This window comes from Rhipicephalus microplus, chromosome 1 (assembly GCF_043290135.1).
Source record: "Rhipicephalus microplus isolate Deutch F79 chromosome 1, USDA_Rmic, whole genome shotgun sequence".
Taxonomy (NCBI): Eukaryota; Metazoa; Arthropoda; class Arachnida; order Ixodida; family Ixodidae; genus Rhipicephalus; species Rhipicephalus microplus.
The window spans coordinates 246,516,783-246,996,753 of NC_134700.1; the positions used below are offsets into that span (position 1 = coordinate 246,516,783).

At 46.1% G+C, this 479,971-nt stretch overlaps 10 protein-coding genes across 20 annotated transcripts; 4 read left to right on the plus strand and 6 right to left on the minus strand.

Moving 5' to 3' along the window:
* Nucleotides 1–7,821: 7,821 nt before the first annotated feature.
* On the minus strand, nucleotides 7,822–10,911 carry LOC119185362 (profilin). The gene is made up of 4 exons (XM_037434413.2): nucleotides 10,647–10,911; nucleotides 9,701–9,875; nucleotides 8,799–8,896; nucleotides 7,822–8,456 (listed from the first exon to the last, which is right to left on the minus strand). Exons 1-3 carry the CDS (start codon nucleotides 10,767–10,769, stop codon nucleotides 8,799–8,801), a joined length of 396 nt encoding a protein of 131 aa, XP_037290310.2. The 5' UTR covers nucleotides 10,770–10,911; the 3' UTR covers nucleotides 7,822–8,456.
* Nucleotides 10,912–12,142: 1,231 nt separating this feature from the next.
* LOC119185350 (ATP-dependent DNA helicase Q1-like) lies at nucleotides 12,143–14,308 on the plus strand. Its single transcript, XM_037434404.2, has one exon. It carries the CDS (start codon nucleotides 12,371–12,373, stop codon nucleotides 14,291–14,293), a length of 1,923 nt encoding a protein of 640 aa, XP_037290301.2. The 5' UTR covers nucleotides 12,143–12,370; the 3' UTR covers nucleotides 14,294–14,308.
* Nucleotides 14,309–17,095: 2,787 nt separating this feature from the next.
* On the minus strand, nucleotides 17,096–36,351 carry TfIIFbeta (transcription factor TFIIFbeta). Its single transcript, XM_037434398.2, has 8 exons — nucleotides 36,185–36,351; nucleotides 36,042–36,115; nucleotides 29,111–29,265; nucleotides 26,524–26,553; nucleotides 23,964–24,045; nucleotides 22,347–22,443; nucleotides 19,850–19,993; nucleotides 17,096–17,295 (listed from the first exon to the last, which is right to left on the minus strand). The coding sequence occupies exons 1-8, from the start codon at nucleotides 36,245–36,247 to the stop codon at nucleotides 17,176–17,178; spliced, it is 765 nt and encodes a 254-aa protein (XP_037290295.1). The 5' UTR covers nucleotides 36,248–36,351; the 3' UTR covers nucleotides 17,096–17,175.
* Nucleotides 36,352–36,748: 397 nt separating this feature from the next.
* On the plus strand, nucleotides 36,749–48,046 carry LOC119185318 (replication factor C subunit 4). Of its 2 annotated transcripts, none has more exons than XM_037434389.2 (12): nucleotides 36,749–36,884; nucleotides 37,397–37,524; nucleotides 37,616–37,694; nucleotides 38,916–38,995; nucleotides 39,196–39,312; nucleotides 39,394–39,463; nucleotides 41,897–41,970; nucleotides 42,048–42,168; nucleotides 43,723–43,848; nucleotides 44,877–44,957; nucleotides 46,556–46,672; nucleotides 47,851–48,046. In XM_037434389.2, the coding sequence occupies exons 2-12, from the start codon at nucleotides 37,412–37,414 to the stop codon at nucleotides 47,947–47,949; spliced, it is 1,077 nt and encodes a 358-aa protein (XP_037290286.2). In that variant the 5' UTR covers nucleotides 36,749–36,884; nucleotides 37,397–37,411; the 3' UTR covers nucleotides 47,950–48,046. The 2 variants fall into 2 exon arrangements, with proteins under 2 accessions (XP_037290286.2, XP_075748386.1); XM_075892271.1 differs by lacking the exon at nucleotides 36,749–36,884 and adding an exon at nucleotides 36,993–37,109.
* Mcm7 (minichromosome maintenance 7) lies at nucleotides 48,039–82,247 on the minus strand. The gene is made up of 15 exons (XM_075892260.1): nucleotides 82,094–82,247; nucleotides 81,908–81,987; nucleotides 81,658–81,822; nucleotides 78,169–78,293; nucleotides 76,943–77,123; nucleotides 75,190–75,327; nucleotides 72,113–72,295; nucleotides 68,398–68,479; nucleotides 66,617–66,748; nucleotides 66,405–66,488; nucleotides 57,331–57,542; nucleotides 54,727–54,908; nucleotides 54,194–54,449; nucleotides 50,011–50,120; nucleotides 48,039–48,771 (listed from the first exon to the last, which is right to left on the minus strand). The coding sequence occupies exons 1-15, from the start codon at nucleotides 82,122–82,124 to the stop codon at nucleotides 48,564–48,566; spliced, it is 2,169 nt and encodes a 722-aa protein (XP_075748375.1). The 5' UTR covers nucleotides 82,125–82,247; the 3' UTR covers nucleotides 48,039–48,563.
* A 124-nt stretch (nucleotides 82,248–82,371) lies between these two features.
* SCCRO (defective in cullin neddylation 1 domain containing SCCRO) lies at nucleotides 82,372–90,322 on the plus strand. The gene is made up of 7 exons (XM_037434393.2): nucleotides 82,372–82,511; nucleotides 82,616–82,829; nucleotides 83,166–83,334; nucleotides 83,410–83,540; nucleotides 85,171–85,253; nucleotides 86,585–86,681; nucleotides 89,779–90,322. Exons 1-7 carry the CDS (start codon nucleotides 82,509–82,511, stop codon nucleotides 89,865–89,867), a joined length of 786 nt encoding a protein of 261 aa, XP_037290290.1. The 5' UTR covers nucleotides 82,372–82,508; the 3' UTR covers nucleotides 89,868–90,322.
* Nucleotides 90,323–115,568: 25,246 nt separating this feature from the next.
* LOC119164176 (uncharacterized) lies at nucleotides 115,569–187,200 on the minus strand. 8 transcript variants are annotated; one of them, XM_075892329.1, is made up of 20 exons: nucleotides 187,014–187,200; nucleotides 186,164–186,363; nucleotides 184,181–184,221; nucleotides 179,334–179,536; nucleotides 178,544–178,662; nucleotides 178,370–178,446; nucleotides 157,311–157,433; nucleotides 146,760–146,844; nucleotides 146,579–146,673; nucleotides 145,261–145,298; nucleotides 145,030–145,176; nucleotides 143,817–143,888; nucleotides 141,077–141,094; nucleotides 138,686–138,805; nucleotides 137,770–137,892; nucleotides 136,695–136,824; nucleotides 136,390–136,526; nucleotides 122,486–122,639; nucleotides 121,855–122,069; nucleotides 115,569–117,366 (listed from the first exon to the last, which is right to left on the minus strand). In XM_075892329.1, the coding sequence occupies exons 4-20, from the start codon at nucleotides 179,492–179,494 to the stop codon at nucleotides 115,893–115,895; spliced, it is 3,288 nt and encodes a 1,095-aa protein (XP_075748444.1). In that variant the 5' UTR covers nucleotides 179,495–179,536; nucleotides 184,181–184,221; nucleotides 186,164–186,363; nucleotides 187,014–187,200; the 3' UTR covers nucleotides 115,569–115,892. The 8 variants fall into 8 exon arrangements, with proteins under 8 accessions (XP_075748444.1, XP_075748448.1, XP_075748437.1 ...); XM_075892333.1 differs by having other exon boundaries at nucleotides 179,334–179,539; XM_075892322.1 differs by lacking the exon at nucleotides 186,164–186,363.
* Nucleotides 187,201–196,572: 9,372 nt separating this feature from the next.
* On the minus strand, nucleotides 196,573–259,874 carry Nmt (N-myristoyl transferase). Its single transcript, XM_037434366.2, has 13 exons — nucleotides 259,576–259,874; nucleotides 253,173–253,233; nucleotides 248,812–248,959; nucleotides 233,644–233,777; nucleotides 229,142–229,233; nucleotides 226,077–226,193; nucleotides 217,879–218,049; nucleotides 212,212–212,320; nucleotides 211,971–212,042; nucleotides 210,308–210,406; nucleotides 204,674–204,841; nucleotides 200,755–200,892; nucleotides 196,573–197,424 (listed from the first exon to the last, which is right to left on the minus strand). Exons 1-13 carry the CDS (start codon nucleotides 259,725–259,727, stop codon nucleotides 197,404–197,406), a joined length of 1,482 nt encoding a protein of 493 aa, XP_037290263.2. The 5' UTR covers nucleotides 259,728–259,874; the 3' UTR covers nucleotides 196,573–197,403.
* A 3,848-nt stretch (nucleotides 259,875–263,722) lies between these two features.
* Nucleotides 263,723–445,609, plus strand: LOC119185259 (putative polypeptide N-acetylgalactosaminyltransferase 9). 3 transcript variants are annotated; one of them, XM_037434349.2, is made up of 13 exons: nucleotides 263,723–263,994; nucleotides 339,271–339,378; nucleotides 428,451–428,709; nucleotides 429,395–429,741; nucleotides 430,598–430,764; nucleotides 431,859–432,023; nucleotides 432,971–433,184; nucleotides 434,464–434,581; nucleotides 435,263–435,448; nucleotides 438,466–438,594; nucleotides 439,773–439,883; nucleotides 442,232–442,360; nucleotides 445,360–445,609. In XM_037434349.2, the coding sequence occupies exons 3-13, from the start codon at nucleotides 428,503–428,505 to the stop codon at nucleotides 445,519–445,521; spliced, it is 1,935 nt and encodes a 644-aa protein (XP_037290246.2). In that variant the 5' UTR covers nucleotides 263,723–263,994; nucleotides 339,271–339,378; nucleotides 428,451–428,502; the 3' UTR covers nucleotides 445,522–445,609. The 3 variants fall into 3 exon arrangements, with proteins under 3 accessions (XP_037290246.2, XP_037290250.2, XP_075748478.1); XM_037434353.2 differs by lacking the exons at nucleotides 263,723–263,994; nucleotides 339,271–339,378 and adding an exon at nucleotides 353,737–353,863; XM_075892363.1 differs by lacking the exons at nucleotides 263,723–263,994; nucleotides 339,271–339,378 and adding an exon at nucleotides 425,112–425,219.
* LOC142814201 (uncharacterized) lies at nucleotides 315,924–318,166 on the minus strand. The gene has a single exon (XM_075892369.1). It carries the CDS (start codon nucleotides 317,934–317,936, stop codon nucleotides 316,188–316,190), a length of 1,749 nt encoding a protein of 582 aa, XP_075748484.1. The 5' UTR covers nucleotides 317,937–318,166; the 3' UTR covers nucleotides 315,924–316,187.
* Nucleotides 445,610–479,971: the final 34,362 nt, after the last annotated feature.

Sequence of the window (479,971 nt, forward strand, 5' to 3'; positions counted from 1 at the left end):
CTGTTCGAAATCCTGCTTGTTCCTTTGGTTGATTGAATTCTAATGTTTTCTTTACTCTGTTAGCAATTAACTTTGTAAATAGCTTGTATACTACAGAGAGCAAGCTGATCGGCCTCCCACATGCATACGTCAAATAACTCACGGTCCTCAGTCCCCAGCAGCTGCGACGCAACTGACCACGGCGGCGGTCAGATCTGCAACGCAGCAGAGGGTGCTAAGAATCTCTGGATCCGGACAGGCCGCCATTGGAACCTGAACTTGGCAACGTTTAACGCTAGAACCTTATCTAGTGAGGGAAGTCTAGCTGTACTATTCGAGGAGCTAGAGGGTGTTAAATGGGATATAATAGGGCTCAATGAGGTTAGGAGGACAGATGAGGACTATACGGTGCTACAGAATGGGCACGTCCTTTGCTATCGGGGCTTGGCAGACAGAAGGGAACTGGGAGTGGGGTTCCTAATTCACAGAAACATAGCTGGCAGCATAGAGGAATACTATAGCATTAATGAAAGGGTGGTAGGTATCGTAATTAAACTGAATAAAAGATACAAGATGAAAGTAGTACAGTCTTATGCGTCTACATCCAGCTATGATGACGCTTCAGTTGAAAGCTTCTATGAAGACGTGGAATCGGCAATGAGTAAGGTAAGGACACAGTATACACAATACTGATGGGAGACTTTAATGCAAAGGTAGGGAAGAAGCAGGCTGGAGACCAGGCAGTAGGAGATTATGGCATCGGTACTATAAACGCTGGAGGAGATCTACTAGTAGAATTCGCAGAACGCAATATTTTACGGATTTTGATTACCTTCTACCGAAAACAAGAAGACCGCAAGTGGACATGGAGGAGCCCTAATGGCGAAAATAAGAACGAAATAGACTTTATAATGAGTGCACACCCAAGAATCGTGCAGGATGTGGAAGTGGTTGGCAAGGTACGATGCAGTGACCATAGAATGGTACGGTCTCGAATTCGCCTAGACTTGAAGAAGGAACGACAGAAACTGATATGCAAGAAGCCAATCATTGAGCTAGCACTGAGAGGGAAAGTACAGGAATTCAGAGTGTCGCTGCAGAACAGGTACTCGGCTCTTAGTGAGGAAATCAACCTTAGCGTAGATACAATGAATGATAATGTGACGAGTATTATTACGGAGTGTGCAGTGGAAGTTGGAGGCAGGGTAGTTAGACAGGACACTGGCAAGCTTTCCCAGGAAACGAAGAACCTAATTAGGAAGCGTCAAATCATGAGTCTCAAGTACAACAGACAAAATAGAACTGGCAGAGCTTTCGAAGTTGATTAATAGACGGTAAGGTATGTGATGTAAGAATGTATAACATGGAGAGAATTGAACACGCTCTGAAAAATGGAGGAAGCGTCAAAGCAGTGAAGAGGAAACTTGGGATAGGCAAAAGTCGGATGTATGCACTAAGGAACAAAGAAGGCAAAATAACTACCAATATGGATAGGATAGTTAAAATAGCGGAGGAGTTTTACAGAGATCTGTACAGTAGCCGAGACAACCACGACCTTAATACTATAAGAACCAGCAGTAACCCAGATGACACCCCACCAGTAATGATAGAAGCCAGAAAAGCTTTGGAGATTATGCAAAGAGGCAAAGCTGCTGGTGAGGATCAGGTAATATCAGATCTGCTGAAAGATGGAGGACAGATTGTGTTAGAAAAACTAGCCACCCTGTCTACGAGGTGTCTCCTGACGGGAAGAGTACCAGAGTCTTGGAAGAACGCTAACGTCATCTTAATACTAAAATATTACGAGCCAAAAATACGTGTGCTGTGCCAGTACTGTGGTGAAGTGGCCAACAGTTACCATATGGTCTGGGCCTGCCAAGTGAACCCAAAGTTAACCCCCGTCCCCAACCCCACGCAAGAGTACTGGGAGACGACCCTACTCAATAGCTCCTCACTAGAGGAACAGCGAACTCTGGCCCAGAGGGCTCGGGTGGCGGCTTCGACTAATGATGTCCCGTACTACAGGGATGTCGACCAGCCCGGTGGGTATATGGGCTATCCAGCACTGCCAGCTTAAGCAAAGCTTTTTTTTAGATGCGGAAGCATCTTATACTCGCTCCTTGTAGTGCGCCGTCCGCGCCGCTTCTCGAACATTCGACAGCTGACGCGCGCGCATGCGCCGTCGCCCACCATCTGTGCCGCGCGCGCTTCTCCTTCGAGAACATTCGACAGCTGACAGCGCATGCGCCGTCGCCATCTGTGCCGCGCGCGCGCTTCTCCTTCGAGAACATTCGACAGCTGACAGCGCATGCGCCGTCGCGCTGTATATATACTCAAGGTCGGCGCTCGCTCGCTCAGTTGCCACTCGTCCGTTGGTTTGTACGGCGCGTCGACGTCCGAAGTAGCCGTGAAATGAATGCCAACGAATCCACAAACAGAATGATCGACGTCCCTTCGACCAGCGCCAGCCAAACTGTTGGCGGAACCGCAAGCAAGTCGTCGTCGTCCGAAGACAAGGCAGCGCAGAGAAGAGCTCGCGACGCCGAACGTAAACGTCGGCGTCGAGCGGAAGATTCTCAACTTAGAAAACGTGAAGCCGCTGAGAGACGTCAGTGTCGAGCAGCAGTCCGAAGTCGCCGTGAAATGAATGCCAACGAATTTACAAACAGAATGATCGACGTCCCTTCGACCAGCGCCGCCCTTTCGCATACGTGTGTACGTGTTCACTCATTTAACACCCCCTCCTACAACCACGTTAACCAATTTAGCCATCGACCCAAGTAAGTCGCAATTTAACACCCCATTTCACAACCACGTTAACCAATTTAGCCATCGACCCAAGTAAGTCGCACTTTAACACCCCGTTAACCAATTATATGCTCCGCATCCTCCTCAGTGTTCCCCCGAGGGAAGCTGCGGGCAATTTTTTTTCCTCCTTCTAATTGTAGATCTCAACATCTTAGCAAGAATTGAAGACAAGCTGAGGCGCGAAATATTAGGCACGATCGATGACATTGGAGCATCGATGACATTTGAGAATCATGCATCAAGGCACCATCCATACAACAGCAAAAAAAAAAGATTCACGCGCAGAAATAAACAATCTGGTAAGCAACGAATTCGCTAACTACTATAAATAAAAAAACTTTCAGTAGACGTTCAGTTGCTATAATCCAAGGTGTGTCGTATGCATTTTTGTCCTCGCCCATGTAGTTGGCTAGAACTGTCCTCACGATGTTCAACCAATGAGCTGAGGCAAGCACGGTTTCCTGCTAATTGTGACGCACGCATATTACACGGAAGCATAAGTGTCAATAGGGAGACGCAACAGGAACACTTACCCCCCTCCCCTTCAGCAAACCAAGCTACACTAGCGCTCCTCACTACCCCAGCTGCGATTCAACACGCGTCTGCACCCCCCCCCCCACTCCTCGCAAGATCGAATCTAGCCAACACTCAAGTACATAAGTATGGCACCCCGGTCTCTCTCTACGAACCGCGTAAGGTAGGCTTGAAGCGTTTCTTAAAAGCATTGCATTCAAAAGTGCTTCGTTACCGCACGCTCGTCTTGAGGCAGCTCCCGATGGATGGATGAAAAACTTTTATTGGGGTCCTGAAGGATTCCACCCCCGTTTTATAGGGGTAGGATCGCGGGCCGCTCCCACGTTGGGACGGGGAGGCCCAGCCTCACCGCCGCATCGTGGGCCTTCTGGACAGCCTTGAGTTGTTGTATGAGAACCGGACTCGTGAGCATAAAATGAAGGCAGCTTACGAAATATATAAAATTTTGCTCCGTCCCCCAGGCCCCAGAAATGCGGACGAAGGGAGATGTTTTGCACCGAGAATATATTAGCAAATTACGTGTTTTTCAGGGCCTTCAAGAGATGTCCTCGTACCCCCGGAAAAATTCCTCGCTAGACTAGCGAGAAAACTTGAAGAAAGGAAATGAAGGTGGCGACGCCACTTAGAAGTTCCCGCAGCAATCGCCATGACGTCGTATATTCCAACAACGTCTACTGGGACCAACGGCGCTCCTACTGGGACCAACGGCGCTCCTAAAGATTAAATGCACTGTTCTCTGAGAGGGCAAGAGACTTGACAAGTTTCAGGAAATTCCTTTAAGCCGATTTGTATATTCAAGGCATCTTGAAAAAGGCGGGTCTGCCGTCGGAACGTCGGCAGAATGAACAGTTGTTATGTGACAGCGCATTTATTTTCATACAACCTTGCGGAAAAGCGGCCGCTGTATTTTCGATGCAGCCCTCCACTACAGCGTCACTCATAATAATAGGCTGGTTTGGGGGCGTTAATGCCCACATATCAAGTGGATGCGGTTTTGTACTTAAAATTTCATTAAAATCGGGAATGGTGGTCAGGCTCAAATAAAAATGATGCTCAGCGGATTACATTATCACAACCTTGGCATCAAGTAGCCGCCTACTGGGGCATCCTACGAAGCCACACTGGTTACGCCATGTCGAACAAGTTGACTATTAAACAGATTTAGGGACGACACACAGTTAGCAAGCGAAGAACTTTCTCTTGGTAACAGTGAAATTTGCATGTCTGACGTGACGTCATGAGAACGACGTAGCCAAATTTAGTTGGTTTTCCTCTTGAATAGAGCTTGTCCTATCCCTCTGTTAGGTTTTCTTCATTGCTTTTAAACATGCCTTTTTTATTTCATGGCTAATTTGAGCGTCATGGCTCTTTCACAGAGTAAATAAAGGCCATAAGACCATTTGTTTTTTTTTTACATGCGGAGAATGTTATACTAGGGGATAGTCATGCGCCGTCGCCGTCCGCAGCCTCCTCTCCTCCTCCGCCAGCCATCTGTGCATCCCTTCCTCCTCTCAACACAGCGCGCGCTGTGGCTGCACTCGCTTCTCCCCTCCGCGCGCTCAACAACGCGCCAAAGGCGAGCTAGCGTCTGCGGAGTCGACGTCATGACGACGTACCTCACGCCCAACCTATCGCGTGCCGCCGTGGAAGTACGTCGACGAAGCCGTGGAAGAATACCTGAAACAATGACCGCAACGACGACCCTTCGTGATAGTTGACGACTTCAACGTCGACGTCATCAAGGACGATTGGGTGGTCGACTACATGGAGTCGCGGCACTCGCTGAAACGAGCAACGCACGACGGCAAACATCATCCGACCACGGTTTGCAAATTTCGACCGCTGCAACCAGACCTACTCACCCTTTACGGACCATAAAGCCATCTTGCTCAAAATACCCAAAGCGCCTCATCAATAAACATCATCTTTCGCAGCATACGTGTGTGCGTGTTCAGTCATAACACACACGCATGTCGCAAATTACGAACCACATTTATCGTAGTTCAAAATATATGCTCCGCATGCTAACCAGTGTTCCCACTCGGGAAACTGCGGTCATTTTTTTTTTCTAATTTCGAGCCGGAATCACTACACGTGAATGTCAGCGTGACGTCGCAGATGTCGACGTCCTTTTCTTGGTTTGTTTCTTGGCCACATAGGCCCTACAAAATTTCCTGAAACTTGGTTCGTTAATTTTGTGACCCCTTCACCGGGCAGCGCATCCCATTTTTAGCGATCAGCAGCTCCGCAGGTCCCGGTAGACTCGGTCAAAATCTGTGACAGCACAACAAATTGGAGCGCTGAATTGACGTTGGCATCGCCACCTGCGTTTACTTTCTTCTCGTGACAGCATTGGTGCTTAGCTTACTTGCATAAAATAAATACCCTTTTGTTCTTTTGTGTCCCTTCAAGAAAGGGCCAGAGGATAACATGGAGAGCACACTTTTTTGGAGTCTGTAGACTACCTTCCGTGCACGCATGTCTACCACGACTTTAAGCTCAGACGTTTCCTCAATACTGCAGCGGCACATGTCACCCGTACTATTCCTTAAAGCAATCTTTTGTTTATACCATCTACGTTCACCTACACAGGCCAACCTACGCTCAGCTCCTTAAAAGCGCGAATTTGCCGGCCCCTATTAAATGAGACTGGTGGCATGCATGAATGCATGACCTTCATAAATCAACATAGTTTGCGAAGCATACATTCTCAGCCACTTCACGTAATAGCATACTATAAAATTATGATCTGGGACTGTGCAGTGCCCTCCATGCTATGTCACGTGTCTTCCAGGCGCGCTTAGCCAGCACTTGATGTAAACCTTCCTCACAAAAATTGCATGGTAGGGTCGGAATTTCAAAAAAGTGCCACACACTCCTCCAGTAAGTGCCTTACGCTTCAAGGGTGGAAACTAGTATGTCAGGTCATAATAAATTAACAGCGCAACGAGGAATAGTGCAGAGCGCACATACAACACAGCCTTTCAACTATTTTGCAGGCATGTGTGAAAGTGGCAAGACTTGAGAAATCTCTTTGTAACGTGTTTGTTATATGCAAGGCACAGGCAATGTTTAGCTTTTATGACCAGGCTCTTATACAATAATGCAACTAATGTGGAAAATGAAACTTTCTGATGCGAGAAGTCTACATTTTTCTCGGATTATCTGCAAGCAGTCTAGCAAAAATATCGCTAGTGCACACTGCAGATGTTCGCCCCAAATATATCATGCCCTATCCATACAAGTCGAGTACAGCCATATGCACTATGCACAGATCACACGCGTGTGGCTGTCAGACTTTTGCACGACAGCACTGCCTGCCAAGTAGGTCGCTTTGAACCATTCCTAACGCCCAGCTGTTCATGGGTGCCAAATTGTCCTTTTTTGGAGCACCACTCTTTTTCACTATAGGTCAGGGTCACCAATACCCAGCCTCGACAGCATGTGCACTGTGTGGATGCAAACTTCGCCGTGCCTGCAACTCGAAGGACATTCCACAGGTCCAGAGTGAATTGTCCAATGGTATGAATTGAGAAACAGTGTGGGGAGGACGCCAATAACCACCACGAGCAGCCGTTCAATGTCACTATCATTCCTTTATTCCCGCATATAAAACAAAATTGTTAAGTCGTCAAAGAACTTCCGAAGCCCTCGTGCCATCGTCACAGCCGCGCTAACTCTCCTTGGGCTTCAGAAGACTTTCCCTGGCCACTGAGAATGTGCCAGAACTTTTTTTTTTCTCCAAAAAATAAAGTGGGATAAAAAAAATTTGTTCGGCACAGTTACTCCCGATGCACGATTCGGGCCAGACAAGAGAAAAAAAAAGTCTTGCACCACCAGCAGTCACTGCAAGACATTGAGTGTGGCCCTCAGCTTGAGCAGCGACAGACATTACATTAGCTTCTCTTTTATCCAGCACCATGGATTCCATCCAAACTGCAGCTCACAAAGGGAGCTTTGACTTTACAAACATGCCACACCAACAAGGCAAAAGAGCACATATTGCTCACAGCCATGAACGAGGAGAACAAATTGCCTACGAATGCCACTGGATGCCAGCAACAACAATCTGGAAAAAAGCTGGCCTCTGAATTGAGTAGAAAAAAAAAAAAAACACCCAGCGGCATTTGCCAGAAGCTGGTGCCCCGCGTATGAACTGACCGGCAATCACTCCACACCATGCATGAAACTGTTCTCATCCATACATCCCCAATAAAAATGTATGAAACCCCGCCACACAGCTTCCTTGACTAGGCTCTCAGTATACACGGCACTGAATGTTTAAGGGTTGAAAACTATAGTGTTCATGCGACAGGGAAGCGTTTTGAAATGGCACTAGGTTTCAAAGCATGTCTGGCGCATCAGTCGGCACAATACGGAAGGAAAATGCCTCATTTTTTTGGCCCGATTTCCATCCATCTCAGCACCAATCCCTAGCGCTTAGGAGAACATGTTAGCAAAAAGTATGAAAAAAAGAAAAACCAAACAAGGACAAAGAGAAACAGCACAAAATAATTTAATAGCACCTGTCCACCTCTCAACATGTGTGCATAAAAAAAAAAGTTGGGTATAAGTTCACCAACACTGGAATTTATTCCAACCGGTGCATTTGGCGCAACACTGGTGTTCAGCGGCTTGAACAGCTTTCACCATTTAACGCACAATTGTTTCCCCGACCCACCTAAAAACATTGAAGAGGAGGAGGTGAAAAAAATTGTAACGCATGAAAAAAAAAGAGAGATTACAATTCACAATTAAAAATGTGCCAACGAATGCAGGCAAGAAGTGATGGAGTCCTCTCTTTCGCTGTTGCACACCGCCTCCCTCTTCATGGAAACGATAATAGCGGGACTGCACAAAACTCGCGGACGTGTTGTGTTAACAGTGCTCGCGAGAGAAGGAAGTGAATCTTAAGGTTTGGGTGGTGCGAACTGAAGTTTCAGGTGGCCAGACAAGTGGAGCTTTTGCGTTCTTCAGTAGACAGCTTCACGCTGGCATCTTGGTGGTTCGACCATTGAGGAAGGAGGCAGGAAGGAAAGTGGCACCGGAGATGGCGGCGACAGCAGGATCGACAAGGGGGAGAAGGCGGCACGAGCGACTTCGTGGCAGACAGCGCTTTCCTTTGCTTTGTAAAACTGCAGGAAAAAAAAAAAAGCGCCAGGTTAGTCACCGCTTACAAAAATACACTTACTGCCACCATAAGAACAGTACGAAAGGCAGCTGCATTGGGGCTGTGGCGAATGCAATGAATCTGAAGGCAACAACTCATCTAATGACAGCCCCATGCTGTGAAGAATTAAAGAGGAAGCTTGCGGTTTTTGCAAAAATTATTGCTCCACATTTTCAAATACAAAAAAATTGGGACCAAAGAAGAAAAACTGCGGACCCTCTGGAATTTGGGAAGGCTAACAACACACAGCTGTCACAAAAAAGGCAGACTAAAGGAGACACATTAAGAGAAGCATTAAGAGACATACCTAATAGTTATTTTGCTTCAGATAGTCTCCTAGTTTCTCGACCACAGTGTTGAGCACACCAGGGGGGAAGCCGTCAATGGTGGCAGCTACCAGCAGACCTGCAATACAGAAAGCAGCACGTCATTTCAGAGAATGTAGCTGCGTTAAGCTTAGAAAAATAGGACTAGAAATGTAAATTATAATTGAAGTACATTGTACGATTTGTGCACATGATCGCAATGAAGAATTGCGGATTTCTGCTGTCACGGGGGTCTTTTCCCCAGCAAATATACACAAAGCGATTTTGCCCTGTTCCAAACATGCCCACCGTGGCCGCGAGTGTAAATCCCTAACCTGGCAAACTTGTCGGAGCTGCACCTCAACCGCCGAGCCCCAGTGACCGAAACGGGAAAAATCGCGACACGTTCCTGAGCCCGTCGACAGCGAGAGTTTTAACAACATTCCATTTTCCAAAGCAGGGCTGGCCGGCGGAAGAACGGCTTTTCGGGAGCCATGAACCACGGTTGCTCGCAATTCTAGCGAAAAAAAAAAAAAGTCAATAGCCAAGGCAGTCATACAAGCATCGTGGGCTTCCGAAAGGACAAACAGCAAAGTTAGCTATTTTCTGCCGGCCTCCACTGAAATGAAATATGGTTGGCACTCGCAATATTGCCGATCCGGACACTCGCTCTAATTGGCTTCCGTAGCGACTGTACGTCGCCCAAGTGTAATGAAAACGAAGCGATTCGAAGAGGCGGTCTGTCCGGAGGTCATAGCTGCCACGCAAACAATAGATTCGTCGCCTACAAACTAAGGCCGAACTACAACTCTCCCATGTATTTCAGTCGGCCAGCTCGAAATGGTTGAATGTCACAAATATGTCCAAGATTGAGCGACACCAAAGTAGTCATGCAAGAACTCACAGGTGTTGGTGGCGACGGCGATGAACGCCGAGCTGCCTTTTCGGCCCCGGACCAAGTTGTTTTCGGCGCATAGGCAGACGTACTTCTGGCCACCAAGGTGGATACCGGTCTCGTTGAAAGCACTAGGGTTGGTCCGCATCGTGTCGGCGATGGTTTTCAGCTCCTGCTGCGTGATCTGCGCCGATACCAGCAAGTAGATGAAGCCTCCCCCCTCAAAACAGGTTCTACCGGCGGCCAAAAACCAAACTTCGCCCCGCCCAAACTTAGCTCGATGACATCCCCCCCTCCCCTCTGATCAGGCTGGATGCATTAAAAAGCAGACACCGCGACGACTTGGGCTCAGTCGCACCTAGGCCTACCACACTAATTGGTACTTCAAACGACGACGCGACACAATCGTCAAATGCAGTCGCAGCCTGCTCAGCGAAGTGAAAACTTTCACTATTGAGAATACGAAGGAAGCTAGCGCCAGGCGAACGTCACATATCCATTCAATGTAGCGGCCACAAGTTAAAATACCCAGCACATGCACCGGCCACCAATGTCAAGGCAAAATGTGAAAAAAAAAAGCAAACACAGAAAGACAATTTCCAGTAGGGTGGAAATTTTATGTTCACAGCAGAACGAAAGAAAAAAAATCGACGCGACCTGCAAAGAAATCGCAGCACCAAATTTAGTGACGTTCACGGAAAATTTGACAAACAAGGTAACGCCTTTGGGCGTGTACGGGTGCTCAAAGCCCATCTCGAGCGCGATAACGACGGCCAACGCCCGGTATAATGCAAGCCCAAGATCGGACACGAACGCGCAGTAGAAATGCGGCAAATAACAGCGCAGTCACCGGCGTAGATATACTGCCCCATTTTCAAACCCGGCCACAAAGGTGATTGAACATGTCGGCGTGTTAGGCCTAGTCGAGGCACCGGCATTGGAGCCGCTTGCTCACCGAACAGTTGGAGTCCTTTTCAAATTTCGCCCAAATGGCTCCATCGTTGAGGCCAGCGATTGCGGCCACTGTGCAGTTGACCTGTGCACAAATCTGGTTGTCGACGTACGTCTGCCAAGACATTTCCGAAGCGTTGTTTTCGTTGCACTACAGGGGTATCCGACACGAAGCCGCAGCGCTGGCACCAGATGCGCTCGAAATCCAACAAAGCCGGCACTGCGAGAGCGGCCGATCCGCACACGATGTATCACTCCGCCCGCCTCCGATGCACGTGACGTCGGAATCCGCCGGCGGCTCGCTTTTTATACCGGCACCCAGCTGTCACTGCTTCCTCCGCCCGCAGTTGGCGAGGATGAGAGGGAAATTATCAGCTGGATTTTTCATCATCGCCATTCTAAGCGGCTGGCAAACAGTGACTCTTGCTGCAAGTTACAGTGGTATCGAAAGTGCGCGTAACGAGCGGTTTAGTACGAACGGCGCCAGCCCACTGTCTTGACAAGAACAGCGTTGAGATACGAGTTGCACTTCCTCGAACATTCGAACTTTAAGAGAAGCTTGAAGGCAAAATGTAAACTGGCCTTGGTTGATTTTTCTGTAAAATGCAAAATGTAAACTGGCCTTGGTGACTAGTCACTTGTAGTGGGCATTGGTGGGCTTACGCACGGTCCATTGAAAAATGCGCGCAAAATTTTAAAGGTTGAGATGTGTTCAAACAACAATTTATTGGTCAAAAGTACTGCTGTAAGTATGCTTCTACTACATAAAATGGTGTGTTGCTTAGATTTATATTAGTCAAGTTCGTTCGACACGATGACTATTTTCTCATGCGCAAGGTCATTACGTCACTTTTTCACGATGATCGTAGCCATGACCTACTACACTCCTGACCTGTTCAGATAGCGGGGTTCCTATGGGAGCGCGTGTCCCCGCTCTCGTTCAACCGCTCACCATTGGTGGCGCTACCTATAACCTGTTCGTCTGTTTCTTTACGGTTGTTTTGTAGGCGCTGGTATAAGAATGCCTGCATTCTGTAGTGAACTGGCGGCATATATGTGACTATTTCTTCCCATACATTGCTGGTTAAGCAAGGTGTTCAGAGCGCTTGAGTATTTATAGCACACTGGTTGACAAACGTGGGAACCCGTAGATTTACACGATGTAGGGCAGCCTATGCGTGGTAGCGTGCATTTTATTGCAAAAAAATTCTGAATGTCTTTTAGTATTATTATTTCTGAATAATTCTAAATTTTGGATCATAAATACGCACTACGAGTGCTTTGTTGGTCAAAATTTGACCACAAAGAGTGAAGATGACGTCAGCGAGCAGGTGCTGACTAGCGCCACGCCGCTCGTAGGTGACGGCCCTAGCGGCAGAAGGTATGAACTAGAACGTGGGCGCTGGAAGAGGTGCTCTCTGGGCAGGTCAGGAGTGTAGTAGGTCATGATCGTAGCCATAGGAGGCTATGTCGTAGCACGCTGATTCATCCGTGACGCAAGGCGGAAACGGAAATCGGTGGCGGCCCCTGTCAGGTTACTGCTGAAGCTATGGCTGAAGTTAAATTCCGATGGCGCCAGTGTCAACATCTTGTAGTTCAAATAAGTAAAAGGAAGTTGAAACAGCATGCTCCTTCGAGCACGGCAGTATTGTAGGACCTTCTACGGAGCAGTGACCTTCATTGACGAATAGTGCGCAAGTTTTTGGTTTTACCCGCTCGCTGGTTTAAATGGCTGTTTCATCGTGGGAGCAAGAACTCGAAAAAGTTGAAAAAGAGCTAATATCAACCGAGAATGAGATAGTTCGTCTTCAAACTGTACGGGAAGGCCTCATAAAGAAAAGGGATGAACTGTCTGTCAAGCTGAAACAGAAATCTCTGGACGAGATTGCACGCACTGACTGGAGCAAGTCCGATTTCCCGTGGTCAAATCGAGTGAATGAAACGCTAGAAAATGTGTTTCACATGACGAGTTTCCGGTCCATGCAACTTCCAGCCATAAACGTTACCCTTTCTAACAAAGACTGCATTCTCATAATGCCGACCGGAGGGGGAAAGAGCCTTTGCTACCAACTGCCGGCCCTCATTTCGAAAGGCGTCACCATCGTCGTGTCGCCACTAGTTTCACTTATGGAGGACCAGGTGATGGCACTGCAAGCCATGTCGTACCCAGTTGCTATGTTGGCGGCGAACGTTTCTGTGAAGGAGACTAATCAGATCTTGAAGGCTATGGCTGATGGGGAGGACAGCTTGAAACTCCTGTACGTCACACCAGAAAAGATGGCCAAAAGTAAGCGCTTCATGTCCATGCTGGAAAAAGCATACCAGAGGAAGCATTTTGCCAGGCTTGCTATAGATGAAGTGCACTGTTGCTCCCAGTGGGGCCATGACTTCAGGCCAGACTACAAGTACTTGGCCATAATGAAACGCCAATTTCCTGAAGTGCCAATTCTAGGAGTCACAGCCACTGCGTCCGCAGCCATCGTTGCCGATGTTCAGAATATGCTGGACATAGAGAGTGCTGTGGTGCTCCGTGCACCACTTGACAGGCCTAATCTTGTCTATGAGGTACTGGCAAAGCCTTCGGGGAACGATGAAGCTGTAAAGATGATTGCCAGGCTTATTCTCGGCCGCTTCGAAAATCAATGTGGCATCGTCTACTGTTTCTCCATAAAAGAGACTGATGAATTGGCTCATGAGCTGAAAGGCTATGGTATTGCTGTGGACTCTTACCACGCCAGTATGGAGCCGCATAGACGCAGCAGTGTTCATACTCGCTGGATGCATGGCAAAATCTTGGTCATCGTTGCAACCATTGCTTTTGGCATGGGAATCGATAAGTCAAATGTGCGCTTTGTCATTCACCACACAATGTCAAAATCTATTGAGAACTACTACCAAGAAAGTGGCCGTGCGGGGAGGGATGATCAACCAGCTACATGTTTGATACTTTTCCGGTTTGCCGACATATTTCGGCAGACAACATCTGTCTTCACTGAGAAGTGTGGCCGAGAAAACGTCTACACGATGGTGCGGTACTGCGTGGATGTGCGTGAGTGTCGACGTGCCATGTTCTTGAGGCACTTCGGAGAGAAGCAGCAAGACATACAGTGCCGTGATGCCATCTGTGACAACTGTCAACTGAAACGGTCAGTTAAAGATATTGATGTCACTGTGCACATTAAGAACATCTACAGAATTCTCGACTCGGCAAGTGATGCGAACGAACAGTTGACAGCAGCAAAGTTGATTGACGCCTGGACGGGCAAGGATGCCAAGAAATGGAAAGAACGAGGTGTTACAAAGACTGACCTTCCACGGGAGCGGTGTGAGACAATAGTTGCATGGGCACTGCTGGAAGGCTATCTGGCTGAAAAGTTCCACATCACCCCCTATGCTTACATAAGTTACATTCGCACTGGAGAGAAGAAAAAGGAAATTGACAAAGGAGGAAGAATTAGCTGCCCTTTCTTGTCAGCAAGGTCGACTCCTTCAGAAGTCGCGCTGCCAGCTTCAATAAAGCGTCCCAAGCCGGGCAAAAATGGTGATGCTCAAAGTAAACGACCGAAAAGCGAGACAGAAGGGCCTTCAAAGAACCAAGAGTTGCTCAGTGATCATTTACCAACATCCGAAGATGTGGTTGTGATTGAGTAAAACATTTTGACTTTATCATTGCTCATTTGATGTATCTGTGTTCAACAAGCCATATTTCTGTACTCTGAAGGTTATTTAATAAGAAAGCAGAAAGCTTTTCATAGAGCTGAAAGCCATTAAATGAGCATTCACCAACACCTGAAGGTGTGGTCATGGCTAACATTTACATTTTGATTTATTATTGATGCCCCGTCATATCTCTGTTCTATATATGTGATGAAGCACGGTAAGTGTTTTGCAGGGAAGGCACTCTTTTATTTTTTTAGCATACCATAAAATATTCAGGTGGTCAGTATAGTTTGGTAATATCTCCCAGAAGGCTTCAGTCAAGGTTGGGCAAATTTGTAAAGCATCTTACGAAACAATAGGGGGCTTAAATCAATGCGACAAAGAATAGAACACACAACATGCACTGCCAAGAGCTCCCCAAGCTAAATATTTTATATCCACCAGCCGCAGAGCAAGTCAAATTGGTTTGGCAGTTGGTCCTGCTCTAAATCAATTGGTTTATTGCTTATAATGAAACACTAAGAAAGAACTTCATCAAGGCATGGTTGATATGTTGGGACCTCAATTTTTCGCGTATGCATCCATCTTTCGGTGCTTGTCAATCTAAAGCATCTGAAGATTTACTTAATTGGTTTATTTATTTATTAAATGTACATTGAAGGCCCGAAGGCACTACAGGAAGGAGTGGTGTAAACAATCGGAAGTGCAGTTTAAATAAGTATATAAAAAAGAAATAAAAAAATAGGCAAAAAAAATTTTACAGGGCATCATGTACGACGAGCTTGAAGTACTTTGGGTCCATTATACAGGCGATGGAGGCAGGAAGGTGGTTCCAGGCGGTGCTTGTTTTTGGCACAAATGAATCGTCATAGAGTCTCATGCAACAGGAGGGTAAACCCACCTTAGAGTGATGGTCGGTCCTTGGTGATATGAATCGAGGTGGATGACACAGGGCATCCATCAAATGGCTGTTATAATGACAGATATTGTTAAAAAGGCTAAGGCAAAACAATCTGCGGCATAATGAAAGATCAGGCAAGTTTAGGGTGCTCTTCATGGATGTGACACTGGAATTATGTGAATAACTCGATAAGATGAAACGTGCTGTGCGATTTTGAGTGGCTTCGGCAGATTGAATGATAATGGCATGAGTTGGGTCTGATTTGGATGTGACCAATTTTTTATACAATGTTAACTTGAGTGACGATAGAGCAGAAGAAAAGTTACGGTGCAGACAACCAAGCATGCGGTTAGCGTTGTTAATCACATATTCCGTGTGTTTATTCCAGGAAAAATTAGAAGATATGTGAACACCAAGATATTTACAAATGTCCTCAGATGGTAATGAAATGTTATTGAGGGAATAAGCACGCAGACAGTGGGTGGTAGTGCGACTTGAAACTTGCGTGTTTTTACGTTTGGATATATTAAATGTCATGAACCATGTGTGACACCATAAAAATATGCTATCTAGGTCACGTTGAAGGTTAAGATGATCCACATGACTGGCTATTTTCTGGTAGAGGACACAGTCGTCTGCAAAGGGTCGGACAGTAGAGGAAGAAACAGAAGAAGGAAGATCTTTAATGCAAATTAAAAAAAGCAACGAGCCTAAAACGGACCCTTGCGGTACACCAGATGTTACTGCAAAATTAGGTGAACAAACACGATCAGCTGTAATGTACTGGCTGCAGTTAGAGAGGACTTAATCCATTAAATACATTGGGTTGATGTTCAGCTGAGCAAGTTCGAAAATGAGTAGTTCATGTGAAACAGAGTCAAATGCTTTTGCGAAATTTAAGAATATGCGGTCAGTATCAAACTCAAGATCTGTGTTAATGAACAAGTCGTTAGTAAAACACAGCAACTGAGTTTCGCATGAAACTGTTTTTCGGAAGCCATGCGGAAAAATGCTAAAGAAGGAGTTTGATTCAAGAAATTCAATGAGGAGTGAGTATGTGACATGCATTAAGATTTTTACTGGAATGGATGTCAACGATATGGGCGGGTAGTTATTGGGGGAGCGTACATCACCAGATTTATGCACAGGGACCACCTTCCTAGCCTTCCAGTCAGATGGCAGCATGGAAGTTTGTAATGATTGTTCAAAAATTTTTGACAATAATAAAAAAGAATAGAATTGGGTACACTTCAACATTTTTGACAAAATGCAGTCTGGACCAATCGATGACAACAATTTCAAGTTTGCAACAAGTCTTTCAACACCAACTGCACTAATGATAATGGGGTTCATTGGTTTACCATTAACAGTTGGTTGCTTTACATAAGATTTACTGTTCAAAGCAGCTTAAGCAATAATAAATGCTGTAGCAGCGGGCTTGGAATAAGTTTGACCACCTGAGGTTCTGAAACGTGCACCAACATCAATATAGTAATAATTATTGGGGTGCAACGTCCCAGAACCATGTGTACTCTCCAACAGCATAAAGGTTAAGACACTTGATATGTATGAAGGTTTTTTCATTGTTAAAAATGTCAGTTGATCTGCCTTTTCTTGCTTTGGTGTGGTCACATAGGTGTGAAGATTGACGTATTCCTTTTTCGTTAATGTTTTTCCATTGAAAAATTCAGTTGCAAGTCAGCGCTGTGGTTTGTACCTTCTTCTATTGTGGCCATGTAGTTGTGCACTATGTTAAAATAGGTTCAATTACTTTTCATGTATGACAAACTTCTACAGTCATGCTGACAAGACACATAGGCTTTTTCTGCTGAGCTTGATGAACATGAGTGGTACGGGGGCACTGCTTAATGGGATTAACCATGTGATGGAGCTTTCCCGAGATCAAAATATGTTTATTTATTTTTTATCGCATAATTCCACGTGGAAAGATTCACAACAATTTTCCAAGCAATCACTCCTTGGACTCCTGGTCCTTGTAATGACGGTACTCTGGCTTGAGCTCCCACATATTTTTGTGAGGATTCTTGGCATTGTAATTGCATATTTCCTTGAGGATCTCCTTCAGATAGGGCTGAAAATGAGAATGAATGGTTTTAGTGGAACTTGCATAATAGAAAACGCGTACTAATGCATAAACCTTATCCACTTTAGAAATATCCCCATGTTGAAGAGCCATTCAGAAAAACAAAACACACCATTTACTTACACTTACTCCAGCACTTTTATTCAGGCAAGGCCTTGCATTGCAGAACAAGCCAGTACGTGATTTTTATGAGTTTCAAAACTTCATCGACGCATCCAGCTCAACTGACTCTTGCTTATCGAAAAAAAATAAGGCATATTCACACTAACGGTGCGAAGGCTGAAGACAATGCAGAGTTGACTCGCTTTCTTTGTTTCTTGCTCTCATCTTTCTTTTTTATCTCTCTTTGTCTTTCTATGTACATTTTTGTCTCAGTTTCCATTTCTTTGCATACGTATCTATTTACTTCTTTTTCTCGTTCTTTTCTCTTTCTTTCCTTTTGTTTTCTCTCTCATTTATAGCTTCCCCTCTTTCTTCCTGTCGGTATCTTTCTCCCTCTTCATTTCTTTCTCTTGGTGTCTACACTGTGCTTTACTCTCTACCCTCCTCCTTTTTCTTCTCTTCACCCTCACTCCCCTTTCCCACCACTTTGCTACACTGTACAGCACAGAGCTATGTATTGCTCTGCCCGCATGCCTGCATAGCCGAGTGATTATGATGCTTGCCTTCGGATTGTGGGTACACGGTTCGAATTCTGCCTCGCCAAAAAAGTTTTGTCTTTCTGTATTTTTTTCTTTCGCTGCCTCTGCTCTTATTCTTTCGCTAACTCGAATTATTGCATCCTACACCGGACAAATCTATACATAAAGAGGGCACGTGCCGAGTGCACATGTTCGAGCGGCAAACCAGGAAATGAAGAAGGAGACGAAGAGAGTGCATGCCGGCCACATTATTGCGTTCTATGCGCTATAAAGGTAGCAAATGTTTATAATAATGATAGTTCATGCCAATGCTCAACGGCATAGTAAAGAGAATAACAGTGCTGTAGTAAAAAAAAAACTGTACGTCTGTGTAGGAGCATCCGATTAACTACTTTTGCTTGTAGAATCAGGCATTCCACCTGGTTTGGTCTTTAATTAACTTAAACAACCTAAAAAGACCATTTTTGTTTATATTTACCAACAATTGTGTTGCCCGCTTGAATTAAGTCAACAGAGAGTAAGCAAATTTTTTAAAGGTTGACTGAAAGCCGTGAATAAATACTCCTGGCATGCCAGATGAGCCTTAATGTTTTCAAGTGCGCACAGATACATAGCTGATAATGTTACAACTCAGAAAGTTGGTGCATTCAAAAACTGTTTTGGTGTGATTGTAGAGAGATCATTTAGCTCAAATACCCACACAGCATACATATACAATTAGCTACCCTAAAATAACCACGGCAGTGCCGAAACAGTCTTGCTGGAACAAATGACCTTTGTAGTGCTAACCCATACCGTGTATTTTACGCCTATGTTTCAGACACTATACTAAACACTAGTACAAAGCTTGTTGTTTACACATTGTTAGTGGGCGGGCCCCTTTTACGGCCCATTCCCAACAGTCCCTCCCATAATCACTGGCACAGAGTATATGCAAGACTTTACTGGCCAAAAGAACTCCCCGAGGCAGTGCACAACTATCTAGGATGGATAACCAAAGTGAGACTTCTACTCAAATAGGCTGATGCCATACAATACCCATGTTAAAAAAGGAAAATGCTAATTGGTTTCACTGACAACATAATGCCCCCCCCCCATTAACTTATTTGGTATATATAAAGTATATCTGTATTCAAGATATCTTCTAGAGTACACCTGTTAAATAAGCTCCTATTTCAAGTCACTTTCCGGCACTCAAACTGCAGCCCGAGTTGCACTGATCACGTATCTTGTGCAATATCACGGACTGCTAGAGCTAAGGCACCCATATTCACATGCCCTTTTATTTTGCTTTTAAACAAGCTATATCCACCTAAAATCTCATATTGAAAAAATATGAGCAAATAAATCCATGTTGCACAATCACAGTTCCACTTTTTAACCAAAATACAACATTGCTGGAAGGAGGTTTGGCATTTTAAGACTCTTTTATCTTTAAGATCGATATTCAACCGGCGTTTGCTAACACTTATCATGACCATGATCAAGCTAATGACTCTTATCATGATCATGATCAAGCTATTTCATGTACACTGCAGGACAAAGACCTTTTTCAGTTATTTCCAAACACTCCATTCTACAGCTGCAAAAATTTTTAAATTCATTAATGCACTTTATCCTTTGTATTTTTTTTCTATCCCATGGTAGACATACTGTCACTCTCAGTGGCCATCGGTTATCTGTCCTTCACATTACATGGCTTGCCATGTTGTCTTACCCTGCGCATGAGTAGCCTTTATCTTAACATTTATAATTGCTTATCTATTCTTTGACACGCCAAAAGCTGTTTTAGGGGCCCTATATCTTCCAAAAAATGATTCTGTATGCCCTTATAGATTACAGAACACTTTTACCAGCATTCAAGTGGACACTATGCACTGCTTTACAGATACTATCCTTACCACTGGCTGTCGCGTGATTTTCTCCAAATCCTTGATGTTGTAATACTGGTGTTTCTCGAATGCTGAGAAAAGCATGTCGAGCACTTTATCCTTGTCTTCACGAGCCTTCTTGCCCTCTGCCTTTCTCTTCTGCTCAAAGTCCACCTGTAAAGAGACAGAAATTGATGTACCTTCTTTCACTAAGCCATGACGAAGGTATCGCAATACCTCTGCAAGAAAATGTGGTCCTGAGACAAATGTTGAAATTTTTTACTGCTTTCTTGAGGAAGCAATCTCTAAGCAAGGTGAGCAATAGCACAACTTAAACAAGTAGAAGATGAACAATATGAGTGGAATGCCTGATATTAAGAGCAAAAAGGCACATTTTCTCACAATTTCTTTTCTGTATTGTGACAACCCTAAATGAGTAAAAACATTTAATTGTTGGAGTTTAACGTCCTAAAACCACAATATGATTATGAGAGATGCTGCACTGGAGGGCTCCGGAAACTCCGAACACCTGGGGTTCTTTAATGTGCACCTAAATCTTAGCACACAGACCTCAAGCCCTTTCACTTTCATAGAAAATGCGGCCACCACGGCAAGGCATTTATCCTGTAACCTGCCCGTCAGCATTTCTGCGCTGAGCGTATGAGTTCCCTCATGGATAACACAACTGCTCTCAGGCTCTCCCAAAATAAAATGCTTCTGAGAGACGAAATACATAAAAATTATATTTTTTGCCTCTTTGATAAGCTGAAAATATAGCTTCAATTCTGATTTCAGCTTTGCTTGTGTCTCAGCACCGCTTTCTTTTTTTCTTGTGTCCGGGGCAGTGGTCATGGCATTGCAAAGGTACATAACTAAACTTATGCTTTTTTGCAGTCAGTATCAACTCTCTTCCGCAAGTCACTTTAAAAGTGTCTAACGTCAAAGGAAGGTGGTTCAATAGAGTGGAGGTAGAGCTTTTTTCATAGTCATTTCATTTCTATTCTCATCAATACAAATAACAAACCTTTATCATAGTATGAATGAGAACTAACAGACAATAATGACAAGAAAAGTAAAGGAATGTTATTTGTAGTATAATTATGACGTAAATGGGGAGAAAACAAAGTAGAAGAAAAGATAATGTGCTGCTGGCAGGGGCGGAATATCCAACTTTCGAACACATTCGAAGGTTGCAGGTTCATTCCGCACTGACAGCAAGTTCTCTCTTTCGTCCACTTTATTTTCTTCACATTTACATCAAAATTATACTACCAATAACATCCTGTATACTTTACTTGGGCATTAATGTCTGCTATGTTCCCATTATTATTGTGTCTCATAAGGAATAACGAGCCCTTGAAGTTTCTCTTTTTTCCTTCTTTAGTAGTATTTTATGTATACCAAATAGATCGGCACCATACTGTCTCGCACGATAGCCTTTGTTACTGCATTTTCAAAATGAAAGAGCTGATCTCCATTTCAAACTTGTGAAACGTACATTAAAAATTTTATTTTTTACACCCCAAAACCACAATATGGTTATGTGGGATGTCGTAGTTTAGGGCTCCAGAAGTTCTGACCACCAGGGTTTTTTTTTATCAAGCACCTAACTGTGATACGCACAATGAAGTGCTTACATACAAAAACGCGACTTAAAGCTTTTGGTATAAAGATTGGTATGTGCAACCACTGAAGGTAACTGCACTAAGCTGCTATGAATTTGGCCACTATTCCTAATGGTAATCTTGGCATGATGTGAGCGTTTTAGTTGAAACTATGCCGATATAACGCAAGCTGGAGATTGTGAAAATGCAGGGATATTCATTATTAATGAAATTGTTGCAGTTCTATCTGTGAGCACTGTACAATTTCACTTATCAGTAGTTGAAAAAAAAATAGATGGACTTCCAAGACCCAAGCGTGCTGCTTCCAAATAAATGTGCATTATTAAACACGGTGGCCTCACAGCACATTTTCAGGTGGCACGTTGAGGCTGCCTAGCATCATATTTTACCATAGTCCAGCAGATGTATACATGCAGGGCAGGTAACACATGCATTGATAAAAGGCTGAATTTCTGAAGAGGAGGCACTCTAAAATTATAATATAATTAAATACCTTCAGCAGCAATTTTGGCAAGATTAAGGAGACACCGTGCTTTACACAGATTATGCACATTTATCTGCGGACTTCAAATAAGCAATTATTTTTATTGCACTATGCAGTTGGTAAAATATGGATCGTTTAATGTACCTTATTAGGAGCAAGATTTGTTTCTAAACTCTGACAGTTGTACAGTAAATTAATGCATCACAATTATCTGGAATGAAAACTGTGCACAGTAAAACAAGCATGGCTACTCTAAGCTGACAATGCACCTCAATGTGCACAACTACTGTGTCAAAACCACTACATTGGCCATCTATTGTTTACATTACAGGTCATTATTGGAGTGGAACACACTATATTAAAGACTTACAATTGTCCCAAGACCAGTTTCACCAGCCAAGCTTAAAATGAAACTCACATTGAACGCATGGTTCGCCACAGGCTTGTAGTTCTGCACAATTCGGTCTAACTGCTTCACTTGACGCACCGGTTGGCTTGCCTTCAGAATAGTTTGCCTGAAAACATGTGAAAGACCTCTTGTACAGAATTTGCATAATATATGGCCATGCATATGAAATATATTAGGGGAGAGAAAGAGAGATGAATGAAAAAGAAAGAAAAAACCCCCAAGTCAAGGTAAAAAAAAAGATAATTTTGTCTACTACCCGAAACTGGGTAACAGTTAAGAGTAATGATTAAAGGGATGGGTTATACAGAGGCCAGAAGGAGAAAAAGCCACATGCACATCATCACACATTATCAACACTAAATTCTGGGGTTACACTTGTCAGAACCACAGCATGTTTACAAGGCATGCTTTTTCATTGGGACTCTGGAATGATTTCGACCAGCTGTGCTCTTTCAAATGTGCACCTAAATCTAAGTACACTACTACAATTCACCCAGAGTCAACTTAGCAGCAATACTCCTCACAGTACACATCAACTGACAAGAACAATGTGCAGCGTAATGATTGAACACCATCTACTGAATCAAGTATAAAGACACTCATGCCGCTTTTTCTGTTCTTAATTATAGCAATGTTTTCAATGTCGTCTGCTACAAAGTACCATGAGGCTGGCTTTGCAAAGCAGTTTGTCATAGAATAATTAGCAATTAATGTCTGATGTAAGCATCGAGATGTAGGCATAGCCGGAAAAATGTTGAGGGAGTGGATGGGATGACCAACCTGCCCATAAATGTTTTTGCAATTCGTATGCACATACACACATGCATATACAAACATGTACATATAGAGGTGTTGCGCCCATCCTCAAAAATAGTATCCTGGCTTTGCCCAAGATAGCAGCTGGTCGTCCAATGTAATGCGGGAAGTCACACAAGCCACAATTGAGGATTTGCTAATGACCGCAGCCATCATATGTGACGTTGTTGGTAGTTTTGTCAGTGTAAAAATTTGTACAACTGAAACATCTACGTAGGTCAGTATTGTCTCTGTGATGCCGTAACTGCAAACAGAGCCCTCCATAGAAAATTTAAGAGGGGGACTGAGGGGATGGGGGCATAACACTTCATGCCACATAGAGGTAATGAAAATTAGGCACTTCAGAAATTTCTGGCAATGAAACTCTTCGACATCCAATTTCTCCAACCTTCTGCACGGTAGGTTACGACTGTAAGTACAAACATTATCTGATGCCACAACTGCTGCTAGGTTAATTATCTTCCAACTTTGAGCCAGCACTCTCATGTACCCATTTGTTTGCTGTTGTACTATGTCTTAAATGTAGTTTCGCTGAAGCATGCCAAGACTTGCAAGGCGCTACTATCACAGGACAAAATTATGCACATGAGGTTCTGTTGAGTTATGTCAGCGAAACATTAACATGCACCTTTTTTTTTTCATGCACTAATGGTTAAAAACACAGTCACAGTGGATCCCCAATGCTAGCTTAACTTTTTTTCTGCATTAACAAAGAAAAGCATGGTGTTGGATGCATTTATTCTGCAAGTATCTCAATAAAATATATGTTGGCATTTGCACTGAAGTTCTGGTGAAGAGCCTGTGATGTACCTTTTCAGTTGCATGTAGTGGTCATCTCCCAGGGGTCTGCATTCACCTTTCTGTACAACATGGCCTTCCAGGTAAACCTTACCTGTTACATTTACACAAACACACATAGCACTGTCACTAGGCAGCAAACACCAACAGCTGGGAAAGAGACAGTATGGGCACACATGCTAAGGTCTATTTAGTTTATTTGCCGAGGCCCCCCTCCCCCCCCCCCCTTTTTTTTGAGCAGGAACTACCGCGTTTATTCTCAAATATCATCATCATCATCATCAGCCTGTCTACGTCCACTGCAGGACAAAGGCCTCTCCCATGTTCCGCCAGTTAACCCGGTCCTGTGCTTGCTGTTGCCAATTTATACCCGCAAACTTCTTAATCTCATCTGCCCACCTAACCTTCTGTCTCCCCCTACCCCGCTTCCCTTCTCTGGGAATCCAGTTGGTGACCTTTAATGACCAGCGGTTATCCTGTCTACGTGCTACATGCCCGGCCCATGTCCATTTCCTCTTCTTTATTGCAGCTATGATATCCTTAACTCCCGTTTGTCCCCTAATCCACTCTGCTCTCTTCTTGTCTCTTAAGGTTACACCTACCATTTTTCTTTCCATTGCTCGCTGCGTCGTCCTCAATTTAAGTTGAACCCTCTTTGTGAGTCTCCAGGTTTCTGCTCCGTAGCTAAGTACCGGCAAGATACAGCTGTTATATACCTTCCTCTTGAGGGACAGTGGCAATCTACTTGTCATAATTTGAGAGTGCCTGCCGAATGTGCTCCACCCCATTCTTATTCTTCTGGTTACTTCAAGGCTGATTACAAACATAAGTTGACCCCTACGTATTACCCCACCGAGAAAAAGAGGAAAAAAAGATTTTACATCAAATAGCTTAATCTTTTGAAGCCTGACCACACCACACAATATAGTGTGAATTGCCAAACGCAACTGACAAATAATGCAGCTGCTCGACCACCTCGCATATCTTCAAATAACCGGCTGTCAATCTGTTTTCCTGCTTTCACAGAAGCGGCCACAGGCCTACCTCATAAAAATGACATGACAGCTACACACATCGCGCACATTTACTTACCTTGCACTCGACTACTATGGCTCATAGTTGTAGTCTACTATATCTCACGTTCTCAATGTCATTGAGAGCATTCTATATGCAGCATTGAAGAGAAAATCCAGTCCTGATTATTTTCACTGGCAAGTCCTCACATGCTTAACGCATGTCACAGCTTAACTTAGAGGAGCTTTCCTGCGTTGTGGTATCAGTTTCACAGTAGTGTCGTCCATTGCAAGCCATATTTTGTAAGACCTAGCGATGGAGCACTTACATAGCTTGATGACAGTAACATCCAACATTTGTAGCAGGGTGTTGTATTGTCAGGCATGGTGATCGAAACAGTTCCTTCCTCCTAGGTGGCTTGCTTCCCTATTGCATAAAGCTTCTTAATGAGTCCACAATGGGCTTGTTCAGAAGCTTAAGGTCTGCTCTTGATCACTTCATCCACATAATCTCCAGCTACTCCTTTTCATGATTAGCCTTGCTTATGATCACTTTGTCATTTGAATAGATACTGCTTATCAAGAAACTCTATTTTCCTTGGTAGGCACAAGCAAAACAGGCAAGAAACACAAACATGACACTGCCAGTCATGCACTCGTTGTGCAGCTGTTGATAACAGGCACGCACCTCTTGACCCATTTCACTGCATTTATTTTGCAACTGGGCATCTCATACTAAAGTGCAGTTTGGTCCCCAGTGCTCTCAGTGATAACATAGTGCTGGAACACCGACAGCTGTTTCGTATATTTTGTTGGTGATGATTGCGAGACGACGAAGGAAGAGTTCATTGCTATGCCTTCCAGACATAGGTATAAAACCCAGTGTCACAGTAAACAGCTATGAATAAACACCGGCATTACAAAAAAGTGGGGGGGGGGGAGGTAGAAAATATTACAGCAGCATGTGACAAGCTGTTTCTCTTTTCCCCTGCCACAACAAGCATGCTGGAAGTTATACGGAGGAGGGAGGGAGAGGGGAGCCACAGAGGAAAGTTATTTTAGAGCACATAATGACCCTGAACATGTGGGATGGAACACTGTCACTATCTTTTCTTGTGATTCCTGTATGCGAGTGTGGCTCACTCTGTAGTGTTAGCAGAATGTTGAGCGCAGCGCCGGCACGTGGAAGTGCCTTGTGGCAAGAAGTGCAGCTAATTCAAACGCTGCTCCTGATTCATGTTGGCTATTGAACAACAGCATGCTAGGTGCTGTTCTCCATCAAACAGTGGGCACTGGCACCTCTGAAGCAAGTGAAACTGGGCTTCTGTATGAACAGAGGGCGCCTGACAACACAGCAACTTTGTGCTCCACTTGTTCGCGACCACCGTCACCGGAACTGAATATGTGCCATTTCGGTCAGCAGCTAAGCACCCTAACCACTATGCCATAGCCACTGTAATAAAATAATGAATTGAAGTGCATTAAAATTAACATTTCTAAGTAAACAACAGAACCGATCTGGCATTTTAAATGTGAAGGTTATAATAATGGACACTTACCAGAAGAATGCTCTGTACCATCTTCCACCACTGTAACAAAAACAAGTAACACACAGCTTTTTCACAGAAAGATTGTAAGCATCTGATATCAAGGAAGAAAGGAGTGTGTATGCTGTGGACCTGCACGAACACTTCTCTCAACTTGGCAATAACAAAAGCCATGTGTTAACCAAAATCAGCAACCACAATCACAGCTCATCCAATTCGAGGATACTTAGTAGTATTTGTGAAATGCATGTGGTGGAAGGCTTATCAATGGTGCATTGGGTACTCAAACACTCACTCAAGCAAAAAATATGCACTGAAAGCATATCTAAAAAAATGACTGATCGAACAAAAGGTGCAATTTCGTCTTTTCTTTTTTTTTTCCTCTTATAGATGAATTTTCCATAGACCAGAGCTAGGTCAAGAGTTTCAGACTCACTTCATCTAGATGGCCACAATCACGAAATTTAGTCCTGTAAAAGCCAGAACACCGGAACAGTGATGAAGGTTGAAGCAGAAAAAAGTTCACTAAATGTCCCCTAACACCACATATGAAAGAACGCCTTCCCCATATCTCAACAATAAAATCTGGAGTTTTACATCCCAAAACCACAATAGGATCATAAGAAATGCCATAGCTGAGGGCTCCAGAAAATTTGACCATCTATTGTTCTTTAACATTCACTGACATCGGACAGCGCATGGGTTTCTAGCATGTTGTCTCCATCAAAATGCAACCAGTGGCTGGTACTGAACCGGTGACTTTTGTCTGCGCAGTTGAGCACCGTTACCACTACACTACCTAGGCAAACTAATTCCAATATCTCAAATATTGGTTACTTATGAAGGAGATTTGGCATCACCATTCTAGAAAGATATCAATACCGATCTCCAGAATGGCCAAAACCTGGTCACCAATAGTGAAACATAGAAATTTTGTTACACTTTTACGTTTTAACACATTGTGACTGCTGCATGGGGTGCCAAATGAAAATATAAAGAAAATGCTCGAGACCAAACCTGTATCTGGAGAGTAGCCAGACAAAGCACTATTTATCACAACTGGTGAGAAAACAATGCAACTACAAATTGGCAAAGTTCTAGAAGTTTATTTTTTGTGAAGCCGTGGGCCGCTAGCAAAAGGTATGCGGGCTGCCTGTTTGAGACCCCCGAGATAAGTCATAGACGCAATATCAAAGGCGACCCAATCAAGTTTTTTTCTTCCTTCTCCTAGCAAGATAACTTTGTACAGCTGGTCTTCAAGCCAACAAGTTTGTTTCTTAAGTCACTGCCTCGCTAAGCCCCTATGCTGGCTGACACTTTCTTGCGACTTTCTCATTGCACTTGTTGGACCCATCTTTACTTGTAAATAAACATAGGTTTATGCTCTGCTTAACCAAGCTCCCAACAGTTATCTGCGAGGAATAGAACCAAACTGTGCTTCTCTGCCCTAGCTAGCGTTCATAGGTGAGACACCTTCCTTGCATTTTTTCATATGCAGGAGCCAGAAAAAAATGTCACATCCTGCAACAATCTATCCCCTTCTCTCCTTACCTATTTTGCTTTGTGCCACATCGTTAGTGGTGACATGCAGCACTCTTGTCAAGGACCACAGTCATGACACTGCCTGTGTTCCCATACAGCTTTCACTCTCTTGAAACGTAGTACCAAGATGGACTAGCAGGCTGAAACTTCAATTGTTTTCTCTGCCGCCATTTTACATATCAGATAATTGACTGTCCCAATGTAATATACACACACTATGCTCAAATGTTTGGAATAACGTAGCCTGGTAAGACGATGTTTAAAATTACCTGAGTGAGCTACAGTTCAAGATCAATTTAATGAAAGCTGATTTCAGTCCCCAGTCTAATGAAGAAATCTCGCAAACAAGGCTCAGTGTTATCGCTAACCAAATCAACGACACTAACTTAGTCACCAAACCCAATTTAACAAAGTTTTTTAAGAAATAACTGACTAAAAAAGTTGATATTTCCTCCAAATTTTGCAGAGACTGCTTCTTCTACAAGAGTGCACTTAAACACTATTATATTAAAATGTCTAAGCACCCTACTGATGGCCCTACAGCTTTAGCTTGACAAGGCCCCTGCATGGAGCAATAGACTCAACAGTTGGTAGCGCCCTTACATACCAGATGGTGTTACTAGGGGTAGTGGTTAGCCTTATGATCTCATGGCACTAATCGCCTCCTTTAAACTTTCTGGCATAGTCTGCTCACACAATCACTTCACTCGTTCTCTGCACATCATAAAACTGTCATTGCTTCACATAACCCTCATTCTGGCCTGCATCACCTCAACCATGCACTTAGGACTGGGTGACATCGGACGCTCCACATTGAGGCTGCCCTCACAGACTTTTCACATGCACAAGAGTAGATTGGTGGCAAGAACAATGACCTGGTAGCTTTTGACTGTCACTACGTTACAATTTTAAATTTCAAAGACCCTTTCTTGATTTTCTCGATTTAACAAAATAATTCGAGCACCCTCATCACTTCGTTAGATCAACTTCTGACTGTTAATTGCTTACGTGAAAATTACATGTTTGCTGAAAGCAGTTTTTGATGTTTTAGACAAACCTTTGTTCTGTGAGAAAACGGCTAAGTTCTGGTTGGCTATGTTGGAGATGACGAAACGATGTTCTTTTGGTATAGATGACTTGTCTGCTGGGTCTTTCATATTGACACATTCATCGCTTAGGGTGAAGCGAATGTCTGATTTGCCGTTTGCTCCCCTAAAAATAGAACAAGGAGTTTGTTATTAAAATTTGAGCATATTATTATCATTAGAGTAGCAGTATGTCAAGAAAGTTCTGAAGTACTACTACGTGGATCCTATGAACTATAGGAATATGCCAAGGCAAACATTTTAAAAATATTGCAAAGAATGTGTTCTTGTTTTGAGAATAATCACAAGTATAGAGCACGAACACTTTGCATATTTTTACCAGGAAATGTCTAGCTCAATATGAACTTGAGGCACTCGAGCTTGAGAATCCCACACAAGACTACAAATGAATAATAAGAATGAAATAACAATGACGTAATGAGAATAATATAACAAACACAATCACATGATGACGTTGGTGGGCTCGTCGGTTATCATCCATGATAGAGTAAATAAGCACAGCCTGATAAGAATGCAGAAAAAACAAATTAAGGCAACTTGCGAACGGTGCAAAGCCAGAAGCATAATATGCTTGTAGAAAGAGCGGAGCTGGGCAGCCTTTTTTCTTTCTCTTTAACTTTCCCTTTTTTTTCTCCTCTCTCTTTTTTTTCTTTTTCACTTGTTTCTTTTTCTTTTTTTTCTATTTAATTCTGTCATCACCATTACACTTGAAGAAGAAGAGAAAGAAGGCTTTTCTTTGATGCGAGCATGCCCTCGAATGGCAATGCTATACCATAAAATCCTAAGAGCGCCCCCCATCGCTTGTTTATGAGAACTAAAATGTGCACCCATAGCTTATCTCCCACCATTTTCACTGTTTCATTCAGTGTTTGTATTCACCCGACGAGGGCAAATGAAAACAGTGAATGCATGCCTATTTAAACAAGCATTGCAATAGAAACACAAGGGTGCATTCTTTATTTTTACTGGATTTTCTGCCACCATCTTGAATTTTGATCCATGACAAAGAAAGACTCCCCCTTCCCTCCCTTCGTATACTGTCACATTATTCTTCGCTAGAAAGGAGGGGTGGAGAGGCTTGCTCAGGATTGTACGATATGTGGTTTCGCTTGCGTTACACCAAGCTACAACAGCACACGACAGTATGTGCCCCTTGAGTGCTCCGCGCTTAAAAAACTGTCATGGAAACAGTACTTTGCCCCCAATTTTTGAGTCCTTTCTACATCAATGACAAGTAGCGCCAACTCACTCTATCAGGCACGCATGATGACAATGCCCTGAATAACTAGAATGACAGGACTTAGGCAGTCAGGATTGTTTTGATGCCACAGCTCGTTTTCCACGTGTCACTGCATTGTGACATGTGGAATGTACTTGCATGTACTTTACCAGCAAGAAACTGGAATCTCTGACTCTGTTCTGCGGTCTTGTCCTACAATGTAGATGCGAGCCATTCAACTTCGGACAATAAAGGCTCCACAGCTCTGACATTCGTGCCACACCTATTATGTGATATTGAGTTGCCCGCCCCCCTGGCAGAGTTTAACAATGTTCATAGCTTTGAAGATGTGCATCACTCTCACCTGTTGCAATGGTGGCGTGATGCATTAGTGGCAAAGTGTGCTCAGCTACAGAGCAGTCGTAGTGACAATGAGGAAAAGGCTTGAATACTGGCAGCAGCCACTTTTATTTTTTTCTAGTTAGATGACGTAATCATCAAGCCATCTTTCTCATGGTGGCGGCATCAGAAAATGAGCCTAGTAATGCTCTTGAATGAAAAGTTACTCTGCAATTTGTAAAACATACAGGTTGACATAGGGCAAACAAGCTGTCTTTTTTTTTAGAGGTGAAGCTCCTTGGGGTCGAGCGACATCCACCGTCGTCCCTCGACGACGATGATGATGAAGAACAAGTGTGTTTCTGACCACACATTCTCTTTGTGGCACAGTGCATTCAAGGTACCCAATATATGTCATGACAATGACGATGAAGCACCCACTATGCTATTCATCATTCCGCTGATAAGTGAGGCGTCTGCTACAGATCTGTAGAGCATTATGAGTACTTTGTCCACTTGAACACACAAATGAGTGAGACTGCGGTGGATCTCAAGCTACCAATGACCAGTCATAGTCACAATGGCGAACATGCTGCAATAAAACTATCAAATGGAACCATTTTAATGACAATGTACTTGGCCCCGAATCTCTCCTGAGGCAACCTAGCAATCGATATAGCAATGCGAGACTTGTGAGGGTGTTAACACCCCCTGTAAAGTTGTTTGCACCTCATGGCACACATGTCGCGCGCATAAGCCGCATTCAAGAGTGACAACTATTGAGCGGTAGGTGGCGTTGTGCTCCCAAGCCTTTATTACTAGCAATATCTTCATAGTTAGAACGGTGGCGCCGGCAGTGATGCCTGGCGGCAAACCTTAGTGGCGGTACAGGAGAGATGAGTGGGTCTCTTTGGCGGATGGCAGTTGGCGCGAACGGTTTTCTGTAGGGGTGAATCCCCGGTGCGCGGCACCGCGGGATGCGTGCCGGGGGCCCTCATGGTAAGTCAAGCGTTGGCGAAGCCGCCTTGAGTGTGTTCTTGCGTTTGTTATGTTTTTGAGTGTTGTTTAATACTGTGTAATGTTGTTTTAGCGTGTTGATTACAATTGATGTATAAATAGTTGGCTGACAATATCGTCGATCTAAAAGTACTTAAATATAAACGTGTGTGTAGCTTTGGTTCGTACCGACCGTGTTTACTGTGTTCGTTCACTCCAAGAGCCTAGCGTTTTCCACAGCAAGATCCCACAGACTATGATACAAAATACAAGAACGACCCCTTCATACTGACTGGTGACATTAATTTAGATATCATGAATGACGACTGGTTTGTGCAGCATATGACATGGCGATATGCTCTGAGATGCATTTCATATGACTGTAAACAGTCACCAGGGGGACGTGTATAGGCCTCGCCCTTGCGAACTTCAGATTACATCCCACCTACGAAGCCTCGGCCCTTTATTTCACTGTTCAAAACGTAGTCTTAATGAAGGGAAAACAAAGTCCTCCCCTCAATACCATGTATGACCAATAAAACGACATTGTATATACTATACAGACAACATTGCATACAACATTGAATATACTATATTGTCACTCATTTGTATGTTAGAGTGGGCATTGTATGGGGGATTCGCGGTTGCCCGAATTATTTCTAGGAGCTTTGCCCACTCATTATCATTCACTTTGTGGGTATGCTGTGGTTTTTACTTTGGTAAATCATATGTCTACTGAATTCGATTAGAGATCAAAGCGCTCTCTGATAGAATCATGCATATTGTTGCTCACCAGCAATAGGTTCTAGTGTATTTTAAACACGTACGTCTCACGATTGAATGCAGCCTGATTGTGTACTATGAATGAAGATGAGGCTAGTGAAAAAAAACATATGGAGACTCCCTAGGCATGATGAAGTCAAGGGTCCGAGATAGTAGTCAATGCTTAGACAACATTTTGTCAGACTTGCCTCCTGCCTGAGAAATCTCTTGGAGACCCACTCCAATAATCTCAAAAAAAAAAAAAAAAAGCACAGCTTGCACTAAGCCACACAAGCTGTGAAGCAGCGAAAGTGGGTAATTCAGAAGACTATTCTGGTTGCTTTTAGGTCATTGCTCGGTTTTAACTACCTAAGTGATTCTCGGTTATTTCTACACTCATTCTCAGCCCAAAGAGGTCTGAGCACACAGGTACAAACACAGGCACGTTGTCATTCGCTTCTATTGCTCCGGGGTCTTCTCACAGCTGGTGTTGCCAGTCCCGTTCCCTAGTATCCTCGTGCAAGTACTCAGGCTCTTTGGCTCATCACTACCGATTTGCAGCCATTTATTCGGCTGGCTGTTGCCTTCTTTTATTTCAGTGGAAGCCGCACGTAGTGGGATTTATCCAATTTCTGTGGCACATACCCGCTTATGATAGTAGCTTCTTTAAATGCAAAGCATTTCTTTGCACACTGCAAGCACTTTTGGCATCTATCTATGTATCTATCTTATCTATAGATCTATTTATCTAGCATGGGAGGGTAAGATAGTGTGAGGATTACAACACGCTGGTCATCACATGAAAAATTGGGGACCCTTAAGCTTCGTCTTTAGAAGTTGAACGCAAATGCGATATTCTGCTCCTAGTGCGTACTTCTGTTCGAACATGGCCTAAAGGTTGTAGTAACGTGTGTGCCTTTGTAGTGGGTGACTGGCTTTCAACTATGAAGTCGTTATGATAATCTCATGTTCTGATGCCTGATGGTAATTCACGTTTGTAACACGCATTATCACAGCAGCATTTCATGTTGTATTGTGAAGCATGTATATAGGATGTGTGTGTTTGCAAAGCGTGAAAGTTACATTAACTAAATTTATAAGCAAAGGAAGTTATTTTCACTGCATTCACAAGGAGAGGCGTGGCTGTGAGACAGAACACCCGCATGCCATGCAAACAACCTGGATTCGATCCCCACTCCGACCCAGAGCTTTTTATTATTTATTTTATTTGCATCTTTTTCGATTTTTTGGTCATGCAAGGATGCTCAATTTTTCAGTCATGCAAAGATAATAATTTTATGCTCAAAACCAATGACGCCAATGCTGGCATTTCTGGGAAACAAGGTCTCTAAATATTCGGCAAATCCCACGTACCTTGGGAATTGATGCTATGTGAAGCATGCAGATGCAAGATGACTGTGTTTTATTTTTATTCTTTATTGAGTGAGACATTATGAAGTGGTGTTCAATGTATGTACAAATGCACACACACACACGTTAAACAGCCACATATGTTTTATATTAGCAGCTGCTTGCAGTTGCATAATAATGCCAACAGCGATGTGGATATTAGCAACACCAGAAGTGGTAAGCTGATTTGAAATGCTGGTGTTTGCGCTGCGGTTCCCGAGGATGGTAGCCTTCGACACTGCTGCACAAGTCAACCTCAATTGATGGTGCCTAACTACAAATGACGTTAACCCGATATATGACATATATAACCCAATATATGACGATATATGACAGATAGTTGACATTTCATGAACATTACAGTCTATTGGCAAAGTATTTTCAAGACCTGGTGTAGCTCTTTGGTAGAATACTTGATTGTCACGCAGAATGCTAGGGTTCGATTCCTGCTGGGATACTGACATTTATTCTTTGCATTCGTCCTGTCAACGCTATCTATATCAGCTTTTTCTTAAAGCTCAAGCGTTAAAGTTACCCATGTGTGATTCCACCATTACTGGGTAGATATAAAATGTCTATCACCAGTGGCACATACCCACATACTGGTAGCACATTCCCCCCCCCCCCCCCCCCCCGGGGGTATGTACCACTGTTTTCTGGAAAGTGTTTGATGGCATATGCGACCAGATTCGCGTCATATTTGTCGCACCATCTTACTTTCCTGTACAAATTTGGCGTACCACAAGTTAAGGGGGTGATCACCAGAGCCCCGGCATTCTGCTATCGAATGGCACATACGAACTCCTATCATACAGCCGTCACGTCAAGTTAACGACAACTGTAGTGAAGCGCCATTCACTGAAGTTCATTCATCTAGCTGTATCTAGGGCCGCTATCTTCACTGGCACAAGCGCTACATACCAGCTCACCGCTTCTGGTATTGCCAATACCCATTTTGTTGTTGTTGGCATCGTTGCGCAACAGTAAACAAGCGACTGCTTAGCATACGTCTGTGCGTAAAAAAATTGGTACATATCTTCAGCGTCATTTCATAGCATTTCGCTCAACATAAAAATTGCGACAGTCATTTTTTCTCCGCATGCTTAGCATCGATTCCCAAGGTACGTGGGATCTGCCAAATTTTTTTTTTTGTACGAAATACAAGGAACAATTTGCGAAAAATCATCGCTGTTAAGAAGTCCCGCATCGTACTGTAAGGCCGCGTTCACACTGAGCATTCCGGCCGCCGAAAGTGCTCCGAATCCGGTTCGGCGGCGGCGAGATCCGCCGAAAGGGCCCTCTCCACGCAGATCGCTCTCGGACCGATTTTTGCGGCGTCTGCCGCCGAATCGGTCACCGCGGACCAATAGGAGCGCTTGTCAAGGAATTTTGAAAAAATGGCGGCCAAGCTCTACTCACTTGTTATGCCGCAGTGCACGTAACTGAATGTTGAAACCAACGGGAGTTTAACCTACTCTGTGCCTACTTCGCCTCCGTGTTTCGTGAAAGAGGTGACCGAGCTTGTTGCGGTCTTGCAGAGCCAAACGAATCCACCAACGCCGCTGGCGTCGGTGGTTTTTCTGCTCTTCGTGCATTGCAAGACAGCCACTTGCCAGCAAAGTGAGCAGTACTGTCTTTTCTTGCTCCTTGCGTACGATAATCGTCGAAGTATACACCACCGAATAGCGTAATAACGTTTGCGAGCTGCGACAACAACCGGGTGACAGCGCATCCATCCCGCGTTCGCCCCGTAGTAGATGGCATATTCGGCGGCGCGGGGCGCGTCCAGTGCGAACGACGCTGCGTTTCGGCGGCAGGGGAATTTAGGTCGCTGTAGAAAGCTGATCTTTCAGCGTGAACTGTGCCTAAATCCCACTTGCTACAGTAACCTATGTTGACGTAGAAACACGGAAGCTTGGACGCGTTCGTAAGTCATCAGAAACCGCTCGTCCGTCTGCTCTTTTCGTATGGCCTCGTTATTCGGCACTGAGCAGTTATGTTTATGATGTATTTACTTGCTGAAGCTCACCTCAGCATGACAGCAAGCTTAATCCCATAGCCACTGCTTGAGAGCATTTACTTTAGAAGCAGCATTATTCCTCGCCCGGCGAAATTACGCAACTTTGACAAGGCGTACGCTTTGCATTTACACTCACTTCGTGATTTTCAGCCGCCCAGCCTCAGACAAGGGGGGTGCTTTGCTCCATCTAGAAGCGATGTATTTCGGCACCTGAAGTGTAAGAGCAGGAATAGGTGTTTTAGTCAACATTTGATCGGGTCAACAAACCAACTAACATACCTTTACGAGCCACACGCCTCGGGCCGCGTTGGAGCAGTCAACGTCTCTGTCTTGATCCCCCATTTTTATACACTCTCAATTACCAATCAAAACTCAAATTTAACCGTAGAAATAACTGACTTCGCGTAGCAACTTCTTACGGCATGAAGGCAACGGATGGATGGATGGATATGGCTGTACCCTTTAGATTGGGCGGTGGCTAGCGCCACCAAGCCGTAATACCTAATGAACCAAAAACTATATTTATTTTTTTCCCTTAAAAAGTGAGTTTGAGGATCCGTACTTTGCAGTGAAGAGTTTAATTTTCACTCGTGCCTTGACTTTAGCCACCAATCAGATAACCTCCTTCTAGTTAAGTCTACCCGCTTAAAGTTTATTTTGCCCTCCCGGTCCCTAAACCATCTTTGAATTCTGCGCCACCTGACAATCACAGCTGAGACTAAAAACGACTTAAAGCGCTTAAAGTACTAAATGCAGTCAAAACAGTCGACGTCTTCTTAAACTTTCACATGTACCTTACTGAGCTGTGTTTTAAGTATTTTTTTTTTTGTAAATTGTGCTCTGCTTGATGCTATGTATGTCATCTGAACATATTCTACATTTTCGCATTCGGCGCTGATTGCCGCTTTCTCCCTTCATCGCAACCTGCGCGCGAAAAATTGCGCGGGGTTGGTTGGACTCATCGCGCTGATTACATACGGTGAGTTGACGTTTTGCATGGTCCTTTCACCCGCTGCCTTCGGGCTTCATTCATTCATTCATCAATGCGGGGTCACTGTGCGTTAAACAAGTGCGAGGAAGACGGGACTGGCTTCGCTGTGGCGAATTAACTTCCGTGACGCAGCCCCGTAGTGTTGTGTGCGGTGTAGAGGTGTGCAACGAATTCGCTCATGTGCAACACCAGACGTTAATTGAGCTTCAAAAGGTAATTGAGCGTTGCCCCGCCGAGGTGGTCTAGTGGCTAAGATACCCGACTGCTGACCCGCACGTCTCGGGATCGAATCCCGGCTGTGGCGGCTACATTTTCTATCGAGGCGGAAATGCTGTATGCCCGTGTGCTCAGATTTGGGTGCACGTTAAATAACCTCAGGTGGTCGAAATTCCCGGAGCCCTCCTCTACGGCGTCTCTCATGATCATATGGTGTTTTTGGGACGTTAAACCCCACATATCAATCAATCAATTAATTGAGCGTTGTACTTCGTTTTACGCAGGCGTCCAAACCAATCATGCACGCTTTTTTGAAAACGGCCAACCCAAACTTAACTCTTCCCAAGGAGAAAACTAAGGAACCCAAGCAGGTTCAGAAGAAACCAGTGCATATTCCTTGGGTGGAAAAATAGTAAGCATTTTTTGGGTGTTCATTGTACCTTTTAGTGTTTATTGTGTGTAACAGTGTGTGACATTCACTTACTTTTCCTTTTTTCACACAGCCGGCCGAAAACTGTAGACGATGTGGCTCACCAAGATGAGGTGGTTTCTGTCCTTAAAAAGTCGCTTCAGGGAGCCGATGTAAGTGTAACAGGAAAATAATATTTATACAAATGTCATGTGACACCAATCATCACGTACAAGTTGACCCCCATTACTTGAGCCAGGGCTAAAAAGTTAAAAGTACAACAAAACGAATTGAACTGAATGCACTAGCCTAAGCTACTCAAGCCGTATCTCTTTTCAATTAACAGACTTTTTAATCATTTACTGAAGACCCACAGTATAATACGCAGAGTTGTAAAGCACTTTCAGAAAACGGTGACTGAATTGTATTTGTTACATCCCGCATGCTCCATTAGTGTGATAGCTTTACTACTCCCACTACAAACCTCAAAAAATGATCTTGCATGTGCTTTTGACCTTGAAGATTAATTGCTAAGGTGTCTGGCCTTGGATGCCTTATCTCCTCAGCTATGTTCAGCCAGCAGCATGCATTTGTGGCATCATCTAAAGGTGGAGCACCTGATGTCGGACAACATTAGATCACTCTGCTGCTATAGCAGTAGCGCTGCTTGTGACCTTGTTCAACGATCACACACTTTAGAGCAGCAGGATAGCGGAGCACCAGCACTCAACCATGTGACATATCATATTTCGTTGGCTTTGTTTGCAATGCGGACAAAAAGGACTACATGTGACGTATCAAACAGGAAAAAAAATCAACCGATGGTTTCTGCAGGTGCCCCACAACTCCGTGTTCAACATTGGATTTTAAGCCAACAATTAAAAAGAATTGGGTAATCGAATACAATGAGAATAAAAAATAAAAGACAGCCTGAGTAATTATAGGCTAGTGCAACTAGTGTGCAACGTGGCTTTCATTTTTACAGTCCCGGTTCAAGTCGCAAATTATACATTAATATACATAAAAATTGGGATATTCATATTATCAGGAAATAGTACAATCATTAGAAACCAAATATGCTTCAACACAGTGGAAGTAAGAACAAAAGAAGCAAGAAATGAATTACACGACAAAAGAAAAAAACTTCAGAAACTTGGTATGTATTTACTACTAAGGGTCGGGGCAACTTTTTCTTGTATTTGTATCACGGAGGTGTGAACTGCTTTGCTTTGTTTAATAAGAATTGTAACGATTGAAAATTGAAGTATCTTTTGTTTGTGTTGTTTTGATGTGGAAGCATGTGAAGTGCAAACAAATTTAATTCATACAAAATAGAAATGTTGCATTATTAGGGATGTCACAATTAATTATTTCCCTGAATTTAATGCTTGCAGCTTCCCAATCTCCTGTTTTATGGACCACCAGGAACAGGAAAGACGTCCACTATACTTGCTCTTGCCAGAGAACTCTTTGGGTATGCAAATCCAACTTAAAGACTGTGCTGTACATTTTATTTCTCGTACGGTCTATATGCACTTCTGTCAGATGGTATAGACTGAAACAAATAAGTAGTCATAACATGTTACGAATACTATCTCTATGTAAGTTTTCTACTTATTGTTATGTGATTTGTGCTTTATAAATAGACAATGACAACAGCATTATTTTTTTCAGAGACATGTATAAGAGTCGCATTTTGGAGCTAAATGCATCTGATGAACGAGGCATCCAAGTTGTCCGAGATAAAATCAAGACCTTTTCACAACTCACAGCAAGTGGTACAGGACATGAGTAAGAGCCATTTTTTTTTTTGTAGAATTTTGTAATATTGCAGTGTTTCCACTTTGTGAATACAATATTCTCTACTTGCAGTGGCAAACAGTGTCCACCATTCAAGATTGTGATTCTAGATGAAGCAGATTCCATGACCTCAAGCGCTCAGGTACTGGGCTCCGAATGTGCTATTCAAACTCTCAGTGCAAGCCCCGCCGCGGTGGTCTAGTGGCTAAGGTACTCGGCTGCTGACCTGCAGGGCGCGGGTTCGAATCCCGGCTGCGGCAGCTGCATTTCCGATGGAGGCGGAAATGTCGTAGGCCCGTGTGCTGAGCGTTAAAGAACCCCAGGTGGTCTAAATTTCCGGAGCCCTCCGCTACGGCGTCTCTCATAATCATATAGTGGTTTTGGGACGTTAAACCCCACATATCAATCAACTCTCAGTGCATGTAGTGTTTGGACAGATTGTTGCAATAATATTTTCTCCTGTAAAAAAAAAACGTGTTTCTCGGGCAAATAATCAAAACATGCTACTTATATAAAGAACACTTTCTGTTTTTTTGGTCCCTTTAGCTTCTTTTCGCTGGTCCTGATTAGCTCGCACAATAAAGGACCAGTTAACAGGCTCCGACTTTTTTTTTTTACACCCCCAAACAAGCTTGCGCATCTTTTTTGCGCTTGACCAACTTCCTTCCATGCGCAGTGACGTCAACTCTGCGATCGACGACGTGACGCAGCGCACAGCTCGTCAATTGGTCTAAACCAGGTCTCGACAAGCAGTAATAAAGCAAACGTCGCCGATAGCCGAGTTGGCGTCACTGCTCATGGGAGGAGGTTGTTCATGCATAGGAAAGATGCACAAGCTTGTTTGGGGGGTGTAAAAAAATTAAAGCCTGTTAACTAGCCCTTTAACGACAGAATCACATTTGTCTAGAGTGCCCAGCCCATCGCTTCAAGTGATTTTTTCTGTTGAAATATGCAAAGACCTTCATCATAGTGATACCCGAAATATTCATACTGCATGCTAGGTGTCTTCTGTTATAAATCAAGCGTGAACGGAAGCTTGTAGCTGATGTGGGGTAGTAGCTGCGGACAACAGCGCCGATAGCCACACACTCCACCGCTCTAGACAAGTATTATTGCGCGTGTACTTGCTATCGCAGCTAAGCAGGTCAAGTGTTGAACTGATTAGCTCAACGACATGGGTTCCATTCTTGGCCCCGCATTTCAGTTTGGGCAGAATTCACCCATGCACCATACCTAAGCGCACGTTAAAAGACCCCAGGTGGTCAGAATTATTCAAGAGTCCTCCACTGCGGTCTGGCTCACTGGTATGCAAGACCTTACAATTGCCATTGCCTCTACATGGAAAGACACACGTACGGCCTGCCACGTTTGGCGGCTTTTTATGGGAGTTGCCGTGGCAGCCTTACTTGCAGTGGCAATCACTGCGGCACTAAGTGTGGACACGAAAACAGGTGCTGGCAGCGGTGTTGTGACAGCTAATGCAGGAAATTAGTGGTTGTCACACAACTGTGTCCAAAATGTGACGGCTAGTCTTTGCTAAGGATGGTCTCTCTTACTTGCTTTAATAATTTTTTCTTCCCCACTCTAATCGCAGTCATGACGTATTGTGCATTAACTGGAGTTTGTTTGCATAATCTGGTTCATTATCAACTACAGTTTTTGACTGTGTCATGCAGGATCAACTTCTTGCTTAGTTAGAGAAAAAATAAACCACTGTGCACATAGCCACATTATATCACGCTAAATGTGAGCTAAAGTCGCCATTATTTTCATGAGCTTTTTGAATGAATTTATTCGCAACAGTGTGCGTTGGGAAGAAGAGCTGGTTAAACAGCTTGACATTGTCCTGGCCACTCCACACACACCTGTTAGTATAACAGTGCTTACAAAATAATAATAGTTTACATGTATAGTGCATTGTACATCGCTTACATAAGGAGAAGAATGAAACATGCTAGCACATGCCATGTCTTGGACTATCTTACAACAAACATGTTTAAAAAACAAAACAATGTAAACATTTCTCAGCAAACTGACGATGCCAAAAGTTAGATTTTATAGTCTTCTGTTGTGTCAAGAAACAGTCTCTGCAGTTCTTTAAATGTAATTTATGTGACGTTAAAAAGCTGTTATCATTGCATTTAGTAATGTTGGTAGCATGAACTGCAGCATGTGTTCACCATGATTAGTGCAAGATTTTTACCGCATAAACGGCTTGCGAGCACAAACCAAGCCAGGCATATTAAATTGGTTCATTTATAACCCTCCATAACTGTGAGCTTCGAAATTTCTTAAACTCTTTGAGAGCCTTGGAATTTTTATAAAAATTCTGATGAATGCTTTATATAATGGGTCATGTTTTTAAAATTTTGCAGAGCAATACCTTTGCGATCTATGATTTTTAAAGTGAATATTAATTTGTTGTAACCGTCGAGCTACATTGGAGTGGCCAACAATTTTCTCTTTTATCATAGACTTGCGCTGAGCAAAATTTATTACTTGAATGTCCTGGTATAATTGCTTTTTATTTTAGTTTTTCTTACAACAGTACAGCTGCTGTTTGCTTTTACTTTAGGCAGCATTGCGCCGTACCATGGAGAAAGAGACGAAGACGACTCGTTTTTGTCTTATTTGCAACTATATAAGCAGGTAAAAAGCACCTATTTTGTTCCGTGTTCGTGAGCATAACCCTTTAGAGCTGTTCTTAACTGACTTCCTTTTTTCAGAATTATAGACCCACTGACATCGCGTTGCTCAAAGTTCCGTTTCAAGCCTTTGCCTAAGGAAGTTCTAATAGGACGCCTCCGCAACATATGTACGGCTGAAGGAGTTCAATGTGATGATCAGGTCCGAAACACTATTGCTTCACTTATACACATTTTGGTCGCAGTAACCACAGTGCGTGAAATCCCTGCTTTAATAGTGACAGATAGCTAGGTTACAAGGTTTGTTAGTTAACTTCGGCCTTCATCTTTGTGAATAATTTTGCAGCACATCAAGCAATAAAGGCTGTGCAATATTTGAAACATTTTTTTAGACATTAGAGATTTTTTAGTGAAAATTTTAGAACCACCAGGCTCCTGTCGTTTTTGTGCCAATATTTGGAATATTTTTTTAGACATTAGAGATTTTTTAGTGAAAATTTTAGAACCACCAGGCTCCCGTCGTTTTTGCGCACAAATTCTACGTTGCAGTGGAAATACATTTCCACAGCTAACGACAGCGCTGTAACTGATTAATGAAAATTCACTATTAACTTTTTAATCATTCACTTGAGAGCATTTGGTCATGTTGGAAAGTTGTAGTGCATGCATATTTTTGTCATACTCATTTTTTTGCGAATCACAAGACTTGCACATAATTCGACACATTCATCATTGAATTCTAGGAAAGATATCGAAAGTGATTGTACCGGACACATAGGAAATTCGGTGACTCTGTTACGTTAGGCCAAGCTACCCATCATAAGGAAGTGACCAAATCTGAATCGAAGTGCACTAAAGCAGAATCTGGTCAGAAAAATTGGCAAGTATGCTGATATACAGGTATATATGGCTTACCTTTTTGCGATGTGCTGTGCATACCTGTTTTTTTTTAACTATTGATGGGCATGAAAACTATTTCGCTTGTCTGCAACAAGTGCTGCAATGGCTTCCCTGAACTTTATGCTTGACAAAAGTAGAGGAAGCTTATCTTGCACACAGCTCAAGAGAAACAGATAAGCACCAAACATATCATGCTAAAGTGAGGCGACCTGCTCGCAAAAGTGGCGGGACCCGCTGCTTTTCTGAAACAGATGCAGCTGCAATGCACCTTAATTCAAATTGTGTCACTTCCTTGTCATGGCTAGTTCCGATTTGATATAACAGTGTTCATTCCTGCACTCAGGGTGTGATCAGTTTTTGTAGTGTTCTTAAAATTCTATGATGAATATATCCATTTATATGCAATATTCGTGATTTTAAAGTAGGTATGCCATAAATTGTCATGCAATACAACGTTCTATTATAAACATTGGACTGCAAGTCAACAATAAATTAATTAGCTTTTGGTATTTAGCTACATTAGTGGCATTTTAGTTCGAGCAAAGTATTCCCACCTCTACATAATGCCCGTGTGGAAAAACAAGAAAGGCTCTAATATAATAAAAATTAATTTAAAATCCGCATTGTCTAAAAATGCTCTATAATATTTGTTTGAGAGTAGGCAAGTAGGGCAATTGTTCCATGTTATTTTGCCATTATGTAAAATTCAAAGGCAATGCTTTTATAAAAACTGCATGGTGCACGTATGTGGCACCTGAACATGATGCTCAACCAGTACATCACTGGCTTTAAATGTCTTAGAAATTAATGATGTGATATTCACATTCAATTTGACGCTTCTGTAATGACTGTACAGGTGCTGGACTTCCTTATGGACGCATGTGAAGGCGACATGCGAAGAGCAATCACCCTTTTCCAAAGTGTTTCTCGGCTTAAATATAACGAACCTGTAACTGCCCAAGATGTGGCCGAAGTTGCTGGGGTGAGTTGTCATTTCTGCGTTGCATATTTTGTGTTGAGCAGTTTGTCATTGCAGAGCTAGTTTCTGCTTGTAAAACCAAACTGAGTGCTAGGGTTTCTGAATTTCAGACAGTGGGAGGTGTCACGGTATAAGAGTGGCTATAGTGATTGGTTGAGGACATTTTAGGTTTATATGCGTATAACTTAAAATGTTGCAATGGAAGGCGAATTGCAACTTCCTTGTACATCTAGTGCAGTCATCGAGCAAAATTGTGTTCAGAACTCAAGTGGGTACATCTCAAGAGTTTGCAGAAGTAGACATTTCATATTAAAAATTAAAAAATACTGAAACAGTTTTACAAAAGCGATACATGACTAATAATGCTGAAAAACCAGTGTGGCGGATGCTGAATTCGGAACTGCACCGTCAAAAGCTGAACCACATTACCGACATTCTTTTGACAGTAACAATTGTTACATTGTAAACATTTCATAGAAAAAGATTCCTTAAGAAAACTTTGACTAAATATATTATGAGTAGTGGATTTGATGTGTGTAGCCATGTGTGTAGCGGGTGATAAGGAGGCGTTACCAGAGTGCCTAGTCGTCTTCGCTTGTGTAGCATTTTAATACTTTGAAACAAAACATTCATAAACCTGCGTGTTCCCACAAGTAATAAAGATCTCTTGAATGTCCAAAGAAACAGCGAACTTTCTTATTAAAGAAAATAGTAAAACCACTAGCTATGTTATTTTCATTAGCTTGTAAGAAGCAGTGCAACAAATTTTTGAATGATCAGATTTCTAAGTGATACCTCTGTACACACACTGGAAACAGTTTAGTGAAAAGCCACGAAGTGTATAGCAAAACTTCGTAATAGTCAATTGCCATGTCTGGCATACATGGCGATGAATGACCCGACACTCTAGATACAAGCTTTCAAAGTCTACCTCACATCTTTAGAGCACGATTTAATTCATGTGTGTGTTTCACAAACGTCAGAATGATTCGTTGTGGCCGTTTATGTAGCAGTGACATGCTTCTATGCAGATCATTCCAAAGCAGTGGGTCGATGACGTGCTTACAAGCTGTGCATCGAATTCATACGAGAAGCTGAGTGCAACAGTCGAGGTAAGGAACTCAATAGCTGTCATTTCATAAGACAAGAAAGACGTATTTGTACCATAGGCCTAAAGGGGCCCAGCCTTGCCGCACTTCTTGAACTAGGTCAGAAAATGCTGCCATTTGATAGTCGAGGCTCCTGCAAACAAAGGAGCCAAGCATTATAGTGCAGATGGGGCATAATATATACAACTATGTTTCAAAGTCAGCTAGAAATGGAATCCTCTCTTTTTGGCACATCATGCTGTATTCCCAAAGTCAGCGGCTTTATGCATCCAGAGGCACATGAGCACAGCCATTAACTGCCTTGAGCATCGTAAGCTGCATAGTTACCAGTGGCGCAGCCAGGGGGCACTGAGCATACTATAGCCTTCCCCCTCCTCGAAATTTTTTCTTATCAAGTACCTCTGACCAAAACAGCCACTTGTGTATGAAATCATCTGTATTTTTTGTGAATTCCTTCCCTCAGTTGAAAAGACACTTCGATGTGAACATTGCCGATGCGGGCTGGCTGTCCTGGCTGCACCATGGTATCCCTGTAACAGGCTGTGCAGCACATGTCTTTCAAGAATACCGTGGAAACGGAGGCTTAGTGTCTTAGATTGCCATTTTACGATGCAGTTACGGATTAATGGGCTGCGCTCAGCTATGCGAAATCGTGCTACCGCGAATGAGTAACTATTATTGACTAGCTGGATACTTGGAATTATGTTATAGAAACAGCTTTGTGAATACACCGTTGTGGCCAGGACTTGAACATAAGAGTGTTGCATCTTGCTGGCAGAGAGTCCAAAAAGGGGGTAGTCAGATTGACAGCTAGCTAGGAGTACTTCATTCTCTCTGCCCTTGTACAAACAGTGGGCAGTCGTTTTCGGCAGACTTCTTTGTCTTTTTACCAAATACCTGTCACACATGGGCGAAAAGTGCAGTATATTTCACAATATGCCCATTTTGTTGCCCTGAAAAACACTTTGCAGAAAAGTTGTGCCAAAAATTCATGGCACTGCACTAATTCTTCAGGTAGTTCATGGCCTCCGCAATCAGGTGCTGTTTCTCAGACGAGTGCCACAAAAAGAGTGGAGAAGAAAAAAAAAGGCTGCGCTCATCAAATCAAAAGGATCAAAAGCCTTTTTCCACATTCACATTGTTATAGGTGGGGTTTCTGTTGAATCTGTGTTGACTGTGATGTATCACACTACAGCATTGCTTGTAGTTATGACGGCGAGCGGGAGAATGCACTGTTTTTGCCTGCTCCTGGTGTCGCGTTGCATGCAATTTTTTTTAAATTAAGGGGAAAAAGTCGAAATCTAAGAGCTTGTTTTACTTTTATTAGATACAACCTTAAAGGAGTACCAGCTTGAATTAGAGGAATTTTCGTATTATTGCTCCATGTGAAAGCACTGGTGTCAAGAACGCTATTGTGTTGTGGTTGCTCTGAACAAATTTAATATGTTTTCAATGCTGCTTCATTAAGAGACTCTGTGAAGTTTTCTTTTTTTTTCTATGATGAAAATTAATCAGTCGTACTCTGTACAGCTCGTTAGTGTGGTATTGTCATAAAGGTGCATAGGTGCATTTATTTATTTGGCGCTTACTTTTCTATGTAGAACCTTGTGCTCGAAGGCTTTGCAGCATCGCAACTTTTTAGCCAGCTGCACGATGCCATTGTGTTGAGCAACAAGTACGATGACAAACAGAAGTCGGCAATAGCAGAGAAGCTTGCTGTAAGTAACTATTGTCATTTCCTCTCGCAAATGTAAACCTTCTGAATGTACAAAAGCCCATGTTCATATTGGCCTGCATTACTTCATCAGCAACTTCATCAGCCACAATGTTCACGACTTTGTTAAACAGTACTTGCATTATTCGCTCACCTATTGTGATCAAAAATGCTGTGTTTGGGTAAGCTACGGAGGTTAGACTGGTATCAAGCATTTTTTCATAAGGTGCCCCATGGGGCGGTCTCTTGTGTTGAAACATAGCCGTAAAAGAGAATCTCTATACTTCACAATCGGCGTTCAGGTTTGAGTCATTCTGAAGATCAGTATCAATATTTTTATAGAATCCTGACACTAAATCCTTTGGAAATGATCCATATGCGATATGAGAAATGCATTTTTTTTAATAAAAGCATTAGGTGGCATTTTGTTCACTCTCTCTTCTCATCTGTCATGGCTCATGGGGAACTTATTTTTGAGTTATTAAAAGAAATTTACTTTGTTAGTGTGCAGGTAACGTTTCAGAAAGAAGACAGATAGGACAGAGCACCCTGTTCTATTCGTTTTCTTTCTGAAGCGTTCCCTGCACACCAAGAAAGTAAATTTCTTTCAAAAATGCAATACCAACCAGCCTATGTAACCACTCTTCTGCTTAATTTTGAGACTGTGGTTCTCCAGCTGAAACGAGTTTCAGACCTCTGGTTTGGATGTAAAGGGCATATCAGGGTGTGCTAGTAAAGTAGCAAGACTGAGTCGGCTAAAAATAATTCATTGATCCAATCTGTATAGCTTCCTTGTACAGATTCTGATGCTACAAAGGCTTCTTGAAACTCAGCTGCTGCGACATCATTGGATGCCAGGAACATTGTCGATACTGTGACCTTTCTGACTTCTCTTGAGGTTTTGGAAACAGGAAGGAGTCTGCAATGCTCACATTGAGAGCTGTATCATTACTGAATCTGTCATATGTAGGCCTGGCAGACTTCCTGTTCTCAAGGCCCCACAGAAGCCAGACAGGTAAGCATTTCTATGGCCTTCATGACTTTTGTTGTGATCTATCAAGACCGAAGGAAACTATTTAAGCGTTTTAACAATATGTACCAATCATGCAGTGCTCCATGTTGAATGCACAAGTGTCAAGAGTTCAACAAAATAATGAAACCTGTATCATTCTTCACAAACAGATATGCGACCACAGACTGCTTGAAGGTGCCGACGAGTACCTCCAAATTATGGACCTATGTGTCACAATCATGAACCAGCTTTGCAGTGTCCAGCAATGAGTGTTTGTGTAACTGTCACACTAAAAAGAAGTGTGGTTGTGAAAAGTTTGCTGTGCTTCCAAATCGTTTCAAATAAAACGTACAATTAATTGAAGTACACCTAAGATTCAAATTTTATTTACACGAAAGAAAACATAAAACATTAGGTTTAGATAAAAAAAAAAAAGACATCTCGCAAAAGTGGCAGTGGAGTGTGCTGGTTGTGCAGTGCATTGCCACAGGCACGAAAACAAAAGGAATGGGAGGCTTAGCCCTAACCATTCCAAAAGATGCATTCAATCATTGCTGTATGAAGAATGCATCGGTGCACACATATAAAATTGAAAAATGGGAACATACAAGGTATTTCTTGCAGGCTTGTAAAGGAGGCTTTAAGCAGACAAGTGACTTGATATTTAGTAGATTGCAAACAGAATCCTTTGAAATACATGATGCACTATGATAAATGTTGCCCCACAACACACTAAGGTTACTAGTTGGTTGTGAATAGAAAAGTTGAACTGAGGAACAAGATCAGTTTCATACATTATTTACAGTCCTTGAGCACTTAAACTGCACCACAAATTAGTAGCGAACTTTGCCGAGACAAAAGTAGCTAACGAAAGACTTGTGCCTCAGACAAAGGTGATCTTGGTTCTAGCCTGGTTGACCTGCCAGACATTGAGTTCCTCATATTCTTCGATGGCTTCTTCAATCTGGTTGGGACGGAATCCACGTGAAGAGCAGCGCTCAACGGCATCAGTCATCTTCACAGTCTTGCCTCCAGATTCTGTGACCATGTCTCGGATGAGCGCGAAGATCTTGTCAGTTACTGTCTGGACCCTGGAAGACCAATTATTAGAAAATCTCATTTTCACAGCAGGTGTGTTTTCCTTGATATAACGATGAAAGGGAAACTGCCAAAATTTTTTTTTACAGTGCCTCACTTTCAAATGTGCAGTTTAGTTGCTTCACTGTTGCAATAGGCAGAATGTTGAGTGCAAATGTTGAAAAGCCAGGGCAGCTGTCGAAGCAAAACTGGCAACAGTCTTATTTTAAACGATATTTCCTCAATGTTTCAAAATGAAATATTTGTGATGCAACTGAGACGAAGAAAAGCGCACAGAGCTTTTAAGGTACAGCACAAGCAAGCTATCTCATAGGGAAAAAAAAAAAAAAAAAAGCTCTGGCACAGCACTATATAGGCATAGGCATTCACTCTTGTACAGAGAGATCGAAGGGACTCTGATGCATCCATCCCCATTCTGTATGTAAGCTGTGGAAAGTCGTACACAGGCCAAACCGGTCAATGCGTTAATGATCACCTTAGGGTGCATATATAGGTATTAAGAATGGTGTAGGTTCACACCTGCTGTTCTACTGTGCTTTGCACAGCTGCACACCATTGTGCTGAGAAACTCGTCTGACAGGAAGAAGTGGGAAAATATTTACATATGAAGTACTTGAGGTGCACGCTCAAACCTCATTAACAAAGTTGCACCTTGCACGAAATTAAGTTAGTTATTTCTTCAAATTCGTTATAAAGGGTTATTTCTAACACTCTATATATTCCAAGAATACTTTTTATTTACTGCATTCCGGGTTCTTTATGTCGAGGTTTGAGTATAGGACATACAGTAAAAAGGGGATGGATATGTCGGTGTCTCTAAAAGGTTTTTATAGAAGTGAATTCCTATTTTTTGACAGTGCTGTGCGATAGTTGTGTTTATTGCACTATACGATAGCTTCATTGTACTGCACCCTGAAGGCTCTTGGTGCCTATAGTATTTGGAAATTCTATATTTCGGTAATGTGCAGAAAGTAAACTAGTTGAAGGTTGGAGGCTCTGTCCTGCCCTTCCTCATTTCTTCTCTCCTGTCTCAGTAGCCCTGCAAACATTTCGTAATGCTATGCACCAACTTGCCCCATGTTACACTCTCCTTTTTAATTATAATGAGTGAATTAACACAAGTTCAGTTCTGGCCATGCATTGAGGACACATGAATTAAACATAGTGCTTAATTTGTGTCACTATTTGTTCAAACGTAGGCGCCACAGTTATAACAGTGTGATCACGCTTACCTGCCGCCAGACTCGGTGTGCTGCGCAAGGGAGTCTCTTGACATTTCCATGAGACGCATGGCCTCATTAACGTCATCTTTTTCGACAACTTCAACCAGTCGAAGCCTAGCCTGCAGCATAAGAGAGATCAAATCTACCTTGCACCAATTTTTCCGCAAGGAGAGAAAGTGGGGCGGGGCATTCCACTGAGTCATGCATGTCGCAAGTGAGTGGAAGCTAAGGATAAGCAAATTTCAGGGTGATCTGAGCAGTTAGGAATCCTTAGATACGAGGCTTTAGTTTTGATGGTTGTCATTATGTACCTACTACATCAGACTGATTCGATAGCTCGCTTTGAATCGTTTTTTGCTTATTGTTTAGGGTGTATCAAACTTGCCAATTAAGGTGTGGCTATATTTTCTGTTTCTTAGAGACCAGAAGTTTCATTGACACCATATTTACTCACATAATGAACCCATTGCACACTTTGGTCCTTGGATATATATATATATAGTATATATAGTTAAAAAAAAATCAAGCACGTAGGAAAAATTGTTTTGTAAAGGACTGACGTTTCGGCCGCGGGACCGGCCTTCGTTGGAGGCCGGTCCCGCGGCCGAAACGTCAGTCCTTTACAAAACAATTTTTCCTACGTGCTTGATTTTTTTTAACTTTTACTTCCGGGTCCTATGTTAGCACTTAATTGTTTATATATATATCACAAATTAATGACACAATAGGTGTCAAAACATAATTTAACAACCATGCTAAACAGGTGAAAGCAGTGCGACCGTAAATAACGTCGATCAAGGTTCAAAAGTTGCGCCTTTTGGGGCAGAGTACCACCTGTCGAATGCAAAAAAAAAAAAAAAAAACTCTTTACTTACAGTGCCTTGCAAGCACAGCAGCGCAAAAACAAGGCGCAATGGAGCCCACCGCCATCCGACGCTGCATTTTTTTTTTTATCGCACTTGCTGTAGTGAAATTAAGACACCTGCTGCGCGGGGCCTGATCAGCTGGTATGCTAGCTACCCGGTCAGTTTTAAACTTGGTCGAGCATCTGCTGGGTGCATGGAAACCAAGCGGCTGGATGACATTTCTCCATATATCCGCGTGCGTTAGTTACTGGAAAAAACAAGAAGAGCTGTGGGCTGCAAAAGAGGTTGGTCGCACATTTCGCAGGCCAAAGCAAGGACAATTTCCTCTTGCAGAGAGAGTGAAGTTCTCTAATAGGTTTAGATTTTCCCTAATAGGTTTAGATTTAGAGCTCTAATCCTGCCATTGAATTGAAGGCCAGCAGCGACTGAACGGTGAGTTGCTTAATAGTCATGTGAAATTTTTGCTGTTGTCATTCTCGTGACTTTTTTTCTCCTGCATAGAGAACCCTTTCCCAAATCGGCCTCAACTTTTCTTTAAAAACAAAAAAATGTGGGTTGATTACGCATGTACATACGGTATATGTTAAGGTAAGTTTGAGCTCACTGAGGTTGTAACTAGCCATATTAAAATACTGGACCACTGCACTCAGAATTTCTTTGCATTTCTTTGCAATCAACTCAGAATAAAGAAACCTTCAAAGTTGCAACCAACACAAATTTCTGATTCCAGTGCACACTCTTTTTTAGGGGCGAAGCTCCTTAAGGCATGGGCTGTGCGTCCCCTGTATGTAGCCACCTCATTTAGTTCTTGCAGTGTTGACTAGATCGCGGTACCGTCCCCTGTATGTACAATAGGCATAAAAATTACAATAGGTATGATGATGTGAGAGAAATATGGAAAGGGATCATGGTTCCTGGTCTGACGTTCGGCAATGCGGTCTTGTGCATGAGATCAGAAGTTCAAGCAAGATTAGAAATTAAGCAACGCGGAATAGGTAGGCTTGCCTTAGGAGCTCACGGGAATACACCAAATCAGGGAGTACAAGGTGATATGGGGTGAACATCATTTGAGAGCAGGGAAGCTAGCAGCAAGATAAAATTGGAGAAGCGATTGAGAGAAATGAAGGAGGAGCATTGGGCTAGGAAGGTATTCAGCTACTTGTACATAAAGAATGTCGATACAAAATGAAAGAAGCGAACCAGAAAATTGACTGGTAAATACTTGGAAAACAGCAGAGGGCCAAACCAAAAAGAATTATCAGTTAATTAATAAGAAGGTGAAGGAAGCTGATACCGATATGTGGAGAAGTGGCATGATTAACAAGTCCGCAATAGAGATCTATCGAACTTTTAAGCAGGAAATTTCCAAGGAAAGGATCTATGATAATACTTGGGGTAGTTCTCTACTGTTTGAGGCCAGGATGGGAGTACTGCGAGCCAAGACATATCGGGCCAAATACGAAGGGGTAGACACGGTATGCAGTGCGTGTGGAGAGACAGATGAAACTGCCGAACACTTGATAATGTTCTGTAAAGGGCTTCACCCTATAGTTCAGGATGATGGGGCAGAGTTTTTCGAAGCACTGGGGTTTTAGAGACAAGGAGGGCAAAATAGACATTAAGCGGGTAGAATTAACAAGAAGGAAGTTATCTGATCGGTGGCTAAAGTCAAGGCACGAGAAAAAATTAAACCCTTCACTGCAAAGTACCAGTCCTCAACTTCACCATTTAAAGGGAAAAAAAAAGATAAATCTAGTGGTTAGTTCACTAAGTATTACGGCTAGGTGGCGTTAGCCGCCGCCCGATCTAAAGGGTACAGCCACATCCATGCATCCATCCATCCATCCATGAAAAGATGCAAGATGTTATAACTAGACGACGGCACTTGTAGTTGATGATGAAAGATGCAAGATATTTTAAAATAGGAATGATGACACATATTGCACATGTCACTGGTGGAAGGCACTAGTTCGATTACGTGCGGCGATGTACGCTACAGGGAGCAAGTAAAATCGAGTGGGCGAAATGTACGGAGGATTCATGGCTTGCCAGGTTTACTTCCAGAGCTTCGCCCACTCACCCTGAAACGGTTTTGATGATTTTGTACAAAAACATTGGGCCGGTAGACCAAGTCCCAAGGGTCGTTTACAAACCAACTTGAGCTTTCTGCGTAAACTGTGTATCTTATTAAGCTTTAAAGCTGCGAATCGCAGTAGATGGCTGCGACTCGGCCAACGCATTTTCAACCGCCATTCACACAGCGACATGCTCTGTCCATTTGACATCACCATGGCAGCTCGTCTGACTGGCCGTGAAATGCGTCACGCAGGCCTCGTGAAGGTGGAGCTCTGCCCCAAGCGCTCGAAGGAAGGGTTGAGGTGAGGTCGAAGGTCAAAGGCGGAGTAGAGCAAGAGGGTACCTATATATTACTCGTAGCTCAATTAATAAGGGCTGTTTCGATTGAATTATGGTGTCACGTATTTGCTCCAGTAGAGGTCTAATCAAAAACAGAAAGTGAAAAAAGTTTCAGGGACCCTTTATGCTAATACTAAAAGGTGCACGACCACCAAGATGCTGTTCAGTCACAAACTGAGTGCTTGTGAATTACACTTGCATTTCTAGATGGCTTTAGCTTTTGTCTGAAAATTTTGTTTAGTTGATAAGAAGAGCAAAAATCGCAGACACCACAAAAATCCACCACAGCCACAGTCTTCAGAGGACAATACCTTAACATTTCTCTATTTCAACTGTTTATAAAGTTCTATTTTGCACGATTCCTCATTCACTACTGAGAACTTAGCAGATTTGGCTCTGATGCAAATAAACTTTACAGGAAACACTAAAGCAGAGCCCCACTGATATCCTAGAAGAGACCTGAAAGTAAATATAGACAAAAAGCACAAAATAAGAGACGGAGGGGGGCACCTGAATAGTATTGAACTGCACCTAATTTTACATGATAAAAAAAACATGCAATGTTGCGTGATACGTTGATTGAGACCAGCATAAAACAATGCAACAGCCAGGAAGATGCAGCATTGAGGAACTTAGCAGACGAATTCTGCTGTACACAGCTAAAAACTTATTGTAGAATACTCAAGGTATTCACAAATCAATACACTCATACCTCGATATAACGAATGCGGTTATAGCAAAGTGAATGAAGAATAGTCTTGCAATAGCTGCAGTGTTAAGATTATATCTTTATAACAAATTTTTGAATATAACAAAGTTATTTTAGAGTGAGATGCAACTTTGTTATAATGAGGTTTGAATGTATGTACAAATAAGATGTATAAAAAAGAAATTTTGTGAGAAAGGCATACCAGAGCTGTGGAAAGGCGCAGAATCGCTAGCAGTGTCCTGGGTGACATAAAGGTGGCATCTTTGCTGTTACGTGCTTCTTTGCGCATTTCAACGTATGCGCTCACAATGTAATCGGTCAATTCCTCAGGAACCACAGGTTGTTTACTCTTACACAGTGCAATGTAACGCCGCATGAGACGCATGTCCAGTGGCTTATGCGTGCCCTGAGGTGGCTCCGAGCAGTTCTTGTGCACAAAGGTGATGTGGTTTGCCAGTCTGAGGAGAACGAACAAAGGGCAATGCACTGAGTCTTGATGATTCAGGCACAAAAAGCAATACAGTTGAACTCCTTTATAGGAGGCATGCTACCAAGTGAATCAGCAGTGTGCCTTATGGGTCAAACTATTGAAAGCCAACTGAACAATGTATCCACACACATTCTAGTCTCCCAGTCACAATAATACACGATAATTGTTATTTCTGCCATATTTGGCACAACAGCACATACCACATACAAATGTTCAAATAACTGTTACACAAGCTAGACACACACCTCAGGTCATTATCTCGGTCAGGTTTGTCTTGTATGAGCCACAACAGGTCAAAACGTGACAGAAGTGCAGCAGGCAGTTGGACATTCTGCTCAATGGAGCGTTTTGGGTTGTAGCGACCGTATGCAGGATTGGCTGCAGCCAAAATAGATGTGCGTGCATTCAGAGTAGTCATAATGCCAGCCTGCAACAAGCAAGAAATAAAAAGCATAAGATACCACTGTATACAGTAGTGGTGCAGGCTCTTCTCACAATCTGTTAGAGTAGGCCTTCAATTGTAATTTACACTTAATGTGACCCCAGGATATTGTTCCATTCTTATAAGTTTCCATAACTACGACTTTGAGCAACATACCAACTTGTGTCGTAATGTTTACTGTTTCTCAAAGTCATAGCAGCATCATTGCTTTGCATCCATAACAATTAAGTTGTGTTATAAATCACAGCGGCAAACAATGAGCATCACGTGACAAATAGCTAAAATTTGTGATGACACGTCACGTTCCATCATTGCTTGGTTAAAGGTGGACCAGTCTCTGAGGCAGCGCAATCAAAATGAAAAGCAGTAAGCTCACAATGCCTCCTGGAGGCATTACAAAATCACTTTCTGTGCAAAACGCTTTCAGAGAGGGGTGCGAGGGGTTCAGTACATCGACATAGAAAATGAAAGACGATGGCTTTTGGCTGGAGTCGACTGAGGCAGATGCATAAGAGACCCTGAGTGTCATAAAAACACCAGTGTTCAGCTATATGTGGCAAAAATAGCAGATATTTTTTAGCATGGTCAAGCAAAAAGTACGAATTTTCGAATTTATGCAATAGAGCAGTTTTAATTATGCAGGCTTGTGTGAATATCCGAATTTTCTTTTATACCAATTTAAATTATTCAAAATTTCAAAGAATTTGGAATGGACGAATAGCTGTATATTAGTCTTCATGTAACTCCTTGTAAGGGTGGTCTCATTGCAATGTAGGGGTGGTAAGCTGTGAAAGCAGCTACACAGGAGAAATCCTATCTGCCGCGAAGCCCCACTTAATATTCAAAGGGGCCCAACAGTTTTTGAGCATAGTCAGAAAATGCTGCCGATTGATAGTCGAGGCGATCGTGAACGTGCAAGCCAAATATTAGAGCGCAGCACATGACCTGTAATTTAAAATAAATTCTCGAAGTCAGATAAAAATTTTTTTGACAAACGACGGCACTAGCTAAAAATCACTTGTCACTGCCATTGTATCAGCCACTGGCTGATTTGAGCATGGTCCGCTCGGTTGTCACTAGGGCTGGTGCGGAGGCCGCGACTAGTCTACACGTATGTGCGCGATCGCACTGAAAAGCCGCCCATTTGAAGAAAAAAAAAAGTCACAGTTTCGCCGCACAGGCAAAGCAATAAATGCGATAGCAAGAACGTGGAATGTAACACTGATAACGGCAAGCAGACCAAAATGTGCAGTATGCTGCTGATGCACAAATGAGACACGAAAACAATTCACACAGGACAAGAGAGAACTAACAATGTTTACAGCTCGACACTGAACAAGCTGTTAAAAAAAAAAACGACGCACGAAATGTAATCACAGGTACTGATGAGTGCAAACTAACAAGTGTCCCAGTTGTTACTTTGCAGTGTATGAAAAGTGCGCTTTTTTTTGAAAGGAGGGCCTGTGCAGTGAGCGAAGTGACCTTTGTGGGCCCGGCAATTACAATTACCCAATTAGTATTATGCAACAATGCTGCCTTCATACGGTAGTCCTAAATGCCCAGAAAATTGGCAGAGCTACTGAACATCCTCCCCATAATACCAAGTTTTATCTAGCACACAAAATTTTTTTTATGTAAAACTGTTATAAGAATTTTAAATATCTTTCCAGTGATAAAAGCAACTTTTACTCTTTGGAGCAGCCACAAATGGTTTTGTAGCAGGCAAAATGATAGTTTAAAGCACCTATTGGTGTTTTAGGAGCAAATTGCAAAATATGCCATACAACTCCCCGAAATCAAAAAACACAAAAGTGTCACATATAAATAATAATACTTTTTATGAAAAATATTTCACAGCTTATAATGAACATAAATTACAAGAAACTAATGATTAAGTTGCCTGCTGAATGCAGATTGTATGAGCTATATAATTAAAATACTGTCCCTGCCAATTTTACATATCAGCCGGCACGTGAAATTGAAAATAGCTTAATTAACTGAAAACTTATTATGCCAGTTCTTGTTGCAAAAATAACATAGAGCCAACAAAGTTGCATACTGGCATGCTAAAATGATAGTATACAAATTGTTTTTACTTTCTTTAGGGCTTGAAGGTGGGCCACAGTTAAAGTTGCTTATTTTCACTTTTCTGAGTGCCATTTTAGAGCAAATTCAGAGCAGTTACTAACAAAAACCACAATTCGAGGCAGCACACACATCACTGTCTTGCCCAGTATTAAGTATCTTAGTTTAATGAAATATTTGTTGCACAACTGACACTAGCAAGGAACACTCTGCTAAAGTATCATAGGTTGCCGACAGAATGCTTCTAAGCTAACACAGCAATTATAAGCATAGAACTGCTTCGCAGTCAATGACGGCAAATATGACACAGAGATAACTGCACCTTTGCAATGGAAATGGTCTGTTGCTCCATGACCTCATGTATTGCAGTTCGATCACTGTCCATCATTTTGTCAAACTCATCAATACAACATACGCCACGATCTGCTAGCACAAGTGCACCTCCTTCGAGTGTCATTTCACCAGTCAGGGGGTCCTTCATGACCGATGCTGTGAGACCAACACCAGATGAGCCACGACCTGTTGTATACTGGCCTGGAAACAAAAACGGAGAAGCATGTTGTAAGCTCTCTTTGTGGCAACCAAGAGAGCAACTTGAAAATCCACTGTGTAGAAACATGCTGTTAAAGTTGTGATCAATAGATATCGCTTAGCTACACTGAGCAGTGTAGTGCCACTCGCACAAACCAAACAATTCTGATATTCAATTCTGACAGCGCGAACACAAGATGTTGGATGCAACTATGTGAACAACAACAGAGCACATCTTGTCACAGTCCTCTCACACAACTGCTAAAACAGGTCCCCCAAGCACTAAAGTAACTACCGCATGTGCAGCCGGTGGAAAATGCACCCACTGAAAATGTTAGATACTATGTGGCATACAGTGGGACCTTGATTATATGACTTGGAGGAGACCACACAAAACAGCTATATTATCCGAGCATACTACAATCGAAAAACTAGGAATATGGGCAGCAACAGTCAGTCTTGCCCAAAAAAATGGGTGCAGGCTGCCTGAATAAGCCCACGAACAACCCCAAACTTTTCCAGAAATAGTAGATAACGTCATAAAGTTTTTTCTTTTTTTAGTTAAGGCAGCTTGTATTAGTTGTATTAAGCCTGAAGGAAGTACAGAGCTAGGTAGCCTTTTTTTTCTCTTCATTTTTTTGTATTTTCTCAGCACTATTTTTTTGTTATTTCTCATTTTTTCCCCAGTGTTTTGCCCGTGTGTATATACGGTTTAACTTGCTTGTGACAAACCTCCTTATAACGAATTTCTCGATATTGTCAGATATTGTCCTGAGAGTTCAGAAGTGCAAGGGGCTTTTAATTAGCCAAGATGTAGCCAGCTCTTGAAAAGTGCGTCCGTCGCGGCTGGAACTCGAGCGAAGAAGATGCACTCGAACTTCTTTTCTTTTTTTTTAGGGTGAGAACCGCTCTTGCTCCCAACCCATTACTTGAAGGTTGCATTATCCCCCTTTCGAAAAAAAAACAAAAGAAAAGATGAAAGAGATGAAAAGAAACGACATAGCATTGCCCCGATGCTATAACACAGGGGCGTGAAAAAAAAAAGAAAATAGAAATTCCAGATAAACGGAAAGTAAAAAATAAAGATCGTGACAACAAGAAAAATGTCAATGAACGAGCAAGAAAGTTTACGAAAATGAATAAAGAACACAAAGACCGGTGAATGATAAAAAAAAAAGAAAATTACGAACGCACAATGAATGGTTTCATGCGCACAACATGAACAACGTCTGGGCTCGGTCGTGTGCTGGTCCGTGCCTGCAGTGTTGTCGAGTCTGGGACCGCTTCGTAGTTAACGTCACTGATGCGGCGTAGCACATTGTATGGACCGAAATACCGGCTAAGCAGCTTTTCACAGAGGCTTCGGCAGCGAACAGGTGTCCACACCCAAACTTGGTCTCCGGGGTTGTAGACTACGTCCCTGTGGCGCGTATTATAGCATGGTGCACCTGCTTGCTGCTGCTGGCCGATGTGCAGTCGTGCAAGCTGTTTAGCTTCCTCGGCACACTTTGCGAACTCCTCGGCGTCAGTTGCCAACTCATCATTGTCTTGACATTGTAGCATGAAGGCAAGCATAGTCTGCACTTCGCGGCCGCAGAGAAGCCAACATGGCATGAATCCCATGGTCTTTTGCTGGGCAAAGTTATACGCAAAGGTCACGGAAAGCAAGATCCAGTCTGATGTCTTGTGCTGTACATCGATGTACATAGCGATCATGTCTGCGAGTGTCTTATTCAGCCGCTCAACAAGCCTGTTCGTTTGCTGATGGTACGCGGTTGTCTTTCGATGCCTGGTGTTTCTTGGTTCAAAAACTTCTTCGATAAGCTGTGCCATGAATGCTGTGCCTCTCTGTCACAACGCTAAAAGGTGCACCGTGATAAACATCATGTGGTGCATGAAAAATTGCGCTACCTTAGAGGACGTAGCTCGTGGGATCGCCTGTGTCTCAGCGTAGCGTGTTAAATAATCGGTCGCTACGATCAACCATTTGTTGCCGTCAGAAGACAGGGAAAATGGGCTGAGAATGTCCATGCCTACTCGTTCGAACGGCGTACAGGGTGCTTCAATTGGCTGAAATAAGCCAGCCGTCTTAACAGATGATTGCTTTCGGTACTGTTTCCCGACAGCCTTTGACGTACTGTTTGACGCATGTCGAAAGTCCAGACCAATAGTACTTCTCGCTCTATCTGGCAAGTGTACGTGAGTAGCCTAGGTGGCCAGACGTGGGTTCGTCATGCCAAGCGAAGAGGATGTCGCCTCGCATGTACCGAGGAACCACCAGGAGCTAGGCATGGTTGTTCGAACGTGCGCTCTTCTTGTATAGCACGCCGTCTCGCAGGCAAAACGTCAACGAGCGTGAGAGATAACATGGTATGGTTGTGTCATGGGCCTTCAAGTGATGAATGATTGGTCGAATTTCATCATCTGCTCGGGTCCAACGAGCGAATGGCTCCCAGGAAGCCTTTGTCATCCTCTGCTCCCTGACTGACGAGACGAAACGGTGCACGCGACAATGAGTCAGCGTTTTCATGCTAACAGCCGGACTTGTAAAGGATGGTGACATCAAATTCCTGCAGCCTCAAGCTTCACCGTGCTAGTCGTCCTGAAGGGTCTCGCATGTTTGCCGACCAACAGGGGGCGTGGTGGTCTGTCACTATCTTGAAGGGACGACCGTAAAGGTACGGGCGAAACTTGGTGATTGCTAACACTACTGCGAGGCACTCTTTCTCCATAGTGGAATAATTCACCTCGGCACGGGATAGGGAGCGACTGACGTAAGCTATGAATCTTTCGATGCCATTTTGACGCTGAACTAGCACTGCACCGAGACCAACGTAGCTGGTGACAGTATGCATCCCGTGTCAGCATAATCGTCGAAAGGAGCGAGAACTGGCGCTGATTGCATGTGCGGTCGCAGTTCATCAAATGCTGCTTGTTGCTCGTTTTCCCACACAAACGTGTCAGGGGTTCCGCTATCCGTGAAACGCCGTCAATGAACCTGCGATAGTAGGCACACAAACCAAGAAAGCGCCGGAGGGCCTTCTTATTGACAGGAGCTGGAAATACGGCAACAGCGGCAAGTTTGTTTGGATCGGGACGGACTCCTTCGGCACTCACTGCATGCCCAAGAAAAGCGAGTTCCTCATAACAGAAGTGGCACTTCTGTGGCTTTAGTGTGAGGTTCGCCGATCGGATAGCCTCCATCACACTACGCAAGCGGTGAAGATGCTGCTCGAACGTGGCAGAAAAGACCACCACATTGTCAAGGTAGACAAGATAAGTCTGCCACTTCAACCCTGTGAGGACAGTGTCTATCATTCGCTGGAAGGCTGCCGACGCTGAACTCAAGCCAAAAGGAAGCACCAAAAATTGATAGAGGCCGTCTGGAGCCACGAAGGCTGTTTTCTCGCGGTCTCGCTCATCTACCTCAATTGGCCAATACCCACTTTTCCAATCCAGAGAAGACAAATATTGGGCATGGCGAAGTCTATCCAACGAGTCCTCGATATGCGGCAGCGGGTACACGTCCTTTTTGGCCACGTTGTTAAGCTTCCGGTAGTCGACACAAAAGCATAGTGTCTCGTCTTTCTTTTTGACCAGGACAACCGGAGACGACCATGGGCTGCTGGATGGTTCGATGACACCATCTGCAAGCATCTCTCGGACTTGTGTACGTAACGCTTCGCGTTCTTTTATCGACACACGGTAAGGATGCTGGTTGATCGGGCGTGTGTCGTTGTACGTGATTATTCTGTGCTGTGGGATGGATGTCTGGCGCACCTTAGAAGAACTTGCGAAGCAGGATCGAAATTAGAAGAGCGTGTGCAGTGCAGTCTGGTTACTGATCGATAGCGCAGGATTAATGTCGATATTACCGAATGCAGTGTCTGTGGCGTCGGTGTCCTTCGATGCGAAACAGTTGCCAATTTCTTCTATTGCGCTGGCAAAAGCGATAGAAGTGCCGCGAAAGAGGTGTCGGTGCTAGTTGCTAAAGCTGGTAACAAGCAACTGTGATCGGCCACCACGAAACTGTATGACACTTCTGGCTACACAAATGTCTTGTTTCAAAAGGTGCTCTAAGTTCGTTTCGGCCACTGCTATGCCGGCTGTTAGGCCGGCAATTGGAAGTACGCCAAATATCTAACTTCCGAGGGGACGTGCACCTATCATCGACGTAATGAACTGGCTGCTCCGAATAACGGCCGATTGGGGCGGCACGGACAAATGATGGCGACGCATACCTATCGTCGTAGTACTCTGTTGGCTGCGCCAACTGGAGCAACACGGTGGGAGGAGCGCGAACTAACAATGGCTTAGGCATAGGTGGTCGTCTCACAGCAGTAGTCAGTGTGGGCTGGCGCGGAGGTTACACGAGGCGAGGGGCCCCGTAGTGCCTGGTGCAGCTCTTCTCTGATAACCGCTGCAATTGAGCCAGACTTGGGATGAGGTGTCATGCCGGCCTTCTGCAGCTCTTCGCGCACCACAGAACGAATAAGTTTACCGTAGGCAGTCATTGGTTCCAGTTGTGGCGAGAATGTCCGCAGCGCACATGCCATTTATTTGTCTGTCATACATGCTGGAACATTGCTGCAGCAACTTTTCCATTGTCACAGCCTCTGCCAAGAACTCCGCGACGATCTTAGGAGGGCTCTGCACGAGGCCAGCAAAGAGCTCCTCTTTAACACCACGCATCACATGACGCAACTTTTTATCCTCCGGCATTCGTGGGTCAGCTCATCGGAAGAGGCATGTGATGTCTTCCACGTAAATGGTAATCGTTTCATTTCACAACTGGACACGGACCTGAATCACTCATTCCGCTAGTTCTTGACGATCGGCACTTGTATAGGTAGGTCTCCAGAAGCCTACGATGCAACTCGTGCCACAACGTCAGGTGTTCCTCGCGATTCCGGTAACACGTACGCACCCGGTCCTCTGGGTTGAAGTAGACACATTCCAGTTTGGCCGCGTTGTCCCATTGATTTAAGGCGGCTACGCGCTCGAAATCGGCCAGCCAGTGTTTGAGGTCTTCGTGCTCCGTGCCCCGGAACGTAGTCGGGACCCGGGGATTCTCCAACGTATACGTGTTCGGAATCGCGGTTCTTGTGTCGGTTGAAGCTGTTTGAACCGAAGCACCAATCATACCTATTGAAGTGGTGTGATCCGTGTCGTTGACTTCCGGAGGCAATCCCCTCATTCAGCGGCTGGTTCGATGCACTGGGGTGCTAACTGAGACTGGACCTATAGGGCGACTCCCTGGAGGGGTCTGCAACATCCGCAAGGGTTACCCAGCAACTCCACCAGTTTGTCACAAAACTTCAGAAGTGCAAGGGGCTTTTAAATAGCCAAGATGTAGCCAGCTCTTGAAAAGCGCGTCCATCGCGGCTGGATCGCGAGCGAAGAAGACGTACGCGATCTTTTCTTTTTCAGGGTGAGAGCAACTTTTGCTCCCAACCCATTACATGCAGGTAGCAATATAAAGAAGTCTTTTTATTTCCCGTCATTGTGCCATGGAAGCACATGTATTCGCGACCTCTATGTAACAAAGTAGCAGCAGTAGACGACCTAGGTATAACGAATTTTGCTCACGGACAATCAGAAATTTTTTCCCAGATTTTGTCCTTTTGGCATGAGCATGCATCTTCTGCGGGCACCCCGCCGGTGCTACCGTCGCGCTAGTGGGCCTGGCAACAACAAGGCGAGAGCAAACGCTCATGCAGGCGGGCCCGAGCACCACGAGCCGGCGTTGCCGCCGTTTTTGCCGCTGCAGGCGCATGCGCGGGTGTGCCCCCCCCCACCCCATAGACATATCAGCCGAGAGGGGGGGGGGGCAGAGCCCCACCACTGAGAAAAGTTAGGGGGGGGGGGGGCAGAGCCGCCCTCCCACTTTTGACAGTGGTCACTGTTGGCTGCACGCTAAGGAAACCAACAACTAAAGCAAAGTCTTCCTTCACCAGAGTAAGCACTCAGTTATTGTAATGGGGAATAAAAAGGTTACGAAGGAATGTAACAAGCATGTGAAAATTTTCCAACACTTCTGCTGTGACCATTTTCCTTGTAGGCTCTTAGCCGTGTGAGCCGCCTATGCGATACTTTCGCACCTTGTGCTGTAGCATTGCAGAGCATGCTAGCACTGAACAGGGGTCCTATAACATTACACCACTTGTTTATGCCTTTATTCTGCTGTGACTGGCCGATGCAGTTACGGATGGAAACGAGCAATCTTGTTATGGACCGGTCAAAGCATTTGCTGCTTCAGGAAAGTTTTTTTTTTTCATCGAAAAAGAATAGCAGCACTACAACTCTGTCAAAGATGCTGTGAGCCAATGAGTGTGACGATTCTTCTATAATGCTTTAGTTTTGCCATACTGGAAGCACCAAAACAAGGTTTCCGTAAACCTAATCAGCCTTGCTTATGGTAACCTGGAGCGATTGTGACCGCTTGCAAAGCGGCGACGAATAAAGCAGAGAAACTCGAGCACAGTGGGAAAGCTCAGCTTTTAAGCTTGCTCCGCAACTTTATTCTCCAGACCAGGGAGAAGGTGGAAGACTGCGGTTTCAAACACTATGGAAGCTTAAGAGTCGGGTTAGTTTACATGCATTGTCAAAGGCAACAGATTCGGAGCTGCAAATGGAGAGCCGGTGCAGCGATTGAGCAGTGATGCCACCGATCAACTTTCAGGGTGGCTTCAGCAGTGTAGTGTTCTCGGAAAAGTATTTTCGCAACAGTACACTGTAGAAATGATGCAAGCTCTGCATGAAAAATTATGTTTACGGTGTCGAGGAAACTGTATGGCAGCAACTCACATTCCAAGATTGCAGCCAAATGCCAGTATTTCCTTCTCAGCATTTCAGTTTTTTTTTTTTTCAGTATTTCCTTCTTGCTAGCAAGTTTAGAACTGTGTGTGTAGGCCCCGCCACCGTGGTCTAGTGTCTAAGGTACTCGGCTGCTGACCCGCATGTTGCAGGATCGAATATTGGATGCAGCAGCTGCACTTTCGATTGAGGACAAAATGTTGTAGGCCCTTGTGCTCAGATTTCGGCGCACGTTAATGAACCCCACGTGGTCGAAATTTCCAGAGAATTCACTACGGCGTCTTCATAATCATATGGTGGATTTGGGACATTAACCCCACATATCAATCAATCAACTACCGTATTTACTCGATTCTACCGCGCACTCGGTTTTCACAACGAAAAAAAAAAGTTAGACATCGATTGCAACGCGCACCCATTTTTCTCGTTGGCCCGCACGATCACACTATTCGGCAAAACGACTCCTTTTGGGAGTGTCTTCCGTTTAAATATCAGGTACGGGGGAAGCTTGTGCCTATCTGACATGCAACGGAGCATTGCCGTCACTCTTGTTTTACCGTGGTCCAATGTCAGCATGCGAACTTGCTTCGCCCCCTTCTTCTTGACGGTTGTGGTGCCAGGCATGTCGAAGTAAAGAGGCGTTTGATCGGCATTCCTGATTTGCCCAAACAGGTAGCCGTTGTTGTGCCGCAAGTTTAGGACGAACCTCTGGAAACTGTGAAGCTTTTCTTCGTACTCCTCCGGCAAGTTTTGGCGCATGCCCGTTCGCTTTCGGAGGGAAAAGCCTTTCCTCTTCATAAAGTTAGTTAGCCAGCACCTGCACGCTTTCAACTTTTTCTAAAGTTAGCCCTTTTTCTAAAGCTAACTGCATAGCCCACACTTAGAGCAGTTCTGTCGTCACGGGCCGCTGTGCCGCTCGCTGCTCAAGCACATACTCGGCGAGCAGCTCTTCAATTTGCGGAAACCAACCCTGCTGTGGTCCACTGAAGCCTTTGCATGAATCTTAGACAATCTTCTGCTTTTGTTTTCGCCAGTCCCACACGCACAATTTGGGAACTCCGAACGACCGCGATGCGGCCTGATTTCCGTCTGTTTCGGCACATGCGATGGCTTTTCTTTTAAAAGCGGCATCGTGGTGCACTCGAGTTTCTGGAGTCGGCTCTTTCATGCCGTCGATGCTAATATGCTACAAAATGACGAACTCCTCAGCACACATACGAGGTGCCGCACATGGGAAACACATAGGCAGAAATGGCCGACGCACTATGCCGAAGCACGTAGGGGGCGGCCATTTTGGAAATGCCGATGGCAATAGAATGACCGTATTCATTTTTTTTTTCGCACTCGTTTTAAGCGCGCATGCGATTTATGAACTCGCTTAACCGGAAAAAAGGTGCGCGTTAGATTCGAGTAATTACGGTATGTATATCGAAACCAAATGTGCCATTCTCAGTGTGAAGCTGTCACGTGATTGCAAAGCAAAGATTTTCTTCTGTTACAGATCTAGCGGTGCCGCCACTCTTTCTCATATGGCCTCAACGGTAATGATGTTCAGGTGGAACCCCTTTTTAATATAGCACATTAAAAGCAACAATAGCTTCCTTTCCCCTTTTTTTTCTTTTCGGAAAGCGGGGGGGGGGAGGGGTGGCCCTTTCGTGCATTCGACCGCAGTAGCCATTGTCGGCCTACTATGCATTTTGAAACAAGGCCACCAGGACGGCGCAATGTGTTAAAGAAACACTGGCGCTGGAAGCCTATGGCCTTTATTGAGAAACTTTGCAGCGGTTGCCTGGGTTCACAAGCATTAAAGTGCTAATCCTTCCATTAAAAATGGTTTACCATAGTGGGGTACCGCAGTAGTAAAGCATTAGAATAAAGAGAGAGAGGCGCGAGGAGTGGTATTTGTACATCTTTACCCGTCTTTGTCACTCTTAGTGGGTGGTGTACATGTACGTCTTTGACCGCAAAGCGTTAAAGCTCAATGTGGCTAAATGGCCAATGAATGTAATGGATAACACAGCTCTTATAGAGAAACAGTGTTTGGCTTACTTCTTGGAGCCAGTCGATCAATGTAAGACAGCAACTGTGATTTGGCCACTCCAGGGTCCCCCATTAGACAAATGTTGATGTTGCCTAGATGCAATGAGAAAAGAAAAAGGCATCTGAAATCGCAATAAACACTGATATTCCTTTTAATATTTTTGCCTCACAGAGGCATGTACACAAACAGACCTAAAGTGTGAGATAAAATCGGAACTCACCTCGAATTTTCATGCCATTTGGGTGGCGATCAATGCCTCCCACAAGCAGAAGGAGAAGTGCTTTTTTGACATCTTCATGCCCATATATCTCAGGTGCTATGCTGCCAGCAAGCTTGGCATAGAAGTCCGGCTCTGATCAAATTTACAAAAAAAAGGGGGGGGGGGGAAGGAAAAAGAGAAAACTAACTTTCAAATCTCACTATACCAACAACTATATTAACTTCAGGAGAATGAAAATATCTTGGCAACAGACATCTAGCAAGTAATTAATTTCACGAGGTAAGTTAACCAGTCTTTAAATCTTGTTCACACGAAACAATCTCTGGGGATACACTCACACCTCAATATAACGAACCTGGATATAGCAAAATATCAGTTATAACGAAGTAATCGAAGAATACTCTTGTAATAGATATAGTTAGAAATACTCTACATTTACAACAAATTTTTTGATATATAACAAAGTTATTTTCGTGCAAGATACGACTGTTATAATGAGGTATGAGTGTACAAATATTTTTTCAGTTTGGCGTAATGTCAAGGCAAGTTATAATTAGTTTTCTGTAAGATTGAACCAATGTAAAGAGATATAAAGTAAAAGCAACAAACATTCTGATACCTATCATTTAAAGTAGAGCTTTTGACTAGCTATATTGCAATATACAGTAGACTCTCATTAAACGGAACCTAAACGGACCAGAAAAATATGTATCATTTGACAGCAGTTCTGTTCACTGACAGATGAATAAGGGTACAGTATGCAGGGTCCGAACCAATCATATCAGAGTCAATTTTTCTAGTTAAGCAGCAGTTCCGTTTAGTAGGTTGAAGTTTGCCGAGAGTCTACAGTATGCAGTTGAACCTCTTTATGAAAGACACAAATGTAAGAGACACCAGAGTGCCTACACTAAAATATGGGTTTATAAGAAAATGCATACTTGGCACCCAGCTTGCAAGAGACATCTTGAATAAAAGACAAGAATTGTCATATGGAGCATTCCTCTTATAAAGGGGTTTAACTGCACTACTACTAAGTAAATTGACTGTTTATTGTTTACTTGGAGAAGGATTCATTATGTTTCTTACAGCCTCATATGAAATAATGTGTTGTGGTAAGAACAGTCTTTTCCAATGGAGTGGTTCTTTTAGGTGTCCCAAAAAAGGAACCCGATTTCAGACACCAATTTTTTTTTATATCTATGTTGATGACATCATCCATATGCAAATAAAAGCAACTATTTATATGCCGATGACACCAGCTTGTTCTTTGCTGGTTTACAAGTCATTATAAAAGTAAGATTAGTCAAGCTACAACAGCCTTAAAGTTGACTGGCAACTTCAAAACCACCTCGCTCTAGCTCTAGGAGAAAACAGGTGCCTCAAGTAAAAGACTGTTGCCTCATCTTTTGACATTGGGGCTGTTTCTAACTGCACAGCACTTGGAACTATATTAAATTCATAAATGAATTTAAAAAATCATGTAGACAAGCTTATGTGTGAGTGGAACATACGTACTATAAGACGGTTGTCCTGGCCTCAGCGAAAAGTTGCAGTAATGTTATTAAGGAAATACTATTTACATTCCTCATAAACAAGTGCTCGCACATTTGTGACACTGATATGACTACAAACACGCAGAAACATTTTCTTTATCAGAAACATGCATACCAAATTAAGGTGAATGTTACGTATTTTCACAAAACAGCAACGCAACTAATGCTGACTCAAACATTACTATACGTTTCTTACAAATGACATAATTTGTGGGTGCCATTTCATACCCGAGAGTGCCTCCAGCTCCTCAGGTGTCATCATGCTGTCATCCAGCTCATCATCCTCCATCTTATTCATCTTGATAATTCTCTGAATTATAAAAAAAAATTAAAGAGTGAGAATGCAGGTATCATGCAACATTTCGTATTCACCAAAATTAGATCCAAGGTGAGCAATGTTTCTTCAAACATGTGGAAGAAACCACCATGAAAATATGCAGATAAGGAAGGTGATGATAATAGCAGATCATATAACGGAAGGAAGACAGAGAAATAATGATTGAGAGCCACGTCACAGTTTTTAGCAAAGGCGAGGTCACTTAACGCAACATGAAGCTGAACAGTCGGGACAAAAGCCTACACACTTCCAGCCTTTCATCTTTGCAACAAGGTAAACGCCTAGTCGACATGATTTGTCTTTATTTTGCAAGTTTGCCATTATGCCAATACAATACCCGTTTTACTGAGCAAGGAGAAAATCAACACAGGCAACAATGAACAGCCTTAAAAAGTGACTTTTTCACATCTCAGATGTTAACACCTGACGCTTACACAGAGACCAGTTTGGCCTAATGGCACATCTTTCATCATACTGTAAGAATCCACGTATAGTCTGGACCCGCACATAGCTTGAGGTGCATTTTGGAGATAGCAAGTGGGAGAACAACGTTTTGATCTTAATAAAGCCCGAGCAAAAGAGAAACTAAAAACATTTATTCACACACTAAGTTATCACTGATCGACGCATTTTATTCCAAAACTCCCTCATCAGAGATGTCCTCCCGCAGCACCTTATCTTCAGGGCAATCAAAGTTGTTCAGAATCGAACTCCTCAAAGGCTAGATAAATGAGCACTTCTGGAATGCAGACACGAGCTTCGGCGATCTGTGTGCACAGTGTCACTGGCGAGGTCCGTTTCAGCCGTCCAGCAGGGGTCATTCTTGTCCTCATCCACTCCATACACATGCGCTTAACGGTTTACTTGGTACGCACACATCAAGCGGCTGCAGCCGTGATGTCATTCTGGGGGGATGACGAGTTCGGCGTGCAGGAGCTGTGCAGTAAGTTGCTTCACAGCGTTGACACCGAAAGGTGTCGAGCACAAGTATTAATGGGAGCCCTAGCAATGATCTTCTGATCCCAAACAAAGTCAATTCTCATCTAGCATCGAAAAACGTTAAATTGCTTGGCCCATAGAAACTTCTCAGGTCGTGTGCATAAAGGGGGCTTCCTTCTGTTTTCTGCAGCGTTGAATGCTTCACTCGTCTACGCCAAACAAACACCCCGCAGTGCAGTTGTCGATGGTTTTGGAAGTCGAGATTAGATCACCTTGCTTCTAAAGAAAGCCGAATACACCCAGGCCTGATGATGATGACAGTATCGTTCAATGCAGAAACTGAATTATTTGCTGAAAATTCTTGGAATCCACATTTAGTCCGAGGCCGAAATTTAGAACCATAATAATTAGAGAGCGAGAGAAAAAAAACTGTTTATAAGTGGGCTTTCACAGTAGAGTGATACACCTTGGTAGCACTGCAATCGATGTAGGTACAATATTTACTGTATTTATTACAGTGCACTCTGGATGCAACGAATCTCAAGGGACTGATGAAGATCATTCATTATTTTGAAAAGTCATTGCAGTGAAAGTATAATATGTGCAAAGTCTGTGAACACAACCACATGAGTTGCCTACTGTTGCTGTGTATGCATTCATGACCGCGGTATGCTATAATAAGCGTGAAATAACAAACAAACATGAAATAGTATGGAACCAGTGCACATTCAGTTGAGGAAGAGTGCAATGTATCTTGATGTGGGCAGCTCGACTTCTGAAAGACGAAACTCTTAAGTGTGCGCATCCTTCCTACACACTGCGAAGCATTGGCATTATACTATACCGATTCTTCACGTTGGTTCGCGCATGCTGTTCCAAGGTTGTCTTTTCCCTAGTCGTCGTTTCCTTATCACGACAAGTGGTATGAGTTTTTTGGTCGTCGGCTAAGCTCACGTACATGCTTCTTCGTCACACCGTGCGTAGTGTTCAATTAGCGACTTCATCCCATATGTCGCTCGCGTCGCATTTTTTACTGTCATTCCTTTCGTGTGGCTTCCAGGCTCATTTTGAACGTCAAATATCAACGAAAAAGCTAGAAAACAGCCGTGTAATAAGCACGGATGTAAAGCTGCCCTACGAAAACAAAGGCAACGAAAGACAAGTACCAGGTGACGATGGATTTTCAAATGGGCGATAATTGGCTATCGCCCATTTGAAAAGGGTGAGCACAGAGAAATATGCGGGCATTCTAATGATGATGATGATAGCGGCAGGTACAGAGCTGGCCATTATTTCTAGAGCCACAAGTAACATTTAAAAATGGTTAATTGTTATTTTGAAATGTTGTGGAGATATAAGAGGGATAAAATTCGATACGCTATTCTGAAACATTCGGTATTTTGAAATTTGTAGTAGTGAAATATTTTTACATTAAACTAATTGACATTTGGTGGGGGAATTTCAAAAGAGTCGTTAATCTGAAGAAATCGTTATTCTGGTGTTCACAATAACGAGATTTTACCGTATGACATTATCAATACTATAAAACGAGATCGTTGCTGTACCCAAAAGAAAAATCTAAGTTTGCCCACCACTTTATGGATGTTTTCACAACTGCTCTCTGCCAGCTATCGCGGAAGCACTTGGTTCTTCTATTGGGAAGATCAATTGCATTTACTTTGCTTTAGTGTGATGGTCAAGATATCAGGTTTGAAGACATTCAGTGCAGAGTTTCATGATGTCCGTGAATATAAAGCCCACTCCCTTCCGCAGTACTTGTCTGCTATGACTTAGCACTCATACCTGTCTGCCAATGTCCCGTCATTTTTGCTTCACCCTATAATTGTTTCAAGTAATGGATTATCAAATAGCTCGAACTGTCACCCTCATATTTGGTACAAATGAATTTAAAAGATTATATCTCCCAGGCGTTTTTTTTTTAAACCCTTTGCAGAGTATTGCAGGTCATTTTGTACTCAAATATTGCAATGTGACAAATTCTCATTAGAATCTCGTTCAAATAAAAACGCCAGGCCTGCGCAAAAGGTGCAGCACAGTCACAGGGAAAGCTAGAAGGCCTTTCAGAGACTTTTCTAAACACTCATTGGGTAGCTGCTGCAAGCACGCTTGCTTGATGCCCACTATGGTATTAATAAAAACTTTAGAGTAGTTGGCCAGCATTTGCTATGCTATTTTTCGTCATTCTTCTGAGAAGCGTGGTATCCGCCAAATTATTGGAAGGAATTTTGTGCCAAATTCAGTGGCTGACGACGATAAAAAATTATGCCTGAAGTGGGTGTGCGCTACAGTTAATAGCTGAACAAAAACAAGCTACTTGTTACGCTATTCGCATTGTGCGACGACTGCTTGTTCTTTTGATGTTCTAGAACACTTTATAAGTGGCATTATCACGATTGCTTTCCGACCCGCGTTCAAGCCCCGCTGTGTCATTGGTACTAAGTTTTTTTTTTTATATAATTTCGTGCGATGATTACGGACGCCGGCGGCGGACAACTAAGACGCTGCGCAAGACCCGAGTTGTGATCTCATAACAGCTTTCGCTGTGAAACATGCAAAATGTGAGCCATAACATCACTTTCAGTTGCAGGGTGCTGCTGCAATTAAAGTTAAGTGTGTGCAATGATTACACACAGTTGACCAACTCACATGGGCCTCCAGATAAGTGTCCGAGAGGAGTCCTCCCTGCATTTGACGGAATCCTGTGCGCAACAGCGGTAAGAAAATTCCTGTCACAGAGACGTGGTCGCCTGGCAAGGCAGAACGAGTCAACTCTCCACGCACGTACACAGTCATGCTTCGTGGGATGTTCCCCACGGGCACTTGGTCACTCTGCGAAAAAAAAAAAAAAGAAAGAGCGGGAAGAGAAATGAATTAAATGAAGACTAAAACATCAGTGAAAAACAGTCAACATCCCATTTTTCAGACACCCCTAGGGGCCAGCAAAATAGTCTGAAAAAATAAGGCAGCCCTAAACACCCTTTAAAAGAAGCATATTCAAATCATGTTGTGGAACACACAGGCTGGGGTGGGAAAGCTCATCAGACTGCCTCTAAAACATGTGCGCACGTGAACGACGTGCTACCCCCCCCCCCCCATAAGAGCAGCAAGTCACCTACCAGGCTTTCACCGTCTCTGCCAATATGTTTGCTGCACTGCAATCCCATATTTTCAATGACTGTTCGTCATGCACAATCCATTCTTAACTGCACTTGAACAGGACGATAGCAAGTTGCTTCTGTTCCTAAAAAGCAATGCGTCTGAGCAGCGCACTTAGCCGTCTCACACAAAGAGGCAGCAGTGAACAGCAGTGTAATCCATTTACATTGTCACCCACTATAAGCGCGCGGTACACTTACAGCTGCACTAGGACACATGCACTACCAAGCTGAGCGCGGCTCATGATAGGGTTTTCAGCTATTAAATTGTACTAGCACAGTTGCCACCTGCCACCACGATTCCAAGCATTTCCAGCACAGACCATGACAGTGACCCCTTTAGATTATTGTCATTTTTCACCCTCTAACAACAAGACCCTGCAGCAAAGCCGACTTTTGGAATCCCATACAGCCACATACATATAGACTTGCAAAATGCACTCGTTCGAGGCTACAAAGTGATCTAAAACTTGAGCAGAAAGTAAAAATAATCAGACGTCATAAAGTTTTCGCATCCAAAAATTCACATACTTTTATACACCAACTCTTTAGTACTTGTGGTACCTTAGTGGAATACTCCGGAAATTGCGACCACCTGGAATTTTTTTAATATGCACCGATATCTAAGCTCCATTCAAAATAGGGCCGAGATACGATCCTGCAACCTTTGGGTCAGCACTCAAGCAACATAATCACTAGGCCACCGTGGTAGATCTAAGGGCCCAGTGTAACGTCATAACACACATCAAAGCACAGATGTAAGTTTTATCTAAATAAACTACACGCTGCCGTACAATGATGTGCATATCACAAGAAGCTGTTTTCGCCTTATTCCTTTGGTTTAGCAATGTTTGACCATAGCCTGGCAAGTCATAAGAGCTGACCTATAACGTTTATTATATTGCTGTGAATTCAGATATCGAACATTGCAACCACACATTGCCACAATATGACACCATCATAGTCTTTTTCATAAGCAGTTTTCATGCGCTAGCACAGCTCTGTGGTTGAATACTTGTTTGCCATGCAGGATGCCTGGGTTTGGTTCCGGCTACATTCATGATTTTCAATCTGCCTGGCTCTCTGATTCTTCCTCTATCAACAATGATGCCGACACCTGCTCCCCATTTTTCGCAACACAAGCTCCATTAAGTAATCGCAAAGATTTTCTAAAGCCCATTATCACTGTCCCTGGGTTGATCCAGACCATGAATAACCTGTGGTTCATACATGCATACCATGGCCCACAGTATACAGGTATGTGCCACCCACGATTGAAGGAAAGGGTTTGATGATGTATGTGACAAGTATTTCTGTCTATTACGTAATGTAATGACCTGTTCATGATGTTTATCATACACTAATGCCCTCCCATGCAAATTTTGGCGTTAAGTTGTAGGCAACCTCGAAAACGCCCAGATGTAGGCAGCTAGATACATAAGTTGAAATGGTTTAAGTGCCTTTGGTTTACTAAGAAAGCCTTCACATTTAATAAAAATACACGAGGTATCTGAAGGACTTCGTGCTGTGTAGTCGCATAGTCGGAGAAGGACGTAATTGATAAAAATGCAGCTCATTAGCTAGAGCACCAAACAAAGTGCTCCTATTGGCAAGCAACAAGGCTAATAGCTGACGAAAGGAACATGCGTTTTCCACAAACCTTCGTCGCTTGACAGGGCCCACTATACTAAACAAAACACCAAAAAGATTCTTTGCAGGGTTTATGCAATGTAAATTAATATGACTGCTAGGAACGGGCAACAACAACTGCATCTCTGCTGTCAACCACAAATGACCATAGCAAGGTCGAACATGCAACAGACTGGCAACGGCTATGTTGTTTGTTTTGCTAGTGACATATTCACAGAGAAAATCGCTAGGTTCAAAGTGGATCTTGCTAAGCTCGGTATTTGAGCTGTTTCTGATTCGAAACTCACTTTGAAGTGGTAACTCAACAATCTTGATGAGACATGTTTTTAAGATTAAAGAAAGCTAGATGTGCTTGCTACACGTACGTGATGTTCAGCTTAGTTTTAGTTTTTGAATCTAATTTGTTAGATAAAAGATATTTTCCCATTTCCTTCACATTGCATCTAACAATGCGCTCATTTGTCTCCTCTCTTGTGTCCCATTAGTTTCCACTCCAAATACTTCATTATGCATTCAACAAGAGTTTACAGTAATGTAAGGGCTTCCAAATCTTCATACCTAAGTTCTATCTTGGCACTCCACCTATTCGAACAACATATCAGTACACCATAAAATCTATTACTTATGCAATTCAGGAATATGATTCAATCAAATTAGGTTTACTTAGTGCCAGCCTTTTGTCAACAGCACGTAATAAGTACGATTTATATGAACTTCAACTTGATGTTTCCTTTTAATACTACCCAATCACCATGATAGAAGGCTTAAGAAGCGAGAAAAAGAAATGCGGAATCTAAAAGAGATTGGCGGCTACCAGAGTGGTAGCAAGGATTTGTACTCCCCCCCAATCAACAACCGTGAGAGGAGAACTTCAGAAGAAAGTGATGGCATCATCTGCACAGGAGTGAACATTCTTACATGTTCTTGTATCTTGAGCTCTTGAAACTTGATAAATTTGGAACCTCTCGTTTGAAGGTAGAGCCGACCTCCTGCTCGGTTGACACGGCAGTCATCACTTGGGCAAGTCACCAGAGGCATAAAACTGGGGCTGTTGATCTGTGAATAGAATAGCATACACACTTACAAAAAGCCTTCCTCACATGCTATACATAAAAAAAAAACACTCTGCTCCACAAGTGCAGAGCAGAGACAACGACTCAGCATTTACCATTAGTCGATTTTCAAGCAAGAGAACTGAAAAAAAAACAGAAGCAATCTAAAGTTGTGCTTTTAACCTAGTGGAACCCTACTGTTATTCCTCACTGCTGCATGTCCTCACGTCATTTTTTGCTGTTTCCAGCATAGCTGACATAGCATCCAATGTATTGGAAACTCCACTGTTGTGTCGCCAACAAAAGTTTATTTCTTACAGTCCCCACAAAAACGCATCAGCAGGATTCTGCTGTACTTATGCTGGCAAATGCATTAGGCGTCTTTCTTACTAATTCTAATCTTTGAAAGTATGGAATAATCTGGTGCTTACGTGAAAACTAGGAACTTTTGAAGTGAATGCCTTAGGTGCCTAATCAAATGTGAATATTGACCGGCCTACCATGTAAGCGTTGACACGAGTTATGAAACATCGTCATCACGTAATGACGTCATGAAGTCAGTAAAATTTGTGATGTCATAGCAAATGATGTCAAATGATGACATGATCACTTGATGAAATGTGGACACATCTTGAAGGCAAAGCAAAACCATATTGGGTACAGAAAGCTTTCAGAGTGTGGTGGTACAGCAACAATAGTACTGAAAAATAAAAGGATATGGCTGCCACCTTTTAGTCGTCTTGGGTGCGTGCATAAAAGACCCCATAAAATTTTTGTGCAGTTGTGAAACCTGCGTCTTTTTGCTGCTGTAACTGCTTTTGTAGCCAATGGCACAGCACTTCAACATAACAAGGCGTGCAAAACCACAGCGCATAAAAACTGGAGTACAGTCGACTTCACACCATGCACCGACATACTAAACAGCGAAGTGGACAAACAAGATAGCGATTGCAACTCATTCTGAAAAACTGGTGCAGTACGCCTGCAAACCTTCAATTTATTAGCATCACCCCGTGATCGCAATGGTGCTTCCAACAAGAATTAGCTCTTTTGTGTTAATTACTATTTGTGTGCTGCACGTTTTTACACTTAGTCCCTCTTTCATATGAATTATATTGTCTTATCTAATGTGTCTGTTTAAATTTTTTATCTCGTGGACCTTTCCCACTATGCTGGTTCAAGTCACAGCTCCTTCATGCATGTTAGCAGAATTCTATGTTGCACAAACCACCTCATACCTCAACTAACTACGTTTACAATTTACAAATCTCACAAGAGCAGAGGTGCCTGCCCACAAATACAAATGGCATTGCTTTTATTATTGTTGAGGGTTTTAATGCCAGAAAAGCAACTAGTGCCATTAATTATTTCAACAAAACTATTCTTCACAGCCGGGCATTTCGAATTTTCCACCGGAAAAAACGGGGATCAGGGGTGGGAAAGCGTTCGTACAACATTACACGTAATGTTTCATTTCACATTGAAATAAATGAGACTTTGACAGTTATTACGAACCTGAGAACTGCTTAATAAAGGAGAGCAAAACAATATTCTTGTATCACTACTACATTGCAATTGTACTTGAAATTTCAGTGCAAGAATGCATGAGCTGTACTTACAGGCTGATAGGTTTCAGCACCACACTGGTCACAAGTGTACGTCGCAACACACATAATGGGTTTCACTTCAGTACACCGTGTGACAATGCCTTTCACAGTAACGAGCTTCCCAATGCAGCCTGCCTTAACGTCCCGTACAGACAAAGGCTTCGTAGCAGACGGCATCTTGAAGTAGATTTCACTGCACCACAGAACAGAAAAGGAAGCAGGGGGTACCTCAATATGAAAAGCATTTTGAATACGATTCTATCATTAACAAGCCTATAAAGCATTCTGAAATGTGTGTTTTACAAACTTAAGAAAGGAATTCCTCACACAGATGTTATAGCTAACAAACTGTTCCAATTACAACGATGCATATTTCATCACTGACTTTATATAATTCATTAGTAAAAACATATAGAGTGTTAAAAGAGATTAGAGTGTTTAAAGAGAATGCGTCTAATTTGGTCGGCTTTCTGTATGACTGCTGCACTCATGTAATTCTTTGTCCAGTTGAAATCAATGCCTTTTCATGGTCTCTTCAAGTTCAAATATTTTATTTAACAAAAAGCCAGAATCACGAGCATTCTATTTTTAAAACTGAGCTATATTACAGTGCTGGCATCAAAGCAAATAATTTTCAAGTACAATATGAGCACACTGCAGCTTCACGCTCACTTTGGCAGTTTTACCTGGTCTGTTCAACATGGTGCTATATTGCAGGGAAACAAGTTACATTCTTTCATTTAAAGCCACTAGTCGGCAGTCCTTGTTGAACATAATATGAAGTCTTATTGAAGGACTGTTTCGAAAGAGAAAAATATAAAGTTTACACTTTTTCAAACTACTAATAGCATTCTCAAAGCATTTTTAATATGATTCTATCACTAACAAGCCTACAAAGCATTCTAAAGTGTGTGTTTTACGAACTTAAGAAAAGAATTCTTCACACAGATGTTTTTATCAAACTAGTAATTGCATTCTTATAGAATAAAACTTCACGTGTAGATATAGTTATATTGCAATTAAATATCTGCAAACATACACTCAAATCTCATTATAACAAAGTTGCATTTAAAACAAAATTAAGTTTGTTACAACCAAAAAATTGTTATAAATGTATACTCCTAACACATATGTATTGTAAGGCTATGGCTAATTTACTTCGTTATAACTAATATTTCATTACATCAATGTGTGGGTGTATATATCCACATTAAATATCATTTTCAGGCGTTACTCACTATCGCCTCATCAGCTCTGGTGGATACTTGTTGCGTGGATCTCGGACATCTCCGGGCTGTCGGTTCTTGTTTTCCATAAGTATACGGTGCTCAATATACACATCTAAGGCATCCTTTGCAAGAATCTGCCATAAAAAAAAGATGAACAGTTAGAAATACTAAATCACACCAATGAATTCAAGTTTGTTGATCTTGTTTTCTCCAAATTTAGACAACACTGAAAACCACACTTTTTAGTCTTTCTTATGCGGCATATTCTGGAAGCTATGTATTGCAGCATGCTACCCATTACTTAGAGGCCCGGCGGCACTTTTCCAAGTGATCATTCAATGGCCGCAGTCGAAGGGCTGTAGCTGTGAGCGTAATGCCTCATGGATTGACTGCCGCAAAAAGCTTTATAATCTGTCTCGCATGAGCGGAGTTACAGGGGTTTGTTGCACATGTCAAGTGCCTTCTCTCTCCTTCCATACTAGCAAGCGTGCTGAGCAACACAGGGAGGGGGATGGCAAGGGAGCAATATGTGTACCTCTGTCATAACCTTGAGCGCTTCTTTAAATTCAAATGCGCAAATCACACACTTGGTCACACCTCCACGGCTTACTTATGGTATCATCGTGAGCACACGTAAGGGCTTGTGGCGGCAGTCTGTGGTGGCCGCAGTAACTATGAAGCTCATGGTGCTCACATCGGCCAATTACGGCAGTAGAGTTTGGGTTTATGGCATCATTTGTCGAGAGCAGAGAAAACGATATCTAGCTGACTTTAAAAATTAATCACTAATTCGAGGCAACATGCTTTACTACAGAATTCAGCTCAAGCGTTTGAGTTTTGAGTACAAACTGGCAGCGTTTGCAGACCATTTGTATATAATGTTGCAGGGCCTCTTTAAGGGGCTGCTATCAGGCATAGCCATTACAAAGCACCTGAATTAGTGCAAGTACTGATAGCGGTGTATGGTTAGCAAAGGAACACCGCACAGAGTTATCTGGGAGGGGAAGAGAAAGAATGCAGAAAGGAGGGGTTGCCTTTTTGAGATGAGTGTCCACACCATCGTGTGCCAAATAGGTGTATTCCTACATCTTTAAAGAAACACTGGGTATTCATTGACAATACATGATTTGCATGTGACGTCACAATTGCTTCAGCCCCAAAACGCCTGCCATATTGGTGAACAGCTGCACATACCAGTCGCATGACTACAATGTTCAGTACGACGCAGCTGCATTGCAATGGTCATTATCTTTTTCATGAGCTGTTGCTCGTGTGTCATGCCACCAGTAGTCACAAGGCAGCTGTTAAATGCAGCATATTAATAAAAACATGTAAGGCAGGCTTGTCTTCACTATTAGGAAAAGGTGTGATTGTGCGACGGAGTGTATCCCTACACAATTCAACTGAGTACGGACGTGACCTCGAACATATTTGCCTTTCCAGAAGCGTTGCAAGGCGACATGGTGAACTACTTGGTTTGCAGCACTAACCTTGTTACTCTGAGCAAAATAAAGGCAAGTAAGTCAATGGAATTGCACAACTGCTTCTCTTTATCAGCGGCTGAGTAGAGAGCCTGTCTGCGAAGGAGCATCACTATTGTAAATTTGATCACACTTACAGAGGTAAGGTGAATGGTTCATCCAATCAACTCGTTCACCAGCTCTAAGTAATCATATAGCTATGCAAGAACGCTGCTAAATGAACAAATGCTGATGTTTGTGCTTAGTTATGCGAGTGCTTAGAGGTGTTTGCATGGCAGCACGTTTTTGAATTGCGTGTTCCTTAGCGGTAAATTTTGCCATGTGATGCATGTACGTGTATGAAAGCAGTATTGAGGGTTTAGTCTACATATGCAGACCGTCATTAAGAGGAAGTCACGTTTGGCTCAAACACGCATCCACCTCTGCTTGCTGCTTTTCGAGACACAGTTTTCCACACACTGCACGCTTGAAGCTGTAGCAGAGTTGTTGAGACGGCACGCAGTCTGAATTCATCCCCCCAAACAATGCGAACAGTTTGCCTACAAACACAACAACATCTGTGTTAACCCTTTACTGGCTAGTGACCGAAAAACTTTGAGCAAGCAAGTCAAGAAATGCATGCCACCTTTACTACCAGCTGTGAAGTACTCACGGAGAATGCAGCTTTCAGCATGAAACATCTACCGCTATCTCATGCAATGCAATTTATGCTAGAAAGAAATGTTTTGTAGCTGATGGTGGAGAGTGCTAAGTGCATGCAAAAGCACTCCCTTCTTTGTTCTTTCTCATCTGGCTCACACAAATTCTATCTTCAATAATTTTGTTTGGTGTGTACATGCTTAAAACATGTCACACGATATGTTGCGTAGCTCAGAAGTATATTTTTCGCTGCAAGGTCCTCGCTTCTGTGGCATGTGGAGAATTTGTGACATCCATAAAAGTATGCATTAAGGTGTGTTTTAGATTATTTAACTCTGGAAACATTTAAAGGTTGCTATTAAGGGTTGCAAAACGAAAACAATTCTTCCTTTTATGCAGTTTCATAAATTGGGCATTAAAGGGTTAATTAATCGCCATACCTCCATTCCTTATTACTTGCCTACTACGAAGTGTGCTTGCTCGACACACACAAATGTTGAGCGTTTGTTGAAATCTGCACACCTTATATGCGTCAGCCAATTCCTCCAATGGTTAGCGCTAATCATTTTCACCCACTTGCACTGACCTTCAACTAATTAAGGTATTAAAAAACCTGAAATGAGGTCCTGCTGCTTTCTTACACAGCTGTCCCTATGATTATCGTAGCCCACGACAGCACACATAAACATAGTAAAGGAAAAAACTCGCCAGTGCCGCAAGGCAGCACTGATCAAGGTCTAACTGCTGTTCGCCAACATGATAGCCACACTCCGAGCAGTGACGTCAAGTGATGAAAGTGCAAGGCATGTATAGAACACATCTTGGTGTCTTGCTCAAAAGAGGCGGACACTCTTGCACAACGCTGCAGTTGTAGTTTGAGGGTAGGAGGTTGTTTCTGCCATCCATAGAAAGCACAGCATGTCTTTAGGGTGGACGAGAGAAATGGACTGAAAGTTAGAAGAGAAAGGCCACCTTCTAAGATGCTTTAGAACTTCCAGCGTGTAATGAAATTTTTTTATGCAACCTGTATTGAAACCCTAAGCCAGTAGGAGTAGACAATTTATGGATATGTACAGACGGAATCACATTTGTCTAGAGCGGTGGACGCTGTTGATCGCAGCTGCTACCTCATTTTAGCTACCAGCTTCCATTCGTGCACAAGGACCTAGCATGCAGTGTGACTAAGCTAGGTATCATTACGGCGTCGGTTTTTGCATATTTCAGCAGAAAACAGCAGCTCAAGTGGCCGGATTGGCGCTCAAGACAAGTACGAGTCTGTCTGCACGTATCACGGTTTGAACAAGTCTTACACTCCAGCATCTAATTCCGAAAATAGCAACTTTATCGCGTACAGGAAATCGAGAATGTCTGTGCACACCTCTCTCTGCTTATAGTCCGGTAACATCTCATACACGACATCCGCAAACAGGTTGCTGTACCGACGTGCATTTTGCGTGATGGCTTCCGCGAGGCCGCTGTCGTAGTCCTCGATATCATCCAAGTCGATGGTGAGCGCTACCTGCTCTCGGTGCGCCAAGTTCACCTGCAAGCACGTCCATGAGCCGGTCATCCAAGAGACATCGGCAGGTGTGCCTTACATTTAAACAAACGAAAAACGGTAGCCTTACCAGTTGCTTCGCATAAACGAATTCCTTTTTCCCCCGGTCACCGGTTGCGTAGAAGTCGGTGAGAAACGACTTGATCTTTTCTGCAAAAGACCGTTACCCCATTGTTAAAGGTCCGCGCCTTGGCCACAAACGTAAGCTCGTCTACGAATGAGAGCAAATATAACTGGAAAAACTGCCTCAACGTACCTTTATCAGCGACGTAATCTTTTCCGGACATGATCTTGGACAAGAAATTTCTAAAGTTGCAAAAATTTTCTGCGCTTTCACACGAGCGCAAGATGCTTGGCAAGAAAGCAACGCCGGAAGAGTTGAGAAAACGCGGGAAAATGCAATCACGTGACGTTTTCAGAATTGACGTCACGTACCACGCTTTCTCTCTTCCGGAAAAGGGAGGGAAAGCGCGAATTGCCGTTCAGCGAGCGACGACTCTCCTCAAGCAGCGCTAGTGGCATAATAACTTTCCGCACAACATATGACTTTAGATGGCAGAGCTTGAAGATTAATTTTTCGCTCGAAACAGTAGTCGGGTTGAGCCGAAAGTCATCAGCTGTGCCCGAGTGACGCATGCGCATCGCAGGCGGCTGGGTCTGAATGGCCGAAAATGGTAGGAGAGCTCATGGTTTTTTTTTCTTTTTCGGGAGTCTAGCTGGCAGTAGCCGAAGCATGAAATAATGTCGCGTTAACCGTCGATGCATTTCTTCTTTCCAGCATAAATTAAAATCATCACAAAAGGAAAAAGTTAAACAGTTCATCGCCTTCACACAGACCGGAGAGAAGACTGCCATCCACTGCCTTACACAGCACGATTGGAAACTCGATGTGGCGTCGGACAATTTTTTCCAAAATCCAGACATGTATTACAGAGAGCCTAAAGGATCAGTTGACAGGAAGAAGCTCGAGCATCTCTTCAACAGATATAAAGGTAATAACAACAGGGCATCAATGTGCGGCGTTCACGCCTATTGCTCGTAGGCGAACCTCACTTGTAATCAGCCGGTTAGGCTTAATGTTTCAGTTTCAGCTCATAAGAATCTCAAGTTTCTCTAGTAATTGTGTCCAAGAAACGTATTCTTCCGTGCTCTTACCGTCAATATCAGGTTCCTTACCTGTAACTGCTACTCATGTCGAAATTTCGGAGCGTGTAAGCCGCGTCTTTCGCAGTGTTCGCAGCGCTGTCTGAAACAGTTTCATTCTGATTGCGTGATTCTGCACGAACCGCTTATGCTGAGCATCATATAGTGTCACTTTTTTTCGGCAGATCCCCACGAGCCAGACAAGATGACGGTCGACGGTATCATACGCTTCCTCGAGGACCTCGGCCTGAGTCCCGAGAGCAAACTGGTGCTCATAATAGCGTGGAAGTTCAAGGCCGTCGCCCAGTGCGAATTCACACGGGAGGAATTCATGAACGGCATGTCAGAGTTAGGGTAAGAGCTTATGACATTTTCATCGTATCAGCGCGCGTTGCTCATCGTTAACACGCATACTCGTCTTTTTTGCAGCTGTGACAGCATCGAGAAGTTAAAAGCGAAACTTTCAACTCTTGAGCCTGAGCTCAAGGAACCACTGAAGTTCAAAGATTTTTACAACTTCACCTTCAATTACGCGAAGAACCCAGGACAAAAAGGCCTTGGTAACTACCTCTTTCAAATGCTGTTGGTGCTGTAAGATTGACATGTGCTTATACACTTGTGAACCCTCACGATTGTTTCCAAACTTACTCTGAATTTATTTTCTAATTCGGTATTAAAATTTAGCCTGCAGGTGTGTGTTATTGTTTAGCGGCTGCCTTTGTGGTTTTGTAGAAGCTTGTGAAACTTGTAAATTTTCCTGTGCAGCAAGAAACCATATTGCCTTGTCAGTAATTTTGTTGTGTATACATGGTGGAAATATTGTCAAATGTCAGTTATAATTGTTTACTGAGAGATAACTTTATTGCTAGGTTTATATCATACTTATAGTCGGATGCAACTTATGTAGGTGGGAATGGCCTTGTCAAGACAGCCTTGATGTGTCATGACCTTAATGCCATGCTTTCTCATAAGTCCAGGGCTCTGTGCATCTGCCTCGCGGTGCAGATATCGCTGCCTTTTGAGTTACGTAGTGTAGCTAAACTTGTCGACTGACTGCACATTAAATTTTATCCTGTTTGTTATAGAAGCAGGCCTGTGTACATGACTTGCAAGTGATGTCAGTTCCTGTCTTCCATCCACCATTACTAAGCACATGAAGGGCATACGTCTTTGTGACCACACAGTGTTTACGTATGTGTGGCATATCGTTTGGTGTAATGTGCATGTTTTGATCATTCGCCTTGTGCATATGACAAAGGCAGTGAAACTGTGTTGGATGGGTTACTTCGGTCCTCTGTGTCTCCAGCGTCCGAGCCTGTGGTTTCGCACATAATGGGTCAAACAACTTCGCATAAGATATGGAAACATACTTGGCTGTTATGAAGTGACGCCCGCACACACTACGTTGTTCGGTCTTGAAGTCCTTGCTTTTTATGCACATGAGCCATGCGCTATGCTTCTCAGACAGTGTTTTTGTGCGGTCACATGGGTTTGTGATCACTTTTGGCAAACAGTATGTCCCCACTTTTAGTCCTTTTTTATTTCATTTACACTTACTTCATCATAGAATACTTTACAGCGCAACGGGTTAGGTACGGACAGAGAAGGCCCACAGTGCACATCCGTACCTGACCAGCTGCGCTGTAAAATATTCTACGATGAACATTCACCAACTTGCCCGACTCGCAATTCTACACTTAGTTCACGTGTGGCAGTGAAATATCACGCAAATCGCTAAAGCGACGTGCAGCGTTGGCAGCAAATGCGTGAGCCGCACAGCTTGGTTCTCTGCCATCTGCTGCCAGCCTGCCGTGTGTTTGGTGATGGTGGCTCATATGCCGAGATCATATTCTGGAGTAACACAGTGTGACATGCTTGCAAGTTATATATTGCTGTGTTTGAATTCTACAAAGCTTAAAATAGGCAAGCTAGGGAAAAAAAAGGGGGGGTATATATTTTTTTAATGACTGGATCTAGCTGTTCCATCTTGCTATAGTGTGCACAAATACTAGAAGTTTTAATATGTCCAAGTCTTTATGACCATGTAATACCAGTTGTCTGTGTACTAGGAAGGTTTTACTGCTTTAACTGTGGATACCGATGCATGATTTGTGTTTAAATGTAGCATATTGTCAGATAGGATTACCTTTGACTACTGCTGTAACCCAGGGATGTCGCCAAATTTTTCAGATCTGGACATGGCAATAACCTACTGGAACATAGTGTTTCCTGGGAGGTTCAAGTTTCTCAATCTTTGGTGCCAGTTCTTGCAAGTAAGAACCATTTCTCTTTAGACCAGTTTATTCTGTTGCACTCCATGAGGTCGCATTGCCGAGGCAAAGACCATGTTGAAAATCGCACAGACATAATACTCTACAATTAAACATCATTGCCTATATGTGTTCGTATGCTCCGTGAACTACGCAGTGCATTTCATCAACTGATGTGAAATCCCAAGCAAGTGCCCCCCCCCCCCCCCCTTTCTATGGTGAAAGATAAACGAAGGGGTTTTAGGGGGGGTCTTTGCTCAGATGCGAACCAATATTGAAGATCATAGCCGAAAATCCTCTAAGAAGCTTCTAATGAAATGCTCATTAAATACACCTGCATTTACCCTTTTTACTGAACAAGGGCAAATCCTTGTGTATACATTGTGTTTTGACAAGGGAAGGGGGGGAGATTTTCCTCAAATTTTCAGGACATTTGTGACTACACAGAATGCAAACCCAGGGCTACTACATTGTTAAAGTGCTAAGAAGTCAAGTACACTTGAACCTCATTATAACAAAGTTGCATCTTGCATGAAAACAAGTTCGTTATATCCGAAAATTTGTTATAAAGGTTTTTTTTTTTTTTCACTATATCTGCTCTAAGACTATTTTTCATATACTTCATTATAACCAATATTTCGTTATATCTAGTTTCGTTACATCGAGGCTCGAGTTTGTATAAATTCTCAGGAACCGCTGCTGCAGGATTCTGTGGCAAAGAATGGGTTGAAATAAAGGGAGTAGAGGAGTGAGCTTCTTTGGCCATTGTTGCATATTTCAAATCTCCCAAAAAGGGAAATGGGGTGCTTGCTCAGGTAGGGGTGCAGGATTTTATGGTTCATTCGTAATGAAGAGTGCAAGTCTTGTGTGCTCTTGACCAGAAGCTTCTTTTACCTGCGATGAACATTGAAGGCACCACTTTTATGCATCCGCTACCTTTTGTTGGGAAAAGTCATCCGATGTCCTAGTAGACTGGCATCAACATGCAGTTTCGAATTAACCCTAATGATGGGAAACCCACTTGAGGCCTCTGTTCTCAGGTCGACATATTTTCGGGGTGAATTGTGATGAGCAAAATGTTGCAATCTATTTTATTTGCAGCTGACAGACTAAGTCACAATTAAGTCTATGGAAACTTATTTTATTGTCAAAGCAAAAGATGCTTGCATAGACATAGGTACACACTTGGAACTCCTTAGTGCCGAAAATTTATACAAGCCTCGATGTAAAGTATACCTCATCACTTCATTGTAGTTCATGGTTTTAAATTTACTTAACTCTCACGGTTTTTGTAAGCTATGTGATATATCAGGGTCATTGCATATTTGTTTTAGGAGCACCACAGGAGGTCTATACCCAAGGACACTTGGAATTTGCTGTTAGACTTCAGTGGCATGATTGCTGATGACATGAGCAACTATGATGAAGAAGGCAAGTTTGAGTTGTGTTTGGGGTTTCATGGTTGCTGTTGTATAGAATTACAGACTGAGTACAGTGGCATATTGAAACAGGTAGGCGCACGCAGACGAGAACAATGAAAACGACATGCAGAGCCCTACTTCTAACTGAAATTATGAAGCACAAACACGTCATTTATGTATTTTCTTCGCTTATTACCTTTTGCACCCTGTTGATTTTATCTTTGATAGCGCATGCATGAACTCTGTTATAAACTTTTCCTACATGGTATTTTCTTTTTTTTTCTGCATCTATAGCCCTGTTTCTGTGCATACCGTGATTCCTCTAATTGTTAGCATTAAAAAATGGGACAGCCTTGTTCTGAAGCATGCTTTGTTACCACATGATGAGCAAAGAAACTACTACATGGTGCATTTGTGCCGTGCTTGGAAGATGGAGTAGCCTTCTGCCTGTCGCTTTAATTTCCTATCGTCGTGCACTTCCAGATTTCAATTTGGTTTTTCAACATTCCGTGCTAACTAGTTGTCATCACATCACACAATAAGACCATGGTTATTTGGGCTTGTACGACAAAACCGCGTGACAGGATCTTCGAATATGTGAAGTTGGATGTTAAGAGTTTCTGAATTGGGTTTCAAACCACACTGAGACAAATGAGTATGACATTGGGCAAGTTGGTATTGCGTATTTAAAAATGAACTGCAGCACGAAAAACAAGGACGTAGAAAGAATTAAAGACAACACAAGTTTTGTCACCAGCGTCAGCGCTCGTGTTGTGTCTAGTTCTTTTCTGCCGCCTTGTTTTTCGTGCTGCAGTTCATTTTAAAATGTGCACACTGCCACCTTTGTGTACGATAGATCAGTGGTTCTCAGCCATGGATGTGTCGGGGACACCTTGGGGGGGGGGGGGGGGGTAAGTAAGTAAATAATACAACCGGAGCGTAAAACAGGGGCCTTTTATTACTACCGAAAACATCAATAAACATGCCACACCGCTTCATTTTGGACAGTTCATCAATACGTGGCACAGTCACGCTTAAAGAAAAGCGAAGGTTTCGCGGATTATATAAATAGCTTCGCGGACCCTTTGGGGTCAGCACACCCCCATTTGAGAACCACTGCGATAGACAATGGGATTACAGAGCCATATTTTTGTCTCATGTCTCAACCTAATTTATGCTTACTTATTTTAATGATGCCTGTAGGAAGCATGTGTATTCTGAGAAGTCCGATCACTTGTTGTCGCAAAAGTAAGCTCTTTTAGTTTATACAACATATTTCATGTAACATGAAGGGGAAGATCTTAAACTAAAATGATCAACCATAACTGAATGAAACTGCCAAAATATGGTTTGATGTCAAGTTTTGCTCATTAGGGTATCTTACATTGTGCTAATGAGCTAATTAAAGTAACAAACATGCACGCTATCATCAGCCTATCACTCATCAGTGACCACGAGCTTCCTTGCCCTGTGCTGCCACCAAGAATGCTCGCGTGATTTCAAGCTGGGGTCCAAGGCCACAGCCACAAATTTGGCCAAAGTCCACGTACGCACTAGTTTAGTTCGAAACATTACTTAGAGGAGTGCATAAACAGTAGCACAGTCAGGTGTCTTCACTTCGCATTTCATGGGCTTTCTTTAAATGCCGGAAAAAATCCTCATGCAGCATGACTGTCACTACAAAAAAAAAAAAAATTACTCGGTCATTCTGGAGTGCCGTTTACAACGTGACTGAACACTCTTGCCTTACAGTGAATATAAAATACTGTATCGTACTGACTCATACCATATCAGTACTTTGCGTAATTGGCCTTAGCTACCTATTTAATTAAGTACAATAAAAAATATAAGTGCCACAACAGCAATCTAAACGTTGTTGGTTTTAGTCGGTTGCAGTTATTCATTTTATTGAAATCTTGGTTCTTGTAACGTGAAATGCTCTGCACAAGAAATTGATTCCTCATGTATGGATTTGAAGCAAATATTCAGTTTCATGTGAACTTCTTTACTCTGCAAAAGGTGTATGAAATATGCTTTGTATTCAACACTTACTACATAAACATGTATTTTCATATTCCCAATTTATTATGAATGCTGACAGTTGTAAGGACAGCTCACGGTGTGTTGCATGGGGGAACCCTTGGAACGTGGTGCCAGCAGTTTCGGTTACACCAAGTCATTTCTCTTGCGCAGTTTTTCCCCTTTTGTTCAACTGGTACTTATATGTATTTCTTTTTGTGTTTTGACCACGAATCGCTGACATTTCGGTAGAGTTGCAGAAGTGGGCCTTAAAAACGTTTTCCTGTTTCACCAAAAAAGGAGCAAATTCAGAGTGGTTCAACAAAAATTTTGCTATTGCCAGAACACTAGTCTACAATACCGCGAAAGTAGAAGCATTCATATGATATTGCCGAAAAGTGAGAGCCTTTCCGCTTGTGTGAAGTTGGAAGCTAGCGAATATGGCTGCGTGTCTGGGTGTTAACGCTCATCCAGTTTTCACTGTTCTTCCTCCAAGCGAAAGACACGCATCTGTCCTATAGCGAGTCTGATGGGGAACTGCTAGTAGCAGCACTGGCACAATCTCTGCATCACTAGACGAAAGGGCACAACGATTGGCGGGGCGTGACACTTGTGAAATATGAATTGCATATTGGTTGGGCATGTGCAGATATGTTTTTGTGCATTTTTTTTTTTTCGCTGTTGTGTGCCTTTGCAGTTGGTAGTTGGTGTCTGTGGTGTCTTGACATCTTAATGTGTCCGTGCTTGCACGCCCCGTCTATTAGAATGTTTCATTGTCACCAGTTTATAGGCTCTAGGATATTAACAAGCTGGGCAGTGACACTAAAGGTTGAGGACTGAGGGCAGTTTGCCTCTCTCGGCTTTTTTTTTTTTTTTGGTTGCACATAGTGTTAATATGAACCAACTAAACTACATGGCAACAGATTATTCCAGCTGTAGAATGTTAAGCACTGATAAATCAGCATAAACAATATACGTACAAGTGATCATTTTTCTTGCTGCTCTTTGCCTTTATCAGTATACATTTCGTTATATCCCTATGGATGCAGATCAAGTTTTCACGGCATCTTTTGGTCTGTCATATGCAGGTGCCTGGCCAGTGCTGATAGATGACTTTGTAGAGTGGGCAAGACCCATCGTCCAAGGGTCGAACAACAATAACAAGCTGCTCCAGTGAAAGTGTTCCACCTGTTTCGTTCATTCGTGTACACACTTGTAAATAGACCATTAAACATCTGTCAGGTGCGCACATTTGCGGCCGTCGCGGCAAGGAATGCAGACAACCCTTCTGATAACTCCAGGTTGTACAAAGACTAATTTAATGGAGTGTGCATGAGAAGCCCCTTGCCTAGGTGATCACTATTTGAATTTCTTCAGCTTCCGCGCAGAGACGAGAGGATGCGCGGAGTTACACATTGCGGCGTCACAGGTGGAACCAACCTATCTTCTCTTCGCAAGAAATGCAACTAGGTTTTGTTCTAAGTGGTCTTGCACACAGAAACAGATTGTGTGGTGAGCATCTTTTTCTGTTTGCCAGTCAAAAGTGATAGACATTGTTGCAGTTTTGTTTTCTCTTTGTGTAGGACTTGAATTTTACAAATGGTTTTAGTGAAAATAAATCAGTCAAACACATCCTGTGAGATGCCTGGCTTTTGAGTTGAGATGTCTCTGTTGTCATAGTTGTCATCGCTGAGAGAAGCGTCATACCATGAGGGTGAGTTTGCTCTGAGGGTATCACGCCCCGTGATGGGGTGAACTCTTAGCATATCTGGCACAAAAGCTGGATTGTGAGGTAATGCGGAGAGATGTTTAGGTGTGGGAGTCTATCATTTTGGGGTGATGTCGACAGACGGGGGAATTAGTCTCTAGTCTAGTAAAGAATTATAATTTTTTTTGTCTCTGCTTTGAAGATGCGCCTCACTCTTTGAAGGCCAATAATTTATTTTGCCAGATGCCACTTCCTAAAGGTCACATTTTTTTTTTTGTGTGTACTGAAAATATTGTGAATGACCTAAGTATCAAAAAAAATGTGCAGGTACACATCTGTTGCTTATTAGAAAAGTTAGAATTGAATATTTGTATAAAAAGCATCTAAAAGCAGTCCTAATACTTCACAGGTAGTGGTGCTTGCCCGTTGGCATGCATATGCTCAACGAGACATTGGTGTCGCGCATTCTTGGCGCCAGCGAGTCCACAACCAATATTTCAATGCAACTGGGGATACCCGCTAAAGCAAGGGTGTGTAGCCGTACACAACAGGGTTGAGGACAGAGAGCCTACCCGTGTGTACCCTAGGTGAACTTAGTTTTGTGCGCTGCCAGAACAATGTAGACATGTTTCTGATGTAACTGCTATTCATTTAATTCTAATTTTAAACAGTGAAAATAACTTCGTCTGCTTGAAAATGCAGTGAAAGTAGCTTTCATGCTTCAAAAACACGTGTCCTGTACACATGCTTCACAATGCAACATGAAATATTACTGTATTAATGCGTGGTACAAGCGTCCATTGCCCACAGGCATCAGAATATATGTTTATCATAATGGCTTAGTGGTTAAAAGGCGGCACCCCACTACAAAAGGCCAACAAGCTACTGAGCCTATTCTCATAACACGTAGTGTGTGCATAGCATATTCGAAAAGGTTTCATGCACAAAGTGTTTGAAGTAAGCACTAGGAACAGGATGTCGCTATTGCGTTCCAACTCCTTAAGGCAAAGCTTTAGGGTCCCTTAATTTTTTTCTAATGGTTGCAATTTTTATTCATGACATACCTGTACCCTTAACACAAAATGTATTCAATCCTTAAATATGTGCAGGGTGTACTAGCAACGATTAAAAAAAATAGCGTACTATGAAAGTTTGCGTTACATATTAGTAGTAGTTGTGCGTCCGTACAGCCTGTCTTTGTTATGACAGTACTAATTAACCTGAATTAACCAACCTTATTTTTGCCTGAATATGTAAAATATTGACTCTTATGGTGCTAGGAAGTCTCAAATAAACCCAAAATCAAGCATTTATTTTTTGCTAAAACCTGCCTGGTTGTTTTCGTGAAAGAACAAAAGCGTGCTAAACATATGAAATTACATTTTCATGCGCCGCTACTCAAGCACTTCCGAGCATTCGTTAGTTGCTACACGGCTGTGCTCTCGGGTCCCGTGGTATTTAGAAGTGACGAAAAACTGTTCTGAATTAACGGCGCTAGCATTAATTATGCGATTCTTCAGCGATTCAATATCGTGATTATCACACGCAAGGCTCAAAAGTACCATAAAAATGTTGCGAACAAAGTTCTGTTAAGGATCCTTCGAGTTTTTTTGTCAAGGAACGATAGTGCAGGATGTGCCCGTTCTTATCAGTGTACAAGCCTCATCTGCCTTCCTAACTCGACATTTCATTAAAACAACGCTCTGTTTCAAAAGTTCCCTTCAGCACAGTGGAGGCTACAGGCTCTTCAGCCAATAGGAAGGACACTTAGCCCTTCCACATGTATTCATTCGCGCCGTGTCGTCTGCTCACCGTATTCACGGCGTCTGCTCAACGAATTGTAGTTATTATGACTAGTTTATTAACTTAAAAATGCGGTGAAGCTATTAAACAAGCAACTAGGCCGGTAACCTGAAGAAGCGCGAATTTTTCGCTCTGCTGAAAAACTGTAGAATATCGTGCCGGCGGATAACTTCACTTTGTGGCTGTTTCTCTCCGATGCTGTTCGTGGCTCTCGTATGTCTCTTTCTCCGTCGACGTGTTCCCCCGCGTCTGCCGCAGCAACGCGTCTTTTCTTTTTTTGTTTTTGTTTTCACCGAATTTGGACCTGACCAACACCACCTAGACTATGGTGTTGATCTGACGCGCACGGAATTCTGTGCGAAGATGCATGTCCAATATAGGCAGATGCCGCGTTCTTGGACGACGCAGTCCGAACACTGCCTCGGCGCATTGATCTTAGCAGGTGCGACTAAGCAAACAACATATACGTACCTGATGATTCGGTCCCAGAGTAAGATGAAACAAACTGATTGGTGATTTCACCATTTCTTTAGTGCTGTCAGCGCAGTGGGTGTGTAGCAAGAGCAAGTCCAGATCGAAGCGTTGGGTCACTTCTGCATAGGTGCTGCCATGTTGATATGTAAACATTTATCGGCGGTAACCGAAATAATTGAATGCGTACAAAAATGCAAGACGAATAAACACATTATGTATTGATGTAGCGTGTCACTTCTGCATAGGTGCTGCCATGTTGATATGTAAACATTTATCGGCGGTAACCGAAATAATTGAATGCGTACAAAAATGCAAGACGAATAAACACATTATGTATTGATGTAGCGTAAAACACGCCAAAAAACACCAGTTCTAGCCAAACCTGTCAATATTAAGGCATTTGTATGCGGGACTACGTTTCGCTGCGCAAGCGTGTGGCCTTCTTACACCTTGTAGCTTTGGTAGTGCTGAACCAACGGCTGAACTAAAGTGCTGTAACAGAGTATAGACTAGCTTCACTATAAAATGTGATAGTGTTAAACGCTCTCACATTCCAATGGCGGCCTGTAGAAACACTTTGGCATCCTCTGCACCGTCGCAAGTCTCACGCTGCCTTGTTCGGTTGCTGTGGTCGCCAGCGAGGCCGCACTCCAGGCCTCTATGATATGTGGGATTTAGCGCCACAAAACATCCATGTGATTATGAGAGACGCCGTAGTGAAGGGCTCCGAAAATTTCGACCACCCAAGGTCCTTTAACGTGCACCCAAAGCTGAGCACATGGGCCTTGGGCATTTTCACCTCCTTCGAAAATGCAGCCACCGCAGCCGGGATTCAATCCTACGACCTACGCACGGGTCGGCAGCAAAATACCTTAGCCACTACACCACCGCGGCGGTGCCACTCCAGCGGCGCCTGAATATGCAGCGGCCAGCGTTTCACGGGTGGTCTAGAAGATAGCAAAAGGTGTCACTAGGCGCTCATGTTACTAAAAGTTTCACTGGCTTGAAAAGTGCACACATGCAGAAGGATAACTTCTGCATATCTATCTTATTGCCGGCACAATTTTTGAAACAATTTTTTGCACAGTGAATCAACCTCTCTGCCTGTGAAGAGCGTTAAGTGGTGAGGAGTGGCTAAGGTGCTAGTTTGAAGTTCGGTAGAGGACAGTGGCCTGCGCTCTCATAAGGTTGCTGCGCGGTATGGGCCTGTTCTAGAATGTGACTGCATATCCTGTGCGGCAACCAGGTTTAAAGCAATGCATGACCCTACTGGCTAATCTTCAGGCCACTTCATGCGCTCCCTTGTTACCGAGGTTACAGTGCCTAGAATATTTGAAGCACGGAGAAGTGTGATTACCATGACCTACTACACTCCTGACCTGCCCAGAGAGCACCTCTTCCAGCGCCCACGTTCTAGTTCATACCTTCTGCCGCTAGGGCCGTCACCTACGAGCGGCGTGGCGCTAGTCAGCACCTGCTCGCTGACGTCATCTTCACTCTTTGTGGTCAAATTTTGACCAACAAAGCACTCGTAGTGCGTATTTATGATCCAAAATTTAGAATTATTCAGAAATAATAATACTAAAAGACATTCAGAATTTTTTTGCAATAAAATGCACGCTACCACGCATAGGCTGCCCTACATCGTGTAAATCTACGGGTTCCCACGTTTGTCAACCAGTGTGCTATAAATACTCAAGCGCTCTGAACACCTTGCTTAACCAGCAATGTATGGGAAGAAATAGTCACATATATGCCGCCAGTTCACTACAGAATGCAGGCATTCTTATACCAGCGCCTACAAAACAACCGTAAAGAAACAGACGAACAGGTTATAGGTAGCGCCACCAATGGTGAGCGGTTGAACGAGAGCGGGGACACGCGCTCCCATAGGAACCCCGCTATCTGAACAGGTCAGGAGTGTAGTAGGTCATGTACAAAACAACCGTAAAGAAACAGACGAACAGGTTATAGGTAGCGCCACCAATGGTGAGCGGTTGAACGAGAGCGGGGACACGCGCTCCCATAGGAACCCCGCTATCTGAACAGGTCAGGAGTGTAGTAGGTCATGGTGATTACCGCCAAGCGGCGCGTATGGGAACCCTTGAGGCAGCTTGGCGATGTATCCGCTAGGTGGCGCGCTCTCCCGCTTACACGTCAGGCCGCCACGAGAAGCACATGTGTGCATGCTGGACTGCGTGCGTTGTGCGTGCCTTTCGTGTTGTTTTCTTCATTTAAATGATGCCTTGAGAAGCAGTGATGAGCCGACGACAGAGTCACTGTTTTGTACCCGGGTGCAAGAGCGGGTACAAGTCGTGCAAAAAAAAAAAAAGTCTCGTTGTTCGGCGTGCCCAAAGAAGCGGACGTATTTCAACAGTGGCAGCGCAACATTCCAAGAGCAGATAAGCCGCTTGAGTCCAACGCAGCTGTCTGCGAGCTTCATTTCGACAAACAGTTTGTATCACGACACTTTGAACATATTATTGACGGGAAAACTGTACTCCTTGAGAGAACGCGACCGGTCCTTCTGCCTGGCGCCGTACCCACGATCTTTCCCAATGTGCCTGCCTACTTATCAAAGCCCGTTCCCAGGAAAAGAAATCCCAAGGAGAGGTTGTGCCCACCGCTTGATCTGCCAGAAAAGCGGCAACGGCTCAGCGAGGTGCTACAGCCACTGCTAGGTGAGGAGCCAGATGAGTCTGCGACAGTGCCTTCTGAGCCTCAAGTTCCTTTCAACCACAAGGACGTTGCCCTGCCGTCAGACAGCTGGGGAAAGCACGTGTTCGGTGGTGTGCCATTGAAGGTCGCGTACAGTGTGTGTTCACCGGGGCCAGACATGGGTCTCCTGTGCGCTGAGAAGCTTGTGTTGTTTACTGTGACCGACGATAGTGTAGCGCATGAAGTGTTTGTGCGCGGAGTGAAACTTGATTTGGACGAGCCTGGCGGCCCAGCTTCCGTTCTCAAGGCTGTCGATGGTATGCATGTATGTTCAAGGGCAGGATTTCTTGAGTTCCCGTTCGCAAGCTCTAACTCCAACTTGACAGTATGGAATGGGAGCCTGTACAACAAAAAGTGCGCAGGTACCTCACTTGAGCGGTGTGTAGCCTGCAAATATCTTCGGAGAACCCTCACCAACCAAAGGTGTCGGAGTAAAAAAGCCAAGTCAAAAACAAATGTTTCTCGAAAGATGAAAACGAAAATGCAAGCTGTGCGGCGCCTGAAGGATAAAGTGAAAGCGTTAGACGAAATCATTTCGCAAATGAAAGCAGAAAATGAGAAGATTGAGGAAGAGGTACTTTTGAAAAAGATTGACAGCCTTCCCCCTAAACAAAAAACTGCCATTCTTCAATGTTTTGCCGCTGCAAGCCGAAAATCACCTAAAGGCATGCGCTGCAGTTCTGAGTGGATTCTGGAATGTGTCATAATGCGTATTAAGAGCCCAAGACTGTACGAGCACGTACGCCGAGAAAAGATTCTCATGCTTCCCAGCCGCACTTGTCTCAAGAATTTCATGAAGAAGTATGAGAGCAGCTTCGGTTTCAACTCCTCAGTTCTCTCTGGAATTGCAAAAAAAACTGAAAAAATGGATGAGTTTCAGCGTCACGGCGGTCTGATAATAGACGAGATGAAACTTGCCGAAAACTTTGGAGTGGCACCAGGTACTGGAAAAATTGATGGCTTTGTGGACCTTGGTGCATTTACTTCTGAACTTGACAAGAGTGTGCCGTGTGACCATGGAATGATTGTAATGTTTCAACCCTTGTCCGGGTCCTGGCATCAAATTTTAGGTGTTTTTGCATCGAGGGGAAATGTAAAAGCCCATTTATTCTCCAAGATTATTTTGGAAGCTGTCGTCTTGGCCGAAAAAGCAGGGCTTAGAGTTGATTATGTCACTTGCGACGGGGCATCCTGGAACCGTGCAATGTGGCATCAGTTTGGCATATCCGGTACGGCTGCAGCTGTCACGCCATCAGTACAGCACCCTGCTGACGATAGTAGACGTCTGTTCTTCCTTTCAGACTTTCCCCATCTAGTTAAATGTGTGAGAAATGGCTTCATAAAAGGGGGCTACAAAACTCCAGCAGGTCACGTTGATGTGCGACCAATCAGAGCTGCCTACCAATTGGACAAGTGTGCAACAACACTTAAGGCGATGCCCAAGATCACACATGTTCACCTGAATCCGAATAATTTCGAAAAGATGAAGGTCAACTATGCTTTTCACCTCTTCAGTGCCGAAGTGCTGCGTGGTCTGTTTTTGTACCGAGAGCAAATTTCTAAGTCATGTTCTTATGTAAGGGAAACAGAAAAGTTCATCACCTTTATGCAGAAATTGATTTCTGTAATGACCTCAAGGGTGCCTACAGCAGCACTGAGAAAAAACTCCGAAGGAGTAAAAGTGCTGCAAAATGCGCTGGATTACATTAATAGGTGGGAAGCCAATACAGGGCCCACAAAGGCAGGCTTTCTGTCACGCAGCACTGCTGAAGGCCTTCGGGTCACGATAAAAGGGACCCTACAGCTTTTTGAATATCTCACTGAACGTGTCGGATACAAGTATTTGCTAACCTCACGTCTGAGCCAAGACCCCATCGAAAAGCTGTTTGGCATTATTCGGCAGTTCTCCAGCTGTAATGACCACCCCACCTCATCCCAGTTCTTAACAGCAGTTAACTGCTTAAGTTTTTATAACTTATGCAAAGCGCTGGACACAGGAAACTGTGCAGGAGGTGCCCTCACGTCCCTTGTCGGAGTGGACGCAGCCGCCAACCATGTGGACACCCTACTTGATGAGGGAAAACTTGATGAGGCTTCGAGTGTCTTTGAGCAATCTGAACTTTCCGATCATGTCTACCCAAAGCAGACAAGTGATGCCTGGTTAACATATTACCTGGCCGGATATGTGGCCCGGAAAAAGGTGATGGCAACGAAGTGTCGGGAATGTTTTGACCTGCTCTTAACATCCGCTAAAGACGCAGTTGAAGGTCTTTCTTCGTTTACGGATTTCTGCGACCCAGGAGGTCTTCTGTACCCTTCCGTCGAGTTCTTTGCATTTATTGAAGCTTTGGAAGATGTTTTTACGATGTGGTTCAGCTGGAACAATCTTCAGCGAGACAGCATGACTGAAGTTTTGCAGATCATGAAGAATGTTCCCCGCGTTGGGTGTCACACACATCAAGACGAGCTGACAAACAACGTGATCAAGTTTTTTCTTCTGACCAGGCTTCATTTTTTTACTAAGTCCCTCAACAGAGAACGAGCTTCAGCGAGCGAAAGAAGGAAGCACTTGAAACTTAGAAGAACGACTTGAATGTCAGAGACTCTTGTTGGACCTTTAGTGTGCTTGCTCTTGTCCTTTTTTTTTACAGTGTGTAATATGTTTGTTCCAAGGGGCGTAGCCAGAAATGTTATCGGGGGGGGGGGGGGGGGGGGCACCCTTTTTATCTGAAGTGTGGGCCGGGCTGGCCAATGTGTTCGAGTGTCATTTTGTGCTCTGTATGCTATGGCGAAAAATTCACTGATTGATATGTGGGGTTTAACGTCCGAAAACCACCATATGATTATGAGAGACGCCGTAGTGAAGGGCTCCGGAAATTTCGACCACCTGGGGTTCTTTAACGTGCACCCAAATCTGAAAAATTCACTGATGATCGATACTGCCTAATGCGAATTTTGAGCGCAGCTTCGTGTTTTGAAAGGCCACTTCTGTTTGAAGTTTTGGCTTTCCGCAATCTATCAACTAAGCCATAAATCATAATTTTTGTGAAGAAAGATGATGATGATGATGATGATCCTTGACACTCTTTCTGTGAAGAAAGACGGCACTCACCACGCCATTATTCTTCTTTCAGCGGATGAGCAAGGTATCCGCTACACATCTGTGAAGTGTTCTGTACCCTTTGTTGAAGGTGCATGTGGCCGAGGACGATGAAGAATTATGGCTGAGCACATTGAGTTGGGTGGGAAGCATTATACCACACACTCGTTGCGCAATTAGCATTGTGTGATCACTGGTTGTTATCTAATGCGACTCCTTGCTCTACACCATGCCTGTATAGAGTCTTTTTCGTGAACGCGTTTCAGGCTTTCGTCTTTTCCTTTTTCTCTGTTTAGCTCTCAAGACTGATTTTTTTTCATCCGATTGTTTTATTGTGAATATATTTTTCTTTTGTGTTTGTTATAAGTCAAAACGGCCAATAAAGAAAACAAAACCCAGCGTGGCTCTGTAGTAGTATACTGGACTGCCACGCAGAGGGCCTGGGTTCAAATCTCATTCCAGCCTCGGTATTAGTTTCTCCTTTTCATCAATTTTTTTTTTTCATGTCCATCGGTTACATCGCCAACGGCGACGCCGCTCAACGCAGGAACGGGCTCCAAAAAATTTCGGATGGTGAGGGGGTTCACGGGCCCGGAGTGCCACACGCTGGCTACGCCCCTGGTTTGTTCTAAATTGAAAAAAAAAAACAGTTCAGACTGCAATTTCGCAATTCATTCGATGTTTCATTGCCTCTCATTTGTGGAGTAAAATATTTTTGCAGCAGAGGCTTGCGTTTAGCGCACAAAAGAAGAACAACCGAATAAACACTTCAAGCAAAAAAAAAAGCATGCAAACGAAGGTGCAGCTATAACAAGAGCACATTTTAATCACTCATTCTCGAACGCCGCGTGCTCGGCAAGCACCGTCACCTTCGATTTCGGCTCTACAATCCATGGATCTTTGGATGTACCAGAAGCTTGATAGCGTCTGCGATTAAAATTTGGACTGAAATTGTTGCCGTGTCCACAAGTTATAGAAACCGCGATTAAAAAATAAAAGCGCGAGATCCAAAAGCGATCTGTTTCAACAAGTCACGGCAAAAAAAAAAAAAAAACATTGCTTCCCGACATTCTTAATTCACACTGGCCCAACAATCATAGCTGGCAAATGGAGATGCAATTACATGTGCACGTAGCAGAATGAAGACAGTGGAATTTAAACGCACGGTGCTAAATAACGGCCGATTAGCTGCGCGACAAGCAGACGACTACACGGCGAGTGGACGTGTAAGCGGGTGTCAGCGCCCCCTAGAGTTCTCTTTTCGTTTCTGCCGCCAGGCGGAGGCGCCGCCTGGCGGCAGAAACGCGTACAGCTGAGCGTGTGGCGACTGTTGGTTGCTGTGTGCGCGTGCTTGTGGTGACCGTGTAAACATCAGCGGCAAAGCGAAGCGACCCACCTTCAAGAATGCAATCGGCGGACCAATGAAAACCCCGGGCCTGTCAAGACGCACTTGGTACGTGATGACATGCATTACTGCATATTACCCAGCGCAATACAAACCTGAACACCTAGGCCTAACGCGCTGAGACCCGCACGACAGGCAAACGGACAGCATGCGCCACCTATGTCCCGGCAAACATAACTAAAATCGGAACTCTCCCAGGCGGCAATTTCAAATAGAAACTGGTGCCCAGCCTTAAGAATAGCCTATCGGTAACATATAGCAAATAGAGGCAGAACAACAACACAAATCGAACATCACACCTACACAAAATAACACTACCATTTTATGAGAAATTATAGCAACATGACCCGGACTCGCCGAGGTGCCCCAACAAAAGGAACCAGTGCCCGTGTAGAGGAGGACTCGTCGGACGGAACAGTAATGGTAGAATGTGAGACCTGCCAAGAATGGGCAAACATTGATGACACCCCGTTCTCCAGCACACAAGAAGCCCAGGCAGGCAGATACACGTGCAAACCTCTGCACGAGACTCGCAGCAATGCAGGCTTCAATCGCACTTCAAGAAATAAAACTGCGTGCCGAACACTCACAACAAATTAGCCAAATAAAGGCCGAGTGGGAAGCTGCTCAAGCGGAAGCTAAAATAGATAGGCAAAACCTACACACTTTGCTGAGCACAGAGCGCAACTTGCGTGAAAAACTCGAGGAAGAGATTGGTACCCTCCAAACCCAAATAAAAAAACTCGAACAGACAAACTGTACTCAGGACGCCCAAGAAAACGGAGACCAGGCTACCTCAACTCCTCGACACGACTCCGGGACACCAGAGCCAAAACACCCCTCAGACAAGCAATTTCGCAGCCAGTGGAAGGAAGACACTCCATCTCAGGGCACAAGCAGGATAAGTGAAGACATTGAGCACACAGTTGAGCTAGCAGAGGAAGGCAATCCTGGGACACAAGTGGGCAAAAAAGGCCGACCCTTGAAAACAGAGAACACCAGCCAGAAACAGCAGCAGCTCAGCGCTGACCATAAACAGAAACATCCCTATCCTCAAATGCAGTCAAATGACCATCCACCACAAAGCAAACGCACTGTAGTCCTAGGCGACTCCAATGCCCATCGATTGAAAAAGCACCTCCGTAAAGCTATACATGATCAAAGACTACGCATCACTACAAAATCTGGTGCCAATCTTGAAGAAACACTTCACCGAGCTGAAGGAGAAATTCAGAAGGCAAATGCCACCAACACAGAGCTGCAACTAATAATACATGTAGGTACTACTGATCTTTTAAATAAAGCAGACATTAAAAAGACCACTGACCACCTGAAGCAACAACTGACTTACTGGAGCCAAAAGACACCCAAACACCACTACATAGTCAGTGCCATCCCTGAACCGAAAGCAAGGGGTCAACAATTTGCTACAGCATGCCAAACATGGAACACGGCAGTTCAAACGGCGTGTACAGCATTGGGCCCCAGTGTGCGGTTTATGTCAGCAGCTGCCCAGCTAACCGCAGATCACCTGGATGATATCCACTACTCGGAACAGGCAGCGGACCAGGTTGGCAGTCAACTAGGTGAGGCCATTAAATCTTTTTTATGGGACAAACAACCAACGCGCCCACAACACTGGAGACGATCAACAAGACCAGATCAAAGGACAGTGCAAACGCTACTGAAAGCAATGACAACAGCCCTAGGCAAACTAGGACAGAGAAACCGGCACTGGTAAGCAACCAAGCAGGCAAAGCCATACGCACAACCCCCCCCCAATTTCAGTCCTCCAGAGATCATTGTCAATCACTTTCCAGAAAAAGAAGAAACAGAAGAACAAAGCAGAGTGAAGTGAAAAAAGAACTCACCATATGCCTACTAAACATGCAAGGAACAAACAAACTCAAGTGGGCTGAACTCCAAGACCAAGTGAACAGACAAAAAATAGATATCTACGCTCTAACGGAAACTCACCTGCGGGACGACGAACAACCTCTGCTCCCGGGGCTAGTATGGCAAGGAAAGAACAGAAGTAAAGGACAAAAACGGGGTGGAGGCATTGGTTTTATTACACCGAAGAGAATCACTGTAAATGGGGACTGTCAGGACAAGGAACACATGTGGATAAAAATAAAGATTGACACACGTGACCTGTACATTTGTGTCATATACATGGCAACAGGCCTCGAGGAACAAAAGTGGAATGACAGCATTTACGCATGCCTCAAGAAAGACATTGAAGAAACCTACAAAGGCCAACCGGTACTACTGATGGGAGATTTCAACTGCCACATAGTAGAATTGGATGGTCACGAAAAAGATGCTGCTGGCTTCCGAAAATTAATTAAACAATGCAACCTACAAATAGCAAACCTCCATCCAGCTTGTGAAGGCACCTACACATGGTCACGCAGAGCTAACAAATCTGCTATAGACTACATACTTTACAATCAAGAGGTAGTAAGGCAAGATATAAACATCACAGCTCTGTACATAGACGAAGACAAAACAAACAGCTGTGGAAGTGACCACAACCGAATGAAACTGTGCCTCAGACGCCATCAACCCCATCGAGTAAACCGGCCTGAAACTACAAAAGCTCACTGGCGAGTGAAAGAGCAAGAGCGCCTGGATGAATTTTCCAATAAACTCGAGTCAACATTAACAGAACCTCTAGCATACGAGGAATTCGCAGAAAAATGCCTGTCAGTAGCACAAGAAACCATTGGGAAAACTAGTGAAAAAAAAAGGACCAGAAACACACCTTGGTTTGATGGAGAACTGAAGACAGAAATTCGCATTCGCAAAGAATTATCCAGAAGGCACCGTCATACGCCCAATGAGTCGACAGAAAAAGAGGTAATTTGGAAGGAATACCTGGCCCAAAAAAGAAAAGTAAAGGAAATGGCCGCAAAAAAGATAGACCAGAAATTCCAAAAAGAAGAAGAAAACCTGCAAAAGGATCGTAACCATTACAGTCAGAAGTTTTGGGCATACATAAGGACACTGGAACCAAAGGACACCCTTCAGGAAGATCCACTCATACTACTTACTGAAAATAGCATTCCTCTACATACCAAAGAAGAAATTGAACAGCACATAACTAAACATTTTGAAAATATGCAAACCAATCCAGTAGATCCATCACCCCAGATCAGCAGTAGAAAAAAGGACAAGACCAGCACACCTGAAGAAGAAAAGCTGACTGGCCCAATTGCTAAACTAGAACTAAAGAGACGCATAAATGATCTAAAAAACCAGAAAGCAACAGGACTCGATGATATACCCAACGAATTCCTGAAAGCATTCAAAACAGAGGCAAAGGAAATGCTACGCGGCTGCCTCAACGACATTCTGGCAAGCAGAAAAATACCAAGAACTTGGAAAGAAAGCCGGGTAAAGCTGATTCACAAGGGAAAGGGAAAGGAAACAAGTGACATTGGGGCGTATCGCCCCATAACAATACTGAGTAACATTCTGAAACTCTTCAATACAATCCTGAATCGCAGGCTACAAAACCACTGTGAAAAAACCTCAATCTTGTCAGAATCGCAAAATGGATTTCGCCCAAACAGACGGACAAGTGACCATATCTTTACCCTAACCCAGGCAATAGAAATGAAAAACAGAGACAAATCTCAACTATACCTGGCATACCTGGATCTACAACAAGCATATGACTCAGTGCCGCACTCACGACTGTGGGAGAAGCTAGAAAAAATTAATATTGAGGAAGACTTCATCAAATTACTAAAAGCACTATATGCAGAGTGTACGGCAGTGTATGAACTGGGCAAATATAAATCTAGACAGGTGAAACAAAATATTGGACTCAAACAAGGGTGCCCACTATCGCCAACATTATTCAATATTTACATTAACAGCCTACTAGAACAAGTAAATAGAGAAGGACCAGGGCTACGTCTTTCCACCGTAACAACTGAGCGCCAAGAAATCTACACTAAAATTTCATGCTTGGCATTTGCCGATGACATCGTATTATTGGCTGAATCCCCAGCGGACCTGCAACATCTCCTCGACATATGTTCTCGCGTAGCCCACGAAGATTGCCTCACATTCAACACTGACAAAACACAATGGATGGGCATAAACATTGATGACAAAGACATAACATTCACCATCCAAGGCAACACCATCAAGAAAACAGCAACATACAGATATTTAGGCATAACAATATCAGACCAAAAGAATTACCTTGACAAACACCAAGAATTACTCCTAAAACAATCCAACCGCCTAAAAGGTAGGGTGTGGCACCTGTCACGGCATTCCTACAACCCCTACAGGGTAGGCCGCACACTTTGGAAGACTCTTGCCGTGCCTGCAATAACCTACGCAGGTGACACATTGGCGTACTCTACCCAAACAGTGCGATGTTTGGACCGCCACCAAAATGAACTGGGGCGCTGGCTACTGGGAGGCAGCTTTGCAACAGCAAACGCAGCAGTAACAGGGGAGTTGGCCTGGTCAACTTTCGAAGCACGCGAAGCAAGGTCAAAAATACAATATGCGGGCCGGCTAAAGTTTCTACCAGAAACAAATTACAGCCAGCGCATATACCTACACCTTCGATACAGGGGCATAAAAACACAGTGGATGAAACGACTGGCTTCTCTGGAAAATAAATTCGGCCATAACACAAAACTGGAAGAAGCAAAATCGGAACGAGAATGGCGTATAATAACAAAAAACACTATAACCGAAGCCAGCACAGAGATGTGGCGCACGTCGGCGGCAAAGAAAAGGAGCCTACAGTTATACCTCGAATACAAGCAGGCTCCAGACCGTGAGCCATTTTACAGGGGCGACCGGGAAAGCGCCCTCCTGTTCCAAGCCAGGACGGGGTCACTGCCCACGCGGAAGCGGCATTGGGAACTGTTCGACACGGACCCGTCGTGCCGCCTATGCGGGGCCACGGAAGAAACCATCCAACATATCCTGATGGATTGCCCGCGACTCGGAGCGAGCGACCTACCCAAGCTAAACCTGGCGGAATATCTGGGTCTCCCAGATGATCCCGTCGACATCCGAGTCGAACACACCGAGAGTGCCAAGCGACGTCTAAAACTCTGGGACAGACTGTGCTGGCAGGTGGACAAACACCCCGACAGTGTCCAGCGCAACGACGGGCCGACAGAAAATAGCTAAACGACGCCGACGCCACTGGATAGACTTGGCCGAGGGCACGTTTCCCCGGGCGGCGAAACTGGCAATTTACTACCAGACCTTTCTTTCTTCGAACAGTAAAGCTGAAAACGTGTGAGTGCGTGTTCGCGTGAAGTGCGTGTAAAACACAAAATGTTTTTTTTTTTTTTTTTTTTTGGACGGTGGCGCGGCAAGCGCCTGACTGGTGATGTGTGTGTGCGTGTGTATGGATGTGCGTTGAAGCGCACAACTTTGTCCTGTGGCGCCGCTGGCGCCTGCCCTGTGCCAAAAGGGATTAGGAGCACCTACTTACTTACTATGCATCGCGGAGCGGCCTCAGAGGCGGCGGCGCGGTCTGCACACTTCCCCTAGACACTGTACCGAAATTTCCCCGAGTGGGCTGTCGGAGGTGCCTAGGGAAACGCTGACGTGTGTACGTTTGGCTCCGGCTACTTACCGTGTTATGACCACCTCTTCAGGTCCTTGGACACTGGATCACACATCACACCAACTGTAAGTGGACCTGGCACCCATTCGACACCTTGTTGGGATGTGATAATGCTCCTTGAGAACAGTGCTGACTGTTTATTGTTCAGCTCGACCGCTTCCGCGCTAGGCCTAACCGCCGGCCTAGTATGAGTGGAGGCGCCCAGCGCGACGCGGCCAGCGTCGCAGCGGGCGTCGCTGCTGGAGGCGGCGCCGCTCGCTCATGGCGTGCTCTACATGCTGACCTTCGTCCCACTGGTTCATCGGCTGACACCTGCGCAGCGGATCTGAAGAAACCATCTTCATGGGAGCCTAAACCTCCACCACTGCCCGATGCGGACTACAAGGTGATTCTTCGGATACGCGGGGGTCTCGACTGTACCAAGTTGCACCCCTGTGTCTTACGACAACTCGTTCTCAAAGCAGTTGGACTTCCCATCAGCAGCCCTGATCAAATCAGGGTCAATCCCACCAGTCACACAGTGCTCGTGAGTACGTCAAGCATGGACCGAGCAGATTTATACCACAACATCCGGACCTTAAAGTTCAACGGAGTCCCCTACGAAGTCGTCACCCACGTTGCCGACCCTGTAGATTCTTGTCGTGGAAGGTTTCATCTCCCTCTGGATTACGCTGAAGAGGAAATCCTTCCAACCCTCCAAAGATGTAATCCAGCCATGACCATTGGGGCCGCTCGCCGACTGAGCACCACCGAAACCATCTTGGTTGTTTTCCGTGGCACGCACGTCCCTTTTTACATCAACTACGAAGGCTGCACGCTTCGCTGCCGCCCATTCCGACTGAAGGTGGAAGCCTGCACCCGTTGCCGAAAAATTGGACATCGCCAGGATGTCTGCCCCTCTACTCCCGATGCAATCTGTCACAAGTGCGGACTGAAGGATTCCTCAATGGACCATGAATGTGAACCCGTCTGTGTCGTGTGTGGTGGAGCTCACATCACCGGTTCCCCATTGTGCAAACAGCGTTACAAGACCAAGACACCTAAATACCAGACACCTAAGCCCTCAGAAGTTCCATCATCCCGGACACCGAGCCTTAATCGCTCGCAAGAGCGTGGCCCACAGCGGGGTCGCAGCAAGAGCAAGAGGCGGGGCCCAAACTCGACTCCCAAAGAACTTGACTTCCCGACCCAGTCAACGAACCCCCATTCCACAAGTCATCTGCCAAACCCATTAAAGGTAAGCTGGGCACAGGCAGCTTCCTCTAACTGCTCCTTATCTCAAAACATTAGCCTAGAAACAGTTCTAGCTGAAAACGCTAGCCTCAAGGCAGAAATTCAAAAGTTAAAGCTCGAGCTACAATCCCGAATGCCCCTTAGCAATCTTTCGCAGCATTCCGAACCACGATCTCTCATTCCTGCTCACTCGCCCCCTGCTGTTGAACCCACGATACCTCTTCCTCCTACTGACATGGACACTACAATGCCTCGAGACACCTCCCAGCTGCCACCCTCAAATAAGCGCAAAACCCCTGCCACACCACGCGAAGAAGAATCTCTCAGCGACTCAGTTCTAACTCTTAACGATAGGATAAACGCCCTCGAAAATAAAACACAGAAGAAATTCGCCGTCATTGAAAGTAAGATTTCTCACATAGAGAGCAGATTCACAGCTCAGGAGACGGGCCAAGCTGCCATAAATGACAAACTTGACAAGTTTCTAGATTTTGTACAAACTCACATGCAGCAGACCACTGCATGGATTGCGGCCGTCACGGCCAACAATCCCAATATAGCCGTAACCGCCCTCTCTCCTACACCCCCTCCCGACAATGGCTGCAAACCCTAATCGCTCGAACTTTGTAGTATGGCAATGGAACTGCAGGGGGTTCCGCAAAAAGAAAGCGACTCTTCAACAATATTTGGCCTCCTGCCCCAAACCCCCTGCAGTCATTGCCCTACAAGAGACCCACGGAAACATAACTTTTCCCGGTTACAGTGTACACCAAACTAAATCTCTAAATTCTCCCGATACTGCAATATTAACGCAAAAACATTTGACGGTAACTCACTCTAATTTCGACGGCATCGATGTGGAGCACAACTTTTTGGAGGTCCTTCCTTGTAAAACTCAAGAGTCGCCTTTATACGTATTAAACGTCTATAGTAGGCCACAGGCGAAACACCATCGCTTCAATATTCTCTTTGCCCGAGCCATTGCGGCCGCGAAACATCACCCTCTCCTAATACTTGGTGATTTTAATGCACCAAATCAAGTATGGGGCCACTCTGTTTCTACACCCAAGGGTAGGGCTTTATGGGTTCACATACAGGATCACCGCCTCACCCTCCACAACAATATAGACATGCCCACTAGATTAGGTAATAGTGTAGCTAAAGATACATCTCCCGATCTTACACTCAGCCATCGCGTTCACTTTGTCACATGGACCAACCTGAACATTAACTTCGGTAGTGACCACTACATTATTCAAACTACCATACACTTCCGACACAAACCTTTAGCTCCCAAGCGCCTGAGCCTTATTAACTGGAACAAGTTTCGCGAGGCCCGTCATTGCTCGGCGCCTACTGAGATAGATGATATCTCGGAATGGGTACAGCAATTGCACACTGACACAAAAACGCATACCACCATGTTACCACCTGATACGCCTTTTACAATAGTTGACACCCGACTTCTTCACATGTGGGAAGCTAAGCAATCTCTCCTCAAACGCTGGAAGAAGAGGCGACACAATCGCCGACTGAGACTGAGAATTGCGAGACTCGATTTGCAAATCCAGGACTATGCCATACAGCTTGCTTGTCAACAATGGACCCAGAAATGCGAAAGCATGCATGGCCACCTAGACAGCAAGATGACATGGCAGCTCCTGCGGCATTTATTAGACCCTACCATATCACGTACCGCAAATAATCATCACATTAACAAACTACTTCACTCGCACAAAGGTAACTTAAACACTCTTTTTAATGATCTTCGCGACAAACACCTACCCAGCGCGTATCGATACGATGCACCTGAATATATCGGACAACCAAATGATGATCTCAGTAGCCCCATAACGGAGGCTGAGGTTAGACACGCGCTTGCGAACCTTCGCACCTCATCTGCACCAGGCCCTGACCTCGTCAATAATAAACTTCTCCGCAACTTAGATGAAAACTCAATTATAGCCCTCACTAAATTTTTTAACCACTGCTTCGACACTTCTACCTTGCCGGCTGCGTGGAAGGACGCCAGAGTTATTTTCATACCAAAACCTGGTAAGCCCATAAACACAGCCAACCTACGTCCGATTTCCCTCACTTCATGCATCGGAAAAACACTTGAACATGTAATCCTCAACCGCCTTAGCAACTTTATAGAAGAACACAACTTATACCCTCACGAAATGATAGGCTTCCGTAAATCCCTTTCCAGCCAAGATGTCATGCTTCGACTGAAGCATGACATCATTATCCCTAACTCTAGCCTCGATACTCAAGCAATTCTCAGTCTCGATCTCCATGGGGCTTTTAACAACGTCAGCCACACTGCCATATTGAGTGAACTGAGCGCTATAGGCGTTGGTAAAAAGATTCATGATTACATATCTGCGTTCCTTTCGAACCGTACGGCAACTATTTACATTGGGTCTGAACACTCTTGTTCTTACTCCTTGGGGAGTTTCGGCACACCTCAAGGATCAGTGTTATCACCTTTCCTTTTTAACATCGCGATGATGCCGCTGGCTCGAACGCTGAGATCCATATCAGATCTCAAATTTTCACTTTATGCAGATGATATTACCCTCTGGATGACAGGCAGCTCCGATGGTCACATTCAGGAAACTCTGCAGACTGCTGCTGACAGGGTGGTGGTTTGTGCGGGTAACATGAATCTGACCTGTTCACCCACTAAATCTGAACTGCTCCTCCTTCCTGCCCATCGGGGCTCTGAAAAGCACATCTCTGATATACAAATAACACTGAACAATACACCCGTGCCTAAAGTTGACAGACTCAGGGTGCTTGGACTACACATACAACGAAATCGACTAAACACACACACCATTAAAGCACTTCAAACAACTGTGGACCACACTCTACGCCTTATAGGCAGGATATCTAATAAGCATGGCGGGCTACGAGAGGCAGAGCTCCTCCGCCTCATCCAAGCCTTCGTCCTCAATAAAGTGACTTATTCTCTCCCTTATCTGTTCCTTCTGAGAAGAGAACAAAATAACGTGGACACTTTGTTACGCAAAATCTACAAATTCGCTCTCGGAGTCCCCATTCGAACGTCCACCGCACGGCTCATGGAGACAGGCACATTGAACACCTTAACTGAACTTATTGAAGCACACTTAACTTCACAATATGCTCGTCTTTCCAACACACAGACCGGAAGATACATACTCGATACCCTCAGTATCAGGCCAACTCCAACCACTAACGCCAAACACACTATTCCGCGTGAAATACACAAGAATCTACACATTCCGCCGCTCCCTAAAAACATGCACCCTGTGCACCACGAGCAACGTCGACGACAGCGTGCAAAAACTCTCGAAAAACGATTTTCTACTTCTAAAGAAGTGCTCTACGTTGACGCTGCCGAATACAGTACCCGTCCTTTTTTCGCCCTCTCAGTTGTGAATTCGCTAGGTCAGATATCTGCTGCTGCTTCTATTTCTGCTTCCTCTTCTGAGGAGGCGGAAGAAGCAGCCATAGCTCTGGCCCTTACAGTTCCAAATTATTCACTTATTATTAGTGATTCAAAAACTGCCATCTACAATTTTGGAGCGGGTAGGGTGTCCAAAACAGCCCTCTCCCTCCTTTTGGCCCATCCCCCGCAACAAGACACGGCTTTAATATGGACTCCCGCGCACGCGGGCCTTGCCGGTAACGAGGCGGCTCACGCCAGCGCCCGAGGATTTACGTTCCGGGCGCAGGCACTGGAAGAGCCAGGCCCCGTTTCGACAACGGCACCGTTTGCTGCGCGGGATCGCCTTTTAACATTTCACGACATCTGTAGTCACTACCGCCTTGGTCGTTTATCCTTACCGCCGCTAATGTCGAAATCCATACGAAGGCGCGAAGTACTGTGGCGACAGCTGCAGACTCACACCTTTCCTTCTCCTTACATTCTTCACCTCATGTACCCTTCTCTTTACCCGTCCTCCTCCTGTAAATATTGCTCCGCACAGAAAGCAAATCTTAATCATATCATGTGGGGGTGCCCTAAGCACCCCCCTCCACCGTCCCTTCGAAAACTAATTAGTAATGAGGAGCAGTGGGAGGCTGCCATGCGCAGCTTGAAACCCGACGTCCAGGAGGCCATCCTGGGTTGGGCAGAGAGGGTTGCGGAGGACTATCGAGCGTAGTAATCTCTCCTCATCTCTCTTCCATTGCACCTTTCCTTTACAAAGGAAAAATAAAGTTTATACCTACCTACCTACCCCGAGTGAATGGGAACTCGAACCAGATTGATTTTCGTTCTGTCAGTCGAATTGAAATTTCTCAGGTCCTCGGCTGTATTTTGTCCCAGACTTCCTTTCGTAAAAATTAGAATATTGAACTTTATTGACTTTTGTTCCCAGTGACTCCTAAAAGTCACTAGGAAACAAAAGCCAATAAAGTTCACTATTTCTCTCACACCCTACATGCTAATTTTGCATGTAGTCTCTATCTGTAATTCTTAATAATTATTACTGATGTTACACCTTTTGTGTACATGTTTTGTTTCCACTGAAGTGTCCGTTGCCGGGTAATGGGAGGTGGGGCCAGTCATGCTACATGTACGTAGCTTTTTTCCCACCTCCACAATCTTAAGTGCAACTGTTTTGTACTTTGTGTAGCAAAATGAACCAAGCTCCAAATTTGAGTGTCATACATCTACATCATTAACCCCCAAAGGGTCTTAAAAAGATGTAAATCAGAATCTGTCATTCTTGCTTGGAGTTCGCGCATCCATGCCTTGTATGGGCCTAACAGTAGACTCCCCATTTCGCAACAAACAATAGCATCAATTCAAGTGGCATACCAGCAATAATTGGCCGATACATAATGCAGAATGCAAATAAAGTGTGCCTTTACAGTCCCAGGTATACCAGTCCGTAGGTGGCAACCATTCAGAACACAGTACTAAAATGTCCCAGGTCATATCCACAATGATGAAAAGTGTTCAAGTTCTTTCTAAATACAAAAAAGGTCACCCATACTCACTCAGCATGGACATATCTAAACTTATTCAGAGCATGGCAACTGAACAGCAATGAAGACTGGATGAAGATGACACAGCACAGTGTCTTGTGCAAACAGGACAGCAGCAACTGCATTGTGTCCTGTATGTCCTTCATCCCGTTATCTATGCTGTTCTGCCACAATGTTCACGAACCAAATATCCCTTGTTCATTCAGAGCAGCATTTAACTTTCAATGAACTCTAGAAATATGTAAAACAAAACCTACAATATACTATCACTCCTCCAAAGTTCCCATCACAGCACAGATGCAGCAGAGGGCATGGAATACAATTTGAGTAGGACCTCTTATCTTATACCTCTGAAATTCCCTAAATCCACCCTAAAAGGGAAAGTGAAACATTGAAGGAAAAAGGGTAATTGAATTTTAGAGCATCTATGGTTGGGGCCCTATGTCGAGGGCTCCACTGGCCTTAGTCGCCCGCCAGACTTGATCCAGGATTGCGAGCTGCACTTCTTTGTCCGAGCTGTCTAGTTGTGCCTCCCACTGCTCCATACCAGGTGTTAGAGGTTCGCCAAGAAAATTGGTTCACGATCGCACCTCCATGATATGTGGTAGAGCCAGCCTACCGCCGCATCACGGACATGCGGCCGGGTAAGGCGTTGGGTGTATCGCGTGTAAGTTCAGTAGATGCAGAAATGCATCCGTCTGTAGGTCGGTGGCCTTTTCTTCAATAAGGGATCTATGAAGTGATCCACATTTTAGCTGCGTAAAGCGCTGGTGAGCGATAAACTTTCTAGATAAAGTTGTTGAGCTCCGCCAAAAACAGGCATTCTCCGCTCGGTTAAAAAAAGCGCAAGCAAGAGTGTTAGCACTTTCGTTGCTTACAAGCCCTACATGTCCCGGGCACTAAATCAAGCAATGGTGGCGAGCGATTCTGCGCACTAGCAGCCTCAGCACCATTACCGGACAGCGGCCAGTTAAAAAGAGCCGACAGGCCTTCTGGGAGTCGTAATAACAGACGGCTTTCCTCTATGCTCCTTAAACCTTACGGCTAAGGCTATGGCCATAGTCTCCAGCGTTGTAGCCGAGGCTGTGCGCACGTAGGCATTTGCCAGCAGTGTCATGTTGTTGTGGACGGTAATTATGTCACTCTGTTAATCGATGGCGGGGCAGTCAAAAAAAAGTATTGGAGTGTAAATACTTATGAATTTACTTAATGTAATCATTACATTGAACAGACACATAGACCAAATTATCTCAAAGGCTAGCAATATATTCTTTTTTCTTTGCCGAAACTTTCATTGTGCCACAAAAAAGGTAAAGCAGACCCTTTACTTCCAACATGGAAGATCAATACTTGACTATGCTAGTGTTATCTGAGACCCGGTGCAAACGTATCTGCAGGAACAATAAAAAAGGTTCAAAACCTGGCAGCACGATTCATCAGCAATAACTATGACACATTCGCAAGTATTTCAGAAATGATGGCCACATTAGGCTGGGAACTCAACAGTTTAGAAGAGGGGAAACTTCGAATAAAGCTTTTGCATAGCATATATTATAACCAAACAGGAATCAATAAATCGAAATGCCTATTAGCACCAACATATTGCTCTAAGAGACGCCAACATGCCCATAAAATAGAAGAACACTCATTCAGAACTACTAACAATTAGAAAGTGGAATGAATTTCCAGAATGTGTAGTAAACTTGAGAGACAACGGTGGTTTTTTTTATCGTTGTGATGCTATGACATGTGTATTTCATCTTTTGTACCTGTTTGCTATGTGCCATATCGTACTAAAATTTTGTTTTACGTACTGCAATTATTAAATGTTGTCATAATTATATTTTTATTGTGTAATTGTATGTTATCACAGAAATGTCATTAACTGTACCGACTTTGTGAATACATCCCCTGCAGTAATGTCACTGCAGCGTCGCAGGAACTATGTAAATAAATAAATAAAAATTGGCTTCACTGACATACGCAACGTTAGAAGCTGACCCGAACTGCTTTCGGAGCCATTTTACTCTCGTTCTTCGTCGCTCCAAATGAAAGTCGCGACGCGTATTTCTCGGCACCGGGTGCATCCTAGAAGGTGCGGCCAAATGATTATTCAAAATGACCACCAGGGCAGCACATCACACTAATAGCCTGCAGAACAAACATGTGTGGCAAAATTATCGTATGCTGCTATCCAGTTGTGCAATTACCGTAAAATCTCGTTGATTCGAGCTGTTATTTTGATATCCAGCTTAATTTGAAATATTTCTGCAGACGCATATTTTGCAATGCAAGTCTGAGGCAATAATTTGAATCGGTGGTTAGCACCAGTCTAGTTAATTCGAAAACTTGGGGTGCCAATATGTGCTAATTCCTGATGGCGATTTCACGCAAATCCTCAGAAACAATGCCCGTTAAAAGCCACACGGCAATGCAACGTGGCGATACTAATGAGTGGCAGCTGATGGACTGTAGCCCCGCTACTTACAGAAAAAACGATCTCCGGGCTCACTAGAACATACACCTGCGAAAAGCAAGACGTGCTTCACCGCAAAACAGCAATGATGTGCGGGCAGCATATTGCACGTTTCTCACCACATCAGCGTGTCATGATTTCTCCATTCTTTTTGGGATTGTAAAGAAATTTAATGAAGAATAGTTTGGCAAAATTCTCAATGTATGCGGACGTCCGATTGCCGCTGGCTTCAGTGATTTGCGCACTTGCACTGCTGACCGCGTTCTTGCCTGCAACGGCTACTTCCAAAACTAAGTTCGAACGCACAATAATCATATTTTTCAGCTGAAATATATTGTGAATTTATTCACACTGGTCATTATTAAGTTGTTTATTTTACTAGGAAGAATGGGCGAATGGTCACATTATACGTGCTGACGCAGCCAAAAGCAGGAGACATGCTGCATGCGTGGCACTACTGCACTGCAGTGAAGCAAGTCTTGTTTTCTGCCCGCACGTTTCTTAGTTGATCAAGACAGTGTTTTTTATTTCTTTTCTTTTTCGGTGGCAGCAGTGAGGCCTGCCGTTTCTCTGCATTTGCAGCAAAATTAAGACCAAGTATTGCGGAAGAACGTAACCCTTGGAGCTGCATACTAGCCAGCAAATCAATCAATCAGCCTCAATTACTTAGAATAATTACATTTCTACACCCCACATTTTGTATTAATTCGAAAACCCACTTATTTAAGCGATTTCTCACAGCCCCAGTGACTTTGAATTAACGAGCTTTTACTGTATAGTACCACTAACGTACCCTATGCTCGAGCAATGTTATGCTATTATAAATGCACTTTGTTAACTAAAAATGTCACACTGAACATAGTAAATAAGGTATGAGATTGCAAACCACAAAACATCACTCTCCATGTGAGCTACTAAACAATTTGCAGGGACTACTTAGGTTGGATGGACAAGTTATCGGTGTTTAGCGATGGTAACAGTCACATTAAGGTAGATGTGCAATGGGCAACGACACTCGGAAGTTACTTTCACATAGTTTTGCCTATATATAATTAGATACAACTTTAAAAGTCTGCAGCCCTTCCTCCTCAAAGGTGGATAAAGACAGCACCTATGGGAACTTGCTTCAGACTGATGTCATAAGCTGGACCGCTGGTGACCCTTCATTTGAGGTCATCACCTGTCGTGCTTCAGCCATTTGGGCAGAACCTCTGCATACCTGTCAGCTTGTATCCATCTAGAGATGCTTTTATGTGAACTGTCATTGCCAGACATATCCGGCAAGGGCTCCTGGAAGCATGAGAAACTATAAAGATTTTGCTTTTTTCGGGAAATGCTCCACGGAGTGCACAAACATCTGCACGTAAACATTTTATTGTTCTATGTACAAGGACAAAGATGGCCAAAGTCTTGAATTACAGACTGCATGCAGGAATCGGAGAAAAAGGTAAAAATGAGCTTGCTCTCTGCAGTATCTCTTAAGAGAAGCCACGACACTCGCTCTTGCTGGACATACAGCACAATATGATAGTCTTATTCCCTTCCTTTCAGACCTAGTTAAATTCTTGTTCCAATGAGAATGCCTGATCATATTTACTTTTTTGCATGCCACGATTTTCTGCACAGCAAGAGTTCCGTGCCTTTGATGACCAGGAAAATGAAAGGTGAATAACGCCAGTTGCTCAGTCATCTTCTGGTAGTGGTGGGGCATCAGTTGGAAGCGGTGGTGGTAGTGGTGGTGCATCTTCTTTCTTGCGTGGGCTGCGCTCCCGTGGCGGGGAACGCGAGTCGCCATCATCCAGCCAGTTGCGGATGATGGTTGCCTTATTAATGCGTTGCGTGCTGGTGCTAGCACCACCCTCGGCTGCTGCAAGTTCCTGCTTCTCCTGGGCTCGCTGTGCCGCTGCCTCCCGCAGCTTCTTCAGCTCTTCAGCATCGGGTGCACGGCTCACAATCGGGTTGCGTCGCTTCCACGGAGGGCAGAAGGATCGGTCTTGTGGAGTCTCGGAGTCGGAGCGCCGGTCACGACTGTAGCTACTTCGCTGGTAGCTGCCACTACCCCCACCACTGTTGTAGTAGGAGCGTGGCGACGTCCGGTTGTTGTAGTAGGGTCTGAACGGGCGGCGTACTCCACGCCCACCCCTGAAGTAACGGTTGTTCTGGTAGCCACCACGGTAGTTGTTGTAGCGGCGGTTGTTGAAGTTGCCCTTGTAGTAGCCACCCCGATTGTTGTAGTAGTAGGGCCGGTAACCTCCCCGTCGCATAGGCGAATGGCGCCGGTGCGAACCGTCAGTGTCCGAGCTGTAGCTGCGGCTGCGGCGGCGACCCTCGCGCGAGTCCTCTGATGAGTATCGTCGACGCCGTGAATCGTCACGCGAGCTATCTGAGCTCCGGCCACCTCGGCTGCTACGGCGGCGGCGGCCCCGAGACGCTACGCTTGAACGATCTGATGAATATTCATCAGAGTGATCGGCGCTGCGGCGGCTGCTGCGGCGCCTCCGCACGGGCGACTTGGAGCGGCCTGATGATGAATAGCTTTCGGAGTCTGCACGCGAGCGGCGGCGCAGCTTGCGTTTACTTTTGCCCACATTTTCCTCGTTCTTAGGGCTGCTTTCGCGGCTGCTTGACCGGTCCTTTTTGCGCTTAGCCGGTTCAGAGTCCGAGTGGATAGAGCCTTCCTCGTGGCTGGACGCAGTAGTCTTGTCATCGGCACCTCGTGATGGTTGTGGAACATCGTCACGCTGCTCATCTGAGCTCACTGAACCTTCTTCATGGCTGTCACCTGCATGTGCAAGCGGCTTTTTGACGGCCTTCCACTTGAACTCTATACCCTTGCGCTCGAGTGCTGGCTCTGTACGCTTCACCACTGACTCAATGCGCGGTGCCGACTGCGCTGGCTCGGCTGATGGGGCTCTCGCTGACTCAGATGAACGGTCCTTACGCTCATAGTATGCCGTGCTTGCTGCCGCTGACTTGGGGTCAACATTGAACAAACGTGGTGGTTGCATTTCCTGGTTGGACTTCATCAGGAAGGTGACCTTAGGTGACAGTTCGCCAAGTTCATCATCACGACTGGCCTTCATTATCTCTGCCTCGTCCTCATCCTCATAAAGATGCGCTAGTTTCTTTGACATCGGTGACAAAGAGCTGCGTTGCCTGCAAGTGCAAGATGAATTTGTTAGTCTTTTATATAGAAAGATAGGATTGCGTAATCAAGTTGTCTACTTAACTAAAAAAAAGTTGCAGCTTTGCCACAAAGGCGAAGCAATTAATGAGATAGGAACAAATTGGAATGCGGAATGTCATGCAAAGAACGGCAAGCAGATCTAAACGAGATAATTTCGAATCCAATTCAAATGTTACATTATTGAATACTGTAAAGAAACATGAGCATATTGTCACGACTCTACTAACCAGCACAATATTTTTTCAAACTGAAATAAGGCATGTGTAAAAACTTGTTTTTTCATTCAAAGGGAAGCAAACATCCTGTACTTTGAATAGTAGCAGGATATGACTTTCAATAGAATGCAACCGAAAACCTTTAAGTACCGTAATTACTCAAATCTGACGCGCACCTTTTTTCCAGTTAAGCGAGTTCATAAATCGCATGCGCGTTGGAATCGAGTACGAACAAAAAAATTACGGTCAATCTATTGCCATCGGCAAATCCAAAATGGCCGCCCCCTACGTGCGTCAGCATGGCGCGTCGGCCATTTCTGCCTATGTGTTTCCCATGTGCGGCCCTTCGTACGTGTGCTGAGAAGTTCGTCATCTAGTAGTGCATTAGCATCGACGGCATGGAAGGGCCGACTCCAAAAACTTGAGTGCACCACGATGCCGCTTTTAAAAGAAAAGTCATCGCGTGTGCAGAAACTGAGGGAAATCGGGCCGCATCGCGGTCGTTCAGAGTTCCCGAAACGTGCGTGCGGGACCGGCGGAAGCAAAAGCAGAAGATTGTCGACAGCAAAGCTTCACGCAAATGCTTCAGTGAACCACAGCAGGCTCGGTTTCCGCAAATTAAAGAGCTGCTCAGCGAGTATGTGCTTGAGCAGCGAGCGGCACAGCGGCCCGTGACGGCAGAACTGCTCCAAGTGCGGGTTATGCAATTTGTCTTAAAAAAGGTCTAATGCGGAGCCAGTTTAAAGCGAGCAGGTGCTGGCTAACTAACTTTATGAAGAGGAAAAGCTTTTCCCTCCGAAGGGGAACATGCATATGCGAAAAGTTTTGCGGAGGAGTACGATGAAAAGCTTCACAGTTTTCAGAGGTTCGTCCTAAACTTGCGGCGCAACAACGACTACCTGCTTGGGCAAAGCGGGAATGCCGATCAGACGCCTCTTTACTTCGACATGCCTGGCACCACAAGAAGAAGGGGGACGCCTGGCACCGTCGAGAAGAAGGGGGACGAAGCAAGTTCGCGTGCTGACATCGGTCCACGGTAAAACTACAGTGACGGCAATGCTCTGTTACACGTCAGATGGGCACAAGCTTCGCCCGTACCTCATATTTAAATGGAAGACGCTCCTGAAAGGAGTCGTTTTTTCGAGTGGTGTGATCGTGCGGGCCAGCGAGAAAAATGGGCGCGCATTGCAATCGATGTCTTAGGCTTTTTTTTTTTTTTCGCGGTGGAAATCGGGTGCACGTTACAATCGAGGGCGCGGTAGAATCGAGTAAATACGGTATATTATGTTCTAAAATTTACTATACTTAGATCATATAAGCCAGTATAACAAGGTTTTAAACTTTGATTTGTGATTGATTTGTGGGGTTTAACGTCCCAAAACCACCATATGATTATGAGAGACGCAATAGTGGAGGGCTCCGGAAATTTCGACCACCTGGGGTTCTTTAATGTGCGCCCAAATCTGAGCACACGGGCCTACAACATATCCGCCTTCATCGAAAATGCCGCCGCCGCAGCCGGGATTCGATCCCGCGACCTGCGGGTCAGCAGCCGAGTACCTTAGCCACTAGACCACCGCGGCGAGGCAAGGTTTTAAACTTTGAAAATGATGACATGGTGCAAAGGCAATATGTTCATTTAACCTAGAAGTGGGGCTTTGCAACAGGGTGCATTTCTCTTGGGTAGGTGTATCCATGGCATAGCACTCCACTGCAGTGAAAGTACATGCAGTTTATCATGGGGTGTTCAGCTGAAAAGGTACAGAACGTAAAAACAATCTGACTTAACATGGGTGCCTAGGCTGCAATGGGTGATTAAAGATGTCATTGGAGTCTTCGCCGTGGATTGGAGCATGTGGGCAAAACGTAAGTTGAGACATACTAACTGATCTTGTCAGCAACTTACAGCAGCGTCAAAAGGCAAGCAAACAAAATACTAGAGTGCTGTGTTGCGTTGCAATATTTTTCTCATCAAAACGCAGACTATACCACTCAACTCATGGTGGTTGCTGGCACTGGAAACTACCTCAAACAAGGAGGCCCTAGAAAGCCATTTTCCAAGACTTGTCTTACTTGAGTGACCAATCTCCCAATGACACCTCAATCTTTTCACAGCAGCTCAAGATTCCTGAACTTTCGCCTGTTTTTTTGTACGCTAGACAGGCTGAACCTTTGAGCCAATACAGAGGCTCTCACTAAACCTATAGCAGTGAAGCCAACAAACGTGCTGTTGTTTCTACAGCAGTGAGTACAGCGTATCTTTATTGCAAACCTAAGCTGCCTAGGCTTTCAAAGTCAGGAACCACAGCAAAGAGCCCTTTTCGCCACCATCTGACACGAGAAGCTGCATTTACACCATGCATGCAGTTTTGGCTTCATCGCGATGCATAGGCGAGCACTATTTCGTTATCCCGAATTATAGCGATCTATGGTTGAGACTCTGCCAGGGCCCCAAGATCAAGTTGCACATGACTTGCACATCATTGGTGCAATCGCAGGTGATACCATCAAATCTGGGACAATTTATCCGGCATACTCTGGCACAGTTGGCACAAAAGTGGAATCACTGCTATCATAAAACCTACGACATTATGAAAAACATCATCCTAAATGAATATGCCCACTGCAGGGTAAAGGCCTCTTCCAAGTTTCGCTAATTAACTGTGACACATAACAGGCGTTCTACTCTATGTTGCACGCACCGCATGTAAGCTCGTATAACGTTTGAAAGGACAACCAAGAGCCTTGATAAATTTACATGTATGCATTTTGGCTCTAACTTGTTTTAGTTACTGTATTTGAGTCTAGGCCAATAGTTTTTTCAGATTACATGAAACTGCAGGGGTCAACTTAGATTCGAGGATTTTGAAAAAAGCGACAATTTTCCTTGAGTAAAGTGATGCAAAACTAGTGCCACCTAGGCGGTATTATAGTCATTAATAACCAAGCCACACGTGAGGTCGCCATTTTGATTTTTGTGGCGAGTGTTGAGGCAAGCTGTTTGTCATTTCGAGTTGCACTTCGAGTGGTCTGTATGTGGCAAAGCTCAATAGCACGCAACAGGTGGCATCATAATAGTGCCACTTATAAAAGGAAAGTTGTCCAAGCTGCGAAGTCGTCGTCCAACATTCAAACTGGGTGGGCACTTTGAAGTGGACGAAAAAAATGTGCGTCGCTGGAGCGGCTACAACGTGGGACGACATCCCAGAAACTTTGATTGTGCGCTCTTTGAAGATGTGTGGCATATTATTGCGCTTGATGGCACAAAGCCCTGGGCAATGTTTCATAACAGCGACAAAGAAGTCAGCGATGATGACTCAAAATGAGCGTGTCTGCAAGCGCAGCATCTCTATAATGCAAACAACTAGAAGCAGCGTGAGAAAAAGAAGCACACACAACAGGAATAGAGGCTGTATGTTTTAGATGCAAAGCAGCTCTTGGACTAGCCTGTGCAACGCTGTCCCTCTGCCCGCACCGCACTACCCTGGCTGCAGTTGGGGCAGTGCAAAGTAGGTCACACCTTTTTTTCGCAGCACGCGCGTGTTGATCTCCCCCTAGCCTGTCACTGCTCGATGTGTGCCATCTCTCTTGTTTCACCCTCCACCGCTCGCAACAATCGAGCGAACAGTATTTATGTGGGACGAAACTTACACAAAACCCAAACCACCTCGTGTGTCTTTGCTTTTTGGCCAAACGTTTACTTTAGTAAAGGCTAGACCCAGTTTCGCTTCAGACCGTTCTTTGAGCACTCGCATCGACACCAGTTTCAATCGTGTGAGCATCGTGAACACTGCTGCTGCTTCGCATCTTATCAGGATTTACTTCGGGGCGATGGTCCACAATTTTTTATCTCGAGTTATTTGCCTTACGAACAAACTGCTTTGTTTCATCTTTATGTTCAATAAATTCGCTCTTTTTGTAAATGCTGTCTTCGATGTTTCGTTCCGTCTACATTCGAGGGATTTTTTTTTTTTTTTCTGGGCTTTGGACTTTCAGGGGTCCGCTTACAATCGGGGTCGGCCTAGATTCACGTATGTACGGTAAGCAGAATGAATAAATCTGCGGAAAAAGAGTGAAGTTTACAAGTTCAGTTGTGATAGGCTCCACTGCTGGGCAGTTAATCAATAGCAGTGGACAGTATGTACACAAGGGTCTACATTTTTACCACATGTAAACAAGTTTTTTTGTGGGGCAGCTGAAGACCGTTTTTCAGAGGAGAGGTCCAAGAAAACGTGAACTCACGGAGCAGCTTTAGTGTTAGCTGCCTCAATAGGGGGTGAAGAAAGCACCATCGCAGGCTCATCCTTCCAGTAGCTTTCTGAAGCTGCACCAACAGGAACTACTGCGCCAACGGCGGCTGGAGCAGCTTCTTCAGGAGGTGGGCTGGTGTTGGCATGTTGGCCATCACGTGACTTGCGCTTTTTCTTGGAGCCACGGTGCCGCTCAGCTTTGCTTTCCTGAAACGACACCGTATCCAAGTCAAGAATATTGACATACGGTAATTGTAACTACTACATATATATACACATCTACTTCAAAATCAAGACCGACATATATTAAGACACTTCAGTGGGTAGGGTGTTTAGACTGCCATAAAATGTCCAGCAAGCATTCCCCCTCTCTTTTTAAGATCTGAAATAAGCGCCATTGACCAGTTTGGGTTTGGGACCGAACAAGTGCCCTCCTCCCTAATCTGATTGGATTATTCTTCACTGTAGAAGAGGGGCTTGCTCGGAATTTCACGGTATGCCATAGATGAAAAGGTGACCTTCACCGGCACAGGCGACCTTCACGACAGAACCTCAATGCAGCGTTGCAAGATTATCACAAGCAAGACTAGTGCACAAGTTGGCGCACAAGGAAGTGCACAAACCTTGCGGTCCTTGTGAGATCTTCTTGAGCGGTGGTGCCTGCGACTGTGGCGTTTGTAACCACTAGATGATGAAGAACGTGATGATGCACCCGACGAGGAAGAGGACGACCACGATGATAATGATGAGCTATGATGACGGCGTCTCTTCTTGTGCCTGCATCAGAAAATCAACCTGGGTCTATCTAGTGCATGGATTTTCAAATCGGGTTTGACGGAACTCTGGGGTTCTGTGAGGGAGCTTTAAGATTCTGCTTGCGACAAGAAATAATGTGACCCACACACATAGACGAAAAATTTGCTTTCAACTTGGCATTTAACAGAGCCATCACACGCCACATCCATACACTACAAATTTCAGCAGCAGCCCTAGAAACTTGTACAGTCAAATCCCATCAGAAACAGTCCTACAACAAATTATTTCTTAATTCCCATTGGCGGCCCATAGAAAACAATGTGAAACATGCCAAGCCACAAGGAATGATTTGTGCCATTTTTTGAATGTGGGAGTTTAGAACCATGAATCCCTAAACACTACCAAAAGCGATGATCCAGCACAGATGTGTGAAAATTCGTTGGCTTTGCGGACAATCTTAGTTTGTTGGAATGAGGCTTTATGAGCATCTCTATCAGCTTTCTCCTAGGACCATTGTTTACTCCATTATATCTGTTATTTTGCCTCGTCATAGCTAGAGACCAGATTATAGGCAAATGCCAATTTTGTTCCTTGCGTTCCTATCGTGCCATTTTGATATTTGAGCATGAATAGGAATTAAGAAGGGCTTTCATGGTGTTTTTAGAGTGCCCATACATGCCTATTTAGAGTGTTCGTATATTAAAGGACTTTCCAGGACCTGTTGTAAGTAAGAAGGGCTTTCATGGTGTTTTTATAGTGCCCATAAATGCCTATTTAGAGTGTTCGTATATTTGATATGTGGGGTTTAACGTCCCAAAACCACCATATGATTATGAGAGACGCCGTAGTGGAGGGCTCCGGAAATTTTGACCACCTGGGGTTCTTTAACGTGCGCGCCCAAATCTGAGCACACGGGCCTACAACATTTCCGCCTCCATCGGAAATGCAGCCACCGCAGCCGGGATTCGATCTCGCGACCTGCGGGTCAGCAGCCGAGTGCCTTAGCCACTAGACCACCGCGGCGAGTGTTCGTATATTAAAGGACTTTCCAGGACCTGTCGTAAGTTTTTCAAGGACTCAAAGCGGCATGCCAAAGTGGAATTCTTCAATCTAAAATTTTCAAAGATGACCAATTTCATTGCACTTACATTACATGGATATCGCATTTATAAAAAAAAAAGCATAATCTAAATAACTCCTAGCACCCTCTCCATAGGGAGAGGGCACGATGTCATGCCTGAAAGTTACGCGCTGATGGGCTTCCACACGCATGCGTAGTCAGGTCTTAAAGAAATCATGCCACAATATTGGTTGCTTGCGTGTCCTTTGCTGCAAGCTTTAATTATAGCTCCAATTAATACGATACACACACCAAGATTCATTTATTCTCGCTATATGATTTGTTGCCTTTTTGATATGGTCAATTTTAAGTTCCTGTTTGTGGGGACCGCGTTGTGCAGGTACATAGCAGTGTAGCTGACTTAGTCACGTGATCAAAAAGTTTTGCACGGGTCATGCTGAGTATTGTCAGCTCTTGCACACATGTGCCACACAAGCACCTGCAAATCAAACTCGCCGCTACTTGCAGCAGCCGCAATGCTTTGCCGGAAAAGTCCGTAAGTCACTCAGCTGACTACAAATCTGGTGTGACGTCGCTAGAACTTTTGTTGCCTTCCTGTAGAGTTACGTCAGTGTTGGACGTGCTCGCGATGGGCCTCGATTAGGAGAATGAGCATTTAGGTACAAGTTGAGAAGCGACTTAAAATACTTTCTTAAACCCAAAAGGTGCTTGCTATAGCCTTGAAATTTGATGGCACCACCCCATCAAGAGTGCCGGGTACCGGCTTGTGCACAGTTGACACTCTCGGCATGTTGCTCAACAACCAAGAAGTAAGAACTGTGACAGTGGTTAATTTACACTCAACCTTTGGATACATGTGTGTTCTTTTCTAGCACCCTTCTTGATTTGTTTACGCAGCACACTTTCAGTGTCGAGCTAAGACAGTCGTTCATCAGCACTCGTCCTGTGCAATTTTTTTTTTTTTTCGTGCGTGCTTCGTGCTTGAGCGGCGCGTTGCATGTATGGCGTTGCTTGGCCTTCTTCGGGTGACATTCTAATTTTTTGCTATCACATTCACTGCTTCACCCTCGTCACAAACTAACGTTTTTCACATGCACTTTTGCAAAATGGGATCATGTGGACCCACGCCGCACTGCTGCTTCAGAAATGAAGAGTTTGACAGGTTCACACACCGATGTACCACATTTAGGAGGTCGCAATGTCAATATGATAGTGCACTGCTCAGGTAATTCAAAGATTTTTAAGGATGGCAAAAAGTTACAGGACTTTCAAGGGCCTTGAAAGCACATTTCTCAAATTCAAGGGTTTTCAAGGATTTCAAGGACCTGTACGAACCCTGCTATATGAGTGCTATTCAAGCCCAAATTTTGTTTTCGAGCATGATGTGAAACCGTTATTTATGTGAAAAAAAGGCAACATTGATATTTCAAAACACTATAAGGTTAAACGAAGACAAAGCTGACATGCTACGAGCGATTGGAGGAGGAGCATGAAGAGTGCAAATGACGCTAGTATTTCTGCAGCCCTAAGTGGAAGCACGTGTCAGCGTCTGCAGGGGAAGAAAAAAAAAAAATTGAAGATGGGGCAAAAAAAAATAAATAAAAGTGGCGTCTATGGCCGTGTACGCGGCGACCGCCTTCTACAGACAGCTGTCCTGTGCCCTGAAGGAACTGAAGAACCGCCCTTATGACCTGGGTGCTGCGGTGGGAAAGGAAGTGCTGGTTTTTCTGGGCAGCCGTGGGTAGCTGGAGAAGGAATGAAAAACCATAGAGGGCCTCTCATGGAGTGCTCTTGTTGAATCAGTGGTGGCAATTGATTCAGTTCCTTCAGGCCATTAGTCAAAAATGACAGCTGTAACAATATGAAAAATGAACTAGGATGAGAATCACTATCATCAGAGACGACGCAGCAAACACAAGCTAAGCGTTGTCAGGGTTGGCGAAGGCACGCTGCAGGAACAACGAGAAGATGAACGCAAGCAAAATAGGGTAGTAGTAGCAGTGGTAGTATGTGTTTTTACGTAAAAAAAAAACACGATATGAATATGAGGGATGCGGTAATGGAGTTCTCTGCAAAATTTGGCCATCCGGTGTTCTTTAACGTGCACTGACATCGTGCAGTACACGGGCATTTAATTTTTCGCCTCCATCTAGGCGCGACCTGCGTGGCCACAATCGAACCCGCGGCATTCGGGTCAGCAGCGGAGCACCTTAAAGTGACTGGTCCACCGAGGCGGACGCGAAACGAGGGACGATTAGTGAATAGAATATTGAGGCTATTCAAAAAAAATAAAAATAACAAGCTAAGGTTGCGTTTGCGTGTTTTATTATTTTTCTCAGCTTTCATTCATTATACTGATTTTGAAAGGGCAGTGCAAAGACAAAGGAAAAAGAGACAAAGACCGCTGTTTTTCTTTTCCCTTTGTCTTTGCGCTTACTTTTCAAAATGATATGAAGCAGCTAACCCAAACCAACGTACCGTATTTACTCGCATAATCCTTGCACTTTTTTTGCCAGAAAACCGATGCAAAGTTGGGGGGTGCGAGAATCCCGTGAGGAAAACTTTCCACGAAAACGCAAAGAGCGAAAAAGAAAACGAAGTGGCCTAGCGAAGTTTCTGGCGTGAGTGGAGGTCTCACGCCAGGAACTTACAGCAAGCTTTAAGAAGTACTAATTAGAGCTTACCTCAACAATAAAAGCAGAGGTTCAACACAAGGCAAGATTTATTTGAGACACAAAAAGTGGAAGCAAATAGTCGAGAATTAGAATACCATACGCCAAGCTTGTGGGCGTTGCGGGCGTAGCAGTAGTGGTCGGCGATCAACAGGAGCCCTCAAAAGATAAGCATAGGACGTCAGTATTGGGTTGATGGCTATTTAACAGAATAGTCTGCAGTTTCCCTCTGAAGAAATAAAGTTTACCATCAATCCCAGTTTTAGGCACACGGCAGGCCCAACCTGTCTTGGTGGCTTTCAGCTGCCGTCACCAGTAGCGAACACAAAATTCGTAGGCTCCGAAGGGCCTACTGGCGGCCCTAATGCCGTTGTTTAGAGCATGATCTATCACTTGCAACTTATACGATACTGCACACTACCATTTATCGCCCCTACACCTACTTTCTACCATTTATCGCCCCGTAACGTGCCAAAATTACCGACAACACACAAACCACGCCGCAACGCGCACTGGCCACTTTGGCTTGAATTGAATTGAATCTCCGTGCAATAGTACGCTTGATGCTTAAGAGATGGCGCCAGATAGCACGCGCTATCATCATCAGTGGCTGGAACGAGCAGACGACATTATTGCATGGTTTTGGGGGTGCGATAATTACTCGAGAAAAAGAAAATTTTATTTTTCTTGGGAAATGTGGGGGGTGCGATAATTATGCGAGTGCGAGGATTGTGCGAGTAAATACGGTACTCCTCATTCATGCTACACAACAGAACACACAAATTGTGAACACACAAATTACGCTCCTCTGCACTGCATTTTTTAACAAGAAATGGCGGCATCTTGTCTGCCTCAAGGGAACACGTGGTCCGAGTTGAACCTGTTGGGGCTCGTTTATTATGAGTGCTTATATTGCTACATGCATGTTGACATTTTGTGGGACGATGCGCGTGTGTGCCGGATGAAGAGGACGAAGAGTGGTTGCCACTCGATGTCTGGTCTACCGGTCACGCTGCCGCTGCTGCTGCTGCTGCTGCTGCTGGTTTGAAATATATTTCATCCACAGCCCCGTCGATGCGGTGTCTCTCTTCCGTAAAATATGAAGAAAGGCGACTCAACATTTTCTTTTAACATCACTGCCTAAGCAAACTGCACTTCAACAGCCTACCGTATAAACTGGAATATAAGTCTAGATATTTTCAATAAAATATTAACCTAAGTCACCCCTCGTCTCATATAGCGGTGTCTAGCAGAAAGTGCGCCGCTGTCTGGCGTAACTTGCATGTGCTTGAGAAGCCGGACGTAGCCATAACCGCATCCAAATCCAATCGCAGGCTGTTTTTTTTTTTTTCTCTCTGTCTGTTTTTTTTTTGTGTTCGTGATTTGCTTCCGATCTGTTCAGTTTTCGCTCCGCTTGCGATTGCGCTGCATTTTTAGTGGTTTTTTTTTTCGTTCATTCAATATGAATAGCGGTACGAGGAGGCAGTACTCAGCTGCGTTTAAATTAAATGTTGGTGAGTTCCCAGAAGCGAACGGGAATAAGGCGCTGCTCAGCCCCGCTTTGGTGTATCGAAAAATAAGCGTGCGCTATCGGAGGGTGCAGAAAGGGACGCTGCAGGTGTGCTATCCTCAAAAAATGTCGTTTCGTGGATAAAGTGCCGTTCATCCGCAGCTGGAGGATAAGCTAGCGCACTTTGTGCGGGAGGTTCGTGCGCGCTCGCTGCCAGTGACTGTGGATACCATTCGCAAGAAAGCCGTGGAACTCGCTCGAGAAGCTGGGTTCACGAGAGAAGAGTTTCGGGCACCTAACTCTTGGGTGCGTCAATTTATGCGACGCAAAGGATTTTCTCTCCGGCGGCGCACATCCATCTGTCAGAAGTTGTCCAAGGAGTTGGAGGACAAGCTTATAAACTTTCAGCGCTTCATGAACCGGCTTCGAGAGCAAAACGACTACATAATGGAGCAGAATGGCAACGCCAATGAGAGGCCCGTGTGGTTTGACATGCCTTCATCGCCCACGATCTCGCAGCGCAGCGCCAAGGATGTGAAGCTGTTGTCCACTGGCAATGAGCACTCGACTTCACCGTCATGCTGGCATGCACGGCAGATGGTGAAAAACTTCCGCCCTTCATCATTTTCAAATGCAAGACAATGCCGAAAAAAGTGTTCCCGCCCGGTGTTGTCGTTCGCGTCAACAAAAAAGGGATACATGGACGAAGCCATGATGCTCGAATGGATAAGAGTAGTGTGGAACGGTTGGCCGGGTGCACTGCTGCATCTACGCAGAATGCTAGTGTTAGATGCGTTTCATGGTCACTTTAACCGACGCTTTGAAAAGTGCACTTGGCGACAGGAAAACGGATCTCGCCGTGATACCAGGTGATATGACGTCCACCCTCCAGCCGCTCTACATTGTGCTGCACAAGCCGTTCAAAGACCGAGTGCGGCTGGAGTACCAAGACCGGCGACAACCCAGACACCGACGTTCCGCCTACAGAGGCCTCCGCTTGTGACAGTTTATGGCTGGGTGCTTTCCGCCTGGCGTTCCTTGCCAGATTTCATGGTGAAAAAGGCTTTCAAAAAATGTTGCTCTAGAAACTCGCTAGATGGCACGGAGGGCGACGCACTGTGGGAGGTGGCCAGCGACAAACTCTCGTCCTCAAAAGACAGTGGCGCTTTGTCGGACGAATAGGATCCAGTTGCGATGGTGGTTGAGGGGAGCTGTGACGATCGGGGTGTGGTGTGCCCGATTCTCGAATAAATGTGGTTCGGCAGCTTTGGACTGTTTTCCTTTTTCTTTTTCGGTAACCTGAACTTGGGGGGTCGACCTATATTCCCACTCGACCTATAGTCCGGTTTATACGGTATTTGCCTAAATGAAAAGCTGCCATTAGTTTTTTAAAATGCATAGCAGGAGAGCCGACTTTACAATTTTAAAAAGGGTCTACAGTTGCCGACTGATATTCCGAACCAGGGGGAGACCGCAAAATAATTTAAAAAGTGGTTAAGCCATAAAAATGAAATTTATTTGGAATAGAAAAGCCTAAAAAAATTCCCTGTAATGCTATGCTTCATGCTGTTCTTGGAGACGAGCAAACTTGGTTCTATTTGGACTATAATAACACAGTTTGCAAGTGCGTTTGGAATCGCTGCCGCCGATCGCTGCGGGTGGCAAAGCTGATGGCTCCGTGAACCAAGAGAGCAAAACTTGATGCCGGTCACAAAAAGATGCATGCAACGTATCTCCTATTTTGTGGGATTCAACAAAAAAGCCTGGGCTTCTTTTACCTGCACCGACACTGCACAGTACGAGAGCCTCCAGCATTTTGCGACTATCAAAACACTACTGCCGTGGCCATGATCGAACCCGCGTGTTTCAGGTCAGTAGCCAAGCACCATGACCACTATGTGCTACAGAGCAATTGCGAACAGCAGTGACCATGTGATGTGCACATCGGCTCAAAAACACTTGGCACACCACTAATAAGACCACATGAGCAATGACTACCAGAAAAACAAACGCCCAGGAAATAAAACCCCACTGGCGCATTAATGATGATGGTACGGCTGACTCAAAAAGAAAATTTTTGCGGCTTCGCTAGCCAATCTTGCAGGCCACACAACTAGCCACTGCAAACCAAACTCGACGAAGCCCCTCCCCCCCAACCCCAAAAACAACATGGCGGCTTTCAATGTAGAGCAGCGTAGCTTAAGGGGAGACGCGGGTCGAAAAGTCGCGTTTTTTTTCCAAATTTCACCTTTTCTGTTTTTTGTTGCTTTATCATCTTTATACATTATATTTTGACATCTGAAAATATCACAGCGAAATAAGCATCAGAAGTCAGTGAAAAACGCGTCTGAGTGAGCGGCAGTGACGCGCGGCATCACGAAATTTACACAAAACGGGCTGCTGTTCGCGTGCTCGCGGGGCCGCGAAGAGAGCTGTCCGCCATATTGCGGCCGCTGGCTCGTGTAGAGTTGTCCTTACTCTCCACGATCCCGGTTCTTGAAGTCTCGTACGTTCACGAAAAATCTAAAAAAAAAAGCAACAAAAACAGTCTTTTCCCGCCGTTTCAAACCGCGCGCCACTAACGCAGGGCCGCCATTGGCTGACAGCACCCGTGTTTTCTTGCCGTAGTTCGCTTCACTGTTTTCCGGAGTTATTTTTCGCTGTTTTCGTGCGATGGCAAGCCCGAAAAAGGCCGTTGCCGACCATCGGAAATACAGAAGTAAGAACAAGTTCAGAGGGAAGCGGCGGAGGACGTACAAGAAAGCCACCGCCAACGAAAATGTCCGCGACGGGCCAGCGGCCGGTAGGCCTAACATCGACCACGGCAACGTCGACCATGGCAACTGCGACGACGAGATCAACGCTGCAGTGAATTTTGTGAGTGCATCGCAGAAAAAGATCGCGGTATTCGAAAACGACGTCAGGCCGAATGCCGATCGTGCCGAAAGCGTAGTGCTGTGCGAGTTGGGTGCATTGACGGCCGTCGTCGCAGGCGCGGCATGCCCCGTTTGTCACGAGAGTAAACTCGCAGTTCGGGCACCGAATAAAAAGCGGAAAGGCCTTTCGGCGTTTCTGGAGCTACACTGCGAGAATGCGGAGTGCTCGGAGAGCATCCTTTCGTCCGCGTACTCGTCGAAGCGGGTCGCGTCAGATGGCGGCCGCGGTGCAAGCAGAAGCTACGACAGCGAGAGTTCGCGTGACGCCTTTGCCGTGAACCTGAAAGTGGTGCTTGCAGCGCGTGCCGTCGGTATCGGGCATGAGCAACTTTCACGATTTTGTGCAGTAGTTGGATTGCCAAACCCTATGCACCATAAGACCTTCCATGCTATCGGCAAAAAGATTCACAGTGCGGCAGTGAAGGCTGTCTGTGAAAACATGCAAAGGGCACGCAGCGTCACCAAAGAGGTGGCTGGTAACAGTGACGTGCCAGTCATGTTTGACGGCACATGGCAAAAAAGAGGCCACAAAAGCCACAATGGTGTGGGAACTGTAGTGTCCTTGGACACTGGTTTGTGCCTGGACTATGAAGTGCTTTCCAACTTCTGCCTGGCGTGCAGTTTGCATAACGACATGGGAGGCGATGAAGAAACATGGCAGGCGTTTCATCATCCCGTTTGTGAGAAGAATTGCGACTGTTCTTCGCATGCCATGGAGGCCGAAGCTGCAGTGCGCATTTGGCAGAGGACTGTGGACTATGAGACACCCCTGCGGTTCACCATCTTCCTAAGCGATGGAGACAGCAAGGCCTACAACGGGGTCTGTGATGCCAACGTGTACCCTGACACTCCAATTGAAAAAGAGGAGTGCACCAACCACGTGGCGAAACGTCTGGGCACCGGCCTGCGGAAGCTGCCAACGCCACTTCCACGAGGGGAGAAGCTGAAGGAGACCACCATCCAGAAGCTTCAAACTTACTTTCAGGTGGCCATTGTGAACAATCGGGGAAATGTCCACAAGATGTACACTGCCATATGGGCCTCATGTTTGCACTCGTGCTCAACAGACGGTGCTGGAAGTCACAAGTTCTGTCCTGCAGGCCCAGACTCGTGGTGCAAGCACCGACGTGCTGAGGCGCAGGGCCAGCCTGCACCGTGCCACACCCCCCTCCTGACCAAGGCCCAGGGTTTGGCAGTCCTCCCAATCTACAAGCGTCTCACAGATGCGAAGCTGCTTGCCCGGTGCCTCCACGGCAAGACACAGAACGCGGCCGAGTCCCTGAACAGCAAAATATGGCTGCTGTGTCCAAAGACCCGGTTTGCTTCCCGGACTGCTGTGGAAACAGCCACAGCCATTGCAGTCCTGTGGTTCAACCGGGGCCACGCGAGCTTTGAAAAGGTGCTGGAAGAGCTTGGGGTGCTTCCTTCGGAGGCCCTGGTTACCCTCAGCGACCGCCGAGACAGCATGCGCATGCACAAGATGAATGTGCGTCAGACCGCTGAGGCGAGGGCACACCGTCGCAGTGCAGCCAAGAGGGCCCGGGTGGAAGAGTCCTGCCGCACCAGCCGGGAAGGGAAAACCTACGGTGCTGGAGAGTTTTAGACAACTGATATTCCCTCTGGACATGTGTGTATGTGTTCAGCACAAGTTTCGTGCTACTGCGTTTTTCATTTTTGTAAATACAGACTTTCAAACTTTCAAACGCGTTTTTCTCATTTCGCAATTTTGGCCAATTTGCATTTTTTGCGGGAAGTGTTTCGGGCACTTAGAATGGTCATACGACGACGAAATTTGGCACACACATTGAGGAGAGTGCGTAGGGTGCCGATATCTACTTGAATCAGCACAACCTATCAGCTGTAAATATCTATTAATAAATTTAATGGTGGTCGAGTGGAAAAAAAAGGGTACTTTGCTACACAGATGTTTTTTTCATAGTTTCAAAGTTGGAGCACAATTTCTAGCTAGATATCGGCACTCTATGGCTAATAGGGAGCAAAAGGAGCCATTGAACAACTCTCTGCATGAACATTTAGTATGCGCGAAAGTTCCCGGAAAACTTATCAAGTTTCACCATTACTTGAAACACAACTCCCAAACTATTGCACTTATGTAAAAACTGATTACAGATTTGGAATCAGGAGGAAAAACTGCATCAGTGGTCCAATTTCTGAAGCTCTAAGTTGAATAACAAAAAAAAAGTGCTTTCGAGGAGCGTCTCCCCTTAAGGGGGGACCCGGCTTTTCAAGCCAAAAATCTGCCCAAAAATCGAATTTTCATTCTCTTAATTTTCGTGTTCCTGACGCGTTTCCGCACCTTTCTACAAAATTTGATTCCCAAATTCTGCATATTTTTCCTGTTATCAAGATCTAAAGATGCGGTTTTACGAGCGTTTCTCTCTAAAATGTGCAAAAATACCCTGCATTTTGATCGCGCGCCGCTTGGCAACGGTACGCTCCATCGGCGCCATTTTGGTGTTGTTCAATAGCTTGCGTTTCAGACTTTTTTTTTTTATCCTTTGGCAACCCTGTGCGTCCCTGAGAAACGAGAAAAACGCACCCGCAAAAAAGAGCTTTCACGCGTTGCCATTGGTCAAATGAGGCACGTGATCAGGATTCTGTCCTCTGATTGGCCTAAGTGCCGCCATCGTGCGCCGCCATTTTGACTAGGACAGCGTGTGCCTACCGCCTTTGTGCTCGATTCGCCGCTCTGTGGATTGCTCGCTTGATCGGCGCACGAAGTTTATCATGCCTGGCGGTGCGAAAAAGTTCCATACGTGCCACCACTTTGGGCGTAAACGACGAAGGGGAAAAGTGCGTGCAAAGGACCCGGCATCGTCGCAGACAGCCGTTCACGGAGCATCGCCTGGCCATGCCACGGACGCCGGCGGTTCATCGGCGCCAGCCTTGCAATGCGATAATGCTTTCGCAACCCACGCTGGTGATGCGAGATTAGATTCTGCGCCCGTGACCGAGGAGGAAGTGCGGGGGGCGCATGCACGGGAGCAAAAAGTGCTTCGACAGCTTGGATCAACACCAGCGACCGCGCGGAAGATCGAAAACTTCAGCCGACGAAGCGGCGCAGAGACTGTGGCGACGGAACCTGCAGCTCCGTACACCATCGTCGAACTTGACGCTGTCAATGATCTTATTCTTCAAACTATGCGTTGTCACATCTGCCGAGGAAAAGTCAAGCTAACCCGTGGAGATCGTGAGTACGGTTTGGCAGTGAAGCTACACGCGGTGTGCGACAACTGTGGCGATATTGGGGATGCTTGGAGCTCGCGTCGAGTGGAACACTCGGTAAGATCAAGACCATTTGCGATAAATATGCTCACGGGACGCGCGATGCTTTCGACTGGTAACGGCCAAACTGCGATGAACGACATATTTTCCGCAATGGGGCTGAGCAGTCGCGCAATGCATAAAAAGACTTTTCAGCGGCATCTGAAAAATAAGCTGGAGCCCGCTGCTACGCGAGCAGCTGAAGATGCTATGCAGCAGTGCGCGCGTGAAGTGTCGTCGCTCTACGAGGACTTGTGCTTTGGTCACCGTGGTAATATTGCAGTGTGTTTTGATGGGAGCTGGATGACCCGGGGTCACTCTTCGCACATTGGCGTCGGAGCAGTTATTGAACTCTTCACTGGTTATGTTCTCGATTACGTCGTACTTTCAAATTTTTGTTTGGGCTGTGATGTGGGACTGAAACCCGGTAGCGAGGGTTATGAGCAATGGAAAGATGCTCATCGCTGCCAGAAGAACACCAGTTGTAAATCTGGGCAAATGGAAGTAGAAGCAGGCCTCATTCTTTTTGAAAGGTCCCTTGAGCGGCGCAATCTCCGCTATACGACAGTCTTGTGTGACGGCGATAGCAGAACGTACAATGCTATAAGGGATGCCAAAGTTTATGGTTTTATTGACGTAGAGAAAGAAGACTGCACAAATCATGTGCAAAAGCGAATGGGGACGGCTCTGAGGAACTTAGTTCAAAAGCAGAAAACCGAAGGCCGCAGTCTGGGAGGAAAGGGGCGACTCACTGCCGACCTCATCACCAGACTGAGCACCTACTATGGTCGTGCGCTCAAGTCACATCAAGGGGATGTGGATGAAATGCAGCGAGCTGTGATGGCCACGTACCATCACATCACATCCACTGACGAAAGCTCGAATCACAGTTTGTGCCCCACAGGCGAGCAGTCTTGGTGCCGGCACAATGCCGCAAAGGCAAAAGGTATGCACGAGCCAAAACACAAGTACAACTTGCCCAAAGAAGTTGCAGAGGCATTATTGCCTGTTTACGAACGTCTGTCTGACAGGAGTCTGCTGCAAAGATGTCTAAGAGGGAAAACTCAAAACTCGAATGAAAGCTTGCATTCAGTTATTTGGAGTCTGATCTCCAAAGAGCAGCACTCTTCCCTTTTTGCTGTGCAAGCAGCAGTTGCTGAAGCTGTGTTGCGTTTCAATGCAGGAAACAAACACTCTGCAGCATCAATTCTGCAAGAACTTGGAATGAATGCAACCAACACTGGCAAGATGCGAACAGCAGAGAAAGACAAACGTCGGAGTGCCATGTCCACGAAGAGGCATGCAGCATCAGAAGGACTGAAAAAAAAATGTCGCAAAAAAGCATAAAGACTCCATGCATCCTGATTATGCACCTGGGTCATTTTGAATGACTTCAGTGACATTTACACTATTTTTCTGCTAATAAACAACTTTTAAAACGTTTTTCCTCGTTTTCTCAAAATGGCTATTTTGGTGGTTTTGCTATTTAGGAGAAGCGATATTTCAGCTTCTGGTCATGATATTACTCTAATTCTTGTGTTGACAGCTTGGTAAACTAATGTAGATTGAAATAAGACTGAATTGAATATTGTAAGTAATAGACATAATTTTAAAAATCACATTTAACGATTTCATGTCAAGCTGGGATTTCACTTCCAAAAATTTGACATGCCATAACTTTTGTTCAAATGGGCTTAGAACATTCATGTTTGTTTTATTGCATACAGCCATCATTCTAGATTATAGTGGTATGTTGATTTGTTTTGTAACTATCACAGTAAAAAAAAAAAGACTTCCTCCTTCCAAGGAACCTGAAAAATGTGATATCTCGAAAACTATATAATGCACCAAAAAAAGAATTGCATATTTGAAATCTGCATATCAAAATACATAAGGTGCATAAGTTTCATAAAAATCGGCTTGAAATTAAGCAACATTTATCTCCGAAGCAGGGTCTCCCCTTAAAACAAACAACTTGGTCCAGAAAATCTAACATTAGAACATAAATTCATCCGAAAAATCGATCATGAAAATGCATTAGTGCAATAGGAACCTTGACGGTGCATTTGTGAAGTCTGAAATATCCAACAAGTCCGAATTTTCAGGGTCAGAAATTTGCTGGTGACTGTATTAGCCATCCCAGTACAGAAACTATTGCCTCTTTGAATTCAGCGACTCAATCAGAAAGCTTGCTTTTGCGATTCCTGCCCATGCCGCCAAAAAGGCGTAATGTGCAGTTGGGATTACCCCTATTCCGTATCAGCGCAGGGATTGAAGAAGTGCTCACTTTTTCTCCACTTCATCCTTAAGCAGAAGCCGCAGCTTCTCCCTGGTGTCTTTGGGTTTGCCCATCTCTCCTTGGAGTTCAGCAAGCACCGAAGTTTGGCTTGATAGAGATCGGTTCTCTTGGGACACCAAAGGCTCCTGCGAAGTCGGACCAATGTAATGGCTACACTACGAAACCCACTCCAGCTTTTACCACAGCACTCATCTCCACAATCATCAGTTGACTGTACCAGTGACCAGCAAGCAACAATAGCTTAAGGCACTCCTGACATTATGGATAATATCATGAGAATGCGAGGTACTTACAGCCTCCTTCTTGCGTTCCTTCATCTCCATGGCAATAAGGGCTTCCCGGGCATCTGCGTTGCTCAGGTTCACTTTCACAGCTTTCTTGTACGTCTTGACCGCCCCTTCCAAGTCACCCCTCTCCTCGTAGCTGCACACACCGTGAAATCCTCTTCAATAAGCAGGCAGCATTGATTCTTCGCACTCACAACAAATAGAGATTCACCAAGTGGTGCAATCAAGCCACACTCAATGCTCATTCTACGCCTGCCAACTGTATGACTTGCATAACTTCCCAAAACTACCAAAGTAGCGACCTTAATACTTTTTCTACTTGACTGCGGGGTCACACGCCTTCTCAAGGTGTGCATAATTCTTTGTATAGTAAATGAAAATACAATGCATGCCTCTCTGATGAAATTTTGGCCTACCTGAAAAAGTATCTTGTGAAGGTGAGAAACAGGAGTTTGCCAATTCCTTTCCCCAAGGCCATGATGATTGTGTAGTTTATTTTTTTTATTCTACATTTACGCATTCCTGTGAAAAGCATTGAACTAGGAAGTTTTTCTCAATAAAAAAAAACCGTGGCTGTCCTCTTTGCTACAGCAAATAGGTACAGCCAAATATGTCTTACTGTACAGACATCACTTCGATCAGTATTTACTGCATTACATAGCTGTATGGCAGTGAAGCTATTTTAAACATACGAAATGCATTGGAATGCAAATCCTTGCTGCGTGAGCCATCCATGTCTCATTTTCCTCTACGGCTTGCACTGCCTTTCAGCTCAAAACTTTAGGGAGGTGGCAGCTTTTGTCAGGGTAGCAACCAACCAGCATGCGGCTACCGATCACCTCTATGACACGAAAATACAGTCTTTCTCACATTTTTGGCTATATTCTGCTACTGTGACATTGATGGTTGTTGGACTCATGACATAAGCCATTGGTAAGGACTCAAGTTTTTTTACCTTTGAAGTGGAAATGACCCTGCCTTCTGAAGTTGCACCCAACTATAGACTAGCCCTGTGTCCTGCGGTATATGGATTATAAAAATCCACAAGTGCTTCTCCATAATGTGGAAGAAAGATACTCACTAGCGTCCAAGGGCTACCAGAGTCTCGGACATGTACTTGCGGGCATTGGGGTGGTTTGGATTCAAGGTCAGTGCCTGCTCGAAGTCTTCCAGGGCACGTCGCAAGTTGCTGTTGTTTGCAAACCTGCACAACCACAAAGAAAAACAGAGCTTTAGTGTAAAGTACAGCACAACAGTCTCTCCATCATCACACGTTTCAGTAACAAATGCTTTTCAGTAACATTTCATTGGCTATTCGTGTTTTTAGAGCACATCGCAGAGTTTCAGACATAATAACCATTTTTCTTTTATACCTAGCTAAGTCACTAGGTGTGTGCCAGTGGGCTACTCTTCTAGCATGCTGTCGATAATATTTGGTTAGGAATCTGTTTTCAGAAGGTGCCATATTGACACCAAAAGCCACAGTCATACAAAACCAAGATCACAAGCAGCAAGCCAAACTGTGAACTGGTACCACAGTTCACCACTGCTGCAGCTGCAGCGCTACACACGTTTTCATGCAAATTAACCAGTAATCACTAGCGCACATTCTGCATGCATTCTGACAATGGTAGCCTGTGAATTTTCCCTGTAACTTCAGAATTTGTTAGTGACGCTGGGCTGCATTGCTCTTTTTCATTTATTTCACCCCAAATGAACAATTGTTGAATATACCACTGAAAATAGTAGAATGATCAAAAATAGGAGCAGTGCTGCAAAGGGTGATATTTGTCTCAAAAAACACATCGCCTTGCAATAACAGTGGTGATGAGTTCGGCAAAGGTTGAAGCCGAGGCTACAAACGAGGCACTTGTTTTGTGCACACTACTAATAAAGGGACAGCATACAAATCAATTTTTGCAAAGGTGGAAACAGCAGTTACAGTTTATACTTAAGCAAAGAAATCAGTATGCTCCCAGCCAAGGAGGTCAACTCACAGAGCACCGCGTGCCACCAACGCCTCCACGTTCTCGGGGTCAATCTGGAGGGCCTTGTTGAGGCAGCCAAATGCCTCACTATGGTTGCCAGCTTTGAAGTGCATCACTCCATCTTTCAGGCTGCAGTTGGCAGAAGGAACAAGCATGCATAACAGTCAACCAAAGAAGACTCTCAAAGCAGAAATCGTGAACCGTATTACCGCCTTTCGAGGATAGCCAATCTGTGTAGACATATGGACAAATACACAGTAAAGCAGCTAAAAAATAGTTTTGAGTAACTACACGCAATTGTGACCAGCATGTTCAGTTTGATACGTTTCTGGTGACCATTTCATTTTTAAAGTCAAGGCTCAACTTATGCGGGACGACATGTATATTGCCTAAAATGTGCATAGCAAGGATTTTCGCCTTGGAGCATGCAAAATTTTCAACTCTCTCGAAATGGATGCACCATACCAATGAAGCTTCTAGAAATCTATGTATCACCATCAACAGCATGTAGACATCTGAATGTATTAGTATGCAATGCTGAATAAATGACCATTTGCAGCATCAGCCTTTTGAAAGTCTTCTTAAAAAAGCCAATTCAAGCGATCAAGCTTGCATGATGTCCAGTGATATCTGCTATTCCCGAAGACAGTAAAACATATGCTGCATGCCACGGCAAATCCACAAAGTAGTTGCATGTGACACACCTAACGGTGGGAAACAAAAAGTGATGATGTGCACTTTAAGTGGACAAGCCACTAGATTCAAGCAGTCAAGCCAGTTCATTCTACTCTATGGCAATAATAAATATATCTGGGGTAGACGTCCCGAAACCACCATATGATTATGAGAGGCGCTGTAGTTGTAGGCTCTGAAACTTTTGACCATCTGGTGTTTTTCAACGTGCACTGACATGGGACAGTACACACGCCTTTACCATTTCGCCTCCAGTGAAATGCGACCGCCACGATTAGGCACCACGACAAGGATATTAACTTTGAGCCAAGTTGTAGCAATGATGTTCACTGAATCCTGCGCCTGCACCTATTAAGGCCTATAGGCAACAAGTTCACCATTGAGAGCATTTGGGAATGCAATTTGTGCAAATGATTGCAAACCCCCTAAATACAATGCAAAGTGCACAACATGCATTTGTGAACCGTGTTTCCCCTATAATTGTGGTTATAACTGCCATACAGAAGAAGAGAGGCATTTGAAACAGTTATTATTGATGCCTAATGATGCCATCGATAATTGCCTAAAAAAAAATTACATATATGATGCAGTGCATATTAAAAAATAAAGCATTAAACTTCAGCATCTATGCTAAAGGAAAAGTGAGCTTTTTAGTTTTATTATGCTTTTTCTTCTCTCATGTATTGTACTGTAAAACTAGAAGACAACATGGATGCAGTAACTAAAAAACCAGTTGAGAGTTGGTGTTTCACAGTTTTGTCGCCTTGACCTGTACTTTTTCAATACTGGAATTACTTTTTGTTTTTTGTATTTACTCAGTTATTGCAATTTTCTCGTTTGACTTCTCAGTGAAATTTTTTTTTCATGCACTCACGTACAAAGTAATTAAGCTGTTAAGCAGCAGAATTTTGTAGCTGCAAGAAAATTGAGTGGCAATTCACTTGTTGCGAACTACTGCCCAGATGCCAAACCGACTGCACTAGATCGACTGCAACTACTGATCAGTTTAAGCTCAAAATTCAACCTAGAAGGAACTCCTCAAAAGTGGGCGCAGCAGGAAAAGTTTCACTAGTACAAAAGTAACAGAAGTCTGACGTGCATGTTTTTCTAACACTGTGAAACAGTAATTTCCTTACTCTCATTTTTATTAGCCATAAATAAGCAATGCAAGTACACTCAAACCTCAATATAACGAAACCGGTTATAATGAAATATCGGTTGTAACGAAGTAAATGAAAAATAGTCTTGCAATAAATATAGTGTTAGAAATAAACTTTTATAACAAATTTTTGGATATAACGAACTTATTTCGTGTAAGATACAACTTCGTTTAATTAGGTTTGAGTGTAGTACATCTACAGAAAACATTTTTTACATAATCCTAAGGTCCTTTTCTTTTTCTTTTTTGCAAAACATTTTAAAAATCGGCAATAAATAAAGCAAACTGTATAGGTTGCATTGGGCAAATAAAGTTTGGGTAAATAAATAAAGAAGGATTAGGAAAGGCTGGACTGATACAGACATGATACTTGAGAGTAGAAAGGGCAAGGAGGAGGAACCCAGAGCCAAGTATTATCAAAAACAGAGGCACATAGATACTGGGTGCAGGGATTAAGCAGTGATTGAAGGACACAGTGCCAAGGCATTACCTGGCCAGAATTTTGCAGGGCATGTGGGCTCTATATATGCAAAATATGCAAAACTTACAAGCTGTTTACGTCACATCTGTGGAAATTAAAAAGAAAATCAAAATTAATGCTTGCAGTACATTGGAATAGCAAAAAAAAGTCCCATCACCACTTAGAACTCTTACAAAACACTGCAGTGAAGCCCACACATAACTATAGTGTGGAAACTGAGAACACAGATGCACGTATGCAAAGTCCCACCAATTCATTTGTATTGAGAAACTACCTTTGATCCCTAGCATAAATCTACATGTGCAGTACAATTGTTAAAATACAGCAACTAGCCTTGCATAACTGTGTAGCAACCTTTCAGATAGAGATTTTTAGAGATGCACGTATGCAAAGTCCCACCAATTCATTTGTATTGAGAAACTACCTTTGATCCCTAGCATAAATCTCCATGTGCAGTACCATTGTTAAAATACAGCAACTAGCCTTGCATAACTGTGTAGCAACCTTTCAGATAGCCCTTGCAAAATGCAATGGCTAGAAATATGGCCCTGCCTTTCAACACTGTTCCTTTTAGAATGACAGTGCTCTTGCAGTATGCAAAACGGCAATATCATCAGCCCTGTACACAAATATACCAGTGTTTGATGCACTTACTGTTAACAAGTGATTTGCCCAGAGAGATCACAATACAACAACCACCAATCAAAGCTTTGTTCCTCCTCCTTGTCCCAAAATCTAAGATAGTTGGTTTAGAAGACCACGTCGAAGAATACAACAACCAATCATTTTTGCACATCCTTTTGACGTGAATTAACGATGCTCAACAAGTGACTCTTTGGTCTCTATGCGAAGAAAAGCAGCACCAACTCGAGGTCCAACAGCTCTTGAAGTTTTGTCGTGCAATAGAGATTGTCAAATATGAGAAATTGTCAAATAGTAAATGCTGATGGAGTCAACAACTTGACAAGACTTGCCCTGATGAAGACATGGCCCCTTTTGCAATGTTTTCATGGGCGCTAACTCTTGACTGTTTTCCATTACCTCAAGACTAATTTTCCTCTGAGATTCTGTCTCATTTAGATTCTAAATGTCAGCCACTCAATGAGACTGATGTTCACACAGAATACATGTGTCTGTCTGTGTGCACAATCCCTTTTTGCTTCTAACAAATATTCTTTGCAGTCTGAATCGCAGGTCGGCAACTCACTTAGACTCACTCAAGAAATATATCTTGCACTTTAGACTCGCTCAGACTCAGACTCGCCAAACTTTTTTCTAAAACGAACTCACTTGAACTCGCACCCACGAAACTTTTCTTCAATCTGACTCGCTCGGACTGAAACTCACCCAGACTCGCCGCTCTATTCCAGTCTCAGTGAGTAGACTCATGAGTTTGCCAACCTATGGTCTGAATACAAAACACTAAAAACTACGATTTCACAGGGTCAACCAACTACGCAGTCCCTTATTATGCAAGTGGCCATTGGGGCAACCCAGGACTATTTTTAAGGTTGTGAGCCAACTGCACAAACACATTGTTGCAGTTGCATTCCCCCCTTCTTTTTTTCACGCTGATTAACAGCAGAAAAAAAAAAACGAGGCAGATATGCAGAAAGAACAAGTCATATGGAGCACAGAAGAATCAGTTGCACAGGGGTAGGCAGGTCACTTGTCCCTTCCCAGCTTGTCTGTAAACCCAGCCGCATACTTTGAACAGTGGCCGCATTTTGTTTACGACACTTAGTATAACACTGGAATGAACCTAGCACAAACAAATTTTAAATTTTGATCAAAAGTATGGCGGTTATTCCTGCGTGCTTAACTACCATACCAGGCTTGCCAGGTTATAATAATAAAAACTACAAAGGAAGCCCAAAAGAAGTAGAAAGTATTTGAACTTGCCCATTCTTGCAAATTTTTTTAATTATAAAACAAAAATGTCACTCAGATAAGAAGAGCAATTGACAAAAATATGTTAATTTTGTACAAAGAAAACTATGCACAACTGTGATTGATAGCAGATATATTTACTTTTAAACATTCTTTCCAGGGTAGTTTCTATTCCGTTGAATGCGCGTTTGCCAGTGCATGAATAATGTTACTATTGATTTCCCCAACTTTTACTTGAGCACTAAACTAACCAAAGCTATCGACAAGTGCATTATTGAGAATCACTATTATCCATTGTGGTTATAACTAAAATAACTATATTTTCTGGTAAAAAGCACCAAAAATGCCACAAACCATACAGCGAAAAAGAACCCTGCTACATACATGTTGGGCTTGACTGACAGCTTCCCGCCCCCCCTAATAAGCACACTCTCAGCAAATGGGAAACCAACACCTATGTAGACTGCACAATTTTTTACCAGCGAGATCACTATGGCTGCAGCATGCACGCTTTGGCACTTACACTTACATCATGACCCTTCTCCTAAAGCAAGCACTTAGCCAACCTACATTACTGAAAGTGACACCCCAAGTGACTGCCTGAAGACGCAATCCGATATATTCTGGTATTTATGTTATAAAAATTGAAATGCTGCACTAAATGCATACAGATACAAGAATTTCTAACACTTAGAAACGATGATGCCAACTGGAGGAGTGCACACCCGGTACCAACTGAAGAAGTAAAAAAATTGACAATATGGCGAGACATGCTAGTCGGGCCAAATTTAAACATTGTATCATGCCACTGTCTCGTAACACGGCTCGAAGAAGTGTGATGTCTATAACTACTGTTACATGTGGGCTCCTGCTGCACTGTGCAGGAAGAAGCTGTTGTCAAGCCACGCAAGGCATACCTCTTGTAGGCCCACTTGGACGACTGGGCCTTTCGCAGAGCTGCTGCATACTCTTCTTTGGCGTATTCTTTCCTGCAATGAAATCAGTAGCATATGCATTAAAGGGCCGGTAAACAGGCTCAGACTTGCTTTCACACCCACCAAACAAGCTCGCCAATTCATACAGTAGACTCTGGCGATCGCATTTGCCGAATATAACAGCACTGCGCACCACGCAGACCCTCCATTTCGAAAAACAATACTGTGCCTGTTTGTCTCGCCTAACCAGACCCCCCTCGAACTATGCACAGAATGACGAAGACTTGCCCATGGGCAAGATTATGCACCACTGAGCTCGTCGATTGGTTCTTCACCCTACGAAACGGTGCCTTGGCCTTGTCGATGCATTTTCAGCCATGCAGTTCACATTTTCATTTTTCTGTGCTGCTTTCTATTGTTTTGTAGAGCCTGAAACTCCGGAAAAAAGCGGTTTTGCCAGAACGAAAGCCTCCGAGAAAAAGAGGTGTGTCCCTACTTTACTGCGAGGGAAAACGTGCTCCTAGCTTCCCACTTCCTGCTCGCGCGGCTATAACATACTCACATGGCGGTAGCTCCGCTCGGTCGTTGGTTGTACGCTGAAGCCTTATCACGGACGTGGTGTCACATTGCAAAGTGGGCGGAGTCATGCCAACGGGCGACTCCTTCCCCACCCTCAGCACTATGACCTTCAAGCATAGCACTTCCATCTATGGCACCCATTAGAAAGTGTATTTTGTTGCGGCAGCAGGCATAACATGGATGTGGCATTCTCTCCAAGTTGATGTAAGAGCGATTTTCGTGACCCAGGAAAGCCTACATAGCAATACGCGATAGTGAAACTACCCTTGAGATGCAACTATGCAAGCAAAAACTACAACTAGGACGCAACCATGTGTTCATCATAAGTAGTTTGAGTACTAGTGATTAATTGTACTTGGGACTTTTGAAGTCATCGGGCTCATTCCAAAATTGGTGTACCATATTGTGTCCTAAATTATGTACGTCGTGTGCTTCATGATGCTTCACCAACCAGCCCAAGTTGTACTATTTTAAATCACTATTAATACTTGACCCAAAACATCCATGCATACAAAAAGCTGAACACCAGAAACACTGCATGTCCCAAACATTACGGCAAGTACTCCCAGAAATCCCCTATGAGCCTCCTGTAGTGAAATAGTGAAGCATCACTCACATATGAAGGGACTTGGTAAGAGATGCCTGCCTCCAAGACGGTATTCCCAAGGATGAACAGAGATGGCTAGCAGTAGTAGGGTTGTTGAAACCAGTGGTTCGCTCGAGAACTTCTTGATAGGAGCGGCCATGAGTGCTCATCAGCCGCCTGCACGCAAAGAAACAAAGTGCATCACAAACAACCCAAAGTGACAATTGTAATATCAGGAAAAGGGCCAACTAGTGGACTCACTTGTGGTGCGACGGGACCTCTTCCTCAGTAACCAAGCCCTGCAATATGTTTAGGGTTAACTTAGAAAATTAACAAAGTAGACTACAATTATTAGTCGAACACACTATCCCCGATATGAATGAGGGCACCAAAAACACCTTTAGAACAAATCTTGTCATTACATGAGATTCACTACAACACGACTTAATTGTATTGAGAAATCTGGAGGTCCTATGGCTTCTTTGTACAACTAAACTTCAATATAACGAATTACTGGTTATAACGAAGTACTAAGTGACCAATAGCTTTGTCATAAATACAGCAGAATCTCAGTAAACGGAAGTCTGTTAGACGAAACTTTTGCTTGAATAGAACAAGTGCTTCTGACAAGACTCGTTTTGTACTTGTACTCTGCAGCCTTGTTCATCTGTCAGTAAATGCAACTCCTGTTAAATAAAAAATTTCTGGCCCCTTCACATTACGTTAAATGAAAGTCTACTGTAGAATGTTACGAATATTTTTTAACAAACTTTCAGATATAACAATGTATTATCGTGGCAGATGTGAGCGACTTCAGTGCTGGTCGCACCATGATGCCATGCGCTCCAAGATTTTCTCCAAGTGTGATACAGATTGTACACCTGTTGTGTGAAGAGAGGCAGTTGTTTGTGCTGCATGCACACATACAGTTTTGTCTTTCCTTTTTTTCCTGTTTTCCATATTTTGTGCAGCTCTTTATTGCGTTTCATCGTTTGGTCCCAGTGTACTGGGTAGGGGTGCCAAAATGTCATTGCACAATACCTATCATCCGTTGTCAAGCAAGAGCACATACATAGGGTTATGCATTTTACACCAGCATTCAGTATTCAGAGAGGGGTCAATACAATGCCACCTAGTTAGGCCTGATGCTACATTACAAGCAGCCTGCTTTATCTCCCCTGTGAGCTCATTCGATCCTTCACTGACCCTAGGACATGATACATATTGCACTGATGATGGAGAATGAAACAAATTCTATCCAACATATCACTAATGACTTTGATGTAAAGCAATCCACAGGAATCAATACCACAAACACGAAACTTGTCCCTATATTAACATGTGGCACAGCCACACACAAAGCTTTATGAACCCAAAGGAGTCTTAACACGCAAGCAGCTGAACAGCTACTCTCAAGAGCTCCAACACAGATACTATTATCCGGATTAATTGAGAAAAATTTTAGCAACTGTCAAAAAGGTGTGTTACAGTATACAGGCCTTCCTCAAATCATTATTAGAGCTCAGAGACAAGGATGAGAAAGTTCACATGCAGAGGCCAGAACATATAGCCTTATTACCAGCTTCATCACGTGCTGCAGGTCTGCAGGAAGTGCATCTGGCTTCATTGACAGAATGACGCGCTCAGATTCCGTAGAACAGCTGATCACGACCGCTGTAGGTAAAGAAACGAGCCAAGATTTGTCAGTGCATGTTCATTCCCAATGCAACGTGAACACAAAGCTAACTAACATGCCTCACCTCTAACAAGGTCCTTGGTTTGAAAAACATCAAACGGGCTTTCGTGGGCCGAGAATGTGGGCACCTGATTCAGTGGGCAGAAGGCCTAGAACAAAAAGACACATTACCAGTTAGATAACTGTGCTCCAATGAAAGCTGGCTTTATGCAACTGCCGGTTAAAGCTCAACCTTGGTAATTCACTTATACAACCTTTCGAAGTTCTAAAACAAGACAGAAGATGCATGAAACACTGCAAACCTTGAATAGACTGAAGAAGTGTTTGCCTGTTCCTTAATTCGAGCTACAGCAAAGCTTACACTAAAATTTAAAATTACAATGGCATCCGCCGCTGGAACGAGGACACACTGAAGCCTAATTACAGGTCTGTAAGTAGTTATCTGGAACAGAATCCAAACAGCTAATGGCTGCACACAAGAGGTACAGCCAAGAACAAAATACGCAGACAGCAGAAAAGAGAGAAAAAAAAAGTGAGACAAGCAGGAGTCTTCACCCTCGGCAAGGATCTTCTCCCTGCCCTCAGGTGCACATTTTCATGGGCAAGAGGGGGGCAGGCACCGTCATGTGTTACATTCGTTCCAAGCCCGTCATAGGGGTGGGCCACATGTCTTGCAGAAGGATGTTGGCCAGAAGAAGAAGCAGATGTGGCATAACATGATAGTCCATTTCTCGCACTCTCTTTAACCAACACAAGACCTTGAAGGGAGAGCATTTTGTTTTTTTCGCTCGCTCACATAGTCAGGCTTGCTGCTGTGCCCTAGAAACAGTGTCAAGAGGATACACACTGCAGACAATGACAACCATCAAGACAGCATGAGCGCTGGGTGGGGTGTAGAAAATACTCACATGTGCTGTCAGCACACGTGCACACACTGCACAGAAACTTCGAGAAAAACACTTTTTGTTTCTCTTTTGCATTGCCCTCTTTCTGTTTTTTGTCTCGTGAAGATTGAATACCAGAACTGGTCCTTTTATGCAAGGCATTCAAATCTCGCAAGTGACATCTACCAATCCCTTGGTGTGGTGATTAGCTACGATGAATGTCTTCCCCTTCCTAGATGAGAAAAGCAGAATCATTAATAAAGAAAAATGAAAAGCAAGGGCACTGAATGAAAATATATCGAGTTGAAGTGACACAAATAAGAGTGGGCAAACAAGGCACAGTGGTGCAGAAGCAGGGGTCTTGCCACTGTCAGCGACAAAGAAAGTTTTTTTTTTTGGAGACTCCAGCCCACAACATCCACTGTTCAAGTGCTCTTAATTAGATCAACAAGACAGGTCTCCAAAGCCCAGAGAACCAGTAATCTCCCAGTCATATAACTAACATAAAAAATAAACACGTGCCGTTAAATAAACGTGAAAAAGAAAAACTTTTAGCTTAGCACAGAGGTCCGATACATTACAGCAACCAATGACTTCACAAATGACCCTGCCGTCTACATTGTCCACTGGTGTTATTCGCTAAAGTTCAAACTGGGAATACAGACAATTTCTTTTTTGCCCAGTAAAGGCATAAATGAGAACTTCCAGTCCCACCTTAGTTCGACCTGCCAGCCTTCTGTCTTTCAGTTTCTTCTTATAAACGAAGGGTTGGCAACCTGCAGCCATCATGAGCAGTATTATGCGGCCCCTAGCACAGCATAAAAAATCTGTCGCTTCCTGCACTTGTCACTTCCTATGCAAAGGAAGACGCCAGTTTTGACCTCAGATGGGGTTAGACAGGAACAAAAAATAAACACAAGTTCTATTCCAGTTTGCACACAATCGTCAATATGCCCAATTTCTTCTCTAAGCTGTAAAGCCCCCCCCCCCCCCCTTCCTTCCTATTTGCTAACTGGCCGCTACCGTGTCAGCTTCATGTAACGAAGCCCTTTGCCCCAAAAGCTGCCGACCCCTTCTCTAAACACGCCTAGCATATTTAAACTGCAGCACTGTTCTACCTTTTGCTCGGGATCAAAAGTTTTTTTTTTTTAATGGCATTTTCATGGTCTATGAAACCTCGATTACATGACTGAGGTACCATGCAGAATCGTCACACAATTTAAAACTAAGAATTTGGGCAGTGATGCTCTTTCTTTTAAGTGTGAATACACTTTATAAGCTACTCCAAACCATCCACCGCCGTCGGCGGCATCCGCAGTCTTCTCGCTATCTTTAAAAGAAAGAGGACTTGGCGGGCTGCAGCGTGATGCTCTACCGAATAAGCCACGGACGCGACGCTGATATCGGTGTCAGTAACGCGCCTTATACCCCCTCCCTCTTCGCTCGCTCCTCCGCTCTCCTCGCTCGCTGCAGCTGCGCGCGCACCCCTCTCTCTCGTGCCCCTCTCACAAATTTGCTTTCTCCTTGAATTTAGTCTTTCACTCTTAATGACCAGCGGTTACCTTACCTACATGCCGGACCCCTGTCCATTTGTTTTTCTTAATTTCAACTATATCCTTAACCACTGCTTGTTGACTAAACTATCTTAAAACAGGAATAGAGCAGAGTGGGTCAGAGAACAAACGGGAGTTAAAGATATCATAGCTGACATGAAGAAGAATAACAGGACATGGGCTTGGCATGTAGGCAGGATAAATGCTGGTCATTAAGAATAACTGATGGATTCCAAGAGAAGACAAACACACGAGAGAAAATGAAGAAATTAGATGGGCAGATGATATTAAGAAGTTTGCCGTTATAATGTTTACAAGACAAGTTCAGATGAGCCTAAAACAGGAAAGTATTTGGACCGCCATAACTGTTTGGGTGACAACTCTAGCAACTCCCATGTATGTATATATATATATATATATATATATATATATTCTAATCAATCAGCTTTTATTTGTCCTTGCCCCGCCGCGGTGGTATAGTGGCTAAGGTACTCGGCTGCTGACCCGCAGGTCGCGGGTTCGATTCCCGGCTGCGGCGGCTGCATTTCCGATGGAGGCAGAAATGTTGTAGGCCCGTGTACTCAGATTTGGGTGCACGTTAAAAAACCCCCGGTGGTCAAAATTTTCGGAGTCCTCCACTACGGCGTCTCTCATAATCAAATGGTGGTTTTGGGACGTTAAACCCCACAAATCATTTATTTGTCCTCGAGAAATACGGGAATAGCAGGGAAAAAAGCCGCAGTACTGCGGCTTGACAAGTATGTCCTAGAAAACAGATCAAGATCACATGTGATTGAGGTGTCTTCATGTACAATGTTAAAGCCTCAAAAGTGGATCACTGTAGAAAATGAACTGCCACGTAAATCAATTTCCCATTCTATCAAGGTACATTATACTAGTTTTATTAAAAAGGTGGTATCATTACATAACAATGAACTTTGATTATGAAACTGCAAAGGGTGGGTGAGCGCTATAATTGAGTAAATTAGTTTCTTTTTTTCCTTGCACTGTAGCAGAAAGGAGTCATGCGAGGTGGCATTGGCATGAAATCGCATAGTAATGATGATTGATTTGTGGGGTTTAACGTCCCAAAACCACTATATGATTATGAGAGACGCCGTAGTGGAGGGCTCCGGAAATTTTGACCACCTGGGGTTCTTTAACGTGCACCCCGATCTGAGCACACGGGCCTACAACATTTCCGCCTCCATCGGAAATGCAGCCGCCGCAGCCGGGATTCGGACCCGCGCCCTGCGGGTCAGCAGCGGAGTACCTTAGCCACTAGACCACCGCGGCGGGGCAAAATCGCATAGTAAAACAAGGCTAAATGATTTTATGGACGCTTCGCAGAACTAGACAGATTCGACATAAAATGCTGATTATAGCATAACCGGATGATGAGCAATTGAGGCTCCACTGTATGTCAAATCTTACACATGGCTTCCTCTAAATTTTATCTGAAACCAATTGTTCTTGCATTTTTACATAGCCTGGAATTTTTCAGTTGGATTTTACACTTATTTGCTGAGCATTTGCATTACTGTACATTTGAAATTTAAAGTTGTGTTGAATGAACTTGCAAGAGTGAAGTCTGTTTTAGAAGCTGGAATAATGCTATACACTTGTAGCCATCTTTTTTTGCTATTGTATCTAGCCATGCATATAATATGAACAGGTATTTCAGAACCAGCTGCATGAATGCAATTATATGAATGAGAAACTGACCAACTTAGAATTTGCACCACGTTAGTTTGCAGCCTTAAGCTTTTATGGATAATTGTATAATTGATCTCTCATCTCGCTCTTGACAAGAAAACTTGCAATACATAGACCAAAAAATGATTATGTTCCTGCTCTACTCTGCACGCTATAAAATGGCATGCCAACCATACAGATGTCGCCTCGTGGTGCACACGCTACAATTTTCATGTGCGGACAAAATGTCAAAGACAACATTTTTTTGCATAAAAATCTTGCATGTTAATTAGGCTACAGACTCGTCTTTGATATACTGATTACAATGTCAAGGCTAAAAGCTTGCACATGGAGCACTGCCCGTTGAATATTGCATAAATTGATGCAGTGCAGTAGCGAACCAGCTTATAAAACAGCTACAGGGGCACTTTTACACCTTTCTTATGAATCATGGGAGCATGTGCCATCTATGTATATTACCAATATCATCACCTGCTGGCAAAAAGATTTGGCCAGCAAACAATGCTAATGCAGAAGCATGCCTAGCTTCCAAAACTTCTCATTTGATTTTACCAACCACCTTCATAAAACTAAGTGAAAAAAAAAACCTCAGCACAGACACCGTGGGTCTCTTTCATAAATTAGGCCCTCAAACACATTTGAAGGACCTATTAACAAAAGGCCTCTCTCGTTTCCCTTCTCTTTATGCCCGTGTTCATTTGCGAGCTGCCTCGCAGTTCACGTGTTGATAAAGCGGTGTCAGTATCCACCTTCAAGTTCAAGGAATCTTTTTTCCCTACACCTTTCATACTAATGCACACACCATTGTAAAATAAAAAGGCTAGACAACTTTCAAAAAACCGCACAGGTGTTGTTTTAGCCAGTGGCCTCCGTGCACATAAAATTGTACATAAAATTGCACATAAAATAAACGAGGTCAGTAATTCTGCGAAGGCTTCTTTTTGCCTGTGTACCCACCAGAGCAGCCTTCGCTTTTTACGCATTATGTGCGTGCAAATGTTACGGTATTCACTATGTTTTCCCCCTAATCACAATCGTGTTATTCTCTCACCCTATTTCGTGGGGTGCAGGCAATGCGTCTTTTGTTACATTGGCAACAGCACGATTGCTACACAGGATAGAAAAGGCAAAAATGGTGGGCAAACTTCCCCTAGATACGTCACTCGCAGCTCATTCCATTGGTACCGCCGTGCAATCAGTGAAGAGTGAAATGTGCTTATGTGATGCCTTCAAGATAGAATAGGGTGTAGGCGTTTCTCTCGTATATTCCAGGCTGAATAATTTCGAACTGCGTGCCCATATTGATGGTGTCCTCAATTATATATTCAGTCCCAGCATTCAATACACACAGCCCACACGTTAAAAAGGGAAGCTTGGATAGTGTTAGAGGGCCCTGCCAAGTGCAGATATAACTTACACTGCCAAGTGCAGATATAACTTACAATAGCTTCATGGCTTCTTTAAATAAACACGCAATAGAAGGTTTATTTGAATACAAGTACATAAAAATAAATAAGAAACATTGTTTTTCAGTTTTGTTCCATTATTGTGCCACTCACAGAACTTAAAATAACCTGTGAAACAGTCAGTCCTTGAGCAACTTTACTTGCGAACCTTTCCCATAGTGTATTAATGTACCTGGAGATAAGCTAAAATGAAAGATTGAACAGTTCAAGCAATTTTCATTTTATTATATTTTATGTGCAATAGTGCTGCCTTGGCTGTGCGCCACACCGACATCTAAATATTTGTATAACTGCATTACACCCTCGTAGACATTGCGATTACAGCAGTGATTGCATTAGTTATAAATGAAGCATTGCTTGATGCTCTCTAATGGAATGTGCAAAATTCAACACATGCTTACTATTTACTCCACTTAAAGAGGCACCGAAAAATCAAATCAGTCTAGACACATTATTCTTGCAGAACTCTATTGTACTAATTTTGTCATCCGATGTTAAGAAGAGATAATGAAAGTCAATCTTTTATGTTTGAATTTCTACCAAACCCTCAGCATGAACGTCACTGCAATGTTACAAATTTCTATATCTTTCTTGCGTATTTTCACGATAATCTTCCAATGACATTTTCTGACACTTGCTACGTCATGAGTTTAAAGAAGTATAGATGCAAAAACTTTGGCCTCGCATTTAACTGCTGCAATCTGCTGCCTCGCGTTTTTATGCTGCGATGTGTTGCTGGGGCCTTGTTAGTAATAACACAACAGAATGTTTGTTACAGCATGCAACAGATAATTAAATACAGGCCCCTCATGATTGACTAGTTTTAGTTTCGGCTTGAGAAAGCTGCAAAAACGAGAAGCCTCCGGGTGCAACTATTGCCACCTAGTGTGTGCAGCTCTCGACCACATCAGTAGACAGATCTGTGACTGTCACATGGTCCGCATCAAGAATTACTTTCTAATAGGAAATGGGACTGCAGTGTCGCCAAACACATAACTTTGATATTTGATTGATATGTAATGTTTAACGTCACAAAACAACCATATAATTATGAGAGACGCCGTAGTGGAGGGCTCCGATAATTTCGACCACCTGGGGTTCTCTAACGTGCGCCCAAATCTGAGCACACGGGGCTACAACATTTCCGCCTCCATCGGAAATGCAGCCGCCACAGCCGGATTTGAACTCGCGACCTGCGGGTCAGCAGCCGAGTACCTTAGCCACTAGACCACCGCGGCGGGGCACAAAACTTTCAAAGCGTGCGCCATGGCCGCCCACTTGCGACCAGTCATTGAGAAGTATAAACTGCGGGAACAAACGCGGCAAAAGAATGGCGGCTATGACGTCATCGTAACTTGTTTTATTGACAGCAGTATGATGACATGAAGGAAGTAAGGGGTCTCCAAAGGGTCCCCTTCAAGGGTGTCAATAGCACGACGTAGTCGAGCACTCGCGCAAATTTCAAAATCGATTTAAAATGCCTTTCAAGCTATATTCGCTGTTGATTTTGCAGATATATGAATGTTCATGGGAATTAGCCCCACAAGCTATCTCGGCCCCGAAATTTTGTGTGAGTACCCTTTTAAGTTCCCTAGAATACCATTAAATGATTACATGAGCACAATCGGATGTCGTGAAAATCTGCAGACATCTTGGCACGCTGCCACAGATGTTTCCAAGGTGGCAAAGCTTTCTTTATTTTACAAAATGTTATCACATTCACAACCTCCTTGTATTTTCTCGCAGAGTCACTTTGAGGCATGAGTGACACTTTCTGTATTGTAAAATTGTTTTTAATTTAAAAATAGCATTTTTTTCTTTGGTGTCCATTTATGGTCGTCCCACACTGTCGTGAATGAAGGGTAAAATACAGTTCAACAGAAACCCAGCAGCTTAACTATGATTCCTCCAAATGTGCTTGCATAGCTTAGCTGTTTCCCTCACTAATTCATAATTTTCCCACCTGGAGTTCGGCTGTTTGAGATGAGGAAGGGAGCCTGGCAGGGGAAAGGTATCTAGCGATGCTCAACCAAAACTACAATTGATAACATTCGGACTAAGTCATTTCCCAACTTCTTCCAATGATTTCGTTCATGCATATTCTTTCGTAAATGTTTCTCAATCTCACTGCTCTTGGTGTCCGTGACATTGCTTATTTATGCAAAGATGCAACGCCTACATGCATGTCAAGTGTGGCATCACAAGCCACTTTAGTTCTGTTGAGTAGTCACTTTTCCTTTCCTCTATACGTACCGCACAATAGCCATTTTAAATTTGTTGGTACAGAACAGAAAAATCTTGTCTATCCTGCCATCTCGTTATCACTGACAAATACAGGTACACACAGATTGACGACCATTTTGGCAAATCTACTATGCTCAAGGGAAGAAACGATTAAAAACATACTTTACCTGGCATAGGCTAAGAGAGGGGACATCATATCACACTATCTCCAGTGGCAAGAAGTTGAACGAGACTGCTCGTAGAAGCAGTAAGCAAGCAGTACCACTTGAGGCAATCAAGATGCCTTTGTTGCATAAATTGCACAAGTGCAAACAAATCATCCAGTATAGCAGCCACTGAATTTAAAAGCAAACAGTAAGATCAAACAAAGGCATGAATGATGCAAATATTTTTATTTATTTTATGCCCATGACATTGTTCGTGCTGCTTGCTTAGTCGAACATAGCGCTCTGGCATTAATATTTGCAAGTACTTTACATAGCAGGTACTTTGCACAGGTTGGTTCTTGAAATCATTGAGTGTGTAAAAATGGTGTAGCGGCTGCAATCAGTTTCAAACAACCCAGGCTCACAGCGCATCAGGCCAACTTTATTTTCACACAGTTGACTACATCGTGAAACTGCTTTCCCACACAAAACAACATATCAGCAATATTTCTTTAATCCTAGCAACACAAATTGCAGGTTAAATCATTCATATTGGAAATTGTATTTAGAAAAAATGAGCAGATTTTAAAACAGCTAAGCAATTGAAAAAGTTTTCAAAGAACGCACAAAGATGTAGCAGTGCTACATTAAGTTGACTTTAGCTCTTGCATCAGATGCATGCATGCACAACTTGGGAAACCCCAAGTTTTTAACAACTCTTAAGATGTCGCCCGAAGAAACGCACAATGAACTGCTATTCATGCACTGTGTTTTTGAGGAGCATGACTCACGATTTAATGTATTGAATACATGCTGAAATATAGCCCAATAAACCCAAGCATGCTAAGAAGGCACTGTGCATGCCTGAACAAGAATCAGCAGCAAGTATGTTCAAATAAGAAAACAAATGCACAAGGCCAAGGTGCACAGTGTCTCCGTTTTGTTGGGACGTCAACTGCTTGACAACCCATGTTAGTGAGGTTAAAAGGATACCAATAACTGGTGGAATGCGTGATTATCGTAAGAATCCACTTGCGTATGGATTCGAAACATTTTTAAGGAAACCTCGTTCAATGTTTCATAGCCATTTTAAATAACTTGAATTACAATATGCAAAACAATTATCAATGCGCATTGCTGCACTGCAGGTTTTCCGTTCGTACTTAGAATCACTAGGTACCCCATGCAGTAAGGGCTGCTGTTTTGCCATTTAAGAAGATTGCATAATTTACTTTAATCTTCCAAAAGCTCCTATGCAAGGCATGCAAACCTCTGATGCAAGTGTAGAGAGGTTAAAGGCCTATGGCTGTGTTCAAAACATGCAGTGTTTACCTAGACGATCAGTTCAGAAGATGCCATTAAAAAGAAAGTGGAAGCCGCTTGATCTCAGACATGAGGGATAATTAAAACGCACTACATACCTTTGCAGTTCTGCAGACTTTTTTTCGTGCACAAGTGTCATAGCACAAAAAGCTTTTGAAAGTGTCGACGAGTGCACAATAAGGAAGTCATTTTCTTTGCTCTTTCTGACAATGTGAATTAGGTGCGTCTTTATAATGATGAGTGCCTTACAAAAAAAAATAAACAAGAAAAGAACCACGAAGGCTGCTTTCTTAATGCTAAAATAATTGTGAACACAATAAAAAACTAAGATATGATGCTGTGATAGAATCAAAATGTATACAGTAAAAGACCGAAAATTTGCATTTCACAGGAAAGCCTGCACAGTTTAAATTTAACCGAGTGCCAGGCTGTAAAAAAAGAGGAAGCCCCTCTAGAAACATCAGGCAACCTGCTTTAGATAAGTGTCTTATTTTCGCACAAGCTTTCATGGCAGTTGCACAGTCCATGTACATTTTTTTTTCTGGTACAATATTTTTTTCTGGTACAGTATGCGTTGAAAAAAAAAAAAAAACAAATTTGATGCTACTTGCTAGAAACTAGATTCTTTTCCAAGATGTGACGATTACAATGCAAATCAGCACATCACAATTGTCTAGGATTAGAACTGTATGAAATTCCACTCCAGATTATTTTGATATATGTTCATTTCCCTTGTAATCCAGTTTTTCTATCGTTTTTCTAAAGAAGTTCCAAATTGAGCAACCAAATGTTGGGCCCCGAACCCTGCTGCCAGTAGATGCAAATGTGTCTGCTGACATGCATGATAAAGTTATTGACAAAGAATATTATTGTTGTTATTTAGAATCACTTAATGGGGTATACTCAAGTTTCCTTTGTTTTCTTAGTAATGTTTGTTACAGCTTTGAGTAAACACGGTTTTACTATATGTATAAACAACAGAAACAAGATGGACTCGCTACAATCGATGGTGAGCAACAAGTGAGCGCATAAAATCTATATGTTCAATGTTCATTTAAAAAAAAAAATGCTGCCATTCTTGAGAAGCCCTGGGTTGAGCATTGTTGAAAATATGAGAGGGAGCCATAAGTGCTGCTCTGTTTCGAGATGTGAGACTAACTAGCAAAGTATTTTGAATGTGTGGTTCGTTTCACTCAAACTGCTTTTAGGAGGGGGAAAAAAGGGGCACTTCCACGTACACAGTATGTTACACCAAGCGAGATGACATTGAAGGAGCGACTCACCTTAATGGCAAGATCGTGAATCTCGCGGCGCAGACCTCCATCCATGCAGACCAGGGTGACAAAGAGGCCATTCTCCTGCTTGCCGCTCACTTGGCCAATCACTGTGTCGCCCTTCTTCAGGCACTGCAAACATATTGTCACCAGGCCAGAGTTTCACCTACTCAGCGCCAATAATGCAGGGACAGCTCGGCTGGAAAACTTACGCCCTTGACTTAAGTGAACGGCTCGGACGTATAAGCATCTTGCATTCTTATAACTTATAGTAGCATAAGGTCCGTTCCATGTTAGCATCCCATGCATACACATATCATGCCAAGGTTTTCGTAACCTTCTCAATTTCACATTCAAGATTTTATGAATTTCAAGTGCACTGAAACAGAAATCCAATAGGTGAACATTACTTTCAATCATACTTAAATACTGAAAATACTTAAAAACAGGCAGTGTTAGTATTACAATATTTTTCATGTGGAGAGCCCTGGCAAGCTTGAAAACTGCCAGTACAGTACAAAGTGTACAGTTATCACATACATTTAAAGTATGTGATGTCTACATCACTCCCACAAACAAAACTGCTCCAGTTAAAGTACTAGACAGTCAAACTTTATTTGCGACCAGGGAAGAGTGTTTTGGAGAACCACAAAGGGCATCGCTTGCAACAGGGCCGGCAACCGGAGATTCCTGATCATTTCACAGGCTCCCGAACTGCCCAGATTTGCTTGCGCAAGGTCTGGACTAAGATGCACCTTTAGCAAGTCTGCCTCATTTACAGGATGCTTTCTTGTGGAAACACGGAAGCGGAGCACCGCCACGTCAAGTGAGGAAAGGCTGCAAGTTGATTACTTGGCAAGATGTTACGTGAAATGTCCGTATAATACATCGCCACAGTGGCTGGTGACAGGAAAGATCCAGTCTGGAGGAGTTGGAGGGCCACCTCCTGCCTCCTAGTTGGCCTTCTGTGCTGATATGGAAAGGATTCTAGGTTGACATTGCTTTCATGTCTGTTGTCTTAAAACAAGTCGGGCACATTTGATGGTGCCACGGTTGCTTGTCAGCGTCCCCAAACACAACTTCACCCACACACTGGGGAGAGAACGTGACATGGCCACATTAGGAGAACGGGGGCACTGCCTATGAGTGCACTCTGCACTGGCGTAACCATATGGTGGCACACCACGCCCATGTTTGAGATGGATGAGAGCCAGCTTGCAAGGAGACGTCTCTAGCACGGCCCACTAGAGACGTCGAAGCAGGCCGTGCCTTCTAGAGAATTACTTGATTAAAGAAACTGACTTCTTACACTGCACAACCGTTCACCGGCCACTACGTGCATGCCGGCACTGGACTTTGACCTGCAATGTAGTACCGGTGAGAGATTTCTCTACTGCATAGTTAAAACCATAAAGGTTTTCAGCGTGCGCTTTACGTAAAAGCTGACTCCTCAGCTTGTAAAAGCATCCTCCGCCCTTCCCCAAGCTTCCATTTCTGGAGCAGAAATGTCCTTCCCCACATGCATAACCAATAGACCACTGTGGCAGGACTCGCTCAATTTCATTACACCCGATCCATTCTGCCCCCCCCCCCCCTATATTCAACAATGCTGTATGCGAAGAGGATGGGATCAGAAAAGCAAAATTGACCTTCCAAACCATGCGAAGATGGTGACACTCAACAGCTGGAAAGACAATCTCTTTATAAATTCTGGTTTTTGTGCGATTTAAAGCGACTGACAACCTAACTTTCACAACCTCCTTTTTCACGGCACCACCAATAGCTTCCCCTTGGCAGCAGTTAAAGCTGCAGCGCTTGATTCTAAAAGCATGAGGATATTTTGTAAACAGACCTTTTTTTCTTGTAAGAGGCTACTAAAAAACAGTTTCAGGAATACCGAGATGTCATGGCAATGCCAACAGTGTTCCTCACAAACTGTACATTATGCTCACCCTTCTGCTGGTTCGCTTGTCTTGTTAGTCCCTTCACTAGTCCTCGCTTGTCTGGCAAGTCCCTTTACTGCCTCGCGAGCGAGCCAGCCATGCACGGTACTTTTCGAACTTAAAGGCAGGTGCAGCTAGTCTCTCAGCTACCAACTATCATGCTGCCACTCATGAAGGTGGTGCACACATGTCGAAAGTGGTGCCACTGTCCTGCTCAGTAAGATCAAAGGCATATCAGCACATGGTAAATTATGAGAGTATAATAAAAAAGGTTACTTTATCTCACCACTAATATAAAGACAATTAACCGTGTACACCAGTAAAAGGTCATGTGATAGGTATCAAACGAATCTTTGCTTTTTTTTTTGCCGTCTTGGGGAACCAGTTCTTTTTCGCAGCTTTAGTGAACAAAATAAGTTTTTTATTAAAAAACAGGGTTCATTCTAGACAATAAAACAATAGTTCCATTAGTGGAGTTTTCAGTTCGTGTTCCGAGGGGTTGTATGTCCCTTAAAGTTGTCTTCAAATTAACAGAGCTTATCAAATTACTTTTTTGCTAAAACTGCAGTTTTAGAGAAGTGGCTCACATATAGAGCAGATAAAAGACTGTGTAGATAAGGCTAACAGCAAAATTGTCAGTTTCTTACTTCCCCTTTCCCTTTCTTTTTATGCCATTTTCGTGTGCTATTTGTGGAGCAATCGATACAAAGCCAAGTGGACAAGTGAAAAGGCAAAAAGACCAACTCCCTGTCCAAAAGTGACGATGCACTACTAAAACACTTATAAGCCCTCTGCTTTATATAAAAAAAAACTTATCATTTCCCACTCAGTTTTTTGTCTTTTGCGTGGCCCTAAGTCAGTCTTGCTTACTGCAAACATTAATGAACGGACACATTTGATGTCATGATCTTGTGTCTGTAAGCATTCTCAGAAGTGTTTTGCGTCAAGGTTTCTTATCATTCAACCATATGAAAATTTCCTGTTTTTATGAACCCCATGGCACACACCAAGCTTGGATGTACGCACCTTATCAACAAGATATGTATGTGCTGTAGTGGGAAAGAGAGAGAGACAGTATCTAGTCTGAGCAGCTAAAAGACTACAACGAAGAGCTAAGCCCATGAGAGTGACTGACGCCCCTGAAACTAGTCAGTTGGTTTAAGCCAATAAATCCCCTTAGAGTACCAATGATATTAACATTCTTCGACTTTTGGTGGTGCAGTTGCATCTTGCCAGCTTGTTAGCTTTCCAACAAATATGACAAAATAAAATGGCTGATAGTCTGTGCTCTTTCCTGTTATATCACCCTTCTTCATTTTCACACGTTGCGGTGGTTTGGCAGCACAGGTCATTCAAAATTTCATGTTTCTTCAACAAAAACCAACATTTACTTGCTGTAGGAGTACATGGGGCGTCCTTTAATTAAAATACCGCATAAATATCTTCCTATAACTTTAATGATAATTAAAACGTTCATGTTGCCATGTTCGATGGCATAATTACCCAAATTTTTTCCCCATAGAGCAAGAAATATTCTGGCGACTAAAGTTAGTTCCAATTGCAAACAGGTGGCTTGAACATTATCATTGCATGAGATTATCAGGAATAGATTCCAGGGCTAGTAAACTAATGACCAAGTCATTATTCACCAAAAGGGCTAAAGATGGTAAGAGAAGTTATGATACTACAAGAGTCGTACGTTCGTTCACATTGAAGATTAAATGGTTTATTCGCGTCACGTATAACGAGTAATATTAGTCGGGCTAGCCAATTTGGAACCCTGCAGATTCACAGCTTCTTCCACTTCGCATCTCATTCCCCGTAGGGGTTGTGTCATTTCCAGGACCTTTTTTTTAATTGTCAATTCCCAAGTCTTTGACGCAGCGGAAATTCCTTTGAAACTTGATCTTTTGCTTGTGCCTTCTTTAAGTAGTCAGCGCAAAAACTTCACCATCAAAACTGTGCCACGGTGAGGTTTCTTGGCAAACAGTAGGCTATAGGAAGTGTAACACCATTTTGGGGTGGAGATGCTTGGTAGGCCGAAAGTTCCACAGCCAGGGTCTCCACAAATGTCTTGACACTAATTTCCACGAAGTGAGATACTCCCAGTGGGCTTCTAAAACGCTCCTCAAACACAGTATCGTCTATTTATAATTAGGCTATTAGTATTAATAAGAAAGGACTACTCCGAGAGCAACAACGATACGATGAAAAATCTACCTTTGACACATGTAGGAGCGCCACCAGGGGGGCCAGAGGGTGCGGACGCGTTTCACGTCGGTTCCGCGGATGTTTTATGTTTGTGGCAGAAATTCAGATCTTCGATCAACGGCATTCTACTCAGCAGTTTCTGGAAGGGCAGCGAATCCTGCCTATATCAAGTTTTTCGGAGGTGAGCCGCTTTTCTGGACACTGTAGCTCATTTATTGCGGTGCCACACTGGCACACGAACTAAGCCTAACGCAGCACCGGTAGACGCCGTCGCTCGCGCTGCAGACGCGGCCGGCGTCTATGCCGAACCCAGCGAGCAGTGCGACGCCCCTTTGCTACTCGCTTAACGGCTTTATCCTCGACTGCAATGGAAGTTGTTCACGTAGACGGTGAAGAAATATCGCCGACAGATGTCCGCAAGGAGAATGGCTGGCTCGAGGTTCGGGCCAAATACAAGGAACGCAAGGCGCGCGTCGCGGGCACTGACCCTGCTGCGCAGACCGCTGACGCGCTCAACGATGATGAAGCGTTTGTCAAAAGAGCAGCCAGAAACGTGCGACGACTCAGCATGGCGACCAAAAAACCGAATCTGCCGGTGGACGACATCAAGGTCATCGTACGCCCTAGAGATGGCTTCAGCACCAGGACACATCGTGCTGCTCGGATCGGCGACAGCATACGTGCCGCTGCCGGACTGAACCAAGAGGAAACCAGAGGCGATATCTTTCGCGTAAATGAAAGACAGAATATTGTAGTAGTGAGCACTCCATCGGAAGAGAGAGCCAGAAGATACTGTAAAATCTCCAAGCTAACCATGGGAGACAAAGATTACGCAGCGCGTGCATATGCAGCCGCGCCGGAAAATACAACCAAGGGCATCATCCGTGGGATTCCCGACGAAGACTCTCCTGAGGATATTGAGAGACACCTCGTCAACGAGCACAACCCTACGTTATTGCACGCGAAGAGGATGGGAAGCACGGCACACGCTATCGTCGTATTCGAAGGAAGTGTAGTGCCGCGCTACATATACTACAACGGAACGGAGCACCGTTGCGTGCTCTACAAGAAACAGTACGAGACGTGCTACGCTTGCGGCCGACTTGGACATCGATCCGACGTTTGCCCCAACCCAGAAAGTAGAAGATGCAGAGGCTGTGGCTGTGATGATCCACCGCAAGACCACTGCTGTGAGCCCAGATGTCGACTTTGCGGCAAGGACCACCCTACCGGAGACAGGAAATGCCAAGCCAAGTACAGAACTCCTTACATAGTGAAGAAACGCCAGTGGGAAAGAAGGCAACGTGAGGAGGACGCAGACAAGAGCTATAGGGTGTACGGCGAAAGTGGACACGCCTGTTCGGCGCTGCGTGGGGAGAGACGAGGCCGATCCGCCTCGCGTTCTCGCTCCCGCTCCCGGTCCCGGTCTCACTCCCGCTCTCGGTCGAGGAACGCCGAGCGCCAACGAGCCAAGGACAGACCTAAGTCCCAGGGCACGTCTCCCGCCAGTACCGACACTACAGCGACGCGAGCTGCCGGACCCGGTGGTAACGACAGTCTACCCAAAGCCTCCAAGGTGAGCTGGGCGGCAGCCGCCTCTGGCGAGCGTGCGCGGTCTGGCACTGCCTTTTCTAACAGTGAAGGTCAACACGACATGATCATGCAAATTCAAAAACGACTCGAGCAATTGGAGAGAGATAACATTAGATACAAAAACGTAATTGAGGAACTCAGGGAAGAAAATGCTAGTCTAAAAAATGAGGTAGCTAAAAAGGGCGGAACGATCCGATTGCAGGAAAATCCAGGGGAGGTACTATCTAAGGATGAAACGGTGCCGACCCCCTCGAAACGCAGGGCAGTTGAAGTGGACCCGGCGCAAGCCGAAATTCAAACACATAAAACAGAGGAAAGGGATAGGAAACGGCACGATGTCGAAGACGACATAAGCATAGTCAGGAAAGAAATAGAGGATGAAAAGAACACGCGTAAAGCAGAAATGGAACGAATGCTTAGCCAGCTTACAGGCGCGATGCAGCAGATAACAACTACAATGCAGCAAATACAGCAACAACTCGCCACCCTGCAGATGAGGGTTGAAAACAACGAGCGAAGGTTACCAGCTAGCAGCTGCGGGCCCCTCAAACAGACTGGGAAACCGTACCACAGACCAGTGGACACAGAGACTAGGGAGAACACTGGAAAATATTAAATTTTACTATCACCATGGCTACTCACAATACTAAAAATTACGTAATCTGGCAATGGAATTGTAGAGGATACGCTAGAAAGCGGGGACATCTTCAACAATACCTGATTAGCAAGGAGAAGCCAGATGTGATACTTCTACAGGAAACTAACGTTAAAGCTAAGTTATCCGGTTACAGGTCATTTCAGGATAGCGCTCCTCGGGACAAACCGGCCGTCGCGACGCTAGTCAAACGTAACCTAACCGTAACGCAGCATGAGATTAAGGTAAACGCGATACCGCACCTGTTGGTGGAGATAGTACCTCCAAAGAATCGAGACAATAGTCTTTTCATTCTTAATGTGTATAGTAGCCCTCGACTTAAGCACCGCTTCCGCGCGCTACTCAAGAAGGCGGCCGGCATCGCGGGGACCCGAGCGCTCCTCGTAGCGGGAGACTTTAACGCTCATCATTCCGCATGGGGCTACAAATACGAAAACCTGAAAGGCAAAAACCTATGGGAGGATGCTCTACTGGAGGGTCTCACTCTCATTACCGACCCCTCCGCGCCTACGCGACAAGGAAATAGTGTTTGTGCTGATACGTCACCAGATCTCGCGTTCGTTAAAAACATAACAAACGTATGCTGGACGAATACACAGGAGGATTTGGGCAGTGATCACACTATTGTAGAAATTCGTGCCAATGCGGGGCCGTGCAAAAAGAAAAGCAAGCTACTAAAACTTGTAGAGTGGGACAAGTTTAGGCAAAACAGGGAAAATAGGATTGACTCCTCGGAAAATATCGAAGATATAGAAAAGTGGACATCAATGCTGAGGCAAGATGTCGCGGCAGCAACGCATGAGGTCCCTCCTGAGGCAAACCTCCAGGTCCTAGATAGTAAGCTTCTGCATATGTGGGAGGCTAAACGTAGCCTACAAGCCCGGTGGAAAGTACAACGACACAATAGGACTTTACGTAGGCGAATAGCTAAACTGAATAGAGACATCGAGGAATACGCTTTACAGCTTTGCAAGTCACAGTGGGAAGAGACGTGTAATAGCATGGATAGTCGGGTAGGGTTCACCAAGGCGTGGAATCTCCTCAGGTTCCTGCTGGATCCAGAGGAGACTAAAACAGCATATAGGCAAAATGTCTATAAGATAATCAACGTCTACAAAGGAACCCACGCAGAACTCTTGCATGAACTCAGGATGAGATACACTAATCCGACTAGACCCGTGCTCCACTCTGAATACAAAGGCACTGCGAACGAGTGCTTGGACAGACCTTTCAGCATTGCTGAAGTACGCGCGGTGCTGCACAGGCTCAACACGAAATCATCGCCCGGACCAGACGGGGTTACGAACAAAACGCTTCGGAATCTAGATGACACATCGATAGAGCACCTCACGGTTTTCCTTAACGAATGCTGGGAAAAGGGACGTATTCCCCGACAGTGGAAAACCGCCCGCATCGTTATGATACCCAAACCAGGAAAGCGCATACAGCTGGAAAATCTAAGGCCGATATCGCTGACGTCCTGCGTTGGTAAGGTCATGGAGCACGTGGTCCTCGCGAGACTAACAAACTTTCTCGAGGACCACGATCTGATTCCTCACACCATGCTGGGCTTCAGGAAGAGCCTCTCCACGCAGGACGCCATGCTACAACTCAAGCACCAGGTAATAGACAGCATGACCACTTCTACCAAAGCAATCTTAGGCCTAGATTTAAAGAAGGCGTTTGATAATGTCAAGCACTCGACTATACTTACCCGAATAATAGAATTAGGACTCGGTAAAAGGACGTACGACTACGTCCGTGATTTTCTAACGGACAGGACAGCGAGGATCACATTGGGAGAATTAGAGTCAGGAGAGATAGAGATGGGCAGCGCCGGCACTCCTCAGGGTTCGGTGATTTCGCCCTTGCTCTTTAACCTCGCACTCATAGGGTTACCAGCTAAATTAGAAAAGATTGACGGGCTCTCCCACAGTCTGTACGCAGACGACATTACTCTGTGGGTAACTCGGGGATGTGACGGCCAAATAGAACAGACGCTACAGCGAGCCATCGATACGGTTCAAAGATTCCTAGAGGGCACGGGCCTCACCTGCTCGGCTGAGAAATCGGAGCTACTGGTTTACAGACCTACGCGCAGAGGTCGAAAGCCCAAATACAGCGAACAAAGCGCAAATCACGCAGAGGAAGCGATACAGCTAACGACCTCGGAAGGCCACGTCATTCCCAAAGTAGACGTTATACGCGTGTTAGGCTTGTATATTGCAGCCAATGGCCACAATGGCGAAACTGTTCGCAGGTTGGAACACGCAGTAAATCAGACAATCCGACTTCTAAAACGAATTACGAACCGACATAGTGGTATGAAAGAAGGGAACACTATTAGACTTGTGCAAGCCTTTGTCCTCAGTAGAATCACGTACGTTGCCTCTTACTTGAATTGGCACGTCGCCGAGAAGATAAAATTAGATTGCTTAATCAGGAAAGTGTATAAGCAAGCTTTATGCTTACCCATGAACACAAGCACAGTGAAATTATTAGAACTAGGCTTGCACAACACGCTTGACGAATTAATAGAAGCGCACAACGTAGCACAGTATGAACGACTTTCTAAGACTAAAACGGGCAGGTACATCCTCGAAAAACTGGGAATCCACTATCACACGCAGCAAGGCGAAAAAGCCGACATAACCGTGATGGTGAGGGAAAAGATAGTGATTCCGCCGTTGCCCAAAAATATGCACCCGGAACATCACACCGGCCGAAGAAACCAGAGAGCGCAGGACTTGCAGAGAAAATTCGGAAATTGCAAGGAAGCGGTATTCGTGGACGCGGCCAGATACGCGCGAAGGTGTGGTTACGTGGCCGCGGTGGTCGACGGTAAAGGGACATGCATGACGAGCGTTACGGTGCAAACGCCACTGACCGAGACGGCCGAGGAGGTGGCCATAGCACTCGCGGTGGCGACCACTGAGGCCGAAGTAGTAATTAGTGACTCGCAAGCAGCGATACGCAACTATGCGAACGGTCGTGTCTCCCGAGAGGCGCTGCGAATCCTAATGACTAACGAAGACAAAATTCGGGAAAAAAATGACACTTTCGTCATATGGACCCCCGCACACACACAAACCCCGCTGGCCGGCAACGAGGCGGCGCACGCGGCGGCTCGAGCACTCACGAACCGAGCCGTTGCGAACGCCGACGCCACCTCGGGCGAAGTTCCACACGGGGGGGAGTGGGAGTGGGGGGACCGCATGACTAGTTACCACGAAATAACGCAGCACTATAAGCTAGAAAGGCGAAAGTACCCTCCGCCACACAACAGGTTAAATAAAAAACAGGCAGTTGCGTGGCGACAACTGCAAACATATACTTATCCGAATCCAGTTCTCTTTAGTCTCTGTTACCCTGATCTGTATTTAACAGAAAAATGCAAGGTTTGCGATGAAAGGGCAACACTTTCACATATACTATGGGAATGCTCGAGTTTAGATGAAAGCAACGATGAAAACCACGAAGAGGCAGTTTCGGACCGCAGGACACGCTGGGAGGGGGCTCTGCTCAGCTCCTCATTCGAACAACAACTGTGGGCCGTCCAGCGAGCCGAGGAAGCCGCCCGAGCCCAAGGGCTCGTGGCCGACGCCTAGGCCCGCCCCAAATCAACTTCGCTGGACTTCATAAATAAAGTTATTCTTCTTCTTCTTTGACACATGTAAAAAACAGCACGTCTTTTTTGCTCATGTTCACTACTCAGACTGCCATGTGGTCGACACCCGAAAAGCTCCTTTTCAGGGGTGAGGGGAACGCTCCCTCCTGTCTGGGTCCGACCATTGCAGCTGCACCGCCACGCGTCTCCTATTTCACAATAGCCATGTGTTTTTCTGTCGAAGTGTCTGGGTGTGATAACTACTTTTGTTTCACCGTCTTGCTTGCAATATTTCATTACCATTTGGGTTTGCTGTACGCGACTTCTCGTGCCTGCCGCCTCAACGTAGTGTGGCAAGTATGCAAACAGAAAGCCTTGAAAACTTAAGCGCAGCTTTCCTGTGACTGAAAACAGGCCTACAGAACACAATCCAGGTCACTCGTCTTTAATAGAACAAAAAAGCGAGATAAGAACCAAGTATGTTTGCAAAGTTTACCTTACCATTAGAAGATTATGCATCGCTGTTAAAACAGAACAAGGGTGTTCGATTGATTGATATGTGGGGTTTAACGTCCCAAAACCACTGATGATTATGAGAGACGCCGTAGTGGAGGGCTCCGGAAATTTCGACCACCTGGGGTTCTTTAACGTGCACCCAAATCTGAGCACACGAGCCTACAACATTTCCGCCTCCATCGGAAATGCAGCCGCCGCAGCCGGGATTCGAACCCGCGACCTGCGGGTCAGCAGCCGAGTACCTTAGCCACTAGACCACCGTGGCGGGGCAGAACAAGGGTGTTCAAATAGGGCTTAAATTTCTCACAACAAATTATTGCAACACATTTTCGTAGCACTACAATCAGCAGTCCCGACTGGGCATTCATCACTTTCATAAAATCAAAGGTGTTCTCTTAAACACGATAGTCTTTCTTGGAGACCTTTGACAGAAAAATTTTGGTCTGTCTGTCTGTACATATGTCTGTTTGTCCACCCTAACGATACCTCAAACGGCACCGAAAGGCCAACCCCATCCGCAGCACCCACCAATATTGCTCAAGGTTTAGCATTTATAGTTGTGCGACTGTCAATTTAAAAAATTGGCCCCGTATCTGCTTGTAATCTACAAATTTCGTCGAAAGACGATAGTCTTGCGTGTGGAGAGAGTGAACAAAACATTTATTTGATGTCCTGCACAAGAAAATCGGTGAATGGTATTCCGGAGGCGCTCTGTTAGAGTGCCTCGAGTGTGCAGGGGAGGCGAACGAGCGCATCAAGTCGCGTCACACGTGAGACATGAGCGCCATCTGGCAGTTTCTTTTAGAAAACAAAGCGCGTGGCCGTGCGCGCGCGTCTCAGAGGTGATGTGTAGAACGCGAGGAGATGGGTAGGTGCCACCATCATATCGTCTTAGCAAAGCGTTAGAAACACTCTCCGTTCCATGCAAGCGTTGCATGGTGAGCGCAGCGTGATAAGCACTACGGCCCTTACAATTACTTATGTTTTCATTTTCTAGTAAGAGATGCATATGCAGAACATATGCGTGTTGTTATGGTGCCCCAGACATGTGCAATAATTGCTTTTCAATTGACAATTGCACAAGCATGAACGCTCAACCTTGATCAACATTGGTGGTCGCTGCAGATGGGGTCGCCGTTTCAAGTACCAGATGCCGGTAAAAGTGGACAAACAGCCAAATGTATAGACAGACAGACAGACCAAAATTTTTGCGTCGAAGGTCTCCAAGAAATACTATCGTCTTTAACAGCAAATATTGCGCATATCTGAGGCGCCATAATATGTCTATGTTTTGTATGTCTGCCTTTATACTAAAAGAGGACACACACAGACCAAAATTTTTGCGTCGAAGGTCCCCAAGAAATACTATCGTCTTTAACAGCAAATATTGCGCATATCTGAGGCGCCATAATATGTCTATGTTTTGTATGTCTGCCTTTATACTAAAAGAGGACACACACAAAACACTCTAAGGAATGTAGCGTATAACGTGCTGCGCTGAAAGTGCAACGCGATGCTCAAGAAGGTGTTTCCAACGCTTTGCTATGATGACACGGTGGTAGCACCTGGCAGTGGCTTTCCATTCTACACCGTATCACCTCCGTGACTGGCACGCATCCTTCTCCGCCGTCGCGCATGTCTTTGTTTCCGACGATAACTGCCAGATGGCGCTCGTGTCTAACGTGCCTAGATGCGCTTGTTCGCCTCTGGTACACGCTCGAGGCACTCTAACGCAGTGCCTTCAGAATTCACCGATTTTCTTGCGCAGAACATCAAATAAACGTTTTGTTCACTCTTTCCGGACTATCGTCTTTCGATGACATTTACAGTGTAACATGTAGATTCGGGTCAATTTTTTTTAATGGCTGAAAAGCGTTGCAATTTTCGTCACCTTTGCAATAATGTCATTTTTTTAAAATTTATTATGACTAAATAAATATGCAATCTTGTTGCATGCTTGTTTCTTTGGATGAGCGAAATACCTTTTGTAGATTTGTGAGAAGTATTTTCGGTTCCAATGCCTCAGCTGAAGTAATTAAGCAAAAAAATAAGATAGATGTCGTTACTTTTTGAGCAGTGAGGTCTCCAAAGTTGCCAAATCTAAAAGTTGCGGAAGTGCCCTTTTCCACCAGCAGTGATACATGATTCGTTGCCAGAAATCTGTGGAAATTTTTGCATAACAAAGGTTAATTTCTTTCTAATGCGACATTCTCCCAGCTCATATACGTAAAAATTTTGAGCAAAACAAGAAATAGTCAGGACCCCCCTTGGTCTGTCCTTATCTGAACACACCCAGCTGGTTTCACTTTTCATTGGAGAAATGCAGCTTTGTGGCTATCTTGAGCTCAGATCTGCCCTCTTTACAAGGATGCCAAGTGGCACTGTGCCAACACGAAGCAACAAGATTTTCATTTCCTGAGGCCCAACTTTCTCATAGCTTTTGATGACAGCATGTTGTTGAAATGTTTTTTTTTTTTTTCAACTTGTACCATTTATTTTGGCCTAATATTTCACCAAGACATGGTCTCAGGATTACAAGGAAAAATTTTAGAAATTGACCATTTAGACCAAATTTACTATTCCCATTGCCACATCCCCCCTTTAGTGGTCGGCAAATGCATTAGGCTCTACAAGACTCAGTCACAGATTTGTTGCAGGTACATTATAAGGGGGGACACGGCACTTATAAGTTGAAAATTGGCCCAAAAATTGCATTTTCTTAAAATTATTTTTGCATTCCTGATGCCTTTCCACACCTATGAGCCTATTTTGGCATTGAAATTCCACTTATTTCTCATGTTATAACCAATAAAGAGAGCAACTTCGCGCAAGCAGACTTTTAAATTGAAGTTGGAGAAAAACTAACTTCTGCTCCATTCGAGCTATCAGCCTAATTCTTTTTTTCCCAGAAAAACAAATGCATGCAGTAAGCAATATGCCTATTTTAAAGGCAATATACACATCAATTTTTTTTTCAATTGCGTCACAAATGTGACATGTGGCGGTGGCTTTCTTTCTGCAAACATTGGTGATAATGTGTGGTGTTTTTTGGTACAAGGGCCACTTGATGGCCAAAGAGCGCCAGGTCACAAAACGAGATGTGAACAATGAATATGTTAGGTGGCTGTATAATGGCCTTAAAATTACTGCGCTAAAGTGGGTAAAACAGAAGTGGGTAAAACGAAAACAGTGACGTGAAACCTATAGTAAAAATGGGTGGCAAAAGGTTCTAATAATAAAAGCATGTGTGAAGATATTTGGCACTAGCACAAGTGCCTCATCAGCGCACTTTGTGTCTAAGGGCCGCGAGGCAAGTGCTTTTCAATGTAGTCACCGCAGCAACAACCTCTCTTGAAAGGTTGTTGCAATGCCTGGGTATATTACATGATAGAAGCTGACATCTCTTAAAAAAGCTAGCACAGATTTATGAGTGAAAAGTGGTTCCCTACTGAGGTACATTGCAGGGTGTAATGGTATATGTTGTCGGTAGGGTAACAGAAAGTGTTTCCTTAGAGTGTCTAATTGTTGATTGATATGTGGGGTTTAACGTTCCAAAACCACCATATGATTATGAGAGATTGATTTCCATGTGATTTCCGGAGCCCTCCGTAGTGGAGGGCTCCGGAAATTTCGACCACCTGGGAGTGTAATTGTTCACACTGGATTAAAATGTCAAGAACTGTTAGTGCTTCTCATCTGTCACACAATGATGGATTGCCACCAGACAAAAGATATGAGTGTGTCATATATGTGCGTCCTATCCTGAGCCTTGTTAGTGTTACCTCTGTATAATACGATTTCGATACTGGCAGTCAATGACCAAGGTGTAGCTTAATAACGTGTAGTTTGTTTTGTGTGTATCTATCCCACTTGCTCTAACTTTTGTTGAGAGACGGTTTAAGGTCAAGGGCCGGGATTGATATGGGTGTAGTGGCAGTGCTTTCGTGGACAGATGCAGCGAGCTGATCCGCTATCGCGTTGCCTTGGATCTCGCGGTGCCCTGGCACCCAGCACACTACGACATGTTGTTAGAGTGTGTAGAGTATGCATAAAATGAGTAAAGTGAGACGAGGACAGAGTTGTTTTGTTTAAGAGTTTGCAGAGCTTTTACCACACTGAGGGAGCTCGTATAAATTACTCTCTTTGTAGTTGTAATTGTTCGATGTGTTTAGCAGCCACTTCCGCAGCGAAGCTACTTGTGTCTGGATGTAGAGGGCCAGCATCCAAAAAGGATGGGCTGACAGCAGCGTAGGACACAGAGGAGCTGGACTTAAGAGGCACCTGTAAAGAACTCAGGACGTGTGTATTTGTGTTGAAGTTCCAGACCAGAAGTATGTTCGGATATGGGCAATGGGTGCGTGTTTTGTAACTTCAAGGAAAGACGCATCGCAGTCTGTAGTCTGCCACTGCCACGGTGGCAGGTATGCTGCAGGAGCCATTGAACTGTGTTCAAGTGACACACCACTTTCCTCAGCTAGACCCTTCAGGCAAACTGAGTAGGGCTGCCTCATCGAAGGCCTGTTTTGAAACAGAATGGAGTTCGACAAATCATTAATAGTGGAGTGTGAGGGATGCTTCTCGTCTGCTTTCACCTTAAGAAAATATATAAAGGACATGCAAGTTCTTTGCAGTTAAAGCGACCACTCCACTTAATGTAGAGGCTTTCTATGGGGCTGGTGCAAAAAGCACCCGTAGAAACGCGTATGCTCAAAAGGTGGACAGGGTCAGGCATTTGCAAGGCACTTGGTGCGGCAGACTGATAAATTACTGCCCCGTAATCAAGGCGTGTGCATATAAGGCTTTTGTGAAGATTCATCGGGCATTTTCTATCACTGCTCCATGATGTCCACAATAAAACCTTGAGTACATTAGTTGCTTTCAGGCACTTTTTTTTTTCGAGATGTTTATAGGGATGAACAAATGTTACGTTCTTGTCTAAAATGAGGCCTAAAAATTTTTGCTCAGATTTCACTCGTAACCTCCAACCTTGCAGGTCGATGTCCGGATCTGGATGGAGACCTCTCTTTCTTGAGAATACGCGGGTGCTCTCTTGTGGGTTATGAATGGCTCCATTCTCGTCTGCCTACTTGGTTACCTTATTCAAGACAAGTGAAATTTGCCGCTCGCACACTCTGAGGTTGGACGATTTGTAACCTATTTGCACATCGTAGACATATGTGCAATAGAACATGTTTCGTGGAATACAGGTATGCAAGGTACTCATTTCTATAATAAAAAGCGTGCAGCTCAGCACACCGCCTTGCGGCACTCCAGTCTTTTGTAAAAAAAAGTTCGAGACAAGACATTCTCTACTCGAACGCGAAAAGTGCGATTGGACAGATAACCCTGAATCATGTTCAGCATATTACCTTGGAGACCTAAGTGTGAGAGGTCTCGCAATATCCCAAAGCGTCATGGGTGTCATAGGCTCTTTCCATATAGAGACAGATAGGAAAAATTGCTTATGAAGGAAAGCATCTCGTACCTGTGCCTCGATACGTACCAGGTGGTCATTGGCGGACCTGCCTTCGCGAAACCCCCACTGGTACAGATAAAGTAGATTGTTAGTTTCAAGGAAGTGTACGAGTCGGCGATTTATCGTCTTTTCAAAAAGTTTGCATAGGCAGCTTGTCAGTGCTATGGGCCTGTAACTCGTAACGGGAGATGAATCCTTGTCTTCTTTCAAAACGGGGATAACAATGGCCTCTTTCCAGCTAGAGGGGATGTCGCTGGCAAACCAGATGGCATTGTGGAGGTAAAGTTTTTTGCATTTCGAGCGGTAGGTTCTTTAACATTTCATAGACCACACGGTCAGACCCCGGAGCGGAAGTGCTGCAGCAGTTTAGAGATACCTGTAGTTCAGATAGGGACAAAGGTTGGTTGTATTTTGTACATTTGGTATTTAGTTTTTAATTCTCCACTCTTCTCTTATACTGTTGAAACTCTTGAGAGTAGTGTGACAAGCTGGAAAATTGCTCAAAGTGTGCTCTTGGGTGATTTGCCTGGTCTTCCAAGCTATCACCTTGTGCACCCACCAGAGGGAGCGCATATGCTTGGTTTCCTTCCACCATTCTCACCCTGTTTCAGACCTTACCCTCATGTGTATATGATGTGATGCCAGATAAAAATTATAAAAATTTTTTCCAGCTTTCCCTTCTTGCCTGTCTGTGTGTCCTCCTACCCTGGAATTTTATGTTCTTAAAATTTGGGAGATTCTCGGCCGCCGGTGATTCTCGAATCAATTTCCACACTTTGTTTTGTTTTTACACGCTTTTCGGCACTCTTTGTTCCACCAAGGGACGCATCGTTTGCCAGGTAGTCCATTTCTTTGAGGAATACATTTGGTGGCAACGCCAATTAGAAAAGCTGTGAAGTACTCCAAAGAAGCCTCTATGCTTAACATGCACAAGTCGGTACAGGTTAAGAGGGTATCTTTTCGAAACTGTTCCCAATCGGCTTTTTCGGCAAGCCACTTGGGAACCTGTGAGCGACATTCATATATTGGTGGACTCAAGACTACTGGGAAATGGTCACTTTCGTAAGGATTATTTATGATTTTCCATGTGAGTACAGGTAGGAGCTATGGAGATGCAATGCTTATGTCTATGGAGGAGTCGGTATTGTTAGCGAGGTTGTAATAAGTAGGCTCTTTTCAATTCAGGAGAGAAGCGCCGAAAGAGAAAAGGAACTGCTCAATTAGGCGACCTCGCACGTCGCTACGAGGGTCACCCCTGTAACGCGGCTGGATGTGCAGCCGTCAGATAACACCTGTAATCACGTGACATGTTTTCTCACGCTTTTCTTTATATAGCACCAACCAAACTGCAATAAAGCTATTGTTCACCCGAATGAAGGCCTCGCTACAACCCCATAGACTACTAGGTGCATTAAAGCCCTCTAGAACAAGATAAGGTTCGGGAAGTTCATCTATCAAGGACTGGAATTCATGTTTGTGCAGTTGAAAATGTGGAGGTATGTATATAGAGCAAATGATGACGAGTTTGCTTAGAAGCACCACTCGACCCGCCACTGCCTCAAGAGACGTTTGAAGTTTTAAGTGCTTACATCCTATTCTTTGATTAACTATAACAGCTACATCTCCGGATTATGCCACAGTATCACCGCGATTCTGTCGGAAAATAATGTAACTGCATAGAAAGTTCGTGTGTTTAGATTTTAAGTGTGTTTCCTGTACACACAGCACTTTTGGTGAGTGTTTGTGTAGAAGTGCTTGGACATCGTCATGGTTTGTAAGAAATCCTCTGACGTTCCATTGTATAATCTGTGTTTCCATATTAGATGGAAAGTAGTGCTGTGTGTACAAAAATGAAGTGGCTGTTCAGGTGGGAAGCTGTAGCTTAAGTAGCAGGGCCATCATCAGGACCTATTATTGGTTTTTTGGTTTTCTTAGCGCACACCAGAGAGCCACGCCGCACTTCCGGCACCTGAGGTACCTTATTTTTGTCCATTGCCTCATGTGAGGCACTGGATGTACGCGTACACGAGCTGCTGTTGCGTATTTGCGACTTCGCCTGGTGATCCGTGGTCAATACAGCCAACGACCTTGGAGTCGCCAGAGTCTCAGGCTTGGTAGGTGGAGCAGGCTTGGCTGCTTCCACTACGGGGGTGGCCGCCACACCCAATGGCTCACTTTGCGTGGGCCTAGGCAGTGGCAGAGGGTGATGCAACGCTGCCCCCTGACGAACCGCATCGGCGTAAGTTGTGCCATGAAGAGCCGAACACTTTCGGCGTGCTTCTTTGAAGGAGATGTTTTCGCGGATCTTCAGTGTAATAATGTCTTTTTCTTTTTTCCACAGTGGACAAGAACGTCAATATGCTGCGTGGTCTCTGTCACAGTTTACACAATGTGGGGTTTCATTACATTTGTCACAGACATGGCCTTGGGCACCGCATTTCGCACAAGCAGGTCGATCTCGACAACTCTGCGAGCCATGGCCAAACCTTTGACACTGGTAACATCGGCGAGGGTTTGGTATGTAGGGTCTGGTTGGTACCTTAGTACAGCCGAATCTCATCAATTCGAACACGCTTGATTCGAACTTCTGGTTAATTCGAACCCACGATCAGGTCCCGTCAAAGCTATGTGTACTCCAATGGGCGAAACTGCCCGGTAATTATAACGCACAAACACTTGTGACAATTCGCACATACTGCACTCCGAAAATGCTTTCAGCACCCCACCCAATCCCGCAGTGCCCCCCCCCCCCCCCGACATTTCAACGTTGCGCACGAAGGAAAAAAAAAAGGAAAGAAAAGGCTGTGGTGGAATCTTTGCTCTCTCTCAAATGCCGATCTGCGACGCGCCTGTGTCATGCTTCTCCCTACCTCCCTCCGCCCTGCCGCGTAAAGACCCTTTTCCTTCCAACGCGAGCGCAAAGAGAGATAAGAAAGAAAAAAAATAAAACTGTCGGAGAGTGTGGCTTGTCCCTGCCTTCTTTTAACCTTCTTTTAACAACGCGTGCGAAGAGAGGAAAAAAAAAAGGCTGCCGAGGAATGTTGGTTTTTTCTCAAACGCTGATTTGCTTCTCTCCGCAAGGAGTGACTCCTTTCTCGTCATGCGGTGACCACACATGGGGAGCCCTGTTTATTTAGCTTTCATTATTTCGAACAAATTTTTGGGCCCCTTCGAGTTCGATTTATCGAGATTCGGCTGTATAACCAGTTCCTATTGTTTGTGGTAGATCACTGGTAGCAAACGCCAGTACCAAGTGTTTCGCAGGGGTTTCCCGATTGTTCCTTTGGATGACGATTCGCTTCACATTGGTCACATTCTGTTCTTTTCAGCCCTCGACGAATTCAGCCTCCTTCGATCAATAATGTCTGTGTCGAAAACAACTCCACGTGCGGAGTTCATAGATCGTTGGGTTGTTACGCTGATCGGAATGTCGCCGAATGTTGCAGGGCTCTTTTAGCTTGTAAAATTCATTTTTGTCACGGACTTCTAAAAGAAGGTCTCCACTAGCCTTTTTGTAACATTATAGTCAGCACATAACGTGGCTGTCAGTGACCACGATACTATGAACGGGGACCCTGTTCTGGCTGTATTGTTGGACTTCTCAGTATATACGACATAATAGGGGGAAAATACTTCTTTGGGTCGGCTGAAAAAAGAAAATTCTTCGGTGCGTACGCGCTTTGAAGCGGTACGATCACTGAGGTGTGGAAAAGTTCTATGCACGATTGTGGAATATAATTCAGTAACGATGGCGGGCACCCACCACGGAGCCCAATGAGGGGACGCTACAAGATTCGTGAAATGAGAAACATGCAGACGCCAGCCGTACACCGCTATGATAACCTAATGCGCGTAGGCCAAGTTTGGCTAGTTGCATAAGGTTAACCCAAGCCGCCTATGAAAATAGGAAAGTACCAGAAGAGATTAGAAGACGGGACAGATGAGAAAGAGGACAGGAAAGAAAGATCCGAGAAGGGGATAGGAAAAGGCGACTGCCGATTTCCTTTGAATAGGTCAGCCCAGGGGTGCCGTCTGCGTGAAGCCAGGACCAAAGGGGTCTGTTGCCTCTGCCCGGAGGTCGTAAAGGTACCATCACCCAGCGTCACCTCAACCCCCAGGATCCCCTTTTCCCCAGACACGGCAAAGCCACGCATAGCTAGGCGTGGGAGGGAATCGACCCCCACCCCTTAGCTCGGGTCCGTGGTGTCGCTACACACGCAGACTCCCCTGCGGAAGCGAACATTGATGTCCTCTAACTTTTTGTTGATATGGGCCCAGCGAATTGATTTATAAATTATTGCATTCCTTAAACATCCTACATTGTTTATACACTCTCGCCACTGTTTTTGGTGCTTCCTGCTTAGATGCTAATGAGGTTCCAAACAAGGGACCCAGGTCGTACAAGGGACCCAGGTCGTACATTGATTGTGGAGTAACTTGGAAACTACTTGACATATTAAAAAAGTAATTACATTATAAGAATCTGCACAAATACACAAACTGAAAATTTTGTTCTGATATATACATAAATAAAAAGGTTGCCCATCAAGTGCAGCCTCCCCCCTTTAACGACAGGGAGTTTAAAGTGGGTTCATATAACCGAGGTTTGGCACTGGCTTGAATGTTAGGCACTGGCTCGTATGTGACATAGCTGCCAGGCAATACAAGCGGTAGTAGAAAGCATTAAGATTCTAAACAGACTTTTTAAAGGTAGTTGCATTTCTCATTAAAAATAGAGTACTTTCTAAGATCAACCACTTCCAATGCCCGTATGCAACCTACATGGCTCGAGATCCTACATGCCTAAAGTAAGCTTGGTCCACCTTATACAATACAATTTAGTACAAGACACTGCCATCAAGCGTGTTTGATAATCCAAGTACAGTAGATAACAGAACAACCACCCTTGACACCTCCAGGTTGCGTAACACTTACAATGTCTCAAGTTTTCAAGAGCAGCACTTATAAGATGGCTATGCTCAGTAAAGAAGATATAAGACACTGCCACCTGGCACAGTAGTAGACTATATGTATGCAAAACATTCTAGTATTGCTCTTGACTGGTACCTCAAAAAAGTGTTTCTTTCGTTCACTGGCAGGGACGCTCATGAAGCTCTCCAAAGGAGGCATGACTGCACAAAGCTCTGGAAATGAAAAAAGAAATGAAGGCAGTCAGTGGCTGCATCCCTCCAGTTGCTATAAAAGAAACTGCAGAACACAAAAAAGAGAGAACTATGAGACCTTCGTTTTCACCATCTGTTGTGGCACACACAGGCACAGAGTCCCAGGTCTTGTACAGCATGTCCGCTTTTTGTGCCAGAAAGCGGATGAACTTGGACCGTTTGGCTGGATCTTGAAGCCTAAGTATATCAAAATAAATCAGCAACAGCTTGCCTTAGCACGAGTAAATACAGTGAAATCTGACCATTTTGAAAGTCAAACTACTTTATGTCAAGCTATCTTCAAACACAATCATGCTCTATTATCAATGCATAAGAAAATCTGTAGCTATGTTGAACAAATACAGCCAGAACACCTCATACATTGAACATCGGATGAGTACGATACTGAAGAACGAAAAGGACATAAGAGCCAAGCCGAACTAAAGGCTTCTGACGCCTGACAAGTAAATCCAGCTGTGCATGAAGATGTGGAGCTACTGTTTTTATCAATGCCGTATTTTTACAAGTATCACACATCATAGCATATAACACAAACCCAACTACAAACCTTGAAAAAATAAAACGCATACACATCTTTCCAATTTCATGCACCATGCCAAACCGCGGGAGCACAGCAGACAGCATCTTTGCCCGAAAGTCTGAAGGTGGGGTGGGGGGCAAGGGATTAACGTGTCTAAAAACAAAGATAGCTATAAATATATAACGAACTACAGCAACACACACACACAAAAAAAAGATGGCCTTCTCCTGTGTAGCAAGAGGCTAATTACTACTGTGCAAAGTGTGCAAGCAATGCCTTTGATCTGCTGGCACGCAAATGGGGGCGACAACTGAAGGTGGGATCTTACAGAGGATCCTTGGTGTCGCGCTGCTTGCTGGCCTGCAGATCAGCCCGGCTGATTGCCTGCAGGACAAAGCCTACACGCTCCATGCCCTGTAAATCCTTGAGAGAAGTCAGCAACTCCTGGCCATAGTTGAGCAGCGGCTGCTTCAGCAGCTGAGGCTCCATCCTGACAGCAGAGTTGTCGTCACCGCCTCGGCTATGGCCCTGCTGCTAGTGAGGGAGACAAACCGTGTTGAATTTTCGGAGAGCTGCATCTAAGGTTTGTCTTTGCCAGCAGTATGAAGAAATGTTGCATGAAAAAAAAATGCTCCTTTTGCCAACAGGCATTTTGTTGAGTTCAGCATACCATACCCTAAATGCCTTTTTTTTCTTAAGGTTGCAACATGCTATCGAGATGACACACAATAAATACTCTATATACAACATAAAAGTACATATGCATATATATGCGTGAGCCCTCTGCATAACAGCGTATTAACAAATTGCTAAATATAGGGGGCAACAGCACTTTATTATTTATTATGCTTGCAGTACAGACCTTTTTGAAGAGCACGTACACTTTCTTCGAAATAATTTACAGAGAACAAGCAGCAACCAACTTGGTGAAAGCATTGCTCATTCTGCCTGGTTTATGAACTTGTCCACATTAACTTGTAGCTCTAGCATTCTCCCCAATTATTTGAAAGCTTTTATCACAAATGCAACTTATAGACTAAGAATGAGACAAACATTGGATTAAGAATGAGTAGGAGAATGAAGCACAACTTTGACAAGCAGTATTTTTGTGTGTAAACAATATTAGTTTTTTTTTTTTAAATAAAGGTAGAACTATCTCACACTTCTCAATTCAGCAGAGCTTGCTTTTTGCAATTTGATGCAGCCAGCACAGCTATCCTCGCTACAGGTAAAGAAAAGTCATACCAAGCATTACAGATGCTATTACACACTGTTACAAACTTCATCAAGAAGCTTAATAGCACTTGCAGGGCTTTATTGAAAGATATGATCTTACTGTAGCAACACTAACGTAGGAACATTGCTTTACAAGAGTACATTTGCAACTCAAGATCAATGTCGAAGAGTTTGTATTCTGGGGAGGAGGAAATGCTGCAGGATCGTGAAACAACCCAGCCTTTGAAGTGTGTGCTAAATAGTAGCATTTCTCAAGCACATTTCATTTCCATTTATATGAATTGATGCTTCTGAAAAGGAAAGACTTTATTTAGTCGCATTGAGTTTTTTTTTTTCCACAATAAAAGTACTATAGAATCAAAAGTGACATCCACACAGCAACAAAGTAAGAAAAAAGTGTGAGAAAACTGATACACACAAAACACCAACAGAATTTTTCTCAATACAGCATTTATGCTAGATGCCACAAAATAAATATATATATATATATATATATATAATAAAAGGAGGTAACGATGCAACAGGTGATTAACATGTCTACATACCACTGGAGGTACCACTGGGGAGTCAAGAAAAAAATTCGCTAGGAACACTATGTAATGAATGTAATGGACCAGTATGTTAAAGAATGCCAATTTAAAAATAAACTGAGTCTGCTGCAGCTACAGTCACACCACCTCTACAAATACAAGCAACATCGACACAATAGACAATACCATCTATCCACGTCAGCATCTGGCTGCGACAGCAGTTTCATGCACACAAAAAAAGTGCATTGAAATAACAAAAAAAGTAGTTTTCCACACAGAAACAGGAGTCAATGTGCCCGAAAATCCCACCTCAGAGACATGTGGAAACTCCAAATCCAGGCTTCCCAACATGATAAGCCGATTCGGTTTGTGCCACGAATGCAGAAGGCAGTTTTACACTAGTCAGGACAACAGTTTCCTGAAACACTCTCGACTAATGGGCAAATATCACTGCTGACCGCTCCAAAAGAAAAAGTCAAGCATCACTTCGACGGTGCTAGAGTCTGCCAAGAAGCGTTGCCAGGGTCTTTTAGATATTGAAGGCCTCGCCATCTGCAACTGCATTGAGAGTTTTTTCTTCATGTGCTCTTTTACTACAAAGGTCGAACAACGCCAGCTGTGCTCAACACACTCTGCACAAAAGCTGCAGACACAATGCCCAAGCCATCAACACCGGCTTCATTATGCCTAACAGACAACTGCATTGACGTGGCTGGCCTATGGCAGTTATGTACTTGCACATAAAAAAATTTGTTTACTTTTCACAGCCAGGTAAGATAAAAAAAAAACATTTGCATGTAGCTATGCCTGCTGCGGAGTCTCAAATGAATTAATTACCTATTGGCCCAAGTTACAAAAAAGGGGGCGCTTCCTACACACACAACTTTCTTCAGGGTACCCAAAATTTGTATCACCCCAGCATCCCCCCCCCCCCCCCCCCAAAAAAAACCAGGTGTAGTGCTTTACGTTTTCAACACAAGCTTTTCTCAGATTAAACATTCTCTTCAGTGAAATTAATGTCCTTCATAAAAAACTAGGTAATCAAGCTCTCCTATCTGGCCTTCACTCCGATCGGAATACAAAAATCCCCTGGCCCTTCCCAATAACATCGCAGTAATTTTTGCATAATGTGTTTGTACAGAAGTTTGCTTGAGGAAAGGTTTCAGCCCTTGCTTTTCATGAGCAGAATGTATATTTAGCTGGCAATATTAATTACACGAGTGACAGCTACACGAAACAGCCCTAAAAAATGATGCGTGATCACAGGCCTCTATGAGCTGTACACAGCGATACAATTACTTTTCGCAATTTTTAAGGATAGTGAAGACAGGATGAAATATGTGATTAGATGCTGATGGAAATGGAAAGATTGTGAATTTAAGTGGCAGAACCAAGCATTGTTTTTCAATTTGAATAAAATTTGCAGTTTTAAACCGTGTTTGACGACACAAAAAGCAATGTCTAGTTATCTGGCGGAAAAGCCTCGGTGCTGTGATAACTTGGGTCTGCTTTATCTAGACTGCTGTTGTTCAGGCACACGATAATTTGTGCTTAAATGAAGTCTGAATATTATTAGGCACACCCATCTTTATTACAAAATAAGAGGAGTTCACACTGACAAGTGATGCTGCCTTCGCATAACTAGCGGAGCAAAAAACCTGTATTGAGCCACCGCACAAGAACACAAAGCTCAAACATAGGCTTCATAAACCCAAGAACTCGCTTGTTTGCTAGCATACATCTACTATTGCCGTCACCTACTATTTGCTGCATGTGCTGCGTGTACGACTTTATCAGTACAACTGAAAAATTTTGGCAACTAATGTCTCAAAGCATGTCCCACATTTTTTTTTTGGTGATAAGAAGTTCTGATTTGTGCATATTCTGTTGCACTAAACATGTACCATAAAAATTAGTTGTCGAATCCGTTGACCATTTTTCAAAAATTACCCGTTGTTACTAGGACCATAGAAGATGGTGCACCTCCTCTTTACAAAGGTTACTCTGCACCACATCTATAATTAAATGCTCTACATGTAGATAGTATATGTAATGTGAATGGTGTTATGTTCGCAGTTATGTACGAAGCATTAAAATTTTAGTATCAACACGCAATCAAAAATTGCTATGATGCCTAGTGAACTACTACGAAAAGCTTAATAAACCCGCCTATGCAACTTAGCACTGCTCCCCCTAATGCAGAATTAAATATTAATTTTACGATAGCTGCAATAACCAAGCAAACTTGCAGCAATGGCATGCCTTATTAGGGAAGCTTTTGCAAAGAGGGATACCCCTTTTGATGCAGCGTGCCTGAACACCTATTTGAATTTGTTTAATTAGCCAAGCCTCGTTTCTCTCTGTGAAGGCCTACCTATCAAAGTAACAGTTGTGCGCAACCGTCAGTATTGTCGAAGCACTTGGTGGCAATGCCTTTCCAGACCACTGCTGCACATACAATTAAGCCTCGTTACAGGAACATTGGTAGAAAATTAGCAGTTATGGCAAACTAAATACAACATACAGATGGTGATGCTTCGTTTCAGAGGTCTATGTCATAATGAAACAAAAAATTCAAGCCTATCGGCCGTGATAAAAAACTATTTGGTTCACGTGAGGCTGAAAACTTAGAAAGGTAGCGTGAAAAACACACTAAATATAGCGAGATTACTCAAAAACGCGTCTTAAAATGTAGCAAGACATGCTGCCCAAGAATAACAGCAGCAGTGACAGTGGAAATGGCAGTGCAAACGGCATGGATATATGTGGCTGAAAAGCTACTTGGTGAAAGTCTCTACTAAAACTGTTGAAGCAGAAAAGGACCTGCAGAGTGAAGACGCTCCAAACATTCTGGCAAGTGCTGTGGAACGCCTCAAGACTAAGATCACACACTTCTTTGAATGAAGGTAAACACAGGCCTTTTTTGCCAAACTGCGCTGTGTTGCAATTTCACCTTCTTATGTTCTGGTCGTCTAGTTTGCAAGGCTATGACTGTCAAGATTAACTTGTTTACTGTGGGTTTTAAGACGAAGTTTTGTATCTAAAATTTTATACATGTTTTTGTCTAAATGTCTTTCACACAATGTAGCCTTCTTTATAATATAGATAATGCAAGCTATGTGTGTTAAGAGAAAAACTCTAATTTAGCTCTAACACACTTTGATTCTAGATGCTACAGCAGCCAGATGATTAGACGCATGTAATACCAGCACTCCTTGCGATTCACTGGTACCTTGCTGCTCACTGTTCATAGATGCAAGATGACAAGGCAGCCGAATAGAATGAAGGTATTTTGTTGATTGTAACTACTGCAGACAGTCAATGATTCTCTATTTTGTTTATGCGTACTGAATTCAGCTTAAGCACCGCAACTGAGAAAGAACAGCAAGTATACACAAAAGGCACACACCTGACAAATTCGTAGTCTGATTCCTTCTTTTTCTCAAGACCCTGTTTTCAAGAAACAAAGAATGACATCACACATGAAAAATATGTTGCCTATCAGCACCAGCTGTCTGTCAAGAGGCAAATATTTATTACAGATATCAAGCTTCCTCGAATGTACGAAGTTTGACAGGGTGATTGCATTCTTTTTTGTCCACACATTTGATTCCTGTGCTGGAAGTGAAAAAGGAAGTACAACTCAAATGGTAGTACGAGGAAAGATGTGCACTAGAACAGCCTAGAGCTGCTTTGAAACTGCTTTTTAACAAAGGTTCAACCATGCATTTCACAATATTAGATTATTGTTGCAAAGAGAGCATTGTGTGATGATTCAATTCAAACATGGCTTCCTAAAACAAGTTTATGAGGCCTTTATTTTTTTTCTGTATACCGTTCTTTTCTTTTTTTTATGTGACAATTATGCCCAAATGGAAATTTAATAGAACTTACTTATAGTCTGAGAGCAATGTAACAATGCAATACGCTATAGCCATCCACATGCTCAGCTATCACTCAGAATGCTACTAGTACAGTGGCACTCAGTGATGAATACAGCATGAAATGGTTTTCTTTATCAAAATCGGAAGCTGATCCTGTGCAGTTCAAGTGCAAGCTACAGATGCCTGCCAGCCAATCTATCTTTGATATTTTTTTTTCTTTATAGGGGTCTCACAACACCACTTCCAACATAGTAAAAAATATTGCCAATAAGACTGCTAGAAACATGTCAGCCAAATACAACACCTCAGGCAGCGAAGGACTTATTATGATCACGGTTCAAAAACAACTAGGAATCACTCGCTCCACTTTTGGCAAACTATGCAGTCAAAGGAAATCACTACATAGACGAAGAGGCGCATTGCCAGTAGCTGATCTTATGCCCACAAAAACATCCTCAGTATCATTATGAGTTCAAATCATTAATTATGAGTTCATTCATTATGAACTCATTATTATGAGTTCAAATTATGAGTTCAATTATGAGTTCAAATCATTATGAGTTCATTAATCATTATGAGTTCAAACAAATCAAATATGCATCTCTCCTTTCAAAACTAGAATAAGAACCTTGCACTTTCAATTCTGGTCTTGACAGAACGTCTGCTTGACGTTTTGTTTTCTCCAACATCACATGAGGCAGCACAAGCCATAATGCACCCGTGGAAATTGAAATATTATGCAATTGAGTCACTCACTTGTCTGGTTCTGACCTCGTCATGACAGTATTCATCAATTAACACCATTTACAAAATGACCACACCACGCCAGCACATGTTTGTTTTCTGAACTGTGCCTCATGGGTCAGATAGCTTGCCGGACATCACATGTTTCCCAAATGAAACCTTCAAAATGCACTAACTTGCATTTTGAAGCAGTTAACTACTTCAGTTATACTCAAAGAAATTCACTGCAGATTTTACATATCTAACCACAGAGTTTATCACTGCAGGGCCTATGCAATTTTCACAAAAATTTACCTAGCATTCTATGCTTCTAGGAACTATGCTAAGCAATTCACAGAGCAGCATGGAAGTTTATCTGACTCTTCATTCCCATAACTTTAAGGCATAACTCGCTTGTCTTGTTTGCTGGTGATACTATACTTAGCATGGCCTAATATACTCTGAACTTTCATTTAGGCCAGCTTCTTTGTCAGCAACAAGGCAGAATATGGGAAGCTTTCAAGTGTTTTCAGTACATATCATTGTAGTTACTGTCATTACAGTGCTAATACCTCACGAACCTTACAGTTACTAACATAAGCACAAGGTTGCACCACTCGAATTACCAGGCAAAGTTAATTAAAATCACTGTGTGATTAGCAAAAATCTTACAACTTGGGCACAATGGCAAGGCACTGCATGGTGCCCTTACTTAATAACATTATCATGAGAAAGCACCAGTGATTTAAACACAATCTATACTAAAAACAGAGGCGTCAACGTACCTGGGATCTATTTGCCGCTTAAAAGACCAATAAAGCACATCATGCACACAGCGCGGTGTGCCTACCACCACTCGTTCAGTCACGTAACATCTAAGCACTCATTAAGAGGCTGCTCCATTTTTCTTTGCCTTTGGCAGTCAAACAAGGGACACCCGCTTGCACAGTATTTGCCTACAATCATATTTGAAATATCGCTGAATCTGAAACAAGCCAAAATAACATTGCACAAAACGAAGCATTTTCCTCAATACCCAAACAGCGCGGCGCTGGTCCAAAGAAAATAACGTAGGTAAGAATACATGCACACAGTCGCGAGAGGTCGACCAATCAGTTTCACTGCCGGCGACCCCTAGCCCTTCGGTCTTCAAGCTCGCACGTCCTTTCGTACTCTATCCCGTTTTCTTCTATACGCCAGCCGCGCAGTGACGTAGCCAGGGGGTGGCACATGTGCCCCTCCCGAATATTCCCATGGCATACAGGGCGAAAAATTCCTCGAAATTAAAGAAGTGTCGCCCCTCACCCCCCACACACACAATTCTGGCTATGACACTGCAGCCGGCCTCAAGAAGAGTACAACATAACGCAGGAGCCTGGTAACGGCGTTCCGGTAAACGCTCGGGAGCTCATAATCCGATCGGAATGCCGACGCTGCGTCACGCCTAATAAAGTTAAGAGCGGTTAAATTTGGGTAATTCGACAACAACAACCACATATTCAAGCCCTACATAATCAACAAAATACCGAGTGTGCAGATTAGCGCCCAATCGCGACATTAGGACACTAAAATACTACTTAGCACGCCTGAGAAAGCTAGGCTTAAAATGAAGTTCCGTCGTACGCAGCACCTTACCTAAGCCGGCGAAGAACTGCAAGGCATGAATCCTCCGACGAAGGGCAAGATACCACGCTGGTTCATTCGGCAAAGACTTGTATTTTTTTGGCGACGTACCAACGCTGAACGACGTAAACAAGAAACGAACTCCTGAGCCCTAAATCCTCACTCGTAGATTCCACATAAACAACGACGATCAGCAGCGCGATGGCTTATGGGAGTCATGACCTACTACACTCCTGACCTGCCCAGAGAGCACCTCTTCCAGCGCCCACGTTCTAGTTCATACCTTCTGCCGCTAGGGCCGTCACCTACGAGCGGCGTGGCGCTAGTCAGCACCTGCTCGCTGACGTCATCTTCACTCTTTGTGGTCAAATTTTGACCAACAAAGCACTCGTAGTGCGTATTTATGATCCAAAATTTAGAATTATTCAGAAATAATAATACTAAAAGACATTCAGAATTTTTTTGCAATAAAATGCACGCTACCACGCATAGGCTGCCCTACATCGTGTAAATCTACGGGTTCCCACGTTTGTCAACCAGTGTGCTATAAATACTCAAGCGCTCTGAACACCTTGCTTAACCAGCAATGTATGGGAAGAAATAGTCACATATATGCCGCCAGTTCACTACAGAATGCAGGCATTCTTATACCAGCGCCTACAAAACAACCGTAAAGAAACAGACGAACAGGTTATAGGTAGCGCCACCTACGGCGAGCGATTGAACGAGAGCGGGGACACGCGCTCCCATAGGAACCCCGCTATCTGAACAGGTCAGGAGTGTAGTAGGTCATGATGGGAGTTGCTAATCATTCTTCCATGGTTGGCTGGTTTTCTAAAGGTTCGGCTGTCGGAAAGCGGCATATACGCGTCCCACAATTTTTTTGATGCGGGCCTTTTTACCAGGTGTCGAATATTGTCGGACTTTTCTGCATTCATCTGCGCGGCGCTTCCGGGAGCTTGATAGTGACAATAAAAACCTCAGTTTATTGTTTTCTTTTCGCTGGAGTATTTTTTCGCTGAAGTATTTCACTGACGTATTTCCGTGACGGAAGTGAAAATGCAGATGTAAAAGCAGATGTAAATGCAGATGTAAATAACAAAACCAGAAAAACTAGTTTCGTTCACAGCACTTTTTCTTCCTCCATGGTTCACGGAGTTTCATGTTATAGTTGAACGATGCAACATGCAAACCAACGCTAGGCGCGTCTACACAAGTGACTTCGAGGCATGTTGACCGAACGAATCTCCCTCGCAAGGCACCATTTACAATAGTGTGAATCAACGCCTCATAGAAAATCAATGCCTGGAACGTTGCTCTCTTTTCAATTGGGAGCCTCCTGCCAGCACGAAATCTCGAAGGGCATGCCTCCTGCCTTTTGTGTTGCGACTAGCCGCCGCGTGAGACCGCTCGCCTTTGTACCACTCAGTCACGTGATATAACGCTTTGTCACGTGACATTACGGCTGCTCGGAGCCGTGGCTCGGAGACAACTGTGAGAGCATTGCTGTGTTCGCATCGCAGGGGTATGGTGGCTAGCCACCATAGCAGGGGACGGCCGTCGGAGACGCTCGCCAAACTGGTAGGTGTTCTGTGCGCTCGCCCACAGAACACCATCAGGGGATAGGGCAGCGCGTTAGCGGCTCACGTTTCAGGCATAATTTTTTGGGAGGCGTTGTGTGAATCCATGTGTGAATCTAAAGTCCTGATTGAAGCAAATATTTTTTGCCAAAGCATGCTTTAAAGAACTGTATCATTAGCAAACTATGAATATGACGAAAAATGTTACAGCTTTCTATCAGAGTAGTAATGAAATAGCTCTATTTAGATTTCTTCGTTACCTTCACGGCTATTGCAGAGCCCGTAAACACTGAATCGGTTCTTTTTTGAACGAAAGAATTTGCAGATGTATAGCTGACATTGCGTCAGACTTGGAAAAGCAACTTACATCACAGTTACAAATGAAGTTTGTAAATTAAGCCTTCACGTGTGAATGATTTTGTCAAAGTAAATATGGAAGAAATTGTATATGTTGTTTGACTTTACTCTAGCTCATATCTGGTTATAGATGGCAGTATGTCAGAAACGTTATTATTATAAATGTTATTGAAAAGAAATCATTCAATATCTTTATTGAAGATCTTAAGGCTATTAACCACTGGCTCATAAATTATTGGGTTCCTCCAGACTGAAGGATTGTTCCTCTGCTTAAAGAACAAGGAGCAAAAAAATGCAGATAGAGATTATAAAAATGGCCCTAATGTCACTAGTAATAAATTAGTAGAGACAATATTATACATAGGAGCTATGAAGCTTCTAATGCAGTACTGTGCCCTTGTCAGATTGGATTTAGACCTGGTTGCTTGATATGGTGCATGCATGTCGATTTAGAGGTTCGTATTAAGCTTGCTCCTCACAGGCGACAATATGCAGCCCTAAATCTAGCCAAGGCATGTTATAGTGTTGATGATATTATTCTTCTCGATGTCCTGAAAGATTAAAGTTTTCTTATGTGTGAATTCTTAAAATAAAGAAAACTTCATTGCTCCCAACAAGGAATGTGTACAAGGGGCATTTCCCAGGGCTCTAGCTGTTCTCTCGCCTGTTTCATTTATCATTTTATTACATTCAGTTTCACTGCATGATAAGGTACATCTATGCATAGATTATATTGCATTTTTTTAGTCTGTATATGACATATATTTACTCCGTTCAACATTACAACCATATTTAGCAACATTAGAATCCTGGTTTGACGATCTTCAAATAACACACACTAAACATTATCAAAACTTTCATAATTGTTCTTCCTTTGAATGTGTCAGTTAATATTTCTCTGCCATATGATCAAGAAATAATTCCCCAAGTTGCTTATAAAATATTCAGGTGTCATCAAACACTGAGCTGGCTCACATTGAACATGGTAAAGTTAAGGCTATACTGCTGTTGAGATGACAAGTAATCTTGGCCACCTCCGCTGAAGACTACGTAGATACTCTGATGATGATTTGCTGCATATATTTTCGTCCAACTCTTGAATTTGGTTTTGCGCTATTCTTTTGTGGGCCAGTGTACAAGAACTCTTTGCTTTCCAAAGCGAGGAGCTCTAACGAGTTGTCTTGGTGTGCCAAAATTTAGAGGTTCCTTCTTCCCAAAATTTCTGTGGTGGTGACAAGACCTACTTCTTCACAGAGTTATATTGAGTTCATTGCCCGAGTTCAAGAGCTCCCTTTTTAGATTTTTGTCGGGGAACAAACACATAGAAATTGCAGGGGATGGAATGGCAGTCAGTTTTACATCTCTCGCTATCAGAAATAGATTAACGTCTTGCTAGTCCTCAATCGTAGAATGCCCTTTATGGTGCTCTTTACAAGAGCCTCTGCTCCCTTCTGCGCATCTGGGTGCCCCCGCATGCTGCGATCCATGGCAAATACCCCAATCGCATCTCTGGATGCCCTGCTACGTTCTCCTGTAGCAGCATAGGCATCTATGTCAATGGTAAGTTGTTACCTTTCATACCCTTTCATTTGAGAACCTCTTTACATACAAGCAAGCACGCTTGAATGAAAAAACCTATGCTCGTTCGTTATTACAACCTCAGAGCGTGTTTTAATAGACAAAAGCATACATTACAATGTTGCCGATTCTGATGGACATTTCGTTTGATGATTCTTAGCTTTTAAAATGCCTTTTGAATGGTGAAAATGCCCTTTTAAAATTAAAATCAGTGTTTATCAAAGAAATCAAAATAGTCAAAAAATTTCACCAGCGAGTGTTTATCGGAAGCTTAGTTATGAGCTGCTTCTGGATTATTTCGGTCACATATCTGGGCATCCCTTGAGTTTTTAAAGGATACTCGTATTGACTTATACCTTTCCCCAGCAGTAGTGCTCCCGTGTCGATAGAGATAAGCTGTCTAGTGATAGCGGCCCTAACAACTGTTCCTCAGCTTTTGCTGACTTGCCAAGTGCCGAATGTCCTTAGGCATGAAACAGAGGACTGCTCATAAAATCTTAGAAACCAGAAGCACCAATCAATTTGTACCACAAACCAATGACATCAATGTGTCAGAGCTGTGCGTAAGCAGGGACACACAGTCCATCAGAAGCTGGCATGTACGTACCTCTAATGCCAGCTTCTGGTGATGTCTAGTCGGCCAAATATCCAGTAGGATAGTTGCGTAAATATGAGAAGGAAAGTACCTCTTGTTCTCAAAGAAGCAACATGCAAAAAAGAGGTATATCCTATGCTAAATGCTAAAAAAATTACGGCAGCTTTGCATACATGGTGCCATGCCTTAAGGGGAGCTGGGTGGCCTTACTTAACTTTCTTTCCCTCTTTTTTTGCATATTTTTATACGGATCCCACCTACCCACCCCACTCCATCCGAGAAGACCGGGAAGCTGCCCTGCTCGGCTGCTCTGACCTTCGAACCCAACACACAGTGGTGGCCCAGGCCGCCGTGGCAGCGACAGGAATACCGAACTAGGGATCCCTAGTGTTTGTGTAGGGCAGGCCCTTCAGACTGACCCCATTCATATCTCCCACTAAAAATGTATTAATAAATGTTTTCCACTACCACAATCACAGTCACAATGTAACCGGCAGCCATTGCATAGGGATGACTGTTGAGAGCATTGGCGGATAAAAAAACTGACAGCCGGCTTAGTCTATGTTCCGATTAAATTGACTTGCTTATATGTAACCAATTCTCTTCGCACAGGAGGGTACATGCTTGCGTCTGTATTGTATGCAATAAACCTTCACATGAAAGGCAGCCCTGTCCGTGAGTGCTTCTTTGTCTTCCATTTCATATTCTGTTTGATACAAATCAGTTTAGTAAGAGAGCATCAGGAGTTTTAATTAGTACTAGTTCACGACTGCTAAAACCACTTCTCGTGACATAGGTAAGTTGTGCTTCACATGGCATAAATTTGTCATCTCAAAATTATATTTATTGTTTGCTTATGTTCGAAATAAAGATACCACACAATGATGATGCATTCAAAAGGCAACTTGCAAGACAAAAAAAAATTGATAGCCATCAGTAAGGGCTGGGCAAAGATACTTTGAAATAGTATTGTGATACTATACAAGATCATAAAAAGTATTGGTGCTACAGATACAAGATACTGCCGCAAAAACTGTGTCTGATATGATACTTGCCAATTGTATCTTAAGATACTGCAATACATTAGAAAATTTGTTGTCATAGACCCCCGCAATCTAGTAGCAAATGTGTGGGCACAGAAACGATGGCTTGAAAGCTTCTGAAATGTGCCCAATTTTATTTTTAGTGAAATGTTTGTTGGTACCTCAAAAGTGTTATTGTTGTTACAAAGTAATTCAGTTTACGTGCGAAAGGCGGATTAGAATTTGATTATGTGTTTAACAGGACAGCTCTGTAGACACTTCGCCGACAGCAGTTCTTGCTTGTCATTTCCGTAATTGATGGGAGTCTCTGCTGAGCTTGGCTACTTCATAGCGGAGTGCCATCACATGAGCTTCAATAAGAAGCCTTTGCATGGTGGTGTAAATACCGGCGTGCAGTTTCATCTTCTTCAAAAAAACATTGTTTTACAATACTCAGTCGCCACTGTACAGCAGCAACAATGCGGGTTGCAACATTTTTGTGGAACATTGTGTATATAGGCAGGCCTACATAGAGCGCATAAAGCTGCTCTCACCTTTCCTATTCTTATCTGCCAGCATAAACCAATCGTTATCTGGATACTCACTAAGGTGCAATCAATTTTCTTGATCAAGAGGACATGTGCACTTCAGAAATGCCTCAGACCACTGTCACATGGTGGCGACTATGAAGAAAGCAGCCATCACTCTGGTAGAAATGAAACTAATTAGCTAACTTGTGCCCATGAAAGTAAGTAATTCAAAGCACAAGCAAAGTGCGCTGTACTCTGACAGCAGCAATCAGTGTCATCAACCTTCGATAAACTTATCATAGGCAGAATGTATTTTCTATTTATACAGCAATTATCACACATTCCAGCGTTATCGCTGGTGCATGCGCAAGGTCGCAAATTAACAAGAGTATGCGTACGGCGCGTAAAATGAATAATAATTCCATTTCTATGTCCCAACACTATGATATGATTATGTGGAACGCCGAAGTTTTTTAACGTGCAATAAAATAAGTGCATGCTCCTCTAGCATTACAACTCCATCGACATGCGGCTGCCATAGCCGGATTTGCGTGCAATCTTACAGGACAACCTGAAACAATCTCGAAGTTTACGAAACATTGCGGGTGGCTTGCGTCAAGTGGCCACAAGTTTTTCGTCTTAGATTGGATCACACCAAATAAACAAAAAAAGAAACACTCTATGGTAGCATAGTTGCACAAATCATCACGAGACAACGCTGCTATTCACGCTATTTGCGCCGATAGCTACGATTCCCTGGTAATTAGTAAGTTAAAAAGTGGCGAAGCCTAATGAAACCAAACATTTATTACTAAAAGGCCGTTCTGTTTCAAGCATTCGTTTTGAATAAGTAGAGATGCACAATACAGGTATCACTTCTAATACCTACAGCAATTAAGCCTTCGCTATTAGGAGTGCTACCTGTACTGTGCATCTGGAGAGTGGCATCGGAATTTATGCGGCCATCACCACACGCATTGTGGTGCGTGGCACTTGCAAGTGGCTAAGGGTAAGTTTCACGGCTCTGACAAAACTAAAAAGGGAAGAAACCTAGAAAACAGAAGAAACTTGGACAAGCATGTGAACGTAGTTTCTGTCCAGACTGTGCAAACTCTATCCTGTTGCTCTGCTTCCCGAAGGGGTCACACACAGCTAATCGCCGGCCCCGATTTGTGGAGTCTGACGTAAATATAGGATCATGCCACTGCTTTTAGTTTTGGTAAGGTGGCTTAGTATCACCAGTACCAGTTCATTGATTAATGTTTCGCTCAGTGTAGCATTGCGACTGCAATATTTTGTAGTCAAGCCCACATATAATGGCCCTACTTAAAATGAACTTTCGCTTAAAACGAACAATACCCGCAAGACTGTAGAAATATACGTTATTTCTAAGGCACAAAATCGCATTTGTGCCATTCTCCAGATGTTTAAAATCTGGAGAACCTTCTAAAGATGGTGTAGAGAATTCTCATATCATTTGCCTTTGAAAACTAGCTGCTACCATAGAAGCTTTTGTAGGGGCAATACTAAAAGCTATTCCGTCTAATGCCGAATTCACTCAAGTAGGCAGGCTTCGAGGCCAGTATGTTCCTTCTTCCTCCTCCTCTGGTGTGCGCTGTATCAACCAAGATGAACCCATACCAACTCGTTTAAGCTGGCATTCTTATACAAACAATGCATCTCGCACAATGTGATACCGTTCTTAAAGCACCCATAAAATAAGTTGACTAATAGATTAAAGCAGCACGTCAACGGCAATTAATTGATGAAAGGCTGAATCTTTAATAATTTGTCACGAGGCGTTCTAGAAGGCCTCTTCTCATTGTCTCATCTTACTCGGCTGCTGACCCGCAGGTCGCGGGATCAAATCCCGGCTGTGGCGGCTGCATTTCCGATAGAGGCGGAAATGTTGTAGGCTCGTGTACTCAGATTTGGGTGCACGTTAAAGAACCCCAGGTGGTCAAAATTTCCAGAGCTCTCCACTACGGCGTCTCTCATAATCAAATGGTGGTTTTGGGAAGTTAAACCTCACAAATAAATCAATCATCAATCAAATGTTTGTCTCATCCACACTGCGCCTTGCTGTCCAGTACAGATTAATCAATTAAAAATTTTAATCGGCCATTATTAGCAAGCTCGCTGGCGCCACAACGCGATTCCTTGACCTCTGCGCATGCAGACCGCGCTCCCTAATTTTCCTACACGCGAGTTGCACATTTCCTAGACCCTGCAAGCAAGCTACTTGACTTGCCTTCTTACGTGTTTTTGTTTTCAAGGTCGTCTTCCGACCATATGCTCCCCTCTCTTTACCCTATCGCAACTCTCGTCTCTCGCAGGTCTGCTTTCCTCTCTTTATCTCAACTCTGCCCGTCCCCACCACTCTGCCACGGTGTCTCAAATTCAGAAGTTTTGTTTTCTGACTAGAAACAGCACCAGAGCTGTTCTATGTGTGCTGGCTTCCTTGTCACATGTGCGTGTCTTGCTCGCTGTTGGTGTGCGTCTGTGGTCAGGATGACGGACGGGAGGCCTACCGCGCTTTTTTGTGCGCTAAACAACACATTGAAGGTGTGACAGTTTGGCTTGGCAGTAATTTGCACGTTTACAACTGTGGAGTTCTTGCTCATAGCTTCTGACTGCCCGGTAGCTAACTTGCCACTTCGGGTGTACCTGTACTCCGCTGTGGAGATGGAGAAGGCTTCGGGGGCGGCAGTGATGGCTACATGTGTGCGCAACTGTTTTTGCGAGGCTGAATTCATTGATGTCGAACCCAACGCCGTACCTGAAACTTTTGAACAGGACCACTTTTTTCAAAGCTTTTTAAAGAACTTTTTAAAAGCTGTGTTCCATTTACTACGAACTTCAGGATACAGCAAACGAATGAAACATCACATTCAGGTTCGTTATAAATGGGCTCGATTGTATCAAGATACACGATACATTATTGAATGTAACAAAAATATAGATACTCATCTTGCGAGACGTATCGCGATACAGACACACGATATGCAAAGAATACCCAAGCAAGAATCTCAGGTACATGTATCTTCGATACTTCCCAGCCCTTCCAAAGATTTACTTACGTGGTTGTGTTGTTCCTAGCACAGTAACAAACAATATTTTGCAGGATGCTGGAGCGGAGCATGGAATTTCTCTGGGACACTAGGCAGAGCAGTGTGCATATTAAGGCTACTCGAAATGTTCACCGAGTGCCTGCACATCCTAGTTTATTCACTTGCTTGCCTGCCCGATCACCAATTTCACAATCATGGATGCAAACAAGAGAATATAGGGCCTACCTTAGTGAAACCTCAATGGACTCGCTGTGCTGTCCAGAATCCTAGGGGCAGCTTCCATTCAACCCTCCAGCATTTTGCAAAATATTGTTAGTGACTGTAAATAGCCACCAAGAACTCCATGAAGTCAACACAATTGCAAGTTCACAGGTGGTTTTATTGATATTTGCTTAGTTGTCGCCTCCAATTAGGTGTTGCATTCAGTACCAAAGACATGTTTAGATTGTTGCAAGCACCTGTACATGGAAGATACGACAAGTGCTCTTCAAGATAAAAAGTTTTCTTCTCTTTCTCAACCCCATACAAGTTCATTATATTAGACAGTGCTTCCATGGACAACCCCATGTTCGCACATTTACGCACTGGGTGCTATCACTCAGGCAAGCAAGGAAACGTGGTGACAGTTACACAGTGCCCTCTAAACTAACAAGCAATAAATCAGCTGCATTAACTTATGCTTACTTTCAACAAATGTACACTTAAAAAAAGAAAAAAAAAACACTCAGAATGCGACATCATAAAGAACTATCTATGTGGACACCTGGGTGTCAAAACATTGCCTCAAACACAGCAAGTTGTCCATGGGCGAACTGCAAGAAGCAATATTTTACAGTGACTAATTTAATGTAGACTAAAAACAAGGGATTTACTTGCTACCATGCAACTCATTCCATTAAAAAGAAATGTTACAAAAACACAGCGCAGCCTGTCATCATGACATGGGCCGTATTACACGACCTACTCATCAAATTGCAACGAAAGCAGTGACCACTATTGCAAAAGAAGTTTCACAGAGCACAAGAGGGCAGCCCTTTCTGAACTCTTGTTCGAGGCTCCATTCTGTAAAAGCCTGGGCCTAGAGCCAATGCCAGCATAGGTAACATTGGCGAATGTCCCACAGTCAACACCTGACATCAGGGAGACATTACAACAGAGCATGCTGCTGGAGCCATCAGTGTCCTTCACCGTTCTCACATGTGGCACCACTACAAAGAGAATCATGGTCGTAGTCATTCACAACGTGGACGATAGCGTCTTCTTTCCAGAGCAGCTGAAACCGAACAAAATGATCTGGTCCAAACCTCGTTCAGTGTATGAGTAAGTGCAGAAGGAAAAAGCACCAACCGATCAAAAAAGCAGAGGGAAATTAATTCACACAAGTCATTTCACTAAGGGTGACTAAACAAAGTGCATAAACAAAGCAAGGAAATGTTCACTCAAGAGCTTGGCATGTGCAGGCAACCGTCTTTCATTCGGGTGTCACTTTCCGATGCAGTCTTACAACTCAATTCAAATGGGGAGGAAGTGAAGGCTGTGATAAGGCAACTGAGTCAGGTGTTGGGCAAATGAGACAGTTGCAACAAGACATGGCGTGGCTATCACAGCAGTCGGTGTATGCGCTTGGGTATTTGCATTTGCCGTGCCCTCGGCGCTAGCCTCCACATGGTCATTGCAGAACAAGTCCAATCTGAAAAAATATGTTACAAGAAAATGACACATAAGTGCCTTGCCATGATGAAGAATGTCCGTTAAGTCTACAAGTGAATGCTTACACATACATTTGCTGAATGTCTGCTGTCAAACAGCATATGCATGCAGTTGCTTTAAAGCGTTCAGGCAGTGTTGCTGTTAGCACAAGATGGCTCAACTGATAAATCCATATAAGTACCTGCCAACTTCAAGGAGTCTGAATCCCGGAGATATTCAAAACAGGAGGGGGGGGGGGAAGTGTCCCAAACACTCATATTGACTGATAAATGATGCAAGTTGGCTTTCCTAACTACAATAGAAGAATATATCTGTGATATGAATCTCAAGCGGGAAAAATAATACCCGATAGCACCCGAAATTTAGCTTCAGCAAGAAACTAGCAAAATCGGTTTTCAAAGTACGATGTACTCACAAAAACTTCATTTTCGTCAAAAGAACTCACTTTTGTCTTCCTTAGACACTCAAAGACGTACCAATAAGTGTCGACGAACTGAAGACTAATCAACTTCACCATAGTCATCGGATCAGATTGACAGAAACTCTGAAATGCTTAGTGCCCTCTTTACGATTTTATTGGCTTTAATCTACCCCTGTGTTAGCCTGTACTTTTGGCATTCGTAGTCGCTGTCAATCATCACATCACAGCAACCGTGGTATCGTGCGCGGTGGTTGCGGAAAACTGTAGTTCCGTTTTCAATTCGCATGCCTTCAAAAATATTCCATTGGTTACATTTTATGATCGCATCTGCTGCAGTTGTCTGCAGCATTTTCGGAAAGCAGTGTCACCTTGACTGACTGACAGATGGACGCGCAAACACTTTCGGAGTTCCTTCAGTTTTGCCATCGCCACACAAGAGCGACCGTGATTTCGTCAATGGCGTTTGTGCTGGTGCACGTGCATACTTCCGAAGCTCGATGGTATCAGTACCAAAATACATATCACCTGCTGCGACAGGAAAAAAAAGTTACGAACATCTCAGCTTTCACCTTTTGGACACATTGGGATTTGGCTATGCAATTTTGCAAATTCACATCAGCTGCTTTCGTATCACCGACATTCTACTGCACGTTTACACCACTGCTGATATTGGTTTACATAGTGCTATAAGCGATAGGTTCACAAACAGCCTGGATCGAATTGGGTTGGATTTTTGCTCATGTGGCTAGGTCACGCACAGATATTTCGATTTCCGGGTGACCTTCTAGCCATATGTACAACCGAAGGAAATGGTCAAAATGTGGGAGTCTCCTAGAAAATCCGGGAGACTTGGCAAGTATGACTATACCAGAACAAACAAAACACTGATATAACACAGGTAATTAGAATTCAAATGACCAAACAGGGAAACGAAAGCTACAGCCTCATGAAACTATCAGATTTAATTGAGAAGCCCAGCTGAGATGTTGGCCATGAAATGCTCTGATGTAGTACTAGACTACTAGTACTACTAGACCCTTGTCTTAATGATAGCTCCAGCTGAAGCATTGAATTGCTGCTCATTAGTACTAGCAGCATGAAAATTTGGGAGACCGACTACAGCGGGGAATGCTTTTTAAATTTTTTTTTTTTTTGCATATCAGAAATTATTGGGACCCAGACTTGGCAACCCACTTTCGTAGCTTCCGTCCATCGCGACTACAAAGCACAGCATTGCAGAGACTCCCCATCCTGTTTTCGGCATCTTCAGCCGTTTCCCCAATAATGACAGTTGTTTTCGTACATCCGCCAACCCGTACCACTTCGCATCCTCGCACTTCAAGAGCATTCTCTGAAACAACAGTCCTGCATCACAACAGTTAACGGCTTTTCACAATAAATCCCGTGAACAGAGACGTTTTGCATAAATTGCGCAGTCTTCGCAGCTATTTCGGAAGAAACTTCTGACGTGCTCCTACGTAGCACGAATGTAGTTCCGATTCATTTGTGAAGCGATGTGCATTTTTGGGGGGCCTTTCCACTGTGCGAAACGCTTACCTCATAAGCGCACGTGGTACAGAACCCATACTTGTCACCTTTCCGCAAAGTCACATAGCACGGAAACTCAGCTGTGTATGAATCCATAAACACTTGCATGTACTTCTTTGCTTTTGACACAGCCATCAACCTTCCAAATGAACTCAGGAAAACATGCAATTCCCACACTACGGCAGGCCGCATAGGCCTAGCATACAAAACACATTAGCCAAGAGACAGACGGAAAAGTTGCGGTACATGTTCCCTTGCCTTCTTTTAGTACAGTAGCGAGAGCGTCTCGCGGCCGCAGGCCTGCGCCCAGATGTGCGATACATACTTAGCGGTACTCTACGGTATGGTTACAATGAGCTAGAAGTGTATAGGTGAGTGTTCTTCCACAGCACGGAAATAGTCAGGAAATGATGACGTATCTCGTAATCTTTAAGAGAAAAAAGAGAGAGAGAGAGAAACATGCCTCGGCCACCCCGGATACTTTTGGGAGATTCGAGATAGCGTTCATACAATCGGGAGATTAGGTTGAACTTCGGGAGAGTTGGCAGGTACGTATTAGGCATTAAATGGCAGTTACCATATTTACACGATTGTAAGACGACCCTTTTTTTCAAATTTGACAATCCAGTGTTGGGGGGTCGTCTTAGAATCGAAATCGAACCATGTACCTTAGAATCGAAATCGAACCATGTATTGTCATCTCGTATAGTTTCCCGCTCAACCCAAAGCGCATAGTTTTCCGCGTGCTTATACAAAAGCTTTTCTTTTTTTAGCATCTACTGCGCGCATTACGAGTGCCTTTATGACGAGCGCACGGCTCTTGAGGGAGCACCGGTAATCGATGGAAGAGCCGCCGTAGGAGGGTATTGGTAGTTGACGGAAGAGCTCCTCTTTGTGATACAATTTTCTAAGTGGGCGCGTCGCCGCGTGCTCCTGTCGCTTGTGTCCACGACCGGCTCTCTCGAGTCACTTCTGTCTGACATGAGTGCCGTGACATGAGGACGAAAGTTCGGAATCGGTGAATGTGTGGTGCGGAAGTGGCAGCTTCAGCGCGAGGAAATTTTCTCGTACACTCCAAGCGCCGTGGCTTTCGCGGGCCGAAGTCTGGTCGCTTTCCGGATCTAGAGGCGAAGCTTGCGGCCTACGTGACTGACCTACGCGATCGATCGTTGTTGGTCGCGTAGGTCGCGTAGGTTCTTTTTTTTTTTTTTTTGAGATGCGATTTTGGGGGGGTCGTCTTACATTCGAGTCGTCTTACAATCGTGTAAATACGGTAGTAAGTGCGCGATGGTAACAATTGGACATGTTATATAGATTTCTGAGCATATGCATGGGCCTTACTTTATTGGGAGCCATCTCCGGGCACCTCCAGTTGTACAGGTAGTACTGCAGGTTCCCGTCTCCAATGCCAAACTTTAGCTTTTCCAGGAACTCCTTGTTGTCCATTAAGTCCAGGGCATTGAAAACATCATAGCCATTCTGTAAGTAGTGAAAATGGTTGATTGGGAGAGTTGATTCATGACTATTTGAAATAAGAGCGCAATACGAAATGTTTCATCTGTCAGTATATATTTCATAGCTTTCCGATTAAACTTTCAGTTGGTCTATCCTGTCCGCGTCTACGTATCGCGCTCTTATCTCAAGTAATCATTCTGGACGGGCAAAAACACTTGCAATAACACATACATCCATAGTGTTCCCATTTTCAGACACTATCGCAATACCAAAGCCAAAGGCATCTATCTGTACATTTTCTGGTTTGTAGCTTTTGGGTGTTTCACTGTGATCACTTTCTTTTCATTTGGCATAAGTGTAGATGTGATTACTGTAGATATGCTTGCCATAAAGACAATATTCATGTGCTAAACACTGGAGTAGATGTCATTCATGGGTTGTTTTCATGCAGTAATCGGTGTGAACATCACCACTTGAAGTTAAACGGTGCTCATATTCAACCATGAGCAAACCGCAGTATCACTAAATTTTAGCATGCAATTAATACAACGACTGATATTCACACAGCTCATTTCATTCACACATTGCATCATTTTTAACTATCCATTTAAACTGGTCACAAAGAGCCAGAAGAGACTACAATACACACAATCATAATATCTTATTGAAGGCAATGTCATGGAGGGCCTCTTGCACCCACTCTCTGTAACGACGTGTGATAGCTATCTCTGACCGCATTCAGCCTGCGGCTTATGATTAGGTCACACAGGCAAAATAAGGAGGAAAAATTCTGTGTGAACAATTCGAAGTTATGTTTGACATTCAGATTCTTCAATGTACTTTAATATTGTTGGAACAGCAAGCTTCTACTAGTTGGACTTTCATGAGGCGGCAGAAGATAACATTGAAAAAAAAAAAAAAATACTTAGTATGTGACACTGAGTTACAGAGTTTATTCAATATGAAGCGACTAAGCTAGGACACCTCGGTTTAAAGCTTTAGTTTCCAACACAAGTTACGACAAAATTTCTCAAGATAAAAATGAGGAAGCGTCATTAAAGGTTAAAAAAGAATGACACTCCTTTTCTTCTCATATGGAAACCAAGCTCAGTGGAATGACATCTGGTTATGTGTGAAGGTGTTTTTCCCCCGTTTCTACTAGCTCCACTACTTTGAAGAATGCAACAATGCCCATATACACTACTTATTCTACCGAACATCCCTCTTCCTGAGTATATTTCAACTCATCTCACTTTACATGCACATTCATTCTACTTCCCAACTAATGATAAAGGATAGCAAGCTAACAATGCTATGAACAGAAGTTCCGTTATAATACTGGCTCTAGTGGCTTCAGATTTTTTTTTACTACTACGCATTCTCCCAGGACATCCACAGCTAATTCACCGATTATGGAAGAGTAAATGATGCAAACCCCTGCTAGTGATTGTTCAAGCATGCTGACAGAGCCGAAAAACTGTGTTGACAATTGCAAAATTCCACTATTAGCGAAGCCAGTAGCACTTTAGCCCATCATACACACTACACAAACATCTGCAAAAAATTCTACACAGTAAAAAAAATCCCAGTTTCATATAGTGTAGATATCTTAAAGAAGTGAGGTGCAAAAATCCTACACATGAAGCAGAAGCATTAGGAATAGCTTAATGCTTTATTGCTGGGTGTCGTGAATAAGCGACATACCGAAAAACGCTGAAAACACATGTTCCAAAACACATGCTGTGCTCAGTGCTAGGTGCAATGTTAGGTGCTGTGTGCCCTGCTAGGTACAATACACCAAGCAGAGCACCATCTATTTTGTTTTCAAACAACTCCGAATTGCTCACTAGCCTCTTGGCAAAGTACATACTGTACAAACTAGACTGGTTCGAATAATGCTTCGAATATTCGAACAAATAGTAGAGTATTTGAATTCAAATTATCGAATATTTCAAAGTATTCGACATGAACGAATAGGTGTATACTAGACCGCATGTAACCCCAAGTAAAGATAGTGTCACTGCAGTATGTCTGTGCTAAGCCGTGAAAACATCGATCCAGGAGAAGTTTGCTCTGCCGCGAAGCCACACTTCAAATTTAAAGGGGCCCTGCAACACTTATTGAGCATAGCCAGCAAACGCTGCCGATGATCGACAGTAGAGGCTACCGAGAACACATGAACTAAACATTATAGCACAGCACATGACCTAGGATTCACAATAAATTCTTAAAGTCTGATAAAATTGCTCTCTTCTCTCAGCAAATGCCGCCACAATGTCAAAAATCACTTCTCACGGCCATTGTACCAGTAATTGGCAGATTTGAGAATGCGGTGCTCGGTCGTTACTGAGGCACCGCAGGTGGCCGCGGCACCCCAGTAATCAAGCGAGATTGCACTGAAAAGCCACGTATTCAAAAAAAAAAAAAAAAAAAAGAAAAGAGAAAGAATGCTCAAGGTCTTGGTGCGCATGTGACTTATTTTGTTTCCCCATGCCATCTCTCCCGGCTTTGCTTCAAGCGCTTTCGTCGGGAGAAGAAGAGAGAATGCAATTGCAGCATGTGGCAAATCGCAAAACTCCACTCATACTGGACAGATTCTAAAAGTTTTGGCAACGATTAATTCGTGAGGCAATAAGCTTCTTTAGTGAATCCATTACATGGCTACTTGAAAAGCTGTTGAAAGACCCTTTAAATAAACATATCCTCAAATCGATTGATCATTTTTAAAAATTTAATAGCTTGTTTTGCTGACTTATACACTCTAACTGTAACGAATAATGTTACGTATTTTACAGGTATCACTTACTGTGACATTTTACAGGTATCACTTATGTTTTACAAGTATCATCCTACTGAAAGTGAAATCCTGCTACTTATCAAAGTTGTTTCAACTTCCTTTGGAAGGAAAAAAAAAGAGAATGCACTTACTTGCATGTAAGCCTTATTTCAATATTAAAAAAATATTGTGTAGGTTAGTTAGGTCATGATAAATATTCCCATTTTTTTGTATGACGATGTAGGTACTCTACTCGAATTCAATTAGGAATCATTAGATTATATTAGATTATAATTATAGATAATTATATTATATTAGATTATAAATTATTATAACTATTCGATACGAACCTTAAATTCACTATTCGCACAACCCTAGTACAAATCCTACCTGAGCAAGCGCACTCCTCCATCCCCTACTGGCATTTTCACTGTTTAATTCGTTATTTTGGAAACAGTGAGTGCATGCGTACTCAATAAAACATTTCATTGGACGTACAGGTCTGTATTTACTATTATTAGTGGTCCTTCCAACACCATCTTGAATTTTGCTCCACGATCAAGCGAACCCCCCCCCCCCCATGACTGCAATAAACAACTTGGTAATGACTTATATTGTTTCTCTTCTCAGAAACACCGAAAATACATCTTGAGACTTCCTGCCTTGATGAATGGCTGTCTGTGTAGCATTCTTCTTTTAAGTTCAAGTGACTCAGCACAGGGTGTAGTGCTGAGTCACTATACCCCATGCAATTTCGAACACTATGTAATTGAATTGGGGACACTGGTTGGAACAGTACCTGCCAATGCACAATGTCATACAAAACAACTGGCACAAAGAAGAAAAAGAGGGGGGAGAGGGGATACTCCACGCTGGTGCAGCTCTTTGCCCTTTTGTCGACCTGTCTTTGATGACTGCATCAATGTGACTGAACTAAACCATTTGTGACATTTATTCAATGTAACCGTAGCGCCCCACCTGCTCTGAATCGAGAGGACCACAAGTGAAAATCAATGAGCGAATACTCACATTCTTGGTGATGATTAGGGCGTCCTGCATGAGGTCCACCAAGGGAACAGAGGTGGCTACACTGTAGAAAGCATAGGCTGCCCGCAGCACCTTATGTACAGCATGGTGCATCACCGTGGATGGTAGAGAGTAGAAACTCACAAAGTCTGTCAGCGTCTGGTTCTCCCCCTGTGAAAGGCCAGGCATGACCATTATACCAACAGAGTACCACCCCAAAAATAATTTACGTTAGCGTGCAGCTTTTTTTTCCTTTTTAAATATAAATAATAACAGTTCCCCAGTGTCTCTGAAGACATCACTGCTAGAGTTGCCAGCCGTGGCTTCTACATGTGTTTTCTGCCAATTCAAAAGGTGATCAACGACTGTGCACTTGTGGTGGTGTGTAGACTGTAAAAGGCCTATAGGTCTAGTGCTACACTCATATATTTCTGTCATTACTATCCAAATGTGCAGCACACCTGTGACGCAATCATACATTTTGTCTCTGTTCCCTGCCTGGTGAATAGCATGACGTGTGCGCAGCAGTCGTCAACGTGTGACAAGACACCGAAAATGTCACAGCCCATATGCACGGCTGTGCTGACCAGCACAGTGATAAAAGTGACATTTTGCTTTTTGGGGCAGATTCTGGAGCAGAAAAAATGGTGCTTTGGAGCACAAAAAAATGGTATAGCTAAGGGTTGTTATTGGCGTTTTCGGAGCAGATGCATGTTCCTAACAACTCCTGAAGTCTAAAACATCACTTTAGCATCTAATAAATATTTATTTTTATTTTTAAACATGCCATATGCTAGTATACAAGCAGTATAGTTGGCTTAAGTCATGGGAGGGGGGGGGGGACCTATTGCTAGTGTCTCACTTTTTAGCACATTGCTAGTGTCCCACTCTTAGCACAGATTTAGCTTTATCACATATTAAAATTGAGTTAACAGTTAAGTATAGCACAATAAACTTTTTAAAAGGCTTTTTAGCTTTTACTGCGTGTCTGTGTTAAATGCCTCTCCACTGTGTGACCTATGGAAATCGAAAAAAGGTGAAAAAAAAAAAAAGTCTGAATACAACAATGCAATTGCTCGAGCTCGGACCCTATGCTCGTTTTTTTTTTAAATTTTATTTGAAAGGATGCTTTAATTCTCATATAAATATAAATACAACCCATATAAATGTATGAATCGGACACCATGGCCTGATATGCGTCACTCCTTGAGGTTTTTCTGGATTTATGCCACTGAGTACCGTACCAGGATGATAGTGTATAAAGCTTGCTTTTGGTTTCGCTTAGGCTCACGGGATGGTCCCATGGTTCAACTTCATGCTTTTTAGTTTGCCAACACCATTTTGGAGCAGGTTTGAAGCAGTTACTAGCAAATATTGCACTTCGGAGCAGCATGAAATAGCATTTCTCTTTTGAAGCAGTTTGGAGCAATTGGAGCAGCACTTCCATCACTGCTAGCAGTACACGTCATTTATCAGACAAATTGTAAATAGAAAAACCATGTCGCTCCAAAATCTCAGCGAACTGGAAACTGTGTGCACGGTTTCATGAGCACGCAGAAAGGTTGCTCAAAATGCGCTGACGAACATGGGATCATTACGTCATACGAAGGCAGCGCTACTTTAATGCGTACTACTAATGCAGGCCTACATGTACATATTTATGAAGTAAGATTTTTTCCATAAAGAAGCAAACAATATTAGATACGAACAGGAAAGTTATTGACTGCATACACTAGTTTATAGTCACATGACAGGGCACATAGGATAATTGAAGTTTCTGACACCAGGTGGCACCACAGGCTATTTTTGCAACTATAAATGAAAAAAATATAACTCCATTTCACGAAAAAAACAGGGTTGGTTTGAGTCACTATGAGCCACTAATCTTTCCATCCGTGCAGTCATCTCATTTCCCGTTCTGGGCAGTTGTCAGTCTCTTTAAATTTGCAGACGAAGTAGCAAACGCGATAGCGACGATGCTTATTTCGACTGGAAACTTCATGCACACTTGACTACGACGTAACCGCACGCTCCATGCGGAGCGTGTTTGCCCGAGTTAGTGGCCAGAGCCACGCCAGTGCCGGTGCAAAGGTTATTTCAACATTTAAGCAACCGCCCTTCTTCCTCACTCGTCGAGCCGCAGGGCTGGCACAGCGCTTCCTCAGTCTTTTTTTCTTTTATTTTTTTAGGGGCGAAGCTCCTTAAGACCTCACGATGTCCGCCGTCTCCCGTCTGTCCATAACACCATGTAGCCTTCAATTTATAAGCAACAGAGGGCGCTGTTGTTAATTGTAGATGTGATGGCGCTGCTGTCAACGCTATATATAAATAACCACGTTCCATACCACACATTCTCTTCTCTTATATGGACGAAGACGAATGCAGGAAAGCGCGACGTGCTGAGTATCAGCGTCGCCGTCGACGGGAAGCTACCGCGGAGACAAAAGAGAAGGAAGCGGATGCAAAGCGGCGACAACAACAACAAAGTTCTACACCACAGACTAGGGCTATGGAAGCAAAGGCTAAGCGGGAAAAACGCCAAGCTGACGCGCAGTTGAGACAACTTGAAGCGGATGCAAGGCGGCAACACCGACAAGAAAATTCTACATCAGAGACGATAGCTAATGAAGCTGTGATTATGAATTCAAAACGTAACCCGGAACTCGGAACCTCATATCAGCTATAAAGAAGAATCACCGCTATATCGCAATTGGTCTCAGCACTATCTCTTTGAAAAAAAAAAGTATGTAAGTATCACAACCACAATCAGTCTCAGTACTATCTCAACTTTAGTCACAATAATCACCTCCGAAAGCTTCGCCCCATAATTATCTTCAAGCAGCATGAAATGCAGCGATTTTTTTTCCTCGCTTCAGTTAACATAAGAGGGCATCACGGTACAGAACTACTGACCACGGCCAAGTTCGAGGTGCCCCTGTTATGCGTGAAAATACAGTCGAGCCCACATATAATGGCCCCACTTAAAACGAACAATACGTGAAACGAACGTGACCGTGAAAATATACATTGGTTCAATGGCACAAAATTACACTTACAACGAACGTCTCCGAGCGCCGCTTTTCGGTTACAGCGAACGGAGTCAGCGGTCTGCCGACTTGCCGGGAAACCAATTTCAACCACCGATCAGGCATCGACGAGGTGTCCATACATTCTGTTGTTAAACAATGCCAACCCTGCCTCCACGACCCTCTAGTTGCCTCTTTCCCCAACCCATAGAGGAAGGAAAGTTGTTTCCTTCCTCCATGCCCCAACTGCTTTTTGTTACGCACCCCTCCGTCCTTTGTCCCCCCCCCCCCCCCCCCCACTCTGAGCACCCCGCATCGGCAGACGAGGCCCGTGTTTTCACACTGCCACCAATCTTTCGAAAACCGGTCCGCCATCTACCCTGTTTTTGATCGCTGATACCGTCGTTGGCGTCGCCAGCCTGGAGTGACCAGACCATTTGCCAACATCGTCGGCCACGGACTGTATCCGATAGTCTGCGTCTAGTGCACGCGCATGCGATACCCCACCGGCTCTGATAATTTGCGATTCGTTTATGTTTAGGACTTGTTCTCGCTCGCTTCGCACTCAACTCAGCATGTCTTCTGCGCGCGGGCGGAAACGTGAAAACGGCTGTTAATTTGCGCGAAACGAATCGCAATATATCGAAGCTCGTGAGGCCACGTAAACCCGCCGGCGCAACAAAACGATTTTTTGACTATGGCTGCTGATTCTTCTAGGACCACCGCGCGCACCGATCCAGGCGGCCTTGCTTTGACTTCTGCGCACGCAGGCACTCTTTCCAAGTTTTTCAACGTGCAAATTTTGCGGACCTTTCAAGCAAGCTACCGAACCTGCCTCCTACCCGTGCGATTTGGTTTTCAAGGTCGCCCTCCTGCAGCATGCTCCCCTCTCTTTATTGCAACTCCTTGCCCTTCTCTCGCAAGTCTGCTCTCCTCTCTTGATCACAAACGCTTCGCCCGCCTCCACCGCTCTGCGACGCCCGCCACGCTGGCTCGAATTAGTTTTGTTTTCTGACTGGAAACGGGCTCAGAGCTGTTCCACGCATTCTGGCATGTGTGTCGCGTGTACGAGTCTTGCTCGCTCTTGGTGAGCGTGTGTGGTCATGATGGCCGACGGGAGGACTAGCACGCTTTTTCCTGCCGCTCAACGAAATGTCAAAAGTGTGACCACTTGGCCTGAGCGTAATCCGCGCGTTAGGAGCCGCGTTGCAGAGCGCTTGCTCATAGCTGTTGACCACCTGGCAGCCAACTTGCCGCTCTGGGCGTCCCGGTGTTCAGCGTTAGGTGCCGCGTTGCGGAGCGCTTGCTCATAGCTGTTGACCACCTGGCAGCCAACTTGCCGCTCTGGGCGTCCCGGTAATCAGCTGTGGAGATCGTGAATATTTCGTGGCCGGCGGTGACGACTACATGCGCGCGAAACTGCTTTCGCGAGGCCGACTTCGTCGACGTCGGGCCCGATGCCGAGCCTGAAGCTTCCGAACTGAGGCGGCGATTTGTGCAGCGCGTCGTCGACTCCGACCTGGGAGAGCGTGTGGGACATCTGTTGCGATGATTTAATTACGGCCGATGATGATGCCGACACTGCGGAACTGTGCACGGATTGGGACATTGTGAATGAAGTACGTGGCGAGAGCGATTTGGAGGAATCGGATGGCGAGAACGACGAAACTTTGGAGCCAGTGCCTCATGCAGCTAACGAGCATCCTGCCGTTTTAAATGAACTCAAGACCGCCCTTATCACTTCTGCTCTTCGAAACACGTGCATCACTGACTTTTTGGAGCAAAAAAGTTTGTGTTTTCACTCGCAACTTTTTTTTAAAGCTGTGTTTCATTTACTACAAACTTCGGGATACAGCGAACAGATGCCCCGTCATGCTCTGGTTCATTATAAGTGGGTTCAACTGTATTGAAAATCTGATTTCTTGCAACGAAAGTGGCAATGTGCTTATTATGCGAGTGTGCCTATTATGCGAGTAAATACGGCATTTGAACAGTCTGGCAATGTTACAGTGCGGCACTATAAACCACATGGCTTTCTAGAGTGTTTAATATTTAACAATAGGGTCCCATGTGTTTCTATGGCCAGTGTTCAATTGTCCTAGGAAGCCACACACCTTGTAGTGCGACAATGCATTTTTACACAAACTGTACCAGTGGGTATCTGCTACATATAACCCAGAGTCGCTTTGATAACTAGCTTTTTTAGAGAGATATGATTTTTCTCATCTGTTTCCCATTCAGTTATGGCAGGCTGCCATTCCTGCTGCCGAGAGATGGCGCCACGTCCTGATGTCCCCCAATTTCTGGGAATGAAGCGCTGGCTGTGTGGTAATACACTAGCTTGCCACTCAAACAGCCCGACTTTGACCCTCACTCGGACCCGAAAATTTCATTATTTTATTTACATCTTTCAAAATTTTGCGATCATGCACAAGATGATGATTTTTCGCTCTTGACCAATGACGATGACACGAACATGTCTGAAAAACGAGCTCTTTCATGCCATCGCGTAAATACAGTCTAGCCAAGTATGTGAAGTCAAATTAAATGGCTTTTGACAGCTTAAGCAGCAAGTTGCACTATGTTATTCACATCTAAAAATGTTTCTCACCTCTACAACATAGCTGTCCACAATATCAGGGCGTGGCAGGAACCAGTGCCTGAATTCATCCTTGCTGAACACAGGGGCAAGGTCAAACTTCTCCAGGTACTGGCAGGGAAAATAATTTACAATAAACAAAAACCAAGGCAAAAAAAAAAGAAAACTCGAACTTTGCTGCCGTACTTCAGAATAAACAATAATTTTAGTGCTGATGAGAGTGCGCTAACATGCCAGAAAATAAGCCAAAGGCAAGACAGTTAGTATGAATGTCACCATAATTGCCCGAACTAGCTTCTTACGACATGACCAACTGAATGAATGTGTTTGACCTTGTAGTTATAGGGTTCCGAAACCACCCCGAGGTAGAATATAGTGACTGTTGTACACCAGTTTACACGAAACATCAAGACGTACAGAGTTAAAGGCACTGGATGATCAACTATGCGGCGGCCACTCATTTATCCAACCTCTAACATGTTTCTTTTCTTTTGTTATTACTTCATATGCCATTTATTAGAAGTAAAAATTCGGTTGAAGTCTACTGGTCATTTTGTGCCCATCATATTTTTTCCGTTTTAGTTCCCCCTATAAGTATTGAACTTTTTCTCACATTCCTTCACTGCCATTCCAAAACTTAGTGCATTATAGCCCTGAGATTACAGTGCAAAATTAATTCGAAAGCAATAAAATGACAGCTTTGAATTGGCGGCCCCAAATTTATGTACAATAAACAAAATTAAAGCTGCATTTACCGTAAAATCCCAAGCAAGCCCCCCTCAGAAAATCAAAATTTCTGGCAAAGTGAAGGGGGGGCTTTTTTTCGGAATGGCTCAAAACAAGATTGTGGCAGCCATTTTCCTGCCAGAAAACGAATAGCGAGCACGTGGACTTGTTGAGAAGACTTCTCGATGTTCCTGGCACAGCAGATTACAGTGGCTCACAAAAATGTCACCATGGTATCAGAATCAGACTGTGGGGAATATGGCATGAAAGCACCTCCGCTGAAGAGTCAATGCATCAGCTCTGAGCAACACAGACCTTGAAGCTTTATTTTTGCTGACCATGTTGCTGTAGGTACCATAGTGAAATACAAATCTCAAAGGCTACGTTTTGCTAACGGGACCCTGAAAATCGTCAAGGGTGTCTTGTACGAAGTTCTGGGTGCAATCATTATGCAGGAAAAAATATCAAATTTCAAATATCAAATAACAGATTTCAGGCGCTTAGACCTCGGGCTGCTAAGCCGGACTGAATGAGATTTAAAGCAGGCCAGTGTTGCACCAAGTGCGACTGGGGGTGCAGAGTGAAAAAGGGGTGGGGGTGGGGGTGGTAATGTTAATGGTGGGTGAGCTTTTGAAAAATGGTGCACTCATTTGAAATTGGCAGTGAAATTAAAGGGGGTGCTTGCTTAAAAACTTACGATAATGGTACTGAGAACTGCAATACACTGGGTGCTCTATGACTGCAACTTTAACCACATCAACATTTCAAAAAAAAAAAAAAACATTCTGGCATTTCCCCTACATATTCATATCGCAGTTTTCATTTTCTCAACCTACAGGTCCTTACAAAGTACATAGCAGTGAGCAGCTTAAAGGGGGCAATCTTATGCATCAACAATAATCACTAGCTAAAATCTTACAGCTGAGATGCACTCCACAAGTTTCCTTACCTTTTCGAGCAGAGCATGTGCTTGTGCCGTGTCTGACTTTCGTAATTGTCTAAATCCAAGTGTCTTTGGCTTCTAAAAGAGTAGGGAAAAAAAATTCAGACAGGACATCAGATTGCAAGCATGAAAACATCCAGCAGGCTTCCGCAGGCATTACTACATGACGCAAAACATGGCCAGTGTTGGGTGCCTGATAACAGTGACCGAAAAAATGCTCTGAATGGTTTAGCATCTAATTTCTTACTTCAGGTAGCCGGTAGAGCTTCAGCGTGCGCTGCATTGTCATGTTGCGGCTCAAGTGAGAGAAACGGACGTCTATTAGCTTGCGCGGGTTGAGCGATCTGTGCCAGTACCTGGGGACAAAGAAGAGCAGCTTTGAATTTCATTGCCAATTTGTGCAAGAAGTACAGCGAAGCTATAAAATGATAATTAAACAGCAACAAGAAGAACTTGATGATGCAATACATCTTATTTATAGAGAGTAGAGGTCATAATAGTCTACCATGGCAAAAATGCCAGAGAAGATGGATAATGTAGAACACAAGAGATTTAAACACATAGTGTGTCTTATTGGACACAATAATGACAACTAATAGACAATGACACCAAAGAAAGTATTGGGTATGTTATTGTAATATAAATGTGAAAAAATAAAAGTGGACGAAAAGATAACTTGCCGTGAGAAGATAACCAAAGCTGCAACTTTCAAATGCGTTTCATGCTCTACCAACTCAGCTACAACAGCGGTCAATTACCCGTACACTTTATGGGGTACCAGTATACTTAGTAAAAAAAACTCTCTCAAACAAAACTGCTGCGAGAATGACACAACATTATAAATAGTTTTTTACTTGAAATCTGCACCCCAGTTTATCTCTTAGTAAACGAAGCTCCTGTTAACCTTTTAATGCCTGAATTATAACACTGCCGAAAAAAATAGCAATTGTCTTCATTTTCCAGCTTTAAATAGCAACCTTTAAATGATTCCCCAGTCATCTAAATGTACCTTTAATTCAGACTTTCATAAATGTTCCGAATTCTCCACATGCCACAAAAGCGAAGACGTTACAATGAAAAATGCACTTCAGAATTACGCAACAAGTTGTGTACCACGTCTTGAGTGCAAACACACCAAATAAAAAAATTTACTTAAAATGGAACTTGCGTCAGCCAGGCAAAAAAGAACGAATAAGTTTGTGCTCTTGCATGCGCATTGCACTCTCCGCCATCAGGTACAAAACAATTGATTCCAGCGTAAAATACATTGCCCAAGATAATTCTAGATCTTTAATGCTGAAAGCTACATTCTCTGTGAGTACTTGACAGCCGGCATTAAAGGCAGCACGCTTTCTGTGACTCACTTATTCTCAGTTTTATGGTATGTCGCAAATTCGCGACGTTAGGCAGTAAAGGGTTAAATGATACATTTTCCTGATCTCTTTTGGTATTATTCAACAGGAGTCTGCCTAATATAATATGTGCACTTAAGCATGTAGTGTTCCTCAGCCCCATTACAGTCAGCAACAATTTTTCTTGACAGCACTTTGGAAGCTACATAACAGAAGCGCATGCCTGCTACCACGCCAAAAAATAGTACTTTATTTTACTGATCATTTTCTGATTTTACTTTGCAGAAGTAAATGCTGCTTCGTTTATTATGAGACTCGAACAGTAGCGTGAAGTCATATGTATAAAATGTTCTCGTTCACTATGGAAGAATGCCTTCCTTTTGTTTCCATTTGCTAGACAGCAGAACATTCTCAGCATGCCTATTTTTCAAGCGAATGGTGGCATCCACGACGTAGGGATCCAGTCCGCGGCTGCAAATGAGCTGTTCAGTACTCCAAGAAAAATATACTTGTAATATGACCTAGAATGTGCACTGAACAATCGAAATGCTTCTCCCATTCACATTATTCATGTGAATTATTTCTAAATGCGTTAACGATGCCAGCAAGCAAAAGTGAAATCAGCCGCAAGCTGCCGTACTACTTGCAGAACAAGACAAATGTGCGAAAGCTCTGCCTCTGTAAACCTTCCTTTCAATGCCAAGATAACTCATCGTCGAGCATAGTAGCCATGACAGTTACTATGAAACGCTCTCTTTTGACCCGTTTGCATCATGTAGCATGTGATCTTATTACAAGCTGGTAGCTGATCAACAATCCCCACATATGTACTGTTTGAAGACATTGAGTCTGTCAGAACGAGACCCCCACTGTGAGTGAATGGCAGAAGTGCGAATTGAAGGGCTCATTTTTCTTTGTCAGACACAATTAGATCTAATGGACAATGACACCAGATAAAGTATAGGGGACGTTCATAGTAGTAATTGTAATGTAAATGTGAAAAAAGAAAAGCATTTGACATGAGAGCAGTTGGTTTATTATCAGACGCATCATTCGAAGGTCGCAGATTCGGTCTCTGCCAGTGGCAAGTTATCCCTGCGGCCGGCTCAAAATAGATAATGCCAGCCCACACATAACATCTCCTCGCCTATCGCATGTGCTACCCGCGAGTAAAACCTCGCGAGCGCTGCCAACAAACGTGACTGAAGTGGTAAGAAAACGAGCTGCCAGTCTCCTCAGAGAGAGAACATTTGATCACCCTGTGCACCAGGCCTCTCATCGATTGCTCATCCCGCTGAGAGGAAATGGCCCATCTGTTTTTTTCTAAGGAGCATGCAGGTACAGGGGTGAAGAGGTGTGCTGCGCTGCTCGAATGGTGTGGTCGTTGGCATAGGCACTATCTGGATAGGCATCAAGATGTGGGTTGTAAACTTGCTGTGCTCGCAATGTTTACTTTGCATATAGAGAACTTAAGCACAAAAACCACTTCGATCCCTGAAGCAATTATATTTAATTAAATCAGTGTTTCACTGAGTTATGTGAGATTTGATCCGGAAAAGTTATCTGCTAACCTCAATTTTGATAACATTACAATTTGTTGATATTGCATTCAATGCTTCACCCTGAAGCGAATTTTTCAAATTTTTTTTCATCGCCAGCTTTGTGTGGAAAGCAAGGGGGTGGACGCTGTAGTGTACACATATCCAAGCAAAGTACAGCCACTAGCGAAGGTCCGGTCTTAGCGAGCCGCAGGGCACACGTTAACGGTCGCTGTGGCGAGAACACGATACTGCTCAAGATCGCAACACTTTATTGTCTGCGGCAACACCAAAAACCCGGTACAGAGCCCGTTGCAAAGGCATGACGAGAAAGCAAATGGGCTTATCCACGCCACGGGCAAGAAGTACTACACAAGGGTGCCGCGAGCACGTCTCCGTGGTAAACCTGATTCACGGAGACACCAGGACAAAGGCCCGGTTGCTCGAGTGAGAGAAAAGGCGCTTGCGTTGGCTTAAGAGAGATATGGGTCAGCGTAGCCTGGCCATGCACAAGGACACCGCACTACTCTTCGGCCTAGCATTCAGAAGGTGGGGGGTGACGAAAGATAAGGGTTCGCCGTGGGCGCAATGCGCTGTTAGAGAAGTCCGAACGAGCCTCAAACAAAAGGAGCCGACGGACGGAAAAGAAATGAGTGCTTACCCCATGGCGTCCCCAGAGAGGTTTTCTCTCGCTCCCGACGCGTGCTCGCGAATTGTCCGGAGAGACTCCGCGCGTGGCGCCTCAGTCGACATTCGCTACCGGGTGAGAAGAAAATAAACGTCACTCCCCACTCTGCCAGCCCAGCAGACCACGGAGGAGAGGAGAGTAAAGTCGAGACATGAGAACGGAGAAAGAGGCGGCGGGCTAGCCTCGATTCCCACAGCGTGCAGTATATCATAGCTGCTTCACAGTAGGCCTTCCGACCAGGGTCATCAGCAATAGGCCTGCTACTGACAGCTGCTCATATTAAAACAACGCAGCTGCTCTGACCAGGAGGCATGCCTTTATTAATAAATGTGACAGCGTTAAAAAGCTTGTGTCGCAGAAATTCCAGTGTCGGCAGTTGTGGGCGAAAAATATTCATCTTGTGCATGACTGAAAAAATTAGAAAGATGCAGATAAAATAATAAAAAATTCCTAGTCCAAGTGTGAATCGAACCCAGGTCGTTTGCGTGGCAAGCAAGTGTTCTGTCACAGAGCCACCTGCCTACTTGGGAAGTGAAAACAACTTCCTCTGCTTGAAAATGCAGTGAAAGTAATTTTAATGTTTTACAAACACACGCGTCCTACATGCTTGGTAATAATAATGCATGGTACAAGTGCCCATTACCAGCGGGCGTGGAAACATGCGATTATCATAATAGCTTCATGGTTTAAAGCCAGTCACCCACTACAAAAGGCACACACGTTAGTGCGCCTATTCTCTTAAAGCCACATGGTGGGTGCATTGCAAGCTCTAATTGCCCAAGGTTTAAAGCATGCAACCCATTCCACAAATTGCCGCCGTATGCGGAAGCTTTATTGACACAATCCACTTTAACTTTATAGCTTACACTATAGTAATCCACAATTTAAACTACTCGAGTAACACCCTACAATAAAAAGTATGCACTAAGTGTTCAAAGTATGCACTAGGAACAAAATATCCCTAGAGCATTCAACTTTTAAAGGCGAAGCTGAAGGGTCCCCCAATTTGTAATGATATATTTAAAAAAACACTAGCAAAATATTTTAATTACAATCCTCAAACTCACAAGCCCAAAATGATAGGGCCTTTAGGGGGCATCTTAGGGCAACTTTTTAGGGGGAATCTTAGGGGGCAGCTTTTTGAGCACGCACCTCAGCCATGCGCTGTGTACTACAAGCACTGTAATCATGCATTAGTACAATCAATCAATTAATCAATATATATTTTTATACAAAGAAAAGGATCAGCCCCATAAAAGCTACAAGAGCAATTACAAACCCGAATGTGCTGGTGAAAGGAATTTGCGAGAACACTTTTCTAGATGATTCATGGATAAACTACATTTGAGGAAAAGTGTAAACGCGTTCCCACCATTAACGTGCTCTCCCAAGGACGTCAGGCAGGAGAAATTCGATACTATTTGATATATCTATTGATAATTTCCAAGATTTTATTCCGATATACCTAGAAATGGAAATGGCAGTCATTCTAATGTCTGCACGTCATTATTACTGAACATTGTTTTAATTACATAATATATGAATCCTGAAACGAACTATTATCAGCGTTTATAAAACAGATGACATCTGCTGATGAATTGCCGAAACACTTTCTCACTACTGAATAGCCTAGGAGTCATGAGCATCTGCAGAGCGTGTATTCTGCTGTCAAGCTGACGTGCACAATGGAAGCTGCGTAGGCACCAATCATGGCATTATAAATCAAGATGCACAAGCGCTGTTAATTCAGCATAACAATTCTAGGCCCATGGTTGTGACCAAGATCAAGCTGCGCATGTTTTGATGTGCCAGCGTTGTGATGAGGATGATACACACAAACCCCTGAATTTGACCCAGTTTGGAGAAATTTGAGTTTATTTTATCAGATGATGCAGTAAATTCGATTTGGCGCACTTTGGCACAGTTGGCGCAAGAGTGGAATCACTGGCTTCGGCATCCTCCGAGACTTTTTTTTCTGTAATTTTACTACAAAGCATTGAAAATATATTCGAGAAATATCTAAAGAACTTTTCACTTTGATTCAGACTACAACTTTCACAATTTGAACTCGCTTCACACCGAAAATATTGCTATTTGCACAGCATTATTGAAAGTTGCCCAGATGGTCCTTTAGAATATACATCTCATATCTCTACAGGGAAGAAAATGATATCAACATGAGTAGACATAAAAATTCGTGATGTCAAAGTAAACTGCTGCAGGAACATTAGGGTGCTACTTCCAGCAATATCTTTTCAGGTTTAGCGATAGTACCAGTCTTCTGGAAAGTTAATTAGCTACTACAGCACAAGCTGTAATGGATCCTGTTGGCTCACCTGCAAGTTCCAATGGGTTTTGGCAGAACAACACCAGCTGTGTAGACTGCCTGGAAGATGCCACGACGGTTGACACGCCTCGTGATCTCCCGGATCAGTACAGGTGCCACCCGCTTGGAACGCAGCTTTTTGTGCACGCACAGGAAGTTGACCTCAGCCATGCGCTGTGTACTACAAGCATCACAATCACACATTAGTACAATCAATCAATGAATCAATTAATCAATATATATTTTTATACAAAGAAAAACATCGGCCCCATAAAAGCTGCAACAGCAAGCAGCCAGAGCTCTAGTTACGCACACTACCCAAATTTTTAGCTATTAGTGCCTCAATAGTGAGCTATTGAGGTAGTTGCTGAGCTTCGTATAAACGCGCCTTAAATCTTTCACAGGATATTTTTCACTTTGTGCTTTCTGTTCGTGAAGCGGGGCGGTGCCGCTGTCTGTGAGTGCTCAAGAAAAGCAGCATGATGCAGTTAAAACATGACGTCCGAGACTGTGTGCTGGCACGAAGTCTTGGAGGCCATGCTTCTCGATAGCAGTAAAAAACCCTAGAGCAAGCGCCGACGAAGCTTTGTTCTTTGCCTTTTACTTTGTGTTAACGTGTGACAGCTCATTGTCAAAGTAGCTTCCATAAGCACCAACGTTGTTTCACCACCGACTACTCCGAGTGCGATAGCACCGGCTAAATTAATAAAACTGCTGCAGTAAGCACTGCAGCAAGGCAATGATGTCGACGGGCAAATGTCGAGCCTTGGCGGAGCGAAACCGAGGCCAGCAGGACGAGGAACGCCGGCGCGTGTTTGCGGTTTAAGCTATGAACCTTTGCGTTACGCATTGCTGAAGCGCAGTACACGTGAGCGCTGGCGTAGGTTTCATGAGTGCACACCATGCTGTTCCTCTCCATGACTCACAATCTTTGAAGAGGCGCTTATTGAGTAGCCGTGTTTAGTGTGTGCTTGTTGATATTATCTTAGTGCGCGATGAACGATGCGTTGTGTTCAAGTATATATGTTAAAAACTGCAGTTACCACAATGGTTAACACGATCATGGGTGGTAGTCGTCACGATGAAGATGTGTCATTAGGCATCCACATGACTATGTTGACGTCAATTGGTGCTACAGCTGCGATATGCCAATAGAAATCGTACAAGCTCTCATATATCGCTGCACAATAAGGATTACTTATATGAAGATATGTTTCACATTTGAGTTATACCCATTCTTATGAGGAAGCGACCAGCCATGTTTTGTTTTTTTTCTCTTCGACATCATGAGTGGTACAGAAGAGAGGGTCACTTCCTCGTACGTGTCTCAAGGGTAGTTTCCACCTCGAAAGAACATGTAAAGGTATTGGTGATAGAAAATACGCTCAAGCTGTACAGAAATCTGCGGACCGTGAGCGGTAAATGGTGCGTATGAATGGCTCACCGTTATATGTTGAGCATAAGCATGGCGAGTGGCTGTGTTGGCTAGTGCAGTGAGCTGCAAAGCGAGCGTTTGCTGTTTGAATCCACGGTATCTTGCTTTGAAATTTTTTCAACTGATTTATGTTTCTTAATGCCTTTCTTTATATATTGTTACGTGAAGGTACACGCGATACTAGGCGTTTCAAGATATATTTACACCACGCCAACGCGCAAGCCAAGATGGAGAACAAGAGCTGAAGATGATCCTTCCTACCCTGGCGCATACCCACAAAGAGGCCCTACACCAAAATCATGTCGTCTTTCTCCGCGCCTATCTAACCGCTTTTGTGGAACATTGTCTCATAACATAACCCCCGGGTGCTGAAGCACCGTCTCGGTGCTTTCTATGATGTTGCCGAGTGGTAAAGCTGAAGGCGAGATACATGAACAATGTCTGTAGATAAGGAAGAAGAGGAGGAGGAAGACCCGAGCGGGGCTATCTCATAGGTCACATCTGTCAACTGGCGCAATACGCGGTAGGGTCTCGCGTAGCGGGAAAGCAGTTTTTCAGAAAGTCCAACGCGCCTGGTCGGAGGCCACAATAGCACAAGAGAACCTGGAGTAAAAGAAACTTGGCGATGATGGGAGTTGTAACGCTGCCGCTGCTGATCTTGCGATGCTAAGAGGCACTGACGGGCAACTTCTCGTGCTTTTTGAGCTCTGGTGATAGCATCGCGGGCGTATTCTGTCGTCAAGTCGACGGCTGTCGGAAAGATGGTGTCAAACGGTAAAGTTGGATTTCGGCCAAACACGAGAGAGAAAGGTGAAAAACCAGCTGCATCGTGGCGTGAGGAAATATAGGCGAACGTAACGAAGGGTAATACAACGTCCCAGTCCTGGTGGTCGGACGATACGTACATGGCAAGCATATCGGTCATAGTCCGGTTGAATCGCTCAGTCAGTCCGTTAGTTTGCGGGTAGTAGGCTGTCGTAAATTTATGTTTTGTCTCGAAGGAGCGAAGCAGGTCGTCGATTACTCGAAAAAGGAAATAGCGTCCACAATCTGTGAGGAGTCGGCGTGGTGCGCCATGATGAAGTATGACGTCGTGCAGAAGGAAATCGGCAACGTCTGTGGCACAGCTGGTTGGTAGAGCTCATGCAATGGCGTACCGCTTTGTGTGACCCGTCGCAATAGCTATCCACTTATTCTCAGAAGTGGATGCAGGGAAAGGGCCTAGGAGGTCAAGATTAAGTCGAAAGAACGGATCAAAGGGACCGTCAAGTGGTTGGAGGAACCCAGCAGGGCTCACCGAAGGTTTTTTTTCGGCGTTGACACTGGTCGCATGAGGCAACGTAGCTGCGGACCGAGCGATAAAGACTGGGCCAGTGAAATCGACGCTGTACACGGTCATACGTCCGAGACAGTACGAGGTGACCGGCAGTGGGAATGCCATGGAGCTGGCCGATCACACTCGCACGTAAGTGGGAAGGTACCACAAGGAGCAGTTCGTGTCCATCGGGGCGGACGTTGTAACGGTACAATGTGCCATCCTTGACCACGAACAATTGAGTAGATGGATCGGGTGCTGCAGAATGAAGCTTCTCGATAATGTTACGTAAGACAGGATCTCGGCGCTGTTCCTCCCAGATGTTGCTCAAAGCGGAGAGAGACAGGACACATGGCGCGAACGCCTAAGGTAGGTCGACTGGATTCCGAGATAAGCAGTCGGCGTCCTGGTGTAAGCGGCCAGATTTGAAGGACACCGAGTAGTTATACTCTTGGAGTCGTAATGCCCATCAACCAAGGCACCCAGTGGGGTCTTTCAAGGATGCGAGCCAGCAAAGTGCGTGGTGATCGGTTATGACGGTGAAATGTCGACCGTGTAAATAGGGCCGAAATTTCGCTACTGCCCAAACGAGAGCAAGGCATTCCCTTTCGGTGATTGAGTAGTTCCTTTCCGCCTGTGAGAGGAGACGGCTGGCATAGGCGATAACCAAAACAGCACCAATTTCGTGGCCACTCGCATCAGTGCGGACTTCTAGGGGCGGCGTTGTCAAAATGGGCCAGAACAGGTGGTTCTGTTAGCAATACAATAAGTGTTGAGAATGCCGTAGCCTGCTGCAGCACCCCATGTGAATGAGACATCTTTTCTCAGTAAGTTTGTGAGAGGACGGGCTACTTCCACATAGTTGTTCACAAAACGTTGAAAGTACGAGCACAGACGCAAGTACGCAAAAGAGAGTCTATCATTCGCACGAAGGTGGCCGGAGCGTTGCATAACCCGAAGGGCATGACTTTAAACTGGTAAAGACCATCGGGCATGACAAAAGCAGTCTTTTCGCGGTCCATGTCGTCGACAGAAATTTGCCAGTACCCTAATCTTAGATCAATGGACGAAAAATACTTAGCGCCATGAAGACAATCTAGGGCGTCGTCTATGCGCGGTAGCGGGTAGACGTCTTTTTTAGTAATCTTGTCATGTTCAGATGTAGGTAGTCAACAGAGAATCGCCAAGTGTTGTCCTTCTTTTTGACAAGAACTACAGGGGAAGCCCATGGACTACATGATGGCTCAATTATGTGTCCGGCGAGCATTTTGCAGACTTCTGCTTGAATTATGTGACGCTCGTTTGGAGATACGCGGTATGGCCGCCAATGGACAGGGGAGGCATCGCTGGTATCAATGCGGTGCTTTACAGCAGTGGTTTGACCAAGCGGACGATCACAAAATTCAAATACGTCCCAGTATGACTCAAGGACGTGAAGGAGTGTGTCAGCTTGATGCGGCAAAATGTCTGGCGTGCTCATTTTTTTAACGTCAGCAGACGGGCTTGCTTGCGAAGATCGAGCATGCGTGTAGCTACAGTGTCCAGCATCGTTCTAAGATAGAGCTGAGTGACGCATTCGTCAAAGGGAGTCAGCATGGCGAGGGCAATTACACGAGGGAGCATTTGTGGACACAGAGCAAAGTTGAGCACCTGAATGAAGGCGCGGTTCGCACGTAACTGAATAACAGTGTGTGGTAAGGTAACACTGTGAGTTAAAAGAATGGATGAAATGGGCGTGAGCACATAGTCGCCATCAGATACAGGTGGTGAGGGCATTACGGTGATGCAAGTCACAGTTTGCGGTGACAAACAGACATGCTCAGCAGAGCACATACGAGCTTGGGGTGGACTGGGCGGATCAATCGGACACGGTAGGTCAAGTTGCACAGTACCAGCTGAACAATCGTTTAGGGCTGAATGAGAGGACAGAAAGTCAAGACCGAGGATCACATCATTGGTGCAGTGAGAGAACAGTGAAGAGAACTGAAGTTTGGCCGCCGGGGTTAGTGACGCGTGCGGTAAAGACGCCAATAACAGAAGCCGTACCACCATCAGCAACACGAACACTGCGTGAAGGGGCTGGAGTAAGGAATTTCTTCAAGCGGTTACGAATGTGCAAGCTCATCACAGAAATATGGGCGCCAGTGTCCACCAAGGCTTTAACAGATAAATCGTCCACTTCAACGACGATCAGTCAACAGAGGAATTGGAGAGCAAGTCGTATCAGCAGCGTCACCTCCAGGAGCTGCAGCCATTAGTTTTCCGAGGAAAACCACTGGGCAAAGGATAGGGACGGGGTAGCGGTGGAGACCTGGAAAATCTACGTTGAGGTGAAGGTGAGCGACTGTACTGGGCAGTGGTCATAGTGGTCGGGTCGTAATTAGCTGAGCCATCATGCCGTGGTAGTTCCTGGCCATAGAGATGGGCTGGTGAGTGGAGGTTGGAGAAGCTTGAGTTTGCCCGATACGGTGAGGTCCATGTGCTCCGGCAATGGCAGGAAATGTGTCCCACGCGTTCACATTGAAAGCAAATCGGCCTGTCGTCAGGCGTCCTCCACGCATTTGGGTCACGGTTACGCGGAGCAGGGTAGCGATAATGCTGTGGGTGGCTGGAGGCAGATGAACTGACAGCGTCGGGACAATGCACAGAACAGACCGTGTGAATACCCGCGTTGGCTAGTTCTTGGCGAACAACAATCTGTATTAGCGATATGGTCGGCTGAGGATCACTTGGTCCTAGAGCTCTCAACAGTGCGGGTGATATGGCCTCGATTTCGCGGCGTACGATTCTCGTGATGTCACCCGAGTGTGAATTGGGCTGGGTCGCTATACGAAGATCCTCGCAAGTTGACGTTGGAGCAGTGTTGGGGAGGCGCGTAAAGTGGTGGGCAAAGTGACGACTTTTAGCCTCTTGAAAGCGTTGGCACTCCAAGATAACGTCTTGCACGGTGGAACAGCCTTTGCACACAAGGAGGTTAAATTCATCGTCTGCGATGCCCTTGAGCACGTGTGGTACCTTGTCTGCTACAGCCATGGTTCGGTAAATTTTACGGCAGATGGTCAGCACATCTTGTATATACGTCAGGTAAGATTCCGTGGACGCCTGAACACGTGTGCCAAGTTCTTTCCTAGCGGCCTGCCTGCAGCCGATAGATTGACCAAACAACTCACGTAACTTGGTCTTGCATACGTCCCAGCTCGTGATCGCGTCCACGTTGTTATTAAACCATGCCTTGGCCGTTCCTTGCAAATAAAAGATGACGTTCGCCAGCATCAAGGTTGAGTCCCACCTGTGATTTTCGCTGACGAGCTCGTAGAGTTTAAGCCACTCATCCACGTCCTCGCCTTCTGTTCCCGAAAAGTTGCCGGGATCGCGGGGTGGAGCAGCTACGAGAAAAAGAGGGGAGGTCGGCGCCGTTTATGCATTGGGCGCGGCAGTTGACGAAGCGTTGCTGCCGGTGGACACGTCGGAAGCAGCAACGAGGCGTCCGCTGCGTAACTCCGTCGTGCGTTGTAACCCAGCACCTCCACCAAAATGTTACGTGAAGGTACACGCGATACTAGGCGTTTCAAGATATATTTACACCACGCCAACGCGCAAGCCAAGATGGAGAACAAGAGCTGAAGATGATTTTTCCTACCCTGGCGCATACCCACAAAGGGGGCCCTACACCAAAATTATGTAGTCTTTCTCCGTGCCTATCTAACCGCTTTTGTAGGACATTGTCTCATAACAATATATATAAGTATTTATACATATCCAGGACACGACGGCGAAAGGGAAAGTCAGTCGAAGGTGTCCATATAATTGCTTTTGAGATAAAGCACATCTTTGCTGCATACATGAGCTTTGAAGTGGGGGAGCAGCCAATTGATCAGGCAAAGTCTGCTTTTAGAGCAGCTACCTCTGTGTTTGAAGCACACATGGGCTTTCCATGACACACAAAGAGGAAAAAAGTGAGCCTTTATTCAGTTTGATGTAGCTCAGTGGTAGAGCGTCGGACGCGTTATTTGAAGGTCGCAGGTCACAGGTTCGGATCCTGCCGAGTTATCTTTTCATTCTCTTTCAAAAGCGCATTAAAATAGAGATCATTGCAGTAAAGCTTCGTTAATACATACATACCGATAACCTGCCAAGATGGCAGCTAAGTACGCACTAAAAATAGTATGCATTAAAAACCAAGCGCAGAAGTGTGCACAGGGTTACCCTTAGGGGGCGAGGGGGGGAAGGTTTGTTGCAGCACCCCCTCTCTATCATGCCACTGTATGGGGCTAACTTTGCACCACCCCCCTTGCGCACGTCTATGGCACAGTACCAATTTGAGTTTATTTACGTGCACCATCACCATAAACATAAACAATTAAATATTGCCTAAAGTGCCCACCGCGAAGCCATTTCTTTCTTTCTGCCAATGGTTACAAATAATTGGCATTCTCGCATGACTGTCCTATGACACTCAGTGGTGACACCGAATAGCTTTTCAAAACTACTGCAGGGCCCTGGATACGCAGCCATCGCAGCAACTGGGGTACCGACGAAAGGCACATAATCGGCTATCTGCGATAAATGTGTACTACGATTTGCTACTTCGCAAAAACTGACACAGCTTTTTTCTTTTTTAACAAGCAGTACAGTTTCAGGAAGCCGATTGTCTACTGCGTGCAGCGCTTCACCTGCTTCGCATGCACACCATGCCGAGCCGCTTGCACCCACTCCCCTTCAGACCGTGCACAGATGCGACGAGAAGCCTGTTGCATTACCGCAACAATGCGAGCTTTTTACAAGCGATGCTCTAGCGGTCCTGGCAGCAGATGGAGGTGCGTTCGGGCTGTCACCTCACGAAAGCGTGTGCTACGCTTGCTGTCTCAGTGCATGCGATTCACAATGCTCAACTCTGCAACAACGAGCTGCTTTCATTTCTGCAAAGCGGTGCAGACTGGCAAAACGATTTGAGGCAGTAGTGATCGGTGCCTCAGTGTTCTCAGATGGTCAGCATCTATTAAAAGTGTGCGGTAGGCTTAAATCGGTGCTACTCCACACACATAGCCTCTTTGTCAGCGATAAGTCATACTGGCACGCTTTTCGGTAGTTGCCATATCACCTTCATTCTTTGCCAATGGTTATCAGAAAAGACCACCACAATTGTGCTTTTGCAGCAGCGTAACTGTATGCAAATGCAGTATCGCACGTGTACAAGATGGAAACCATCACGTGATATCCACTCACAATGAATGCTGTCAACATTACTTTCGGTTCCAAAACTACCTAGTGGCGCAAATTAGACAAAAGAAACTTTTTTGAAACAGTATGACGCAGTTTCTTCCAGTTGGAAAAACCTGCGCCAACCTGGCACCAGTTGGCACAGGAGAGACAATCTCGTTGCCAACCACAGCTTACTCACAAAAGGTAAAATGCGTCAGAAAATAAAGTATAGCAGCTCTACGCAGCTACCACTCACTGGTTGTAGATGCGTATCGTGGCTGGTACAGCGCTGATGAAACCCACAAGCTTGTTGCTCTTGACAACACGCACACCACAATGCCAATCAGCAGTCCAGCCAGGAGGCTGCAAGGCCCTATAATTGCAAGAACCACCATTTAAGCTCGCTCAAGCGACTGGTATCATGGTTACAGGATTTCAATGCAACAAAAAAAGATCTCCAATTTTTCCCTTAAAATAAAAACACGCAGACTGGCTCATACTTTGACATCTGTTACAAATGTGTGCACAGAAACAAAAAACGCCAAGCCTGCGCGAAAAGCGCAGCACAGTCACAGCGAAAGCTAGAGAGCGGCCTTTCAGAGCCTTTTCATAACACACATTGGGTAACTACTGCAAGCACACTTGCTTGATGCCCACTAGGGCTTTAATAATAAACTTTTGGGTAGTAGGCGGGCATTCGCTATGCTATTTCTCATCATTCTTCTGAGAAGCGTGGTATTCGCTAAACACTTGCAAGGAATTTCGTGCTAATTGTTGATGCAGTGGCTGACGACGATGAAGAGTTATGGCTGAAGTGGGTATGCACCACAATTATTAGGGGAACAAGAACAAGCTTTTGTGATGGATTGGAGAATTGAACGACCCACTCGTTACGATATTCGCATTGTGCGACGACTGGTTGTTGTTTGGCTGTTTTAAAATGCTTTATAAGTTGTATTACCGTATTTACTCGCGTAATCCTCGCACCCCCCACATTGCCCCCCAGAAATACGATTTTTTTCCTCGAGTAATTATCGCACCCTCAAAAACTGCCGCAATAAAGTCATCTGCTCGTTCCAGCCACTGATGATGATAGCGTGCGCCATCTGGCGCCATCTCTTAAGCATTAAGAGTACTATTTCACGGAGATTCAATCTAATCCAAGCCAAGCCGAAGTGGCCAGTGCGCGTTTCAGCGTGTTTTGTTTGATGTGTCAGTATTCTTGGCACGTTATGGGGCGATACTGAAGCTACACGGATGATTGAAGTTGCAAGTGATGGATCATGCCCTAAACAACGGCAACAGGGCCGCCAGTAGGCCCTTCGAAGCCTACGAGTTTTATGTTCGCTACTGGTGGCGGCAGCTGAAAGCCACCAAGACGCGTTGGGTCTGCCGTGTGCCTAAAACTGGGATTGATGGTAAACTTTATTTCTTCAGAAGGAAACTGCGGACAATTCTGTTAAATAGCCATCAGCCCAATACTGACGTCCTACGCTTACCTTTTGAGGGCTCCTGTTGAGCAACGAACGCTACCGCTACACCGCAACGCCCACAAGCTTTGCGTGTGGTATTCTAATTCTCGACTATTTGCTTCCACTTTTTGTGTCTCAAATAAATCTTGTCTTGTGTTGAACCTCTGCTTTTATTGTTGAGGTAAGTTCTAATGAGTACTTCTTAAAGCTTGCTGTAAGTTGCTGGTGTGAGAATCCCGATTTGCGGCAACTTCGTTTTCTTTTTCGCTCTCTACGTTTTCGTGGAAAGTTTTCCCCGCGTAATTCTCGCACCCCCCAACTTTGAATCGGTTTTCTGGTAAAAAAAAAGTGCGAGGATTATGCGAGTAAATACGGTAACGCAATTGCTTTCCAGACATCAAGCCTGCCTAAGGCAAGTTTGCCAGCAACTTACAAGCACCAGCGTAGTTCAGTGGTAGAATACTGGGCTGGCACCCAGCAGACCCGGGTTTCGAGCCCCATTGTGTCTTTGGTGCTAGGTTTTTTTTTTATTTTTCGAATTTCGTGCGATGTGGTTACGGACACCGGCGGCGGCGGATAACTGCGCGTGACCCGAGTTGTGATCTCATAACACTGCCATACAGCTTTTGCTGTACAACAGTGTACTGCAGTTCAAAAGTTGGGAATGCTTGAATAGCTGGAAAAATTGCGCAAGGCTTACCGACTACTGGGAAATTGCCAGAAACAGTACAAACAGAAAACGCAGAAGTAGTCCCGGTGCTGTTCATGCGTCTCCATTTACCTTCAATTCCCTCTATGGCATTCTGCTCAGCAAGTGCACTATCACTTTGCACAAAGTGTAACCAGGCTCATACGGCCAAGGTTATACTGCAGCATGTATTAAGAAGCCCACAAACGCTGTGACAGTTTCTCTGGCACACTGTTTACATATTTTGTGCAACAGGACAGAAAATGTAGCATTGACCAGGTCTAGCTTGTAACTGTCTGAATGCAGCAGCTAACACAGCATTCTGAAACCACATGCCTGTCCTGCATTAGCCACAAGCTATGAAAACTGCAAGCTGACTTCTGTGACGCAACGCAACAGATACAAGTAGGTTAAAAATGAGAAAGTGACAAGAAAAGCACTTTTATCGGCTCCATCACTTCAAACGAAATTCAGAACAATCAGTCATGAAACCTTGAGATATGAACAAGTTAGGGCTACCTAAGACATTGTTTTGTTATAGTTTTCAACTGAATGATTTGAACTCGAACATGAAAAATAGGGCCTAAACAAGATTGCGCTATCGAGTTATCGGTTGTGTAAGCCATTCCACTTTCTGGTTCATGGCCCTACCTCAACCAACAAGCCCAAAGCATTGTATATCTCAACATTCTCGAGATTTGTTGATTTATCTGGGCTGCTTAACAACCTGGTGATTAATGCATGCAACTGCTAGCTGCAAACCACTGTAAGATAACCAGAATGCAAGATTCATACAATTCAGGCAGTGTCAATGGAAATTGTGAGCCGTTATACTAAAGTCATTTAATGATAATATGATGGTGGCAACCCATGGCTCAGTGAAACAAAGTGAAAATTACATGGAATCGTGTTAAAATGCCCCCTTACCCCTTTACTTTCTACCACAAGCAGCGAGATATCATCCCGTGCCTACCTAATTATAAATACAAAAGAAGCAACAATGCACCTCCGAACTTTGCCTCCACACAGCCACCACCAACGTTAATTTCACAACTCAATAACCACGATCAACTCAAGACAGTATTTAAGCTTCTTCAATAAAGTGCACTCTCCTAAAGAATGAAATGACTTAGCTGTCAATATCTAGATACAGCAGCTTACCATTTGAGAAATTCAGGGGCATAGTCAAAGCGGAACATGTTGTCATCATCTTCTACATAGTTCTCGTTGAGTAGCTGATACAGCTCTTTGAGCTGAGGAGAGCAAAGAAAATGAAAAATATGGTAATTTCACTTCATTGAAGACGGAAGAGTAAACAAGTAAGCTGCACAGCAAGACAAAAGTATTACTACCATATATTGCTGATTATATAGGTCATTTTTTTTTATAAAATGGCCTTCCAAAGTTCGGGGGTCGATCTATAATCGGAGTCGACCTATACCAAGATCGTTAAGTCGACCTCTCTGAGGGGCACAATGACCGGTCATCGTCCTCGACTTCACTGCCATTCGATGCGTCGATGACATCAGCTGCAGAAACATTGGAGTCGTGGGGACACGCGCACGCCGCTTTCGGTGCCGGATATTTTAAAATCTGATGTGACAATCGCATAACTACGGTATAGCTATGGTGGTTAGAGGAGGAAGCATCAGAAACGATGCGTCGGAGATACAGCATTTTTTCTATGATGCGTCGCCGACAACATAACATCACGGTTTTAATGATAGTGCCAACGCATTGGCATGTGTCGGGCAAGATCGACAACACCGGCACTCGCCGGATGTGGGTGTGACAGTGCATCTGGCTCGCGAAGAAAGAAATGCGACATGCATCTCTCGTTCTCAAAAAACGTGATGTTTATTATTCGCGAAAGACATGACATGCGTTTCTTTCTTTAGTGGACGGCATGCCTGAACAGCGCTAGCTGACTAGCGAATTCAAAAATTCAGATTTCCCACGAAGCACAGTGGCCATTTCATAAAACAGCAGGCAGCACCGTGTGGGCGGGTAACAACTCACGGAGAACTAAATGACATGACCAGTCACATGCGCCCCACGCATGTGCCGACAAGAATGGTAGTATACAGGTGTTCTGTGTCACGAACGTTTTCACGTCTTTTTGCGCTCACGCCATCTCATGCCTGTTCACCATTTTTACACTTCGCCTCGCTTGCGAACAGTGGTGTGCACGATTTGCAAAGCTGCTCAACAAAGCTGTGCTTTTGTCGCTATACAGGCAACGGTAAAGAGCTACTTTAAAGCAGCAAGCGATCCTCTACGCTGAGTCAGGAAGCAATGTGGAAACAGGGCGAAAGTTCGACGTAACAGAAAAGTGCGTGACAGAATGAAGACAACTGTTACAGAACGAGCGCTAAAAATGGGCGCGCCGCCAAATTGTCACGACGAAACGCCGGAGTGACGCCGCGTGGTCAAAAGAAAAAGAAAAACATCTAAAGGCTCCCCGGGCGCGCGCTCTCCCCTCGGAAGCGTGGCTTCGCCGACGAACCTCCTCACCCCATATCGGCGGCCGAGCAAGGCCGCGAAATTTCTAGAACGAAAGGGGCGTGGTCACGCCGGGTTGAGTTATCCATCGCGGAGGGCATTCGTACAGTCTCGCGCCTCTCCCCAGCCTTCGCTGCGTATCACGCCGACGAAATGACGAGAACTTTCTGGAATGTCGTGCGGAAGGTATTTAACCGAGCAGCGGAGACGACAGATCAGGAGAAGACGGAAGTTAGCACCAGAGTGCGAAGGGATCCCGCCGTGTAGTCGGCGAAGGTTTTGTCCGTAGCGACAAAGCAGGAGATGAAGAGGATTTCCACCTGAGTGGTGAAGGCTCGAGCTACAGGCAAGAGCGTGTGTCTACCGCTATCGAGCGAACACGCGTGGCAACCGCTGCGTGTGTGAAGCCGACGTGTTCGGGCAAAGAAGTTTGAAGCTTGGAGAGTGGCCTATTGAAGACGTGAAGTTTCCTGGAAGAGAAACTTCGGGGACTGCGGAACGACAACAACGCTGGACTTTGAGTGAGTGATTCTCGGAAGAGTATCATCCAGACTTTTGTTCCAAGAACTTTGGACTGGACAGGTTTTCTATCTCTTTAGACTTTGAGTGTTTAGGTGGTTCAAAGCATGCGACTGCATTGTAGTGCGTATCGTTGTCTGTGTCCGTTGTTTTGAGTGTGGCTGATTGTACTGTGTAGTACGTTGTTTGATTGGTGACGTATTGTATGTAACTATTGTGGAGTGTGCATTCTTGTGTATTGTTTTCGATCTGCCATTTTTGAGAATATAATATTTGTTTTGTTTATCAACTCTCGGCTCTGACTTGTTCTTTGGGCCACAGCCGGCGTCCGCTGGCGCGCCAAAAAGGACCACTTCTAAATTGTCCACGCTTTCGTGGTGCGGTTCGAGGGGTCAATACTTCGGCCTCTGGAATCAGCCCGGCGATCGCCTCCCTAATTAACGGGACCTGTGTGACAACAACTAAGGACCAAGATATTTGCATTCACTGCGACACGCCGTTTGTTTCGCAAACCAAAATCTGGATGATACCCTGTTGTTGAGTAAATGGTTCGAGATTCAGTTCACGACCAGAGAAACAAAAGCCGTAGTGTTAGCTATGATGATACTGAAGCAAAAGCACATACTATCGCTAAGGATATGTGCATCCCGCTCACAGAGCCGCTAACAGAGTTCAAACAGAGTTCTTTAAGTGAAGTGGCACAATGGGTTAATGATGTCTGGTATAGACTGCCAACGGACATGGTCCACGGAGCGTTTTCTATGTGTGGCATCTCAGTGTCACCAGCACTTCTTTTGACAATGAGCAACAGCAGTGGCCCACACGATGGCAATGATCAAGATTGCTGCATCCTTCTCTCAAGCGATGACGAGTCGTAAGCAATGTCTCACGGTCGAATAAATGTTTCTTTATATCACTCCCTCTTCTGAAAGACATACTGGTGTACTTGGCCACAGCATAAGGCTGTGTTCGGAGTCAACTTTTTTTTTTTTTCCTAGAAGGGGTTGCAAGTTGGGGGGTGGATAATCGGAGCCAACTTATAATTGACAATACACAGTAATTACAAACACTGCTACTGGAATGGCTGCCTGAAAGGTGTTCGCAATGCACACAAGACTTCTGTAACTGAAGCGACAACACAGAAGCTGTCAGTGACCTGTTGAAGTCTTGGCATCCAAGTGACTGTACAACCATTGTAAGCACAATATTCCACACACTCGTCATTTGTTTCTCTTCACTTGTATATAATTATCTCTGTGAGCCTGTTCATTCGAAGGGTTCGTCAGGTGGCTCAGCCTAATAAAAAACGTCGAGACCACAGCAGTGACCACAGCAGTGTTGATTATTCTTGGAAGTCGAGGCGGTTCATTAAGAATACTTCAAATAATTTATAAATTCCTGTCGAAGCGAATTTGAATACTTTAGTTTTCGTTAATATATTCAAAGTGCTCGAATTTTCACTCACCTCTACCTGTGGGTGTTTTAGAGGGGTCCTTCAGCTAAATGTTGCCCACCTAGTTTTGCATAGCAAGACCAGTCTCATAGTACACGCTTCTGATGTTTATCATCCAAATTAGATTTTTTCGTTACTTCATAACGATCACTTCCTGACCAAGACACCTATGACATTTACTTGTTCTTGCAAACAAAAGCACAGCCTCAGATTTTTGTTTGCAATTTAAAGATGGTGCTATGACTTACTTTTAGATTTCAGCATGCACTACCAGCCGAAGCAAGGCATTTGATATCTGTCTTATTTGCCCCAAGCTGTTTTGTTGGCATGAGCAAATAATTGGAACTGCTTTCATGTCATGCTTCCCGCTGTCTAGCAGTTCTTTGTGTCTCGCACTCTTTTGTGTTTCTCACAAAGGCAGAGCCGTATCATTCCTGAGGAAGCCCATGTGCACTCAGATTTTCTTTGGTGGTAAACCTTGTCATCGCCATCTTGAATTTTGGTGGTGCTGTTCCAAAACAAATGTGCCACTCCGCCCATCCTAAACTTCTTTGGTCATTCCGATTTGTTTACAAGGTACGCTTTGCTTGGCAGTTACAGCAGACACCGAGGCAGCTACTTGTGCTGCTGGCACTGCAATGGCTCAATGTTGGCATTCTAGTGCCGTAGATTTGGTATACAATATGTGTATGTGAGCAAAGCGAGATTGCACTGTGGATGTACATGCCAAACAACAAAGCCATGCATACCTTACACTTTACTACAATTTAATATTTGTCCAGCAAAACCTTCTTTTAAATAAGGTTTTATTTTATCTCAAGTGGGATGGATGGCCATCACAAGCGGCACATGAGGGCACTTTTTGGTGACATATGCAAGCATGCTGTGCAGCAGTGTCATAACATCTTGATTTCGAAAGGCAGAAACATGGCTTGCATTGCAAACAAGCTTAGAGCCATCCATGGCTATGGCCGCTATAGTGCTCTAACATAGTGATTCCCAGGAACCAAGCAATGCAAAATGAACACAATGCGCTAACTAGAGAATGAGGCACAAACGGAACGTGCTCTCAACCTCTACAAACTTGAAATAACATTCACAATAAGGTGAAAAATGTTTCATGCTAAGCAATGCTATGAAATGCAGAATCTATAAGGAAGCTGAGCCTAACATGAACATTGAGCCTTACTATGGTTGGATTGTTGATGTCCAGAGTGTCCCAGGTGAAGTCAGATGGCAAAGAGTATGGCTGGTCTCTGATTTCTTCAATTGGTTTTCCCCTCTCTATCGGCTCGTTGACATTGTTGGCACTCAACTTTTCATCTGCAGGAAAACAATAAAATGAAAGTGTCTGCCTTTGCCTAAACTAGCACTACTGCAAAAAGTGGCCCATGATGACCTTGAGCTCAAACAGCTGGCATAATCTTCAAAGCCAATTGAAACATGGACCATGCAAGCAAGCACTGGCACTGTTTGCAGGGCTCGTAACTGCAAACAGTTGGTTCTGACGCACAGGGCAGGTATCTCAATTATGGAAGTAACACTATAGATAAAGCAAGTGATTGATGCAATAATTTTTTCACAATTACTAAATATCAGGTGCATACCAAAGCAAAAAAATTAAAAATAGAAAACATCAAAACTTCATGTTTAAGGGGAGATGCTACTCGAAGACACTTTTTTTTTAATATTCACCCTAGAGCAAATGAAACTTGAGCTGTTTATGGAACTTTTTATGCTGATTTCAAATATATAATTAGTTTTCTTGTTTTCTTGATTTTTAGGTCTGCAACATGACAAAGTAAAAACTTTAACCCTTTTGCCCCCCCCCCCCCCCTTTTCATCCCTAAACTTCCGTAACTTTTTACCATTCATAGTTCATAATGCTTGAAATAAAGTGTAGAATGCAAATAACTAATTAGGAAGCACTTACAAAATGTGTAATAGGTGTGAAAATAATAGACGTAAAAAGTTCATATTTCACCTACCCTAGTGAAGGTTTACAACAATTTTTTTATTATTCAATAAAATATTAAAATATAAACTAGATAATTTCATTCGTCATACTTTGGAAAAAAAAATGGGCAAAATTTTATGCGGATCCAAGCATTAGAAGTGCTCAAAAAAGGAGGGGCACATTAAAAAAAAGGCAACATTTGTGTTTTAAAAAAACGAGTTTTAAAGTTAAAATTGAGTTTTTATTTACAAAAAATATCATTGAATCTGATGAAATTCGCCCACCAATAAGAAATATCCTTCTTGTAGTGGCCACTGCCACTAAAATAAGCCAGGAGCATGAGTTTGTCCCTCTCGTTTTTTTCGAGTGGACTCCTCCCAGACAGGGCCATGAAACGCTTGCCAAACTTCCGCTCCATCTGGCAGAGCCTTGTGCCAACTTCAAGCTAGGAAGAAGTTGGACAGGACTGCGAAATCCAAACTAAGTCCAGTGTCATGCCATTTTGCGGCCATACTTGTGCCACATACCGTCGTACACAATGGCAATGTTGTCCTTGCTAAGTTCCCTCAGTGCGAGCTCTTTCGACCTCGTAAGATTTGCGCTGACGTCATCCATTGTCGCATCATGAACTTTCCGTCTAACGGGTGTGAATGACTTTTGATGCATTGGCTTTTGCAAGTCAACAACTGCCACAAATTGGACCAGCTGCTCGTAGCCTATTCCCACAGAGCGCACCGCACAACGGCTTTCACTTGCCAGCATTGGCATTTTTATTCATAACTGGGATAATTACACGAGAAAAGCATTGTTCAGCTGCGCTGCTCAACAAAACATGAACCCCGCCTATAGGCTTCACAGCACATATAGGCGCGCAGCGCCCAATGGCGGTCCCCGATCCGTACAACGTCATAAGCCAGTCACAGCGCTCGAAAAATGGGCAGGAGCGTGCTTCTTTGTATTATTTCTTGTGCTGCATCGGCGAAAGAAACTGTCGTTATTTGAAGAGTGAGGCTCTTCGATCAACAATGGTGAGCGGCGGCGCTTATCGGCGGCAAGGTGCTCGAAGACTGCGCACTTCGGACCTTTTAACAGGCACCTTGTGCTCTTTAGATGCAATTTTAAAGCATTTCCAGTTAAGTCTCGACCTGTATTTTTTTTTCGTAACAGTAGAGGTACTGCTCTTATCAAAACAGGCGAAAATAAAAAACCAGTAGTTTTGAAAAAAATGCGTTTTTCGACCCGCATCTCCCCTTTTAAGGCCAACTTCGGTGATTTTTTTACCACGCCTAAGTAATGGTGCCTTTCCCCAGACACTCCTGTTATGGGCCTGATAGCAGAAATACTCGGCAAACTTTAGAATAATTTTAAATGTGCAAAAAAGTGCGGCACCGAAACCGAAACCCAACCGCACTACTATCTTTGTGTAACGTAAGCGGCGGTGAAAACCATGCAAACCGGAAACCATGCAAGGCATGCCGGTCTTGCCAGCACGAAGTATAAAAGCTGCCTGCGAAAGCAGTAAAAAACAGCTGCTCAGGGGAAAGGTGACCCCCATCACAACAGCCACATCACGTCTGTTACTGAATGTGCCGATGCATGATAAGCTCCTCGGAGCTGTCGAAAAATACAGCTGAGATTCGGACGCTTGTGGAGGCCAAGTAAAATCGCCGAAGAGGAATGGCGATTGCTGGCTGTACAATCCACTGTCAGATCTCGATCTTGACAGTGACAGTGGATCTTGACAGTGACCTGTCCATGCCACTCAAGTTTGTGGGGCTGTGATCGGTAAAATGCTACCGCTGAAAGGTTTGGGGACTAACTAAGCTTCTTAATATTGCTATAGGAAGAGAGCATATGTCTGGCAAAAGCGGGATTTGAAATTGTGCTGGCAGGGCTGAGAGAATTAATTTAGGCCAAGTACGTATGCGCCACTTTTCGCACGACGCACTAGACTGTCATGGTGCGCCCTGTATACATTATAAAAAGTGTTTCTATGCAGTAATGTCCTCGCTTAGTAAACTACCATGATGTTCACGCTGGACCCCCTTCTGCCGGTATGATATTAACGCAGTTTCCGTGAAGTGAGCCGGCCCTGCTAGCTAAAACAATATATTGCCACAGCTCGACCATCGCAGAAGACGTGTGCCACAATTCGCGTTCGTAAAAGCCGCCAAGCAAGTAGCAAGAAAGCCGCGCCATGGAACGGCGTCCTGCACGCGCCACGATGCTACGCCACGGGACCGGCACGAGACTCGAGGGGCAGATGAAGAGACCGACGAAGTTGGAGTCAGCGAGCAAGAGACATTTTTGGCTGACCATATTTAGTTTTGAGTTTACGGGCACAAGTTCGCCCTAAATAAAGAGTTTATATAGTTCCAGGTGCTATATTTATTTGTAACAATATAATGTCGAGATGAAGGATAATCGTAACCTCCGAGTGTGCTTCCTTAATGTCCAGGTAATTATACGGGGAATCGTGTGCAACCACAGCGCAACACCATCTGCCACCCATCGCCACAACGAAATGAAATTCGCACGCCGACCAACAAAACGTTGGCTAAGCAACACATGCAATCATTGCCTTGTGAACAGCAGACAATGTAATGGCGCCTTGGTTCCGTCACTTCTGTCGTTTTGACGCAAACATTGTCACACATTAACAATGTTGCCAATAATTGCTGGAAGCCAGTTGGGAGAGTCGAGGCAATCTATAAAGTTCATTTTTATGAATTTTATAGATTGGTGGCGCTTCAGGCATGCGGACGTTCGACAACCCGTTGGTCTTCCTTGTGCAAGTGAGGAAGAAATACGGGAAATAGATATGCTCTGACAATCCTTTTTTGCTTGTGCTACCGTGCCCACGTTTTTTTTGTATGCCATGTTGCGTTGGGATGTTTTTGCAACAACTACTGTTTTTAGGGGGAGACATCGAGACTAACCCGGGGCCTACGCAAGATCAAATTGCAAGTGCATTAAAGGAAACCGCCACTGATATTAAATGTATAAAGGAAAAGCGGCTTCTCAATATTGATAAAAGGCTATACGCTTTATCAAGACTCGAAGAGAAGGTTAGTCTCTGCCAGGAAGAGCTTGTCAGCATGAAACGCTCATATGAATTGCTGGAAAGGAAGGTCAATGACCTAGAAAACAGAAGTAGGCGATCGAACTTAATTGTTTATGGTACACCTGAAGCTGACGGAGAGACGAGTGAAATTCTTGAACAAGCAGTGAATGAGATTATTGTTCAGGACACTCTCCGCCTAGAACGCGTTTCTATCGAACAAATACACCGCCTGGGACGAGCGAAATGAAATAAAATTAGACCAGTCATTTTCAAGTTGTTAGACTTTAGGCATAAATCATCCATACTTAAAAACTAATGCAAACTGAAAAACGCCAGCTTCTCGATTGGAGAAGACTTTTCGCCTATATGAAAAATATGGAACAGAGCTAAATAAAATCGAGAAAAGAGGGAGAAGGTATTGCAGGCACTTGACAAATTATTTATTAATAATCACCAAGCCTTTATCTGGGATGACGAAAAGAACAACAAGGTTCCCATTAAAAAAAAAAGACGAGGTGCCATCAAGGCCGCAAACTCGCCAAGCTCATCCACACGCAAAATCCAAGCCCTGACCATATAAAATATTAACGCAAGAAGTGTTCTAAACAAACTAGATGTTCTCGAAAATCTTCTACTAAAATACAGTCCTGATATAGTAGGTGTCACAAAAACATGGCTTTCGTTCGAGATATTTGATAGTAAAGTTGTTCCTCCAAATTATTCCGTTATTTGTAATAGACCTTCTCCTGGCGGGGGCGTCGCTCTACTCGTAAAGAAATGCCATTCATATGTATCGCTTCCAGTTGTAACAGATGCTGAATCAATTTTCTGACGGATTATTTGCGATAGCACTCCCATATGCATTCGATGCGTTTATCGAAGCCTGTCATGCAGACATGAATGCATAACTGCAGTTCATGACTTCATGCAGCATCATGTTCGCAATTCTCGTAGCCTGCTTATGAGAGATTTTAATCTACCAGACAATGACTGGACTACGCTTAACTACACATCATCTGCCTCGGACGCTCTTATAAACTTAATGCTGAACTTTAGCCTTCAGCCAATCGTATTACTTCCAACCCGCTTCCACAACACTGCTGAAAACATATTAGATCAGATCGATTAGTCAGCACTTTCCGGAAAAGCTTGTTTGAACTGACGTAGTTGACGGCATATCTGACCATCATATAGTCATATGCTTGCTGCTGCTTGGCTCCAGTATTGCATGTGAACAGTGTGGCTCAACTGTAATTAATTTCAAAAGAACTGACAATAACAGCGTATTAACCCATCTTACACATGAGTTGATGACTTTTTACAGCTAGCTTCCGACTCATCCAGTGATACTAATCTACTTTGGCTAAGTTTCAAATCTACTGTTATGTACTGTGTCACTAACTTCATACCAAAGAAACACAAGAAAGCTCTGGGGAATAATCCTTGGATAACACGTGAGGTTATGCAGGCAAAGCGAATATTAAAAAGGTTGCGTGTGGCTGCGAAAAACCATCAGTGTAAAGCGTCCATCCAACAGAAGCTGCAGTGCGCAAAATCAGAGTTTAAGCAAAAAACAAAAAGTACCAGGCAATACTAGTTTATTGTTACTCTTTCAAGCTTTATTAAAAGCAATCCAAACAAATTTTGGGGATACCTTCATGCCACCAATAACACAGAGTTGCACACCAGTCCAGGGGAAAGAACGGAAAAGGCTAACGAATACAACAATTTTTTCTGGCCGGTGTTCGCAACTGATAATGGTATTATTCCTCGAATATTATGTCGCGATTCGCTAAGCATCGATCACCTAGAAGTCACAAATGCAGGAATACTGAACTTACTTCTTGACTTAGATCCTAAAAAATCCAGTAGTCCAGACGATATTCCTAAGGAGTTCCTTAAAAGGTACGCGGAACTGTGTAGCAAGTTTCTTGGGCTAATCTTTCGAAAGTCGCTTACCTTATCACAGCTTCCAGATGACTGGAACATTGCAAAAACAATACCTACTCATGACTAAGTCAGGAGAAAATTCATTGGTTTCAAATTATCGGCCCATATCCCTCACTAGCATTTCATGTAGGCTATTACAGCATATCATCTTAAAACACACAACTTTTTCTCTAGAAAATAAAGTTTTGTCTCCTAATCAACGCAGATTTCGTAGTGGCCTGTCCACTGTTACGCAGCTAACCGAGGTAGTTCATGATCTAGCTTTTATTTTAATCGCAGCCAAACAGATATGATTTTACTTGATTTATCTGAAGCTTTTGATTGTGTATGTCACAGCGAATTCCTCATAAAGCTGGAAAGTGCGATACGAGAGGGGTTACTGTTTTTTTGGATAAAACATTTTCTAACAGATCGCTCTCAGTTCGCTGTATGAAGGCCATACGTCCAACATAGCCCCCGTAACTTCTGGTGTCTCTCAAGGTTCCGTCTTGGGACTGCTATTATTTTTAATTTTCATAAATGACATCGGGTCAGACATTGACTGTAATATCAAGCTGTTTGCAGGTAAATGTATTATTTACAAGAAGATAAACAGCTTCACAGACCACATTAACCTCGATGAATGTCTAACCAAGCCAGCAGATTGGTGCGCTAAGTGGCAAATGTCTATTCAAGGAGCACTGACATCACATTTCAAGATCGAGATGTGCCCATCATTCGACCGCTTTGTATGCATAGGCCTTCTTGGCCAAATTTGAACAACATCCGTCGCGTGGAAGTCATTTTAATTCTATGTCAAACAGCGTAGAAAAGCTAAGAAAAAAAACGGAAAATAGACTGCCCTGCGACATCGACACTAGTGGTAAGTGTTCGGTGTGATACATTCCACAAATACCATGCTGAGTGATGATTCCCTAGTAGCGATCGATGACGAGTACGATCCGAGTGTTTTTATCGTGGCACCGACTGGCGCCGAAGCGCAGAAACGCACTCGCTCGTCGCATCTTATCTTCGTCGCACCTGTTTGAATAATTTCGTAAAATTATCAAGATAAAAACCACCTTTAGAAGAACTGCGAAAGAAAAGAACATAAACGTGCGCTTGTCGGTCAGCATGTCGGGGAACCGTTGTGAGTTGCAGGTGAGTTGCATTCGTCTAGTTCGAAACACAAGAAAAGCGTCGTAAGGGTGTCTTTTCATATCACGTATGTGTTGCACATCAACATGACCACGAGCTTTAAAAAGTGGAACAGCGTATTGTCAGATATCATCAATAACAAGTAACGCGCAGGTATCGTTGACTCTTAGTTCATCTGTAGACTTTGCGTCCACGTAAAACTGGTAATACCCTGTCAACCGTGAGAGACTGGATAGGTGGGGCCCTCTGGAGGCGTAAAAAATAACCTGGCAAGCAGGAAACATACTATTTCTCCTCTGATGCTCATTTGCGATAACTATCATGCATTGACACCTCTGCATATACCTGAACGCTTTGCACGCCAAAACACACCGATATAGATAATTGAGACACACGAGCGAACATGGCTGAAGCATGCGTCCTCGGGCACATCTGGTCGATCAAAGCAAAAATAATTCGCAACGTTGCGATTCGCGGGGATTCCAAGCTCTGGACTATCATACTGAACCCGGGTCAACACTTTGTTTGGCGACGACAGCAATGCAGGTGACAAGGCATGACTGAATGTGTCTGCCTAGCAGATGAAATGTTTGCGGAGCAGCTGAGCCTGACGTCACTCTTTCCTGTGGAGAAGTGGTCAGTTGTGGCGTGATCAGGAGGTGACTGCGAGGTAGAGCCGCTGCTGGTGCTCCCAGCGCTAAAAATGGTGGGATTGCCGGCTGTTTTGAATAGTGCTAGATACCAGTGATAATGCCACGACAGGTTGGCCACGTTCAAGTAGCCCGCCGCAATCATCGTGGCAAGAGCACAAGCAAGACCCGGCTAGCATGCGCCACGCGTTTGTGCGCTCCGGCAATGAGGAAGAGGAAGATAGTTAGATCTGTGCCACTCGGCACAGATCCCACGATTCTAAAGACTGTGCCCACGATTCTAAAGACTATGGTCGTCAAGTCCGAGTAGCCGAGTGGCACAGATCTAACTATCTTCCTCTTCCTCGTTGTCGGAGCGCACGAACGCGTGGCGCATGCTAGCCGGGTCTTGCTTGTGCTCTTGCCACGATGATTGCGGCGGGCTACTTGAACGTGGCCAACCTGTCGCGGCAATATAAATCAATAAAAGTGATAGTTATTCATCCCTCAGTTGTGTTTTAGGTCGCGAATCGCTGCTACAGAGTCTATAGCTACTCACTGACCCAAAAATCTTGGCATGAGTAAAGTTGATGTCAGTGCTCCTTTAATGTTAAAAAATCTGCAGCTATGACGGTAACACAAACAGAATCCATCATAATTCATTTACACCATTCATGGTTCAACACTGATTAATGTTGTGCAGCATAAGTACTTAGGCATTACATTAACATCTGACCTGAGATGGGACACACACATAACTAATGTCACTGCGGTCGCACTTCGTAAACTTTTCTACCTAAAAAGACGACTGAGAATTGCACCAGCGCCCGCAAAACTCTTGGCTTACACCATGTTCATAAGACTGGTAGTATTAGAATATGCCAGCGTAGTTTGGCTTCCTTATTTAAAAAGTATTGGCAAATTATAGGCAGTGCAACACAAAGCCATACGGTTTCTATACAACAAGTTCAAACGTACAGATTCTCTCACTAACCTTCTCGCTTCTTCTGGCATTAATAAACTAACTACTAGGGCAAAAGAGGCACGTCTGAGGTTCCTGTACCAGTTGCTTCATGGCCACTACAAGGTAGATGTTAAGTACGTCACACGTTCACAGTCCTGCCCTACTCGTTATAAGCACAAGTATAGTCTGCAAGAATATTCCTCAAATAGCGACATTTTTAGGAACTCGTTTTTTGCACTAACAATACGCAAATAGAATAAATTGAATGAAAGCGTTACTAATGCCGACACTCTATCTGCATTCAGCGCAGCAATGTTAGAAACCATGCGAAACATACTGTAGTGCATCTATGCTTCACATACGTTTGTGATTTTCCTCTTTCCTTTTAGCACAGTACGTTGTAGCAGGCCACACAGTACTTGATCAGGCCTACCTTTTCGCCTTCGTTTGGTAAAACGAGGATAATTTTTTCTTATTTCACTATCTCTCTCTCTCTTTCTTTTTGATAATTCAATGCATTGCTCAAATGTCTGGCATGGTATGTGCAAACCAGCAGTTTTCTGAGTTTGCTGCTAGAAATCTGCACATATTATTAATCCAGTCACTGTCATTTGTCTTGCTCTTCTGATATCATGCATACAGAAAAATTTGGTGCCTTTGAAAGTGATGTCCCTCGTTTCAGTATTTTTTCGTTGTTTTTTCCCTAACAAAAATAAAAAGCGGAATAGTTTGTCTGATGCAATTATCGGTAATGATGGTTTGCCGATATTGCAGATGGCTACATATATACATATTTTCTAACGGAGTGTAACAAATTTTGGTGTGAATGTTTCCTTGTTTTTCACTGTGTGGAAAATTCATTGTTCCTTGTATATTGTTGTTATTTATCAATAGCGTAATTGAATGTTACTCTATGCTCTGTATGAATGAATACTATCTGCAATATGCCGTCTGTACTGACTCAAGCACTGGGGTCGACAGTATTGAAAATAAATAAGTAAATAAACTTTGTAAGAGATCTGTGTATCTATTCAGCCTGTAATTGGGGACGAATGATGAAAACGTGCAAGTGAACGTAACCAGCAAATTTCATTGAAATCTAGTGACCTCAAGAAATCGCCAAAGTTTGCGTTTAATCGGAAATAAAAGCATACTTCATGCTTCATATGTTTCTCTGAATGGCTGGAAAGTTTAATATAATGCAAAATGCCACCCCCGACCTCCCCTCTCTATCAATATTTTGCTGGAAGTCTGCAGTGCCAGTTTATTGGGTGTTCAAATATGCAATAAGCATAACAAGTGCCAATTCGCATTTACTGAAATAAGCCATACAACAGTGTGTCCAATAAATAGCACATTCAGTTACTACAAGTACTATTTAACCTACTAAATAAATAATGGTCTATTGGTCATTGTCAGTAATGGCCAGCTGACTTTTACCTCTTTGCAAAAGGGCATAGAGTGAAGCTGTAATAGATTTTAAGACAGAGTTGACAAAACTAAAACTTTTGCTCTATTTAAGATATTTGTCTTGCATTTAATCTATCACCGTGCAAGTTTCAAATAACACTACAGACTGGAACATTACACTTGAGGCTATGAGCTGTGGCTTTTGCACAAAATTAAGATTTCTTCCACAAATGCTAGTGGCCGACAATGCATGCACAACTCACGAATTGAAATAAGAAAATTTAGGGCTAAGGAGCACACATACCACTTTCATTTCTACAGTCTCCTCACTTCGGGGTATAACAGCATCGTTTCACTTTAAACATGTAGATTATAGTAAACATTACCTTTACGGACCAGATTCGTTCCGGGTTGGCAATGATATCTAGAGAAATTGTGCATACCAGTCACTATACTAAAAAAAACCGATGTCACGTTATGCTTCCGTGAGTATTGCAGTTAGCCTTGAGTGAGCAAATTGGGTGGGGTCACTGCTCTTGCGTCAGTGCTTTGCCTACATTTTGCACAGTTTGAATGGTTATATGTTCTGGCAGACTGAAATAAAAATTTATAATGCGAATAACTATACAGGGCCAACTTACCAACCACACTGTCAGATTGGCTCTGCTGGCTAATCGTATTCCAAGAGCAGCTAATCAAAGAATTTTAGCAGAGCACTGAATTTGACTATTTGGGGATTAACCATGATTTCTTCTTGTGCTTCGTATTACGACACAGGTACGAGACAGGGGCTGCAGGAGTGATGGTGTGCAACACCATCAAACGCCTGTCCAAATTAAAGAGCTGTTCTGAAGCTGATGCTTTCGTTCTGTGCAGTTTAGCTATTGATTGCAAATGAGACCCTACTGTTGCTCTAAATGAAGTTGTGCAGTGCACTAAACTGTCTAACTGTCTAAACTGACTAAACTGTCTCATCCACTGCTAAAGTATCATTCATACGCGGCACTTCGGGACCGAAAATCAGCCAAAAAATCGAGTTTTCGCGGACCTTCTTTTCGCGTTCCCGACATCATTGCGCACCTATTTACAAAATTTCATAGCCGAATACCATCAACTTTTATCGTTATTCAACTTTAAAAAACCGAAAACGGGCGTCCTGCCCTTTAAATTGAGGGCGAATAGCGCAGGTTTCGGCTCTACGATACGCGGGAACTACGCGCTCGATCGGCGCCATGGTCTTGTTTGAAAGAACGCGTTTTCAGCGTTTTTTTTTTTTTTTATTCAGTAAGCAACATTGAGCGTTTCCCCGGCTCGAAAAACGGGGCCTCAAAGACGAAGAGCCGCGCTCACTGCCATTGGCTAAACGGCGCACGTGACTGAAATGGCGCTTTCCGGTTGGCTGGAAGCTCGCGGCTTGCGCCCATGACCTACTACACTCCTGACCTGTTCAGATAGCGGGGTTCCTATGGGAGCGCGTGTCCCCGCTCTCGTTCAATCGCTCGCCGTAGGTGGCGCTACCTATAACCTGTTCGTCTGTTTCTTTACGGTTGTTTTGTAGGCGCTGGTATAAGAATGCCTGCATTCTGCAGTGAACTGGCGGCATATATGTGACTATTTCTTCCCATACATTGCTGGTTAAGCAAGGTGTTCAGAGCGCTTGAGTATTTATAGCACACTGGTTGACAAACGTGGGAACCCGTAGATTTACACGATGTAGGGCAGCCTATGCGTGGTCGCGTGCATTTTATTGCAAAAAAATTCTGAATGTCTTTTAGTATTATTATTTCTGAATAATTCTAAATTTTGGATCATAAATACGCACTACGAGTGCTTTGTTGGTCAAAATTTGACCACAAAGAGTGAAGATGACGTCAGCGAGCAGGTGCTGCCTAGCGCCACGCCGCTCGTAGGTTACGGCCCTAGCGGCAGAAGGTATGAACTAGAACGTGGGCGCTGGAAGAGGTGCTCTCTGGGCAGGTCAGGAGTGTAGTAGGTCATGCTTGCGCCTGCATACGCGACCCGACGCCATTTTGAAAGGGTTACCGCTGTGACGCCTCGAAATCGGCAGAGCACTCTGAAGCTTCTGATCGTATCGCCATGCCTGGAAACGCAAAAAAGTATCGGACCGTGCAGGCATTTGGTCGCAGGAAACGCAAAGGTCGTGGGAGAAAGTCTACGAAGTCATCAGAGCCCTTGGTTGACTCCGACGAACGATGTGTCGACGCTCCGCGGCCGTTCAGCGATGACGATGACGGTGAAGCGAACTCCGGACGACTACGAATCGACGCCAAGGTGGTGACAAACGCCGAAGTTGAAGAAAATCATGCCCGGGAGAAAGCGACGCTCGACCGGCTTTCATCGGCGCCAGCAACTGCACGGAAAATTGACTTTTTCACCGCGAGTTGTAGCGAGGCAACCGCACAGGACTCGGACCACGCTGCTCCTTATCTGCTTATGCATCTAGATATCCTAAACGCGATAATGGGTGCCTTGTGTTGCAAAGCCTGCGACGGACCGGCTACGATCGTCAGAGGGGATCGGGACTACGGACTTGCCGTGAAAGTGCTAGTGCAGTGTGAAAGGTGCGGCGAGATCGCGAATGAATGGACTTCGCCCCGCGCGAACGGCACGAAAACGTGCAATCCGTTTGAAGTGAATCTTCTCGCTTCGAGGGCGATGGTGGCTACCGGCAACGGCCAAACGAAAATGAACGATATTTTCGCAACAATGGGCATCTCACACCGCGGTATGCACCACAAGACGTTTCAGCGGCATTTGAAGAACACGCTGGCACCCGCTGCAACGCGAGCGGCTGAGTCCGCTATGAGCGAATGTGCGGAAAGGTTAGAACAATTTATGATGACTTGTGCTTCGGCCACCGGGGCAATATTGCCGTTAGCTACGACGGCACGTGGAAGACGCGAGGCCATTCTTCCCACATCGGCGTGAGCACAGTTATCGAATTATTTAGTGGCTACGTGTTGGACTACGTCGTTCTTTCCAACTTTTGCCTAGGCTGCGAGGTGGGCCCAAAGCCTAGTAGTGAGGGCTATCAAGAATGGAAGGCTAACCACAAATGCCAAAAAAATACGAACAGCAAAGCGGGGCAAATGGAAGTGGAGGCGGCTCTAATTCTATTTCAGAGGTCGCTTGAACGCCATGGCCTGCGCTACACAACTATGCTGTCTGATGGAGACTCTAGGACATTTTGCGCCATACAAGACGCCAAGGTGTATGGTTACATTGACGTGCAGAAGGAAGACTGTATTAATCATGTACAGAAACGGATGGGCACCGCATTGAGAAACCTGGTGCAGAAACAAAAGTGCGATGGGAAAAGAGGCCTTGGTGGGAAAGGCAGGCTCACAGGTGAGCTGATCACCAGGCTGAGCACATTTATGGCCGGGCTCTGAAATCGCATGAAGGTGACGTGGGCGAGATGCAAAAGGCTGTGATGGCCACATACCGCCACGTCACCTCCACTGATGAATGCTCGGACCACAGTCTGTGCCCAGCTGGTGAAACTTCATGGTGTCGGCACAATGCCGCAAAAGCAAAGGGTGAGCCAAACCCCAGGCATGCCTACAATCTACCGAAAGACGTGGCAGAGGCATTACTACCGGTTTATACCCGGCTTTCGGAAAGAGCCCTGCTTCAGAGGTGCGCACGCGGCAAAACGCAGAACTCCAACGAGAGCCTACATTCGGTAATCTGGAGTTTGGCCCCCAAGGAGCACCATGCGTCCCTCTTCGCTGTTGAAGCAGCTGTTGCAGAAGCAGTGCTGCGCTTCAACACGGGCAATTTGAATTCTGCAACGGCAATCTTAGGTGAAATGGACATGAATGCGACAAGTACTGGTGCCAGGAGAGCGAGAGAAAAAGACCACCGTCGCAGCATTGTCTCCAACAAGAAAAGAACAGCCTCATTGGAACTCCGGAAGCTAGTGAAGAGGAGGCATGAGCACAGAATGCATTCAGACTATGCTTCTGGTGCGTTTTGAGGTTGTCTTGTTGCATCTTCTGCAATAAAAATGTGTGCCCACGTTTTTTCTCGATTTCTCAAAACGACAATTATCATGTGCTTCCCATTATGCCGGAGCAATATCTCTTGTTCTATCTGGGTTATCATTACGATTTCTTTTTTGGATGTGTCGTAAAGTAAGTTTTATTGTAATAATTTTTGGAGAAAATTCTCTAAATGGATCTTTTGTTTCAAGTGTAGATGGGGAAATTTTTCATGTCATATTCAACATCCCACAACTTTGCTTCGAAATAGCCCAGAACAATGATTTATACTTTATTGCACACTGTGAACATACCGAATTGGTTCTATAGGTTGCACATCAATATCCAAGTTACAGTTAATTAGCTAATTAGGCCTTAATTGAAAAAGTCGCAGTTCATTATATCTTTAAAACTAATTGTCACAGCAAAAAAAGAATTAGATTTTTGAAATCAGCAGTAAAATATACATAGGCTCTCCAAATTTGACTGAGGTACTCGCAAAAATAAAAGAGTTTTTGGAAGGTGTAGCATCCCCCCTTAACATAGATAAGAAGGAGACACTACAGAAAATGGAAAGCCTGGCTGCATTAATTAGCCCTGACATAAGCAAGAAAGCAACTCTGACCACGAGATTAGACTTCATGAGCGAGACAGAAAAAAAAGTCGGACACCATCTATCAATGTTTGTCACTGCTAATGCACATAATAATGCATTGCTAAACACGTGCTTCACACAAATGAGGACCAATCACAAATCACTCTAAACCTGTTGCTGAAGTGTTTACTTGCCTGTACCCACACAGCGTTGTAATATTTCCCCAGAATCTTAATGCTTACACAAAGAAAATTAAGCTATGTGGTCAAGGTGATTAAGTGCACATGACATAACTTCTTTCCTCCATGCTTAGCTTCCAGTGTGTTTGTTCGCCGGGACAAGAGGAGAGAAAGCGGTTACAGCGTGTGACAAATCTTTGTAGCTTCACTCTTATTTGACAGATTGTACAAATTTTTGTGGCAGCCGAATAATTAGGCAATAAACACATTTAGTAAAGCCATTGGATGATTCATTGAAGAAGTGTTGCAGGGCCCCCTTAAAAAAGTTAATACTTGTGAGGCTCATTGCAAACTGTAGCAGAGCTCCACTGGCTGCAGGGAATGTGGCAACAAAATGCATAAACGGCATAGCAGGAGAAGCTGGCTGATCGCTACAAAGACCACTCATGACAGGGCCATGGTGCTCACCTATTCTGGGCACAGGCTGGGTACTCCAGAACTGGTAGTGCTTGTGCATGGCTTCCTCGGGGGTCTTCGCGGGTCCATCATGCAGCACATTCAAGTTAAGCATTTCCATTGCCTTCTTGATACCCTCAAGCTTTGACATTTGAAGGCTCTGCAGGGTCAGAAACATCCACCCTGTAGTCAACCTTTGCAGACCAAAAGCATAGTCTACCATGAACTTCACACAGTACCCAGAGGTGAAAACAACCTGAGCCACTATTGTAGTACAAGGGCAGCTCCCATGCACAGCAACAAATAAATAAATGAAATGGCATAAAACTGTGGGGTTTTATGTGTCAGAACCATGGTATGGTTATGAGGCACGCCCAATAATCAACAGGCTGCTATTGCAGGGTGACCACAAAAACAGAGTGGGTTTTTCTAATGCATCCTCCAAACACGAACATGTACTCCACGAGCTCCCAGATATCAATGTACAAGCATTCAAGTACTTCTGCTAACACAATATTATTTTCATGTTATACTGATTTCCAGTAAAGTAAACAAATTGCTAACAGAGTAAAGAAAACATTAGAATTCAATCAACCAAAGGAACAAGCAGGATTTCGAACAGGCTACTCAACAATTAACCACATTCATACTATCAATCGGGTAATAGAGAAATGCTCAGTATAACCAACCACTAATGTTACGCTTCATTTTACGCGAACCCCTTTGGGCCCAAATGCAAGACCACGGACAGCGTGCGAACGCTCCCGGGCCTGTAAACGTATCGGGGGTAGAGGCGCAGAAGTGTATGCCCAGACGCCGAGGAACCTGAGACGCTGCTGCCGCGAAGGTCGTCATGTGCTGTGCGCGAGAACGCGGTGAGCTCATGGCTCATTCGCACCTGGCTCTTGAATGTGGGAACGCCGGTGGTGTGATCCGTGGCGCGATCAGTCGCGTGATCGGTGGCGTGACCAGTGGCGTGGTAGGTGGTGCGAACACAAGGTGATCCATATTTGGTCATGTCTGGAGGCGCCTGACGTCACACAAGCGTCTGGAACCCTTTAAAACGCGCAGGGAGAGACTGGGTGAAGCAGACTGGATTGAGGCTCTGCCGGAACTCTGCTTCTCGGCTTCTTACCTTTGTCCACTTTGGTCTAACTATGTAGTATTAAACTCTTTTGATTTGCTGTTCTGCGCCGTCTCGCCGGTACTTCCCTTCTCGTCGGTCCTGATGCAAGTTACGAGCACAACCTGCTGACGGCGGCGGTCAATAGACACCCTTAACACTATACATAGCCTTCATAGATTACGAGAAGGCGTTTGATTCAGTAGAAATATCAGCCGTCATGCAGACACTGCGGTATCAGGGCGTAGATGAAGTATATATAAACATTCTGGAAGAAATCTACAGGGGATCAACTGCTACCATAGTGCTTCATAAAGAAAGCAACAGAATACCAATCAAGAAGGGTGTAAGGCAGGGGGACACAATCTCCCCAATGCTATTTACCGCGTGCTTACAGGAGGTTTTCAGAAGCCTAGAATGGGAACAGTTAGGGATAAGAGTTAATGGAGAATACCTTAGTAACCTGCGCTTCGCCGATGACATTGCATTGCTGAGTAACTCAGGGGACGAATTGCAACTCATGATTACGGAGTTAGACAAGGAGAGCAGAAAGGTGGGTCTTAAAATTAATCTGCAGAAAACGAAAGTAATGTACAACAACCTCGGAAAGGAGCAGCGCTTCGAGATAGGTAATAGTGCACTTGAAGTTGTAAAAGACTATGTCTACTTAGGGCAGGTAATAACCGCAGAGCCTAACCACGAGATTGAAGTAACTAGAAGAATAAGAATGGGGTGGAGCACATTCGGCAAGCACTCTCAAATTATGACAGGTAGATTGCCACTATCCCTCAAGAGGAAGGTATATAACAGCTGTATCTTGCCGGTACTTAGCTACGGAGCAGAAACCTGGAGACTTACAAAGAGGGTTCAGCTTAAATTGAGGACGATGCAGCGAGCAATGGAAAGAAAAATGGTAGGTGTAACCTTAAGAGACAAGAAGAGAGCAGAGTGGATTAGGGGACAAACGGGGGTTAAGGATATCATAGTTGAAATAAAGAAGAGGAAATCGACATGTGCCGGGCATGTAGCGCGTAGACAGGATAACCGCTAGTCATTAAGAGTAACTAACTGGATTCCCAGAGAAGGGAAGCGGGTTAGGGAAAGACAGAAGGTTAGGTGGGCAGATGAGATTAAGAAGTTTGCGGGTATAAATTGGCAGCAGCAAGCACAGGACCGGGTTAACTGGCGGAACACGGGAGAGGCCTTTGTCCTGCAGTGGACGTAGTCAGGCTGATGATGATGATGATGAAACAAATTCTGCGAAGACCCGCAAAGTGGCAGAAGGGTTGAGAAAGAAAAAATAGACAACCACCTGTTCGTAACACGAAGCCACAAGGAAATCCGTAATCCGTACAGATTCACAGAAGGAAAAGCTTTCTACCAAAAAATTCATCCTGGTGCGAGGATCGAACTCATGACCAACGCCTTTTCGGGGAATTGTTCACGGGTTCCCTTTTTTAACCCCTCTGCTACCTTGCACATCTCCAAAGAACTCATTTGCATTACCTGTGTCCATGTGCTTCGAGTTGTTCATGAATTCGCCCTCCTGCTGCCAATTGCTAGCTTCCTGGTTAGCTCAATTGGTAGAGCGACCGCCCCGACGAGGCGTTGGTTCCGAGTTAGATCCCAGGACCAGGACGAATTTTTTGGCAACTAAGAAGCTTTTCTTTCTGTGAAATCTGTATGGGTTTTCCTAGGGATTCGTGCCAAACACCGGTGGTTGCCTATTTTCCCTTTCTTATACCTATTTCTATGACACAGCAATCAGTCATATGTTTTAAAATTTTTTCAGAAATATTTTCAACAGGTACTTTCGACAAATATGGTACCAAAATAATATTTAAGAATGAGTTAGTACGATGGGAGCATTACGAATGCTATGTTTTTGTTTCCCATCAAACACAGTTACAGCAATCCAACGAAACAGCGCCCCTTCTACAGCCTACCACATTCTTCTACTGAGTGGGCATCACTGAATGTGTCAACACTAGCTTTTTCCTGTAAATGTGCAATGACGATCAAAATTAATTATAAGTCAGGTTCTCTGTTACTGCAGCTTCCCTAATAAACATGGCCAAATGACGTACTTAGTAAGCGCTGAAAAGAGCATTCTTTACTTAGGCATCCTGCTAGGAAACTAAGTACTATAAGAACCTCTTTATAAGAACCTGCTGACTGATGTCGGGGAACAGCCATTGGATGCTGCCCTACTGCTCTGCTTGAAAGGAAAATGCTACAGCTTTGCATTCCAGTGAACTTGATGTGTTGCTCCTTACAACGAAGTTTAGCCGAGATCTTCGCTGCTCAGTCTTCCTCATTGAAGTTCGGGGCCTTTTTAAGATAAGATAAAAGGGAGTTTTAGAGGGCCCTACATGCCATGCAAGCAATGTTGATGTTTGCCTAAAGGGCACCCAGACTACCTCCGATATTCTTTCCAACATTTGAAATACACGCATCATGTATAGAATGTCGTCATGATGAACGATGCCACATGACAGCGCTATGAGCCTTGGTCATGCCACAAATTTTAATCTCTAGAACCTTCCAGCCTCCGTATGTGCTCCGTGTGATACCGCGATGTTGAATATGTGATGTGTAGCGCAAATCGTGCAGCGATTGGCTGGGCAAGGACTTATCACTTCTGGTTAGTCTGCAAGCAGCTGTCTGCACTCCTTGTTGTTATTGTTCATGCTGTTGTAGAGACAGTGGCTCCTCATCTCGCATCTAGGTGCTTTGGCACGACGCATTACCGTTCGTAGCCATAATGTTGGCAATTCTATGGAGGCAAGCGCTCGACACAGGGTCCATACTGGCCTAATTGGTAGAATCACGAGCCGGCATGGCAGCAGCGGTTAGCCAGCAGGCACGAAATCTATGGAGGTGCGACCTCAGGAAGCAAATGATGCTTCAAATTGCGTGCCAGCAATGACGTGTGTCACGCAAGATTGAAAGGGGCACTTGGGTAAGGAGGATAAAGTGGCTTTGGGAGAGGAGACTAGTGAAGGGTAGCAAAGATGAAAGTGAAAGAAGCGATTGCAGCATTTTACACCTATGTGTTCCTTGTATACTCGTGCAATACTTTCTCACAACTACACTACGACCTCTGGGTGGTTTAAGGACCGTATGAGGCTAGTGGAATACAGCTCCTAAAACATAAAAGATAACACTACACAAAAAGAACTATGAGGTATCTATGTCTCTGTATACAAGCTAAATATCTGAGCTGCAGAAGACCTGATAAAGCACTCACTCTTAATTCGTTGTCCCCTTCTGCATCTTGGCCACATATTGTTTTGCTTTCGTCTGAAGCACTGGAAAAAAAAAACAACCAAGAAATGTAAAAAGCCATGTATAACTCCCTCTCACATCACTTAATGAGATGTGAACAAGAATATTTCATGAGTCAACTTCAGGAATTGCAGTTGGCCAGAAGCTTGCATACACTGAAGTGATGTTAGAGCACTGCACATGTTCAGAACTGAAGCTAGGTGCAAGTCGTTCTACATATAGTTCTTTGTGCCAAGCAAAGCAAAGAACATAATGGCATCATTCGTTGGCGGATTCGGAGTGACCCACAGACTATGCGCCGGAGTACTCCACTCTGACGGAGGGCAACAGAAGGAAATCTACCAATGTAACACATGTGCTCCCTCTGGAGCAAATGGCAGGGTCAGAATGGAATATCGATGCACGCGTTTCTCTTCTTGTTTGAGTGCGCACGCTGGGCGACACGCTAGCGAAACGTGAGATCCGATGCGAGGCACAACTGACGCGACCGGCATCCGTTGGCACGCCCAAAGTTGGCACTGTTTCAAGACACAGGGTGCTTGCAACTTCCAGTCGAATCTGCCGATTTTTGCAGATAAAGTTGCTCCGTGGAGTGGATCTCGCAATAGAACTGCCGCAGATCTGCCAATGGAACATACAGAGAGCACTCTCAATCCACCAATAGAATAGATTGGCTCCGCATCGAGCAGAAGAAAGTATTACCGGAAGTGCTCCGAATCTGCCAATGGGTGACACCATAAGATGCGGGAGCTTGTTAAAGCTTATTTCATTTTAAACGCTGGGTATAACTGTATTGCCAAGCCATCTGAAGCATTACGCCGAGCAGAGGTTGATCATCTTGATGAACAAATGTAGATTGTTTGTCTGGTGTTTAACCACACATTTTTCTTTTCGGTAAAAAAAAAACTCGGTTATTTTGTGCTTTGCTGTTCTTTTTGCCCTTCTTTTACGTTTTTTCATGCTGTTTACCTGACAATAGAATAACAACTCACCCAACAGTCTAATTTTCTAAAGAGAAACCAGTATCATCAATGGCTTCCACATGATGGGCAATACAAGATTATGCCTTAGAAGAGCACTTCTAGTCCTGAAAACTCAAGAGGCCAACCTATTCAAGTGGGATATGGTCTGCTCATCTAAAGAAGCTTAGGGACCCCTTAGCTAGGACGAATACTGCTCATCCAAAACAACTGAGGGATTAAGCATATACACAAAACTATCAAAAAATGCAAGGAACCAAGCACACACAACCTTTCTTGCCCACAAAAAATCTGTGCAAGGATGTAAACCTTTTGCTGCACCTGAATTCTAGACAGAACTAGTGCTGCGAGGACAATTAAAATAGACCAACCGCAAATGTTCACATAAAAGCAAGATGTTAAAACTCCAGTTTGGAAGCCTTAATCGCGTCGTAAAATTATTTTCATCGTGAACCAAGCTCCCATGTATGAATCAAAACTTCTTCCTTTTATGTGAAGATTTGCGGTTGGTGTTTCTTTAATTGTCCTCGTGTCTTTTACAAACCACTTTTTGCCTTATTTTCAGCTTCAAGACTAAGCTGCTTATTCAATCTCACAAGTGAACAAAGGTAAGGTAAAAGCTTAATCTCAGAGAGCAAGAAGTGAAACCAGCAAAAAGGTTAAGCACTGCACAAACTGAAAGGTGCATTCAAGAGGGAACACCGCGTTAAAGTCAGATATGGCACAGCAATCTAAAAGTGAATGCAATATCAGAGTCGTTAACAATAACCTTGAGAAATGAGATGCTCAATCATGAGACAAAATGGAGATATAGGAAGCACTATAAGATCAAAGCGGGTTTTATTAAGATTATTGAACACTTTTATAAAACAACATAACAGTCTTTGTATTTCTTAGTGCTTCTTTCCATTCATCTATCCATATCACCTATGTCTGGGTGCTCTCGTGATCGCCTCTTTCACTTTGTAGGGGTGCCACCTCCCCTTGTAAAGTCGTTTCAGCCTCATGGCACACACATGTCTCGTGGATAGGCCGTATTTAGTTTAACAACCACTGAGCGATAGGTGGCGCAGTGCTTGCGCAGTTCACCACGATCATCATTACGGTTAGCGCATAGGTGCCAGCAGTGACACCTAGTGGCAAGGCTAGGTGGCCACGCAGAAAAGATAGGGGATTCTCTCCGGCGTGAGGCGGCTAGTGCAAACAGATTTCAACCACGGTAGGTGCATGGGAGTGGTGCCACGGGTCGTCTCCCGTGGACCCCTCATGCCAAGTCGAACATCGGTGCCTTCGCGTTGCCTGCTTGTCATGTTGATTAAGTCTATAATGTTTTAGCATAACAATAGCTACGTATTTGATTCAGCTGGCGATATCGTTGATGTAAAAGTTGCTGAATAAATGTACACAATGTTTTAATTTGGTTTGATTACGTCTGCTGGGTCCGTTCCAAACTGTGGTGCTCTCATTATGAGACACCACAACTTGGCGACATAAAAATTGCCATAGGAGCGTTTGACGGGTACTATTGTCTGGTCATTACATGAATAATGTGACAATCCTGTTGCGTACATCGTCAAGCCCTCTCCTCAAGGCACGTATAACACATACCCACATATTAAGAACCACAGTACAAGGTTATGCACCACAAGTGATTGACAATTTATATCTACTCAGGAGCGGTGAGAATAGACAATAGTAAATTAAATGCGAGGGCACAAAAAACATCAGCAGCACCAACCCGACGAATGCGAAGAATAAAAATCAGGTTTCGAGTAGAAATTAAACCCAAGTATTTTGCGTGGCAGGCAAATATTAATGCAATAGCGTTAAAGAGCTGGTTTCGCAAAAATTCTGGCTCCGATGTGTTGGTTGTGAACAAAAATTATCATCTTGTGTGACTGAAAAATTGATAGATGCAAATAAAATAAAGAATAAAAATTTTCTGGTCAGAGTGATGATTGAACCCAGGCAGCCTGCATGGCTAACAGGTGTTCGAACAAAGTTGCAAGATTTGCAGCAACTGCTTTGGAAAAATAAAACACTACAACGATGTCATGTAGCTACTTAAAGGTGCACTGCAACACTTTTTGAGCATGTTGAGAAAACGCTGCCGATCGGAAGTAGAGGCTCCCGGCAACACTTGAGCCAAATGTTATAGCACAGCACACGGCCTGGATTTCAAAATAAATTATCAAAGTCGGCTAAAAATTGCTTTCTCTTCTCTCGACAAATCACGTTACATGCCAAAAATAACATGTCAACGACCGATCTATCAACCATTTTCTGATTTGAGCATGGCGCACTCGCTAGTTACAGAGATCGCCCGCGGGAGGCCGCTACTTGTCCGCACGCGCGATCACACTGGAAAAGTCACGCATTCGCAGAAAAAAAAAAGTGCTCAAGGTCGCGTAGCGCGTGTGACAGTTTTCTGTGGCTCTGCCATCCCTCCCTGCTTAGTTTCCAGAGCTTTCGTTGGGACGAGAGAAGAGAGAATGCAATCGCAGCATGCGACAACCCTTGTAGCTCCAGTCGCACTGGACGGATTCTTAAAATTTTTGCGGCAATGAATTCGTGAGACAATAAGCTGTTCCAGTGAATTTATTCCATGGTTATTTGAAAAAATTGTTTCAGGGCCCCTATAATGCATCATATGTTGCGTGGCAGAAGCGTAGAATAGTGCCAGGCTTCAAACGATGCGAACTGAACAACAAGTGGGTGTTTTAAAGGCCTACCCATTACAAAGTACTATGACATATTTAATCATCACCAGAAGCAGAACCACCAACGAAGTGAACAGCTGCTAGATTTGCGTGTTGCCCCATGGACACGTAGTGGTCCCTTTTGCTGATTAGCAAATTGAAATAATTATGCCGTAGTGGATGTGTAAATAGGCACCACAGTGCTAATACCTTGAAATGGCCTATCTTACAGGCAACACTCGTTTGTTTCTTTACGGCATCATTGAGGTATCCAGCAAGAGCCGAAGCAGATTAGCAGTTCAGAAAGCGATGCTTCAGGAGGCCCAATCACACTATCGCGACCTACTTTAGAAGGCGAAGGCCAAGCATTTTCCAATTTTTTCACCGCAGAGTCACGTCAGGTCTTCAAACTGCTTTAAAAGTAGACCATTTGCAGGCTTGATGTCAGTGCAAAGTCAATTGTGGTTTCAGTGCCTATTACATAATTTTATAACATGACATCACAGAACTTTAACAGTTCCAAAAAAATATTGAAGGGAGCCCTAAGACCTTTGTAAAGTTGGTGGCCTCACCCAAGACGAAACTCAGATGCGGTGACTCTCGGCAGAACGAGTAAACACTACACATGTACTCCTACGATATAGGTCTCGTATTGAATTGATCTCAGTTGTTGTAGTGTTGGCTCTACTTATATACATTAATATGTATCCCTATTATTCAGCAAGCTATTTCAAGCATTGCCAAAATGTATAGGGGTACACAATGAAGTTAAGTATATATTATTCACATCAATCACACCATGAACCACACTTTTAATACTGATGTCCGTGCTCTAACGTGAGTGCTGACATTATGCCAGACTATAGAAGTTACCCTTTGAACGCCAGTGTTGCCGACATGTCTGCTAAGCCCATAATGTACACACAACGTTAACACTTACAAAAACACGTCGACCACCTTGTACCACTTGGCTTAAAGAAAAAATGCAGTGTCAACAACTACTCGCTGACTGCTTTACATAAAACCGATTGTGACAAGACGTGGGAGCTGCTAAATTTTTATCAAATTGCTACTGAGGATGCAAAAAGCCCAATCATATCAGGAGGCATGCTATGGAACGTATCATTGAGCTTTGAAAGGCTGTCCGGCAACTCCCCTTTTCCTCTCTTCTTTTGTGGGAAAATGGCTGAAAATGTGCGTGCCGGAGTGCTGGGAACATAGAAGGGCGCATGGCCATGCAAAGACGAATGTTTGCACATATGCACAAGCCAGCTGGTTGCCAGATTACAGGCAGCACCACCCCCTAAACAACGAGGTGGTTCCCGTGAGAAAATTGTCTATATATATAGTGATTAATGAGGACAGCTTAATGCTGTTTACCATGAGCAGGCATACGCTGAGTCATCACGGGGCCCAACTCTTAATATCAATGTGTGTAAAAGATGCAATAAGTTCCACTGATATGATGACTTAACAGCAAGTGACAAAGAACACAGGTGGCAAATAATAATAATAATAATAATAATAATAATAATAAAACAGCTGCCTGGAAGGCCCAACTCTTACACACAAACGAAATTCAGTGTTGGCCGCCCAAAACATTGAGCATGGTCACAATTTTCCAAACGGGTAAACACGTGGTTCGACAGGGAAGCAAAATCTTTTACAAGCAGTGGGGAATTGATAGGCGAAGATTTCGCTTACAGTATCTTACAAAGTAGGTGCTTAGTGGCAGCCTATATACTACTGCTGAAACAGGTGCTCCACAACATGATCTGTGGTTGGACGAGGAGAGACTAAGTATTTTTGAGCGGGGCTCTTTTCGACAGGCGATTCTTCACAAGTAGACAAGCATAAAGCCATTAGAAAACTTGTGGCTTTCTAGCAGCACCAAGAGTTGACCTTCCGCAGTGTTGACCAAGTTCCAGGCACCAAGTTCCGATAGTGGCTTGATAATACCGCTCACAAGATAACGACAGTGCTCCACTGCCGGCTACACCAACTGATGCAAATATTACAGTCAGTCATGTGACACTGACCGAGCTTTCGCTGGTCAACTTGGTAACAAACAGCCCAGCTCTTTCTACAAAACCATCTGGGCACAAGAGATGGAATAATAAGCCCACTAACTGCGTGCTAGAGCAGTGCACCAGAATGGAAGTGTAACAATATTTATCAGACACATCTCAGAACTCAACATAAAACCTCAACATCTCAACATAAAACCAACGCTTTGTGCGGCTTCACATAACAAGGAAGGCAGCCCCGAGCAACGGGGCATCCCACGAAAGATATTTTTACGTAGTAGTCATGCCCGCCCGCCAATCAGCCACAGGCGAAACAATCGGTAGTCCAATTACGCGGTTAAACGCAGGGTGCAACGTAAATACGCGAGACGAAAATGCAATTGCTTGCAAGGCGTTTTGAGCAAAGTGTCACGTGCGGTTCTAGGCAAGTTGCGACCTCTCACGATAGTATTGGGCTTAAAAGTTTTTCGCACATTAGAAGGTATATCATACCATACTGCTCAACGGAGATGTACTACACGGTCTACGAGAGGCTAGGGTGGGCACACGACCACGCTGCCGAGAAATGGTCAATCTGCGAAGACACGGCGCCGCTGAGAACTCGCCGCTGGCGATTTGACGCTCTGTGGAAACCGAGTGCGTGCCCGGCACAGGCCCACCTGTTTAGGAGCTCGTCGCCGACTTCCTCTTTGGCCACTTCCCCGTTGGTACTCGGCGGTTGCTCGCCCTCGCACGACTCTCGGCTGGTGGTGTTCTCCATGGCCTCCCCGTTGCGAGCTCCACCCCGATCTTCGCTCGGATGTGATAACATGCGGCCGTCTGGGGAGTACTAAACTGTGCAGATGATGTCTAGCCAACTGTGCCGAATTTCTCACAACATCCCAGCTCTGTGAACTCACGAAGGCACCCAGCTATGGACCTTGCAGAAGCGGGTGCAGAGAAAATAAAACACACGAGTATCGATAGCGATTAAACATGGAAGGGCGAGAGCAATTAGCCGGCGAATTGTGCATCAACCTCAGTGTCGTATTAAGTTCTTACATCAAAAATAAATATTATTTTTACACAATATACAAATTTTAAGTTGTTTTTTTTTTTGCAGTAAGCGTAGCTCAAAGCAACAAGCAAGCACGAAAACAACTTGTTTTGGTTTGTGTATTTACTAGTAGGTGGCGCTGCAAAAACAAGGGTAGGCATTAGGCATTAGGCCAACATCAAAAAAAGAAAAAAAGTTTTTTTTTTTTTTTTGTCGAGCCTGGTGGCATACTTGTCACCACCCCGTTATAAAGGGGACGCTCATAGCATCCATCCATCCAGGTGTTCTGTGGTACGATAGCGTGGTTCAAGAGGACTTGTGGGGAATACTAGACACACTCGGTATGGAAGGTGGAGTCACTAAACTTTTAAAGGAAATCTATAAAAGTAACAAGGTTGTTATGAATTGGAAAAAACAGGTATCCAAGCCCACAGAGGTGAAACGGGGACTTAGGCAAGGGTGTCCACTGTCACCCTTGTTATTTATGCTGTACCTACAAGGATTAGAGGCCAAATTAGAGGGAAGTGGACTTGGCTTCAACCTCTCTTTAGTCAAACAAGGAAAACTCATTGATCAGGCACTAGCAGCATTATAGTACACAGATGATATAGCGCTAATGGCCGACAACAAGGAAGATTTGCAGAGATTGATGGACATCTGCAGTAATGAGGGAGATAGGTTAGATTTTAGATTCAGTAAGGAAAAATCAGCAGTCATGATTTTCAGTGATAACGAAGGTAGTGAGCTTAGAATACAGGAGGTCACGCTAGAGATAACAGATAAATACAAATATCTGGGCATATGGATAAGCAATGGGACAGAGTACCTGAGGAAACACGAAATATACATGACGACTAAAGGTAACAGGAATGCAGCAATGATGAAAAATAGGGCACTGTGGAATTACAATAGGTATGATGTTGTGAGAGGTATATGGAAAGGGGTCATGGTTCCTGGACTGACGTTCGGCAATGCGGTCTTGTGCGTGAGATCAGAAGTTCAAGCAAGATTAAAAATTAAGCAACGTGGAATAGGTAGGCTTGCTTTAGGAGCTCACGGGAATACACGAAATCAGGGAGTACAAGGTGATGTGGGATGGACATCATTTGAAGGCAGGGAAGCTAGCAGCAAGATGAAATTTGAGAAGCGATTGAGAGAAATGGGGGAGGAGCGTCGGGCTAGGAAGGTTTTCAGCTACTTGTACATGAAGAATGTCGATACAAAATGGAGGAAGCGAACCAGGAAATTGACTGGTAAATACTTAGAAAACAGCAGGTGACCAAACCAAAAAGAACTATCGGTTAAGAAGAAAATGAAGGAAACGTAGACTGACATGTGGAGAATTGGCATGATTAGGAAGTCCGCACTAGCTAGAGATCTATCAAACTTTTAAGCAGGGAATTGCCAAGGAAAGGATCTATGATAATACTCGGGGTAGTTCTCTGCTGTTTGAGGCCAGGACGGGAGTACTGCGAACCAAGACATATCGGGCCAAATACGAAGGGGTAGACACAGTATGCAGTGCGTGTGGAGAGGAAGAAGAAACTGCCGAACACTTGATAATGTTCCGTAAAGGGCTTCACCCTATAGTTCAGGATGATGGCGCAGAGTTTTTCAAAGCACTGGGGTTTAGGGACAGGGAGGGCAAAATAGACTTTAAGCGGGTAGACTTAACTAGAAGGACGTTATCTTATTGGTGGCTAAAGTTAAGGCACGAGTGAAAATTAAACCCTTCACTGCAATGTACGAATCCTCAACCTCACTATTTAAAGGGAATAAATAAATAAATCTAGTTTTTGATTCACTAAGTATTACGGCTAGGTGGCGGTAGCCACCGCCCAAATCTAAAGGGTACAGCCACATCCATCCCAGGGCATAGAATTATTTTATGAAACTCTATTGGCCAGGGTATGCCACGGGTCAACAACTACTGTTTAAAAACTGCGTCAACGGGATGTATTTCGAGCTTTAGCTGGCCCCTTTTGTTTTAGTATGGCGAACTGGAACGGGGCAGTAAGCCGTCTTCACAGCAAGCCAATGGGACAGTGCGGACCACTGGTGGTAGTCGCTTCTGTGAAGACGCCAACATATGATGTACTGGAATGAAGCAGTGTGCCGACTTCATTCATGTGCTTCATTCATGTGCCGACTTCAATAATACAGTGGTGGTCGCTTTTGCGATGACGCCACGAGCAAGACGCTACCATCGAACGGTAGCGGCCAACGCGCGTAATTGAAATTTGCGCTGCCGACGTTTGCAGATTTTGAGTAAAACAGTCACATAACGCGATCGAAATTGAAAATATCTCTAAGATTAAAACAAATGGGGTCGCATTTTTGATAGAGGCGATAATCGTTGAGGCCGTGTGCTTAGATTTAGGTGGACGTTAAATAACCCCATGTGGTTGAAACTTCCGGATATCGAGTTCTCCACTACGGCGTCTCTCATAATCACATTGTGGTTCTATTATTATTAATTACTATAATAGTTTTAAAATCTGGGTCGATTCAAAGGAACGATAGCGAAATAACATAACGAAGCAGCACATACACATGTCGTTTTCGAGTGCCTCAAGTTTTACCTCAGAAGGCGACTTACCTAGGGAATTTACGGGCACTACGGTATCGTAAGTAAGGTAACGAAGGCGCTATCTTTGCTCAATAGCACAAGGTAGCTTGAGACGCACATGCCTATACCACTAACATTGTGGGTGAATTATGTTTTGAAGTACTTTAAGTGTCGCGCGCTCGGATGCAGCTGAAAGATTTGGGCGTATTTAAAAGGAGATACCTCAGTACCGAAGGTGGTGAAAAAAAAAAAATCCGAAGGTACGACCAGGTAGCGAATGATTCATTTTCCGGCGCGTAGCACGTGTGTTTTCTTCATATACTTTTGGGCCGCGTTTTGTTAAAGAAAAAAAAAAAACTGTTGTCGCTACCGCACATAACTGTGTCTCTTTCTGCGTACCGTACGTGTGGAATTGCATGCAGTTACCAGCTTGCTGCATAGAAAAATATTCTTCGATCCGAAATTTCGAGGAGTGGCAATCGCCCTTTATCCTTGCCTCATCTCTCCTCCCCCACTACCCTCAGACGTCCACGGTTGCAAAATCCGAAGGATATGCGACTTCGTCCATACGATATAGGCAGCAGCGTGCCAGCTAAAAGGATGTTGGTCGAGCGAGGCACTGCAGTGCCCCCGCCTTCGTTATTAGCCAGCGAGAAGACAACAGAACTCAGAAGCTGATCGCCGAAAGGCGGTAGAAGGCCTCGTCCCTGACCCCGACTTTCAAGGCAAGCCTCTACCATAGTCGAACGATAAAGTTCATCCATACATGCGGACCCACTTAGTGAATAGTCTATCACAAGTCATTCGCCGGTTTGGAAAGGGGTGCTTTTGATTACGTGGTGCTGGGTCAGCAGGGATCGCAAAGCAATAAAGAAACACGGCACATATTGTCGAGATGTTACAAGTGTCGTCTGCTGGCTCATCGTCTGCTCTTTATTGCGGGTGCTAATATTTACAATAAAAAGTGAATGTAAGATAAGTTAAACAACTGCTAAACATTTTCATAATTTTGATTGCTCAAAATTTATACATATCATGCTATTTTAATCAATCGATGCTGACTTCAAGCTCTGAAACGCGCTAAGCGAAAAAAGAAAATTGATTCTTTTAAGCTTCACAGATGGCGACGCTGTCGTCGGGCTGTGCGTATTCGCCTTTAGATGGCGCCACATGCCTCGTCAAGTTGACTGATCTGTTGGTTAGTTGCTAAGTTTCCGCTTTAGCTTTCGCTCGCGGGTTTTTTGTTGTCTCCACTTGCTCGCCGTCGGGTGCTCTCCAGTTCTCCCGTGGGCTCCTCTGCATTCTGGATAAGACTCGGTGAGGTGCGTGCGGTGGTGTTGCGTTGTGTGTAGCGGTCGTGTCAATCGGATTGGGTGCTGCCGCCGGTGAACGCCCGAGAACGCTACTACTGCTCGGGCACACGGGACTCGCAGACACAAGATATGGCTATCGTTTGGACACTTACATAACCAGGTAAGCGACATCTTCTTCGCTACCCAAGGAACTTCCGAACCCTCTTGCCAGTCTCCGCCCCTCGGCACCGGTGCTCGGGTGTTCGGCGATCGCTCGGCTTATTGCCATCGCGAGTACGTATCACGCATGACAGATGCACCTTCTCGGCAAGTGTGAGCGCTTCCATCCTTCTCCCCTTTTTACATATATTTCTTTTTGGCAAAGAGACGGAACGCGAAGGTGTACAGCCAACCTCCGCCAGAAATCACCACCTCAATGAGTGGCAGCTGATGGTAGCCGGTTGTCTGATGATCGGCGAGCATTGCAACACATGCGGGCGCAGGTTGCGTGCCGCACGGAGCACACACGAATTCGCCCAAAACGGTCGAGCGTTGTTAAGGCTCATTGATCCATTCTGGGACGGATTGATTTCTGATGCGTTCTCTGCTTGAACTGCGTTACCTCGGCGCTGCGGCGGTGTGTCTCCTGCGTCGTGCGGCCCACTTCGAGATGCCGTAGCAGTTCCGCCTGTTCGGTTGCATCTCGAGATAGTGGATCTGCACGGACGGGAAGTCGGCCGGTTCACTCCCCCTCCCGTTTAAACCGAGTATTTTATTTGGGCGTTGCAGCGCCTTAGAAATTTCCTCGAGTTCGACGCTACATGCATAGAAAGGTTGGGTCGACCACCTCAACTCGAGTGGAGCTCGAACCAACTAAACCGAATTCAGCGGATGTCTGTTGAACGCAGGTCTCGCGTTCTACTACGGTGTAGTCAACTGCGGTGTAGTCAACTGTACTTCGAGTGATGGCTCGCAAGCGCGAAGCGTCAATTTGAGCTCGATGAATTCGCGTAGCCAACTTAGTTAAGAGCGTCAAACGGACAGTATTCGCACAAACTTTGTGGTGGTTGCGGCGTTTGTATCTTGCTAGGGAAATTCGTACTAAACTTTGCATAAACTTACTGGCGTTCAATACCTGTGGATTGATCTAACTTGTTTTACGTCGCCCACAAAAGATTCGTGTCCACAACTGTTTGCAGCATCGTTCGTCATTTCTGTAATGTTAAACAGATTTAGTTGGGCGTCCGCAGCAGCTCTGCGGACGCTCAACTACATTTGTCTATTTTGACACTGGACGCTGGCAGAAAAATCAGCCTGCGCATTGTGGATTGCATAACCACAAATAGGAGGTGCTGAACGCGGTATTCTCGTGCACCTCACCTAGTTCTGTAATAAATACAAACGCACTCGGGGGAGTGTGCCACCCCTGGAAATAAACCCTGGCTGCGATCCTGGCGCTGCTGAGTTGCACTGCGTTCAAAGCAGAATCCACGCGAACTGCGTCTTGCACTTCATTTCAGTAATTGCACTATTCCACTCAAACCGGTATTCGGAAGTACTTCGGTTTTCGAAGATGTCCCTGCTTTGGGGGCCCGCGCTGAAATGTCTCGATGAAACGTCCACCAACTACAAGTTTTGTTCCTCAATCCGATTCGCGCCCAAGTCGCGTGACCTTCGACGTGATTACATACGAGGTTCTCCCGCGCAATTATCTGGATTGGACCTTCTCGAGACGTGTCGAAGCCGCTGATGCGAAGGTTAAGACGCCGCTTGCGACGGGGTGCCATTCGTAACCTTTCGCGCGCGCTTTGGGTGCGATTTATGCTACTGCTGGACTTCATCCGCGTCCGAGTGGTGAGCCGATTGTGCGTGCTTCGTTTGCTGGCTTTCCACTGCGTGTTGTGGGCGGTAAAATCGGTACAATAATCCTCCAAGAGGCGGCCCTCTCTGGCGGCCGGCCGCTCGCACTGGGCGCCGCATTGCTGTGCGTCGTGTGTCGGCCAGTGCGTGTACTGTTTCTTCTGGAAGGAACTGCCCGAGCGGCATGTCATTTCGGCTCGATCGTGGTGCATCGCCTGCCCCGTCTGGAATAACGGCTCATTGATCGGCGAGCGCGTTAATCGACCCCCGGCGAGGCGCTGCATATTTATGCACAGCCGTACAGGTCGATACGTTTTCTGCCTTCCTTGCTGTTTCGATACCGAGGGATGGAGTCGCGTTCCGTACTACGGCGATTACATCGTGAGCGCGAACGTATGCTGCTTAACTGGCTGCAGATGTGCACCTTTCTGTCAGCCCCGAATCTTCACGATGTCGCTTTCGCAGGCAGAGGTGTGTGAGCGTGTACCTCGTTTCGCAGGTCAGGCTCCATGGCTGTGTCATTTGCATTGTACGTCCACATTGACTCTGTATAACGCGTTGTCTATTCGTTAGTTTTAATAAATTTATAGTTGTGATCATTCGCGTGAGATCATCAGCCTGACTACTCCCACTTCAGGTCAGAGGCATCTCCCACGATCCGCCAATCAACCCGGTCTTGTGCTTTCCGTTACCACGTTATACCTGCAAACTTTTTTTTTATCTCATCGGCCCATCTAACTTTGTCTCCCCTTCGTTCACGTAAGATCAGCCGCGAATAATTTTATTGCTGAATTGTTACGCTTTTTTTTCCCCCTCTTTAGTCTCTTGATTGACGTCTCCGTAATTGGCGCAAATTAAGACGGAAGTAACACGCCTCAAGTCGGGGGTCGTACCTTGTCAGTTTCACTCTTTTCACCCGACGTCGTCGGCACCGGTTGTCTCATCAATAATAGGGCACCTGTAATCGCCAACTCTACCCGAGGACAATGTTCACGGAATCGAGCCGTGCGTGTTCGCATCGACTCCGAAAAAAGCGATGAATGAAGTTTTTCGTAACGCAGGTGGAACCCCAATTGTTCTGCTGCTACTCGATCTCTCCGCGGCAGCGTTCTTTTGTCCGGGTGTATCGACGTCAGCTCAACGATGTGACACGCTTAGGTACACGCTGACAGTTGCAACTGTTCTTCTCTCTCTCTCTCTCTCTCTCTCTCTGCGCCAAGCGGATGTATAAAGAAGGATGAGCTGATTAAATTTACGTAATCATTAGCTTCTGCTACATTGTCACAGACTGTTCGCTATATTATTAAATTCATTTTTCCAAAAAGGATTGTTCACCGATCGATCATGCATTACAGGAGTCTATGAAGCGAATGACTTTGATATGTTCGAACTAGTTTGCCTATGTTTTTGACACGATGCCATAAAACCGGCTGTGCTATATATACCACGAAGAAATAGTATAAAACAAACTTAATCATACTGAAGCCGGCATTTTGTTGTAGAAAAGTGGGACGCATATTAACTCATGCGATCACATCATCCACTACCATGGAATGAAACGGGCAAAACAAGTAGTACATAGGAACGTTGTGTGCAATAGCCGCATGCAGAAAAGCGCCTGCAAGACTTCCCGTAGAGCTGTCGCTTGTTCCTGTAAAACGATGCTTGACCGCATACACCAAGTATTTCTTGTCGATTTGGTTGTCCCTTCCAATGTCTAAATGGCCGAGTACCGATGTTGTACCCGAGTATATGTGCCCAACTTTTGAAGAGGTGTATGATATAAACGAAAAAAATATTCCCATGTGCCGTTATCCAGCATTATGCTTAGCGAAGAGCGTGCCAATTTCGCAATGCCTGGGGACTGTGCCTCGACGCATTTATCAAAGTTTGTGCACGATTTTTAAAAACGAATGATCACTTGGAGCTGAAATCGCCTCTTTAGAAAACCAGAAAAAAAGAAAATAACCTGATATGTTTAATGATTTTTTTTTAAATTCTGGACGAAAAGAAATTTAAGACGCTTCCTTGAAAAAATAGAACAAATTTCACCGGCAATAGCAGCAGGTTTGAAGCCAGCATTTTTTCATCCTCAGCTCAAAAGCTTGACCTTCCCGTGTTGTGCCTTTAGCAAACAGGCGCTCTTGTTCTGCTAACGTAAATGCCCGGTTAAGTATAGAAGATAGTGGTATCCGGCGAAGGTAATATACCCAGATAAGTGTTGACAATCTGAGTCCTGATAAGAAAACTGTGTCTGCTAACACACACACACGTTGAGCAGTAATGTTCGATCGTCCTATACTAGTGCTTTCTGTGGAAATTTCTGCGTTGTTTTCTTTACGCTGCATGGCTCTCAAACATGCTGACCACATGCGGCCCGAATACTTTTCGCTAGCGGCCCGTGGTTTCGCAAGGAAATAAAGCTTTAGCAACCTTATTTGCTTAATGGCACTCGCAATATATTCTCTTCAAGCTATTATAACGCTTTATTCGGATAATCTATGCGTGACTGGTCTCAAGAGGCTGTTTGCTTATTTATTTATTTATTTAGATAACTATTTATTTGTTTTTGTGAGCCACTCCATGTAGTGCCCATGTGTTGTAGCATAAGCATGACGAACATTTTATAATATGCGACCAGATGTTAGAGATTCTGGAGTTCGGCATTGATCGGTAATGGCCCATATATAAGGCGACGAAAAGGCGTTCTTTCAAATCGCGACGTTAAGCGACATTTTGTTCAAACTTTTGTACAAACGGACGTGCTTGAGTACAACTATGCATATATATACCTCGGGAGTAGCAAGAAACTTCGAGCGCCAACTACAGATATGACGGGGATCCAAAAGTGAGGGCACGACGCCAGCGCTACCGCGATCACCTGAAAGTTTATTAATAAGCTAGATCAAATATACGTACCCATAACACGTCACAAGCTGCACATGCGCACGTGTGCTGCGTGCAATACCAGGCACTATCACAACGTGTCTGTACTTGCTACCACCCTCTTTCCTTTAGGAGCGACACCTCTGGCGGCTCCCGAAAGAGAGCGCGTGTCTTGTCTCCTTTGATTGATTCATATGTGGGGTTTAGCGTCACAAAAACCGCCATATGGTTATGAGAGACGCCGCATTGGAGGGCTCCGGATATTTCGACCACCTGGGTGGGTTCTTTAACGTGCACCCAAATCTGAGCACACGGGCCTACAACATTTCCGCCTCCATCGGAAATGCAGCCGCCACAGCCGGGTTTATAGATACCGCGACCTGCTGGTCAGCAGCCGAGTATACCTTAGCCACTGGACCACCGCGGCGGGGCTCTTGTCACCTCTGCTGCATGTGAAAATGAATGCTTACCTTAAATATTATATGAAAGTATTCATGCCTCGGGGAAGCGCTGGCGACGTGTCGATCGCAACTGCGGAACACTTTGCGCATGCTCCGTCCATTTATTGTGCATGCTGACTCCTCAGCTCTTGGCCAGTCGCGGCCAACCCGGGATTCGCGACCGCGCTCACCTTTATTGGCGAATCGGTGTCTATACGCACAGGGCATAATGTTTGCCGCTAAGCCAATCGGAAGCGCCCTACACTATATAGTGCAGACTCCATCCACTCAATGCGTTAATCCTGACCCGAACCGTGCTGTGCAGAACGAGATGACGTTGAAACCTCGACAAGCCGCGGTCCTGACCGCGAATGCGTTGCTTCTAAACGCACGAAATGCGTGCAAAGTATGGCGTAGAGCTATGAACAAACCCCCGTTGACATTGCATCTATTTTCCATCTGTGCACCCGCTACACGTAAGAATTCACGAAGCGCCGTTGGTATACGACACGGACACAGGAGCAATGATAACGAAGTGTACGTGTGGCCGACCGTGAAGGAGTCGCCAAGCTTAATTTCCAGTTGCGCCTAATGTCTTGCCCGTCTGCAATAAACAGCGTAGTACCTATTTGAGCGCGCAATAAGCCATTGGACAGGTGCCATCGAAGGAGGTCTTGTGCGGGACGCGTAAACATTCGGGTAAACAGCGCTGCAGTGAAGTCCATTGGGCAAGGCCGGACACACGCAGGCGTGGCTTCCGGCAGTGGCCGAACCCTGCGTTGGGCCGTGTTTCCGGGCACGCACAGCGGATCTATACGCAGTGCAGATTTATGGTGGCCATTACGGCGAAATGCGGCGCTATAGCTCGTTGGGCACGTGTGTGCACACACTCCCGCTTTATCGAGCATAAACATCTGACCTCTGTAACGACGGTTCACCCCTTCTTTTAAGGGCTGTGTATACCGCCCTTACCGAACGGCCCTCGAGAGGCTCTAATGGCTAAGCTCTCCATTTCACGCAGAAAAGTGTCAAGTGCAGTGTTCGCCAGAAGAGCTATATTCGACTTGAAACGATTTCCACGTTTCAACTCGGTATTACAGACGAGATCGCGCGTTCAGAGTTGCACTGACGTCATCGAAGCTGCTGTGTTGTAACTGGATTCGTTACGTCATGCGAATGCGTCACACGCGGATTCTTCCGTTGTTCTGGTGCAGTGTCCAACAAACATTCTGGCCTCATTTTCACGACATCGAAGCAGGTTATCGCGGCCGCTGCGAAATTGCTGCCTTGACGTCGTCGGAGCTGCCGTGTTTGTATACGTTTTTAGAAGCTCTTCGTCCGCGGTGGCATCACGCCGTAATTATCGGTAACTATAGCGCGCGCCCGAATGATGACGACTGTTGCCTTCGGTTTTGGGACTACATACATCTGCGACGTTTTCTTGCCGCATAAAATTCTTCGGATGACTGCAGTATATGCTGTGGGAACGAGGTGATCGGGCTATGTCATTTACTGGATCATAGAAGCAGCACACGGCGTACGTTTAACTTCACTGCCAACAAACGTAACTCAATGAGAGAGAGAGAGAGAGAATATACGTTTATTAGTACTGTCAGTAACTAAAGTGGGTAAAGCCCTTCGTCCAGAGCTTCACTGCTGGTTCGCAGAGCCTGGTCCAGGGTTTCTCAAGGCCTGATCCGAGAGTCGCGTCTCACACGACCATGCAGTGTGGTAGCGCGTGTGCTTGTATGAGCATGGCCTCCGTGATGGCGGGCACGGATCCTCCGTCTCGGAGGACTTAATATGAGCGTCGAGTTTGCCGCAACGGGACGCGATGGACAGCTGTATGTAATGTGGTGGGTACCCCTCTGCACCAGGGGCAGTCATCTTCATATTCGGAAAGGTGTAATTTAAAAAGTGTGAGTATATTGGGGTACGTGTTCGTCTGAAGACGCCGCCAGTCTCTCGATTGCGCGTTCTGTTTAATTTCGGGTGAGGTGGCGCCATAATGCGTCGCTTCTGCCGCTGAGCTTCGAGAATAATGTCCGCTCGACCGCTTGGTCGTTCATTGTAGTCGGGGGATGTGGGCCAGTATTCACAGGCGCTCCTCAACTCGGAACTCGACCTCAAGAGATCCAGAGAACTCGATCTCAAGAGAACTGCAGATGGTTCCGTGTTAGATGGCCATCAACCCAAGGTTGGCGGCGACCTGTGTGGCCCACTCCACGACCCTTAACTGGACGACTGGGTCTGAGCTGGTCAACACGGCCTTAAATCGCAACGCGAAATAGTACTCAAGAATTTCTTGAGGTCAAGTTTTGAGTCGAGGAGCGTTTGTGAATATACGGGTCATGATGTCGTCTACAGGCGCTTCCGTCGCTCGGTATGCATACTTGCGCAAGCGTGTCGAAGACGGTCCTTTCGTTGACTCATGGCAGCGGCTACTATATTTGTAGTCGGAGGTGCATTTTCCTTTCCCTCACTGCTTTGATTCGTGCATCGCCATGCATGTAACACACACACACACACACACACACACACACACACACACACACACACACACACACACACACACACACACACACACACACACACACACGCACGCACGCACGCACACGCAAGCACACACACACAAAGAGGGTTTTCAAAGCTCCTATAGGGAGTTTGTAACCACGTGACCTGAAACTCCCTGGGAAGTTTCAGATCACGTGGTTAGAAGAAAATATTAAGGTATTAGAAGAAAATACTAAGGTCACGTGGTTAGAAGAAGGTCAGGTCACGTGGTTAGAAGAAAATGCTAAGCTCGCAAATGCGCGCAGCTATTATCAGAGTTCCGCACTTTGGTCATGTTTAGTTTGCCGCCTTGGCGATGAGAAAAATCTTGCAAGTTCCGCTCTGATTACTATTTAGGAGGCGTGTTCACTCTTCGCATCGCTATCATCTACTGGGCGGGTGAAGTTTACGTAAACGTATTCTCGATATACCGAGGAGAGATGATTGCTTAATTAATGTTCGCATTGATCGTGCCATTCTTCGTCGTAGCTGCTTAACTGCGTTCTTTTCTTGTCGTCGATGATGATGAGGGCTGGCGTAACTCTTCGCGCGAGAGCTTATTTTTTATTTATTTATTTTTTTAATTTTGAGAGCGCGTCGCACAGTCGGGCGCCTGTTTTTTGCGGAAAAGTTCATTTTTTTTCGAACGCCGCTATCTACGTTTTCCCGTCGTGCGGGCGGAACCATTCGACGCCCATGGGAAATGTCGGGGAGCTCTTTCTCGGTAAAGGGGCCTCGCGATTGATTATTCCTCTTTTGCGGTGCGCCGGAGTGGAGTGTGCAAGCAACCGCTCGACATTTCGTTTTGCTGAATTTGTCTTTCCGTGGCAGGCAGCAAGCGTGTCAGTGTTTTCCCAGCTCAAGCTGCTTTCGTGAGCCAATCAGATGAAAGAGCATATACGCTATTATCTGCGTGTTCTTGCACGGGTGTTGCGGTTAAATTCACAAGAGTTTGAAAATGCTTCGGTAGTGCTTTGAAAGAAATTTCGCTCAGCCGATGTGGGATGTATCGAAGCCTCATTAGAGAGCTTTAGTGACAGGGCCCCAAAGTGTCTTGCTCGCGTACGCCTTTGCGTTCTTTCTCTATGGTTGCGGCCTAAAAGAAACTCAAGAGCGCGCGCGCTATACGCAAGCGGCTTGTAGACCCCGGCTATATAGTTCACTGTATATATACCCCAGCACTGAAGCTCTCAACTAGTGCGCTTTACCCTCCGAAAGATGCACTGCCGATGCTAGCTGTGACGTCGGCTTTTGTACTCGCGCAACGTCCCCAGAAAGGAGAAAATCCTCCTCTACTGCTGCGCGTGCTCGGATCACTGGCGGCGATACTTTCGCGAGATTACCGCCGGCAGGAGTCATATGGCACATGTCTCGTGAAGTCTCGCCAATTCGATGTGCCGGAAGCGCAATTCATTTCATGTATAAGATGATGATGAAAACTGGCCGTGGCTTGCTTCCCACCGATGGTCGCGTGTTATCGTCTTGACCCCGAGGTGGACGGTGTCATGTTGTACCGTGCGAAGCCGCCTTCCCGACGCCCTGAACACGAATATGCAGCTGGCCCTCCTCAACCAAGTCCAGGGAGCCGCAAAAACATTTTCAGCCCTGTATAAGGGACCACTGAGCCAGTACCCCTTTCAGGCAATAAGCATTTGCATACACGGAGTGTATTGGAGGGCGATGTTATGTCCAAGCGGGTTGCATTTTCAGCAGGGCGTTCCTGCGTCAACACGTTCCTGCACGATGGGAACAGCGGCTCGTTGGTTTGCGCCATCTTCCGATTGCCCGTGCATCGTTTCACAGCGCCGAACCTGTTTCGTGTGGCGCGCTGAGTTTCTAGTTTTCAAGGCGAAGGTCTCGTCACATCATCAGCCTGACCACGCTCACTGCGGAACAAAGGCCTCTCCTAAGGTCTCATGCACCCCATCAAATGTAAAAAGGGACCGTAGGCGTCGTCGTGGACACGAGTGGCACCTAACGCCATCATCTTGATTGTGCCTCTCAAAGGGCTCGAGCTTGAAAGCCATGCGATGCAGTCATGATCCTCATCAACAACAACACAGAAAATGATTGTTATAATGATTATCATGATAATTGAATAAGTTCAAGAATAAAGTGACGATGACCGCACCGGCTGGCTTTCGCCTTCGAGATACATAAGCGACCCTTGCTAGTTTATGCGTGGCGGACATGTAATCAACCGGTTCTATCGGTGTAAGTGTTAGCTAAAGCGGTTTCGCCTGATTTTTAACCGCAGAAAGTGCAGGCCAAGACTTTTCCAGTCTTCACGAGCTCGTGGTAATCTATGGCCTGCATCGTGTCGAACGTACAGGGCCAAGGCAGATACGCATGAAGATAAGGTCATGTCTTTCGTATCATAGTTTTGTTTGGAATAAAGAATATGCGAATGAAATCTCGCTTTACCTTCTTTGCGGGATATACCGAATCGGAAGAATGGTTGATTGCGTGTGCGTTGTATTTGGGGTGGCAAGGGGACAAGGTAGAAAGCGCGTGTGCCTATTGCTCACCGCAGTGCATGCCGTGGTTGGGTGTATGTGGTGTTCGTAACGCTGCTTAAATAGAGCATCCGTTCGTAAAGGGAGCTGTGTGCCGCTGTGTGTCGTCTATTGTCTTACGATGTCGTCAGAACCTTATCTTTTCATTACCACGCAGCGCACTGTAACGCACACATGAAGTGTCTCCGATAGCGCGTGCTGTAGTTCATCTGACAACCCGACAGGAGAGTCTTTCATCGTGAATTTGGTTTACAGCGCAACACTAAAAACACGGACACAATTGGAAAGGAGCAAAAAAAAAAAGGAGCTGAGTCTCAACTAATTTTTATGGAAAATTGAATGGTGAAACACACACACACACACACACACACACACACACACACACACACACACACACACACACACACGCGCACACACACACATATATATATATATATATATAGCAAGTGGGCGAAAAACCGTGACATGCGCAAGACACAGGACACATTCCGGCAGCGTCGTCATACAGATGTTCAATATCGACAAAAGTAATCAATTTTTTTTTCATGCCGTAAAACGGACTCCTCACTCATACCGCTCTTGTCTTTAATCGATATGTTATGAACTCAAGCAATTTCCCTCGTCAATTGTTTCGCCTGTTTAAAAATGACTGTGGTTTTGTTAAAGATGCGACGACATTCACATGACCTGCAGTGAACCGGCAGACGGAAGTTTCGCAACCCATTGAAGTGAGAGCCCATGCTCTCTCAGTCGAACATTATTCGTTTGCCGTGCACGTACGTATTCCCCACCCCATGATAGTGAAATGACTTACGCAATTAACTTCTTTGACATTCACGATGAATCCCAATCAGCTGGCCCAACTTGCCGTCTTACTTCCGGAGTACCTTTATCTGACTCCGACATGGCACTCGGCTTACGCTTGCAATACTGCATATACAGGTACCGTGTTCGATTCTCAGTGACGACAGCAAAGGGATGCGCGACGTATGGTGCAGCGCTTTGCTGATTGACTTGATTTGCAGCCACTCAAGGCTGCAGCTGCGCACCGTCCTTCACGAAAATTGCCTGACCTCGCCGCTCTTCGCCCGAAGTTGCCCCCACTGACTGCGATTTGTGCTTTCCCGAACAACAGAAAACGACTCGTTGCTGAATCTGTGAAAAAGTAGACATTGACTTGCGTACTGCGCTCGCGTAGCCAGGGTAGGCCGAGTATCGCATGCCGCCGGGTTGCTCGTTGGCGACATAGCTCGCTGCGTGAGAGTCAACCGGGCGAGACGGTATAGGGATCTGTCGAGGGCCAATGAGCTTTTTATAGAGCAGGAAGTGGAACAAACCCGAGAGCTCTGTCCCGACAACGTTTGCCTTCGTCACTGCGGGCTTTCCCGCTGGTGGTCCCCTCGCGGTCAGTGTGCCGCTGTGGGTCGCATTCATGACGGAGCGTGGTGAGCTGTATAGTGCATCGGCCACCCATTCTTGGTGGAAGGGAGCGTCAGACAATAACTTGGTCCGATCGAGGGGAGAAATGACCGAAACTTTCAACCGTTTGCATGAGTGTTGAAGTCATCTTATTGAAACTTTGTGTCGTCACTGTTGACGACACAAAGTTCTTGTTCTTGTGAGCCTGCATTTTTTTTCCCTAAATGTACGCTACTGCAGTCTTTCTTCTTAGAAATTATCAATAACTCAGCATGCATCGGTATTTGATTTCTATAGAAACAAACTAACCTTTGTCAAACTATTAGTCCAGTTATTGGGGCGGTAACGTCGAAGTATATCATCGCCTTCTTTTCCGGTTGGCGATGCGTAACCCTGTTGTAATCGTGCTTCAAAAAATAAATCAACGAAGAAAAGCTCGCGCTGATGACAAGTAACGTCTCGTCGCAGGCTCATTTGGTAAAGTACCGGTCGGAGAATAAAACTTGACTCGGATCATTCGTCATTCGAGACTAAAAGGACACCGAACACACAGGAGAAGCATATACAGCTTTCAAACACAGATTTCATTGGCATATGTACGCAGCTTGGGCACGTTTCGGTCTCTCGGTGGATTGTGTGCCGCGATATTCGGGCAGTATTTCATCCATGCGGAACAGCTGAGAGCCTATCGCATCGCTTGTGTTTTACAGCGGGCATATATGTCAGCCGGAGGTGTCATGAAACAGCGAGCCGAGCGGCAAACAACCGGATGTTGCTTCAGAAAGCGACCAGGGAGCGTCTTTACGACTGAGCTGTATACATGTGTCGCTCTCAAACTGAAACGCTGCGAATAGACGTTGTATAGTTCGATCAGAATTCTCCCCACTTCTGGGGCCACCTGTCGAGATCCACGAACAACAGAGTGCCATATGGGCGCACTTGTCCAGCCCTTAGGAAAAACCGGAGGATTTCCAGTAGGCACTGGGAATCGAACCCGGTACTTGCCGCATTGCGTAGGCGGACGCTTTACCATTTTGCGTCCGTTGCGATTTCGCCACTTAGCGTGTTATTTATGGGTGCAGCATGTCGAAAGGAGGCCCTATCAATAGCGGATGCAGAGGGGAGTACTAAAAGCGATCGCCCCTCCCCCCACCTTTCTCTTCAGTGCTTGTCGTTGACCTCTTATGACCAATTACAACAAATAAGTGACCGCTATGAGCACACATTAACGATATTTATGCTTTGCAGGAGTTTTTGTGCTAATAAAAACAAAAAAGTAAGGCTTTCGCCCCCCTTCTCCGGTGTTACTTCAAGCGACCCCTCCCCCTCCCTCATATGTGTCGCTGGATCTGCCTATGCTGGCTATAAGGTTCTCGAAAGGCTTCTGGGGCTCACCGTATAACCCACCACAGACTTGGGGACGTATTCGAGCCCCGGCCGCTGCTCTGTGAGGCAGAAAATTTGCACTGCCGGATACCTGTCGGTAAAGTAAGTGCAATCATTAGCAAGCTTAACTCCAATGCTCTGCTGCGTGTGCTGAAACGGTTTGATGGACGGCAGCGCCGCTGCTAAGCTTGAATTCTGTTGCCGAGATGTTACCCATGCATGAAGACATATTATCTAAGCGTACCAAGGTATTATCTCTGCAACAGCGTTCAGCGTTTCGCGGCTGGCATCAGTCAAACAAGTCCACGTCACGCTGCAAAGCGTTGGTGTTCAATTTGCTGCCGACTGTACACATACATGCGCACTTTAGGCCATGGTGCACCGGCAGAACGTAGCCTATTGGGAGGGGCACCTATAGATCCTCTATAGAACACTGTCGGCACGCAACCGCTAAGGACCTACGTATATAAGGTCGCCCTCTTTCTTTTTTTTTTCTTCTACGCATGGATTGAAAGTTGCAGTGAAAAACGTAAGAACATTTACCCTGACGTTTCGGCCGGGAATATTTATCAAAGCTCGATACAGTTTTTTTTCCCCGCCGATAAACGTCAGAATAAATATTGTGCTGCTCGCTGTATTTTCACATTCGACCTGCACCAGGATCACGTCAGTAAATTTTGACTAGCACTCGTATTTCTGCAAAGTAGCGTCAATACCTCCCCCCCCTTTTTTTTGTTCATGGTAATAGTCTTTTTTGTGATGAAGGTTGAGTAGGGAGAAAGTCACAAGACGGGGCCCCTCTTTGACGCGATAACTTATGTTGGATGAAGGTTGTACTTGTTGTAGTTCGGGCATTTTACCGCCTGATGTCAAAGCTTTCCAAGAAGTCGCGTACTGAACTTTTCTTCAGGGAAAATGTTTCGGTACCTGCTATTTCTTTTACACCTCTCACGAAACTTCGATCAAAACTTGAAGCGCTGCGAGATGATGACAGCTGCTTGTCAAGAAAATTAGCGAGCGACAATGGGACTGTGTCGACCTTCCAGGGGCAATCGCTTCTCCCGCAAAGCCTTGATGTCCATCAGAGGTCCGCCGTGTTCGCTCCGTTGATGCGCCTCTGACGTCATCATTCGCCGGAGAATATGCAAACCACACGTGCCTCATGCACGCTGTGTGTTCACTACATGTGTTCGCGAAATTTCGATGCAACTACGCTCCTACAACTCACCATTTTACCCTTATCGCCACGAGCTGTTCGTTCTTATCGTCCATATATGAGAGCGCTTCCCCATGCGGCATTGCGCAGGAAGCCAGTACAGGAGTACGACACCGCTGTCTCCGTTAATACGCGTACAGAAAGTGACACTTTGCAAAGTGGTGATCCGATAAGCATTCGACGTGTGGCAGAAGTGTGGCAGCTTGGGCTAGTTGGTATGGCATGACGATAGTTATAGCGCGAGAACAAAACGACGACACATAGACAAGAAGTGTCCTTCGTGTCTCTGTGTCGTCGTTTTGTTCTCGCGCTGTAACTATCGTCGTTGTCTTGTAGTCGAGAGGGCGGTGTGGTACTAGGTCTGAATGCACGCGCGCGCGTATGTGTACGCGGAAGAGATTTCGTCGCGGCATCTATTGTCGTCGGTCTGTCTGTCCACACGCATGTAGTACACGCGCGCGACCGGCAAGACAATTGTCCGAATGGGCCGCGCCATGTCGTCGTGGGCACGGAAAGCGCGCCCCTTGTCGCGAATCCCGATGAACGGCCGCCGCTGCTTGTCGACGCTCCTCCTCCGCCTTCTTGCACGTTCCGCCGGGAAGCGCTGTCCGGGGGCCGTTGCAAGGTCGCGCTACGTGTCCTCGGCGATGCGCCGGAATGTGCTGGCAACCGTGCAAGCGACGTGGAGTTATGGTGGCTGTCTGTCGAGGGTTCGGCGTTCTCGTGGCGGAGGAAAGACATTCGAGTCGATCCCCCATTCTGCACATGTACGTGCGTGTGTTTTTATGTGTGCACGTTTATTAACATAACCTAAGGAAGACTGAGGACACTGCAAATTTTTCGTAATGTGACAGAAGAGTGGTCCAGTACTTCTGAACAGGAGTAGCCGGCCGGAGGGCGCTGCAAGCGGTCTCATCCGCTGAGATCTCGCGCAACGGAAGAAATATAGGGTTCACGGGCGCCCATCTTGTCACCCTGTTTGCGACCTTGTTCGCCAACTTTGTCAGCAAACCGCGTGGGTCAGGCTTACGCAAGTCCTCACGCGATTGCTATCTCATATTGCAACATGAAACGTCGAGCCATCCAAAAGCCTCATATCGGCACAACCCAGTGTTCATATCGGCACGCGCACGTTGATGGAGGCGTTGGTACACACACTGGTTCAAATTGTACTGGTGTGTGTTACGTGAGCGCAGTGTTTTATACGTAACGTCGCTACATCCAGTCTTGCTAAGGTGACGCATGCGTCGCCTTAGCAATGCCTGCTATGCTATGACATCCAGGATGGTATTTCGATGAAATAGGTGTCTTTTCTATAGCAATTTCAGTTGGACATGTCAGCCACGTCATCGTGTAGGAGTGCGGCACGCAATATACTCCTTGGCGGACCGGTGGCGCTTCCACCGCGTCGGCCGGTGTGTGCGAGAGGCCGTCCGTCCTTGAACTCGACGCCAGCGCGAAGAGGAAGTGGGCGCCCGCATCCTCTGCAGGTCGCTTGCGTCACACAGCCAAGGAGAGCGAGGGAAGCCGGAATTATTCTATAAAGTAACGCTGGCCGGAATGGCCGTCGCTGCTGCTGCTGCGAGCGTTTCGATCGGCCTTCGAGCGGCTCCACAGGGTGGCGAAGAAGCGTCCAACATTTTCTCGATTTACACGGGAGAAGATCTATACTATAGCTACGAACAGGCTCCAAGACCTTGTTCGGCAGAGGCCTTCCGGGACGGAAGCCTCATCAGTCCGACGTCGTTGTGATTCCCCGCACGTGCTCCTGGACTCGCACCAGCGGGAGGTTCAGTTTCGGTCGCACATAATGACCCCGTGTCTCCTATAGGTTCAACGACATTGTCGCGCCGCCCTTTTTTTTCGACAGAGGCCATTCGGCGTCGATTTGTCGTCCACCGCCCGGGGCGCCCGCCGAGCAGGTATATAACGACGGCCGGTCGAACTGGTTCGCTCCTCCTGCAGCGGTGACGGACACCTATAGCTCTGTGGCTTTTATCTCGTCCTCAGCGAATAACACCGCTTCGGATAAGGAGTGCACGCGGCGCCATATACGAGATTGTTCGCTTGTGCAGCTCTGTGAAGATTGAGGGCGCACTTGTACGCCACCTCTCTCGTAAGCGTGTATTGTTTGAGTCTGGCGCTATCTAGATTTCTCGCCAAGAACTCGCGTCCGTTGTGCGGTGTGGAAAATGCGGCTGCGTTGGTTACACATAAAACACCTAGGCTATAGCCTGCCCGCCAATTGATAATGGGCTAGTTATAGCGCGAGAACAGACCGATGACACAGAGACAAGAAGGACACGAACGACGCTCGTGTCCTTGTCTCTGTCCTCGTTCTGTTCTCGCGCTACAACTATCGTTACGTCACACCAACTAGCCCAAGCTGCCACACTTCTATCATAATGCGCGTTCGGAACGTCAGTGAAGGCTTGATTTTAGCGCGCTTGAGGCCTTTTTAGTTTTTTGCTGATAATGGTAAAGGCGTTGAGCTGCTGTGGCCGCAAGATAGTATAGTGACGGCTATGTGCTGCTGTGGCCGCAAGTTCCATAAATATTTCGTTTCTGTCTCGTAATTTCCTTCTGGTGAAGTGAACGTGGTCAACAGCACGAATGCTCACAGATCGGAATCATCACGCTGCAGGGAGGGCTCTTTCGTCACCGTCGCAACTCTCGCCCGATGTTTTTTATTTGTTTTGTTTTTTTCTGCGCCTAGGTAGTTGACGCGCCGCTCCTGTATGTGACGACGCGCGATGCTGAGACAAAGGTTTCTCTCGATGACGTCGGAAACCGGAATTGGATAGCGGCTCGTGCATGTCCCCTTCTCACACTGCCCGTTGTTTCACGTCGTCCATTATACGTCGTCCACATCTAATCTGGGCATTCGCCCTCCTAAGGGCGGCACCTGTCCTCCTTCAAATGGAGACCAGGTCCTATATACTTGAACTAGCTGGGGCTCGTCTATCATGTACATTATTGTCAAGAGAGCTGAGTGTATACATTTTCCACGTCATAGCGCAAGTAAACTGCGCTTGAACATTCTATTTGCAATAAGTGACTAGCTGCCTTTAGTAGGGCAAACTGCTCAGCAGGAAAGCTAGCTTTACAATTATGAAAAGGTTCTATAGACTCTATACGACCTAGACGCCGATCATAGTCTCACGGTCGCGGCTGTGCCGTAACTGCTTGTTGGGGCACACAAGGGCCGCCGCGTGTTTTTCCGACCTGGACGGGCGTGTCTTCGGATGCTTCCCGTCTAAATCTCACTTCACAGTATTAGTAATGACTGTCGACGTTTGTACCAAAGCCGTGCACGATACGGTTATGAGAGACGTCCCAGCGGAAGGCTCCGGAGGACACCCGGGTTTCTTTAACGTGCACCCAATTCTAAGTGCACGGACGTCTAGCATTATATCGCCTCCATCGAAACGCCACGACCATGGATTCGCACCCGTGACCATCGTGTCCGCAGTCGACCACGATAACCACTATAGACCACCCTGGGGGCTCATAATAATTTTGGGCTATGCGCTCTATAAATAAAGTCGTAGCTGCTTCAAGTGTACAAAACAGGTGGAGAAAGTAACCGTGTCCTCATAGTTGTACCCCTCCTTAGAGCCATGGATATACCGAGGCGGGAATTCGTGCTATAGCGTGTTGGTGATACCTTTTTTTTTCTTTCTTTTCGCGCTACTTCGTGACTTCTGAAAAGCGCTTCGTTGGCTTTTTTTTTTCCCCTTGTTATCGCCGTACGCAGCAACACAACGGTCTGGAACAAATTGCGATCAATCTTTATGAAAGCCGAGTAATAAGAACCGCGTCCATAGAATAAGTTCATACGTCCCTTCTTTTATCGTGGGCGAATGATTGACGTATTGGTATACGTCTGAGACAATTAAGCTGAAGGAAGGAAAGTAATATATATGTGTATATATCAACTTGAATGGTTAGTCTGCGAATTTGTAACCACGCGAGCAACTTTGTAACCGTGTTAACTTCAGCTAGCCTATCAGATGCTTAATACTACTTTGTTTATTTGTGCGTGTACATTGCTATCTATATCAAGGTGATTCTAATACAAAAGTATGGCTTCCCGAGTCGCGCGCCAACAATGCGGAGCGGCGCGTATGCAGCTGACGTCGTAGCCGAAGAGCCCCACGCACGTGCTGCTGCAGGTATACACATGATAAGTGTTTTCCTTGGCTCGCTCGCGGCATCATCGCCAAGAACTAGGTTTTACATGACATATGTGGGATATTTTGAGCTTTAGCTCACCATTTACAGCTTCTGCCTAGTTGTGCTTTCTACTGTCTTTCTTATGAGGTTATGTATCTATAAAGTTAATTTGTTTTAAAGTTTTACTTTAATATTATGTTTTGTTGCTTTTTCGTATTGTACAACCTGTATCAACCTCTTAGTAACGTGATGTTTAGCCTTTTTATAATGTTATGTGTAGAGTGTTGATGTTATCTTTATTCCTACATAATGTTTGTTGCTTTTCATGTTGTATATACTACCTGTATCTTTTCCTGTTCGTTTCCCACCTACAATAATGCCCAGTTGGGCGCTGTAGGTATCTGAATAAATAAATGAAACGACCAGAATGGAATATACAAGCCTCGTACAACGGGGCTTCGGCGTCCTCGAGACGCCGGACTTACTCGTGCCCCTCTCTGGAGTGAGTCAGCCGGGAGGCGCACGGGGGCGTCGATTTCGTCCTCCCGATCGTTGCGCGACCCTGTCGCTCGACCCGCGCACCGAGTGCCAAGACGGACGCTGGGCAGGATCTGTCCGCGGTTCGGACGATCGCGCAGCCTTGAACGGAGTCGGGCCGCGCCGCCGCCGATGCAGTATACGACCACTGTTCCGGCTATCAGAAGCAGCGCTACATTGCCTGCACACATCACGACAGTGGCGGATCCAGAGAGGCGCGACAGGGGCGATCAGCCCCCACCCCCTCTCAAAGCCTGTCAGCACCTCCTCCCCTTCTCTTTAGTGTTTACCGTCCAGCTGCGGTGTCACCAATCAGGACGAACGAGTGGGACCACACGTTAACAGTACTTATGCTATGGCAAAGTTTTTGTGCTCGTAAAAAAAAAAAGAACGACCGCGCCCGTCTCTACGGTGTTACTTCAAGCGACCCCCCCCCCCCCCCCCCAGAATGAGTGGCTGGATCCGCCCCTGCATGACGAGAGCAGAGCAGCGCAGCGATCGTGGGGGAACGCTGCGAGCGTGGCCGGGCATGTGATTCACAGCATCAGCGCTTGCAACGCTGCTGGCGTGCTACCGCATGCTTGGGCGAGTGGTCTGCGCTATGCACTTGGCTCAACATGAAGAATAAAGATTAATGAAAACTTTGAATGAAAACTTAGGAGCAAACGACGACAGAGGCGACAGCTTCGCTCTTCAATTCTTTTATCGGTTAGAAAATACTTTTTTTAATCCCTTCGCACCGGGCGCTGGCATGTTTTCTTGCTACAAACTATCGCTATCGTAATATTTGCCCGACACACAGTGCCAACACTTCATGCAGCTCTCTTCTGACGTTTTATATCATATGGTTATCGCTGTCTGATAATTCACGTCCCATTAGGATTACCCTTTAAGATTGGCCCTCCAGTCTGGAAGAGATGTTAGCGTGCCAAGCTCACGGCACAGCGCCGAAGTTCCCCGTACCAAGTTGGCAAGTTGGGCCAGTTGGATTACGTTCATAATTAAAAGTTTTGTTAAAGCGCACTAAAAAAGAAAAAAAAAGACGGACAGAAGAGGCTTACAAGGATAGCGCTTGCCCTTACAACTGAATGTTTATTAGTCAGAAAATGTATTTTACGCGGATGCATGGTCTTTCGCGCATTTGCAGCCTAACAGAGAGCTACGGAAACCACTCGTGCCAGGATTATAAAAATTGTACATATTATGCGTCATTTATTATAATATACAAATACTAGGTGTTGAAATACGCGTATTTTTTTATCATGCAGCACAATCGTAGCTTGGCTAACGTAATCATGCCCCCTCTTTCGGATGTGGTAAGATTTCACTATCTCACGTGTGTTAGCTAATCTTTGCGTCGAAATAATATTTCTGTTTCTTTAAACACGGGGTACATCCGCAGTTTTCACAGTTATCTGCGAAGTGACTGTTGCCCCATGCCTTAACAGATGCGTGCTGTTCTCTAAGGCGGTCGTTCACGCATCTTCCTGATTGGCATTAGACTTTTCCACAAAAAACGGTGTCATATATACTACTACTTTTACACATGCTTCACGAACATCTTTCTGTGTTTTACGGAGCGCCCCGCCGCGGTGGTCTAGTGGCTAAGGTACTCGGCTGCTGACCCGCAGGTCGCGGGATCGAATCCCGGCTGCGGCGGCTGCATTTCCGATGGAGGCGGAAATGTTGTAGACCCGTGTGCTCAGATTTGGGTGCACGTTAAAGAACCCCGGGTGGTCTAAAGCCCCCCACTACGGCGTCTCATAATCATATGGTGGTTTTGGGACGTTAAACCCCACATATCAATCATGTGTTTTACGGAGCAAGCTTTCATACCTTTGGGCTTAGTAACGCCTCGACACAAGCTTGATAGTTTGGTTTTTGCCGAAAACTGCACGCCTACTCTGTATTTATTTCCGACGGGCTTTAAGTTGTGTGTCAACCTAAAGGGTAAGCTTTCGGCCGCGCCGAAAAAAAACAACAACAAAAAACTGGGTCGAAAAAAAATCAGTTGTCGGTCTCTTTAAAGCCATACTGATTTGAAATTTAGCCGCGCCAAATGCAACACGAGCGTGCCATTTACAGTACATGTCTATATAGTGCTCTGTGCCTGCAGCTTCTTGCTGGGAAAGGGCATATGTCTCTAAAGCAGCCGCACGGTCTCACGAAAATATATGACTGTGCCTGATTTATCATGTAACAAGTTTAGCACGAGCTTCGCGGAAATCGCGGCCAAAGCTGCCGCTTTAGGCGGAATGTAATTAAAAGCGTTCGCATACTCCCATGGCGGCATTTGCCGATAAAAAGATGTTTAGGGATCTGTATCGTACCCTTGCAGATTCGGGTAACGTCCGAGGAATGGGAGAGACGCGTTTCAACGCGTCTGCGGTCGCCAAATCTCTCTTATAACCGTGCTCCGGGCCGATCTTTCTGTCTTTGGCCCTTATGTTCGCGCACAATGCAACGTCGGCGCCGCCGTGAGTGAAGGCATCGCAATTTGTCTGCTCTGTCCGGGGAGGCTCTTTGCGCGAATGATGAATGATAGATGCACGGTCCGACAGTGCTTCCGGAAAATCCGAATGCAAATCAGCGGAGCCGGAATGTTTGAGGTTCCCTCCGATCGGCGCCGAGACAAATGGGGGGCGGCTGCTTTCTTCGTTGCAAATTAGCCCGTCCCTGCGCTCGTCGTATATTTATCTCGCTCATTTATTTGTCACTACTTTTTTTCCCCCTCTTTCGTCCGGTGTGTGCGATTGGCCCTCTCCTTCCTCCTGGTGCGGCTCCGCATAAATAAATATACCGTCGGGGCCGATCCAAACCAGGCGTACTGCGCTTCCGCTTGGCTGCTCATTCATTCCTTGCATATATACACACGCATGCACTGTTCCTTCGCCTTGTTATTTCTGCTCGAGCCAACCGGGCCCGCTTGTTCCTCGATCTTCTCGCTCCCGCTGACGAGTTTTTTTCTTCATTATTATTAGGACTGCTCGCTGCATCTGCCGGTGCTTTTTGCGTCGAAGCTGCCCAAGAACTGACGGAAGTTCAGCGGTTGGTTAAAACGTGCGCGTAATGTGTTTAGAACCGGCTGCGCCTATCGGATAATGTTCCTGCGCGATATCTATTTGCTGAGGGCTTTCTATATTAGATTTTATTATTTTTTTGCCTGCATTTACATCATCTCAAACCTTCATATCCTCGATGTCAGCCCCGCCGCAGCGGTCTAGTGGCTAAGGTATTCGGCTGCTGACCCGCAGGTCGCGTGTTCAAATCCCGGCTGCGGCGGCTGCATTTCCGATGGAGGCGGAAATGTTGTAGGCCCGTGTGCTCAGATTTGGGTGCACGTTAAAGAACCCCAGGTGGTCTAAATTTCCGGAGCCCTCCACTACGGCGTCTCTCATAATCATATGGTGGTTTCGGGACGTTAAACCCCACATATCAATAAATTATCCTCGATTTCAAAGGCAAAAGCCTTATCTTGGTGCGAACGAGACCTATAGCTTGAACGACAGTTCGGCGCGTGCGAAATGAAGCGAGAAATGAAACCGCTGGCTTCACCTCTGCATGGGGCGTGATGACAAAGTAAAAAAAGAGATAGAAAGCGGCTATGGCGTGGTATTACATTTGGCGGTAATATAGCTATACACCGTATAAGTTCTTGCCTTCGAGTTGGTGAATGCACGAGGGACCCCGCGAGTTCATTGTTTTCATCAGTCTCCCTCGTTCGCGCTCATTTGTGGAACATCTCCCTCGAGGCGCATGCATTGTGGAGGCTCGCGTATGTATAGACAGAGCGCCGCAGCTGCACCGTCTTTGGCGAAAGACGAATAATAATAATGAAAGACCGCGGTTGTATACCCGACGGGGCCATTAATGGAGCGCGTGTGTCTCCGCTTATGCATGCATATATACACACTGTGGCGTCTTGTATATACGCTTTGGCGGTGTGTTGTGTAATTCACGGCCGACTTTATCGTTGGCTCCACTTTTCACTATACAGCGGCGGCTTCGCATTTGAAACTCTTGAATATCTTTGTTTTCCCTTGGGCGCGACTGCATTTTTTTTTCGAGAAGTTCATAAGCCGTTATTTGATGTGAGACCCAGGCGGTGTCCCGTGTGGGATCGAAATATTGACTTACATTTCGTTTAGGCAAGGCGTACCGACCATATACTGAATATACAGCTGTACGTATCGTATTGCCACTCTCCTTTGCCAAGTTTCGTTATCACCCCATTACACGTTTGAGTGCTGCCTTGCGCAAACCGCGCCGATGGACTGGGAACCGCCTATAGATGATCGACCTTCCTATGTGAATACGTGCACGACGCGGTTGTTCTGGAACATACGTGGCTGCTAAAGACAACGCTGGAGCATTTGATATATAGCACGTGTATAAATGCCGTAAATGCCGACGTTAGTGGCATTTATACACGTCGCCTGTCAGTTGATCGACGACCGTCGCTCAGTTCGCCGTGCCGGTACATGTGCATCGCTGTGATCTGACTTTTTGTTGACCGGCCGCAAGTTCGGCCAAATTAACAGTTTTAATCGTCGACCTGTATACAGTCTGCTCCCTTCGTGGACGTCACGACACCGTCACAATATGCCCGCATCAGTAATTTCTAAGTGCATTTACTACAAGAGTATATACACTGAAGAAGAGTGTGCGCAAGTTGTCGAACACGGTCAACGCGAGCAGCGTCATTGCTCATCAAGGTCGCATGTGGTGACAGACAAAAAAACTCCATGAGTGGAACGGTGATTTTCGCGACGGTCGGCCGAGATGTAAGCGTGTCTATTCAGTTCAATCTCTCGGTGGGGCCTTTGTGGTAGGCCAATGCTGCATGTGGAGATGAAGCGCATCATATCGCCGCATATCACGCATCATATCACGAGTCACTTTTTTGAGCCAGTCGCGCAACTGGTTGAAAGATGCGCGTGTAATGTCCGTGTGTGTGTGTGTGCGAGAAAGGGCCCCCACATGGTCGATCGAAAGGTGCGTTAAATAGTTGCAGATATAACAGCGGCGAGCAAGGATGGGCCTTTTGCGACGTTTCCCCGCCTGTTTAATGTGGGACGTGAAACGTTGCTCAGTTCATGCGACACCGGATCAGAGGTGTCAGCCGCTGTCATATCGTATATACGCGTGACACGACGAGATGTCCCTATCTGTGGGCGCATCGTGAAGCTCCTTTCGTGCTTTTGATTGTGCAGATGAATTCGTCGGAGAACGGAAAAGCGTGTATATGAAAGGGAGTGCGTGCTTTTTTTTTTTTTTTAAGAGAGTCGATAAACTCTTCGAGATGGCCATTGCGTCGACTATTGCGAATAAGCTACGGCGCGGACAAAACGCAACCGTAATTTTTCAGGTGTGAAATGAATGGTCTAGTTATACAAGGACGACAAATTATACGGACAAGAAAAAGAAACTCTCAGGTTCCCCCATACATTTGCCTTAGACGACGCGAAGTCAGAGGACATCTTCCTCTTCTTTTTTAATCTCAGTCGATCTGCTGCCGCCCTACTCTGAAAACTTTCTGCGCCTAGGTACTTTCGCACTGCCTCTGTGATCGGCTCATGTTTGATCCAGCGAAGATGCCATGCGATGACGTTATCATATGACGTCACATTGTGTGATTTCGTAGTGGCGTCGTGGTGGCTTGATTAAGAAGTCTCGAATTTCGGTGACCTGTGACGTCAATATGATGTCGTCGTGTGACGTCATCACGTGATAACTTTTTTTTTTCATCGCTCGTGTTTTAGCTGATTCTGCGGGAGGACGGTCAACGACGCAGACATATCAACTTACGGATTTGACGAGGCATATAGTGCCTTCGCCCTAATGGTAATTAGTTAAACTTAACTTTATTTATGAAACAAGCTATTAGGGCGCATACGAAAACGTTGGAGCCCAACTCCGTTCATGTTGTCAACGTACGTGGCCGAGGTCGCAGGCTGGTGGCGCCATCGGTTGCAAGATCGTGCAGGTTTGTCGACAATTTTTGCGCTCCGCATTTGCTGACGTCGCGTTCTGCTCGTTTTCGATGAATTCACGTCGTCGCAGAACAAAAACTGCGAGGTCCGTTATCTCCGCTTCAGCCTGCCGTGATGTTCGGGGGCCCATTTGGCTAATGACTTCCCGCTTGCGTCATTCCCGTTTTGCGCGTGCGCCGGACGAGGCTTAATGACGCGCTTTCTGGTGACACGCTGTGCGCATATTACTAATGCAGCGATGACAGCTGTGATGTATGGGGTTTTAATTCCCGAGGCTTTACCCAGGAATTATTGAGCCAGCTAATGTTGTAGAGGGGCCCTGTTCAACGTGGACCTTGCCGGCACTTCTCTTAAAGCTTCTGGAGTTGCGTCACCACAGTAATGTTCTTATTTTAGGCCTGGTCATGTCGCCGTGCTGCGCTTTCCTGGGTAACGAACACAGGACCTTGAGATCTGCTGGATAATGTTTTCAAGTATGTAAAGATTATGCGTTCGTGTAAGCGATTCCTGCGGAACTTGAAAAAGCGAGTGACAACATATTGAACTATCGAAGGATAACCTTCCACTATGACTTTAGTGAATCGGAATAACGAACGAATGCGAGTATAACTGATTGATGTACTCGTTGTGATGTGATGCTGTATGGCAGATGACCTATTCCATTATGCATTTCTGATTGTGACTCATTACTTTGCTTTTACACAAAGGGGCGAAACACTCAACTGCAGATAACAAGTGGTACCCTAAAAAAAGCCCTATGCCACTTTTCTAACTAATGATCGATTGAGCTCACTATCGGAGTTTATGTGTCCTCGTAAACAGATTGCTGCAAAAATTTTTCGAACGCGTTCTTATTACGGACCTCATTGCTCATGAATTAGACGGCACTGCCCAGCCACGAAGCAGAAGAGCAAGTAACTTCGCTGCTCTGCGGTGTGGTGGTTGAGCATTCCAGGGCTCTATATTTCTGTTGGGAACTTGTTGCTTGGCAGTTCGGTACATATCTTCGAGAAAAATCTTGACACTCTTCTGCTTCTTTCTGTTGGTGGCGCCTAGGCGTCTGAATTTCCTTCTTGAAATTTCTATTTGAGTCGTTACAGGAGGTCCATACCATGTGGACTAGATATATGCTGTTGTAGTGCGTACGTTTATTGTTAAAGGGACACTAAAGTAAACTATTAAGTCGACGTTGATTGTTGAAGTGGCGGTCCGGAAACCTCGTAGTGTTACTTTTGTGCCAAGGAAGGGCCTATTTTGCAATAAAATCATGTTTTAATGCTCCGCATCGCGTTAGCGCACTTCAAGTTACCCGCCTCAAGAAGCGGACCCACCGGACCGTCTCACGTCACTGTTGCCATGCACAACGTTGCCCGGCTTTACTGCGCTAGTAGCAGCAGACCGAAAGCAGCGGGAGCCACAGCAGCAACAACGGCCATTGATCAATTTCTCGCCATTGGCTTCGAGATTGCAGACGCTTTTGTTTCAACTGCTCCCGCTAAATGGCGCTACCTGTCCCGTGTGACTGCGCGAAAATGGAATTTTTGAACCACTCGCGTCATTCCCCACAGTAATGTCCGGCAGTTCTTTTTTTTTTCATAAATCAAACAGAAACGAACAAGCAGCATTTTATTGCGTCTCATAATGCACGGAAGGTTCTTTATTTAGAGCAGTTAGATCAATTAATAGTGAATAATTGTAAGCGGTTCGTCTGATGTCATCGGGATCATTTTGCAAATGTCCCACGCGCTTGTGTCCTTGTGAACTTACCTTAATTTCTCGGTAAGTAGGACACTGTTATCGATAATGTTGTCGTCGTTGTGACACATTGATCTTTCACTCTGACGTAAATTGTTATTTGACTTTAGTGTCCCTTCAAACACTTTCTAACACCTTGAACGGCTCATCAGGAGAGGGAAAAAAAACGAAATGTAAAGGAAATTGCAAGCCGGGGTGTTTAAAGAAACCGAAGAACACACCAAGACGACCCGTTGTTACAGGCAATGAACGCGGCGGCAAGGTGGGCGCAGCCTCGCTAAAGGCGGTATATAAACACACGCGCGGCAAACCGAGCACACACGGGAAAGCTGGACGTATACGCAGCAAAGTTCAACATGGGTAACTATAGCGCACTTGAGAACGTCGTAAACGAGAGAGGCATGCCAACGCAGCGGCTTGAGATTGATGTCAGAGGACCTTACCGTGATCTTCGAGATGGTCCGGCGCGTAGATTCTTGAGGCCACGCCGTTGCTTGCGCTTGGTGGTGCTGGAAAGCATTTGAAAACGGTTACGCTTTGCATACACGCTGAGCGAAACGTATGGGGAAGCGTTAAACTACATAGAGCTGCTGTGGTGCGCTTCTTTTTTTTTATTGAAATAGAAAATAAACGAAGGAGTTTTTGTCACCGTTACTTGGCGACGGCTACCCTTTTCCACTTAATTGGTACAAATAAAAATATGAAAAAAAAACAATAGCATGCATACATATATACAGTCCTACATGAGTGAGAGCAAACGTTCTCCTATGTGGGCAGAACAAACACATAGACGACACGCTCACTTTTAACATTTGTCCGCTCAGTATTCGTCACAAATCTTCGTTTCTTTGAAGAACTGTTGCAGCACCTTCACTGCTTTGCCGTTGCCCCGCCGCGGTGGTCTAGTGGCTAAGGTACTCGGCTGCTGACCCGCAGGTCGCGGGTTCAAATCCCGGCTGCGGCGGCTGCATTTCCGATGGAGGCGGAAATGTCGAGGCCCGTGTGCTCAGATTTGGGTGCACGTTAAAGAACCCCAGGTGGTCAAAATTTCCGGAGCCCTCCACTACGGCGTCTCTCATAATCATATGGTGGTTTTGGGACGTTAAACCCCACAAATCAATCATCACTGCTTTGCCGTTTGTTTTGGATGGCCATGGACGCTTCTGTTGCAGCGCATGCCACGTTTTGCAATGCGAGGAACGTAAGCGCCAAATTGAAGACATTTAGTGATAACTGAAAGACACGCGTTCTCTCCGTGGTTCACGCGGAAAAAAGTCTTTGTGCTGTGCTCAAGTGTGCAGTGCCAGATGTGGTCACGATGTTTGCGAGCTACCGTAAGCTTCTTGAATTATTATTATTATTATTATTATTATTATTATTATTATTATTATTATTATTATTATTATTATTATTATTATTATTATTATTATTATTATTATTATTATTATTTCACGACGTCGTATGTAGCGGGCGACTTGCTTTCCGTGCGTAGTGAGTGGATGCATATACATATATAAGCGACGGAGATGAATGGCGTTATCAGCAGCGGGCGATATGAGCGTGTTTATTTAAGCTCTTCGCTTCCTTCCCGCAAGGCACCGATGCGTGGCTGCATGCAACACGAGGGTGCACGTGACCCGGCTGCGTGCCGGCGCGTGAAAGGAGCGGCCTGCGCGATTGTGCCAACGTTTTTAGATACTGAAAAAAAAAAATGTTTGGTTGTGCGAGTCTCCGTTCTGGCGGAGAGACGGAGATAATAATGGGGGCGTGCTTCTCCTCTCGAGGAGACGCTTCGGCGCGTGGAAAAGTGCAATTCTCGCGTGTTGCGTGAGACAAAAAATTGCGGTGACTGGCTGGCGGCGCACGCGTTGTATGCGCAGCCGCTATACTCTCTGGTTCTTCCTTCTCGGCCAGTTGGCGGACTCCCATCTGCATAAGCACCTACGGGGAGACTTTAAACTCGAGCTTTTGCTGCGTTTTGGGACCGGCAGCGCGACCTCTTGCCGAACATCACAACTTCGAGCTATAGTATAGTCGCCAAGACAGAGAAACGTGGACGTCATGCTGCGGCTTTTGATAAAACACGCATGTAAGCGCGTCACACGTTCAACTGGGCTCTTTATTTCCGCTTTCGCTGTCTGTGTCAGTCTCCTTTTTCGTGTAATCCTTCTTAATTCTGAAGTCTATTACTTTCGAAAAACATGGCGCGCGCGCGTGTGTACGTGTGTGGGAGAGAGAGAGGGGGAGAGAGAGGGGGAGAGGGAGACCGCTGAAGCGGCTCTGTGAATCCTCCTGAAAGGCGTGGGTCCGATCCCGGCAGTGGAGGTCGCGTTCGGACGGAGGCGAAATGCTAGAGTAGAGGCCTAATGTACTTCTTCTTATGTGGTTATTAAGAGAGCAAAGAAGATAAAAGTGAGCCCCGTAACTGTCTGCATCACAGTGCGACACGTCAACAGTAGCTCACAAGGGATGGGGTTAAGGAGGGATTAAAAGGGTAGGATTAAAATGTGTATAGAGATAGAGAGGTGGGGAAGGAGAGAGCGTGGCGCAGGAACAGCGACATCCAGAGGCAAGGAGAAGATATGAAAGATGGACACGGTCGCAGGAGTCCGAGGACGGGGCACCACTCGGCGAGAGCTCTTGTCGGCGTCAGGAGATGGCGTATAGGGCGAGCCAGTCGGCCAGAGCTGCGCTGTCGTCGGATATCGCGGGGGCACAACCGGTCGGCACGAAATCCAGAAAGCGAGTCATCCTGTGTAGTGTGCGATGTTGGTGCGCGCTAAAGAAACGCAGGTACTCCACTAAGGCGCCTTCCAGAGCATCAAGCCTCCTTGTGATGTCCAAACAAATAAACACCATGGTTGTGTTCGTACGCGTCTTCGCCGCGAGAAAAAAAAATCGCTTTAGCTTTGCGGTATCGGTGCTTCGGTTCTGCTCCGAAACGGAGCGTGGTGTAAGTTATGTAAAGCGGCTATTTCTGAAGTATCGCCATCGAGAGCTGAGAATGGGGGTGGCTTGGCGTGCTCGTTGTTTTTTTCTCATTTGGGAAGCTCCTCTTCGGTGGCTACTCAATATATTCTCTTCGTTTCGAATAGAAGGCCTTCGTACGTGGCAATGCCAGGTTCGTTGCGGCTTTTCCAGCAAGCACAGGCTGTCTGGATCCGCAGTCGTCGTTGCCCGCTTTCTTTGTTTGCCGCACGCGCGGATCCGTTCTCAGCCTCTCCATTCTCGGAGAAACGCGAAAGAACCCTTGCGGACTCTTTCGTCAAAATCAAAGCAAAAACCAAGCACTCACCACAGCACAGCACCACGCCGTGAAGTTCATCTCTTAGCATTGCCTTCCACACCATGAATGCCCTTGTACTTTGTTCCACAGCACAGCACCACGTCGTGAAGTTCATCTCACCGCTGCCAACCAGTTGTAAGGTTGAAAGGAAGGTCGCTGATGGCATCCCACCGCTGCCACCAGTTGTTAGGGGTCGGAAGGAAGGTCGCTGGAGGATACGAAAACAAACAGGTTTGTGGCACTATTTACACATATTTACAGCAAAGAAGGGTTAGTGGTTTAACAAACCACGAGCGTGGTGGTTGAACGTTACATAGTCCAGAGCGACGTCCAGCACTCTGCGGCGCCGTTATAAGCCCTGTCGGGCTCCTCCTTCTTCAGTGGAACACCAATCACACACACACACAACAGGTGAGGGGTACGAGCATGCACGGCGCACGTGAACATCCAATTTTGAGTCAAGATCACTGCACTGAAAGGTGGCGCCAGCAGGGCTCTTCCTCGTCGTGTGTGTGCCGCTAGTCGAGAGTTCCCACGATCCTGGCAGCATACTTCAAAGGGTCCGCCGATTTGTTCGCTTAATTAGCGGGGCGATTTGCGGCGGCCGCCACGGTCTCTTCCAAGGAAGATGCTGTCTTTGTTGTCCTCTTTGGAACTGTTTACGATGTCGTGGCGACACGACGTCTCATCCTCCGGCGAGCAGGGACAATGCCTGGCGGGCATAGGCAGTCGGCCGGTCGGCTACTTGATTGGGGGTTAAAAGAGCGCCGCTCCGCCGTCAGCTCTGGCGCCGGTCACGCCAGCTTCCCCGTCGCCCGATGAGTCGCCGAGGGCATCAGTCACCGCTTCTGCTCGAAGAGACGACAAAAGGGTCCGCATTTCAAAGACGGGAACTCGCCTTCGCTTGTCACGTGGTCTGGGTAATTACTCAAATCTTCGACAGCGTCTGGCAGACTGGGTGCCGAAGGGATTGAGAGGCTCTCCAGTGGACCGGCTTACGCACCATGGCGTCTGCCCAGATGAATTTCCAGGCCAAACTTAACAACGTGCGCCCAAATCTGAGCACAAAGGCCTACAACATTTCCGCCTCCATCGAAAATGCAGCCGCCGCAGCCGGGATTTGCTCCCGCGACCTGCGGGTCAGCAGCCGAGTACCTCAGCCACTATAGACCACCGCGGCGGGGCAAATAACTTTTTTTTCCTCGGCACTATATTGCTTGACGTGTCTGCGAAACGACATTTGACGTGCCAGTGGAACCCATAGATAACGAAAGCTCCCTGGAAGAAAGTTCTCCCGGTGACCCAGAAATCTGGTGTCCCCGGCGAACGTCCGTATATAGAGTCAAATACATCTGCTCCTTCTCGACCGCGCAAATCATTCTCGGAATAGCGAACGTTTTTGGTAGTGATCCGCAAAAATTTTTTTTCGACTTGCGACGTGGTTGGAAACTCATAAATTTGAAAATCGCAGCGCTGCTTATTCGACAATTTGGGCTATGTTTCCGCCAAGAAGCATGCGATCATTGCTGTTTACTTTCGGAAGGATGATGAAGATGGCACCAGTTTTTTTTTTCTGTTTTCGCTGAGAGCAGTTTTTGCGCACGCCTCTGTTGATAAGTACGTCGGTATACATGATATTTAAAGCAAAGACACTCACGCAAGTCATGTCACGCCGACAGACACTCCGTATATATATACACTGCTTAACTGCTTGCTTACGTGTGTGTCTGCGTGTGCATGCCGAGATCTTCCTGATTTGCTTATATACGTGCGGTATAGTTTGGAGAGGTTTGCGCCTCATATCAAACTTGCGATTTTATGACGCATCATTGCCGAAACTGCGAAAGCCAGAAAGAAGGCGGACGTTGCAGAGGAGTTCGGCATCCCGTGCAGCTCGGTGTGTGCGATTCTCAAATCGAAAGACGGCATAGTGGCGGAACTTGAGTGTGGCACACATGAGCAGCACTGGATGGTGGTGACAGCGTCTGTCTTCGAAGACGTCGACAGAGCGAGCAACTAAACGCAAGAATGACAAGCTAGCACAAAGTTATATTGGTGCATTCTTAAGAAGCGCCAAAGAAATACAGGGACGAAGAAGAAATGCACACAGAGTAAGCGCTTTCCCAACTAAGGTGGTGGTAGTGGTTAGAAGATGAGAAAAGGCACCTAATTTCTGCAACCCGGTCGGGAGCACGGCGCAGTGCCTGCAACTAAGGCCGAGTGGCTGCGCAGTTATTATCGTGCGTGCTGTTGACGTCATTCGCCTCTCATTCTCCTCTGCGCCCACGATGACGACGAAAAAGCTGCGCGAAGCTTTTTAAGATGCCAGGCTCGAGCGGTCATGCTCGCTCAAAGCAACGCGAAAAAAAGTATAAATCAGTGACTCAAGTTTTGGTGGTAATTGGTGGGTCCGTTTTTTCCGTTTTCGCGACAACGAAATTTTCCCGATAACGAACAGAAATCGCTTGCCCTGCGTTTTCGTTATTGATTGATTGATTGATATGTGGGGTTTAACGTCCCAAAACCACTATATGATTATGAGAGACGCCGTAGTGGAGGGCTCCGGAAATTTAGACCATCTGGGGTTCTTTAACGTGCACCCAAATCTGAGCACACGGGCCTACAACATTTCCGCCTCCATCGGAAATGCAGCCGCCGCAGCCGGGATTCGAACCCGCGCCCTGCGGGTTAGCAGCCGAGTACCATAGCCACTAGACCACCGCGGCGGGGCATTTTCGTTATTGAGGGCTTCGACTTTTATATACTTGCGCAGCAAGCGAGCTGAAAAGCGAACACGACGCGAATGCGGAAACGCGTTCTTATACGTATATACAGCGCCGTTATTTGACATGCACGCGAGATGGGATCCAGCATATAATTAATCAAATTGGACAATCCCACCGCAGCATGTTCGACCTTTGCACCGTGAATCGATAGGGCTTCTGTGCGTTCGTTAAGACGGCGAGCATATCATCAACAGCAGTTGCTCTAATCAATCCCCACTTATCTGACTCGCCTCATGCACCGATATATAAGTGGTGCGGCTTTCTGCTGTGCTTATCGCGGCTTCTTTTGTCTTCAGGAGGGAGTGGGGGGGGGTCGATGCGCCACTCGCGAAAGTGTGTCGGTCGTGCTCGCTTTATAGGTGCGTCCATGTAGGCGTATACACAGCGCACCGCTTACGTAAAACGCAATGCACTGGCGGCCACGCGCTCAGACGTGGATGGCGTCTTTCATTTCTAGGCCACCGTGCACGGTGGCGCATCGTGAGGTTGGCTCCCAATTAGCGCATTATACGACGCTGCTTGCTCCGTGCACTGCATGGGTGCTTGCGCTGCGAGAACGAAGCGGGCTCAACGTTTCGTGTCCGTGCGCATCGCCCAAATACGCACGCTGTTGCGACCGGGGTTTCCAGACACCGGAGGTCCGGGATGAAGTTGTCGAGGCAGGAGGAAGAGAGACTTGAAGAGGGTTTATTTACAATATATACATTGCGAACTCCCTACACGGTGAGCCCTCAAACGTGGCAGGCCTCTACATGACTCCTAACATAGCGCTCCATGGTGCTTGGTTCTACATGGTTCTGCTCGGTTCTGCTCTGTTCTGCCTGGTTCTCTTCTCGAAAAAAAGCACACCGAATGAGCCGTGGGGGCTCATTATAAAGGGTCTGTCCTCCCCAGATCCCTAGATCGGGGACCGCGTACAGAGGGCACCGTCCAACCACGGATCACACATTACCCGCGAGGGTGACGAGCACGCACGGTCCACGTGAACGTTCAAAATTGAAGCGTGGTCACTGCACGGCCATGTGGCACGAACGTGGCTCCTCCTCGTCAAGGGGTGTCGCTGGGCGAGGGGTCTGAAGTTGATGACTGCATCCATCGAAAGGGCCGCCGTAAACAAGCTTCAAATGGTCGCCGAACGACTCGTTCAATTAGCGGGACGATTTCCGGCCGCCGCCGCCGCCGTCATCTTCCAAAGAAGAAGCTGCACTTGTGGTCTCCCGAACTGCTCACGGTGTCGTGGCGGCAAGACGCCGCACCCTCCGGCCAGGGGGGGAACAATACATGGCGGACACAGGCCGCCAACCCGTTTGGCGACTAAAAAGGAACATCAAAAGGAACGCCGATCCACTGTCAGACCTGGCGCCGGTCCTAACAGTAGGCAGCCGGTCGTTCGGTTTGGTTTGAAGATTAAAGGAGCGCCGCTCCCTCTTCAGCTCCGGCGCCGGTCACAACAGCTCGTCCGCCGGCGGGAGAAGCGACCTGAGGGTGACCAGCTGCACAGGTTGCTCGAAGTGTCGCTGTGTAGTGCTGTCTTCCAGGCCACTGCTGATGACGCTCAGCCAAGGACTCTTTCCCTCTCGTTCCTTGTGGCTCCCCTCTGGGAAAAGCATTCATACACACCACCACAGGCACGGGAGAGCACCCTGCCCGCACTGAGACACGTCGAGTCCGACAAATTATCCAAAAGCAACCTTACTTAAGCAGTATTACCAAACACAAAGCAGCAATCGGGACGTTTCTCTGAGGTTTCACCAAAACTCCTAATCCCGATCCGATAATAATCTTCCCATCAAACTGCTTTCAAGAAAACTAATTGTCAAGTGATGCGCTCACCGTGGCATACCCGAGTGCCTGCGTGAGTAATCCGCCGTAACCCACCAGGTATCATACTCATAAAATGAAGCATTTTACTTCACGCTATCTTTTAGTTCCCGAAATTTAGTGCCGCCAAAGCCAGTCGTCAATTCCTCTTGAGAAGACGAAAGCATAACTGCCGTGCTGCACCTGCATTAGGAACCTCTTTATTATACATCCGCAAACGCACATCACAGTGCGCCTGCCTGGAGGAGATACCACCTAACCGTTCCCTTGCTGTTGCCACTTTCACAAAGCATACATATAAACTCACGAGCTAGCTTTTCTTACACACCGGACACATGCGAACAAAACATTAAATGAACAACAAAAAAAGTTTCGCATGAATCCTGAAAAATCTCGCAAGCAATAACTTTGCGTCTCTACGCTCAGTCATAATTAGTTCATAACGTTGCTCCTGCTCATTTACACGTATCTACCATGACGCAGGCTCCTATGCGTGTCGTTTATGCAATCGCACAACGCTTACCTTAGCTAAACGTACAACGCCCAAGAAATGAACAAAACCAAAAAATGTGTTACCTAAACACTATTTGGTAGACGAGATTCTTAAAAAACACATTAAAATCCAAAACAACTTAAACAGTCAAAAGCAAATTTCAAAACAAAATAAATCCACTAATGACCATCGTCAAAAGCTCACGGATGTCTACTCCTTTTTGGGACTAACGCGCGGTGTCGCGTCCTGTGGGTCTTTCTAGGCGAACGGGAAATGGAACAATGGCAAAACCCATTCGCTTCGCCTCCGACCCCCGCAAAGCTCTGCGCTGACAACCTGCGTTCTTACTCTCGCTGAGTACCTCGCACTCCCGCAGTCCATCAAACATGCCGTCGATAGAGCGACGAAAGGGTCTGCCTTTCTACCCAACGTGCTTTTTTTTTTTTCGTTTTGTCCGGCGGCTCGGACGCATACAAACCAACTCCGGTGCCGATGACAAACGCCTAATTCTGTACGCTCTAATGCGTGTCACTATCCTTCCAATAGATCTATACAACGCATATAGGCTACCAAAATGATAGAGCGCTAACGAAAACAAAGTACAAACGAGTTATTTACAAAATCACAAAAACAAACAAAATGTTCCTTTCAACAGTCCCGAGTCGACGTTTTCCGAGAGGCTAACCGCTGTTCGCAACAACTCTGAGTCGAACTCGCGGTGGTCGCGCCCGGAACGATTTTCTCGAGAAGCGGGGTCTACAACACGCGTCAATCGCCCTGCTACCGAACCCCGCGACGTTCCTCGAAGCCGACTTGCTGTCGCTTCCTGCCCCTCGAAAACCACCGACTCTTTTGCCCCGCACCCCGTCCAATGCACCGCGAGAACAACGGAAGGGTCTCTTGCCCCTCGACCACTTACGCACACGATGCGCTTCTCTTTTCTTTGTTCTCTGGCCGCTTGGACGCTTGCGATACGGCAACTTTCTTGAAATTTCGCTCCGCCATTTGAATACATTCCTCAAACGCGTCGCGATTTTTGCCTGCCTGTTTTTACGGCGCTTTCTCCGTTTTGCACGTCTCTTGGTGCCGTCTACGGAGCCTTTCGCCCATCTCTGATGCTCACCAGCACCCACATGCTCATCTGATTTTTCGCGCGGACTGTCTGGATAATTGCCTAGCAATCTATCCTTCAAACACTGCCGCGTACGATGCGCTTTTCTTTTCCGGCGGTTCGGACGCATACGATACAGACCCGTCAGAGATGACAACGGCACTTTTCTCGCGATTTTACCACGCCGTTTGAAACCCTTACTCAAACGCGTTGTGCTCATCTCGAGCTTTGCCTTTTTGTTGCCCTTCGGACGCTTTCTCCCCTGTGCACGCTTCTTTGTGCGGACCTGGGAGCCTTTCGTCCTACTCTGACGTTCTTCGTCACCGATATGCTCCTCCGCCATCTCGCGCGCCCAGTCCTGATGATTGCCTATCAGTTCATCGTTAGACCGCGGCCGCGTAGATTGCGCACTTCTGTTCCTTACTCTCCGGCCGCTCAGACGCATGCGATTTAAGCCAGTCAGAGAAGACAACGGGCCTTTTCTCGCAAATCCGCCACGCCGTTTGAAGGTCCTCGTCAAACGCGCCGCGCTGATCGCGAGCCTTGCCGCGCTTCTGTTTTTCGGACGCTTTCTCCGTTTGGCACATTCCTTGGTGCCAAACCTGGAGCCTTTCGTCCGCCTCTGACGCTCATCAACATGGTCTACAGGGCTGCAAGGTTCGATGGAACACTCTGTTAATCTTAACTTCGTTTCCACCACCACGGAACCCTCACACCCTGCTGTGACCGCGAGCTCTTTTCCCTCAGAATGGGTTAAAACCTGTTCCATTCCCTTACAGGCACTAGCCTTCTCTTTGGCCTCAAACGGCACCGCCGCTATATCTACAGATATCAGACCCGCAGCACTCTCTTCGGCCCTAAACGGCACCGCTGCTGAAACGCACCGTTCGTGCGGTACATCTGCAAATTTCTGACCTGTAGCCCTCTCTTCGGCCTTAATCGGCACCGCCGCTACGTCGCACCGTTCGTGCACTTCATCTACAGATGTCTGACCTGTAGCCTTCGCTTCGGTCTTAAATGGCACCGCCGCTACATCGCACCGTTCGTGCGCTACATCTATGGATTGACCACTCTGCTGCAATGCCACCAATTCACAATTAAGCCTTTCTATCTCTTCATCTAATTCCTGCATCCTTTTTATATGTTCTTCATGCCTGCGCTCAGCTTCCAATTCCTCCTGGCGCCATCTTTCCTTTCTTTGCGCCCTTTGTACTTCCTCCTCCTGGTCCAATAAGTACATATTCCCGAAGTGCTCGATTTCCTCATTGTCACTATTGCTTTCGAGAATCACTTCGCGGAGTTTAGAAGCAGGCATATCATCATTAAAATCTAGCTCCAGATCCCAACACAGGTTCAGCAGGTCCTCTCTCGTCAATCTCGTAAGATCCATGGCGACTACTTTGCTTTGGCTCAGCTGTGACAAAACACAAACCCACCAGCGTTTCAATTCTGGGTCTAGAGAAATTGAAGCCTGGCAAATCTCACAGCGGAGACCACAAGCTTAAGCACCCAAGTAGCACTACGTGGCCAACATCCCTCTCTACTTTTTCTTGTTAATTTTTCACTCCTGCTTTTTACAACATCCTAAAATTTAACCCGCAACGTACCCTTAGAAATTTTGAAACATTACCACTTGTTCCTATTGAATCATCTAAGCTTTCCTGCTTTAGCGTACTTGCTCAGATAATCATCCAGTGCTGCCTTGTGCTGAGATAACAACCACAGTGGCCAGGCAGTTGTTGGTTAAATCTATCTTTTAACGAATCTAGGCTAAAAGACTCGATATATCTCAAGCACAAAGCCAGGCACTCACCCCATTACGTGCGGTGGTGGTACGCTGCTTCGATCCCGCCGAGTTCCAGGGCTTTCGGCTGGCCTCCGGTACATGTCGCTCTCCGTCGCAGACTCGTATCCCACCGCTGCCAACCAGCTGTTGCGACCGGGGTTTCCAGACACCGGAGGTCCGGGATGAAGTTGTCGAGGCAGGAGGAAGAGAGACTTGAAGAGGGTTTATTTACAATATATACATTGCGAACTCCCTACACGGTGAGCCCTCAAACGTGGCAGGCCTCTACATGACTCCTAACATAGCGCTCCATGGTGCTTGGTTCTACATGGTTCTGCTCGGTTCTGCTCTGTTCTGCCTGGTTCTCTTCTCGAAAAAAAGCACACCGAATGAGCCGTGGGGGCTCATTATAAAGGGTCTGTCCTCCCCAGATCCCTAGATCGGGGACCGCGTACAGAGGGCACCGTCCAACCACGGATCACACATTACCCGCGAGGGTGACGAGCACGCACGGTCCACGTGAACGTTCAAAATTGAAGCGTGGTCACTGCACGGCCATGTGGCACGAACGTGGCTCCTCCTCGTCAAGGGGTGTCGCTGGGCGAGGGGTCTGAAGTTGATGACTGCATCCATCGAAAGGGCCGCCGTAAACAAGCTTCAAATGGTCGCCGAACGACTCGTTCAATTAGCGGGACGATTTCCGGCCGCCGCCGCCGCCGTCATCTTCCAAAGAAGAAGCTGCACTTGTGGTCTCCCGAACTGCTCACGGTGTCGTGGCGGCAAGACGCCGCACCCTCCGGCCAGGGGGGGAACAATACATGGCGGACACAGGCCGCCAACCCGTTTGGCGACTAAAAAGGAACATCAAAAGGAACGCCGATCCACTGTCAGACCTGGCGCCGGTCCTAACAGTAGGCAGCCGGTCGTTCGGTTTGGTTTGAAGATTAAAGGAGCGCCGCTCCCTCTTCAGCTCCGGCGCCGGTCACAACAACGCGTGGCACGTATACATACACTGGCCTTGCGGGACACGCAACGCTATAGTGCTTTGCCGTATCTTTGCGCGCACCTAATCGTGTGTAACATGCGTGTGTATCTTGTGTATCTTCGCTCGCATGTTACAAACGATTAGGTGCGCGCGAGACTCGCTGGCGAATGCATTATTGTTAACAAGGTTGCGTTAGCTTTGGAGTGCGAGGCATCCGCGCGATGTAAGAAAGCTGTCCGCCCGAGTGGTTGGAACGCCGAAATTTCGGCCCACGGTCACGTGTTGGTTGAAGAGACCATGATTGCATTGACGAAGAAAAGGGCGGGTGCTATACGAGTACGCGGTATCTGCTGTGTACAAGTGTACGTGCTCGATCCTGTTTCGGTCCAGGCCGAAAACGTGTTTGTACAGATAAACAGTGCGTGTGTGTGACTCCACCAATTAAGGAATGCTAATCAGAGTATAATAAGTAGACACTATAACGAGGCTAATTCTTGTGCCTAATTAACTGTTCCGAGTGTGCCGATGCCTCGCCGATTTTGTGCCATTTGTTGGTATTCTTGCGCTACGGATTACGTTGCATCGCAATGGATTACGTCGTGGGGAGCTTCCCAACGCACTCGGAGGCAGATTTGCAGCTGCGCTGCCAGTTGTTACGGGATCATAGAGGGCAGTGGTGAGCTTTGGACTGCGGGCCGCGACGTCGCTACAAGCGCCTCGGTATGTCGACGTCGCCTATACCGGTGTTTACGTGCGTGGAATATATGCCTGTATACCGGAGTTAGGGATGAATGCGCGCGCCACCCACTCAGCGCTACGCTTCCTCTCGTCGAGGCCGCTCGCGTGTCTATAATTACCGACTACCTTGACCGCGTCTCGTTTCTGATTTTTCCCCGGGCTTCCACGTTTTGTCCTTTTCATTTTCTTCGAAGCGTGATTGTATACGAGAGTCTCCTTGTTCGCTGCCGACTGTAAGCAGATGCTCAACCGAACGAGTCCGTTTTGTTCGCCTCGCTGTTGTGGCGGCTGCCTCCAAACACTCATTAAAATGTCTCGTTATTTTTGTGCCGGAAACGTGACGGGCTTTTTATTTCGAGAATAGGATAAACAGGGTTAATGGCAGCTACGAAAAGCTTCAAAGGGAAGCTAACGAAGAAAAACACCTTTCGCGTAATAACAAATTGCCTTTTTTTTCACTATATGTGCCCAAAACCATGTGCACCGCACTCCTTCCTTTGGAACACGCTTTGTTAAGCGATTAAACGCACGGGTGGCGACGCCACCTTGAAGTTCCCGCGTCAACCGAGTGACGTCATATAAATTTTGATGACCTGTATTATAGTGGCCTACATTGTTGTTTTATCGCTATACTACGTGCATTGTCCTCCCAGCAGGTCAGAGACGGAACGTGTTGCCGCGTTCCTTCAAGTTTCCTCACCACTCAGTTACGCTGTACGCAATTCTAAAGCGCAAACCACGCCTACAGTGTTCGACAAGCTTCAGGACTATGATCATTTTGTTAATATTACGGCCACTTCGTGAACATTTCAGATTATTCTGGAACCAAGGTCACCGCTAGCGATAACGCTATAATGTTCGATGGCAAGTGTACGAATGCCGACACGCTTCGCCGCTTGTCAGTTGATTGCCAGTCACGCTCCGTTCGCCACTATCAGTGCCCATGTGTTGCTCGTAATCTAACCTTCAGTTTTCTGGCCACAAGTTCGGCTGAATAAACAGTTTCATCTGGGGATAAAGTGTGTTCCATTTTTCTACGTCAGGGCTCCGCGACAATATGAATATGCGCCGCCGCGGTTGCAGTGCTCATCCGCTGACCAGATGGTTACGGGTTCGGTGTTGATGATGATAATTACGATAAATGCGCGCCTGCATTTTGTTTTCTATTTGAGGGGCGAAGCTCTTTAAGGCCGAGGCTTGTCCGGCGTTGGCGTTGTGCACAGTATTTGCCGCTGACGATGAGAGTGATGCTGATGACGATCAAGAACAAGCGCGTTCCAGATCACACATTCTCTTTCTTGATTTGATTAATATGTGGCGTTATATAACGTCCCAAAATCCACACATTCTCTGTCTGCCAGTGCGGAACAGCACTTGCAAGGTATCCACTATACACCTTGACGATGACGCTAATGACGATAAACATGATGGCGATGCTGATCACGGACAGCGACTAGCTTGTGTAGTATAGGTGACGTCTCGATAAGCTCTACGATGCATTTCGTGCGAGTGGAAACAACCAATAGCCACCAGGGGAACGTGCCCAGGCCTCGTTTTTGCCAACTTACGGTTATAGATACCGTAAAGCATGCAGTAATAAGAGGCCACAACGAATTTCACAACTCGGCGCAACATGCCAGTTATGACCAAGATGCAATGTATATATAATCACACACCGCTTGGCACGCACTTAAATGCGTGAGTGGTCACTGTCATGGATGATCTGCGGTAACACCGAATGACCCCACTGCTTCGCCCACTCCGATTCACTTCGTGGATATGCCGTGTTCGTTTCTGGCTCACACTGTCAAACTTGTAATAGGTGAGTGTATGCGTGTGCATGTTTTTACGTACGCTTAGCGGGCACCCCACCGACCCCTCGATTCGTGCGTTGCCATACACATTTGTGCGCTTTCACAACGCACGCAGAGTGCACTCCGAAGTGGCGGGAGAAGCAGCACTTGCCGAGACCCTTCGGGAAAGGCGACACGCAAAGTGGACGTGTCTTTCCTGTTTTTTTCTAGCGCTTCCACTCGTCTCGTGCATGCCGTGATGTTGCGACGTCAGCGAGATGACCTGCAAAGGAGCTATATGGGACGAAGTGCTTGCGTCACACCAATCACCGTCGGCGAAATAAGAGGGCACGCAAGTGCTTCGTGGCGCACGCATCTCCCGTCTCGATCGCCGTAATAAAACGCTGCTGCGGAGGCGCTCGGCGCGTTTTTCCGCGCGAAGCCGAGGATTTCTCGCGATATCGGCCGCTGCGGCGCGCAGCTCTCTGCCTATACAGGAGAAGCAGAAAGCGGGCGTACGTTTCGCCATCCTCTCGAGCGGCCCGAGTTCGTGATGATGGACGAGTGGCGGCGGCCAATCAAAGCTTGTTTAGCGGGCTTAATAACAGCGTGACGGAAATCGTTTGCCGCTGGATGTAATCTCTCGTCCCCCTCTATACGTACGAGGCACGCTTCTTTGCGCGCGGCACACGGGGCAGCTCGGCGATTGCGTAAATGCATTGAAGGGAGGCGGGGAAAACACAAACAAACGCAACAAAACAAACCGCTTTCCTTCCGGGTCCGGGTTACAGAAAATTCTAAAAGTTTCCCAAACAGTTCGCCTGTTTTCAAAGCGCTTCTTTCCGGTGCAGTGTTTGTGTGCGTCTATACTTTGTGCCCTGCGTTAGGAGCTGAAGGGGGGTATACAACGTCCGATTCGCCGCGTGTACACAAAGAAACGAAAATAAAGCTGTGCGTGCATTGGAGGAGGGCGCCAGACGCTGCGCCGTTCGTCCCGTTTTGTTTGCACTTTGGCACGGGACGACCCACGTGAAAGTGGCCGACCATCAATCTCGGCACCGAGAGGAGTCTCAGCGTTGGTGAACATTCGTGCTCACTCTGCAAGGCGTTATACAAAGCGAGAATTGGCAGGCTGGCTCCATGTTATTGCCTTTTACGCAGGAACGAAATTGGGCAGTTTGCTTTGTTGGCTGTATAAAACAATTAAAACTGCAATGACTATATCTAACGCGTGTGTGTGTGTGTGTGTGTGTGTGTGTGTGTGTGTGTGTGTGTGTGTGTGTGTGTGTGTGTGTGTGTGTGTGTGTGTGTGTGTGTGTGTGTGTGTGTGTGTGTGTGTGTGTGTATAAAGGCACTGGAACACGCTCAAAACGAAATCTCGAAACTGTCTCCACGAAGAGAGCTTTTGTTAAAAAAAAATGTGACCGAAAAATGAATAGAGGAAACGTTCATTGTTTGTGCGCGAATCCAATCTTTCCCTCGTCAGCCGCAGCACTCGACAGTAATGGATACGCGTCGTTCTTTTCAAGTTTTCATTTATTTATTTTTTGTCGCGTTTTGTGTAAATTCTTACGTGGACGTTTATTAGGCGTCCGTCGCGTCGAGAGGCTTCGGCGAGAATGATTGATGCGTGCAGCGCAGCTTGATCGATGCGTCCTCCCATCAATGCAGCTTTTAAACCCCGGGAATGTCCACGCGTGCGATATATATTAAATCGCTATATATGGACTGGATGTTTGCGTTGCGTATATTGCTGCCGCTTTTCTCGCAGCGTTCACAGCGCGCGTTGTCCGGAAGAGCGATATCGATCGACGCTTCAGTCAACGGCGCAGCCCCGCATTCTTGTCTCGAGACATGAATATTTAACAGCGCGCGACGGCCGCACAATCCTCGACGTAACTCGTGTGACGATCTTGCGTTTTTTTTCTTTTTTTCTCCTCATTTAGCGCGCCTTCGGGTGTAGCTGCCTGTATCGCTCGTAGAAACATGTGTCCACGCCGCACTTTATTCCGCTGTCGCATTATAACAATGCATGTCCTAGTTCTTTGGCGAACCTTTAAAGACGATTGTCTTTCTTGGGATACTTGAGAGCAGAAATGTTGGTCTGTCTGTCTGTCTCTGTCTGTCTGCCTGTCTGTCTGTCTGTCTGTCTGTCTGTCTCTGTCTGTCTGTCTGTCTGTCTGTCTCTGTCTGTCTGTCTGTCTGTCTGTCTGTCTGTCTGTCTGTCTGTCTGTCTGTCTGTCTGTCTGTCTGTCTGTCTGTCTGTCTGTCTGTCTGTCTGTCTGTCTGTCTTGCTCTCACACTTGCTCTCACACGATTACGTCACATGACCAAAGTTTAAGCGCTTTCTGAACGCCCAGACATCTTGTACTGGTGGCTGCATTCATACTTGTGAACATCGTCGTTCAAAAAGCAAATGTTACGCATATCTGAAGTGCAACATCAATACGTAAGTATTAGGTGGTGCATTTATTTACTAGAAAATGCATAGATACATCATTTTAAAGACCCTAGAGTTTCTTAGGCTGCGTTGAAAATGCGACGCTATGCACGAAAGAAGGCCAGAAGATGACTATCGTCTTACGACAACATTCGCAGCTAAACACGTAGATACGCAACCATTTTTTTTTAGAAAGAATTCATTTGTCTAAGAGCGCTTTCTTCAGCTTATTCGTCCTGTGCTGTATTGAGAGGGCCTTCTTTGGTATACTTGGTCGTGAGGCATACCCTGGCAGCGGGAAGAGCGTGATGGTATATCAGCCGAAAAGCTGCTGTGACGCATTTTCAGGATGACGTAATCATTACAGACACACAGTCACAACTATCATTGTTATAATCGTTCTAAAGTTCGCAGCAGGATGAAGTAATCTCATTAAAATGAAAATCCGCACGGCATGGTGTGAAGTTTGCGTATGGAAGACTTGGCGTATATATATTTTGGCTATATGGCACAGGTATCTTGCTAAGATGTAATTTAATATGTAAGTTTTGGCGTTGATTGTTGTACGCTTCTCTTCACATTTTACGCACGGCGTAAAACCAAGCCGTCCTCACTGATGCGTTCATTGGCTGCATGTAACGGCTATAGCAGTCAGAAACCGTATATAAACGCTTTATCGGCAAACGTCAGCCACGTTTTGACAGATGCCTTGTAGACGACGGTATATACCGAAATCTCGCATAACAGAGCTGAGAAAAGCTGCATTGTCTGCAATCTAGAATAGGTACACGTCCTTCCTAGAATATACTTGTGTGTGGCATGATTCGTTACTTTGTAACAAATGGAAGAGCACTTGCAGATCGTCGCGCCTGCCTGCCCGTCTCTGGCGCCTGCCTGCATGCCTTTGTCTTGTGTTTGGGTGAATGCTAATATGCTCGCGATTCGATGTTTGGGCAAACGCTAAATTGGGTAAATGCTAATGTGCTCGTGGTTCGATGAAGAGCAGGCGGGTATATCGCCTCTACGTAACCGACACAATTGACCGCATGCGGTCAAACTGGGCATCAAAATGTACGTGACATGCCTTAATGATATCATTCTTAACAGTGAAAGGATGATCCAAGTTTGTCCAGGGCGTCGGTTTCGAAGCCTCGGCATAATAGCCGAGTGCAAGCATAATAGGCGGATTAGTAACTCAAATTGGCGTGTTTGAATATTCAGCCAATACGTAGTCTTGGTTGAATAAACGCTCATCAAATGGTTTTTGCTACTGCTCTGGCCGGCTTTTCTTCAATCAGGCGGCCGTGTCCGTTCGTGCTTGTCACGCGGCGCCCGTTCAGGTTGGCCAAAGTTGGAACGTTCGGGGTAGGGTTGTACAGCGGGGCCTATATACCAAGGTTGTCGGAGTGACGGTATTAGTGACAAGAGTTGCCTTTGAGTGCTTGAGATCTGCCCAGCACCGTGTCTTGGAAGGCATTTGACCCACCTGAACGGTGCGAGCTGTGCCGATGGTATAGATACAGATTGGCTTGCATTCGTTGTAGTCGAGATGCTGATCGATTTGTGGGGTTTAACGTCCCAAAACCACCATATGATTATGAGAGACGCCGTAGTGGAGGGCTCCGGAAATTTCGACCACATGGAAGGTTCTTTAACGTGCGCCCGAATCTGAGCACACGGGCCTACAACATTTCCGCCTCCATCGGAAATGAAGCCGCCGCTGCCGGAATTCGAACCCGCGACCTGCGGGTCAGCAGCCGAGTACTTTAGCCACTAGACCACCGCGGTGGGGCTTGTAGTCGAGATGCGGACGCATAAAAGACAAAAGAAAAAGAACACGAGATGCAGAGTGACCGTAAACTATATAGTATATGCATGAGCTATAGGCCGAGCGGTTCTCGCTGGAAATGTACGCGTCGCAGTCCTCCCCGCATCCGGTCATAAAACAGACGTCGGTGTGTGCTTGCAGGTATAGTACACACGTATACCGCTCGTCGGTGCAGCCGTGTCGCGTAGTTTGATCGCCGGGCAATTAATCTGTCGCGAGGCCGCCCGCTGCCATGGACAGCAGCACATGCAATCGCGGTGATGTTCTAAGCCGCCTCTCGCATGCGTGGAACAGCAGTAGCACGCATGCTCGCCCACTTGACGCACCTGTGTGCCGCAAGCGGTCCCGCGGTTTTTTGATTGAACGTCGTCGTCGTCTCCAACTGATAAATCAAAGCCCGCACAATGTCAGTTTTGAGAACTCGTACTGGCGCAGCGCCCTTGCTGCTTTCGTTTCGTCGAGCGCTTTTCCTTGTTCTCCGAGCGCCCGTTGTGTGCTTCTGAATGCATTCGTAGGGCGCCTATATGCATATACGGAGGTGTGGGGTGTATGCGAACTGACAGTCTCTTTTCTAGCGTGCCTCTATACGGTGTACCTACACTTTCTATTTCGACTATTTTTTTATTGCTTCCTGCCTTTTTATACATGCGTCGGTATCGAGGCACCTCTCTATCGATCGCTTCGTGATCGTCTTTCTTCGAATAAATAACCAAACTGCAGGAGCGCGTCGCTAGGTGCTGTCTTCGTTTGGACGGCTGATGCGCCTCGGTGGTGCTCGGCTGCTTACCCCTCGTATTCTAGAACGCCCCTCCACTCAACGCTTCACCTTCACTCGAGAAAGCCGATGGGAGAGCCGTCTCTCGGCACGGCAAGTCACTGCATATAAGCGATAATCTGCTGCGATTCTTGATTAGCGCAGCGTCGTTTTTAGCCGAGCGGTGGCGCTGCGCTCAACTTTGTTCTAGTGAAGGGCGAAAGTCGAGTCGAGAAGCGTTTGTGAATGCGGGGGTCACTCTATAAGGTCGATGGAGGTGAAATGCCAGAAGAGCCCGGCTTTGTATACTGTTCGATGTCGATGCACGTCGGAAACCACCGGATGCTCGAAATTTACGGAGCCCTTCACGACGGCGTCCCTCGTAATCGTATCGTAGGTTTTGGTTATAGTTCACTGTAGCTTGGGCCCTTTAAACGCCAGTAGTTATTCTTATTGTTTGGATGGTTGAGCACTTGTATTCGGGACGTGATACGCCGACTCAATGTGTCCGTGTGTTTCTGAACCGGGGCTAAAACAGCGCACACGTTCTGTGGCGCTGTTTCAGCTGCAAGAAGTGATGCAGTGATTTGCCAATTCAAGCTGTGCTGCGGTCGTCGTCATTATGTCACACTCGTTTTCTGGTGAACGATTTTAGTTAGTCACAACGCGTCGTTCTTGTTTAGGTGCCTCGAATAGAATTGAAGGAGCCGTTCGTTTCTTTTTTTTTTCTTAAAGATGCTCGTCGGTTGTTGCGACTGGCAGAGGGTGGATGTTGACCCGCAGACACAGTTTCCTCACGCAGATTATCTCGGTGCATTATTCGCTTATCGCGCAATAAAAAAAAAGGGGGGGGGGAGACGCTGTCACAACTACCGCACCTAATTGCAGTCGCACTGAAATCTTGGCAGCGTGCTGCATTATGTGGCAATATATATTGTGTAAGTACTGGCGTTTTACATTGATTCACTGGTTCTTGATGGTGTAGCTCTACGTGACGTGTTTCCTTTCCTGTTGTATCTTTATATTTGTTTCCTTTTTTGTATCACCCACCTCTGCCTAAGGCCTCATGTGTGAGGCTGGCAGTACTTCTGAAATAAATAAATAAATAAATATACACGGTGTCTCGAGGCCTTGCTCGCGGGAACGGCATACGGGGCCTCGTATTCTGTCGCATATGTTGTCACAGGGGGTGCCTGCACGACACTCGCGAATGGTTCTGCGCGCCCGTATAACGTATGCGAGGACCGCGGAGAATTCCCCGCCGTCTTCGTCGCTTTATCCGTCACGCGCGTCTCTCGCTATTCTGCTGTCTCTCGGAAACAGCTCCGCGAGTCCCTCGACGTCTCCATCGAAGCGGACGTCGCAAAAGAAAAGAAAGGGAATTTTCTGTGCGGAAGACCATGCGGTCGGATGGTGGTGACAGTGACGGGCGCATCGCAGCCGCCGCCGCAGGCACAGAGCGGCCTCGCGACTCCGATGATGAGACAGCCCTGTGACAAGGAAAGGAAAAAAAAAAGTCGAGAAACACAAAAAAGTGGGTTAAGCCTACAATTTGTCTGTCACGGAACAACCTAGGCGATCTCCTCCTCTGCTGGTTCGACTCGACATTGTTCTTGTGCCATTTTTTCTCTGTATGATTTGTCGCGGGAAATCCCCGGGAAACATTCTCTCGCCTTTTTTTCTTTCGCGCGTAGACTTTCTCCCATTCAGCTTTTTTTTCGTACTGGTTATGCTTTTTCGTGCATCCGTTATCAGGAATCTTGTTTTTGTTTTTTTTTCCGCGTCTGCACTTTTTTCCCTTTTGCTCGACGCTTCTTCTTTTTCGAGATTCCTTGGCCTCTTTCACACCCGCAAACTGTAACGACGCCGAAGGCGGTATAAACGTCGCTGTGTTGCAGTACTCGCCCCTAAATAGACAACTGAGTGGAGAGCGGCCATCTTGAGTCTCGTTTCAATCATCACGTAACCGGCAAAATAGGCAGCTTCGCGAAAAACTTGCAGCATCCGCGACAAATACGGCGCAATCTATGCTGAGCGAAATGCTTGAATCTCAAGTCGTCTGCCCACGAGCAGACGCGTTTTTACGCGCTTATACTGTTTTCATACATTGAGAGCACTCCTGTTCGTTTCATTTATATATCACTCTTGTGGAAGAGGTGTGGCTGCTGCTGCTGAAAAACATTTATTTACAGATGTTATTTACAGGGAGGGTGGGAACGGTCCTTAAGGGGCCGCCCCGTACAAACACTAGGTGGGCTCCCTCTTACGGGAGCCCATTGGCGTTGGCCGCGGCCCGGGCACGCTCGACCAGGGCCCGTTGGGCCGTCAGGTCAGAGCAGCCGAGCAGGGCTGCCTCCCAGTCCTCCCGCGAAGGGTTGGGTAGTGGGGTAAGATTTGGGGTTTTTTGGCATGCCCACACCATGTGGAAAATGTCAGAGGAACTTTCCTCACAATGTGGGCACTTCCCCGTGCAAGCGGGGTCAAAGTGTTTTATGATTGCCGGGCACAATAGAGTTTTAGTATAAAGGCGAAGGAGGATTCGCTCCTCCGCCTTCGTGAGGCCCTTACAGGGTTTAGGATAGACGTTATGGCCGGATTGATAAAATTGTGTGATCTCCTTAAAGGTGTAGGCAGGATTGGGTTCGAGTTCCGGATCGGTAGGGGACGAGGATGGTGCCCGGAGAGTGAGCGCGCGGGCAGCGGCATCGGCCGTCTCATTACCATCGAGGCCCGTGTGAGCCGGAGCCCATATGATCGTTCGGTGCGCAGGGGCACCTAGGTAGCTGCTGTTCTGCAGTATTTTATAAGCACGGTACGGAATGTATCCCTGTTCAATATTGCGACAGGCACCCCTTGAGTCGGTGATTATGACCCTCGAGTCCTGATCTGCGGCGGCTAGTGCGATGGCGATCTCCTCCGCGTGCGTAATGTTATGTGCACGGAATGTGAGTCCGTTTACAACGGTGTTTTCGTGGACGACCGCAGCCGTATACCAACCACCGTGGTGCGGGCCGGAGGCGTCCACGTAGAATACCCCGAATTTGTGGCCGTAGTGTCGAGCCAAGGCTTCCACCCGCGCGAGGCGTCGGCCAGTGTAGTCGTCTCGGGTCATGTTAGCCGGAAGAGGGCGCACGTGCAAGGAGTATCGCCAAACTTCTGGAATCCGTACGCGCTCTTCCGTGTGTATTGAGTGATTGATGTGTAGCCGGGCAAGGAGGCGGCGACCCGACGGTGTTTTAGAGAGTCTAGTATATTGGTTTGTCAAGTGCGCCTCTCTCAGCTCCTTGAAGGTGTTCACCATTCCCAAGCCCAAAAGGCGCTGGTTAGAGGTGCTGACAGGAAGGTCGAGGGCGCGCTTGTAGATTTTGCGGAGAATGACTTCGAGTGCATTCTCGTCGGATTTGCGTAGGTGGAGGTATGGAGCCGAGTACAGGACTCGGCTGGTTACGAATGCATGCGCCAGCCGCAAGGCATCTTTGCATCGTAACCCCCCGCGCTTGTTGGAAACCCGGCGGACCATCCGGCCCACCTGGTCCCCCACCTTACGCAATTTGGCCAATGTTGTGTCTGCTCTGCGATTTTTGTGTATAAAAAGCCCCAGTACTCTAATCTCATCGCGTTCGGGTATTGGTCCGCTGTCAAGGGAGAGGTCGATCTTTGCGGTGCACTTTGGTGAGGGGCGTATGTGCACGAATTCCGATTTGGACGGGGAGCACTGAAGGCCGCAGCGACGGGCATAGTCATCCACGATGTCCGCCGCTTGCTGCAGGCTTGCCTCCATGTCTCCTGCCGAGCCGTGTGACGCCCATATGGTGATGTCGTCGGCGTACAGCGCATGCTGTATGCCTTCGACTTTCGCCAGCTGAGCGGGGAGTCTCATCATTGCCACATTGAATAGGAGGGGCGAGAGGACCGCTCCCTGCGGAGTCCCTCTCGTGCCTAATCGGTAAGGGCCGTGTTCAATGTCCTGAATCCGAATGTATGATTGTCGGTCAGTGAGGAATTGTTTAATATAGTTGAAAGTGTTTTGGCCGCAATCCACCTGTGAGAGATGTGTTAGAATAATTTCATGGGTCACGTTATCAAAGGCCCCCTTCAAATCCAAAGCGAGCACAACTTTGTCATTCAGGGGATACTCGACTGGATCGAGGATCTCATGGTCGAGCTGAAGCAAGACATCTTGCGCGGACCGGTGTGGGCGGAACCCGAACATGGTGTCTGCAAATGCATTTTTGCTCTCCAGGAACGCGGACAACCTGTCGCGCACCATCGTCTCCATTAATTTTCCCACACAAGAAGTAAGGGAGATGGGGCGGAGGTTGTCCGTGTTAATGGCTTTGCCCGCTTTGGGTATGAAGGTGACCAGGGCGGTCTTCCACTCAATTGGTAGGCTTGTTTTCCCGATCCAAATGGAATTGATGTAGGCAAGGAGCATGGTGTAGGCTGAGTCAGGAAGATTGGCAAGTAATTTCACGGTAATTTTATCCCTTCCCGGCGCCGTTCCTCGCCTCATTTTTGCTAGGGCTGCCTTCAGGTCGTGTAACTGGAACAGTTGATCCAGCTCCGCGTTCTCGGTACCTGCATACGAGTACGCCGGCCCTTGGGAGTCCTGCTGAGTGCATAGATATTGGTCTCGGAGTTTACATGCCAATTTGGCTGTGTCTCCGTCGAAGCTGTGAAATGCTCGTTGCAGATGCTTTTGTGTCTCTGTTCGAGTTTGGGTCGGATCAATCAAGGCGCGGAAGAGGCGCCAGGTACTCCGGCTGGACATTTGTCGAGCGGCCGTGTTGCAACGGTCCACCCAGTTAGAGTCAGCGAGCTGGGCCGCGTACTCTGCTGCTCGCAGGGTGAGCTCAGCGATGCGAAGTTTGAGCTTTCGGTTGTGTTTTTGCCGGCGCCATCGGCGGACGAGGCTGCGCCGGGCCTCCCAGAGGTGAAGGAGATGGTTATCCACCGCCGGAGTCGCCTCGGAGAGTTTAATTTGTGTTTCTGTGGAGCGTAATGAGGAAACCAGTTGCTGGGACCAAGCATGGTATCCTTGCTCCTCAATGGGTGTCGAATTGGCGTATATTTGCCGAAACTTCGTGTAATCGGGTAATTTTGCCTCTCCGTAGGGTCTTGCCAAAGGGTAGGTGCGAATGGTGGTGTTGAGTATGCAGTGGTCGCTGCCGAGGGTCTCTTCAGTGTTGACCCAATCCGCATACTGAATGTTTTTTGTGAGGGTAAGGTCCGGACATGTGTCCCGGGTCACGGAGTTACCCACGCGAGTTGGGTAGGCAGGGTCGGTGTGAAGAGTTAGGCCCAGCGTGGACATAAGTTCCGCCAATTTACGTCCACGTTTCTCTTCACGTGCATACCCCCAGAGTGTGCTGGGGGCATTGAAATCACCCACAATCACCAGAGGGTCCCTGCCCGCAGCCTTTAAAGCGCGGCTAAAAAGGTCTGAGAATGTAATGTTGCTTAGCTTCGGTGAGCAATAAATGTTTAGCACGTGCAGTGGCGGGTCCTGTTTACGCAGCGGAAGGAGTGTCACCATCACGTACGAAAAAGCTGGCTTAAGGTCGAGATCAACTAGGTTGGCCGTATAATTTTTGTGCACGCAGATGCAAGATAAAGGGTCCTGCTGAAACGTAGTATAGTTTGTGAGTGTGGCAGCACTCCCTGGCTCCTGGAGGGCTACCACAGCAGGAAGGTTTTGAAATGCTGCGAGGAAAAGCCGGAGGTTGGCGCGCTTAGTGTGAGCCTTAAAGCCCCGACAATTCCACTGGGTGATTTGGATGGGAGTGGCCGTATTGGATCGTGGGGACTTCCGAATTCTAAGGGAGCCCGCCATGGTCAGTGGAGTTATCGAGCGATTGCGGTGGCGGTGCTCCCGAGCCAGCACTCGCGGGGAGGGGGGTGTCCTCAATTCCGGAGGCGGAGCAGCTGTCATCATCCTCAAATTCGATCTGTCGTCGAAGCGTTTTAGGGTACCGGCCAGACACGTCCTTAATTGGGCCGGCTCGTTTGGTGAAACGCGCAACTTGTTGGGCTATCAGGGTAGGGATGGTTTCTGTCATTTTAGCAATGGCGGCATTTACAGCCGCTGAGATTTGGGTTTCGAGGACAGTTATACGGCTGTCCATACGGACCTCAAGGGTGTTCACACGAGCCTCGAGTGCGGCAACCGCGTCTGCCGCCCCCGCCCCGGTCTCACTCTCCATTACCTCTACTGCGGGGGGAGGAGGAGGGGAGACTAGTTGGGTCTGTTTGGCCTCGGCTTCCGCTAGTCTTTTCTGTAACGCTTCGATTTGTGCCTGAAGTTTGGCAATAATATTTTGGTCGGCGTTACGCGATGAAGAGGGGATGATAGGGAGGGATGAGGAGGCAGCTCTACCCGTACCACCCACCTGCTTTCCGTTTTTCACGGCGTTGGCCCATGGCCTGGCTTCGCCGCATGGTTGCGCCGTCGGCTGCTTTTCGGTTCCTCCAGTAGGGGAAGCGGGCTTGTCAGTCTTGGCGACTTCCCGGCGTGGTGGCTCACTGGGAGTCTGATCTTTGCGCCGTTTCTTGGACGCCCTTTTGGACTTTCTGCCCTGTTGTGCGGCCACCTTGGAATTACGGTACTTGGCCGTACATGCTCGAGAGTTTGTGGCGTGTGCTCCACCACACACAGAACATACGGGTACACATTCATGAGGGGCCCGCACCCCCTCCTCCACAAGCGGAACCTGCTGTCCACACAGGCCACACGTATCCGGTCGTGGGTTGGGACAAGTGTCCATCCGATGGCCGACGACACCGCACTTGCCGCAGGCCGGGATCGTCCGGTAGTAAGGTTTGACCGGGATCAGCATTGCGTCGTAGTGAACAAAGCGTGGCTTCTCCTTGCCGGCGAAGGTTACACGCGCCTTGTTCGATGTGCCAAATTTACGCACCTCGACGATGGTGCCTGACCTCCAGCGTACGCTCTCTCGGAGCGTCTCCGTCGTATCTGTGTTGCGGACTACAATAACTCCGTGGCAGACATTGCTACCATCTTGTCGCAGGTACCCGTTGAGCAGAACCGGCCTGTGCTCGATGTTTACCACGAAGTCCCCGATCATTTTGTCCGCCGTGTCAGGGTCCGGGGTGTAAATCACGATCAAATTTTGCTCTCTCGATGGAATAACCGTCAGCGTCTCAGCTCGCTTGGGCCCGAGGTATGCCTTAAACGCAGTCCCGTACCAGTTCTCTGAGAAAGCATCATGCAATGAGATGCACTCTCGTGGCTTTACGACTATTACATAGTCGTCCGGACTCGGTTTCGGAAACGGGCGAGGCTTCCATTTGGTGAGAAACTTGCCCTTGCGTCCCACACCGCGCGAAGCGGGAGGCTGCGTCTTGTCAGCTGGCGTGCCGGATGCCGAAACAGCGGCGGACGCCGCCTTCTTGGCGTTGGCTTGCGAGCGGCGTTCCACCGCGTCGTTGAGAGCTTGGCTCCGAAACCTCGGTGAAGAAGCAGAGTTTGGCGTTTCGGAAATCGGAATCGTTTCCCACGTCATGGCATGCGGGTCGTATCCACGCTGCATGAGAGTAGCGTCCATGTTGCCTCGGAAAGCCGGTCCCACGCCGCCGGGCGTTGGCGTCGCCGTTTGGCCTAACGGCGTCGCCAACGTGGTCGGGTGATGATCGGCCGTAAAGTTGTCAAAAACGGGCCCACCTGGATGACACTGGTATCCACGTGTTGCCTGTGAGTAGCCGAAACGATTGATGCTGGTCTTGACGGGGTACTGTGAAGTTGCCCGTGGTTCCAGCCGAAAATCAGCGGAGCCGAAGCGCAGCACGTCCTACATCATCGCGCGCTTGCAGCGCCCCCCGAGGTGTGGCGGCACGTCACACAGACGTCATCTACACGCGTTCTATTACTCGGACGACTGGGGCTCGATGTTTTCGGCTAAGTTTATAGCGTATATAAGTATAAGGAAAGGGGGGCAACATTATTTTTCTTTAAAATTTTGCTTTTTTGCATGTTGCATATGTGTATGCATGTACGCGCACTCATATATGGCGGCTCTAAAAGGAAAGGGAAAAATGAGCTAAGTTTTGTCTGCTTCATGGGCGACACGGCTAAGTTCCTTGTAAGGGATGAGGTAAGGGAATAAAAAAAGGATAGTAGGAGGAGAAAGATATAGTAGACGAAGCAGCTCGCAGCTCACGAGTGAAAAAAGAAGAGAGAATTTAAGAGATAGGAAAGACGGGGAATACGCGGTCGAAAAAGTCCGAGGACGGGACACGGCGAGAGCTACATGGCGTCAGGAGATCGCGGACGGCGGGTCGATCGGCAAGAGCTGGAAATCGCGGGCGACACAACCGTTCAGGACCATAGAGTTTCCTAATATACTCTAGAGGAAACTCTGGCGCTGGTGTCTATGAGAGTTGCAACGCACAACGCTTCAGCGAGCATGGGAATGATGGGTGGTACACAGATTTGTCTAATTTTCGTACTTCTGGCCTCCTTCTGGCTCCACGTGTGTTCGTGTGGCCTTGAGTTGTTTTCTCACAAAACAAAAATAAGGAAATGTTCAGCGGTTGTGCTTGACCACATTATTTTTTAAAGCTTGCCTTCTCAAATTGGGTCATGAAGTTCAAAGGAGTTCGTTCTTTCCTTAGAAGCAAAGTCGAAATACAGCAATAAACGAAGTCACAAGTACGATTCGCCGCCCGCAAGTACACAGACTATAGACAAATCTGTGTACCACCCATCATTCCCATGGTCCGCCGAACGATCGCAGCGCCAGAGTCCCCTCTAGTTAATTTTAGGAAACTCTATGTTCAGGATAGAATCCAGCGAGCGAGTCCCCTCGCACTCATAAACACACACACAAACATAGGATAAAAAAGAATTACCCCCCCCTCCCCCCGACGATGCGTGCGAGAACTGGAACGCACTCGGCGGCGTCTGTAGTGCGCGCTGAAGATGATTGCTGGTATAGTATACCGTATATTGTAAGCTATAGTCTAACGCGTGCTATATCAATCTCATCTAGTTAATCGGGTTGCCGATCATTTTATTCCCACCTCGGTTTGCATTCGTTGCCAACTACTCAGAAAGCTGCGTCATTACGAATTGCAGAAGCCGAGGAAAACATCCGCGCCTATGTACTGTTTGCGTGTTTTAATTTCTCTCTTATGTTTAGGGGGGGGGGAAGTGGTCTGCGAGAGCTTGGGTTGCTTTGCCAGCATGCAGTATATATGCTTGGTGCGCCTGTTTTTTTCGCGGCGCGTCGTTAATCTTGCGCACGTGAATGCGGCCATTCGTTACGCGCAGCAGACTCACGTCTGAAGGCGCGCCGTCAAGCAGCCTGCTCACATGACAGTGCATTCATTCTTTCCCCGAACAACGCACAACAGTTTGCACTGCGTGCAGGAAGAATTCCGCCGACGAAGCGATCGAGATACGGGTTCGGCCGCTGAGTGCAAACTATCAGCCCTTATTTCCTCCTCGAGCAACGACTATTGAAAGCTCCTGGTTTTTGTACCTCGCCAAGTTGCCCCTGCAGCTTCATTTAAAGCATGCATTCAGACACCACACTCGTATTTACGCTGCGCTCGCGACATCCGTGAGGCATTCATTTAGGTGTTGATTGACAGACGTAACCATACAGTGACTTCTTTTCATTTTTCGTTAATCAACATTTGGCACTTGTCTCCCGACGTATCTCGAAGCTCTTGGCAGAGTGACAGGCCTCTAAAGTGCATAGTATACACGAGGCATAATCACTTTTACTTGTACGCAATTTCTTGATCGAATGTTGAAAAAAAATTTAGAAAGCGTCAGAAACGAGGGGCGTGAAGCGACTACTGGAGGCGCAGGATAACTGGTGCCATGCTTCGTACATCTCGCATTTCTGACGATACGCCTGCAGGTGTATTTGTGCGTCTCTCAATTCTTGCATTTTAGGTTCGCTTAACTACCACAAAATGGAACCTTCCTATATATATTTAACAAACGACAAGGAAGAACTAGAAGAAGACAGGACAGAGCGCTGTTGTCGCTTCCTTGTCGTTGTCGCCCCGTGTCCTTTACTATATGTGCACCAACTCTCCAAAGCGGGCGGAGGGCCACGGTCTTACGGTCCCTACGTGGGAGCGGCCCGCGACTGCTACGGATTCCCCCTAAACGGGGCCGTTACAACGCAGTTCCTCAGGACTTGAATAAAGTTCTTTGTCTGTCTGTCTGTCTCCAAAGCCTTAACCCTAGGAACCTCCTATATTCCCTTGAGGCCGCGAAAGGGCTTTCTTGCCGTTGATATGGTCAAGGACAAGAACCCGAATGACGACTGCTCGGCTTCGGGTAACGTTGCTGCATGGCCAGTTACTGCAATTTACGAACAGCAAAAGGAGTCTGGGCGAGTGTGGCACCGAAGCTGCCTTGCGAGCCGTCTGAACAATGTCTCAATCGACGAGCGCGCATACCTGGGCGGTGAGAGATCGCACGGAGGCCCGGCGAAACGAATTCCTGCCGCGAACGGCGAGCCCTACCTCTAATGGACCTGGTTTTGCCGTCGTCTAAAGAAGATAGACGCCTCGGGGCTTCTACTTAGCTGGGGAAAGCGCCGCGTCTTGGTCCTCTTTGGATGGCTCGCATATCTTCAGATGGCGCCTCTGGTGGTGCAACCGGATCCACCAACGCGCCGCGTCCCTGCTAATCGCATCGGCACTCCGCCGTCGGCACCAAGACGGCTGCTTGCCGTGGTCAGGACGGAGGAAGCAAGTGACACAGGAAAGCCGGGCCGCGATGGCGGTGATAACTGCTGTCGCGGTCCCAGCGGCGAAAGTGGCAGCTATTAGCGTGTCCTGCACGCATGCAGTTGAAGACGCAGTGCGAATGTTCTCCCTTGGTCTTTAGTGGGGGAGGCATCGTTATCGGCGCGAGGCGTCCTCTATAAGTCGTCGCATTTTTGTAGAGGAAACTAAATGCATGTCATTGGGAAGAGCTCCGTGTAGTGAAAAGTCTTACCGGGACAGGCACGTCCGTTGCAAGTATACGTCTGGCAGTGGATCGTATTTATGCTGTAAAGTGACATCTGCGAAAGTCCGTAGGGCTAAAATAGCGAAGTTATGTGGTACTAGTGCACGCGACAGCGCACAAGGGTGTCATATTTGCATCGGACCAGCGACGGATATTGTGCTGCGTTACTGGCCGGTTTGCCGCTTTAATTTCTGGAGCGTCCGTATAATCGCGGAGGGCGCCGAAAATGATCGTCGGGTCGTCGATCGCGCGCCGCGGGGGCCGACCTTCCAAGCGGCGGCGGAGGACGCGTTTCTTTCGCGCGTGGCTCGCATCGGAACAGGTTCGTCCACTCTGCTTTGCATAAGGAGGGGCCCACAGGTCACGGCGGCGGTTTTTCCGCGCATTCGGTCAGAACGACGACGTCCTTGCCGCCGTGGATCGCCGTGCGATGCTGTCCTCGTCCCGGTGACCCGCACTGCTGCCCGCGTGCGCACTTTCGCCGGAGGTCGCCGTGCTGCACACCGCCGGGCTTCCCGGAACTGCGCTGTCCCGCTGCGGAGTCGTTGTGTGGACATCGGGGTCGTCGCGCACCAGCCGGCTTCCGCCGGTGTCGTCGTGTGCGCGACGGTGGCACGCTTTCGCGCTCCCTATGAGCGAATACGCGTCGTTTGCGCTCAGGCACGTGCAGTGTCTTTCGGCTAGCAGTGTGTGTTCGCGAGGGTAGGGGGTGGAGGGAGTTTTTGGCTATCCGTCGGGAGTGGAACGAGGGCGTCAGCTGCGACGGTCATCCGCCGAATGGCAGGGGGCGTTCTTTTTCTTCATTCGGTATTGCTTTCCACGAGAAGCGCTGCTTGAAGCTCACGAACGTCCGCCCAAGTAAAGCACTGCTGCACTTTGCTTGAGCTCGTATTGCCGCCGGCCACGCCATCGAAGTACTTGCTCGCATAGAACGTTTTCTTAAGGCCTTCTGTCTCTCGAGTCGGGTAATCTGGCGTAGTCGGCCTCAACACAAACGATATGCCAAAAAGAACAAGATGTCATGCGGCGTCGTCAGTAACGTTATGTGGTGGGTGCATGTCTGATGTCGGCACCACATGCATGACATCGTCGTCTGGCCGAAAGTGGGTCGATGACGCAGACGGTGGAACACCGACTTAGCGGTATAGTAAAACTCGAGGGGGAGGAAGAGTATTTGATGAGTGTATTGTGCGATGCTTTCGTCTATGCTCTCCTTTTTTGGACTCAATTATCCCTTGATATTTGAGGGAGGGAAATAAAGAAAATGCGTGGGGACTTTGTGTAATCGGCTACGCTAAATACGGTTGTATGGAGGAAAGGGTTTTTTACCCTTGCTTCTTGGTAAGAATGGTAAGTTGGGCTGTTTGGTAATGATCCATAATGTATGTAACTGCGTAAAAACGGACCTTGGGGAGTTCTTAGCGTAATTTGATATGTGCCCCTTTCAACTTCTCCGAGTGGCGATGGCTTGAGCGCAGTGTATGCGCTATGGGATAGGAACGCTAACCCTACATAATGACTCCATTACATCCTGCCATTCGCTGCTACGAATTGTTTTCTTATACTTCGAACTTTGCACATACGTCACCCTTCTTTTTTTTTGGGGGGGGGGGATGGTGATGAACTCAGCGTCTTGTTATGCTTGCTTGTCTATTTGTGATTGTTTTGCGCAAAAAAAAAAATGGCAGCGGTGATTGCCCTTGCAAGCCACGTGGAGCACTGACCAAGTGGCGCGAAGCACGAACAACGACTCGATCGCACAAGCGACTCGAGACAGCCCCTGCACGGGCATCCACAAAGAGGCCGTCGTTTGTGTTGACGTATTCGACGAGTGCCGCTTGTCGATACAAAGGAACGCTTTCGTATATGCGGGAGACCGCACCGACTCTGTCGTCTCCTGTCACCCGCGACAACGGATATCTCACCGCCGCCATGTCATTCCAAAGGGGAACACACACTCTGGTTCCCATCCGACGTCACTTACACGAAGGGCCGAGTGCGCGCATTGAACCGCCTTTTCGTATGCAGCTGGCTGGCCGATCAGCGCTTAACGCGCCGCTGCTAATCCCGTCTTTTCGGTAGGGCACGTTTCGGCGCGCCGTTTTCTCAAAGGGCGGCTCGCGAAAGGCGCCGACAGCAGCTGCGAGGCGGCTTACAAGGGGAGCGCGCATCACCATTGGCCGGCCTTTCCTTCGCGGTGGCCGGCATTCACGGCGATCGCCCAAATGGCCGAGAGTCAAAAGGGACTCGAGGACAAGGCCGGGTTTTGAGCCGCGCGAGGAGAGGAGACGCGCGCGGAGGTGAGCGGTCGCATGTGACTTTGGCTCCTGCAAATTTTCCTCTTGTGGCTAACTGATCACTCCAAACGCCCCGAATACTTGACTGGACCTATATGTGAGTGTTACCGACGCTTCCTGTGATACTTTTTCCATACTAAGACGTTTTTTTACGCAAGCCGCAGCCCTTTTAGGGCTGTCGGCTAGCAGTATCGCTGCTAGGCCTACCTCTCCCTAGCATGAGCGCTGGAACAGGGCGCGACGCAGCCGGCGTCGATGGTGCGCGTTCCTGGCGCGCGATCCACGAGAGCCTCTCAAGACAACGCCAGCATCCTTCGTCACCACCAAGCCATGCAGTGGCTCAGGAGCGCCAATCAAGAGCAGCACCGAAGCCCCCACCACTGCCGCGCAGTGATTACAAAATCATATTAAGAGTCCGTGGAGGTTTAAACTGTGCTGTGATACATCCATGCGTCCTCAGACAAATAATCCTCAAGGCGGCGGGTCTCCCAATCTCTGACCGCACCAGTTCTGACCAAATACGCGTCAACTCCATCAACCATACCGTTCTGATTAGCACACCAGACCTGGATCGTGCCGACCTCTACCATGGCATACGGCTCCTGAACTTCAACGGCACCCCTCATGAAGTCGCCACCCATGTCGCTGATCCCGTCGATACCTGCAGAGGAACCGTTCTCCTGCCTTCCGAATACTCGGAAGACGAAATCATCTCGACCCTCCGCCGATGCAACCCAAAGCTGACTATCGGAGGTGCACGACGCCTGGGCAGCACTGAAACCATTCTAATCATATTCCAAGGCAAAATCGTTCCTTACTACGTCCACTACGAAGGCTGTGCACTTCGATGCCGTCCCTTCAGGCAAAAGGTTGAAGCCTGCACACGGTGCCGTCAGATTGGTCATCGCCAAGACGTCTGCACCAACACCAGTGACACACTTTGTCCCAAATGTGGACTAAAAGATGCACCTATGGACCACGAGTGTGACCATGTTTGTGTTGTGTGCAATGGAAACCATGAAACAGGTTCATCGCTGTGTAGACAACGATTTAAGCCGCGCCCTACACGGTCCATGGAAAAGCAAGACCCACCCATCCACCGATCTCCTAGTCGCGAACAAACTCACGGTTCAAGCCAGCGGAAAAGTCGAAGCAAAAGCAAGGAACGCGGGCGGAAAAGTCGAAGCAAAAGCAAGGAACGCGGGCGACGCTCCAGTGCCAGCAAAAGTAAAGATCGCGGTCGTCGCTCCGATTCAACGACGCAAGACGACGCCTGGCCAGCCCTATCACCAAGCCCTGCTCTCACCAACTCTTCGGTCAACTCACACCAGGTAGGCTGGGCTAAGTCAGCCTCTTCTAGCTGCTCCTCAAATCACACCAGTAACAACGACTCCACCCTCTTTAAAGAAAATGCAACCCTAAAAGCTGAAATTCAAAGGCTTAAATTACAACTTGAGTCTTTTCACTTATCCGCTACTACCACTCAAATTGATTCTCGTCCTCCTTCCGCATCAACCACCCAAGCCCCTCCCTCTCATTCCGCCTCTTCCATGTGCCATTCATCACCCCCACCTGAACCCTCTGCACAGTTGCCCATGGACACTAGCCCCTGTGCTCAACGCGAACCACTTCTCCCTCCCCCCAGCAAACGTAAAACTCCGAGCACTCCACGATCAGAAGAGTCCCTGGAGGAGACAGTTTTAAATTATAATGACAGAATAACCGCATTAGAAACTAAATTTCATAATATACTCACCGCAGTTGAAAAACTCAGTGCAGATTACGCAGCCAAACATGAAGCACTCGACAAATTTATGGACCTTGTGCAAGCTCATATCCAACAAACTACAAGTTGGATAGCTGAAGTTAGTGCCCATAATCCTAGCATAGCACCACTTTCCACCTCAGCACCAGCTTCGCTTAACAATGGCCAATAACCCGACTCGCTCCGAGCTTCAGGTTTGGCAATGGAACTGTAGGGGGTTCCGAAAAAAGAAAGCACATCTGCAACAGTTCCTTGCCTCCCGTTCTAATCTACCCGAAGTCATTGCCCTCCAAGAAACTCACGGGCCAGTCAGCTTCCCAGGATATAATGTCCACCAAACTAAAAAGCTGTCCCGGCCTGATACGGCAATTCTTACTCAAAAACACCTCACTGCAAATCACTCCCACTTCGACGGCGTCGATATAGAGCATGATTTTTTGGAGATTATCCCTCATAAGAATAACACATCTGCTCTTTACCTTCTGAATGTCTACAGCCGCCCTCGAGACAAACATCACCGCTTTGACTCCCTTTTTACTCAAGCCATTTCCGCTGCCAAAGACCATCCCCTTTTAATTCTTGGGGATTTCAATGCACCCAACCTGTTGTGGGGTCACACTGTTTCTACTCCTAAGGGCAGAGCCCTGTGGATACACATACAAGACCACAGACTCACGCTACATAATGACGTCGATGCACCAACCAGGCTAGGAAACAGCGTATCGAGAGATACCTCTCCCGATCTTACCCTTACACACAGAATTCAGCACGTTACATGGAGCAACTTGCAAGTTAATCTCGGTAGTGATCACTACATCATTACTACTACAGTACATTTCAAGCACAAACCCTTCGCACCTAAGCCAATCAGTCACACCAATTGGGACAAATTTCGAGAGGCCCGCCAGATATCAGCTCCCAGAAACATCCAAGACATCTCAGAATGGGTGAAGCAACTTCACTCAGATGCTGGGGTGCATACTACAACTTTGCCCCCCGAAACCCCCCTCACCACGGTTGATGCCAAGCTTTTACATATGTGGGAAGCCAAACAGTCTCTCTTGAAGAGATGGAAAAAAGGACGGCACAACCGAAAGCTAAAACTCCGAATAGCCAAGCTTGACCAGGAGTACGCCACACAACTGGCCTGCCAGCAATGGGGCCAGGTGTGTGACAGCATGCAAGGAAACCTTGACAGCAAACGCACATGGCAACTACTGCGCCACCTCTTAGACCCTACCACATCACGCACACATCAAAACCAGAGCATAAAGAAACTTGTATATGCTCACAAAAACGATCTAAACGGACTCTTCGACGACCTCCGCGATAAACATCTGCCTCCTGCTCAGAAGTATAACACTCCAAAGTACACTGGAAAGCCCAACGAGTTATTGAGCGCCGCTATCACGGAAGCAGAGGTTCGGCATGCTATGGCCACTCTGCGCACAACGTCAGCACCAGGCCCAGACCACATTACCAACAAAGTACTTCGCAATCTGGACGACAACTCCGTCACGGCAATCACAGATTATTTCAATCACTGCTTTGACACTGGCACCCTTCCAAGTTCCTGGAAGGATGCCAGGGTAATTTTCATTCCAAAGCAAAACAAACCAGTGAACACTTCCTATCTCAGGCCTATTTCACTAACCTCTTGTCTTGGTAAAACGCTTGAACACGTTATACTCAACCGTCTGAATAAATACATGGAAGACAACAATGTTTATCCACCAGAAATGGTGGGTTTTCGAAAATCTCTGTCATGTCAAGATGTCATGCTTCGACTGAAGCATGATATCATTACACCCAACAGCAGCCTAGATACGCAAGCAATCTTGAGTCTGGACATCCATGGAGCTTTCAACAACGTTGCTCATTCCGCCATCCTCCGCGAGCTTAATCTCATAGGGGTTGGCGCAAAGACATATAACTATATAGCTACTTTTTTAGCCAACCGTACCGCAACCATACACATAGGCGCAGATCAATCTCAGTCTTACGCTTTGGGAAGTTACGGCACGCCCCAAGGGTCTGTGCTGTCACCGTTTCTTTTTAATGTCTCTATGATGCCGTTGGCGCAAGCATTGAGATCTATCCCTGACCTCAAGTTTTCACTCTACGCCGACGACATCACTCTTTGGATGACTGGCGGCTCCGATGGAGAGATTCAAGACACCCTGCAAGCTGCGGCAAATACGGTTGTGGCACTTACAGGGTCTATGAATCTTTCATGTTCCCCACAGAAATCTCAGCTACTTCTCCTACCATCTCACAGAGGGGGCGTAAAACACATATCCAATATACAGGTAATTCTAGATGACGTACCAGTTACTCGAGTGGATAGGATCCGCGTGCTCGGTTTACACATTCAAAGCAATCGGCTCAACACATACACACTAAAGACACTTCACACCACCGTTGATCATACCTTGCGACTTTTGGGTCGGGTCAGTAATAAACATGGCGGACTAAAGGAGGCCGAACTCCTCCGCTTGGTCCAAGCCTTCGTTATCAGTAAAATAACTTTTACAACGCCTTACCTACACTTTCTTAAATCAGAATCCGACCAGATAGACATCCTTTTACGCAAAGCGTATAAGTTCGCTTTAGGGGTGCCTATACGGACCTCCACTGAAAGGCTTATGCGTACTGGCACCTTCAACACCCTTGCTGAACTAGGAGAAGCCCATATTGCATCTCAGTATAACAGACTTTCTAACACCGTGACAGGCCGACACATTCTACAAACCCTTTCTGTCACTCCGGCATCCATCACTAAGGTCAAGTACACCATTCCACACCACATACACGAGAACCTATACATTCCACCACTTCCAAAAAACATGCACCCTGAGCACCAGAAACAGCGCAGGATGCAGCGCGCGAGGGCCCTCAAAAAACAATTCTCCTCCTCCAATGATGTGCTCTATGTTGACGCCGCCGATTACGGTAACAGGCATCATTATGCAATATCGGTAATCAACTCTCACGGCCAGGTCGCTGCGGCCGCCTCCGTTCTTGCTTCTTCTTCGGAGGAAGCGGAAGAGGCGGCCATAGCCCTGGCCCTGACAATACCTAGTTCATCCGTTATAATCAGTGACTCCAAAACAGCTATATATAATTTCGGAGCGGGCAGGGTTTCTAGGCCAGCCCTTTCCCTACTTTTGCATCATCCCCTTGATCGACTTGTAGCACTAATCTGGACTCCCGCGCATGCGGGCCTTGCCGGAAACGGGGCGGCTCATGCGAGTGCCCGAGGATTCACAGTCCGGGCACACGCATCCGATGTGTCGCAATTCGCTACGGATGAGGCGCCATTTACAGCGCGGGATCGCCTTATTTCATTCCACGATATTTGCACACACTACCGTTTAGAGCGATTAACCTTCCCGCCACTCACGCGCAAATCTTCACGCAGGTGCGAAATTCTGTGGCGACAGCTGCAGACTCGCACCTTTCTTTCGCCTTACCTCCTACACCGCATTCATCCATCCTGTTACCCTTCCCCCTCATGTAAATTTTGTGCCTCTTCCACAGCAGACTTGAACCACATCATGTGGCGCTGCCCTAAGCACCCTCTTCCCCCATTCCTGAAACGCCTAATTTCTAGTGAGGAGCAGTGGGAGGCTGCCTTGCGCAGCTCGAGGCCCGCTATCCAGGAGGCCATCCTGGAGTGGGCTGAGAGGGTAGAGGAGGACTACTTCAAGTAGTTCATCCCCACCACACCCTTTCCTGTTGCCCCCTTCCCTTTAACAAGGGATAAATAAAGTTGTTCATTCATTCATTCATTGAGCCGCGCGGCGTGCCTCTCTCCTTTTCGCCCGCGCCTTTGACGGGCAGCGCGCGAATGAAGCAAGGCCGTTTTGGGCGCGTTAACGGCACTTCAGAGGTCGTGACGAGGGCTCGCTTTTTTTTAATTGACTCTGCGGCAGATGTTGCGCGCTCTTCTGACGATGCGTGCCCCCCTCCCCCCCTCCAAAGAAAACGCTTGGAACGAGGGAAAAAGTACCGGGGACAAAACGGCCATTATTCGTCGCTCATAACTCGTTTTTAAAAGGAAAGCGTTTCGCTATAATGTGAATGAGTCAAGAGAGATCCCGGGGCTTGCACAGAAAGCTGTTCGCGTCCCTCGCCGAGATACTGCGTGGGATCGCGCATCATCTAATGAGAGCGCGGCCAAGACCCGCCGCCCACCGCTATAGTACAGGTGGGAAAGGGATAAGCACGTATAGGCTATTTTACGAGTGTTTCGGTGTCGCCGTGCTGGGTTGTTAACCCTTGTATTTTGCGTCTTTAAAACTACTAAATGAACTGCGTTACCGTAGACGCGTACACATGAAAACGATTAGGAACGTTGGTGCATACAATGCTTCAAGGCCTTATTTATCCACATCGCAATATAGAAAACAAGAAAACATTGGCTTAGCAGCCCAACATGGCGGCTCCCATATGTCTTGGGTGAAATCGCCTGATGTCTGCGGCGCTGGGCAAGTGGTTTACGTTTGTTATGCTAAAGCGTTGCGAGCAATGAAACAAGGGATGTGCGCTGCCAACTGATTCATCTTTTTTTTTTGTTAGTAGCCATGCACCCAATGTAAGGTAAGGCGGGTGGGTATGGTAGAGCAACGATCAATAATCGAATACGTACAAGTGAGACACGCAGTGGGAGCCTTGTTTACGAATTTCTCATCGCCAGCTTCTGTCTTCACCTTCTCGCCTTTCTTTCGGATATACTCAATGCAAAATACGACTTAGCCCGGACTAAAAACAAATTGAGAAGCTGTGTGTTCGCACAAATAAACGCACAATTGGTAGTCAGCGCTGGGTCCTGCCTTTTCTGTGTCTTTCTCGCGCTGTTTCCCAGTCATGAAGCCATACCAACAAGCCCAGCTCCATATCCTTAAAAAAGTAAAACAATAAAACGAAAGAGGAGAAACGAAGCGGAGGCGGTGCTCTGCCATCTCCTCGCGCTCACGTGAAGAGAGGGCCTTCGGTAGATCCCCGGCGACCGTCCGCTTCCCCTCTGCGCATGCGCCAACTCTCCCCCTTCCTCGCACTCACGCGAGGAGAGTTGGCGCATGCGCTGTAAAGGTGGTCATGCCGCACACCGGATTGAACTCCGCCATGAGCTGCTTCGCATCTAAAAGGGGCTTAAGACGGCGGAGCTGGACGATTCCGATATCTGCTTCCCGGTCGTTACTGGGCTTTAGCTAGGTGATGCCCTAGGTTGTTCACATACTGATTCTCGGAGCACGGAGGTTCGAGTTAATCCATCACATTGCATCACAGACGCGACACGGCTGTCCCAACTTCAGAGACAGAAGCTCGCGCTGAAACCAAGTGTTCACAACTTTCGTACATCTACGGGCAATTGATCGTTGGCGTATGCCTTCTATCGCTTCGGGGTCTTCTCGCAGCCGCCAAAGCCTTTCCCGTTCCCTATACTTATTTCTCGTTGTGTACGCGTACTACAGTTCTTATATATGGGCTCACTGCCGTCGCCTCGCAGCCTTATTGAGATACCCGTTTCCTTTTCCAATCATAGTGGATCAGTTGTGAGTAGTGGTATTCACCCAATTTACGTGGCACTTACACACGTTCAGGATGATGGCGTAGTTTTATCGTGGTCATCCCTTTTACCTTGTGCAGTATAGCGCGGGGTTAGAGTATACCCGAAATACAGTCAACTAATACGTGTGTTCATTCTGCGATGACATATCTAACTATTAACACTTGCTTCGACGGTGCTTCGCGTTACGCTGTGGTGAAGTCTTCACGCCGTCCAAATTTGAGGGTGTTATTTACCATCTCAGGACTCGAACAACGGTTATGGGCCGTCCGATGGGCCCGCGACGCAGCAGAAATATTTGGTCTTTCAGTTCCGACGTGCGAGCGGCCCGCAATGTGAGAGAGCACGTTCCGAAGGACCTAATCAAGTTCATCTGTCTATCTATTCATCCATCCCTTAAACTCGAACTTTAGCGGCATCGCTGTTAAAGAAAACGTACAGTTGCGCTGCAATGGGTGCGAGAACGAGAGAAAAAAAGTTGTGCCGGAGTTGCATGTAGGGAAGGGTGTTTCAGCTCTACTATAACGTGAAAACTTGGCAGGGGCGAAGTACGCAATGCGCGCCGGTGTTTCCCAAAGCAGAATCTTTGCTCTTTAACGTGAACGGTATGCAGTACACGACACCTGAAACGGACTTCGTGAAAATATTAGCTTGCTTCTTCGCGCACTTCACCGTGACCTTCCTGTTCAATAATGAACATATCTGCAACAGCTTGCAAGGTGCAAAAAACATGACGCACACCGAATCTATACTGGCCGCCTTTTTTTTTCTAACATTGTGGGAGACTCTGTGCCGATAGATAGTAATGTGAATTGGCATGCGGCCCCCTTTTTCTCACCTTGGGGGTGCCATTCTTGTCAGACAGTAGACACTAGCTGTAGTGGAACTGTTGGGAAACTAACTGTAGGGACACTCAGACGATCAACCTGCGCCTTGAAGCTCTGCTGTATGGGGAGGACATGACTTATCGAAGTCTGCTGAACAGGCTGACAACACAATCCCCCTCTTAATCATCTTTGAGTGCTCATTCAAAGTTGATTAACAGGTGGATTGTGTTGTCACACTCCCTTTGAAAGTGCTCACTCAAACTTTGGGCACGTGCAAAATGCGTTTGAAACGAATTGCCTATGGAGTACCGCAAGAACACAGCATTTTAGGACTCATTGTTTTTCTTTCCTCTAATACGTAAATTATCTTATAGAATTAAACGCCACTTGTCAGTTTATCATTTACGCCGATGATTGTATACGGTGTTTTTGAAAGGCAAAGATGTTGTGTAGCATCCAAGCTGAAGCAGTCGCGTTTTTGCTGGAAGCTGAGTGAATGATGCTATGCGAACGACTGCCTTGTATTGAATGAAGCTTAAGCTGTGTTGTATACCGACCGGTAGCTAACACACGAGAACCTTGTGCTATAGATCCGTGCGGTGTTCGCATTAAAAATATGCCTTAAAATACTTCAAATACGTAAAACAATATACGTTAAAATAGGGTATGGTGACTGCTCCACACTCACCGTAATGGCAACAGGCGGCGCTGACTGAAGCTCCCCCGTTTCAAATGTACATACGAGTACACTGTTAAAGGGAACACTTGAGCGCATGCATGTTCGGATTTCGCTCTCTTGCAAAAACATAGTGGCTTAGGTTTGCGTTTGATGACCGCTGATTTGACTTCTTTCTGACTTGCTTTAACAGACTATACTGCCGTGTATGAGCATTGCTTACATATGCACTTGCTGTTAGAGGGCCGGTAGTATCAACGGTGCTCATTGTAGCCATTTAACAGTGCACGGTACTATACATGCGTGTGTGATGACCGCCTCCGTAGCTCAGTGTAGAGAATCGAACGCATTATTTGAAGGTCGCAGGTTCGGTCTCTGCCGGTGGCAAGGGATCTTTTCTTCTGCTTTTCTTTTCTTCCGCTTTTCTTTCTTCACATTTACAATTCTAATAACATTCCCTACACTTTCCTTGGCATCATTGTCAACCTCGCACTTGTTGGTCTTGTTGAATGCTTACCTACTGCCATCAAGATTTCAACATACGCAGACGACATGTCACGCGTCCTCAGATACGTGCACGATTTCAGAAAGCAGCAACTTTGGCAGCGAGCTACTTGGGTAGACAAGGTCTCGTATATCACCAGAGAAACGTGCACTAGTGGCATTCACTCGCAAACCAATGACACCTTATGTCACCTCAATCAACGGGCGGCCCATCAGTTATGCCAGAACTCACAGGTTTCTTGGCGTATTTATAGACAGGGACCTCTGTTGGAGCCAGCACGTGGCCTACATGAAGAAACTCCTGATAGCAGTTTGTCAGCTGTTGAGTTTTTTTTGGCAGGAAAGAGGTGGGGAATGTCAGTAGAGGCAATGCTGTAATTCTACAGCGTGCTATTTCTCGGTTTTCCGAGATACTGCTTTCTAGTGCTCAGCCGCTGGAAGCCACTTGCAAAGAAAATGTTAAACTTCTGCAGGCAGTACAAGCGCAAGCGCTAAGGATGTACCTTCGTTTGCCCAGATGTACGTCAACAGATGCAACTAATGCGATTGCTCATGACCATCCAACCCAAACGTAGATTACGGTGGAAGTCCTAAGAACGCATGTCAAACATTTTGCACGTGCTTCTTGTCATCATCTCGCCACACTGCTTTCAGGCAGGGCTCAAGCATCGTTCTCTAAAGCTGTTGTGAAGTACACCGACAAACTTCCATCGGGCTTCACCACTGCCTCTAAACAATCGGTGTCCCCCTTGGTGCCTCATTCGGCCCGCGGTACGTCTCAGTGTGACAGGAATCCGAAAAAAGAAAAATCTGAGATGTCCTCGCCTGTGCTGAAGCAACTGCCTGCTTCTCTTGCACTAGAGGTATGAGGACATCGTATACATATATATATATATATACCTATGGTTCAGCAAACCTTCAGTGTTCGTCCGGTGCAATATTTGTCTCAGCAAGAGCTATTACCATACGCTTTAGGACTGACCATCCCACGACGTCAACAGCTGCGGAACTAGCCGCTTTGCGCGCTGTACTTTGTTTCGCACTCGGGAACCACCTCAATAATCGTCGACCTTCAGTGACTCCAAGGCAGCCCTATCTCACGGGCCATGTGGGCAGCTTGTGTTTGAAATTCGATGTCTTCTCCATATGAAGCTGTTGAAGGAACACAGCAAGATACCATACTACTTTTCAACGTCTGACGCTGCCAGCAGTCTTGGAAGGCTTGCACAGGAGATCACGCCATCACTATGGTACCCACCAAGCAGCCTGAACAACCGGAGCAGTGTGGCATCGCTACGCCGGAGCGATGCCACCCTGCTTTATCGTATGTGGTTAGATGTGCCATTCACCAAATCTTACTCCTTTCACATTGGGATGGCCGACAACGCTCTCTGCAATGCATGTCGTTGCGAGGAGATGCTAAGCCACATCCCGCGTGAGTGCCCAGTATATGATGTGCAGAGGCAGTCACTGGCGTCTCTTCTAGAGCTCCGTGACAACAAACGAATGTCGGTTAAATATATTCTTCAGAGGACATCGCAGGTGAAGACGACCAAAGAACTCCTGAAGTTTCTTAGAAAAAACTAATTTGAACAAGCGGCTGTGGCAGCGGTGTCTCGTGCCACGCGAGCGTGGTAAAGATGTAACTGACTGCATGTTTGGGTGTGTGCTGTATCTTTATCTTTCTTTCCACTCTTTTCTCCACCTCTTTCAATCTCCCCCTTCCCGTTCCCCTGGGCAGGGTGTACACCAACCGGCTTTCCTGGTCTCGTTAACCTCCCTGCCTTTCCTTCTCCACCATCTCTTCTATATAGTGTCTTTTATTTCTCGTTAATCTTGTCTGTCGGTATGTGACATATCGGCACGATTAAGTTCGATCCACAGGCTGCCTGATGCTTTTCCTAAGGCGCCTCGTTCCCGGAGCTGTGGCTCTCAAAATGTCTCAATGAATGGCAGCCGGGACACGCATTCAGCGCGCGCGTCGTGTCCTCTTGGAACAAGGAACCGGATGGTCGAGCTATCGACTCCCGGCAATATCCGTTGCCCCAGTGGCCTAGCTAGCTCACGGAGCGGCGAAAGAGCGCAGGTGCTGCGACACCGGCCCGGTCGAAGTCGCACGACGGCGACCGCTTCGAGCGTGATGGTTGGCGCGCACGGATCGCGTGTCTCACTTCGACGAACAACGCGCGTCCTGCCGACGTGGGTCACAAAGGCCCACCTCCGGGCCGGCCTGTGCTCGCTCTGAATAGCGGGTCACAACGCGGGTCGCGCCTATGCTGCTGCGGGATCCCATGTATTGATCCCTTCCCCCTCTTGCATTTCTTTCTGTTTTGTTGGAACACGCTAATCAGCTTTGCGCTATACAATGCCGCCGGCCTGCTCAGATGCTCGGTGAGCAATGACGACCGAACTGTCACGCACGCATATACATCACACAAGCGGAAGCGATCGGGCCGTGTCCTTTCACAATGTGGGCACCAGCACACTAGGTCTCTCTTCACATCATGGAGGAAAGAAAAAGAAAAAAAGAAACACAGCATATCCACGGAGTGAATGATGATGAGTGGGGCGAAGCGTTCGTCAGTCCGTCCGTGCTTCCGTCCGTCCGCGCGACCATCCGTGCGTCCGTCTATCTGTCCGTGCGTCCGTCCGTGGGTCCGTCCATCCGTCGGTCCGTCCGTTCGTGCGTCCATCCGTCCGTAGGTCCTGGCGCCCGTTCATCTGTCCGTCCGTCTTCTAGTCGCTCTGTCCGTTCGTCCGTGCGTCCATCTAGTGAACACTCCAAGTACCGCCATCTCGTATCTCGTATCCCCTGTGGCACATACCCGCTCCGCGCGTCCGCCCATTCATCCATCTGTCCGTTCGTCTGCTAGTCTGTCTGTCTGTCCGTCCGTCCGTGCGCCCGTCTAGTGAACACTCCAAGTACCGCCATCTCCCATCTCGCATTGCGGTGGATACGTACGACAACGACGGAGGATGGACAGACCGACACTTTAAGGAGCTTCTCCCCTTAAAAAAAAGGAGCATGACGTCACGGAGCCGGCATTGGGAAGCCAAGCCGTTAAGCCACCAGTGTCGGCCCAATGCATGACTTATTGCGCAAGATCACGCCAGACTTGCCGATACTTCGCAGTACACTGTATATAGTGAACTAGAATGTATTCTAGTTCACTATAATACTGTACTTAGGAGCATGGCGCCCGGTGGCTTTTAATCGAAACGCGCTTGTTCGGCGCAGACCGGAAAAAACTGGACACCACCGAGATTTCGAGTACTACTCAGACGTTTTGATCACGTATTGGGCCGTCATGGTGGGCTTCATCTTTGGCTTCACTCGTGTGACGTAGTGATGCCTCCTTTCTTTTTTTCCTTCCTCTATGCTTCACATAAGGGCGTTTAGAGCCTGAAATTCCTAAATGAGAGCGACGAAAGAACAGCTACGGTATGCGACGGCCAGCGTGTGAGTGAATTCTGGCTTGCGTGTATACGTATACCCTCAAGATAGCGGGAAAGTCATCACGTGCGGACAGTGCGTGGCGTTAGCATTTTTTAAGATTCGAATTTCGCTCGCGTACGCGTCCGGATGTGCCACCATCTTGTATTGACGTGCTACCAGCATGACAGCTTCGATATCAGCGTTATTATTTTTTTTCACATTTCCTCCGAAACTCGTAGCCGAATCCGAAACGCATTCGTGTTGTTTTTTTGTTTTTTTGTCATTGTCAGACCGCTTTCACATAGGTGTCGGCTAAAGTTAACGCTAAAAGTAAGTTTATCCTGTAAAAGCTTTCGTGTTCGTTACAAAGAAAAAAAAGATAGAGAAAAAAAATCACGAAGTGTTCTATGCTTTTGATATGTCAGGTGTATATTTTTAATATTGGCTCGAACCAACTCTGATTGATTGTTCAAAATCAGATAATTTATATAAAAATATTTCTAGAGTGCGCAAGGGGATAATTTGTCGTTCTGTTTCTTATCAGAATTTTTTTATCAGAATTATCAGATTTCTATCAAAATTATTTTTGAAAATCATAGATGGTGGTCGAAACGTCGTGTTGGCGCCGATGGTCACTTTTCGGGTTTGATGAGGCATCGACATGACTTTTGTCTCAATACGTGCAAACGGGCAATCGCCGATGATGCCCCGGCAACTTTTAAAGTTTTTACATATGAAGACTGCTTCCCTCGAACAATGCCAGGTTCAACTGTGTTTATTGTTGAAACTCGACCTGGCCTCGCATACTCGGGCTAAAGAAAAGCGAGGGGGTGGGATGTCGTGTTTTTTCTCTTTCTCGTGTCGTTGATATGCTGTGGAAGTCATGTACGTACATACATGTGTCGCAGCAAAACGTGCTAAAATGTTGCGGAAATGACATTGACGTGCCGCCGTTGTCGTCGTTGGGAATTTCCGGGAGTTTCGGGACTAAGACATTCACACACTGAGCAGACCAGGCAAGGGCTTCCTTCCCGTTATCTTTATTTCTCGAGGCAGCCCTCTCGCGCGCGACCTATAGGCGGCGTTTTTTGTTCTCGCCAAGGCCGTACCGAGAGGCCTATTACTGGAAACAGACATCTTTAGTTCCACGTATTTATTAACTAATTTTTATTTATTTGCTTTATTTATTTTTAAAATGGTGCGGGCACGAAATGCACGCATGGTAAGTATAATACACAATATAACAATATTTACAAGAAGTAACCTTTTCACCCAGTTTGTTAGGTCGCAAGATTAAATTGACCAGCTTATTTATAACGCAACACACATTACTCAAAAACGAGCTCGCTATTCCTATCGCACGGGTGGCAAGTTTCTAGCTCTTATACAAGGGCGATGGTCGTGAAATTTCTGGGAAACTCGTCGCGTAATCCAAGCACACTGCAGATTGGGCCACACGTGTGCGTCTATGAATATGAAGTTGCGGTGTAACTTGCATACGGATGAGGGGCGTAGCCAGAAATTTTGTTCGAGGAAAGGGGGGGGGGGGACTGTTCAACTGTACTTCATATATATTCGTGCGTGCGTTTTATGCCTGCGTGTATACATATACAAGAAAAATCGAAAAAAATTCAGAGATGTGGATGAACCCCTCCCCCTCCCTTGGCTACGCCCATGATTCGGACAGCGCGTCTTTCGTATAGTTTACGACGTATCATTCGCTCATACCCTGCGATAAGAACGGGTATATGTGCGTTACTTTGCGGTGACGCTCGTGCCTGGCTTCCAAAATACGGAGTTTTAGCATAACGTTTGCAGGAGCTGCGGGCGTTGCGGGCATAGCGGGCGCCATACGAGCTTTAGAATATCGTTTGTGCCCCGCAGCGGTGGTTTAGTGGTACTCGGCTGCTGACCCGCATGTCGCGGGATCGAACCCGGCTGCGGCGGCTGCATTTCCGATGGAGGCGGAAATGTTGTAGACCCGTGTGCTCAGATTTGGGCGCACGCTAAAGAACCCCAGGTGGGGGAAATTCTCGGAGCCCTCCACTACGGCGTCTTTCATAACCATATGGTGGTTTTGGGACGTTAAACACCACATATCAATCAATGAAGAATAACGTTTGCCCCCCCCCCCTCCCCAAGGGAAAAGTTTGGGGACTTTTGACCCCGACCGCAAACCCAAATGCACGGAAGCTACTCGCAGCACTTTGCGGGCCACGATCGCCGCACGCGGACGGCGACTCGCGCTACGACGCGTGCGCAGTTGCAGTGACCACGCTGCAAGGGCTCGCGGTGCGCTATTCTAAAACTCCCTAATGACTGGCGTCAATATGCGAAACAACGAGTAAACGAAGAAGACATTACCGCCCACAAGCTCCAGTTTTTCTGCTTAAATAAAACTAAGCGAATTGACTGGGAACCATATGAAAGCTTGTGGTAGTTCGATTTGAAGGCGCCTTTCTCTATGTGCACGGTGCCATTTGAGCTGGCTGCAGCACCACGATTGACTGGCTCTTGAGAATGTTCTTTATGTGTGAAAATGTAGATGCGGTCAATGACCAAGTCAAGTTGAAAAAAAAAAAGAGAAAAACACGTTTCCGGACCTATACGGGTTCCTTGTTCACAACCCGCATGGGTCCCAAAATGTCTCGTGTGTGTGTGTTTTTTTTTTTCACCTTGACTTGTTCAGTGACCGCATGTACATCCTCATTGCGGTACCTGACCAGACGAAGTTTCGTCGAACTCTTCACTGTAACCTCTAAGTGTATTTTTGTTCGTGCCCACTGAATAAGGCACAGTTATTACATTTTCCCACTCTTTGTCTCGCAGAGGTGCGCGTAGACCGACGTGCCTACCCGCGGCGTGCAAGGACTGCAGCCCATCCCGACGGCCCGCGGCACAGAAACTTCGCCGGCGGATGCTGCCTCGACTGTTTTGGTAAGAATGTGGTCGCGCGCACTGCTCCTCTCTGCGGCGCGCGTTGTTCTTTGTCCCCGAGGAGCAGCTGCATTCGTATATGAGTAGAGTTGCACGAGGTAAGCAAGGTTCGCTTCGCCGTACTCTCCGTAATTAATCTGCCGTCTGTGTCTCTCGTTGGAGAGGAAGGGAGCGGTCGGTCGCCAGCGCGCCCATCGCGAGTGTCTGTTTTCTCAGCTTTCGCGGATGCACGGTGCTTTGTTTTTCTTTCTTCTTCTTAGTGCGTACGTGCTGTGTCGGCGCTTTTCTTTCAAGGAATGCGCCTACGTATAGCGCGCAGGCAGCAGAGCTAGCTGGCATCGCCTCGCCTACAGCGCTGGATATAAATGTTGTGTGAACCGGGGTGCTGCAGTGCCATGGGACCTGGACACATACGCGCAATGTTATCGCCGTGCGGTATAAGGACCCGAACGAACTCGACCAATCACGTTTTTCCTTCTTTCCTTCGTTGGGTACATCGCGGCGGTCTCGTACAGTGCGCTGCAGCCAGACGTGGTGGTCAGAGCCATAGGTCGGAGAAAATATTGCAGCTCACTTAGGCACACTCAAGAAATATATTTTGTTCTATAAGTAGCTCACTCAGACTCGCATTCACCAAAATGTTTTTCAACCAAACTCACTCTCATACTTTGTAAACTGTTTAAATGCGGATTTCTCAGTCGCGCGAGGTCGCGGATTCGGCGTCGGCGGCGGCACCATCCACACCCCCATTGCGCATGCTCGCGTCTCGTGCCAACTCTCGCTCCCCTCTCGCCTCGCAAGGCCGACGCAGACAGCGTCTGCTGGTAAAAACGGACTGCTGCACAACCGTTCACTGGCCATCGGAATTCCGTCAAGGGCGTCCTTACTTGGCTTCCGCTTGACTTGACGCTTTGCTTGACTCGAGTAGACGCGATGGAAGCAAAGTACCTTCAGCCAGTAGTTTGACTCGACCCAACATCAGCGTCCCACCACTCGTTGAATGCAACGCTTCTCCTTCATTCAATACATAATAATAATAATAAATACGAAATAACAACTAAGCGTTCCCAAAGCATAGCCAATTACGAAACATTCACGCGATACCCCCACCACTCTGCGACGCATTTACTCGAGTTCTACCCCGTGGGAAGATGCAGTAGCTTTTTTCTCAGCCACATTTGCGCGAATTTAAACTCGCCCTTACTTTATACAGCCGGATTCACTCAGACTCACGGCTTGGCCTGAGGCTGTGTGGGCCTGAGTGAGTCGACTAATAAGTCTGTTATTTTAAAGCTATAGCTTTTTCGGTCATGGGGTCAGTGCCATTTAACGCCAATATCTCGCATAAATGTTGCTCTATACTATACGCCTTTTGATCTTGTATGGCTTCAAGTACGACTTATCAATGGCTTCAATCTAGTAAGGACATTATCGTTATATGCAACCCGCATGATATATTTCAACCAAGAACTTGAGAGCTTTTGCGGGTAGGTCATGATACCCCCCTAACTCACGCCTCTGATCAATAAATATTGAGGGGGCGTGCGAACTTCAGTGCGTTGAGATGTGTGTGAATAGACGTGAGTATACAAACTTAAGCCGATGCCAGGCTGATAGTAATGCTGAAAATTAGTAAATAGGACCATATAGGTCGGCAATAAAAGGTGGAGCTCACCCGGACTCAATAAAGAAATATATTTTGCTTGCGCTATAGGGCTCATTCGGACTTAGATTCACCGGTGTTTGGGCTCAAGCGAACTCCCTCGGACTCACGGTCCGACCTGAGTCAGAGCGAGTTCGAGTGAGTTGACTAATGGGTGAGTTTGCCGACCTATATGGCCACCAGAGATATATGCTGTCCTTGTCAGCTGTAATCAGTCGGTGCGTGAGACGACGGACATTACTTCGCCCAATCATGAAACGTTCTCTACGTGTACTATACTATTTTGTATATTCATTGAACGTCGTTGACAACGCGCGGCTCCCTATGGCTTCCTCAGTAGTGCACCGCGCCCATACTCTTTAGTCGACTGCTGTGCAAGGCGGCCGGCAGTCACCCGGCAGTGTAGGAGCAGCTCGATTTCGTGGTAGTAAGTCGAACCTTGATGTGAGCTGCCTTGACGCCTCGACATTAGCCTTTCCTTTTAGAGCAGGACTCTCTGGTTATTTCTTTTTCCTCGCGCCCTCCCTCCTCTTTTCTTTCTTTCTTTCTTTCTTTCTTTCTTTCTTTCTTTCTTTCTTTCTTTCTTTCTTTCTTTCTTTCTTTCTTTCTTTCTTTCTCTAGACATTCGTGTTCTATTGATCAGGGCCGCCTTCTTGAAAACAACAAAAGAAATAAGCTAGGCGCAGCGGCCACGCAGTTCGCTTAACTTGGCGAAAGTGTTTTGCGCATTCAAGTATTCAGTGCAACGTTTACTCTTTGACCTGGACCAGTAATAGCACGTAGGGTCACCAGGCAGCTACGATGACTCCTCATTAGATCGCGCCTCTCTGGTCGCTCCTTCGCGGTTGTTCTTGTATACGCGCGGACAAAATACAAACGTTGCCTGCATTTCTTTCCTTCCGCTTCGGCTCGAACGGACGCATTAGGGCAAGATCCTTTTTTTATTTATTTTCGAGCTGAGCGCTTATGTCCGAGGTTTGCCGTGGCTCGCAGATAGAAAATTGTGTCGCCATCGTGAAGCGATATACGCGCTCATTCACCGCCGAAGGACTCAGAATCAGCATAATTAATTTATTGTAACCTTTATGATTCATTGGTCATACAATTCTTATGTGATCACTGTTAGTTATAAATTATTCGTATCTTGGCCAGTCCCCTAGAGCGGGTGTGAGTCATACATAGAAGCTATCATCATCATCATCATCATCATCATCATCAACATCGTTCAGTGCAGATGGTTAACATTGGAAGCTGGAATGTTCCCAGGAGCTGTGCTGTGGCAGCTTGGGCTAGTTGCTATGACATGACGATAGTTAAAGCGCGAGAACAGAACGACGACACAGAGACAAAAACTTTGTGTCCTTCATCTTGTCTCTGTGTCGTCATTCTGTTCTCGCGCTATAACTATCGTTATCCACGCGTTTACGGGGCAATGGGCCACGAGATGTGCCTTCAAAACGTACGCTCGGTCGCAGCAAAGCAAATCCGGCGCAGCAGTGCATAGATGTTCAACGTTATGTAAGAAAATTGAGGTGTGAGAGCGCCACAGCCGTGCGGTATAGGCGGTATATAGCTGGTGCCATTTGGAGGGATTCGAGGATACTAAAAAAAAAGAAAAAGAAAACCTGCTTGCGGTGACGTTTGTGGCCACATAAAACAGCTTTTTAATCTATGGGAACATGTGCTTATGCTTTAACGGATAGTTGGCAATTCGATCCATTCGAGAAGCATTTTTGTTTTCTTCAGGAGTCCGTATATATAGAATTAGAAATTGGCACCGTTCCCGATACATGATAGTATGTAAGCGTGCGGTGTGGTGTAATTTACGTGCAGACACCCGTCCACGTGTCCGGTATCTACTGTGTAAAACTCAGCATCTTGTATAGAAAGCGTATAGGCGAATGCATAACACGTGATCATGTCGAATCGACTCTCTATAGCATAAACGGTTCGGCGGAAGTATACACGCGATTATAGATTCTGGCCACTGTCGCCAACGTTCATAAAACGTGCCAGTTGACTGTCACGGGTTCGATTCCCGATGGCTTCAATCATGTTCCTGTGGAATGCCGAAACGCCGCATGCCGCGATTCACCTGCACACAGAAAGACAAAGAAATGCGTCATTACTTAGAAATAATACGACACCAGAGAAAGCCGCAGAACACGCAAGAATCGAGATACGTGATGGGCACACCGCGATGGACGATTTCGACTGCGTCAGTGCCGTTGTTCGCTACTTTATCGATGAAGAAGGCGTGCTGAGTCTGGAGGAGCCAAATAAGTTGCCAGTTCTTTGAGAGCATTTTCTGCGCTGAAAAAAGGCGAATTGAAGCGATGTATGCAGCGGTTGGGTTGCGGCAGTTGACGTTATTCCGTTACGTATATCTATGTACACTGCAGGGTTTCGAGAGAGCTATTCGTTATAGTCTACATCCTTTACCACTCACTTTTCGGGGTGCTCCAATGGTTACAGTGCTCGACTGCTGATCCAAAGGTCACGGGATCGAATCCCGGCCGTGGAGGTCTCACTTAGCTGGCAACATGCGCTATAGAGGCCCTGTGCATTAGATTTAGGTACACGTTAAAGAACTCTATAGGTGGTCGCAATTTCCAGAGCCCTCCACTGCGGCGTCCGTGGCATGGCGTTTCATTCCCTGAAAACACAAACAATTAATTAAATTCACGTGTCATTAATCACGTCAATGCGATGGCGTATGCACAAGTCGGCCTTGGATATCAGCTTTCTCATAAATGCGGTATACTGTTTCGCGATAACCACAGTCGTCCATATATGAACGACTGTGGTTATATATATGGGTGAACGCGTAGAGGGGAAATTGCGTGCAATATTTTTAACGCGTATATTGCTCGAGCAATATGGCTGCAACCCGTTGTGGGGAGCTGCGTATAATAACCCGCCACTGTGAAGACCCACACTTCGTGTGTATATGCGAGTGACCCCGTGGTTAATTGCGAAGATAACATCTCATTTACGTCTCTAGAGTACGCGGGCGCGTGCTGCGGAATAACGCGTGCCAGTCAATTAGCCTCCGGGACACGCTTTTGTGTGTACGCGTGATATAGGAGAGAGGCGACGCAGGCGGCTGCATGCGGCTCCCGCGTTCTTCTCATCGCTGATTAGGCGTGGGCTTGCTGGTGCACGACTGCACGTATATGGAGCGACGCGATTAATTGGCTTCCGCCATTCGATTTGAGGCGCTGCCTGAGTCATACGGCAGTTTTATGCAGAGGGCGCCGCGTGTATACCTCTGCAGTACGCCACGCGGGCGTGACGAGGCATAAACGATGCCCTGCCTTTTTTATTTATATTATTTACTTATTTACATTTCACCTACATCGCCGTAAGGCATTACGTAGGGGAGGTACACATAATAATTTGACTACGTAGTTTCAATCGAAACAACAGATACAACAAATACAACAGCACTGAAGATATCTTAAGAGAAGAAAAAAAGAAACACTCGGATATTGGTGAGCGAAATCAACGTCGCCGCCATGCATTTGTAAACACGCACACGCTTCGAGACAACAAACCATTCTTAGTGGCAGTGATATTGTAGGCATTGTTACAAGGAAGAGAAAAAAAAAGGATTCATTATCAGTTTCATTGACGAGATCATCCGGTATATAGACGGTTCCATTCCTGGGGGATAAACTCCCACCGCAGTGCACTTTTCGTTAGTCGCACGCTTTGCGGGCGCTTGTCGTGATCAAATAAATGAAGAAGCTCGCGCAGGCCGAGAAAGAGTTGAAAACAAGCGAAGCTGGCAAGGGTATATATTACGAGGCACTTGGCGAACAGACTCCGCTTGAAATGCTCGTTCACCGCGGCTGCCTCCGGGAAGTTGCGCAGCGGCTACTGTATAGTACGTCGACGGGCACGTTGATGACGTGTCTCTCGTGTCCCGTCGGATGTTCACGAATGGCATCCTCGCAGACGCCATTCGCCCTTCCGCCTCACACACCTTATCGCACACCTTACACGAATTAAATGTCTGAACTCGAGCGCCAGAAACTCGCGAGAAGATCTGGCGTTGGCTCTAACGGTGCTCGCACATGTGTATACCTTTCGCCGCTCGTATACCTCCACCGACTAAGGGTTGACTGTGTATGGCTCGTTTTCTCGCCACATACCGCTCACAATCGTTCATTGTTATCCTTTACGAAAGGGCCGGGGAGGAATGCTGCTTTTGACCCGAGTTTCCTTGTAAGACTTGTTCGTGGCGCAAAAATCGGTTTACCCCATAAAGGATGGCCAACAGAGATGAGCCGTGTACATTGTGGATGTTGTGTTTATTCTGAAATGGGGTATATCCATGCACCGCGGTGGGGTGGTGCAGTGGTTATGGGTGCTGATTCGATCCTGGTCGGGGCGGGTCGCATTTCGATGAAGGTGAAATGCTATGAATGGCAAGCATAAATTTAGGGGCACGTTAAAGATCGCCAGGCCGTTGATATTTAATAGCCCCTCTGCTACGTCGTGGCACATGGCTTTTGCACGTAAAACAGCAGCAATTTAGTTATATTTATCTTGAAACGGCCTCTCGAAATCCTCGTTTACATTGTCGGCCCTTGGTCGTGAAGTTGTGTCGTCGACAATGTGGCGGTGACGCGACGTGCGATCACAGTTTCGTATAAGTGTTCCCGCCACCACCACCATGTCTCGGCCCACCGCAGGACAAGGGCTTCTCTCATGTTACAGCAATGGTTCTGTGTTTACTGTCGCCGCCTTACGCCCGGGAACTCCTTGATCTCATCTTCTTACCTAACTTTCTCCCCTCCTACCCTCCCTCACGCCTTTGCCTTCTCTTTGAATCCAGGCAGCTATCCTTAATAGTTAGCGCGGTCATCCTGTCTAGGCGCCGTATATCTTGTCCATGTCCATTTCTTCTTGATTTTGACTGAGGTGTCCTTAACACCAGTTTGTTCCCCCACTCAGCTTTATACCCATTTAATTTTCCTTTCCGCCGCTCGCTACGTTGTCTTCAGTTTAAGTTGAGCCCTCTTAAATTTGCAAGCATTCAGGTTTCTGCTCCCTAGGTGAATACCGGTGACATGCAGCTGTTGTATACGTTCCTGTTGAGTGATAGGGCTGAACTACCATTCATTACGTAACAAGGCTTGCAATGTGTTCCACCCCTTTCTTATTTCTGTATTTATTTCACTCATGGTTCGGCTCTGCGGTTACTATATACCTGAACTAAATAGACGCTTTCGCTTAGAACTTCCTGTGCCTCGCGACGTATATATGGCAAAGCGCTGTTCGTGTCCGAGACTGTTGCGCATTACTCTAGTTTCCTGCACATTAATTTTCCGACCTACCGCTCTGCTTTCCTTCTCCCGTTGAGTAACAGTGAGTTGAAATTCGTCCCGTGAGTTACTCATCAGTGCTAATGTCATCAGAGAATCACAGTTTCTTATGCAACGCGTTACACGGTTAGCATTTTCCGTGCGCATACCACCGCTCACTGACTGCAGTGTCGAGTAACGGTTGCCCTGCATATGCACGCGCGTCATATTCATATACCACGTACACAGCATATACCTTGTCGGCCGCAGTTGTAGGACTGTCGGTCATCGGGTTGTTGGGCGCGCCAGAGAACCTTGGCCGCGACCGGAAGTAGGGAGAAAGGAAGCTAGGAGGGGTCGACGAACAAAGGAAAAAACATAATTAAGGTCACCGGATGGGCGGACGCATACCGCGTTCTGCTTGTTTGCAACCCGGTTTAAAAAGCACCCTCCTCTTGTTATTATTTTTGCATCTATTCTTTCGCGTAGGCGCGGGGGGGGGGGGGGGAGGGGGGCTACGGTTTCGAGAAACGGGGCCCGATCGGTTTCGGCCACGCGTCGCGGCGAAACTTGCACCAGCGAATTATGCCTTCTGAATTTGCCATTTTTATCCCCTCCCCCTCCGCGCAATGACCTTCTTGGAGGACTTCTGTCTCGAACCAATCTAAAAAGCCGTGCGCGTGAACAACGGGCATACTTCACACGCCCGACAATCGGGCCCCTTTAGTGTGGGTCTCCGTATACATGCAGTGTGTCAGGGCTCAATCGTGGCTCGCTGCTTTTATTTGTCTTTGTGTTTGCACGGCGGAAACGTGGGTCCTGTATAAGGCAAATAGTGTCTGCTGCGCATGCCTGTATTGTATCGGCAGCTTTTCCACAAACGAGGATTTTTAACGCGATAGCGTTGAAGAGATCGTTTCATAGATATTCCGGCATCGGGGCCGGCGTCGTTATTTTTTGTGAGCGAAAAAATAATCTTTTCATGGCCGAAAAAAAAAATCGAGCACCTTTGCGTGACCGAAAAATGGAGATAGATGCAAATAAAATAAATAATGAAAAATTACAGCATATCCCTGGAGTGAATGATGATGAAGTGGGGCGAAGCGCCCGTAATTCCGTCCGTGCGTCCATCCCTCCGTACGTGCGCCCGTCCGTCCGTCCGTCCGTCCGTGTGTCTGTCTGTCAGTCTGTTTGTCCGTCCGTCCATCTATAGTGAGCACCTCAAGTACTGCCATCTCGCTTCTTTTTATCATATGTTCATCGTATACAAGTACCGCCGTCCAGCGGACAGTCCAAGGGCTAAACGAGAGTCTCTGCTGTCAAAACTAAACGTTTCTGCTGTCAGCTCTTTAACACCGAGAGCGTGATAACGACGCCGTGCTACGTTTTTCGTAAAATGTGGATATGCGGATATGTGCCCGAGATAGGGCGGGTATGTGCCACTGATATGCGGGTATGTGCCACAGGCTATACGTACTACGACAACGGGATGCACAAGCCACGCTATAAGGAGCTTCGCCCCTAAAATTCCTGGTCTGAGTGGGGATTAAACGCGGGTCGTTTGCGTGGCAAGCGGGTATTATACCATACAGCCACTCCTATGCTTGTGAATACCGTGCAAATAACGTTTTCTGCTTGGAAATGCAGTGAAAGCAACTTTCTTCTTTACAAACTCACGCATCCTGTATGCGTGCTTCACAATGAAACATCAGATATTGCCGTAATAATGCGTAGTACGAGCGTGCATTCCTATCGGGCGTTAGAACGAGGAATTATCGTAATGACTTCATAGTTTAAACCCAGTCAAAAGGCACACGCGTTACAGCACCCTTAAGGCCACGTAGTTCGTGCATAGCAAGTTCGAAAAGATTTCATACACGAATGATTGATATGTGGGGTTTAACGTCCCAAAACCACTATATAATTATGAGAGACGCCGTAGTGGAGGGCTCCGGAAATTTTGACCACCTGGCGTTCTTTAACGTGCACCCAAATCGATTTCGTACACTAAGTGTTAGAAGTACGCACTATAGGAACAGAATAAAGCTATCGCGTTCAACTCTTAGAGGTGAAGCTTAAGGGGACCCCCATTTTTTTGTGTTTCTGGCTTTGTTGGATTGTTGCGTAGCCGCGTGACAGTTATATGCGCACGATGCACCACGTCCGAATGCAGCTCCCATGCTGCGTATTAGAGACGATAATCTTTCTTGGTATACTTCCAAGCAGGGAATTCTGTCTGTCTGTCAACTCGTTCAGCAACTTGGCGTAAGTTCGACCCCAATACGCGAGTATTAGGTATAAGTGTGTTTATTTAGAAGTTGTCCAGATACGTAATTCGAAAGGCCGCAGTGTTTATTACGCTGCGCTGACATTGCGACGCTACGAACGAAAAAAAAAAAACGGGTGTTTCCTACGTTTCGCTGAAAAGACACGGTATTGACACTTATACAAGTTGCTCTGTGTTTTATAAAGAAAGCTTTCCTTTCTCAACATTACTGTCAGATGGCGTCCATACCTGACGCAGCGCGTCCAGACTATAGTATTCTATAGGGACCATATGCAAACAGAATACTATTGTCTTTAGCCGTCGATCCTTCAGTAAAACACGCGGATACGGGCCATTTTTTTCACCCTCTTCCAGCGTTCTCCAAGGCGTCACGGCTCGATGAGCATGATCATTTGTCTCATCATTTGCCGTAATGCTAACCCCCGAATGCAGAGATGTTACTTGACTCGTACTTGACTCGTTCTTGACTCAAGACAGTCTTGCCGGTCACCATAAATCGTTCTCGAACTTGCGGATGACTTGAAGGCGACTTGGCTCGGTCGAAGTCAGGACAAGTTTCAAGTCAGCTGCGGGGCTAGCTTGAAAGCGACTTCACGCGTTATTCCAACATGGCCACCTCACGAATGGACGTCGCGTGAAAGGTGGCCGCTTTTGAGTTTGCTTGCCTCGCCATAAGCGTAGCATTTTTTGAGGCGCACTGCCTGCCGAAGATTCTTGGAACCGCTTTACGTGACCCAAGGAAATCCGATGGAGTTTTACGACGAGCAACAATTCCACGCTAGGTACAGGTTCATGAAGAACGCCGTGGGGCAGCTGCTCGTTATGTTGCCGCTCCGTGAAAGTGGGGACAACCGAAGACAGCCCGTGCGTCCAGTGTTACAGCTACTGATGGCTCTCAGGTTTTACAGCGCTGGCACATTCCAACCTGTCACCGGAAATTTCGTCCGCATTCCGTAGTCGACAGTGTGCCGTGCAGTCGGAAAAGTTGCACTATTCATCGCAAAGTACCTGTAACGCGATGCTGGTGCGCTTTCCGCAGCCGGCGGACTGTTATGAAGTGGCTGAGTTCCCTTGCGTTACAGGTTGTGTCGACTACACACACGTGCGTATTAATAGCCCCGGTGTCGACAACGCCGAAGTGTTCCGTAACCGCAAAGGCTATTTCTGTTTTTCTATAACACGACGACATTTTCCGTCTCTTTCGGTAAAAAAGAAAAATTGACTCTGCGCTGTGTCCGTGTGCCTCGTCTATCCTTTCGTCCCGTCTAGGGCACTGTTTCTCGCTCAGAAAGACATCGCTTGTAGCACAACGCTACGTAAAATTACACACACATAAAAAAGAGGTGCCCCTATCACGGGTTTTTTATCCGCGTCACCATGATGCAGCGATGCATTGCTGCACCCCGCGAGACAGAATTCCGCTGAGGGCAATGTCCTGACCCCCGCTTTTTCTCTTGTTTACCAAGCTCAACAAAAGGATACGAATCACATTTGTTCCCAGAACTTGTTTTTTTTTCATAGTAACTGCGACCTAGCCCATTACAGGCATGCACACAGGCGAACAGAAAGCCAAATACCGTGGAAATCGCGTCACCTCGTGAGCCAGGTCAGCACAAATACATGCCATGGTGTTCGATTGATAAAAAAAAAAAACGACGAAAGAACCCAACGCGATGCTTGTTTCGCCTCCAAACAAGCAACCGTGGAGAAACGCACCGCATTTGGGTGGCCACTAAAACCAGCGGGCAACGAACGCTTTACAGAAGCAACACTGCGCATCGCTGTGGTGGCAGGCAAGGAGGATTAAAAAAAAAATGCTGGAGTGGAAATGATTGCGCAGAAGTGAAGCCGTTCCTCTGGCAAGATGGCGATTAAAAACGAAGCGTTTCCCTCGAACGCCCAACGAGTTTAATGTGGAAACTTTTCTGGGTCATATAAAGCTCCAAGTGCGTCTTACAGTTACTAGTTTTCCTTAGTGAGCCTCTAATTGGAGGCAAAATTCTTTAAAGATTCAGTCATCCATACTCGTTTCTGTGTGTAATTTCGTCGGGAACAACCATCTTTTAATATAGAACTGACGTAGCATATACATAACATATCAAAACCACTTGATCTTTAAGTAAGCACTATGAGAAAAAAAGCATGTTTCCGCCATCTTGGCAGAGGCAAAAGCTGGCTTCACTTCTGCCGGCAAGGCGTTGCGGGAGCTTCCACTCCAGAAATTTTTTCTTTAATCCTCCTTGGTGGCAGGCACCACGTGCCGCTCGTTAGCCGTAAAATGGCAAGAATATGCTTGTGGCCCTTCGTTTTTATAGTTATTTTAAAACGTATGGTCTTTTTTTGGTGTAATGCATGCCTTACGCGAACAACTTCATTATTACCCTCGTTAGCAGGCGAGCAGCGTGTTTCTGCTTTGAAGCTCGTTCTTGACTTGACCAAGCAAGACAGCCTGAGCATCTATGAAACGCGAAAGCTGACTTCGGCGTTTTGAAGTCCGCTGCTTGCTTCGCGCCTACTTGCTCAAGTTAAGTTGAAGTCGCGAGCCAAGTAACATCTCTGCATTCGGGGGTAAGTACGTCGGTGAGGCTCGCGTCCTTGCAAGAATGGAACGTGAAGTCAGGACTGTAGTACGTTTATGCGCTCGAGCTTTCGCCTTGTTTAAGCGAGCGACAAAATCGTCATCGCCAACAAAGAGAAGGCTCATTACGTTCACGTAGGCCAAACGTTATTCTTCGAGAAACGCTGGCAGTTGCGTTCACCTATATAGCTATACCTCGCAAACTATACCTCGCAGTTGAGTGCGGTGTCGAGATAAGCTCCCCCGCGTTAGATAGCGGCGTTCCGCATTCTCGATTCCTGTACGGCGTATATACACGGCTTATCTTTCTAATAGTTTCAGTCTTCCCTCTTTATTTTCCGCTCTCCTCGAAAGAATGTGCTCGCCAGTCCATGCGCTGCCCGGCCTTATGTGTGACCGTCCGCAACATCTATCAAGCAACGTGATTTAATGCTCAGCAAGCTTCTCGAAACGCTAATGTGACGTCCGCGGCGTTTATCAAGTGGCGCGTGATTTAATGCGCGGTAAGCTTCCGCGAGCGCGCTGTCCTGCTTCAAACCTAAGTTGGGAAAGCAGGGACAAGGCGATCATTTTTCAGGGGCTCTTCGCAGATTTAAAGAGAAGCTATATGTAGCAACAATAAAACGCGATTTTTTTAGGTGATTTATGGAAGGAGAAGAACAATTCTCTCTGTAAACGTCAGGCGCGCGAACGGAATGTCTATTTCGCCGTGTCGGTTGGTCACGGAAGGCGCGCAGTAAATATTTCTGATAAAAAAATATTATTTTATAGGAAACGTCGTGATATATCAGGAACCCGCCTGGATGCATGGTGCTCAAAGACGATGCGACGGTCATAGGATCGAATCCCGGCCGTGGTGTTGCGTTTGTATGGCGCCGAAATGTTTGATGAGGTCCGTGTACCATAGATTCAGGTGCACGTCTAAGAACAGCCGATGGTCGAAATTTGTGGAGCTCTCCATGCACTGCGGCAATCGGGACGTATATAATTATCATATCTGCGCAAGCTGTGCGAACGGTGGTTCAGCCAGCGTATGATAGTACAGGAATGTCTTTATAAAATTTGCCCTTCCGGCTTTTCAGACGGCATTGTACAAAACTCTTCGCATGATGCCTCGGAATACAATTTGCAGTGATCCACGTGCGAAGATTTGTTGACTTCGGCTGTCTAGAGGCGGGCGTTGTTGCTCGAGATCAATCGCATAGTCAACGCAGACAGACAATGCGTACTGTAACTGAAGTCTCTAGAACGCTTTCAGTCGCGATCATAAAATGTGAGAAATGCACGTGCACGCTTCAATTCCACGATGGCTGACCGATAACAGGGTCATATCATAATTCGTCAATGTGATCTGGAAGACGTCTCGATTCATCTGCATGATTCTGAGCCAGCGCACCATTTTCAAAAAAAAAAAAAACGTTCATACGTGACGTCATGTACAAAACGCGCCGCATCGTACCTTGAGCGAGGAAACCTTTTGTTATTGTTGTTGTTGTTCTTGTTGTTGTTTGTATGGATCATAATATATTACTCACACTGGGAGATAGATGCCGACAGTCGCCACGCGGATATACTGTCACAGTTGCCCTCCCGGTGGGCATTCATTACACCGTAACAATAACACCACACTGCAGTGAACATTTGGTGAGGGCTTTCGAAAAGCCGCTGAAGGAGAAAAGCTGCTGGCCTTTCTGCGACGTCCTGCTATAAGACCATGGGCACTGCAATCGAACGTATATTGGGCCAAATGAAACGACCCTCTTTTTCTGCATGCGGACAAAAACTTGACGGCCGGTATTAGTAACCTGTATTCTGCCAGCGACGGTGCTCTTATATCAAATATTAATGCTTCGTTTGGGAACCTTACGCGTATAAACTCGCTATACACTGGCACTTTTTATAGCTCTATCGTGAACATCAGCGAGATAGAGCAGCCATAGGGATTCCAACGTCGGTTGTAATTTAAGCGTACGTCTCCTCCGACCCTCGCTGCCTTTTCGTTCTCCTTTCCAACACGGTCTTTGGGGAAATTAACTCTGCCGCGCATACGGCAGGTTGTTTCGCTCGAAACTGTCAGCGGGGTTCGCGCGAACTACGCTTCGCGCACTTTGTTTCGGCAGCAACGAGCAATTTCTTGGACTTTGCGTTGAGTGCGCTCAGAGCAGCTGCACTTCAACGATATATGTCTCGCCATTATCAAAATGTCACGCTAACGCTGTACGGGATATATGGCGCAGTCAGACCTTTCAAGTTGTCCTTCCCGGTCGCGCGTTCAACGGACGCGCGGAAAAGAAGCGAAACAAAACGGACAGCACATTGCTTTCTTAGTGTTAGTTTTGAGATGACACGCTGTGTTTCTATTACCGAGTGAAACTATAATAAGGTGAAGCTATATTGTGCGTCAGAGGTGTTAACACAGGAGGCCGACGAAGTGTATGACACGTCTTCCTTTGTATAGTCTCCTTCGCATTTGTCCAGCGTTCGATAACCTTTCTTTTTTACCCTCACACGCGCAGACCTCATAAGCTTTTCGTATTACCCTCACTGAAGAGAGCCTATACGCGATATTGAGACAGTCGGGTCGTGATTTTATAGCGCGATCTTCTCGTTGTTCCTGCTTTCTTCTTGGAAAGGATAATTCTAACGTACGTATAGGCTGCTCGCTTTTCTTGCATGGCCGCACCCGCGTTCATTCGTGCCATCAAAATCTTTTACGCGGTTATGAGTGCGGATATTTGCGCGTGCGTACACTCATGAGGGACTAGTTACAGTGTTGTGCTGTATAGGTATTGTGTAGCAGAGTGGCTGCCTGGCGGAGAACGGCTCAACCACAGATATGATGTTGATTGCCATCTCCCATCTTGTTGTGCTTTCAGTGACGTAGAGTATTAATTGAACTGCGTTTGGTGTCAGCCCTGCAGCAATGTATTGGCTGCACGTGCATCGCGAGCTGAACCAACGCCTCCTCTAGAAAGATGCCTGCCGCATGAGAAGAAAAACAGCTGCCACGCCCTTTCCCTCCTTCAATTTAAAATGGATGGATGGATATGGCTGTACCCTTTAGATCGGGCGGTGGCTAGCGCCACCAAGCCGTAATACATAATGAACCAAAACCTATATAGATTTTTTTTCCTTTTAAAAAGTGAGGTTGAGGATTCGTACTTCGCAGTGAAGCGTTTAATTTTTACTCGTGCCTTGACTTTAGCCACCAATCATATAACCTCCTTCTAGTTAATTCTACCCGCTTAAAGTCTATTTTGCCCTCCCTGTCCCTAAACCCAACTGCTTTGAAAAACTCTGCGCCATCATCCTGAACTATAGGGCGAAGCCCTTTACAGAGCATTATCAAGTGTTCGGCAGTTTCTTCTTCCTCTCCACACGCACTGCATACCGTGTCTACCCCTTCGTATTTGACCAGATATGTCGCCCCGCCGCGGTGGTCTAGTGGCTAAGGTACTCGGCTGCTGACCCGCAGGTCGCGGATTCGAATCCCGGCTGCGGCGGCTGCATTTCAGATGGAGGCGGAAATGTTGTAGGCCCGTGTGCTCAGATTTGGGTGCACGTTAAAGAACCCCAGGTGGTCGAAATTTCCGGAGCCCTCCACTACGGCGTCTCTCATAATCATGTGGTGGTTTTGGGACGTTAAACCCCACATATCAATCAATCAATTGGCCCAATATGTCTTGGTTCGCAATACTCCCGTCCTGGCCTCAAACAGTAGAGAACTACCCCGAGTATTATCATAGATCCTTTTCTTGGCAATTTCCTGCTTAAAAGTTCGATAGACCTCTAGTGCGGACTTCTTAATCATGCCAATTCTCCACGTATCGGTCTCAGCTTCCTTCACCTTCTTCTTAACCGATAATTCTTTTTGGTTTGGCCCCCTGCTGTTTTCTAAGTATTTACCGGTCAATTTCATGGTTCGCTTCCTCCATTTTGTATCGACATTCTTCATGTACAAGTAGCTGAATACCTTCCTAGCCCAACGCTCCTCCCCCATTTCTCTCAATCGCTTCTCAAATTTTATCTTGCTGCTAGCTTCCCTGCCCTCAAATGATGTCCATCCCATATCACCTTGTACTCCCTTATTTGGTGTATTCCCGTGAGCTCCAAGGCAATCCTACCTATTCCACGTTGCTTAATTTCTAATCTTGCTTGAACTTCTGATCTTATGCACAAGACCGCATTGCCGAACGTCAGACCAGGAACCATGACTCCTTTCCATATTCCTCTGACAACATCATACCTATTGTAATTCCACAGTGCCCTGTTTTTCATTACCTCTGCATTCCTGTTACCTTTAGTCGTCACGTATATTTCGTGTTCCCTTAGGTACTCGGCCCCATTGCTTATCCATATGCCCAGATATTTGTATTTATCTGTTATCCCTAGCGTGACATCCTGTATTCTAAGCTCACTACCTTCATTGTCATTAAAAATCATGGCTGCTGATTTTTATTTTCTGAATGTGAAATCTAACCTATCTCCCTCATTACAGCAGATGTCCACCAATCTCTGCAAATCTTCGTTGTTGTCGGCCATTAGCACTATATCATCTGCGTACATCAATGCTGGTAGTGCCTGTTCAATGAGTTTTCCTTGTTTGACGAAAGAGAGGTTGCAGCCCAGTCCACTTTTCTATAATTTGGCCTCTAATCCTTGTAGGTACATCATGAATAATAAGGGTGACAGAGGACACCCCTGCCTAAGCCCCCGTTTTACCTCTGCAGACTTGGATACCTGTTTGTCCCACTTTATAACTACCTTGTTACCTTTATAGATATCCTTTAATAGATTAGTGACTATACACGTTGCAAGCCTAGCTTGTCCAGCATTCCCCACAATTCCTCTTTAACCACGCTATCGTACGCTCCCTTGATATCCAAAAATGCTAGCCACAGGGGCTTGTGTTCCTTTTCTGATATTTCTATGCACTGTGTCAATGAGAACATATTGTCTTCCAACCTCCTGTGTTTCCGAAACCCATTCTGCAGTTCCCCCAGCACCCCCTCATCCTCTATCCATGCCTGCAGTCTTTCCTTTATAATCTGCATTGCCAGCCTGTAGACCACTGATGTCACTGTTATAGGACGGTAGTTGTTTATGTCAGCTTTGTGCCCCTCTCCTTTATAGATCATGCTCGTCCTGCTAAGTTCCCATACATCGGGAGCTTCACCATCGATTATTATTTTGCTTACTGCCTCTCTCAAAGCCTGCTTAGACTTCGGACCTAATGTCTTTATCAGCATAACTTGAATGCCATCTGGGCCTGTTGATGCACTACTAGGAACCCTTTTCTCAGCCCTTTTTCACTCTCGTTGTGAAAATGGAGCCATTGCGCCAATTGATTCATCCTTGTCTATTGCGGTGCATGAAGCACTTCTTTGTTGAAATTTTTCTGTCATCCTTGTTCTTATATATTCAACAGCTTCGTCCCCTTCTAGCCTAGCACCTTTGGCTGTAGTTATAAACCTCTGCTCTAGGCTCGTCTCATTTTTTAGGGAGTTTAGATGGTTCCGAAATTTCGCAGCTGCCTTTCTATATTTATTATATGTGTACTTCTGCCAGCCACTGAGCTCCCTTTCTTCTAATGTTTTCATTGATCAGAAGGGATGCATCCCTTCTACAGCTTAGAAAGGTTTCCCATTTTCTTTCAACATCATCTGTCGGTTCACCCCGCTGCTTAGCATGTCTGTGTTCCCTAGAGGCTTCCTGACGTTTTGCTATGGCTCTCTTAACTTCCTCATCCCACCAAATTTTGGTTTTGTGTCTTCTTTTCCGGGGTGACTTGTCACGCGTCTTAGCAAGCTCTAGCTCAAACAGTCTAATTAGATTCGTGTATGTCCACATTGTTTCATTATCCTCCGTGATTACTTTCTCAATTTGTTTAGTGGCTATCTCAATTTGCCTTTCTGGATAAAAAATTTCCTGTAGTTGCTCATCTTGTCTCCTTTCCACTTTCCGCTCTTCCAAAACTTAGCTTGATACGTTTGTGATCACTACCCAGACTTGTGGAGCCACCTTCATCTATGTGCATTCCCCTGAGCTTATTATACATCCTATGTGACATCAGTGCATAATCTATCGTCGACTGCAGCCTTCCTACCTCCCATGTTATTTGCCCTTCACACTTCTTGGTGCTGTTCCAAATGATCAAATCAAGCCTTCCACACATATCCATGATCATTTTGCCTGTCGGGTTGGTATACCCATCTATATCTTCTATGTGCGCATTCATACCTCCTAGTATAATTATCTCGCACTCTCTTCCTAACTCCTGAATGTCCTTTGATATAATACCATTGCCTGGTTTTCCTCTCTGGCCTTTGCTCCCGTCCACAAGTACACGAAACCAAGGAGTGTCATTTGACCTGCCACTTTCCCTTTTAGCCATAAATGTTCCTTGCACTCCTGCTTGACCCTTTGCCAGTCTGTACTTTTATGAATGAATGCCCCAATACCACCCCCCTTTCTGCTGCCTTCTGTTCTATTACAATATTCCCACGCGTAGTCCGGATTGTTCGGAGGTTGTTCCATGTCTCTGAGATGTGTTTCTACAAACCCGTATACCATCGGCCTTTCTTCCCTTAGCTGTTCTTCTATCTTTTCCCACTTCTCGAAATGCCCCCCCCCCCCTCTCGAAATGTCCTCGGTCGCTAGCGCCACCTGTGGCGGATGGCGCACGGCTGATGTCGTACGTACGTCTCAATCGGCTCGCGACAATCGACAGTTTCGGTGCCGCTTTTTCGAGTACGCGAAGAAAGATATTCGGCATATTTCTAAACGAACGACTTGGTCGTAGGAAGAAGCACTCTATTGAGTCGGTTTTTTTTTAACCAGGCAAATTTTCGTGGAACCACGCAATGGGATCGATATGGCGTAAACGTAGGTAGCCTGCACAGTTATGCATATATAGTTTGCCGAGAATATATCTGAGAAGACACCCGGGCCGAGCGCCCATGCAGCTGCGCTGCTAGGCTTCAACGAGCAGTGTATGCAAATATTGCGCGCAACGCAGTCGCGCTGTCCGCCGTCGACGTTATACCGTGGCATGATGTGCAGCATTCGTCTCGAGTGGCGTCTTTTTCTAGAATCGGCGCACATGCAGCCGTTGTCGGCATGGGCGGAGGGAACTGCTGCTGTGTCGAGTGGCATGGCTATATAACATCGCGCCTGAAATCCGAGACAGATAGAAAAAAGGCGAACCGGAGAATGCTTCATTTTTTTCAGTATTTGGCAAGCACCAACAAACACTGTCCTGTGTGTGTGTGTGTGTGTGTGTGTGTGTGTGTGTGTGTGTGTGTGTGTGTGTGTGTGTGTGTTTTCGTTGATGTGTCCGGTAGACCGATTGCAAATGTCGTCTTTCCTCTCTCCATACAGAAGTAGTGAAGGAAGCGGGGTGAGCGCCCCCCCCCCCCTCGAAAGCTGTCAATTTTGCATGTGCACACGTGCACACACGAACACGCATGAAGTATGGTTGAAATTGAACACACCTCTACATCCTCGAAGAAATTTCTAGCTACGCCGGGACCACATGGCGACGCTATGGTGACACTGTAGTGTCGCTTTTCGCTGCGCGTACTTTGGTGTTTATTGCCACAGTATAGGCGCTCTAAATTTTAGCATGCCTCTAATTTTTTTCTTTCTTTCGTTTCTTATTGACATACGGTAAAACTTTCTCCTCCGTCTCCTTACGCAATCAGTGGAATGCGCGAACGCTTGCCTTCATCTTCGTTTTAAACATTTTCAAAATACCTTTCTTTCCTGCTGCACGTGCACAGCAAACTGCAACTGCACATCGCTGTAAATCCCGCGCTGTGTTTTAAAGCCTTCTTTCTTTTTTAAAAACTCCAACTGACGAGTGGCTGAATGCGCACGTCTTTATGAACGACTGCCGCTTCTCGCAGCTGTCACAGCGAAGTTTCGTGCCTCCGCCTTCTCATAGTTGCCACCTCAACGTGTTTGGTGACTCTCGCCGTCGAGCTTCTTGGGGCTTGCGTCGTTTCACGTTGCCTGTAACTTACTCGCTCACTGTCTATCCTTTTCCTCGTGAGAGAGGGGTTGGGTGACTGAAGGGATGTATACCTCTGTGGTGTGTCACGTTTTAGATCGCGCGAATACAACTTACATATCTAAAACTAAAAGGCAATACACGCGTGTTAGGCTAACTATGTCGCGTTAATATCCGTTGGCATTTGGGACTACATACCACCTTTTTTTTTTAATGAGCGAGACTTTTTTGGAACAACCACTTAACGAACCTTTATTTTATTTTTGCGCTGGAGTCGATTTTTCTGGCGTATTTCGCACTACTCGTCGAAAAGGAAATATCGCGGTGTTTTTGTTTTGTTTTGTTTTTTCAGAACAGCCGTGTTTGATTGTGGGAATCGCTGAATTGACTATAAACTCGTGAAAGTTATTGAGCTGCAGCACTGTCGTTTTAGATGCGAAGCATTTCTTCGCCGACCAAAAACATTTGACCGCATCTTCCTTTAGCCGCGGGCACGTCTGGGCGTTGTTTTTTTTTTGGGGGGGGGGGGGGTTGTAACTTGATGTAACGGTAAACCAACATCAACATGGCAGATCATGAGTGTATGGTAAACGCGATGATAGGGTCGTGACATCAACAGCGTGCCATGTTTTCGATCATGAAGTTCTTTTTCTCGCTCACGTGTGGCACATAGCCGTCTATCTCGGAATGCGGGTATGGCGGGCCACACGTGATTCACAATGCGGGTATGAGCCACACGTGAGCCACTCGTGATGCAACCCTGCAGCAACGACGAGAACATAATAATTTTGAAACGTTCACGCGATAGCGCTGAGAAACACATACGCATGCGTATGTGTTTCTGCAGAAAGTCACGTTGGACGCCGGGTATAAAAATCGCGGTTGCTGCCGGAATCGAACCCAGGAATTTCTCGTGGCAGCTATAGGCGAGTATATCTTTGCGGGGCTACACCGTAGAGCTGGAAACTGCTTTGGGAAAGTACCCTGTGCAGGATATACCAGGGCAACGTAAAGTGAGGTTGCAGTGTTGGCTAAACGCTTTAACGACAGTGTAACGAGTGGTGTACAATTGCTAATCATATATCATTCGGCTATAGCTGTAATTACGTATGTTCTCTAGCGCGGGTGCCGCTGTTACATCGTACCAATGAAGTCCACGTAACCGGTAAGTCCTCGGTATGTCCGCAACTGCTCGCAAGGGCGTCGTTACACCTCGTAACAGAATTGGTACAGAACGGAAAAAAGAAAACGCACTATGGGCAGCTACTCGGCGACTGCTTCGCATGATATTGATTCTGTTAATGCGTGGGACTTGCTGAAGTTTTCAATAAGCTGGGCTTCAACGTACTTTATTTCCAGGCAATGAATGAATGAATGAATGAAGGAATGAATGAATGAATGAATGAATGAATGTCGCTTTTAGCACCCATGACCTGGCGTCGGCGTTGTTGTTCGCAACACTTTTCCCCTCTTTGTGCCGTCGCGACATGCGTGCGCATGGAAGTGAGCTTGACTGCGGCAGCTGCAGCGCCGTAACTTCCCGGAGACTCCTTGTTTTGACAGGCGCGGCTCTTGTGCCGCGCACGTATAGCGCTCGCTCGCGCTGACGGTGCCAGTCTCTCTTTTTTTTTTTTTGCCATGCTTGAGCGTATATTGCTGGCAGCAACTGTAATTCCGCCGTCACCGCTAGCGTAAATCTGTAGCGCATGTCATTGTAGAGCGCAGGTAGTGAAAAGTAATTGTCGGGCCCCCCTGTATAGTTGCATGACATATGCAGTGTGACGAGCAGGATGCGTTACTGAAGCATCGTCCAATGAACGAAACACTCGCCAACTCGAAGAAAACGTAAAGCAGAATACGACATTCTTATACTTTAGAGCGTTGCGTACAGTAAAACTTAGAGCTGCGGTATAGGTCGACAAAATTGGTCACTCAAGCGGATGAAGACTGCGACATGTCGCAGTTTATTTGTTTACTCAGCGTATACGTGTTTCGAAATATGTATAGGGTGGCGGCAGTGTATAGGCCCACGTGGAGCATCATTTTTCGACAACTTGGTAAATTTGCCAAACGTTTTATGAAGGAAGATTCCATCTTCCCCTCAAAGGCTCGGTTGTCACGCGACTCAGTCAGTCAGTCAGTCAATGAACTTTATTTACAAATTGTCCTGAGGAGCCGATTCCCCTCAAGAGGGAGGGTCGGCTGCGGGCCGCACCCACGTGGGGACAGGAAGAGCGAGCCCCTCCGCCAAATTGCGGGCCCTCTGGACAGCCCGGATTTGGACCTCTCGGTCCGACCTGGTAATTGCCGTCCTCCAGGCAGCTTCTGTGCTGAGAGGCTCGCCATCGCGAAGCGCCGCGCATTGCCAGAGCATGTGGGGTAACGTGCAACGTCTCTCTTCGCAATGAGGGCATTGCGGCTTTATGCTGTCGATAAACTTGCTGTACACTAAAGACGACGGGTAAGTACCCGTTTGCAGCATTCTTAAAGTGACTGACTGGGCCCTAGAGAGTTGCGGGTGCGGGAGCGTAAAGCTACGCCTGGCCAATTGATAATTTTTGCAAATTTCGTTAAAGGTGAGGAGCGAATCAAGCTGCCGGATGCCATCCCCAAAATTAGATGCCGATTGCCCGTCACGGTGGGACAGTTCGCGTGCTCGGGCATGGGCAAGCTCATTGGCATTGGGGAAAACAGGGTGGACATCCTTGCCCATGTGGGCAGGAAACCAGGTGATGTGGCCGTCGATTTCCGTGCAATGTGGTCTTTTGGTAAGAAGATGGGCCGCCTGCTCACAGACTGACCCGGTCATGAACGCTCGTGCAGCAGCTCGAGAATCAGTGAAAATGCGCGTGCGCATGGGAATCGCCACGGCCATTGCTATAGCAGCCTGCTCTGCCTTAGCCGGCGTGGTATCTCGAAGAGATGCTGCTGTGAGGATTTTACCGTGAAGGTCAGTGACCACAGCCACGAAATTGGATGTGCCGGGATACTGTGCTGCGTCAACGAACGCCACAAGTTCAGGGGTGGCAACGGCGGAACTGAGGAGCGACCTAGCCCTAGCGGCCCGGCGGCCGACTTTGTAGAGAGGGTGAACATTTCTAGGAATTTGTGAGACCGTAATCTGCTCCCTCAATTTGAGTGGAAGCTGTATCTTTTTGTCTGCTACCATAGTTTGTTCGCAGCCCAGAAACTCCAGGATGCGTCTCCCAGCTTTGGAAGAGGACAGTCGTGCAGCTTGTGCTGTTGGTTGCGCTTCTGCAATCTCACTAAATGTATTATGCATACCAAGAGCCTTGAGCTTTTCCTCATTTGTGTTGTTTGGAAGGCCCAAGACCCTCTTAATGCACTTTCGAATAATCGCATCCAGTTTCCCTTGTTCTTTCCTTTCCCACCTATGCGCTGCGGTAATGTAATTAATGTGACTCATAAGAAAGGCATGGAAAAGCCTCATGAGGTTGGCCTCACAAGGCCCTCCACGCCTGTTAGACACCCGAAGTATAAGCTTGACCATGCTCTCCGCCTTTGCCGCAATACGAGTCAGAGTATGAGAGTTACTTCCGTGCTCCTCCAGGAACATGCCTAATATCCGAATTTTATCGACACGGGGGATGGCCTGCCCTGACCGTGTGTGAATTTCGATCCTGATCTCTTCCGGCGGAAATGGAATAGTGGTGAACTTGCGTTTCTCCGGCTGTGTGTACAGGAGGAGCTCCGACTTGGCGGTCGACAAGTGCAGCCCCGTGCTATCCAAAAACTCCTCCGTGCACCTGAGGGCCTGCTGGAGGGACTCCTCAACGTCTCCGTCCCTACCCCCAGTGCACCATATAGTAATATCGTCCGCATACAGCGCATGTCCGATGCGGTCGATACGAGAGAGTTCGAGCGAGAGTTTCCTCATCGCGATATTAAAAATTAGCGGCGAAATGACCGATCCTTGAGGGGTTCCCCTAGGTCCAAGGTGAAATTCCTTGGAGCAGAGGTCCCCGAGCCGAATGGTGGCAACGCGATCCCTGAGAAAAGAGCGGACGAACCCGTAAAAGCGGGCCCCCAATCCCAACTCAGAGATCGAATCCAGTATGTGAGGATGTGAGATATTATCGAAAGCTTTCTCCAGATCGAGTGCAAGAATCCCTCGGACATCTCTGGTGTCTATGTCGAGAATTTGATGTTTAATCATTTTCATAACGTCCTGCGTAGAGAGCGCGGGACGAAAGCCAATGAGATTGAAAGGGAAGAGCTCGTTTTGTTCAATGTGATGGGAGATTCGGTTAAGGATTGCATGTTCCGCGACCTTACCCACGCAAGACGTGAGCGAGATCGGTCGGAGCGTGCCGAGCCCGAGAGGCTTACCAGGCTTGGGAATGAGGACGACAGAGGCCGTTCGCCACTCCTTCGGCACCTGCCCCGACTCCCAAACCCGGTTGACCTCGTCAGTGGATCAATGGATCAATAGCTCGTCAATAGCTCAATGGATCTATCGTCCAGATTTTTAAGTAGCCTGTTAGTGATACCAGCCGGCCCGGGAGCCGATTTTCCATTGAGATCAAAAAGGACCGCCCTGATCTCTGCCGTGTTGAAGGGGGAGTCTAGCTCCGCATCCTCCAGACCAGAGAAATCCGGGTAGTCTGCATCCGTGGTAGCCCCCAGGGGGAGGTACCTATCCGCCAGCTGTTGTAAGATTTGATCATTGTAGAGCCCAGCAGACCTCTCCTTGTGAATGAGCCGATCAACAGTGTGTTTCTGATTAGCTTTAGTTTGCTTATTTCCCAGGAGGTGCTTGAGAATGTTCCATTTCGCCCCTGACCGCATCTGCCCATCGACAGCGTTACAGACCTCATCCCATTGTTGTCTGGGCAGGGTTTGGCTGTACGATTCAATCTCCTGTTTGAGCAGAGCAATTTTCTTTCTGAGCCGCCTGTTGAGTCGCTGCGTACGCCATCTGTTAAGTAAGGAGTTTTTGGCTTCAAGGAGCCTCGCTAGGCGGCTGTCCATGCGTTCCGTTTTAAGATCCGTCTCCACCACCTTAGTGGCAGCTTTAACATCTGCCTTAAGACGCTCAAGTAGCTGGCCAAGGTCATCGTACTCTTTTTCATCGCTTTGTCTGAGTTCCCGAAAGGCATCCCAATCAACAATTTTGAAAACCCGCGGCGGCGGTGCTTTAACATCGAGGGAGATAGACGCGATGAAATGGTCGCTCCCCAAGTTCTCATGCAAGTTCTGCCAGAAAGGGCACTCGACGTTCCTGACAAAAGCCAGGTCCGGCGTGGTGTCCCTTGCTACAGAATTGCCGAGACGTGTGGGAAAGTTGTGATCAGTAACTAGTAACATATTAAGATTGGTAGTATGCTGCAGAAGCGCCCGCCCCTTAGCCGTATTATTGATATAGCCCCATGTCTGATGTTGCGCATTGAAGTCGCCAGCAACTGTCAACGGAGCCGAGCCCGCGATTTTGGAGGCTTTGCAGAGAAGCGCATTAAAAGTCTCCCGAGTATCAGATGGTGAGCTATAAACGTTGAGAATGAATAGGTGCTCCTTAAGCCGAGAGTTTGGGATTAACTCAATGAGTATGTGTTCCACCTTTAGGTCTGGACGTACATCGCGAACCTCAAAGGAGAACTCTTTGGATATGAGGGTGGCGACCCCGCGTTTTCCTTCCCCCCCCCCCCCCCCAGCAGGCCACGGAGCGATAACCCCGGAGGGCCACCTCTCCTTTAAGGGTCTCCTGGAGGAGTATTACGGCTGGCTTATTCTCCTGTGAGCTGACGAACTGCTGCAAGACTGCCTTCTTCCTGTGGAAGCTCGCGCAATTCCATTGCCAAATGACAAATGTTTTATTTAGCTTCGCCATGATTGCTACTTAGGTTTTGCTCCACCACCACCACCCTTGCAGAAAGGGACTGGATGACAGAGCTGACACCAGCGATGGCCTCCTTAATTTCATGGACCACCCCCATAATTTCCTGTTTAAAGTCACTGAACTCCTTCTCGATATCTACCGGAGGGTCAGCGGCTTTTCGCTTACCGCCTCCATGTTGTGCCTCGGCCTGCTGCACTTTCACCGCCCCTTCCGGCGTGCGTTCGCGCTGCCTAAGCTCCTCAACTAATGCTTTAATCTCCTGAAGCTCACTCCTCAGAGTTGCATTCTCACGCTCTAGCTGCTGTATTCTAGCCGTAGCTTGCTCTGGCAACTGGCGCTGCACGATAGTGCGAGACTCACGTTTTGGGCCCACTCGTTCAGCCCAGGTAGGTTCCTGCTGAATCCGGGCACAGGAGGCAGACCTATCCCTCGAGCGAGAGCGGTGACCCGCACCCCGCCCAGGGTTATCAAGGCCACCCCCCTGGTTGAACCCAAGCCCGGGAGCTTGCTGTGGCACGAACTCCGCGCGCTGCTTGTTTGCTTTTCTCCGTCGTAGCCTTCTACGCCGAACGATGTAGGGAACCTGGTACCTGCTTTTGCAGGTCCGATCCGCCGTCGGATGCGCTCCTCCACAGATGGAGCACTTCGGCTGGCACGTATGATTCTCAGGGGGCGATGAGACCCCACAGTCCGGGCAGGTGATGACTGTAGGAGTGGGACAAACGTCCGAGCGATGTCCCAGGTTTCCGCAGGTTCGACAGACGTCGATTTGTCGTCGGTAGAGCGTGCACCGGATCAGGTTCGTCCCACACATGACGTAGTTTGGAACTTTCATACCGTCAAACAGGACGATCACCGTGGGCGTTCTCTTGATGCGCCGTACTCCAAGAACCTTCGGATTTCTTGCGTGCACGAAGAGCTCACCAAGCCGGTCATCAGAGAGCTCAGGGTCGATACCGCGAACAACTCCTCTGCACGTATACCCGGGTGGCGTCACGTAAGTAGAGACTTCATGGAGCGTTTCTCCCACTCGAATTTGCTTCACTTTAGCGTAGGCTTCTGCGTTCCTAGCGTGTGGCGTGCTGATCACAAAAATGTTCTGCATTTCATTGGCACAAACAATATCTTCCTCAGCCTGCGGCGGGCCGAGACAAGCAGCCATCACCAAAGCTTGGGTAACCTTGATTCCACTGACCTTGCGCACATCCATGCCTCCCTTGGGACGTACGACAACCCGGTTGTGATCTTTAGGCAATCGTGGCAGGCGCGACGCGGCGATGAGCTTGTTTATCGGACCCTTCGGGTGCGCTGGACGGGCGGCACGATGACCGGCACTGGGGCCAGGGCTGTCGCCGGGCGTAAAATCCTGACGCTGCTTCTTCCGAGAGTGGGCAACAATCCATCCGGAGGCTTCATCCTCCTGCCTGGAGATTTCTTCGCCGAAGACCATCTCCTCGAGCGGCATCCTCGTAGCGTCTCGCTCGGCAGGCCGAGCTGAGCGCCAACGTGGCACAGGGTGAAACACCCAAATAAAAGTTCGAAAGCTTGACCTACCCGCAAAAGTCGGGTATCCACTCGATCCTTGAAAGAAACTGGATCAGATGAGTCGAAAAACCGATTTGATTGATATGTTGGGTTTAACGTCCCAAAACCACTACATGAGAGTCGAAAAACCGAGGTCGATCGGCAAATTTGCGGTCAAAAACATTTAAAAAAGCAGGAGCCGATGCGAGCGCGTCCGGCTCGCGTCTAGCAAGCGGCGTTCCTCCCTGTCACGCGACTTGATTGCAAGCGTCACGTATGAAGTCACACCATCGTCGTGATGAACATTCTGCCACGTGAAGGTTCGGCGGTATACCGTGAGATGTAAGCCGCGTTTCGATTGGCGCCGGAGTGCCACGCCACTGCGGTGAGCATGCACAGGTCGGCCAGCTCTCGTGTGTCAACTCGGACATAGGCCGTTAGTTTGAGTGAGTGCAGCAATATTTCGGCGAGTCCGACTGAGCCCGCAAAGGGCAAAATATAGACCCTGAGTGAGCTCCTTTTTTTTAAATTAAAGATTCGAGGTTCTGTCTGTACTCATATTCTATATCAGGCTTGTATCGAATTACGTTTACACTCGAGCCTTTTCGCACGCACATATCAACGCACCAGCGTTCATACGCCACATTCATATTTATTGATCAGAGGCGCCATGGTAATGGGAGGACCATGATTTCCCCCGGCAAGCGCTCTCACACTGAGCTCTCGGAATAAAATATGCGGCGTGAGTGAGTCTGAGCCTGAGCCCCGATGTTTTTGCCGATTTATACTGGTGTGTCAAGTATACGAAACGGCATATGCCATATATATCTCTGTCTGCTGTTATTTTGAATTTGTATGCGTCCAATAGGTTTTGTAAATTGTTCACACGCGTGAATCTTCAAAATTCTTTTTTTTTGTCTCATTCTCGGGACAATACAAGGATCGCTTCGCAATGCAATGCAAAGGTGCAGGATGATTTCTTTTCAAGTATACGAGGAGCGTCGTGTTGCAAGCTTTATGTCGTACCGCTCTTATACTCACCATTTCCTTGGCGTGGTGCGTGGCGGATCTCTGGCACACAAATTTAGGGCCTTGTGACGTTAAACTCCAATGATTATTATGGCACATTTTTTAAGATCTGTTAGTGTCACATTGCCGTCGGGTAGTTATTTTCTCGGAGAGTGTATTGCAGTATGTCGGTGGTCGTTTACCTCTACAACTGCGAATTCAATTCTTTCGCGACAGGGCGCTCTGTGCCGCTTCGGCATATAGGCACCGATCGCGCTGATGATTTTCACAGCAGAGCGAGAACACACAGCGTTGTTGCAGACGGCGAGCGGAAAAGTGGAGGAACGCGATGCACAATGATGTGATAGAACGAGAAATGTTAGAAACGGGTAGCAGAATGAATTATATTTATAGATGTGGGTTGGCTCACATTAAGTATAAACAGTGTACCCGGGTAGGTCTCGTCATGCAAATCACATGTAATCGATGGAGTTGGACTGGTGAGTGGCGATCGAAATTGAGAAGTTTGCCTCTCGTGGAAGCAGTTTCGCTTAAGACCATAGGTGAGTTGAAGTTCATTGGGGGAAATCTTCGTCCTTACGGGCATGAAATAGGCTGAAGATGATGGCGCAAATTTATCGTGGTACCTGATACATCGCTTTGCACGAGGGGAGAAGAGACAGAGCCGTGTCCGTCTTTATCGATTCCTTCCGTGAAATTAAAGCGCTGTTTCATCCCATTCCACACGCGAGAGCACGTCATGCCGCAATTAAAAGACCGCGTGTTTAGCATTGCGTCTACGCGGTATGCATAGTTTGCAATGAGCATCGTTAAAACTGATCTCTCTAAATAAGGTTCGGGATGATTAGACGAGCGATGCAGCTTGGGCGTGTGGATTGTGGTCTTATTTTCGTCGCTTCCCTGCATGGCCGCTGACGCTGGCGTGATAATTAGAGACGTTCGTGCAGAGCCCGTATAGCCGTTGCAGAGAAGAACCTCGGTATCTTGTTGCTTCCTTCAGTCAGCGAGGCTCACAAAGTGGCAACTGTGCCGAGTCACGACTCTCGCGGCACGAAGACTTGTCTCGCTGTGTGCCTCCCGTTGTTTCGTCGTTATGCACGGCGTTGTTCTCTTATTTCACCCTCTCCGCTGCTTATACACTCTTTGTTCCAAGCCGAGTCTGAATGCTTTCTTAATTTCTCGCGCCCCAGCTGCATGTGCGCGCGCTCGCGATCCTCTCTCCTCCCTAGATGCTAAAGCACGGCGAGCCTCGTATACGAACAGCGAAGGAACTTCGCTAGCGCTCAAGGTGACGAAAAAAAGAGATGCAAGCCGAAGATGACAAGAAGGGCGGGATAAACAGCGTGCTGGTTGGTACACTTCTCGCTGCTGCGCGCAGGCGTTCGATTCCGGGCAATCGTATACTGAACGCCGCGATTTTCGCGTGCACGTTGAAGAAACTTACGCGCGCGTCACGTGAGACTGGAGACATCTTCTGTACAATAATTCATGCGTAAAAAGCACGTATACGGCTGTATGACAAAGTCTGTAGGCCCTGTTAAATACTGCACATATTCCCGTATACTATTCCCGTGGCGCGCGCTTCATAGCTTTAACATTTCATCCATGTTGTTTAGGGCAATATATATATATATATATATATATCTGCAGGCATGGTGGTTGAGTGGTCGTAGCGTTGCATATAGTCAAGTAGATCCTCTGTGAGCGGTCATAACTAGTTTATTTCGACGTTCCGGCCTAGAGTCTGGCCTTGATTACTGATGAAGGCCAGAGTCTAGGCCGAAAAGTCGAAATAAACTACGTTGTGACCGCTCACGGAAGATCTACTTGACTATGTATATATATATATATATATATATATATATATATATATATATATATATATATATATATATATATATATATATATATATATATATATATATACGTCAGGTAAGGGCGCACGGTCTGCCGAGCTGAATACACAAAAGAAGAAAAAAAGTGTGTTTATACATATGTCGTTCACGTTTTCCGTGCGGAACACGGCTTACAAGCTTTGTGAAGCTGCTTTTCCTCGTGCCGCACCAGCCGCGTCACACCAAAAGGCGGAATCGGACAAATCATCGACACGAATCCGCTCGCAAGGTTCGAGGCGGCTGCCCTTCGCCTCATCGTGAGCACACAGAGCGCTAAAGAAGTCAAGGATCCGTCGCAAATGCGCTGATGAGGCTGCTTGTTGCAACTGCGGCCACTTCGGTCGTGCTCCGTGGATGATGCCGGCTCATAACTTAGGCGGCGCGTCGTGCTGCTGGCGTCCTTCGCACCTTTCTTTCAACACCTCAGTCTATCGCCTGCTCGTTGTTTTCTTCGCCCTTCTTCGTTCTCTTTCCTTCAGGCTGCCCAGCTTTCCTTCTTCGCAACGTTCTCGCGCCAACGGTGGCCCATTGTCCCGCCGCGGTGGTCTAAGGTACTCGGCCTCTGACCCGCAGCTCGCGGGATCGAATCGCAGCAGCGGCGGCTGCATTTTCGATGGAGGCCGAAATGCTGTAAGCCCGTGTGCTCAGATTTGGGTGCACGTTAAAGAACCCTGGGTGGTCGAAATTTCCGGAGCTCTCCATACGGCGTCTGTCCTAATCATATGGTGGTTTTGGGACGTTAAACCCTACATATCAATCAATCAACGATGGGCTATCGTATGTACGCCTCTATACACAAGTGCCCGAGGTGTCAGATGGTCTCTGAGACACGCTTATACGATGTGCGCAGGAACGCGAAATCACCTCGTCTCCGTTCTCACGGGGTCACCGAAAGCGAGAAATCGGCAAAGCGTCGCATCCGGGAAACGCCAACATTAGAGATTTGTGGGGTTTAACGTCCCAAAACTACCATACGATTATGAGAGACGCCGTAGTGGAGGGCTCCGGAAATTTTGACCACCTGGAGTTCTTTAACGTGCACCCAAATCTGAGTACACGGGCCTACTAAACGCCAACATTACTCGGGCCAGTACAGTTCCCAAGTTCCATGAATCCAGGATTGACGTTATTTGAGTAAGCTCGGACATGGGCCCACAAACCAACCTCATCCTGATATCTCATCTTCCTTGTCGTTTTTGTGCTCTTGATGTGCGTTAATTGCTTACAGAAACAGTAAGCGAAGCAAAAGGCGATTAAGATTGGTTTGCGGATGTTGACCTCATAGTCGTTTGCGAAGCACATTAAGGAAACGAAACGATAAGGGAAGCGAGCGATAAGGATGGGGTTGGTGCGTACGACGCGCTGTTCCAGTGCACCTCCATTTTCGAGTGTGCATATAGCGAGCGTTCAAGCCTGTGTGCTGTCGAGCTGCAATGGCCGATCGGCTGCATTAATGACGTCAGCTACCGCCCCACTGCAGGATAAAAAACGTGTTATGCTGTATATGCACATTTTCTGACTGTCGGTAAATTAACGATTGTTCTCCGTGGCAGGCGCTCTCATTCGGACGCGGGAATTTCGCTCATAGATAATGATGCAGCCGTGACTGTTTCGTTTGTTAATCATTCATTCTTATGGCCGCAATGCGTCACACGTAATTAACAGATTTTTTGACGCGACATTTTATGTGCATTCTCCTAGCTCAATGCTGTGAGTGTCTGTTTGTATCACGAATCCATTTTTCTTTTGCTCTTTTTATTGAGGATACGTTTGCCAACAGTTTGTACCTCTATGTGGGTTTTTATTTCATTAGATGAGGCTCCTCGATCAAAATGTTCACTATGTCATGCAAGTTGTTGCCCGCGCCAGTAAATAATAATAATAATAATAATAATATTAATAATAATAATAATAATAATAATAATAATAATAATAATAATAATAATAATAATAATAATAATAATAATAATAATAATAATACTAATAATAATAATAATAATAATAATAATAATAATAATAATAATAATAATAATAATAGTTCTATTTCACTCTGAAGGAAGGCGTCCAGCCGATCGAGCTGAAATCTTCTTCGGGACTGTTCTGAAGGACACGCAAATACGTCAACGTTGACTTGTGTTGTATTCTGCGGCCTAGACCCTAGAACAACGTTTTCGGGCTTCTTTGGTCAGCACTTTGAGAAGCCCTAGCTTAAAAGGCGCACAGCGGAACGCATGCCCTGACGTAAAATTTTTCGCAAAGTCGGTTATTTTTATTTATTATTTTTATTTTGGTGTGCACATTTTTTCATATCGACTTCATATTTTTTGTTCTGCTGGTGACGCTCATTCCACTGCCACGAAAGTCGACGACGTTTTTCGAAAGAATTTTGGTTTTTTTATTTGAATTTATTTTGCACCGCGGGAACAACGCATCTTTGTGCTTCAGACATATTCGCTTTCCGCGGGTATATATGGATGATTTGCTCTCAGGTGATTGAGGCAACCGCTTGCAGAGGGTGGGGGCCCGGTTTCAAAGTCAGCCCCGTCACGAAAATTCTGTCTCTCATCTTTATTCTCCAGGCATTTTCGCTTACGTGTTACTTTCTTAAGCCGCTGTGCAGAGAGTTCAGAGAATTGCACTTTATTATGTTTAAAAATATAGCAAAATCTAAATTGAGCGAACTTCGAGGAACCCAGGGAAATGGTTCAACTAGACTGGATATGAACTGGAATACATATCAGCTTTGGAAACAGCAGAAAAGTTCGAAAAGGTGAAATGAAGTTATATTGAAAAATAAAAAAAAAACATACTTATGTGATTTTCATTTGAACTGGCGGCCTTAAGGCGCAAGAAGAGACAAAGCTGTGGAGTGAGTCTACATTTCTGTGCACAGCTTATGGCACAGCTTGTTGTTATATACTGTGACACGAAGTATCCCTCGACGGCCAGAGATACAGGACCTGAAACTGCTTCGGGCACTACGACTTCCTCGGGCACTTCTTTCAGTTTCAGAAGAACACTGTAATGGAAACAATATCCACATCTGAATGATCTGCGCAGCTGCTGAAGAGCATGCGAGTGGCTCGTTTTCGTCTCGCGCACGGCTGCGTTGCGTGCACAAGCGACGTTTTCAGCGCCGCCTATGGATGGACGATCTGGGAGCGGCACCCGTCGGCTACGCAAGTGGTGCAGAGTGCAAAAACTTCACTGAATAGATCTCAACACTGAGCCCAAAATCTCGGATCAAGTTCGTTCGACCGAAATATTCACTATTCAGAAGTTTAACTCAAATATATTTGCTGCATTAATGCATAGGGAAACCCGCTGGGGATTTTCCAATAGTTCGCTATTCTGAAACATTCGTTAAACCGACGTTCGGGCAAGTGGGAGTTCACTGCATACGCTCTACAACTCCCTGGGTTTTCATCTGTAGACACGAACGGACGGCGTAGAATCGGTTAGGTGTGAAGTGCAGAGTGCTGGATACACAAATGCAGCAAGCGACACCGCTGTAGCTTGAGGGACAACATATATATGTCTCCTGGTGCGAATGCACCGGACAGCCATATTGCTGCCCAGTGCGTTCAAAACAGACAACACAAGCAATAAAGCGTTCAGGTATTGCAATGTATCCGGCCGCATGTTGCGCACAACCAAGTACATCGAAAAGCTATATAGCTACAGTGAGACTAACGAGGCTGACGTGGCTGTCTACGTGACGACACTTTCTGCTTCTCATCTGCCAGTTATCAACGGAAACGTCAGCACACCGTGACCTTTGCCCACTTGAAGAGCCAAAAAGGAGACCTGCAACGCCGTTACAGAAGTTGCGCGGCTCGCTCGTGCCCCGTTGTGCGATCGGTAATTCATCAGCGTTCGGAAGGGAGTTGTCGCGAGAAACGGTCGGATGCAAAACCAGGCCTCTCTAAATACGTTCGATGAGACATTTTGCGAGTGACGGGGCTTGATGGATTTACGAGCGAATGTCGCCGGCCGCTCTTTTTCCTGCAGAGCACGGTCGAACGACGAATGACACGCGCTCAGCAGTCGCGTGCCGCGAAGGGGCCACTTTCTCTGCGGGCTTTCCTTCCGCGGGAGGAAACGGCCGGGACCATCGGACCCGAAGAAAACGACTCGTCAAAAAGAGCTTGCGGCGCGAATACCCGCGACGACTTGGAAGCGAGCAAACCCACCGCGCGGCTTTTTCCAGCTCGTCACAGCAGCGTCTGCCGACGTGATCCTGCGCGTCTGTTTCCTTTTCGGCTTGTCTTCGCGGAAGAGCGACGTGCCTGCCGCCAGAGGTCGCCCACGACGCCAAACCGTGACGGTTTCCTTGCGCGCGCCTTGTCGGGAGGGCGTTTGCCTTCGCGACACTCGGGCCACGAGCCCTGTCGGCCGGCTCGCTGTAAATCGTGCACTGCGGATTCAATGTCGCTCTCTCTGGTTGGCCGCAGTGGCTCCAGAGAAATAACGTTGTGCGTAGTACATTTGCCCGTCGAAACTGGGTCTTTGGTTGCGCCGCCGGTCGGACAAAAAACTCTAGCTTTCGGCAGCGTCGTCTGCTTCGCTATTCTTGACAGCAGACTGCGTGATGATGGACACTCGCTTTCGGGGCTAACGTCTGCGCCTACTTGGGCGTATACGCGTTTGGCCGAACGAAAGCGACGCGCTGCACGCGGGGCTTCCCTGGTTTTGACGGGAGTCTGTTGGCGGACAGCATGTCGCTCCCTCCGCGGCGAGCATTGTTCGTTCGCTTTGAGGAAAAGAGCTATTTCCTCGATTGGAGAGGGTGTACCCGGCTGTGTAGTGTACAGGGGCCTCGGTGTCGGGAAGTATATGGCGGCACACCGCACCGTCTGACTGTGCTTCCTAGGCCTGAATGCTAGCGCTGCCACTCAAGCTCGGCCATATTGAAGTCCGCGAAAGATTAGGAAGTATTTCTACACGCATCGGCGATGCGGATGAAAACAAATGGGTCGCAAATGATGATGATGATGATGATGATGATGATGATCCTTGACACTCTGGCGCACACCCACAAAGGGGGATCGGCCAAGAACCGGGCGGCAGGATCTTAACTAAAATGCTAATGGTTTTTCAAAGAAAACGTAATTTTGGGCTGAAAAAATAGTCGAAATGATTGGACGTGCCCAGCTGTTTTCCATTGATCTCGTCATCTGCGCAGCATAGGTGCAGCAAAAGTGATGCTCTATACGCTCCCAGTGTCATCTGTAAAGTGTATTCGCGGGCCGATGGTGAATCTGATTTGCGAATGACCTCCCGCGCGTGGGCTGGATGCCTCTTTTCTTGCCTGCGCCACGAGGCTGCACTGTTGTGTGTGTGTGTCGTCTTTCGCAGCATTGTATTGGACGAGACGGATGACGTTCCATCAGTGGGTACGCGTCAGTCGTCGATATATTGTTGTGGTCTGGGTCCTGTGGGTCTCGTCGTTGGTAGCTGGCTCCCATCGGACTCGTCCCTTATAGCGAGAAGCAATGCTTATATGGGAAAACAGAGAACAGACGTTTATTTACATTAGAGAGAGGTCAATAAGAAAGTTTAGATATATAGTGGCGTTCTTCGTACATGGCGAGCTCTCCACTCGAAAAAGCACCGAATGAGCCGTGGGGGCTCATTATAAAGGGTCTGTCCTCCCCAGATCCCTAGATCGGGGACCGCGTACAGATGGCACCGTCCAATCACGGACCACACATTACCCGCGAGGGTGACGAGCACGCACGGTCCACGCGAACGTTCAAAACTGAAGCGTGGTCACCGCACGGCCATGTGGCACGAACGCGGCTCCCCCCCCGTCAAGGTGTGTCGCTGGGCGAGGGGTCTGGAGTTGATGACTGCATCCATCGAAAGGGCCGCCGTAAACAAGCTTCAAAGGGTGCCGAACGACTCGTTCAATTAGCGGGACGATTCCCGGCCGCCGCCGCCGCCGTCATCTTCCAAAGAAGAAGCTGCACCGGTGGTCTCCCGAACTGCTCACGGCGCCGCGGCGGCAGGACGCCGCACCCTCCGGCCAGGTGGGAACAATACATGGCGGACACCGGCCGCCCACCCGTTTGGCGACTCAAAAGGAACATCAAAAGGAACGCCGATCCATTGTCAGACCTGGCGCCGGTCCTAACAGCCTCTCCGCCGGGGAAAGAAGATCCCGAGGTGCAGTGGCCAGCAGGTACTGTGCAGCGGGATCTGTATTGCAGCTTGTCGGCTCTTCCTCTATTATTTTTGTCCCGAACACTGGATCCGATGATCATTGACCAAGAGGGCGTTGCTCGCAGGGATGAGGTGACCCCTCTCCACCATATCTTCCGCCCACCACCAATGAGGAACTGCGGAAACTGCGCCGAAAGCACACCCACACACGAGCAAGCACACGGCAATTCCCTACTCAGAATCACCAGACTTAGATTCACCTGTGGAAGTCATTTCCTTCTACCTCAACTTTATTCCTGTGGCCCCCGCCGAGTCGCAACACCACATCAGCCACTTTTGAAGACATTAAACAAAACACTTGACACATGTTTGGATAAATACAGAAAACTAGTGGGCCTCAAATCGAGGATAGAAAGCAGAAAATCGTTTTGAAGCCCTCGGGGTACTAGGGACAACGACTCAGACCATCTGCGTTGCTGTTGAGTTTACCCTTCTTGTAATGGATATCAAAGGTGTATTGTTGAAGAGCTAAGCTCCAGCGCAAAAGACGGCCGTTTTTCGATGACATGGACTGTAGCCATGTGAGGGGACAGTGGTCAGTCTCTATTGTGAACCTAGAACCGGCGATGTAGCAAGCTAGCTTCTGCACAGCCCAAACAACACAGGCACATTCCTTTTCTGAGGCACTGTATGCTTCCTCACGAACAGAAAGCTTTCTACTGGCATACAGTACAGGGTGTTCCTGGTCGTTCTCTCCCCTCTGACAAAGCACGACACCCATACCCCGGTCGCTGGCGTCACACTGAAGAATGAACGGCTTAGAGTAGTCAGGCGCGCTCAACACTGGCTGACTTTTTAGTGCCTTCTTTAGCGTAGAAAATGCATGTTCCTTGGCCCCATCCCATTTTACGGTCTGGGGTTCAGTCTTTCTAAGAGCGTCTGTCAAGGAACTTGCAATGTCAGAGTAACGCGGGATATACCTTTGATAATAACCGGCCAATCCAAGAAACGACCGAATGTCTTTCTTGGTTCGTGGTTGGGGAAAGTTGTCTATTGCGGCCAGCTTTACTTCTGACGGCCGGCGGTAGCCTTGGCCTATTACATGCCCTAGATAAGCTACCTCAGCGCGCCCCAATTGGCATTTCGCAACCTTCACTGTTAAGCCGGCCTCACGCAGACGACATAGCACAGCTCGCAAGTGTTTCATGTGGTCTATCCAGGAAGAAGAAAAAATAGCAATATCATCTAGGTACGGGAGGGCAAAGTCCTCCATACCCTGTAACACTTTGTCCATTAGGCCAGAAAAGCAATAAGGGGCATTCTTTAATCCAAAACTAAGGACCTTCGGCCGAAATGTTCCCATCGGGGAAATAAACGCCGCAAGCCTACTAGCCCTTTCAGTTAGAGGCACCTGCCAGTATCCCCTGACTAAATCCAAAGTCGAGATGAAATTGGCACTGCTGACTTGCTCAAGCCTTTCCTCAATATGCGGAATTGGATAAGTTTGGTCCTTTGTAATCGAGTTGAGCCTCCGATAGTCAATACACGGTCGCGGCTCTTTCCCTGGGACCTCAACCAAGATCAGAGGCGAGGTGTAATCACTCTCTCCTGGCTCGATCACTCCTAGCTCGAGCATTCGGTTTATCTCCGCGGCCATTATTTCCCGTTGCCTCGGGGAAACGCGGTAAGCTTTAGAACGAATTGGTTCCGAAGATGTCAGCTCAATATCATGAACTAGGGCTTTGGTTCTGCCAGGTGTGTCTGAAAATGTTTCTTTAAAGTCAAACAATAGTTCCTTCAGTTCCGCTTTCTGATCTGGCTCCAACTCCGCCTGCTCTACCAGGTTACTAATAGTCTCGCCAATGTCTTTGTTTTCTGTTGTTAACTCCGGGAAATCAATAGGCATTTCTTCCGGTTGATTGAGCGACATGTTTACAACGGCATGCCTCTGCTGGTACGGTTTGAGCAGATTAGTGTGGTACACCTGTTGCGTTTTACGCCTTCCCAGTCCAGTAACCAAGTAATTTGTGTCTGACAATTTCTGAACTACCTCAACAGGTCCCTCCCACTGGACCTGAAGTTTATTCTTCAGTGAGGGTTTCAGTATCATCACTTTTTCCCCTACTCGAAAGCTTCGCGTCCGGGCTGTCTTGTCATAATAGCGCTTAGCGTTGTTTTGAGCTCTGCGCATTTCCTGCTCCGCTAGTTCTTGAGCTGCGTGAAGTCGGTCTAACAGCTCAAGCACGTATGCTACTACCGAAGGGTCGTCCGCCCGGCCCTCCCAAGATTCTCGAACAATGCGAAGTGGGGAGCGAAGAGCACGTCCGTAAACAAGCTCCGCAGGCGAAAACCCTGTTGATTCGTGAGGAGCGATCCGAAGCGCGAACATAGCTGCGGGCAAGCAAGCCTCCCAATCCTCTTTTTGCTCATAACAAAGGGCGCGTAGCAGCCGTTTCATGACTGAATGTACCTTTTCTACAGCATTTGACTGAGGGTGGTACACTGAACTGTGGATGATTTTAACGCCACACTTTTCTAGAAATGTCGAGGTTAGTGCACTTGTAAAAACAGATCCCTGGTCGGACTGAATTTCTGCGGGGAAGCCTACACGTGCAAAGATAGAAAAAAGCGCTTTAACTACCTCCTCCGAGCTGAGCTCCTTTAACGGTACTGCTTCCGGGAATTTCGTGGCCGGGCAGAGCACTGTGAGTATGTGCCGGTACCCGGACTGCGTTACAGGAAGTGGACCCACTGTGTCTATAACTAGCCTGCGAAACGGTTCTGTGATAATGGGGACCAGCTTCATAGGTGCTTTAGCCTTATCCCCTGGCTTGCCAACGCGTTGGCACGTGTCGCAGCTTCTTACAAATGCCTCCACCTCCCGAAAGCAGCCGGGCCAGTAAAACTCCCGTAACAAACATTCTTTTGTTTTTTTGATGCCGAGATGCCCTGACCACAAACCTCCGTGGACCAGGTGCAGCAGCTCCTCGCGGAAAGGATACGGTACGACTAGCTGATTAAACCGAACTCCTTTTCGACTTGTGTACTTTCTGTACAAGACGCCCCCCTTCTTGGTGAACTGAATGTTTTGCTTAGCCACCCCTTCCTTCGCGTCTGGCGTTAAGTTACGGAGAGTGGAGTCATTTTCCTGTTCCACTATCAGTTCTGTAGGACTTACATTTAACAGCTTTATAGTGCATTCTACTTCTCGAGATGCCTCGGATTCATCCGGTTTCTTACATCTTTCTTTAGATATTGTGTTTTGAGGCTCCATTATAGGGCGGTCCAGTTTCGTGCCAGGTAAAGAAGGCTCTGCCGCTGAAGCTGTTTCGTCTGCCACCGGATCTTTACAAACTGTCTGAGCGGCGAGCTCCCTTGCTTTGGATCGAGTTAAGGCCTGTACGATACCCTCACTGAACCCAATTCCTTTTTGTCGCAGCAAGTACTCTGATTTATTTGAGAACAAATACGGGTATTGCACTGGGAGATGTGCCGAAACGGCAGCTTCAGTGTCTAGAACACCGAAAGGGCCTTCGATGCGGACTCTTGCTACTGGGAGACAGGCACTGTTTGTCTCTACTGCTTGTCTTATCCACGCGCATTCTCCTGTAAACTGACTCTCCTCGACATAGGACGGGTGCACTACATCCATAGTGGCGGCCGAATCGCGGAGCACGCGGCACGGTTGGCCATTCACGACTAGGTCTCGGATGTATGGTTCTAGCAATTTCATGTTTTCGTCATTACTACAGAGTGACATTAACACAACTTTCGGGTTCTTACAACCCAAAGAAATATGCCCCGTCTGTTGGCAGTTATAGCAAACTATCGGCTTCTTGGCCTCGAACGCCTTTTTCTGTTGCCCTTCCGCCCTTTTCTCGGGTGCTTCTTCCTTTCTCTTGTTTTTCTCATCACCGCTTCCTTTGGAGTCTAAACCCTCCTTCGGCATATACCGACCCGACTTTGTCCATCGCGGAGGCTTGTCGGCCCGATATTTACTAATCTCCCTCCTAGGGACATCCTTGCCTTCGAGGGCACGGCGATTTACGTACTCCTCTGCGAGCTCTGCCGCTCTCGTGATAGTATCTACTCCTTGTCTATCCTGAACCCAGTACCTAATGTTTTCAGGTAGACGCCGAAAGAATTGTTCCAACGCAAAACACTGCAGAGTCTTTTCCGCGTCGCCAAGCGCACCCTCCTCTCTAAGCCATTCCTCCAGATTTACCTTTAAGGTGTACGCAAACTCTGGGTATGACTCGTCTTTGGCTTTCTCGATCTCACGAAATTTTCGCCTGAACGCCTCCGCTGACAGTCTGTACTTTTTGAGCAGACTCGCTTTGACTCTGTCATAGTCGTCTGCGTCTTCTTTACCCATACGGGCTATAATGTCAGCTACTTCACACGGCAGCAGCGTAAGCAAGCGCTGGGGCCACGTGTTTTTAGCAAAATTTTCCCTCTCGCACGTGCGCTCAAAGTGCACCAGAAAAAGACCCATGTCCCCTCCTACCGCGTAGGATGGCATCAAATCTGTCATTCGGCGCTCTCTTTCTCGTGCCACTGCGCTAGCTCCGTTCATTGATTGAGCCTTTGCTAGTTCAATTTCTAGGCGTTTCATTTCCATACGATCGATACGTTCTCTTTCCTCTTTCTCCTCACGACGTCTCTGTTCCTCTTTTTCCTCCCGGAGCCTCTGCTCCTCTTTTTCCTCACGGAGCCTCTGCTCCTCTTTCCTTTGCGTAATAGCCTCCAAGCATTCGCTCAGCTCATCGTCATCTGCCCCGATCTTCTCGATGGCGTCAATGATCTCCTGCTTTCTTTTCGTCTCGGCAATTACCTGGCCCAGCTCTCGGGCCAACTCTAACAACTCTGGCTTTTTTAGTCCCTTCAAATTCATGGCGGTCCTTGGTGCTGCTAACTCTTTTAACTAAACAACTTTGACGTACTATCAATACTTCCGTCAACCGTTACCAAATCACTGCTTTGTTTACAATCCTACGCAAAGCCTGGTGATATCTCAGCAAAGAAAAGCAGTGCACTCACCCTATGCAGTCATGAATTCGGACGCGTTCCTTCCCGTGTTGTCAGAGATGCCACGAAGCAGTTTTGTCCGACTCTAGGTCCTCCAGACAGCAGGTCTCAGCATTGCCTCCTGGTCGATGAGCTCGATCCCACCGCTGCCATCCAGTTGTTGTGGTCTGGGTCCTGTGGGTCTCGTCGTTGGTAGCTGGCTCCCATCGGACTCGTCCCTTATAGCGAGAAGCAATGCTTATATGGGAAAACAGAGAACAGACGTTTATTTACATTAGAGAGAGGTCAATAAGAAAGTTTAGATATATAGTGGCGTTCTTCGTACATGGCGAGCTCTCCACTCGAAAAAGCACCGAATGAGCCGTGGGGGCTCATTATAAAGGGTCTGTCCTCCCCAGATCCCTAGATCGGGGACCGCGTACAGATGGCACCGTCCAATCACGGACCACACATTACCCGCGAGGGTGACGAGCACGCACGGTCCACGCGAACGTTCAAAACTGAAGCGTGGTCACCGCACGGCCATGTGGCACGAACGCGGCTCCCCCCCCCGTCAAGGTGTGTCGCTGGGCGAGGGGTCTGGAGTTGATGACTGCATCCATCGAAAGGGCCGCCGTAAACAAGCTTCAAAGGGTGCCGAACGACTCGTTCAATTAGCGGGACGATTCCCGGCCGCCGCCGCCGCCGTCATCTTCCAAAGAAGAAGCTGCACCGGTGGTCTCCCGAACTGCTCACGGCGCCGCGGCGGCAGGACGCCGCACCCTCCGGCCAGGTGGGAACAATACATGGCGGACACCGGCCGCCCACCCGTTTGGCGACTCAAAAGGAACATCAAAAGGAACGCCGATCCATTGTCAGACCTGGCGCCGGTCCTAACAATATGTACGAGACAACGGTCCTTACACGCTCTGTATATATAACACGAGACTTAGTGTGGCGCTGGGCGTGCTGTGTTTCACGACAGTTTTTACCTCTGCTGAGAAGTGGAGTGCAATTCCTAGCTACAGTTTATCCGTTTATCCACCGGCAGATTGCGCTGCATTCAGCTGAGCATTGTGAAGAAAAATTTCTCGTCTGTCTTTCATTTTTGCTGCACTGACGTTTTTTCAGACTTCTTTTCGCAAAAAACCTGCGCCGGGTGGAACCACCTTCTCTCCTCCATTGCCTGCACCGAGCACGCATCATCATTCAAGGCTGCACTAACCGACTATGTTTTGAGTTTATAATAGCTCAGTGTTATTTGAACGTGCATTCTTATTGCTTCGCTGTATTTCTATGTTTCATTTTTTGCATTTTTTGTTGTTCTTGTATTACCTCTCTCCCCCCTCTGTAACGCCTTTATACACCCTGAGGATAAAGTAAATAAATAAATATCTGACACTTTTCTGTTAAAAAGCTTCATCCTAAGTCCAAGGCGATGGGGCTGAAACTTTCGAAGCATTCGGGTTTAGTGACTGTGAAGGCAGTATGCACTTTAAGCAGATATAGAGGTAACCTAGAGGAGGTGATCTGATTGATAGCTATTATAAAGACAAGAGTGAAATATATAACATCTCACTGGCTAGGCGTCGCAATTCCCCGCACGACGAAAAGGTGATAGCACCATCCATCCATCCCTCTCTCCCTTCATTCAACCTTCATATAACGCCTCCCTATACTTATACTAACCGCAACCCGATTTACCGCAGTTTTCAGTGCTCGTGGAGAGCCGCGCAATGTCGGCGCTATAACCTCAAGGTCAGAAAACGCTGAAGCGCTCGCTTGCTCGCTCCCTCGTCAACCACCGAATCGTCGTGACTGTTTGGTCAGCGTACACTCGTCGCGCACCCTCAAGGCCTGGGATCTATTCTTGTCCGGATCCTATAGCAATGATATGTGGGGTTTTACGCATCCGGAAATTTCGCCCAACTGGTGTTCTTAAACGCGCAATGACATCACACAGTGTACACGGGACTCAGCCATCTCGCCTCCATCAAAATGCGACCGCCGCGGCTGGAATCGAACCCGGGACCTTCGGGTCAGGAGCCGAGCACCCCATGGTCACTTATCGACCGAGGTGGACGCCTATCCGGATCATAGTTTTCAAAAGCTCAATTACATACTTTGTCCGCCACAACCTAAAGGGACCGACAAGCAATCGTTATTGTGGCTATTTTCATTATCGCAACGGAATGGTAACTCGGAAAACTGCTTGAAGCACTTATAGTGATTTCTTTTTTCCTCGATGTGCGACGATGTGGGACTGTATACGCACAACCCGTGCTGCGAGCAGTGTGAGTTGAGTGAGAGAGAGGGACGTACGTGCGCGGTGGTTTGCTGCGCATGCGTGCATTTGGCGCATGCGCCGTGGTTCGACTGGCTCCTGTATAAGAGCCGTGACTGTAGCACCGCTTCTCGGCGTGAAACTTTCTTTTTTACTTTGTAAGCAGCACACAATATATCGGGGTTAATGAAAAAATAAAACTCGCAACGTTCCTAATGCACTCACCTATGAGACGACTGTGAGCGGGAAACCAACTTTTCTTCTTCGCAGTCGATTTATTCATGCTGCGCCGCCACCCTCCGAAAGCCTTCTGCACCCAACGCGCTTTTCCACGGCCTCCGGGATCGGAGGCACCTGGCCTGGTTTTGCCCTGCCTCCGTGATCGGCCGACCCTTTACAAATTAAGCTACGCTGACACATGTGATGACGTCATCATGCGACGTTGCGTCATTAATGTTGGCCATCTTTGAATGGTATGACGTCATGTGGTCGTGACGTGACGACGGTGTTTTGAATAACCGTGTCTAGAGATTGCCGATGCGTGTAGCCGGCCAATTTTCGCGTTTGGTGCGGTGTCTAGGGTTTTATATAGCCCTAATATAGACGTTCCGACTCTGAGCGCTGATTATGTGGCGCGTAGCAAATTATACGTACAGCAAAGCGAACGACTCCGTCAAGGCTCTTCCCCGTGACGTGACGGTTTTCTTGTGCGACTCTTACAAGCACGATTTAAAGATGCAAATTGTACTCAAATCGCGAAAATAATGCTCGAATCTGTCATAGTGATACGCTATCGTCTCGTTTCCATCAGAATCTGATCGCACCTGGTTTCGTCGCTCCCGTTGAAAGATATATGTGGAGAACTGTGCAATACTGTAGGGCGCTGCATTGACTTCCCTTGAACAATCAGTACATCACGCGGACAGGTATACGTTCGACGGCGCTGCACACTTTTACCGAAACAAAAGTGCGTGCACGTAGCACGTTTTTTTTTTGCGCCGATAAGGACCTCGCGCAGCGATATATACGACACCTTTACGACTTCGGCAGATCGCGTCGCCGTGCGTGCTTAACAGCGGCGCATATGCGCTCGTGCCACGAAAGCAGCTGCCGTCTTTTTTTATTTCGTCTGCGTGGCTGATTCGAAGCCAGGCATAACGGATTAATTCGACGAAACATTTCGGGGAGATTGAATTTTGCGCGTATACCGCCGTTTCCTTGCCATAGCCGGTGCGCCTCTATACCCTTCCCGATTTGTTTGTTTTGCCTCAGCGTATGCGCTCAATTTGCTTCGTCGGTATTGTACGCAGAATATATCGTGGGGCGCTTTGGTAATGACCGTTTTCTTTTTTTTCTGGGGGGTATTAAAAGAATGACAGGAACAATTTTCCTTATGCTGTCCCGATTTCCGATCATCGTTATTGTGTCAGCTGCGCCATTTCTCAGGATATATATAGTTATGAATATAGTTATGAGACAATGTACGTTGCAGTGACTTGGCGTCCGCTCGCTGCGCAACTCTGTCGTGCGTTGGTACCCAGCAGCTTCCCCCAGAAATGTTACGTGAAGGCACACGGAACACAAGGCCCGCCTTGAGGTTTGCCGGTCGGCGACATCATAGAAAGCACCGAGACGGTGCTTCAGCAACCAGGGGTTATGCTATGAATGTCATACTGAAGCAGCCAGAGATGCGCCAAGAGAGACGACGTGATTTTGGTGTATACGGTGCATGCTCTTATCCTCTATCTTGGCTTACGTTTAGGCGCTGTGCAAATATATCGCAAAATAGGCCTTGCTTGCCCTTGTGCCTTACGCAACGTTCTATATCCTTTCAGAGAGCATATATGTCCCGCGTGTACACAAATCTGATGACACCTGATTGATTGATTGCTTGATATATGGGGTTTAATGTCCCGAAACCACCGTATGATTATGAGAGACGCCGTATAGTGGAGGGCTCCGGAAATTTCGACCACCTGGGGTTCTTTAACGTGCGCCCAAATCTGAACACACGGGCCTACAACATTTCCGCCCCCATCGGAAATGCAGCCGCCGCAGCCGGAATACGAACCCGCGGGTCAGCAGCCGAGTACCTTAGCCACCGCGGCGAGGCCTGATGCCACCTGCTATATAGTAAACGAAAATAAGCGTACGTCGTGAAGACTTATAGCTTGTCACGTGATTTGCGCTCGGACTATTGGTATAGGCGAAATTAATTTTGTGCGTACCATCGTGCGTGTCCAACTTCTCTGTGGATTCAATTTGTTCCTTGATTGACTCGTCGGTTTTAGCCTCGCACTATGGTAATAAGGTGGAGGGGACGGGAAGAGCTTCAGAAGAAAAGGATGATCTCCTTAACGTGTTCCTAAAAATATATGCTTTATGTACGCGAACGTCCTTGCATTGCGCAGTGACTTCAAATAATTATGGCACGGAAGTGAATCCACGAGCACGTGTTCTGCATCGTTCGCTGGATGCTGAAATAGAATACCAGGCCAGGCTGCGCGGAGTTACAGATTAAATCAAGCATCGCAACGGGGGAGTGGAACTTCCTCACAAGGTCCAGCTTCGACTCTCAACTCATGGCCGTTTGGCGGGTCCGCGAGGGTATATGCCGAGCCTGGCACGGTCCCGACTTGGGACTAGGCCGGGTCCGCGATATCGTCATGTCTATATCTGTACCTAATAAAAGTTGTTTTCATTCATTCGTTCCGACGAAAGGAAGCGCAGCTGACGGTGAGAGAGGCGTTGCGATAGGGTTAATCATCAGGTGGGGTCAACTGGTGCAAGGGCAATGGAAAGTGGCGATTGCGCGGTGGCCGCATGTCGCAAACTGTGCGACAGCGTGGTCCCACTTCGGATGGTCATGCAGCCGATAGACAGTTGTGGGCTCGTTGGGCTCCGAGGTCACGCGCGTCTCGCCTCGCGCGGCTTGCAGCCGCGTTATGGTCCCCTAGCCGCGTCGTTCGCTCCGTGGGCAGCGCACGCCTGCCTATTCGAATGCGCTCGACGTTTCGTCTTTGCGGTGGAAGACGAGACGAGCGCATTCATGTGTGGTGCGTGCAAGAAACGGCGCAGTGTGTTATGTATAAGCGACGCGAGCCGAATAATGCACCGTCGCTGTGCGCAGTAATGGAGAGCAGCACTCGGCGAGTCGTTACGCGATCCATTCATAAATATGCCACGCGCTCTCCGAGCCGGCGTAAGTGCAAGCACAGCGCGCACGCGCATTTTGTTATACGTGCGCGCAATTTCGCCGGCAGCAGGCCTTTTTTTTTCCTTTACGCAGCGTATAGGTAACCGAGAAAAAATGAAAGGGATTACATGCTTGCCTAATGACCTTGAATGAATCGCTTCACGAGTGAGTATACGTGCCCATGGTGCGTTCAGTGCGCGACATTGTTGCCGCGTGAAGAAGAACAGCGCGGAGAAGCCACTCGTGACCTTTCGCGAGGGTCGACGGGTGAAGCTTCGACGTCTCCCCGAACAATGTATTAGGCAATGTACTTTCGCCTGCGAGTCGAGACAGTTTATTCTGACTGTATGTGCCGCCGTGTGACATAAGCTCCGTGAACTGAGTGTAATTCTCGCGAAGTACACGCATATTTATCGAGCGCTATGGATTGGCGGAGCCCAAACGACGACGCCGTTGTCGACCGACTGCATTGCTTCGCGACTAATACCGGACAATGGAGATTCGTGCAGCGCATCGGTATAGTGCCCACTGGCAATCGTTAGTCGGCCCGGTCGAATCGCACGATTTTAGATGCACGCCGCCGTCGGCTTTTTCAAGGTCGACGACTGCGGGTTAAAAGCAGCGTATACACACCCTTGACCTTGCGTGTTGACCGGCACGGCACATTCGAGCGGTGCCGAAATGCGAGAGTCTTCCGTAATCAGAATGATGCATGCAGCTGTCGTCCGCTGGCTCTCCGGCGAGGCCGGGAGACAATCTTATATGGACTGATTGCGCTTCCTTTTGACTCAGTCCCGGCAATCTCGCCGGTTTCTCTAGTCGCGCACTTCTTTCTCCCCAGAGCTGCTCGCTTGTCCACGCGGAGCCGCCGCCACTGGCGCGAGCCGCTCTTCGGGGCGTCGCATCGCGGGTTCACTCGCGGATCGTCCGATAAGAGCCGTCTTTCCCCGAGGGCCGCCACTCGTTCTCGCGGGCGCTGTTACGCGAGGCTGCCCCCATAGCGCGTCCTTCTTTCCGGCCCGTTCCTCTCGCTGCTACAAAGTCGACCGGTTTCTAATGCGGAAGCAAGGGCTCTAAGTGCACTGCACTGACCGATATGGTTCGAGATGAGCGACGCCCGTTGCCCCGGTACTCTCTGCTAGAAGGCGAGAGGTCTTTCACTATTGATGTCAGGGAAGTCTACTTTTCTTCCTGCTTCATTGCCTCGCACGCCGCGGTTGTGCACCTCGTCCACTCGCCGAGCCAGAATGCACTGAGATGACACGCTACGAAATGCGTCTTCGCGTGAGAAAAAACAGAAGGCTATAATTATTCTGTGCTATAAGTTGCCATGTTCTGCGCTATTTTTCTTTGTATAATTCAATCATGTGTTTTTTTTCTATTTTTAAACAATGTATCCAGTTTGATGTCCTTTGTCGCTGTTTAACCGCTTGCGCAAGTATGTAAATATGTCACACAATTGGTCCCTCTACTAGCCAGTTAGGCTATGGGACGAAACAAGTGTTTGCGAAGTTTTTTGTTACATGGATGTGAAAGTTACAATAAAAAAATACTTGTTTATCGACTTGGTATACGTTTTTGAAGGAACATCAAGCGAATCTTGGCATAATATTTAATGCCGATTTGATTAGTATTGGATAGCGGTCAACGTAGTAGTACTTCTACGGGTATCCAGAGAGCATGGATGGATTAGTCGCGTTTATCGGGATTCCAAAATCCGCGCCAAGAATTAACGGAGTGGCATCAAGGGACTCAATCGCGTCACGCTATCGACGCATTGCGTGGCGAATTCGCGTAAAATAAGAAGGCGATCATTGTGGTGGTATGCCATACCATCCGTCTGCGCCAGAGGAATATATATGTATATATTGTCCTGTCGGCTGCGCCGCTGTGATGAATTAGACACAGCTAGCGCCCGTCGATGGGATGACCCTACTTATTCTCTGTCGTTTATAACCCCGTTTCGCCCTATATAGTTGCCCGCGTCCCCGAACCGCGGTGTCGTTATTTGTCATCGCACTATACATGTACGCCCGTAAGCAAAAGTAAACGGACCATTCTCGTCTTGATACATTTGCTTTCTGCGCCGTTCAAGTGGCGAGCCATCTGCCGATCATTTTTCTGACAAATTTCGTCAGAGTTACGCTCTCGACAGCTATTCTGTCAAAGCACGGGGACCTCGACGGTAGACGGCTGGCCATTAGACGTCGTAGACAGCGATATCAGCTCGTGCTTCCATGGTTCGTATACTTTTGCGCACGGGTGTACGTACACACGAGCGTGATCTAGAACGCGCTGTCTATACCGAAAAGAACCGAAGCGTGCACCCGTGCGTCTTCGAGAAAAGTGCGCAGTTGGAAGCGTCAACTTAGCAGCTTTTGACTCTATTTGCTAACGAGTCGAGCGTACATGACGTCCGTATAGTCATACTGTAATGATACGTTAGTGCCTTTCTCGAGAAATAAAGGGTTTGTACGATAAACATTTTGCCGACAGCTACGTATAGGATTTAAAGGAAAAACGGTATACCATATGTTCGTTTAAACACTACCCCGAGTGGGTGACCAGGGGAACTTTCCGTAAACGCTAAAAATTGCCACGCTTTATCTATGGGATGCATGATGGGAAGTCGAGTTCAATTCAACGAAAAGTAACTCGGGGATCCCTGCGAGCGGCCGGGGAAGCTGGGTGGCTGCCAGCGCAGTGACTCGTCTCGCGAGCGGCCCCTTGCAGACGGGCATAGTCCTTCAATACGTTTTTCTGAGACAGGCTTGGCAGCCAGGTTGGATCGCCTTTCCCAGAACGCAGGCGGGCAGGTCATCGAACAGCGAGTCCTCCCGGCCGCCGCCGCTCCCGAGGCGACGGCAACTGTGCGATTGTCAACAGATCCAGTGCTTTCGTCGGTCCGCAGAGCACGAGCGTGCGCTCAGGCGTTCAAAGTCGTCGTTAACTGTGGCCATTGTGCGACGTGTCGCAGGCCGCAATGCACGCGCAGAAAAGCCTGCTACTGAGTTTCCGGGAAAAAAAAAAGGTACTTTCCAAACTATACCGTGAGCTATAAGTGTCATCGTTCCGAACCCAGCTCCGTCGATATTTACCAATGGTCGATGCAGGCAGCGCATGTGGAAACGTCTTGCAGGGCTCCTTGCCTCTGTACAAATGGTTTCTTTTATGTAATATGCCGCATTATACTGGCAATATTCACTGACGGTGTAACTGTGGATTTCAAAAAACATTGAAGAAGAATGGTGATTAGGGCTAGTTGGTTTGAATCCACGATAATAAGGGTTGCAGCGCGAGCACGAATGTGCTAGAAGAAACAGACGAAAGTTGAGGCACGAAAGGCAAAGAGGACTCGTGTTGTCCTCTTTGCCTTTCGTGCCTCGACTTTCGTCTGTTTCTTCTAGCACATTCGTGCTCGCGCTGCAACCCTTATTATTGTGGATTTCAAGTCTTATGCACATGCACGCTATCTCGATCTTTGTGCTCGCTATAAACAGCCTAACGACTGAAACAAAAAATGATAACATCTGTACATTTTGCACATCCCTCGCGAGGTGCGCGAGTTGTCAAAGAACGAATGATTGTGAATACTCTCACTGATTAGCCGGCTGTCCACCCCACGTCGACGCTGTACCATTCTATGGGGAGACCCGAAGAAAGCGAACGGAAGAAGGTCCATGGAACCATTAGCGACGCCGTCCAAATTGGCTTCTTTCTCTGCGCGCAGGCAGGCTCCCGTTTTTCTGTGGCACCGCCGACCCTCGCTGATGGCTTCCTTGCGTCCGTGCCAAAACGTCTCTTTCTCCATTTCGGTGGCGCCGTCGACGACCGGCCACTTTTTTCTCGCCTTCGTTGACGCTCTCCTCGTCCGGCCGAGGGAGAGGCCCTTATGTGATTCTTAAATGAAAGGAAGATAAAAGTGAGCCCCGTAACTGTCTCTCAGGGGGAGGACACCTCAACAGTAGCTCACGAGGAAGGGGGGGGGGGGTAAGGAAAGATTAATAGGATAGAATTTAAAGGTATAGAGATAAAGAGATGGGGAAGGATAGAGCGTGGCGCAGGAACAGCGACATCCAGAAGCAAGGAGAAGATAAGAAAGGTGGACACTGTCGCAGAAGTCCGAGGACGGGGCACCACTCAGTGAGAGCTCTTGTCGGCGGCAGGTGATGGCGTAGGGCGAGCCAGTCGGCCAGAGCTGCGCTGTCGTCGGAGATCACGGTGGCACAACCAGTCGGCACAAGATCCAGCGAGCCAGTCGAGAGAGAGAGAGAGAGAGAGAAAGGCCCATTTCGGCACACACTCTACGCCTTCGGTGTCAGCGACGTCGCTTTTCTCTGGCTTCCTATCGTCCGACAAGTTATGGGTTCCGTTCTTCTTATCTCCATTATCGATCGCGACAACTAGGTCAATTATAACGACGGAATATCGCGTACTAAACAAACCATCAGTGTAGCGTGTTGGTTTAAGAAAGTGGCTAACGTGCTTCGTGAATTTTCTTGTCCCCAAATAATGACATCCATTTGGTCCTCCCGACACCTCCCCCCCCCCCTGCGCCAGTTGTGCTTAATACGCTTATATAGTCGGACCTTTCACGTACGGTCTCTCTTTTTTTTCTTTTTTTACCGGTACGTACGACCAAGGGCACTTGATGCTGCATTACAAGAACTGTTTACTTCCCGTCTTTACCCCTGGGCGCCGGGGACAAATGACGGGCCGCTTTGAGCAGCGAGTCATCTCATTATTCTCATTTTCGCATTCCTTTCTGTTTTCCCTCGGACTCGACCAACGAGGGCAGAGGCGGGGAAAGGAGCTGTTGCGAATGTTGGAGCCTCCTAATGTAGCGCACGCCAATGTCGTGTAGTACACACAACTCTCTTCGTTGACGTACCAGTGCGTTCGCAGTACTTGGTGCATGGTTGCGGCCCGCGTCCTTGAACCGTGCATTCTGAGAGAGCCCGGTCGTCTGTACCTGGAACACGCAGAGCAACTCGGGTTCGCCTCCTTTCGGACAATTGCTCGAGCCGTCTTCGTAGTTCGACGTGGCCTGGTCACTGTCTCTCGCGTTGTGTATTATAGCCCATGATTACTGCACCCTCTACCTGCCTATAGTCGGTCGGGCCGGGTTTTCCCGACTGGCGCGGCCGCGCCTGTTAATCGTCGTTGCCTGCTCAAACCACGTGACCCCCACACTACTTACTCTTGTTGGCACCCCCTGCTGCCCGATCGCATTCTTTCCTTCAGCTTGCGATCACTCGCTTCTTCTATACGTAGACCTCGAAAGGTCGGCTTGTGCGAAGTGGTCACCCCTCAAGAGAAGGCAATATCATTTCGATGCCACATGTTCACAGTTGTTTCATACGGCTGAAGTTCATACACTTTTGTATGCGTCTATGTATAAGCAAACATACGAACACATGTGCGAGCACATAGAAAGGAGAGACGGGGGGTGGTGAGCGAAACCCCCGAAAAAAATTTCTGGCTTCGGCCCTAGGCTTTTGTCTTCGCGTCAGGTGCGTGTATTTTGATAGAAAACCCCCTCAAGTCGATTGACTGCACGCAAAAAGAAACAAACCACACTTGGCAAGTTATAATGTAGTAGATAGAAATCGGCCTTTCTCTTAATATGGACGCAAAGGGGAATGAATACACATATGTAAATGGTATTCTCGATAAAACAAAAGCAGCACCAGTGGTACGTTTTTCACAATTTTTTTTTTGCGGGAGGGGGGGGGTATATGTTAAACGTAATATTGTAAAGCGGCTAAAAAAAATGGGAGAATTGTGGGGAAGTGCTTTCGAGAGATAACTTATTTGAATACGATCCATGCAGCGCACTTCGCTTTGTTGGCGCCGAGCTATGCTCCCGCAAAGGTGGCAGAAGATAGCGCCGCCTTGTTCTTCATTCATAAAGCGCTGTGTTTTTTTTTTTTTATCCTCCGCCGAACGCATCCCGTCTTCGATGAGTAGGTGTGTCGTAAGTTTTACTGGAGCGTAGATGGGTGTTGTTAAAACAGGAACTCGAAGATACTGCCCTCTTGGAAGCCCGCTACGCGTTCGCGGGTTTAAGTGCCTAAAGTGAAAGGAGCCCCGCGTTCCGGTTGTCTTCGCGTAGGTGGCAATCAAGGCGAACGAAAACAACGCTTATAGCAGCAACAGAGCGCGCGCTTAGAGTGTCTGGGCGCTAACGCGCGGAGCATTTGCGTTGGAGCGCTCCTCTGTGACGATTGCGTCCTCCGCAGGCTGACGACGATGGGGCCATTGTGTGGCGGCGGGCGCACGCAACTGTCGGTGGGGGGACTCGCGCCTTCATGGCGCGGGCATTGCTGTTTCTGTGTGTGGCCACGCGGGCGTGTATATCGCTACACCGACGCGTTGATGCGTGGCCGTTTCCTGCCGCCTTTCCGTCGCCGTCCATCCTTTGTCTCGCGTGGTCCGCTTCGTGTGGAATGCATCTCGCGCCGCACGACGACTCTCGTGTACCAAACAAAAGTGACATGCACAAGCCCACCTCCTCCACTTTTTTTTCTTGTGAAGATGAACGTTGATGGTTCTATAAAAACCACGTCTTCTCTCGGTTTCCTTGCTTTCCCTTCTCGTGCATTAGGGGCAAGCTGACAACATTGGGCAGTCGGTGGTTCGGCATCGAGGGTCCCAAACAAGTATAGAGCGATGCGGTGTTGTATAGGTGGCGCCTTCGTTTTTACTGGAACCATGGCGACCGATGAGGACGGACCAGGGAACGGACATCAGCTCATTTGAAGAAAAGGCAGCGACCCGGGCTCTGCAATTCCCTTAGCGAAGCGCTGCCTTCTCCTCCGAGCATTTATTGCGCTGGCCGGTCTCGTATCTCCTGATACCACCTCTCCTCTATCGTGTGCAGCTGCTGTTCTACTGACACTCGTGCTGCAGTTCTAATGGACGACTGCTTATGCTTTAAATACATTACCTGTGTTCTATCCATTTGATTCCTTCAGCACAGGCAACAAATGAGCACTCCGCCTGGTCGCCCCGTGCGTGCAATGTGTGAAGCGACGGCGTGGAGCGAAAACAGTCGAAATTTCAAGCAGAAAAGAAGGCCATTGTAAAGGGGGAGTCGGTGGCTCCTGTATGTAGCCTGCTTTCAGGCCTCTTGAGGTTGTTTTCCTCTGGACATGGCTCGTACCCAATGGAGGGGATCGGTCGACTATAAGGTGAATTGGCGTGGCAACGGCGAACTTTAATTTCTTCTAACTCGTTCAATAACGAATTGACTTTAAAGGCTTCTTCGGGTAAAGCGCGTCCAATAAACGGCGCATTACAACCGCAAGCTGCGACCTATCAGTTTTCAATGAGGGTGGTGAAGGGGGTCATATAGGAAGAGATTTTCAGTGTTAACTTTGCTATCTTATCCACACTTCTTTTATCTTCGACAGGCGCCTCCGTGAAAATTTTCGCATTTCAAACACCGAATGGATGCGTCACGCCAATGATAGAAGTTTTGATTTAAAGAAAAGGCGGGGGGCGGTGGATTCTCGCAACTATTGGGGCGACGAGTTACGCCGGCTCGCACCTCACACGCTTGGAAGTTCTTCTGGAGTATTTCTGCGAATGCTCTCAAAACCAGGGAAATTGTTAATTATCAAAATGTCTCAAAAAAGGAAGCACATAATTATTTAACAGTGCTATTTGTTTATAGAATATGCACAGTTAGCGCACATTGCCCGTGGTCGCCGTGATGGGGTATCCCCAAACAAGCTTGTTGCGTGAAAGGCGGCCAACCCCTGAGAACGAACGCAAAATATTGATTGGCGTGCCTGTGTTAATAAATGAAGTACACTAGAAAGAAGCCTCAATTAAGCAATAGCGTGACCGAAGCATTACAGAGAAGTAAACGTTGTTGCGTGGGCGTTATCGGAGCTTTCCGAAAGTAATTCCTTTTGAAACTCTGAGGAAATTGGCACCTACGGCGTCTCGTGCGCGCCGTTAGCAAAACTGATTTTTTTTTCGTCTACTTTTTTATCATAATTACTCAATCGGCATCGCAATCTACGTATATTGGTCTCCCCAGGAAGCTATTTTCCCACAGCTATCTTTTTTTGTTTTAATCAAGCACATTCATTGGTTCAGGCTAAAATAAACTGGAACATATATTCCGTGCGGCATGCATTCTTTTTTGACACGTTCGGCACGCATTTTGTGCATAGGGTGTCTGCCTTAGTACGAAAAGGCGACACGGGGTGCCAAGCGCGTAGCCAGGAAGTTTTTTCGGGGGGGGGGGGGGGAGGGTTGGCACCAACTTGATTTTGGGAGAGGCACCACCATAAATGAAATAGCCATTTTTTGTGTCTCTATGACATGGCGAAAAAATTTGATGGGGGTGGTGGGGGGCACGTGCCCGGTGTGCCACCCCCTGGCTACGTTCCTGCGGTGTGCTAGTGTTTCTGTCTCGCTGTTTTTTTTGTTGTTGTTGTAGTGGGCACGCTAAGCCGTTGACCTTTAATGTGTTTCTCTTTTTTTTTCCTCACAACTTCTGCTCTATATTCCTCGCTAACATAAAGGTTCTGTGTTACACCTGTTGGCCACCGGTGTGCACGGAATAGCATGCCGTTGTCCTCAGTTGAAAAAAAAAATCAAGATGCGTGTTTACGGGAATCGAAAAGAAGCCACCCGCCCTCCTCCTCCTCCCACGCTCGACATTCGGAGGCCCCTTGCGGGGCGGGCTTTGCCGCGCAGCACGTGGATGTCGGCTTCGTCGACCTGCGGGTCGTGCGGCGACCGGTTCAGACGCTCTCCTCGTCGGCGTGATGTGCCAGGGGCCAGTGCACTCTCCGGTGGCGAGAAGGGAGTTGCCCCCCTCCCACTCAAGTCCCTTTGCGGAGCTTCCCACGCGGGTCCGTGTGACGCGACTCTCCGCGCTGCACCTTGAACTGGGAGGTTCCACCTGTTGCGGGGCCTTGGAAGCACTGCTCATACGGCGAGAACCGAGAGTACACTGCACGCTACTTATTAGGGCAAAAGCCTTACGTGCCTCAGCAATCGCTCAATTTGCCCGTCTGTTTCGGCATCGGCGGCGTCAACGCGAGTGATTAAAAAAAAGCAGGTGTTTGTGACTTTATGACGTCATAATGAGGTGACATCGCCGAAATTCGTGGTCACACATGATGACGTCAATACATCGTCGCTTGGTCATAGGTGGGCCGACCTCAGTGAGGTACAGAAAGCTTGCAATGGCTCCCTCCCAGAAGCAATGCAGAACAGCTCAGAAAGCGTTGAGGGTTGGCTGAGGAAAGAGAGATGGTCTACACCTTCGAGTCGCCCGGGCCCCGTCAGTTTTTGCATGCTTCGCCGTGCTCCTGTGGCTGGTCGAAACAATGATGACAGTTTGAGGGGGGGGGGGACTCGTGAAGGGGGAGAGAGGAGGGTTCCTGGTCTACTTTGGCATGGCTCAGCGGTGTTTGGTCCTCCTTGTTTTTAGTGATAAAGAGCACAAGTTGCGCGTGCCCATGCCTAGCAGCGCTTTCGAAGCTCCCGGATGGAATGCGTTTTGGTGAATTTCGGTTACGGAATCTCGTTTCGTGCCGGCGATGTCGAAGCATAATCTAATAAAATGCGAGGACGGTACGTAAACGGCGCTGTATTAATATTACGTCGGCTCTCCAATCCTGCCGAGGAGGAGGAAGATGTGTGGGGTTTAACGTCCCAAAACCACCATTTGGTTATGAGAGACGCCGTAGTGGAGGGCTCCGGAAATTTCGACCACCTGGGGTTCTTTAACGTGCACCCAAATCTGAGAACACGGGCCTACATTTCCGTCTCCATCGGAAATGCGGCCGCCAGAGCCAGGATTCGAGCCCGCGACCTGCGGGTCAGCAGCCGATTACCTTAGCCACTAGACCACCGCGGCGGGGCAAAAGACGGTATATTACAGGGAGCTTAACCAGTTCTCAGACCGGATGCTACCTTGTGACCAGTGTTGCCACTGGTGGCTATTTTTTGCCAAATTAGCGAACTTGAGAGGTCTGTGGCGGCCTAAAATTATGAATAGCGACATAACGAACTTTTGGTAATTTCAGGCATGAATTGACTGATTTACGCATTCTTTACTAAGTGTCTTCAATACGAGTGGGCGACAACATATCTTTCTTTGTTTTACACCCACCAGTAGAAGGCGCACTTAACGTCTTTCCTGTCTCGCCTGTGAATCTCCTAATTCACCTATAAATCCTGGAGGCACTGGTTCGCGTGGTGCGAGGCGGTCGTGTTACATACTACGTCTTTTTTAGAGGCACGAAGAGCTTTCAGCGTCTTCAAAGTTTCGTTTCTGAAATGACTAAAGGTGATGGTTACGCCGCATGTTCCGACCGCAGCTCCAACTGTAGTGAATAGCTTGTCGTCTTCTTCACTGCAGCAGTACCCCTTAAGTTGGTATGTTGAGTTTTAATTTCTTGTTAACATACTTTTCGGGTGGGCCAAGAAGTCGTACAATTTGGTATGTTGGGTTTAATTTTCTTGTTTACATACTGTTCGGGTGGACCAAGAAGTCGGGCTTCTTTAGGCAGCCTTCAGAAACTACATGTTGCGAATGTATAGTGTATAAGCATGGTCACACTAAAAGCACGGTGCTCGTATTGCGATGCGTGGCTGTGCTGTATTGTCATTCTCACTCGTCGAAATCGTGTATTCTGAAACCCAGAAGCGCGGATAACACAATTGTATGGGCTGTAGGCCTAACCTTTGGTGGAAATCATGGTGGTAGAACATGTAGTGCACAGATCCCAGCTTGATACACTATATACATTGCCCGCCATGATAATCCCCCCCATCATCTGCTTACTGCTTACCAGCATTATCGCAATGGTGAGAAGAGCTTCCCAACTTGGTGCACCATGTGGTCCACCATAATAAGCCCCACCCACCATATGCTCAGTGCTTCCCAGCATTATCGCAATTTTGGGCAGAGCCTCCCATGATTGCCCACTATCTAGCCGCTACTTCTCACCATCGTTTCCACTTTACCCATCTTCTGTACACCATGCCACCCAGTATGTCCCGGCATATCCATCATATTTTCCACTATGTCCCGCCATATCCACCATAATTTCCACTATACACACCGTTAATTCCACTACGCCCACTGTGTTTTCCAGTATTCACCATGGTAGTTTTTCCGATAAGGTGGTTAGGCAGTATACTTTCAAAATTATTTTTGTTGCTTTGTAATTAAGTTGTTCGATTATCGGACTCACGATTCCACTGCAGCGAAATTATCTAAATCTACAGGAGGGCTACGCACGATGTCCCTCTTTTCTTGTAGCGACCGCTTCATCATTCGCTACGACAGAAACTATCACAGACTTTCGTTGCGAGGCGCGCTAGAATTCAGGGACGCTGCTAGTGCATGCATGACCTTTTTCAGTGCTTCTGTGGTGGAACGGATATGACTGACATGAAAAAGGTCACATAATATAGGGTTTACCGTAATGGTACCGTATTGCACGGCGCTATACATATTTTAAAACTATCACTACTAAGTACGCCACACAAATGTAAAGTGGCGAGTTTTGGCGACATTTTGCTCGTCGTTTGACGAATTTCACTCGAAGGTCAGTGGTATAACCCTGCTTAATTGTGACTGCTATGCGAAGAACATGCGACTGCTTGGTTTTGTGTCTTTGCGTATATACCCTACCAGCGGTGGTATGCTGGCCTGCTGCATTTCCCAGCGTACACACAGAAACCGTTGGTAAAGTGTTCGTTAATTATTGCTAATGTTCACAATTGCTGGCGAGTTCAATCCAACGCTAAAACATACCTTTCGATGCCTTTCCATCGATCTCAATCGAATGACACTTGCGCGAATACAACGAAGAATTCCTGAGTTTTCTTTTTTCGTATAACAATAATTGTTGGAGCTTAACCTCCCAAAACCACCATATGATTATGAGAGACGCAGTTGTTTCCGTCTAAAACATTTTTGTCCTTATAGGGAAAGCTCATATTGAGAAGCTTGATGTCGCGCCTTGCATGTCCTCCGTTCATGGCGTCCTCTGTATACGCCTCTTTGAGCCATCCATCTATCCCTTACTAACAGGCAAAGCGGGCTCCCAAGGTCGGCATATAAGCGTCAACGGCTCTTCCAAGCTCGTCTGCATCTCGTGACAACGGTTAGCCAAGTTTTGACGCTGTGCCAAGCGCGTTTCGCTCGTCGAGCAGAAATAGCGCACTGCCGACAGTATCGCTTTTTTTTTTTTTCACTTCATCTCCTTCATGCCAGCTCAGTCAAACGAGTTGTTCCTTGCAGCCAAGCTGTTGGCGTCTTATTCTTTCAGTCGGTGCATATGATAACGCGTAACGCCAGCTCACAAAGGCACGAAGAAATTCAAATATTGTGGGCCGCACGTATACTTTCACCGTTGCGTTGCTTTGTGTAGTCGTCGCGACTTATAAACGACAAATTCAACTTAAAAAGTAGAATTAGCATCCACATAAATTTTCGTATGGCTTTTGCTGTGTCCATGTAATGCTATGTTAACTATAAAAATAGCCTACCGATTTTAGTAATCTCAAAAGAAAACAAAAATCGCTTTCTACGACGCATATTTGAATATTCAGCAGATGTTCGTTCTCTGGGTTGAAATTAAAACGAAATTAGTTATAGAGTTGTTCGTTCATCCATTAATCCTCAACTGAGCTGCTAGCTCATCACAAGGTTCAACCACTGGACGTTTTTGCGGTTAGAATTACTGATTGCGCGTTCGGCACAGCGTGAACTGTACAGAACTCTGCTCAGAATGAACAGCTGTGCTTTTCTTGAAGGAACTTAACAAGAGGTGCGGTGTGAAACGCCTGTAAAGAAGAAAAAAAAAGTCACAGTGTATTTACGGAGTGAATGATGATGAGTGAGGTTAAGCGTCCGCCCGGACGCTAAGACAGACGGACGGACAGACGGACAAACAGACAGACAGACAGAAGAGCGAACGGGCGTACGGACGGATGGACGGACGCTTCGCTTCACTCATCATCATCCACTCCGTGGATATGCTGTGACACCGTTTTTATTGACATGCAATGCAATTTTATGACCTTGAAAACTGGCCACTACGACGACGTCACGGGACCTACGACCCACGGCGTAAGGAAGGAGCTTCGCCCCTTAAAAAAAAAAACGACAACAACGCATTCTGAAAATTCCATAATTATCATATTGGAGCGAGTGCAATTAGCTTAACAAAGCATGCAATTAATCATTCTGGGTGCGCGTTGTTGATTCACTGATGAATTAAGACAATATATGCTTTCCTGGCAGGATCTCTGTGGGAATCCAGATTCTGTGATGATTGTTGCTGGACTTACCTGAAATATAAGGATAAGATCACGGCATGAGCACAGTTCACTTATGAAAATGTGTAGGCTATAGGCTTCCCTTCACACTAGAATTTGTGCAAGGGTGAGCGGCAGGGGGCAAGGAGGGTGCGTGAGAATAATTTTACCATTTAAATGTTTACCTATAGTAATTAGCGATACCATGCGACGACCAGGACAAAGTGTAATCCTGTTCAGATGATTTTCCTCATTTTCTTGAGTCTTCACTGTGACGGCTCTTGTGTGTTCTTCCTACATCTTGTTTGACTTTGCCAAAGTTCTTGTTACGCCAAAGATGGCTGTTTTAGCGAATTTAACAAGTGCCAATTTCTAATGGCGTTTCCACACGCACACACGCGCGAAAGAAAAATGTGGGGCAGAGGTGAATAGATCGTGTGTATAGCCTTAGGTGCACGTCAAAGACCTAGGGTGGTCTAAATTTCTGGAGCCCTCCACTATACGGCGTCTCTCATAATCGTATCGTGGTTTTGGGACGTTAAACCCCACATATCAATCAACGAAGGTTCACTGACAATGCTTCTTTTGTTCCTTGGAATACACGAGATACATACACACCGTGCAGTTCCACTGATTGCGCAGGGCACGATAGGCGGGCTTTACCGAAATTTCAATGCGTACTAAGAAAAGAACTCCTGGAAATGCGAGATTGGGAGAAACAGCTTTCACGTGGGCCCGCGGGAAAGAAAGTGCGGAGATGGATCCGTGGGCCCGGGCTGGTTTCTCCTCGGAAGCGTCGTTTCCCATATATTGGAGCGAATGGCTGCTTACGCCGGTCGGGAAAACAGCCCCGATGACGTCCGTTACTTTGCGGCGGAACACGTGATTTTTTTTAATAAAATCGTTGCACTTTCCCGTGTCAAAGTTAACGAAGCATCCTGTTGCTCACACAGCAACCGATGCCTTTTTTTTTCTTTTAGTTTCCTTCTGGTGGGAGAGGAAACGCGTTTACGAGTCAACAAAAAGTTGCGGAAAAAAAGGGGCTTTCCCCGAAGTATACTATAGTTTGCGACAAGGAAAGCGTGAGAAAAAGCCAGGGTAACGTCATTCCGTAGGCTTACATGTGAAGTGAATAGGTATATAGGCAACGCTTTCTCAAGAGAGAATCACAGCGCTTTGCTTAAAATGGTCCTGCAAGAAGTAAACTGATCAATGGGATGATCGTGTGGCCGATCGTGTGCTTGCGGATAGTTCGAGTTTAGGAAATTCGATGAAGGTTTAACTCTGCCGAACGCAAGAATAGATAAAAAGACTATGGGACCGTAGCTTTAGTTCCCTGGCGGTATGCGTATCGCGGAGGCTGAGCGTATGCCAGTCGGGACATTCGCTTGAACTCCCGCGCCCGCGTTGAGAGGAGCAACTCTTTCGTGAGAAACGAACATAGAAGGGCAAAACTCGTGGGCGTGGTGACTTCATCGAAAGCGGGGAAAGTCGAGGAGCGTTTTATTCGTCGACCCTCAGCGACAGCACCTCCTCTCTATACGTCCGTGTTCGTACGACGAAACGCATATTTAGCTTGTCACCGTTCCGTACGTTAAATGAAACCGCACAGTTTACTACCGTCGATAGGTTTTCGTTAAAGAACCCCAGGTGGTCAAAATTTCCGGAGCCCTCCACTACGGCGTCTCTCATAATCAAATGGTGGTTTTGGGACGTTAAACCCCACAAATCAATCAATCAAATCAATCGATAGGTTAAACCTTCGCGACGTTAACCGACACATTTGTTGCGAAGCGTCGTATACAGCTACGCCTGCCGAAGCTTGTACTTCTCTGCTGGTCAGATGATATAGCGTCTGAGTTGAGTGGGGATATACGCCGCGATATAAATGTAACCCCTGAATCTAGGGGGGGGGGGGCATTTTTGATCCTCGCGAAAAGTGCCTCTCAAAGTGACGAGAAGCGGGGTTAGCGGAGAGCCGAGTATTGGCGGCCGGAATCGCTTCCGGCGAGCTCGACTGCGCAGCGGCAGTGCGAAGCTCTTCCGTTCGGCCGTGTCGCCCGGTCTCGGCGGCGGTGTGATCGGCTTTTCTCCTCTGCGGCGCGCCGGATTATCCCCGTCGCCTCGACCGATGCGGCTGGCAACGCGGAAGGCGGCTGCAGCTCTTTTTTTTTATTTCCGGCTGAGCTGGCTGAGCTGCTTGCTCACCCGTTATTAGCCGTCCGGGGGATCCACTGGCGACCCGAATCTGACGAAACCGACGCGCACTGGGCCTCCTTCAACCACGGCGCACGTATCCTTTATTAACGCTTCCGCAGAGACTTGAAGTAGAACAGTCGAGCTTTTGTGTCGTCAGCTTTTGAGAATGTATATACGCTGCCCTGTCGCTCATTCGCCGTCGTTATAAAGCCGCGGATATGTCCGCCTCGGTGGAACAGTGCCGAACTTGCTCGCTCGGCTGCTGACCCGAAGAAGGTCGCGGGTTCGACGTCAACCGTGAAGGTCACCCTATGCAGGCGAAATGGTATAGGCCAGCGTACTGTGCGATATCGGTGCGCACCAGGTGGTCGAAATTTCTGTTGCCCTCCACTAAGGCATCTCTCATAATTGTATCGTCCATGGTTTTGGGAGGTTAAACCGCAGATATCGTTATTTAAAATCTGCGAGTGTGTCTTGACAGACACGCACGCGGTGTTATTGCGAATAGCTGTGCAGGATGACGGGAAACACGCCGACGTATACGCGTGAATGGATAGTCCCGCACTGGTCTTGTAGGACTCTCGATCGAAACCCCCGCCAAGGACGTTTTTCCGGCTGTGGCAAAGTAAAGGACGCCGCCGTAGGAAGTCGATCTGCTCGAAGATGAGTGTTTCTCCTCGGATACACTTATGTTCGTCTATTTTATACTTCGCCTGACTCAGCACGAACGGTGGTCGTTGTTTACAGCGGAAAGTGACCCCCCCCCCCTTTCTCAAACACACGCTCGCACACACAACGATGACCACTGGCACTCGGAGCTCTTTGCGCCCGACAGCGCGCCCGCTGTTGCACTGCGCCGACGCCGTGAATCACGGAAGCAAGCCACTCCCCGCCTTCCTGCGCACGGCATGGACGGCCGTACTTTATCTCATTGATTTTCCGGCGCGCCGCGAAAAACAAGATACAAAACTAAAAGAGAGCAACTCGAAAACTTTTTTTTTCTGCCACGCCGCGGCTCGGATAAATCTAATTCCGTTCGGTTTCGCCGTCTTTTTTTGGGCCGCATGCGAAAAGCCACTGACGTTACGTTGGGCTTCTGTGTGTGTGTTTTTTTCCCCTTAAATGACTGCAATATTAACTTTCTTTCAAAACGCACACCGACAGCTGCGCGTACGTAAAAGGGGGCGTCGTATATGCGTGTAACGAAGTGACGCCGACGAATGCATTCGCCCAGCTATACGATCGTCATTTTTTTTTTGTTTTTTTTTTCGTTTATCTCCTCTCCCTTATTGAGCGAGACTTCACTTTCTTCAAGGGGAGCTCGATTTTCAATACTCGCACTTAGTTTGTCTTTTTTTTTTATTTTGAACGCACGCGGTAGAGAACATTTCTAAGAAAAATTTGTAAGAAAACTTTCGTTTTGTATGCTGTCTGCATTTCTGTAAACCGAAGTAAGTCTTACGTTTTTTCTTCCTTTTTTTACTTTTCCGCTCCGCTGTTGCGAGTATGTGTGCGCCGAAATTATTTTCTTTTCGCGGCTGCGGTCGTGTTCGGGTCTCACGTCCTGTGTTATACAATACGCGACCACCACATATAATATACGACATCGACTAACGCACGTACACGTCGTTTGACGGGACGTCTCGTTTTTTACGACGCATATATGTGTGTGTATGCCCATGCACCTGCGCCGATTTGAACGAAGCTTCGACGTGGCCGCGCATGCAGGCGTTATGTTTCAGACGTGATGCGTCCGCAGCGTGTAATTCGTGCAATTTCGCGCGGCTGCAGCGCTGTGTAATGCCTATGCGATGGTCGTTCGTGTCAGTTGTATACGCCGACCGTTTCTATCACGTCGAATGCGTTTCGTGTTAGTGGGGGCGTCTGCGTTGTCAGATTTCGGCGAAGAGCGTTTTTGTTTCTTTAACTAAAACGAGTTCGGATAAAAAAAAAGGAACATTTTCGTCTCCTTTTGTCTACGTTTCGAGAGAGAGGAGGAGGAAATTCTTTGTCGCCTGTTGATAAGAACTTCGATTGTTTGAGTTGTACATCACCAAACCACGATATGATTATGAGAGACGCCGTAGTCGAGCGGTGTACAAATTTCGACGACCTTTAACGAGCGCCTCAATCTGTATATATGCATAGAGGCACGCGGGGCATTACTGCCGCGTCCGGGATTTGATTCCGCGACCTTCGAGTAACCATAAATTTTTTTACGATCGAGTATGAACACCAGCAGTCAACTTTACGGGAGGTAATTTTCTCAAGCCGATGATTACGGTGCACCATTTACATATATAGACTATTTTACGGACGGGTGTCAGTGCCGCCATGTTGGGCTGTTTGTGTTTTTCACCTTTAACACCTAAAGGAACAGTGTTACGGTATAGACGCATATACGCATGAGAAGGCTTGAATTGGTGCTATACGATGTTTCATGGCGTTGTTCATCCGCGTTACGATATACAAAAGGCATAAAACATTGACTTATAACAGCCCAAGATCGGGAATCGCAGTTGTCTTTACGAGTCATCAAGACTCCTATAAGTCACTTTTCTCGGTGTCTTGATCTGTAGACGTTTACTGCGTATTCCGGACGAGAAGGGCTTCGGCCATACCACCGACTCCCGGCGTTACCATTGTCGAATGCACGTAAGCGCCCGCTCTATGCCCGAAGTTTAAAGTATATATAATAAAGGACGCTCAATCAGTCAGAACGAGCCGGGCGACTCTCGGAATTTCGCGAAGTGGCTCCCAGCGTGGTCGACTTGAACAGGAATCCGTTTGGCCTGTTGCGAGGGTATATACCGCCGCAGGAACTCGGCCATCTCTGCAGGGCGAGATTGTTCGGAAGAGGACCGGCTCGAACAGTGGCGCGACCTGTAGGCCGACAGGTGGCCCAGAAAGGGCTGCACTCCCGTCGCACCAGAAACGGCTACGCGTGCAAAAAAAAAAAAAAAAAAACTATCGCTCGCGACCCTTGATACCGAAATGAAGCTCGCGATTCGGTGCCGCCTCTTGCACGCCGCAGCAACTGCCTGCGTCGACCCACATTCTCGTTTTGACAGCGTGCGGACTGATCTTCTTGATGCCTCACTCGCTTCGCTCCCCGAAGTGTCGATACCATTTCTGTCGTCGCTCGTCTTCGGTCGATGCCGCAGTGCAAGGACTCGCAGCTTGTCAGAGAACATCTCGTGTGCGACGCTATGACAGGTCTCGGCGAAGTTGCACGTTTCTTCAACACAAGAAAGCGCTTTCGCTGTGGCCCCCGGGGTCCGGCGGAGAAATTCGATTTTGCTCGTCGAGCGTGCTCGGCCGCCTTTCATCGCCTCCGGAGCTGCGGCTTGCGCTCTTCTGGTTGAGTGTTTACGCCGTGTCCCCATTTTTTTTTTTTTGGCGAATCGCAAGCACTTTGTTCATTCGTCCGCCGAATCAGCATATACGTCGCTCCTCGTGCGGCTCTGTGGATGTGTCCAGCTCTATTCGTGCCTCGGGGGTGTCCGAACGGTGCGAGTGCCTGCCTGCCCACGTAATCCATCATTTTCACTGGTATAGCGCACCACGACAAGGACACACACAAAGGAGAGATGCACACACACACACCCATCTCTCCTTTGTGTGTGTCCTTGTCGTGGTGCGCTATACCAGTGAAAATGATGAATCTCAACCAACTAGCCCGGCAACGTGCCTTAGCACGTAATCCAGTTTCATTGGCTTCTGTGCATATCTCCGCCTCCCCCAACCTCATCGAGTTACGTCATGGGCGCAACACGTGCCGTCTTTTAATTCACGCGGCTAAATGCTGCAAACATGGACACGTACGCGATGCAACGCGTACAATCGTCTGTATCTTACACCGTGGGTTATGGGCTTATAGGCTGGGGAATGTGCTGCCTGGCAGTTGCCGCAGCGGGCTCAGGGATTGGACCAATCTAAATACCATCTCCCCCTGATGTCAACTACGCCGTCTCGTTTGGGGACACTGCACGCGTTAGCTATTTGTATACGGTATACGCCGGCTCTCAATCACATGTTTTTTCTGCACTTGTATACGCTCCACGCGATTCGCTTCATTCGGCGCGCGAAAATTACGCCAGTATACCGTCATCGTATCGTTTTTGTTCATTTCGTGCTATGCTTTTTGCCCCCTCAATAATAATAATAATAATAATAATAATAATAATATTGTGACGGCTGTACAGCGGCCATTAATAAGGTCAGGTGCGAAAGACAGCGCGGCATCGATAGCTCGTTTACCTTCGTCGTGCCGAATCACGATGCGTGTAATACACGCCGCTCTTCCTGATTGCCACCGCACATCAATAGCCCGGGATGCCGTTCGATCGGCATGGATTGTCGCCTTTCGGAATGGGGACAAGTCGGCTGTCTGCACGGTCGATTATTAATGTGTACCGCACTGCGCGCGACGCGGCTGCACCGAGCGCGAACGTAAATACGTATACGAAAAAGCCGTGAGCTGTCGCTATCGCGGGGTGCAAACCGTTGCATTCCGTGTGATATGATCAATGAGCCGCCTGTATATATATATATATATATATATATATATATATATATATATATATATATATATATATATATATATATATATATATATATATATATATATATATATATATATATATATATATATATATATATATATATATATTGTACTGATCTCAGTTGCCACCGCGTAGCGCTTGCCTTCTCCCTCCCCCACCTCTATTTCTTTTTTCCCTCGCGCATGCAGTATACCTCAATCACGAATCACCAATCATGCTTAATCGGCCATGTTGACCGCGTGTATGTATAGAACATCGCGCACAAGCTGCTCCCATAATTCGCTCTGCCATTCGGGCACCCGAGTATGCATGTACAGTCTTAATCAGTATGAAAGGCAACGCTTCACTGGCGTATAGTGAGAAGTTCAATGCACTCCCCCCCCCTCCCCTTCCCATAAAAATATCTTGCTATACGCCCCTGGCTCATTGAGTTTGCGTTAGGCAGCGATTATTGTGATGTTCTGATCAGAATTCATTTGCGAGAATTACATTTCCTATTGAGCTTTTGATCTCGCTGACACTTTCGTGCTTGCCAAGACCGTGCGTATTCATGGCAGCACTTCGCGTAGCCAATTTAGTTTTCGACGCTGTCGTAACGTTATCTACACCCCAAAGGGGAGTCGAAATGGCCCTCCTCTTCAGCATTTCCTTTCCTTTCATACTGCCCTGCGTTGTACATACTATTTCGCTTGCGAACTTTGTTGTATCGACGGCTTTATCTTTTCACTATAGAAGCACCCTTCTCTTTCCGCGTCGTTCATCACACGACGTAAATGACGTAACAAAGGATGAACTCGCATTTTGACTCCCCTTGCGGGTACAGATAAATAATGACAGGGTCTAAAACTAAATTGCCTAGACGCGAACTGTCGCATGACTTTCAAAGGTTACTCAGTCAAAGAACTTTGTTTAGGTCCTCAGGGGCCTGAAGGAGGAGGAGGTTCGGCTTTCAAAGGTGCTTGCAAGTATATATATATATATATATATATATATATATATATATATATATATATATGTGTGTGTGTACACAGGTCATAAATCGCATAGCTCGGTCTGTCGCCGCACGCGTTGTCCTTGCGTAACCCAGGACTTTAAGGCGCATTCACACTTCAGAGGCGCGAAGAGAGCGTATATAAACGCCAGAGTGGCCGGCACACACGGGGATCGCGCGCGTCGAACGCGTTTAGGCCCAAACCTCATAAGCGCGAAAATGCACGCGACAGCGACGAGCGACGCTATGAGCGACGAAACAGGGCGTTCGCGCGACGTGTCGCGTGCTCGTTTTCGCGCGATCGCTCGGTTCTCCAGATTTGGAAACCGTCGCTCATCGCCCGGAAGTGCTGGGCTCAAGCAGCCAATAGCGAAAAACCGGAAAAGACGAAGACTACATAGGTGCACGTGACCCTGCCCGTGTCACGTATGCGCAACAAGAAATAACGCAATGTTTACGCATGTGCATATAAAAAAAGTGCTGCAAGGCATTCATAAACACTTTCCGTTTCATTACACAACAATATATCTTATTTTTAAATTGCATACCGCTCGCTACGCGGTTTTCTTGGTGCGAGTTGACGGCCTCATGCCAGCAACAGTGGAATTCGCTCGCCGAAGCCGTCGCGTGAATGAGGTTTGCCTGCGCTAGCGACTGATCGCGCGAAGCCGATCTACGTCGCGTCGCTCGTCGCTGTCGCGTGCATTTTCGCGCTTATGAGGTTTGGCCCTTACGTTTCGCCCCGCCGCGGTGGTCTAGTGGCTAAGGTACTCGGCTGCTGACCCGCAGGGCGCGGGATCAAATCCCGGCGGCTGCATTTCCGATGGAGGTGGAAATGTTGTAGGCCCGTGTACTCAGATTTGGGTGCACGTTAAAGAACCCCAGGTGGTCTAAATTTCCGGAGCCCTCCGCTACGGCGTCTCTCATAATCATATAGTGGTTTTGGGACGTTAAACCCCACATATCAATCAAATCAATCATGGCCCTTACGTTTGTTCTGCCCCCCCCCCCCCCCTTTCATGCTGCCACTTCTATAGTTCGCTCAATGTGGCCCATTTTCGATTGGCGTTTCATTTCGTACCGAATTCAAGTTGTGCATGGTACCTCGGAAAAGAAATACCTTCCACCTTTCAAGCTGTTGTTACAGGAGATGCACACCGTGGTACGGAGTCGCCCGCCTCTGCAAAATCGTGAAATATTAGGCACGCTGACTGAGTTCTGTTCGACAATATTAGTTCAAATCGGGCTGATGATGAGCTCGTCCTTGTTGAGGCTGTGAGATTTGTCGTGCAGACCGCGGATATAGATCGCGATTGCGCCGACTATAGAATCTCATCCGACCCCTTTTTGGTCACCGTTTTGAGTTTGCGACCGAGTGTTCAGTCGCGTGGCATATTTGTTATCCAGCGTTTCCAAATCCATCCGAGCTAACAAGCAAATAGTCATCACAAAATAAGCCCCATAAAAGAGGATATTTGACAAATTTCCCCCATTATTGAAACTATTTTAATTATGATAAAAAAAATGTCGCTCAAGTACGAAGGTGTGTTGAAAAGATCACAATTATTTCGTACAGGAAAAGTATAGGCGCAACTATGAATGAAAGCACACATGGTCTCCAAGGTAGTATCCATTTGGTTGAATGCACGTTTTCTAGGGTATGATTAAGGTTACTTGTTGATTCCCACAAAGTGTATATATGTTTGTCGTCAACACCATTAGCTCAGAGCCATCGACAAACGCGTTATTGATGAACGTGATGAACAGAAAAATAACGATACTACAAGCGACTCAGCGAAACAGGGAACCCTCTCCGCTTACTATAAGCGAAACTGGCAGTATACAGCTATTGTACAGCTTCCCCTGAAGTTGGAAAGAAAAGGCCTTCCTCTGTCGCGCGGCGAAACAGTCGAATCGCGGGCCGATTTTGTTCTTCAGATCGAGCTCGCTGCGCGGTTTTGCGGCCGCACAGGCGGCGAAGTGAGCGGATTTCTGATTTTGGGACGTTAAACCCCACAAATCAATCAATCAGCGGATTTCTGACGAGTTTTGCCACTGGCGCGCCCCCCTTCGAGGCCAATTGTGAACGCGTCTATTACTGAATGCGAGACAGGCACATCTTTTCTCGTTAACCGTTGATCTATACGACGACATGCAGGGAGACGCTTTGCGGCAGAACGTTTCATCTTATAAATTGGCTGCTACACATTCCAGCTGCAGGGCGTATCGCGACGCTGTCCCGTAAGACTGCATGGTAAAGAACAAACGGCCATAAACTGTATCACTTGAACTATATTATCTGTATAGCTCGCTGGATACATTGCATGATGAACTCGATTTGCGCAATGCACACGGGTTCACCATTTATACGCTCGGATATTAGTCGCGGACGGGCAATTCAATTTTAAAGGAGATCGCGCAATTGCGCTATACCCGTCCGTCCCTTTAGCGGGGCGCGCACCGTTGCGTATATACATTACTGCGGCGACCCGACCGCTCGTTATGGGACTCACACAATACACACTTGGCGCTCCTAATTGTTCGTGTCCCTGTTACCCTTTGTATACGCAGTTCGCGAACGGTTCATATATGAGCTCATGGCGCATCTGCGCCGCGGCAGGCAAAGAGAGCAGCAGAGTTTATTTACCCACGCGTGCGTGCGTGCGTGTGCGTGTGTGCGTGCGTGTGTGTGTGCGTGTGTGCGTGTGTGTGTGTGTGTGTGTGTGTGTGTGTGTGTGTGTGTGTGTGTGTGTGTGTGTGTGTGTGTGTGTGTGTGTGTGTGTGTGTGTGTGTGTGTGTGTGTGTGTGTGTGTCCGCGCGCGCTAGCGAATTAGGCGCTCAGACCCTGCTTAGCTCACGGCATTTACGACCGTTTGCGCTGCTCTTGCTTCTCGTATAGCGGGCGCGACGTTTCCAAGAAAGCTCGCGCTTCCCAATTTTTTCTCGGCAGTGAAATTTCGTTTTCGATGCGGTCTGTTCTTTCTTCGAAATGTCACCTGGAGGCTGCACGTCACGGCCGACGAGACGGAGTCGTGTGTCAACGGATCTGTTTAAATGTCAGCGCCCCGTCACAAAACTTTCCAGAGTCACTGGCTCGTACAAAAGTTGTTTCGTGTTATATGTCTTGTCACTCACTTTCTGTTGAAGTGTGCATGGCCGATGATTATAGGCTGATATACGACGCCGTGATGGTCTTGGTTGCGTTGGACCTATCCATTGCACGCGTACGTCACTTATGCACATGCATGCACCGCACGTCATCCACTTGACTGTTTGTACCGCGTTTTACATTCAAAGCAACAGTAAAAGGTGTTAATTCCACGTAAACCATCAGCATATGTTTCGGCGGTCTTCTCGTCGACATATGTCTTGGCCCTTTGGTTTACAGTAAAAATATTGTTTTGGGCCACTTGGTTCATCGCTGGAAGCATACACGAGTACAGCAGAAAGCAAGGATAGTGAAGGCACAAGAACACAGGACAGGTGCGGACTTCCTACTATATTTAAAAAAAAAGCTATAAGAACGTATGTAAATGTACACCCGGTTATTGCACTAAAAGTGGCAATACGCTACTGAAATGATGCCGCATTGGCTTTACCAGTTCTTTCTTTCTTTCTTTCTTTCTTTCTTTCTTTCTTTCTTTCTTTCTTTCTTTCTTTCTTTCTTTCTTTCTTTTTAACAAACCATATCGGGGCCTGATTCGACCACAACGACCACCATTTCTCGCTTCACGGACACGTTATAGGTACTTCGCGAACACGCAAAGAGAAAGAGTGAGAAGGTGTCAGATGTCCGAGTCTCGATACCCATGCAATTTGCAGTTCTGTGGGGCACCCTTGGTTACGCCGGCCATTCGCTACGCTTCCATCCAGCGACCACGGTTGCGGGTACCCTCACAAAAGTGGCTAGCTCTCCTTTTCACTGTCTTCTTTCACTCCCATTCATCTTTAACCCAGCACTGCAACGTGCTGAGTTGAAGATGCAGTACTATACAACATAGGTGTCTTCCGGTCCTCAAGCCACTATACCTCCCATCAGCTTGATGACCGTGAACGGGTCGGGCTATTTCACACCTTGATATCTACGCTTATGGTTGCATGCCGCTGTTTTCGTACGGGACGAAGCATTTGCCTTTCCGTCTTCCCGTGCTGCATAATGCGCTCGGTAATGCTCTCACCCCTGCCTTCTTTCTTGCTCGTGGCTTCGCGCCCTCATTTTCAAAGGTGGAGGCTCCTTTTGTTCCGAAGTTCTTTAGGGCCTTCGAAGTGTCCGAATGCACGCCGTGCTTTAGCGCGGGAAACCTTAGCGGCCGTATATAGTTGTCCGTCGAACTGCTTCTCTTGCAGTGTGTTCACGCAGTATAGAGAGTTTGCCTTGAGGCGATCTCAGTTTCGCGTGTACTACGCCTGCTGGGCGTCATCGTGGGTGGTCGTAAGCAGGATGTGGGACCAGAAACTCGTTCGCCATATACTTCAGCAATGACTACGTAACATACAAGATGCTCTCGGAGCGCTATGAATTCGTGACTCGCACTACGTAATTTGCTGGAAGACGGCGCACGATGACGATATGACCTCTGCCATACGCAGCCCATGCGTCTTGGTCGCGCACATACATTATTTTTTTGTACGTATACCAGGTTTCCTTGTTGTTGTTTTCCTTTTTTTTTTCTATTGCACTAGCCGTACGATGACCTCCCATCCCCCCACACACACTCACACAAACCGCAAAAAAAAAAAAAATCAATTCGGGGGATGTGCAAGCGGTGCACGCTCGCGAAAAATCAGAATGTTTTAGCGTGATTCGTATTGCGTCCCTCTGTTTCTTTTCATGGGACAGGGCCGGCAATGACACGCCGCATTTGTTTTTTTTTTCTACATATACTTGAAGCGTGCCACGTGTTGTCTACCATAAGAGATAAACCGGAGAGTCGTTTGGGCTCCATTGTCTTTCCGGAGCGGAAAAGCAAGTCCCTAAACGTGGCTTTCGGATAGCGTTATGCACGGATATATATATGGGAGTGGCACACCCTGCAACGTACCTTCCTAGTGTGGCAGCTTGGGCTAGTTGGTATGACATGACGATAGTTATAACGCGAGAACAGAACAATGAGACAGAGACAGTGTCCTTCGTGTCCTTCTTGTCTCTGCGTCGTCGTTCTGTTCTCGCGCTTTAACTATGTCGTACCTTTAAGCTTGCAAAGGATTTCCGTGCAGTATTGGCGGCTAAGTAAGTTCGTTAGTATAACATGTAGCCAACTTTTATATATATAGAACAGGCTTTATAAACACCTGGGCTGTCCGTCACGATTTTCTGCTGACGTAACCTTCTCCATGGTTTCCTGTCCCGTGCGTTCATGTTCAACCTATTTTCTCTTTTTTTTTTCGTTCTTTGATAGAAGCTCATGTTGGACGGGTTGGTAAACTTGCATATTGACGGATAAACAGCGTATGTATACGATCTCCGAAAAGGCGGAGAAGTAAAACGTGTGAGCCTTGTACGTCATGTTGTAGGTTATTATCCGTCGCCGTGTCGTCGCTCGCTTTTACTTTTCGTTTAGTTTGGTATGTGTGCCAGGCTCCCAGCGTCAGTTGAAAAAAAAAATGAGAAAAGAAAAAATTCGATGTGGAAAGAGAACTCGTTCATGTCAAATACGAAAGCGTGCTGGTTCGGCCATTTCCAGTCCACATTGGTTCTCTTTTAAGAGCCCCTACACCATGGCACCTAAACGGCGAAATTTATAGTTGACGTATGACAGTCCTGCGTGTGTCGACAACTAACGCGTAGTTGTGAAAATTTTCGCAAATGTGCCGTATAATAGCGAACTTAACACGCATTTAACCATCCAATAAACGCCCCCGCTCGTTTCGCTCTTTCCTTCGCTATAGATGCTCCGTTCGTCGGCTCGTCCCTCTTGGCCGAGTGCTTTTCCTCACTGTGTGTGGAGGGGAATGTGACGCCGCGACGAACGCTGAGAGGCCCGGATGGATGGATGAAAAACTTTATTATACATATTGCTGAATGGGTGGAGTCTGTAGTCCGGGATGCCATTGGCTTGCGCCCCGGTCCTTGCGCGGGCCACCAGGGCCTCTTGGACCCCCGGTCCGGGCTGGACACGGCGAGGCAAAGCCACCGTGGCTTTAGGAGAGGGAGGGGGCGACTCGTAGCGCTGCCGCGCTGGCATTGTTGGTGGTGACGGCATTCTGAACTCGATGTCCTCGTTTACTTGAAATGTTAAAAAAAATTGTCGAAAGTGCTCTTGTCAATGAAGGAAGTGCTACAGGGGCGGAGCTTCTTCACATACTACTATGCGAAGTTAGTCCGATATCTTGATTGATTTGTGGGGTTCAACGTCCCAAAACCACCATTTGATTATGAGAGACGCCGTAGTGGAGGACTCTGGAAATTTCGACCACCTGGGATTCTTTAACGTGCTCCCAAATCTGAGTACACGGGCCTACAACATTTCCGCCTCCATCGGAAATGCAGCCACCACAGCCGGGATTTGATCCCGCGACCTGCGGGTCAGCAGCCGAGTACCTTAGCCACTAGACCACCGTGGCGGGGCGTCAGTCCGATATCTTGTGTTTCGAACCATCACTGTGAGCGTTTCATATCGACGCAGACGCCGCTTGGCCTCCAAAGTGCACGTAAAAGGTGCGGCTTTCTCACGCGTTCGAAAATGCGATCACACACCAAATCAATTAGAACAAATACAAATGTCTCACTGGTGTGAGCGACGTCCTGTGAGCTACGTGCATAAAGTTGAAATAAGGGCACACTTTTAGGACTATTCATCAGCGCCAGTATACGCGCGATTTGGCTCTTAACCGCATTGCCAAGAAACGTTGTCCGCGAGTATAAGTAAGCTCACGAAAACGCGAAAAACCCACGTGGTTCTTTCTAATGCGTTTGCCTAAGACGATCGATCGGAGGCCGAGGGCCATACATTTCTGTTCAGTCGATTGTAATGATTTGTTCGTATTGATTCGATACATGTATGTTAGCCTTTTCTTTTACATTTTTTACCCCGTGAGAAGTGTTTTTGCGGTTTACTTCGTACTCCGTTTTTATACTCCCAACAGTCCCTGCATGCAAGCCAGACTGCAGTTATGTGATAATGAAAAATAAATGTAGCAAACGCTTTCGGGGCCCGCATGCACGCGCGTCAGCCGAACGTCTGCGTGCATTTTTGCCGGGCCTGACGAGACCGTCGGGAAAAGCGTATAATCCCTCGAACGCGGAGCTTATCGGGCACGACGCTTGCATGCGGCAACCAAATCGCGTGCGTCGGCATGTCCCTGCTTAATACCCAACATTCTTTGAGCCGGCTGTCACAGCTTGAACATAAAAACGAACGTCTATGTTCTCTTTCATCGAGAAGTGCACGACTGCGGCACTTTCGCATACGCGTGTGTCGTATAGCCGTGTAGGTATACAATCAGTTCTGCGAATCGGCGCCGAATCGCGAGGCGGCGTTGATTGGACGGAGCTGTCAGTTTGTGCAAGCGAGTTCGGTGCCGCTGCATGAAGGTCTCGCTTACACAAAGAGGTGACGATCCTTAATTACTAATCGACATACGCGATACTTTGTTTTATTGCGCGACGCTTATCGGAGTAAAGACAAAAGTTGCCAAGTCTATACGTGTCCGTCCCATATAGACGTCTTCGAATAATCACGAAGAAGCGAGCATATATAGAATCTCCTTGCGTCCGTACCACTTCATCGGCCCAATTATGTCCACTGTTAATCCTGCTGCTTCGCCACAGCCAAACACACATCACTGTTGGCCAGCGCATGCATGTCAGTTGCGTGCTTCTCAAGAAAAACGCTTCCGCCTCGTTTAATGGAAACCCCGCGGCTGCTGTGCGGTTCCCTCGCTCTGCTCTTCTATTATAAGAAGCAGCGTGCATATACAGACAGTTCTCGATGTGCGCCATTCGCCTGGCTCCTCCGTTCGTGCCGACGAACCTCCATCGGCAGCGCAAATAATTCCTGCTCCCGCGGTTGATTACTATACACGCTCGCAGTCGTCTTCGCCAGGCCGCACTGATTTGTCGTCATCGGGAGCTCGCTGATTGAGTTCGCTTCGCGCCGCTCTTGCTGCTGCTATACGTAATGCGTTCATTATTGTTTTTGTTTTCCTTTTCTGTCTGCCCCGATTGGCACGACGAGGTCGTGTGTGGAGGCGCGCGTATACAAAACATCCCGGCGCGTAATTCTCCGTTGGTTCTTTTTGTTTTCTTTCTTTCACGCAGTCTTGCCACAACCATTCCATTCCAGCAACGTGGAAAAGACTGGCGTCGGCGATATATATATACACAGACATACCCGTATGGTATAACGAACCCGAAATAGCATCCTCGAGAACCTCTCTATATAGCGAAAGCGCAGTGAACAGTCTGTTGACTTCGTGTCGCTGTGATTGCATGTATAATAAATAGTGACTTTTTTTTTTTGTTCTCGCTCATCGCATTATATATATAGGCTCGACTCTGGCAGTCTAGGCGTGTAGAACACGACAAAAGCTCCAGTATTTACCGCCTTGGTATACCACGTACTGTACGTGACGCCAGAAAATGCACCGCGTTCGCTGCAATGGCCGCCAGCGGCGCTAACTTTTCCAGTGTTAAACGTATACGTGCGCACATGAACAGTATCGAAGTTATTGATATGACAGCCGTCACCTGCGCTCGAGTAGAGTATATACCACGTATATCATGCCGAGCTGGTGGGTTCATCGACGCCGTTGAACTGTAATATCGTTTTAGAAAAGAAAGTTGACCTTGCAGGCATAAAGCGAAACGAACAACACGCACGTCGACTTTTTAAAAAAATGTCAAGAAAGGTGCAAAAGAAGACAAAATTTATCACACTGCGCATGCTTCGCGTCTCCGTTTTCCGCCGGTACATGTTTTTTGATAATAGTTCGCGCTCAAAGTGTGTTGTATATAGGCTATACGCACTTTGAGCGAGTGACAATTGACAAATGTCGCGTGCGGCGCTTCTTCGTTGACGCCTACGCTGTGCTATGTATACAGCACGGGTGGCTCGTGCACCCTGTGCTGCAGCATACGTAAGGACATTTTGAGAATCGGCTACTTCAAGCACGTCCCAGTGCGCGACGTGCCATCTGCGCATGCGCGACTGTCCGGCTCTTCCTCGCCCCTTCGCTTTGCCGACGCGTTTCCCATATACCGAGATCGACGTCTGCAGATCGTGCCTGCCGCCGCCGCAGCTGTCGAAGGCGCATGCAGATGGGAACCGCGCGTTCCCATAACTTATGCGCCTGCTGCTTTCGTCTTCCGTGGCCTTGGCTGTCTCCCTCGTTCCTTCTTCGCCGTCTGAACCTCCGTCGCCGAAATCTGCATCGCACTTTCACTCGCATCCGGCCGCACGGTCTCGACCCGCGTCTGCAGCGCATACTTGTGGTCGTCCCTGTGCGTAGCGGCGCAACAGGTGGCTGCATGCATTATGTATACATGCACACGTCGTCCCTCTTGGAGTGCGTCGCGGTCCATTTTTCGGACGGACAGGCGAAAGGTCCGCGGCGATAAAGAACCGAATGTTGTGTGTGTGTGTGTACGCTCACGGAGCTGCCAAGTGTAGCCTTTCTTTCCAAACGTATTATTCTCCCACACAAACATTTCTTTATGTAAACGAATGTAAGGGCTATCAGTGTGCTCTGTTTCCCGTGCCGCGTAATACTGAAAGCGGCGAACTTTCAACAGTAGCAATGTCTAGTGCTGCTTTCTAAAGAAGGTGAGGAGGAGGAGGGGGGGGGAATGTAGCAGTTGCTTGTTCTTAAAACAGGGCTCTCACTGTTGGGTTGCAGCCTCTTCATTCTTGACAAGCAAACACGCGCTTTCGGCACTGTCTGCTATATATAGTCTACACCGGAAAGCTCGCCAAATCAAAGCTCGTTCGTCAGTGATGCTCTCTGGATGATGCTCTCTGGAAAGCTTTCAAAGACCGATTTTTTTACAATTCTACGATCGCTCCCATTAATACCGGTGAAATGCGTGCCGTCGCTTGTTGGGAAAGAAAAAAAAAGGCGAGCATCTAGCCCGCAGCCCTTGAAGGTGCGCGGCTAAACGCCCCATCGGAGAAAATAGAACGGCATGATAGAAGAGCGAGAAGACGGTCGAATTAGTGATCGACTCAGCTGCCACGTGCATTGTTATCCTTTCTTTCTGGTGGGTACGACAGTTGCGCCAGGATTTTGACAGTGTAGAAGAAAATTAATCAGCTGTTTACTTTTTTGTCTTGCCTCTACTCGTACTATGGCAACGCCGAAGTATTATGACGTGTGCGTGACACATGCGACGACCCTGTTGCCTCCCCCCCCCCCCTTTTTTTTTTCTTCCTTCGTTCGCGCTGTTCTTGAGCGTGATAACGTTTAAGCAAGCGTTCGCCTCTGCGAAGTGATTCAGGGAAGTTGCCCTTGTATGCGCCACGTATACTGCACTATACGAGTACGCGTGCACGGTGGCGCGGCCTGCAGTCGTGACGGCGTGGGTGTTTCGCAGGCTTCTTCATCGCGTAGTGTGCGGCTTGGCTTTGGCGCGCTTGTCGCAACGCGTTCGCGCAAGCAGTGCCGTGGTGTGCAAGGTGGCGCCGAGATCATCATGCATTCCGTCTCGGCTGTACACGCTTGACTTTTCACGTATCCGCCGCTGCAACACTCTCTGCTCGACGTCTCCCACGATGCCGCGCGAATCTGCAAGCGGCACGCTTGTGTGTGTGTCTGTGTGTGTGTGTGCGTGTGCGTGTGTGTGTGTGTGTGTGTGTGTGTGTGTGTGTGTGTGTGTGTGCGCGTGCGCGCCTTGTGTACATGCGTATAGTAGTGCCTCGCATGCCGTCGCCAGGAATCGCATAATGACGCGACGCTCTTCTCGGTAAGAGAACTTGGGGGATGTCGGTGGGGCTTCGGTCTAATGAGTATACCGACTCCGTCGGGAAGTGGAGACGCCACCACGCAGGTTGACATCCTTGGTTTAGAAACATTGTCTGCCGCTTAGGTCAGTGTTTTCGCATTCCCCAACTGTTCAAGTAATTAATGAGCGTCCGCCTCGAATGGCGGACGTACTGGATTCGATTTCGGGGCACACGCCGGCTTGTATAATGAGTCCCCATGTGGCGCTCGGTGGCGTCGGTATGCCCGCAAGCCTGGATCTGAGTCTTTAAACTATATATAACGAATATTTGAAGTTATATAATTTTTTTCGAGTGCGTAACGATGGATACGTCATAAATCGTGTCGCCCACAACTTTCTCAGCAACTACCCTGAAGGTTGTTTTTAGAAAGGTAATTACCATTTTAATTAGTCATCTCAAGATTAACCTTATTAACGGCAAAGTATTTCCGCATTGCCGAAGCGTTTGTTTGTGAAAACAAGATGCTATGCTGTCATGACATCTTTGTAAAGAATGTCACTGTAGAAATAAAAAGAAATCACTATACAGAACACCGAAGTACCCGCTGGAAAGACTGTCAGCCACTGGGTATAGCGAGAGCAGACTGTCTGTCTGTCGGCCATTTTGTGCTGCGTTGGTGTCAGTAATGCCCATAATCTCCTGGCGTTGCTGCTCCAAGGGCGATTGAAAGCAGCAAGGTCTGTGGTTCTGATTGGCTGACGGTGCTTTCACTGCGCGACTTGTGGAACTTAGATATCGGCCTGATTCTGCACGTTAATGGCAAACCAGGGGTATCGCTCAACCGATCACTACGTAGCCACGAGCGCTATGACTCGGTCTTGATTGAGGCTCACTGAGTCGGTTTTCATTCCATTTCCTCGTTTATTACGCGCTCGTGTGTGCAAGCTTTTGTAGAATTGATGGAGGCATAATGTTTTACGTGCCAAAGCCATGATATGACTATGAGAAACGTCTTACCGGAGGGCTTCGGAAATTTCGACCACCTGGGATTCTTAAACGTACGCGTCGGTCTCTAGCATTTTCTTCTCCATCGAAAATGCGACCGCCGCGGCCGTTGTCGAACCTGCGACCATCAGGCCAGCTGCCGAGCGCCTTAACCACTTCACCACGGCGGCTGGCTTTAGACATGGTGGCCTTTGCTTCGCGATGATGGAGCCCGTTGCGCATGGCTTTTTTTTTTCTTTTCGCCGAATGTGATACAGGCTGCGTCGTCAAAAAAAAAAAAAATGCTGAAACGGAGCTTATATGCGGGAGACGCACGAAAGCAGAGCGCGTTTGCTCACCTAAAGCTGGCTTCTCTCGTTTCTTCTGATGTAATGCGGGAAAGCCACACAAAGTTGATTTGATTTTGATTGATATGTGGGGTTTAACGTCCCAAAACCACTATATGATTATGAGCGACGCCGTAGTGGAGGGCTCCGGAAATTTTGACCACCTGGTGTTCTTTAACGTGCACCCAAATCTGAGCACACGGGCCTACAACATTTCCGCCTCCATCGGAAATGCAGCCGCCGCAGCCGGGATTCGAACCCGCGCCCTGCGGGTCAGCAGCCGAGTACCTTAGCCACTAGACCACCGCGGCGGGGCAGCCACACAAAGTTTTGTGTTAAATTGAGCAAGTTGCGAAAACCGGTTATGCGAGTTGTTGCGTCTCGCACGCGCGTGTGACAGGGGAGAAAGTAATAACAGGTTGAAAATTTTTTATCTTTAGCATTTTTTGTAAAAGCTTTCGCGGTGACACCTTCGTGGTGCGCTGCGCCCTGACCGTAAGTGGTTGACCTTCGCAAAACTGCCTTCAAGAGAGCACTTCTATTCACCGCATTTTAGGGGCGAAGCTCTTTATTGCATCACTCATCGATCGGCGTCGCTCAATACGGCGTACCACCTCAGTAGCGTCTCCCTTATAATTCAGTAGATGGCGATGTCCCATAGAGATGCATGCAAACTGCAGTTGTGTGACGACATACTAGATGGCGCTGCTGCCCCATAGAGACACTCGCAATATTGCGGTTGGGTGAATGTACATACACTACATGGCATTGGAGGTGCAGTTGCTTTCCAACTGGTTGCTGTGCGGCGGTTATCTCTCACTCTTCTGGGTCGTCGCCGTACGTGGAGGTGTGCGCTTGCCGGATCGTGCTTGGCTGGACGCATGGATTTACGCACGGACGGACGGACGCTTCGCCCCACTCATCATTCACTCCGTGGATATGCTGCGATTTTTCGTTCCTAGGTTCAGATGTGGCGCGCGTGTGAATCTTCGAGGATATACGATTTCATTGAAAGATGTCCCGATCAAATAAAAATAGTTAGGAAGTAGAATAGCAAGGAGCCATTTCTGAAGGCGCTTTGGTGCGAGCATTACGGTCTTTCGGTAAGGTCACATTTGGAAAGCATCGGCGACAATGTCGATAAAGCCACTGGTCATACTTCAACACATGCTACATTTACCGCCTTTATTCACTGTAGTAACCACACACATGCAGTAACTACGCACACAGTTCTTATACGAGATACTGCGACTGCTTGGTCGTTCAGGCCCGATTCGCGACATGGATCCATTTATTTGCTTGATTGATTGATTGGTGAGGTTTAACGTCCCAAAACCACAAATTGATTATGAGAGACGCCGTAGTGGAGGGCTCCGGAAATTTCGACCACCTGGGGTTCTTTAACGTGCACCCAAATCTGAGCACACGGGCCTACAATATCTTTGCCTCCATCGGAAATGCAGCCGCCGCAGCCGAGATTCGATCCCGCGACCTGCGGGTCAGCAGCCGAGTACCTTAGCCACTAGACCACCGCGGCGGGGCGGCTAACCATTTATTTGCTTGCGCAGGTATGAACGTAAAGTGGGAATCCTGGGAGAAAAAAAATAGAGCTCGCGATTTGAAGACCACAACGATAATAGATGTCGCGATTCTATAGATTACGTCTCATATGTGCGGTAGACGAGACGAAGGCTACACAGCGCAAAGTTATAATGATAACGGTGGTATATATCAAGTGCTGACATTGCATGATGAAAGACCACTCTTCGCGCGGTCGTGTTGCGCGTGATCAGTGCCGACTCGCACAGCAGGAGTACTTTTGTTGACGAACAACATACGATTCCGAGGCATTGCGTGGAATTGTCATAGACGCAGCTTGCGTATTATGCATGTTACGTGAGATCGGGGTTATACGAGCGCCTGGCTGATAGACGCAACCGTCGCCTCGACCCACACGCGCCACAGTCGCTCGCTCGCTCCAGCCGCCTCGTCTGCTGCCGAGAAAAGGTTGGCAAGCTGATGATGTGTATTCTATACAGAGCACTTACTTGACGCCTTATCTCAAGTAAACGCAACATGTTTGCATAGGTGCACACTGAATGGGGAATAAAGTCTGAAGACTCACATACATACATACATACATACATACATACATACATACATACATACATACATACATACATACATACATACATACATACATACGTACGTACATACATGCATACATGCATGCATACATGCATGCATGCATACATGCATGCATGCATGCATACATGCATGCATGCATGCATACATACATACATACATACATACATACATACATACATACATACATACGTACATACGTACATACACACATACATACATACATACATACATACATACATACATACAAACATACGTACATACATACATACATACATACATACATACATACATACGTACACACATACATACATACATACATACATACATACATACGTACGTACATACATACATACATACATACATACATACATACATACATACATACATACGTACGTACATACATACATACATACATACATACGTACGTACGTACGTACGTACGTACGTACATACGTACATACATACATACATACATACATACATACATACATACATACATACATACATACATACATACATACATACATACATACATACATACATACATACATACATACATACATACATACATACATACATAGACAGGGGCCGATGATCGTCACTTTAGCCTGCGATTATTTTTTCTTGAATTTTTATTCCCGCCTTTCGTAATCGGCTGCTTCAGCAATTTTTCTCCCGCTTTGTCCGTATCCGGAACGCCGTCGATGCTTCAAGAAGGTAACAAATGAAGCAAAGCGACGCGACTGTACCTCCAGCCTGTTATTGTCTTCTAGTGCCATGAAGCCCGCTCACGCACATATGCACTGTGAATGCCTAGAAATGTCTGAAAGTTTGTAGGAAGTTCGTTCGAAAAGCAGTGTCTGCTGGTGTTCGGACGCGTATACAGCCATCCACACCTGAGAAGATGAGCGCGAGCCTCTCTTTCCCTCGAATGTGTCTCACCGTCCTGACGCCTCTTTGAAAACCACCTGCAGTCGCCGTCTCTATGATATCGAACGGCACCCGATCAAGGTTCCGTGAACCGCTCTCTCGAGTCTTCGTCGTGCGGCTGCCGCGCGGTCGCCACATCGGCCGTGTCCTGGCCGAGATGACGTCCGCGAATGGCGGGCCGGTTTCGACGGACTCGGTCACGTCTCGTTAGCTAGACTGGCTGGCCCCGTTGTTATGCATATTGCTCCGGTCGCACCCTTTTTCTGCCACGACGGCCGAAGGTCACCGGGCTTAAATCGAGGGCTTTTCCAAGTGCGGCAGTATGCGTAGTTGAGCGGTGAAGGACAGCCTGTGAACGGCTGCACATGACGCTTGTACGACGTAACCGGTAGTCATTACTCCACTTGTAAGGGATGCGTAAAACAGATCCCTTTACATGCAGGTGGAAACTCTGAGGCGGTAGAGCACTGCTTGATTTGGTTTGGGGCATGGGGGAGGGGGCTTTTTTCGCACTTTCGTGCCAACGCCCATAGCTGGAAGCCAACAATAATCACTGCAAGAGTACCAGATGAATGAAGGTTCCTCTTTTCGCATGTAAAATAGCCACACTTTCTCCACTGTAAAGATTTACCATCGCCGAACGAATCAGTGGCGCTGCATGCATGCGCTTCAGTGAAGTACAGCTGGCCCTCCTCACACGCCAGCCTCGTGTCACGACTGCTGCTGCTCCGCGCGTGCCAACGGGGCGGATGCATTTCCGGACGTGGAGCTCACGGCGCGCCTTCTTCGTGTGCTTTGAGAAGTCTCGATGGCAGATTGGGAGCAGGCACACTTGTAGCGCCTGATGGGCGGATCATCTGCCGCGACAGGCGGCGCAGTGCTGGTCTTTTTCGACAGTGGCCACACGGCGCGTTCCAGATACGGCGTGCGTAGAGACGGCTGCACAGCGGACCGCGTCCTTGATGTTTGCCGGCGAAAAGCGTACGTTCTATAGACGCTCGTGGCAACGCGCCGCTGTCGCCCCTGCTGCCATCGTATACTGAGCGGACGTTTCTACTGTTACAGGAAACGCGGGCGCACGCAGCGTATAGATCAGAAGAGCGGACGTTCGCGAAGGGACCCCCTTCTATATCGGGCGACGGTATTCTGTCCTCACGTCTTCGCGGTTCTTCAGGCACAGATAGACCTCCTCGTTTTAATGTCTTGACTTGCGTTCGTACTTTATCTCGCGCCGATAGAACAATTCTCTGGCAGATGTTTCATGCTTGCGATTTAAGGGCACGTGCGCTGCTTATAGGGTCGCACACAATCTATGGCGAGCTGAAAAGCCAGAACAAAAGCTCGTGAGAAATATACCATAAAGTAAAACGCGTAAGCACGCGACACGCAGATATGTGACATTTGTGCGACGCGAACATGTATTTGTCCTTTGCTGCCTTTGGGACGCTTCTCGATTTTTACGCGCATCGTAAGTGTGCGCCGACGAAACGCGACCAACACGTGACCTCATGCCAGTCGAATGTTTTCCATGCCGGGGGTGCACGTCCGCCTGCTGTCTTCCCGTTTTGAACGTCCACGCTGCCCAAAGAAAGCTGCTCTGGCCGTGTGCTGAAGGAAAGCGCGCATGCTGTGTGGGGCCGCGAAGGTGATCTGACCTGTTAGAGGGCGCGTTCGCCTGACGTTTCGCCACTGCCCGAGTTCTCTGTGCGTTTATTGCAGGCTTGCCGCTGCTTCTTTAAGGCCGGCCTTCACAGTGTGTGCGATCTGCGTGATTTTAAGTGCCTCAGCCAGAGGAAACGAGTTGGTCAGCTGTTGCCGTCGTCGCGCTGCCGTGATCGCCTTGTGATCAGTGCCATTTCCATTGACCACATCACGTTTCGTCATCATAGCTCCGTCATCGACATCATGCTTCGACGGCATTGGTTCGAATCGAATTTTGCTTGCCACGCAAACTATTCACTTACTTTATAGCAGTCATTTTGTGTGGTTTCTGCGACAACTTTTTTTTTAGGGGCGAAGCTCCTTAAGGCGTGGGCTGTGCGTCCCCTGTATGTAGCCACCTCTCGTTTAGTTCTTGCAGTGTCCACTAGATGGCGGTACCGTCTCCTGTATGTCGCCTCCTCTCGTTTAGTTCTTGCAGTGTTCACTAGATGGCGGCACCGTCTCCTGCATGTAGCCACCTCTCGTTTAGTTCTTTCAGTGCTCACTAGATGGCGGGACTTGTAGCTGATGATGAAAAGATGCAAGATGTTATAAACTAGACGGCGGTACTTGTAGTTGATGATGAAAGATGCGAGATGTTATAAAATAGGAAAGATGTCACATATGGCACGTGTCATTGGTGGAAGGCAATCGTTCGATTTAGTGCGGCGACGTACGCTAGGGGGAGCATTGTAATAAAATCGAGTAGGCAAAATGTACGGAAGATTCATGGTTTACCAGGTTTTCCTCCAGAGCTTCGCCCACTCATCATCATTCACTTCGTGGATATGGCGGCACTTTTTTAACGTATTGCCGCTGTCACTCACGTGGGCGACGCTGTGAGCGTAAAAGAAGACGAAGTGCCGTGCCGCCTTTTCGGTGAGATTTTTCTGCGTCTACGAGAAGAAGAAGCAGCGTAGCGGGCGGAAGGCGTCAAGACGTCATCGCGACGGCCCCCTTTCGTCCTGTTACAACTCGCAACAAAGGTAGGCACGGCCATCCTCTCGTAACGCGGTCCGATTCTTTCCTCGCCGTTGCGCCTGCAACACTCTGTGCACACGCGCTGGTCTGTTGTGCATCCGTGGTCCGTCTCAGCTTAAGCACTGCAAGCTCTTTAGTACCACCAGAGTCCTTCTTTAGTAGTAGAAGGACGAACCGCCGCCGTCAGCCTTATCTGCATGCTGCGAGCGTCGGATCTCAATCGCAGCCCAACAGCAGTTACTCGTTAAGAACTGTATATAGTAAATGTGCTGTGCGATACTAATATACATTTCCAGAGGAAAAGCGTTTTTTTTTTTCATTCTTTCGTTAGATTCTTCTAGAAGTATAAGCAAACGGCTGACACGTCAATTCAATAATGCATACTTCGTCAAGAAACAAAAGACGTTTGCGTCACTGATAGCTCCATAAGATAATGAGAGCAATTTCTCGCACGGGCGTCGATGAATTTGCGGTTTGTGTCGCATAAATCCGAGTTTTCAATAAAATTCAGTCGCAAGTCTGCGCCCCTCCTCCTCGTTCACTTCCTTGCGCGGGTTTTCATCGCGCGGAACCTTGTTAAATAATTATGCCACGTCAACCTTGGCTTACCATTTCTTGTGTACAGCAGTTGTAACTCGACGATATCGGATGACATTTCTACGTACGCTGTCGCCAGAGATAGCGTGCGAGCTTGAGGAGCTCGCACGCTATCTGCGAGAGTGGGCGGTGGCAGGTGGGCTTTCCGATCACACGTGTGTACATGCATGCGTGACCGCCCTCGCTTGAGGAGCTAGCCACAGGTGCATACGCGACGGCGGTACCGGACCAGTGGTACCCGCCACGTTGAAATGGGTTATTGTTAGGGCTAAATCGGCTTCAGCCTAGTGAAGTATAAATATTTGAAAATCGACCGTCGATAGCATCGATATAATTTTTTAAAACTATCGATAGTGTAAAAAGATCAATAGTACTAATATATATATATATATATATATATATATATATATATATATATATATATATATATATATATATATATATATATATATATATATATATATTACCGACGTTGCCATTAATAGTGCTGTGGATAATTATGCTGTTGTTGGCTGACGATATATTGCCAATCAGCAATACTCGGCTTACTTAATTTATTAATTTCTTTGTGAAATAAAAATTATTTTAGTAGTAGAAATTCGAGAATACGTGAATTCATCAATTCATATTGAAAACTGACCATGTTCACCTTACAACGAAAACAACTTAGTTCTTGATACCATTATTTTGAAATCGCTAGATGCAATAGAAATTTGAAGCCGAGCAGTATACCGCTAAATGTGACGATCCCACTTTATGTACGCCTGAATAATTCAACTTAATTGATAAATGTATCTCTCGACGTGCCATAACCACCTGCGTTTATTATTTCTTTTTCTTCTTATGTGCGTTAGCACCTAGCGAAATCGTTTCACGATGAGCCAACCTGAAGTTGAGTGCAATACACGGGATCATCACATCGTCGACGTTTCTGGTTCTGGAGACTTCGGACTCTGTATTCGGGATCGGCTGTAGTCCTCCGTTGTCGATCCCGTCCGCTGATTGATATGTGGGGTGTAACGTCCCGAAAGCCACCCTATGATTATGAGAGACGCTGTAGTGGAAGGCTCTGGAAATTTCGACCACCTGGGGTTCAAATCTGAGCACACGGGCGTACAGCATTTTTGCCTTCTTGGTAGGGTCGGACAGATCACGGCTAGCTTAAACAGCTTCACTGTTGAAAGGAGGTAGTTCAAGTTAAGAGCCTTATAAGATGCATATGATATTGGAGCATTAATTTAGGAAAGATAAAAAGCCAATTGGCTGTCAACGTAATTATTGAAAATTAATGGAATGAATTCATAGTGATGATGTTTTTTAGTGTCTTGTACCGTCAAAACGGCATATACTGACCACAGAACACTCTTGATATACTCATTAGTGCACTAATCTCTCAGTAAAATTGAGGGGAGGGCGCTGACCTCACTCTTTAGTGTGCACCTCGCGTCGCGCGCGCGCGCTCGGTACTTTTCCTTTTGCTTTTTTTTTTGTCACACTGGCTCTGCGTGGACATCAGCACCAGGTGGCATGTGGCGCACGCTTCAAGGCTTCGAGCAACGCTCCGTTTTCCTGCGCCTCGCGGTGCCCTCTCTGCGCTTTCTCCCGTTTCAACTGCGGGTGTGTTCAAAGTCGGGCGCATCGTCAGTTGCTGCTTTGAGTGTGATACGCGAGAACATACGCCCCTTCCTCCGGGAACAGTGGAAGTGAATGATGGCGAACAAAGTCGGTCCTGGCGGTTTGTGTTTGCACACTGAAGCAGTTACGAATGTCAATAACCAAAAGTTAACCTAAGGTCTACCCAAGGGAACCAAGTGCTAGGGGCTGGCGCCATCAAATTTAAGACGAAATTGGCCAGAATGAATGTGCGATTATCTAATCCCGATGGAAATGAAGAGTCCATGAATATCGCCCATTCTGTCAATGGGATCTGAGCCCACAACCTTTGAATTACGTGATCGACGCTTTACCAGTTGAGCAACTATAGAAGCCGCTTCCCCTTCCGTTTTGTATTGTATTTCTGCGCACGTAATCCCTGGTAGTTTTATTAGCCAGCACCGCTGATTAGTGGAAGCAAGTCTGGAACATTCTTTTTTTGCCAGAAGGCGTCTCATGGCACATGATTTTTGCTTGAGGCAGCATCTGACCAGTAGAACCTCAATTGCTAACCTAAGCCAGCAAGTCTGTCATAGCGAAAGTTGCAGGCTGCCCTCCCCTCAATAAAGAGCCTGTAACCCTTGATCCTGGATGAAAAGTTGTTTGTTAAACACAGTTTGTTACTTGGTGTCTTTCTGTAGAAATCGAGCATGAATTTACCAGCGGAATGTGGCATGGGCGTTTTCCTGTGACAGCAACGCGAGTCAAGTTGTTATCGTCACCCTTTCATCCTTTATGTTAGATCAGCAACATATTAAAGTGTTGTAAAGACGTTGGCAAAGTGCAGGTGCTTGTTATGATGCATAGGCTCCCGAAGAGCTATTCACTGGAGCTTCTTCATCCAGTATACTTGAATTGCAATATCGCGTGGTGAAATAAGTGTTGAATCAAGAGACGATTGCACTTTGCATGAAAAATCAATCGAAGGAATTGATGAACGGCGTTTGAGATTGCATCAACCTTTTTCTCTTTCTTGTCCTTGACAGGCAGGCGGCCCGAGGAGAGAGGTGGTAGCGGGCCCCAGCTAGAGCCGTCATCATGTGGCTGCTTCCGAGGCGGCGCGGCCTTATTGTCAAGGTCCTGCTGGTCGTGCCGGTCACCTGGCTTGTCATCACGCTCCTGCTGACCTACACGGACAGGGTTCAGACGCCTCAAAATAGGGTGGCATTTGAACCGGGGGCTCTACAGCAGCAGCAGCAGCAGCAGCAACAAAAGCAACAGCAGGATCAACCACACAGGCCACAGGTAGGGAAAGTGTGACGGTTGCATCATCCACCAGGGGAAGGAGTATGTGGTGCTACAAAGAGCCAAACACTCACCTCCTCCTTTTGGTTTTCTGCAGTGAATGGCCAGGTAGCCACAACTATGATGATTTGTCACACTTATTTCATATCGAATCGTACAGAACGTGCTGTTCATACTTTATTTTTTCTTGTTACATTTTATGGAAAACCAGGTGACCATGGTATAACTTCGTGCAACATTTTCTTGCTATACATCAGACCAGGCCCGTAACCAGGATTTTTTTCCCGGCGGGCGGCGGAGGGGGGGCACTTGTCGAAGGCTTTGAAAAACACCTATTTTTATTATTTTTCCTCGGTAAAACACCCTATTCCGTCCAAAATCTGGGGGAAAAAAGGTTAGCCCCTCCCCCTCCCCTCCTCTGGCTACAAGCCTGCATCAGGCTATATAGATTTCTGAGCCACACGCATTGGCTGATTAACTATGTACCTTGGAGGTCACTGTAGTTGTTGTAAGTAAACATTTCATTGTTCTTGTGGCATTTGCAATGTTTAGTGCATAATTATTCCCGGAAAGAGGCTAGATGGAATACCAGCAGCTCTACAGTATCCGGCCACTAGGGCGCCACCACAGGAAAAGGTCCGAGGTCGGCTCAAAATTTTGAGTTGTCGTGCATCGGGCTACGCAGGGTGACGAGTTTGCAAAAGGGGGCCAGGATCTCCTGCCTGAGAAACAAGGTGTTGATGAAAATGAGCACTTAGCCCCGTTGGCAAGAAAGCGAGCCAATCGGGATAAGGCACTCTCCAAGGAGGAGCACAAAAACGAAGTGGACCATGCTCCAGCGCCTGTCGGAGTGCTGGCTCCGCCTCAGAACCCTGATGGCCCCGGTGAAATGGGTCGGCCCGTTGTACTGAAGGACTTGACCAAGGAACAGGAGGCAAAGGTGAAGCAGGGCTGGGACCGCAACGCTTTCAACCAGTACATCAGCGACATGATCTCGCTGCATCGGTCTCTGCCGGATGTTCGAGACAGCGAGTGAGTAACGAATGTAGAATATTTATTATATGCAATTTTCTCACTCAACTGTAGCAGAATAAAAGGTTGACTGCTTGACCCAGCATGACACATAAACAGTGTCATGCAGAAACAGGTTTCCGTATCATGCTCATCTGTACTACAATTACTACAATTATTGTCAATTGCACATAAAATAGTTATTACATTTTTTTTGTCATGCAAGTTAATACACAATTTTAAGTGAAGCAAAATATTTAACAATTGTACAAATGTGTCATGGTTTATTATAGATGCAACTTCATGCAGCAGGTTCAGAGACATGTTCTATAGGTGTTAAGTGGGAGGTTGGTAGTATAGTCATAAAAGTTATAACATTTGTTCTAAAAGTGTTAATTTTCATTAGCCATTGATTACGCCTAGTGAAAATGCTCTTAAGGTCTTTTTTGTATAGCAGTGTGGTCCCCCCCTTCCCCAACCACACACAGACACAGAGAGACAGACAGAGAAAAGGGAGAGAGAGAGAAAGTTCGATCGGCATTTCAGAATACCCACTGCTACTACATGAAATGCACTTTGCCCTAAGGGGAATATTAAACATTTTTAATTATTGATATGAGTTAATAAACTGATTGAGTGGAATATAAGAATGCTCTTACGTGTACCATATAATAGGAGATATATGATTGGTTTTAATCCGCTGCATTTAACCACGTTTTTTTTTTTTAATATTAAGTCAACGGACCTCGCTCCTTGCAAAATAAACAAATAGAAACTTTGCGTCCATGCTTCGAGTGCTCTAGTCTGAGTGCTTTTGTGTCGCAGGCATTTCTGGGTTGCTTGCAAAGTTTTGTCTTTGAACTTCTGCCACATACAGGTGCAAGGATGAACGCTACCTCAAAGACCTTCCCCCAACAAGTGTGATTGTGTGCTTCCACAATGAGGCCTGGAGTGTGCTGCTGAGGACTGTTCACAGCATCATTGACCGGTCGCCTCCGAAGCTATTACACGAGATAATCTTGGTGGATGACTATTCTGACATGCGTGAGTAAACTTCGTAGCTCACTCAAGTGCAATGGTCATCAGGTGTTGCCATTTATCGCCGCTAACTAATACACAATCATTTAACAAAGCAGTGACTTGGGCTTGTTGTCTACTCATAGCTGTTTGTGCGTTGGCTTCTTGCTAAATTTGATATAAATTATATAACATAAATTTGTGTTTCTGGACTTATACTACTACAATATATAAAGTGATACATGCCTCTTTTTACACATAATTTTTCTGAAAGTACCAAGAAACATTAAATGCAGATCATAAGGCCACATTAATTACTACAGCTGACAACGATGTTGCATTTCTGCAACATATAGACTCGTTAAATGGAAACTGAAGAGACCAGGAAAATATGTTCAGTTTAACAGGAGTTCCATTAACTAAGAAATGAATAAGAAAATGCAATTCAGATACGAAACCAATATTATCCAAGACAGTTACATTTAAGCAGCTGGTTCATTTAAAAGACTTCCTTCTACTGAATCTACATTAGTTTGCCAAGTGGAAAAAGTTAAGGGGAAATAGATTCATAACAGGAAGGAATGATATTGCTGTATTTTATGGGAAGATTGCTCTGTCTAGCACTCTGTCCTGCGCAATATCTTTTCTGCTGGCTCAGAATTTCCTCACTCAAACTCGCATCACCAAAATTTCTTCCTTGGCAGTTGCATCACTCAAGTCTCAGGACACTGCACATCTATTAAAAATGAGAGAAAATGCAGCACTCTTCTTTGATAGCATACAACAATCCTTTACTGCAGTATGAATTAACTGGTGGAAATCATGATAATTGTCTGTCCTCCAGTCTCTTGAATGCGCAAGAAGTGAAAAATTAAAAGGTAAATTTGAAAGACAATATAATTTCAGACTGTCGATGGTTGATGCATATCTAAAGGAGTTTCAAATTATGTTGTGCTTTTTTATGTATGTTTTACATCCTGAAAAGATGTGTAAAAGCTAACGAGCATTAATAAGGACCTTTTTTTTTTTCACGTTTCACTTTACCGGATGTCACTTCTAGAAAAACGAGTTGTATTCATCGGCTGAGGGCCACAAATTTTTTCTCTACTTCTCTGATGCAGCGCACCTGAAGCAGAAGTTGGAGGACTATGTAGCTCACTTCCCTAAAGTGAAGATTGTGCGTGCTCAGAAGCGGGAAGGCCTTATTCGTGCTCGACTCCTGGGTGCTGCTGCGGCTACTGCTCCTGTGCTTACCTACCTGGACTCTCATTGCGAGTGCACTGAAGGTGAGAAGTGCCGATACATGATGAATCAATCAATGTAGCAGCCAAAAGCAAACATAGCTTGTTCGTCTCTCGCCTTTATTTCGCGCTAAGAGCTACCACAAGTATTTCTTGTTGTCATCTTCCAGCTGCGTTAAGAAAAAATGTCCTCATTATTAAAGTGGCAAGTTGCGCTTGTTGGTACATAATTCCGGCACTCCACAGCACGAAAACACACAACGGATGGAAGGAACACAAATGTCCATAACATGTGCTGACCTTCTGCAACCTTATTTGAAAATTTTTCAGGCATTTATACTGTCTGAGCTGGAACTTCATCCACTGCTTATGCGTAGATATGCCATCTCATTATCAGTAAGCCTTAGGGAAGCCACGCTTTCATAACGCTCCCCCAGATAGGCAATGTGTTCGGCTTCAATAATTTCACGGGTCTCTTGCATTTTTCTTTTTTTAATGACAAAAGGGCTGTTTAAGTCGGGAGGCAATCTTGGCTGGTTATACAATGAATAGCTAAATCCTTCCCATTATGTGCATTTCTTACATTGTTTGTATGCTTCCTTAGCCTATCGTTGATTAGTCTCCCAGTTTGACATGGCTTGTGGCCGCTCAAGGTGATAGCGATTTGATCAGTAATTTCGAGAGAGAATGAATGAATTTAAATTGTTTGGCATGTATAGCTGCAGCAATGCTTACTAATTTGTCTACTCTAAAGGAATAATTTAGTCGAGAGGATGACAAACGATAGAAAGGCGCCACAAATAACATTTGGTTGCTTGTGCCACTTCGCTGCTTTGTCCGTCGTCCTCTTGACTGGCTTATCCTTTCAGCATTATGTAGCAACTGGTCCAGACTTCTACCTTACTGTATTACTCATGATTTACCACTTAGCTCACATTTGTGTTTGTTTGGCTCATTTTTGTGCTGCATTTGAATGTAATTTCTACATTCAGGCTGGCTGGAGCCCCTGTTGGACAGGATAGCTCGGAACTCTACCACTGTTGTGTGCCCTGTGATCGATGTGATCAGCGACAGCACATTCGAGTATCACTACAGAGACTCTGGAGGCGTGAATGTTGGTGGCTTTGACTGGAACCTGCAGTTCAGTTGGCATGCAGTTCCTGAGCGAGAGCGTCATCGCAGGAAGCACTCGTGGGATCCTGTCTGGTTGGTGCACAGTCGACACTTTAGCAACAAATAATTTGTGCTTTGCACCGTTCCACAACTTAGAGGCACCGTTTTTAGGCAAGTTAGGTGTGCAAATTTGATGATAGTAAGTGCTGAAGTAAATAAGATGTTAACTGCTAATGAAGAGTACCAGATTATCAAAAAATGAATGCACTTCCGTTTTTTGGGTGCTTTTTGCCTTACAATGTTCTTTTCCTATTGATGTATTAAAGTATGTGGCTTCTTTCTTATGTTAAAGCTGAGAAGCAATAAGCTTTTACTTTAAATTTATTTGAAACTGCACGACAGTTGGGCAGATTAGTAGTATAGTAAATAAAAAAGGGCAGAAACACACTGCATTATTTAAGTCGGATAGTGTACACGGTATTTTTTACTATGTTTTAACTGAATACAGTCATGTTGATATTGCCAGAAAAATCTTCAAAATGGGACCTCTTTGTGTAAATGTAGGCTTGCAGTATTGTTTTCTTTCATTTTTCTGATAATTATACCTAATTTATCAGTATTGAATTTTTGTTCTCCTTCTTTAGGGCAGTGCACAAGTATTATAGTATTAGACAATACATCTTTTTCATAATCTACTAGTGCACTTCACTGCACTGCATATTCGTCCAGTTTATATAGTTTCGTATAAGCACACTAGAGAGAACTCTGGCGCTAGTGTCTATAGGAAGTGCAACGCACGGCGCTTCAGCGAGCATGAGAATGATGGTTAGTACACAAATTTGTTTAATCTTCATATTTCAGCTCCTTTTGGCTTTGCGTGGCATGGAGCTACATTGTCACGAGACAATAATCGGCAAATGCTCAGCAATTGCGCTTTGCCACCTTAACCTTTAAGGCTCACCAATTCAAATCTGGTTACGAAGTTCACAACGATCCGTTCTTTTATTCGAAACAAAACTTAAACACAGCAATAAACAAAGCCACAAGTATGTTCAAAGTCCGCAAGCATCAAGACTCGGCGAACATGTGTACTACCCACCTCTCCCATGGTCACTGAACGATCGCAGTGCCAGGGTCCCCTCTACAAGTTGAGATGAGGTCTTGTACATGCTGGGACATGTCTATTATGCGTGTTTGTGTCAAGAGAGCAGAGTGTATATTTTATATGTTATAGCAAAAGAAAACTGCACTTCAGTACACTGTTTGCAGAAAGTGACTACCTGTCATTAGTTGCTCGAACTGCATGGCGGGAAAGCTAGTTTTACAATTATGAAAACGGTCTGTTACCCTAAATTAAGTCATTTTTTTGCAGGTCTCCTACCATGGCTGGAGGTCTGTTCTCAATAGACAAAGCCTTTTTTGAGAAGTTAGGCACCTACGACAGTGGTTTCGACATCTGGGGTGGAGAAAATCTGGAGTTGTCCTTCAAGGTGCCTTGTACCCTCCAGTATTTTGCCCATATTTTCTTCTGTACAATATGTACATATTTGTCAAGTTTTGCTGTTGTTCTGACTATTAGGTTTTTGTCCCATTTCATTTAATTGCCACACTGTCGTAGCATTGCCTGTTGTGTACAGATAGAGAACACTGCACTGTCATTGCACATGTTGTTTGCGAAGTACAAGAGGCCACACATGACCGATTTTCGGACTTGTACCAGCTTAAACCATCCAGCAATACTTCATGTAGCCATCTTCATTCAAACAGACTTCAGCAAGAAATGGATGCGCCAGTAACTTAAGTCAAGCCAGGGAGTCATGCAAGGTTCTAGTGGAGGCATTTTACGAAATCATGTTTAAGTGAACGAGCAGAGTTCTCTATACATAGTATCTTTCTGCAGTCTTCTAGAAAAAAAAAAATTGGCGAGGTATGTCAGTCTTTTGGGGTAAAAAGGAAGGAGTTTGTTATGTGCTTCACAGTTTAACGCAGCGCTGCAAACATTTTCTGCGAGTAACACTGCAATATACATGAAGTTGCACAGCTGTCACCATTTTGCGATTTACATGGCACTGAAGACATTTTGTGTTGAACTTGCCGAGACTAGAAGGTTATCACTGTTTGTATATGTTGGCTGTCAAGAGTTGATTTTTGTTCTATTTGCGTGATTTCAGACATGGATGTGTGGAGGAACACTAGAAATTGTACCATGCTCACACGTAGGCCACATCTTCCGCAAGCGTAGCCCCTACAAGTGGCGCTCAGGTGTTAATGTGTTACGACGTAACTCTGTGCGCTTGGCAGAAGTCTGGCTGGATGAGTACAAGCAATACTACTACCAGCGAATTGGGGATGACTTGGTATGTGTTGGCTGCTTCATCACAATTGTTTGATTTTTCACAGTGTAAGAGTACAGCTCATTTATGTAGTTATCTTTCCACTTACGTCGGTCTATTTGGTCTTTCATTTCGGTATGTCAAGATGAAAGTATGTCAGTTCTGGTCGTACAAACATCTGTGGGACACTGTTCACTGATTTTACTGCACAAGCTTGTTAGTTTTACTACTGCTTCATTATGCTTGGCCCGTCTCCACCTCTAACCACAGTTGCTAGCATATTAAGGGGACAGACTGGTCTTTGCGACCAAAAAGTGACAAAAAAAAAAATCATTTTCTAAAATTGACATATTTGGTTTCTCCACGTATTTTTATATCTCTCTCTAAATTTTCACACACCAGGAAGTGGTAATTTTTTTGTAATGTCATTCTAACTGTCCAGATTCTTGGTGCTGTTAACATGCTGTACCTGCCAAAGAATGGGGAACAGACTTCGAGGCTTCTTTATAATTTGCCGGCACCTGCGTTAGAAGCTCTGCTACGAATTTCTAGCCCCTTTATGAGTATTGCAAAACATGTGCACCATGATTGTTGCTTTTTGAAGAAGTTGTGTTTTCAGTTTTTTCCATTTTTCTCAAAAAAGTAAATTTATGACTATTCAATTTTGAGGCCTCAATATCTCTGCAGCTAGGGCAGGTACAACTATAATTTTTTTTGCAATGGAAACCTGTATGTGTGTAGAGTGCAAGTATAGGAGCAGAATTTAGAGCACAAGCCTTTTTAATTAATTACTCATCAAAATTGTAACACGATTTCAACTGCTTTTGAAAATGGATAGTTTATTTTGCTGTAAAATAACCAAGAAAAGCTTAAAAAGAAATACATTTGCATAATTTGAATCTATAGTCATTAGTCTATGTTGAGATATCTTAAAAATCACTTTTGATTAAGCACTTTTTTTCTATGGTGGCCTTAAACAATAGGGGGTGAACTTAAGTTATCTCAGGAACAAGATGAGTTACACGAAAACTAATTAAATATTTGAAATCAGCAGAAAAAACTGCAAAATCCCGTGCAGTTTGATCAAAATCACTGAATGAATAAACAAAAAAAATGTCTAAGACCAGTCTGCCCCCTTAAGGCCACATATTTGCTGTTCCACAGGTGTGTTGTCTCCCAATTTGACTGCTCATCCAGAGTATTCATCTTTTAACTTTGTGTTGCGGTGGGCTTCCTTATTTGTAGCTGAGCTCGTGGTTAAATAAAACATTTTCTCATTGAACACACATGTACAAAGTCAAGCTGTGCGGTAATGCATTATGAAGTGCCGTGTTCACCACACCACCCCCTTGGTGCAATCCTTCGGCGAAGTGGTCCTTTATCTGCTCTCAAACACTCTGTATTTGCATTTTTAAAGTGCATAATGTGCATTTCATATTATCTGACAGTCATGAAACGTAAACACAGCACTGTCTGTATTTGTACTACAATATACTATAATATCCAGTATGCCAATATTGAGCCATTTATGTGATCATGTAGGCATGTAACGCTGCCCACAGTTAGCACATTGGGTGGCTGTGTCTCTGCGCACATAGCCTTATGTAGAAGCAGCTTCACGTCTGCCTACTGATTGTACATGACTCATGCTTTTCTTGAGTATACTGAGTGTTGAGTACAGTACAAAAGAAGATGACATCCAGTGTGAACTTGATCATTTCCACTGATCATTTGCAACTTGATCATTTGACCAGCAACTGGCCTAATCTATTCAGGATTGTGAAGCTGCAGCAATGTTTCAAGAACTTCAGAATTGAAGAAGATTTCTTGAAGAATGCTTGCATGCTATTTTGTACACTTTTTTCAATGTGTCCTGCTCAGAGTTTATATTTTTGACATCTGTTTCTCAACTACTGTGGTGGTAGTGAACAGTGATTACAATGCTCGGCTGCTGGCCAAAAGAATGTGGTTTCAATCCCAGCTCGGCAGTCACATTTTGATCGAGGCAAAACCCTACAGGCCCGTGTACATAGATTCATGTGCATGTAGAAAAACTCCAGATGGTTGAAATTGCGGGAGCCCTCTACCACAGTATGCCTAATGATAATATCGTGGTTTTGGCTTATAAAATTGCTGTAGTTACGGTATTATCAACATCTGCTTCTCATGGTTCGGCATTGTTTATATGCCTTATTGAAGAACTCGGCACTTTCAGAATGTGCTTTTGTTGACGAGTTCTCTTGAACGAAGTCTGATCATAGAATAAAAGAGGCAGATGTAACTATTCCATATTTCTACAGTTTTCCATAGTTAGCGGTTGCTTTGTCTTCTTCAACATCAAAAACATGACTCGCTACGTGCTAATCGCATCCTGCAGGACAAAAATATTTTTTTCCATTCCATTGCTTCAATGCTTCATACTACTACCTGTTTGTTCATTTTCCTCCCATATGTACAAAAGATAATAGTTTGAAAAAAACAGTAGAGATTTCAATTTGAAGGAGCACACTCCACGTCATTGTATTTTTGTGATAGTCATATCTGAGGTGAAGAGGCTTTTAGTAGTACTTGATGAGATACTTGTTTCAAGGCAGTAAATTCGCTGAAGCATCACTTCATACCTTAACCTGTATGAAAACATATAGCACTGCATGAGTGCACTAATCGTTCAATTTGTGCCACACAACGTTGTGTGGCACAGTGCCAGATACAATGCAAAATTGACAGCTTTCACGTAGTGTTCAACCATGTGTCTAGACAAAGCATCTGCACAAGCAACACACATTTCTTTCAATTCATCTGAAGCACTTGTTTCTCAGTGCTGTCTTGGCGTCTTTTTCTAGAGAGCTCTTTATGCGTGTTGATGCCATGACTGAAAAAGTAATCGCAACCATCAGCTCTCATCTCCGTGCCTTCAAGCATACATCAGCATATGATGTAGCAGGCTGCACCTTGTTTGTGTCTTTTGATTGAGCAGCCGTGGTTATATTCTTCGTGAAGACTCACCAATGGCATCAACCATCTTTCTTCATTTTATACAGGGCGATTTTGGAGACGTGAGTGCCAGAAAGCGACTAAGGGACAATCTCAAGTGTCGCTCATTTGATTGGTATGTGCGTACTATCTACCCAGAGCTCTTTGTGCCTGGAGATGCAGTTGCCTCTGGAGAGGTCAGTATTGCTGGTTTGCTTGTTTCAAGTAACATGGAAATTTTAATTTGTGGTAACAAATGGTTTCCGTAAAAATAATCCATTCTGCAACATGATTTACTCAGCTTTTAATGATTGTGCTTTGAGGCTGTGGCAAATCTGTTATTCAGCACACATCTGGCTTCCATTATGTTGTTTAAATCAGCAGCATAATGATAGAAATCAACTTTTGTGGCTCCTGGCTGCTAACTAACCCAGGCAAGTCACTCATAAACAATGTAGTACATGTGGAGTAAAGAGCATGGAGATACTGAGAGAAAGACATGCAGAAAACTAATGTTCTATCTATTGACATCATCTGTGGGTGTTATTTAATGCAAGCTTTCCCTGGAATTCGAAATGTTGATGTTATCTTGACTAGAATGTTGAGACATTTTTTCTTAACTTGGATGTTCTTGTGCCTTGGAGGCAGTTATGTGACAAGTGCTCTTGATGATAAATGGAAAGCTTATAGCACAGAGCGCTTTTTGCATTTGTGCATAAGTGTAAGCTTGCTTTCAGAAGAATTTAGCAGTGAAAGGGGCTCTGCGGCACTTTTCTTGGTAACAAACGAATGGCTTCATTAAAGGAGTTGATTGCCCTATGAACCGACCACAGCAAAAATTTTTAGAATCCATCAAGTACGAGCAGAGTTGATTTGTCGTGCTCTGTAATTGCTTTCTCTCTTATCTTGTTTCTACAAGCGCACAAGAAGCTAAGCAGGGAGGGGTGACACAGGAAGAAGAACTTACGTCTTGCGCACGTCGTGACCTTAAGCACTTTCTTTTACTTTCAACCACGCAAATTACTTTAAGTTTAATCACAAGCACAGGTGTGGGCACGTGGCAGCCACCCGTGGAGGCCATAGTTATTATGAATCTCACGATGCTCAAATCGGCCAATATCTGTGAATTTAGGTGTATGGAATGATTTCGTAGAAAGATGAGGGAGCAATTTCCAGCTGACTTTAGGAATTCATTGTAATTTCCAGACCGCGTGCTAGGCTATAACATTTGGCTCGAGTGTTCTCTGGAGCCTCGACCAATCAGCAGCATTCTCAGACTATGCTGGAAAAGTGTGGCAGAGCCCTTTTAATGATTTCAAAGTACTCTCACGAATTGTTAAATTATTCATGCTGCTCCTGCTGCTTCTTGTTTTAGGTTCGTAACAAGGGCCAGGGTGGCAGTAGCTGCCTGGACAGTCCTTCTGGTCGCGACAACATGCACAAGCCTGTTGGCATGTACCCATGCCATGGACAGGGAGGCAACCAGGTAAGCAGATTGTACATGATTCATGGAGTGATAATTTTCATGTGTTAGTGTGAGCTATGTTCAACCTACCAAACTCCTTGGAACTGTTCGTCAGCAACATTAAACAAAAGTGTCCTGTATTTACCTTGGGCGTCCCATAAAGATGATTATCCTGGTGTTGTCCAGGTTGTTTGTATTGTTTGTCCTGCAACTAGCTGTGCAACTGCACGTACTGTTCTAGTATTGGCAGAAAGCACTAGTGGTTTCCTCTGCCTCTGTCCAAAGTGTCGAAATCACTTCTGCTGCAAACATTCTCCTATTGCTTAAAAATTGCAAGAACTGTGAAAGTGGCACAATAGATGTAATGCTATTCATGCCTCAGTGGTTCATGGTGGGCATGCGTCTGCTTTTGTAAAAGCTCGCCAAGGGCCCCTCACCAGGTCTGAACATTGTGAAGAAACAAACACAGTGTGGATATTGCTCGGTAATGGTCGTGTCTGTGAAATATTGCTCGCCTGCATGGCACGTAAGTGGTTTAAAGATAATGCCATGCATCTTTTGTCACGGGAAAGACACACTTGGAGAGAGAGTTCCTACCCTGTGCAACTTGCATTGCTGGAAATTTATTGGCTCTGGCCTGTGATTTAGTAATTCACTTTTTCATTCAATGCCGAGTCCATAATGCATACAACATGAAGCAAAATACAAAATGAAAAAGAAGGTGGTAATGTCACATGAACATGATGTGCTCCCTTATCACCAACATTTAGAAATACATAGTGCTTGCAAATACTAGCCCAAGCGAATGAAGAACTTTGGCAGTGAAGCTTGCCTCCGGGGGGGAAGGAACAAGCGCAGTTTAATTTCTCGCAACCTTTCCACCAGCAAATTTATTTTAAAGAATATTTTGGTAAAGTACTACTTGAATGGTGCCTTACAACTTTCAATGTGTAATCAAGATATGCATTGGGGCTTGGTGAGAGGCGCTCATGTGGAGTAGTTCAAGAGCCATTAACAAGGCTGGTGTGATCCTACAATGTTGTATATGTTGAGTCCATGCACGAAACAGAAGTAGCATTTCTTCTTCCCAAACAGAATACGCATTAGCTCCTTTTGTTAAAGTATCTTAAATCGTCAAGTACATACACATACAATTCAGAATTACTGCTAAGTATTCATTCATATCAGGACAGAGGTCTTATATTCTCAGTTGAAAAATGAAAAAGCAGCTGCATGAAATGTTCTTAGCAATTAGCTTTGCTGGCAGGAAATAAAGCAGCATATGTTTCAGTGGCTAGAACATAATGAACATCTTGATGCCAACAAAAAAAGTCTAAACGTCTTTTGAAATAAAGAAGGGAGCTGAAAGCTTGTTTCTTTGTTAGACGCAACCTAATAAGACCAAGGTTTGAGACTGAGCTAGTCGACAATCTATCGTCAAAAACCAGTGAGGAGCAGACAAGAAAGAAAACAAAGACAAGTGTTTGTCTTCTCTTTCTTGCCCTTCATCTGCCCTATGCTGGTTGTTGAAGAATGAATAAAACCAACAGACAATAAAGCTCAGAAACGTTTACTCAAACCTTATTATAACCGTCACATCTGCCACGAAAATACTTCTTTATATCCTAAAATTCGTTATAAACAATTATTAGTAAAACTGTCTTTGGCAAAGCTTTTGGTCGCTTACTTCGTTATAACCGATAATTCATTATATCCGAATTTGTTATATCAAGGACTGAGTGTATTTGTAGCTTTTAATTGAAGTATAGTAATTATGCCAAAGTGGAAAAAGAAATTGACTTGCCACAGGTAATAGGGTAGGCAATTTGATAGGAGCTATGGCAAGGTGATTTTTCTTCCACTTCACTTCCTTTCTGCTTGTATCATTAGTACAATTAAAAACTTAAAATACTATTGCCTATACCTTCGTTAGACTCATTGTCTGCTGATTCCATTAGGTAATGTATAAATGTCTTTTGGCATTTGATGTCCATATTTTAGCATGGTGCTGCCCTGGTTCTGCGAACCCCAATGATACTTTATTTGTGATGTGTTTATTTGTGTGCAACATAAACATTTTGTTTGCCCAATTTTAGTCCTTTCTTATTATTCAGTGTTTGTAATCAGCCAATTTTAGTCATCCAGTATAGTAGCAAGTAGTATTTTTAATATGCTACATGTCTCCTCTGCCCAACCTTGTTTTCTTCACACCATGGTTAGTTAATGTGTTAATATATGGATGTGACTTTCGTAAGATAATGTGTGAGCAACATAGCTCATCTTGTGTTGCACATACGACTGAATAGATAAGTTGGAGGTTGAGTTCATGCAGTATGCGGACTTGTATTTTTGGCTCTGTCTGTTTGCAGTACTGGATGCTCAGCAAAGAAGGCGAGATCCGTAGAGATGAGGCATGTCTTGACTATGCTGGGTCTGATGTTATCCTATACCCATGCCATGGATCCAAGGGTAACCAGCTATGGATCTATGACGATCCGGTACGTTGTTTTGATAATGTGCTGCTTATTTACTATTAACTACTCTTTTGTTTCCTTTCTTACACCCAAGTTGTGCTTTAAAATAAAAAGTTGTTTTCTTTTTAAATATCAAAAATTCATTGAGTGAATAGCTGCCACTGGTAAGCAATTAATGGTTTTTACTGTGGATAAACACAATAGTTACAGTTATCAAAAGCCACCATCAGTTCTTCCAGCTGCAATGCTGGAAGTGTTTTTCCAGGGGAAACTGCACCTCATTTTAATATGCACTGCATATAGTATTTCTGCATTTCTTCATTGTACTCCCAGCTTTTTATTAGCAAAAATAAATTCAGTCAGCTAGAACTTGTGATGCCAGCTAGGCCTTCCCTTTATTAACTTAACTTGTACCTTTAGTAAGGCATATATAGTAGATATTTGAACCAATCATTGTGTCTTTTTATGCCAAGCCTTTTAACTACCATATAATAGTATTTTCTGCCATCATTAGGGAGTTTTAGAATAGTGTTCACAGCTTTGTGTCAGCATTTCACTCCACTGCGCGCGCATGAGTAATTCGCCAACCTCTTGCGGGCTCCTGTTAAGTGACGGAAATAACGGGCGACCGCAAGGACCGCAAAGCTTTTTGCACACAGTTCTAACGCTCTCTATTATTGAAAAGTGCCTCTTTATGCAAGAAAATAGATATTTTTAGTAGCATCATCCTAGCATATAAGTGGTTTCTTACCCATTGCAATCGTGTGCACTGAGCACCTTATAAATGAAGGCTCCCTAGAAGGTGCTGCCAAAATCCTTTCTGCCGTGTTGTTAGTATGCATGAGCACCCAAAAATGTACTGTGGCGGTTGTGACATCAGTTTTTGTACTCCCATGTAACAGTCTAGAAAGAATGTGATCCTTCTCTCCACTTAAAACATTTATACTCTGACATGTTTAGTGCATGCACATTTTGACAAGTTCTTCTATCACTTGACGAAATTAATATTGTACTGAGCAAGTTTTCTGGTAGCTTAGCAGGACTGTGAAAACACATTGCACTGAAAGTCAAGGCTGACTTATGAAAGTCTACGCCATCAAGGTCTGAATGAATTTTGTATATTTTGAATATCTTATATACATTTTGATAGTGCTATTTCTGGTACAGTGCACAAGCTGCATGCTTGCTGAAACACTGTCAATGTTCCAATGTATTAAAAATCTTGGAAAGGTGTTGGGACTCACAATTGTTTGCAGTAATTTAAGGATGAAGGACTAATCGAAGCAGGGTCTCACTTTTTGTTTGTTCTCTCCAGCAAGTTAGTATGTACAAACATAAAAGCTTTTTAGAACAGTTCCTCTTACAGTTCATTATTTTTCTACTTTGACTGCTGCCCCATACACGTCATCACTTGCCATCGTTTGCCACTGTCAGCCTCTCAGCACAAGCATAACCACATGAAAATTCTGTGTCACTTTGTAGTTGTGACGTGACAGAAAGCTAATTTAGTTAAAGGAGCCTACAGCACTTTTCCAAGTAATGACTGTAGGATATTATTAAATCACAAATCTTTTGCTGCAAACGTTTTTTAAATGCACCAACTATAAGCAGGCCCCTCTACTTAGTTTCCTCTTTTTCTGTCCCATTGAGTATGCTGGAAGTAACACAGATGGAGACAACCAGGAGACGACAAGTTATATCAGTGCTTGTCATGGCCTCTAGTTTTCAAGGCACCTATAGCATGAGATGCACCAAATGCAACTGCCTTACCGAAGTCTTACCAAGAATTTCAAGTGTCTACAGTAGATGGCTTCTTTTTGTTTCAACTTAACTAGCAGATAGCTAAATTGAGATAGTGCATTTTGAAGTGGTTTCGATTCGCTAAACATCAACTTGTCGGCCAAGGCATCTGGCTTGCTAGGCACCTACAAAAGAGCTTGCATATGCTGGAGAGTGTGCCAATTAATGTTGGAAAAAGTAATAGGCACTGGCAAAGATTTTCATACTGAGCTCATTACGAGACAGGTAATTGATTCGGGCATGGAGTGTTAGAAATAGCGTGGGTTTGGCCCGCCGGGTGCCACCTGACATGAACGACAGGATAGAATGCAAAACATTGAAGGTCCAGCCACACAGAGTGAACTTTTCTGCAAACTTTTGGCAGCACAAGCGTGGAGACATAGCAGCATGTCTTCATCATGCTGTGCATTCTCGCAACAAAAAGCAGGCAGCGGTTGCTGTCACATTTTGTCTTCTGATGAGTGAAAATCAGATCATTCGAGCCCTAATTTGGCCATGTTTCCCTCATCCTGCATTAACCTCTTCCAGCATGTTGCTGGGCATCACCTCAAATGAATGAAAACTGGCTTGAATGGCGGCGAGCAGCCCCATTATGACCGCAGTGGTGTATATGTGGGTGGCCCAAGGCAACCGTGATTGTGTGTGGAAGTACTACAATGAAATACTTCTTCAGCATTTTTGAAGAGAGAGGCATTACACTTCAAACAATTTTTTTTATTTATTGAAAATGAAACAAATGATGTAAGTGATACTGATGGTGTTTCCACAAGCATGAAATGAGCTTGTGCCAGTATCAATCTCGCTTACTGCCAAAGGGGAGAGCAAGTGGCATTTCTTATTTGCTGGATACCTAATTGTACTTTCTCTGCTGTAGTTCCTACAATAATCATGGCTCGGACATTCACAAGAGCTAAATACTGACCGACAACTACAGATTGGCAGCATTTTCTGGCTACATAGTGTTGCAGGGCCTCTTTAATGGCCCGAACATGTCCAATTAAAATCGTATTTCGAGAGCTGTGTCTGCTGTAGGTAAACATTCATTTTAGTTGTCCCTAACATTTAGCTAAGGCTGCTGAATCAAGAAGTATAATATTTTGTGTGCTGTCGGGGTCGTAATCTGAAAATTTCATTTTGTCCGTGAAAAATACAGTGACAGTTTTATGTATTTTAGTGAGTTTTTAGCTGTGCATAGCTTTACTATGCTTTCTTAAATTCCGCAGAGTGGCACAGTTCAGCATGGTAGCAGTCGGAAGTGCCTGGAGATGTCTGAGGATCGCCAGAAAGTGAGCATGGAGATCTGCTCTGGTAGCCTCAGGCAAAGCTGGATCTTCCAGAACTACAACAAGACCAAGGCCATTAAGATTCCCAGTCGGGGCCACTAGGTTGCTGTGAACAACCCAGCCGCCGCTGCAAGGGATTTCTCACTTGACAGGACCTCATAATATAAGTGCTTGAAGTCAAACAAAACAAGGGAATGTGGACAATTTGAAGGTGTGTGCCAGCAGTGGACTGGCGGTGCAGTAATTTTCGTGATAGTGCATCAGCTCATCGGTCACATCACCTCTGCTAGACATCGGGAGGGTGCCCGGCTGCATTTCCATTCGTCTGCCTCCAGTTCACCGGAGCTCAGTTGTTGCTGAATTCAGGATTTCAGTTGCAGTTGATCCCCTCTTTTTTTCTTTTTGCTGGATCTACTGTTCCTTTGACCAAGTTCCTTGGAAATGGAGGTGAAGTTGAATTCAGGCGACTACCAAGCTCAGAAGGATGTCTTTTGCTACGTACTACAGTCCTTCGTCCTCTAAGATTGGCAGATCGAGCGAAGACTTTGCCGAGCACCCTTACGAAGTGCCAAGAATCAAAAATGCTGGAAGTTCGAGGTGCTTCCACACAGAGTGGCTGCAAGTGTTTTGCCAACAGTGCCTCATCTGTGAATTTTTTCATCCACGTTTTGATGAGTGCTGAGTGTTATGGTTTCTTTATTCGATTGACTTTTCTGTGTCATTGTTGCTGCTGTTATTGTTTGCAGGGATGCCTTTGCAGGCTGCAAAGACTGAAGCACATTGTTATTGGCAAGGCATCCCACAAAGACTGTGTAACAAATTTACTGCTTCGTTGAAGGTGTATTTTTGCAAAAACAAACTATGAATAGTGTGCTGCCAGCAGCTTAGCTGCCCACAAGTGGTCCTCTGATTTCAGCACACACGCATACAAATGAAAAGCACATGTTTTTGTACCACATCAGCCACTTGCGAGTTGTGCAACCAGAGTTTATAACCACGAGTATATTTCTTTAAATCGCTGCACAAAAACTGCACGCTTTCAGTCGCCCCATCAAAATGGACAGAAAATCCAGAGCGTTTACTCCATCAGGGTGTTTGGGTAGATAATACTTGTTTTTATGTGTAGGGTTGTTGAAGTTGTTTCACTAGGCTTTTTTTTTTCTTCCTGAAGGTGGTGTGGGTTCTGGATAATCGCTTTCTTCTACTTTAAAAAATTGAAATATAGCATCTGCAATGTTTCATGTGCTTTCGTTTTTCTCTGTTATAATTTGTAGCATTCCATCTTTTCTAGTCAGTTTATGCATTCCAGTTTTTTCTGTTTCCCTTTTTGGCCCTACATACATCTCTGTACAAAGTGGTGATTTTCAAGTTTAAGGGAAATGATCTGTGTGCATGTGTTGAACTTGCACCGTAGGTTTCAGAACTGTGCCTTATCAAAAGTAATGTTTGCAACAAAACATTTTTTATGAATAAAGCTCTGTTCATCAAACATTCACACTTCATTCCAGAAGCATTTTTTGTCAACAGAAGGTTCAACCAACCTGCCTGTAGGTTGGCTGGCACAAAATGTGCACATACTTTGGATGATGGTTGTCACCTCTCGTGTATTCCATTGCTCATAAGTGCAAACAGATAGTGCAAACAAATTTTGAGATATAAGCTTAAAATCCAAGCGGAAACCTTTACTGAGAACATCGCCAGTTCCAGGCCATTTATGTTGCTTGTGCTGTATTGACAGTAGCCACCCTGCACATAGACTTTGAAGTATTGTCTGCAGAATAGCGTACCATCAGGGAGATGTAGTGTGGCTAGCTGAGCTGCCTTAGTTCAGATGTAATATTAAGAGGGCCTATGGAACTATTTCATAGACTGCATCACCATGGTGGGTCTTGGTAGTGTATTTGACCAATGCGAACCTCGTGATTCTCTAAGGGACACTAAAGAAAAACAATGACTTGATTTAGATTATAAGCTCCACTCCGAGAACTTTAATGCCGTATGTTTCACTGTCATAAGTTCATTTATTAGTGGAGAAAACCAAAGTAGGAGTTTTTTTCGAATTTTTAAATCTCCACGCGTGACGTGGCAATCAAAATGTATATGCGAAGCATCTTATCCCGGGGCCTGTGTTCCCAACTCCATGCTTTGTACTTCCCCAGGTTTGTCTCCTATGCAGAACACTGTTGAGCAAAACGCCACCCACTGCTTCGAAACTACACAATCTTCTTTAGTGGGAGATGGGTTTTTTTGTATTTTTGCAACATTGGCTCAATGAAATTTTCCAAAACTTTGTATGCAAGGTCTAGAGCACCCACAGAAGACAACGTACCTCACTTTTATCAAGTAAAAACTATGTAGGACCCATTAGACAGCTTCAAAATTTACTACGTCACGGTGTTTGGTGCGGGAATCTCACAGCAGTGTCCCCACCTGAATTTTATTTTCGCGCGTTTTCTCGCTTACCAAGCATCATGTCACAGTAAGAGTGGTGTTTTCAGGATTGTGAAATAGTACTTTATTAATACTCGGAAAATCGTTTTTCTCTTTAGTGTCCGTTGAAGGCCCTTCCATAGATACCTCTATTGTTAAGTTGCAAAAAGGCTTGCCTGCTGCTTCCAGGAACTATGCCAACTTTGTTCTACAGGCCCAAGAGACAAAGCGAAAAAAATGCTGGCCATGTCCGTGCTGTGAAAACTGCCTGACAGCGAAGCTGTTGGCCCTTTAGTAAGGCAATATGTGTTGCATTTGAATTTTGGCAACATTCTTACTCAAGACTTACTTGTTTTTTGTTTTTGTTCATTTTAAATTATGTATATTCCACAGGATGATATGGTCACTCACGAATGTGCTTGAACGCTATATACTGTAGCATTCCAGTGCAGCTGTGGCCCATTCCACCCACCTGCTCGCTCAAGACTTATTACTCTGACGGACTTGTTGAAACACAACCAGCTGCTATGCGTCAGATGCATAGCCGTGCTGGTAGTTTTCCACCATGGTTGCAGCTTTTGGTAATGCTGCGTGTGAGGGCAGACGATGCAGCAGTGCATGTGTCGCAACGACGGAGTAAGATATACAAGAGAGCAGATTCCTCTCCGGCTGACCTACTTTCCTTAGGCTCCTTTTGTTATGCTCCTCTCACTCCCTTTCCTCATCCAAGTGAAAGGACAACAACGCTCCTCACCTTCTCTCCCTCAGAACAAGCTTTTTCTCACCAGTCTCAACGAGGTGCCGCCCTTTCTACTGAGGCTCGCTCTCATCCCTCAAGCTATAGGACCTTCGTGACATCTACTACTACTATGATGACAACGGTGGCAGCAATGACAGAATGTGGACTAAAAGACAGCTTCGCTTTGAAAACTCTCTAGGAATGCATGGATGTGAAAGCCGTCTGGCGTGGCTTAGCTGGAGAAGCTGCTGTCGTGCCCGTATTGTAAGCTCCTAGGGGGCATACACTGCTAGTGCAGGTGCAAAGTACGCTCTACGCCAGCAAAAATTATGACAACCTGCCGACCTTTCGCTAGAGGCCTGGCTATCACGTGACTGTTGTCATCCTGTATATATTTCTTTAGAGCGAAACATGTTACGTGATCACAACAACAACTGTTTCTGCCGCTACTGTTGTCCGTAACTGCCATGACATGAAATGAGGAAACATGACATGAAATGAGCTTGTCCTGTTTCCTTCTTTCGTGTGTTTTCTTTTTGTGCACTGCCCACCAACTTAAGTAATAAAAAATATCCAGGATGTAACAGGGTTCAAATCTGAGCCCTTTCTGTAGCTGCCCAGTATTCTACTAGAGTCATGCCGGTGCTTAAACTCCTTCACAAAAAGACCTTACACAGGCTTCATGTCTCGAACATCAATATATATGATTCGAGGTCTGTTGGAAAAGTGTCCGACCTTATTATTATTATTATTTTTTTGCGAGCAGCTGATGGATTTGAGACAAGCACGCTTCCATCAGACTACCTTAAACCTTCATGCGCATGCGTGAACTTTTTCCCACCTGCCAATAGTGTCAGTCACTGGGACCCAGCATTTGAGTGAAATAGTGCACAGTGCTCTCATCAGTTCTTCATTGCAAGAAAAATGACTGAGCGACTGGAGCAGCGCTACTGCATCAAATTTTGCCAGAAACTGGGAAACAGCCAAGTGGAAACGATTGAGAAGATCAAGACGGCTTTCAGTGACAATGCTATGAGCCGCACACAGACTTAGAAGTGGTACAATCACTTCAAAAACGGCCGCACATCGACGAAGAGCAAGCCACGCTCTGGTTGGCCATTAACACGCCGAAATGACCAGGTCATTGCCGAAGTGAACGAATATATGTATGTATGTATATATACATATATATATTGAAATGAAAGTGATGGTATTTTTTTTTATTAGACTGTACAGAAAAAAAATGTGGGGCTGCAAAATAATATCCCAGCATGATTTTTCAGGCACGTCATGTTTTGTCTGTATCGTCCTCTTTCCCCATTTAGACGCAGTGTACTTGTGCATACTACACACATGAGCACCTTTGACGAAAACACATGTACACAGATATCAGTACGCAGCATTGAATTCGGGTGCTCTTACACAACAGTCGCATGCTTCTTATACAGCTAATATACCGCTTGCATTTTAACACATAATCACTGTAGTACTGGCCAGAATTTAGAATAAACAAGGGTAGTGTAAACACAACTGCAATAATCATCAGCATGTCTACGCCCACTTCAGGGTAAAGGCCTCTCTCATAATCTGCTAATCAACCCGGTCTTGTGCTTTCCGTTGCCACGTTATCCCTGTGAACTTTTTAATCTCAGTAACCCACCTGACTTTCTGTCTCCTCTTCGTGCGTTTGCCTTCTCTGGGAATTCATTCAGTTACCCTTAAGGACCAGCACTTATCCTTGCCTACGTGCTACGTGCCCGGCATATGTCCATTTATTCTTCTAGATTTCAACTATGATATCCTTAACCTCGGTGTGTTCCCTGACAAACTCCGCCCTCTTCAATTTTTCTTTCCATTGCTTGCTACGTCGTCCTGAATTTTAGCAAACCCTTTTTGCAGGCCTCCAGCTTTCTGCTTCGTAGGTAAGTACCGGTAAGATGCAGCAGTTATATACCTTCCTCTCGAGAGTCGGTGGCAGATTACCATTCATGATTTCAAGATGCTTGCCGAATGTCATCCACCCCATTCTTATTATTTCACTCTCATGGTTTTGGCTCTGCGGTTATTACCTGTACTAAGTAGACATATGCCTTTACAACTTCCAGCGTTTTTTCACCTACGACAAAGTGCTGTTTTCTGCCGAGACTGTTGCGCATTACTTTAGTTTTGTGCATATTAATTTTAAGACCTTCTTTTCTGCTTTCTGTGTCCAGTTCTGTAATCATGCGCTGTAATTCGTCCCCTGAGAGACTCATCAAGGCAATGTCATCAGCGAATCGCAGGTTACTAAGAAACTCTCCATTAACTCTTATCCCTAACTCTTCGCAATATAGGGTCCTGAAAACTTGTAAACACTAGGTAAATAGCATTAGAGAGATCGTTTCTCCCTGCCTTACACCCTTCTTTATTGAGATTCTGTTGCTTTCTTTATGGAGAACTATGGTGGGTGTGGATCCACTGTAGATTTCTTACAGTGTGTTCATATCAGTTTTTTCTATGCCCTGATTTTGCAGTTCCTGCATTACTGCAGACGTCTCGACTGAGTCAAACGCCTTCTCGTAATCTATGAAGGCTGTGTATAGGGGGGTTGGCTGTATTCCGCACATTTCTCTATGACCTGATTGATAGTATGAGTATGGTTTATTATGGAGTAGCTTGTATGGAAACCTGCTAGGTCCTTTGGTTGATTGAACTGTAATGCCGCTTTAATTCTATTAGTTATTATTTTTTGTAACTAGTTTGTAGAGAGTGGACAGTAAGCTGATTGGCCTGTCATTTTCAAAGTTCTTGACTTCTCTTTTCTTATAGATTAAGATGCTGTTGGCGTTCTTCCAAGATTCTGGTACACTTCCCGTCAAGAGACACTTCGTGTATAAGGTGGCCAGTTTTCTTAACACAATTTCTCCACCATCTTTCAGGAGGTTCGTTGTTATCTTATCCTCACCAGCGGCTTTGCCTCTTTGCATTCCTTCTAGAGCTGTTACTTCACCTGTCATTGCTGGTATGATACTGCAATATATGAGCGAAACTATATATGCACAAGCTTGCAGCGCACTTCAAAGCACATGTCACCACTGCGGCAAAGAGCGGCACTCGTGTGGCTTTCATTTATTTTTATCACTGTAGCACATTGAGTCGTCGCACGCTTCTTGCCTGCCGCGAAGTACGATACTAAATGCATCTACAACGCTGCACCATAGAACACACTCAGAGCAGCGAACAGAAAACGTCAGTGAGCAGCTGATGTTTCCAAATGATGCGCACGCGTAGTGCGAACTGTGCCGGACCGATGCTGATGTTCCTTATCGTATTTAATATCCACGGTTGGACGTATCATGTGTATCAGTTTACTAAAGTGAAGTTAGGCATTGACATGCTTCTTATACTACCAGTCTATGTTTCCGACACGGGTGAAGGTGGCTGGTTGGGACTCTTTCCTGCGCCGCATTATCGATGCTGACATCGTCTTCGGTCGTCGCTCTTACTGCGGCGACCAGCTCGAACATGTACGGATGTACAATGAACTCGTTGCGACATCCACAGCTCGGCATACTAACAGCAACTACAAGATTTCAAGAGATAAAAGGACTAACACAGAATCCCGTGCCAGCAGGTGCAGTTAGCTTTTTTTCACCGTTCCTAGCCTGATGTCATGAAGCCTTGACCAATCACAGGCGGCGGCGAGACACGCGATTCCGGCCGAGGCGCCTGTTGCAAGTTTTCGGCAAAATAAAGTTATTCTCGTTGGTTTATGCTGTAGTGAAGTAGAAGAACTTACCCGCAGGTCGCAGGATCGAATCCCGGCTTCGGCAAGTGCATTTTCGATGGAGGCGAAAATGCAGCGAAAATGCACCCGCCGAAGCTGGGATTCGATCCTGCGACCCGCGGGTCAGCTCTTCTAGTTCACTACAGCATAAACCAACGAGAATAACTTTATTTTGCCGAAAACTAGCAGGCGAAAATACTGTTCAGGTGCATGTTAAAGAACCCATGGTGGTCGAAATTTAGCCCTCCACTACGGCGTCTCTCATAATCATATGGTGGTTTTGTGACGTTAAACCCCACATATATATCAGAAAAAAAACTCCCAAGCATTTCCCCGAGGGTGAACATGGTTAAGTGCGAATATACGGGGTGATGCTATGAGGGGTATTTATTAATTCGCACTATTATATTTATTAATCACACTATGGTGCCTTTATGGTGTAATGGTTCCTGGGAATCGCAATTTGATCACACGGGGGAGTTTACGTTAACTCACTGGCGAATGCCAACGGATTTTAACTTTACTCCCCCTCACGACCCGCTCTCGACGGGAGACTGAGAGAGAAGGCGGGCGCGCGAGAGAGAGGGGTGCACGCGCAGCTGCAGTGAGCGAGGAGAGCGGAGGAGCGAGCGAAGGGGTAGGGGGTATAAGGCGCGTTACTGACACCGATATCAGCGTCGCGTCCGAGCGTCGCGCTGCGGCCCGCCAAGTCCTCTTTCTTTTAAAGATAGAGAGAAGACTGCGGACGCCGCCGACGGCGGTGGATGGTTTGGGGTCGCTTATAAAGTGTATTCACACTTGAAATTGTGGTGGCACGACCGGCGGTATACCGGCGGGGCGCGCCCGGTTTCCCGGCGTCCCTTTACGCTCTGGACCAGTGCTCTGAACTTCCTCCATGCTCTGGACGGCCGGTAAGGTAAATGGCGGCGCTGCTGCTCCTTTTCATGCAGGGAGTATTCATGAAGTGTAACACAGTCTTTACTGGCCCGCCTAGTAGGTGAAGATCCACAATAGCTGACTGCGCACTCAGAAACACAGACGAAGAGACACACGAAGACGAGCGCTGGCTAACAACTGAATTTTATTTCGAAGGAACATGCAGCTATTCATGTGCAGAATTGTCCACGCGCATCGGATATCCCACATCAGATACCGCACCACTTACAGAAATCGGCGAGAAATCAGAGGTGATGATGAATAAACTTTATTTTCGTATCCGGCATGTTTGTGGTCCGGGCTAGACCGCACAAGGAGGTACCGGGAGACCTTGTCTCTGTACAGCCTCCCTGGCCTGCTGGATAGCCCATTTTTGGTCTTGAACCTCCGAGCTGAGCAGCACAAGTCGCCACCGCTCCCGGAGGACCTCAGGAGAACTTGTTGATAAGCTGGGGCGTTCCCATAATATATGTTTGTAAGACGCCTTTTCTGTTACACATAGCTTACATTTATTGTCCGGGTATAAGTTTGGGTAGCTCCTGTGGATGTGCACAGTGTTCGGGTAGCAGTTCGTCTGTAGCTGTCGGTATTCCGATGCTTCTTGCCTGTTTAGACTCGGATGAGGGGCGGGAAAGACGCGCCTTGCTTCTCTGTAGTGTTGCATGTATTCTGTGTAGCTTGTAAATCGGTCTTTGTGTGGTACGTCGGCGGCGCCGGGGATGATCATCGAGTGGTGTGGTCAGGTTGCGCGGCGGGTTAATTCTCGCGACAACTCAAGAGCCAGCTCGTTAGGATTGGGTGTATCAGTCTCTGTGTGCGCCGGGAACCATACGAGGTATTTCGGTTCATCTACTTTGTGTCGTTCTTGGTTATTAACGAGGATTCTGAGGGCTTGCTGTGAAATCCATCCTTGCGCAAAATTTCTTATTGCTACTTGCGAATCGCTCAGTATGAAGGAGTGGTTGTTGGAGGTGATAGCCATGGCTATGGCTACCTCCTCAGCCTCCTCTATATTGTTTGTTATGACAGAGCACGCATTAATACAAATGCCAGACGTGTCAATCACGACAGCAATGTGAGCTTTTCGTTCAGGGTATGGGCTAGCATCTACAAAAAGAGATTTACTGTTCCTGCCGTGTGCTTTGAGCAGATCTTTTTCTCGGTGTTTTCTGCGGTCCGTGTTGATAATGGGGTTTATGTTTTTCGGTATCGGGTTAGAAATGATCTTAGCTCTGATTGTATTAGGGATGTCATTTTTGACACCATGTTGTGCATGGTACATGATCCCTAATCTACTCATTATATTTCTTCCCGTTTTAGTTTTACTGAGCCTTTCAAGCTGGGCAATCCGCTGAGCTTCTACAATCTCTTCAAGCGTATTGTGTAGTCCTAGCTGAAGAAAAAGGTCTGTGCTAGCATACTCAGGTATTCCTATCGCTTGTTTGTAGACGTTCCGGATGAGTGCATTTATTTTCTTAGTTTCAGCTTTTTGCCAGTTGTGGTATGCTGCTACATACGTTATGCGACTTATGACGAAGGCCTGAATTAGACGAATTATGTACGTTTCTTTCATACCTCGGTGTTTATTCGTGACCCTGCTGTCACACAGGTCCCGTTAACTAGGGAGGCGATCGCCGGGCTAATTCCAAGGGCCAAAGTACCGGCCCCCCGAACCGCACCACGAAAGCGTGGACAATTTAGAAGTGGTCCTTTTTGGCGCGCCAGCGGATGCCGGCTGTGGCCCAAAGAACAAGTCAGAGCCGAGAGTTGATAAACAAAACAGAATTATATTCTCAATAATGGCAGATCAAAAACAATACACAAGTATGCACACTCCACAATAGTTGAATACAATAGGTCACCTACCAAACAACGTACTACACAGTACAATCAGCCACACTCGAAACAACGGACACAGACAACAATACGTACTACAATGCAGTCACATGCATTGAACAACCAAGACACTTAAAGACTAAAGAGATAGAAAACCTATTCAGTCCAAAGTTCTTGGAACAAAAGTCTAGATGATACTCTTCCGAGAATCACTCACTCAAAGTCCAACGTTGTTGTCGTTCCGCGGCCCCCGAAGTTTCCCTTCCAGGAAACTTCGCCGAAGTTTCTCTTCCAGGAAACTTCGCCGAAGTTTCTCTTCCAGGAAACCTCGCGTCTTCGATTGGCCACTCTCCAAGCTTCAAACTTCTTCGTCGGAAACACGTCGGATTCACAAACGCAGCTGTTGCCACGCGTCTTCGCTCGATAGCGGTAAACACACACTCTTGCCTGTAGCTCGAGTCGTCACCCCTCAGGTGGAAATCATCTCCTTCTCCCGCTTTGTCTCTACGGACAAAACCTTCTCCGACTACACGACGGTATACCCTACGCGCTCTGGCGCTAACTTCCGTCTTCTCCTGATCTTTCGTCTCGGCTGCTCGATTAAATACCTTCCGCGCGAGATTCCAGAAGGTTCTCGTCATTTCGTCGGCGCGATACGCAGCGAAGGCTGGGGAGAGGGCGAGACGGTTCGAATGCCGTCCGCGTCGGATGACTCAACCCGACATGACCCCGCCCCTTTCCATCTACAACATTCGAGTGCTTGCTCGGCCGCCGTTGTGGGGTGAGGAGGTTCGTCGGCGAGCCTACGCTTCCGAGAGGGGAGGGTCGCGCGCCCGGGGAGTCTTTGAATGTTTGTTTTCTTCTCTTTTTTTTATCGTTGACTTCGCGGCGTCACTCCGGCGTCTCGTCGCGAGAACTTGGCGGCGCGCCCTTTTTGAGCGCTCGTTCTGTGACACTGCCCCCCACTTTAAGAATATTATCTCATAATATTCAAAACCACACAAACAAGCGCGAACAGTCACCACACACTCTCACTGACTGTAACACAATCCGTCGCTCAGGACACTTCACATTCACAATGTATCACTAAATACAACTGTACATTGTAATTCAATCTCACAACACATGAAATATAACCACAGGTACGTGACTACAACACTTCATCACATATTCCAAACAATACAAATGTACAAAGTTCTGTCTTTACAACAATTATACAATACTATACATCACATCACCGTAACAAACATTTTGACTCGCTCGACATACAGTTGTGACACAGGACAACAACCACATTAACTTAACATATAGCACTGTCAAACACATTCCGGTTCGACCTCAACACTTATCCTGTGCATTTCGAACGGCGCTTGCGCCCTTTCTTGCGGTGTTCGCTCGATCTCTTCTTATATTTCCTCGATCTTTTTCGGCGAGCCCTTTCCAACGACGGTATCTGAGGCGGTGTCTCAGCCATCGTTGTCACTTCCGACACTGCTAACGGGTCATGACGCTCAACCGATCCTGCCCGGTTATTCACTCGCTTGTTCACGTCCCGACATTTGACCTGGCTGGCCGACTCCGTCACCTTTACACTGTCGGTCGGTTGAGGTCGTGCTGACGTAAGTCCAGCTGCCCAGTACGTGAACTCATTCAGCACGATCATCTTCTCATTCGCGGTCTCTTGCGCCGCGGCTTCACCTTGGGCTCTAGTGAGATCCGTCGCGGGATGCTCCTCTACTGTATCTCGCGGTCGCTGGGTTGGCGAGGGCTCTATCTTAGGGTCTTTTCCCAAACATTCCGGATCATTCGGTCCTCGCGCCCCGTTGATGTTTCCGATGACAAGGTCGTACAGGGGGGTCGTCATGCATAAAGCAGTAACCTTCCCGCTGAAGTACGGGGTTTCAACCTCAATTTCTGCTTCGAGAAGCATCCGAACCGTATGGTCAATTAGACAAACCGGCTTCGTTTTGCCTGTTAACTCACTTTCCCGTACCAAATTTCTCCGCACGATAACAGTGGAGCTGCCGGTATCTCTTAACACCGTAATCTTTTTCTCCGCAACTTTTCCAGGCAGCGTTGGCATTCCCTTCGAAACACCGGTTGGCTGTTTTGTCATTACAGCACCCACAATAGGGATTTTCTCCCCATTTTGTAACTCTACGAATCCACATGTGACGGCATTATTACCGGATTTCGGTGCCGCTTGCACACAGGATACCTGGTGAGTTTGACTCGCTCCGTTTCGACATGCATCTGCTTTGTGCCCAGTCTGACCACACTTGAAACATTTTACAACCGTAGGGCTCGTAAAGATCGTTCGCTAGTTTTTCGCGCGATGACCCACTCGGTTACACAGAAAACATCGCGGAATGCTCTCCGGTGCACGCTTCTTTTCTTTGGGAGCCGATTTCTTCGAATCTTCGGGACAATCCTTCTTGACCTTGGCCAAATTAGTGCCACCTTGCGCTTCCGAGAATTGATCAGCCAATTCAAGCATTCCTTCAAGTGACTCAGCCTTCCTCTCTTTCAAGTACAGCGACAGGCTTGGGTGGCAACTAGTAAGAAATTGTTCTCTAATTAGGAGCTCTCTAAGCTCATCGTACTCCTGCGCTGTCCCTGAAAGTTCAATCCATCTGTCGAAATAATGGCAAAGTCGGGCGGCATACTGTGTAGCCGTCTCACCATCAGCTGGCTTTCCTGTCCGAAATCTGTCCCGAAATCCTTCCACAGTAAATCTAAATCGCTTCAGCAAAGCAATTTTTACCTTTGCATAGTTGGCTGCATCGGTCAGCGTCAGCCTACCGTACACACTGAGCGCTTCACCACTCAAGCAAGTACTCAAAGCAGTTGCCCATTCATGTTCCGGCCAATTCTGGCTCCTTGCAATCGTCTCAAATCTGTGAAGGTACGCGTCAAGGTCATCCTTCCTTTCATCAAACGCTACGAGCAGCTTGCTTGGGTTCAAGCGGAAGCCATGATCTTCCCGTTCGCTGCTTTCAACTCTAGCTTGGACGGGAGCTTCGCTTCGCTGTTGCAAACGGAGCCGCTCGAGTTCTATCTCGTGCTGTCGCTGCCGTTCCCTTTCCTCTCTTTCTTCTTTCGCCCTCTCAGCTGCCAGTCTTTCTTTCTCCAGCTCCAACTTCAATTGCAGCTCTCTTTCTTCTTTCAGCTGTCGCTCTTTTGCCTCTCTTTCTTCGTTCAGCTGTCGTTCCTTTGCTTCTCTTTCTTCTTTCAGCTTTCGCTTCTTTGCATCTCTTTCTTCTCTCGCCCTTTCAGCTGCCAACTTTTCTCTCTCCAGCTCCAACTTCAATTGCTGCTCTCTTTCTTCCTTCGCCCTTTCAGCGGCCAGCCTTTCTCTCTCCAACTCAACTGCTTTTTCTTCCTTGGCTCTCTCAGCTGCCAACCTCTCTCTCTCCACCGCCTCTTTCTCCTTCTGGCTTACCCATTTCCGTAGTTCGGCGCCAGAAAGACCCATCTTCTCACCAAGAGCAACTAACTTTTCGAGATCCATGGTGTCTCGCAAATAAAGTTTTGCCGCGTGTAAAAAGTATCTGCCTAAATTAGTCTATCGGAACACTCCCCTGCACTCGTTAACGAGAACACTTGGCAACACACAAAATCTTTCCGATAGCACTATCAACAACTCGAGGCTCTTTCTCACTACTTTGGACACACTGTGCACCAAAAGGTCCTAGTCGCGGACGCCAGATTAATTGTCACACAGGTCCCGTTAATTAGGGAGGCGATCGCCGGGCTAATTCCAAGGGCCGAAGTACCGGCCCCCCGAACCGCACCACGAAAGCGTGGACAAATTAAAAGTGGTCCTTTTTGGCGCGCCAGCGGACGCCGGCTGTAGCCCAAAGAACAAGTCAGAGCCGAGAGTTGATAAACAAAACAGAATTATATTCTCAATAATGGCAGATCAAAAACAATACACAAGTATGCACACTCCACAATAGTTGAATACAATAGGTCACCCACCTCGCGGGTTCAAATCCCGGCTGCGGCGGCTGCATTTCCGATGGAGGCGGAAATGTCGAGGCCCGTGTGCTCAGATTTGGGTGCACGTTAAAGAACCCCAGGTGGTCAAAATTTTCGGAGCCCTCCACTACGGCGTCTCTCATAATCATATGGTGGTTTTGGGACGTTAAACCCCACAAATCAATCAATAGGTCACCCACCAAACAACGTACTACACAGTACAATCAGCCACACTCGAAACAACGGACACCGACAACAATACGCACTACAATGCAGTCGCATGCATTGAACAACCAAGACACTTAAAGACTAAAGAGATAGAAAACCTATTCAGTCCAAAGTTCTTGGAACAAAAGTCTAGATGATACTCTTCCGAGAATCACTCACTCAAAGTCCAGCGTTGTTGTCGTTCCGCGGCCCCCGAAGTTTCTCTTCCAGGAAACCTCGCGTCTTCAATTGGCCACTCTCCAAGCTTCAAACTTCTTCGTCGGAAACACGTTGGCTTCACACACGCAGCTGTTGCCACGCGTCTTCGCTCGATAGCGGTAAACACACACTCTTGCCTGTAGCTCGAGTCGTCACCCCTCAGGTGGAAATCATCTTCTTCTCCCGCTTTGTCTCTACGGACAAAACCTTCGCCGACTACACGGCGGTATACCCTACGCGCTCTGGCGCTAACTTCCGTCTTCTCCTGATCTTTCGTCTTGGCTGCTCGATTAAATACCTTCCGCGCAAGATTCCAGAAGGTTCTCGTCATTTCGTCGGCGCGATACGCAGCGAAGGCTGGGGAGAGGGCGAGACGGTTCGAATGCCGTCCGCGACGGATGACTCAACCCGACATGACCCCGCCCCTTTTGTCACACCTGTCCCGTTATTAGGGAGGCAATCGCCGGGCTTATTCCAAGAGCCGAAGTATCGGCCCCCCGAACCGCACCACGAAAGCGTGGACAATTTAGAAGTGGTCCTTTTTGGTGCGCCAGCGGACGCCGGCTGTGGCCCAAAGAACAAGACAGAGCCGAGAGTTGATAAACAAACAAAATTATATTCTCATTAACGGCAGATCAAAAACAATACACACGGATGCACACTCCACAATAGTTACATACAATACGTCACCAAACAGACAATGTACTACACAGTACAATCAACCACACTTGAAACAACGGACACAGACAACAATACGCACTACAATGCAGTCGCATGCATTGAACAACCAAGACACTTAAAGACTAAAGAGATATAAAACCTATTCAGTCCAAAGTCCTTGGAACAAAAGTCTGAATGATACTCTTCCGAGAATCACTCACTCAAAGTCCAGCGTTGTTGTCGTTCCGTAGTTCTCGAAGTTTCTCTTCCAGGAAACCTCGCGTCCTCAAATGGCCACTCTCCAAGCTTCAAACTTCTTCGCCGGAAATCCGTCGGCTTCACACACGCAGCTGTTGCCCGCGTCTTCGCTCGATAGCGGTAAACCCACGCTCTTGCCTGTAGCTCGAGCCGTCCCTACGGACCAAAAACTTCGCCGACTACACGGCGGACTCTCTACGCACTCTGGCGCTCACTTCCGTCTCCTCCTGTTCTGTCACTACGGGCAGAACCTTCGCCGACTCCACGGCGGAATTCCTACGCGCTCTGGCGTTAACTTCCGTCACCTCCTGATTTCTCGTCTCGGCTGCTCGGTTAAATACCTTGCGCGCGACTTTCCAGATGTTTCTCGTCATTTCGTCGGCGCGATACGCAGCGAAGGCTGGGGAGAGGCACGAGACGGTTCGACTGCCCTCTCCCGAGGATGATTCACTCGGTCTGACCCCGCCTCCTTCGTTCGAGAAAAATCGCGGTCTTGCTGGGCCGCCGATGTGGGGTGAGGAGGATCGTCTGCGAAGCCGTGCTTCTGCGGGGAGAGCGCGCGCCCGGGAGCCCTGGATGTTTGCTTTCTTTTTTTTTTCTTTTTACCTCGCGGCGTTTCTGCCGCCCGTTGTCGCAAGGATTTGGCGGCGCGCTCTTGTTTAGCGCTCGTTCTGTGACACTGCCTCCCACTTTAAGAATATTATCTCATAATATTCAAAACCACACAAACGAGCGCGAACAGTCACCACACATTCTCACAGACTGTAACACAATCCGTCGCTCATGACACTTCACATTCACAATATATCACTCAATACAATCTTACATTGTAGTTCAATTCCACAGCACATGAAATATAACCACAGGCACATGATTACAACACTTCATCACACATTCCAAACAATACAAACGTACAAGGTTCTGTCTATACAACAATTATACAACACTATACATCACATCACAGCACAACACTTCGACACTAGTGACACAGGATAACAAGAACATTAACACAACATATGTCACTCAGCCCTGCCAAACACATTCTGATTCCACCTCAGCACCTATCTTGAGTACTTCGAACAGCGCTTGCGCCCCTTTTTGCGGTGCTCGCTCGATCTTTTCTTGTGCTTCCACGTTCTTTTTCGGCGAGCCCTTTCCAACGACGATATCTGAGGCGTCGTCTCAGCCATTGTTGTCTCTTCCGACACCGTTAACGCGTCATTACATTCGACGGGTACTGTCTGTTTATTTACCCGCTTGATCATGCCTCTACTTTTTGCCCGGCTGGCCAACTCCGTCTCCTTTACACTGTCTGTCGGTTGAGGTCGTGCCGACGTAGGTCCGGTTGCTCGGCCCGTGAACTTGTTCGACACGATCGTCTTCTCCTTCGCTGTCTCTTGTGCCGCAGCTTCACCTTGGGCTCTAATGAGATCCGTCACGGGAGGCTCCTCCACTGTATCTCGCGGCCGCTGTGTTGGCGAGGGCTCTATCTTCGGGTCTTCTCCCAAACATTCTGGATCACTTGGCCCTCGCGCCCCGTCGATGTTTCCGATGACAAGGTCATACAGGGGGGTCGTCATGCATAAAGCAGTAACCTTCCCGCTGAAGTACGGGGTTTCAACCTCAATTTCTGCTTCGGGAAGCATCCGAACCGTACGGTCAATTAGGCAAACCGGTTTCGTTCTGCCTGTCAACTCACTTTCCCGTACCAAATTTCTCCGAACGATAACAGTGGAGCTGCCGGTATCTCTTAACACCGTAACTTTTTTGCCCGCAACTTTTCCAGGCCGCGCTGGCATTCCTTTCGTAACACCGGTTGGCTGTTTTGACATTACAGCACCGACAATAGGAATTTTCTCCCCATTTTTCAATTCTACGAATCCGTCGGTGACGGCATTATTATCGGATTTCGGTGCCACTTGCACACAAGATACCTGGTGAGTTTGACTCACTCCGTTACGACAAGCGTCTGCTTTGTGCCCAGTCTGACCACATTTGAAACATTTGACTGCCGTAGGGCTCGTAAAGATCGTTCGACAGTTTTTCGCGCGATGACCCACTCGGTTGCACAGAAAACATCGCGGAATGCTCTCTGGTGCACGCTTCTTTTCTTCGGGAGCCAATTTCTTCGAATCATCAGAACACTCCTTCTTGACCCTGGCCAAATTAGTGCCACCTTGCGCTTCCAAGAATTGATCAGCTAATTCAAGCATGTCTTCAAGTGACTTAGCTCTCCTCTCTTTCAAGTACAGCGACAGGCTTGGGTGGCAACTAGTAAGAAATTGTTCTCTAATTAGTAGCTCTCTAAGCTCCTCGTACTCCTGTGCGGTCCCTGAAAGTTCAATCCATCTGTCGAAATAATGGCAAAGTCGGGCGGCATACTGCGTAGCCGTCTCACCATCAGCTGGCTTTCCTGTCCGAAATCTGTCCCGGAATCCTTCCACAGTGAATCTAAATCGCTTCAACAAAGCAGCCTTCACCTTTGCGTAGTTGGCTGCATCGGTCGGCGTCAGCCTACCGTACACACTGAGCGCTTCACCACTCAAGCAAGTACTCAAAGCAGTTGCCCATTGCTGTTCGGACCAATTCTGGCTCCTCGCAATCGTCTCAAATCTGTGGAGGTACGCGTCTAGGTCGTCCTTCCTTTCATCAAACGCTACGAGCAGCTTGCTTGGGTTCAAGCGGAAGCCGTGATCTTCCCGTTCGCTGCTTTCAACTCTAGCTTGGACGGGAGCTTCGCTTCGCTGTTGCAAACGGAGCCGCTCGTGTTCTATCTCGTGCTGTCGCTGCCGTTCCCTTTCCTCTCTTTCTTCTTTCGCCCTCTCAGCTGCCAGTCTTTCTTTCTCCAGCTCCAACTTCAATTGCAGCTCTCTTTCTTCTTTCAGCTGTCGCTCTTTTGCCTCTCTTTCTTCGTTCAGCTGTCGCTCCTTTGCTTCTCTTTCTTCTCTCGCCCTTTCAGCGGCCAGCCTTTCTCTCTCCAACTCAGCTGCCTTTTCTTCCTTGGCCCTCTCTGCCGCCAACCTCTCTCTCTCCACCGCCTCTTTCTCCTTCTGGCTTACCCATTTCCGTAGTTCGGCGCCGGAAAGACCCATCTTCTCACCAAGCGCAACTAACTTTTCGAGATCCATTGTGTCTCGCAACTCGCAAATACAACCTTGCCGCGTGCAAAAAGTATCTGCCTAAATCAGTCTATCGGAACACTCCCCTGCACTCGTTAACGAGAACACTGAACAACACTCAAAATCGTTCCGATAGCACTATCAACAACTCGAGGCTCTTTCTCACTACTTTGGACACACTGTGCACCAAAAGGTCCTGTCGCGGACGCCAGATTAATTGTCACACCTGTCCCGTTATTAGGGAGGCAATCGCCGGGCTAATTCCAAGAGCCGAAGTATCGGCCCCCCGAACCGCACCACGAAAGCGTGGACAATTTAGAAGTGGTCCTTTTTGGTGCGCCAGCGGACGCCGGCTGTGGCCCAAAGAACAAGACAGAGCCGAGAGTTGATAAACAAACAAAATTATATTCTCATTAACGGCAGATCAAAAACAATACACACGGATGCACACTCCACAATAGTTACATTATGTAACTATTTACATACAATACGTCACCAAACAGACAATGTACTACACAGTACAATCAACCACACTTGAAACAACGGACACAGACAACAATACGCACTACAATGCAGTCGCATGCATTGAACAACCAAGACACTTAAAGACTAAAGAGATATAAAACCTATTCAGTCCAAAGTCCTTGGAACAAAAGTCTGAATGATACTCTTCCGAGAATCACTCACTCAAAGTCCAGCGTTGTTGTCGTTCCGTAGTTCTCGAAGTTTCTCTTCCAGGAAACCTCGCGTCCTCAAATGGCCACTCTCCAAGCTTCAAACTTCTTCGCCGGAAATCCGTCGGCTTCACACACGCAGCTGTTGCCCGCGTCTTCGCTCGATAGCGGTAAACCCACGCTCTTGCCTGTAGCTCGAGCCGTCCCTACGGACCAAAAACTTCGCCGACTACACGGCGGACTCTCTACGCACTCTGGCGCTCACTTCCGTCTCCTCCTGTTCTGTCACTACGGGCAGAACCTTCGCCGACTCCACGGCGGAATTCCTACGCGCTCTGGCGTTAACTTCCGTCACCTCCTGATTTCTCGTCTCGGCTGCTCGGTTAAATACCTTGCGCGCGACTTTCCAGATGTTTCTCGTCATTTCGTCGGCGCGATACGCAGCGAAGGCTGGGGAGAGGCACGAGACGGTTCGACTGCCCTCTCCCGAGGATGATTCACTCGGTCTGACCCCGCCTCCTTCGTTCGAGAAAAATCGCGGTCTTGCTGGGCCGCCGATGTGGGGTGAGGAGGATCGTCTGCGAAGCCGTGCTTCTGCGGGGAGAGCGCGCGCCCGGGAGCCCTGGATGTTTGCTTTCTTTTTTTTTTCTTTTTACCTCGCGGCGTTTCTGCCGCCCGTTGTCGCAAGGATTTGGCGGCGCGCTCTTGTTTAGCGCTCGTTCTGTGACACCTTTCCATCTACAACATTCGAGTGCTTGCTGGGCCGCCGTTGTGGGGTGAGGAGGTTCGTCGGCGAGCCTACGCTTCCGAGAGGGGAGGGTCGCGCGCCCGGGGAGTTTTTGAATGTTTGTTTTCTTCTCTTTTTTTATCGTTGACCTCGCGGCGTCACTCCGGAGTCTCGTCGCGAGAACTTGGCGGCGCGCCCTTTTTGAGCGCTTGTTCTGTGACACCTGCGAATCAGTCTCATCGCATTCGTGACTTTGGTGTTTAGTCTGCATATATTCTCGCCGTTGGCACCGTTAGCCTCGATGACTAATCCCAGTACCCGTATTTTTGGAACTGTCGGTATAGCTGTGCCTTCCTGTGAATGAATCCTAATTTCCTCATATTGCCGCTTGTTTTCCTCTGACTTGCGTGGTCTGTATCTGATTGCTGGCCTGTAGAGAAGAAGTTCTGATTTCTCCGGGGAGCATGTGAGTCCTGTGCCTTTCAAGTATCGCTCAACTGTTCCTATTGCTTCTTGGAGTCTCTGTTCTATGTAGCCGTCGCTGCCATCATTGACCCATATTGTGATGTCATCCGCGTAGATAGAGTGATATAATCCCGGGATTTTATTTAACTCTTTCGGTAGTCCAATCATGATTAGATTAAAAAGCATTGGCGATATTACGGAGCCCTGTGGAGTGCCTCTGCAGCCCAATTCTTGGAGATCAGATGTGAGGCCTCCTAAGCTGAGCCTTGCTTTCCTGTTGGTCAAAACGTTTCTGACGTAATTATAGGCTGGCTCACCCATGTTTAAGCTCGATATGCGGCTGAGAATTGTTTCATGAGCTGCATTGTCAAATGCGTTCTTGAGATCCAGACCGAGTATGGCTCGTGTGGATCTTGTGGGGTAGTCTATGATTTGGTGTTTAATCTGTAGCATGACGTCTTGGGTGGCTAGGTGACGACGGAAGCCTATCATCGTGTGTGGGTATAGTACTCACCATCCTCAAGATAGTTGTTGGCTCTATTTAAAAATGCATGTTCCATTACTTTTGCTATGCATGGCGTTAATGAGATGGGTCGGAGATTTACTTTGTTGATTGGCTTTCCAGGTTTTCGTATACGGGTTGTTCTATAGCCTCTTTCCACGCGTCGGGTATTTCCCCTTCTGTCCAACATTTGTTTATATATCCAGTTAAAAATTCTATGGATTCACTGTCCAGGTTACGTAATGCTCGGTTGGTGACTCCATCAAGTCCCGGGGCTGATTTTACATTTAATTTGTGGAGCACCGCTCTAATCTCTGCTACCTCAAAGTTTTTGTCCATGGTAGGGTTGGCTTCGCCTGTATAGTTCTTATGTTGTAGTGGCGGCAATTTTGGCATGTAGATGTTTTGTAGATCTGTCATTAGCTGTTCCTCGTTTCCTTCGTATTCGCGTGTGAGACGACGGATAGTGTGTTTGTTCAGTTTTGGTGTTGGTGGGATCTGAAAGAAACCTTAGCAATTTCCACGTTTGTGATGTTCCAATTTGGGTGCCCATGTCCTTACATATCTCCGCCCATTGTTGCTCACACAGCTGCTTGCATTCGCTGCGTTCGTGCCATGAATGTCAAATTCGTTCAGACAAGCGTCGCACGGATAAAGTGCCTATAACTCCGCTCACTAGACCCGAGAACCCTTTCCAAGTTGTCAATGTAGATGTGATCGGACCCCTAGACACGCCGTCAGCGAGAGGGCATAAGTACGCGCTGTGCTTAGTGGATCTTTGCACGAGGTGGCCAGAGGTGATCCCACTGCGCTCTTTAACAGCTAAGGCGACTTGTGATGCACTGATTGAGATATTCAGTCGCACAGGCGTTCCGGAGATGATCTGCTCCGATCAGGGCACTAATTTCAAATAGCAGCTCACGCAAGCGATGCTGGAGAAATTAGGTTGCATGCCAAGATTTTCAACCCCAGAACACCCAGAGAGTAATGGAGTTGTAGAAAGGTGGAACCGAGTACTCAAAAACATGTTGTATCATGTCATTCAAAGAGACTCCAAGAATTGGGACAAATTGATCCCAATGGTTTTATGGGCTTATCGGAAAGTCCCCCATGAGGTAACCGGAGTAGCTCCGTTTCGTCTATTGTATGGAAGGAATCCCACGGGACCGCTTCTAATACTGCAAAAGACTTGGACGGGAGAAATGCCGGTGCCCGCAACGTTGAGACAAAACCCCGCTAAGTATTTACAGATACTTAAGGAGCAGCTCGAGACGGCCGCTAATATAGCTGAGCTAACTAGTGCAACTCATCAGGAGAGTTACGCCAGTGCTTATAATCGCAGCAGCAGGCTCAAAGCTTTTAACGTTGGCGACCAAGTTGTGGTTTTCGACAATGATCGGAGTGGTAAAATGTCAGCCGAGGGAGAAGAGAGGCCTATCGCCTTTGCAAGCCACCGCTTCTCACCGACCCAGATGCGTTGGTCGACAATTGAGAGGGAAGCGTTCGCAATAATATGGGCCTTAAAGAAGTTTGACTACTGGCTTTTCGGTGCCATAGTAAACGTCGTTTCCGACCACAATCCGCTGTCGTACCTTACAACTTCGACTCCGCACGGGGCGAAATTAACAAGATGGGCGCTGGCTTTACAGCGATATCATGTGTCGGTACAACATCGGAAGGGAGTATGTAACGGTAATGCGGATGCGTTAACTAGGCTTCAGAATAGTTCATGGAAGCCATCAGAATAACAGTGCCATGCCAACTGGGGGGGGGGGGGGGGCGTGAATGTTCCTGCCCACGTGCTGCTGTATATTGTGGACTGTGTGATTGACAATTCAAGAAACAGACACTGATCTCACTGCTTGAAGCAGCAACGCTGTACTTGATTGTTTAGCATGTATTTGTTTTCGTTTAGTGTATTCTCCTGTAGTGTTGACTTGCAATTGTGTTTGATGCTTGTGTACAACTGTTGTGTGGTTAGAAAATCCAGTGACTTAATCGCGGCAGTGCTTTCTCGTATCACTGAGCGTAAGACAGCCCAGTATACTCTTTGGGGGGGGGGGGGGGGACGTGTTATGTTTTGCCGCTCATAAGTTGATCGTGCGGATGGGACAGCACCAGAAGCTACGTTATTCAAAGCTTCTTTCTCGGATCTCTCTCGGCAAGGTCGCAAATTGCTTCCTTTGAGCATGGGACGACAGCGCGGGAAGCTATACGTTATACAAAGCTTCTTTCTCGACTCTCTCTCGGTATGCCCGTGTAACTATACACCACTTATCCTCTGGAATGCAAACTACGTCCGTCTCCTCCGCTGCCCGGGACAAACACACAATGTGAAACGAACCCGCTCTGCCAACCGGCTTGGAATGTTTGTGGTTTAGAGACAAGTCGCCGCTGCCGGGGGCAAACGCACAATGGGATTAAGCGACCCCGTCCTGCCTCCGCTGCCGAGCGCGAGCTCAGTGGGAGTAGGCGACACGCTCTGTTCTGGCGATCAGCTCAAATTCGCAGCGATGCACGACCCGAGCACAAGGAAAGCGGAGAAAGTCAAAGGCCGCTTGCTACCTGCGGGGGCAATAACGTTCCGCGCGCAATCATTCAATTACCGACTTTGGAGGTTCGTCTCGGCTCGCTGGGTGTGGGAAAGGGCATGAATGTACGGGGTCTACAATGCCGATATCTCCCGAGCGTTAGAATTCCTGAGCGCGCGGGAGGTGGAGAGAGAGAGACATGATGGAAAAGAGTACCAAAACGCCTGTTTAAACTGTAGAAGCGCTGCTGTCGAGAGTAAGGTCAGCCCAGTAGGGAGTGACTTAATCTGAGTGGAAACAGATTGGATGAGAGAATGTTGAGGCGGACCAGCAGTGGCCCCCTCCCCTTTTTCTTTGTTACCGCAAGATGCTTAAGACTGGAGGGAATCCGTTTCTCTTCAGTCGAGGCTGCAATCACTTAACTGATAGATCAGTACGACTCCGTACGATGCAACTTTTGTCTGGGCCGTAACCACTTGGTGGTCGAACAGTGAGACTAAGTACGTTGTATGTAGTAACAGTGTTCTAGGCTCTAACTTAAGAAAAGTTAAGTAGAAGAGTAAGACGCTGTTGATGTCTGTGTTATCATGAGTGTGCTTCGGCAAGATGTACACATGACTGTAAATATTTCGCTGTAATATACCTTCAAGTTTTCATTACCTCCAACCTGCCTCCTGCTTCATCGACGCCGATCATCTCCTTGACGGGACTTCAATCCACATCAAGGAGATCAACGAACAAGAAGGAAAACTTAACTGTCACTTCCTAAATCATCGAATGTGTTGTGCCATGTAGCCCCCGGAGCACTCTTGGTTATTGTAAGATCCGGTGTTGTGTCTCGCTGGGTGCTTGTACCTACGCGTGTGTGTGCATGCGGGTCTGTAATCAGAGTAAGCTGTTCATCTTGTATGCTCTGCCATAACCGTTTCCCTTTGGGGGTGGTGTAACCATACCCCCATGCCTCGTGTGCGGCGTTGAAGTCCCCTGCTATGATGAGCGGGGCGTTGCCAGCTAATATCACGGCCTGCCTAAATCGAGAGTGAAATTGCTGTCTGTGATTTGACGGACTGCTATATACGTTAAGAATAAATGTGCTGCTTCCTTTTGTTTTCCTAGATAGAAGTTCTGTCATTATATGGTTGTATCCACATTCTAGATTATGGGTTCTGACCGTAATCTCTCTCCTTACTAGTGTAGTGAAAGCTTTATTTCCTTCTTCACGCTCGGGACTTACTGACTGGTATCCTGGTAGTGTGGCGAGGCCATGCGTTTCTTGAAGTAAAATAACATCTGGCTTGTTACCTTGTCGGATGTACTGCTGGATGACAGATTTCTTAGCCCTGAATCCTCTACAGTTCCATTGCCATATGCGGAGTTGTCCTTTACCACGCCTCACCATCGCTGTTCGTTATTTGTGTGGGAGGCGTGAAAATAGGCGGGTGGATGAGAGGGGTCAGTGGTTTTGTGGGAGTCGCCTGCAGGGGATATGGTGCCTGCGGTTGTTGGTGAACGTCCGCGACTACACCCTGAAGGTCTGTGGATGTTTTTGCGTTGCGTCCTCGTTCCAGCATTTCTACCCTGGCTGCTAGTGCCGTCAGATCAACAGACGTCTTAGTGGTGGTTTCCAGGATAGATTGGAACGCGGTTAATAGCTGGTCTACTTTTTTCTCGATGTTATCCAATCTTGTTTGTTGCGAGATGCTTTCTTGTTTAGTGCTTGGGAGATCTGTAGTTTTCTGCGTTTTGGCCTTTCGTTTTAACGGAGGGGTAGTTATCTCCATGCGATCGTCAGCTATGGGTGTTTCCTCCTGCATTACAGTATTAGTTATATTAGGGCTTCTGGGTTTACCGCATTCGCGTTCCATAGTGAGGAGTTCTATTTGAGCTTGCGTCTGTTCTATCATTTCTTTCATTCGTCTGTTTTCATCTTTGAGCCGCTCTAACTCTTGACTGTTGTTGTTATTGCTACCGTTATTATTTTTAACCTCCTGAGGTCCCTCCGGTCGCAAGCAGCGTACTCTATCTGCCCAGCTCACCTTGTTTGCTGGTCTCTTAGACGCCGATCCCGACCTGGAACTGGGGTGGGAGCTTGCAGGGCTGCGGTTCCTTGAACCGGAGCGGGATCTTGTTTGCTGTCGTTTTCCGGGTCTCGATGTCGAGCGCTCTCGTGGACGTCCTCTTGGTGGAGATGAGCTTTGCCTTTGATGTTCTCGTAGTCTGGCCCATTGTCTCTGTTTTACAATGTAAGGTTTCTTGAACCTGGCCGTGCAGCTTTGATCGGCTGTAACGTGGTCTTTTCCACAGATTTGACAACTAGGGTCGCATCTGTGGTCGTCTTTGGGGTTGTGAATGTCACAACCAGCACAATGTTTATCTTGGGGGTTGGGGCACACGTCACTGGTATGTCCCAGTCTGTTGCACTGCTTGCAGTAGTCAATTTGCTTGCGGTATAGCGTGCACGGTATTATTACTCCATCATAGCACACACTGGAGGGTACCTTGTTTCCACTGAAGAGCACAATGACCGTTGTAGTATTCCCCAGTCGTTTCGCTGTGATGATGCTGGGGTTTCTTTCAGTGACAAGGGCCACCCTAATGCTACCGGGCGTTTCTTCCAGTGGGATTCCTTTAACGATACCCTTGGCTGTATCTTCTGGCGCTGTTTCATACGCTGCCACTTCATATTCTTTGCCTCGTATAAGTATTTTCTTGATTTTTCTGTACTGGTCAGCTCGGTCGGGGTCTGGTGTGCTCACTATCATGATGTTCTGTGTCTTGTTGGGGCATACCACGTCGAAGTGCCGGACTTCTGGTGGTGTAGCCGCGGCTTCATGTATGCCTCTGGTTATATCGGTTGGGCCGAGTGCGGCTACGCGTAGGCCTCCTCTCGGTCGGATGACAATTTTGTAGTCTCCTGCTGGCAGCTTGTGCATTCTGCTCGCTTTTTCGATGCGACTCATCCGTCTTTCCTGCGTTTTGGCTTGCGTGTTACGAAAAACGGGTTCTACCTTGTTGTTAGCACCATGGACGCCATCAGCGTCCCTGACCGATCCATGTCCGGGCTTTCGACGCCGTCCGTAGTAGACGGTGTGCCAGCCTTCTTCATTCTCGGTAGTGGCTGGCGATTCGTCATCACCGTGTTGTACGTCCATCGTCCTCGAATCAGCAGCATTGTCTTGCGCGTCGCCTGCCAACGCGGTGGATTCCATCGGGTTTACAGCGCCGGCTCCCCGAGGAAACCGGCCTGTTTCGCAAGGCTTAACAGCGTCTCGTGTGGTGTGCACCGAGAAAAGGCCGTAAAAAGACGAAAAACAGTTGGCCCACCTTGTATTTGGTATCCTGAGAATCTGGATGACGAGGCGAATCTTCTGATATCACTCTGAGAAATGCACGTGGTGATTTTCACTGCGAAGTTGTTCATGAAAGCAGGAGCCGACGTGAAGCGCGTCTGCACTCGTCGGCGCTCGCAGCGTCTTCATCAGAGGTGACGTTTTTTAGATGCGGAGCATCTAATACTCGAGGCTTGTAGTGCGGCACCGTCCGCAAGCTTCCTCCTCCTTCTTCCACCATCTGTGCATCCCTTCCTCCTCTACACACCGCACGCGCTTCACTCCTCCACCATCTGTGCACCCTTCCTCCTCTACACTCCGCGTGCGCTTCTCCTCTTCACGAACATTCGCTAGCTGTATAATGTAGCGCGCATGCGCCGTCACGCTTCGAGAACATCGGCAGCTGACGCGCGCGCATGCGCCGTCGCGCTTCGAGAACATCGGCAGCTGACGCGCGCGCATGCGCCGTTGCGCTTCTCCCCCTTCTCGAACATTCGACAGCTGACAGTGCATGCGCCGTCGCGCTGTATATATACTCAAGGACGGGGCTCGCTCGCTCAGTTGCCGCTCGTCGGTTGGTTTGTACGGCGCGTCGACGTCCGAGGTCGCAATGATCGACATCCCTTCGACCAGCGCCGGCCAAAGTGTTGGCGGAACCGCAACCAAGTCGTCGTCCGAAGACAAGGCAGCGCGGAGAAGAGCTCGCGACGCCGAACGTAAACGTCGGCGTCGAGCGGAAGATTCTCAACTTAGAGAACGTGAAGCCGCTGAGAGACGTCAGCGTCGAGCAGCAGCACCGGATTCGGCCGCTTTTAAACGTAAGCGTCGACAAGAGGACCCGGACTTTCGAAAACGGAAAGCCGAGTGCAAGCGTCGGCGACGAGAGGCCGATCCCGATGCTGCCCGCGAGCGCAAGCGCGCCGAGGTAGCGGCGTGGCGCGCCAAGCAGTATGCCACGCCCAATTAACACCCCGTTAACCAATTATATGCTCCGAATCCTCCTCAGTGTTCCCCCGAGGGAAGCTGCGGGCAATTTTTTTTCTTTCGGTTCCCAATAAAACATGTCCTGTGAATAAGGTTGAAGGCTGAAATATTAATCATAGAAACTCAATCACAGAGTGTGCGATATAGACACGTGTTGTATGACATCCCCCTTTTCTGTAAAATGGCGTACCTTTGAATAAGGTTGAATGCTGCAATATTAAGCATGGGAACTCAATCACGGAGTATGCGATATAGACACGTGTTGTATGACATCCCGCTTTTCTGTAAAACGGCGTACGTGAGACAAACGGTAAGATATATGTCTCAACGTGCGCCTGCTAGAGCATCGCGTCGAAAAACGAAAAAAAAAGTAGAAAAGGTTTTTTTTTTTTTTTTGCATAACATTGATGCATGGCTACAGTCCTATTTTTGGTGATCACTACTGTAATCATTAAAACGTCACGTAAGAGGGAAAAAAATGGTGCGGCAACTGACGAAAAAAAATGCCCCCACCTTCCCGAAGGGAATCGTAAGGAAATGCGAATGGATTGCGTAGTGTCCATAACGGCGTTTCGCACGTGAGAACACAGCTTTAGAATAACATTTTTTTTTCACTGTGCAGTCAATAGCACCATTCGCCACACGTGGCGTTTTTCTGTCGCGAGAAACGCAGTATAAGCGCGTTTCTAGCTCAAGTAGCTAGCGTGTACGGTTAAAAAATACTATGAAGTGAACGAAACAAACAGCGTCCCGGCGTTGCGTTTCACAGCACAGCGGCATCTCGAGCACACATTTGGGGATGTTCTTGAGGGGCGCCAAGCCAGGGAACGATCGAGAGTGAGGCGCGAGTGGACGGGAATTAAAGTGGGGCGCAGAGAGGAGAGAGAGAACGGCGAGAGGAGCGGCGAAGCACTGTACCTACCCTCTCCTACAATCTCTCGCATGACATGCTCCGGTTTCTAAGGGCGAGGATAAATACGCGCGCCCGCAGCTGTTGCTGTGAGAAAGGGAGCGCGAGCGGAGAGATAACACCTGCCGGAGCGTGGACAACGCCGGATGTCTGACATAGCCCGACTAAGATATTCATTGGCATTTAAAAACAGGCGATTAGCAAACCTGCTATAACGCTATCCACCAAGGAGTAATCATTCTTGCAAGGAGCGAACCCCCTTGCACACTTTTCTTAACTTTGAGTAAATGATTATGCATTATCATGGTCAAAGAACACTTTAAACAGCATGTACTCGCACATGGGCAATTTTGTCAATTAGTCTTTTAGAATTAGATTCTGACAGCGTACAAGGCATTATTCACTGCACCCTAAACAAATGAGATTTCCGACCTGCCTTTTTGTCTTTGAATTAGTCAGCAAGCAGCTGCCTGTCATATGTAGAACTACCTATGAAATAAGTGAATGATCAAGGATTTTTATCGTGAGTGAGGGTGGGCATTAGTGGATTTTTACTGGCAGTGGAAGGGTTCGCTTAACCCCCAAGCAAAAAGGGCACAGGTGCAAGTTTTGCAAAATCTGGTCCCTAAAGAAGTCATTTTACGTAACACAAAGTTTGGGCATTATTAATTTGCCAGCACATTCACTACCACAAGTGTGCAAATAATGAATAATTGCATTTGTAAGATTGGTGTGTGTAGATAGCAGCACCGATAATATGAAAATCTGCGTTATTACGTCACGAAAATCCACAACTGTAGACTGGCGCTAAATAGCAGTAGGAAATGTTGCAGTGGCGCCATATCGTGGTATCCTTGACAAAACTGGCTGCCCGTGCAAAGCTGTTCGTGCCATAGAATTTTATGGTTTGTGCCACTGCATATCTTCTAGTTCACTATAGTTTATGCAAACTTTCAACTTGATTTTCAAGTTCGCCACATGAAATTACGCGTCATGACACCATAACCCCATTTTTTTTAAGTGCTTCACTTACATAATATAATGCGGTAGAAGAATGAAGTAACGACCACACATCACACAAAGCAACATGTCTAGTGGGTCATTTAAATCTTCCATCCCAGTAAAAGGCTCAGCCATAATTCATCGTCATCAACCACTACATCAACAGAGTGCTTTTGTTTATTCTTCGAAGTGTACATAATGTCTTGCAGACGTGTAGCAGGTCCCTTCTCCACATAATGATGAATAATGGCATAGCGAGTGCTTCCCAACTTCACAACAATTATAGTTTATGGTGTACCTTGGAAGTGTATTTGTACTAGTAGCCCCAAGAGAATCCAGGGGCACTAGAAATGGCGCACTTCTGGCTTTCTCTGTGACCGTGCTGTGCTTTCTGCACAGGTCTGAAGTATGCTCACGAGCTGTACAGACATGACTGGTCATAAGCATTTTTTTTATGGGCCACACCATTCAGTCACCATGCATTTCTCGAGTCCTTACGCCAAATATACTTTCGAAATGACCCATACATGAGATATGGAAAAAGCCTTCGTTCATATGGTGATGTACGCTGAAATCTCTTTCAAACATATTGCCACACACATGTATTGTTGAAATTCAACAAAACATTTAACAGCAAAAAAATTTTAAAAAAGATTTCAAAAGGCTTACCAATATGACGTAGTGCCTTGTAGTATATGCTGCACTATATTTCTTCACACACACAACACAGCAAAACTTAAAAGATAAAATGTTTATTTCACAGAGATATACACATGACTGTAGTTCATTCAGCCACTAGATAACCTTCAAGCCCAAAACCAACAAATAAAAGGAGAGACATCCAAACAACTATGTCACATATTTTCTGTGAGAGGTACAGCTGCACAGACACCATGAGTTTGTTATCAGTTGCTGCACTCATTCAGCATATTCAATGGCATGTGCAGCATTGGTTTCTCTTAGCACTCGCTCCAATGATCAGAACAGAGGGCTGGCACAGTTATACTGAGAAAGTTCTCAGCAGTTTTTACGCATAATTTGTAATGACAGCCATTTAAGGAATCAGTAATTAAATAACACACATAAGCAATCTTTAACTTATTTTGCATGCTTGTTTGATATGGCAACATAATCTTTAAATGAGGCTTTAGCATGAAAATTTTTACCCAAGAAATTGGTTCGAAATAATTTGCTCATACAGACAAGTTTACACTTTAATAGCAGCATAGAATTAGGATAAAATAGTTGGGCTTTATGAGTCAGATTCTTGATCTCCTTAGGCGGAAAAGTGGAGGTGCTGTGGGTCGATCATGAATATGCGGGATTCCTTACAGTGCACCCGATGCATAAATGTATTTGATTGCAGACATTTGACAGATGTCTGTCTGGTTGGGTAAGTAAACTGGGAAACGATGTTAGCTCCATATTTTCACATACTTTTTGTTTGGAGCTACAATCATTTCCCATAAATGTATCTTCATTTTACCTTTTTTGGAATGTGGTCTTTGTGGCCTGTATCCAATGCATGACTTCAAGGTCAGCAGTGTATAGTATGGCCATTGAACAACCACATTTGGTCTTGCTGCATGTAAGTAAACAATTAAGCATTTAGCATGGGCCTGAGTTGACAGAAAATTTCTGCACTGATGGTAAACAACTTCCAAAGTGAACAAAAGTGTAGCTCGTCAGGCTACAAGATATGTCCAGTATGAGGCATTTTTAGGAAATTGTCACCTTTTAAATTCACCTGCTTAGATTTTGTACAGAACATTATTCAAAATTTTGCTTTCTGGCACAGCAGCCTTAAAGAAAGTGTCACACCATTTCAGTGTCAGTGGCTTGGGGAAGCAGTGGACACAAACTGCTCACCTTAAATAAAAAAAAATTTTTTTGTCGGCTGAAAATGTTTGTGAAGACCAGTTGTCACAGTAGTGAGGTGGTCGTTAAAATCCTGCCTATGTATGCAAACCCAAACTTTGATACAACGAACCCAAATTAAATGAAACATTGGTTATAATGAAGTACATGAAAAATAGTCTTGCAATAGGTACAGTGTTAGAAATAACCTTCATAGCGAATTTCCGGATATAACAAACAATATTTCTTGTGAGATGCATCATTGCTATAATAAGGTTTGAGCATCCTAATTCATTTGAAAGTATTCATGAAGTGAAATTTTTCTTGAATGAACTTGCAGAACAACTCTGCAGCTGTTTGTATCACAATCCTATGTAGAACAGCATGCAGGGTACACATCTTGCAAATGTCAAGAACTGGGGAGACATTAACCGAAGTATTACTGATGTAGAACCTCGTTTAGCAAATAGGGATGCTATCTCGATACCCTGGCAGCAAGCATATGTGCAGTATAATTGCACTAGTATGAAATAGTATGATTAACATTTTCCTTCTGCAATCACAAGGAAGCAGAATTTCTTACAGTGTAGCATCTGTCTTGACAGAACTTTTCAAAGTGTATTTTCATAGGCACATAGACTTTGCACACCAGGCTAACAATGCACATCATGCTTTAAGCAGAGCTGGGAGAGCCATTTATTATTGTCTGGTGCACAAACCCGTTGGCTTTGATTTACAAATTGGTTTGCAGCCCTCTACACTGTGACAGCTGGCAACTCAATAAATAATTGCGGTTATATGTAAACAACAACAACAAAAAACGTGAATATCAAAAAGCAATGGCTCTATTTACATTTGCACGCAAAAGGAAAGTAAAAAAAAAATGTCTTCGCTGTTTGCCCATAAGTTTCCATTCATTCTTCAACTGCAGTGAAGCTAGTTACAGCATAGTGTCACAGCGATATGATACAGAGAAGTGGCACTTGCACAGAAAAAAAAAATTCTGCTTTTCAAAATGCAGCAATAATTAGTCTAGGCATCAGCAGAAGTTGATAACTGTGGCATCACTAGTATGAGTCATAAGATGTAGCTCACGAGTGAACACAGCCATCGTAACGGTTGCCACCAGGGGCTAGAAGTGCAGTATTTGCACTTTTCCCCCATTATAACTACACTATGTGGTATTGCCCTCCTGACAGCGTGCATCGACCAAAATATGGCTAATGCTCGGGGGTCTCCACAGCTGACGTAAATTCACTCATCTGGTTTGCTGGCAGAAGCCAACAGCAAGACTCTGTAAGCCAGCACCGGTTTGCAACAACATATACTATTGCAGGAGTATTTATAGAGTCAAGCTTTCGATGAAAATCAGCTTGATTAAGCAATACACGTTTTGTTCAAAGAATCGCTCATATTTCCTGAACATAAATAGAATAATGTACCCTTAAGCAGTATAATGTGCTAAAACTAACACTGTACAACATGTGCCTATGTCACAACTTAAGAGTACATAAATAATAAAAAAAATCGATGTCCAAGGAGGAAACAAAGTGTTTTCAACACTGTCTCCAAAGAAAAATATTGATTGCTCCTAAAGGCTGAAAATCCATTCAATGGAGAGTAGGTAGCGTCTGTGTTAGATATCCATTCAAAATTTGTTTTGCTAGGCACACAAACATATCCAACTCCACCTTAACAGTGGCCAAGAAAGCACTTTAAAAGCTGTATCTTTGAAAATTGCAACAGAATAGGAAACTGGACAAAAATTGCTTAGCATGAGTGTCACCTTACCATGTAAACTGATGTTTCATACACCAGCACACATCTGTTCTTTTCTCTTTCCCCCCCCCCGTATTTTGCTGGACCCTCTAGAAGAATAAAATCTCGAAGTGCTAACAACAACCTTCTCAAGGCACTGCACAATATGTAGACTCTCTGGTACTAGTACGTACAAAATCAAGCGAAAAAAAGGCAGTTATGACCTCGAGTGAGGAGACATGACCACTACATTACCACAATCTTTCAAAGTACATTACTTTGATTTATTTTTGTTACCCCACCTTGTAAGTGTGCAACACCTGTTCCTACTGGAGGCAGTGATGCCAACCTCACCTACATCTACAAGAGTGGCAGTGCAGCATTCAACTCCATTTAACAGCAACGTGGTCACAGATGACAAATGAATCTCAGCTGCCTGCTTCTGTCACTCCACCACGCGAGGCCCCCCACAATAGGACTTGCATTCCAGTATAGTTTGTGGAAATGCTATGGCAGTGAAATGAGTAGAGAGGATAAGTGCAAATCAACAGGCTCCACCCTCTCCATGAAGAAATTTAAGCACGACAGTAAGTGCACTGTTCACAAAGCTTGCACTACTAACAACACATTCATATGCACATCTCCACGATTAGAAAGCCTAGCATTTAAATAAATAAGCATAGATTTCTTTCTGTACAGGACAACATGAAAAAATGTAGAAGACAGGTCTAGTCCCTTATGATAGACTTTAGAAACACTGACAGCGGTACCACCCGAGTACTGGTGCTTTCAGCAACTCGAAGTGTTACATTGCAAAAATGCATCGTCTTACGACCGTGAAATCAAAATGAATATGTGTTATCACTTCAGTATGGACCATGAAAAAAAAGGAGAAATGGCAGCAATATAAGTTTCAGAAGTGAAAAGATAAAAAGAAACAGGCAAAATGCAAAAGCATCATTATAGTATCTGGTTGCTTGTTACGAATGAAGCTTGTTACTGAGAGCCATGTTATTGAAACCAAGAATTTCCTGAAGCATGTACCATTCAGTAGTTGTGAAAGGTGTCATCACCTTGTCCAACCCATCAAAAAGTCAATTGCCATGCACGGTGCACAGGCTGAAATGAGACTTAACTGGTGTCACAGCATGTACCAAATCATTTAGCATGTATTACCACTAGTTCCAGAAGAATGCGTAGAATAGGACACAGGTGGGTGTGAGGTCGCATAACAGTGCTGTTGTTACTGGCACATACCTTTCGCATTTTTCAAAACATCACAGGCTGCCGAGGCCATAACACTATCAACGCATGCTGGAAAGTCAAGCCATGCAATAGGTATTCAGTTTTACTCCAGCACTGGTCACGCTGAGCTGCACATTTTCAGAAAACATGGCACAACAGATTCGCAATATGACAAGGAATAACTTATAACCTTTGTTTACTTTTATATTATTGCTACCATGTACAGTCCTAACAAAAGTCTACAGGCCATAACATGTAAACAGAAAATTATTTAATCTATTTTAGCACATCTATGTAATAGGGAACTCTTTTGAATAAACTATGCATTGGTTGAACTGACACATGGTGATTATAACAGTTTATTTCAGGTTGCATACCCAAACTGCAAGGCAAGTTCTTTCTGTAGCACCTGTGGCC

What these genes read in the sequence shown, in the direction of transcription:
- Nmt (XM_037434366.2), bottom strand. Translation starts at nt 259,727, where the DNA reads ATGTTATCACATCCGAGCGAAGATCGGGGTGGAGCTCGCAACGGGGAG. An exon ending in CACATGCTCTGCTCGAAAAG is followed by an intron (nt 210,407 to 211,970) that starts GTAAGGAAACTT and finishes TTTCCCTGCCAG; the next exon opens with TACCTGGAGAAGTTTGACCT. An exon ending in CCCTAATCATCACCAAGAAT is followed by an intron (nt 200,893 to 204,673) that starts GTGAGTATTCGC and finishes CACTACTTACAG; the next exon opens with AATGGCTATGATGTTTTCAA.
- Mcm7 (XM_075892260.1), bottom strand. Translation starts at nt 82,124, where the DNA reads ATGTCCGGAAAAGATTACGTCGCTGATAAAG. An exon ending in GTGCTGAAACCTATCAGCCT is followed by an intron (nt 75,328 to 76,942) that starts GTAAGTACAGCT and finishes TTCTATTCACAG; the next exon opens with ATCAACAGCCCCAGTTTTAT. An exon ending in AAATGGCATGAAAATTCGAG is followed by an intron (nt 66,489 to 66,616) that starts GTGAGTTCCGAT and finishes CATTGCATCTAG; the next exon opens with GCAACATCAACATTTGTCTA.
- LOC119185259 (XM_037434349.2), top strand. Translation starts at nt 428,503, where the DNA reads ATGTGGCTGCTTCCGAGGCGGCGCGGCCTTATTGTCAAGGTCCTGCTG. An exon ending in ATCAACCACACAGGCCACAG is followed by an intron (nt 428,710 to 429,394) that starts GTAGGGAAAGTG and finishes CGGGCTACGCAG; the next exon opens with GGTGACGAGTTTGCAAAAGG. An exon ending in TCATTGCGAGTGCACTGAAG is followed by an intron (nt 432,024 to 432,970) that starts GTGAGAAGTGCC and finishes TTCTACATTCAG; the next exon opens with GCTGGCTGGAGCCCCTGTTG.
- LOC119185350 (XM_037434404.2), top strand. Translation starts at nt 12,371, where the DNA reads ATGGCTGTTTCATCGTGGGAGCAAGAACTCGAAAAAGTTGAAAAAGAG.
- SCCRO (XM_037434393.2), top strand. An exon ending in TCTCTTCAACAGATATAAAG is followed by an intron (nt 82,830 to 83,165) that starts GTAATAACAACA and finishes TTTTTTCGGCAG; the next exon opens with ATCCCCACGAGCCAGACAAG. An exon ending in TTTGGTGCCAGTTCTTGCAA is followed by an intron (nt 85,254 to 86,584) that starts GTAAGAACCATT and finishes TATTTGTTTTAG; the next exon opens with GAGCACCACAGGAGGTCTAT.
- LOC119185318 (XM_037434389.2), top strand. Translation starts at nt 37,412, where the DNA reads ATGCACGCTTTTTTGAAAACGGCCAACCCAAACTTAACTCTTCCCAAG. An exon ending in AGTCGCTTCAGGGAGCCGAT is followed by an intron (nt 37,695 to 38,915) that starts GTAAGTGTAACA and finishes TAATGCTTGCAG; the next exon opens with CTTCCCAATCTCCTGTTTTA. An exon ending in CTTGCCAGAGAACTCTTTGG is followed by an intron (nt 38,996 to 39,195) that starts GTATGCAAATCC and finishes TATTTTTTTCAG; the next exon opens with AGACATGTATAAGAGTCGCA.
- LOC119164176 (XM_075892301.1), bottom strand. Translation starts at nt 181,122, where the DNA reads ATGTTGGGAAGCCTGGATTTGGAGTTTCCACATGTCTCTGAG. An exon ending in CGCGACACCAAGGATCCTCT is followed by an intron (nt 178,663 to 179,333) that starts GTAAGATCCCAC and finishes TGATATACTTAG; the next exon opens with GCTTCAAGATCCAGCCAAAC. An exon ending in AACAGATGGTGAAAACGAAG is followed by an intron (nt 178,447 to 178,543) that starts GTCTCATAGTTC and finishes TTTCATTTCCAG; the next exon opens with AGCTTTGTGCAGTCATGCCT.
- TfIIFbeta (XM_037434398.2), bottom strand. Translation starts at nt 36,247, where the DNA reads ATGGGGGATCAAGACAGAGACGTTGACTGCTCCAACGCGGCCCGAGGC. An exon ending in GAGGCGTGTGGCTCGTAAAG is followed by an intron (nt 36,116 to 36,184) that starts GTATGTTAGTTG and finishes CTTACACTTCAG; the next exon opens with GTGCCGAAATACATCGCTTC. An exon ending in CACTACATGCAACTGAAAAG is followed by an intron (nt 22,444 to 23,963) that starts GTACATCACAGG and finishes ACATGTTTTCAG; the next exon opens with GCAAACTATTCTGAAGGCAA.
- LOC119185362 (XM_037434413.2), bottom strand. Translation starts at nt 10,769, where the DNA reads ATGTCTTGGCAGACGTACGTCGACAACCAGATTTGTGCACAGGTCAAC. An exon ending in AAAAGGACTCCAACTGTTCG is followed by an intron (nt 9,876 to 10,646) that starts GTGAGCAAGCGG and finishes GTATCGGCGCAG; the next exon opens with ATCACGCAGCAGGAGCTGAA. An exon ending in CGCCGTCGCCACCAACACCT is followed by an intron (nt 8,897 to 9,700) that starts GTGAGTTCTTGC and finishes TCTGTATTGCAG; the next exon opens with GTCTGCTGGTAGCTGCCACC.
- LOC142814201 (XM_075892369.1), bottom strand. Translation starts at nt 317,936, where the DNA reads ATGGACGCTACTCTCATGCAGCGTGGATACGACCCGCATGCCATGACG.